Source organism: Muntiacus reevesi, chromosome 8, assembly GCF_963930625.1.
Source record: "Muntiacus reevesi chromosome 8, mMunRee1.1, whole genome shotgun sequence".
In the NCBI taxonomy this organism is placed as follows: domain Eukaryota; kingdom Metazoa; phylum Chordata; class Mammalia; order Artiodactyla; family Cervidae; genus Muntiacus; species Muntiacus reevesi.
The window spans coordinates 26,265,562-26,842,277 of NC_089256.1; the positions used below are offsets into that span (position 1 = coordinate 26,265,562).

Genomic DNA, 576,716 nt, shown 5'->3' on the forward strand with positions numbered 1-576,716 from the left:
GGAGAAGACTCTTGAGAGTCCCTTGGACAGCAACTCAAATCAGTCAATCCTAAAGGAAAACAACCCTGAATATTCTTTGGAAGGCCTGCTGCAGAACCTGAAGCTCCAGTATTTTGGTCACGTGATGTGGTGAGCCAACCCATTGGAAAAGACCCTGATGCTGGGAAAGATTGAAGACAGGAGGAGAAGGGGATGACAGAGGACAATATGGTTGGATGGCATCACTGACTCAATGGACATGAGTTTGAGCAAGCTCTGGGAGATGGTGAAGGACAGGGAAGCCTGGTGTGCCGCAGTCCATGGGGTTGCAAAGAGTCGGACACAACTGAACGACTAAACAACAACAATGCCTGTAATGGGTATAGAGTTTTTTCATAAGATAAAAAAGAGTTCCATCTATCAAGAGGTGGATGCTAGTGATAGCAGCATAGCATTATGAATATATTCAATACCACTGAAATGTACACTAAAAAATGAGCAAGGTGGGAAATTTTGTATGAGGTATGTTTTACCAAAAAAAAAAAAAAAAAAAAACTAGAAAATACTTAGAGAAGAATGAGAAAGAGAACACCAAAACTTGTGCAAAACAGTGAAGAAATCTCAGAGAGAAATTTATAAGGGTATATTTTTTTTTTAAGAAAAGAAAGCTTCCTATCCAGTAAATAACTTTACTCCTTAAAGGTGTAGAAAAAGAAGAGTGAACTTAACCCTAGGAAGCAGAAGGATTGAGCTCTTGAGACATGCAACAGCTTGGATGGATCCAGGGAATAATGTTATGTGATAAAAGCAGATCCCCAAAAATCATGTGTGGCAAAATTATATGATTATATTTAGATAATGTTCTTGAAAAAATTAAATTGTAGTGAATAAGAGGTAGCATGAAGGAAAACTTTGTGTGGATGGAACAGTTTCGTATTTTCTTTCTTGGCTACATTGCATTTTGTGGGATATTAGTTTCCTGACCAGGTAGAGAATCCAGGTCCATGGCAGTGAAAGCCCACGTCTTCACCACTGGACCTGCAACTTTGCATCTTGATGGAGATGATAGTTACGTGAAACTACACAGATGACAAAAAGATATGATTATACATACATATCACATCAATAAAAATTTTTATAATTATGAAAGATGCAACTTTGGGAAAGATTAATGGAACTTCTCTGAACTATTTTTACAACTTCCTGTGAATACATTTATTTAAAAATAAAAAGCTTACATTTTAAAATGTGGTACTGGCACAAAGACAGAAATATAGATCAATGGAACAAAATAGAAAGCCCAGAGATAAATCCTGGGCTATGGACACCTTATCTTTGACAAAGGAGGCAAGAATATACAATGGAGAAAAGACAACCTCTTTAACAAGTGGTGCCTGGAAAACTGGTCAACCATTTGTAAAAGAATGAAACTAGAACACTTTCTAACACCATACACAAAAATAAACTCAAAATGGATTAAAGATCTAAATGTAAGACTGGAAACTATAAAACTCCTAGAGGAAAACATAGGCAAAACACTCTCTGACATAAACCAGAGCAGGATCCTCTAAGACCCACCTCCCAGAATATTGGAAATAAAAGCAAAAACAAACAAATGGGACCTAACTAAAATTAAAAGCTTCTGCACAACAAAGGAAATTATAAGCAAGGTGAAAAGACAGCCTTCAGAATGGGAGAAAATAACAGCAAATGAAGCAATGGACAAAGAATTAATCTCAAAAATATGCAAGGCAACTCCTGCAGCTCAATTCCAGAAAAATAAAAGACCCAATCAAAAAGTGGGCCAAAAACTAAACAGGCATTTCTCCAAAGAAAACATACAGATGGCTAACAAACACATGAAAAGATGCTCAACATCACTCATTATCAGAGAAATGCAAATCAAAACCACAGTGAGGTACCATTACACGCCAGTCAGGATGGCTGCTATCCAAAAGCCTACAAGCAATAAATGCTGGAGAGGGTGTGGAGAAAAGGGAACCCTTTTACACTGTTGGGTGGGAATGCAAACGAGTACCGCCGCTATGGAGAACAGTGTGGAGATTCTTTAAATAAAAAACTGTAAATAGAACTGCCGTATGACCCAGGAATCCTGCTGCTGGGCATACACACTGAGGAAACCAGAATTGAAAGAGACACGTGCACCCCAATGTTCATCGCAGCACTGTTTACAATAGCCAGGACATGGAAGCAACCTAGATGTCCATAAGTAGATGAATGGATAAGAAGCTGTGGTACATATACACAATGGAATATTCCTCGGCCATTAAAAAGAATACATATGAATCAGTTCTAATGAGGTGGATGAAACTGGAGCCTATTATACAGAGTGAAGTAAGTCGGAAAGAAAAACACCAATACAGTATACTAACGCATATATATGGAATTTAGAAAGATGGTAATGATAACCCTGTATGTGAGACAGCAAGAGAGACACAGATGTATTGAACAGTCTTCTGGACTCTGTGGGAGAGGGCGAGGGCTGGATGACATGGGAGAATGGCACTGAAACATGTATATTATCATATGTGAAATGAATCGCCAGTCCAGGTTTGATGCATGATACAGGATGCTCGGGGCTGGTGCACTGGGATGACCCAGAGGGATGGGATGGGGAGGGAGGTGGGAGGGGGGATCAGGATGGGGAACACATGTACACCCATAGCGGATTCAAGTCAATGTATGGCAAAACCAATACAATGTTGTAAAGTAAAATAAATTAATTAATTAATTTTAAAAAATGGAAATTTTTCATGGATTTGAAACTGCATAAATTGTATCACTGTTTTATGCTGTAAATTCAAATAAAAATTAGTTTGGTCAATGAATAAGATAAAACAATACATTCGCCTTATATGGAATTTTCAGAAACCTGAAATTCAGCTCTGAACCGTCACTGCTCCAGCCTGAAGGATGATACATGGTGACCAGTGTAACACTGAATATTGACATAATTTTTGTCAGCTGGAGAATTAACTTATGATTATCTTCCTGGCATAGTTCTAGAACCCTGAGGGATAATTACCAACTCAGGAAGAATCTATTACCTCAGGAGGTAATTGCACACTTGAAAATGACGAATCTAATAACTAACAGGAGACACACGGCATCAGAGAGGGCAACTTAGGGCGTGCCAGACTGCGTCCCAGTGCTCAGGCCATTTCCACTTTGGATAACAAACAACTTGGTGCCCAGTGGGAGATGAAGTCACGCAGCCCCTTCCCCATAACTCTGGCTGCCTGCCATTGCTTTTCAGCGCAGCGCGTGCGAGTTAACCTGCCTGCACCCGGCCACTGAGACCGGCTCTGGTAAGGATGCTGGTGTGATTGGGGCAAGGAGGTGCTCAGACTTCTCCAGAATCTCTCCTACTCATTCTGTTCTCCTCTTTCCAAGTCTAAACTCATGCTCCCATCTCTTACACCCCCCATTTCAGTTTCTTCTTTGTATTGGTTTTATTAAAAAGCTTCTCATGGTATGATTACATTGTGGTTTTACTACGTCAACTTTTAACATTTCTTCAGTTTATCTTCATTTTCTATTCTATTAGTAATTCCCCTTTTACTGAATTCTTTTCTCTTAAAATTTCTTCCTTGACTTCTTTGGTCATTTCCATTTCTCTTCTTTAATTTTTGTTCATTTAAAAAAAAATCTCTTCTGTGTAATTAAGATAACCATGTACACTTGATTATAGATAAAAATATGTCATTTATTGATTGGGTAACCTTTTTTGCCCTTTTTCTTTTTTATGTTTTCTTTTGTCCTTTACACTTTAAGAGTGTGTCTTAACCCCTATTCTATTTTTATTCCTTGTCTCTTTTCTTGGTGGCATTTTCTCTTCAACATGCATGCATTTGTTTTTTAGAGGTTTTGTTTAAAGTATTTATTCAATGATTTTTCCTACCAATTAATATTTCAAGTCATTTTCTTCATTCTTCCCTTTATCTACTTCTGCAATATATATCACTCTTTTTTCTTTCTGCTACTAATTACAGTATTTCTGCTGTTTCCATGATCTTCTCCACCATCATCTATTTTCAGAAGAGTATTTGTTGTCCCTTTGTTTCTCTTTCCCTTGTCCTTTGGTTTATACTTTATTCTATTATCTTTTATCCTAACTAAATTTTGCTTATCCTGATACATCTGCATACCAGAATTTGCAGTTATGTTGTGGCAGAAATCTTCCTCCTCCATTGTTGTTGTTCAGTTGCTAAGTCATGTCTGACTCTTTGCGACCCCATGGACTGTAGCACGCCAGGCTTTCCTCCTCCATAGGACTGGTAATTACATTCACTTTATAGTAATTGTAACATGGTCAAATTTTAAAAATATTTTTATTTGTATTCCTTTTTTTAAACATTTGAGAAAAGTGTCTGGCCTAAGCTCTTGAAGATAGTCTCTATATTAATTCCAAAATATTTAATAGATTTGTTTGTATAAAATAGATGTTAAATGCATTTTCTGATAAAAAATGGCATTATATCAGAAATATCTAAGATCATTTGTGGAAAAGAACATTGTTTTTGTGAAAGACTCTTTTCCCACTTTACTTCCTCCATCATTTATCAGGACTGGAAAATGTGTAGATTGACTTCCAGGAATTCTACTGTGTTTCATAGGGACCTCTTGGAGCAAAATCATTGTATTTAATGATTTAGCTTTATAATGATTTATTTTGATATTTCCTAGAGCAACTATTTACACATTCTTCTTCATACAAATTTCTTTGACTATTCTTGACATTGTGCATATCATTCTATAGTTGGAATTATCATTTTTCAGAAATAGTTTGGATTCTGTAACATTTGTATATCATTTCTGAAAACTTGTCATCACTAACATATTATAGCTTTGAGTCTTTGAATATAAAGTACCTTAACATTTATTTAGGGCTTTAGTATTTCTTAACAGAATCATATACCTTTTCTCTTAGTGCTCTCATGCCTTTTGTCTTTGTATTTATAGTTGCTTGATATTTCTATGCTATTTAGAGAGTATCTCAACCTTAAACTTTATCCTATAGAAATAGAGCTTGTTTATGACAACAAATTTATATAATGATATTTTTATCCACTTGTGAAGCTCTCTTACTTCTATTTTTTTGAACCCTAGGTTCTTTGGACTTTATATACATAAAATAATGACATCTAATGGGGAAAATATGTCTCTTCCTTTCCCAAACTTATGCTAGTCCTTTTCTTGCCCTGTTTTATGGATCATCTCCTCTGGTACAAAGATGATGAAAAGTTACCCTGTTTTCTTCCTGCTCAGAAAAAGTAAGTTCACAGGGTTTAACCATTATACAGAATGATTATGGACCAAGGGTTATAATTACTTTTACTAGGTTAAGCAGGTACAATGCTTATCCTTACTTTTCTATAAGTTGTTTTGCTTTTGAATGCATTTTGGATTTTACCAAGAAATTTTGATGCAAGTACTGGGATGGTCATACTTTAACTTGTGAACATAGTTATTTCATTGAGTAATTTCTTTTTAATATTAAGGTAAATTTTCTTTCTTGAGACAAAGCTAACTAATTTTTTGAAACTATCTTTTATATATTATTGGATTAATTAACTAATTTGTTCAGGATTCCATCTTCATGGATAATATTGGTATGTCTTTTCATTTTTATATATCATCAGACTTGTGTTTTATTTCAATGTTATACTACTGCAATAAATGAGTTTTGGAATTACTTGTACCATGATGTTTTGATAGAATTCACTATGACATTATCTGGTTCTAGCAGTTATTTGTGGAAAGGTTTCTGACAACCTCATTGTAAGGGCTGCTTCTTAGGAATTCAATTTCGGGCATAATCCATCAGCAGTCACTTTTTCACCTGAAAAAGTGGTTGAAAGCATTCTTTAGAATTTTTTTGTAGTGACTTGGATGGTTTTGGGCTGTGTATGCATATGCATGCATGTATGTGCATGTGTGTCTTAAAATATTCTTATTATACCTTTATAGTGATATTTTCATCTATATTCAGTTTCTAGGACACCAGTTCTAGGACACCAGTTTCCGTTTATCACATCAAATCTATAATTCTGTTCTTTGTGACTTCTGCTATGGTTAAAACATTCTCAAGAATGATAGTCTGTGTCTATCTAGAGCTAAATTCTTTCATTTCTGAACTTTCTTTTAAACTGTGGTAAAGGTGCCTCAGATGGTAGAGAATTTGCCTGCAATGGGGGAGACCTGGGTTCGATCCCTGGGTTGGGAGGATCCCCTGGAGAAAGGAACAGCTGCCCACTCCAGTATTCTGGCCTGGAGAATTCCATGGACAGAGGAGCCTGGCAGGCTGCTGTCCATGGGGTCGTAAAGAGTAGGACACAACTGAGCTACTTTTCACACCACATACACAAAATACACATAATTTCCCAGGTGGCTTAGTGGTAAAGAATCGTCCTGCCAGTGCAGGAGATTCAGGAGAGGAGAACTTGATCCCTGTGACAGGAAGATCCCCTGGAGTAAGAAATGGCAACCCATTCCAGTATTCTTGCCTGGAGAATTTCATGAACAGAGGAGCCGGATGGGTGAGAGTCCATGGGATCACAAAGAATTGCATTCGACTGAGCAGGCACGCATGCAAGCAAAATACACACAACATACAATTCACCTTTTGGACCTTTTTTAAGTCTACAGTTCAGTGATCATATATACATTCACAATGGTAGGTGATCGTCACCAGACTACTAAGTTCCAGAACTTTTCCATTGTTCCAAATGAAAACCCCATGCTCATCAAAGCAGTCATTCCCCATTCTCTCTTCCCCACAGTCTCTGGCAGCTGCTAATCTGCTGTCATGGTGAACTTGCCTATTCTGGGTATTTCATGTCAATAAAATATGGGCCTTTTGTACCTGACTTCTTTTATGAGCATGTTTGCCAGGTTCATCTATGTTGCAGCATGTGTCAGTATTTCATTCCTTTCAATAGCTAAAAACTGCATTTTGCTTATTCACTCCTCCATTGATGGGCCTTTAGACTATTTCTGCCTTTTGACCATTGCAACTATATATATTACAAATATTTGTCTACGAGTTTTTGTTTACTGCCTGTTTCCATCTATTTGAGACTATGCGTAGGAGTACTATTGCTGAATCATGTAGTACTTCTTTGTTTTATTTATGGAAGAACCAGTAAATTATTTCTTGTGAAGGCTGAACCACTTTAAATGTCCACCAGCAATGTTTGGAGACTTCCAACTTCTCCACACACCTGTCATTACTTTCCTTCTTTTGGATTATTATAAACCTAATGGATTTGAATTGGCATCTCATTGGGGCTTTGATTTGCATTTCTCTAAAGAATAAAATATTGAGCATATTTTCATGTTCTTCTTGGTCATATGCTTATCATTTTGGGAGAAGTGTCTGTTCAAGTTCTTTGCCCATGTATTAATTGGGTTATTTGTCTTTTTGTTGTTGAGTTGTAACAGGTTTCTTTTTTTTTTCTTTTTTTTCTACATATTGCAGCTACTAGACCCTTATCAGAGATATTATTTGCTAATACTTTCTCCCACTTCATGGGTAGTCCCTTCAATTGCCTGATCATGTCCTTTGATGTACTAAATTTTTTAATTTATAAAGTTCCATTTTATATTTTATTGTTTTGTGCTTTAGGTGCCATATTTAAGATACCATTGCCAAATTCAAGGACATGAAAAGGTTTGTCCTTTTTTTCTTCTAAGAGACTTATAGTTCTGAATTTTAGTTATGATTTGTTTGGGGTTACTTTTTGAATATGATGTGAAATAAAGGGTCAGCATTTGCATGAAGATGTCCAGCACTGGACACTGTTCTCTTCCCTACTGAATTTCTTTGGCATCCTTGTAAAAAATCATCTGGTAATTGATGTATGGGTATTTCTGGGTGTTCTATTCTATTCCATTCACTAATATTTCTGTCTTTATGCCAGTATCACACTGTTTTGATTATTGTCATTTTGTAGAAAATTTGAAAGTCAGGAAATGTGAGTCCTCCAACTTTGTTCTTTAAGGTTGCTTTGGCAGTTTGAGGTCCTTTGAAATGCCATAGGAATTCTAGGATTAGCTTTTCTGTTTCTGCAGGATGGCCACTGGGAATTTGAAAAGGACAACATTGAACCTGTAGATCACTTTGGGAGTAATGCCATTTTAACAATATTAACGCTTCTAATTCACAGACAAAATGGATGTGTTTCCATTCATTTATGTCTTTTTTAATATCTTGCTACTATATTTTTTAGATTTAGTGTATAAATCTTTTACCTCTTTCATTAAATGTTTTCCTAGGTATTTTATTCCTTCTAACACTATTGTAAATTTCATTTTCTTAATTTTTTTGGATTGTTCATTGCTAGCATATAGAAATACAGCTGAATTTTGTGTGCTGATCTTGTATCCTACAACTTTGGTAAATGTATGTATTGGTTAAAAGTCTTTTTGTAGATCCTTTAGGATTTTCTATATATAGAATCATATCATCTATGAATAGAGCCAGCTTTACTTTTTCTTCCTGATATTGATGACATTTTTTTTCTTGACTAATTGCTATGGCTAAAAATTATAGCTTAATGTCGAATGGAAGTGGTGAAACAGGCATCCTTGTCTTGTGCCTGATTTGAGGAGAATGAAAGCTTCCAGTCTTCCACCTGTAGTATGGTGCTGTGCATGTGGGTTAGTCACTCAGCTGTGTCCGGCTACTCATGGACTGTAGCCTGCCAGACTCCTCTGTCCATGGAATTCTCCAGGCAAGAATACTGGAGTGGGTTGCTGTTCCCTTTTCCAGGGGATCTTCCTGACCCAAGGATTGAACTTACCTTTGGGTTTTTCATATATTCCATGAGAAAGTTTCCCTCTTCCTGGATTATTGAGTGGTTTTTTTAATCATGAAAGGATGCTGAATTTTTTTCAAATACCTTTGAAGCATCGTTGAAATGGTGATGTAGATCTTCCCCTCATTCCATTAATGTGATATATTATATTGATTTATTTTCATACATTAAATTACTCTGGCATTACTAGGATAAATCCCACCTGATCACAGTGTGTTATTCTTTTAGTATGGTACTGGACTCAGTTTGCTCTGAACCTGTTCAAACTGTGATTCATGCTGTAATTTCCACTCTAGAGTGGAATTAGGAATGGACAGACCCGCCAGACTCCATTCCAGATAGGCTACAACAGTAATAGAGGCAGCTTGGTGCTACCATACGTATAGCCTGGATGGGTCCCTGGGGTATCTGGGCTGAAGGTTGAGGTGGAAGTAGCATCGATAACAGTGACATGAAGGTATTTTTATGTCATTTTTTGAAGTTTTCTTCATTTTGCTGGATGTCATGTGTGAAGATAACCAACACTCTCTGTTGACATTCAGCCACAGATGTTCTGAACAGAGACAAAATCCTCTAAGATAATGAACTTCAGACCCAAGCTATTTAAGATACAGTAAGAACTTCTAGTTTCAGCTCAGGGTCCATGCCTAAGCATCCACCGAATATAATCCAAGAGCAGAGGGAATTAAACATAAACCAAATATAAGCAAGTAAATAATAAGGATTAGAGCAGACATCAATGAATTTAAAACAGGAAAACAAAAGAGAAAAATCAAAATCAAGAAAATTAATATTCTTCTAGACAGTTTGACCAAGAAAGAAAGAGAAGACACAAATTATATTAGAGGAATGACAGAAAGAGAGCGTAACTAATGATTCCCAAAGCACTTAAATACTAGTAAGGGAATTCCACGAGCTTCCCTGGTGGCTCAGCAGTAAAGAATCTGTCTGCAATGCAGGAGCTGAAGAACACGTGGGTTCAATCCCTGGGTCAGGAAGACCCTCTGGAGGAGGGCATGGCAACCCACTCCAGTATTCTTGTTTTCCTGGAGAATCCCATGGACAGAGGAGCCTGATGTGCTGCAGTCTATAATGTCACAAAAGGTCAGACACAACTGAAGTGACTTAGCATGTACACACAAGGGGATTCTGCAGTCAACTCTAAGCCTGTAAATTTGATAATTTGCATTAACTAGACTAATTCCTTTAAAGACAAACCAACAGGAGTCACTCCAGAGGAGAAGGGGGTGACAGAGGATGAGATGGTTGGATGGCATCACTGACTCAATGGACAGGAGTTTGAACAAACTCCAGAGGATAGTGTAGGACAGGGAGGCCTGATGTGCTGCAGTCCATAGGGTTGCAGGGAGTTGGACTTGACTTAGCAACTATACTAGAACAACGAGAGCAGAACTAGATAGCCTGAATAGCCCTATACCTACTAAAGCAATCCAGATACAGATGGTTTCAGTAGCAAATACTACCAAATGTTTACAGAATAATACCAATTCTATACAAGCTCTTCCACAGAATGTAAGGGGAAGGAACACTTCCCAAATCACTTTAAGACTTCTTTTATTCTCATGTCAAAACTAGACCAGAAAACAACAGATCACTATCTCTCACGAAAACAGAAACAAGATTTTGTGTCCAAGCTAAATATTAGCAAATAGAATCCAGCAGTACATAAAAAGTGGAAAAAACATCATAATGAAGTTGGAATCACTCCAGAACGGAAAGGTTGGTCTCAATTTCAATCAAGGTAAATTACTAACATACAAAATAAGGAAAATTAAATGACTATCCAGATGCAGAAAATATTTGACAAAATTCAAAGCCCATTCATTTTAAAAGCTGTTAGTCAACTAGGAATGGAAGGAAACTCCATAGATACAATCAAGATACACAGATGTGGTGATTTAGTCATGTCCGACTCTCCGTGGACTTTTCCAGTAATACTGGAGTGAGTTGCCATTTCCTTCTCCAAGGGATAGTCCCAACCCAGGGCTCAAACCTGGGTCTCCTGCATGGCAGGCAGATTCTTTACCAACGGAATCATCAGGGCAAGATACAGAGTATCCCACCTAAACAAGGATGCCTCATGATGTCCTCTATAGCCACACCATCTCTCCTTTCACCGTTTCCTGTACTTAACCCCTAGCAACCACCAATCTGTTCTCTATTTCTGCATTTTGTCATGCAAAAGTGTTATATATAGATATAATCATAGAGTGTGTAGCCTTTCAGATTGGTTTGTTCACCCAACATTCTTCCCTGGATTCATACAAGCTACTATATTTATCAATAGGTTGCTTCTTAACTTTCTGAAAAGTGTCCCATTGTATGAGTTGATTGCAGTTTGTTTAAACCATTCATCTGTTGAAATGAAGATGTCTAGGTTTCCAATTTGTGGCTGTTATGGATGACATTGCTATTAACACTAGAGTACAGGTTTTGTGTGAAAATAAGTTTTCATTTCTCAGAAATAAATTCCCAGGAGTGCTGCTGCTGAGTTATTGGCAACTGCATGGTAAGCTTTTTTTTTTTTTTTTTGGAAGAAGCTTCCAAACTCTTTTCCAGAGTGACTATGATTTTATATTCCAACTAGTGATACATGAGTGGTATGAGTGGTATGTTTTCCCACACACTTGTCACTTTTAAAATTTCAGTTATTCCAATGGGTGGATAGTTGTACTAAGTCTGACTCTATGTTTTGGATGCTTGCTGTAACCTTTCAGGCTGCCTGCTCACCCTTCCCCCCATGACTCACACCTGTGCAAATTGACAAGGAGTTCCAAGTGCTCTTGCCTTTGCCCTCGGTGAGAGACTCAAAGCATGCAACCCCCTGCTGACAGGTGTGCAACCTCACCCAGACTACACTCCATCACGATTAAAAAAAACAAAAACCAAAACCCTAATCTCCTTTATATTCATTTTTCTATCCATTTTCGTATCATCTTGGGAGGCTTGTCCTGCTTTTCCCAGACAGAGCCTCATTCTGTGAATAATAAACCTCCTCCTATCCCTTGGTCTGCCATCAGTCTCGACTTATGATTTAAGGAAATAGTCAAGTAGACGGATAAGGGCGTCGTGAGATACCGCAGGACACAGCACTTACTGTGTGGTGAGACGGGTGATTCTAAATTTTTCTGTTTCAGCAAATCAGTGGATCCCATTGCATCAGGTAAGAGATTTAGGATATGATGGAGGTAATCTCTAACATGGCTGTTGATTTTGAGTTCGATCATAATATCTACTTTAATTTTTATTGTATTAGTCGAACTTATAAAAACCTGACAATAAAATATAGCTAGTGTCAGATATGTTTCACTTGGCAGAATTTTTGCGTGACATTTATATATGCTTCAGTAACTATTATTTCTAAAATGAACTATTTAATACAATAAACATTTGGGAAGAATATCATTGTATAGAAGCTACTGGTTTTTCATATGCATAGAATGATATGAATATTAGATTATGTAGGTTAAGAGTTACAATCTTAAATTAAACTGTTTCTTGATGTATACAATCAGCAGAACATTTCTAAGAGAAACTGACTGGAATAAATGGTGAATACATATAATACTTTCTGTCTTTATAAACATTAAATTCTGCTGTTTACAAATCCTGATAGTCCCTTAAGAGGTCTGATATAGCTGAACACTTACTCATTGCAGGAAGGTTTCTGGAAGCTTGATACATTCACAATCTCAATTATTTTGAATCTTTATGTTCATAATCAAATTATTTACCTGTAGGATGTGCTGGCCTTGGTTTGAAGATCTAAGAGAGACTGAAAGACAATGATTTCCAGTTACAAGATTTTTGGGATCTTCTTCTTTTTTCAAATTTGTATTGGGCTCATAGGAAATTCCTTGTTATTTATTTTGTATATGTACATCTTTTTAATCCTCCCCCATAAGAAGAAGCCCACAGATATGATTCTTGCCCACCTAACTTTCGCTAACACCCTGTCACTTGTATGCAGAGGGGTTCCAAATATACTGTTGTCCTTTGGAATTAGTCCTGAGATGGGTGATATTGGATGTAAAGCAGTGGTTTATATCCAGAGAGTTACTCGAAGTATTTCCCTGTATACAACCTCTCTCCAGAGTATCTTTCAGGCTGTGACAATTACTATGAGTAATAGTAAGTGGATTTGGCTCAAGTTAAAAATTTCTACATGTATTCAACCTTCTTTGCTTTTTTCCTGGATCATCAACATGGTCATTTATTCTGAGATCATCTTAAGAAATGTGGCCAACAGGAATATCACTGATGCTAGATCTGGGTATTATGCTGCTTATTGTAAAACTGATGCACCTCATCACCACATAGTAGCAACATTTCTAAGTGCAATATTCACTCGAGATTTGTTCCTTCTCTCTCTCATGACATGTAGTAGTATCTACATGGTGAATATTCTCTTCAGACATCGCAAAACAGCTCGGCATGTCCGCAGTACCACCCAGTCTCCACAAGGCTCTCCTGAAATTAAAGCTACCAAGCTTATTCTCATGCTGGTGAGCTGCTTTGTTTTCTTTTACTGGATCAACGCCTTTCTCACTGTTTATTTATTTACTGTGGGCAAGAACAGTTGGCAACTTGAGAGCTTTGGTAACTATATTGCATCATGTTACCCGAGCATCTGTCCTTTCTCACTGATTAAAAATGAAAATAGAATTTCCAGAATAAATTACATCAAAACAAGGATCAGAATTTTCTCTTTCTAAATTAAATGATCATATGAGCTTTCTGTCGTATTCTGCACTACTGGAGTAATGTGCATGAGTACAGAGTAGCTTGTTTTTCAATGACCTGAGTTAAAGCAGGTTAGCTCCCACTGAATTGAGCTAAGAAGGTTTAGATTATGATGTCATGTATATAAGATTTCAAAGTTTGTAAAACAGTAACATATGTAATGTAGAATGTTTTGTAACATAGGAAACATTATTAAATCATAAAAGTACAGAAATTGATAATTTCACAAAGAAACACTGGTTGCTTTTGATTGTAAGTTAACCCCAACACTAAGATATGAAATATATGTTATGATATAATATAAGCTATGATATAATGTGTGCTTTATACTTTGGTGTGTTAGAAACATTACATATTTAGTTATAAAAATAAATAAAGGTTCACATTTGCATATCAATTCAGAAATGTCTTCAAATTTTACAATAATTACTTACAATAACTACTTAAGATGCAATAGGAATAGAGAGATAAACAGCATCTCACAACACCTATCAGATTTGTTTTGGTCCTGAGGACTGTTGAGCATACAAGTGAACTTGGACTCTGAATTGCAGATTAAAAAATAAAGGGGGCCAAAATTAAGTTCCCAAGATTTAGGTACCTCCTGAAGGCAAAGACAAACAGGAGAGCTTCTCACAGTTCCCTTTGCTCTAAAGGGCTACAAGTTCAGCAGACGGCACAGAAGTGTTCATGTAAGTAGGTGGTTTGGGTTTTGAGTTAGGGGCTCAGCTTTGGATTTGGGCTTGGCGCTAGGGTTAAGATTCAGATTGCAGTTTGGCTTTGGGTTAAAGTTAGGTTTACAGTTAGGATTAGGGCTAAGATTAAGCATCAGGTTTGTGGTAGGGCTCTGGCTCATATTCGGGTTGAGGTTGGGGTTAAGGTACAGATGGGGCTGTAATAGTGGTCACAGCTTTACTGCTTATGCTTTTGATTTCATATAAGAATTCTTTGCAAAACTGTTATCATGAATATTTAGCCCTATTTTCTTGTGTAGCTTTCTTGTTTTTGCTCCTATATTTAGATCGGTGAGATATTTTATATATATTACTCTTTGTATGTGATTCAGAGTAAGATGCCAACTTTTTTTCTTTTCTCTTCTTTTGTTTTCCTTTCCTTTCCTTCCCTTCCCTTTCCTCTTCCCTTCCTCTATTTCCCTCCTTCCTTCCTCCCCACTTCCTTCTTTTTCTTGGTTGGTGACTTGCTAGCCCTTTAAACAGCATGCATGTTTAAATATTCTCTGCTTTTCTCATTGAATTGTTTTGGCAGCTTTGTGAAAAAATGTTCAGCATAGATAGATATATTTGTGTATTTTTGTTCTCTCCAGTCCATTCCATCAGTAAGTTTTCTATTTTCTGCCATGCCACACTGTCTGACTATTGTCCCCTTGTAGTACATCTTCATATTGGAAAGTACTAATCTTCCTACTTCATTTCTCTTTACATGTTGGGCAATTCTTGTTTTTTGTATGTGCACATGGATTATACAATCAGGTTGTCAATTTCTACAAAGAATTATTTGGGGATTTTGATAGGATTATGTAAATCTGGAAGTATGTTTGGGGAGTATTGCCATCTTAACATATTAAGCATTCTGATATGTGAACACTGAACATGTTTTCCACATATTTACATACTTAACTTCTTTCAACACAGTTTTGTAGTTCTAAGAGTATAGTTTTTGCTCCTTTTTGAAATTTATTTCTAATCACTTAATTCTTTTTTTGATGCTATTATGAATGCAATTTAAAAAAATTTTATTTTCTGATTTTTCTTTGCAAATTGTCTGCTTGGGCCATCATAGCAAAATACTGCAGACTGGGCCACTTAAAGAACAGAAATTTTTATTTTCTCACAATTCTGGAGGTTGGAAAGTTCAAGATTAAGGTTCTGACAGAGATCAGTTTCTAAGGAGATTTCTCTTCCTGGCTTGCAGATGGCCATTCTCTCACTGGGTACTAAACATTTTGAAGTGAGAGAGACAGGGTCTCTAGCATCTCTTTCTGTTTTATAATGACAGCAATTCTATTCATATTGAGTCAGTGTTCCACTCTTATGATCTCATTAATCTCAGTCACTTCACAAAGCATCCTATTTGCTTGACAGTATATTTGGAAGTTAGGGAGTTGATATGTGATTTTGGGGCAACACAATTCACTTCAGAGCACAGAAAAAACAATAAAGTTTTTTATTCTGCCACCTTGCTGAGCTCATTTCTTAGTCCCATTTTTTTTTTTTAGTGGATCCCTTTGGATTTTTAATATATAAGATCATGTCATCTGTGAATAAACAGTTTCTGTTTCCCGTTCCAATCTGTGGTCCTTTTATTTAACTTTCTTACCTAATTGCTCCAATTAGGGTCTTCAGCACAGTACTGAGAGAACTGGCAAGAGTGGACATTCTTCTCTTGTCCCTGATCTCAGGGGCACAGCATCCATTCATTTGTCATTAGGTATGATGTTAGCTGCGGGTTTTTGTAGATGCCTTTGATCAGTTTGAGGAAGTTCCTTCTCCATAGTCTGTTGAGTATTTTATCATGTAACAGGTGAGAGGGCTGGAAAGACAATGGCTAAGAAGAGCTGCAAATCCTGGCCAATGATGCAGTGAGCTCCTTGCTGTATATTGAAGCAGGTGATGTGAAAAGAAGACTAATAATGCTGACCTTTACTGATCTCTTATTATGTGCTCAGCACTCTCCTAAGTGGTTTACATGCCTGACTCATTCAATCATCACAGCCATTTGAAGTTTTTCAAGTGCAGTTATTAGCCTTCTTTCTCAGATGAGGAAACTAAGGCTCACAGACATTGACCCCTGTATCTGGTTGGTAGAGCTGGGCTTCAGATGGACTTCAGAATCTAAGCAATACATTACCCCCTAAAGGAAGAGGGCCTCTGGGGCCTGAGGATCTTGATGGAGGGGAAGGGGTGAGGTGAGAGTGCTGCAGGGGAGGTGGCTGTGGTCAGAGGGGATGTAATCAATGAGTGTTCATGCCCAAGGCACTGTCCTAGGTGATTGGGATGAATCAGTGACCAAATTAGGCTAAGTCTATCTGAGCCAATGTTCAACCAGCGGGAGACAGACAGCAAACCATAGCTACAGCAGGTGATGTCTATAGTTACACTAGAATATGCATAAATACTATGTGGTAAGGCGGAAGATAGGAATGCAGAGGATAGGGAGGGGCAGGAGTGTCAGTGTTAGTCATGTTGAAAAGCTACATTTACATTACTTAGTTTCTCAGTTGTGTCCGACTCTTTGAGATCCCATGGACTGTAGCCCTCCAGACTCCTCTGTCCATGGAATTCTTCAGGCAAGAATACTGGAGTGGGTAGCCATTCCCTTCTCCAGGAGATCTTCCCAACCCAGGGATAGAACCTGGGTCTCCTGCATTGCAGGTAGATTCTTTACCAACTGAGCCACCAGGAAAGCCATTTATATTTACACTAAGGGAGTGAAGAGTAAACTGTGAAGAGTTATGGAAGGAGTAATCCAGAAGGAGGGATTAAGAAATGCAAGATCCTTAAGTGGGAGTTGCCAGGTGTTTTTCAGACCAACAAAGAAGTCAGTGTGAATTATGGTTATGGCTTTATAGTTCTGAGTTTGTTTGTTTGTTTTGGTTTCAATGGATAAAAGTTTGTGTGTTTGGGTTAAGATTATAGGTTAGGTGTTATGGTATAGTTTCGGGGTTAGATTTTTTGGATTAATGACTAGATTTTAGGGATCATGTGTTAGGTTGTAGGGAAAAGATGTTAGTGATCAGGTGTTCAGTTAACGGGTTATGGCAGGGGTCAAGGTACAGGTGCAGGTTAGGATTTAGAATGGGTTAGTGTTGTTGTTTCAATCACAAAATCATGTTCAACTTTTTGCAACCCCGTGGACTGAGTTTGTTGATATTTCTTCTGGAAATCTTGATTCCAGCTTGTGATTCATCCAATCCAGCATTTCACAAGATGTGCGCTGCATGTAAGTTAAATAAGCCGGGTGACAGTATACAGCCTTGATGAACTCCTTTCCCAATTTGTAACCAGTCTGTTGTTCCACGTCCTGTTCTGTTGCTTCCTGACCTGCATACAACTTTCTCAGGAGACAGGAAAGGTGGTCTGGTATTCCCATCTCTTTAAGAATTTTCCACAGTTTGTTGTGATTCACACGGTCAAATGCTTTCTCATAGTCACTGAAACAGAAGTAGGTGTTCTTCTGGAATACTCTTGCTTTCTCTATGATCCAACAGATATTGGAAATTTGATCTTTGGCTCCTCTGCCTTTCCTAAACTCAGCTTGTACATCTGGAATTTCTCAGTTCAGGTACTGCTGAAGCCTAGCTTGAAGGATTTTGAGCATAACCTTACTAGCATGTGAAATGAGCACAATCGTATGGTAGTTTGAACATTCACATGGCTTCCCCGATGGCTCAGATAGTAAAGAATCCACCCGCAATGCAGGAGACCTGAGTTTGATCCCTGGATAGGGAAGATCTCCTGGAGAAGGGCATGGCTACCCACTCCAATATTCTTGCCTGTAGAATTTCATGGACAGAAAAGCCTGGCAAGGTACAGTCCATGGAGTAGCAATGATTAGGACACAGCTGAAAGACTAACACTTTCACTTTGGACATTCTCTGGCATTGCCCTTCTTTGGGACTGGAAAGAAAACTGACCTTTTTCTTTCCTGTGGCCTCTACTGAATTTTCCAAACTTGCTGACATATTAAATGCAGCACTTTAACGCATCATCTTTTAGGGTTTTAGGATCCACCATAGTGACAGCATTTTACATTGCTCAGCTCTTTAAAAACTCCATCTCCAAGTACAGCCACATCCTGGGATCCTGGGGGCTAGAGGTTCAGCATGTAAATTTTGGGGGACACGAATGAACCTATACTGTCCTGCTTAGGAATGAGCTAACGCATGCCTCGGTCCCTCCTTCCCTCAAGTCCCATGGGGGTGATGTAATGGTCGAGGGAGAGGCCACTCTTGCAGTGTTTGTGTCACAGTTGGCAAACCCTTCTCTGCTCTCTTTGATCAGGCAGCAGCAGTCCCAGCCCCATTCTGGGATTTTGTGCTGTGTCCTGCTGAGGTGCTCAGTGTTCGGGAACCCAGGAGCCAACAGCCTCACGAGGACAGGGCAAGACGCCCCAACCAAAGGGAGAAACCCTATGGGGCACAGGAAAACCTATGGGGCATTACAGGTGGGAGAGAGTCACGGTCTGGTTTACGCTTCAGAAAGACCACATTGAGATGGGGTGTGAGATGCACCATGGGGGCAGGGAGGTTAGAAGGTCCTGATGGAGGGATCAGGCTTGGGCCAGGGCTGTGGCTATAGAGGGGAATTTACTGGCCAAAGGCTCTGGGGGAGGAGCGGACAGTCACTGGAGCACAAGGGAAGTGAGAGGCCCTGGGTGTCTGGGCTCAGCTGCCAGGGAAGGTGGGGCTGCCTCTGGGTGTGGGTGTTGAAGTGAAAAGGAACAAAAAGAGGAATGATTTTTTTTTCTTTCCTTTTTCTGAGAACAAAGAAGATAAAGAGAACAGTGAGCAGGCCTGAACATTCCTAGTATTTTTGCTTTGGTGTTGTTCAGTCACTCAGTCATATCTGACTGTTTGCGACCACACGGACTGCAGCACTTCAGATTTCCCTGTTCTTCAGTGTCTACCAGAGTTTGCTCAAACTCATGTCCATTGAGTCGTTGAGGCCATCCTGACTTGGGTCAGACGTGTGTATTTTCTGATCAATCAGTTTAAATGTTGCAACGTCCAATTTGTCATTTTTATGGCTTTCTTGGATCCTCCAGTTTCTCAGTTTTTCCAGACATTGCAACACCATCCCTCAACCATTTCTTAAGACCTCAGACCATTATTTAGGGGTTAGATGTACATTTATGAGCTAATTGTCTACCTGGAGTTTTTCTCTTTGATAAACTGAACAGCAGGTAATCATTGTCATGTCCTGGGTCTGAATGTTTTATGACCCTCCAGACCAGGGAGGCATTCCTCTGAATGTCTGGAAACTGGAACAAATGCAGCTTTAGGCTAGTGGAGCCAAAAACGTTTATGTGAGAGAATGAAAATTGAAATTAGAAAAAGAACCAAGGCTCTGACTTCTACACTGACTGCCTAAAAATTTCTACCTCACTGGGTCAGCTTACGGGTAAGTTGGACCCTCACAGTCCTTTATCTGTCTAGGGGGAGAATGTCTTAAAAGCTGCATGTGGCAGATCATGGAGGGATGAGTGTTTGTAGCAGGTGTGGATGGAAAGATGGCCCTGTTCCTATGTCAGCAGGGCCTTCCCAGTGTAAAGATCTGTGTGGTTCCCCAGGCCAGTCAACTCTCAACATCATCCTCCCAGGAAGCTGAGATCCAGGACTACAAGGGCAGAGGCCTTCCCCCTTTTTCATCTGTAACTTCCCGCTCCCACAATGAGGAACCTGGTGCCCACCATTTGCCATTTATCCATTTATCGCTCCTTTCCAGATGATATGTGCAGAGGTTTCAGCACTGCTAGCTACTGCACCTTGGGAAGAGTTCCACAAAATAAAGCCCATAGTTTATGTGTGATCCATTTTGCCTTTAGTCTACAGAGTCTGTTTGTTGCAGGGAGAAAGCCAATTCTGACTGCATATTGGAAACTGTTTCTTTCATTTATTCTTTGTTGTTTTTGTTTTTATAATCATACTTAGTAGTATAGACACTGCCCTTCTACTTGACTGTAAACTTGACTGTTTTTCCAAAAGCACCTTTGTTCAGCTCATAGAGAGATAATTCATCCCTTCTTACTCAGCAGTGGCCACAGGACTGGAAAAGGTGAGTTTTCTTTTTAATCCCAAAGAAAGACAAGGGCAGAGAATGTTCAAACTATCACACAGTTGCACTGATTTCACAAGTTAGCAAAGTAAGGCTCTAAATTCTTCAAGCTAGGTTTCAACAGTACATGAACTGAGAACTTCCAGATGTTCAAGCTGGATTTAGAAAAGGCAGAGGAACCAAAGATCAAATCACCCACTTCCACTGAATCATAGAAAAAGCAAAAGACCTCCAGAAAAACATCTGCTTCATTGACCATGCTAAAGTTGCTAACTGTGTGGATCACAACAAACTGTGGAAAATTCTTAAAGAGATGGGAATACCAGACCACCTTACCTGCCTCCTGAGAAACCTATATGCAGGTCAAGAAGCAACAGTTAGAATCGGACATGGAACAACAGACTGGCTCCAAATTAAGAAAAGAGTACATCAAGGTTGTATATTGTCACCCTGCTTATGTAACTCAATATGCAGAGAACATCATGCAAAATGCCAGGCTGGATGAAGCACAAAGTGAAATCAAGACTGCCGGGAGAAATGTCAATAACAGAAAGTGAAGAGGAACTAAAGAGCCTCTTGGTGAAAGTGAAAGAGGAGAGTGAAAAAGATGGCCTAAAGCTCAACATTCAAAAAACTAAGATCATGGCATCTGGTCCCATCACTTCATGGCAAATAGGTGGGGAAACAATGGAAACAGTGACAGACTTCACATTCTTGGGCTCCAAAATCACTATGGTCAGTGAGTGGAACCATGAAATTTAAAAAATGCTTGCTCCTTGGAAGAAAAGCTATGACCAACCTAAACAACATATTAAAGAACAGAGATAGTATTTTGCAGACAAATGTCCATCTAGCCAAAGCCTTGGTTTTTCTAGAAGTCATGCATGGATATGAGAGTTGGACCATAAAGAAAGCTGAGTGCCAAAGAATTGATGCATTTGAACCGTGGTGTTGGAGAAGACTCTTGAGAGTCCCTTAGACTACAAGATCAAACCAGTCAGTCCTAAAGGAAGTCAACCTTAAATATCCATTGGAAGGCCTGATGATGAAGCTGAAGCTCCAGTACTTTGGCTACTTGATGTGAATGACTGACTCATTGGAAAAGACTCTGATGTTGGGGAATATAGAAAGCAGAAGAAGGGGACGACAGAGGACAAGATGGTTAGATGGTGTCACCGACTTGACAGACATGAACTTGAGCAAGCTCTGGAAATTGGTGATGGACAGGGAAGCCTGGTGTGTGTGGGATTGCAAAGAGTTGGACACGACTGAGTGACTGAACAATAAATATGTTAGATATGATTTATCTTTGTTTTTCCATTGATTCATGGCTCATTCCTTTCTATTGCTGAGCAGTATTCCATTGCATGTGTATGGGAGGAAAAACAATTTTTCCTCTACTCTTATAGGTTATTAGTTGAGACTTCTGTAAAAAAAAAAAAAAAAAGAAAGAAAACAAACAAACAAAAAAATAGATTACCAGGAGAAAAAACAGTTTAATAACATGTATACCTCCTATATATAGAAGAGCTACCCAGGAAAACTGAATCACTCCCTGAAATGTCCAAGGCCATCACTTCAAATACCGTTTTAGGACACAAACTAAAGAAAGACCTTAGAGAATGGAGGAAGTCAGTTTGGGCAGATCATCATGCAAAACGCAGGAAAAAAGTGTATGATTGTTTGCAGATTGAAATCAGAACTCCTCCACCATCAAATCTCTATGTGAGATTTAATCATCCTTCTATTTCTGGTGCAAAGAGGGACAGCCTTAAATAAGGAGATTTCTCTATTGTAAAAATCCGTCACAAAAGGGCAATCTCTGCTCAGTTTTCTGAGCAGAAATTCTGAGATTCTTTTTCTTTTTTTGTGAAATAATCCTCAGACTGAAATAATCTTTATATCAGAGAGGCATATTTTGGGGTAGCATATTCTATTTGCCTTGACATGGGTGTAACCCAATTTGTTTATACGTTCATCTTTTGAAGGATATACTGATTTCTTCAAGTTTTTAGCAATTATGATAGTGTTGCTGTTCATGATTGCATCTCTGTTTGAATTTGGAGATAGATGTTCAAAGCAGTTGACTAAATACAGAAAGCACGATTGTTGGACCCCAAGGTGAGACCTTTTAGCTTTGGAAAAAACTACCCAACTGTCTTACAAAGTGGCTGTACCTACATCTTACCAGCAGTGAGGGAAAGTTCCTATTGTTCTTCACCCTGTAGCAGTTGATATTGTTATATATATGGAGTTAAGCTGTCCAAATTGGTGTGGTGTGATATCTCATGATTTTAATCTGTAGTTCCCTAGTAGTATGATATTTTGTATAATTTTTGTGGGATATTTGTAAGGTGAGTGGAGAGAAAGAGAAGCAAGCTGGGCCGCCTGGCAAGAAAAGGGAAATTTATTAGCGGGAAAAGAGAGGGTGACTGGCTGTTAAGGAGAACCAGCGTCCTCCCTTTCTGACGGGGTCCTTCTTATACCCCACCAATGAAAAATTCTCTGAAGGGATGGTCATGTAGCCAGAGGTCTGGAATCTGGGGGTCTCGCACCTTTGAAAAGATAGGCGCCAGTGAGACTGGGCAATTTGGTCAGTCTTTTGGATCACTGTGATTTTATTCTTTCTTTGTGAGGTCGACATAATGAGCCATCTTATCAAGGACACCCCATGTAGGTCCTATCATTCTAGCCTTTTTGATTTAGGATAAGGGCCGAAGGTCAATCTTCTGTAACTGCTTCTTGTGGGACAGGGGCATCGTGGGGGTGAGATAAGAAAAGGCTGAAATGTGGGTCAAGAGGATTTGTGTGGGGTTGAAGTTTTTGATAATCTGAGTGAGTTAGAAGTAGCTCATGGGTAGTTCAGTTGGTGAAGGCTTGTAAGCGGTCCTGAAGAAATTTTGAAAAAAGATGCATTAAACATGGGCTGAAAGTTAGAAATGGGGAGTGCCAATCCTCCAGGTGAGGAGATGGATAAGCAAATCCAACAATTACTGGCCAGGGTCGGGTTTGAGGTATTGAGTAAACAATGGGTCAGATTTAGTGTTCTGAATAGGTAGGCTAGTTTGGGGACAGGGTATTAATGTGAAGTTTGGACTGTAAAAGAAGAGAGTAAGAGTAAAATCATGATATGATATCTCATGTATAAGGGGAAAAAATGATAAAAATAAGAATCCAGGTGTAGAAATAAATTTGGGTTGGTGTGAACTCTATAAAATCTCCCTAGAGCCAAAGATCAATTATAAAGTCAAGGAGTAAGGGGAGATTAGTAACAATGGTGTTTCTAGGAATAGTAAGGGCTTGTGTTACTATGTGAAGGAAAGTAGATAATGAATTCATCTAGGCTGATCACAGTAAGAGGTGAGCCATGCCCCCCAAAACAAGAACTATGGAGAAGAAGGTAAAACAGAGGGAAAGTTTTTGAATGATAGTCCACTCAGGGGGAAGACACAGTAAACTCCTATTGTGAATAGGGTAAGTAGGGGAAATCCCCGTTGTGTTTGGCTGTTCTGATTCTTGTGGAATTTGATCCAGTTGAAGCTTGGTAGGTCCCAGAACAGTGCTGATGTAGCAAGGAGTGTCTGAGTGGGGAATGTTTCTTGGAAGAGATGGAGAGTCTCCTGGGGCCTGCTTTAATCTAGAGATATGAAACCAAGAGTAATGACCTGCCAGTTTAGCAGCTGTTGGTGTGGTTAGAATGACCTCAAATGGACCAGTCCATAAAGGCTGGAGATCCTTATGGTGTAAGGTTTCAAACAGGGCTCGATCCCTGGGTATGAGGGTTAAGTCAGCTGAATTCGTTTGATGAGGCTTTGGGAGATAGCCATCTGCATGTTCTCTCATGAAGTGTCTTGAGATTAAGGGTGGGAAGATAATCCCAGCAAGGGGCTGGCAGTAGGCAACTGACCTAAGAGAAGAGTGCGTTCATATGTTATAGCCAACTGTTCCAGGAAACAAACTCGTTCAGAAGGACAGCATGAATAGTAGAGTGCAGTTTATCACACCGGCGGGTCCGAGGCAGAGTTTCCTCTTTAGCCAGGGACCCCGACCGACTTTTGTAACAACCTTATATACCTTAAGTGTATGTGCCCTAACCCACATCCCCAGATTTCTCAAGTAAGCTAAGGAAAACATTAGAAGGAGATACAATCAGGTTATAGTCAAGATTCACAATCTAAAGCCCAACTAGCCATGCAGTACAGCCCGCACCAACGGGCATTGCTAGATTACAGAAGGTGATTGATTATGCAGTAAACCATTTTTCTTGGCTCCAGGGAGTCTAGGTGTGAGATCAGCCTTGTCCATTTGTCCAGTAGGGAGGCTCATTTGGTCATTCTAATATGTCATTTCCATGACTACCAGATCTATGGTTCAAAGTTCACTGAGAGTTCAAAATGGAATTTCCTTTCTTTCAAAATGGAACCAGTATAGTCATAGCAGCCTGCTCTTCTCCTCCTTCATTACCCCCACTTGATGCTCTCAACTCCCAGTGTGAGCATCACCCATTGGGATATATTGTACCTTAGGCCTTTTGTCATATACTTGGGTGAATGAGGTTAATCTTAATGAAATAAAGTTGCCAATACATTGGAGAATACAAGGCCCACATAACAAAATTAACAGAGCAACTATCACAATGGTTAATAGAGTTTTCCATCAATCACCCTTCATCCAGGACAAAATAGAAATCCAAAAAGGAAGATCATTATCCAACATAGCTTTTACTTGGCTTTTCATATCACCTAAAGCAGTGGACATGGAACAACAGACTAGTTCCAAATAGGAAAAAGAGTATGTCAAGGCTGTATATTGTCACCTTGCTTATTTAACTTATATGCAGAGTACATCATGAGAAACGCTGGGCTGGAAGAAGCACGAGCTGGAATCAAGATTGCCGGGAGAAGTGTCAATAACCTCAGATATGCAGACGACACCGCCCTTATGGCAGAAAGTGAAGAGGAACTAAAAAGCCTCTTGATGAAAGTGAAAGAGGAGAGTGAAAAAGTTGGCTTAAAGCTTAATATTCAGAAAACTAAGATCATGGCATCTGGTCCCATCACTTCATGGGAAATAGATGGAGAGACAGTGGAAACAGTGTCAGATTTTATTTTGGGGGGCTCCAAAATCACTGCAGGTGGTGATTGCAGCCATGAAAATAAAAGACATTTACTCCTTGGAAGGAAAGTTATGACCAACCTAGATAGCATATTAAAAAACAGAGACATTACTTTGACAACAAAGGTCCGTCTAGTCAAGGCTATGGTTTTTCCAGTGGTCATGTATGGATGTGAGAGTTGGACTGTGAAGAAAGCTGAGCCCTGAAGAATTGATGGTTTTGAACTGTGGTGTTGGAGAAGACTCTTGAGAGTCCCTTGGAGGGCAAGGAGATCCAACCAGTCCATCCTAAAGGAGATCAGTCCTGGGTGTTCATTGGAAGGACTGAAACTCCAATACTTTGGCCGCCTCATGCGAAGAGTTGACTCATTGGAAAAGACCCTGATGCTGGGGGTGGGGGGGTTGGGGGCAGGAGGAGAAAAGAATGACAGAGGATGAGATGGCTGGATGGCATCACTGACTCGATGGGCATGGGTTTGGGTAAACTCCGGGAGTTTGTGATGGACAGGGAGGCCTGGCGTGCTGTGATTCATGGGGTCGCAAAGAGTCAGACACGACTGAGTGACTGAACTGAACTGAACTGAACTGAAAGCAGTGGATACATTGCCAGATTAGTCAGGAATATATACACAACAGTCAACCTTAATTATAGCACAGGTCCCTCCTTGAGCGACTGTAAGTAAGTCTAAAGTCATCTGATTTTGAATTACTGCCTTTCTCATTTGTATTTGCTGAGTTTTTAATGCTTGAATTGCCCTCAGGCTGTCATTTAGGGCTTTCTGGGTGAAATTAGTGAGGGCCTAGACCCTAATTATTTTCACTGTGGTGTCCAACAAAGGAAAAACTATAGCAGTCAAATAATCATACCAATGGGAAACTGGTTGTGACCATCTGGCCTGTAGTGAGGGCAAATTTAAGGGCTCTTGTATTGTTGGCCTGATGTTTCCATGAGCAAACTTTAGGCCAGACCTAAAGTACATCTTCCTACCCATACTGGGGGTAGCCATGGCCACAGACTGGTCCCACATAGCCAGTGGATGCCTTTAAGGGCAATCCACCTGATTCCAGGGCTGAATTTCCAGTCTGTCCCAGGCCACTGGGGAGTTTAACTGGGGTCATAAGTGGCTTTATACATTTTTATAGCACTGTTCTGTCCATAGAAACCCCATCGGTTTCAAATCCTTTTTGCCTATCATCTGGTTATTATATTCAATAGTGTGTATATCCTGCTCCCAGCAAATGTCAGCTATTATAACAAACTGTCCCTTTTCTGGAGTAACCCACATGTAATCATCCCATATTTGGTAGGTTTGTTCAAAATATCTATTAGCTTTTGATTGTTTGGAGTTACTGGCTGTCACATAATATTGATAAGCATTTTCTAAGCTAAGAGTATAATTAAAATGAATCTTATGACTTTCTGCCAGTCTATCAGCCTTTCTATCACACCAGTGGTTGGTGGGTGTTGTAATTACAGTTTCTGCACTCGGTTTTTGTGGCTTTCTATGAATCAGGAAGTCACATAAACTGGGCATGTCATACCTCCGTAGGGATGACACACACCATGGGAGTCCATATATGACGGACCTGGGCATAGCTCCTAGCAATTAGATTTCTTATGGAAGTCAGCATAGGACTGTGCCCATGAAATGAAAATGTTATCTTGTGCTGAAACTATGGCTAGACCCAGGATAATACTGACAAGCCCGGATAGTAGAAGTTGATTGTAGAGCTTCATTTTTTCTTCTTTTTTAAGATGACCTTGGTTTCAAACGGGGATCAGCAGGGTCCTTCTCTGTAGTTTACTCAGCATCCTCTGGGCCTGCATTGGTATGCCTTCTTTACTCCCATGTGGTGGATCCAGGGAGTGACACCTGCAACTTTAACTGCCGTAGGTGTGACTAAAACAACAGTCTAAGAACCTTTCCAATGTCGGGCCAAGGAATTGTGTTTCCAGTCCTTGACCCACACCTGATCACCGAGCACAAATTCACGAATCTGTTCCCCAAGGGAGAATGGTACTCTTTCTTGTACAAACTTAGTTACCTGATTTATTACCTTACCTAATTGTTCCATCTGCTGCAAAATCCCATCCCCTTACCTGTGGCAAATCTGCTAACACCTCCCTCACTATGGGAGGGGGTCTCCCATAGACAATTTCATAAGGAGAATAACTGTGGGAATGCTGGGTTACCCTTAATATGAGTAAGGCTGCCTGAAGCAAGTCCAACCATGAACAGTCAGTCTCTATGATCCATTTTGAAAGCGTCTCTTCAAGAGTTCGTTTGATTCATTCCATCATTCCAAAACTCTGGGGCCTATATGCTGTATGTAATTTCCACTTGATATTTAGAGCTTTACATACCTGTTGAATTAAGTCGGCTACAAAGGCAGGGCCATTATCTGATCCTATATTGGTTGGGAACCCAAATCTGGGAATTTCTTCTCGAAACAGACAGTGAGCCACTTCATTTGCTTTTTCAGTCAGGTGGGGAAGGCCTCTGCCCAACTGTAGAAGGTATATACTATGACTAGTAAGTAACGATAATGCTGGTACTTTCATCTCAGCAAAGTCCACCTCTAAATGCTCAAAGGGCAGAGTGCCCTTTACCTGTATTCCTGGGGACCTTTGTTGATACTTGGGGGCAGCGTCGACCTGTGAGCAAGCAGAACAATTCTGGGATTCCGTTCTACATAGGGAAGAAAGCCGTGGAATTAAGAAATTTTCCAAATCAATTTTTCCATTTTGTCATGCCCCAAATGGGTTGTCTGGTGAATTTGAGACACTAGCGAGGGGCCAGAGTCTTGGGAACCAGCAACCTGCCATCCGGCCGTTCCCACCAACGTTTTTGGTGGCCCTCTCTGTTTTAGCCAATTGATCTTGGGCCGGGGTATACTGTGGGAGAGTTGAAGTTAACTCAGGCACTTTCCAGAGTACAAAGGTTCTAATGAATCCATCCACCAGCCCCAAGTTCCTTAGCTGGCACCTTTGCGATTTTATCTGCCAGTCGGTTTCCTTGCACCTGTGGGGTATCCTCCTTTTGGTGACCCCGGTGGTGCATCACTGCCACTTTTTCAGGTTCCCTTACAGCATCAAGTAGGGTCAAGATCTCCGCCTTGTTTTTAATGTCCTTTCTGGTAGCTGTCAAGAGACCTCTCTCCTTGTAGGGCCCCATGCACGTGCAACGTAGTGAAAGCATACCTAGAGTCAGTGTAAACGTTTGTCTTCTTACCTTTTGACAGCGGGAGAGCCCGAATCACAGCATATAATTCGGCTTGCTAAGCAGACCAGTGGGATGGCAGGGAACCAGCTTCAGCAACGGTTTCCTTTGTGACTACTGCGTATCCCGACAGTCATTGTCCTTGTTTCACCAGGCTGGTGCCACTGATGTCTAGGACCCAGTCTGGGTCCAGGATCGGTCCCTCAGGTCAGGCCTGCTAGCATAAGCTTCTTCCAAAATCTCTTTAGTTATGTGAGTGTCCACCTTCTCCCACAGGAAGGAGAGTAGCTGGGTTTAAGGCCTGGCAAGGCTCAATAGTGACATGGGGGTTCTCACATAAAAACTCCTGGTATTGAGTAATCCAAGACGTTGACAGCAGCCACTTGTGGGGGTCCCCTCGGAGGAAAGCGTTGACCTCATGGGGGACTTTTAAGGTTAAGTCTTGGCCCGAAGTCAGTTTGGTTGCCTCTTGAACCAGTAAGGCAACTGTAGCAATTTCCTGTAAACATCTGGACCAGCCACTGTCCAGTTGTTGGGAGAGATAGGCCACCAGTCTGTCCCATGTCCCCATAGTCTGGGTTAATACCCCCATAGCCACTTTATCCTTTTCAGTTACATAAAGAGTAAATGGCTTAGTAAGGTCTGGCAGGCCCAAGATGGGTGCCGATGTAAGTGCCAACTTTAGTTCTTCACAGGCTTGTTGCTATCTTTTAGTCCAATTTAATGAATCCCCTCTGGCCCTGTTAGGAGTTCACATAAAGGTTGGGCCATCTGAGAATATCCTGGGATCCAAATCCTACAAAACCTGGTGGCTCCCAAAAACTCTCGGACCTCTCATCGAGTTTTCAGTTGTGGGATTCTCAAAATGACTCCTTTCCTGGACTCGTCTTACAGCCTCATGCCCTCTCTCAGAACAAATCCCATATATCTTACCTCCTTCTTGCAGACCTGCGCCTTTTTCTCTGAAACCCAGTGGCCCGCTTCCATCAGCAGTTCTAGCAAAGTCTCGGTCCCTTCCCAGCAGTCTTCTTTGTTCTCAGCAGCCAAGAGCAAGTCATCCACATATTGTAACAGCCAGCACCTAAACCTCTCCGGCTGGAAGAGTCCAGGTCGGAAGCCAAGGCTTCCCCGAAGATGGGGAGTTTTTAAATCCTTGGGGGAGGCGAGTCCAAGTGAGTTGTTGGTGCCCTCTGCTGGATCTTCCCACTCAAAGGCAAAAATGGGTTGGGATACCTGGGCAAGTTAGGTTCAGTTCAATTGCTCAGTTGTGTCTGACTCTTGGTGACCCCCTGAATCGCAGCACACCAGGCCTCCCTGTCCATCACCAACTCCCGTAGTTTACTCAAACTCATTTCCATCAAGTCAGTGATGCCATCCAGCCATCTCAACCTCTGTCGTCCCCTTCTCCTCCTGCCCCCAATCCCTCCCAGCATCAGGGTCTTTTCCAATGAGTCAACTCTTCGCATGAGGTGGCCAAAGTACTGGAGTTTCAGCTTCAGCATCAGTCCTTCCAATGAACACCCAGGACTGATCTCCTTTAGGATGGACTGGTTGGATCTCCTTGCCCTCCAAGGGACTCTCAAGAGTCTTCTCCAACACCACAGTTCAAAACCATCAATTTTTCAGCGCTCAGCTTTTTTCACAGTTCAACTCTCACATCCATACATGACCACTGGAAAAACCATAGCCTTGACCAGATGGACCTTTGTTGTCAAAGTAATGTCTCTGCTTTTTAATATGCTATCTAGGTTGGTCATAACTTTCCTTCCAAGGAGTAAGTGTCTTTTAATTTCATGGCTGCAATCACCATCTGCAGTGATTTTGGAGCCCACCAAAATAAAGTCTGACACTGTTTCCACTGCCTCTCCATCTATTTCCCATGAGGTGATGGGACCAGATGCCATGATCTTAGTTTTCTGAATATTAAGCTTTAAGCCAACTTTTTCACTCTCCTCTTTCACCTTCATCAAGACGCTCTTTAGTTCCTTTTCACTTTCTGCCACAAGGGTGATGTCATCTGCATATCTGAGGTTATTGACACTTCTCCCAGCAATCTTGATTCCAGCTCGTGCTTCTTCCAGCCCAGCGTTTCTCATGATGTACTCTGCATATAAGTTAAATAAGCAGGGTGACAACACACAGCCTTGACGTATTCCTTTTCCTATTTGGAACCAGTCTGTTGTTTCATGTCCAGTTCTAACTGTTGCTTCCTGACCTGCATACAGGTTTCTCAAGAGGCAGGTCAGGTGGTCTGTTATTCCCATCTCCTTCAGAATTTTCCACAATTTATTGTGATCCACACAGTTGAAGGCTTTGGCATAGTCAATCAAGCAGAAATAGATGTTTTTCTGGAACTCTCTTGCTTTTTCGATGATCCAGTGGATATTGGCAATTTGATCTCTGGTTCCTCTTCGAGGTGGATGCAAAAGAATGCATCTTTGAGATCTAAGGAAGTCTAGATCTTAGCTCTCAGTGGGAGGAGGCTGAGCAAGGTATAGGGGTTAGGAACAGTGGGGTGCAGAGTTATGGTTGTTTGGTTGACCAGTCTGAGGTCCTGTACAGGTCTATAGTCTTGTCCCCCTTCTTTCTTAACTGGCAGAATTGGTGTGCTCCAGGCCGCCTGGCATTCAATTAGGATTCTCGCCTGTCATAGCCTGTTTATATGTGGCAAAATGCCAACTTGGGCCTCCAGTGGTAGTAGGTATAGATGGTTCCTGACTGGTGTGGCACCAGGTTCGAACTGTTACCACCGGAGCATGATGTTTGGTGAGCCAGTGGGGAGGGGGGTTGTCTTCCGCCCAAACCCTGGGGAATTGCTGGATTAACTCTCTCTTGATTGCTTAGTCCCTCTGGCTTCCCTCCCGGAGGATCATGTGATGTCCATTCATCTTGAGGGGTTATCAAGAGGGATAGTAAATAGGTGCTTGAACCCACTCAAAGAGTGGGTCTTTCGTGGGGGGGAAAGGGTCACTTGTGCCCCCAATTTAGACAGCAAGTCTCTGCCCAACAAAGGTACTGGGCATTCAGGGATGTATAGACATTCATGAGTCACTTGGTGTCCCCGCATCTGACATTTTTGGGGTAGGCAGAACAGCCTGATCAGCTCTTCCCCAGTGACTCCTGCTATAGCAGTGGCCTTTTTGGGGACCAGTTCAGTCCCCACTGACATTTCCACTCCAGTGTCCACCATAAAGTCAATAATTTGGACCCCAATTTTAATTTTACCATGAGTTCTTGGGGACCTTGTGTCTTTGAACCCCAGCAGTCCTATTCAGTCTCTAGTCTGGCCAGCCCTCTAACAGCTGATGCTAAATCCTTTTCCCTGCTATTTTGGGGACATTCATTTTTCCAGTGGCTGAAGCCCTGGCATCAGGCACATTGATTTGATTGTAGGGAGGCCCTGGGCCTTGTTGTAGAGGGCCTGCCATGAGGCTGGTTCTGGTTCAGAGAGGGCTGGAGTGGTCTAGAGGGGGAGCCTCCCAGGGCTGCGGCCAGTACTGTGACCCTCTGGTCTGCCCTCTTATTATCTTCTCTCCGCCTTTTTTCAACTTCCCTTTTTGTCTCCATGACTCTATTACTGAATACCTTATCAGCAATCTCAGTTGTTTGTAAGCCAGTCATGGCCAATACCCCGTCCACATTTTGAAGCTTGCCTCTGATATGGAAGTAGGCTTGAGACACAAAGGGTGCATTTATCATCATCTGAGATGCAGCGGCCTCTGGATCTGCTGGCCTCACACAGCCTTTCGTAGAACTCAGAGGGTGATTCGATCTCCCTTTGAATCACTTGGAGGGTTTTGTCATATTTATAGGTTTTCGGGCCCCCCTATTGAGGACGTGTAGAATAGCCACCCCAAATCTCTCCAAGTGGCCCCTTCCTTCCTCTGTGTTATAGTCCCAGTTGGGCCTCTCGTCAGGGGTGGCTACTTCTGCCCACCACTGTGGGTTTCCCGGCCCTCAGGTGACATTTCTCCTAGCCATTTTCTAGCCGCAGTTAGGATCCTGTGTCTTTCTTCAAAGTTGAAAAGGGAGATTAGTAGTTGGATTATGTCATCCCATGTAGGGTGGTGGGTTTGAAAAATACTCTCCATTAGTTGAATCATGGCTTGTGGTTCCCCTGAGTATGGTGGAGTATGTCTTTCTGGTAATAACAGGCTACAGGGGGCCTGTGGTAGTGGCCATCTGCCCCCTGAATCGGAGGCTGCCGTAACTCTCTGAGGGGCATTTGTAGCAGGGCCCTTTCCTCTGGCTCCTATAGCGGAGCACAACCTCTGATTCTGGTGTCTCCTTACCCCTTCCCGTCAGTACTCACCTGGAGAGGTGGGTATAGCTTGGGTGGTTCGGCTGGAGCTGGATCCTGGAAGTGTTGGCCAGAGGCTTCTGCCGCCAGGATAGCAGCCTGCCGAGGTGGCGGTTTCACGACCTCTGGGGGAGCTGGGGGCAGAGTTGCTGCCGAAGCCTCAGCAGGCTCAGGATCGAGCATCAAAGCAGCCTCCGGTCCAGCAGAGCATTAGGCGGTGGGGGCGTCATCTAGTATAGGGGAGGAGGCAGTTCATCCCCGTTCAGATCCTACAGGATCTCTTTTTTATCATCAGTCAATTTTTGTGCCATTAATATTTTTCCTTTTCCTTTCTGAATATAGAATCTCACCCAAGGGGGAGGGTCTTGAGCCAATCCTCAATAAATGGGAATTGATCCAGGTGTCCTTGCTCTCTTGTGACTATTGCATAGACTGCTTTTACTATATTTAAGTCCATGGTGCCCTCTGGTGGCCATCCAACTCCCATAGAGGGCAATTCCACCTCAGAGCGTGCAGAGTTGGTTAGGCATCATCCTTACCCCATAATCTCCTCCAAATCCTTTCTTAAGATTCTTAATCATGCTGCTGCTGCTGCTAAGTCACTTCAGTCATGTCCGATTCTGTGCGACCCCATGGACTGTAGCCCACCAGGCTCCCCCCGTCCCTGGGATTCTCCAGGCAAGAACACTGGAGTGGGTTGCCATTTCCTTCTCCAATACATGAAAGTGATAAGTGCAACTCAAGTCGCTCAGTCGTGTCAGACTCCTAGCGACCCCATGGACTGCAGTTTACCAGGCTCCTCTGTCCATGGGATTTTCCAGGCAAGAGTACTGGAGTGGGGTGCCGTGGCCTTCTCTCTTTAATCATTCATTCCAATACAGTTGCCTTGGACTCACTTCCTCCCATCGTGCTTACCTTCTCAGATCTTCTCTTTCTCTCCTTTGTGTTCTGTCTACGAAGTTCCTGGTATCCATCCTAAGTACTTCTGTTATTTCCACTCAATGAAACACTTGAATTGCCATTCCACCTCCTTCCTAACTGGGGTGAGAAGAGCCTTACCCGATAGATCCCAAAGAGAAAGGGGGGATCAGTGTGATTTCACCTGCCGGTCGGTACGGTTAAACCAGAATACCACGTTGTCTAAGATTGTTTCTCCTCTGACTTTAAGAGTCTGTTCTTCCTTGGTGGGCTTGATCGGGTGCAGATGAAAACACAGATGAATTAGGATACCCCACGAACCAGGCCGTCTCCAGAAAGGCCAATCCATATCCACTCAGGTATCTATCTCCTTCCTTCTATCCTGACAAGCCTGAGGGGATTAAGAATTTCACAGCAGATGGGAGAGCTCCTTGGGGAGGGTAGAATACGAGCATACAAGGACCAAGTTTTTTCCTCCAAAAGCCCTCTTGCAATTGCCTGGTAATAGCTTACCCCAAGATAGCGTGGATACCACCTCCTTTGTGACATTCACAACCAAACTTTCCACAAAAAGCCCTCTCGTGATCACCTGGTAATAATCTACCCCGGGACAGTGCAGATACTTCCTCCTTTTTGACATTCACGGTCAGCATGCTCCTATTTCCTCCCAGGGGGTTGATCAGGCCCCCTCTTCCACCCTGCTGGGTGGGAATCTTCCTTACCTGAGCGCTCAGTTCCTCTGTTACTGTTCAGTATCCACTAATGTGAAAGGTCCAGGCATTGAGAAGCAGAATCTCTCCAGAAGGGGAGGTGCCTTCCCCGCTCTAGAAGATCCAAGTTGCAAGGCCATGGAGTAGACCAAAATGGGACTTGTCTCCTCAAAGTGAGGAGTTTCCTGGCCAATGCACCAAGTGGTATAGCCAAGCTTTCTGGGAAATAAACTCACTTAGAACGACAGCATGAATAGTGGAGTGCAGTTTATCACACCGGCGGGTCCGAGGCAGAGTTTCCTCTTTAGCCAGGGACCCCGACCGACTTTTATGACAACCTTATATACCTTAAATGTATGTACCCTAACCCACATCCCCAGATTTCTCAAGTAAGCTAAGGAAAACATTAGAAGGAGATACAATCAGGTTATGGTCAAGATTCACAATCTAAAGCCCAACTAGTCATGCAGTACAGCCCACACCAATGGGCATTGCTAGATTACAGAAGGTGATTGATTATGCAGTAAACCATTCTTCTTGGCTCCAGGGAGTCTAGGTGTGAGATCATCCTGATCCATTTGTCCAGTAGGGAGGCTCATTTGGTCATTCTGGTATGTTGTTTCCAAGGCTACCAGATATATGGTCCCCAGTTCGTTACGAGTTCAAAATGGAATTTCCTTTCTCTCAAAATGGAGTCAGTTTAGTCATAGCAGCCTGCTCTTTTCCTCTTCACGTACATGAGCTCAAAGGGACTGAGGAAAGATGGGGCCCGTGCGGTAGCGCTAATGCAAGCCAAAGCCTTGGGAAGGAGTTTGGTTCATGGCCTTTGTAGTTCTAGAGAGAGTTTGGTTAGGTGAGTTTTGAGAATCCTCTACTTTTCCCAAGGATTGGGGTCTGTAAGGAATATGTAATTTCCAGTTTATGCCAAAGGACTGGGCTATTTGTTGAGTGATTTGGGAGATGAAAGCTGGCCCATTATCGAATTGGAGAGAGAATGGGAGGCCAAAGTGAGGGATGATTTCTCATATGAGAAATTGCTACCTCTGAGGCAGTTTCTGATCTCATAGGAAAAGCCTCAATCCATCCTGAAAAAATGTCTGCTAGAGTGAGCATTAGTTTTATTTTTCGTGTTGGAGGCATGTGAGTGAAGCCAACTGGCCAGTCCTCTTCTGGGATATGTCCTCGAACCTGATGTATTGGGGTGAGGGAATAGGCTTTAGTGAGAAATAGGCTGCAGTGAGACTGAGGAGCAGATAGTGCAAGAGTGAGTGATTTGTTGTAGGAGTGAAAGAAGGTTGCTGCTAAGTCGCTTCAGTCATGTCCGACTCTGTGCGACCCCATAGACAGCAGCCCACCAGGCTTCCCTGTCCCTGGGATTCTCCACGCAAGAATACTGGAGTGGGTTGCCATTTCCTTCTCCAATGCATGAAAATGAATAGTGAAAGTGAAGTCGCTCAGTCATTTCCGACTCTTAGTGACTCCATGGACTGCAGCCTATCAGGCTCCTCCATCCATGGGATTTTCCATGCAGGAGTACTGGAGTGGGCTGCCACTGCCTTCTCCAAGAAAGAAGGTTAGGCTAGTGATAAGAGGTCTTAAGAGATGATAAAGAGGTTTAGTGCCTACCTGTAGGGCCTGATGAATGTCTGTAAGAATCTGTGTGGCCTGAGATTGGGGAAGGACATGGAGGCCCTGTTTTTGTAACCAGTCTCATTGTGGTTGTGCTCCCTCTTGTAATAACTGTGTTTTTTCTTCAGGGAGGTAAAGGGGCTTTATATTGGGGATTACCATAAGTTATTGAGCAGATGATGAGAGTGAGGCTTGTTTTGTGTCTCTGTCTGTGGCATGGTTGCCCCGTGAAATGGGTTCTGAGGCCACCTGGTGATCTCAGCAATGTATGATGCCTACTTCAGTGGGAATGTTAGCTACTTTTAAAAGTTGGAGTATAAGTGGGGCATTAGTTATGGGAGAGCCTTTAGTAGATAGGAGCCCTTGTTACTTCCAAATGGCAGCATGTGAGTGCATGATGTGGAAAGCTTATTTAGAATCAGTGCATATGTTTGCTCTCTTGTTAGCTGCAAGGGTAAGGGCTCTAGTTGGCACAATAAGTTCTGCCTTTTGGGAAGAGGTTCCTGAGGGAAGAGGTTGGGATTCAATAATTTTGGTGTCAGAGACAACTGCATATCCACCTACATTTTTCCTTCTGATGTCGTAGAGGAGCTGCCATCAACATACCAAGGAAAGTCAGGGTTATTTAAAGGGGCTGGGGAAATGTGGGAGAAATGGAGTGTCAGTATTCTAATGAATGCCTTTTGCAAGTATGGATGGGGGGCTCAAAAGAATCAGGGATAAGAGTGGCAGGGTTGAGAGTAGGACAGCTTTCAAAGGAGAACTTAGGAGATTCGAGAAGGGCGACATGAATTAGTTGGATGCATGAAGGAGATAGAAGGGTCATGGATTTGTGAGAAAGTAAGTCCTTAAAGCCATGTGGTGAACGAATGACACTGGGTGCTCCAAAAGTCAACTTTTTACTTTCCTGAGCAAGGAGTGAAGCTGCTGCCAGAGCACGTAGGCAGGCTGGCCGACCTTGAACTCTGGGACCTCATTGCTTTGATACATAAATGACAGGGGTGAAGCCGGGGCCCTGATTTTGTCGAAAAACTCTTAGGGCAATTTTGTGTCTCTCAGTAGTGTAGAGTACACTACTCTACAAGAAAGGTCAGGAAGTGTTAGAGCTGGGACTGAGAGAATGGCTTGCTTAAAGGTCTTAAAGTTTGAATGGATATTTGATTTTAGCTCTAGGGGTTCTGAAAGATCTCTTGGGTGGCTTGATATAGGGGTTGTGCCAAGAGAGTGAAATTAGGAATCCAGAGGCATAAATATCCAGCTAACCCCAAGAAGGACAGGATCTCTGTTTTTGATGTAGGGAGTGGTAGGGTGGATATCAGGGACTTTTCTATCAGTAGTAATATATCTTTTTATTGATGTTAAAAGGAATCCAAGATATGTGACTCTAGGAAGAGAGAGCTGAACCTTGGTGGGAGATACTAGATAGCCTCAATCGGCTAGAAAATTGAGGAGTTGTATAGTGTGTTGCTGAGAGTGTGTAAGTGAAGGATTATCAAGGAGGATATCATCCACATATTGAAGAACAGTACTTGGAGTAAGATCAAGAGAGGTTAGATCTGATGCTAGAGCTTGGCCAAAGAAATGAGGGCTATCACAAAAGCCTTGTTGAAGGACTGTTCATGTCAGCTGTTGGGAGCCATGATTGTATGGATCAGTCCAGGTAAAGGCAAAGAGGTCTTGAGAGTCCGGGTATAAAGGGATAGTAAAGAAGGCATCTTTGACGTCTAGAACAGTGAAGTGGGTAGTGGAAGAGGCAATGAGAGAGTGAAGAGTATAGGGATTTGGAACTATTGGGTGTGTGGGGATAACAGCTGCATTGATAAGTCTCAGGTCCTGGACCAGGCGATAGGAGCCATTTGATTTTTTGACAGGTAGGATGGGGTGTTATAGGGAGAGTGAGTTGGGTGCAAGAGGCCCTGACGTAGGAGTTTAGTGACGATAGGCTTAAACCCTTGTTGATGTTTTTGGGAGACTGGGTATTGTGGTTGACTGGGAAATTTAGAGGGGTCTTTGAGACGGATATGAATTGGAGCATGGTGAGAGATGACAGATGGGTTGTCTGTATCCCAAACTATGGGGTTTATGGATGAGGTGGGCAATGGGCCAGAGGAAGAGAAGGTGGAGTTGAGGAGCAGTAGCCAGGCTAGATCAGAAAGCGGGTTTGGGATAGTAATAGAGGCTTTGAGTTTTGAGAGAAGGTCTCTCGAAGAATAGGAGTGGGGCGTTTTGGGAGTATGAGAAAAGAATGGGACAATGGGGTATCTTGAAGTGTGCAAAGTAAAGGCTTCGTTATTCAGAGTGTAGATTTTAAACCATCAACCCCCATAACAGAGAGCTGAGAGACCTTGGTTTTTCCGGAGTAGGCAGGCAGAGCAGAGTAAGTGACCCCTGTGTCAATGAGAAAGGAGATGGGCTTACCTGCCACTGGAAGAGGTACCCTGGGCTCCATAGAGGTGGTGAGAGTCGGGGCCTGGGGCTCTGGGCACCTTCAGTCCTCAGCGGCGAGTCCGAGGAGGCTGGGCAGAGCTGGGTCAGAGGACTCTTGCTTGGGACCAGGAGGGATGTCTGGATCCCTGGAGGGGGATTTGAGCAGTAGACCTTCCAATGTCCCTCTATGCCACAGCTGGGACCCGGACCTGGAGGGGGCTTGGTTTAGGCATGAGCAGCCCAGTGGCCTTCTTTGCTGCCTTTGAAGCAGGGCCCAGGGAGCTTCCTTCTTTGTTGGTTGATGGAGGCTTGGAGCCATGTAGGGCAGTGGCTCAAATGTCGTATTTGGCCTGATCTCCCTGGGCCTTCTCTAGATTTGCCTGTCTTTCCCAGTTTTTGAAAAATCTTAACAGCTAAATTTAAAAGGTCTCATTGAGGGGCTTGAGGGCCTTCTTCTGCCTTTTTTAGTTTCTTTTGGATATCTGGGGTTGACTGGGAGATAAAATGGGTGTCATCCAAAGGGACTATGGTGCCCTTTGCTGAAGTGGGGTCTGATTTTGCATATTTTTGTAGGGCTTCTGTTACATTGTGCTGGGTTTTCATCTAGTCTTTATTTCCTGGAGCTTTTCAAAGTTGACGACTTTATGCCCTGCCTTTTGAAGGCCCACCTTGAGGCAAGCAACCACGTGATCACAGGCTGCTCGTGCAGTTCTCCCTGCCTGATGATCCCAGTTGGGGTCATCCCAGGGGATGGCCATGTCCCCTAGGACTGAGAGTCATCGGGACTGTGTGCCTCATCAACACGCACCCGAGAGGCTTGCCATACTCATTCCTTCTCTTCTGGGAGAAGAGTGGAGCAAGGTGTGATGTAAATATCATGCCACGTTAAGTCGTAAGACTGAGTAAGATACTTGAATTCTTTTAGATAATTCTCAGGATCTGAAGAGAAAGAGCCAAGCTGCTTTTCAATCTGAGATAAATCGGTGAGGGATAATGGGACATGAACCCCAACATTGCCTTCTGCTCCAGCTGCGTCCCCTAAAGGGAGTGAGGGGCAGGGAAAGGAGTGGGGTCCTGTTGTCGTTTCCTGTTTAACGTTGTTCAGGATTGGGTATGGGGAGGGGATCTAGGGAGGTCTGGGTAAAGCCTTGGGACCCTCGGGAGACATTGTATCAGGAGGGTGTGGCTCAGAGTGGGCTAAGAGTATTTCAGAAGTAGAGCAGGATTCACAAGGAGAGGGTCAAGAGTGAAGAAAGTCTGAACATAAGGGATTTCTAACCACTTGCTGTTGCTATGGCAGAAATTATTGAGGTCCCATAGAGTATTATAATCGAGAGTTCAATTTTCTGGCCATTGGGACCTATTATCAAGTCTGTATTGCGGCCAGACAGTGTTAGAATAGTAAATAAGTCTTTTTGGTCTTTTCTCCCCTTGGAAGCCCATGGCTTTTTGGTTTCAGAGAAGACATCCTAGAGGAGTAGATTTTGAGGGCTGGGATTGAGAATTTCCCATTGCGGCCAAATAGGGAGGTGAGAAAAGGGCAAGAGAAAGTGAGGAAAAAGGTCTGGGAGAAAAGACATTCCTGTTCTTCTGACTTTCTCAGAGAGTAATAATAGTCTGCTTTGAAATGGGCGTCCCCTATTTCAAAGTCAGCTGGGGCACAAGGTTGAATAAAGGCCCGAGGGCCTTGGAGATCCTCCTGACTGGCCCTAGGACTTGGAAAGGAGGCGAGAGAGAGAGAGGATCCGAGAGGAAGGGGTTTCACGCACCCTTGTAAACGATGGATGAAATATGGGCAGGTGTGTGGATGTTAGTCCAGTAAGGCAAGTGGAGAGTCCTATCCTGGGGCTCATCTCAGTTTCTTGGCAAGGTCCAAGGGAGGGGATCCCACCCAGTTGGAGTGGATCTTCCCTCCCAGGTTCTGGCACCAGAATGTAAGCCAAGTGCAGAGAAAAAGAGAGCAAGCTGGGCAGTCAGGCAAGAAAAGGGAAATTTATTAGAGGGAAAAGAGACGGTGACTGGCCCTTAAGGAGAACCAGTGTCTTCTTTTCTGATGGGCTCTTTCTTATACTCCACCAATGAAAAGTTCTCTAAAGGGATGGTTAATTTTTAGCCTGTAGTTGAGTCCTTTGCTCACGTAACTGGAGGTCTGGAATCTGGTGGTCTCGTAGCTTTGAGAAGATAGACACCAGCAGGAAAACAGAATGTCATTTGGGCAATTTGGTCATACACAAGCTGACCCTAACATACACGTGCAATGACAAGGGACTCCAAAGAGCCAAAACAATCACATGAATCTGCAGATCAAAGGTCCTCTGGTATGGGGTGCTAAGTCGCTTCAATCATGTCTCACTGTTTGCAACCCTATGGATCATAGCCCACCAGGCTCCTCTGTCCATGGGAATTTTCCAGGCAAGAATACTGGAGTGGGTTGCTGTGTCCTTCTCCAGGGGATCTTCCCCACCCAGGGATTGAACTTCTGCATTGACAGGTAGGTTCTTCACCACTAGCGCCACTTGGGGTAAAGGTGTCTAGATGGAGATCAGCGAAACCCAGTTAAGAGAAGGACTCAGGATCAGGAAGGGAAGTGAGGAAAGGAGGCTCATATCACACTCAAGGAAGTCCAGCAGGTACTTCTGCAGGTGGAAGAGGAAGAGAAAGCAGGCTGGAACTGTGTAGAAGATGAAAGAGGGAACTAAAGCAGGGGACCCCAACCTCTAGGATCTGAGTTGGATGCCTCAGATGATCTGAGGTGGAGCTGATATAATAATAATATAAATAAGTGTTAGTCACTCAGTCGTGTCCAACTCTTCGTGACCCTATGGACTGTAGCCCACCAGGCTCCTCAGTCCATTGAATTCTTCAGGCAAGAACACTGGAATGGGTTGTCATTTCCTTCTCCAGGAGATCCTTCTGACCCGGGGATTGAACCTGAGTCTCCCGCATTGCAGGCAGACTAAGCCACCAGGGAAGACCATAGAAATAGAAATAGAGTGGACAATAAATGTACTGCACTTGAGTCATCCCCAAACCTCCCCCTACTCCTGTCCGTCAGAAAATTGTCTTCCACAAAAACCCCCGAGGTCAAGGAAGGAACTTCAAGTGTACTTAACTATCCCAGGTTGCTGGCTTAGGGAGATACAGAAGCAGGGGTGTCCCAAGACAGAGAGCCGCCCTTGCATGGGGTCCTCAAAAGACCTCCAGTAGCCTTGGTGATGATAGGAGAGATTTGTTTCAGTTTTTAAAAATATTCTTGTGGAACAAACTTAAAATTTAGCAATTCTATTACAGTCTTCTGTAAAAACAGTTGTCTTTCTTTACTGATCTGTGAAGTACCAACTGTGAAGACCACTGTTCTAATATACTTCATAGTATTGTTGACACTATGGATATAATTATGTGAAATTGAACTTATTCAATAAAAATGTTGCAGCATCTGCCCTGTGCCCAGCACTTTCCCAGTGTTGGGGAATACAATGAAAATGCTCCATAAGATGCACAGCTAATAGGCACATTCTTTAAAAAAGCCTTTTACATTTCCACCAGTAGTTTATCCTCAACATCAATACTTGCCAATTAATGACCATGCTGGGTAGGAAGCTCATTAAAAACCCAGGAGCCAGGGTTCCTGGAAGGATAATCCATTCTCCCTTGGACAGTCCTCCACCCTCTCTGGGTCTCAGTTTCCTCATTTGTAAAAACATGGCAACTGACTATAATTCATTCCTGGAACCCAAGTCTATTGAGTGGGAGGGGAAATATTACCCAGGCCTACTCTAAGGCCTGGATGATAGACCAGATTTAAAGAAAAATGCATCATTGCTGGTTTTCAGTCAAACAGACAAATGCAAGGAACCTCTGGCCCTGCGGGATTTGCCAAGGGTCTAGTCTGGAAAATTCTTACACATCAGGAGATGGCTCTGAGCTGGATTTCCACAAACAAGAGTATCCATGCAAAAGATAACATGCAGAGCTCTGTGCCCATCAGCCAGCAGCATTTACAAGTGACCTCCTAAGACCTTCGCCAAACTACAGGGGCACCTCTGGGTTTTCAGTTTCCTTCACTTTTTTGACTCTTTTCTTAAAAAAAATGCACATTTCTTCATAGAATGCCACAGTGGAAGGAAAATAGACCTTCAATTTTTAGACCTCAATTTGCAAATACTTAGGGGGTCTAAGGTTTTGTTTTGTTTTTTTAAATTAAAGCACCACAATAATTTAAAATTTTACACTTTCTAATTATTCAGTTCCAAAACACCAAACTCATTGCACAGGGTTCCTATGGAAAGGCCCCTCTCAGCAGGACAGCCACAGATTCCACCATGAAAGGGCAGCAAGGTGCCCTCTTCCCTTCTTTTCTGCCTGGGTGGCCACCAGGTTTTTAAATCCATGCACCCTACTAAGTTTCTAGGGTGCAATCCCAAGACCCTACCCTTTCTCATCCCAGCAGGTGGTCAAGGGCCCGCTAGGCTGCAAAAGTGCAGGCAGCAGGGCTGGGCCAGCCGGCCAGAGTGGGGGTTGTGGGGTCCCAGCAGGTGAAATCACCAGGCAGGATAAATTCTCTCGGGCTTCCTGAGGACCTCGCTGGGGGCACCAGGCTGCAATGGGGAAACCACGCGGGACTGAGCTTTATGAGAAGGGGTAAAGGCTCAGAAATGTCCTCAAAGCCCTTACCCCAAAAGCAAGGCCTTTCTGTGACTGCCTGCTTAGGGGGCTCCGAGACTGTGCCAACAGAAAAGGCGTAATACATGGTTCCCTGTTCCACATTGCGCCACTGAGCCCCACTCCGCTCCGCTCACTGGATGCCGATCAATGGGGACCCAGAAGCCCACGAGATGGGCGTTCCCAGCTGCAATGGAGACCCCTGAGAGCTCTCCTGGGACCCACTGGCTAGGAGCTGGGAAGAGGCGCACAAGCGCCCCCCAGGTGTGCTCCACCCATGACCCAGGCCAGGTCCGGTCTACTCCTACGCCCACTTCGGAGAGAGGTGTGCAGGCCGCTGGTGCACCCAGGTGAACTGCAGCCAATGCCCAGGTCAGATGCGCTCTCCTCTACCCATACACCCACTTCCTGCAGAGGCCAATGGGCCTCCCTACTTCAGCCAGAGGAAACAAAGCCAGTGGAGAGCAAAGTCACCCTATGGGGACAATTCAAGCTTTTTATTAGCTCATCTGTCCTTTTATCAGAGTCAATTTGAGCACTGTTTGGTCTATAATTTAGGGATAAAACTATGACTACAGAAAGGAAAGATGACTTGATGCAGGATGGCCATGATATTCTGTAGAACCAGAGAAAACTGGTTAAAATAAAATTCTTTTTTCCTGGAAATTGTAAAGCTGGTTCTTTTTCATATGTAATTAAAAACAACTAGCTTGTTAAAAAAGGCCTGCCTAGGGGAAAGCTTGAAGTTAGCCCTTTCTGTGGCCTTGAAAAACACTGCCCACTTTGCCTGAGACCTCAGCCTTGGGCAAATGAGAAATTCAAGCCAAAAAACAAAAAAGGGTCAATTTTTTAAGTCTTGGAGGAAAACTAGGAGATCTCTGACCGAATTATGTATGTCTCATTGTGTGTCTTCTATTTTTTTTTTTATAATATTGCTGAATTTTAAGTGAATTCTTAATTAATTGACCTAAAGAAAAGGAAGTACTTACAAATCAAATAGTTCTAAACACAAGAAAAAATTAACCTAAATGAATTTCAGATTCACGTGAACTGGGAAATAGTCAATATTAAGTATCTAGTATTAATGTTTGTTTGCTACTCTAATATTGACATATCTAAGAGTCATTTGAACTATGGTGTTGGAGAAGACTCTTGAGAGTCCCTTGGACAGCAAGAAGATCCAACCAGTCCATCCTAAAGGAGATCAGTCCTCAGTGTGCATTGGAAGGACTGATGCTGAAGCTGAAACTCCAATAATTTGGCCACCTCATGCGAAGAGTTGACTCATTGGAAAAGACCCTGATGCTGGGAGGGACTGGGGGAAGGAGGAGAAGGGGATGACAGAGGATGAGATGGCTGGATGGCATCACCGACTCAATGGACATAAGTCTGAGTAAACTCCGGGAGTTGGTGATGGACAGGGATGCCTGACGTGCTACTATTCATGGGGTCACAAAGAGTTGGACACAACTAAGCAACTGAACGGAACTGGAGTTATTAACATTAAACATAAAATTTTCATTGTGCCTAAGTTTATTATAAGTTAAATATTGCTATATTGTTATATCTGTTGCAAGTTTGTCAACAAGGAAAGTACCTCTAGGAAAAAAAAAACTCCTAAAAATGTAAATGTGATATGAGCTTTTAGATAAACTATTAAAAATAATTATACTTTAGAAACGTCTGTCTATAATAGTCTCGATTGCAGGTTGAAGGAGAAGGGGACGACAGAGGATGAGATGGTTGGATGACATCACCAACTCAATGCACATGAGTTTGAGTAAACTCCGGGAGTTGGTGTTGGACAGGGAGGGCTGCGGAAGTGTATCTGAAAGTGCTGATTGCCATACTGCGGTCAGCCAGAAGAGGTGACATTCAACTGGAAATGGGCCAGCAGCTAGCCATTGAGAGTCGCCTGCTTGCCTCAGCAATACCAAAGGGTGGAACAAAGCTCTGTCTGTCAAAAGTAAGAAAACAGCTATTTGATGGCGTTTCAAGCAGTTGCTAGGCCGCACCGTTTTAGGGCCAACTGAGTGAAAATGCGAGTTTGCCACTAAGGTCCAGTATCCAACTTCTCACTCAGTATATGTTCCCGAGGAAAAACCAAGAATTTGCCAAAAAGACCTAGGCATACTGGATCTCTACTGCAGAGAAAATGGGATGGAGTGGACATTTGGATGTTGGTTTTTCTTTTCCTGTGAGTGTGGGTGTCTTCCCTACGCTCACACCATCAGGGGAAATGGCTACTGAGAAATAACCTACAAGCAAGCGTTATCAAGCCCTATGTGACTCTCAGCACACATAACGCAGAGAAAGCTATTTTCCTTCGAGGAAAGCAAGGCATCAACAGACACTCTGTTTTCTGGACACTATCTTTCACAACCCTCTAGATTTTAAAGAGGTGAGACCTGCAGGTTTTCACCAGGGACCTAACTTTGAAAGTCAGAGCAGTGTGCTTCCCTACACTTTCTGTGGCTTGAAAACACATTCTTATGTCATACCTGGAGTACCCATGAGGAAACAGGCTGTGGGAAGTTGTCTGAAAGTGCAGATTGCCATATTGTAGTTACCCAGTAGAGGGGACATTCTACTGGAAATGAGCCAGCAGCTAGCCCTTGCGAGCCACCTGCTTGCTCCAGAAATCCCAGAGGGTGGGGAAAAGCTCTCACCGTCAGAGTAAGAAAACAGCTATTGGATGGAGTTTCAAGCAGTTGCTAGGCTGCACCATTTTAGGGTCAATCGAGTAATTCACTCTCAGTATATGTTCCCACAGAAACCAGGAATTTGGTAAAAAGACCTAGGCACCCTGGATCTCTGCTACAGAGAAAATATGGTGGATCAGACATTTGGATGGTGGTTTTGCTTTCCCTGTGACTGTGGGGGCCTTCCCTACACTCACACCATCAGGGTAGATTGATACTGAAAAACGTCCTCCAAGCAAGCCTTTCAAGCAGTACATGACACTCAGCATACAAAACGCAGAAAAAGCTATGTTCCTTCAAGGAAGGTAAGACATAAATGGAGAGTGTGTTTTCAGACTTCTAACTATCAAGAACTCTCTAGATTCTAAGAGGTGAGACCTCCAGGGTTGCCCCAAGGACCTAATTTCCCAAGTTGTGACACTGTGTTTCCCTACACTTTCTGGGGCTTGAAAACACATTCCCACACTGTACCAGTAATACCCATGAGGAAACAGGCTGAAGGAGTGTGTCTGGAAGTTCTGATTGCCATACTGTGGTTACCCAGAAGAGGTGACATTCAATGAGCCAGCAGCTAGCCGTCGTGAGCTGCCTGCTTGCTTCAGAAATTCCAAAGGGTGGAACAAAGCTCTTGTTGTCAGAAGTAAGAAAACAGCGATTGGATGGAGTTTCAAGCAGTTGATACACCACGTCTTTTTAGGGCCCACCGAATGAAAATGTGAATTTGCCAAATTCACACTCAGTATATATTCCCACCAAAGCCAGAATTTGCAAAAAAGACCTAGGCACACCTGATCTCTGCTACAGAGAAAATGTGATGGATCTGACATTTGGATGGTGGTTTTGCTATCTGTGAGTGTGGGGGCCTTCCCTATGCTCACACCGACAGGGAATATTGATACTGAAAAATGACCTCCAAGCAAATCTTTTTAAGCAGTATGTGTCTAAGCACACAGAATGCAGAGAAAGCTATATGCCTTCAAGGAAGGTAAGGCATCAATGGAGAATGTGTTTTCAGGCCTCTATCTATCAAGAACTCTCTAGATTCTAAGAGGTAAGACCTCCAGGTTTGCCCCGAGGACCTAACGTCGAGAGTCAGGGTAGTGTGTTTCCCTACACTTTCTGTGGCTTGAAAACACATTCCTATGTCATACTGGGAATGCCCTTGTGAAAATAGGCTGTGGGAGTGTGTCTGAAAGTGCTGATTGCCTTACTGTGTTTATGCAGAAGAGGTTACATTCAACTGGAATTGAGCCAGGAGATAGTCCTTGTGAGTCGCTTGCTTCTTTGAGAAATCCCAAAGGGTGGAACAAAGCTCTCATTGTCAGAAGTAAGAAAACAGCTATTGGATGGAGTTTCAAGCTGTTGGTAGGCCGCACCTTTTTAGGGACCACAGAGTGAAAATACAAATTTGCCACCAAAGCCTGATACCCAAATTCACATTCAGTATATATTCCCACTGAAACCAAGTATTTCCTAAAGTGACCTAGGCACACTGGATTTCTGCTACAGATAAAACGTGATGAATTGGATGTCTGGATGGTGGTTTTGCTATCTCTGTGAGTGTTGGGGCCTTCCCTATGCTCATACCATTAGGGGAAATTGCTACTGAAAAATGACCTCCAAGCAAGCCTTTTCAAGCAGTATGTGACGCTCAGCACACATAAGTCAGAGAAAGATATGTTCATTGGAGGAAGTAATGCATCAACAGAAAGTCTGTTTTCATGCCTCTATCTATCAAGAACTTTCTAGATTCTAAAAGTTCAGACCCCCAGGGTTGCCTCGAGGACCTAACTTCCCGAGTCATGGCATTGTGTTTCCCTACACTTTCTGTGGCTTGAAAAAACATTGCCATGTTGTACCTGGAATGCCTATGAAGAAACAGGCTGCAGGAGTGTGTCTGAAAGTGCTGATTGCCATACTGTGGTTACCCAGAAGATGTGACCTTCAACTGGATATGAGCCAGCAGCAGCCAGCCATTACGAGCTGCCTCTTTGCTTCAGAAATCCCAAGGGGTGGAACAATGCTCTCACTTTCAGAAGTAAGAAAAGAGCTATTGGATGGAGTTTCAAGGAGTTGCCAGACCACACTGCTTTAGGGCCAACTGAGTGAAAATATGAATTTGCCACCAAGGTCCGGTATCCAAATTCACACTAAGTATATATTCCCACAGAAACCAAGAATTTGCTAAAAAGACCTAAGCACCTGGATCTGTGCTACAGATAAAACGAGATGAGTCAGAACTTGGATGATGGCTTTGCTTTCCCTGTGAGTGTGGGGGCCAAAATACTTCAGTAGCTACCCTTTAATTGTCCAGTCTATCTTCCAAACCCAGGAACCACACCCTGGTCTCCTGCATTGCAGGTAGATTCTTTACCAGCTGAGCCACAAGGGAAGCCCACTTTAGGACTAACTGAGAGAAAAATGGGAATCTTGCCCCCAGTGTGCAGTATCCAACTTCACATTCAGGAAGTTTCCCTGCAGTATTCTAGAAATTTCCAAAAAGGCTCACTGGCTCTCTCCTGCCTAGGAAATGTGATGCAGCAAACATTTGCATGTTAGTTTAACTTTCCATATGCATGTGGGGGCTTTCCCTAGGGTCACACCATCAGGGGATTTTGCTATTGAAAAATGACCTCCACAGTAAAGGTGAGGGGGAGGAGCCAAGATGACAGAGGAGTAGGACGGGGAGACCACTTTCTCTCCTAGAAATTCATCAAAAGAATAACTGAACGCAGAGCAAACTTCACAAAACAACTTCCGATTGCTAGCTGAGGTCACCAGGCGCCCAGAAAAGCAGCCCATTGTCTTCGAAAGGAGGTAGGACAAAATATAAAAGATAAAAAGTGAGACAAAAGAGCTAAGGACGGAGATCCGTCCCGGGAAGGGTCTTAATAGAGGAAGTTTCCAGACACTGGGAAACCCTCGCACTGGTGGGCCTGGGGGAAGTGTTTGAATCTCGGAGTTTGAATCTGGCTGGGAGGGATAGAATAAATAAAACCCACAGATTACGAGCCTAAAAGCAACTCCCAGCAGAAAAGTACCCCAGACGCCCGCATCCGCAACCAGCAAGTGGGGGCGGAACGGAAAGGAGCGGGCGGCATTGCTTGGGGTAGGGTCTGGGGCCTGAGTGCTCTGAGGACAATCGGAGGGAGCTTTTGTGAGTTCCCAGCTTGAACTGTGGGAGAACAAAAGAGAGAGAGAAAATTAACCAGCCTGAACACACTGCCGGCCGTTCGCAGAACAAAGGGACCGAGAAAGTCCTGAGAAGAGCTGCGGACCGGCCCAGCCCCGCCAGAGGCAGGAGGCAGGGGGGAGGGGAAGGGGGCAGGCTCGGCCCCAAGGACCGCATCCCCTACCGCACTGCAAACGGGCCTCCGCCTTCTAATAAAAGACCTCCCGAGATTCTGGATGGTCGACATCCGCCGGGAGGGTCGTGGCTAGACACAGTACACACACCCAGCCAGTGCGGACGGGGATTGGGGCTGGGGACGCGGAGGGCAGAAGGCGCACGCACCCGACTGGCGCGGCGGAAACTGAGGCTGGGATCGCGCAGGACAGAAGACGCGCCACACCCGGGGAGAGAGCGCCCGACAAGCGCCTGGCTGCCTGAGCCACTCGGGCGGCGTAGGGACAAACCGCAGGCGCAGCTTTGTGTTCCGCGCTTTTGTGAATCACCCGAGGGCTGGAACCGCCTGGAGCCTGAGCAGCCCAGACGGAGAAAATAGCGCCAGCCCCTCCCTGCAGCGCCAGCCCCACCCCGGAGCGCGACGGAACTAGCTACCTGAATAAGAATCCACCTCCGCCCACCTGTGTCAGGGCGGAAATTAGGCGCGGAAGAAACCGGCAACAGAAGCCAAATAAACAAAGGGAACCGCTTCAGAAGGGACCGGTGCAACAGATTAAAATCCCTGAAGAAAACACCGACTTCACCAGAAGGGCCTATAGATATCGAGAAAGTATAAGCTGGAACGAGGAGATATCTGAAACTGAGCCGAACCCACACTGACCGAAACAGCTCCAGAGAAATTCCTAGATATATTTTTTTCTTTTTTCTTTTAAGTAAGAAAAAAAAAATTTTTTTTTCTTTTTTCTCTTTTATTTTTCTTTAAAATTCCCTATTACTCCCCCATTACTCCTTAACTTTCATTTTCATAAGATTTTTATGATTTTTTTTATTAGGTAAAACAATTTTTTTCCCTTTTTTTTTCCTTTTTCTTCTTTTTTTTTCCTTTTCTTTTTTCTTCTTCTCTTCTATTTTCTATTTTTCTTTTTCTCATTTCTTTTAAAGTCATCTAGTACTCCTCTTACTACTCCTTAATTTTCATTTTCAATACACTATAACCTTACAGGGAAAAAAAAAAAGAAGAGAAGCCCTATTTTTAAACCAAACTTCATATATATTTCTAAAATTTTTTTTTTAATGTTTTGGTTTTTGTTTTTAATATAGTATTTTTAAGAGTCTAACCTCTACTCTAGATTTTTAATTTTTGTTTTTCAGTATATGATATAAATTGTGAACATTTAAGAATCCAATATTCAGCTCCCATTTTTATTCAGGAGTGTGTTGATTATTCTCTCCCAATCTTGACTCTCTGTTTTCTACCTCAGAACACCTCTATTTCCTCCTTTCCCCTTCTCTTCCCAATCCAATTCTGTGAATCTTTGTGGGTGTCTGGGCTACGGAGAACACTCTGGGATCAGACAACTTCGTAGATCTGTCTCTCTCCTCTTGAGTCCCCCTTTTTCTCCTCCTGCTCATCTCTATCTCTCTCCTCCCTCTCCCCTTCCTCATGTAACTCTGTGAACCTCTCTGGGTGTCCCTAACGGGGGAGAAACTTTTCACCATTAACCTAGAAGTTTTATTATCAGTGCTGTATGGTTGGAGAAGTCCTGAGACTACAGGAAGAATAAAACTGAAATCCAGAGGCAGGAGACTTAAGCCCAAAACCTGAGAACACCAGAAAACTCCTGACTACATGGATCTTTAAGTAATAAGTGACCGTCCAAAAGCCTCCATACCTACACTGAAACCAACCACCACCCAAGAGCCAATAAATTTTAGAGCAAGACATACCACGCAAATTCTCCAGCAATGCAGGAACATAGCCCTGAACGTCAACATACAGACTACCCAAGGTCACACCTAACACATAAACCCATCTCAAAACTCATTACTGGGCACTCCATTGCTCTCCAAAGAGAAGAAATCGAGAGTCACGCACCAGAACACTGACGCAAGCTTCGATAATCAGGAAACCTTGACAAGCCAATCATCTAACCCCACACACTGGGTAAAACCTCCACAATAAAAAGGAACCACAGACCTCCAGAATACAGAAAGCCCACTCCAGACACAGCAATCTAAACAAGATGAAAAGGCAAAGAAATACCCAACAGGTAAAGGAACATGAAAAAAGTCCACCAAGTCAAACAAAAGAGGAGGAGATAGGGAATCTACCTGAAAAAGAATTTAGAATAATGATAATAAAAATGATCCAAAATCTTGAAAGCAAAATGGAGTTACAGATAAATAGCCTGGAGACAAAGATTGAAAAGATGCAAGAAATGTTTAATAAAGACCTAGAAGAAATAAAAAAGAGTCAATTAAAAATGAATAATGCAATGAATGAGATCAAAAACACTCTGGAGGGAACCAAGAGTAGAAGAACGGAGACAGAAGATAGGATAAGTGAGGTAGAAGATAGAATGGTGGAAATAAATGAAGCAGAGAGGAAAAAAGAAAAAAGGATCAAAAGAAATGAGGACAACCTCAGGGACCTCTGGGACAATGTGAAACGCCCCAATATTCGAATCATAGGAGTCCCAGAAGAAGAAGACAAAAAGAAAGGCCATGAGAAAATACTCGAGGAGATAATAGCTGAAAACGTCCCTAAAATGGGGAAGGAAATAGCCACCCAAGTCCAAGAAACCCAGAGAGTCCCAAACAGGATAAACCCAAGGCGAAACACCCCAAGACACATATTAATCAAATTAACAAAGATCAAACACAAAGAACAAATACTAAAAGAAGCAAGGGAGAAGCAACAAATAACACACAAAGGGATTCCCATAAGGATAACAGCCGATCTATCAATAGAAACCCTCCAGGCCAGAAGGGAATGGCAAGACATACTGAAAGTAATGAAAGAGAATAACCTACAACCTAGATTACTGTACCCAGCAAGGATCTCATTCAGATACGGAGAATTCAAAAGCTTTACAGACAAGCAAAAGCTGAGAGAATTCAGCACCACCAAACCAGCTCTTCAACAAATGCTAAAGGATCTTCTCTAGACAGGAAATGCAGAAAGGTTGAATAAACGTGAACCCAAAACAACGAAGTAAATGGCAACGGGTCCACACCTATCAATAATTACCTTAAATGTAAATGGGTTGAATGCCCCAACCAAAAGACAAAGATTGGCTGACTGGATACAAAAACAAGACCCCTATATATGCTGTCTACAAGAGACCCACCTCAAAACCAGAGAGACATACAGACTAAAAGTGAAGGGCTGGAAAAAAATATTTCATGCAAACGGAGACCAAAAGAAAGCAGGAGTCGCAATACTCATATCAGATAAAATAGACTTTCAAATAAAGGATGTGAAAAGAGACAAAGAAGGACACTACATAATGATCAAAGGATCAATCCAAGAAGAAGATATAACAATTATAAATATATATGCACCCAACATAGGAGCACCGCAATATGTACGGCAAACGCTAACAAGTATGAAAGAGGAAATTAATAGTAACACAATAATAGTGGGAGACTTTAATACCCCACTCACAACTATGGATAGATCAACTAAACAGAAAATCAATAAGGAAACACAAACCTTAAATGATACAATGGACCAGCTAGACCTAGTTGATATCTATAGGACATTTCACCCCAAAACAATCAACTTCACGTTTTTCTCAAGCACACACGGAACCTTCTCCAGAATAGATGACATCCTGGGCCATAAATCTGGTCTTGGAAAATTCAAAAAAATTGAAATCATTCCAGTCATCTTTTCTGACCACAGTGCAGTAAGATTAGATCTCAATTACAGGAAAAAAATTGTTAAAAATTCAAACATATGGAGGCTAAATAACACGCTTCTGAATAACCAACAAATCATAGAAGAAATCAAAAAAGAAATCAAAATATGTATAGAAACGAATGAAAATGAAAGCACAACAACCCAAAACCTATGGGACACTGTAAAAGCAGTGCTAAGGGGAAGGCTCATAGCATTACAGGCTTACATCAAGAAACAAGAAAAAAGCCAAATAAATAACCTAACTCTACACCTAAAGCAATTAGAGAAGGAAGAAATGAAGAACCCCAGGGTTAGCAGAAGGAAAGAAATCTTAAAAATTAGGGCAGAAATAAATGCAAAAGAAACTAAAGAGACCATAGCAAAAATCAACAAAGCTAAAAGCTGGTTTTTTAAAAAAAATAAACAAAATTGACAAACCATTAGCAAGACTCATTAAGAAACAAAGAGAGAAGAACCAAATTAACAAAATAAGAAATGAAAAGGGTGAGATCACAACAGACAACACTGAAATCCAAAGGATCATAAGAGACTACTACCAGCAGCTCTATGCCAATAAAATGGACAACGTGGATGAAATGGACAAATTCTTAGAAAAGTATAACTTTCCAAAACTGAACCAGGAAGAAATAGAAGATCTTAACAGAACCATCACAAGCAAGGAAATCGAAACTGTAATAAAAAATCTTCCAGCAAACAAAAGCCCAGGACCAGATGGCTTCACAGCTGAATTCTACCAAAAATTTAGAGAAGAGCTAACACCTATCTTACTCAAACTCTTCCAGAAAATTGCAGATGAAGGTAAACTTCCAAACTCATTCTATGAGGCCACCATCACCCTAATTCCAAAACCAGACAAAGATGCCACAAAAAAAGAAAACTACAGGCCAATATCACTGATGAACATAGATGCAAAAATCCTTAACAAAATTCTAGCAAACAGAATCCAACAACATATTAAAAAAATCATACACCGTGACCAAGTGGGCTTTATCCCAGGAATGCAAGGATTCTTTAATATCCGCAAATCGATCAACGTAATACACCACATTAACAAATTGGAAGATAAAAACCATATGATTATCTCAATAGATGCAGAGAAAGCCTTTGACAAAATTCAACACTCATTTATGATTAAAACTCTCCAGAAAGCAGGAATAGAAGGAACATACCTCAACATAATAAAAGCTATATATGACAAACCCACAGCAACCATCACCCCCAATGGTGAAAAATTGAAAGCATTTCCTCTGAAATCAGAAACAAGACAAGGATGCCCACTCTCACCACTACTATTCAACATAGTGTTGGAAGTTTTGGCCACAGCAATCAGAGCGGAAAAAGACGTAAAAGGAATCCAGATAGGAAAAGAAGAAGTGAAACTCTCGCTGTTTGCAGATGACATGATCCTCTACATAGAAAACCCTAAAGACTCTTCCAGAAAATTACTAGAGCTAATCAATGAATATAGTAAAGTTGCAGGATATAAAATTAACACACAGAAATCCCTTGCATTCCTATATACTAACAATGAAAAAACAGAAAGAAATTAAGGAAACAATACCATTCACCATTGCAACAAAAAGAATAAAATACTTAGGAGTATATCTACCTAAAGAAACAAAAGACCTATACACAGAAAACTATAAAACATTGATGAAAGAAATCAAAGAGGACACAAAAAGATGGAGAAACATACCGTGTTCATGGACCGGGAGAATCAATATTGTCAAAATGGCTATTCTACCCAAAGCAATCTATAGATTCTATGCAATCCCTATCAAGCTACCAACGGTATTTTTCACAGAACTAGAACAAATAATTTCACAATTTGTATGGAAATACAAAAAACCTCGAATAGCCAAAGTAATCTTGAGAAAGAAGAATGGAACTGGAGGAATCAACCTGCCTGACTTCAGACTCTACTACAAAGCCACAGTCATCAAGACAGTATGGTACTGGCACAAAGACAGAAATATAGATCAATGGAACAGAATAGAAAGCCCAGAGATAAATCCACGAACCTATAGACACCTTATCTTTGACAAAGGAGGCAAGGGTATACAATGGAAAAAAGACAATCTCTTTAACAAGTGGTGCTGGGAAAACTGGTCAACCACTTGTAAAAGAATGAAACTAGAACACTTTCTAACACCACACACAAAAATAAACTCAAAATGGATTAAAGATCTAAATGTAAGACCAGAAACTATAAAACTCCTAGAGGAGAACATAGGCAAAACACTCTCCGACATAAATCACAGCAAGATCTTCTATGACCCACCTCCCAGAATATTGGAAATAAAAGCAAAAATAAACAAATGGGACCTAATGAAAATTAAAAGCTTTTGCACAACAAAGGAAACTATAAGTAAGGTGAAAAGACAGTCCTCAGATTGGGAGAAAATAATAGCAAATGAGGAAACAGACAAAGGATTAATCTCAAAAATATACAAGCAACTCCTGAAGCTCAATTCCAGAAAAATAAATGACCCAATCAAAAAATGGGCCAAAGAACTAAACAGACATTTCTCCAAAGAAGACATACAGATGGCTAACAAACACATGAAAAGATGCTCCACATCACTCATTATCAGAGAAATGCAAATCAAAACCACAGTGAGGTACCATTACACGCCAGTCAGGATGGCTGCTATCCAAAAGTCTACAAGCAATAAATGCTGGAGAGGGTGTGGAGAAAAGGGAACCCTCTTACACTGTTGGTGGGAATGCAAACTAGTACAGCCACTATGGAAAACAGTGTGGAGATTTCTTAAAAAACTGGAAATAGAACTACCATATGACCCAGCAATACCACTTCTGGGCATACACACTGAGGAATCCAGATCTGAAAGAGACACATGCACCCCAATGTTCATCACAGCACTGTTTATAATAGCCAGGACATGGAAGCAACCTAGATGCCCATCAGCAGATGAATGGATAAGGAAGCTGTGGTACATATACACCATGGAATATTACTCAGCCATTAAAAAGAATTCATTTGAATCAGTTCTAATGAGATGGATGAAACTGGAGCCCATTATACAGAGTGAGGTGAGCCAGAAAGATAAAGAACATTACAGTATACTAACACATATATACGGAATTTAGAAAGATGGTAACGATGGCCCTATATGCAGGGCAGAAGAAGAGACGCAGAAGTACAGAACAGACTTTTGAACTCGGTGGGAGAAGGGGAGGGTGGGATGTTTCGAAAGAACAGCATGTATATTATCTGTGGTGAAACAGACCACCAGCCCAGGTGGGAGGCATGAGTCAAGTGCTCGGGCCTGTTGGGCTGGGAAGACCCAGAGGAATCGGGTGGAGAGGGAGGTGGGATGGGGGACCGGGATGGGGAATTCGTGTAACTCTATGGCTGATTCATATCAATGTATGACAAAACCCACTGTAAAATAAAAAAAAAAAAAAAAAAAGAAAGTACACAAAATAAAAAAAATAAAAAAAAAAAGAAAAATGACCTCCAAGCAAGCAGTTTCAAGCCATGTGTGACCCTCATCACACAGAACGCTGGGAAACTTTTGTTCCTTCGAGGAAGTTAGGGCATCAACGTAGAGTGTGTTTTCAGGCCTCTATTTATCAAGAACTCTCTAGATTCTAAGATGTGAAATCTCCAGGTGTGCCCAGAAGACCTAACTCCCAGAGTCAGGGCGGTGTGTTTCCCCGTACTTTCTGAGCCTTGTAATCACATTACTATAACATACCAGGACTTCAACTGAGGAAACCGGCTGTGCACGTGTGTCTGAGCATGCTGGTTGCCATACAGTGATTACCAGATGAGGTGAATAGGAACAGGAAAAGTGCCAGCGGTTAGGAGTTGTGAGCGACCTGCATGCTTCAGAAATCCCAAAGGGTGGAACAAGACTCTTGCCATCAGAACTAACAAAGGAGGTACTGGATGGGTTCTCAAGGGGTTGCTAGGGTGCACCATTTTATGGGCAACTGAGAGAAAAATGCAATTTTGCCATTAAGTTCTGGTGCTCAACTTCACACTCAGGATGTGTCTCCACAGTATCCAAGAATTTTCCAAAAAGACCTAGGCTCGCTGGATTTCTTCTACAGAGACAATGTGATGGGATCTACGTTTGGATGTTGGTTTCACTTTCCCTGTGCATTTGGGGGTCTTCCCTGTGGTCACACCTTCTGGGGAAATTGCTACTGAAAAACGACCTCCAAGCAAGCGTTCTCAATCTGTATGTGACCCTTAGCCCACAGAATGGTGGGAAAGCTATGGTCCTTCGAGGAAGGAAAGGCCTTAATGGAGAGTGTGTATTCAGGATTCTATCGATCGAGAACTCTAAGGCAAAGATGTGAGACCTCCAGGCAAACTTCCAGGTTTGCCCCCAAGGACCTAACATCCAGCCTCAGGGCAGTGTGTTTCCCTCCGATTTCTACAGCTTGAAAACACATTCCTACATTTCTCCGGAAGGCCTATCAGGAAACAGGCTGTGGGACTTTGTCTGAGAATGCAGATTGCCATACTGTGTTTACCCAGAAGAGGTGACATTCAACTGTAAATGGGCCAGCATCTAGGGGCTGCAAGTTGCCTGCTTGTTTCAGAAAACCCAAAGGGTGGACCAAAGCTCTTGCTCTCTGATGTAAGAAAACAGCTATTGAGTGGATATTCAAGCAGGTGCTAGGCAGAAGTGTTTCAAGGACAACTGAGAGAACAATGCAAATTTTGAAACCAAGGTACAGTATTCAGCATCACACTCAAGAGGTTTCACCGCAGTATCCAAGAATTATCCAGAAAGACCTAGGCTGACTGCATCTCTCTTACAGAGAAAAGGTGATGGAATGGACTTTAGGATGTTGGCTTGTCTTTCACTGTGAGTGTGGGAAACTTCCCGCTGGTCACACCATCATGGGAAATTTCTACTGAACAATGACTTCCAAGCAAGCATTTTCAAGCAGTGTGGGACACTCAGCACTCAGAATGCAGGGAATGCTATGTTCCTTCAAGAAAAATAATGCATCAATGGAGAGTGTGCTTTCAGTCTCTATCTTAAAGATCTGTCTTGATTCTAAGATGTGAGATGTCCAGGTTTGTCCACAGGACCTAAATTCCAGAGTCAGGGCTACGTGTTTCCTTGCACTTTCTGGGCCTTGTAAACACATTCTTATGGCATGCTGGGACTGCCAAAGAGGAAACAGTCGAAGGGAGTGTTTCTAAGAGTGCTGGTTGCCATACTGTGGTTACCCAGACGAGGAGACATTCAACTATAAATGGGTCAGTGGATAGCAGTTGTGATCTGCCTGCTTGCTTCAGAAAATCTAAAGGGTAGACCAAAGCTCTCAATGTCAGAAGTAAGGTAACAGCTACTGGATGGATTTTCATGCAGTCGAAAGGCCAAACCATTTCAGGGCGTACTGAGACAAAACTGCAAAGTTTGCACCAAAGTCAGATATCAAACCTCACATTCAGGGTGTTCCCCACATTATCCAATAATTTTGCAAATATACTTAAGCACACAGAATCTCTCCTATAGATAAAACTTGATAGAACAAATGTTTGCATGTTGATTTTGCTTTCCTTCAGAGTGTGGGGGCCTTCCCAATGGTCACATCATGAGAGGAAATTGCTACTGAAAAATAACCTCCAAGTAGGTGTTTCAAGCAGTCTGTGCCTCTCAACACACAGAACGCTGGGAAAGGTTTGCTCCTTCGAGGAAGGTACACATGAATAGTGTATTTTCAGGTCTCTATCTATCAAGAACTTTCTAGATGCTATAATGTGAGACCTCCATGTTTGCCCAGTGGACCTAACTTCAAGAGTCAGAGGGCAATTTGCTTCTTCCACTTTCTGAGCCTCATTAACACATCCTTATGGTGTACCAGAACTGCCCATGAGGAAACAGGTTGCAGAAGTGTGTCTGAGAGCGCTGGTTGCCATACTGTGGTTACCCTGATGAAGTGACATTCAACTGTACATAGGCCAGTGGCTATGTAGATGCAAGCCGCCTACTTGCTTTAGAAATTCCAAAGTGTGGCCCAAAACTCTTGGTGTCAGAAGTAAGAAACAGCTATTGGATGGATTTTCAAGCGGTTGCTAGGCCACACCATTTTAGGGCTATTGCTGAGCAAGTCACTCAGTTGTGTCTGACTCTTTACAACCCCATGGAATATACAGTCCATTAAATTCATCAGGCCAAAATATTTGAGTGGATACCCTTTCCTTCTCCAGTGGATCTTCCAAACAGAGGAATCACACCAAGGTCATCCACATGGCTGACACATTCTTTACCAGCTGAGTCACAAGGGAAGCCCATTTTAGGACTAACAGAAAAACGTGAATCTTGCCAACAAGGTCTGTTAACAAACTTCACACTCAGGATGTGTCTCCACAGTATCTAAGTATTTTCCAGACAGCCCTAGTCACACAGGATGGCTCCTACAAAGAAAACTTGATGGAACAGACTTTTAGATGCTCGTTTACTTACCCTGTGATTGGGGGGCCTTCCCTACAGCCACACCGTCAGGGGAAATTGCTACTGAAAATTGACCTCAAAGCAAGAGTCTTCAAGCAGTGTGTGACTCTCCCCACACATGACACTTCGAAAGCTATGTTCCTTAAAGAAAGGTAAGGTATCCACAGAGAGTGTGCTTTCAGGCCTCTATCTATCAAGAACTGTCTGAATTCTAAGATGTGAGTCTTCCAGGATAGCCCAAAGAACCTATATTCCAGAGTCAAGCAGTGTGTTTCCCTGCACTTTCTGAACCCTGTAAACACATTCCTATGGCATACTGGGACTGACCACGAGGAAACAGGCTGTGGGAGTGTGTCGGATAGGGCTGGTTGCCATGCTGTGCTTACCCGGAAGAGATGACATTCAACTGTAAATGGGCCATTGGCTAGGAATTGTGAGCCGCCTGCTTGATTCAGAAGTCCCAAAGTTCTCGCTGTCAAAAGGAAGAAAACAGCTCTTGGATGATTTTTCAGGCAGTTGCTAGTCCTCACCTATTAAAGGCCAACCGAGAGAAAAGTCCGAATTCTGCCACCAAGGTATGGTATTCAACTTCAGATTCAGGATGTGTCCCCCCAGTACACAAAAATTTTCCGAAAACACCTAGACTCACTGGATCACTCCTAAAGAGAAAACGTGATGGATCGGATGTTTCAATGTTGGTTTTGCATTCCCTGTGAGTGTGGGGACGTTCCCTATGGTCACACCATCAGGGGAAATTGCTACTGAAAAATGAACTCCAGCAAGTATTTTTAAGCAGCGTGTGACCCTCAGTACACAAAATCCTGGGAAAATTTTGTTTCTTCAAGGACAGTAAGGAATCCACAGTGAGTATGTTTTCAGTCCTCTATTTATGAAGAACAGTCTAGATTCTAAGATGTGACACCCCCAGGTTTCCCTAGAGGACCTAATTACCAGAGTCAAGGCAGTGATTTTTCCTGCACTTTTGAGTCTTGTAAACAAACTTCTATGTCGTACCAGAACCACCCATGAGGAAACAGGCTGCGGTGGTGTGTCTAAACATGCTGGTTGCCATACTGTGGTTTCCCAGAGGAGATGTCATTCAACTGTAAATGAGCTAGCACTTCGGAGTTGCAAGGGGCCTGCTTGCTTCAGAAATCCCGAAGGGTGGACCAAAGCTCTTTGGGTCAGAAGTAAAAAAACAAAAAACAAAAAAATTATTGGATGGATTTTTAAGCAGTTTCTAGGCTGCACCATTTAAGGGTCAATTTAGAGAAGAATGCGAATTTTGCTACCAAGGTACGGAATCCAGTTTCACACGCAGGATGTCCCCATGCAGTATCCAAGACTTTTTCAAAAAGACCTCACTGGATCTCTCCTACTGAGTAGACGTGATTGAACCAACATTTGGATGTTAGTTTGACTTTCTCTATGAGTGTGGGGAACTTCTATACAGTCACACCATCAGGGGAAATTGCTACTGAAAATTAACCTCCAAGCAAGCGTTTTTAAGCATTGTGTGAATTTCAGCACACAGAATGCTGGGAAAGCTTTGTTCCTTAGAGGAAGTTAAGACATCAATGGAGAGTATATTTTCAGGTCTCTATCTATCAAGAACTGTCTAGATCATAAGATGTCAGACCTCTAGTTTGCCCAGACGCATAGCATCCATTCTCAGAGCAGTGTGCTTCCCTGCATGTTCTGTGCCTTGTAAACACATTCCTATGTCATATGGGGATGACCCATGAGGAAATATTCTGCAGGAGTGTGTCCGAGAGAGCTAATTTCCATACTATGCTTACCCAGATGAGATGACATTCAGCTGGAAATGGGCAAGTGGCTAAGAGTTGAGAGCCGCTGCCTCGGTTCCTAAATCCCAAAGGGTGGACTAAATCTCTCACTATTAGATGTAAGAAAACACCTATTGGATGGATTTTCAAGCAGTTGCTAGGCCGCATCATTTTAGGGCTAACCAAGAGAGAAATGCAAATTTGGCCACCGATGGTCAGTATCCAAATTCACGCTCAGTGTATGTCCAGGCAGTATCCAAGAAGTTTTCCAAAAAGACCTAGGCACACTGGATCTCTTACAGAGAAAACGTGATGGATTGGACCTTTGGATGTTGGTTTTGCTTTCCGTGTGAGTGTGGGGGCCTTCCCTATGGTCACACATTCAGGGGGAATTGCTACTGAAAAATGACCTCCATGCAAGTGTTTTGAAGCAGTGTGTGACTGTCAACACGCAGAATTCTGGGAAAGGTATGCTATTGCAAGAAAAGTAAGGCATCAAGGAACAGTGTTTTATCATGCCTCTATCTATTAAGGATTGCCTAACTTCTAAGATGTAATTCTTCCAGGTTTGTCCAGAAGACCTAACTTCCAGAGTCAGGGCAATGTGTTTCACTGCATTTTCTGAGCCTTGTAATCACATTCCTATGTCATACCTGGACTGCCCATGAGGAAACACTCTGGGAGTGAGTCTGAGAGTGCTGCTTGCCATACTGTGGTTACCCAGAAGAGGTGACATTCAACTGTAAATGGGCCAACGACAAGCAGTTGCAAGCAGTCTACATGCTTGAGAAACCCCAAAGGGTGCACGGAAGATCTCGCTGTCAGAAGTAAGAAAATACTGATTTAATGGACTTTCAAGCAGTTGCTAGCCCACATCGGTTTATGGCCATCCAAGAGGACAATGCAAATTTTGCCCCCTAGGCCCAGTATCCAGGTGGACGCACAGGGGGTGTCCCCGCAGGATCCAAGAACATTCCAGACAGACCTACGCTCACTAGCTCTCTTCTGCAGAGGAAACATAATGGAACAGCCATTTGGAGGTTGCTTTGACTTTCCCTGGGGGTATGGGAGCCCTCTCTGGGCTCAGAATCTCAGGGCCATTGCCGCTGAAAGATGACTTCCAAGCGAGTGCTGGCAAGCCGTGTGCGACTCTCCTCACACAGGAGGCTGGAAAAGCTATCTTCCTCAAAGGAAAGGAACTCTCTCATCCACAGAGAGTGTGTTTTCAGGCCTCTGCCTGGCAGCAAGTGTTTGGGTTTTCAGACGTCAGACCTCCAGGCCTGCTCAGAGGGCCTCAATTCCAGAGTCAGGGCCTTGTGTCTCCCTGCACTTTCTGGGCCTTGTAAACACATTCCTAGCTCAGCATGGTCCTGCCCATGAGGAAGCAGGCTGCGGGAGTGTGTGTGATGGGATCGGGTGCCATGCTGTGGTCATCTGGTCGAGGGCAACTTGCACCTCCAAAGGGCCACAAGCGAGGAGTGGTGGGCCGCCCCCTTGCTTCAGAAATACCTAAGAGTGTGGGAGGAAGGAAAGGCGTCCACAGAAAGTGTGTATTTAAGATCCTGTGGGGAAAACACCCTGTATATCCAACTGGATACTGGGTCTGGGGCCAGAATTCACATTTTTCTTCCAGGGAGCCCTAACATGGGGCAGCCCAGCAACTGCTTGAAAATGCATCCTGCTGCTGTTTTCTTCCTTCTGACAGAGCGAGCTTTGCTCCCCACTTTGCGATTTCTGAAGCAAGGGGGCGGCCCGCCACTCCTCGCCTGGGACCCATTGGAGGTGCAAGGTGCCCTCGACCAGGTGACCACAGCATGGCGTGTGGCACACTCCTACAGTCTGCTTCCTCATGGTCAGGGCCACTCTGACCTAGGAAAGTGTTTGCAAGGCTCGGAAAGTGCAGAGAGACACATGGCCCTGACTCTGAAATTGAGGCCCTCGGAACAAGCCTGGAGGTCTGCTGTCTGAGAAGCGAAACACTTGCTGCAAAATAGAGGCTTGAAAACACACTCTCTGGGTCTTCCCTTCCTTGCTCCAAGGAAGATAGCTTCCCCAGCCACCTGCAGGCTAAGAGACATCCACGGCTAGGGAGCGCTGGCTTTGAGGTCATTTTTCAGTGTCAGTGGCCCCTGAGGCTCTGCGCCCAGGGAGGGCTCCCACACTCCCAGGGAAAGTCAAAGCAACATGTAAAAGTCTATCCATCACATTTTCTCTGTAGGAGAGATCTAGTGAACCTAGGTCTGTCTGGAACATTCTTGGATCCTGCGGGGACACACCCTGTGTGTCAATCTGGATACCAGGCCTGGGGGCAAAATTCACAGAATGCTCTTGGGGGGCCACAAATCTTTGTGGCTGGGCAACTTTTTGAATATCCATCCAGTTGCTGTTTTCTTACTCCTGAAAAAGCTACATTTGCTCCAACCTTTGGGATTTCTGAAGCAAGCATGCAGCTCCGAACTCCTTGCCTCGAGCCTATTTTCTGTGTAATGTCACTTCGATGAGTTGACCACAGTATGGCACCCAGCACTCTCAGACAAACTCTTGTGGCCTGCTTCCTCATGGGCAGTATAACATAGGAATGTGTTTGTAAGGCTTGGAAAGTGCAGGGAGACACAAGGCCCTGACTCTGGAATTTGGCCCTTGGAGCAGGCCTGGAGGTCTCACATCTTAGAAGCGAAACAGTTCCTGCAAGAGAGAGGCCTGAAGACACACTTTCTGTGGATGCCTCTCCTTCCTTGAAGGAAGACAGCTTTCCCGGCATCCTGTCTGCTGAGAGTTACACTCCTCTTGAAAGTGCTTCCTTGGAGATAATTATTCAGTGGTAAGATCACCTGAGGTCATGGACTTCGGGAAGGGCCTCACACTCACAGAGAAAGTCAAAGCGACATCCGAAAGCCTGTTCCATCTTGTTTTCTCTGTAGGAGAGATTAGTGAGCCTAGGTCTGTCTGAAACATTCCTGGATCCTGTGGGGACACAACCTGTGTGTTAAGCTGGACAACGATCCTAGGTCCAAAATTTGAAATTTTCTGTCCAAGTGCCCAAACGCGGTACAGCCTAGGAAGTGTTTGAAAACCCGTCCAATTACTCTTTACTTGCTTCTGACAGAAGTAGCGTTTCTCCACTCTTTGATATTACTGAAGTAAGTGGGCAGCTCGCAACTCCTCCCCTTGGGACCATTTGCAGTGAAAGATCACTTCGACGAGGTGACCACAGTATGGCACTCAGAACTCTCTGACACTCTCCCATCCTGCTTCCTAATAGGCAGTCCTGTATGACCTAGGAATGTGTTTGCAGGGCTCATCAAGTGCAGGGAGACACATTGCCTTGACTTTGGAATTTAGGCCCTCAGAACTGGCCTGGTGTTTTCACATCTTAGAAATGAAACATTTCTTGCAAAATAGAGTCCTGAAAACACACTCTTTGTGGATGCCTTTCCTTGCTAGGAGAAGTAACTTTCCCCACACCATGCACGCTGATAGTCACATGCTACTTGAAAGCTATTTCTTGGAGGTCATTTTTCAGTGGCAAGTTCCCCTGAGGCCATGACCATCGTCAGGTTTCCCACACTCACTGGGGAATTAAAAGCAGCATCCAAATGTCTGTTCCATCACCTTTCCTCTGTAGGAGAGATCAAGTGAGCCTAAGCCTGTCTGGAGTTTTCTTGGATCCTGTGGGGACAAACCCTGTGTATTAACCTGGATACTGGGCCTAAGGGGAAAAATTCATAATTTTCTCTCAGGGGTCCCTAAAGCTGTTTGGCAAGCAACTGCTTGAAAATCCATCCAATCTCTGTTTTCTTACTTGAGACAGAGCTAGCTTTGCTCCATCCTTTGTGACTTTTGAGGCAAGCGGTCGGCTTGCAACTCCTCGCCTTGGGCCCGTTTGCAGTGGAATGTCACCTCGAAGGGCTGACCACAGTATGGCACCCAACACTCTCAGACACACTCCCGCAGCCTGCTTCATCATGGGTAGTGCCAGTATGACCTAGGAACGTGTTTGTAAGGCTTGGAAAGTGCAGGGAGACACACAACAATGACTCTGGTGATTAGGCCCTCAGAACAGACCCGGAGATCTCACGTCTTAGAAGCAAAACATTTCCTTCAAGATAGAGGCTTGAAAACACACTCTGAGTGTATGCCTTTGCTTCCTTAGAGGAAGTTAGCTTTCCCAGCATCCTGCATGATGATCGTCACACACTGCTTGAAAATCTATCCAATTGCTATTTTCTTACTTCTGACACAGCTAGCTTTGCTCCACCCTTTGGGATTTCTGAAGTAAGCAAGTGGCTTACAGCTCCTCCTCTTGGGCCCATTTGCACTGAAATGTCACATCGATGAGGTGACCACAGTATGGCACCCAGCACTCTCAGACACACTCCCACAGCCTGCTTCCTCTTGGGCAGCACTGGTATGAACAAGGAATGTGTTTGGAAGCCTCAGAAGGTGCAGGGAATCACACGAACCTGACTCTGGAATTTAGCCCCTTGCAGCAGGCCTGGAAATTTCACATATTTAAAGCAATGCAGTTCCTGCAAGATAGAGGCCTAAAAACATACTCTCACTGGATGCCTTTCCTTCTATGATGGAAGATAGCTTTCCAGGCGTCCTGCATGCTTACAGTCACACACTGCTTGAAAGTGTTTGCTTGTATGTCATTTTTCTGTGGCAAGTTCCCGTGAGTCCATGACCATCGGGAGGATTCCCACACTCACAGGCAAATTCAAAGCAATATCCAAACATCTGCTCCATCACATTTTCTCTGTAGGAGAGATCTAGTGATCCTAGGTCTGTCTGGAACATTCTTGGATCCTGCAGGGACACACCCTCTGTGTCAACCTGGATAGCGGGACTAGGGGGCAAAAATTGAATTTTTACTCTGGGGACCAAACACAATGCAGCCTAGCAACTGCTTGAAAATCCATCCAGTTGCTGTTTTCTTTCTTCTGACGGAGCTAGATTTGATCCACCCTTTGGGATTTTTGAAGAAAGCAGGTGGCTCGCAACTCCTCACCTCAGGTCCATTTGCTATGGAATGTTATCTTGACAAGGTGACCACAGTATGGCACCCAGCACTCTCAGACACACTCCCACTGCATGCTTCATTATGGGCAGTACTTGTGTGACATAGAAATGTGTTTGCAAGCCTCAGAAATTGCTGGTAGATACATGGCCATGACTCTGAAATTTAGGTGCTTGGAGCTGGCCTGGAGGTTTCACGTCTTAGATGCAAAACAGTTCCTGCAAGAGAGAGGCTTGAAAACACACCCTGTGTTGATGCCTTTTCTTCCAAGAAGGAAAATGGCTTTCTCAATATTCTGCCTGCTGAGAGTCACAGATTGCTTTGAAATACCTGTTTGGAGGTCATTTTCCAAGGCAAGTTCCCCTGAGGCTGTGACCACAGGCAGGGATCCCACACTCACAGGGAAAGTCAAAGCAACATCCAAAGGTCTGTTCCATCATGTTTTCTCTATAGGAGAGATTAGTGAGCCTAGGTCTGTCTGGAGTTATCTTGTATCCTAAGGGGACACACCTTGTGTGTGAACCTGGTTACTGGACCTAGTGGGCAAAATTTGCATTTTTCTCTCAGGGGCCCTAACATGGTGTGGCCTAGCAACTGCTTGAAAATCCATCCAATTGCTGTTTTCTTACTTCTGCCAGAGCTAGCTTTGCTCCACTCTTTGGGATTTCTGAAGCAAGCGGGCAGCTAGCAACTCCTTGCCGTGGGCTCATTTGCAGTGGAATGTCACCTTGATGAGGTGACCACAGTATTGCACCCAGCACTCTCAGACACACTTCCACAGCCTGCTTCCTCAAGGGCAGTAGTGGTATGACCTAGGAATGTGTTAACAAGGTTTGGAAATTGCAGGGAGACACACAGCCATGACTCTGGAATTTAGGTTCTCAGAGCAGAACTGGATGTCTCTTGTCTTTGAAGCAAAACAGTTTCTGCAAGATAAAGGCTTTAAAACACACTCTCTGTTGATGCCTTTGCTTCCACAAAGGAAGATAACTTTCCCAGCATTCTGCATGCTGAGAGCCACACACCCCTTGGAAGCACTTACTTGGAGGTTATTTGTCATTGGCAAGGTCCCCTGAGTCCATGACCATAGGGAGGTCCCACACTCACAGGGAAAGTCAAAACAACCTCCAAACATCTGTTCCATCATGTTTTCTCTGTAGGAGAGTTCTAGTGAGGTTAGGTCTGTCTGGAGCATTCTTGGATCCTGCGGGGACACACCCTTGTATGAACTTGGATACCAGACCTAGGGGGAAAAATTCTCATTTTTCTGTCAGGGTGCCTTAGCACAGCTCTGCCTTGCAACTGCTTGAAAATCCATCCAATTGCTGTTTTCTTACTTCTGCCAGAGCTAGCCTTGCTGCACCCTTTGGGATTTCTGAAGCAAGTGGCTGGCTCATAATTCCTCACCTCGGGCTCATTTGCAGTGGAATGTCACCTGATGAGGTGACCACAGTATTACACCCAGCACTCTCAGACACACTCCCACAGCCTGTATTACCTAGGAATGTGTTGCAAGTCTCAGAAAGTACAGGGAAACACATGGCCCTGACTCTGGAATTTAGTTGTTGTATGGGGCTTCCTCTCTTGTTTTGGTAGAGGGCTCCTCTTGAATTGTGGTGGGGTATGCTCTCCTTGGGAATCCTGTGGAGTTGCATCAGGGGAATTTTGCCCTCTTGAGTTGCAGCAGGGAACTATGTGTTCCTCTAGAGTTGTGAGAGGAGACTCGGCATTCCTCTTGAGTTGTGATGGGAAACTTGCTCTTCATCTAATGTCGCTGCAGGGGAATTGGGCCTTATCTAGAGTGGAGGCAGGTAACTCAGGGTTCTGTGTTCTTGTGTTGTGGTGGGAAATTCTGTGTTCCTCTTGAAGTGCGATGGGAATCTAGGCTTTCCTCTCGAGTTGCAACAGGTTAGTCAAGTCTCCTCTCTAGTTGAGTTGGGAACTCAGGTTTCCTCTACAGTTGCCACAGTGGGGAGTCAGGCCTCCTCTCAGGGGAGTCAGTCTTCCCCTCAAGTTACAGGTGGGAACTTGGCCTACCTCTCGAGTTGCAGTAGGGGAATCAGGCCCCTTCTCAAGTTGCAGCAGGGAACTCGGGATTCCTCTCGAGTTGTGATGGGAAATCAGTCTTCCACTCGAGTTGAGATGGGGATCTTGGGCTTTCTCACGAGTTGCAACAGTGGAGAAGGGCCTTCTCTCAAGTTGCGAGACTGAACCTGATATTCCTCTCAAGTTGCAACAGGAGAGTCTGGCCTCTGCTCGAGTTGCAGTGGGGAACTCAGGGTTCCTCTCCAGTTGTGGTGGGGAACTCAGGGTTCTTCTCGAGTTTTAAGAGGGGACTCAGAGCTTCTCTTGAATTTCAGCAGGATCTCAGTATTCACCTCTAGTTGTAGGGCAGGACTCAGGGTTTGACTCTAGGTGTGGCGGGGAACTCGGGATTCCTCTTGCATTGAGGCGGGAAACTTGAGGTTCCTATCAAGTTGCAAGGGGGACCTCGGGGTTTCTCTAGAGTGACTGCAGGGGAATTGGGCCTCATATCGAATAGAGAAGGGGAACTCGGTCTTCCTCTCAAGAGGCGACAGGGATCTCAGGTTTCCTCTAGAGTTATAAGAGGGAAGTTGGACCTCCTCTCGAGTTGAGGCAGAGAACGTGGTGTTCTTCTTGAGTTGCAGAGGGAAACTTGGGGTTCCTCTCCAGTTGCAACAAGGAACTCGGGTTTCCTCTCAAGTTGCCACAAGGGAGTAGGGCCTTCTCTGAAGTTGCAGGTGGGAACTTGGGGTTCCTCTGGCATTGCAACAGGGCAGTTGGGTCTCCTCTTGAGTTGTGGTGGGAACCTCAGGTTTCCTCTCAAGAAGCAATGGGGATCTAGTGGATCCTCTCAAGTTGCAACAGGTGTCTTGGGCCTCCTCTAGAGTTTTCTTGGGGCGACTCATCTCTAGCAGGGATGTGCAGTGTATCTCCTGTCTTGTTGCAATGTCTGGAGGCTACTTACTCGCTTTGGCATGTGACTTCTCTAACTCTGTGGTCAGATTCAACACTGTAGTTGTGGGGTGTTCGATTCTCTCTAGTGGTGGTATGCAATCTCCTTTCTACTTGTTGTGTGAGGTTTGTCTCAGATAGCAGCAGAGGGGCTCCTCTCAATGTGTGATGTCTGGTGGACTCCTCTGGAGTTGAGGTGGAGAGCTACTCTCGAAGTGTGGGGCTGCATCCTCTCTGGTTGGGGTATGAGTGGCTCTATGGGGGAGGTCCTTTCTACTTTTGGCGCTAGCAGTTCCTCACTAAAATTTGTGGTATTGCTTCTCTCTACTAGTGAGGGACTCCACTCGACTTACTGCAGAGAGCCCGTCTCTATGTGAGGCAGAAGGGCTTCTCTCTAGTTGTGATATCCTAGGGTCCTCCACTCTAGCTGTGCCTGGGGCATCTGCTTCAGTTTTGGCCGGGATGCCCCTCTGTCATTTAGGCCAGTGGTGCCTTTTCTTCTTACAGCCTAGGGCTCCTGTCAGTTTGCAGTGGTGAACTCAGGGTGCCTATTAAGTTGCAGCAGGTGACTCAGGGTTTCTTTAGAGTTGTTATGGAGCCTCTTCTTGAGCTGCAGTTGGGCAGATCCTCTGTAGTGGCGATCTGCAGGCTACCCCTGTCTAGCTGCAATGTGCAGGAGGTTACTCTCTAGTTGCGGTGTGGGGCTCTACTCTAATTGCAGTGAGGATCCACTCTTTATTTTTCGTGCATTGGCTCCCCTCTAGTTGTCATTTGCAGACTCCTCTCTAGCTGTGGCAGTGGTGCTCCTCTTTACTTGTGGTAGATGGGTTCCTCTTTAGTTGGATGAAAGGACTCTTCTCAAATTGTGATGGTGTGACTCCTGTCTGGTTGTGATGAGAAGGGGTGCTTTTTCTAGTGGTGATGTACAAGAGGATACTCTCTAATTGTGGAATGGGGCCTCCTCTTTAGTTGTGGTATGGAGTTTCCTGTTTTGCTGTGGTAGAGTTCTCCTCTCGAATTGTGATGGGGGAGTCTCCTCTTGGGAATCCTCTTTAGTTGCATCAGAGGGCTTGTGGCTCATCTCGCGTTTCAGGGGGGAACTTGGAGTTCTTCTCAAGTTGCAGTGGGAAACTTGGTGTTCCTCTTGAGTTAAAACAGGGGAGTCGGGCCTCCTCTCAAGTTGCATTGGGAAACTTGGGGGTCCTCTCGAGACGCTACAGGGGAATTGTGTCTCATCTCGAGTTGCAGAGTGGAGCTCAGTGTTTCTCTCGTGATGCAGTGGGAAACACAGAGTTTCTTTCAAGCTGTGGTGGGAACCTCTGGATTCCTCTTGAGTTGCAACAGGGAACTCAGAATTCATCTCATGTTGCTGCAGGGAAATCAGGCCTCATCCAAATGGAGGTGGGAAAATCAGGGTTATTCTTGAATTGTGGCGGGAAACTCAGAGTTTCTCTCTAGTTGTGATGGGGACCTAGGTGTTCCTCTCAAATTGCAACAGGGTCGTCAGGCCTTCTCTCGAGTTGAGGTAGGGAACTTGGATTTCCTCTCAATTTGCCACAGAGGAGTCAGGCCTCCTTTTAGTTGCAGGGGGTAAATCGGGGTTCCTTTTGAGTGGCAGCAGGGGAATCAGGCCTCCTCTCGAGTTGCAGCAGGGAGGTCGGAGTTCCTCTAAAGTTGGGGTGGGAAACTCTGGGATCCTCTCGAGTTGCTACGGGGATATCTGTGTTTCTCTCAACGGGAGAGTCAGGCCTCCTCTAGAGTTGCAGCAGGAAACTTGGCCTTCCTCTCAAGAGGTGACGGGTATCTCGGGTCTCCGATTGAGTTGCAACGGGTGAGTCGGGCCTCCTCTCAAGTTGCGAGGGGGACCTCTATGTTTCTCTTGAGTGGCTGCAGGGGGATTGGGCCTCATCTCAAGATGAGGTGGAGACATGGTGCTTTTCTCAAATTGGGGCAGGAAACTCGGGATTCCTCTCGAGCTGTGACTTGGAACTCAGGATTCATCTCATGTCGCTCGAGGGGAATTGGGCCTCATCTAGAGTTGAGGCAGGAAACTCAGGGTTCTTCTCGAGTTGCGACAGGAAGCTTAGTGTTCCTCTCAAGTTGCAACGGGGATCTAGGGTTTCCTCTCGAGTTGCAACAGGGGAGTCAGGCCTCTTATTGATTTGAGGTGGGGAACTTGGGTTTCCTCTAGATTTGCAACAGGGGAGTCAGGCCTCCTCTCAAGATACAGGTGGGAACTCGGGGTTCTTCTCGAGTTGCGGCTGGAAACTCGGGCTTCCACGCTAGTTGCCATGGGGATCTTGGGGTTCCTCTCAAGTTGGGGTGGTACCCAGTGTTCTTATGGACTTGTGGTGGGGCCTCATCTTGAGTTGTCTTGGGACAACTTGTCTCTAGCAGGGATGTGCAGGGTGGCTCCTGTCTTGTTGCAAAGTTGTGAGGCTACTCACTTCTTTTGGCATGGGACTTCCCTATCTTTGTGGTCGGATTCAATTCTGTAGTTGTGGTGGGTTCGATTCTCTCTAGTGGTGGTGTGCAATCTCGTCTCTCCTTGTGATGTGAGGTTCATCTCTGTTAGCAGCAGAGCATCTCCTCTCTATGTGTGATGTCCAGTGGGCTCCTCTCGAGTTGTGGTGGAGGACTATTCTTGAAGTGCAGGGTTGTGTCCTCTGAGGTTGGGGTGTGGATTGTTCTATGGTAGAGGTCCTCTCTACTTTTGGCACTAAGATTTCCTCACTAATATCAGAGGTATTGCTTCTCTCTAGTTGTGAGGGCCTCCACATAACTTACTTCAGGGAGGCCGTCTCTATTTGTGGTTGAAGGGCTTCTCTCTAGATGTGGGCGCCTCCACTTTCATTGTGCCTGGGGAATCCATTTCAGTTTTGGCCAAGGAATCTCTTTGACATTTTGTCCATTGGCACCTTTTCTTGTTACAGCCTGGCGCTCCTGTCAAATTGTAGTGGCAAACTCACGGTGCCTCTTGAGTTGTAGCAGGTGAGTTGGGGTTTCTTTAGAACTGTTGTGGAGCCTCCTCTCTAGTTTCAGTGGGGCAGACCCTCTATAGTAGCGATCTGCAGGCTGACCCTGTCTTGTTGCAATGTGCGGGAGGCTTCTCTCTAGTTGTGGCATGTGCTCCAATCTAATTGCACTGAGGGACCACACTTTATTTGCCGTAGGTCTGCTCCTGGCTAGTTGTCATTTGCAGACTCCTCTCTAGCTGTGGTAGTGGGGCTCCACTTTACTTGTGCTCATGGGCTCCTCTTTAGATGTGGTAGATTGCTCTTCTCAAATTGTGATGGGCGTGATGCCTCTCTGGTTTTGATGAAAATGCACACTTTTTTTTAGTTGTGACATGCAGAATACTCTCTAGTTGTGGAAGGCGGGGTCTCCTCTTTAGTTATGGTATGGGACTTCCACTCTTGTTGTGGTAGAGTTCTCCTCTCGAATTGTGGTGAGGTATGCTCCTCTTGGGAATCCTTTGGGATTGCATCAGGGGGCTTGAGGCTCTTCTTGACTTTCAATGGGGTTCCTCTTGAGTCACTGCTTGTGAATCAGATCTCATCCCCAGTTGAGGCAGGGAACCTGGAGGTACTTCTAGAGCTTTGGTGGGAAACTCATGGTTTCCCTCAAGTTGCAACAGGGATCTTGGTGTTCCTCTCTAGTTGCAACAGGGGAGTCAGGCCTTCTCTCAAGTTGCAGTGGGAAACTCGGGCTTCCTTTCGGGGGGGATGTGGATCTCCGGTTCCCTCTTGAGTTGCAACAGGGGAGTCGGCCCTCCTCTCATGTTGCGAGTGGAACCTCAGGGCTCCTCTCAACTGGCTGCAGGGGAAATGGGCCTCATCTTGAGTTGAGGCAGAGAACTCCGTTTTTCTCTCGAGTTGCAGTGGGAAACTCGGGGTTCCTATCGAGCTGTGACAGGGAACTCAAGGGTCTTCTTGAGTCGTTGCATGTGAATCGGGCCTCATCTCAAGTTGAGGCAGGAAAACTGGGTTTATTCTAAAGTTGCAGTGGGAAACTTGGGGTTCCTCTTGAGTTGTGCCAGTAATCTCAATGTTCCTCTTGAGTTGCCCCAGGGTAGTAGGGCCTCCTCTGATGGTGTGAGGGGGAACTTGGAGTGCTTCTAGAGTTGCAGCTGATGAGTCATATCTCCTCTCAACTTGCAGCAAGCAACTCAGGGTTCCTCTCGAGTTATGACGGGGATCTCAGGGTTCCTATTGAGTTGAAACAGGTGAGTCAGGCCTTCTATCGTGTAGTGGCAGAAAAGTCGGGGTTCCTCTTGAATGCAACGGGGATATTGGAGTGCCTTTCAAGATGAAACAGGGGAGTTGGGCCTCCTCTCAAGTTGCGAGAGGGAACTCAGGGGTCCTCCCAAAATGCTACAGGGGAATTGAGCATCATCTTGAGCTGCAGTGTGGAACTTGGGGTTTCTCTCGTGATGTGGTGGGAAACTTGGTGTTTCTCTTGAATTGCGATGGGGAACTCGGAATTCCTCTTGAGTTGTGATGGGGAACTCTGGATTCATCTCACATTGCTGCAGGGGAATCAGGCCTTATCTCGAGTTGAGGGGGAACTTGGTGTCCTTTTGACTTGCGGCAGGAAACTGGAGTTCTCTCGAATTGCAATAGGTTAGACAGCCCTCCTCTTGAGGTGCGAGGGGGCAGTCGGAATTCCTCTTGAGTCGAAGCAGGGTAATCGGCACTCATCTCGAAATGAGGTGGGGAACACGGGGCTCTTCTTGAGTTGCGGCGGGAAACTCGGGATTCTTCTCGAGTTGCGACGGGTATTTCAGAGAATCTCTGGGTTCCATACAGGCAATCAAGCCTCCTTTCGAGTTATGAGGGGGAACACGGGACTGCTCTTGGGTCACTACAGGGGAATCGAGCCTTATCTTGCGTTGAGAGGGGAATCTCCTGGTTTTTCTCGAGTTGCTGCTAGAAGCTCGGGGTTCCTCTCAAGTTGCATCAGGGACCCCAGGGAACCTCTTGTGTTGCCACAGTGGAGTCAGACCTCCTTTTGAGTTGCAAGGGGGCTCCTCTTGATTCCTCTCAAGTCACTGTAGGGGAAGTAGGGCCTCATCTTGAGTTGAGGTGGGAAACTCGGTGTTGTTCTCCATTTGGGACAGGGATCTCAGGGTTCCTATCGAGTTTCTACAGCGCAGTAGGCCTTGCTTCATGTTGAGGCATGAAACTCTGCTTTCCTCTTGAGTTTTAAAAGGGGTGTCAGGCCTCATGTTGAGTTGAAGTGGGAAACTCGGGCTTTTTCTAGAGGTGAAACAGAGAAGTCAGACCTCCCTTCGTGTTGTGAGAGGAAACTCGGGGTTCCATTTGAGTCGCTGCAGAGGAATAAGGCCTTATCTTGAGTTGAAGGGGAACTCAGTGTCTTTTTGACTTGCAGCAGGAGACTCGGGGTTCCTTTGGAATTGCAATAGGTGAGAAAGGCCTCCTCTTGAGGTTCGAGGGGACAGTCGGGATTCCTCTCGAGTTGAAGCAGAGGATCAGCCCTCATCTCAAGATGAGGTGAGGTACACGAGGCTCTTCTCGAGTTGCGACGGATATCACGGGAAACCACTGACGTTGCACAAAAGGAGTCAAGCCTCCTTTCAAGTTGGGAAAAGGAATCAAGATTGATCTCAAGGCACTGCAGGGGAATTGGGCCTCATCTCGCGTTCAGGGGGGAATCTCATGGTTATTCTCAAGTCGTGACTGGAAGCTCGAGTTTCCTCTTGAGTTGCGACAGGGACCTCAGGGAACCTCTTGTGTTTCCTCAGGGAAGTTAGGCCTCCTTTCGAGTAGCCAGAGCACCTCGGATTTCTCTCGCGTCACTGCAGGAGAATAGGGCCTCATCTAGAGTTGAGGCGGGAAATTCGGGGTTCCTCTCCAGCTGCGACAGGGATCTCGGAGTTCCATTCGACCCTCAACAGGGGAGTCAGGCCTCGTCTCGTGTTGAGGCATGGAACTCTGCTTTCTTCTCAAGTTGTTAAAGGGGTGTCAGACATCCTGTTGAGTTGAGGCAGGGAACTCAGGCTTTTTCTAGAGGTGCAACAGGGAATCAGACCTCCCTTAGTGATGTGAGGGGAAACTCAGGGTTCCATTCGAGTCACTGCAGGGAATCAGGCCTTATCTCGAGTTGAGGAGGAACTCATTGTCCTTTCGACTTGAGGCAGGAATCTTGGGGATCCTCTCGAGTTGCAGTAGGTGAGAGAAGCCTCCTTTTGAGGTGTTTGGGGAAAGCTGGGATTCCTCTCGAGTTGAAGCAGGGGAATCGGCCCTCATCTCGAAATGAAGTGGGGAACACGGGGCACTTCTTGAGTTGTGGTGGGAAACTCGGGGTTGCTCTTGAGTTGCTGCAGTGGAATAGGGCCTCATCTTGAGTTGAGGCAGGAAAATCAGGGTACCTCTCCAGTTGTGACAGGGATCTGGGGGTTCCTATCGAGTTTCAACAGGAGAGTCAGGCCTCGTCTTGTCTTGAGGCATGGAACTCCACTTTCCTCTTGAGTTGTAAAAGGAGTGTTAGGTCTCCTGTCGAGTTGAGACAGGGAACTTGGGCTTTTTCTAGAGGTGCAATAGGGGAATCAGATCTCCCTTCGTGTTGTGAGGGGAAACTCAAGGTTCCATTCGAGTCACTGCAGGGGATTCAGGCCTTATCTCAAGTTGAGGGAGAACTCTGTGTCCTTTCGACTTGTGGCAGGAATCTCGGGGTTCCTTTTGAGTTGCAGTAGGTGAGACAAGCCTCCTTTCAAGAACCGAGGGGAAGGTCGGGGTTCCTCTCTAGTGGAAGCAGGGGAATCGGCCCTCATCTTGAGATAAGGTAAGGAACACAAGGCTCTCTCGAGTTGCGACGGGAAACTCTGGATTCCTCTCTAGTTGCGATGGGTATCTAGAGTGTCCTCTGGAGTTGCATAAAGGAAGATAAGCCTCCTTTCAAGTTGCGAGGTGGAACAAAGGATTGGTCTCAAGTCACTGCAGGGGAATTGAGCCTCATCTCGCATTGAGGGGGAAATCTCATGGTTTTTCTCAAGTTGCAGTGGGAAGATTGGGGTTCCTCTTGAGTCTCCACGAGGACCTCAGGGAACCTCTTGTGTTGCCTCAGGGAAATCAGGTCTCCTTTCGAGTTGCGAGGGTTACCTCAGGATTCCTCTTGAGTCACTGTAGGGGAATAGGGCCTCATCTCGAGTTGCAGCGGAAAATTCGGAGTTCCTGTCGAGTTGCGACGGGTAGCTCTGGTGTTACATAAAGGGAGTCAAGCCTCCTTTCAAGTTGGGAGAGAGAACTCGTGATTGCTCTCAAGGCCCTTCAGGGGAATTGAGCCTCATCTCGCACTGATGGGGGAATCTTGTGATTTTTCTCGAATTGCGGTGGGAAGCTTGGGGTTCCTCTCGAGTGGCGACAGGGACCTCAGGGAATGTCTCTGTTGCCTCAGGGAAAGTCCTGAACTGATACTTGGGGATGCATTTAGGGCTCAGATCTCTTTTCAAGTCTCAGAATCTAAACTGTATTCCTTAGAATCTAGGTGTGAAGAGGAATGAAACCTTCCCTACGTTCAAGAATTATGGAGGAGGGAGGACCATGCTTTAAATTAGAGCACAATCCCCTTGATGACGTGGATCAAGGACCCTGATGAACACATTTTGCTGATAATGTGCAGTCAGACCATGAGCAAAGCCTTCCCCTCTACTGGGGACAGATGACTCAAGCCACTTGTTGGGTGTACAGACAAAGTCATCTAGAAAGTGCTATCAACTGTGCAGGCGTTTATTTCTTTAAAGAAAAAACTTGTTTCTGGCACTAGGTGTTTTGTTGGTTGTTGCTGTCCTCACAGTTCGGTTCTGTTGCTCCACTAGAGGGCAGAAAAGGGACGGGAAGGGACCAATGTCCAGGGGGCCGACTGAGTGGATTCCTGTCTTATTAGCACTTCCTCTGCCCTGCAGAAAAGTTAAAGAGAAGAAGACCTGTATGGTACAACTGGAACCACTGGTCTTTGACCTGTGAGCAGCAGATGGTTTTTTCATTTCCTTTGGATAAATAACCAGGAATGGAATTGCTGGATCTAACGGTAGTTCTATTTTTAATTTTTTGAGGAACTTTAGTACTGTTTTCCACAGGGCCGCTCCATCTTACATTCTCACCGACAGTGCACTAGGGTTCCCTTTTCTCCACCTCCTCTACGACACTTGCTGTATTTTTGTCTTTTTGATAATGTGATGTATAGGCTCAATTGCTCGGTGGTGTCTGACTCTTGGCGACCCCTTGGGCTGTAGCCTGCCAGGATCCTCTGTCCATGAACTTTTCCAGGCAAGAATACTGGAGTGGGTTGCTAGTTCCTACTCCAGGAGATCTTCCCTGCCCAGGGGTTGAACCTATGTCTCTTACGTCTCATGCATTGCCAGGTGGACCCTTTACCACCGTGCCACCTGGGAAGCCCTTTTTGATAATAGCTGTTCTAAAACAGGTGTGAGGTGATATCTCATTTTGATCTCATGTGTCTCTGATAAGGGATGTTGAGCATCTTTTCATATGCCCGTTGGCCATCTATATGCCTTCTTTGGAAAAAGGTCTGTTCAGACCCTCTGCTCATTTGAAAATTAGATTGTTGGGTTTTTGCTGTTAGTTTGTACAAAATTTTTTAATGCATTTTGGATATTAGCCCCTTATCAGATATATGATTAATAAATATTTTCTGCCATTCAGTAAATTGTTTATTTTGGTGATGGTTTCCTTTGCTGGGCAGAAACTATTCAGTTTGATGTAATCCTCCTTGTTTATTTTTGCATTTGTTGCCTTTTGGTGTCAAGTAGAAAAAAGCTGTCACCAAGACTGATGTCAAGGAGCATACTGCATACATTTTCTTCTGGGAGTTTTGTGGTTTCAGGTCTTGCATTCAAGTCTTTAATCCATTTTGAATAAATTTTTTGTATAATGTAATAGTGGTCTGGTTTCATCTTTTTGTATGTTGCTGTCCAGTTTAAGAAACACTATTTATTGAAGAGACTGTCCTTTCCCCAACTGTATATTCTTGGCTCCTCTGTTGTGAGTTAATTGACTATAAATACATGCCTGATTTATTTCTGGGCCCTCTATTTGGTTCCACTGATCTATGTGTCTATTTTTATGCCAATACCATACTATTTGATTACTTTATCTTTGTAATGTAGTTTGAAATCAGGGAGTGTGAGCATCCAATGTTGATCTTCTTTCTCAAGATTGCTTTGGCTATTCAAGACTTTGGGATTTAGTTTTATATTTTGAATATCTTTCATTGCTATAGTGACCAGCTGTAGTAATTAACGTGGTTTCTCAAAAGTGCCTTGAATCTTTTAGAATGAGATCTGACAAGCATACCTTTACAAAAGGAATTTGATGGCTTTGCCACTTCATCAAACACCTATAAGAAGGTGTAGAAAATATCACCAGAATGGACCTTTTCTTACTGTGTATAAGCAAATGGACAAACAGTGTCAGCTTATGGAAAGGTTAGAGGTTTCTGGGACTGATGTCTTTTCCTGGGTTAGTCCTGGGGAAGATAAGAGTAACCACTGTCACAGAGTGGCTTTTTCTAGATAATTCTCTGAGATTCAAGCTTTCACAGAAGGCTGGTGTGGGCATTTTTAGACATCTGGATTCTTCCAGAACTCACATATACCACACAGATGATTCCTCCTTTCTACCTGAAAAGATTAATCATAAAGTCTCTGATTTCAGCCATCTTTAAGCATTAAAGGGAACACATTCTAAAATCTAGGTCACAAAGCGTTGGTCACAAGAATTCTCTCAGTAACCTTTAAGATGTTTCTGATTAACTGACTAGTTTCAGTTAGAACAAAAAATATGACATTGCTAGTCCTCTCCCTTCCTGACTCCGATTCAAACAACTTTCATAAGTTGGTCATCGAAACTAATGTGTCTTTAAGGCAATAGACTTTCATCTTTGTAAATATGTAGTTTCAGACCTTTGGCCTCTTTAAAACTTACAGACATTACAAAGAAAAATAGAGAGGGAGTTTTTTATTTTTTTTTTCAGGAGGTTGCATGTTTCTAAGCGGTTGTTGTGTGGTGGCCAAGTTCTTTCCGACTATTGCAATCCCATACAACTGTATGTAGCCTACCAGGCTCCTCTGTCCGTGGGATTTCCCAGGCAAGAATATTGGAGTGGGTTGTCATTTCTTCCTCCAGGGGATCTTCGACCCAGAGATTGAACTCATGTCTCCTACACTGGCAGGTGGATTATTTACCACTGAGCCACCAGGGAAGCCCTTGTTTCTAAATAATTATGCAAAAGAGCTAGAGACTTCTGAACAAATCAAATCTGAATACTTTTAGAGAAAATCAGAATTTCTTTTTCATGATTGGTTCTGCCTAGCACATGGGGTGAATCTACTCTTCCACTCTTCACAGTTCCTCTCTCCTAAGTTTACAAATCTTTAGTTGCTATTTTCCTATCATGAGCAAAGTGTGCACACATCAGCTGCTGATCTCAACCTGAGATGCATCAGTAAAGCCTCTACTGTTCAGGTCACAACTGTGTTTCAGTCAATTCAGTTCAGTTCAGTCGTCCCTTTCTCCTCCTGCCTTCAATCTTTCCCAGCATCAGGGTCTTTTTCAGTGAGTCAGTTCTTCGCATCAGGTGGCCAAAGGATTGGAGTTTCAGCTTCAGCATCAGTGCTTCCAATGAATATTCAGGACTGATTTCCTTTAGGATGGACAGTATGGGTGTGTTTAAAGGGAAGGTGATGAGCCAGAAAGTGCATCTCAGGACCACTAGGGAGCGCCAACTCTCTTGAACATGTTCCACAGCTTGAAGTCATAAACCTCTTTTGAGAAGGCAGATTCTAGAAAAACCACTGGGAGGAAACAAGAATAAAAAGTGCAGAATATCACAGCGGACCTCCTCATCCTCTTGAGAGGATGATCTGGGACTGTGCCTCGTTAGGTTTTGGCCAGATGGATCCTCAGATCGGTTTTATCAGATTAAGAAAGTAGAGCAAAGTATATAACCTGCTGAGTCAAGAAGAAAGCTGTGTGAGGAGCTGGTCTGCTAGACCTTGTGGCCCTAAAGGGTGGTGTGAAGGAATGAGCAAGCCTCCCCTTATTTCAGGTCAAAGAGGTCATTGTATCCGCAAGCCCATGCAGAAGGGCTGTGGTATTAGCTTGGCTGTTTGGGGGCTCACTACAGAGCTTCTTCAGGTGACAGCCTTGCAAATCCCTGGCATTGAAGAGAGGCTCATGCAGAAGCTTCCAGAAACAGGCCACGTGCTGCCTGCTTCAGGGTCCTTCTGTGTGACTGGCGTGTGGTTGAGCCACCAAATCGTCTTAGGAAAAGGTTCAGGATTCCCATACGGAATCATCATCAGTTGTGTTAGATTCCTATTGCTGCTGTAACAAATGACCACACACTCAGTGGCTTTAAACAATTCAGATGTGTTATTTGACAGTTCCATTGTTCAAAAGTGTGACACACATCTCCCTGGGCTAAAACTAAGGCACCAGTGGTGCCTTCTGGACCTTTCTGGAGACTCGGAGGAGAATCCACATCTGCTTTTTCCAGTTTCTACAGGTCACCTGCCTTCCTCGACTTAGGGCCCCCTTCCTCTGTCTTCAAAGCCAACAAGATTCATCTCTCTGACCACTGTTTTCTCGTCAAGTCTTCCCTAATGGCAACTGGAAAAGGTTCTCACTTTTAAGGAAGGATGTGATCAGAGTGGGCCTGCCTACCTTCCTGACAACTCAGAGTAACCTCCCCATCTCAAATTCATTGTTGCCATTCACCGGTTCTGAGTGTTAGGGTGTGGACATCTTTGAGGGGTCATTATCCAGCTTACTGGAGCAGCAAATAGTCTTTAAATTTGTTCTTTCACATTCTGTCATTGTCACCACAGGCCATGGCTGGGATGACTTGTGGTCAAGCGTAGACCTACTTGGGCTTCCCTTGTGGCTCAGTGATAAAGAATCCGCCTGCCAATGGAGGAGACACAGGCTCAATCTCTGAATTGTGGAGATCCCCTGGAGAAGGAAATGGTGCAACCCAATCTTTTATTCTTGCCTGGGCAATCCCGTGGATGGAGGAGCCTAGCAGACTACAGTCTGTGGGACTGCAAAAGAGTCAGACACGACTTTGTGACTAAACAACAGTAACAGCGACAACAGCCAAAGACCTACTTGGAAAGTCAATTGGTGGTCATTTTCCTGCCTTTTCCTGTGATTGCCCACTGGTCCTTAATGAGTGCCTTCTTAGACTCTGACATGAGAAAGGCAAGTCTAAAAAATCCTTTCTCTATAGAAGGCAGTGGTCATGCTTTGTATTCAACACTTTTTGGTGTGTTTCAGTTCAGTTCAGTCACTCAGTTGTGTCTGACTATTTGCGACCCCATAGACTGCACACTAGGCCTTCCTAGTGTGTGTCCATCGCCAACTCCCAGAGTCCACCCAAACTCATGTCCATTGAGTCGGTGATGCCATCCAACCATCTCATCCTCTGTTGTCCCCTTCTCCCACCTTCAATCTTTCCCAGCATCAGGGTCTTTCCCAATGAGTCAGTTCTATGCATCATGTGGCCAAAGTTTTGGAGTTTCAGCTTCAGTATCAGTCCTTCCAATGAACACTCAGGACTGATCTCCTTTAGGATGGACTGGTGTGTTTACTGAAAGCTATTTATGACCAAGAATAGGCATTTGGTTTTACTTGCCTTAAAAATCCCAGGCCCCAAACTCTTCTGGCCACCTGACATGAAACATGCTACAAAAACCGTGATGAGCTGGATTAGAGTTGATTCGACAAGGGTCTTTCAAGGAACACCTTGGCTCTGCCTGCCCTGCTGGAAGAAGGGCTTTGCAGCACAACTTTGCAGGACTTGACTTCTCAGTTTTCGCAGGTCGATGCCAGCCCTGCATGGCTGTGTGTGTACAGAGGGAGGCCTCTGTTGTTCATCGGGCAGAAAGATGGTTTGCGCTCCATGTGTGGGGCCAGAGCATGCAGTTTCAAACCCAAGGTCATGTTGACTTCTTGCAGAAATTTCCTGGAGAGGGAACAGTATATGTAGCACACAACCAGAGGTTTCTCCAACACCCCAGCCCACTTGGCCACCCAAGTTGTCCCCCTAGGACTGTCCAGTGTCCCAGCACTGGTTGCCCTTTGCACTTTCCACTTGCTTCTGCTGTGTGCTTTTAAGATTTTATGTATTTATTTAATCTTCGGTTGTGCTGGGTCTTTGTTGTCACATGGGCTTTTTCTCCGGTTGTGATCCCTGGGCTTCTCATTATGGTGACTTCTCTTGGTGTGGAGCACGGGCTCTAGGGTGTGAAGGTTTCAGTGATTGTGGCCCCCGAGCTCAGTGGTTGGGGTCCCCTCCTGGGTTCTAGAACTTGAGCTCAGTGGTTGTGGTACATGGGCTTAGTTGCCCTAAAGCATGGGGGATCTTCCTGGACCAGGGATCAAATTCCTTCATTGGCAGGCAGGTACCAAGAACCACCAGGGAAGCCCTCTGCTGTGTGTTTTATAATGGGTTCCTGCAAATCACCTTACTGAGAGGAGGTGGGGTAAGATAAACCAGCAGATAACCCAGCCAGGGCCCTAAGGTGTTCATACTGAGGAGGGGCCCTGCTGGAGCTGGAAAAAAAGTGAAGGTGTTAGTTGCTCCATTGTGTCCAACTCTTTACGACCCCATGGACTGTAACCCACCAGTCTCCTCTGTCCATGGGATTCTCCAGGCAGGAATACTGGAGTGGATTTTCATATCCATCTCCAGGGGATCTTGCTGACACAGGGAGCTAGAGCCTCTCCATTTGGACATGAGCCAGTGTCCAGAATGGGATGAAGAGGATGGACTGTAGATGACTCTTGGGTTCAAGGCCTACTGTGTGACCTTGGACAGGTTACGCTAACGTCTCTGTATTTCAGTTTTCACACCAGCAAATGGAGATAGAAATAGTGTATGCATCTAATAAAGTTGTTATCAGGATGTATTGAGTTAGTATCAGTAGAGAGTTTAGAACTAGGACTTGCAAAGAATAAAGGCTCTCTGTTAGCTGCTGTCATCATCGCAATCACCATCACCACTGTCTTATCACACCACCATCATCACCATCAACATCATCGTAGCTATTTTGTTTGTAATGACATTGGTAAAAGACAGATTGGGAATCTGTGAATCTCTTAGGGCCTTGGATGAACTATTTTGAGAAGATGCCTCTACTTATATGTCTTCTTTTTTACAATGAGAGATGGAAACTGAATTCCAAGCTGCCGCTTACTAATTACACTGATCTTTTCAGCCCCAGGGGCTTCCCTGGTAACTCAGCAGGTAAAGAATCTGCCTGTAATGCAAGAGACCTGGGTTTGATCCCTGGGTCAGGAAGATCCCCTGGAGAAGGGAATACCAACCCACTCTGGTATCTTGCCTGCAGAATCCCCTGGACAGACCAGGGGGTCACAAAGAGTCAGACATGACTGAGTGACAAACACTTCAGCCCCAAATTCCCCAGGGGAGGTGGACACTCAGGTTTGCCAGGATGTCTTCCAGCTGCTGACTTGGGGGGTACCTGGAAAACTTTCCTGCTTGGGACACAAGTTTTTGCTGTTCTTTTCGACCCAAAGGGTCATATGGAGGATCAAAGCGAAATCGTGGCCTTTGCTGAGCTCAGGTTAAGGATTTAAGGATGAGCGGGTGATGGTGTCTGGCTCCTCTGAGTGGTGCCCTTTAGCCTGGAGCATCTGTCACACCCAGAGATGGGCTATTCTGGGCTGGGTTTGTCCCCTAAACTGTGCTGCCTGTTTAAAATGGTTTCCATTATTTTATTTCTTAGATCTCGGTAATACTCCACCCACTTCCCTCTCTTTGTGCACCTGGTGGTTATGATTGTTAATCTTAAGAAACCACTATGCAAATATATGTATATCCGCACTAGAGTTTTTAAAAATCTCAACTCTTTACTGACAATATTCAAATAATGTACGTCATCTTGTAAGGAAAAAAAAGGAAAGAAATAAGTCCTCAATTAAGCAAGAATATTGAAAATAATTCAAGGTTTTCATCCACTAATTTAAGAGGAAGGGACAGCACCTTTTGCTGGTGTCCAGTCTCTCAGACCCCCCTCAGTTTTCTTCTGCTGCTGCTTCTTTTTTTTAAAGTACTTCACTAGGTCCAAGACCTGCTGGCACTTTTTTTTTTTTAATAATTTTTAAATTATTTTTTGGCCCCATCGAGTGGCATGCAGGGTCTACCTCTCTCAGCCAGGGGTCAACCCACATCCCCTGAAGCTGAAGCACTGAGTCTTAACCACTGGACTGCCAGGGAAATTCCCCTCCATTTTCTGAACCAAGCGCTGTTAGAGGGAAATAGGAGGTTGACGCATAGTAATATGTCACGCGGTGGAAACGTGAGTCTTAGCATCCTCATGTGGGTGTGCTCTGATTGCATTTCAGTCTGCTTATCCTTAGTTACCTGGAACTTCAGAGGCTAAACCTGCATGTCTGGAAGATCTTGACTGAAATGCTGAACGAACAACTCTTCCAGGGGCTGTGGTTTAACTCGGTATCCAGGGTGTCCATGATGGAGGGCAGTTTTTCCAATGATCTGTTGATTTAATTACTTTTTAGCTTTATTTCTTAAATTTTCAAAAATTGAGATATAATTGACATGCATTATATAGCTTCAGGTATACAACATCATGATATGATATTTGTGTATGTTTTGACGTGATCACCCCAATAAGTATAGTTAACATAAATCATCACACAGAGTTACAACATTTTTTTTCTTTCTTGTGGTGAGAACTTTTAAGATCTACTCTTTTAACAACTTTCAAATATCGATACAGTATCATTAACCATAATTGCCATTCTGTTCATTACATTCCCATGACTTATTTAATACATGGAAGTTTGCACCTTTCGACCTCCTTCACCCATTTCACCTCCCTTCCTCCCCATCTCTGGCAACCACCAATCTGTTCTCTGTATCTATGAAGTTTTTCTTTTTAGATCCCATGTAGAAATTAGATCTTATGGTGTTTGTCTTCTTGTGTCCTCAAATGCCCTCAAGGTCTCTCCTTTATCTCTAATGGCAAGTATCTCCATTGTCACTAATGGCAAGATTTCAATCTTTTTTATAGATCAATAATATTCAATTGTGTATCTATAACTATATCTATATCTATATATACATATATAGATATAGTGGTTCAATTGTTCAGTCATGTCCGACTCTTATGACCCCATGGATTGTATGCAGCCCACCAGGCTCCTCTGTCCATGGGATTTTCCAGGCAAGAATACTGGAGTGGGTTGCCATTCCCTTCTCCAGATACATATATCTTCAGGTGTGTGTATATATCTATCTATCTGTCTATCTATCTATCTATCTATCTTTAGGTACGTGTGCCTAGAGAAGGAAATGGCAACCCACTCCAGTATTCTTGCCTGGAAAACCCCATGAACAAGGAGACTGGTGGGCTGGAGTCCATGGGGTTGCAAAGAGTTGGACACGACTGAGCACAATATATACACACCACATTTTCTTTATCCATTCATCCGCCAATGGGCGCTTGGTTGTTTCTATATCTTGGTTGTGAACATGGGGGTGCATATATCTTTTTCTGGTTAGTGTTTCTGCACTGATCACATTCAGAGATGGGCAGTTCTGGGGAACATTTGTTACCTGCACTGCACTACTGATTTTTAACTGTTTCTCTTTCCCGAAGGTGGTCTGACAGCCGGGAGGAGGAAGTCCGTTTCTGTAATAGCTGACCCTGAGCTGCTGAGGAGCTTGCCAGGGTTGTCTTAAATCCCAGCTCCTTTCCCTGCCCCTCAAGGACTTCAACCTCTGTGCATGTGTTCTCCTTTCTGGGGACCTATAGTCCTGGCTCCTCAGCTTTCAAGGATCAGCTACCTAATCTGATCAATGGGTTACGTTCACCTGTGCTGATGATTTTCTGGTTTGGGAGGAGCAAAGCCCCACTTCTAGGTTGCTCAGTTCAGTTGTATCCGACTCTTTGTGACCCCATGGGCTGCAGCACACCAGGCTTTCCCATCCATCACCAACTCCCAGAGCCTGCTCAAAGCCATATCCATCGAGTCAGTGATACCATCCAACCATCTCATCCCCTGTCATCCCTGTCTCCTCCTTTTCCTTCTTCTAGGTTACTCAGAAGTTGTTAAGAATGCTCTTTTTTGACTCTCTCAAAAAAAAAAAAAAAAAGCTGTTATCTGAGTGGTCAACATGGGGACCAGCCACCCTAGCATGCCTGAGACTTAGTGAGGGGCTGATGAGGGATTTCCAACTTTAAAATCATCACAGTCCCAAACAAACCAGATCACCCAGCCCTTGTCCATTTGGGTGGGAGGAGACAGGAGCCCCAGGACCGAAGGCCTGGGGAGAGAACGGGGGGCGATGAGGCTAGACTTGCTGATAACCATTTCCGGGGGTGAGACTGGTTCCCCTGTATTTCAAGGAACTCCTTGTGATAAGGAGCTTCCTAGAACTGAGCACAGTGATCATTGGCTCCTCAACGTGAATTTTCCTGGAATGGTTCCATAACCTGGCTGTGTGCGGTGGATGCTGTCAGCTGGGGGCGGGAAGAACCTGTCCCAGGCTCTGTTGTTAATCAGGGGTTCTGTGGAGTCTGGCATGGTTTTCCCTGAAAGGAATGGAACCGATAGGAAATAATCAAGAAACAGTTTGGTGCAACAGCAGGCATAGCCGAAGACTGTATGGTCAGCAGACTTCAGAAAAGGCAAAAGAAATGCTTACCAGAGAGTCACACAAAAGGGTTCAGAGCTTGGGAAAACTTACTGACCTGACTTGAGTGGGAGTGAGGTGGTAGTGGGGTGGACAGGAAGGTGACATGGGATATTGAAAGACAGCATTTAAGGGGAGTGATTGGTTCTGCTGGCCAGCATCTATTAGACAGTGGAGAGGAGGAAGGAAGATGGGATGAAGGTGAAGGAGGAAAGGAGGGAAGACATAGCAGATTATCGAGTGTTTCCTCATGTCCGGCACCATCCTGTGTGTCCTGTATAACATCTCATTCATTCTCACCCAACACACAGGGGCAGGCGCAATTAACCTTACATTGTAAATGAGCAAAGAGATGCCCTGGGAGGTCAGGTATTTCGCCCAAGTCACGCACTACTGAGAGCAACATAATTGGAATCTGCACTTGGGAAACATTCCGGCAGAATGAGCTCAGGACAGTGGCATTTTATCTGGGTTCGTCTTGTCCAGGACACAGGAAAGATCAGAGGGGCTAGAGATCCCAGGAAGGAGAGACTCAGCTGGAGACTGCTGCAGGAATCTGGGTGGGAGGGCTAGGAGACCTGGGTGAAAAGGATTTCAAAGGAGAAAGCTGTGTTGGGGGTCCAAGTGATATTCAGGAAAAGGGTGGGGGGGGGTCTGGTTTCCATCTTGAGGACTTGGAGAGGAGTTGGGATCATTAACTGGATCCAGTTTACAAGAACGTGAGTGATCTTTATTCACTTAATCGTGTTTGGGTCTTTGGGCAGGTTGTTTATTAGTCTCCACTGTGCCTCAGTTTCTTCATCTGTGAAATGGGAGTAGAAATAGGACATCTTACAGGAGTTTGAGAGGATCTGTTGTTGTTCAGTCACTCAGTTGTGTCTGACTCTTTGTGGCCCCATGGATTGCAGTACACCAGGCTTCCCTGTCCTTCACCATCTCTTGGAATTTGCTCAAACTCATGTGCATCGAGTCAGTGATGCCATCCAAGCATCTCATCCTCTGTCACCCTCTTCTCTTGCCCTCAATCCTTCCCAGCATCAGGATCTTTTCTAATGATTCAGCCCTTAGTATCAGGTGGCTAAATTATTGGAGCTTCAGCTTCAGCATCAGTCCTTCCAATGAATAGATTTACTTTAGCACTGACTGACTTGATCTTGCAGTTCAAGGAACTCTCAGAGTCTTCTCCAGTACCACAGTTTGAAAGCATCAGTTTTTCGGTGCTCAGCCTTCTTTATGGTCCGACACGTACATCTGTACATGACTACTGGAAAAACCGTAGCTTTAACTAGATGGACCTTTGTCTGCAGAGTGACATCTCTACTTTTTAATACGCTTGTCTAGGTTTGTTATAACTTTTCTTCCAAGAAGCAAGCATCTTCTAATTTCATGGCTGCAGTCACCGTCCACAGTGATTTTAGAGCCCAAGAAAATAAAATCTGTCACTGTTTCCATTGAGAGGATTGAAGCCCGTGTCTATAAATAGTTTGCAAGAACTTAAAATCAGAATAAGGCTTTAAGAAGTGTTACTTTTTAAAGATCAACTTCAAAATTGCTGACTGGGGGGACATTTGCTTCCAAAGGGCTTCCCTGGTGGCTCAGACGGTAAAGCATCTGCCTGCAATGCTGGAGACCTGGGTTCGATCCCTGGGTTGGGAAGATCCCCTGGAGAAGGAAATGGCAACCCACTCCAGTATTCTTGCCTGGAAAATCCCATGGACAGAGGAACCTGGTAGGTTACAGTCCATGGGGTCGCGAAGAGTCAGACACGACTGAGCGACTTTACTTACTTACTTTTTGCTTCCAAAACATTCTAGTTTGACAAGGAAGAGATGGGCTTCCTTGTTTCTCTTCTGCTTGGTTGAAATAGCCTTTCTTCACGTAGATCTGCAGTTCCAGCGTGTTGAAGACCAAGTCCTGATGGGGGAAGGGATTGCCTTCTTCCCTTGTTACCTGAAACTCACTCTCCCTCTGTTGAAAGTGTTAGTTGCTCAGTCGTGTCCGACTCTTTGCGACCTCATGGACTGTAGCCCACCATGGTTCCTCTGTCCATGGAATTCTCTAGGCAAGAATACTGGAGTGGATTGCCCTTTCCTTCTGCTGGGAATCTTCCAGACCCAGGGAATCGAACCCAGCTCTCCTGCATGGTAGGCTGATTCTTTACCCTCTGAGCCACCAGGGAAGCACAGATGATGGTAGACAAAAGATAGAGGCCTGCGGCGTAGTTTCTTGAAAAGGAAGCAGTTTCCCTGGGCTCATCAGCCCTGCCGTCGGTCCAGTGCCCCCAGCTCTCCAGATGCCCTTTCCTCTGGACTTTTCCCCAAGAGGCTGGGGTAACTCCCAGACATGAATGCCAGGCCAGGGCTCTGTCGTTTTGGCTCCTGGCTGAGGATCTGTTTGCTTTTGCAATTAAGAAAACGACTTCAGTTGTTAATTTTCACTTGGAATAGATATAGGAGGCGTTAGGTTTTGGGGGCACAAAAAAAAAATCAGTTTGCCTATACAGTTTGGCATGAAAATCACACTAATTGAGCCTTGTTAAAAAGTACCCTAAATTCCCTAACTGTCTGTTCTGGGCCGTGCAGATTTAGAAGAGGAATGATGATGCTAATGACAATAATAGCTGCCTTTATTGGTGCCCAGGAGACTCCAGTGTGTATCACCCAGAGATCCTCCGAGGCGTAGGGAATCTCATCCTTGGCTTTTTAATGGAGAAAATGAAGCTTGGGGAGAACAAATGGTTTGCCCGAGGCCACTGGATTAGTAAGGAGTGGGACCCAAGTTCATACCGGCTCCCCCTGGCCCCACACCCATCCTCCTGGACCATGTTGCTTCCGAGAGAGGCATGTTGCTCACAACGGAAACTTCAAGATGTTTGACAAACAGGAAGAATTGTATATACATTTTTTCAAATGTACAGATTATTCAAAACCAGGAAGTTTCAGATTGATTTAAATTTTGCCTTTTAAGTTAAACCTCACGTCCAAGAGGCTTTGGGAAGACTTTGCTGCCCATGACCTGAGTGCTTCGTGTTCTGATCCCCTCCCACCCCCCTCCCCTCTCCTTTTCTTTCTTTCTCCCCCACTCCTCCCGCCTCTCTATCTCCCCTCCCCCTCCCACCTCACCTTTTCTCTTCCACTCTTGTTGCATGCTGTCACTCTCCTTGGGTGATCTCTTAGTCGTGAGACACTGTGAGCTTCTTTTCCTTTTTTCAATTTTTATTTTCAGTACATTAGATTTACTCAAACAAGCATTCCAAAGATGTACAATTTTTCCTTTTTTAACAAAGTATAATAAAACATACCCCCCCCAAAAAAAAACCAGAATACTTGACAATTCAAAATCAAACAAGTGGAATATTTGTAATATATGTAAATATATAAATATTTACAAAACTGTGCCTTTTAAATATATAAAGTTACATGAAATTTTGTAGAATTGTCATAAAAGAATGGCTCAAAAATGGGAGAAATTTCCTCCATTCCTAAGAAGAAAATATGTCCCTTAGGAAGCTATGAAGATACTTGAGTACTCAAGGTCTTCTGTTTCAGAGGGTCATCAACTGATTGTGCCTGGAGCCACGGGATTCAGGCCCTTAATGTTTCATGCAAGGAGTGTTTACTGTGGGCCTGGAACTAAGCCAACTGAAGGAAGACGGGTGTCTGGCTCCAGACACTGGCTGTGTGGATGGTTAGGGAGATCCTGGCCCTCCCGCCTGCTTCATTGGGAGCAAGAAAAGACCTACGAGAAGTGTCTCCCAGCTGTCACTCCTAATGGCAGGTGGACAGGGTGGATTTAGGCTGGGGTCTAGGGGTGCACATGCAGACACAGAACCCACGTTTCTCTTTACCAGCACCCCGAGCTCATGGTAGTCAGCCTCTCACCCTCCTGGGGTTGAGTTTATAGCTCCCACCTGTCAGGAGGGGTGCCCATCCATGCTTGGCATCAGTCATAAGATGGTGTGTGTGGGGGAACCAAGGTCACAGGAGGGCTGCCTGTCCAGGATCTCTGCCCTTGGCCATGCAAGGCAGGTTCGATCGCCAGGCTGCAAAGCACGTGAGGCCATCGGGCTTCCTGCAGAGGACTCTGGAGGAGTTCATGGGAGTGTGCAGGCGGGTCTTGGAGTGGAGAGTCGGCTCCCATCCAGTTGCCTGCAGCTGTTTCTCTCTGGCTGTGTTGTCTCCAGCCTTCCACTGAGCCAGCTGCCAACAGAGGAGAATCCTGACCAGCCCTTTGACCACATCATTCTTCTCAGGGGAGCACTGTTTTTAGAGGCTGCCATGGCCTCTCACATCAGTGTTCTGACTCTCACCTCTTCAGATCAGCTACTCATTTTATTCAGCCTGGTGGGCTATAGTCCCCAGGGTCACAAAGAGTTGGGCACAACTGAGCAACTAAACAGCAGCAAGTCCTCCCCAGAATGTTGGGAACATCGTCCAAAATTCAGTCAGTTCAGTTCAGTTGCTCAGTAGTGTCTAACTCTTTGTGACCCCATGAACCACAGCACGCCAGGTCTCCCTGTCCATCACCAACTCCCGGAGCTTACTCAAACTCATGTCCATCGAGTTGGTGATGCCATCCAGCCATCTCATCCTCTGTCGTCCCCTTCTCCTCCTGCCCTCAATCCCTCCCAGCACCAGGGTCTTTTCCAATGAGTCAACTCTTTGCATGAGGTGGCCAAAGTATTGGAGTTTCAGCTTCAGCATCAGTCCTTCCAAAGAATATTCAGGACTGATTTCCTTCAGGATGGACTGGTTGGATCTCCTTGCAGTCCAAGGGACTCTCAAGAGTCTTCTCCAACACCATGGTTCAAAAGCATCAATTCTCCTGCACTCAGCTTTCTTTATAGTCCAACTCTGACATCCATACATGACTACTGGAAAAACCATAGCCTTGACTTGACAGACCTTTGTTGACAAAGTAATGTCTCTGATTTTTAATATGCTGTCTAGGTTGGTCATAACTTTCCTTCCAAGGAGTAAGCATCTTTTAATTTCATGACTGCAGTCACCATCTGCAGTGATTTTGGAGCCCCCCAAAATAAAGTCAGCCACTGTTTCCACTGTTTCCCCATCTATTTGCCATGAAGTGGTGGGACTTCACTTCACTTCACATCCATCATTACACACTGATTTTCTCTGGATCCCTGGGATGTAGTCAACCACATTAGCTGTTTGCCCCCTGGATCCCTCCCGCGTTTCTCCAGGACAGGAACACTTTTCCTGCAGACGAGATAAAAATTCTATTCTTGCCTGGAGAGCTCCATGGACAGAGGAACCAGGCGGGCTTTACTGTCCATGGAGTCACAGAAAGTTGGACATGATAGAGCAACTAACATTTTTCACTCTCATCTCCTTGGTGGAAAGCCAGTTGTCAGGAAGGGGACAGAGTACTTTCAGTTTATTGCCTCTTGCTTTATCTTCCCTCCACCCTTGAACTGTTTTTTTTTTTTTTTAAATAATTTATTTATTTTGGCTGCAGTAGGTCTTCTCTAGCTGTGACAGTGGGGGCTACTCTTTGTTGTGGAGCACGGTCCTAGGTGCACGGGTTTTAGTATTTGCGGCCCCTGGGCTCAATAGTTGTAGCACATGCACTTAGTTGTTCTCAAGCATGTGGGATCTTCCTGGATCAAGGATCGAACCCATGTCCCCAGCATTGGCACGTGGATTCTCATCCATTGCCCCACCAGGGAAGTTCCCCCCCCCCCTCCCCACCAATTGTTTTTTCATGACCTTTACATGGAGTAAGGAAAATGCTTCCTTCACAGAATGTGTTTACCCTTTAGGCTTTCATGGAATTTTCTAGAAAGAGGGTCGTGACCCTGAAGGCGAGGATTCAGGTGGTGGGTGCATGACCTGTTCTGGTGGGAGGGTCATCATCCATTTTTCAGGTGGGGCTGGGGGGGGGGGGCAGTCCCTCAAAAGCCGTGGGGAGTAGGAGTGACTTTAGTGGCCGGTGGGGGTGGGTGGTGCTCCTTACATGTCCCTCCACCCCAGCCTTGGAAAGGTCATTGGCCGGAAGCAAAAAGCAGTGAAAGGAAATTTAACAAAATGCTCCTCCGCAAATTTTCTAAATGGAGTTAAGTGTGCAAAGAGTAGGTGGGAGTAGGTTCCGGTCTGAAGACCTGCTGACCTTTGTAGTGACATTTGAACCTTTACACCTCTGGCTGTGAGGTGGGAGGTGGGCCCAGGCCAGGACTCAGCAGAATTACCAATGTTCTCCAATGCCGCAGATGGGCGCCGGGGCAAACGAAATTTCTCAGAACATGTCAGAGGCACCAATGCTGTTCTTTGAGAAGGATCATCGTCGTAGGCGCTCAGAAATGTTGCATTTTGAAAGGCAGACCTATGAATCTGGGTTATCCAAGTGCTTGGGTCTTCACTGGAAATGAAAAGACACTCTGATCTCTCAAACTGCCTAATTTGATTTTATCAGAAATTTATACATACAAAAATTTCCCCGTAGGCTGAGAACTCTGCTGAGAAAACTTAGCCCAGAGTGTAATTAGCCTGAGAGAATTATCACCATCGGAAAATAAAACTGCGTATGATAAAACGTCCTAATTATGGCAACGGTGTCAGTTATTCACCCCTAATGCCTGTGTGTTTATCCCATCATCTCGTCTGGTAATGACCGTGACCAGGGCGATACTCCCTCGGTGTTGCCCAATAATGGGCGGTGGAGATGGTGTATCTTTGCCTTTATTTTTGCTGGCACATCCTGGCGTTGAAGCACATTAAAGTAATAAAATCAGGCAGCAAGGCGTCCTAGTCACTCCCACCATGTTCCCGTAACCTCCTCATTTACAACAGACTGAGACAGAAAAAAAAAATTTTTTTTTTTTAGAGCAATTTAAGATGAGGCAACACTGGATATGTAAATCCTCTTTTATGGGCAGTCATGGCAGCTGGCTGATTCTTCTTCTAAAATGCCTGACAGCCTTCAGACCAGTGCCTGAGCTGGGTCGGAACAATTCTGTTTGATGGTCACGTGGGTGGGAAATGTACGAAGGCAGCCTTCATCACTACTTTCTGAGCTGTGGGTGTTGTGCCTTGCAGACCATCATTCCACCTTCCAGGTCTTGTGTTAAGCCCCAGTTCCAGTTCTGGGAAGGAACCTGTTAAGAAGGTGAAGTTTTTACCTGGTTGGATGACACAAGCCATTTTTAGGTTTTAAAAGATGAGTTGCTCCTCCCTCCCTTTTTGTTTCTCCTTAAGAAGGAGCTGCCAGGGTTCAGGAAAAGCTGAGAACAATTTCAAGGGAAAACACTGGCTTGAGTTTGAGACCATGAAAGAGACAGAGCAGAGAAGCAGAGAGACCTGTGCAGGGTGGCCGTTCTCCAGACGCCAAGGCAGAAAGCAGTGGGTCCCAGGCATGGGGCTCTTGGTCAAAGTGTGTTTCACCAAGATGCCCCAGCTCCTCGGGGCTCTTGCCCTGTTCAACATAGAGTTATAAGAGGATTCCCGAGGTTAGAGACACAAGAGAGCAGGAAAAACACAATGGCCTGACTCTGCAGAACGTATCTCAGGCTTGACTGAGCTTAGTGTAACCACTATAAAAATAAGAGGTTTAGAAGCTGTGGAACAAGTCAGGACTGGCCAAAATACGTGCCTTTGTGTCCCTGAACTTTCATCTCCTCCTTCGCCCCCTTTTCTGGCGTGACTCTGCCCAAACCTGCAGTGGTTAAGACAGCACCATGATTTAGGAGGGATTCCCAGCAACACGCTGCTCAGAGTTTTATGTAACTGAGTTCTGCGCTGATGCTTGCTCCAGGACATAGCCAAGAGGAGACTGGGCAGCCTTCAAAATGGCCATGAGGCTATGGGTCCCCCAGGCAGGGTGTGGCCTCAGGCAGCCAGAGGGCCTTCTGCAGGGGTCCTAACTATCACACCCCTAATCTATCACAGACACCAAACTGTTCAGTCACTCAGTCAGGTCCGACTCTTTGCCCCTCCAAGGACTGCAGCACGCCAGACTTCCCTGTCCTTCACCATCTCCCAGAGTCTGCTCAAACTCATGTCCAGGGAGTCAGTGATCCCATCCAACCATCTCATACTCTGTCATCCCCTTCTCCTCCCACCTTCAATCTTTCTTGGCATCAGGGTCTTTTCCAATGAGTCAGTTCTTCGTATCAGGTGGCCAAAGTTTTGCAGCTTCAGCTTCAGTATCAGTCCTTCTAGTGACTATTCAGGGTTGATTTCCTTTAGGATGGACTGATTGGATCTCCTTGCTGTCCAAGGGACTCTCAAGCATCTTCTCTAGCACTACAGTTTGAAAGCATCAATTTTTCGGTGCTCAGCCTTCTTTATGGTCCAACTCTCACATCCGTGCATGACCATTGGAAACACCAGGTGGACCTGCTCATAAGCGCTAGAGGGGGGAAGAGAGAACTGGAGGAGTTGGAGGGGGTGAAGCCAGTGCCCTGAGCTCAGGGGACTATTGGTGCCTCCTCATGTATATTTAACTTCACCCATTATCTTGACACTTATGCAGCTGGATTTATCAGCTAGAAGTTCTTGCAAGAACCTTCTTAACAGATCGTCCATTGGGGTGTGGTTCAAACCATTCTGTCTTATGCATTGACCATAACACTGGGCCAGCCTTATTTCTTGTCCAAGGTGGGGCTGAAGCCCTGGACTGCCAGCATTATGGTACCTTGGGAAACTTGTTAAAAATTCAGATTTCTGGACCTCATACAAGACCCACTGAATCTGACTCTTTTTTAAATTAATACTTTTGCTTCTTCTTTTTTTTTTTAATTGGAGTAAAACATGCAGTAAAGGAAACAAACTTTAATTAAGACTTTGTCAAAGTGAGTATACCCACCACATAGCCACCACCCAACTCAAGCTATAGAATATTTCCCCCACCCTAAGGTCTCCTCCCACCCTTTCCAGACAATATCCAGCTTCCAAAGGCAACTGTTCTTCTGATTCCCATCACACAGTTTTCCTGTGTTTGAACTTCACCTACACTGGACTCTCCTAAAGGACTCTTTTGAGTCTGGTTTCTTTCCCTCCACATTACGTGTGTGAGATTCATCCACATTGTGGTTTGTAGTAATAGCTAATAGCTATTTTTTTTTTTCTACCGTGGTATGAGTGTATGGTGTAGTGTGTGAGTGTATGGTGTAGTGTATGTGGTGTAGTGTGGGGTAGTATATGAGTCTGTGTGCTAAGTTGCTTCAGTCGTGTCTGACCCTTTGTGATCCCATGGACTGTAGCCCGCCAGGCTCTTCTGTCCATGGGATTCTCCAGGCAAGAAGACTGGAGTGGGTTGCTGTGCCCTTCCCCAGGAGATCTTCCCAACCCAGGGATCGAAGCCACGTCTCTTAACATCTCCTGCATTGGCAGGCAGGTTCTTTACCACTAGTGCCACCTGGGAAGCCTGTATATGACTATACTATCATTTATTCATCCATTCTACTCTTGGTGGTGTCTGAGTTGTTTCCAGGTTTTAGCTATGACACTAAAGCCTCTAAGAATATTCATTTAAGTGCTTTTTTGTGCCCCTAACACTCATTTCTGTTGGGAGTAGAATTGCTATGTCATAGCATAAATGCATGTTTATTTTGGGTAAATAATTGCCAAACAGTTTTCTGAAGTAGTTGTACCAATTTGCACTCTCACCAGCAGTGGTTGGGGAGTCCACTACTCCACATTCCCATCCACACTTTATATTGTCTGAGCTTTTCATTTTAGCCATTCTGGTAGGTGTGTAGTCGAATCTGTTTGTGGTTGTAACTTGCATTGCCCTGTTGGCTAATGATGTTAAGAACCTTTTCATGTGCTTGTTGGCCATCTGGTCTTTGTCTTTATGAAGAGGGTGATCAAGTCTTTTTTAAAACTGAGTTTGGGGTCTCTTATCAAATCTTCATTTGTAAGAACAGCTTGTTATGAACAGTCTCTCCAAGTGACTTAAGAACTTCATGCCAGAGAACCACCTCTGAAAATTTCTTAAGATGTCCAATTTTCTTGAGGCATCTATCTTTTCTCCTTTCTTCAATTCTCAAACCAGCAGTTGACTCTCTCCCTTTCTGTTATTCAGGTTATAGATTCAGTGCTTTCCTCTCAACTCCCTTTGAACTGCAGATGGCATAAATGGACTTCCTGGGCTAAATATGGCCATTTCTGTCTTCGGAGCCCAGCTGAATCTCCTGGTCTTTCTGGGATTCCAGCATTTTGTTAGCAGTATAACCTTGTTGGGTGGAGAAAGATGGGAGGAGAAAGAAGAGTTTGGGAACTGCCCCAGCAGGATGAAGCCTACGGCTCCCCTCTCTTCTCTAACATCTTCCTTTCTTTTCTCCTGGAAGCCCTGGAAGGGAGCATGTCTGCTCAGTGTTCTGTGCCTGCGCCCGGGCACGTGTGTGTGGATGTGACCTGCTCGGGTCATCAGGGAGACATTGCTCCCACCTGTCTTCCTACCTTCCATATCAACTGTGAACAATCTGCCATCTAAGTACAAATGCTCCCCAGTGGAGGAGGAGACCTAAACATTTATAGTGTTCCAGGGTCCTAGAACTCATAGGAACCAGTCCTCATTCCAGAGATGGAAACAGTAGAGAATGCTGGGGATCGTTTCCTGGTGGGAGAGCCTGCTGGTCTTTTTTGCAAATGATCATCCTGGCAAGAGAGGTGTGTCTCTTCTAAAGAGGATCAAGAGATGGAGGGAGGGGAAGAGTATGTCTTTCCTTTTCCGCCTTTAGTAATAAAGGGGGTTCCCTCTGGCTGCTCTTTCCCTCTGAGAAGTGCTATTCAGAGGCTCCAAATGGCAGGAAGTGGTGAGGAGATGGAAGAAGGTAGAAAGCTCAGTGAGTGTGTGTGTGTCCTCCCCGCCCACACCTCCCACTTGGAGGCTGGGGGAAGGGACCTCACAAGACTACTTACGGCATCGTTACTCTTAACATACATTCACCATGATTTTGTGTGCATGCAGAGCAGAGTCTGGCTTTTGTAATTGTGAGTCTGGCTCTGATAAAGATCTCTTCCATTTGCAGGCTGGCTGCGATGGTGAGAGTATTGGAAATTGCCCATTTTCTCAGAGTCTCTTTGTGATTCACTGGCTAAAGGGTGTTCTATTTAATGTGACAACAGTGGACTTGAAAAGATAAGACCAGGTTTCTGCAGTATTGAAATAATTGTCCCCAGTTCCCTGTGCACACAGGCACACAGAGAAACACCCAGACAGACACACAGGCACGGAGATGGAGACACGCATACACATAGACATAGGCAAATACACAGAGCCAAATACAGACACACACACAGACACACTCAGAGGCACACAGAGACACAGACACACAGGCGTGCGCATGCACACACACAGATGGAGACACACAGATACACAGACATACAGACACAGGCCCATACATAGACAGACACACACACAGATGGAGACACATAGAGACAGACACACCCAGAGACACAGACACACAGGTCGGTGCATACACACACAGATGGAGACACATATACACACAGACATACAGACACAGACGCGTACACAGACCCAAATACAGACACACACACAGACACACACATAGACACACTCAGACAGAGACACACAGAGACAGACATACACAGAGGCACACAGAGACACAGAAACACAGGCGTGTGCACGCACACACACACACAGAGATGGAGACACACATACACACAGACACGTACACAGACCCAAATACAGACACACACATAGACACACTCAGAGACACACAGAGACAGACACACAGACGTGCACACACACACAGATGGAGACACACATACACACAGACATACAGACACAGACGCGTACACAGACCCAAATACAGACACACACACAGACACACTCAGACAGAGACACACAGAGACAGACACACACTGAGGCACACAGAGACACAGAAATACAGGCGTGTGCACGCACACACACACAGATGGAGACACACACATACACATAGACATACAGACACAGACACACAGACACACACATACACACCCACAGACGGGGACACACAGACAGAAACACAGGCACACACATGCACCCTCCTAGGACCCATGGGCCCTGTCCTGGGCATGTCCACCATGGGTCAGGACCCTAGATTGGAGCAGGCGTACGTGGGCCATGAAGTCATTACAGGATGGGGTCAGAAGTAACCTAGAAGGAGTAGGAGGAGGGGAACCGGGAGGAGCCCGCCTGCCCAGTGACTGGTCAGCCATGACCCTCTCTGGAGCCTGCCTGAGCCCCTCTCCTGACTGATAACACTGGAAAGGGTTAACTTTTCAGCCCTGTCTCCAGATAAAAGGCCACACTTTCCTTGCCAGTAGGACAGTTTGTAAACTCCCAGTTGCCTTTGAAATTCTCAAGGGTGGTTTTTCTTCCACTGGTGTGTGTGTTGGGGGTGGCATGGTTAAGCCTTGGCAATGATCCCAACCCTGGCACTGCCCTTCCCCCCTGCTCAGGAAGCCTGCGGACCTGCAGAACTTGGCTCCCAGCACCAACCCACCTTTCATGACTTTTTTGACAGTGAAGTCAAGACAGATGTGAATAAGATCGAGGAGTTCTTAGAGGAGAAACTGGCTCCCAAAAGGTGGACCTCATCAAAACCAATGTTGGCAACTCAGTTGTAACTTTTCCCTGTTCACAGACAGTTCTAAAGCTCTTGGCGCTGGGTGTTGGTTTTCTGTGGCCATGGCGCTTACCTCCTAAGCTGTACCCTGGTGTGCCCTGAGTCTAGGTGGCTGGGACTTCTCTACTCTGCACCTGCCATGTGGCAATTAGGGTTTGATGGCAGGAAGTGTGGAGGAAGTGGGCCGATGTCACCTGGGGGGCCCACTTCTGCTGGCGGGTTGGGAGCGTGTGTTACAGGCAGCATTGCAGCAGGTTGGGCCTGCAATGGAACACTCTAGTTCATCATCTTTATTTCAGGAGGGAAAGAACCCAGACCAGCAAGGCCAGGGGGCCCTCTGTCCCAGGATGAGAACGATCCGTCCACTGCTTTACTCCTGGACAGTGTTGCTCCCAACTTTGAAGATGGAAAGATTAGGAAAACATTTAAGGAGCAGTTTTCATTTTTATATCTGCTCAGAGAAAGGCATTTCTTCCCCTCCTGCTTTGTATTCTCCCAACTCAAACATTGCTGATCTGTGATACTCCCACTTTGAACTTTTCAAGGTACCCTGAGCTGGGGACCCAACACCCTGAATCTAACTCTGCTGGAAATGAGGTGTTTGCCAAGTTTTCAGCATTTATAGAAAACACCAAGAAGGATGCAAACGAGAGTGAGTCCCTCCCATCTTCTTGTTTTCTGTTTTCTCCATGGACTTCCATTCTACCTCTGGTGTGGCTTCTTGTAAGATCTGGGGAATTCTGACTCACTGCACAGTGGGGAGGGACCTGTGTATAGAAATAAAGAAAAAGTACCTCCCACTCTGAGCTTGCACATGGGTTTCAGAGATTTTCTAGAGATTGTCCAGGAAAGGACATTTTTAGGAGAAAATCATCACCACCAGTGATTCCTTGCTCTCCTGTGGAATTCAGGTTGAATGAACCTTCTATTGCTGCTTCCTTCACTATATGATTTCCATAAAGGTTTTTTTTTTAATTTTTAATTTTTAAAAAAATGTTTTGGTCACATGGTGTGGCATGTGGGATCTTAGTTCCCTGACCCTGCACTGGAAATGTGGAGTTTTTTTAGTTTATTTATTTTTAATTGGAATATAATTGTTTTACCATATTGTGTTGGTTTCTGCCATACATCAGCGTGAATCAGCCATAGGTATATACCCATCCCCTCCCTCTTGAGCTTCCCTCCCACCTCCCACCCCATCCCACCTGGAAAGCACAGAGTCTTAACCATTCAGTTCAGTTCAGTCACTCAGTTGTGTCCGACTCTTTGTGATCCCATGGACTGCAGCACGCCAGGCCTCCCTGTCCATCACCAACTCCTGGAGTTTACCCAAACTCATGTCCATTGAGTCGGTGATGCCCACCATGAAAGTTTCTCCACATACATTTTTGAATAAATGAATGAGTTATAGAAGCAGCAGTGTTGTATAGAGAGAAGAATTATTTTCCAAGAAGAAGGAATTTTTTATTTAGATCTCATAAACCCACCTGTCTCCTTCCTGACTCTCTAACACTCACTGGCCATGTCTCAGGAGGGAAGGGACAAACTTCTTTTTCTTTTTTTTTTGATATCTAGAGAGAGGAGGGCAGGAGGAGAAAGGGATGGCAGAGGATGAGATGGTTGGATGGCATCACTAGCTTGATGGACATGAGTTTGAGCAAGCTCTGGGAGTTGGTGAAGGACAGGGAAGCCTGGCGTGCTGCAGTCCATGTGATCGTAAAAAGTCAGACACGACTGGATGACTGAACAACAACGAAGACAGAGGAGACATGGACTTCCATGGCTCATCTTAGTTGTTTTCTGCCTTCCTATTTTAGTTTATGAAAGGAATCTATTAAAGGCCCTGAAGAAGCTGGATAGTTATGTGAACAGCCTCCCGCCTGATGAGATAGATGCCTACAGTACCGAGGAAGCTGCTATTTCTGGAAGGAAGTTCCTGGATGGCAGTGAGCTCACGTTGGCTGACTACAACCTCTTACCCAAGCTCCATGTTATTAAGGTTTGTCCTTCCTCGTACCTCAGGTGCTGAATAAATGAATGGGGCTTTGTTTCATTTTGTTTTGACTTGTGTGAGTGTGTGTGTTTTGCCAAGACAATCTAAAACACGGGCTCTTGAATTTAAAGTCTAGCTTGTTGCTGTTTGTGGTAGCCAAGCCCCAAGTCTGAGATCTGTGAATGCTGTTCTCAGGTGTTCCTTGGGGGTTCTCATAAAGTGTCTGAGAGCTTGGCTCTCATCCCTCCATCCTCAAAGCTTCTGTTTTCCAGACTTAACCCTCACAACCTAAAGACAAGCTATGTGAAAGCAACTTGAGGGAATAGATTGATTATAACTCCAGTCTTGGAGGTGGTGTGTGGAATCTGCGAGGATTAAAATGTGAACTCAGGAAATTCCCTGGTGGTGGTTCAATGGTTGGGACACAGCACTTTTGCTGGGGTGGCCTGCGTTCAATCCCTGGATGGGGAACCAAGATCCTGCAAGCTGAGCAGTGCAGGCCAAAAACAAAAACAACAACCAAAAAACTGAGCTAACCTTGAAAAACAAAATGAACTCAGTCAATTGTTGGTGATGGGAAGAGTAAGCCTAACCCTGAGACAAGAGAGGAGGTTGGCTCTTAACACAGACCCCTTACAGCTGGCGAGCAGCTGACAGCTCCTCGGCTGGACTACATGTGGCAGCCTGTTTTCCCAGGTGATCAAACATGAAATAAGAGTCGCTGGTCATGTATAATGAGGGTTTAAAGATTCCCTAGACCAGTGGTTCTCCAACATTAGTAGGCATAAGAATTGTGCCTACTAATTTAGAAAAGGGCCTGCTCAGGGGCTCCAGTCATCTCCAACTCTTTGTGACCCCATGGACTACAGCCCCTCAGACTCTCCTGTCCATGGGATTTTCCCAGCAAGTTTACTGGAGTGGGTTACCATGCCCTCCTCCAGGGGATTTTCCTGACCTGGGGACTGAACCCACATCTCCTGCATTGCAGGTGGATTCTTTACCACTGAGCCACCAGGGAAGCCCTTTTAGAAATGTAAACCCCTCAATTTAGCCCCTGACTTACTAAAATCAGAACTTCTGGGGGTGACTCTGAAATTCAGAAGCAGATGACCCCACCCTTGGACTCCTTAGTTATGGCTGTTCTCTGAAGTGCCCCAGTCTGGCTGTCACTCACAGCTGTTAGTTGTTGTATCATTATCACTGTTGGTATGCCCATAGTCCTCAGTGTCCCTAGATTCCCAGGAAGAAGCCCAATCCTTGTTCAGAGGCATCCTTATTATTCAGATCATACCAGGTCCAGAACTAGGTCCTTGGTATAAGGATAGGGACATGGGAGAGAAGACATAGGGAAATACAAATCAAGGAACTTGTGTTCTAATAACGCATTTATTTGGCATTTTAGTTCAGTTCAGTCACTCGGTTGTGTCCGACTCTTTGCAACCCCATGAACTGCAGCACGCCAGGCTTCCTGTCCTTCACCAACTCCTAGAGCTTACTCAAACTCATGTCCATTGAGTCGATGATGCCATCCAACTATCTCATCCTCTATCATCCCCTTCTCCTCCCGCCTTCAACCTTTCCCAGCATCAGGGTCTTTTCCAATGAGCCAGTTCTTCGCATCAGGTGGTCAACAGTATTGGAGTTTCAGCTTCAGCATCAGTCCTTCTGATGAATATTCAGGACTGATTTCCTTTACAAAGGACTGGTTGAATCACCTTGCAGTCCCAGGGACTCTCAAGAGTCTTCTCCAACACCGCAGTTAAAAGCATAAATTCTTTGGTGCTCAGCTTTCTTAATAGTACAACTCTCACATCCATACATGACTAATTTGGCATTTAGAAATTTACAAATTAGGTTCCCACAGTCTGTGGCATGGCTGTCCTGTGGGTGACTGGCCAGCCCGTTACTCTAGTCATTCTTTGCCTTTCTCTTCCTTCCCCACTCCATTCCAAGCCTTGTCCCATTCATCCTCTTTCTTCTCTCTTCCCTGATGTGTTCAAAGGGCACCAACCTGAAAGCTAAGTCTTGAAGATGCTGCTGATCTTCCAAGTGAATGTTCTTTTTAATAACTCTGCCAGTACTCTGACGTGTAAAATTTCATGACAGCATCTCAATCCCTCAAGCCTGCCACACTGGTGATTATCCAAACTGGACATTTGAGAGCCATTTTCCAACAGGTTATTTATGTCATTGTGTCTGGTTTAGTCCCTTTATTAAACGTATTCTCATCATTGCTATGACTAGTGTAACATCACAGAAGCACATGGAGTTTAGGGAAGGCAAGAGAAAGACATGTATGTACACACATACATACATACATACATACACAGATCAGTTGCCACTTGTTTAGCTCCTATAAAAAGAGACTGTTTATAATGTAAAATGCACTGGGAAGACCCAGAGGAATCCGGCGGAGAGGGAGGTGGGAGGGGGGATCGGGATGGGGAATGCATGTAAATCCATGGCTGATTAATGTCAATGTATGACAAAAACCACTACAATGTTGTAAAGTAATTAGCCTCCAACTAATAAAAATAAATGAAAAAAAAAAAAATGTCAGTAGAGGGGATAAACTTCAGAGTAAAATAAAGCAGTCCACGGCTCCAATAGAAGACCTAACTGCAAAATCTTCAAAGTCACTTAGCACTCAAAATACCCAGCAGTTTAATAATTTTCCAGGATGGAGCATTTCTGAAAGGCAATGAGAATCATTCTACAGGAATTTATGGTAAGACAATGAGAGAAAAGAGGACTTCATAATCTATTCCTGTCCTGAAACCCAGCAAAAACATTCTGAAAATATAAAGCATTATCTCCACTTTTAATTTCTCTTTGACTGCATCACATAGCACCTGGGACCTTCCCCATCCAAGAATTGAATCTGCACCCCCTGCATTGGAAGCTCAGAGTCTTAGCCACTGGACCACCGGGGAAGTCCCTCTCCACCTTTTGTAAAATTAGAAAAGGATGGACCACCAACTCAAAGACTTAGACACTAGCTTCTCTAGATCTTCGGCAAGGTTCAGATGTCTGTAAAAGTAAATAATTCAGCCTTGAAGTGCCCAACCCAAGCTTCTTTGTTTGAGAACAGAGCAACGAGTGGGCCAAGAGAGGCAGGGACCAGCCCTATGGAGATGAGATCTCTGTGGAGGCAGAGGTGAAGGTGAAACTGTTCAGAGGTGCCACCTGTGTGTTCTGCCACTGTCCCCTGACCCAAAGGAACAAGGAAGGGAGATGGAGGAGAGGAGAGAAAGAAAGTGGCATTCTGCTTTGTGACTGCTGAGCAGAGAAAAGAAATAAGCTTGGAATCACTCAGAAGAGAGACTGTAGATGACCTCAGCATCACTTTTAGCCATGGCGACCTCCTCCTAATCCGTGAGCCTCAGAGTGGAGGAGGCACTAACCCTGACTTTGATCTTGACCCTCATGTGCCCCTGGGCAGAGTATAGAGCAGGGGTTGATGAGCAGGTGAAAAAAGAGTGTTAGTTGCTCAGTTGTGTCTGACTCTGCGACCCATGAACTATAGCCCGCCAGGCTCCTCTGTCCATGGAATTCTCCAGGCAAGAATACTGGAGTGGGCTATCATTTCCTTCTCCAAGGGCTCTTCCTGACCAGGGGTTGAACCTGGGTCTTTTGCACTGCAGGAAGATTCTTTACTATTTGAGCCACCAGGGAAGCCCCTTGATGAGCGGGTGTTTGAGGATAAATACCCAATTGGTCTGCTTGCTGCCTGGCCTTACTCCCATTGCTCTCCACCTTGTTTTTAAGCAAATAGTAGGTCCAATGGGTCTGGCCATTAAAGGATGGTTAGTAACCAAAAGGAATCCAAGTGGGAACTCTGTGTATAGAGATGATCACAAAGAAGAAGGAGAAGGGTTAAACAGAACAAAAGAGAAAAAGGCAGATGAGAAACACCTATCTGGTTAAGACTGGCCCAGAAAACCAAAAACTTTTCAGACAGATACTTCCACAACCTCAAAGAAATGAAAGAGAACATGAACTCTTCCCTGAGGCTTAGGAGGTAAAAAACCCACCTGCAATGCAGAAGACACAGGAGATGTGGGTTTGATCCCTGAGTTTGGAAGATGTCCTGGAGTAGGAAATAGCAACCCATTCTGGTATTCTTGTGTGAAAATCCCATGGCCTTACTCCCAGAGGAGCCTGGTGGGCTACAGTCCATGGGGTCTCAAAAGAGTTGGACATGATTGAACTACTCAGCATAGCACATGAACCTTTGGAGAAAGCACTCAAAGACAAGTCACAAAGTGTCAAAAAATATAATCTCACAAAGAGGATGGAAATGAAATGGACAGAATTGAAAAAAGCCTTAAAGACAAAACAATTTCAGAAATTGCTTAGAAGTTGTATTAGGAGTAGGAAGAGGTGGAAAATGACATTGCAGAAATTCATCAAGGATTTGGAATACGGCCTGAGGAAATGATCTCAAATCAAAAGGAAAAGAAGAGGTAAAGGTGATTAGAGAGAATCCAGGTGCACATAATCAGGAACAAGAGACCATTAGGAAAGAAAGGGGAAAAAGAAGACTCAAAGGTAAAGTGTTTTGAACTAAAATATGATCTGAACATGTACTTTAAATAACAATCCATGCTTAGAAAAATATTGTCCTGGATAGTCAACACGCTATGATATAACTGGTTAAGTTACTGAACTTTGACAATAAAAAAGAACCCTTTGGGTGTCCAGATGATAATGATAATAGTAACAATAATAAAAGGTGAGGCCACCTACACAAAGGAGACATTCAGACTAGCCTCATATTTCTCTAACTTGAGGTGAAAGTGTTTAACTCTTTGCAACCCCCTGGATTATAGCCCGCCAGGCTCCTCTGACCATGGAGTTCTCCAGGCAGGAATACTGGAGTGGTGATGACATAAATCAAAGCAAGAATCTCTATGATCCCCTCCTAGAGTAACGGAAATAAAAACAAAAGTAAATAAGTGGGACCTGATTAAACCTAAAAGCTTTTGCACAGCAAAGGAAAGTATAAGCAAGGTGAAAAGGCAACCCTCAGAATGGGAGAAAATAATGGCAAATGAAACAACTGACAAGGGATTAATTTCCAAAATATACAAGCAGCTCATACAACTCAATGCTAGAAAAACAAGCAACCCAATCAAAAAATGGGAAAAAGACCTAAACAGACATTTCTCCAAAGAAGACATACAGATGTCTAATAAACATATGAAAAGATGCTCAATACCACTCATTATTAGAGAAATGCAAGTCAAAACCACAATGAGATATCACCTCACAGGGGTCAGAATGGCCATCATCAAAAAACTTACAAACAATAAATGCTGGAGAGGTTGTGGAGAAAAGGGAATGCTCTTGCACTGTTGGCGGGAATGTAAATTGATCCAGCCACTATGGAAAATGGTATGGAGATTCCTTAAAAAATTGGGTATAAAACCACCATATGATCCAGCAATCCCACTCCTAGACATATACCCTGAGGAAACCAAAGTTGAAAAAGGCACAAGTATCCCATTGTTCATTGCAGCACTGTTTACAATAGCTAGAACATGGAAACAACCTAGATATCTATCGACAGATTAATGGATAAAGAACTTGTGGTACATATACACAATAGAATATTACTAAACTATCTAAAGGAATGCATTTGAGTCAGTTCTGGTGAGGTAGATGAACCTATCATACAGAGTGAAGTCAGTCAGGAAGAGAGATAAATATCATAATCTAATGCATATATACAGAATCTAGAAAAATGGTACTGAAGAATTTATTTACAGGGCAGCAATGGAGAAACAGACATAGTGACTAGACTTATGGACATGGGAGAGGGGAGGAGGGGGTGAGATGTATGGAAAGAGTAACATGGAAACTTATATTATTGTATGTAAAATAGATAACCATCCAGAATTTGCTGTGTGGCTCAGGAAACTCAAAGAGGAGCTCTGTATCAACCGAGAGGGGTGGAGTGGGGAGGGACATGGGAGGGAGGTTCAAAAGGGAGGGGATAATATGTATACCTATGGTTGGTTCATATTGAGGTTTGACATAAACCAACAAAATTCTGTAAAGCAATTAACCTTCAATTAAAGAAAAAAAAAAAACTACTGGAGTGGATTGCCATTCCCTTCTCTGCAGGATTCTAGGGTCACATTAAAAGCCAGAAAACAGTGTTTTAACAGTTAACGGACTGGGGACTTCCCTGGTGGCCCAGTGATTAAGAATCCACCTTCCAATGCAGGGGTTTGATGCCTGGTTGGGGAACTCAGAGCCCGCATGCTTTGGGGCAGCTAAGCCCATGCACTGCAACTAGAGAAGCCTGTGTGCTACAGCGAAGACCCAGCACGGCCAATAGTTAAAGGTTTAAATGAAAGGATGTGTGATGTAAGAATTTTATATCCAAGTAAATTGTTGCTTTTACCTAGACTTCTGGTCATGATGGAATAAGCACTCCTGAGCCATTTTGTAAAAATAAAATTTCTATATGATGATATAATAAAAAAGGATGATAAAATAAGAATCCAGGAGAAGGTGTGTGGTATAAAAGGGTTGGTGCTAGATCTGAAACCAAAACTAAGATTAAACAGCTGTGGGAGTTATAGCTACAGGACTGAATCAGATACAGCAAACTTCGATTTTCACCCCATTGGAAGGAGGATAATAGATCAGAAATGAAAAGAAGTGTAAGTATACTAATTTCCTTACTTATTATCAGGAGGAAGTAGAGGTCAACCAAAGAATAGTTGATAAATCAAGAAATAAAGAATTCTTATTATTTAAAGTTATATAGGAAACCACTGGACCCACTCCAGTATTCTTGCCTGGGAAATCCCACGAACAGAGGAGCCTGGCAGGTTATAGCCCATGCAGTCACAAAGAGTCAGACCCAACTTAGCAACTAAGCAACAACCACCACTGGAAGAGTTAAAACAGACCATAAACCTTCCAAACCACCAGAGAGGGAAACACACACATACACAAATGCAAAACTATTTACAGGAAGTTGGAAAACAAAGTGTTATATTAATAAGATATGATATAAAACAAGCTTACCTTTATGAGAGGCACATATGTAATAAATTTACTCAGAATGTTTGGGTAAAGCAAAAGCAGGAAAACGCAAACAAAAGAAAAGCACGAGTCTTGACATTAAACTTTAGTAACAGTGAATTCAAGTAAAAGATAATTATTTAGGCGGCTCTCTGAAAAGTTATGTGGTCCTGTCTTGGTGCATCATTAGCTCCCAGCTTCCAGAATCTAAGAAATAAGTCCCGAAGATCTTCTAATTGGTGACAGATTCCATACTCGTGTCATCCAAACATCCTAGGAGCCAATATAATGGGAAATATTGTCCTTCCAAGTATTGTTGTTCAGTTGCTCAGTCATGCCCAACTCTTTGGGACCCCATGGACTGCAGCACGCCAGGCTTCCCTGTCCTTCACTATCTCCTGGAGTTTGCTCAAACTCATGTTCATTGAGTAGGTGATGCCATCCAACCATCTCATCCTCTGTCGTCCCCTTCTCCTCCTGCTTTCAATCTTTCCCAGCATCAGGGTCTTGTCCAATGAGTTGGCTCTTCGCATTACATGGCCAAAGTATTGGAACTTTAGCATTAGTCCTCCCAATGAATATTCAGGGTTGATTTCCTTTAGGATTGCCTGGTTGGATCTCCTTGCAATCCAAGGGACTCTCAAGAGTCTTCTCCAGCACCACAGTTCAAAAGCATCAGTTCTTTGGCACTCAGCCTTCTTTACGGTCCAACTCTTACATCCATACATGACCACTGGAAAAACCATAGCCTTGACTAGACAGACCTTTGTTGGCAAAGTAATGTCTCTGCTTTTTAATAAGCTGTCTAGGTTTGTCATTGCTTTCCAAGTATTTGACCTCCCAAATTCATATCTAAGTTAGACCCAAGTTCTAACTCCTCAAATCTCAAAACTGATCTTATTTAGAAATAGAGTTTTTGCAGTTGTAATTAGTTAAGATGAGATCATGTTAATTGATTAGCAGCAATATAATGGGTCCCTAATCCAACATGACAGATGTTCTTATAAAAGGGAATTTGGATCCAGAGACACCAACACAGGGAAAGTGCCAGGTGGAGGCTGGAGCTGTGCTCCCATGAACCAGAGACAGGGACAGACCTGGAACAGATCCTTCCCCGGAGGCTTCAGAGGGAGCCCGGCCCTGCTGACACTGTGATCTTGGACTGTGGGCCTCCAAGAGTGTGGGAGAAGACATTTCTGTTGTTTCAAGCCACCCACGGTTGTAGTGCTTTGTTAAGGCAACTCCAGGGAACTCATACCATCTGCAAGAGGATACACCCTCCTTTGTGATGAATTCCCAGTGACACCCTCCAGCCAGAGGAGACATCTCACACTGCTGTGTTTTCGTGATATCCATTCATAGCTACTCCATCCTTACATCCACTGTTTTCTTGAGAATAAGGATTTTTCAGTTCATGAATCTGCCCTCTGCACACGGTAGACCCACAGTGAAATGATCCTCTTGGGGGCAGAATGATGGAAATCCACAGGTGTAACATATCCAGGTAGTTGGGGTTTTAAGAAGTGAGGCTCAGCAAGTAGAAAAAAAGAGAGGGCACTTCAAAGTGATCCTGGTACAATCTAAGCTAAGATCCACCCTGAACCTTTGAAAGTGAAAGTTAGTCGCTTGGTCATGTCCAAATCTATGTGATCCCATGGATTGTCTCCTCTGTTCATGGGATTCTCTAGGCAAGAATACTGGAGTGAGTTGCCACATCTTTCTCCAGGGGATCTTCCTGACTCAGGGATCGAACCCAGGTCTCCTGAATTGCAAGCAGACACTTTACCATCTAAGCCATCTGAATCTTTAGGCACCAAATAACCCAGCAGCAGAACACAGGGAGAGAAAACTACTAAAACACAGAGAGAAATCCACCAGATTACAGAGCAAGCTCAGGGCTTCCCAGTGGCTCAGATGGTAAAGAATCTGCCCACTAACACAGGAGATTTGGGTTCAATCCTTGGGTCAGAAAGATCCCCTGGAGAAGGAAATAGTGACCCACTCTAGTATTCCTGCCAGGGAAATCACATGGACAGAGGAGCCTGGTGGGCTATAGTCCATGGGGTCACAAAAGAGTTGAACATGACTGAGCAACTAGACAATAGAGCAAATTCATGCCAGCGTGTCATGAGGACTATCTGTGATGAATGGGTGGGCATGGTTGTGTAGCACCTCTGTTTTGAGTCCCACGCTCAGCGTGCACCCCTGCAAACTCATATCACAACTTGGGCAGCTTGAACGGCTGTAGGATGACATGGGAACTTGAGAAAGAATATATTACACGCCTCAGAAGAATGGATTGTCTGATGTAACTGCTTACGTTTGTGGGTTTTCCCTTTCTGACTGTTTCCTCTTCATTTTCAGATTGTGGCCAAGAGATACAGAGATTTTGAATTTCCTTCTGAAATGACTGGCATCTGGAGGTACTTGAACAATGCGTATGCTCGGGATGAATTCACAAACACATATCTCGCTGACCAGCAGATTGAACATGCATATTCAGATATTGCCAAAAGTTTGAAGTGAAGCCAGACTGTTTTCTGTCTCCTTTCTCAGCTGTGTGAGCTAGACTATGGAAAGAATGTCTCCTTTGCCTTTCTCTCCCAGTAATCATCCTTAGCAAAATAATGCCCATACTTTAGCAATGTGGATACCATAGCATGATCCACTCAACAGGAAATGATTCCTAGCCATGTAATTTGTCAGCTCAGTTCTGTATCTGAATAATACCAGTATTTGTTGTTATACACTCCAATTGTCTAGTTTATGTTCATTTATATCGTTGGCATTCTGGGACCTTGTAATCTATGATATTTAGGGCATGAGTTTTGCAGTTTAAGTTTCAAAGCAAATAAGGCTTGGATTTAAGCCTTATCTATTATTAACCTCCTTTATTTTTTTAAAAATGTGTTTTTCTGTGACAGTTTTTATAATCATGCATAGCCTATTTTTCTGCTCTAAATTAGTAGTTTAACTTTTTTAAAACAAAATAATTTTTAAAATTACAAAGTGATACTTATTTTAATATTTGAAACAAAGTCAGAAGGTATAAAAAAGAAAGACAAAAGTCACCTAGAATTTCACTACACTTAGATTACTACTGATAATGTATTGGTGAGTATCTTCCAAATCTTCAGACTCTTTCACACATACGCATTCACACCACATAGAATTTCCTGCCTCTGTGGTATTGTGTTAGTTTATTTTCAAGGACTGGTGAAGGGACCACTCCCCCACACCACCTCCCTTGGTAATACCTTGTTGGTCAGGCCTGGAGAACCTAAAACAGATTTGGCACCACAGAGCTCAAGAGGACGCTTGTAGACAAGTTTCACAGGTATTGAGAACCTCAGGGTCCACAGGGATGCTTGGACCTGCGAAGACCAGCAGGACCGGAAGCTGTGGGAGGACCCCAGCGCGACCGGAAGCTGTGTTCCTGCCCCCATGACGCCTCTGCCCCTGGTTCCAGGGAAGGCACGGAGGAGATCCCTCTCTGTGTTTCTCCTTCTGGCTTCCTTTTGGGGGCCTTCTCTTGCTCCCTCCCTCTCAGACACCATGCCTGCAGGAGGACTCTTAACGTCACCTGTGTTACATTATCTCCCTTTCCCCTGTTGCAACATGGAGCAAGCACAGCTCGATCCTTCAGATGGCATCACACCGCACGTCTTCGGCCATTATGCCGTATTGAGCTAGCCTCGATCCTGCTGTTTCTCTGCTGTGTCTAGCGTCATTTCGAGGTCGGGCAGGGAAAATCCAGGGAGATTAAATTCTTGGTGACTCCTCTTGGGCAGTTCCGGTAAATAGGCAAGCTGGGGAGGAAGTGGAAAGTACTGAGTCAAAAGAGTGTTCTGGTTCATCTGTGACTTCCCCTCCCCCACCCCTGAGTAAGCCTCACAGCGGCAGCTGGGGGGGGGTGGGGGGTGGGTAGGGGGCGACTCGGTTCCTACTCAAGACTTGGAGGACAAAATGGGAGACTCCTTCCACGCTCATCTAGATTCCCAGGGTTTCAGCGTCATCAGCCAGGCGGTGTCCTTTTGACATTGGCACACACCTTCCAGAAAACTCACTTGTGGAATGGGAGGCAGCTTGTGATTGATGTTAAAAACTCGTTAGGAAAAAAGTATACACCTGCTCATCGGGCAATTCATTTGGAAAAAAAGGAAGATGCATTAACATTCTGAGATTTCTGGGATTTAGAAAAAGATGTGTACTGAGAGGAACAAAGCCCTTCAAAGGGTGGCCACTTTCTCTTTCCTCTTATTGGATGCTATGGTTTAACCGGGGGCAGCCAAACCCCAGTCCTCCACTTGCTTAGTTAGCCATTTATTTTAGGAAGTTGTGTCTGGCATGTGTCGAGGTGATTCCTGTTTCACATGTGTTTAGGGGTGAGATTCTGAAGATGAGTTTTACCATGTTATATTTAAACTTAGTAAATGAATTGACTACCTAAGTTACTAGTGCCAAGTTTGTATTTTTAGAGGTTAAAGCGATCTACCTAAACAGCTTGTGCCTTACAAATTAAACAAACTATGAAAATATTTATCTGGAACCAATATCTTTAATTTTGCTTTATTTTACTTTGCATCCTCCACTGAGATGGGGTGTGTGTGTGTGTGTGTCTGTGTGTGTGTATTGCTTCACTGGATCCTTTGACTGATGGGAAAAGATGAGGAGTAACTCACAGGATGTGATTTGCCCTAGGACACATACCACTAAAATGACCCTGGTGCACATCATCCTAGGGATGACCCTGCATCACACTTCTCTTTAAAATAAAAAGGTAGGATGGGATTGGGATTCCCCTGGTGGTCCAGTGGTTAAAAATCTGCCTTCCAATAGAGGGAACATGGGTTAGATCCCTGGTTGGGAAGCTAAGATCCCACAAGTTGCCAGGCAACTAGACTGACACACCACAACTGCTGAGCCTGAGTGCCACAACTGGAGAAGCCCATGCACCTCAACAAAGACAGCACAGCCAAAGTAATAGTAATAAGATAGAATAGGAGTTAATACTTAACAGAACTTTAGAAGGGGGACCCCCACTGAGAAAGTGAATGGAAATGGGCTTCCTTTAAAATGATGAGAGTGTGACTTCCCTGGTGGTCCAGTGGTTAACACTCTGTGCTTTCCCTGCAGGGCATGCAGATTCTATCCCTGGTTGGGGAACTGGCATCCCCCATGCAGTGCAGTCAAAGAAATAATAGTAAAATTGCAAGAGCAATTTTGAACTAGAAAGTATTGCTGCTGTTGTTCAGTTACTAAGTCATGTCTGAATCTATGACCCCACAGACTACAGCACACCAGGCTCCCCTGTCCACCAACTCCCAGAGCTTGCTCAAGCTCATGTCTATTGAGTTGATGATGCCATCCAACCATCTCATCCTCTGTCATCCCCTCCTTCTCCTGCCTTCAGTCTTTCCCAGCATCAGGGTCTTTCCCAATGAGTCAACTCTTCAAATCAGGTAGCCAAAATATTGGAGTTTCAGTATCAGTCCTTCCAATGAATGTCAGGGTTGACTTCCTTTAGGATTGACTGGTTATCAGTAGTTAAATTAGAAATTATCTTATTAGAAATGTGACCCACAAAGACATTTTAATGGAGACTTAAAGAGATCTGAAAAAACACAAATGACCTGTCCTTTCCCAGTGGCTGAAATACAGGCCTTGCCGATGGCTCCATTTTTAAGTGTAGTTGTAGGAAATCTGGCTCCTGGCACTCTCCCCTCTCAGGCACCCCACCCCCACACCCCCTTCACAGGCCCTTCAAAAGCTGCTCATGTACAGGCAGGTGAGAAATATTCCAGGGTTGTTCACCTGCTTTAAAGTCTTCTCCAGGCATGGTTTTTTGAAACAAAATGCATTTGTTCTTCCAAACATACCATATGTGTGTTAGTTGCTCAGTCATGTCCAACTCTGTGACCCCATGGACTATAGGCTGCCAGGCTCCTTTGTACATGGAATTCTCCAGGTAGGACTCTCAAGAATTAAAAGAAAAAAAAAAAGAATACTAGAGTAGGTTGCAATTCACTTCTCCAGGAGATCTTCCCCCACAGGGGTCAAACACAGGTCTCCTGAATTGTAGGTAGACTCTACCATCTGAGTCACCAGGGATGCAAATATAAATCATGAGAGCAGCCCTCCTTTGAGGCTGATCCTGGGAAGGTTCTTGGGCTAAGGAGATTCTATTCTTGCTTTTAGTTGCCCAAGAGGCTGGATGATTCAGAAAAAATTAGCTTTACTTCTGAACACAGAATCTCCAAGTGTAGGCTGAAAAAGAATATGAGTGCCATAAAGGTGTACTTTCTGGGCATGGTCCAGCAAACAGGGATGCAACGATAGGATTTAGGCCAGGAATGAACCTTCTGAGACCAGAGGTCTCAACAGGTTAGTGTATGCCCAAACCCCAACAGACAGACACAAACACACATACTACATATGTGCACACTCACGTACATACACTCACATACATTCACACACACACTGACAACATGGTCACAGAACTCTTTCACACACGTTCAAATGTTAGGAGAAACACTGACAGAAACCACCCACCTTGGCCAGGTACTACAGCAACCATCTGCTTGAGATATTTTATCACAGGAGGTCCTGGTGAGGAACACAGAACTAATAAGCAACCATCAAGAATTCAGGCAAGGTCAAAAGGAGACGCCACATGTCTGACCACCTCCCAGAATCCTTTTCACTGGCGTCCATCTTGGCAGAGCAATGTGTGCGCCACCAGGAAGGACTCTGAGTCAGAATGATTGGCCAAAGACAACCCGGAAACTAATCCCATCACCATAAAATCCAAGACTGCGAGCCACATGGCAGAACAGTTTTCCTGGGTCCCCTTAGCCTGCTGCTCTCACTGGAGCATCCCTTCCCAGTAACATCTTGTGCTTAGTCAGCACATGTGTTCTCTTTGGACAATTCATTTCTGAGTGTTAGACTCAGAAATGCAAACGAGAGCCCACTCTCGGGCCCTGGAAGGGATCCTCCTTCCTCCAACACAAACACACGAACACATTCACACACATCCCCATAGAGACACACAAGCATACTCATGCAATACAGTCACACAAACCCATTCATGTATCCACATATGTGCATGCACGCGTGCACACACACACACACACACACAACCTGTAAGGTGAGGTTCAGGCTTCTTCCTCTCCTCCTTCAATCACTGACGAGAAACACACTCTTGGCAATATTCCACCCATGTCTCCTTCCCCACCTCCAGTGGTTCACTATTAGGCTTTGGGGAAAAAAAAACAAACCCAATCTTTCTTTTACAGTTAAGAGAACCGAGTTGTGCATTGTCCTAAGAACATGTAATTCACAAAACTCTGGCTACTTAAGGTGGATCAGTTAGAGGATGTTTGTTCACCTTATAGTTCTGAATTCTTTCTGGGAGCCCACGAAACTGACACAAAAGCTGAGTTTAGCTGCAGCTAGTGCTTCCCTGGTAGCTCAGACAGTAAAGAATCTCCCTGCAGTGCAGGAAACCTGGATTTGATCCCTGGGTTGGAAAGATCCCCTGGAGAAGGGAATGACTACCCACTCTAATATTCTGGCCTGGATAATTCCATGAACAGAGGAGCCTGGCAGGCTACAATCCACGGGGTCACAAAGAGTCGGACATGAGTGAGTGAATTTCACAGACACAAAATGCCCAGGGTTGAGGTTTGTGACCTTGGGGAGAGGCCCAGAGTTCAGAACTGCCGCTGAGCCCTGGCCAGTGTTGTCTGATCCAGCTGTTTCTGGTCATGTGCATGTGTGCTAAGTCGATTCAGTTGTGTCCAACTCTATGCGACCATAAGACTGCAGCTTGCCAGGCTCCTCTGTCCATGGAATTCTCCAGGCAAGGATACTGAAGTGGGTTGCCATGCTCTCCTCCAGGGAATCTTCCCAACCCTGGGATCAAACCTGTGTCTCTTACGTCTCCTGCATTGGCAGCAGGTTCTTTACCACTGGAAAGTCCTGTTTCTGGTCTTACCATATGCCAAAGTATTGGAAAGGTACATAGGAGTCTCTGAAACACTTGCACATAATTTCCCAACAGTGTGGACTACACTTAAAGGAAGCAAAAGAATCACACAGGTTATTCTACCAAGGTTATTTGCTTCTTGTTTTTTAAACCTTTGACAAGGCAGAGGCGTAGAGGCCTGTTTGTGGGGTTCCTTTTCCTGCTGATCTTGGGCTCCCTCAAGGTTGGAGCCAAGAGGCAGGAGAAACGGATTAGGGAGGCGCCTAGACTTCTAGGAGAGACAGAGCAGCAGGATCTGTCTTGCCTCCATCATAATTGTTCAAGTTTTATTTGTTTGCAGCTCACTGATCCCAGAAGAGAGTGCTGTTTGAAAGAAAATCTTAGGGTTATTTGGTGGTGGTTCGGATGTTGAGGAGGCCATTTTGGTGCATATTTTGGCTTTTTTTTTTTCTGGCTAAAGCTAGGGAAAAAAGAATTTGTTGTATTGGGTGTGATACCAGAATACACAAAAATTAAAAAGAAATAAGAAAAAAATGTGTCTTGCTTTTATAAACAATGCAGTAATAATGACAAAATAGAACCACGCCAGAAAGATGCCTAAGAACACGTGTAATAGGAACCAAATGGGTGAATGGGCCAAGTGCACACTTTTACCAGGTTCCTGAGGCGATGCCATGATGAATGACGTAATAGAGTGACCTGGTGCATTTGGGTAGTGCTTTACAAAGCTTAGGCAATTTGTGGCTCCATAGGTCATGGGTATGCATCAGAAATTGAGGAGGACATGGTAACCCAGCAAGGTGGCTTCCATCTTGCCCCATGGTCCTTGAGGGGCTTTACTGGCTTCTCTTCCAGGTGGCCCTAGTGGTAAAGAACCCACCTGCCAACGTAGGAGACATAAGAGACCTGAGTTCGATTCCTGGGTCCAGAAGATCCCTTGGAGGAGGGTGTGGCAACCCACCCCAATATTCTTGCCTGGAGAATTTCATGGACAGAGGAGTCTGGCGGACTATAGTCCATAGGGTCACAAAGAGTCTGACATGACTGAAGAGACTTAGCATGCACACAGGCACTCTCATGAGTGGATCATGTGACCACATTGGGGACGTTGTTATGTCAACTCTGGGGGCCTTGTGCCATCTCGATAGAGTGAGACATTCCAGTCAGAGAATCAGCAGCTGGCCGGTAGCAATGAATGGATGGGAATGGGAAGCGGCGGGGGGGGGGGGGGGGGGGGGGGGGAGAGTGGCTAAGGTTTCTCTGCCTCAATCTGAAAACTAAGCGGTGGGCTTGATTGGTGGCTTTCAACCTTGATGGCATATTAGAATCAACTAAGTAGACTTGATCTTTATAAATGCCATCAGCCAGTAGCTTAGACATGGCTAAGTTGTGGGTAGCCTTTCCCTTCTCCAGAGGAATTTTCCCAACCCAGGGATCAAGCCCAGGTCTCCTGCATTGCAGGTGGATTCTTTACCAGCTGAGCCACAAGGGAAGCCCCGTGTACTATTCACCCAGTGGTTGAATGGTGACCTCTCCAAACTGGTCCACTCAGGACCAATCTTACTCGAACCTACTTGGAAATAGATTCTTTGCGAATGTAATTACTTACATTATGATGAGGTCATATTGGACTAGGAAGGGCCCTAAATCCAAAGTAGCTAATGTTATTTTTAGAGGAGAAGAAGATGCAGAGACATACACAGAGGGAAGAGGCCATGTGAAGATGGAGGAAGATGCTGTTAGAGGGTTTACAAGAGTCCAGGGGACATCAAAGATGACTGGAAACCCCCAGAAGCCAGAAGAGGCAAGGAGGGGTCTCCCTGTAAAACTTTCAGAGGGAGCATGGCTCTGCCCACACCTTGATCTCAGATTTTCAGCCTCCAGAGCAGTATGAGTAAATTTCCATCTGCTCTTCTAAGCCACCCACTTGGCAGTACTCTGACTGCAGCGACAGGAAAACTATCCACCTGGTGAGTTTTGGATCTCAGAATGGCTGAACCACATTGTCATGGCTTAGCAACTCTAGAGCTGATGGCACAGCTAAGCAGAGAGGCAGTTGGGCTACTCAGGAGAGCTGATGTCACTCTCCCCGCTGAGGAAGAGAGCCAGGTACAGACAGTGCAGTGCAGTTCAGTCGCTCAGTCATGACCAACTCTTTGTGACCCCATGGATTGCTGCACACCAGGCTTCTCTGTCCATTGCCAACTCCCAGAGCTTGCTCAAACTCATGTCCATAGTCCGTGATGCCACACAACCATCTCATCATCTGTTGTCCACTTCTCCTGCCTTCAATCTTTTCCCAGGGTCTTTTCCAATGAGTCAGCTCTTCACATCAGGTGGCCAAAGTATTGGAGCTTCAGCTTCAGCATCAGTCCTTCCAATAAATATTCAGGACTGATTTCCTTTAGGATGGGCTGGTTTGATATCCTTGCAGTCCGAGGGACTCTCAAGAGTCTTCTCCAACACCACAGTTTAAAAGCATCACTTCTTCAGTGCTCAGCTTTCTTTACGGTCCAACTCTCACATCCATACATGACTACTGGGAAAACCACAGCTTTGACTAGATGGACCTTTGTGCAGACAGAGTTGGGTCTATTTTGAGAGAGATGGCGATTTAACCAACAGGCAACACCATGGTCATTTTGCTCTACAGCAGAGGTGACAAGATGGGAAATTGTTGAAAGTCCTGAGTTTTGGTCCTGCCCCTGCTGCTTCTGGATGCAGGACTTTGGGAAAGGCATTTAACCTCCCCGCACCTCCATTTCCTCATCAGTCAAAGGCAGGGATTGGATGACATAATCTTCCAGGTCTTTTCCAACTATTGACTTGTAAGGCCTGAGTCAGGAAGGTGGTTAAGTACCAGTCATAATGCTTGGGAACTGCCCCTAGCTCAGATCAGTGTCATGCTCCCTACAACCCTTGCTTCAAATCTGGGTTTCAAGTTCAGATCCATTTAGCTTCTTGCTTTATAGGGATTTTTGGTGAACAGTTGCTTTCTAGTGGAGCCATTCCCCAAATCTAAGATATCTGTGTGGTCTGGCTGAATTAGCAATATCTAGCAACTGCATTTGGTTTCCCAAATAGCTCAGCTGGTAAAGAATCTGCCTGCAGCGCAGGAGATGCGGGTTTGATTCCTGGATCAGGAAGATCCCCAAGAGGAGGAAGTGGCCACCCGCTCCAGTATTGTTGCCTGGAAAATCCCATGGACAGAGGAGACTGGCAGGCTACAGTTCATGGGGTCGCAAAGAGTTGGACAGGACTGAGTGACTGAACACAGCAATTGCAAGTATCTATTAGCAATCAGGGTTCCCTGGTGGCTCAGAGGGTAAAGAGTCTGCCTGCAATATGGGAGACCCGGGTTCAATCCTTGGGTCGGGAAGATCCCATGGAGAAGGAAATGGAAACCTACTCCAATATTCTTGCCTGGAGAATCCCCATGGAGAGAGGAGCTTGGTGGGCAACAGTCCATAGGGTCGCAAAGAGTTGGACACGACTGAGTGACTTCACTTTTTTTTTTATTAGCAATCATATGCTCCTATAATATGAGGGAAAGATTAATCCCTACAAGGAATCTGACAAGCTTCCTTTTCTCAGAATGCCTTCTACATGGTCCAGCAGACCTTCAATAACCCAGACAGCCAGGTGTAGAGACTGAAGGAGTACTCTCCAGCCCCCCACCCAGCCCCGAACATGCATCACTCTGTTTTGCTCGCATGTAAAACAAGTCCTGACTTTGAACACTCACCTTGACAGGGGAAAGTAGGAACAGGAAACATGGAAACAGAGAAATGATGGTGAAAACATGAGCACATGTTCTCTCTGCAATTCCTAGGATGATGTATACCCATCTTTTGGTATCTACGGGTGGAGCAGGGGATGGGTTCCAGAACCCCCATAGGTATGGAAATCTCAGATGTTCAAGTTCCTTATATAAAAAGGCATTTGTAGGGTTGTCCCTCCACATCTGAAGGTTTCACATCAGTAGATTCAACCAACTATGGATTGAACCCATGGATGTGGAGGGCCTGCTGTATCAGTCTTTTGGCAACCTAACAATTTAGCACAGTCTTAGGGGCTTAACTGATGGCTCAGCATGTAGAGAATCTACCTGCAAGGCAGGAGACACAGGAGATGTGGGTTCAATCCTGGGACTGGGAAGATCCCCTAGAGAAGGAAAATGGCAACCCATTCCAGCATTCTTGCTTGAAAAATTCCATGGACAGAGGAGTCTGGTGGGCTACAGTGAAAAGGGTTGTAAAGAATCAGACACGACTGAGCAACTAAGAACACACACACACAAGGGGTTTAACATGGCACACATTTATCATCTCATTGGTTCCAGGGATCAAGGGTCCAGGCAAGGCATAGCTGGATTCTTGGCTCAGGGTCTCACAGGTTGGAATCCAGGTGTCAGCTGGGGCTATGGTTCTTCTCTGAGGCTCAGGGTTCATGTCTAAGCAACTGGCTATTGGCAGAATTTGGTTCCTTGCAGTCACAAGAGTGAGTCCTTCAGCCACAATGCCCTCTCCTTAAGGTGCCACCTTGCTTCACAGCCAACAGAAGAATGTCTCTGCGGCTTCACGTCTCTCTGATGTCTTCCATCCCTGGCCTCCAGTCCCTCTTTTAAAAGGTTCCTCTGATTAGGTCAGGCCCACCCAGAATACTCTCCTTTGGGATTACAATCAACTGATGAGGTCAGGTCCACTGAGGATATGTCCTTAGTTAAAATGACCAGAAGCTCCAATGAAACACGCAAAATCCCTTTGTCATTGCCTTAATGTAATCCAACCACAGGGGTGATATTCCATCATATCACAGGTCCTGTCCAGCCCTGGAGACCAGGGGAGTTACATTGGGCAGGAACACCAAGGTCTGGGGATCCTCGGGGTCATCTTTGGACTCTCCAGTCCCAGATGAGTTTAGGGCCATCTGTAATGGCCATTCCGTAGGAAGTCTGCCTCACCATATAAAACCCATAAGTTGAGGTCGGCAGAGAGGCTCGGTATGGGTGTCACACCATAGCACCAAGCGTCTGCTGCCTGTGTTCTTGGCAGGCTGCCCTGAGACACTTTCACTTCTGATTGTTAGTCTTCGGCACCCGGGGAACAAGGAGGTTTGGCATTTCCGTGAAGTGCTCTGACTTGATTCCCAGGTTCCTCTGACAAAGCAGGAGTTTGTTGACTTTCAGTCCTGGCAGCAAATGTGCCTATTTACTGAGGCTCTCGCCAAAGGGTGGGGAGACGGGGTGGAGCAGAAGGAAAAGAGTCCTCTGCTGCTGGTCAATGCAGGGCTTTGTTACGGTTTTGCTCCATGGTGCACAGGTGACCAAGCATTGCACATACAAGGTAGAGAGCTTCCCTCCCCACCCCACCATGCATTCAGTCCAAAAGCCAGTGGTAAAGATGAAAAATAAGGAAGGGGGAAAAAAAGGCCCCCATTTCTCCTGTGGTAGGACAAGCTATCTTTAGAAAGAAGCGAAGGGTCTGAGAGAAGTTGAACAGAGTTTGAAAAAGCAGAACAGAAAATGCCAATTCTTCTCTGCTCTCTTGGAGTTTCTTTCTGTGTCATTTGTTGGACACAAATGACTGCTGGGTGGTTTTGCATCTTGATGCAGGTGTTATTGTCTGAGTGTCTTAGGGATTCTCCAAGACAGACTAACTTTCCAGGGACAAGAGATGTGGGGAAATGGTTTGCTTTCTGTCACACGTTTTGTAAGATATTTGGGGGTCATGGGCCCATGGACTTGAAGTCCCAGGAAAGTGAAATCTCTGACAAGATAGGAATGCTGAGTTGGGCAGTGAGGTAAAAGTGTAACTCTGGGTTTGTGTGCGCACAGAATTAAAGGAGTTCTCCTCCCCCACTGGGAGGTCATGGACCAGAGCTCGTGGGACTAGAACCCTGATCCTTAGATCTAGAGAGGAATCTTGCCTCTGTCACCTGCTATTAGCAGTAACATGCTCAGATTCTCTACAGCACGCAATCTTCATTTGGCCTCTGTAGCTGTGACACGACTCTCCGACTTTCATAACAAAGAAAAGTGAAAGTGTTAGTCACTCAGTTGTGTCCGACTCTTTTCGACCCCATGGACTGTAGCCTGCCAGTTTCCTCTGTCCATGGGATTCTCCAGGCAAACACACTGGAGTGGGATGTCATGGCCTTCTACCGAGGGTCTTCCCAACCCAGGGATCAAACTTGGGTCTCCTGCATTCATAAGAAGCCACTGAATCATGATTATCTCATTGTGGGAAGAGCTGGAAGGTGACAGTTTCCAAGCTTGGGTTAGTTTGTTTGTTCGCCCTGGGGGATCATCTCCTCATGAGAGCTGTCAAATAACACAGTGTCACAATTAAAAAAAAAAACAAATTTAAAAGTTTTTAAACTATTCATTCTTGTATTTTCATGTTCTAGGAACAGAATGATTTTCTTTTTTTCTACTTTGGAGAAAGATTCAGTACAAACCATCAAGGCATGTTGATTCTGTTTTCAGCAGCTATCTGATTCAGTTGTGTCAAATGAGATAAAAGCAGTTTCCCTGGTAAGAGATGAATATGCAGTTTCAACCACAATGTGCCTGCATAGACAAAATGATTTCTGTCTTTACTAATAAGCACATCATTTGAGGGCTCTGGGCTTCCCTGAGATGTGGTCTTTTAAGAGAAGCATCTTCCCACTGTGTCCTCAGGACCAGACCCCAGAAACACTCTCCATGAACACAGCAGAGATTTGCCTCCACTGTGTCAAACGCTTCAAAGAATAACAATCTCTAGAAATGGCAATGATTGCAGTGGAGGGGGTGTGAGAGCTCACCCAGGTGATCTCGACAGAGGAAACATCTCATTTCTCAAAGATGTCTTAGGTGGCCCTGTCTGGCAGTGAAGATGGGTTAGATCACCTATCAAAGTCACCCCAAATTTCAGGGATACACCTTTCCTATTCAAAAGGTTCTACTTGGTATTTCTGAGAAGTTTAAAGATTCATTTCCATTTTTAATGAGGACATTTTTTGAAATGTGATGACACTTACAGGTAAAATTTGAAGTGCTACCTTGCAGGGACCGCTAACTTAACAACACTGATGTAGAGGTCTTTGGGCTTCCCAGGTGGCACTAGTGGTAAAGAACCTGACTGCCAATGCAGGAGACATAAGAGACCCAAGTTCGATCCCTGGGTTGGGAAGAACCCCTGGAGGAGAAAATGGCAATCCACTCCAGTACTCTTGCCTGGAGAATCCCATGGACAGAGGAGCCTGGCAGGCTATCATCCATGGGGTCACAAAGAGTCAGACACCACTGGAGTGATTTAGCACACATGCACACATTGGTATAGATCCATGTGTGTACTGCAAGATCACAAAGATGAAGATTTCAGATTTCCATCTTCATAAGTGGCATGGAAAGGGTAGTTGGAGTAGATGAGAGTCAAGGACCAGGAAAAGGGTTTAGAATGGATGGGAGCAGCAAGATTACTCAACACTTGGGTTCTTAATCAAGGGATCTTAGGAAAGAACAAAATATTCTTTGTTGTGCAGAAAATACAAATGCAAAACAGAAGCCAGTAGAGATTTAGTAAACATAGAGATCAACAGGGCACTTGCAGGAGAGCCTCATCTCAATGACTGCTTTAGCTCTGCAGTGTCTCTGTGGTGTCACGGTCAATGTTGGTCTCCTCTGGCAGGATCATAAAATTGCTGCAGAAGTCAATGCAGGAAGCTTTGGATTAGATTGAACACTAATTATGACAATCAGTAGGCCCAAATATTTAACGATTTCACTGAATTTTCAAAATAATTAAAAGATTATACAGGGACATTGCTGTGTTGTTTAATCACTCAGTCGTGTTCAAGTCTTTGATACTTCAAGGACTGCTGCAAACCAACTTCCCTGTCCTTCACCATCTCCCGGAGCTTGCTCAAACTCATGTCCATCAAGCCGATGATGCCATCCAAACATCTCATCCTCTGTCACCCTTTTCTCTTCCTGCCCTCAATCTTTCCCACCTTCAGGGAAATCTTTCCAATGAGTTGGCTCTTCACATCAGGTGGCCAAAGTATTGGAGCTTCAGCTTCAGCATCAGTCCTTCAAATGAATATTCAGGCTTGATCTCCTTTAGGATGGACTGGTTTGATCTCCTTGCTGTCCAAGGGACTCTCAAGAAGTCTACTCCAACACCACAGTTTGAAAGCATCAAATTCTTCAATGCTCAGCCTTCCTTATGGTCCAGCTCTCACATCCATATGTGACTACTGGAAAAGCCATAGCTTTGACTGTACAAACATTTGTCAGTAAAGTGATGTCTCTACTTTTTAATAAGCTGTTTAAGTTTGTCATAGCTTTTCTTTCAAGGAGCAAGGGTCTTTTAATTTTGAGGTTGCAGGAGCATAGCTTTCTCCCTTTCTAAAATGCTTTGAGAAGGGACTCAGTTTACTTGGGTGAGGAGCATAAGTGTGTCCAGAATAGGTATTGAGACCATCAACCAATGCTAGATGTTTCTTTTTTAAAAAATTATTTATATATTTATTTGTTTGTCTGCACTGGGTCTTAGTTTTGGCACACAGGATCTTCTATCTTTAGTTTCTGCATGCGAAATCTTCAGTTGTGGCACATGGAATCTTTTAATTGTGGCAAGCAGCATCTTTTTTTTCTAGTTGTGCATGCGAACTTTTAGTTGCAGCATGTGGGATCTAGTTTCCTGAACAGGGATTGAACCCCAGGCCCTCTGCACTGGCAACTTGGAGTCTTAGCCACTGAACCACTAGGAAAGTCCTGTTAGATGTTCCCTGAAGACAAGTCTCATACCTTTTTCATTTCCCGATCAGCACATCCTCAGTCTATCATTTCTATGCTGGCCCCTCTGCCTTCTTTAACTGGTCTTACAGTAACTGGGCAAAGGCTATCTAAGGTGATCTGGCCCTGGGCAAGTCATTTTAATTTTGCTGAATCACAGTTTGCTCATCTGGAAAAGATTTCCTACCCAGCTCTTGGAACTCTTATGAGAAAGAATAGGAAAAGTCACAAAAATACGAAAAGTTGGGTAAAGGCAAAGATTGATGTGCTTTTTTACCTTTTAATGGGCGAGGCCTCACAAGGCAGAGTGACCTCACCAGCAGGGAGCTGGAATGGAGTCAAGTCACCCCACTGATCGGGAGGCCTTGAACAAGCCACTTTTTCTCTTTAAGGCCAATAGGGATCATGCACATCCTTTTTAGATTGCAAGAAGAATAGAAATTAAATTATTTTGGCAATGTTAGTGTTAGTCACTCAGTCTTGTCTGACTCTTTGTGACCCCATGGACTGTAGCCTGCCAGGCTCTTCCGTCCATGGGGTCCTCCAGGGAAGAATACTGGAGTGGGTTGCCATGCCCTTCTCCAGCGGATCTTCTCAACCCAGGGATTGAACCCAGGTCTCCTGCACTGTAGGCAGATTCTTTACCATTTGAGCCTGGTGGGAGAGCTATATCACTCCAAAACATGTTGAATGTGAACTGTCTAGCTCTGTTCTAGGAGCCCATTGTCCCTGAAGAACCTCCTCCAAGAGACCCCTTGATCTGGGCATCTGTGAGTACAGTCCCCTCTGGGTCCAGGTTACTTGTGAAGCCATAACAAACCCAGTGCCTCCTCATCCAGTCTGATTACTTCCTGTGGCCAAAGAGGCAGGTGAAGGGCCTTGCAAAGTATTGACCATATTTCTGTCTTTTTCTTTTAGATGTTCCTATTTTGCATTGGGGCTTCCCAGGTGGCACGAGTGGTAAAGAATCTGCCTGCCAGTGCAGGAGACACAAGAGACACGCTTTTGATCCCTGGACTGGAAAGATCCTTTAGAGAAGGAAATGGCAACCCATACCAGTATCCTTGCCTGGAGAATCCCATGGACAGAGGAGTCTGGTGGGCTGTGGTTCATAGGGTTGCAAAGAGTCGGACACGGCTGAAGCCACTTAGCATGCATGCATAACTACTAACTTTAATTTTTTTTAAACTTTTTGGTGGTATTCTGTGGCATGTAGAATCTTGATTCCCTGAACAGGGATCAACCCTGAGTCCCCTGCATTGGACTACAGAGTCCTAACCACTCAACTACCAGGGAAGTCCTGCCACTAACTTTTTAAATTACTTTAATTAAGAAAATTTTTAAAGAGCCAGAGACAGGATGAACAGTGTCTAAGAGAAGATGCTGAAGGCCAAAGATCAAACATTCTACTTTTAACTTGCTGGTTGAGAATGATACCTTGTTCACTTCCCAGGGATGGTCTTTTCAAAGATATGCTTTTCCAAAAGTGTGGCAAGAGTTCCAGGCCTGAAGGAAGTTGACTTTACTTATGAAGCAAGAGTGGCCAGCTCCTCAGTGGCCAATGTCCCCAGAATGGCTGAGTTTCACTGTCTGAGATGGGGGGATGTGAGGGCAACCAATGACTGAAACTCTGGAGATGCTAACTCAACACTAAAGTGAAAAATGCATCTTGCAAGAAATGCATTGAATATCAGGGTCAATCACAAAATTGTTCTAATTTTTACATCATTACCTCCTGAAGATAACCACAGGGGACATGACTTTTCATCAATTGACCTACATCTCTGCAGGTCCATATTCTATACTTCTCCTTCCCTTTGAGGATGTGGAACCAATTTCGGTAATTCTCTCCCCTTGAGGAAACCCAAGGACTGATACCTCTTCACATATTCATGGGTGGAAGTCCCATTTTTGAGAGAGAGTCCCTAGTTGGTAATGACAAAAAATGAAATAGATCCCACCTATCTAGGAAAGTTCTGACCCATCCTAAAGGCAGGAAAGAGCCAGGTGGCTGTGACAGCTGGTCATCCTCTCTCTGGACACTGGCACCTGAGTTAACATTGGGCTCCGTGGAACCTATCACTTGGAAAGCCAGTGTCCTTAGACCAATTTACCAAAAGCCGATGCTGGAGCTTGTGGAGAGCAACGCAACTCAGGTAAGGGTTTCTGTCTATTGCGGAGCTTGCTGGTGTCCCTGTCAGATTCATAAGTCTCTGTGATGCTGGCCATAGTTTCCCTTTCTTTAAGGGTTCTCAGTGGAACTAACATCACTTGGGGTTGAACTCTTGTGGGTCCAAGATCTGATAAACATTCTTCTGACTAATGCCTTTATTGACTAAAATTTTGTGAGAATTATAGCATTGTTGGAGGGTAATTTATACCTTTTGTACTCAGATAACATTAAAGCTGAAAATAACATTGCAATCGTATGGGGAAAATTTCAGGTGAGGAATCCCAGAGAGTTTAAATTACTTGCCATACACTTTCAGCCACCTAGGGCAGAGCTGGAACTAATATCCAAAACTTTTGATTCATAGCTGAGGACCAATAACCAAGAAGGTGTTCCTCAAGGGTGGTCCTCAGGCCAGCAGCATCTGCATCACTGGGAACTTGCCAGGAATGTATGCTCTTGGGTCCCACTCTGGACCTACTGCATTAGAAGATCTGGGGTCTGTATTTTAATAAGCCCTCTAAGGAATTCTGATGCTTTTGAACTGTGGTGCTGGAGAAGATTCTTGAGAGTCCCTTGGACTGCAATGAGATCCAACCACTCAATCCTAAAGGAAATCAGTCCTGAATAGTTATTGGAAGGACCAATGTTGAAGCTGAAGCTCCAATACTTTGGCCACCTGATGCGACTAACTGAATCATTGGAAAAGACCCCAATGCTGGGAAAGATTGAAGGCAGGAGGAGAAGGGGGCAACAGAGGATGAGATGGTTGGATGGCCTTATCGGCTCAATGGACATGAGTTTGACACCCCAAGAAATAGTGAAGGACAGGTATGCCTGGCATGCTGCAGTCCATGGGGTCGCAGAGTTGGACACAACTTACTGGCTGAACAATAAAAAGCTAGAGAAGCACTATTCTATGGTTAGGTAACCTTTGGGGGTCAATTCAATATTTTTTTATTATTTGTAGAAAAGTTGTGGTAAACAGTGATTTGGATAACACTTTCTTTTATTCATTTGTACATTTTTTTTTATTTGGCTGCACTGTTCTGCACATGGGATCTTCGTTCCCTGACCAGGAATCTGTGCCCCTTGCATTAGAAGCCAGAGTCTTAAACCCTGGACCACCAGGGAAGTCCTCGTATATTCATTCTTGAGTACCCATTCCCATATTAGGCACCATGTGAATCAGAAAGACATTGGATAAAGGTCTTTCCTTCAATTAGCTGGTGGGAACATGGCATTGGGAAAACTTTTACTTTGAGATGTAAGGAAGAATATGATTACATCCTTGAAAGATATAGACTTCAAAGACAGTGTGAGTTTGGGAACACTTTGGGCTGCAGAAGTGAGGTTGGACATGTCTGTGGGAAGAGAGGATTATTAGTCAGATGCAAGATTGGGCCTGGAAGTGAAAAGCATTAGTTGCTCAGCCGTGTTCAATTCTTTGTGACCCCATGGACTGTAGCCTGCCAGGCTTCTCTGTCCATGGAATTTGCCAGGTAACAATATTGGAATGGGTGGCCATTCCCTTCTCCAGGGGATCTTCTTGACTCAGAGATCGAACTTGAGTCTCCTGCATTGCAGGCAAACTCTTTACCATCTGAGCCACCAAGGAAGCCCAGAATTTGGCCTGGTGAGTTCTAGAAACAACCATAACTGGAGGCTGGCCAGATTAGGGGAGACAGCTTGTGTTGGGAAATTTCTAGACTGAACTTCTCCACTCCTTTGAGGACCTTACAGGTTCTGGCCTCGACGATAGAGGGCAGTGGATGATTGGCCTTAGGTCCATGGCTCAGGGACAGACTCTGAAATTTTCTGTCCAGGAGGACAAGAAGAAATATTTTCCAACTCCACCAAAGTACAAGCCTCAAGCAATTTGGCATCATTCAGGTGTTGGGAAACAACTGTAGCCTCACATATCCCTCGAGCAGTCTCCCTGGGCTGAGCTGCGTTTTTGTTTTTAAAGAGCCTTGGGTTGATTCTGAACTTGGAAGAGAGTCCAGCAAACAGCAAGTGGACACAAAAGGTTGAGTCATGAGTTCATGCCTCATCAAGGCCCGTCTTTTCTTCCAGGCATGAAGCAGCACTGACATGGGACTGGCTTCTTCTATCGTTTGCATTTTCAAATTCTAACTGGAAGTTCTCTGTGATCCATTTCTCTTCCCTGGATCACTCGATATACCTGCACATATGCGTGAAAATAAAATTGGCATTCATAACAAGGCTGCTAGATTCCCAAAGACCTGCTGAAGAAACATCTTAGAAATGTCTGAGAAAACATCTGGTTGCTTCAGGATGTAATATTGTGCTTTCATTTTTTTTTGGCCATGCTGCGTGCCGTGTAGGATCTTAGTTCCCTGACCAGGGATTGAACCCATGTACCCTGCAGTGGAGGCACAGAGTCCTGACCACTGGACCACCAGGGAATAGACTGTGCTTTAATTTTTGAAGCATAATCATCCATTTGTGGTCTATATGATAAATCTAGTTATCATATAACTATAACTCTTATTAGTCAGAAAAATTTTGTTATCAACCAAATTTATTTGCTGCAGTTACAACCACTGATATCTTGGAAAATAACACTGGCTAGCATTAATTTAGTACAGGCTCCATGGGGTTGCAAAGAGTCAGACACAGCTTAGTGCACATGCATGCATGGACACACATGCGCGCACACACACACACGCATAGAGAAGCATTGTATTGCTGCTTTAAATTCATTATTTGGCCTCATACTCACAATTATCTTATGTAGCAAGCATTTTTATTGTCTCTAGCTTACAAGTGAGCTAACTAAGTCACAGAGACAGTACACAAAATCGTCAACATCCTGCGGCAATGTGTGAAGTTTCTATCACACCCACCCCTGCCCCTTGACACTCAAACCCTGCTGAGAGAAGGTCTCCCATCTGGGAACGTGGTGAGGATTTAAATCAAGCTGAGATCTGGTAATTGAGTTCTGACAGGTGGAGGACCTTGGGGAAGACACTTTATTTATTTATTGGCCACACCAATCAGATATCAAACCTACAGCGCTTGTATTGGAAGATGAAGTCTTTTTTTTTTTTTTTTTTTTTTAAGTTTTGGTGAATATAGAATTCTATTATTTTTCTGTTGACCAATCATGATGCAGTGGTATTAAGTAACAGTTACTTAATCACAATGGTGAAAGATGTTTGTCAGATTTCACAATCAATAGCCAGACAAAAAAAATAAAAAGATAGCTGGAGTCTTAACCACCACGCCATCAGGGAAGCCCCAGGGGAAGCCACCTTTCAAACTCTTAGAGTATGGATCTTCCATTCAATAACACTTCAATAAAGAATCCCTTCCTCACAGATTGGTTGCAAGGGAAAAAAATGAGAAAATACGTGGAAAAAACTCTGCTCTATAAACTGCCTCCCCACCTCCCTTTTCGCTTGCCAACCACATCCAGGAAGTAGGTTTCCCGGGGTTGGTCATGGACGTGGATGCATTCAGGATCCCCTGATCCAACTCCCCTATCCCAAGTCAAGTGGGCTGATTCCATCCCTAACTTGTCAGTCCACTATCTACATCATCGTCTATCTGTCCAGGTGACCTGAGATGGAGTTTCAATCAACCACGGGTTGCACACGGAGCTTTTTGGAGAGTCAGCGATGCTGACACAGACTTGGACTCGCTCAGTGCTCTGACAGATGGATGGCGTGGATGGCGGCATCTCTAAAAATAAAGATGTCTTGTCTGTGGGCCGTGTGTTTGGTTGCCCAGGCGCTGTTCCACTCTGGGTAAGTCACATTTTCCTTTGCTTCACCCAGCAGCCCCTGTAGCTGGTGATTTAGGGCCCCGGGTGGCACGTAGACCTTTATATCCATCCTTCATTCCTTTGCCCTTAGGAACCTGCTAATTAACCTTCCCCACCCCCTATCCCCATCCCCTGGACCTCCCTCTCACCCACTGCTGTGCTTCACTAACTGGATGCTCTTAATGAATTAGTGAAACAAGGGTTCTTATGAGCTTGTGTCTCTCAAGAACTCATGAAAAAAACCTCTCTGCCCGGAACAGAAACAAACATTTGCACTCTAGCTTTCGAGAATGAGTGGGACTTTGGAAATATTTCTTGAATTAAAAATGATCCCCCCTACATATATATCACTGAGTCATATACATACATATATATACATATGCTGCTCATCTGAAACTACCACAACATTGTTTATAGGCTATACTCCAATACAAAATAAAAAGTTAAAAGTTTGGGGAAAAATAATAAAATAAGCCTTCCATTTTACACAAAGAAAAGATCACCAAATGAAGGCCTGTGAAACTGGAAACTGGAAAGGTAGCTATAATGAAAGATAGGTTTTTTTTTTTTTTTATTGTGACGAAATTTACTATGACAATAAGTATTGAAATACTCACAACGTTGTGTAATGATCACCTCTATTCTGGAACAGCTTCACCACCCCAAAAGGAGACCTGGTACTCAGTAAATAGTCATATCCATTTTTCCCTCCCCCAACCCCTGGAAACTGCTAACCTGCTTTCTATTTCCATGTCTTTGTCCATTTTGGATATTTTCATATAGGACAGATGTGTGGTGCTTAGTCAGTCAGTCATGTCCAACTCTTTTTGACCCCATGGACGGTAGCCTGCCAGATTCCTCTGTCCGTGGGATTTTCCAGGCAAGAATACTGGAGTGGGTTGCCGTGCTCTCCTCCAAGGGATCTTGCCGACCTGGAGGTCAAACTCAAGTCTCCTGCATTGCAGGTGGGTTCTTTACCACTGAGCCACCAGGGAAATTGTTGATTAAAAAAAAAATTCATTAAAGTCTGAAATACTTTCCTTCTCTGTGTATTGGCCCCCAGGAGCTCTTGTCTCCCTGCCCCTTTTTGTAGATTTTTACGTATCCTTCTAGAAAATGCATATCCCTAGACAAGCCACTATTTTATCCCTACCCTTTATCACACAAAAGATATTGCTCTATACACAACATTCTCTAACTTGTTTTTTAGTCACTTAATGAAATGTCCTGGAACTTTGCCCCTATCAGTTCACAGAGAGCTTCCTTGTTCCTTTTTGTAGTTGCATAGTTTGTTGTTCTGAGGTTCCACGCTTTATTTAGCTAAGTCTTTCTTGATGGACTTTTGGATTTGTTTCTGGTTGTTTGCCATCACCCATGAAGCAGCAGTGATTCATCTTGGACACATGTCATCTCTGAAGTGTCTCTGCGGCACAAATTCTCAGAAGACATGAAGCTGGGTAAAAGGGTATGTGAATTTTCACTTCTGTTCACTATCACCAAGCTACCCTCTGTAGGGTTATATTGATCTACACTCACCCTGGCAACACAGGAGAGCCCTAGCGCCCCTACCACCACGTGTCACCAAACCTTTATATGTTCTCATTCTCGAATTTTCATTTGCATATCTATTCACATGGATAGGAAATAGGGTTTATTTCTTAAAAAGCTAAAAATAGAACTACCATTCAATCTAACAATTCCACTGTGGGCTATATATCCAAAGAAAATGAAAACAGTAATTCAAAAAAGTACATGTACCCCAAAGTTCATAGAAGCACTATTTACAATAACCAGGATATGGAAGCAACCTAAGTGTTCATCAGTAGATGAATGGATTAAACAAAAGGTGTGAGAAATATACACAATGGAATATTACTCAGCCAGAAAAAGAATGAAATTCTGCCATTTGCAAAAATGTGGACGGGCCTAGTATTACGCTTAGTGAAATAAGTCAGATAGAGAAAGACAAATACTTTATGTTAACACTTTCATGTGGAATCTAAAAAGTAGAACAAAGAAATGTTTATGACAAAACATGAGCAGATTCAGAGATATAGAGAACAAACTAGTGTTTACCAGTGGGGAGAGGGAAGAGGGGAGTGGCAAGATAGTGGTATAGGATTAAGAGACACAGACTACTATGTATGAAAGTAATAAGCAACAGGACAGAGGAATTCAGCCATTTTTTGGTAATCACCCACATGTCTTGTGTCCCCTGCATTGGCAGGCAGATATTTTTTACCACTAGTGCCACCTTGGAAGTCTAATAAAAATACTGAATCACTATGTCATACATCTAAAACTAACATCATATTGTAAATAAACTATACTTCAATTAAAAAAGAAAAGAAATAGGATTTAAAGAACAATTATTCTGTTTTGGTCTTCCTTAAACGAAAGAAATGTATTCAGCACCTCCTTGCTGCTTGTCATCTCTAGTGAGATCCATGAAGGTAGCGTCTTGCCCAAGCCTGCAGACCCTTACCTGTCCTACCTGGAAAGAATCCCCATGGAAGGTCTCCGCTTCCCTGGGCCACTGGTCATCTGAGCCCATATTTGTTCCAAAATGATTGGGTATTTTTAGTACAGATATCTCCCCTTTTCCAGCTTGAGTGTGTTGCCCACAAGCTGAGTGTTAGGGTTCAGCCAGTCCCATCACGGCTTTGTTGCTACCAACTGCTTTTCCCATTGGTCAGCTGCTTTCTGAGTACCAAGCCAGGTCTCCAGGAATTTATTTAAAGATGTGATAAGAATGTTCATAATGGAAAGGAAGCCGTGTGGGATGCAGAATATGGCTGTGATGAAGGGGTCCTCTCTTGGCTCTTTTCCATCCCGGTAGAGTAGCGGTGTATGTGAGAGTTGGATGTGAGAGTTGGATGATAAAGAAAGTTGAGCATTGAAGAACTGAGACTTTTGAATTGTGGTGCTGGAGAAGACTCTTGAGAGTCCCTTGGGCTGCAAGGAGATCAAGACAGTCAATCCTAAAGGAAATTAGTCCTGAATATTCATTGGAAGGATTGATGCTGAAGCTGAAGCTCCAGTCCTTTGGCCACCTGACACGAACAGCCTACCCGTTGGAAAAGATCCTGATGCTGGGAAAGATTGAGGGAAGGAGGAGAAGGGGACAACAGAGGATGAGATGGTTGGATAGCATCACTGACTCAATGGACATGAGTTTGAGCAAGCTCTGGGAGATGGTGAAGGACCGGGAAGACTGGCATGCATGGGGTGCATGGGGTTGGACACAATTGAGTGGCTGGACAAGAGTGAGGGGAGGTGGCTGGGGGCACCCTGAGTTTAACCCTTGAGATAACATGACAGTGAATGACAAGAATCACAGTGCTCCTAACTGTTGATGGTTCCTTAAAATTATTTTAAAGTGTCTGGGAAAAGTGATTTTCAACTTGCTTCAGTCTCTGAAGTGTTTTATTTTTTCTTAATTGGGAAGTCAGAGAATCCCACTGAGAATGTGTGGGTTTCACAGATCCCGGCCTCAGCATGGACATCTCTGTGCTTGGATGAAGGAAGTGGAGGACGATCACTTCCTGTTGCGTTTGTTTCCTGTTTCCTTCTCCATGTCCAGGAGGGCATGCTGACGCTGCCCTGCAGCCATGTTTACATCCCATTGCCTGGGGCGGGGGGGGGGGGGGGGGGGCGGGCAGCTGAAGGGGCGGTTTGCCTCCAACCTTCATTCCAAATGCAGTGAAATAAATTCAGCCCAAGCAAAGAGTGACCTCAGGTGGATTTGCGTTCTCAGGTGGATTCCCTCAAGGCTTCCCAACACACCTCGCCTCGGAGCACCTCTTCTTGCCACGTTCCTCCCAGTGCTGAATGCTCCTTAGGTAAGTGTTGAATCAGGAGCCAACTGGAGGCTTTACCCCCACAGGCTGTGAGGCATGTACCCCTCTGCTCCCTGCATCTGCTGGTAGGTGTATCAACTCAGTCCCCTGACCCCCATTTCCCATAATACCTTCTGCCTCTTATCCCCCAAATCCAATACCCCAACCTCGTTCCCCCATTCTCTCCAAGCTGCAGGAAGGTCTTGGGTGTCAGTGACAGAGGGTCAAGTCCTGCCTTGGTCATTGACAGTCCTGGAGTACTTTGTATGTGTGCGCATTCGCTTAGTTGTATCCTACTGTTTGCAGCCCCATGGTCTGTAGCCCTCCAGACCCCTCTGTCCATGGAATCTTTCCAGGCAAGAATACTGGAGTGGGTTGCCATTTCCTCATCCAGGAAATCTGCCTAACCCAGGGATCAAACCTGTGACTCTGGCGTCTCCTGCTTTGGTGGGTGGATTCTTTACCACTAATGCCACCTGCGAAGCACCCGGGAGTACTTTCCTAAATCAGTGTTTCCATCTGTAAAATGGGCTGACAATTCTGCACTCCAACAGAAAGGGCTGAGGATTAAAAGAGACATTTAAAAAGTGCCCAGCTCCATTGAAAGCACAGTGGCAGCCATGAAAACATGTCCTTCATTGTTATCCCCCAGGGCTGTCCTTGACATCCACCAGCAAGTCTACCAGCTGAGCAGTCTTGGACAGGTCACAAAATCTTTGAATGTCAGGACTTTCGCCTGCAAAACAGGGATCAATAGCAATTCCTGCATGACCCCATGCAGGGATACTGTAAGACATAGTGACTGCCGACAAAGGTTCATCTAGTCAAAGCTATGGTTTTTCCAGTAGTCATGTACAGATGTGAGAGTTGGACTATAAAAAAAGCTGAGCACCAAAGAATTGATGCTTTTTTGAACTGTGGTGTTGGAGAAGACTCTTGAGAGGCCCTTGGACTGCAGGGAGATCCAACCAGTCCATCCTAAAGGAAATCAGTCCTGAATATTCATTGGAAGGACTGATGTTGAAGTTAAAACTCCAATACTTTGGCCACCTGATGTGAAGAACTGACACACTGGAAAAGCCCTTGATGCTGGGAAAGACTGAGGGCAGGAGGAGAAGGGGACGGAAGAGGATGAGATGGATACCATCACTGACTCGATGGTCATGAGTCTGAGCAAGCTCCAGGGGTTGGTGGTGGACACAGAAGCCTGGAGTGCTGCAGTCCATGGGATCACAAAGAACTGGACATGAATGAGTGACTGAGCTGAAGACACAGAGAAACTTGGTATGGGTATCACCAGTAAAAGTGGCCCTTGGCATGTTCTCACAAAACCACAAACACCAGCACCCTCAGCTACCAGAATGTAGTTGGTACTTCCCTGTTTGTGATGGTCTTTGGGGGACAAGCTGCTTTCAGAAAAGTGATGCTTAGCCCCCTTCAGGTTTTAGGACGTGAAAGGCTTTCCTCAAAAATATGCACACACACACACTCAAGCACACATGAACCCCTGAAAGTGTCACCAAGGATGCAGGTTAAGAAGCTCTGCCATAGAGGCAGGAATGCAGCACCCATAGAACCTTCTCAGGCTGGCTTATGTGGGATTGGCCCCTATGTCGAGCTGGTGCTCTGGGGTCTGGCCTGCCCTAAGCTGTGATATCCACACTTCAAGATTTGGGGGTCACCTCTGATTTCAAATCTGTAAAGGTCTCACTCTATGGTTGAAAGGCTAAAAAAAAATCTTGGGGCCATGAGCTACTGGCAGCTCTGAACTCTGCTTGATTTTGTTCCCAACAGAGGAGAGAGAGCAAGGGGAATCCTTGTGTGTTTGCTGATTACGGCCGGCTTCAAGGGTGCATGGAGGGTAAACAGGGAAAACATGGCTCCATGGCTGGAATTTATCATCTTTCACCTCCTTCTCTTTTACCCATGCACACAGCTCCCTCAACCCCTAGATGGGAGGCACCTAGTTCTGTGGAATCTGTGACTCAGAACGACTGTATCTATGTTACAGATAATGATGAAGAAGGCAAGCATCCTGGGCAGGGACTCTGGGTCCCAAAGGAGGAGCTTCTCATCTGTCTGCCTCTCCTAAAATCATTGCCACTCTTCTTTGCCATTTGGTCCGGGGCTGGATGTTGGGGGTGTGGGGTGGGGAAGTCTTGGATCCAGGATGAGAGTTGGGAGGGCTGGGCCCACCCCCCAGCTTTCCCCTTCACCTTCTGCATGACTTCAGGCAAAACCCTTCCTTGGCCTGGGGCCCAAGTTTCTCTACATCCCAGTAGGAGCAGAACTGGCTGATCCCTGGGTAATATCCATATTGAGGCTTGAGGACAACTCCTACAGCCTCTGAGCACTCTAGAGCTGTAAAGCATGGACATCAGGAGAGACAGATGCCAAGATGATGTTGGCCATCCTGCATCTCCTGACCCAAAGGGTTCCCCAAGCTATCTCGTGAAAACATGCTGTGCCCTCTGGTACACTGGCCAAGCAAGGTCCTGGCTCTCGCCAATATTCTTGTGTCAGCAGCCTGTTTCCAGCAGTGGGTGTGCCCCAGCAGGAGCCCACAGACCCCGGGGGAGGTTGTAGAGTTTGCACTTACTTAGGATTGGGCTGGGGACCCCGGCAGAGCAGCAGGTTGTCGGCCCTGGATCCCCGATCCCCATGTGCAGGAACCTGCAGACACAGCTGCCCTCTCCCCCCAACCCCCGGCATTGTCTCCCCTCTTAATCCTCCAGCCTCCAAAAACACGGTGATCACTGGTGTCCTTCAACTATCTGCCAAGAGATCTCGGCAAGTCACTGAGAAGACTGTTTTCTAATTGGAAAAGCGAAGGTTACAATCACATAGACGTCACAGGGTATGTCGATGGCAGAAGGTCATTTCTGTGGAAGTGATTCATTGAGACTCTTATGCACATTCATTATCTTTATGATGACAGAGTGTCATTAGGGCAACTCCCTAGGAGAGGGAGCAAACAGTGAAAGTGGATTCTGGGGTTCTGCTCCGGGGGTGGAGGGGCACGATGCTTCCCTGGGGGTCCACACCAAGAAGATGATAGCCTGCTGTCCCACGTCGCAGCCTAGGAGGAGCCCTGGGAAATGACCCACCCTGTGGACACCTGCCCACCCAGTATCACTGCAACTGATGTGTCCTCTCTGGTCTAGTCCTCTCCACACCCCTGGACGTGGGTCTATGGGAATCCTTGTCTCACAGAGGAAGAAACTGGAAAGGACTTGTCCCAGTGATGCAGCGGAGTTGGTACAGCAAGAATTTGAACCCTGGCTGGTGGTCCTTGCCCGGCTCTGAGCCACCATCAGTTGGAACTGTTGGGTGCTGGAAGTGGCCTGGGGAACAGCCCACAGAGCCTGCCCTGCTGGCTTGTTCCCCAGAGAGAACACCCAGTGCTCGGCTCATCCCCACCTGCGACATCCTGCAAGCTTTCGAAAGGGACAAGCTGAGGGGCTCACTGGCCCCTGCCCTCTGCTCAGGCAGCACCCACACCCAGCCCTGGCATTTCCCCCAGGCCCCATGTCTGAGTTTGGGCATCTCGGACAAATTAGTTGCCAGCTGTCCTAGTCCATCCTAAAGGAAATCAGTCCTGAATATTCATTGGAAGGACTGATGCTGAAGCTGAAACTCCAATACTTTGGCCACCTGATGGGAAGAACTGACTCATTGGAAAAGACCCTGATGCTGGGAAAAATTGAAGGCAGGAGGAGAAGGGGACGACAGAGGATGAGATGGTTGGATGGCATCACCGACTCAATGGACATGAGTTTGAGTAAACCCCAGGAGTTGGTGATGAACGGGGAGGCCTGCCGTGCTGCAGTCCATGGGGTTGCAAAGAGTCAGACACGACTGAGTAACTGAACTGATTGCCTTAATTTGCCCTAGTAACACAGAGGGTCAAAAACAACAGAAATTCTCCCTCTCCCTGTTCTGGAAGCTTACGTCTGATCTTGAGGTATCCTCAGGGCTGGTTCCCCCACAAAGACTGTGAGAAAGAGTCTGGTCCAGGTCTCCCTCCCAGTTTCTGGGGACGGTCAGTAGTCCTGGGTGCTCCTTGGCTGGAGGCAGCATCGTGCCTATCCTTGTTTCCATCTTCACATGGACTTTTCCTATCTCTGACTCTTTACATGGTATTGTAAAAAAATAAGGGCATCAGTCATGTGAGGTTAGGGGTCCTCTCTATTTTAGTAGGATCTCACCTTCACTAATTACATCTGGAGTCACTCTCCTTCCAAATAAGCTCACATTTGAGGTCTTGGGTGTTAGGACTGCAGCACATCTTTTTAAGGAGGGAGTGGCTGATAAGACTCAACCTATCACATCAGCTCTGGGTAAAAATTGGAGAAGGAAATAGCAACCCACTCCAGTATTCTTGCCTGGAGAATCCCATGGATGGAGGAACTTGATGGGCTACAGTCCACAGGGTCGCAAAGAGTTGGACACGACTAGCAACTTCACTTTCACTTTGGGTAAAATAGCCAAAATAGTCATTTTATTTGGGTAAAATAATGGGCGAGGATCTTGTATCTTGCCTAAAGTTTCTGGGACTGAGTCCATTTGCAGAGTTGTTGCAAGGTTACGTGCCTGTGCATGCTCAGTCGCTTAGCGTGTCCGACTCTTTGTGATCCTATGGATTGTAGCCTGCCAGGCTCCTCTGTCCATGGGATTTCAGGCAAGAATACTGGAGTGGGTTGCCATGCCCTCCTCCAGGGGATCTTCCCGACTCAGGGATAGAACCTGTACCTCCTGCATCTTAGGTGAATTCTTTTTCACTGAGCCAGTGGGGAAGCTCGTTTCAAGGTGACTCTGGCCTCAAATACCCAGGAGCACCAGATGGGGAACTCAGAGATGTGACCTGTGCAGCTCTTACCTGACGGGTGAAAATTTCTCAGAGGGTGGTCCTTGGGCCTCTATCAGAACCACTTTGGGGGAAATGGTTGTTGGGGGGGGGGGAGGGGGCAACATGGAGCCTTGTTAAAAACGTGAGTGAGACAAGACAGTGTCTTAAACTATACAAGGTCACACTCGCACGTAGACAGAAATTCTCTTGTGTTGATTTACATATGGAAACTTCCCGAGAAGGATTTTCCCTGGTAGCTCAGATAGTAAAGAACGTGCCTGCAATGTGGAGGCCCTGGTTCAATTTATCCCACTCCAGTATTTTTGCCTGGAGAATTCCATGGCCAGGGGAGACTGACGGGCTCAGTGCATGTGGTCGCAAAGAGTTGGACACAACTGAGTGACTAAGCTTCCTGAGAGATGTACTGCAATTAGACTGTATCTGTTGAGACTCTACTGGCTTTTTTGGGGAAGAGAAAATGAAAACATGCCGTTTCTGAAATTCATTGATTGTTGCCATCCTTGTTTGTGTGGCTCTGCATGTTGCTAAAAACAAATGATGGGAATCTTTTGTCAATGACTCAAAAAAAAAAAAAAACAACCCACAGATGAGAACTAGGAATCTGTTTTTCTGAGCAAGGGTTGTGAGTTGAATTGTGCTGTTTCAATATATATATATATATTGAAAAGACATATATATATATATATATATATATAAAAGTCTTAATCTCCAGCATCTCAGAATAAAATAGGTTTGTTGCAGATGTAATTGGCTAAGACCAGGGGTACCATGGTCTTACTGGAGTACCATGGGCCACAATCGGGTGTTACCATTGTCCTTATGAGAAAAGGAGAAGGGACACAGACCCACAGGCAATATGACTGTGTGAAAATGGAGAGATGCAGGGAGAAGACCACGTGATGCACAGGAGAGATGGGAGGGATGCTCCCACAAGCCAAGGGATGCCAAGGAGAGCCAGTCACTCTGGGAAAATGGGAAGAGGCAAGGAAGGATTCCCCACGGAGTCTCAGAGGAACCCACCCTGCTGACACCTTGGTCTTTGGCGTCTGGCCTCCAGGAATGTGAGAAAACACATTTCTGCTATTTTGAGCCACCCAGTTTGTGTGATTTCGAGACTGCAACCCTAGGAAATGAATACAGGAAACATCCCGGGTAATTGGTGTGTCAAATAGCTGAAAACCACTAAGCTGAAGACTCATGTGCCCTCCAGCTTGCAGACCACGAGGCTGTGACGGGTGCCCCTGTAGGTCTGGATGCTTCCTCTTCCCCAAACAAACATCTGTCCATCCAGAGTCCTGACGCCAGGGCTCTCCAAAAGAGAACAAAGCCAGTGAGAAGCTTCTGAGGAAGATATTCATAACCTTGTCCCCACTTTGCAGATGGGAAGTGAGGAAACTGGCCTGAAGTTTCGAGGCTGGTAGGTGTCCGAGCAAGGCTTCCCCTTGGGACTGGGGGATGCTCAGCTCTCTGCTTTGTCTGGCCCTCCTCTTGTCTCTGGGTCTGATCTGTTACTGTTGCCCAGTCGCTAAGTCATGTCTGACTCTTTGCGATCCTACGGACTTCAACATGCCAGGCCTCCCTGTCCTTCACCAACTCCCGGAGCTTGTGCAAACTCATGTCCATCAAGTCAATGATGCCATCCAACCATCTCATCCTCTGCCCTCCCCTTCTCCTCCTGCCTTAAATCTTTCCCAGCATCAGGGGCTTTTCCAGTGAGCTGGCTCTTGGCATCAGGTGGCCAGAGTATTGGATCTTGAGCTTTAGCACAACTCAGCAAATACCATGAGCACCAGCCACCAAGGTGGGTGTCCAAGAGGCAGAAGTGGACCATCCATCCACCTGCTTCATACGGCTGTGTAGACTTTCAGGAGCACCTCTGGGCCCAAGCTTTAGGACAGCTGGGCTCTGCCAGCTGTCCCCTTCTAATGCCTCAAGAGTGACACATTCCCCAAAGCCCACTCTCTCCCTGAAACCCTGAGGCAGCCCCAACTCAGACCCCAGGACGGATGTCCCCATCTACTCTGCAGAGGATTCTGACCCCCTCAGTGGTCAGAAGTTGGCCACTGCAGCTGGGGGAAGCCGAATGAACCTGATGTCCTCTAATCCTCAAGGACTTGTAGAGGTTACGGCTTCTGCCTGTGTTCCCAGAAACATTCCAGATTCGGACCTCATCATCTGGCCTGGGGCAGAGACTGTGAGTCACATGGAGGGACTCTTGTCGGGGTCCTGGAGCCCAGCAAGGGCTCCTCCTTAGCCCACGTCATGTCACTGTTGGTCACGGGACATGTTGGTCAGCTGACCAACTGAGGATGGCTTTACAGCTCCCGGGCCCTGGTCCTCTGCCAGGCGCCCTCCCATGCTGTTTACGGGATTTAATCTTTCTGCAGAACTGCATGCCAACCTCAATTCTGTTTCTCTTCTGTGGTAGCCAAATCTGACTTTTCTCTGGGTCATACCTCCCTCCAGGAATATTGTAAAAATCAGCTGAGCTCAGCAGGCCCAGGCCAGGGCTCTCTGCAAAACAATGTTTTAAAAGCTTTCGGGTTCACCACTTCCTCTTTTAGGGCACGGTAAAGCCAGGCACCTACCACAACCCAGGGTACCTTTCCTCTCATTTAGCCAGACCCAGCAAGTTCCAGGCTGGGATTTGCTAATGTCATCCTGACAACCATCTAGTTAGATAAGCACTGTTATGTTTTGCATTTTACAGATGCATACAATTAAAAAAAAAAAAAAAAAAGAGGCACAGAGATGTCAAGTAACTTAACAAAGATCACATAGCTAGTAATTTTCAGAAACTGGACTCTGACCCAGATGCTACTGATAGCTCATAGTCAAAATTTCACAGAGCAGCTTGAAGCCTTGCAACTGTGAGCATGTGGGCATGTAGATGGATGACAGGTGTTAGATAAACAGAAAGATGATAGCTAATAGGTAGATAACAGATGACATAACTAGATGATAGATAATATAGATCCCATGGACAGAGGAGCCGGGCAGGCTACAGTTCATGGGATCACCAATCGTCAGACACGACTGTGTGACTTTCACTTTTTGCTTTCAGGTAATATAGACTGCTTGATGGAAAGAAGGATAAAAAGGTAGATAAATGGATAGAGAATAGATGACTGAATAGATAGATGATAGAAGATATAGAAAGATAAATAATAGATGATAAAGAGATGATAGATGATTGATTAATAAATAGATAACACAGAGTGACAGAAAGAAGGAAGACAGATCAATTATGGATGATAATAGGTAGATAGGAGATAGACAGATAGATACTCTGTAGATGAAAGAGGCTGGTAAATCTCATAGTCACTAAGTTGTGTCCGACTCTTGCAACTCCTCTGTCCATGGGATTCTCCAGGCAAGAATACTGGAGTGGGCTGCCATGCCCTTCTCCAGGGGATCTTCCCCACCCAGGGATCGAACCCAGGTCTCCCGCATTACGGGCAGATTCTTCACCAGCTGAGCCACCAGGGAAATCTCACAGGAAACAGGTATAATTTGCTATGTGTATGTTATTACGTATTTTTTTTTTCTAACAGTCTTTTAAAATTCCACATGGGCACCCAGACTCACAAAGGCCTCCTCCAGAGGATGAAATAAACACCCAGAGGAATCAAGCATCTCACACAGGGCCTTCCACCCAGAGGCTGAGAGCTGACCTGTCCCCGAGACCTGCCCTGGGGAAGGGGTGGCTTCCTCGGGCAGTGAGTCAGGAGTGGGGTGGGCATGGGGGATTTGAGCCTTCTTGTTGGAAGTGAGCCTGAGGAAATGGACAGGAGCCACCCTTGAGACACCACCTCAAGTCTTCAGGACCCAGACGCTGGGAGTTAGGCCTTACCCCCAGGAGCCTGTGGGCTGCGATCGTCTCAGTCTCTGAGGGAGACGTGGGGACCTGGGGCCTCTCTGGTGCCGAGTTCCCACTTGCCACCCCCGGGGGACTGCAACTGGGAGAGGATGCGTGGGGGGCAGCAGAATGGCAATCCAGTCCCTGCCCCAGGAGGCTGGTCTGGACCCAGACCCAGGGGTTCAGCTCTGCCCCCCCACCCGCACCAGAGGCAACCTCTTGTGCCTCAGTTTCCCTTGCCTGTACAACGAGGAACTTAACAGCAACCGAGTCACAGAGTGGCTGTGCCCATCAGCGAGTTTCCATATGAAAGGTGGTGGGTGGAAGCCGACCTTTGACCCCCCAGCCCCGTATGACAATGACTTTGCCACAGCAGTTACTAAAGTCAGACCCTGGGTTTGTCTTGGCCTGACCTGTTTCCATTTTCAATTGAAAAATTGAATTTGGATAGACTTCAGCCTGACTGGTCTGCTCCTTGGACCTCGGCCGGCTAGCTCTGAGTAACTGCAGACAGGGTGGGGTCACCGGAGTTGGGCTGTTGGATATTTTACCCCCCTCCTGTGGTTTTGGGCAGCCTGCTCGGTGACGGGCAGCGGCCTTAAGGCTGGACTTTGCCGGAGGGCATTTGGATCACTCTGGGTGTTGCTGGAAAGGCCTGCTCTCAGACACACCGGGTCATCAGCTGTGCAGGGCCTGCCTTTTTTTGACCAGTAACCTCTCAACCATTCCAAGTCTGGGTAACCACCAGCTCCAATGACTGTTGCTCTGTGGTATGGGGTTGCCCCTTCCATCCAAGCAAAGGCCTGGTGGCTCAGATGGTCAAGAATCTGCCTGCAATGCTGGAGACCCGAGTTTGATCTCTGGGCCGGGAAGATCCCCTGGAGAAGAGAATGGCAATCCACTCCAGTATTCCTGCCTGAAGAATCCCATGGACCCAGGAGCCTGGTGGGCTACAGTCCATGGGGTCACAAAGAGTCAGACACGACTGAGTGACTTTCACTTTTCCATCTGGAAGTCATGGACTTCCCCTTTGTGACTGTCTCTGTGCTTCCCTGGCCATAAGGCCCTTCTCCAGCCCCCTGACAACTCACTCACCAGAGCCCTGGGGAATGCAGAGGTGGGGAACCCCAGCCAGCCATGCCCCTGCACCAACCATATTTCCTGCCAACCCCTCACCTTGAGGTATCTTCCCCTGGAGGGACTTCGTCAGCAATGAATGTTGCTCAGTCGTGTCCAGCTCTTTGCGACCCCATGGACTATACAGTCCACAGAATTCTCCAGGCCAGAATACTGGAGTGGGTAGCATATCCCTTCTCCAGGGGATCTTCCCAACCCAGGGGTCAAACCCAGGTCTCCCACATTGCAGGAGGATTCTTTACAAGCTGAGTTACCAGGGAAGCCCAAGAATACTGGAGTGGGTAGCCTGTCCCTTCTCCAGCGGATCTTCCCAACCCAGGAATTGAACCAGGGTCTCCTGCATTGCAGGCGGATTCTTTACCAACTGAGCTGTCAGGGAAGCCCAGAGCTACCCTCAAACACCATCCCCAAAGTGGACTGACTGGGGATTCATCCCTTCATGACCTCTCCGGATGGTTCCCTCTGCCTATGACACCAGGCTAGGTTGAACACTGAAAATTCTGTGAATCAATGAGGCGACTTCGCTGCTGGTCCAGTGATTAAGAATTGGCCTTCCAAAGCAGGAGATGCAAGCTTGATCAATCCCTGGTTGGGGACCTAAGAGCCCACATGCACAGGGATGACTAAGCCTGCATGGGGCAACTTCTGAGCCTGAACTCCAGAGCCTGGGTGCAGTAATCAGAGAAAAACCCTGGAGCCACAGCGAAAGAACTCTCATGCCGTAACTAAGACCTGATGCAGCCAAATAAATAAATATTAAAAAAACCCAATTGAATAAGAGTGTTTAGCTTGGGACACAAAGTTGTGCATACGTGTTGGGGGTTTTTTATTGTATTTTTCTTTCTTTCTTTTCCTTTTCCATTATGGTTTATCACAGGCTGTTGAATATAGTTCCCCGTGTTGTACGTAGGAACTTGTTTATCCATCCTATATATAATAGTTTACATCTATGAATCCCAAACTCCTAGTCCTTCCCCACCCCCCCACCGCCCCTTCCTCTTGGCAACCACCAGTCTGTTCTCTGTGTCCTGAGTATGTTTCTGTTTTGTAGATAGGTTCATTTGTGTCATATTTTAGATTCTACATATAAGTGATATCATACGGTATTTGCCTTTCTCTTTCTGACTTACTTCACTTAGTATGATAATCTCTAGTTGCATCCATGTTGCTGCAAGTGGATAGCTACTGGACAGATAGATAGTGGATGTTTTGTTCTTTTTATGGCTGAGCAGTATTCCGTTGTGTATACGTACCACATCTTCTTTATCCATTCATCTGCTGATGGACGTTTAGGTGGCTTCCACGTCTTGGCTGTTGTGAACAGTGTTGCTGTGAACATAGAGGGTCATGTATCTTTTAGAATTATAGTTTTGTCTGGATATATACCCAGCAGTGGGATTGCTGGATCATATAGTAATTCTATTTTTAGCTTTCTGAGGAACTTTCATACTGTTTTCCACAGCGGCTGCACCAACTTACATTCCCGCCAACAGTGTAGGAGGGTTCCCTTTGCTCCACACTCTCTCCAGCATTTGTTACTTGTAAACTTTTTAATGTCTGACCAGTGTGGGATGATACCTCACGTCATTCTGATTTGCATTTCTCTAATAATTAGTGATGAGCATCTTTTCATGTGCCTACAGGCCATCTGTTTGAGCAAGCTCCGGGAGTTGGTGATGGACAAGGAAGCCTGGCGTACTACAGTCCATGGGGTTGCAAAGAGCTGTACCTGAACTACTGACTGGACTGAACTGAAATGGCCATCTGTATGTCTTCTTTGGTGATATGTCTATTATGGTCTTCTGCCCATTCTTCAATTGGGTTGTTTTTTGATGTTGTTGATGAGTTGTATGAGCTGTTGTTATATTTTGGAGATTGCATCCCAGCCCTTGTCAGTTGCATCATTTGCAAATATTTGCTCCCATTGGGTAGGTTGTCTTTTTATTTGTTTTTACTTTTAATGATTTAATGATTGCAAAAGGGGACTTTCTATTTATTTAAAAATTTTTATCTAGGGCAAGAAGCCCTTAGACATACCAACCCAGAGTCCTGAATGATGAGAAGCTAGACAGCCTTCAGACCATACAGAGACTGAAGACTTCCAGGACTAAACCAGTCAATGGTTTTCTAGTGGACTGAGCTGCCAGCAGCCCCCTGAGGTGACTGGGTTATGATCCGTGCTGGGGGGGGGGGGGGCAGTTCCAAAGCCCCCGCACTATACATCTTGTCAGTGATGTAGGAATGATGCCATGCTGGGCCGTTGGCATCAGATGCAAACAGAGTTAATAACTCTGCAAAAAGTCACCAGACAGTTTATCCCATTGGCACCAAGCCTAGAATTATAACCAGTTCCTGACGTCTTCAAAGTCTTCTTGCTTTGGATTTTCCAAATCGAAAATAAATACCGAGGGCAGTTACCATCCCTTGGCCCACTCATGTGTGAAGGATCTGTAAGTTCAAGAAACTTCTCATTTCGTTCCATGTTGGCCCGTGGAACTTGTTAACTTAGTATCAACACAGTTCTTCCAGATTTTGAGTAAAAAGAGAGAGCACGCATTGGGCTCTGGGTTAATATTTTCCTGTCTTAAAGAAGACTTGGGCATGCCTATATTCCTTCTCAGAGGAAAACAGCTGTTTGGTCTTTTCTTCCGTTCTGGATGTTCCACTCGGCCGCTATCCTCAGAGCATCCTCGAGGGGGCAGCAAACCACAACGGTCTGGCCGCGTTTCCGGGGCCCTGGCAGCCCCTGAATCCGCAAGAGCCCATTTCAAGCTGGTCTGGGGTGGGGGGCGGGGGGATGGTTATTGGATTACTGGTCGGTCGCCTTCTCAGGCATTTCTCAGGGCTTGACAGGAAAGCGCATCTCCTGGAGGGGAAAGCCAGAGCTCCCCTTGTCTCATTTTTAGAGCAAGGCGAACATGACCAGACCTATTAATTACTTAATTGAGGTTCTGGGGCTTTGAAGATGAAAAAGCTGTGTAAGTGGCGAATTCTGCTGTCTCCAGCCTGGGGAGCGCTTTCAAGTTACCAGCTTCACTCCGGTGACTTTCTCCGGTGACACGGACCACCTGCCCCAGCCCCTGTGGGTCAAGGAAGTGCCTCCCGGGTGAAGCCACTTGCAAACACTTCCTTGAGCTCAGAGCCACACCGCAGGCTGTCCACGGAGTCCCAGCAAAGGGCTTGGTCACACTCTGCCCTGTGGGGAGCTCCCGGCCCCCAGGGGTGGCTGAGAAGCTGCAGGGGGTGCTGGCCCCTGGCTGACTCTCTGCTGGGCTGGAGCCCTGGTGACTGTGGCCCTGCCTCCAGGCGCCGGGACCAGCTCGGCCTGAGGCCAGCCACCAGGGGGAGGAGGGTGGGGGGAGGAGGGGGGAGGGGGACCAGGGCGTCACCTGCAAAGGTGCAACCAAGACACAGGTAACGATGGAACCCCTCGAACGTGGAGCTGATGCTTAGTTTACAAAGAACTTTCTCGGCCAACCTTATCTCGTGGGAGTCAGGGGAAGATTCTGGGAAGGCTTTGTGAAGTTGAGGATGTGCGTGGGAGGAGCCCAGAGGAGCGGAAGGAGCAGAGATGCTGGTGGGAGGGGAGGCCGACGTGCAGAATCTCTTCTTTGAAAGCCCTGCTACCCTCCCCACCCCACTTCCCCTTTCCAGTTAGATGGGACTACTGATGTGGTTAGAAAGGTGAAACCCTACTTCTAAGAGATGCCTAGAATAGTCAAATTCATAGAGTCAGAAAGTACATTGGTAGATGCTCCAGGCTGGGACTGGGGGTGGGGGGTTAGGAGTGGAGGGGGAATGGGGACGTAGTGTTTAATGGGGACAGAGTTTCAGTTGAGGAAGGAGATGCTGAGAGTTGCACAACAGTGTGAGCGTACTTCGTGACACCGAAATGTACAGTTAAGTATGGCTTAAATAGTATGTTTTGTATTATGTGACTTTTATCAAAATACAAAAAAAAAAAAAAAAAAGTGAAATCCTAAAGTCAACTAACTATCCCCAAACTCTGACCTCAGCTAAGATGGGAGATTTCGTGGGAACAGAATTAAAATTAATCCCGGTAAAGTGGGGCGTCTGACACACCCTGCGGCTCTTAGTAAAGTAATTCTTGTGCATGTTGTAAATAGTCCCATTTTGCATCTACACTGAAGAAACTAAAATGTCCAGAATCACTGCCCAAGACTGGAGGGGAAAGAAGCCCCCGGCTCCCAGGCGTGGTCCTCCACCTGCGGGGCTAGCAGTGTTTTCTTCCCTAGCAGGGGTGTCCTTGTTTTCTTCCGCAGTGCAGGTGGCCTTTCATTGCAGCCCAGGGCCTCCCACGGCACTGCTTCACTTAATTTGGGGGGAGCCTTAACTTGGCTGGGTCACTGCGGCCTCAAGGGCAAGACCTGGAGCTGCTTTTATTCTGCAAGTGCGGGAAGCACGCAGCACAGGTTCGCCTACCCGGGTCTTCCACGCATGCGTGCTGTGGGTGTAGAGGTGCCCCTGGGGGGCGGGGAGGGGACACCGGAGGAGAAGGGCCTGCTCATCAACGCATCCCTGTGGTCCATGAGGTCCTTGGATCACAGACATGGCTCCTGGCTTATCAGCTTAATCAAAGTGTAATTAAAACTGGGGATGTGCTGGAGGGAGACTGGGGTGTCACAGCTCAGAGGGTGTATCAGCCTGCTAAGTTGACCCTTCCTTGTCCAACTGTCTCTTCCCAAGAAAGCATAGTGATGCCATTGACACAGCCACTGCAACTTTGCTGTCTGGGTCTTGTTGGCTGAACCTCCAACTCCCAGGAGCCTTGATCTGCTTAGATCAGTGGAGCGTGGCTAGTGGATCAGTGTGTGTGTGTGTGTGTGTGTGTGTGTGTGTGTGTGTGTGTAGAGGGGAGCACATGTGTGTAGGCATGTGGGTATATGTGTGCATGTGTGGGACCTTAAGGAACCAGTAGCTTCTCAAGGTTGTGTATTTCATGTAATATATTTTCATGCATTATTTTGTGTGAAACCCTGCCATAACCCTACTGGGGTGGGGAGTGGGAAGGACCATTTTTTTCATATGGAACATTAAACTCAGCATGAAAGTGCACTGATCTCTAGAATTTTCTTCATTTAATTCTGTGCATATTTCTGACAAGATAGCATATTTTCTTTAGGGGTTATCAAGTTTTCTGCTGATAGAAAGTTTAGAAAGCAGAGAAAAGTACCAAGAACAAAATTGCTCATAATCTAATAAGGTCTTAATTACCTGGATAAGCATGATGGTGTGGTCACTCACATAGAACCAGAAATCCTGGAGTATGAAGTTAAGTGGGCCTTAGGAAGCATTACTGTGGGCAAAGTTAGTGGAGGTGATGGAATTCCAGCTGAGCTATTTCAAATCCAAAAAGATGATGCTGTGAAAGTGCTGCACTCATGTCAGCAAATTTGGGAAACTCAGCAGTGGCCACAGGACTGGAAAAGGTCAGTTTTCATTCCAATTGCAAAAAAGTGATGGGAATGCCAGACCACCTTGCTTGTCTTCTGAGAAAACTGTATGTAGGTCAAGAAGCAACAGTCAGAACTGGACATGGAACAACTGACTGGTTCAAAATTGGGAAAGGAGTACATCAAGACTTTATATTGTTGCCTGCTTATTTAACTTATATGCAGAATACATCATGAGAAATGCTGGGCTGGATGAATCACAACGTGGAATCAAGATTGCCAGGAGAAATATCAACAACCTCAGATATGCAGATGATACCACCTTTATGGCAGAAAGTGAAGAGGAACTAAAGAGCCTCTTGATGAAAGTGAAAGAGGAGAGTGAAAAAACTGGCTTAAAACTAAAAATTCAAAAAAGCTAAGACAATGGCATCCAGTCCCATCACTTCATGGCAAATAGAGGGGAAAGAAGTGGAAGTAGTGACAGATTCCTTTTTGCTTGGGCTTCAAAATCACTGAGGACAGTGATTGTAGCCATGAAATTAAAAGACACTTTCTCCTTGGAAGAAACACCATGACAAACTTAGACGGTGTTTTAAAAATTAGAGACATCACTTTGCTGACAAATATCCATATAGTCACAGAGAAGGCAATGGCACCCCACTCCAGTACTCCTGCCTGGAAAATCCCATGGATAGAGGAGCCTGGTAGGCTGCACTCCATGGGGCCACTAAGAGTCAGACACGATTGAGTGACTTCACTTTCACTTTTTACTTTCATGCATTGGAGAAGGAAATGACAACCCACTCCAGTGTTCTTGCCTGGAGAATCCCAGGGACGGGGGAGCCTGGTGGGCTACCATCTATGGGGTCTCACAGAGTCGGACACGACTGAAGCGACTTAGCAGCAGCAGCATCCATATAGCCAAAGCTATGGTTTTTCCAGTAGTCACGCACTGATGTGAGATTTGGACCATAAAGAAGGCCAAGTGCTAAAGAATTGACGCTTTCAAAATTGTGGTGCTGGAGAAGCTCTTGAGAGTCTCTTGGACTGCAAGGACATCAAACTAGTCAACCCTATAGGAAATCAACCCTGAATATTCTTTGGAAGGACTGATGCTGAAGCTCCAATACTTTGGCCACCTGATGTGAAGAACTGATTCATTAGAAAAGACCCTGATGATGGGAAAGATTAAGAGCAAGAAGAAAAGGGGTTGACAGAGGATGAGATGGTTGGATGGCATCATTGACTCAATGGACATGAGTTTGAGCAAACTCCAGGAGACAGTGAAGGACAGGGAAGCCTGGCATGCTGCAGTCCATGGGGTTGCAAAGAATCAGACACAACTTAGCAACTGAACAACAGCAACAACGACAACAGTGATCCTGTCATTCACAGAGAACAATTGTCTCCTATGGTAGATATCATATATAACATGTATAATAAAAATGCACATGTATTATAATGTACATATATGGTTATATGCATATATAATTATATCCATATATAATATGCATATAATGAGCACATTTTTTGGTGATCTTTCTCTTCATTTGCTGAATTTCCCATTCCATTAAATAGCCCATTTCATTATTTTAAGTGGATGTAACTATCACATTCATCTAGTTAATTTACTTATCCATTTTTGGACATTAAGGTGCTTCCAGTTCTTTCCCATTATAAGCAATGAAGTGATAAACATCATTGAAGAAGCTCCTTTGTACACCGGTCTGATTATTTCCTTTGGATAAATTTCTGTGAGTACCAATGCCGGGTTAAGGATATTTTTAAGGTGTTTTGATAAGTAGGATCAAATGCCCTCCTGAAGTGTTGTACCAAGTCCTCCCCTCTGTGCTAAATAAAATAGTGACTCTGAGTGTTATTCATTTGCAAAATAGTTTCCTATTTTACAGGTGTGTGTTCAGTCACTCAGTCCTGTCCGACTCTGTGACCCCGTGAACTGTAGCCCACCAGGCTCCTCTGTCCATGGGATTATCCTGACAAGAATAGTAAAGTGGGTTGCCATTTCCCTCTCCAGGGGATCTTCTCGATCCAGGGATCAAACCCGTGCCTCCTGCAGCTCTTGCATTGGCAGGTGGGTTCTTTACTACTGTACCACTGAGCCATTTTACAGGAGACAGTGACATTTCATTGTGTCTTAATTTTTAAATATTTATAAATAATTATTATTGAGGTGTGACATGTAAATGCACACATCTTAAGAGGACAATGCAATGAATTTTTATGTATAGAAATGTCCTGTTTCCACTGTCCAGATCAGGGTGTAGACATTTCCACCACTCCAGGAGGCCCTCTGTGCCCTCCCAGATAACTCTCACCTCCATCCCACCCCACCTCACCCCTGGCTAGAAGATAACCATTAGTCTGCCTTTTCCACTTTAAAACAGTGTTTCTGTTTGTGACCCTCATATAAATTGAAATATAAGTAACTACCCTGTCCCTGAAATTCACCCATGTCAATTTCTGCACCTGGAGCTTGCTTGTTCTCACTACCGAGTCTATTCCATTATATGAATAAACCACATTTTACCTATCCATTTCTCAGTGGAAGTACATTTTGGTTGTTTTCAGTTTTGACCTACAATGAGTAAAACTCATTCTTTTTTTTTTCTTAAAAAAAGTTTTATTGATATACAATTGACATAAAATAAACCACATATTTAAAATGCAAGATCTGATAAATTTTGAAATATGTACACACACTCATGAAACCATCTCTACAATCAAGATGGGGACCATATCTACCATCCTTAGAGGTTTCCTTCTGATGCTTTGCATTCCCTTGCCTTCCCATTCTTATTACTATTATAGTTGACCCTTGAACAACACATGTTTGAACTGTGGAGGTCCACTTATAGGAGGATTTTTTTTTCAGTAAATGCTTACTGAGACTACTTCATGATCCACAGTTAGCTAAACCTGAAGATGCAGAACTTTGGATAACCGATGTCGGATTGCTAATATGCTACTCAACTGTGTAGGGGGCTTGGCACCGCTAAACTTTGAGTTGTTCAAGGGTCAGCTGTACCTTGTCTTTTCTAGAAGTTTATAGATCATACAGTATGGATTCTTAGTGATCTGGCTTCTTTGACTCTGCTGTGAACATTCTTATTATAATGTCTTTTGAACCTAAGCACTCACATCCCTCGAGTATATGCCCAGGAGTGAAATGTCAAGTCCGACAACATTCATATATTTAGTTTTTGTAGATCCAAAGATTTCTAGGTGGTTATATCAATTTAGTTTCCCACCAGACATGAGTGAGAGTTTCAGTTGCTCCACATCCTTGCCAACACGGGATATTTTTGTCCTTTTAATTTCAGGAATTCTGGTTTAATCTATATTTTTGTTATTAGAGATGAGGTTGATTTTTTTTTTGGTGTGTGTGTATTGATGACTCAGATTTCTTGCTTTTTGAATTGCTTGTTCAAAAGACTTCTACCCTTCTTTTGTATTGGAGAGATTGTTTCTTATTGATTTTGAGTCCTTTGTTTATTATTATTCACATTACTGTCACACTTGGTAGTATGTGTTGCCAAGAGATATATGCTTTTGCTTAAATAAAATGGGGTTGAAAGCAAACAAGTATTGAAGCCTTACTATGGACCAGGTACTGCTCTCAGAGTTTTATAAATAATCTTATCAATCCTTATGATTTCCCTGATGGTGCAACTGGTAAAAAAAAGTCTGCCTGCAGTGTAGGAGATACAGGAGACTTGGGTTCAATCCCTAGGTCAGTAAGATCCCCTGGAGGAGGAAATGGCAACCTACTCCAGTATTCTTGCGTGGAAAATACCATGGGCAGAGGAGCCTAGTGGGCTACAGTCCAAAGAGTAGCAAAGTGTCAGATGCGACTGAGCCTGCATGTACATATCAATCCTTATAGTTTATAGAAGAATGAAAGATACAGCAAGGTTAAAGAACTTGCCTAAAATCATACTGTGAATAATCATTGGGGTAGGATTCATAATACACCATTGCCCACCAGATCATGATAGTCTACCATCTCATGAGTTTTCAACTGGAGCACTGATTGTCAAAATTCCTGGCAGGAACTGTGGAGTCTTCTTTTATAATCATCTTGGAGTGATGATTTCATTCCATGACGTGACTGATTGTGTTTTATTCTGTTTGTGTGCTCATCCTCATTCACGTTGGAAGAGACATAGTGTGATCAGGATTTCTGACGCCATTAGGCAATAAGCAGCTGAGATCCATTAGTCTGGGACCCTGTCTCCCCCACCCTGCTCCCTGCTGGTACCCTTGCCCCTGGCAGACCATGCTTCTTCCTGGCAGTCTCCTGCCCACTGCTCGGGTTCAGAGCTGTCTAGCTCAGTCCTGTAAATGCAGGGCTAAACTGCTATTTGAGACAGAGGTGCAGTTAATTCTTTCAGTATCGTTCTCCTCTCACACCTGAGACACCTATATTCCCACGTTGAGAAGTGATTCTTGAAATAACAGTGGCAGCCAACTCTGGTTCTGTTCATTCCAAGTACTTAGTGTGTAGCACAGATAAGTAGGTCGTTTAATCCTCGAATGAATGTTTTCTTGGAATAACAGTCATACCTACCACTTACCTGCCCACAGGGATATAAAGTGGAAATATGAATTATTAAAATGTGGTATTCAAAATTTAAATATTTTTAAAACTGAAAGTTCAACAATCCATAAAGGAAATTATGATGGAACATGAAACAGTAGGAGTTTGCAAAAAAGGTTTTGGAAAAACACATACACACACACACACACAGAGACAAGAACACTTCCTGGTCTTGGGAACTACAGTGGGCTGGGGGGTAGTGCCTGGGCTGGGCATTGGACACCCCAACTCTGCCTTGGGCATTGGCTACTAAATCCCTTGCAGTTGTGGAATTCTCATCTCTGATGATCTAGACCCTGTGAAGCAGGTCCTCTTCCTCTAAGAGGGGCTGGTGGCCACTCATCCCACTTCTGCTGTCATCACCCTAATCTCAGGCTTCCCCCTTTCAATGACTCTGATGGTGTCCCCTCTCAGCCACTCCCTGCCAGACACTCTCCCCCAAACCTATCCTCAAAGCATTTCTGGATTCATCTTAAACCATCTATATCAACAGGTCATTTCTCAAAAGCCCACAGTAAAGAAATACATTTTAGAATATAATCCCCTAGCTATGTGTGTGGGCATATACGAGTTTGTATGCATACATATGGGCTTCCCTTGTAGCTCAGCTGGAAAAGAATCTGCCTGCAAAGCGGGAGACCTGAATTTGATCCCTGGGTTGGGAAGATCCCCTGGAGAAGGGAACGGCTAACTACTCCAGTATTCTTGGACTTCCCTTGTGGCTCAGCTGGTAAAGAATCCGCCTGCCAGGTCAGGGAGACCTGGGTTTGATCCCTGGGTTGGGAAGATCCTCTGGAGAAGGGAAAGGCTACCCACTCCAGTGTTCTGGCCTGGAGAATTCCGTGGATTGTATAGTCCATGGGGTCGCAAAGAGTCGGACACAACTGAGCGACTTTCACTTTCACTTGTCATGCATACGTAAACACATGCAGCACATGAAAAAACTCAAGACAAGATTCATGAGGAACCTCCCTGGTGGTCCAGTGGTAAAGAATCTGTTTTGCAATGCAGGGGATGCAGGTTTGATCCCTGGTTTGGGAACTAAGATTTCACATGCTGTGGGACAATGTTGCCTACATGCCACAACTCTGAGCTCATGCACCACAACTAGAGAGCCCTTAAACTGCCCTGAAAAGGTCCCAAATGACGCAAGGAAGATTCTGAGAGTGTCTCAACTAAAACCTGAAGAAGTCTAGTTAATTAATTAATTTAAAAAACAGTTCATGAAATGTGAATTTCCTATGTGATAACCTCTCTGGCATCTTCTATTCCATTCCATTCCACTTTACTCTATTCCATTCCTTTAATTTGATTCCACTATATTAAAATTAATGTTGCTGGTGCCCCAGTGCCTTTATTTCATGACCCCTTAATGGGTTGTCCCCACACTTTGACTCAGAGGGAAAGTTCAAAATTTTTAGACTTCTTTGCAAAGTTTTTGCCAACTGGCCAGCCCCCAACTGCACCCACTCCTGCACCCACCCACTATCATCCTATTAGTTTTTTTTTTTTTTTTTTCAGGATTCCATGTGGAACTCTTGGCTTTATTTCCCCAAACTGGCCCATTGTTGGCAGTTCCTGATGCTCAAGCCTCTTCTCTGGCTGTCTTGGTGTGTCTCATTCTCTTCTTTATCCTGCTGGTCCTGTGAGCCCAGCTCAGATTCTGCCTCCTTCCTGAAGGGTCCCTGACCACAGTCCCCTTCTCTGGTTTTCTGCCTAATATACCTGGCACCTAGATCAGGAGAATGGGCTCTGCTTTCATGATGCTTAATTTATGAATAACCCACCATATCTAGGCTGCTTTCCCAGTTCAAACCGTGGAGAAATGCTTGCCCAGAAGTAGAACACTTAGCACATCAGCAAGTTACTGAAAGTAAAAGTATTAGTCACTCAGTCGTGTCTGACTCTTTGTGACCCCGTGGACTGTAGCCCACCAGGCTCTTCTGTCCTTGGGATTCTCCAGACAAGAATACTGGAGTGGGTTGCCATTCCCTCCTCCGGGGGATCTTCCCGACCCAGGGATCAAACTTGGGTCTTCTGCATGGCAGGTGGATTCTTCACCATCTGAGCCACCAGAGAAGCCCCCCACCCCACCCCCAGCAAGTTACTGGTGGCTCAGAATACCCAATGCTTCCTTTCCCACAGCCTCTACTTTCAGACTGCCTGTGGTAGTGGTGAGGAAATCAGAATGTTTTGGTAACATGTTGGAACCAGAAACCAATTTTCCTGCTGAGGTAAACAATGCTATATAGGCAAGTACACCTGAATAAACGTTTTGGGTGCTGTGCTTAAAGACACAGTGACATAGACTTTCCTAAGGCTAGCCAAACAACCTAGCTTCCACTCAGAATGTTGTTTTTACAGGAAAATACATTACATCACATAAGGCTCTACACCACTGACCTACAAACAACTTCTGGAACTCTGTCTGTCCTTGGATTAGCACCTCCAATACTGCCTTGGCTCAGCCCGTTTCTATGTGAGTGTATCTTTATCTCCCCAACTCGATGCCAAGCCTTGGAGCAGAGACCTGTGTCCCCAGCTTCCCTCTATTTGCTCCCAGGCTGAGCAGGGCGTCACCTCTCTCTGTAACCACTTGTGGGTGACCCCTCACTCTCCCCACCTCCTCTGGCCTCCCAGCCTCCTCGGCTCTGCCTTCCTCTTGGATTATCCCTGAGTAAGTGGGTCCCATTCATTGTTTGGAACATCTTAAGGAATTCTTAGCAGGAAAGTGGAAACAAAGAGAGGAGACAGGAGAATAGGGGAGGAGAGGAAAGGAAGAGGCATGGAAGGGAAGGGAGATGAGAGAGGTGAGAAGGAAGAGAAATGCAGAGAGGAAGACAGATGGCAAAGGGGGAGAGAAAAAAGAAAAATGTAAACAGGGGAAGGAAGAGGTGAGAAGAGGAAAAATAAGAAGAGGAGAAAATAGATAAAAGGGCAGTAGAAGAAAAAGAAAAAAAAATTCCACCAGTTTGAGCAGAAATTGTTTTCCCGAGGGAAAAAAACAGAAAACGAGACTGGGTAAAGGCAAGAGAATGAGAGCCGTGATTCAGGATTCCTGTCTTAGATGAAAAGAGACCAAGGTGAACAGAGGTTTTTTTGACTCTACAAGATGAGAAGAATCATGGAGATGGGTGGTGGTGATGGTTGAACAACATCATACTTGCCTTTAATACCACTGAGCTGTCCACCTACAAGTGGTTAATGTTAGTTGCTCAGTTCAGTTAAGTTCAGTTGCTCAGTTGTGTCCAACTCTTCTGCGACCCCGTGAACTGCAGCCCACCCATCTCCTCTGTCCATGGGATTCTCCAGGCAAGAATACTTGAGTGGGTTGCCATTTCCTACTCCAGGGGATCTTCCTAGCCCAGGGATTGAACCCATGTCTCCCGCATGACAGGCAGATTCTTTACCATCTGAGTCACCAGGAACTTGGCAAGTGGTTAAGATCGTCAATTTTATATCGTCTGTATTTTGCCACAATAAAAATAAGTATTTAAAAACTCCCCATAGAGCCCCATTTGATCAAGCTTCCATTTGACATTCAACTAGTAGTTTGTGTTTGGCATACATACTTAATTTTATTGAATATTTTTTTTTAAAAAATGTTTATTTATTCACTTATTTGGCTGCACTGGGCCTTAGTGGCAGCACCAGGAATCTTTAAACTTTGTTGCAGCATGCAGGATTTTTAGTTGAAGCATGCAGGACCTAGTTTCTTGATCAGGGATGGAATCTGGGTCCCCCTGCATTGGGAGCTTGGAGTCTTAGCCCCTGGACCACCAAGGAAGTCCCTTATTGCATATTTTTAAAGTATAAAATGAATTCCAAGCTTAATACTAGATATCCAACAGCATTGTTTATTCAAAATAAATGAGAGAAATGCTCCAAGGGGCAAAGATTGGCTGAGAAGGGAAATGAGGGAAATTTATGGGGTTTTGATAATGTTCGATTCTGTATTTTGATAAGCAGTTAGGTTACATGAGTGTGTGCAGACACTTATGATCACAAATGTACATTTAAAGATTGTACATTTCCTTGCATGTAAATTTTACACCAAAAGAAAAAACTGTAAATAAATATTTAATTCAAAAAAGGAGAGGGTTTGGGTAGATGTTTTTAATGAATGAGGAGCTATAATTCTAACAGCATCACCAGTTGTTTGCTGACCCAACTGAGCCGGTAAGGACAAGAGCACTCATTCTCTGTGGCTTTGGGGTGCAGGTGACCCTCCAGGGCCTGGTTCAAGACCCAGCCTCCCAGGGCGAAGTATTGCTCTGCAGTTGAGTGGGCATCATCCCCTCAAATTCTCTAGAGTTGTGGTCCCGCCCATCCTTGGAGTGGGAGCAAGCAAGTGTCAAGCAAGACGATGAAAGATTCTGGAGGCTTTCAAATCCCTAAGTGCCGTCAGGGTGTGGCCTGGACATCTATATCGGGGTCTGGTGCATACCTGCCTCAGATACACCAGGCTCTGAAAAGCAAGGAGACGTTAAGACTACAAAACCAGATGCAAAGGTCCACCAGAAGGCCTTTCCTCCAATTCCTTAAACTGGCTTGTTGTGTCATTGACAATAAGACTTTGGAGGATGAGGTGAAACGAACCCTCTGTGCTCCAGTTCCAAATGCCCTCTCTTGACTTATAACATGTTTCTCCTAGGGAGGGTCCTTGAGCTGCAAAGAGAAAAAAAAAATCACTTGTGGGCTTCATAATAGAAAACAATTTAATAATGGGTTTTATTTTGAGAGAGGGGAATACATACAATGTTATCTACTTTTTTGGCAAACAACGTAGGACAGAAAATTCTATTTGATTTTAGCAAAGATAATACATACATACATTGGCTTAATGTTGAAGCTAGTTAAGAGAAGGAGGCAGAAAGAGGAGGAAAGTGAGGATAGATGGAAATCAGAAAGATGGAGGGACTTCCCTGGGGGTCCAGTGGTTAAGAATCCACCTTCCAATGCAGAGGACGGGGGTTTGATCCCTGGTCGGGGGACTAGGAATCCACGTACTGTGGGGCAACTAAACCCACACCACAACTAGAGAGTTCCCGTACCACAACATAGATCTGCCCCCACAAGATGTAATGAAGATCCTGTGTGCTGCAACTAAGACTCAAGGCAGCCAATAAATAAAATATTTTCTTTAAAAAGAAAGAAAGATGGAGAGAGGCAGAAAAGAATGAGGGAGAGAAGGAAAATGAAGGAAGAGAAAAAGAGAAAGATGATTGACTGAGTGGGAAAATGAGACAAATATTCTGTATAAAACACATAGATGCACAGAGAGAGACCCTCAGAGACGAAAGGAAAAGGATACCCATGTGGGGGGCGGTGCACCTACATACACAGGCGAGTGCAAAGGCTGGATCAGGAAGAAATGGTTTCAAGCTGGGGTCTTTACAGTGGTCCCTAAAACACACAAGAAATCATGCTATTTTTCACATCAGCAACATGGGTGAAGATTGCTTCCACCATGACAAGATGGCATAAAGTTAGAGGTCGGACATCAGAGTGACCATCACTACTCCTGAATAACTTGGATGACATATGGGCCCCCTTTTGGTGATGAACTTTTCTCTAGTTTTCCTTTTCAATGAAGACAGACTTTCAAGTAGCGTTTGTGCCCTTAGAATAATTTGTCATCAATTCATTTGGACGTAAGATTGGGGATAATAGCCCCTTAAAGGTGTCCAACAAAGGTCCGTCTAGTCAAGGCTATGGTTTTTCCAGTGGTCATGTATGGATGTGAGGGTTGGACTATAAAGAAAGCTGAGCACCGAAAAATTGATGCTTTTGAACTGTGGTGTTGGAAAAGACTCTTGAGAGTCCCTTGGGCTGCAAGGAGATCCAACCAGTCCATCCTAAATGAGATCAGTCCTGAGTGTTCATTGGACGGACTGATGTTGAAGCTGAAATGCCAATTCTTTAGCTACCTGATGCAAAGAGCTGACTCATTTGAAAAGATCCTGATGCTGGGAAAGATTGAAGGCAGGAAGAGAAGGAGATGACAGAGGATGAGATGGTTGGATGGCATCCCCGACTCAATGGACATGAGTTTGAGTAAACTCTGGGAGTTGGTGATGGACAGGGAGGCCTGGCATGCTGTAGTCCATGGGATCGGTAAGAGTTGGACATGACTGAGTGACTGAACTGAACTGAAAGGTGTCCAGGTCTTAATCTTCAGAAACTGTGACTAGATTATTACACATTAAGGGGAAATTAAGGTTACACATTGGACCAAGGTTGCTAATTGGTTGTTGGTGCAATAAAGAGATAGTCCTGGATTGTATCGGGGACCTGGTGTAACCACAGGGTTCTTGAATGAGGACATAGAAGAGTTAGGAGTAGAAAGCATCCAGAGAAAGGCTCCAACTGCCATTGCTAGAGTTAGGATGGCGAAAGGGGCCATAAGCCGTGGAATGTGGGCGCCTCTAGAAACTAGAAAAAGCCAGAAAATGGATTTCCCCCTGAAACCTCCAGAAAGGCATGCAGCCTTGCTGATACATTGATGTGAGCCCAATGAGACCTGTTCAGACTTCTGACTGACAGAACTGTAAGAGAATAAATTTATGTTTTCTAAAACCTCTAAGTCTGTGATCATTTGTTACAGCAGCCTTACAAACCAAATATAAACAGACAGCTCTTGAAAATCTATTCAAAAGACTTAAAACTCTTTGGTACGCATGCAATGAATACTTCATTTTCAGGCAGCCTCTGTATTATATGTAATTTGAAAACATCAACCCTGATAATCTGTCTTGTGGGTCAACAAGATGACTATTATGTTGTTTGTTTTTTTTTTTAATAGCTATTCTTTGAACTCAGTTGAGGAGTTTTCATTATTTTACAATTAGTTTGGAATGTTTGTGTGAGTGTGTCACCACAAAACCCACATTACACAGGAAAACTTGAAGTAGCCTAAACTTTAGTTGCTGTTGTTCAGCTGCTAAGTCATATCAAACTCTTTGCAGCCCCATGGATTGCAGCACACCAGGCTTCCCTGTCCTTCACCATCTCCCGGAGTTTGCTCAGACTCATGTCCACTGAGTTGGTGATGCCATTCAACTATCTCATCCTCTGTCATCCCCTTCTGCTCCTGCCCTCAATTTTGCCCAGCATCAGGGTCTTTTCTAATGAGTCGGCTCTTCGCATCAGGTGGCCAAAATAGTGGAACTTCAGCTTCAGCATCAGTCCTTCCAATGAATATTCAGGACTGATTTCCTTTAGGATTGACTTGTTTGATCTCCTTGCAGTCCAAGTGACTCTCAAATGTCTTCTCCAGCACCACAGTTCAAAATCATCAATTCTTCAGCACCCAGCCTTTTTTATGGGTCAATTCTCACATCCATACATGACTACTGGATAAGCCAAAGCTTTGACTAGACACATTTTTGTCGGCAAAGTGATGTCTCTGCTTTTTAATATGCTGCCTAGGTTTGTCATAGCTTTTCTTTCAAAGAGTGTGTGTCTTTTAATTTCATGGCTGCATTTACCATCCACAGTAATTTTGGAGCCCAAGAAAATAAAATCTGCCACTGTTTCCACTGGATCAAACCTGGGTCTCCTGCATTATAGGCAGATTCTAACATCTGAGCCACAAGGGAAGCTCCCTAAGCTCTAGAGAGCTATGAAAATTGGTGACCATCTGGAAAGCTGGGAGTATAGAGACCTCTTCCCTAATGGTTCAAATAGTAAAGAATCTGCCTGCAATGTGGAGACCCAGGTTTAATCCCTAGGTAGGGAAGATCTCCTGGAGAAAGGCATGGCAACCCATTTGTTGCCTGGAGATTTCCAGGGACACAGTAACCTAGTGGATTACAGTCCACAGGGTCGCAAAGAGTTGAGCACGACTGAACAACAAATACTTTCACATCAATAAAAGTTTAATTTTCCCTTTATGTGGAGCTGGAGCCTCCAAAATCATAAGTCTTTGAGTAAGAGAAGGTTTAGATCCTGCCTGCCTGTTGGCACCACCAGGAAACTTCTAGAAATCCTGATGGGCAGACTGCATGTAAGTGAGAATTTGGGGGAGGGCCAGTAGGTATTAGTATTTTGTGCAGCTCCCCCAGTGGTTCTGGTGTAGCCAAGATTAAGAACTAATGCTTTCAAAGGACCCAAGGAGCAGACCCAAGGACTCTCTGGGGGCATCGAGCAGGCCTGCCTTCTGCACGGGCTGCACAGGTAGACACAGAAGTGGGGAAAGTGAAGATGTGGGGGTGATTCAAGACTCAAAGGCATAAAAAGGAATGGAATTATGCCATTTGCAACAACATGGATGGACCTAGAGATTATCATATAAGTGAAATGAGACAGAGAAAGACAAGTATCATATGATATCATTTATGAATAACCTCAGATATGCAGATGACACCACCCTTATGGCAGAAAGTGAAGCACTAAAGAGCCTCTTGATGAAAGTGAAAGAGGAGAGTGAAAACGTTGGCTTAAAGCTCAACATTCAGAAAACTAAGATCATGGCATCCAGTCCCATCACTTCATGGCAAATAGATGGAGAAACAGTGGAAACAGTCTCTGACTTTATTTTTCTGGGTTCCAAAATCACTGCAGATGGTGACTGCAGCCATGAAATTAAAATACACTTACTCCTTGGAAGGAAAATTATGACCAACCTAGATAGCATATTAAAAAGCAGAGACATTACTTTGTTAACAAAGGTCCATCTAGTCAAGGCTATGGTTTTTCCAGTGGTCATATATGGATGTGAGAGTTGGACTATAAAGAAAGCTGAGCACCGAAAAATTGATGCTTTTGAACTGTGGTATTGGAGAAAACTCTTGAGAGTCCCTTGGACTGCAAGGAGATCCAGCCAGTCCATCCTAAGGGAGATCAGTCCTGGGTGTTCATTGAAAGGACTGATGTTGAAACCGAAACTCCAATAATTTGGCCACCTAATGCAAAGGGCTGGCTCATTCGAAAAGACCCTGATGCTGGGAGGGATTGGGGGCAGGAGGAGAAGGGGACGACAGAGGATGAGATGGTTGGATGGCATCCCCGACGCAATGGACATGAGTTTGGGTAAACCTCGGGAGCTGGTGATGGACAGGGAGTCCTGGTGTGCTACAGTTCATGGGGTCACAAGGAGTGGGACATGACTGAGCGACTGAACTGAAGTGAACTGATATATGGAATCTAAAAATAATGACACAAATGAATTTATTTACAAAACAGAAATAGACATGGAAAACAATCTTATGGGGATAGTGGCAGGGTAGGGGTAGGAGAGATGAACTAGAAGTTTGGGATCAAGAGATAACACATAATACATAAAATAGATAAAAAATCTACTGTACATGTTTTGCACTGGGAACTATACACAATATCTTATAATAACCTATAAGGGAAAAGAATCTTAAAAAAGTATAACTGAATCACTCAGCTATACACTTGAAACTAATACGACATTGTAAATTAACTATGAAAAGTATTCGTCACTCAGTCGTGTATGACTCTTTGTGACCTTATGGACTGAGGCTTGCCAGGCTCCTTTGTCCATGGGATTCTTCAAGCAAGAGTACTGGAGTGAGTAGCCATTCCTTTCTCCGGGGATCTTCCAGACCCAGGGATCAAACCCGGGGCTTTTGCATCACAAGTGGATTCTTTGCTGTCTGAGACACCAGGGAAACCTTACTTCAATTAAAAAAAAAAAAAGCTCAGAATACAAATGTGGGTCTTTTCTAAAATAATGTTTGCAATAAAACTAAGATGCCTCAGGAAGTGGTTCCAACAACTGCCTCACCCATATCAGCATCTGAGACCACGGTCTTCAGTTGTCAGTTCTCTGGACAGGGCTTAGTATTAATGGAAACGTGTGGACAGGCATCCGTCACAGAAGTCAAAGTCCTAGAGAGAGATTCAAGTTGGACTGACAATTTCTGAGCAGTTTAACCTCCTGTCCCCTCAGTTGCTGGCTTAGTGACAGGGGCCCTACCAGTCTCCTCACTTCTCGGCTTGATAGGGTCATGGGAGATGAGAGAATGAAAGGCATCCATAGGAGAGCAATGCTTCGAACACTCAGATGTCTGGGGAATGAATGAACAGCCCGATGTGGGAATGGAATTTCTATCTGCTCATAGGGGATCAAGGGAAATTAATTGAGTCCAGGGGCTGTTCTTCCTTCTAACATAATCATCAAAAGAAACCTAGCTATAAAATTCTACTTTGCTTGTATAAATAAGTAGGAACCTTATAACCCTGAGCAAGTGGAAAGTTGGAAAGTTCTCTCAATAAAAATTTGTAGGGACCAGGAGCTTTTAAAGAACTATAATTTTTCATGTACCAGTCACTGATACAACAGTAACATCATTGATTTGGATCCTGTGAATTTGCAATCTGCAGTAATATACTTGTCCATATAAATCTCCATGAAAAAATCTTCAAAATACTTTGTTCTCTCATGGAAAAAACTTGTACTTACCAGCTAAACTTTTGACTGAATTCAAAATTTGAAAACCTAGGATAAAATCTTAGATCGGCAACTTATTAGCTAAGTAATACTGGAAAAGGGTGTGGGTCTCTTCTGTAAAACCAGTAATAATCCCCAGTTGGTTGTGAGCTTAAATATGATGAAACCATATGGCAAACTGTAGAGTGCTTCATAACTTGTCTAGTCTTTTTTATCATGCAAATCTAGTTGTTCATGAATAGCTTTCTTAAACTCAAAAGATACCATATTCCTTCACGGGGCTTCAACTTCTGGGCTTAGCAATAATTTACAAATATGTTTACCACTGAGCTTCCCAAGTGGCTAGTTGTAAAGAACCTGCCTACAATGCAGGAGATGTAAGTGATGCAGGTTCCATCCCTTGGTCGGGAAGATCCCCTGGGAGAAGGTCGTGGCAACCCACTCCAGTATTCTTGCCCAGAGAATCCCATGGGCAGAGGAACCTGGTGGGCTACAGTCCACGAGGTCGCAAAGAGTCAGACACGACTGAGCAATTGAGCAGGCAGGCACGGATGCTTACCATTAGGTTGCATGAAATACAGAATTTGTAGGCATCCCTTTATTATCACAAAAACACATCAGTTCAGTTCAGTCACTCAGTCATGTCTGACTCTTTGTGATCCCATGGACTGCAGTACACCAGGCTTCCCTGTTCATCACCAACTCCCGGAGCTTACTCAAACTCATGTCCATAGAGTCGGTGATGCCATCCAACCATCTTGTCCTCTGTCATCCCCTTCTCCTCCCACCTTCCGTCTTTCCCAGCATCAGGGGAAATCTTTCCCACATCCCTTTTCAAAAACACATAGTATATCTTTAAAATGTGTTTAATCATCAAAATCACTGAGGGGACATGGACACACATGACATGTAGTTTTGTGTGTATGTATGTATGTGTATGTTTGTATATGTGTATGTGTACACACATACATACATATACAGGCACATATATATTTACAAAATATAGGAATATATAAAAATCTACACAGTACATAGGAACATACATAGTACCTGGTTTATATGTATATGGCTTCCTTGGTGGCTCAGCAGTAAAGATTGCAAAGCAGGAGACCAGGGTTAGATCCTTGAGCCAGAAAGATCCCCTGGAGAAGGAAATGGCAACTCACCCCAGTATTCTTGCCTGGGAAATCCCATGGACAGAAAGCCTGGGGTCACAAAAGAGTTGGAAACAACTTAGCAAGTAAACAACAGCATCAACCATATATTTATATACATATATATGCATATTTGTAAAGACACATGCACATATACACATTCAGATGCTTATATAATGTAGAAAATGTTCAAATATGTTATATATGTATGGTGGTGGTTTAGTTGCTAAGTTTTGTCCAATGTATTGATATTATATATATTAATGTGTATACATTAATACAAATGTGTCTTTGTATACACACACACATATATACACACACTTCTACCTTCTGATTCTAAATGTTGGTGGAGCCCAGGAATCTATTTTTTTTTTTAAGTACCACATTAATTTTGATTATCAGCAGTTTCGGGGATGACCTCCCTCTCACTTCTCACTCATGAAGAACCTGGAGATGGGGCTAAGGTCACTGTGGTTAGAGGCAGAGCAGAAAACCAGGCCTGGTTCTCCCAATGCAGCCATGGGGGACAATAAGCCATGGGGGACCCTGGGCTTAGCACCCCACTCATAACTGAGTCCCCCAAAACATCACAACAGGCAGGGATTTGGGTCACCAGACTGGTTCCCCTATGACTCCTCCATGCCTCCCTGACTACCAGATGGAGCTATGCTGCCCACAGACATGTCCTCTTTCTCCAGTGTCCCACCCTCAGGCTCTCCCAGGCCCACCCCTGGGTCCCACTCTGAGCTTCCCCAAGGCAGGGGCGGAGGTATCATAGTGCCGGAGACTGTCCTCCCAGGAAGCTTGATGTCTGAATCCGAGTCCAACATACCGGCCAAAATGGCCATGGAGGGTGATGGGAGGGCCGAAGCAGAGGGGTAATGATCCAAGGCTTTACGCACCTCTGCCTGTTGCTATGGGGGACAGATTGTCAGGAATAAGAATGGATGCAGGAGATGTGTAGGTCCCAAGGGAGGCTGTTCCAGTACCTTGATGAGAGACCTCATGGAGAGTAGAATCTGCTAACTGCAGCCAAGGACCAAGTCTGGCTGGCCCCTCTTTTCTCGTGTCCTGTGAATAAGACTGGCCAGTGTCCTCAACTGATCTGATAATTAAAAAGCACTAGCTTTGAATCCCAATGAAGGGAAAAGTTCTCCCCTTCAAGAAAAGAGTTCAATGAATAAATACAATAACAAATTTTAAAGGAAAAGAAATTCCATTCTTCTCATTGGCTGACGTCTATTTTTAGAACTGTGCTCAGTGATTCATATGGGTCTATTTTAAACTTCATCAATAAAAATCTCTGGGCTTCCCTGGTGGCTCAGACAGTCAAGAATCTGCCTGCAATGCGGGAGACCCGGGTTCGATTCCTGGGTCGGGAGGATCCCCTGGAGAAGGGAATGGCAACCCACTCCAGTATCCTTGCCTGGAGAATCCCATGGACAGAGGAGCCTGGTGGGCTACAGTTTATGGAATGGCAAAAGCATGGGACATGACTGAGCAGCTAACACATTCCATAAAAATGTGTACAAATATGTTTTCTCCCTTGTTACATGAAAACGTGCATAAAGGTGTCCATTTGGCCTTTTTGTTTCCAGCCTCTAAAATCTTTACGATCTGGCTCTTTACAGAAAAGGTTTGCTGACCCCTGGTGTGACTGTTGGCACGGAGGGGCAGAAAGTGGGTGGATTCAGATCAGCTTTGGAGGAAGAGCTTTAACGCTGGCAGGGCGTAGAATATGAGGCAGGGGCATGGGGCTGTCTGATTTCTGAGAACTTTCTAAGACAGTGGGGGGCCAGTGGGGCCAAGAGCCAGTAGGATCAAGGGGGGCTGCCATCTTGGCTACAGAGTGGCCCTGCCCGCAGACCCCTCTGGGCGGGACCTCTGGGCGGGACCTGTGGCTAGGGCTCTAGTGTGCAGAATGGGCAGTGCCTGGGGCGGGTCCTGGGTGCTTCAAGGTATAGTCGGTGAACAGCGAAGTATTGATCTATCAGGTATTATCACTGGCACGTTTCCAGCCATCTCCCCCATCTTAAATATGACTGACTGGCTGGTTCACAGTTGGCACGGAGAATGAACGGCTTAAAATTTAATCAGGTTCAGGTAACAGGTAAGGGCTGGTTCCCCAGCAAGGGGAAAAACACAGCAAATATTTTGGATTCAGCTATGTGTGCCGTGTCTTGCTGGAGCTTGCAGGCCCTTTGGAGGCTCCCAGACGGCTCTTAATTAATTGCTGGAGCCAAGTGGGGCAATCTTGTGAGGGCTGTTGCTTTTGCTAATCTGATCCAGCCAAGCTCAGGGTAGGGGGTGGGGCTGGCCTTGGATTGGGGAGGGGGGACGCGAGGGCATGGGAGGAGCTCGCCCCAAGTGGTTGGGATGAAGCTTGGATGGCCCACCTGTTGGGCAAGTGAAGGGTCAGACAGACCTTCCCTTCTAGATGGAGTTTCCTGGCTTGGAAATAAAGGCCCTAGAACTGAACCCTGACTCTGCCACTCGGTGTCCCCGAGACCAGGAGCCAGTTAACCCTTTCGAGTTTCAGTGTCTCATCTGTGCAAAGAATAAAGGTTGACAACCTCGCAGACCGTTGTGGGATTCAAATGAGATGAGAAGGATGCTGTATAACACAAGCTCAGGGGCTGTTCCCACCAGCTGAGCAGCTGGTCGTGCCAGCAGCTACAAGTAGTGTTGACCCTGGGGATGGGGCGAGGGATGAGATCTAGGGTGAGCACATTTCCCACAGGCATCAAGGAGAGGAGGCTCTGGGGGCGGGAGTCTGCAGATGCCAGGGACCATCTCCCTAACCCCTCTTCAGCAGGACCAGCAGCTCCTGGGGAGCTTGGCAGAGTGGCTGGGCCTGGGGTTGAGGGTTCCTGCCTACCTGGTCTAGGCTTCTACTGGGTGCAAGGGGACCTTGCTTTGGCCCTGGTCCTGGTGGATCCCCATTTTGCTTTCACCACCCCTGACTTGGCCTGGGCCCAGATCACCGAGGTTGAGGATATCTTCCCTACAGTCCCATGGAGGGCCACGGCCTCCCAGAGCATCAGTGGGCTGGGATCCCAGGAAGGACGTGAGTCCACCTGCCACTCCTCCCTGAGCCATGTGCCTGCTCTCCAGCTCCTCTCTGCCTGGGACCCCTTCCCCTATCACTCCTCTCCTGCAGGAAGTCTTCCCTGGCCACAGCAGAGAAGGGCAGCCTTTTGCTGGGCCCCAGAGTGCCCCTGGACACATCTCTGCCATGGTCTCTTGCCACACTGTTGCCCTTATCCTCGTCTTGGCTGCTTCGTTCAAGCAGTCCGCAAGGTTCCTGAGGGCAGCCTCTGGATCTCAGGCAGCCTTGAGTCTCCAGGTTGGGAGTCACCTTCCCGACAAGTATTTGCTGAAATAATTCTTTGCTTTCTAACTTAAGAACTGAAGCCACCGTCAAAGGGATGGTTACCTGCATCATGTGTTCATCAACAGATCAGCTCATACTTCTCAGGCAGGGTCGGGCACAGCTTAGATTCTCATCACATTCTTATTCGATAGAAGAATGTCATGCTCATGACTCAGTAGATCAGAATCAGTCAATCGGAAAACACTCCCCGAGCATCTCAATGTGGAGGACACAGGTCAAGGAGGTAGAAACTTTTAACAAGCCTCAAACTCAGGTGTGCAGAAATGCAACTGTATTTTTTTTCTTCTTTTTCAATAGAGCAGATGATCATAATATAGCAAAGCAAAAAATATATTAAAAAGCTGTAACTTGATTGTTTGGGGGCCGTGCTTGGGAAGTCTGCCTTCCCTTTCCTTCCAGGGGCAGCCTCTGGCTAGAAACATAGCATCTTATCACTTTCCCTGCCTTCCCTGGCTTCGGCTGAGAGGTCTGTGAGCCCCAAAGGGCTGACTCCAGGCAACCAGCACAAGCCATGTCTTTATTTGCCTCCTTTTTCTTCTTCTGGGTCTCAGGTGTGCAGGATTGGATTAAATCATTACCCTTGGTTCATGCTGTACCATTGCTCTCAGTTGCTCATTAGTGTCTGACTCTTTGCGACCCTGTAGACTGTAGCCCAACAGGCTCCTCTGTCCGTGGATTTTCCAGGCAAGAATACTGGTGGTGGTGGTGGTTTAATCATTAAGTCGTGTCTGATTCTTGAGACTCCATGGACTATAACCTGCCAGGCACCTCTGTCCATGGGATTCTCCAGGAAAGGATAGGGAAGTGGGTTGCTATTTCCTCCTTTGGGGATCTTTCTGGCCCTGGGATCGGACCCATGTCTCCTGCACCTCCTGCATTGCAGGCATATTCTTTTATCTGAGCCATCAGGGAAGGCATTATGGCCCACTTTTTTGGGCAAGTTATTTCTAATAATGATTAAAATGATTAGTCATTTTATGAGCCTGTGGCCCCACTCAGGTCTCTAGACGTCAGCAATGACTGTTTCCTCTTGTCCTGACTGAAGCCCTGTGACACTCCTCTGACGCTCTCTGAGCCTCTTGGCTGCTATCTCAGCTACCCCCATTCTACCCCCCACGTTGGCTCTGCTGCTTCTTCTACTCAACTGCTTTAGAGGGTGGTGGGAGCCCGGTGACGTTGCAGGCTCCGCTGTGTTGGTAAATGTCTAACAACTAGCTCTGATCTGGGCAGGGAGGGCATATAGAGAGGAACCCATTTGTAGCATTTTCTGTTTTCAGAGGTGTGAAAACTCCCACCCTGACCAATTTCAAGCTACTAACATCAAGCAGTTCACAAAATTTCTGAAAATGCAACAGTTGCCTGCTGGAATGAGCGGATTCCAAGATCACCATGGGTAGGCCACAGAAGATCTCCCTAAACACCAACAACATTCTCCTTTACAGTTTTCATTCCCTAGCCAGGGCAGGGGACAGCCCCTTGCCAGCCTCTAGGGAAATGGTCATCTAGCTCTTATCTGTGCTCTTCTCAACCCATCATGCCTGACTTGGGCTTGGCCTTCTTTGGGGATTACCTTAGAACACTGGACTCTGATCTCTGTACTCTGTGTAACGTCTCTCTTTAGTTTCTATGGGAACAAAGGAAGAATCTGGGGAGGACAAGGCAGTGAAGGGGGAAGAGTGCATCCACCATGGAAGGGATTTTTGGTCTGTTTTGTCTCAGTTGTCTTTTTGGTTGGCATACTGTCAATGTGCCAACAATGTGTCTCTAAAAATTAATACATATCAAAGTCTTTATCTTGTAACTCAAAGACATAGAGGACATAATATTTGCCCTCTTGGAGCTTATACTTGGTATAAGTAAGATATGGGATAGACAAAGAGAGGACTTCACAGGTGGTCCAGTGGTAAAAAAAAAACAAACCCTCCTGCCAGTGCAGGAGATGTGTGTTCGATCCCTGGGTTGGAAAGATCCCCTGGAAAAGGGAATGGCAACCCACTCCCATATGCTTGCCTGGATAATTCCGTGGACAGAGGAGCTTGATGGGTTACAGTCTGTGGGGCTGCAAAAAGAGTCAGACATGGTTAAAGTGACTGAGCCCACAAGGATGCATGAATGAATATAACCTTCCCTTGGATCAGAGAAGTTCTGGTGCCTCTTTCTGGTGAGTGCCTATTCCTCTACCAAAAATGTGTGTGTGTGTCCCTTTTAATTAAATAACACATGGGCAGTAGTGTCCACTGGGTAGACTTGAGCCTTGAAGGGAAAATGTGAGCCCTGCTTATCACTTCCCTATAGATCCATGCATGGAAAGCCTCTACCTGAATCCTTCCCACTGCAGTGAATGGAGGTTCAACATCTACCTCAAATAGCCCTGTGACCGTGGGCAGCCCTAAGCCACAGCTGGGTGGACTTCAGCTGCTTTTGTGCCTTAGCAGGTGCCCCCAGACTCTCCCCCAATGGTAGGATGCCAGAAGATGGTTCCAGATGCCCTCTAAAAACATCCACCTTTTGCTGAAGGGCAAGGACACAGACACGCACAGGACAAAGAAGCAATCATGAAGCCCAGGACTAGCCAGAGTTGAGCTGATTACTTGGCCCCAGGCTCTGTGGCAGAGACTGGGAGGACGATGCCACACAAACCACAGAGCAGCCCGCATGCAGCATATGTGGGCAGCGATGATGGCGTCATCATACCATCCAGACTGACTCAACTGGGACGCTGGAGATGGCTGAACCACATGGCTGTGTTCAGCGGCAGATCCCGAGTGAGCTGACTACTCACCCAACACACACCAACACCTGTGGGGAGAGAGGGAGGCATCTGAGCAGAGTCTCCAAGGAACAGCTGGCCTGGGGGAAACTGGGTGGGAGGAGAAGGAAGGTCTGAGAAAACAAACAGGAAATGAAGTTCGAGGGCTTTGAGGTTAAGTCAGCACCTCGAGTCTCATTTTCCTTGTCACTTACACAAAGGTCAAGTTCATTGGGAAGGGTCCCAGTCCCCAACCCCACATGCTCTTCACCTTCCTTTCCTTAGTCAGGGAACATGCCCCCAGTAATGCCACGGGATACTTGAAATGCACATCGCACACCACAGCAGGAAAAATAAAACCAGAGTGATTTGTAATACACTAGCAGCTAAATCACTGGCCTCGGGCCTTTTCCTAAGAGTGAGATAGGATAAGAGAATATTGGAAAGATGGAAAAAGTACTGCCCAACTTGGGAGCCACAGTGGGGTGAGCAAGGCAGTGAGAAGAGAAAGGGTAGCAGGGAAAGAGACTGGAGTGTTTAAAGAGAAACCTTGCTTCCTTTGCCCCCAAATTAATTTACATTCCTTCCTCCCTCTATTCCTTCCTTCACTTCCCTCCCTTCCTTCCTTCTTTCCTTTCTTCTTCCTATAATTTTTTTTGAGATTTACTATGTGTTTTTGGCAGTAGGCCTGTAAAAATTAATACCACACAGAGCTTGCCCTCTCTCAGTCCCCAAGAAAAGTGTGTACGCTCAGTGACTCAGTTGTGTCTAACTCTGCAACCCCATGGACTGTAGCCCACCAGGCTCCTCTGTCCATGGGATTCTCCAGGCAAGAGTACCGGAGTGGCGTTGCCATTTTCTCCTCCAGGAGGTCTTCCTGACCCATGTTGAACCCACATCTCCTGTGTCTACTGCATGGGCAGGCAGATTCTTTTACCACTGAACCACCTGGGATGCCCTCCCAAGAGACAATGAAGAGTAAACTAGCAAATGAGCACCGTGACGTGCGACTGCATATACAGGAAGATTAAAGGTAGGAGGCGATGGAAGAAAAGGGGAGGGAGGGATTGCTTCGGCCTGGAATTGACCCTCTATTCCCACAGGCTGCTCTGGAGGGATTTCTACAGAGGTTGCATGTCTTACCCTTGCCTTCAACTGGGATAAAAGCAGAAACTGAGGAAAAGAAAGGTTGGTCATAATGGTGGGGGTGGGGTGGGGATAGATTTATCTGAGTTTGGGGAGCCTTGGTAGCTTTTAGACTTAGCTGTTAAGGTTAGCTTGTGCCTGACTAAGTAATGGCCTTGAATAAGCTGGTTTATCTGCAAGGGCTTCTTTGGGATTAGATAAACTCAGGTGTCCCTCTGTGCCTTATCCCACAATTGTTTGAAACCATTTTGGTTTGATCTCCTTGAGGCAGTTGAGTCACTCCCCTTACGAAGTTGGCAGTGGGGAGGGAGGCGGAGAAACACCCTGACTGTGCACCAGTTGCATTCAGGCACCATGCTAGGCAATTTTCTGTGTCATCTAATTGCTGAAACTGAAGCTCCAATACTTTGGCCACTTAAGGCAAAGAGCAGACTCATTGGAAAAGACTCTGGTGCTGGGAAAGATTGAGGGCGGAAAGAGAAGGGCAAGACAGAGGATGAGACTGTTGAATGACATCACCAACTCAATGGACATGAGTTTGAGCAAATTCCAGGAGAGAGTGAAGGACAAGGAAGCCTGACGTGCTGCCGTCCATGTGATCGAGAAGAGTCTGACATGACTGAGTGACTGAACAACGACAACAAATTTACTCTTCCTCCAAATCCTACTGAGAGGCATATTATTAATTCCATTTTGTAGATTAGGAAAGCAGTGCTTAGGGCAATGAAGTTTACACAGTTAATTTATAACAGGGTACTCAAGATCTATATACTCCATCCATGCTTTCACACAGGATGATCCAGCTTTTAAAAGCAATGGGATTTGTGTAGCCATGTTCATGAATATCATTAAATAAGTTTCATTAAATTAGACTCCTGGGGAAAATATGGTCAATTTTGGATGGCTCTGCTGTCTTTAGATGACTTGGCATAGTGATTGCAGCTGTATCATCTTGGATGAGTCATTGAACTTTTCAATATTTCAGTTTCCTCATCTGTCTAATGGAGATAATAGTAATATCCTCTTCCATACCCTACACTACCTCTGATGACTGAATTCAGTGAAGATCAACTAAGTATAAATACATGTTTTTGAATTGTAAACTGGTATGCAATTTTGGTTGGGTCTAACTTTTTATTAGGTCTTGGGTATCCAAATGTTAGCTTTTGGTTCTGGCATTCAAATTCATTTAGACTTTTTTTTATGTTGAAGTACAGGCTTCCCGGGTGGCGCTAGTGGTAAAGAACCTGCCTGCCAATGCAGGAGACATAAGAGACATGGGTTTGATCCCTGGGTCAGGAAGATCCTCTGGAGGAGGGCATGACAACCACTCCAGTATTCTTGCCTGGAGAATCCCCATGAACAGAGGAGCCTGGCAGGCTATAGTCCATAGGGTTGCAAAGAGTGGGGAGTGACTGAGGACACACACACACAGATACAGACAAAGATACACAAATCATAATTGGTGAATCAGCTTGATGAATTATTACAAAATAAAACATTTTTTATGTAATTATCCATATCAGAAATTGAACATTATCGATATTCAAGATGCCTCTCCTATGTCCCCACCCAGTCACTATACCCTTCTTTTTTTCCTAGAGGTAGTCATTATGAAAAAGATCCAGATGCTATGGTCCTCCCTCTGACTCCTGAGGACATGGTGGACCATGTCCTCAGCCTGCCTTTTGTCTGTGCAAAACCTTTAGCTAAAGAATAAGTTTAACCTGAGAAGTGAGAAAATGCAGAAGCAAAGGAAAACAGTCAAACAGGAAAAAAATAATAATAGTTCAGTCATTAAGCAAAGTCAAGGACTTTTAGTTCCTTCTCAAGGGCTATAGATAATATTCTGAGCCATAACCCATGGACTGTTTTGTACATACTGAAACCTTTGCCAGGTGGAAGAAGTTAGTTATGTAATAACAAGATAGTAGTCATAACATAAGCTGCCACAGTTCTGAGAACTGGACTCAAAGATATGGGAACAAATTGACAGTAAGACTGAAGGTTAACTGTACTGAAAACCATCAAGATGATGCTGGTTAGACCACCAATGACCAATTTCAAGAAGACTGACAGAGCCGCCCTGTGTTGTTTCTGCATGTAGCTCCTTCCCTCCAACAACTACCCTGGAAATTCCCATTTAAAAGCTCTTGCCCACTGATTGTCTGGGGAGATTTGTTTGTCTTTGAATGAGAGTTTGCTCCCACCCACCTCTGAACCCCTCATTGCTGGGCTCCAAAATAAAGCGACCTTTCCTTTCCACCAAACTTGCTCTTTATTGGCTTTGGGGCAGCAAACAGCTGGACCCCACTCTCGGTAACAGTTATCTGACCTAACCTTAGATTCATTTTAATTATTTTTGGACTTTATGTAGATAAAATCATACAGTATGTTTTTTCTTGTTCTTTTAGCTTCTTAACCTTATGCTTGTGAGGAAGAAGCAGGTGTTTATTGATTTTCACTACTGCATAGTATACTATTGTATAAATAAACCATGCTTCATACTAATCTAATAGATTGACTGATTATTAAATGGTAAGCCAGATTGAATTTTTGGAGTAAACCCAACTTTATCTGATGTATTATCTTTTTCTATATTGCTGAATTCAATTTTATACTATTTGCTCAACTTTTCTGCCTCTGGGCTTGTGAGTGAAATTGGTTTGTACTTTGCCTTTATTTTATTTTTGTAATGTTCTTATCAGGTTTTGGTGTCAAGGTCATGCTGGTTACATAAAATGAGGTGGGAAACGTGTTTTCTTTTTTCCTCTGAAAAATTCTGTGTACAATTGATGCTATTAATCGTAAGGAATTAATAGCACCATTGTGTACACATTTTTTTACCAATGAAATATATGGGCTTGGAGTTTTGTTTATGGGAAGGTTTTAAATCATGGAGCCAATTACTTAATTAGACATGAGATCTATTTAGAGTTTTCATTTTTTCTTATATCAGTTTTGGTAGGCTGTATTTTTCTAGGAATTTTCACATTCATTGACATTTTCACATTAATTAGCATAGATTTGTTCTTAATATCTTTCATCTATTTAATATCACAGGTGTAAAAGGACCTGCCTGCCAATGCAGTAGACATGGGAAATGCTGGTTTGATCCCTGGATCGAGAAGATTTCCTGGAGGAGGAAATGGCAACCTACTCCAGTATTCTGGCCTGGAGAATCCCATGGACAGAGGAGCCTGGCAGGTTATAGTCCAAGGGGTTGCAAAGAGTTGGATACAACTGAGCCACTAACCTCACACATGCATGTATTTCTTGGAGGATAAACCCTTTCACTACAAAATGCCAGTATCATTATGAAATGCTCCTTTTTATCTGGTAATGCTTCTTGCCGTCAAACAAATTTTGATGTTAATATGGCCACATATTCTTCCTTTTGGTTAGTGTTTTCATGTGGTATTGATACTTCTACCCTTTTAAATAACAGGCCTCCTGCCAATAGCCTCAGGCATGAGTTACCTTGAAGCATCTCTGGCTGACATCCTGATGGCAACCTCATGAGAGATTCTGAACTAGAGCCATTTAGCTAAGCTGCTTCCAAATTCCTGACCCACAGCAACTATGAAACATCAAATGCTTTGTTGTTTTAAGCTGCTAAGTTTTCCTTAAGCAGTTACTTTTCTTACTTTATTTGGAATAATTATTTATTATTCTTTTACTCTGTCTGTTGGTTATACATTTTTTTGCTCTTTTTACTCTGGTTATTTGCACCTGGCTCAGCTTATGGATAGGCTTTCCAGGTGGCTCAGTGGGTAAAGAAACTGCCTGCAATGCAGGAGATGACAGAGATATGCAGTTGATCCCTGGGTAAGGAAGATCCCCTGGAGGAAGGCATGGCAACCCACTCCAGTATTCTTGCTTGGAGAATCCCATGGACAGAGGAGCTTTGAGGGCTATAGTCCATGGGGTTGCAAAGAATCTGATAAAACTGACACGACTGAGCACAGCACAGCTTATGGGAGTGATACTATCAGCTAGAAATCCCTGAGGACACTCACCTGGGTCCACATCCAGCCCCCTGAAGACATCTTCCCTTTCAGAGCCAATGATGTAGCTGGACCAGTCCTTCTCATTATGACTGCAAGATGCCCTCAGCAGCAACCACTTGGAAACTTTGAAAAGAGAGATAAGATCTATCAGTCCCAACTTTTGGAGGGTACATGGCATGCCTGGGGCCGCACAGTGAGGGGGCTATGAGGGAGGAGAAGAGAGAATGAGCAAGCAGGCCTAGCTTTTATTGGAGTCAAGAATGGGGGCTTAGGGTTTTGCAGGTTCATTCCTTATTGGTGAATTCAAAACCTAAGAGTGAGAATTAAAGCGTAGGAAGAGAAAAACAATTAGAACAAATAGTTATCCAAGTGAACCAGAGATCTTGAAGACAAAAGAAACTTCCCGGTGGGATAGGGCAGCCTGGCTCTTTATCTAGTCCCTGGCTGGCAATTTGTTTATTTGAGATAGCTATTTTTGAAGTAGATGCCTCAACAATCAAGACCTTAAGTAGGAAACTCACATGACAATAGTAAAAAAATAAAACCCCAACTGTCAGGCACTTATATTATGTGGTTGTGTGCAGGCGTGCTTAGTCGCTCAGTCCTGTCAACTCTTTGCTACCCTTTGGACTGTAGCCCTCCAGGCTCCTCTGTCCATGGAACTCTCCAGGTGAGGATACGGGAGTGGGTTGCCAAACTCTCCTCCAGGGGATCTTCCCAACCCATGGATCTAACCTGTGTCTCTTGCATTGCAGGTGGATTCTTTACCTGCTGAGCCATTGGAGAATCCTAACTTACAACATACATCTTTGACATTCAGTTCAGTTCAGTCACTCAGTTGTGTCTGACTCTTTGCCACCCGGTGAACCGCAACATGCCAGGCCTCCCTGTCTGTCACCAACTCCCGGGGTTTACCCAAACTCATGTCCATTGAATCGGTGATGCCATCCAACCATCTCATCCTTTGTCATCCCCTTCTCCTCCTGCCCTCAATCCGTCCCAGCATCAGGTGGCCGAAGTATTGGAGTTTCAGCTACAACATCAGTCCTTCCAATGAACACCCAGGACTGATCTCCTTAGGATGGACTGGCTGGATCTCCTTGCAGTCCAAGGGACTCTCAAGAGTCTTCTCCAACACCACAGTTCAAAAGCATCAATTTTTCAGCACTCAGCTTTCTTTATAGTCCAGCTCTCACATCCATACATGATTACTGGAAAAACCATAACCTTGACTAGACACACCTTTGTTGACAAAGTGATATCTCTGCTTTTTAATATGCTATCTAGGTTGGTCATAACTTTCCTTCCAAGGAGTAAGCATCTCTTAATTTCATGACTGCAATCACCATCTGCAGTGATTTTGGAGCCCAAAAAAGTAAAGTTTCTCACTGTTTCCATTGTTTCCCCATCTATTTGCCATGAAGTGATGGGACTGGATGTCATGATCTTAGTTTTTTGAATGTTGAGTTTTAAGCCAGCTTTTTCACTCTCCTCTTTCACTTTCATCAAGAGGCTCTTTAGTTCCTCTTCGTTTTCTGCCATTAGGGTGGCACCATTTGCATATCTGAGGTTATTGATATTTCTCCCAAATATCTTGATTCCAGCTTGTGCTTCATTCAGCCCGGCATTTCACATGATGTACTCTGCATATAAGTTAAATAAGCAGAGTGAATATATATAGCCTTGACGTACCTCTTCCCAGTTTGGAACCAGTCTGTTGTTCCATGTCAGGTTCTAACTGTTGCTTCTTGACTTGCATAAAGATTTCTCAGGAGTCAGGTAAGGTGGTCAGGTAAAGAGGTATTCCCACTTCTTTAAGAATTTTCCACATTTTGTTGTGATCCACAGCAAGGATCCTAAGATACCTTGTTTCTCTCTGCATTAAGTGTTATCACGACATATTTTAAACTTCTCTATATTTTTTAAACTTCACAAGACATTATTATCACAAGATGTTTTACATCCACATGTTCTACCATTTCCATTGCTTTGCATTCCATTGTATGCTTCCGTATGGAATCATTTTCCTTCTCCCCAGAGAATTATGTTTGTGCTTGCTTTGTACCACAGTGTTATTTAGTGACAAATTTTCTGTTTTTGTTTGTTTGAAACTGTCTTTATTCTATCATGTAGAATAATATTTTGACATGTAGGAGCCAGGAGTGTAAGAGTAAGGAGCTCTAAGCTTGCATATTTTCTCTCAGCCCTTGGAACTTTCAGCACTTGGGACACCACTCCATTATTCCCTATCATTTGTTTTTCTGTTTAAGCATTATCTTTCAGTCTTATAGTTGCTCTTTTGAAGGTAATATGTCTTTACTTCTCTCTCTGGCTGAGAGTAAGTTTTTTTTACCTTTTGTTTTTGGTTTTCAAGAATTTTACTAGGATGTAACTAGCTGTATTTTTCTTAGTATTTACACTGCTTGTAAGCTTTTTTTTTTTTTAAACACTTTAAAATCTGTGGTTTGATGCCATTAGTTGTGAAAATTCCTTGGATATCATCTCTTTGAATATTGTATCTACCTATTTTCTTTTTGTTCCCCTGGAATTAAAAAAAAATTAAAACTTAATTGGAGTATAATTGCTTTACAATGTTGTGTTAGTTTCTGCTAGAGTTCCCCTGGAATTTTGATTACATGTGTGTCAGACCTGTTACCATGTACCTTATATCTCCTGCGCTCTGTTCTGTACATACTGCTTTTTTTCTTAACTCTGTATTTCAGTCTGGGTATTGCTTTTGACCTGTGTTCCAGTTCACTAATACTCTCTTCAGCTGTCTCTCATTTACTATTACATTCATTGGTTAACTTCTTAATTTCAGTTCAATTATTTTCAGTTGTAGAATGTCCACTTTTTCTTTTGCTAAGGATCAATATCATAGCCATCTAACTTTTTGCATTTATTAATCCCATGTATTTTGAAGTTCAGAGCTAATAATTCCTGTGGGACTATTTCTCTTATTGATGATTTGTCTTGGTTTTCAGTTATTTGGTCATATCTTTTGGTGCACCAGGTGATATCCAATTGAACCCTAAGCCTCATGTATAAACACTTTATGAGATAATTTGAGGCTCTGTATGCTTTTAATATATTGGTTCCTTAAGTCTCTTCTCCCTTGGTTTAATGTCCTCAGACACATACATACACCCTTTGAAGTCTTTTTTAGTTCTTATCTATGGGAGTGTTTGCAACACACTAGTCTGTCATTACTGGAGGCAGGAATCTTTCAAAATCTACTCTTCACCTACCAGATGCATAAATCAAGACAGGCAGCTTGGTACATGTCTGAGAATTAAGTCTTTGAAAACCTAAATTATGTTTATGATGTCATGAAATGCGCAAAACTCAAAAGTTTCTGGCATTTGTTTATCCTTCAGTTTTGGCCCACCATCTTTTAGCCTGTGTAGGAAATACTTTAGCAGTCCCAAAGTTCAAATCTGAACTCAGTGTTGAATATAAAACTGTTGCCAATAAAGCACAAGGTAAAGGTGTAGGACCATGACTGTTAAGCAATGTGACCATGTCCCCAGGCTGTACATGACTTTGGAGGCATTCTCACACTTCAAGTTCTGGCAGCACCTGGTGAAATGGTATTTTGTAAGTTTTGTCTTTTTCCTGACTTTGTGATGGTTTCTGTTGTCAATGCGACCAGCAACTTCTGAGTCAGCATTATGGCATCTTCAGAATGATATACATGGAGGCTCAGACCTGCACTTTTTAAAATTCAGCTTCATTAAAGGGAGGTGCTGGGCCTTTTAACACATTAGGAATAGCGTTGGATTGCCCATTAAAGGCATTTCTTTACACAAACTGTAGGACTCAGTGTTAAGACAAGATGGGAAGAGCCTAATGGGCCATTCTGAAAGAACCACCCATTGAAAGGTAAAGTATGTTTTAAAGTGACAAGCCCAAGAGCCGAAAATGACTCTTTGATCTTTAAAAGGCTCATAAACAGGGGCAGTGCACTTGCAGACCTATATTTATGTATTCAAATATTGGGAGAAAATCCAAGCAGAGTCTCAGGACTGCAGGAGTTTGCAGTTTAGACAAAAAGAGGCCAGGAGGAGAGCAATTACATCAAACTTTTTACAGCATGGAACAAGCTTTCTTCCTTCCTTATTAACCAATGAACTGGAATCTTGCTAAGGGCTTGTTTTTTAAGTGAGGCTTGAACCAATCATTACCCAGACATGAGGTATTTGTGAAGAAAGAAAGAGGCAATTAGAGCCAAAAGAAAGGATGTTTTGTTTCTGAATTAAATCTGTTTTTGCCACCTTCTTTTACTTCAATGAAGGGTCTCCAAGTATCTCCTAACCCTCAGTGCCACCCCTATATGTGTGTATGTATATGTATACCTTCTTTGGTATTGAACTCATTAACCACATCTGGAGAGTTAGTCTGTGGACAACAGGCCTGTTTCCTCTGTTTCATGGAACCACTAGAGAGGGCTCATAAATAACTGCAGGGCTATTGTCAGGGTGTTGAGGCTGGTGGTTGTTGGTAGACATTCAAAGGAAGTCAAATAACCATGGAACTCAACATTCATGACTACTTTCATTTCCAACAGCATGCTGTTTTTTTCTCTTCCCTTGACCCAGATTGTTCATCGCTGAGAAGCAATAAATTCTACCTTGCATAAAAGAGCCACAGGCACTGGAAAGGGGAATGTGAGTTGTGGTTAACTCTCTTACCTTTTACTCCTCTTACCTGGTGACCCCAGGTATGTATTTGTCACATGACAGTTTGGTTCTTGAGATCCAAGGGGACTTTGGGCCAGAGCAAACGCTATTGAGTGAGTTTTGAGCTCATTAACTGTCTATTTGAACTAAGTTCTACGAAGAGTAGTAAAATAAATACACATATTTACCACTTAAGCAAAGAAAGAGAACACAGTTGCATCCTAGAATCTCCCAAGTGTTCCTCCTGCTGCTGCTGCTGCTAAGTTGCTTCAGTAGTGTCTGACTCTGTGCGACTCCATAGACGGCAGCCCACCAGGCTCCCCCGTCCCTGGGATTCTCCAGGCAAGAACACTGGAGTGGGTTGTCATTTCCTTCTCCAATGCATGAAAGTGAAAAGTGAAAGTGAAAGTGAAGTCGTGTCCAACTCTTAGCAACCCCATGGACTGTCGCCTACCAGGCTTCTCCATCCATGGGATTTTCCAGACAAGAGTACTGGAGTGGGGTGCCATTGCCTTCTCTGAGTGTCTCTCCTCTTACTTACCAAATGTAACAGTATCCTAAATTTTGTACTCATCACTTCCTAAGTTTCTTATAGGGCTTCCCTGGTGGCTCAGCTGGTAAAGAATCTGCCTGCCAGTGCAGGAGACGTAGGAGACCTCAGTTTGATCCCTGATCTGGGAAGATCCCCTGGAGAAGGGAAATGGCAGCTCACTCCAGTATTCTTGCCTGGAAATCGTCATGGCCAGAGAGCCTGATGCGCTACATTCTGAGGGGTCACAAAGACTTGGAAGCGACTTAGTGACTGAGCAACAACAACAATTTTCTTACAACACCTATATATGAGTCTCTAAAAAAAATTATTTAGTTTTTCCTGTTTTGAAACTTTATATAAATGGAATTATGCTGCTGCTGCTGCTAAGTTGCTTTAGTCGTGTCTGACTCTGTGCAACCCCATAGACGGCAGTCCACCAGGCTCCCCTATCCCTGGGATTCTCCAGGCAAGAACACTGGAGTGGGTTGCCCTTTCCTTCTCCAATGTATGCATGCATGCTAAGTCACTTCAGTTGTGTCTGACTTTGTGTGACCCTATGGACAGTGACCCACGAGGCTCCTCTGTCCACAGGATTCTCTAGGCAAAAATACTGGAGTGGGTTGCCATTTCCTCCTCCAAAATGGAATTATACTCTATATATTATTTTGATTTTTTCCCCTATGGTTTACCTTGTTATATACAATGACAGTTCATTCACTTTCATATTCAAATATCCTATTGTAAGAATAAAACATAACTTATTTATCCAATTTATCCATTCTTCTGTAGTGAACATTTGGGGTGTTTCCAGTTTCTGCTATCACAATTGGTGCTGGTATTAGCATTTGTACACATATCCTGTTGTGTGTGAAGAGGATTTATGGAGTTTTTTTTTGTTGTTGTTGTTGTTTTTAAGTAGTAGAAATATTGGGACTTTGGGTAAGTATGCATTCAGGATTTTAAGAGTTAACATCAACTTGTTTTCCAAAAGCGATTAAATTAATTTATATTCCCAGTGGTGAAGTGTCAGAGTTGTGGTTGCTCCTCATCCCCTCCAATATTTTCTATTGTTTTCCTTTTGATTTTTTTTGACAAAATTGTTTATTATTCAAAATAGTTAAATGGACACTTTTATCTGTACCGCATCTTTGTGGAAACAGAGGCTTGGAGGTTTCAAGTCATTTGATTAGGTTTAAGGAGCATAGACTCTGAAAATGTGTTACATACAGGAAAGCAAACATTATCCATAAAGCACTGCAAATTTGAAGACTGCTTATCAAAGATGAAAAAAAAGTCAGAATTGTTGTTAGACATATTCAAGAGTTTAAAAACCAGGATGGCAAATGAGGATGGGACATCAGGGAAAAATGCCAAAACCTTTGAAATTGGGTTGAATTTTAAGTTGACTTCACTCTCTCAGACAAATGGATCACAGGCCAAGTAGTTTTTCTCCCATTCTGAAGGCTGTCTTTTCATCTTGCTTATAGTTTCCTTTGTTGTGCAAAAGCTTTTAAGTTTAATTAGGTCCCATTTGTTTATTTTTGCTTTTATTTCTAATATTCTGGGAGGTGGGTCATAGAGGATCTTGCTGTGATTTATGTCAGAGAGAGTTTTGCCTATGTTCTCCTCTAGGAGTTTTATAGTTTCTGGTCTTACATTTAGATCTTTAATCCATTTTGAGTTTATTTTTGTGTATGGTGTTAGAAAGTGTTCTAGTTTCATTCTTTTACAAGTGGTTGACCAGTTTTCCCAGCACCACGTGTTAAAGAGGTTGTCTTTTTTCCATCGTATATTCTTGCCTCCTTTGTTGAAGATAAGGTGTCCATAGGTATGTGGATTTATCTCTGGGCTTTCTATTCTGTTCCATTGATCTATATTTCTGTCTTTGTGCCAGTACCATATTATCTTGATGACTGTGGCTTTGTAGTAGAGCCTGAAGTCAGGCAGGTTGATTCCTCCAGTTCCATTCTTCTTTCTCAAGATTGCTTTGGCTATTCAAGGTTTTTTGTATTTCCATACAAATTGTGTAATTATTTGTTCTAGTTCTGTGAAGAATACTGTTGGTAGCTTGATAGGGATTGCATTGAATCTATAGATTGCTTTGGGTAGTATATTCATTTTGACAATATTGATTCTTCCAATCCATGAACACAGTATATTTCTCCATCTATTTGTGTTCTCTTTGATTTCTTTCATCAGTGTTTTATAGTTTTCTATGTATAGGTCTTTTGTTTCTTTAGGTAGATATACTCCTAAGGATTTTATTCTTTTTGTTGCAATGGTGAATGGTATTGTTTCCTTAATTTCTCTATCTGTTTTCTCAATGTTAGTGTATAGAAATGCAAGGGATTTCTGTGTGTTAATTTTATATCCTGCAACTATATTCATTGATTAGCTCTAGTAATCTTCTGGTAGAGTTTTTAGGGTTTTCTATGTAGAGGATCATGTCATCTGCAAACAATGAGAGTTTCACTTCCTCTTTTCCTATCTGGATTCCTTTTATTTCTTTTTCTGCTCTGATTGCTGTGGCCAAAACTTCCAAAACCACTACACTATGTAGTGGTGAGAGTGAGCACCCTTGTCTTGTTCCTGATTTTAGGGGAAATGCTTTCAATTTTTCACCATTGAGGATAATGTTTGATGTGGGTTTGTCATATATAGCTTTTATTATGTTGAGGTATGTTCCTTCTATGCCTGCTTTCTGGGGAGTTTTTATCATAAATGGATGCTGAATTTTGTCAAAGGCTTTTTCTGCATTTATTGAGATAATCATATGGGTTTTATCTTTCAATTTGTTAATGTGATGTATTACATTGACTGGTTTGCGGATATTAAAGAATCCTTGCATTCCTGGGATAAAACCCACTTGGTCATGGTGTATGATCTTTTTAATATGTTGTTGGATTCTGTTTGCTAGAATTTTGTTAAAGATTTTTGCATCTATGTTCATTAGTGATATTGGCCTGTAGTTTTCTTTTTGTGGCATCTTTAGTAGTTTTTAATTAAATGACATAGACAGAGGATGAGATGGTTGGATGGCATCGCTGACTCAATGGACATGAGTTTGAGCAAGCTCCGGGAGTTGGTGATGGACAGGGAGGTCTGGCATGCTGCAGTCCATGGGGCCACAAAGAGTTGGACACGACTGGGCAACTGAACTCTACTGAAGACATTTTTGAGTTTTCCAAACTCCAGGGCAGAGTTGGGGTTGAGCTACCCGTGAGGACACAAAGCTCCCCGCCTCATGTAGATTCTGGAACCACCATACCACCGTCTATCACTTCCTCATTACTTTGTAGTCCCCGAACATCCTGAAGGACCCTGAATAACTTGGAAGGAACCAGAATTTGGGAGAAAAGAAAACACTTCTTCCCTAATCCAGTACTCCTGCCAGAGGTGACCCCATGGAAACCATTCATGTATGTGTTAACTAGGAATAAGTTTGCCTCCAGTGACAGAAACCCCCACAGATGAGTAGCTTAAGTGAGAGATAAATATTCGGTGTTTTTTTTTTTTTTTTTTTCTTGTCAGTGCAATCAGAGGTAGGCAGCCCAGGGCTGGGATGAGGGCTCCACAAAGGCACTTTGGACCAGGCTCCTTCTAATGGGATGTGGCTGTCTCCCTCTGAGCATCACCTCCTTATTCTAGGAAGCAAGGCTGGGGAAAGGATAAAGAAGGGGAAAGGTACACACACCAGTTCTTTTTAAAGAATATTTTCTAGAAACTGCCACATACTGCCTCCATTTACATAACCTAAGCCAAAAATTCATCAAATGGGCCACCAAACAGCAAGGGAGGCTGGGAGATGTGGTCTTTCATCCAGGCAATCATGTACCCAGGGGAATCTATTGCTAAGGAAAATGGATACTAGGGTAGGCAACTAGCAGGTTTCCACTCTTAAATTCATTCATGGAAGGAAGATACAGGTATATTTCAGCTCTGTTGTTGTTTAGTCACTAAGTCATGTCTAACTCTTTTGCTGACGCATGGACTGCAGCCCATCAGGTTCCTCTGTCTATGGGATTTCCCAGGCAAGAATACTGGAGTGGGTTGCCATTTCCTTCTCCAGGCGATCTTCCTGGCCCAGGACTGAACCTGTATCTCCTGCATCACAGGCAGATTCTTTACCACCAGGGAGCCACCAGGGAAGCAGCAGGGAAGACACTATCAGATGCCAAAGGTTCACACCACTTTGCCAGAGCCCAGGCTTGGAACCTACCATGGAGGGAAACAGAACCAAGCTGTTGCCCCTATACTCAGCCATCAGTTGACCTGACCTCACTCTAGAGGCAAGAACAGGGTGAACCTTTTCCTTCCTTGCTCCTTTCTTTCTCTCCTTTTTTTTTGAAAAGCATCTTATATTGTGGTTTGGGGTTTTTTCAATATCACAAGAAAGATTTTGAGAATTTCAGCTCTATGAATCCTATTTTTGCAGGTTTTAACATGTAGGTCATTCTGTTTGGCCACCAGAATCAAGGCGCACACAGATTTCATGAAATCCTCTTCCATCCTTGGGTGCCAGCTGGTTGGTATGAGAGGAAGGTGAGCTAACACTTAGGGCCCTGCAGTGGGGCTGCCTGCCCATGGGCAGTAAGGCCAAAAGAAGAGGAAATTCATCACTTATCAAAGTGGACCATGAGAACATGCAGAGGAGAGTCCAAGGGTTTGCAAAAAGTCAGATGTAGATCATGGAATACATATCAGAAAATGGAGGAATACTGCTTTCTTATCACACCTATGTGTGTGACACTCAAGTAGCATTCCTAACAAGCGAGGTGGATCAAGTTTTTTTCATAGCTTTTGTTTCCACTTGGACGGATGCTTCACTGTTGGGAGAAATCGTGAAGAGCACACTGTCCAGTCTCTCCTTCCCCTGCTCCACCATGAGACTGGGGTCCTAGACAAACTCAACTCTCCCTAAATTTCCATCTCCAGGGATGGCTATTCCATTCTTCTAGTTTCTCAAGCCCACATCCTGAAGTTATCCTCAAATCCTTTCTTTCTCACACACCGGATCCAATTCATCATCATACCATGTTGGCTGTCCTTTGGAAATGGATCCAGAAACCAACCATTCCCTGCTACCTCTACTGCAGTCAATCTCTTGCCTGGAGTGCCTGACTGAACAGGTGAACAGGAGCTGAAATCCAGCCCAACTTCACTCACTGAAAGGTGTGCTTTGCTCCAAGGCTACATCATTTGGACAAAGGGCACCCTTTTCAATTTGTACCAAGATGTGCCTGCAGATAGGCAACCACCTCATGTATTAGCTCATTTCACTCCAAGAAAAAAGCCAAAATCCCACAATGAGGGCTGTGCATGACCTAGCCCTGCTGCTTTTGTGATGCTGCCTCCTTTTACTTGGGCCCCACTGGACTTCTTGATGAACCTCAAATGCCCCCAGCAAGATCCTGCCTTAAGGCCTTTGTAATTCCTGTCCTCTTTGTGTAAAGTCCCTAAAACGGCCCATTCCCTTCTTATCCTTCAGGTCTCTTCACAGCGACTCCTTCCTTGACACCTACTGTTCCATCCTTGGGGTGCCCCACCTTCCTCACCCTCTGTAACCATATCCCCATTGTTGTGGGCTGCACTCTACTCCCCCAGAAGATACGTTCAAGTGCTAACCCTCCTTACCCGTGAATGTGATCTTATTTGGAAATTGGGTCTTTGGAGATGTGGTCAAATTGGATCATACTGGATGAGGTCATACTGGATCACAGCGGATCCATATATAAGAAGAGGGAAATCTATATAAGAAGAGGGAGCTTTGTCCTACACAGTTGGTGGGTATGTAAATTGGTACAGCCACTATAGAAAACAGTATATAGGTTCCCTAAAAAACTAAAAATAGAGCTACCATGTGACCCACAATCCCACTCCTGGGTATATATCTGGAGAAAAACGTAATCAGAAAGAAGGTATGCACCCCAATGTTCATTGAAGCACTGTTTGCAACAGCCAAGACATGGAAGCAGCCTAAATGTCCATTGACAGAGGAATGGATAAAGATGCGGTACACATATACAACAGAATATTACTTGGCCATTAAAAAGAATGAAATAATGCCATTCATTTGCAGCAACATGAATGGACCTAGAGATTGTCATACTGAGTGAACTAAGTCAGGCAGAGAAGGATAAATATCATATGACATCCCTTATATGAGGAATCTAGAAAGAAATGATGCAAATGAATTTACTTACAAAATAGAAAGAGACACAGACTTCGAGAATGAACTTATGGTTGCCAGGGGAGAACAGTTGGGGGAGGGATAGTTAAGGGAGTTTGGGATGGACCTGTACCCACTGCTATATTTAAAATGGATAACCAACAAGGACCTACTGTATTGTACAGGGAACTCTGCTCCATGTTATGTGGCAGCCTGGATGGGAGGGGAGTTCTGGGGAGAATGGATACATGTATATGTATTGCTGAGTCCCTTCTCTGTGCACCTGAAACCATCACAACATTGTGAATTGACTATATACCCCAGTACAAAATAAAAAATTTGAAAAAGAAAGGGAATTTTGCACACAGAACAGATGGTGGGGAATGCCTAATGAAAGAGGCAGAGAGGGTAGTGATGCACGTACAGCAAGGAATATCAAAGGGTGAGTGAGCATCAGATTCTCCGTCAGAGTCTAGAGACAGAATCAACCTCGCCAACATCTTGATCTTGGACTCCTGGCTTCCTGAACTGTGAGACAATAAAAGTCTGCACTGTCCCACAGCAGTGCCCTAAGTGTTAGCTCAAACAACACATGTCTGTTGTTTGAAGCCACCCAGCTTGCAGTACTTGGTTACAGCAACTCCAGGAAGTGGTTATGCCCTTTGACACACAGTATGTCACTCGTTCCTTGGTTTGGGATCGGCCGCCCCCTCTCACTTGATCACAAGATGCAGTTACAAATCGAACACAGAATAATATAGAGAACATACAGCAAAGAAACATCAGCTTCTAAGCCAGTGCAAGAGAAAAGATGGTCCATGGCATATCAGTTCAGTTTGGTTCAGTCGCTCAGCTCAGTCGTGTCCGACTCTTTGCGACCCCATGGAGTGCAGCATGGAAGGAAGGAAAGGACTCTGTGCTTCACTAGAATAGAATACATTTTTGATGAAGGAAGCCATTCTTTTTAAAAATTTTATCTATTTATTTATTTTGGAGGTGTTGGGTCTTCGCTGTTGCTCTCAGGCTCTCTTTAGTTTTGGTGAGTGGGAGCTCGGCTTCTTTTAGGAGTGTGGGCTTCTCATTGCAGTATTTTTTTTTTTTTTTTTTTTTTTTGCTATGGAACATGGGGCTCTGCAGTTGTGGCACCTGTGTAATTGCTCCATGGCACGTGGGATCTTCTCTACACTGGCAGGTGGACTCCTAACCTCTGGACCACCAGGGAAGTCCAAGGCAGCCATTCTTTGGAGTGACACTGCCTGTTTTCAACTGCCTGCCGAAACCCTCACGTCATCAAGGAAGAAAGTGTTCACATACAGTTATTTGTAGTAACAAATTATCGCATTTTCTATGCATGTAAGACTTTCTATCTTCAAAACATTTTCAAACCATTAATTAATCCTTACCACAGCATCAGTGAAATGGAAATGAGAGAGAATTTAAAGCATGCAAATTTAATTATTAATGCTAACATTTGGCACACAACTAACACTCCTCTTGGCTGGGCAGTGAACATGTCGTCCCATGCCGTCTCTTCTCCCTTTGGAAAAATGAGCAGGAAACTTGAAAGTGAAAAAAAAGGTGAAAGTGAAAGCCTCTCAGTCACGTCTGACTCTTTGCAACCCCATGGACTATACAGTCCATGGAATTCTCCAGGCCAGAATACGGGAGTGGGTAGCTTTTCCCTTCTCCAGAGGATTGTCCCAACCCAGAGATTGAACCCAGGTCTCCCGCATTGCAGGCGGATTCTTTACCAGCTGAGCCACAAGGGAAAACCAAGAATACTGGAGTGGGTAGCCTTATTCCTTCTCCAGGGGATCTTCCCAACCCAGGAATTGAACCAGGGTCTCCTGCATTGCAGGCAGATGCTTTACCAACTGAGCTATGAACTTAGTTCTGTAATACACCAGGATGGAGGTGCAGTTTTTCCTGAGAAATGTCAAGGGATGGGGAGGTGGACTCATGCATCAAAGAGAGAGGTGGGCTCCGAGTTCCCTCAGGACCCTGGAATCTAGGATTCTGAGATCCTTCCTAAGAGCATCATGAACACAGGAGGGCTGGTTTTGAACAAAGATGTGGTGAATCCCATCAGGCCTCAGACAAAGCCCAGCCAATGATGACCAGCCTAAAAGAAAAAGGAAAAAAAAGAAAGAGGAACAAAAAAGAAAAATTACTGGTGACCTCTCACCGTACTAGGACCCTTGATACTTCAGTGAGGATTGAAAAGATGTTTATCTTAGATGTGGACCATTTTGAACGTCTTTATTGAATTTGTCACAGTATTGCTTCTGTTTTATGTTTTGAATTTTTGGCCACAAGACAAGTGGGATCTTAGTTCCCTGACCAGGAATATGAACCCACACTCCCTGCATTGGAAGGTGAAGTCTTAACCACCAGACCACCAGGGGAGTCCCTTTGGTGAGGATTTTATCAGCATCATCTGGCTGGGGGTGGGGATGAAGAGAAGACGTGGCTGTAAACAAAGTGGGTCCAAAAAGACAGGCAATATGATGTGCTTCTAGAACCTGGAACCTTGGGATTCTCCAGACTGGATGGGTCAGTGGGGTCACATGTACTCAGCCAGAGCCGGGGCTGCCTATCCCCTCTGGAGCAGACACACTGTTCCATGCTGGGGGGCCACGTGGCCCCTGTATCCTACAGGGCCTGCCACCTGCTGTTGGGCCTGCCCCAGCCAAGGGAGGGAGAACGTGTTTCCCCATTTCTTTAATGAGGTCTGTGTGTAACAAGTTTTTTCCAAAGAGTACAGTATAGAAGTGGGGACATTAAAGGGTAACTTTAAAGAGGAAAACCTGGCAAACACCACCCACACCAGCCAGTTGAGGTCTATCTACATCAACAGTCATCAATCATGTGGATAGCATATATCCTTGATATGATATGGTAAAAATAGCAGGGTACCTCTGTGGTCCTTCTCCCCAGACCCATAACCCCAGTCAAATCATGAGAGAGAACAGCAGAAAATCCTGATAGAGGGGCATTCCATTACATAGCTGACTAGTACTTTTTAAAATGGTCAAGACCCTCATGAATGAGGGAAGTCTGAGAAGATGTCCTGGCCCAGAGGAGCCTAGAAACCATGACAAGGACATGTAATGTGAGATTCTGGAGCACAAAAAAGACATTAGGTGAATCCTGAGGACATCGGAATGAACTACGGACTTTGGTTAATAATGAGGAATCAATATTGACTTATTCACTGCTGCAAATGCACCATCTTCATGTTGAAGATGTTAATAATCTGGGAAACAGTGTGCTGGTGTTGGGGGAGGAAGATGTGTTGGGGTGGGGGGATGGGGTTCTCTATGCTATCTGCTCAATGTCTCTGTGAATCTTGAACCATCCCCCAAATCAAGTTTATTAATTAAACCTAAATGTCGATCAATAGATATGGATAAAGAAGATGTGGTACACATATACAACAGAATATTCCTAAGTCATCAAAAGGAACAAAACTGGGTCATTTATAGAGATATGGATGGACTTAGAGTCTACCATACATAGTCAAGTAAGTCAGAAGGATAAAAACAAATACTGTATATTAATGCATATATGTCAAATCTAGAAAAATGGTACAGATGAACCTATTTGCAGGGCAGGAATAGGGGCACAGATGTAGAGAATGGGCATGAGGACACAGAGGGAAAAGGGGAGGGTGCAACAAATTGGGAGATTAGGATTGACATATATACATGATCATGTGTAAAATAGCTAGTGGGAGCCCAGCTCATGCTCTCTGATGACTTAGAGGGGTGTGATGGGGGTGGAAGGGAGATTCAAGAGGTAAGGGATATACATGTACATACGAGCCAATTCATTTCATTGTACAGCAGAAACTAGGGCAGCGTTGTAAAGTAATTATCCTCCAATTAAAAAAAATAGATAAATGGAGGGCAGGCTCTGTATTATTCTCCACAGGCCCTGTACCAATTTATAGGAAGGTGTGGAGGACTCCAGATGAGACTCCCCCTCAGAAGACTAACACACTCAGTCCTGCAGAGAAGAAATTTTTAACCTGAAGCCTCTCCTCTGTCTCGAGCACTGAGCAGAGATGAACAATCTCCATGGAAGTCCTTTTGACTCTACACTCCACCCTCTTTAACTAGAAACTCCCCGACAGTCATGTTACCCCTTCTGCTTTTCACAGTAGCAAGAAGGAGGCATTATTTGAAGGGACAGGCCACCCTTGAAGATTTAGACAGCTCCTTTTTCATCAAGGAGTGTCCAGTGTTGCTCAGAGTTTCAATAGAGGAGACTGGTTAAGAGCAAGGGGTCTTGAGCTGGATCGCTGGGATTTCTATCACTGCTCCTCCAATAGCCATGGGACCATGCGAATGGCTTAGCCTCGTGGACCTCAGTCTCCTTGTCTGTAAAGTGGGGACAATAGGATATCTTCCACGCAGTCGTTGTCAGAACTGCATAAGCTAGCATACATGAAGCAGTTAAACCAGAGCCTGGCTTGCAGTGAGTGTTAGTTGCTCAGTCATGTCTGACTCTTTGCAACCCCATGGACTGTAGCCCACCAGGCTCCTCTGTCCATGGGACTCTTCAGGCAAGGATACTGGAGTGGCATTAGGCACCCGAAAAATCTACTTTTTTCTTCAGGCTGACACTCCTCCTCTGGAAAGCTTTGAGCACTTTGGAGGATCAGACACTAAGGATTGGATTAAAAACTTGCTACAGACAGGAATCAAACATCTATCTGGCAAGTTTCTGTTTTCTATTTCCTAGCACAGGGCCCCGACCCTAGAAATCTAATAATACCTTCTGAAAGAGGTATCTGGAGATACATGCCAAAATGTAAAATTGTTTTGAATTGGCAGTTTTGTTTTTTTTCAATGCAGAAAAGTTAATTATTGCATAATGTCCTAAGATATATACAGGGAACTGTTGTCATAGCAAGACATTGGGAGCAACCTAAATGTCCATTAACAAAGAAAGGGGTAAATTGAGTAAAACCATGACATGTTATGCAGAGCAGTCTTTACAAAGAATGATGTAGATCTAAGCAGGCTGATGTGGAAGGATGCATGTTGTATACTAAAGTGAAAAATCTATGCAGTGATATGCATATCGGATGATGACATTGGATGATACTAATATCATATATTATCAGAGGATAATATCATAATATCAGATGATATTAATCATGTGATGCCTTTCTGCATAGGTAAAGATTAACTATGTGGTGTATATTATGGGTACAGAAAAAAGTCTGAAATAGTGAACACAGAACAGTGAGTAGTAATAGCAAGGCATGGATTGGGCAAAGTAGGAGACATTTAAATGTTTTATTTGATATGGTTTACATGTTTAATAATGGAGAAGGGAAAGGCAACCCAGTCCAGTATTCTTGCCTGGAGAATCCCATGGACAGAGGAGCCTGGTAGACTACAGTGTATAGGGTCGCAAGCCGGCCACGGCTGAAGTGACTTAGCACATACACACGTTTAATAATGTGTGATGTCACTTTGTGTATTTAACATTTATTGAACATGTATTATGTGCCAAGCACTCTTGAAAGCATCTGATATGTATTAACTTATTTAAATTACATAACTTAAAGCAGTATTAACTCTATTTTACAGGTGAGGAAAACTAGGCCATGTTAACTTGTTCCGTGTGAGAAAGAATTGGAACTCAAACCCTGGCAGTCTGACTCCTGAGTACGTGATTCTGGTGGCTCTACTTTCTAGGCTCCCTTTCTGAATGTATATAATCTGATTCTTCCACCAACTTCCTGCCCCTATTCATTAGCCGTTTACCTCTTACACCTGTCATTTCTTTTGATCCCAATTGCTTTGGTTCCTGACATTCTTTGTGGCCATCTTGCAAGTCACGTAAGACGGTGAGGTGGCAGTGGCGAGAACTGGAAAGGAATTTTGGCCCAGTTCTTGGCCAGGGGGCACCTTGGAGAACAGTCTAGAGACTGAAATCCTAATATGCCTTTTTGCACAGGGGTGGTGGTAAGTGGAATCCTTATAGGCAACTCCTCATCCCAGTCATCAAGGCTGACTTGTGTAATTTACAGAAATGGAGGCAGGTAAGGGTACGTGGGAAGCTTCCCAGGTGGCGCTAGTGGTAAAGAACCTGCCTGCCAATGCTGGAGACATGAGACATGGGTTTGACCCCTGGGTTGGGAAGATCCCCTGGAGGAAGGCACGGCAACCACTCCACCATCCTTGCCTGGAAAGTCCCATGGACAGAGGAGCCTGATGGGCTACAGGCCACAGGGTCACACAGAATGGGACACGACTTAAATGACTTAGCATGCAGGCATGCAAGGGTGCCTGGCCTCAGGTTGAACATATGCCCTTTCATCTTGTATCTTCTTTCTTTTATAGAACAGGCATTTCTGCATGCTTCACTGTTCCTTGGTACCTAAAGTAGCAGCCCTGGAAGCCTGGGCTGTACCAAGGCCATGGTGTTTTCAGGATAGGACGCTCTGGGAGGAGGTACAGACCTTGGCTTCCAGACTTGCAAGGGGCCTTCCCTTGCCCACTCTCTTTCTCAGAGAAAGATGAAACCAATGTGATATGGTATGCATACTTGCCAAATGGCTTATTTGCCCTTTGCCAAGGATAATATTGGATTTACACAATAAACTGGGGTGCAAAGAAAGTAAGGCTCCATTGGTTCCTAGGCAACAGCAGTCCGGCTGCCCTGCACAGGCTGGGCCAGCGGCCTGGCAGAGGGGATGGCCAGTCAGATTTCGTGCAATGAATAGACCACGCAAGATGGGCTGTCTGCTTTCCTGCGCTACCTAGAAACACCTTGGAGAAGGGCTTCTGGGGTGTTTGCTCATAACGCATCTCGTTTAAAATTCAAGATTGACGGGTCCCTTGCAGAAAGTGTTCATAGGTCAGTACCAGGAAGAAAGAAACCACACAATTTCCAGCATGCTTTGTGAATGGATCCAGAAACTGCTACACAAATAGACACAAGGTGGGGCCTAGGCAGGCAGTGACCGTTGCTCATCATGACGTTTTCAACAGATGTGTTATATACTGTCATTTCAATTTGGAAGTTTATTTTTTTCCCATTGATTTTTATACATCCAGAATATCACAAATAACCAAGTTTTTTTTTTTTGCACATTCATTTACCCATAACAGAAAATGAACTTCTTAAAAAAAATTGGAACCATGCTATTAGCTCTTTACAAAAGTGAATAAAAAGTAGCTCGTTTTTAAGTCTAAAATAAACAAAGAAAGAAGCATTTTTTTGTCTACAGTATTTAGCAAACATAAGAAAATATCCTTAGAAACACACACAAAAATTGGAAAAAAAATTATTACAGGTATTAACAATATTTTATAATGAAAGCTTAAAATCTATTTACATACATAAATACAATTAACTTTGTTGATGCAACTCTTCTGGAAGGAAAAAAAGTCAAATGATCAGCGTCAATACTGATCTGGCTAAAGGGAGGGGAAAACCCCAAAGAAAGAAATAGACCAAAAAAAAAAAAAAAAATCCCCAAAGATTGTATAATGCAGGTAAACAAAAATCATTTTGTTCAGATGTGAAAAATATTTTGTGATATCATTGTTAAACCGAGTTTTCACCTATAAAAGACTCCAAACATGTCATCCCCCAGAAAACAAAAAACATCAAAAAACAAAAATTACCAGGACGGAATGTCCCAAGGAAACAGGTATTTCAAGAGAGAAATCGGCAATCCTAAATTGCAGGACATTCGAGTGAAACCATTCATTTCCTTTCTAATCAGAGCATTTCTGTTTATCTGCACAGAAACCCTAGGCAGCAGAACGTCTGTCTCTTAACTCACTGATTGTAATTTGCCCAGGAAGACTTCTATTGCTGCACTCGGACAGCAAGCAGATCCAAAATGTTGGCAAGCTCTCCATTCTGCTGGAAGAAACCCATCGGCAGGAGAAAGGCTGACTCACTACGCTCTTTCATGTAGAGGGAAAGGGCAGCTCCTCCAGTCCTGTATTTGGTGTCGGGACGGGTGTGCGTGCTGTTTCCTTATATAAAGTTGGAGAACAGAGGAGGTACGAGGAGAGAGAAAGTCGGAGATGTTTAGTGGGGGCAGAGAGGAAGAAAAATGTTAAGTATTTTTAGAGAGAAAAACAAAAAGAAGAGAAATATGTGTCTATGTTGAACTTATAAATAAGGGCATTTACAAGCAATAGAGATGGCTTATTTAATCTTTCTTCTTCTGGACCAATGCTCCCAAATACATCCAGTTATTACTTTATTGGCTTAAGGGTCTACTTGATGAAAGGACCACCTTAATTTACCTGAAGGCAGTAGAATGGAATTCCTCAGGGGCAGAAAATGCATTAAGTATGAGGCTTATCTCTAAAACAATGAAGGTTTAACTTTTTCTATCTGGAGAGATTAAATACTATATATGCTGGTAATGGTCTGGGAATCTCTGAATGGCCAAACCCTTGGGTCTACAACAAAGTGACAAGCTCTCCTCACACATGGCTTTAAAAGTGAAGATTCAATGTGAGAGATTTATATGATTTCCCTTGTAGGGCATTACGTTGATTTTGAGTTGGAATATCTTCATGTACCAGAACTGAACTGAAAACTATACTTTTCCTTCAATTTTTAATCAATATTTTGTCAGGTCAGATAAGGCAATGTGCTGAAAAGAACACAAGTTCAATTTGGGGTGAATGGGCTAGTGGTCCTTTTCAGATATTAAAAAAATTGAAATCTACTGACATTTAAGGGTAATTTTGCTGCAAAAAATGTAATACAGAATAAAACATGAAAATGAGTTATGGAGGGAGAATTATGTCTAAAATGAAAATAAATAGAATATTCTGAGTTTCTCTAAGATCTGCTTTAGCTCTTTTCTAGATAAGAACGATCTGACAACACAAACTGCTTTACTCTTTCTTACCAAAGTGCTACTGCATCTGTGTAAAACAAATAATCAATACATATATATATATATAAGAAAACTCAAAAACAAGTTGTTTTAAATAAGACCAGCTGTTTTGCTGCCTGCAGCCAAAGATCTTTCTAATTTGAATCCTTAAATTTATAAAATAAAAAATCAAACACTGTTCTGAAGTCCTGCTTTCAAATACTCTTCAGAGTTGACCTGAAATCATTTCAACTAATTTAAGAGGTACATTAAATAACCACCAGATCATTTTGAGCACACATATGTTAAAATCAGCAGTTAGTATTTATGACTTGTACAACAACTGCCTTGTGACCAAATCCTCCAATAAAAATAGTGCCATAAAATTTACAGTGACATTGGATATGTTTGAATTGTAGCCATGGGCAGTGACATGAATCTTTCCTGTCATGTTGATGCACTGGCAAAAGTGCACACACCTTATAGGGTAGGGTCTCAGCCTGGTGAGAGCAACACAAAGCTGGGTGGGGAAGGAGCAGCATGGGATGGGTCCCGCACGGGTGGGATGACACCCTCCCCACATGACTTCACTGAGGCAGGTGGAGGGAGTTTGGCTTGTTCGGGCCTGTTTCTGGGCCCACCCTATGAAAACTGACCTGGACACCTTTGCTGTTAAAGGCATCCGGTCCCTTCCACTCCCAGCCTTGGGGGACAGCCACAAGCTTTCTTCTGCATCAACCAACAGGTATAGTATCAAAGAGGAATATCTCCTTGGAACTGAACGAACATCTGAACTCTGGGTTCAGATGATCTCCTTCCTACCCCAGAATGGAGCAATTAAGGAACCCCTAAATTCATTCATTCGGTTTCCATGTGGATACCATTTCTCCACACAGCTTACTTTGGACTCATTCTGTTACAAAGCATGCCTAACATTATTAAGAGCCCATGGAGTGAGCAAACCCCCTAGGCAGAAAATAAATCCTCTCCAGAGGTGCAGTCATTGGCATCTACCCCAACCCTCTGGAACCAGATTTGAAGGGAGGGAGTCAGGTATGAGACCCTTTGTTGAGCTTAGCAGAAAATTCCATACTTCAGATCTTTGGAGTGACCCTCAGTATCTAAAAAGCCTAATAAAAACATGGCTGCATTAGCTACTGACTCCTTTGATTAACATTAAAGGGAGTTTAATGTAAACAATATTTAGATAACCAAGTGATCACATTACCCATCCTTTTTACCCCAACCTTCTTCAATGTGATACAATTAACTCTGGCTACTATCAAAAACAAAAAATGTAGTACTTGATATTTTTCTTAATATAAGCACATTTAAATAATAAAAAAGTATCAACACATTAAGTAAGTGTCTAAACATCAAGATACATAAATATCTAGGGATTCCTTGTGGGAATACAGTAGTTGAAAATGACCCAAAGCTGCAGCTGTTTCTCAAAAAAAACAACTACACCAAAAGTCCAAAAGAAAAGTTAAATAAAACTTACAGAAAAAGGAATATTTCTTTCATTTGTCAAAGCAAGAAAGAAGCAAAGCTCAAATTTATATATATATAAAAATAAAAAAAACCACCCAAATGCAAATACACATTTTGCAATTTATAAGGTGCTGGAAAAGAAAATTAAAAATATGAATTAGATGCCAAACAGAATGAGTTGCATCTCTGCCCGCCCCGCCCTACCCCAACAAAGAAAACCCCAAGTTCCATACTCTTTGGAATAAACGACTTGGTTAAAAAGTGAAGTCAAGGTTATAAAATCTTTCTTTTATTCACAGCATTGCTAAATCAGAAGCATTCACAGTTTCCCTCTGGGAATCTTCCTGTTTGCCTTAACGACGTGTCCACAGGGCGCTGAAGCGGACACCCTCAAGTTGCGTCAGGTTAGAAGAAAAAAATCTGAGACGGGCCCACAGCGGCGGGGAACTGCGCGGACTTCACAAGCGAGAGATGGCTACCGCAGGCAGTTGGCAGGGGGCGAGCAACCCCCGCCGGGCCCGCGCGGGCTTCTCCACAACGCGATGCTGGGCCCCCGACGGGTGCTTCCGGGACGACGTCCGGCCGCACGGAGCGCGCGTGCGCAGCCTCACTCAGTAGGGTCGCCACACGGCCTCCTCGAGGCGCGCGGCGGGCGCCATGTTGGTGGGGGAGTTGCTGTGGCTGCCCTCGGCCTCCACCACGTCGCTCTGGTTCGGGAGGCTGGGGTTAAGCAGCGCCGAGCCGGTGGACGCGTTGGTGCAGGGCGGCAGGATGCGTGGCGGCGACCGCTCGCCGCCCACCATGGAGAACTGGTAGGAGCCGGCCGACGCGCCGTAGTACAGGTGGTAGGATGGCGAGCTGGCCTGGAACGGGCCACCCTGCGCCTGCGACGAGCCCGGGTAAGGTGGTGGCAGGTACGTGTGGTAGCGCGTGGCCGAGCCCATGGCTGACATGCCGATGCCGATGCCCGATGTGACGGGCGTTGGGGAGTAGGTGAAGGCGCCGGGGTAGTGCATGCGGGGGTCGGAGATGGAGGGCAGTGCCGGGAACTGGCGCGGGTCGCCGAAGGCTGTCAGGTCGGGTGCAGCTGTGTGGTGGGCGAGAAATATCGTGAGATTAGGATTCAGGGAGGCCACGCCCCTTCCCTCACCCCACCGGGCCCAGGAGAATTTCCCATAATGCTGCTGCCGTCCAGGGAGCGGGTATAATGAAGATGATGATATATGAGTGAGTGGGTTAGTCGCTCAGTTGTGTCCTACTCTTTGTGACCCCATGGACTGCAGCCCTCCAGGCTCCTCCGTCCATGGAATTCTCCAGGCAAGAACACTGGAGTGGGCTGTCATTTCCTTCTCTAAGGTAATATGTGATCTCATGCAATGTAATAAGGTTGTAATATAATGTAATATGTAGTCATACTTGCTTAATATAAACATATTAGATATAACTGACTTAATATAAACAAATATTCCTATAATTCTGAGGTTGGCACACCCACCTGCCAGATTCACCTGCTACCAGTTTTTGTATGCCCACAGTCTAAGAGTGTACTTTTTACTTTTCTAAATGGTTGGGGGAAAAAAAAATAAAAAAGACTTTTTCCTGACTTGAAAATGATATGAATTTTAAATTTCAGTGTTCATAAATAAAGTTTTATTGAAAGGAGTCTCGCTTGTTCTTTTATGTATTAACTATGACTACTTTTTAAGTCACCACTTCAGAGTGGTCATGGCAGAGACTGGAGGGCCAGACTGGAGGGCTCAGAAAGTCTGAAATATTTAGTAACTGGCCCTTTGCAGAAAAAAAGTTTGCCACCTCTCTATATAATCAATATATTAATATGTCAGTATTAATGTCTTATAACTATATGACAAAACAATATAACACTAGAACTACTACTAATATAATAGATGCATTAATAAATTAATATTAATAGAATATATATAAATATATATAACCCCCAAAGAGAGCTTCCCAGGTGGTGCTAGTGGTAAAGAACCCGCCTGCCAATGCAGGAGACATGAGACACGGGTTCGATCCCTGGGCTGGGAAGATCCCCTGGGGAAAGGCTTGGCAATCCACTCCAGTATTCTTGCCTGGAAAATCCCAAGGACAGAGGAACCTGGCAGGGCTACAGTCTGTAGGGTCACAAAGAGTCGGACACAACTGAAGAGACTTACCATGCACGTATACATAATATGATACTGTCATAATACGTAATAACATTTTAATGTTATACATAATTTTAGATTGAATCCTAGAAATCTGCCATTTCTATAGGCCTGCAATAGATAAAAATAGGCAGTTTCCTATTATTGAAGCTAATGCATGCCGGAGTAGTGGCTGGGAGTGGATGTTCATGAACCACCAATCTCTTTCTCCTCCACATCTACCTTCAGACTAGTTCTACATTTTTAGAAACAGTACAGCCTCGATTTCACATGCTTTTCTCTAATATGCACCGTTTATTTGTTAACAGGAATGGCCACAGGGCCTTGACTTAACCTACTCCATTTTTATACATGTTGACATTCCACCAGCAATGGCAAAGATTGGTCTATAAAACTCATTTTGTTAGGATTATGCATTTACCCTTTCACAGATGGGCTTTGGCAGTCTTTCTTTGCATCCTTCTGCCTTTCCCTTAATCACAGGCTGCCCTTGGGAACTTTTGGGGTGGGGTTTGGGTGCCAAGATGGGTTTCCTATATCCCATAGATCAGTTTCCCAGCAGTGGCACTGTTGACATTGGGGGCCAGCCTTATGGGGCGGTGCAGGCCTGTCCTGTGCATGGTAGCATGTCTGGCAGCATCCTTGGACCATGCCCATCAGATGGTAGTACCCTCACTCCCCTCACTGTGACAACCAACAAGGTCCTGACCTTCCAGATGTCCTGGGGGTAGGGGTGAGGGTGGGGGCAAAGTGCCCTTCCGCTGAGACAACATTCCTACTGTCGATGTAGGATGGTGTCCTCGGGGAGTTTCTGTTCCTCAGAATTATTCATTAAATGACCAGGCCAGGACTGCAGTCTTTACGTCAGCAAACCCAAAAGGCATCAGCAAAACAGAGCAGACACAAGAACTGAATGTTTTAAAATTTATAAGTTCTCAAATCAACATATGAAATAACTCCAGGCTCAAGATGGCATGTGGCCTGGGTCCTTTTGTGTTTAGGCCCACAGAGAAGCCTGACAGAGCCAAAAGCTTGCTCTGAAAGGAAAGCTACCGGGGTGGATTAATCTGTTTTTGGACGGCTTCGGCTGTTGATCAACTTCCTCATATTTCAAGCCTATTATTCCAGCAGGGAGAGCTAGTGTTCTCTCTCCCCCCCCACCCCATGCACTCTCTAACTTTGGGGTGCCTGTGATGAGGGGATATACTCCTCATCAGAGAGGTAATTAAAGTTTATAGAAACAACCGAAGTCTGCAGCAAATCTCTCCACTAATGAGGAAACCAGAAGTCTGACTTTCAAACAAACAGTCCTGTTAATCTTTTCAAAGCGAGTCAGACATGTGGGTAGGGACAAGGCCGTAAACTGACAGCGGCTCTGGGGCCGCCCTTCCACGGACACTCTCTCACTCGTCCTGAAGCCAGGCCGCACCCCATTCCACAGGGTTTGTCCCTGCCCGCTGGGGCCATCTGTGAGCAAGCCCTGTGTCACTTGTTTGTGTTCGCACAGAGAGCTGTGACATGCTTGAGAGTTAACAGGAAGCTTTACTCCATTTTTCCAGTTAGATTTCTATAGTCAGGGAGAAGCATTAGGCAAACACAATCAATTTGTTGTCATCTGATGCAATACTCCGGACACAAGTAAATGACTCCACCCATGATTCCTCTTGCTTCATTTGCCCTGAGACAAAAAGGTGAATCCACTGGAAAATGAATGAAAGGTCACCCTGTTTCACGACGGTGTCTGGACATGCTCTGCCAGTCTGTTCCAACTACTGTGTGGTAACCTGGTGATGGCAGCAAGTTACCGGAATCCCGAGTGAGCCCGTGATTTGTCACGGGCAAGTAATGGAATGATGTTACGGTTTCAGCTGTCAGGGGAAAACAGTTCTCTCACTTGTGGGCAGAATGTCTGAAAGCTCTTAGATGCTGCTTGCGGTTCTTCTTCTGCCCGGAGGACCAGTGTCACACTACGAAAGACCATCCAACTTGCCAGTTTATCCTTTACAACACACACTGTGATGATGAAACAACCTCGGCCCATGAGTTAGGCTCAGATTCAAATGACCTGTTCAAATACTTGTTCTCATTTTTATGTCCAGCCTGACACCCCCTACCCAAGCAAGCCCCTCCAGTCACGGACAGTTCACTGTGCCCCCGGCTTTAGCTCATTTGTCCTTTCAGCTGGCCTGGCACCCCCTTATTCAAGAGCAGTGTGGGCAGAAGTGGGGACCTCTGACATTCACAGGGAGCTTTTAAAAGAGGAGGGTATCTGGGGATTAGGCAGTATAGGTATTTGAGTTGGAAATGTTGCCCCACTGATGGGCTAAATATTTGCCATGACAGCTAAAAGTCTTCCTTCTGCAGCTTGACATGGATGAAAGCAGCCCTATGCCGGGCCCCTCCCACAGCCCCCAAAGGATTAAACAGCCTGAGCAGATAATGGCTGCCTTAAAAGGATCTTTCACATGACTCAGATTAATGCTTGCTGTCTGTCGCCCAGGTTGGCAGCTAAACATTATTTAAAAAGAAAAGAAAAGAAAAAACCTCCAGATGACAACTCTTTTCAGACAAGGTGTGGAGTCTGTCTGCAAAGCAAAGAAAGACACGGAACGCAGGTCCCTCCTGCAGAAGGAAGCTCAGGTGAGGCTGGGGCGCTCCAAGCTAGCTGGGGGCAGGGTTCAAGGAAAGTGGGCTCTGAACTGTGAAGGCTCTCAAAGCATTGATGGGTAGACCTATGGCTGATTCTTAATGTAGGACGGAAAAACCACACAATTTGGTAAAGCAATTATCCTTCAATTAAAAAAATAAAGTGACAAAACGAATGAACAGAAAAAGAAAAGAATAACACTTGACTTGATTTGGCATTAAAAAAAAAGCAAAAGCAGCCTCTTGTAACTATCCCAACCCCCTCCTGCCTCCAGGCGGAAGATGACACTCTTCAGGCCTGGACTCCGGGCTCCATTTCTCAAAGGGAGATGTGCCAAGTTGAAGAGCAGCCTCCCATGCTGTTCTCTGCTGCCACTGGTGAAAGCTCCCCTGGAATTCTCCTGGGTCCACCCTCCAGGACAGCGCAGGGTTAGGCTGCAGGGTTAGGCTTGAGTGCCGAAATGGGACCTGGCTTTTATCTCCTTCACACCCTGGGGCAATAAAACGCCCTTCCAAGGCTCCCTGGCTAATTGAAGTCCAGGCTATTCAGAAGTATAACCGTGAGACAGGACAGGGGAGGGCGCATGTTAACTCATTCCTATTTAAAAAAAAAAAAAAAAAGAAGTCACCCTCCCCTCTGAACTGGTCAGCAGAGCAGCTGGCCCCAAGGTTAAGGTGCTGGAGAGCCTGGGTGCTGACCAAGTCAGAAGACTTGTGGCATACGTTCCAAGGGACAAGACCCGCAGCAGGGACACTTCCAAGGAAAACAGTCATTGCTTCAGATGTAGGCCATAGCCAGCAGAGTAGTGCCACCAAGAAGAAGAAACAATAAAAGACAGCCAATTCCAAGGGAGCAGAGCTGCTGCAGCAGCAAGCTGAGCGGACTTCATGATTCCTACACCAGTCCCTTAACTCCTGGGCCCAGCAGGTGCCATGAAATTCTTGGCACCAGTGGCCGAAAATAATGTGGAAACTGGGCAAGTAAGCTGGCTTCCCTATTTCACTATCACGCCCAAGAACAAGTGAAGACAGTTCTCAACCGGGGGGCGGTGTCAGCCCTCGGGACATCTGGCAGCATCTGGTCATTTTTGGTTGTAATGACTGGGGGCCGGGGGGTTACTGCTGGCATCTAGAGGCCAGAGACACTGATGAAGGCCTGACACTGCACAGCACTGCCCCCCACAGTGAAGAAGAATTATCCAGCCCCAAGTGTCAGCAGTGCTGCTGTTGAGAACTGGAGCGGTGTTCTGTGAAGCTCTGAGAAGAAGCTAAAGCATTTGGTGGAAACCTTAGGTAATCACAGTTGTCCGCAGAACACAACATCCCACAGCACTTGAAAATGACAGATGTGATGCCTTTGCCCCTTTGCCTGCCCCCTTAATCTGATATAATCTGATCCCAGGAATCGAAAAGCAAGAACAGCCGCCCTCCCCCTCCAACACACAGGGAGTGTGTTCGCAGGCCTCCTAAACCTGAAGTTCTCTGAAGTGTTTTCACAGTTTGGTCCATCTCCAATTTCAAAGCCCCAAACAGGGAGTTGCTTCTTTTTGCTTTCAACAAAGGAATTTTTCTCTGTAACTCCAGTTTCCCTGCCCACGAGCAAAGGTGAGTGCCAAGCCCAAAGGTCCCATAGGTTAAATGACTAATATTTAATGAGCTCGTATTAACAGCAGTTATGCCAGCCACGACACCTGAGCTCTCCAGGCTGTTCCTCTGGCCTGGTGTGAGCAGCTCATAGCTGGAAGTGTCCCACTGGGGTAGGTCTGCGTCCCGTTGCACGTGTGCCCCAGCGTGCCATTCACGTGACCTGTGTGAGCTTGCCACCACCGCATGGATCATCCCATCTGAACTTCAGAAGCTGACTACTTGTGCCTTTTCTATTATTGACCCTTCAGCTCCCACCCTTGCTTGCCAAATAAAGGTGAGCACCCCAAAAGGCCCAAGGAATCCACTTTTTCCAAGCTGCTTCTACCTCCACATCCATAATCTCTGCCTCTGAGTGTCAAGGAAAATCAGTGCATGGGTGTGAGACTTAAGAGACAGACAGCTTTGTCTTTAACCACATTGTGTCAAATTAAAAATGACTGCCCCTCCCTGCCCCCGCTTCATACATCTTGTCTGGCCTCCAGAAACTTCCACGGCAGCCAGACTTCAAAGAGTGTATTTTCAAGCATCTTACTTGAAAGTCGACTGGAAAGCTCGGCTGAGAGGGTCGTCATACCGCTGGCCCGCCCAGGTGAGATGGGTGTGGCTGGGTGGACAGAGGGAGAGGCGATGGATCCCAGGTACTGGTAGGACTGATCGTAGGACCATGGTGGGGACGGCTGGATCTGCCTCGTATCTGCAGAGAATCGGGCAGGTCAATGATGCATGGAGGGGGGCAGGATTTGAAAAACGAAAGCATTTAGTAAAAAAAACCCAGCTACCTTTGTTGAACTCTTAGATATGTTTATGGCCTACTTACCAGTGTTTAGTAAACTTCCTTAAGTCCCATGTATTTGCTTTTGTGATGACTTACCCTCCCCCCCAAATGATACTGATATATAATTTATGTTTTAATTCTTGAAGATTTTCCTCTGCTAACTATTCCTTCAAAGGTTTTATGTAACCTCACTATCCCAGGTAGCTCAGTGGTAAAGAATCCGCCTGCCAGTGCTGGAGATGCAGGAGATATGGGTTCCATCTCTGAGTAAGGAATATCCCCTGGAGGAGGGCATGGCAACCCACTCCAGTATTCTTGCCTGGAGAATCCCACGGACAGAGGAGCCTGGCGGACTACAGTCCACAGGGTCACTAAGAGTCGGACATGACTGAGTGACTAAGCACCCACACACAATGTTGAGAGGAGCTGGTTATGCTTTCCAGGTGGAAGTGTTAATATTCAAACTGTTGACCTGCTGCACATACGGACTGCCCAGGCTTACCAATAATTACAGTTATCATTATCAGGTCATCACCCATCTTTGTACTCAGTAAGCAGAAAAGAATGCAAGGGTTTGGGTCTTTTTTGGTACCTTAGACAAGACTATTCCATGGCTGTTTAATGTTTTCTGTACAGGTGATCTCTGTCCCAGGGATAATTGATAAGAAAGTCTGGCTGGGAAACTGGCAGCAAGGCCTGATCACTGTTTCACAAACCCAGCAGTGCAGAGCTGGTTCTGTCATCCTAGACTAACACAGATGTCTTTTTTTTTTTTTTTTGTTAAGACCTCAAGTTTGCAACTTTTAAAGGGCAGAATGTTGAGCAAGTATTTTATAGACTGCCATTAAAAGAGGCCTGCCTGGGATAGAGAAGAGACAAAAATCTGACATCAGAAGGTTTAGGTAAAAAGGATTTTGTAAATTTGACTCCAGCATTCATAGACATCTTAGTTTTCAAAAGCATCATACTGTTTGCAGATGAAAGGGAGGAGGAAAAAAAAAAAATCCCTTCTATTCTTAGATCAAATGTGTAAGAAAATTAAAAAACTGACCACTGTACCACCACGGGAGAGCTTTACATTCTGTCTTAGGATTAAACATTAGTTTTCTCATTGCGTCCCACCTTCTTTGTGGACAAAGGTGACAGCAAACAACACTAACTCCCAGGGGTCTTCACAGCCGTGGGTTCAGGGTGCTGGGAGTGAATACAGAAAGAGCAGAGTTCCTGAGGGAAATACCAGCTGTTAAGTTCCGTGTGTGCCGTGACATAAAGAAATGAGTTATTCCTTCTCATTAAACAGTGTCTATCTCGGCTCCCTCACTTGCTGGGGGAGCAGAATGCTAGGGGTTTTCACTTGCAGCAGTTAGCTTTCCCTTGTCTTGAATGCCTTTGAAACCATCACAGTGGAGGACAGAATCAGGCATCTGGGGACTCGAGTCTACCTTCTTATCCTTACTCTTCTCCTAACAGCCCTCGCCCCAGTTCCTCTCATACTGATCGACTTCTTTTCTTTGAAGTAACTGGCCTAGAACGAATCTGATCAGTTCTCGTGAGGTGGATGAGCTAGAGCCAGAGTGAAGGAAGTCAGAAGCATCGTATTAATAACGCGTATATATGGGATCCAGAAAAAATGACACTGATGGACCCTATTTATAGGGCACGAATAGAGACACACAGAGAATGGATCTGTGGACACAGCGGGGGAAGGAGAGGGTGGGATGGACTGAGAAAGTAGCGTTGAAACGCATCCATCACCACATGTAAAACACACAGCCCGTGTGAAGTTGCTCTGCAACACGAGCTGAGCCGAGTGCTCTGTAACAGCCGGGCTGGGTGGGACGGGGCGGAGGGTGGGAGACAGTGTGCTTAGGGCTGATCCACACTGTCGTGTGGCAGAAACCAACACATCACTGCAAGGCAATTATCCTCCAATTAAAATAAAAAAAAAATCCTGACCTTTTAATTTTGAATGTTGAAAAACCTGGGGAAATAATTTAGAATCTTTGAAACCCAATGTTAAAGAAAGGTCTTTATTTCCATCTGAATTTGAGAGAATCTGAGGGGATGGCAAGGAATAAAGTACCAGTCCACTCCAGACTCAGTGGAAAATACGTGCTCAACTACAGTCAAAGATCCTGCATAATCTTAGAGCAAACAGTGCTTCCAGTAATTGAAAGCAAATAGCAACAGCAGATTGTTTGATATTCCCATATTGCTACAAGGATTTTGCTTTAAGTGAAAATAAAAATTACACCCTCAGATATTTTCTATTAAGCCATGAGTATGTCCTGGATATATATGTATTTACTAAGTGAATATATATGGTACTCAAATATTTTAATCATTTAAAAAGCAAACAAAAGAGGTTTTATAATTGTCATAAAGCCCTCTGGGTGTGAATTGCGGTACAGTAATTCATGCCCTGTTGTGTAGACAGCCCAGCACCCCTAACCCCATGTCTAAAACCACAGTAAGCATAAAGTATTATGCCATGATTCATGCTCTGTCATGTTTTACTGTAGTGAAAAAGTTGTGCTAGGCTTTTCTAAACTCATAATTAAACCATGCAAACGTTGCATAATGTTTCACAGCCTTTTAAAAATATGCTTTGGTAAAATGATCTTTATGATTAAAGTCCAGGTTCTGTGATTTTTTTTTTCTTAACACAGGGTTTCAAATTCAACATCTTCTGAGTTCACACCACAACTCAGCCTTTCAGTGTTGGGAGTGGGGTGAGAGTGGGGAATGAATGGGCAGTACTAAAAGCCCAGTGGCCCATGATCAGTTTTCATATCTGCGACCACAGTGAACTGTGTTTGGCTTCATTGGCAGCGGTGGGCCAGAAGGTGGTGATGGCGAGCTTCTCATGTCGGGCGTTTTGCGTGTTTTCTTCTAAATGTTACATGGACTATTGATGAAAACAAAGCAAAACGAAGGGCCAATAATATGGTTTATGGTGAGTTTACCATTGAGTTAGCATTCTTGCCGTGATGGGGCCAACATGAATACATGAAGACAAGTATGGAAATGACAGTGCTCTGGGCACCTGAGCGCTGGGCTGGAGGCAAGAGAAGTGGCCTCTAGCCTGTCTGTGTGATGGCCCTGGATCACGTGCTTACACTTTCTTATTCTCATCTCTGAAAGGAGATGATTGCTAAGCCCCTTCCAATGGTGACAGTGCAGGATCTTAATTCAAATAGGCCCCAAACAATAACTCCTTGGAGCTTCACAGGTACTGCCAGTGGTAAAGAACCCACCTGCCAATGCAGGAGATGCAAGAGACACAGGTTTGATTCCTGGCTGGGGAAGATCCCCTGGAGGAGGGCATGGCAACCCACTTCAGAATTCTGCCTGGAGAATCCCATGGACAGGAGCCTGGTGGTCCATAGTCTACAGGGTCACAGAGAGTCCCGGACATGACTGAAACAACTTAGCACGCACACATGCATACAATACTTCTCTGCTTATATGTTAATCAGAGTTAGGGAAGGATAAGGTAGGCATGTGAGGTGAAGAACGGTGCTTGTGATAATAAATGTGTATTCCAGGAAGGGGAGGTGGGATGGGGGTAAGATGGCAGTTATAGAGAAAAGAAAGTCACAGGCTGAGGAAGAGAACCACTGTCTGTCAAGTGGTTTTCAGAGGAGCGCTGCTTGTTCTCGAAGGGAATGCCTCTGATGGGTCAATCCACCAAAATGAAGAAGTTTCTTGAAATGTACTTTTAATACATGTGTTAATTTGTGAGTAAGACCAGTTATGTCACTGCCCCATTGGAACTTAGAGTCCGATATTAGTAAAGGTCCCAGATCTGTATGATGTCTGGAGAGTCGTTTTCTTATCGTATTAATCATCATGCTGAGTTACTTCATTCATTCACTCTTAGGCTCATGACGTTCCTCACGTCCTCATTCATTCATGTTGCCAGCGAACATTTTTGTTTGATTATGGCCACTGTTTTTATTGACATATTTTCAGTTTCATTGAAGAAGACAGCATGCAGAAACAGATGGGTAATTTAAGCAGGGAAGAAATTCTAAGATGCAAAAGGAAGTTCCAGAAATGAAAAACACTGTAACAGAAACGAGAAATACCTTTGATGGGCTCTTTGACAGACTGGACATGAGTGAGAAAAGAATTTCAATGAAATTGAAAATATGTCAATAGAAACTTCCCAAACTATTGGGAAAGTGAAAGTGTAAAAGTTGCTCAGTCCTGTCCGACTCTTTGCGACCCCATGGACTATACAGTTCATGGAATTCTCCAGACCAGAATACTGGAGTCGGGTAGCCTTTCCCTTCTCCAGGGGATCTTCCCAACCCAGGGATTGAACCCAGGTCTCCCACATTGCAGGCGGATTCTTTACCAACTAAGCCACAAGGGAAGCCCTATTTGCCAAACTATAAGGTAAAGATAAAAAACAAAAACAGAAACAAAAATCAGAATATCCACGAACTTTGGGAGAATTTTCAAATATGTATAATATATGTGTAATAGAAATATCAGAAGGAAAAAGAGGAAGAGAAGAAAGCGGAGTGGAAGGGATATTTGTGAACCTGCCAGAATTAATGACAGCCAGCAAACCACAGATGCAGGTAACCCAGGGAACACCGACTAAGCAAAATAAATACCAAATAATTTACATCTAGGCATATATTAAAACTACCAAAAAAAAAAAAAAAAAACCCCAAAGATAAAGAGAAAATCTTGAAAGAAACCAAAAAGGAAAGGTGGGTGGGTGCACCTTACCCAGAGTCGAACATTGGTAAGAATTACTCCAGATTTTGCTCCAGAAACCATGCAAGCAAAAATAGTGTGTTGTAAATAAAGTGTTGAAAGGAAAAAGCTACCAACCTAGAATTCTATATTCAACAAAATTTCCTTCAAAAATGAAGGAGAAATAAAGCCATTCTCTGACAGACAAAAACGGAGCTAATTTATCTAGCAGAACTGCCTTGTGGAAAATGTTTTAAAAAAACTTTCTTCAGGGAAAAGGAAAATAATACATGAAACTTGGATTTACATAAAAAATGGAAGAATAAATTAAGATGAAGTCTTACTCTTCGTATTCTTAACTGATCCAAAAGGCAACTGTTTAAAGTGATAACAGTAATGTGACAGGTGGTTGTAAGTGACATGAATGATAGAAATGGGAAGGAAGAAGTGGTCTTGTGTTATTTGATGGTGACTTACATCCACTACACATGTATTTTTCAGACTCTAGGACAATCACTAAAAACATTTTTAAAGTATAACTGATATACCAAGAGCAGAGATAAAATGGAATGGAATCATATAAAATGCTCAGTTAAAGCCAGAGAAGGTGGAAAAAAGAGGCAAAAAAAGAATAGGTACAACAAATATAACAAAACAATTACAAACATGGTCCATGTTAATTCAGTGATACCAGTGGCCCCTTTAAATATGAATGGTCTAATGCATGTGTCAACTGAAGGAGATTGTCAGAGTGGATTAGAAACAAAATTCAACTATGTGTTGTCTACAAGGAAACTAAATATAAAGCCTCAGGTTGAAAGTAAAGAGGTAGAGAAAAGACTGGGCTACTACTAATCAAAATAAAGCCAAAGCAGCTGTATTAATTTTATATAAAACTGACCTCAGAAGAAGGAAAATTTCAAGAGATAAAGAGGGGAATTTCATAAAAAAGTTATACACTGAATCACTTTTCTCTACAGCAGAAATTAACACAACATTGTAAATCAACTATACCTCAATAAAATAAAGGGGAATTACATGGTGAAAAAATGTGATGTCTAAGAAAACATAAGAATCCTTAATATGTATGTGCCTAACAAAAGAATGTCCAAAGACATGAGATTCAAAGTGATAATACTACAGCAAGAAAAAGAAGACGACACAGTTACAGCCAAAATCCTCACAGCCCTCTTTCAGTAACTGATACATCAGGCAGGCAGAAAGCTGGGGTACAGTTGATGCAGAGTGCTATTGATCAGCATCTTTTGAAAACTCCATCTGACAGTAGCAGAATACACATTCAAGATCACAGGGAACATGCATCACAAGATATACCATAAAACACACCTTAAACAAATAGAATGGACCCACTCTCAGGCCATAGAGATTTAAACTAAAATGTCAGTGACAGGAAGGCAGCTAGAAAATCCCCCAAATACTTGGAGGCTCAGCAACACACTTCTAAATAACCCATGGGTCAAATATGTCTCAAGAGAAATATTTCGAACTAAATGAAAATCCAGCATCACAATTTGCAATGCAGAGGAAGCAGTGCTTAGAGGGAAATTTTATCGCATCTTAATGCATTTATTAGAAAAGAAGAATGATTCAGAACCAATAAGCTTCCACCTTTGGAAAGTAGAGAAGATGCAAAATAAACCTAAAGCAAGCAGAAGAGAAGAAATAATACAAATTAGAATAGAAGTCAAAGAAATCTGATACAAGAAAGGGAGGGAAAATGAAGGAAACCAAAGGCTGCTCTTTGAAGAGTTTAAACCTAGAAGCTGTCATACACAGCGAAGTGCATCAGAAAGAGAAAAGCAAATATCGGATGTTAACGCATATATGTGGAATCTAGGAAAATGGTATAGATGATCTTACTTGCGAGGTAGAAATAGAGACACAGATGTAGAGGACAGCCGTGTGGACACCAAAGGGGGAGGGGAGGCTGGCTGGGATGAACTGGGAGATTGGGGTTGGCATATATACACTGTGTATATTGACACTATTGATACTGTGTATAAGCTAGCTGATGAGGACCTACTGTAGGGAACTCTACTCCGTGCCCTGTGGTGACCTAAACGGGAAGTTCAGTTCAGTTCAGTTCAGTCGCTCAGTCGTGTCCGACTGCGACCCCATGGACTGCAGTACGCCAGGCCTCCCTGTCCATCACCAACTCCCAGAGTTTACTCAAACCCATGTCCATCGAGTTGTTGGTGCCATCCAACCATCTCATCCTCTGTTGTCCCCCTCTCCCCCTGCCCTCGATCTTTCCCAGCTTCAGGGTCTTTTCCAATGAGTCAGCTCTTCCCATCAGGTGGCCAAAGTATTGGAACTTCAGCTTCAGCATCAGTCCTTCCAGTGAATATTCAGAACTGAGTTCCTTTAGACTGCTTTGATCTCCTTGCAGTCAGATGGGAAGGGGGTGGGGATTTCAATACAGCTGATTCACTTTGCCGAACAGTAAGGAGATACTGACACAGCACTGTAAAGCAGCTATACTCCAGTTAAAAATACAACGCATTCTCTTACGAAGAAGAAGAGGAAAAAAGCCCTACTTTGTCCTCATGTTCCTGGAGGGCCACAGGAGATTATGGCCAGAGATGCCTCCCGGGTCTGTGAACACTCATGTCTGTCTATGGACTTTTTAACCCCCAGTTTTGAGAAACCTGGCTCCCCCATGGGCCAGGAGAAAGTTGATGGGGGCCCTGTTGCTGGTTCGAGTTGGAAGGCCCTCTCCTTGGCTGTCTTGCTGGCCTCTTTAAAGACGTGCTCTTTCAGTCACCGTTCAGAGCCACTTGAAAACAAAGACCAGACAGTTGTATACATGCCCAGTGTCTATTTTTAGAAGAGCCAAGCCAACGTGCTGAACATACAAACCCTCAGGGCGGCGCCGGCTTTCTCCCGAGAGGATTCCCGCCCCCCTCACCGCACCCCCTTTTCAGCTTGGGAGGCAGAAGGGCAGTTCCCAGGGTGCCCTCCAAGTTCACCTCAGCCACGGGCAGCTGGTGTAATGCCCTCCTGGGGGCCTCAGCACACACAACAGGATGTGACTCAGGACTCAGAGATGTGAGTCAGTTTCCAAGGCGATGTGTCAGGGCGAGCCCCGGTGACGGCTCACTGACATCTCCCTGTCTGGGACCCCTGGACGGTAGATGCAGGCTCCCCTGGGAACAAAAGGGGGTACTCCCAGAGGTTCCAGTGCCCCCTCAGAGCCGGGTCAGGCTCTGCTACGAAAGAGGCATTTCCTGAAATGTCCAACTGTCCGTCCGAAGCCCTGTTTCGTCCGGCCTCTGCAATGCAGCAAGCAGGCACGGCGGCCCCTCACACGTGTGCCCAGGCAGAGACACCGATCGGCCTGGCGCTGCTATCAGTGAAAGCCCCTGGTAATGTGAATCGGTCCCCGCCAGCCCTGGGTGCCAGAATAAGAAGCTATGGAAGAGCTCCGGGGATCTGCCCACCATTTATTTGTCTCCTCTGGCCACAGACTCCTTGGTTAGTCATGTACAGCGAGCAGCATCCATGGTTCCAGCAATTACTCCCAAGGGACGCACGGGGCCCCAGGCAGGGGCAGAGACCCGCCTGAGGATGCTGCGTTTTTAAAAAGACGGTTGGGGTCCTGAGGGATCCCATCCTCGTAGCTGACTGGAGGGCCCAGGAGGTGGCAGGCTGCCTACTGTGGCCTCATCCCTACCCCCTCATTGCCTTGGGGACCCACACTGTCAGCAGGGGAGGTCTCCCTGGCAGGGAGAGGCTTCCCGACGTTGCGGTCAGGGCACTGGGAGTCCAGCATGCTGGTCCTTACCCAGAGCTTACCCCCAGCTCCTCCCGTGGCTCAGCACAGCCTCTCAAACCTCTTGTTTCCTCCTCTCTGCAAATGGGGGTGACCAGACTCACCTGCCTCACAGGTGTTGAGAGTTAATTACTGTTTGTGGAGCAGCTTTGAGTGCCGCAGATGAAAGGCGCTCTATAAACGCAAAGAGCCATTCCTCATTAGACCTGCCAGACAGTTCCCAGGGGAAACCGTCCAAGCCCTTGCCACGAGGCCGCTCCCCTCGGCCAGATCAGAGTCTGAGCCACGTCTGGAAAAAGGCTCTGGACACAGGCACCGTCGTCTCCGAGGCAGGGCTCGGGGGATAAGTCACTGGCTTCTAGAAGAGACGAGGGTCTGGATAACACCTGGTTCTCTGCCAGCACTGTCCCCTGCATCGGAGGGATATTGGCCTTCAGGTCACACGGCCGGAGGGACCTTGCTCCCAAGGGAAAGGGAGGCACCTTCTGCCCTCGGCTATGTCCCCTGCCTTGCAGATAAATTATTTCCCTGGACATCGTCAGACAAACATCCGTTGCAGACATCTCACCAGTAAAGATTTTTCTGCAACCTCACTTTCTGAACCTCTGCTGCCCCCCTCCTCCCCGAACACACTTTCCAGGCCTGAACTGATTGTGCAGATGGGCTGGTAAATTCCGGTAAGGCCAGGCCATCACAGGTACATTCAAATTGCTCCACAACCGCCCTGCTAATTTCTGTCCACTCCTCCACGTCTTGTCTCCTCCAATAAAAAAAAAAATCTCAGAATGTAGAGGGTAAAGGTATCTCTCTGCTCCCAACCACTGATCTCCAGCAACTTCGCCCCCTTCACTGGTCCTGAAAGGGATGAGCCAGAGGGGAGGCTGAGAGATCTCAGGCAGCTTCTAGCTTGGGGCTGAGTGCCCGGCACCCCCCACCCCGGTGGGTAAATGAGGACCCTCCCTCATAGGAGCCAAATTCCTGACACCTAGCATGTGGGAAGCCATGTGTGGGAGACACACAGCACAACCCCCAGGACTGTTTAGCCGCTCAGGTGTGTCCAGCTCTTTGCAACCCCATGGACTGTAGCCCGCCAGGCTCCTCTGTCTCTGGGATTCTCCAGGCAAGAATACTGGAGTGGGTTGCCATGCCCTCCTCCAGAGGACTTTCCGGACCCAGGGAAAGAACCCATGCTTGCTGCACTGCAGGTGGATTCTTCACCACTGGGCCCCTTAGGGAACCCCCAGTACCACTAAAGAAACGGAATTTGATGAGGGATCATTCCACCGAGGGCAGCACGTGCTCTAAAGAGGACTGTGCAGGCTTGACAGTCTTTTGTTCCGTGGCCCAGGGCGTGAGGCTGTCAGAACTGAGCTGCAGTCACTTGCTGATGGGGGTGGGAGAGGGGACCTACAGGATTTTCAGGGAGGCAGCCAGACCTCTTCCATGAAGTAGATACAGTATCAGGTGTCCCCTGGGCAGATCAGGGTCCTTGAAATGCCTCAAGGTGGCAGCAAGCAAGGAAAAAAGATGATGTCACTGGGACCTGGGGGGCAGAAGGTGACCGTGAATTGCCAGTACTGGAGGACGCACTTATGGCGCGGGAAACGTGCACAGCAGGTCCCCTGGAGGCCACTTTGCAGGCTGGCTGCCTCTGAGGTCCCACCCCCATCCTGCGGCTTTGTAAAAAGTTAGAACCTTTTGACGAATTTTACTATTATCATGAGATTTATGTATTTGTCGTAAGTGAAAGCGGCTTAGCCGTGTCCGACTCTTTGCAACCCCGTAGACTGAGAGTCCGTGGGATTCTCCAGGCCAGAATACTGGAGTGGGTAGCCTTTCCCTTCTCCAGGGGATCTTCCCAAACCCAGGGATCAAACAAAGTTCTCCCGCATGGCGGGCGGATTCTTTACCAGCTGAGCCACCAGGGAAGCCCATTTGTTGTAAAGTCTCAATAAAAATCCATCTCACCGCACACACACACACACACACACACACGCCCGCTCTGGGTTGTCCTCACACACATTCTAAGAGTGGCTCGAAGCCTGTCAGGCATCCTCTGCGTTTGTGCTCTCAGGTGACGTGGCCCCTGGTGCATCCCGAATGAATTTGACACCAGACACTCTGACTTGAAGCAGTAGCACAGCATCCCGATAAAACCAGAAGAACTCACATGAATAGGGAAACAGAGTGCAATGAAGACCATCTTGAGAAGGGCGAACCACAACATGAAAGACGCTGAACTTGCCTTTGGTCTGAGTGGCTCCAGACATTTCCGGGTTTTGGGAACCTGTCTCCGAGCTGCCCCTCTGGAGGAAGGGCCTGCAACAAGGGCAGGGCTTGGAGGGAGGTTCTGAGAGATGAGGGCTGAGCCCCCGGCTTGCCCCTCGCTCCCCGTGTGCTGAGGCAAGCAGCTTAAGCCACGGGAGACTCAGTTCCCCCCCACACCTGTGGGGGGTGCATTCCAGGAAGAGGAGACGGGATTCCAACCCCATCATTGCTCACACAGTATCTGGCTCCCAGTAAGCAAGCTGAAACTCCAATACTTTGGCCACTTGATGCAAAGAACTGACTCAATGGAAAAGACCCTGATGCTAGGAAAGATTGAAGGCAGGAGGAGAAGGGGATGACAGAGGATGAGATGGTTGGATGGCATCACCGACTCAATGGACATGGGTTTGGGTAAACTCTGGGGGTTGGTGATGGACAGGGAGGCCTGGCGTGCTGCAGTCCCTGGGGTCACAAAGAGTCAGACATGACTGAGCGACTGTACTGCAGTCTTCACTCCCTGTCCCTTCAGAGGAAGATTCCGTGTCCAGAGAGGACCCACACGGTCCCATTGGAGGGAGGAGGGGGCTGAAACCTGCCTTGGCCTTGGCCCCGAGGTCCCTGGTGCAAAACACCCACAGCCCCTTCACCAGGAAGTCAGGGCTCACCTACACAGGCTGCCTCCCCCTAGAGCACCATCCTCTCCACTGGCCTCCCCACCGAGGGAACCCGTCGCTGCAGAAAATCCAGAAAGTGGAGGATGCACATTAAGGATGCGTGGTTCTTCCCCTTCGGGGGCTGGGACTCAGGTTCATGGCAATGGCTCTTTAAGAGCTTCCATTCCAAGCTCCCAGCCGGAAGAATATCCTCACAGAAGACAAGGGAAGTGTGGGAACCCCCGAGTGGGGGGGGGGGTGCGGCGAGCTCAGCCCTCCTATGTGCGCTCACGGGCCAAGGCAGCAGCCCCCCCGCCCAGCGTTCTCCCATCCTCCCCTCCTGTCCTCGCTGGCTGGCGCCAGCAATCCCACACACTCAAGCCTTCCCCTTTCCCACACATCAGCCCAGGCTCCTGGGAATGCCAGCCGTAGGACTAGGGGGCTCAGACCCCTTGGGGCACCCCCCCATCTGTACCTCTCTAGCATCCTTTCACGGGGGACACTCCACGCCTGCCTGAGGACCAGCCCAGCACTGTATGGTTCCTGGCCGTCCCATCTCCTCCAACACCACCGGTCCACTACATGCTGGAAAAGTCTCTGGACGTACAGAGCAATGCATTTCTCCCCTCTTCCAGGGCATTGCCAACGCCTGACCCTCCTCCCTCCACCCTGCTGTGCCTGCAGTGATGGCACGTGGAGGCAGCCTGTCCTCTCCACGCTGGAGATACGAGGCGCTGTGATTCCCAGACTCCCACCTTTTCTGTTGCTAACCTCGGGGCGACTGCAGGACCGGCCGTCCTGACCCCAGCATCCCGCTTTCATCCCTGGAACAGGATGCCCTTCCAGACCCACCAGCTCTGGTTCCCCGTCCATAAACATCTTTCGGGAGGAGGAACATTTTATTAGACGTCTTAAAACACGAGGTTTCTCCCTACACAGAGAACCCCACCTCCCCCTCCCTCTTGAGAAATGGCTCCTTTTACACTTCTTGTGCTTTTTTGAAAATTGCTCACTACTCAGACACTTGACAGCAGAGCAGCAAATGGGAAGGAAAAAGCAGAGCCGTGCCACCAGGTCACTTGGTGGCAGTTCTGTGAGCCAGAATATAACTAAGGTGTCTTTGGCTCTGAGCCGGGGGCATCCCTGTCGGCTTCCCTGTGGGATCCCACAGCTCCCCCTGCCTTCGCTCCCCCCACGCCGTTTCCCCATCCCACCCCACCCGCCGGGAGATCCACACGAGAGGAACCGGCTCGGCTCACTTAAGCCTGCAGCCATTTCCGCACACCCCGAAGAACTGACCTTGACGTGAACTAACTGGGACGGCAACGGATGAACAGCACAGGTTGCCGAGGTGGAGTTCTGCGGCAGGGAGGAGGCCTTTGAAGATAAGAGCTGCCAGTGCTTTCACAGGCTCATCCCTGGTGCTCTGAACAAAGGACGCAGACTAATAAAGGCAGACTCATCTGGGGGCAATCTGCACTCACAGAGGACCATCACCCCAAACTCTGATTCAGAAAGGCAAACAGAAATCTGCTGGAATTCCTTTTAAACTGCGGCGCGGACCTGGATTTAAAAACTGACACATCCACACGCACAAAAACTCTTGGTAATAAGCAGACCTCTGATGATCTAAAGAGCCACAGTTTCACGTATTGACTTAGAGAAAGTAAATGGCATTTCAAATACAACCTTCATACTTTGATAGATGAGGTCACCCTGAGAAAGATGATACCGTGGGCCCGGCAGTGGGGAACCTCCCTCCAGAGAACCGCTTTGATTTTCAAGGTCAAGGAAGGCTTCCTCGGAGACGCAGCAGGTTTTTAGTGACTTGGACTAAAATGAAGATTTTTTTTAGAAAAAATTAAAAGCCAATTCTGAGAGAGCAGACGATTAGCCGTTCTTGTTCAGCAACAAGGATGACCCTGGAGTACAGGGTTGGCCCCAGAGAATGGGGATGACCCTGGCCTGCATAAGTCAAGGGTCAGTGTGGATTTACTCCTGAGGTCCAGGCGGCTGCTGTCTGTGGTCGACACTGACCTTGACATCCTGGTGGAACAACTGAACTCTTGTGAGTTTCCCAGAGGGGTCTCAACAGGGGTGGTGTCTCCTCCAGGGGACACTGGACAGCGTCTGGAGATGTTTTTGGTTGTTACCACTGGGGTAAGGGGGATGCTCTTGGCATTGCATGGGTGAAGGCCAGGGCATTGTATTTAACATCCCCCAGGGCTCAGGATGCCCCTCACTCCACCCCGCCCACACACAGCAGGGGGATGACCCGGCTCCAAATGCCAGAGGTGCTTCAGGAAAACCCAGTCCAGTGTAGGCCTGCACCTCCCCAGTGTCCAACCGTGATGACAGGCCCGAATGCTGTGACTTCCAGAGTGCCCCCAGACTCAATAGAGAATTTTAATGCAGCACAAGTCCTGGACTGAGTACAAGTGGAACCCTCAGTTGAAGCAACAAGGCACCTTCTGGAGCCCTTCTGGGAACCCAGGGGTGGCTGGAGGCCATTCATCTGCCATCACACTGTGGCCAGGGTGCCAGGGCTGGGGATGGCCGCTTTGCCCACAGTCTCACGGCCTGGCCCCCGGTCTCAGGTGTCTGGTGTGCCAAGCCCTGGGTGAGCCGCCGGTGTGCACGACCGACGAGACCACTCCTCCCGAGCTGACAGTCAGCTGTGCCACCTGGGAAAGGGGACAGGCTGGCGCTTGCCTCCCCCCGGCTCCCCGGGCATGAGTCACACGTAACCAGATAACGATGCAGATCTCTGTCTGCACGTCTAAGGTTTCATTCCAACATCTCAGGGGGTGAGAGAGCAGAAAGCAACCTTGAGCCTTTGTGAGCCAGCCCCCAACCCTCTGCCGTCGGAGAAAACGGAAGCGTGGCGAGGTGAGAAGGCTCCCTCTGTCCCCCACAGCAGGTTTGTGGCAGGGTGGGGACAGACTTGCTGGATGCTGGTGGAGGGCTGTTTCTACTATATGATGGTTGTAGCCAGCTACCCCTACCCCGCATCTCGTTACCAGATACTGACAAAACAAAGAAGCCGGTCTAAGCTTGACAAGCAAATATATCTATACACACATACAGAAGTAGCCCCCAAGTACAGTGCTCTTTGAATGCTGGGGAGCGGTAGGTTTTCCTGCTTACAGATCTGAGATCTGAGCTTTGTGGGGCTGGTTGGGAAGTCCTGACTCCGCTTATGTCTCCCTTCCATTCTGAAACGAAGCCTAGACAGCCCCAGATCTCAAGTGGAAGTGGAAATCTGTCGCTGCTGCTGTGAATTCATGAATAATGCAACTCAAAATGAGGTAGGGGGGATACCATTCCCCTCCCAAGTCCCCCACCACCCTGTCCCTCGTCCCCTGTGGTGTTTTGGGGGTGGTCGTGGGAGAGGCAGGCTCCCAGAAGCGAGGAGTCTGCAGTAAGGCTCACACAGTCACCCGGGTTCTGCCTTTTCTCCTAATAACCTTCCACTGCCAAGTGGCCGCGACCAACGTGCTGACTTTAAACCCCTTTATGGAAAGTGCCATACCCTCTTCTGCTCCCATCACTTAAAATAATGAGTTAGGCGCACTTGTCTTAGTCTGTCTTTCAAGTGGATTAAATTCACGGACTCGTTCTCCTGCAGTCTCGCAAGCTTTGGCCTGGCTGTCTGAACCTCCAGATTAGACAGACGAGCACATGCCAGACGGCAATGAAACGCAATTACCTAGGCAAACTTTTGAAGGATTTGAGCCCTGGGGCACAGGCTGTTTACGACAGACTAAAAGCACCGTTTGTACTGAGCAAGACCAGTTGCCTCTGTCTTTTTGAGTTCTGGATCCTGCCTGCCACTGGACTCCAGGCAGGATTTCTAGGGGCCCGATAACATCAGGCTTCTGTCCGCACCTCAGCACCTCAGGGTCTTTGCTCTGTTTTTCAACAAGAAATTGCAAGTACCAACAAAAGCCTATTATAACATCTCCCTTTGTGTTCGCTGACTCTCTCCCATTGGTTTATTTTATTTTATTTTTTTTTTGGTATTGTGTACCACCCTGAAAAAAAGGCAGCAAGAAATCATCCTAGAGCTAGCTGCTTTGGTCTGTAATGTCTTTGGAAATGAACCACCTTTGCAATAAACAGGAACTTCCTGCCGGCACTGAATAAAACAAAACAAAACCCAGCAAACCAGTCTCAACAGCATGTCCAAAGTGCTTTCCCCTTGATTAGAACTGAGGGGCGAAGGAGAGGAAACAGAAGTGAAAAGGAAGATTGATAAGGCAGGTGGCAAACACCTTTTCAGCCGCTGGCCCATAATTCAGTACCTTTTTCTCAGACAGATGTGTTGGAATGGTCCTCCGTCCACCAGCTGAAAACGATAATGTGACCGTGAAAAGGACATCTGGGGACAGGGGGTTAACCGGACTTCCGTAGTCCTATCAGACACAGGGAGGCCCTCCAGGGGACGGCAGTGAAAGGTTTCAGTATTTGGGGACCCGGGTACCTGAGATCGGTCAGTGGGTCAGTTTGGGCAAGAGGCTGCGATCAGGGGTGGGAAGGTAAGATCGGCTAGCAAGATAAAAAGTGAAACTTGGAAGGACGGATTTGCAAAGTGCTGGAACCCAGAGGGATCTATGTATGGACGCTGCTGGAGAAGGAGGGGACACAGGGGGTGGGCGAGGGGACAGGACACACGTGCCGAGGGGATGGCAGTGAGGTCAGGGGGACGGTGCTAGGAGGAAGCTGCAGACAGACAACCTCGTCTCAACTTTTGGGGTTCCGAGCCATCATTAAATCTGGGAAGCCAGGTTCAGGCATCCGAATAACAGGCTCAGGTGGTTTGTCTGGGATGCTGGACAGAGGGAAGGAAGACACGAGAGAGTCTGGCTTAGGTGGGCGGCTCAGGCAAGGGAAAGGGGCAGTGTTTGAGTTAACAGGAGCTGTGCAAGGTGATGGGGGCAGGAGATGAAGAAGCAGAGGGACTTCCGGGTTCCCTCCTTGTCACGAAAGTGGAGGGAAAGGACCCAGGGAGGGGTAGCGGGTCACCCAGGTGGGCCCCGCAGGTTCCCACTCCCTCCAGGCTCCTAGATGGGCTCTGGGAATCACAGAAAGGGCAGATCGTGAAAGCAAGGAACAAAAGCACCAAGGCAGCAGGTGCCTGGGGAGGAAGGAAGTCATTTGGGGCAGGAAATTCTGAAGTTGGGATTAAACATCGCAACTCTCGAAAGCAGGGAGAATGCTTGCTCGATGATGCTCACTGACCTCCTTCCCTACCCGCTCCCCCCACCCCCCCAGCAACTCCGGGCATCCGGGCCAGGGTCATGGGGTCTGGAGACATCCCAGAGAGAGTTACCCCCCTGGCCTGGGACTTCTAGGAAAAAACTTGCTGTCGTTCTCAGAACCACGATTCCGGATGGGGAGAACTGCGCACAGGTGGGTGGGGTCCTGTGCGGACCGTCGGAGAGGCAGCCCTGGGGTGCGTTCTGAGGTTTCGATGAGGTCGCAGCATGGGGGGAGAAACCTCACGTGCTCGCTCCTGGGAGCCCAGGACTGTTGGAAAAGCAGCCAACCTGTACCCTCCTTGGGTCTCAACGGACAGTTTAGACGGAGGGAAGAAGGCGGGGAGAGAGGTCCCAACCGACGGGTCCAGGAGGAGGGAAGTTCGGTTGTTGGTGGGGACAGAGATGTCCTCAAGGAGAGGGGGCAGGGCGGGGGAGCTGGAGGGGGTGAGGGGTCAGGGCTTTCTGGGTGGGCCCCAGCATGGACCAAAACAGGTAGGCAGGGCTGACAATTGGTGTTCAGAGGCCAGGAGAGAAGGCAGGGAGAAAGACAACTGCTCGCAGCCTCAGCGCCCCAGCCTCCCTCTGGCTTATCTGCTTGCCTCTTCAGTCATTTCAGAGCATGGGTGGGCTCACCGTGGAACAGCTCATGGCCCAGACAGGCCGGGCCTCTGATGGATGGAGAGCCATGAGGTCAGTGGGGAAGGTGCCCTGTTATTTCCGGACCAGCCTTCTGTGGTCATCAGATCCTCGCCGGGTGACGCGTCTAGACAGAAGGAGGAGCCTTGCAGTGGAGGCGGGCGATGCCACCTCCCACCGCATGGGGTCTTCACGTGTGTGGTCAAGGTCACACCCAAGGTCACAGAGAAGGGAACCACGGCCAGGGTGGAGGGGGGAGCCAGAGTCCCCAGGTTATTCTGTCCCTTGCTGTTTATGTGCCGCCCCTGAAGAGTGAGCCTCTCGTCCCTTGGGGACTTTGGCTGATGTTCACAGAGAGGTACCTGTTCCAGGCAATCTGTGCGGGGCTTCCTTGCTGTGCTCGGTGGTAAAGAATCCGCCTGCCAGTGCAAGGGACATGGGGGCCATCCCGCGATCTGGGAAGATCCCACGTGCCGTGGAGCAACTAAGCCCAAGCGCCACGACTATGGATCTCATGCTCTTGAGCCCAGGAGCCCACGTGTCGCAGCTATTGAAGGCCGAATGCCCCAGAGCCCGTGATCTACAAGAGAAGAGCTGCCACGGAGAGCAACCCGAGCAGCACAGCTAGAGAAAAGCCCAGGCAACAGCAGCCATAAATAAGGAAATTTTTTTTTTTTTATTAAAAAAAAGATGATTTGTGCTAAGAAAATGCCAGGCCCCACTGCCCCTCAGGTAAGTCCTAGGCCTTGGGTGTCCTGTGCTGTGTCTCCAAGGCTGAGGTCATGAGACCCGCCGGGCACTTTAATGCTTAGGCAGTCGTCTGCCAGCGAGTAGGATGGGCCGCCTGTTTCTTGCAGAACGGAGTGACCGCTGGTGCCCAGACGCCTCCCAGCTCAGGATAAGAGCCTCGCTTACAGAGAAGGAGGGCTGGGAGGTGTTGGCCCCCAAGACACAGCAGCTCTGCCAGAGAGGACCCCCGAGGTGGGCACCCCACCAGGGAGTCCAGCACCAAGGGGCGGTTTTTCTAACTCTGGGGGATTCCCTTCAGGACAGTTGTCCCACGGGCCTCCACACCACCCATTCCTATAAAGACAAAGTCATCCCAGGATGGCTCTGACTGAATAACGACCACCCAGAGCCACTGGCCTTGAGGGGTGCCAGCCTGGACCCAGAGAAGGTCCCACCCAAGTGGCTGCCTGGAGTCAGGGGTCTCGGGGGAAAAAGCGGACTTGCAAAGGGCCCACGGACTAAAGTGTTGGCAGCCAGCCGCGTCCTCTCTGCCAACGACAAGGAACAGGAAGGTGGAACTGCGACGGCACCATCTGCCGTGTCGTATCGTGATACAAAGTTGAGCAGGAGGCTCCCTTCCGTTCCCATCACTGACATGTCAGCAATGGAAGGGAAAACCAGGAAAAGACCCCCATCAGCGCGGGAGGAGCTCAAGCATCAGCACTGGTTGGGTGGGGGGGTTCCATCCCTGCTAAGGCACCCCGCAAACCCACTTCCTCGCCCCCCCCACCCCCCCACCCCGTGGCTGCGACTGAATTTAGTCTCCAGCAGGCCCTGGGCTGCTTGTTTTGCAGTAGGAAACTCTCCTTCATAAGGGTGCTACTGTTGGTATTGTTTATTTGTATTTTTTTAATTTCCAAAAATAAGGAAAGGTTTATAAAATGGGGTGGGGGGGGGAGGGAGGAGAGGGCCAGGGAGGCGGTGACCCCAGCATGTCCCAGGCTCAGCTTGGCTTCTTCTGGCACCCCGCCCCCTGCCCAGGTCCCCCCCCCACCCCGCCCCTGTTCTGAATGTCGAGAATTAAGCAGGCCGAGCCGCCTGGGCTGGAGATGCGTCTAACAAGGCCCTCATTGTCTCAGACAGGTGTGAGATTGGACTTGATTCGGGGCCAACACCTCCAGTCCCCGGAGCCAGCTCTGTGAGCCGAAAACATGCACCAACCCTCCAGTAATACCACTGCAGCCAGCCAGAGTCTCAACAATTTAAGGCTTAACACACACAACATAAATCAGAGGAGGATGGACCGGCCGACCGGCAGTTTCTTGGGCGGATGCCTGCAGACTGTCTGCAGATCAGACCCTGCCTGTTTGGGTTATTTGAGACTTTTTTTTTTTTTTTTTGGAAATATAAAGATGAGAAACTGGGTGGAGCAGTGCGCAGAGGCACACTGGTGTTTGCCCTTTCTTGTTCCAGCGGCCTCTGCTTCTCCCTAAGTGCTGTTTTGAAGGGACTGCTCAGGAAGCTTCGTTTTCGCTCTTAACCAAAGACTCAGGCTGTGTTTGAGCTGGGCAGGGCAGGCAGAGGGAAGCCGAGCGCTCCAATACGGATGCTGTCCGTGTGACCTTCATGTAGTCATTCCACCTCGCTAGGCTTCCAATGTCTCCTCTATCTGATGGGGTGGGGGAACCATCTCATGCTGGTTTAGCTTTCTCTGAACACTCATCTCCAGTGGTCAGAAGTTCAAAGTCACTATATAAGAGCTGCCTGAAAGTGAAAGCGTTAGTCGCTCAGTCGTGCCTGACTCTTTGCGACCGCGTGGACTGTAGCCTGCCAGGCTCCTCCGTCCATGGGATTCTCCAGGCAAGAATACCAGAGTGGGTTGCCATGCCCTTTTCCAGGGAATCTTCCCGACCCAGGGATTGAACCTGGGTCTCCTGCATTGCAGGCAGATTCTTTAACCATCTGAGCCACAAGGGAAACCTCTGTAAGAGCTGCCTAAAGGAGGAAATCATCTTTGGGAGAAAACTTGCAAACCCTCTGAATGCCCTGTTTCTGAGTGGATGGGATTCCTGGAGCAAGCAAACACCCATCACTGGCCTCCTCCTCGTATCTGGTCCTTAGGAACCTGGGATCTGCAGAGCCCAGAGCTCCAGGCCTTGGGGCAGGTGGTCAGGACAGGCTGTGGGAGGCGAGGAGGAGATGGCAGGTCTGTGCTGCTAGTTAGAGCAGAGCCTCCAAGCTCCTGTTTTTCCCATCGCCTCTGAATGAAGCATCATTTAGGAAAGACAACTACCGAATCATAGCATCTCAACCTAGGAAGGAGCCTGGAAGCCCCGCCTCGGTACAGCGCCTCAAAGAGAGAGGCAACTGGACTTCACTCGTGGAATTCCTGTGACGATTCTGGGTGGCACTGGCCCAGCCATTCCGTGCCCTTGACCCTGAATTCACCACCAAGGGCGTGGCCACCGCAGGGATGCTGGGGCCTGGCCAGACACCCTGGCTGTCCCTGCCGGACACCAATCAGGGAGCGCATGGAATGGGACTTGGCAGCGTCCTGGCCGGGGACGAGGGGGGACCATTGCTCAGTCTGAGCCCCAGCCTGCCCAGGCCCCCCCTCGATGCACTCCCACGGCTGCGACCCCAGCCCGTCACCCTCCACACCTGTTTCCTGACCCCCTTCTGGCCCAGAGGCGGCACTGGCCACAAGCAGGCTTTCAAGGCCCAGGCTTGTGGGCAGACTCGGCACAGGGAGGTGAAACGCGGTTCAGAGAAAGCCTTTTGTAGGTGGTTCATCCAAAATGCAGAAGAGGCTGACCATTCACATTCTCTGAATGAGTCCGATTCATAAGGGGTCAGGCACGTAAGGTGACGGGTCAGGGGTCCCCCCCCACCAGCCGCTGCCCACATGGGCCCGGTGGTCAGAAGCGTCCCTGCAGCTGTACCCATGTCAGCGTCCCGAAGCAGGGCTTGGGGACGCTCGGTGGGACTGAGGATGACAGCGGGTGGCCTTGAGACGGGTGTTCTTTTTAACAAGATCCCTACTCCCTCAGCAGGAAATTCAGCATTGAAAAGATGGAGATACAGAGAAGCCATGATACAGAATTGAACCAGGGGATCCATCATCTCATCATCTCATCTCAGTGAGGGGCAGAGCAGGAGTAAACGTCCTGGGGTACCCTATGTACTGACAGAGAAGTCCACGAGCTGTGCCCACCCCTGCCCCACCCAGACAGAAGGACGGGGGGCCACCAGGATGGCCCCTGGACCAAGCCCTAAGACTTAAGAGTTCAAGTCCGTCTCCCAGCGGGCCACTCACTGACACTCCCTGGGCCTTGATGCCTCATGCATGAAATGAAGGATTTCCAGAAAGACATTTTTTTGGCTTCCCAGGTGGCACTAGTGGTAAAGAACACGCCTGCCAATGAAGGAGACTTAAGAGACGCGGGTTCAATCCCTGGGTCAGGCAGGTCCCCTGGAGAATGGAATGGCAACCCCCTCCAGTATTCTAGCCTGGAGAATCCCACGGACAGAGGAGCCTGGTGGACTACAGTCTGTGGCATCACAAAGAGTCGGATACAACTGAGTGACTTAGCACACACACACAGAAAGACATTTAAGGTCCCTTTCAATTGTAACCTGATAGCTCAATTGGTAAAGAATCCACCTGCAATGCAGGAGACTCCGGTTCGATTCCTAGGTCAGGAAGATCCCCTGGAGAAGGGAAAGGCTACCCACTCCAGTATTCTGGCCTGGAGAGTTCCAAGGGGTCACAAAGTCGGACACGACTGAGCGACTTTCACTTGCAACTGTAACCATTTCCATTCCATTTGACCCTGTGGAGCAGTGGGTCTGGGCCCTCCTGTTAGTTTACCCAAGGAAACCAAACACGAACAGAGACGACGCTAGGACCACTCCTGCCCTTGTCCTCCCCACGGCTCTCCTCGCTCCTGGAAGTGAGGAGACACACAAGGTCATTATCACAGAGCAGCTTGTGGCTCACAGGAGAGAACAGATGTGCAACACCCTGGTCACACAGCAACACTGCCAACAAAAGCAGGATGACAGCAATCATAGTAAAAAGATCACTGACCACACAGGAGTGTTTAACGTGTACCAGCCTCTATGCTAAACACATGACAAAAATATATCTCAGTCCCTGTTCACGAGGAAATGAGGGTCAATACCACATGCCAGGCATCCAGTGCTTTGTGTATATTAACTCATTTCATCCTCACAACTCTCCAGTGATCTAAGCACCATCACTGCTGTGCCCATTTCACAGATGGGGATCACAGGGCAGAGAACTGAAGTAATTCTTGCCAGGTTACCTAATCAGGAAGTGGCCAACCTGATATTTGAATTCCCATTATCCATATCCACACCTATGAGCCCAGATTCTTCTTTCCTCATATACTGCATTCTGGGTGTTTCCATGTTTTTGGAGTCCCTCTGATGAAAAGGTGGGAGGAACAGCTGACTGATGGGGTGGATGGACAGAACTGGCATCCCACTTTGACGTCCACAGGCCACTGTGTGCTCCCGTGAACAGCCAGGCAGGAAGTTTGAAAAATAAGAGAAATTCCTTACAGACGCTCTAAGGCGTTTCCCCACCCCTGCCCTCCCCCAAGGCGTGAAAGAACCAAATGAGGAAATCGGGAAGGGATTCTGGAATAAGAATAACAAGATTTCCTCTCCCTTCCACCTGAACTGGCCGTCCGTAATTCTGCACAAATTCAATTGTAAAGTCAAGCTTTGTAATTCATGGAGAATCATATTAAACAGAACCACGTCTGGGCAATGGCTTTTCCCATCTAGCAACATATGGTGGCTCAGAAAGCCCAATCACGTAGCAAAAATATTATGAAAAAAAGAGCCTCTTAATCAGGGGAGTAGAGTTGGGGGAAGGGGGCTCTGGGCCATCCTTGCTGGTTTCCTGAGAACAGTGGGGGTTAATCCTTGAGAGCCCCAGAATCTGCCCAGAATTACAACCTATGAGAGTCTAGGGCCACCTCGTTAATGGCCTTTATGATGGGCGAGGGCGGGGTCTCACGTGGCTGACAGCTCCTGAACCACACAGCAGGCAAGACCCCCAGGACCATGCCATACACACTGTGGGTGGTTGGTGGGGGGGGGGGACTACAGCGGCCAACAGCATCAATCATTCCAGATATGTGAACCGCAGTTACTTTGTGATTGCCTTCAGTCAACGTGCGAACCAGGCAATGTCCTCGTCTTTCTTCGGGGACCCAGACCCCATCACAGACACAGGCTGCAGTTTCAAACCTGAGTGGCAGGCAGGGGAAAGAACTGCACATTTCAAAAGTTTCCATGTTCATCCTGAAGATCCCAGTCCCACTGGATGACCCACTGGGTGGCCCACTGAAGCACAGCTTAAAACTCAGGCAACGCCAGTCAATCCACATAGCAGGTGATTTACAACCAAGTACGGATGAAGATTAACAGACCCCGAGAGGAACGATCCCAATAAACCACTTAACGGGCAGAAATGCCAAGTTGAGCCCTTGAGCTTGTGCTGACTTTTGCAGATATTTTAATAACTTTATCATTATATAATCTGCCACCTGATACGTACAGAGAGATGCACTAATGGCCACAACAACGGTGGGATAACCCCCAGGAGACATAATACAACAATCAGGTTCACTTCCTCGGATGACCTACAACTCCAAGAAGTGCGATCACTTGTCAGGTTATTTCTTTCTCCCTTTGTACCCTGAGATACCTACCCAGCAAGTGTATGTGTGCAGCCCATCCCAAGATGCACGGCATAAGCCCTCTGGGTCTTGATCTGGCCTTGGAATGAACACACAAAGCTGAAGGACAAAGAGAACTTCATCCGCAGTAGGAATCAGCGAGAAATGGGGTCTGGAGTCTTCATGCCTTAAGACAGGTGAGCTGCAGCCTCCTCCCAGGGTCATGCGGACTTCCTGGGAGCTCCTCAGGGACCTTCCTCACCCACCTGCCCTAGGGATGCCCTACTCTTCTGACCCCTGCGTGGTCACACCCAAGTGTCAGATCTGAAGGACCATAATGCATCCTCCTTCAAGATCCCCAAAGGACTGAGCCCACCACTGCGAGGACCCAAATCTGTCATTAACCAGACCTGGTGACACTGACTTATGAGGCCCGGATCCAGCGACGCTGGGTGGGAGGACCAGCGGTGTGCAGAGATAAGTCCTGTTTCAGCCCATGGTAGTGTGTGTTTTAACACTCAAGTTACACGAGCCGCTAAGTGACCTGAGGAAATGCTCAGGCCAGAGTCCCCCATTGCCTCCTCCGCCTGTTTGTCCACATTTTCTCCAGGTGCGAAAGCAGCAGTGGGGGGGGGGGGGGTCCCATTTTTAGAAGGATGACCTTCTTGCTACTGCTTACAATTAGAGGTTCTTTCCCACCATCATGAAATGATACTTGGAATGTTCTTGACCCCAAAGCTAACCCTGAGTTGGTGTGAAATCACGATGGGCCCCGAAGTGTTGGTACTTGAGCCTGTGTCTGGAGGGAAGGACTGTCTTTTCCACCCAAGGACTGTCTTTCCTACTCACGGCTCATTCAGGGGTCTGGTGCCATGGTTCTGTTTTCCCTGGAAAAACACTTATTTCTTTTGAATAGTACATGTTACATTCCATGCCGCTTGGAAGAGCCTGAATTAGACACTCAATCTGAAGATGCTCCAAAGCTTGATCATCAAAAATCAACTGGATAAGAAGTGGTACATTCCATCCCCCATCCCCCACCCCCCATAAATTATTAGAAGTGCCCAAAGAAACAGGAAATAAATATGATTGGCCAGTGTTTGTTTTTAGGGTGAGTTCTATACCATTATTATCATTATTTTGTTTTATTTACTGTGGCTGGTAACTGAATCTCTAGTAGCAAAACATCACATGTTCTGCCAGAAAGAGATTACGGAAAAGACGTCTACAGGTAAAAAACTGGGTTCGTCAGTCAAGATTTTATTTACAGGAGGAGTTTTGCAATCTGGATCTTTAATCTCTGTTAACAATTGGGCTGCTCTAGGGCTTTGAGAGCAATTGTTCAATAATAAGAAAGCTCATGTGGGGCTAAAGGCTTTGCAAGTAAAATGTGAAAATACAAATACACCCTGAAGTGGCTGGGAAGAGTTGAGCGTCCCCCTGCCTCTGTACATTTTCCCCAAGCTCTGGTGCTCAGAGGGCTAGAGGGAAGTGGGGGAAGACCGAAGTAATGCCCGTTCCTCAGCATTATTTAAATCATACATGTTGAACTTTAAAGAGTACAAAAATAACTGAATGATGGTGGACCTGTATTTCTCTTCCATGATGCGGGGAGGGTGGGTAGGGAAATGATACAAATGAGGAAGACCAGCTCTGTTCAGAGAACTACAGCCAATAAGAAAACACAAGTGTTTTTTTCCCCTCCCCAGAGCCTTTTTGTTCCTATCGGCTTCTACTGTTTGCCCCTCTCTGGGTACAGACTTTTGGTAAACTCTGATACTACTTCACGGCCGCAGTCAAAGTTACGTTTTTAAATATCCAAATGTGAAAGGCTATCTTCGGGTGATTTGTAAATGTGGGATTATGAGATATGCAAAGTGAATCACAAGCCTTTCGCAATGGGTTTCTGGTCCACAGCGCCTGGCCATTAAAGCCATTTTTAACAAGGCAGCTTGTTCAAAACAAGTGATATGCTGGGCTCCAGGCGGTCACATTCTTGAGTCCATCCCAGCTGGCCGGCTGCGGTCTCCGTGTCATCTTCTGTCCCTACACTTACTCCCAGCCACTAGCTATGCCATGAGCTTTTGGGGGCCAGGGCGAAAGGCACCCAGGCCTCCTGTCTCCTGCTTTTCATCACCTCCATGTTCCAGGGAAGATGCCCTTTCTCTACCACTGTTGGGTCCTCTGACTCCATCAACATAGGTGCGCTAGGAAATGTTAAGAACTATCTGATCTCATCTAGGAAAAAAAAAATCATGTTTTTTTGTGGTTGGAAATAAAAGGACCCTGATATGAGTTCCAGCAAGTCAGGGCCTGAATAAGAGTACCTGGAAGATGTAAGTGTGGCATAAGACACGGAGTTCACATCTACCTGCCCATCACATCTGTTTTGGGGGAAACAGACAAGGGGATGTTGCTTCTGAACTCAACCTGATGCCCCCATCCTTCCTACTTGGTGTAATGGGTAGAATGGTGTCCCTGCAAAGCTGTGTCCATGTTCTGACCCACAGGACTAGGAATACGATCTTATTTGGAAAAAAAAAAGTGTCTTTGCAGATGTAATGAAGTGGAGGATCTTGAGATGAGGTCATCTGGGTTATCTAGGGGAAGGTGGGTGTCTAATCCCATCACAAATGTCTTTAGAGACATAAGAGGGGGTGACACATGCCTGTGAAGAAGGGGGCAGAGGTGGAAAATGATGCGGCCACAAGCTCAGGGATGCAAGAAGCCACCGAAAGTTGGAAGAGGCAAGAAAGGTTCCTCCTCTAGGATCTTCAAAGGGCGTGTGGCACCTTGATGGTGGACCCTGGTCTCCAGAAACAGAAGAGGATAAATGTCTGTTGTTTTAAGACACTAAGTTTGTGGCAATCTGTTATACCAGCCGTAGGAAATTAATACGCTTGGTTTGGTGATGCTGGTCTGAACATCCCATAATTACCAAGCCTGACCTCTGGGCTGGCCCTCATGTCTGCTGTTTTATCTTTCGCAGTGGTTCTAGGATCGCCAAAAGTAATTATTACTCCCATTTTGCAGATAGGGAAACTGAGGCTTTAAGAGGTTAGGTAACTTGCCAAAAGTCCTGCAGTGATAACATGGTGGAGGCCAATTTGGGGCCAAGGTGGTCTGCCTGTTGAACTCATTCTTAGCCACCAGGCTCTGCTATGTTTCTCGGTCATGAGATTTGCAGCTTAACCTTCCTACTGTTTTATCAGCAATAGCAAATGAGTGTTCCAGCTACAGCTGTGTTAAAAACTTACTTTTCTGAAGAAAAACCTTTGGGGGTGTGTGTGATAACGAGAGAACTGGCCCAGAGATCATAAGCATAAGGGACCATTTCAGAATGTATCAAATTCACAGAAGGAATACTTTATCATTAGGACCAAGACCTAAAATGAACTCTTCTTTCCTCTAATTAGGAAAGATGTCCACAGGCATTAACAACATGTTCCGGAAAGCATGGTCTGATCACCTTGAACGACATCCATGAAAACGCTCGGTCTGAGAATGCAGTCCTGCTAAAATGTGGTTTATGATGACTAGGGTGCTGACAGCTCGCCAGGTTGGCGGCTCCTTTGAAGGGCTGGTTTATTAAGTACTTAGCTGAGAGGTGCTTGTAAATACATCACAGGCATTGGAGCAGCACTCTTCAAGGGAGTTCTGTGTTGATGACCACACGGTCCATAAATAGAGTGCGGAGAAAAAGCAAGGTGGGCCGCCACCGAGCACCACTCTCTAAGTCGCCCCAGGTCTCGGATGGAAAGCAAGGGCAGCCCGCACTGCTGAAACCATAGGGGGACTGGGAAGCCAAGGCCTGAGGGCCTTTTTTAAAGGAAAAAAACCCCCCAAACTTAACTTTTTCTCCATCCTTCATCCCCAAAGTTTCTAAATGTCTATGATGCAACTGATGGCATGAGCTTTTCAAGCTTGCCTTAATACTGATACGTTGTATCAGTCAAGAAGATGGAAAACAGTAGGTGAGATCTCAGTTCTTCTAACTCTCTCCAGTCATCTAGTTCTAATACCTTGTAACCTCTCTGCAGAGGGATGAGAAGAGGGGCAAGCATCGCCCACCAGGAGCCCAGGAGAGCTCTTCATTCTGTGTCCGTTTCACTGTTTCTCCTTCCTTCCCTCCCCCTCTTTCCCTGCTGCCTTCTTACATTTATTTATGTTTGTTTATTCATGGGAACACCTGATCCAGGCTTGTTTTCTGTGTAAGATTCTGCTGTTGTAGACCTTGCCAGACTCTCAAACTCTACTACACCTAGATAAGAGAGCTATGTTTAGATCACTGCCTTTTCATGTTCATAGCATGTCTTGTAAGTTGATTTCTAGCACCCTGAATATTTTGCTCTGTGTAACCATGCCCATTTGTAGATTGACACAGGAGAGTGGCTGACTGCAATCTCCAAGGTAATGCAACCATTCCCGGCTCCCTACTTTGTTTTTGAACTTCTAGAATTGCTAGAAGAGTAAGAGAGAGAGAGACAGAGGGTAGGGAAGGGAAGAGACACTGTGTATTTTATTTTACCCCCAAGGTTGGAAAGGGAATTTCTCTCTCCTCCTACAGAAAGTGAAAAGTTTTTTTTTTTTCCTTTTTTCTTTGTTCAATCCATCTGACAAAGATTGACATAAGTAACCCAGTATAGCTGAGAAGCAGAGTAGACTCAGTATCTCAAAAAGCTACCCAGATAATAAGGACCAGAAAATGGTGTTTCCAAAGTAATTTTGGGTAAATCACTAGCAGAACAAAATAACTTGGAATATTAAAATTTAGGAGATGATTTAAGAGGTCAAGCCCCGCCAGCCACATGCAAGTCTTAGAGCACCCACACTCCTGCAGGCTGATCAGACGTTGCTGGGGTTTGGAGGTTAAGAAGGCCTTGGTCCCACTGGAACCTACAAGAGAGCCTTCCACGCAGGAAGGGTTGCCCCAATAAAGTGAATGGACAGCCAAGAAGCCCTCTGCCTACCCACACATCTTTCCTTCACGTGTGCCATGCTCAGAGTGTCATTATTCTGAGTTCAGCCTTCTTTTCCCCATCTTTAAAAACACACATGTCTCCAAAGCAGGAAGTGTATTCAGGTGCCCACCTCTGAGTCCAGCCCTAACGGTTCATTATCATCAATACCTCACAGTAATAGAACCCAGTCTAATCAGGACTGCCGAGGGAATGACCAGCCCAGCACCTCTCCCATCTCCCCATGGGCAATGGGGGTTTTACTTGACACAGACCAGCCCTGTGTCTAAGTCCTTGACCCCAGGGTGGGAACTGGGAGAACCTGCCACCCACTAGCACTGGTTTTGAAGCCAGAAAGGGTCTCCGTTTGAGTTCACTTCCCATCTTGGAGAATTCTGGCAATCGTTAACCTCTGAGGTTCAGCTTCTCTGCCTGTAAACCACACCTACAGGATTGTAGGAATAACACAATGTACAAAAAAGGTCTGACCTGTACCAAAAGATAACTGTTCCCACTAAAGAGTTAAGCCTTGTGCCTCCTTGATGCTGACGGCAAGACAGACCAAAAACAAAACTTGGCTTCTTAAGTTTCTCTGGTTTTGACAGTTTTCTGCACCAGTAGATTTCACCCTGTCTCTGTTTTCCCCGAAAGGAGGGAGTTACATACATGGCTTAAACGTGGTTCGTCATTTTTGGTAAATCAGGAGTCAGATTCTTAAAACTACTTGCTCGGGTTGCCTGAAGGCATCTCTCAGGGGAGGTGTGGCTGACGCGGTAGCAGCAGCTCTCTGTTTGTCTAGACTCTGCCTGGTCCATCTTTCAAAAGAACGTGTGTCGAGTTTTCTTTCCTGTGACTGGGAAAGAAATCTAAAACTCGGCCACACAAGTGCGTGATGATGTCCTGACTTGCTTAAACGTGCAGCCATGACCAAATGGCTTTCTCTTTGATTTTAAGACCTGGTAAAGTAGGAAGTTGAAATTAACCTCAGCCCTTTTATACCTGAAACCTCAACAAATAAACAGTGGTTTGGTAGCATGGCAACCTAGCCCCCTTTTCCATCCGTGCCCTGCTTCAGATCATTTGAGATGCCTACTTTGAGTGCTTCTTAAGCACATCTGATTCTAGATAAATAGAGGCAGTATCTTAGATCTGTGATTCCGTACTGAAGGAGTTAAAGGACCAGGCATGACCCTCTGATGAAGCCCGAGAAAGACCGGGTCCATCAGCCTATCGACCCGGGATCTCTCGGAGCCCCTAACTGCTGACGATTCTGCCACGCTGAAAACATCCACCCATTGGTTCAGCACGGCTGTAAAACTGCTCTTGTTAATACTACGGGGATGTTTTTCTTCCAACTACTGCGGCCATTTCAAAGAGAGCCGTAAACACATGCTGAATTTTTATACAAAGCATCTTCTTAAATATAATATAGAAGCTCTAGTGCTAAGCTGGGAAAATAACCATTTTCATACCCATCAAGAACAAAATGAAGGTTTTGGCTGAAAGAGACTTTACTGTGATTCCTGTTAACTTTCTAATTTCAGGGGGAAAAAAAAAATCCGAAGGGTCTACTCAAAACAGGACGAAAGTAAAAAAGCATTAGATTTCTAATGGGAAAAAAGAAAGGAAAAGGAAAAGTCGTTTTACATAAAACTCTCCCAGATACTTATTTTTTAAAAGCTGTTCCTACAATTTTACAAGTGATGCCCTGAACGGCAAATCATATTTTGGAAAGAAAGGACATCGGTGACATAGTTAACACATTCTCTATAGAGTAGCAACTAAGACTCCAGGGCACTCTCAAAGCAAGTTATTATTACTTAGAGGTTGCAGCAGTAAAAAAGTTTTTAAAAGGAACAAGAAAGGGGGTTAAACCTGATACTGTGCTAAGCATACAGTATTCCAATGAGCTGAGGAATGCTGGTCAGTGGCAATGCCTCCGACCGAGAGCTGCTGACGGCTGAGGATAAGAATTCAACACCCCACCCCCAGGCCCACCATTTTCTTTTCGGTAAAGAGAGTGTATCTGACCAGGAAGAGAAATCAGATCTGGTTCACTCTTCACCAAAACCGAAACCAAGCCAGACTCCTGGTGATGATTTCCACCGGCCCCCATGTGGTTAAAGTTTCCACTGACTTTCAAAATGCTTCATAATTTTGGTTTCAAGAGCAGCAGAAAAAGGCAAATCCTTTTATCTGCCCAGGAGTAGAAATGGTCAGTGACGCCGTGAGAGGATAAGAAAACAGAAGTCTCCCCTTGGATGTTACAAGCAGAATCCTGCAGATGACACACATGTAAACGACCCTAAACACAAGATCCAGCCATCTCCTAAAGAATTTTAATCTATTTAGAAGAAAATCAGCAATTCCCCCGCCCCACCAAGCCCATCTCACTTAATGTGCCATTTGATCTAATTTCTCACACATGTTTGCATTTTGGAATTTCAAAAAATCAATACGCATATTTTGAATGAGTATGTGATGATGAAGCACCAGGAAACCAATGGTTTCGTGGGACCTCTTCTTAAATACATCTCAGAGGCAACTGGAGATGAGACGCAGCCCTCCCAAAGTCAAGCTTGGATTTCTGCTGTCCACCAAAGGGGTAATCTACAGAAAGACCCCTTAAGATCCTGTGTCTGCATAGGATCTTACATGAGGGGGATCCCTGGGAATTTTTCACGCAAATAAGAGAACCTTCCCCAGAGATGTGAGTGTGAGCGAACAGCATGGGCCATCAGGCTCTGGGGAAGACGATGGGATTCCCTTTTGAAAGCCCCACATGTGTTAATCCCAAAAGAAAGCTATGGGCTGGAAACCCTCAAGGACTTGGGATTCTTGCGCATCTCACAATAACAGCTCAGAACACAGAGAAGGCCCAGGAAATCTAAGTTCCGCTGTCCCAGCAGGGCAGGTACAGGTCCCCTGCTGGCCACCTGCCCAGATGTGCCCCTTATCTTTTCCTGTGAGTCAAGCAAGCCTGCCCCTTTGAGAAAGGAATCTTACTGCGACCCTACAGTACACAGCTGTGTCCCACACGCCCTGAGAAAAAAACCACTGCATTTCGGAAATTTGAAATGGTATCACAGAGCAAATAATCACTGACGTCAGTGCTTTCTGCAGTGTAAATGAACTCTGGGTATTATCTCGTTTGGCACAGTGGGTTTTATGCAATTACTGTGTTTTACAGTGTTTTTGCCATTGCCAGCTAACTCCCACCGTGGTGGGAGCAGAGAGTCCACCCTCTGGACTGACTGCAAATTCATTAGTTGCGATGAATACCCTGAATAGGACGGTGTCCAGACACTCCTATTTCCTTATATTTTCAAAAGAACTTGCATAAAATACAAACCCCACAAACAATCGGGAAGGACGTGAAACGTCTTGACCTTCACCTGTCTTGATGCATGCCATATGTGTCTTAAGTCAAGTGAGAAAATGGCATGGCCAGAGCTCCTGCTTAAGAAATTCCAGACATGATCTACATAGGGATATAAACATATCTGGATTTACAGGACTTCCCTGGTGGCTCAGTGGTAAAGGATCCGCCTGCCAATGCAGGAAACATGGGTTCAATCCCTGGGTCGGGAAGATCCCCTGGAGAAGGAGATGGCCACCCCACTCCAGGATTCTTGCCTGAAGAAATCCTCATGGACAAAGGAGCCTGGTGGGTGACGGTCCAGGGGGTGGCAAAGAGACAGACAGGACTGAGCGACTCAGCAACACCCTCTCTATATCCTCTATAGCAGGGCCTTTAGGTCTGGGGGTGTTGTTATAATGCAGCTCTGACTCAGTAGCTCTTGGTTGGGTCAGGGCGGGGGGGGGGGGGGGGGCGCACTTTGCTGTTAGCAAGCTCCCAGGCTGCTGGTCCAGGGAAGTGGGGAAGAGAAGCCACGATGGGTCTGGGTGGGTTCTGCCTAGGGGCGAGGTGGCACGTGGGCTCCGTCCGGGTACTTACCCTGCATCTGACTCTGAGGTTGAGGGTTAAAAGCAGTGGAGTGGTTCAAGGAGGCCCGAGGGTTGGGTGTGGGGGCTGGGTGGTGTGGGCTGACCCTCATGGCTGTTCGCCGCAACTGCTCCAGTTCACTGAGCCGCTCGGAAAAGGACAAGCTCCCGGGCTTGGTCTGATCGTCTAGTTTCTGACGATGTCCTATTGCGGGAGGGGGTGGGGAGGGGAAGAGGGAGGCAAGGAAGGAGGGAGGCAAGAGATCAGAAAATGTACACTGCAGATTGGCTAGAAGTCGGGTGTTTCTGGGTCTCCCCTCCCTCTCCCCTCACCGCCTCCCCACCCCCACGTGGACTTGCTGGAGACCTGCACATTCACAGGCACCCCTGGGGATTCGGGGCCGGCAGACGGGGGACCCCTTTCGTCATATTGCTCGGGGGGCGCTCCTTTGGTCTGGCCCCAGGCGCCCACCTCAACCTTCTGCCTCCATCTGCAGGGGGCAGAAGGCAGAGGGCACGCTGGGCTTGGTGGCAGTGGTGATGCATGGCGGGAGAAGTGAGGAAGGGGCAGAACGTTGGCACCTGCTTTGCCCTGCGCTGTGGGCTGGAGAAGGAGCCCCAACAGCTTGCCCCCCCAGCACACACCCAAGCCCGGCTGGTTTCAGAGCAGCGAAGTGGGCCCTAGAGCTTAGCGGCGCGCTCGGCCAACAGGAAATAAGGTGTGGCTGCAAACCACAGCCCCGGGAGGTCAGATTTCCTGTTAAGTGTAGGGCAAGGGCCCCTTCTCCGTTCCTCGCCAGCTCTCCGAGAGCATCCTCTCTTCCCTGGAGCCAACTTCCCCGGGCTCGGCCTCCACGGGTCCGAGATTCGCAGCAGCCCGGGTCCCCTGGAGCACAGAGCGGGCTGCCAGCAGAGTGGAGGTGCTTCCCCGGGGGGCCTCTGGAAATCCAAGGCGGGGAGGGGGACCCTCAGCACCGCAGGAGCCAACAAGTGTCCTTGCCTGCCTAGCTCCTCGTCAGTCACCGTCACCAAGATGCAAGCAGGAACCCTTCACTAGAGAAGGGCCAGGAGGAGGGCTGAGCTTCCTCTTTCCTCCCTTAGTTCTCTATCAAAATGTCTTTTTAAAAAATGTATTTTTACTTTCTGACTGCACTTCTGGGCTTGTGCGATCCTAGTTCCCTGACCAGGGATTGAACCCGTGCCCCCTGCAGTGGAAAGGCAGAGTCTTCACCGCCAGATGGCCAGGGGAGTCCCCACAATGTCTTTAAAGCAGAGATTCAGGCCCGTGGAGCAGAGCTGAGGCTCCCAGGTACCCAAGTAGCCACGAGGGTTAGAGGGGTGGGGCTGGGCTTGACCAATTAATTGGAAGAAAGAGCCACTGACCAATTTCACAGCTTACCTCCCCCCCCACCCATCATCAAGGGACCTCAAAACAAGACTGGGGAAGCAGCCTCCTTGCTGGCACACTCCAGCGGCCTTCCCCATGCCCAACTCCCTCCTCAGTGAGAAAGATGATCCCTGAATTCCAGTCCCCCACCCCCCATCCCCAGCCTGGGGTGGGAGTGGAGTTGGGAGAAGTACATTTCAGCCCAGCTCCCAATGGCTACAATTATAAAATTAAATTTTATAACTTGTATTATGGTTCCAAATCTGTGTGGTTTGCCGTTTCTTCCTGCTGCCAGGCCCCTTGGCACAGCTGATGCTGTCTCAAATTCCAGACCAGAAAAAGGACCCACTATACTGCAGTGATTTTATCACAAGCAAGACCTGTTTGGCTCCGAGATGAGGAAAAATACTTAAGCATAATATTTGTGTAGTTCAAATGCAATGCTCCCTCTTTTCATGTGTCACCAAGGCAAATCTGGTCTCTGATTCAGCCCCTGCAGCCCACAGCCCTCGGCCTGAACCAGGCAGCCCGAGTCACGTGGGCCCAGCACACATGCAAGACCTCTTACCTACTGAGTATTTTAAGCACCGGCCTTGTCGGTGAAAGGCCACAGAGCCAGCTCCCGGAACAACCCCTGCCACCCCTTTTCCTCAGAGGGACGAAAACAATCTTTTTCTAGAACATTCTATGTCAGTCCATCATGGAGTCGTTCGTGGCTTCCGGATGGAGCGTCTCTTGACTCCTCTCTCCTCTTATCTCTGTGACACATTCTTGGCTTCCTGACTGTCAGACTGAAAAAATCAGAAGCTTTCTTGCAGAGCAGCAAACGATACCAGCTCAAAGGTCATCCCAAGCGTATCAGTATGGTCCTTCCCATGCCTAGCACCACCTAGTGCCTGGAGTTAGGCGTCAAGGCGAGAAGACAGGACACATACTTCTGAAAAGTTCTACCGTCTCAGAAAGAATGCCTGTTGTCATAGGGGTGGTGCAGAGGCTTCTAGCAGGTTTTGTACCCATTTCAAAATTGCACATTCCTTGGGCACCCAGTGGTGTTTTTGAAGAACAGCATGTCAAGGACAGTAGGTGATTCAGGAGAATGATGTGTACCAGATCATTCCGAACACATGCATTTGGTGTTTTGGAAGAGAGGTCTTTGAAGAGAGATCTTTGAAGAGAGGTCTTTGAAGAGAGGTCTTCGGTTGTGTCTACCTCAGTCCCCAAGCTTGGGGAACATGTGCCACCAAGAAACTAAACAGGAATAAGTCGTTTCAGGGAAGCCACTACTGCGGCCTGGCACAACACAAGATATATATATATTTTTTAACGAGACCCCTTCTCATCACCCTATGCTTGAAAAAGAAAGTTTCAACGTGTGAGCAGTTTTTGCACCAGCTGACACCTGCCAAAATCGCAGTCATTTACAGAGATTAACTGATGACTGTCTGCTTCAGCAGGAATGTTTGGGCATAGCTCTCAGAGAAAACAATTTTTCACTCTAAGCTCTGTTCTAAGCCCCGAGAGTCTCAGGGCTGAGTTTAATGCCGGAGGAGGGGTGAGAGTTCACCCCACACCCTCCCTGCGTGTGATCCTGGAGTAAGTCAGAGCGGTATTACCCTCCTGGGGACCCTGAGACCCTCCTCCCAACTTGAGCTGGAGAGCTGGAACACTGAGACACGGGGGAGATAAAAAGCATTATATTAAAGGTGTGGTTCTGATGCATTCAGAAGCTAGATCAAAGGAAGAACTAATTCTTCTTTTCTGAAACCATCAGATTTCGTGTGCCAAAGAGCAATATATTTTTTTTTTGCATGAAATATAGAAGCTTCCGATATAAACTTTCAAGCTGGGGAAAATGAATGCTTTTTCTGTCTCCAGTTTCCTCTATCTGTGTGCAATTAAGATGTGCTTGCTCCCTGAATTTTAAATACAGGAGTATGGAGAATGTCCACTATCAAATTCACTTTTCTTCTTTCTTACTGACTACTGGGCTATCGAGGGCAGCAGGGAATTCAACCCTGGATCAAACCTTCTGGTAGAAATTATGTGAAGCCTCGAACACATGCATGTTGGCAGCCTGGATTTTTTGGACACATTGGCAGTCAACTGTGAATGTTTACAAGGTGGTCCTAAACACAGTCACAACCTCAAGATGTCATACAGGGACATCTGATCCTAAATTATGTTTCTCTATTACTATTCTCATATTTTTTTTAAAAAGTACTTGATTAGAATTTTATATATATGCAAAACTATACAAAGCCAAAGAACCACCACCAAAAAGAATGAAAACTAATTTATCCCATCTGCTAAATTTTACTTCTTCATTCCAAAGACATACATTCTATAGTCTTCTGGAACGGGTGCCCACTGGGCATCCCTAAATGTTAGGATATTTGTGATGGATAATGAGACCAGCTTTTAGTTTTCTGCTATTGAAAACAAGGCTGAGTGGGCATGCATATTTCACTGACAACTGAAGTCCCCTTTTCAGGAAACCATTGTTGATCTGTGGCTCAAAGTAACTGAAATATAATATAGATCATCCTCAAATTATGATGGCTAATGTCCCAATAAATCCATCCTACACTGAAAATATCATAGACTGAAAATGCATTTAAAACACCTAACCTATCAAACATCCTAGCCTACCTTAAACGTCATTAGCACATTAGCCTAGAGTTGGGCAAAATCATCTAACACAAAACCTATTTCATAACCAAGTGTTGACCATCTCAAGTCATTTATTGAATACTGTGCATAATGAAACTGAAAAACAGAACTGTCATCTGAATACAGGCGGTTGCAACTTTATCTGTTGTTGATCCCTAAGAGGTCATGGCTGATCACAAAAGCACCTCGCCACGCATTGCGAGCCCAGGAAAAGATCAAAGTTCACAATTCAAAGTATGGTTTCTACTGAGTATGCATCACACCACTGTAAAGTAAAAAAAATTCTAAGTAGAACCATTCTAAGTCAGGGATAGTCTGTATACAATCATCTATGGGAGAAAACGGATAAGACCAGGTTGTCACCTTTTCTTGTCAAGTTCTGTGTAGAGAGAATCATTTTCTGACAGTAAACATGTAAGTCCATGTTTCTGATATGAGTTTACTGGTTTTCTTGATAGATTCTCAGCAGAAAAATTAGAAAAGGTGTGTACTCAAAGCATTGCCAGCATGAGCAGCTGAGAAAAACTGGTGCAAAATGATAAGACCAAAAAGACATCTATCTATATACGTGTGTGCATACACATCTCTGTCTTCTCTGGTGGCTCAACATCTCCTACAATGCAGGAGATGCGGGTTTGATCCCTGGGTTGGGAAGATCCCCTGGAAAAGCAAATGGTAACCCACTTCAGTATTCTTGCCTGAGAAATTCCATGGACAGAGGAGCATGGTGGGCTACAGTCCATGGGGTCAAAAGAGCAGCACACAACTTAGTGACTAAAACCACCCATGTACATCTGTCTCCCTCTATCCATCCATCTATCTCATTGTGATTCTTCTAAAAGGGTACATCTTTTTCAAAAGATGTTTGCCAATCAATCTGATGCTAATGACAATATCTGGATATAAAAACATCGATATTTCTTTCTTTAATATGCTATCCTTTATGGACTAGGGGAAAGAAACTGATGTGTATCTAAGACGGCTCATTTTTCCTGGTATAACATTCTAACTTCTGGGCTCCAGAGTCAACAAAGTCATTGGGACTTTAAAGTAATGATTCTGAATGTGGATGTGATCCTTCCTCAAAGCATCTTGCAGGTGGTAAAGTAAAGCTTTCTAACTGCCAACCTATCCATCTGCTGGCTAATGAAATGCTGGGAAATATTGTCCCATATTGTGTATGGGTTATATATACACAGATTTATACACATAATTATATAATAATGTATAGATTCTATATACATTATATACACAATACATAACGTGATATAAGACATATACTGAGACATGTTACTATACTAGAATACATACTATCAGGTCAGTTCAGTCACTCAGTTGTGTCCGACTCGTTGCGACCCCATGGACTGCAGCATGCCAGGCCTCCCTGTCCATCACCAACTCCCAGAGCTTGCTCAAACTCATGTCCATTGAGTTAGTGATGCCATCCAACCATCTCATCCTCTGTCGTCCCCTTCTCCTCCTGCCTTCAATCTTTCCCAGCATCAGGGTCTTTTCAAATGAGTCATACTATAATACATGTTTATATATCACCCAATGGTACATATACGTGGGTAGCCTAATTTTGGCGTGCTGCATTTCACACGGTCGCAGGGAGTCAGACACGACTGAGTGGCTGAACAGCAAGCCCGACTTTCCCTCCACCTCCTCCCACAGCACTAAGCTTAGAGAAGAGCGCAAGGCTGAAGTCCTTCTGAACTGAAAGGCTAGAGGAATTAGCTTCATTTTTAAACTCCTACTTGGAAGTGAAGTTCAGAAAGATTATGTCATTTACCCAATCTCACACAGCCAACTAGACAAACAGCAGGTCTGAAAACACACCCATCCCCTCAATCTCTCCGCTCCCCCACCTCACGCTCCATGAACCTAGAAATACCCATTTCCCTGACTCCCATGTGATCAGAGCCACAGTGTCCCATGGCTGTCCGTCACAGGGACCCTGGGCACTTGCGCGATGGGCACCCTCTGCCTTGACCATCCCACTTCCTGTTCCTGGCTTGTCCTTAGAACAGAAGACAGCCAGAGCTGTGAGGGGGACCCCTCCCAGAGAGCTGCATCTCACACATCCGCGTGGGCATCAGAGTCTCCTGATGTCCTGGCAGGTCTGGGGGCAGGCCTGGCAATTTCAGAAGAAGGTCCAGGTGATGCAGAGGCTGCTGGGGTTCCCGGGGAGCGTGACGGTGATGGTCAGCCCCTCCTTCCTGCCGTGCACGTGTTTCCAACCTGCGGCTCATCTGCCATGGGCTGGAAACTAAAACACCAAATCTACCAGAACCGTGTTTAGACTACATGTCCATGGACACTGAGTGATGGCCTTGTTTTGGTGATAACTATTTTGTGGTCTTTAAATTTTTTTTCTTTTTTTTTTTAAAGATTCTTCAGCATGCTGTACAGAGTGCCTGAAAATGGGAAACTCTACCTGCAGATGGCTGTGACTGTTTCTCTCCCATTATCCTGGAGAGGACCCCATAAGTCGCTGTTGCAATCATCAGAAGGGTCTGGGAGGGGAACCCAGAATTCTCAAATAGGAAATAACTTCTGCCCTGTCGTCTAAGGAGAGGCTTCAGGGGACAGCAGAAAAGGGTTACATGGATCCTATGGGTCCTTCCCAGAAATGCAGGGGTTCTGACCTCGGAGCCCCTGCAAGGATGGGGGTGTTCATGTGCTGCGCTGTGCCTGGTCGATCAGTCGTGTCCAACTCTTTGTGACCCCATGGGCTGTAGCCCACCAGGCTCCTCTGTCCATGGGATTCTCCAGGCCAGAATACTAGAGTGGGTTGCCGTGACCTCCTCCCAGGGATCTTCCCAACCCAGGGACTGAACCCAGGTCTCCCGCATTGCAGGCAGATTCTTTACTCTCTGAGCCACCAGGGAAGGCCAAAAACACTGGAGTGGGTGGCCTATCCTTCTCCAGGAGATCTTCCCAGCCCAGGAATTGAACTGGTATCTCCTGCACTGCAGGCGGATTTTTTTTTTTTTTTTTAACCAGCTGAGCTACCAGGGAACTCCGGGGGTGTTCATACTGAGGCTTTAATCCTTCTCCCTGAGAGAAACAGCATGGCACCAGTGAAATGGGACTGCCAGTCTGGATGTTAATAACTCTCCATCCTAAATCTGCTTTTCCACCCAACTTTCCTGCGGACAAGAGCAAGTCTCTTCATCGCTCAGCCTCCTTATCTGGAAGGCTGGAATTAAAGGACTAAACGGATTACTGCAAGGGGCTCTGAAAGCATTCACAGCAATTACATCTGCAGTGATTTGACTCAACCGGATCCTGTTCGACAACTCTAAGCAGGGGCTTTCTTGAACAACTTCACGTGACGTTAGGACTCTCAAGAGTTTGCTTGCTGTCTCTGTTTCGGGCAGATCCCTGGCCTTTGGGAGCCATCAGGCTGGTATTCAGAACTCTAACTAAAAAATGGGAATCTCTCCGGCCTGCCCTACTCCTGGGTGTGCTAATGGCTGGCAGCTTTGCACAAGGCATCCTGAAAACTCACTGCCCACCCCGTGCCTCCTGCTGGTTCAGCTGTGGCCCTCTGAACAGTTACAAGTGACCTTGGATGTCAGTTTTCACAGATCCTTTCCCCCTCTCCCCTAGAGCCTTCACTGAGCGTTTCCTGGGACCTACCAGCCAGGACATTCCCTTCTGTTTCCGCCCGTTTCCCACGATGGCCCAAAGGCTGCATCTGGAGGGAATGGGCCATTCAAATCACCTTAAAAACGTGCTAGCAGGTTGTGAAGGGCTGCAGGTGGGGGTGGGGGGGGAATAAAAACCACTCTGCTGAACCTTAATCCAGGGTGTCATCTTCCTGCTTCCCTCACTGGTTAGAAAACAATGGTACTTTTCAGTGCCCTGGCCACTCCCTCCCGTCAGCGGTCAGAGGAATGTAAGGCTGAGATTAACGCCCAGCGTCCCACATGTGCAGCTGTCCAGCCCCCTCACCCACACGCCTGGCACATGGAGCCAGTGGGGAGAAGCCACCAGGGTGCCAGCGTGTCCTAGGCCATGGGTTTCTACCGACCGATTCTATAGATGTGACGTTTACCCCCGGAGAATCGCCAACAGGGACTGCGATGGCCACGGTTGAGAGGAACTTTGGTTCTCTCGCAGGTTGCTGTTCAGTCACTCAGTCATGTCTGGCTCTTTGTGACCCCATGGCCTGCAGCACGCCAGGCCTCCCTGTCCATCACCATCTCCCAGAGTTTGCTTAAACTCGTGTCCATGGAGTTGATGATGCCATCCAGCCATCTCATCCTCTGTCGTCCCCTTTTCATCTTGCCCTCAATCTTCCCCAGCATCAGGATCTTTTTCAGTGAGTCAGTTCTTTGCATCAGGTGGCCAAAACATTGGAGTTTCAGCTTCAGCATCCGTCCTTCGAATGAATACTCAGGGTTGATTTCCTTATGATGGACTGGTTGGATCTCCTTGCAGTCCGAGGCACTCTCAAGAGTCTTCTCCAACACCACAGTTCAAAAGCATCAATTCTTTGGCGCTCAGCCTTCTTTACGGTTCAACTCTCACATCTGTACTATTGCAAAAACCATGCTTTGACTAGATGGGCCTTTGTCGGCAAAGTGATGTCTCTGCGTTTTAATATGCTGTCTAGGTTGGTCATAGCTTTTCTTCCAAGGAACAAGTGTTTTTTAATTACATGGCTGCAATCATCTTCCGCAGTGATTTTGGGGCCCAAGAAAATAAAGTATGTCATTGTTTCCAGGTAAGTGAGTGAGCCTTGAGTCTGCGTGTGTGGGGGGCTTGTCTATCCTGGGTCTTCCCATCCATGGTCCTATACTGGCCCCTCACACGGCATAACGCACATGCTTTAGCAGTCAGGCTGGCTTTTGCTAAGCCTACTTTCTAGACTAGGAGGCAGACAGCCTGAATTCCCTGCTTTGCTCTGGCCACATTGGCTACCTTGTCACTGCTTCTATATGCCTGCCTCAGGGCCTTTGCACATGCTGTTTCCGCTTCTCGGGACACCTAGTCTCCAGATATGCTTAAGTTTCATCTTCTCCCCAAGGAATTCCTGAACATCCTAGGTTAAGCCGCACTTTCTCCAACCTGGCCAGTCGCAAGCCCTTTATCTTTGGTTTTCTCCATAGCACTTATTAATGTTATTTATGGTCTGTCTCTGCCCACAAGGCTGCAAGCTCTATGAGCCAGGGACTTTGTCCCTTTTCTTCACAGCCATATCCCCAGTGCAGAGAAGAGTACCTGGCACACAGCAGGCTCACTGAACGTTCACTGACTGACTGACTGACTGGCTGAATGCTGGTGCCAACCAACTGTCCTCCATTAGACTGCGGGAAAGTAGGATTACTCAGGGCAAAGGAAATTTGAACGACAGTTTTTAGCTGAAATGGAACTGAAGAGGGCTCAGAAAAACTACTTATGGAGGAAAAATATCATCATGGAACATAGTTTTGTGTGGAGAGCTGTCTTATGGGACGTTAAACAGTCTGTAAAACTTGTCTTCTCTATTTTTTTCCTTCCTTACACAAAAAGATAAAAAAGAATGGATAAACGCCCTTTTGTGTGGAGCTGAGTGTAGTACCCTCACATAAGCAAGGCCCTGCTAGAGCTTCCTTGTGTTTTTGGAGAGAGTATCCCCGCCCCCCCCCTCCCCCCACATACATACTCACACACACACAGTGTCTCATGTCCCTAGAAACGGGCTAAGACACAATTGCTAGAGCAAAGCCTGGAAGGAAAGGTGTATAAAGTGGAGAGTAAAGCTGGCTGGAGCCACGACAAAAACAACACCTAACCCAGACTTGAGGCCAAAGGGCCGCACAGGGCCTGCCTCCTCCATCCCCCGCTGAACTGTGCCCTCAAAATTCACGGGATGAAAACACGAAGCAAAACGGGGTTCCCTGAAGTGCCAGGCTCACAGTGACAGGTAGTGGGGTTCTGAGCTCATCCCTGTGAGCTTTCGGAGACCCAAGGCCCCCTGAAAGCAGAGGAGTCAGGATGGGTAGTCATTGGTCACCATGGTTACCCCCTGTTTCTGTCTGGTGACTAAGGAGGTAATTTGTAGTTTAGGGCGGGGGACCCGCCTGGTTTCTTGTGCTCCTGACCAGAGGTAGCCCTCTGCAGGGGCGGGGGAGGCAACGCCATGGACGGGTGCAGACAGCTCACAAGTTCGAGATTCTTTCTCCTCTGCCAGTTTGTGATTGCAAGTCCTGTCAGCCTGTCCTCGGGGAAGGGACAGTCTCGAGAAAACCCCGTGAGTGGGTAAGTAAAAGTAACTCCAGGGTGGTACCTGGGAGTCTGTGGATCCATTTATCTGAGGGGCTCCTCCCCACAAGGACAGGCTCTGTGAGTGGGAGGTGGCTTTGGAAGGATGTGTTTTGGTGGTGAAGCGGGGGTCGAGTTGAGAGGCGGGGGTCGACTTGAGAGGCGTTGGAGTGGAGTCCAAGCCTCAGTAGTATTAGCCCCGGGAAAGACAGGCAGGCAGGCTTGGAAGAACAACACCGTCTCAGATGTCCATAGGCTACACTGATCCCTCCAGCTGCCTGGGTGAAGCTGGTCCCCCGCAAGCCTTCTGACACCCCTGCGGGTTTCCACTCCCCTCCAAGACCTGCACATACTACACACAAAAGGCAGAGGGCCCCAGCCTGTTCAGACAGAGCGGCGGTAAACTGAGGGCCCTGGAGGTTGGATGGTGTGCCCCAGTCAAGGCCGGGTGAATGAATAAATGAATGCATTCAAGAATAAACAAATAGATGTCAAGCCCCCTTCCCGGTAGACCTACTCAGGGACATACATCCTACAGCAGTAAGGAAAATTCAAAGGGTAAAAAAAAGCCCCTCTCATTGCTAAAAGCTCTCCTGTTGGTCCCTGGTGGGGGTGGGGTGGGTGGGGGGCTTCCCCAGCAGCAGGGAAGGGGCGGGAGCAAACAGCATCTGATTCCCGTTTTCTCTCACGTCACAAATGCCCACTGACTTCTGGGCTGGCCTCATGGCAGCAGGAGGCCAAAAGGCCAACTCAAAGCCCTTGCCCAAGTCCTTTAATAGATAGCAAAGCAGGCGCCAAAGGACTGTGGCCCTCTGACCACTCACTGAGCACATGCTCGTAAGAAAGCTAGCAGTAACCAGCAGTCTTTTGCAACCTGCCCTTATCCCTACCTCATGCCATCCAGAGAGAAAGCTGGCAGGTTATTTTGGGGATACTGGCCTCACTCAGGCTAAGTTATTATCCACTGTTGCCCACACACAGCTGAGAAACAGCATCGGTGGGGATGGTGGGGGTCCTCCCCCCTCAGCTACTTGAAAGGGCAGTGGCTCTTCGTCCGGGAGTCCCCAAGAGGTGCTGCACGATGATAGAAACGCTGGTCCCGTGCTTGCCAGGTGATCTTGGGAGGGAAAGTTCTATTTATCCCAAGACATAAGTGCCCCCTATTCACCCTGATGACCCCATCTGAGCCAGTGCTAGAGGGAAGGACAAGAAGGGTGTTGATACTCCCCTCCAAAACCCCTGCACCGATCTGCCATCCGAATCCTTTGCAGACTGGACAGCAGCAAACGACAGGTCTTCCTCCTTCCATCTTCACCTAGGGACTCGGTCTCTGCAAGGCTGACTCTTGTGGGTCCAGCTTCCCTGCTTGCCTCTGCTACCAACGCCAACAGGAGAACCGACTTTGCGACGGGCGTTTTGAACCTTCTCTCCTTTTAACTCCGTCCACAGTCCCCTCTTCTCTGCGAACACTCTGGTGTGTGAAAGCGCAGCCTCCACTGGGTGACGGTGTCCTCGTACACGGCAGGTTACTCCCCGTCTTTTCTCAGCCAGAGGGGGGCCCCCACCTCACTCCCTTCTGGGTCTCTTCCCCACCCCCAACTTTTTTTTTTTCTTTTTCTGAAACCACTTCTGCTTCCTTCATTTTCTCTGCAGCTGCGGCAGAGAGATATAGTAAAGCTACTGTATAGGATTTTGAAAGCAGGGCCTCTGAGAGCCTTCCAAGCCCCGTACAAGCCGGTTATTCTCTGGCTTATTTTCTTTGGCTTCAGGTTAGTAACACAGAATGAGTCAAACAGTATTAACTTTCAATAGGGAAGTGGTGTGGTCAACCCAAGCTGTTTGCGGCTAGATGGTGCAGATAGGTAAGGCAGGTAGTGAAGAACAGCCCATAAGGCTGAGAAGAGGCAAAGGAGGGGAAGGCAACCTCGCTCAGAAACATCCAACAATTCGGTCAACAGGACTCTAACCATCTTTTTTTTTTTTTTTTTAAAGTTGGCTGACGAATGAACCCCAAGGTCTCTGGCAGGCCAGCTTCCTGAATTTGGCCAGGTTGGGGCTCTGTAGCTTGTACAATTGAGCACTTTGTGGGTAGAAGGATGATTTTTTTTTTCCCTTTTCTTTCTTTTTCTTTTTAAATGATGCCAAAGTCATAGGAAATCGAGTTAGGATAATTTAGGCCCTCCTTAGGGCCTGTCCGTCTGGGTAGACCTTTATCCATTTCTTCCCCCTGCTTGGGCTGTAAGTGGGTTGTGCCCTCCACCTGGTCCTTACCCATCTTCTCAGCCCTGAACCTGGCTGCCCAGGTTGGGGGCTGGCTGCAAACCTGGGCTCTCCTCCAGGCCAGGTGACCCCCCCCCAGGGGGATGCACTTGCTCCTGCAGACATCAACTCTTGCTTTTAGAAGCTGATAAGGATCTTCAAACCATCAGATCCTCTCTCTCTTGTTCAACAGGTGAGGAAACGGAGGCTCTGAGAGGGGATGGGGGCTGGCTGAGCTCTGCAAAGCCACCTGGGCCCGGGATCTGCGATCTTTCCACGTGGCCGCCTCTCCCTTGTCCAGAGCTCAGGATTGCTCTTACAGCTCAACAGAACAGCTCTGAGAATGGCTCAGCTCTTGAGACTCAAATTTCAGCAGTTCCCAGTTTCTTTCTTCCTGCCCTCAGCTACTTATTTATTTTGAGACCGGCTGAATCACCCACGGAATAGAGCGAGTTTCTCCTCCCAACAGGCTCTGACAGCATGTCAGTGAAGGAACAGGACAGCAAGCCAGCTTCTGGAGCCTTGCGAGGTTCTCACCTTGGAGCAGCTGCAGGTTTTGACTCCTCCTGGGAAACTGGCAGGAAGGCTCAAGGGTGTAATATTTCACCTCCCTGTAATCTAATCCCCAAATCTCAGGCGAGCAGCATATATAAAAAGCCACGGAAAAAAAAAAAAGGAACAAGGACTCAGCAAGCAACTGAGTCCTGCAATCTCTGCAACTCTTCCTAAGCCTTTCATGGGAAAAAAATAAAATAACACAGCCAGAGAGGAAGAACTGCATTTGGTTTTGGAAAAGAAATAGATATTAAAATTAAACTCAGTTCTCTTTACTGTGAAGTTTGCCTTTTGTTTGTTTCCAAAATGCCTATGGGGTGTGTAACAGTAGAAAAGGAAATATTAAGATATCCTGATGGCAAAAAGTAAAGCTTCTAAAAGTATGGATTCAGTGGGACTGATTTAAATGCCTTTATTTTTCCCCCTATGGTTTTTCTTCTCATCAATCCTAGAAGACAGGATGGGAGGAAATGTACCTTCAAGAAGCCAAGTTTTATTTTAGATCCCTGAGATTTTTGTATAATATACACAGCGATAATAACATTTCCTATGCTTTTCTGTTATCTAATTATGTATTTATAGATTTCTGATAGACTCATAGATTACCTGACAGACTGTTTACAAAGCACTTGGATATTTATCTCAATTCATGCAAAGCAATCTACTGCATCAGAGCTATTATAATTATCCCCATCTTATAGATGACTCAGTGGAAGCTTCTAGATGCTAAGCGTCTTGGCAGATCACACAGCAGCATGTTCAGTTAAGAAACAACTACATTTTGATAAAATCTTTGTTGGGGAAAAGAAACAAAGGAAGCAGGGCAATATGGTGAACCTGGTTAGGCTTTAGCGAGGAGAAAATTGGTGAAGTAATGCAGTATTTCTGCAGTATTTGGGGTTAAAATAGTATTTTACTGCAGTATTTGGGCTGGAAGGAAAAAGACAAAAAAGCCCTTACTGTCTTGTATCCTGAGAGTTCAATCTGCAATGATTAAAAACAACAACAAAACTTGGCAATGGCAAGTATCTGGCCTCCACTTAGGCAGAATTCTAGTTGATTTCCTGGGGAGGGGCATGGGATGCGGGAAGGGGGTCCCCCTGTGTCCAGGGCATGTGCTTTAAGAGTAACAGCAAATATTTAAGGAGCACCTCTGCGCCAGGCACCATGTGTTAGCGCGTGGTCCTTTCTTCAACAAGCACCAGAGTCCCCCAAGATGAACACATCATCTTCCCGGGGCTGCATGTGAGGAGGCCATGCTCAGGGACACTGACCTGACCACAGGGCAGAGGTGACCTTGAATCAGGCCATCAGCTCTCCAGCCGGGCTGCCGACCACTGCTCCAGCCTGTGGCTCAGACCGCCTCTAATCCTCACATCCCTTAGCAAGGTCGGCGTCGCACGCCCATTTTACAGATGGGGAAACTGATGCACCGGTATGGAAGTGGCAGGGCTCAGACACGAAGCCGGGTCAGTCCACCTCAAAACTCCTCTCTCACTCCCCCGACTCAGAGCCTCATTTCTGAAGCTCGGGGCTGTGCCCTTAGCAACGCCAGAAACAGAAAGATGTGACTATGGGTATTTCTCTGGAGCACTTTAAAATGAGTGAATTAGAAATATCATAAAACCACTTCAGAGGTAAGTAAAAATAAGGTGATACCAGGAACACATCCAAAAAGGGCCATAAATGTATATAGTTCTTAAGAGCTTAGATATTTCAAATATTTGCTTTTTATCTCAAATGACCAGAAGGCTGACTTCTAAGCCATGGTGAACAAAAACAAAAACAAACAAACGGAATCTCAAACGTTCACCATTTCAGTGTATGAAAGTACTCTGAAAGATTCAATAACAGGCTGAGTTTTAGTCAATACTTGCTTTAATGGAACCTGAGTATATGTAAATCGTGGAAGCACCAAAGTAATGTATTGCCATTAACTTACTTTATAGGGGTCTAGGGAGTTGGCAGATTAATTCAACTGTATTCCTTAGAAAAATGCAAACAGAAAAGAACTTTGCTTTGGGTACTTCAATGTTACCTTGGCTTTCATCTACATATATATAGCCAGAATATTTGGCTTGGCTATCAGGAATTTTCCCAGTGACAATGCATAACTTACTTGCACAAAGAACTCACTGTAAACATATCACATGCAACTGAAAAAGGCATTTCACAGCCAATGTCAGTGTTTGTGACGTGTCTGATAATACAGCTATAATGCTCAGTAATAGGCTATACCTAACTTTCCCCTTCTTGATAGTCAACTGTTCACGGCAAAAAAAGCAAACCTTTAAAATAAATTGTTTATAAAGGAAAAGAACATGGAAAGAATGGGAGAACACAGAAACTGCAAGCTGGCTCAAATGAACTTAAACACAGATTTAGACCAAGGGGGGTTAATTCTACTTTACTTAAACTGAACCTCTCTTTATTTTTTTGGTGGTGTCAGTGAGTTCTATCGGACCCACTGGATCCAATTCTTACTAATGCTTTTCTTAGCTACGTGGCTTACAAGAAAAAAAAAATCCAAGTCTTTGCAAAAGCTCAAGGAGAGTTTTTATGAAAAATGGAAAGTGGTTAGAGTATAAAAAATTTCTAAGTCCATCCCAAAGCTGACAGAAGGATGCATTATAAAACACTGTGCCAACTGCAATGCATTGCTCCATCGGGTCACAAGGTACATCGGGCAGCTAACGGAGGCACTGCGATGCCCAGAAGGGTCTCTGATGGTTAGAGGTGGATGCGTGGTCACTGAAACGCATGTCTGAGTGTCTTTGGGGAAAATGAAGGAAACCCCTACCAAACATAAACCAGAAGAGAAAAATCCAAGACAAGTGTAGAGAGATACGTTGGTTTAGGAAACTCAGAGAGTGGCTGAGTGTCATGCCCATGAAGCTTGGCTGTGGCTAATGGGGGGGTGGGGGGGTGGGGGGAGGTGTTTCCAGACACCCCAGGAGGTGAGCTCTGTGCATCTGCTGTGAGAATTGAGACCCCAAGAAGAGTTTGGCACATTTCATGTCAGTTTTCTACAACAAAGCAGAGGAGGCTCTCCCAAGCTGTGTCACGCGTATGTCTGAAAGGACTCACAGGTGAGACCTCACACACCCACTGTTTGACAGACAGAAGTTCCCCCCCTGCTGCTAAGTCACATCAGTTGCATCTGAGTCTTCGAGACTCTATGGACTGTAACTTGCCAGGCTCCTCTGAGTTTTTCCACCCATCTCAACCTTTGGGGGCAAACCCATATGCCCATTGAGGGATTTAGGAATGGTGCCCAGAGTGTTTCAAGGGTCCATAAAAATGCAAGAAAAGAAATTTTATTGTGTCTAAATACAAAAGGAAAAAAAAACCTGAAAAAAAATCAAAATTTATAAATGTTTAATTAAGTGTCTTAAAAAAATGAAACATTACGGCAACTTCATGAATTTTTAAACTTAGGAATCACAAATCGTTTTTGTTTCGAGTCCTCTCACTTCCAAAGGATACCAAGATTCAATGCAAATAACTGCTGCATCTTCAGAACACTGACTGTGTGCCAGGCATCTGTTCAAAATGCTTGACTGAGGCTGTCGCATTCAGGTTCCCTGCCCTGTGAGGTTCATACGGCCACTGTCCTTGTTTTCTGGAGGCTGGGTCAGGCCGGCACTCTTTCCGCCCACCCCACGGTCACCCACAGTCAGCTGATGCCAAGAGGGGAACTGCAACCCAGGGGTAATCACTATGCTGATGGCAATGACATCAGGGCTGCAGGAAATTAAATGCGTTACTCATAGCCAGATTAATTTCAACACCAAGTGATAAAAGCCATTCAAAAATTTACAGCAAAAAAACATCTAATGTAGGACCTGGTGTATACAGTATATGCCTGATGTGATGAAGGATATATTCCACCCCGCGCCACCCCCCCCCCCCACCCCCCGGCCCCCGCCCCGCGGAAGGAGGCCGCCAAGGATCGACCTCTAGGGGGCGCTGTTTGTGGGGAGCTCAGGGCTCCTATTTTTCTGACGGTATTTTGCTACCATTCTTTCAGAGGGAACTAATTTAGAGATTATCACTGGTCCTGTTGCCTGGTTGGACAGAAGAGGACAGTGAAGAGAAAGTACTTAGGATAATTGCATTAGTTCACACCCACCGGCCTGGTGGCGCCAGTCTGAAACGCAGGGTCCCCCAGCTGAGGATCTAGAAACCTTTTCACATGTTTTAAGATTAAGAAACTAAAGCTTAAATGCAGACAGGATTTTTTTTTTCTTTTGGCACTTCATACACTAAATTCTAACAAGGACTGGGATGTTAGCTTATATCTCGACTTCACTAGGGTGGCATTTAAAATAGTGATGTGGGTTTCCAATGGTCCAGAGGGACAGAGATATTCAAAGTCATGGTTTAAGATTCAGTCCATGTTCCTTCTCTACCCCCTGCTCCCCTACATTAGATTGAGAAGCTACCTAGATCATTTCTTTATGTTCTCATTGGTACCTGGAAGGAACCATTTCTTCCTTCCTTTCTGCAACAACACAGAACATCTTGGTGACTTCTGTATAAGACAGGGCTAGTTACCAAGAGGTCACAGGCCTGCCCAGGTCCTGGTAAGCTAATGAAGTGGCTTATCACTGCTTCCAGGGGCAGGAGCTTACTCCCTCCAGGGTCCTCTTATATCTCTCTCATCCAAAGGGCTCTTTCAGACCTTAGCCTGGATGTGAAGGGAATGTAAAGGGGAAGTCGCTCAGTCGTGTCCGACTCTTTGCGACCCCATGGACTATACAGTCCATGGAATTCTCCAGGCCAGAATATTGGACTGGGTAGCCTTTTGCTTCTCCGGGGGATCTTTCCACCCCAGGGATCGAACCCAGGTCTCCTGCATTGCAGGCGGATTCTTTACCAGCTGAGCCACCAGGCAAGCCCAAGAATATACTGGAGTGGGTAGCCTATCCCTTCTCCAGTGGATCCTCCCGACTCAGGAATCAAACCAGGGTCTCCTGCATTGCAGGAGCTTCCCTGAGCTATCAGGGAAGCCCTGATAAGTCCACTAAAAACTTAAGTCATGGAAGTCTTTGTTGTTTAGTTGCTAAGTCATATTCCACTCTTTTGAGACCCTGTGGACTGTGTAGCCAACCAGGTTCCTCTGTCTGTGGAATTTTCTAGGCAAGAATAGAGCAGTAAGTTTCCATTTCCTCCTCCAAGGGATCTTCCTGACCCAGGGATCAAACCCGCATCTTTGGCATTGTGAGGTGGGTTCTTTACCACTGAGCCATCTCGGAAGCCTGTGGGAGTCTTTATCTATATGGAATACTTCTTGGTCTAGTTTGATGCTACTAAGCATAATAAACAGAAAGACATTCTAAAATTCATTGGAAACATTTAGGCAGGATTATTAGTGCTTTAAAAACTGCTTTTGCCTAGTCATCAGATAATTGAGGCGCTTTAGCACAGCAGGGATTATAACTCCAGTGTAAGTCACCCCAGAATGTCCATCTTAACAGTGAAGCACCATTCACAGCGGGGAGGAGGAATCTAAGTAGAACATTCTACCTCTCTGACCTTCTGTCTCCTTTATATTTGGGTGAAAGGGAAGAAAGAATTCTTTTTTTTTTTTTCCTTTTCTTTTGGGGATCATGATTTCATCTAGAAAGAATGAAAGTCTAAATCCAACATTTGAAGAATCCAGGGAAAGGGGGATTAAGTAGATGATCGTTCATTACGTAGAGGACATGCTTAAAGCAATTCCCAGAGAACGGGATTGATAATTACAATCCTGAGATCACAGATCTGGGAAACCATCTGGCATTCCACTAACCAGTCAGGGGCAAAAAACAAAAAATTTGCATCCTCCTAGCAGGCTGTATTGGAGAAGGCAATGGCAACCCACTCCAGTACTCTTGCCTGGAAAATCCCATGGATGGAGGAGCCTGGCAGGCTGCTGTCTATGGGGTTGCACAGAGTCGGACATGACTGAAGTGACTTAGCAGTAGCAGCAGGCTGCATGGGCTTCCTGGCAGCTCAGTGATAAAGAATCCTCCTGCCAGTGCGGGAGACTCAGGTTCAATCCCTGCCTCAGGAAGATCCCCTAGAGAAGGAAATGGCAACCCGCTCCAGTATTCTTGCCTGGGAAATCCCAGAGGTGGAGAAGTCTGGCGGGCTACAGTCCGTGGGGTCGCAAAAGAGTTGGACACAATTGAGCAACTAAACAATAAGAAGCAGGCATCACACCGAGCACGTGTGCTCCAGGAATCTCTTTGCTGAAGGGGGAAATGGACTTGGACAGCTCGTTTGTGGTCATTTTTGTCACATTACTCATTTTTTCTGCCTGCCTCTGCTGGAGGGAGAGGTTTATGTTGGGCGCCACCCTTGCTTCAGTTCCCCAGATGATAGGTCCCTAAGCAGACTGTGGTGACAGACATGGAACCAGTCATCAGCCTTTAGGGCAGTGTAGGCGGTACATTTGATAGCATCCTCATCCCAGGGAAAATCCTGGTTCCATCCCATTGGTACAAAAATGATGAATGTCAAGACTATTAGGCTCTGCTTCCTTGAAGAAAACTGAACCAGAATTTTATTGATAAACTCTCCTAATAAAAAATTTCTGCATAGAAAATTTCAATACAATAAAGCTCAAGTAGCAATTGGTGTAGTTCTTAAAAACAAGACTTTGGTGTCTGTGGATGGCAGTGTCTGGATGGTTGTGTTTCAGTTCTGGCTTACGAACTAACTGTGTGACCTTGGGCAAGGGACTGGATTTCTCTTTGTGTAAGGATCTATCCTTACCTGATCTTGCAAAAATTATGTCAATTAAGGTACGTGTAGCTCTTTGTACAGTGCTGAGCAAACAGTCGGCACTATCGGAGTATTTTGTATTATTATTATTATTGAAAAGCGAAAGTGAAAGTGTTAGTCACTCAGTCCTGTCTGACTCTTTGTGACACCATGGACTGTATAGTCTGCCAGGCTCCTCTGTCCATGGAATTCTCCAGGCAAGAACACTGGAGTGAGTAGCCATTCCTTCTCCAGGGGATGGACCCCAGGTCTCCTGCATTGCAGGCAGATTCTTTACCATCTGAGCCACCAAGGAAGCCCATTATTATTATTATCAGGCATTTTTATTTTTAAGAGAAAATAACATTTTAAAAGAAAACTGTACGTTAGTCAATTACCAGAGAAATTCATAAATATTTCTGCTCATCTCACACTTCTCTGGATAAACTTGATTTCAAACATTTTTAGGTCCAATATCGCCATAAGTTTATAGGCATTTTTCATGCATTTCTTTTTCACTTGAAACCTACTCGCCATAAACAAACATTCTGTTTCTTCTCTCCATATATATCTTCTCTCTCTCTCTCTCTCTCTCTCTCTCTATATATATATATATATATATATGTATTTATATATATATATATAATAGCTTTGTTATTTGCATTCAACATCATAGAAAAAAGTTATATTCGTGTGATATAGTCTCAGTAAACTCTTTAACAAAAGCAATTGAATGATGGGGAATGAAGTCTATTTTAAATTGACCGATTTCAACTATAACTCTCCAGAAAAATGTCGTTAGTTGGCAAGAAGGCTAATGCCCCAGAAAGTAGCATGTCCCAAAGTTTTGAAGACATGTCTCCACCCTAGCTATCCTGTTACTTTGAATCTCAAGAGTTCAAACACAGCAGGTATCGTGAAGGGCTCCATTAACTCGAGGGCAGAAGTTGTCCTAGAAATGGTGAATATTTGTTTTATGAACCTTTTAAATTTTTAGTTACTCAATGTTCTAGATGTAATGGACACCTGGCCAGCCAGGTGATGGCTTGTGCCCTCACAGTGACTGTCCAATCCTGAGTCCACCCCAGTGGGACACCCCCCACCCACGTCCTGCCCCTAAACCCCTCCTTTGCAAAGTATCTTCCTCTATGGCAATAAGTCACGCATTCAAATTATTTAGTGAAATATCTGTAGAGAATACGCTTTGGTATCTCAACATTATCATATTACAGACACATGGGCTAAATTACAGACACATGGGCTGAGTGCTGGAATTTTCCATTAGGATCCCCAAAATATTAAAAAAATACATAAAAGCAATCTCAAATATCCTTTCCTTGAAAACTCCTTTCACTCAATCTTTCATGCTTAAAGAGAAGACCATTTTTTAATATGTTGACAAGCTTCTAAATATTCTACTTACAAACTGAAGACAGGTCCCACCTTGCGGCTTACAAGTACTATTCCAGCAGAAGATACCTTCTGCTGGTGTTCTTTCCCCATAATAATTTTAATTTTCAACAATTAATCATTTCTCTATTCACCTGAGATGTACAAATAACCCCGCAAGATGTGGGAAAAACAAGTTTTTGACTTATTAAAGGGCAGGTCAGTTATGGAAAAGAGCAAGCGATCACCTGAAATGGAAGAAAGACATTTTCACTTCTCTTTGGAAGACAACTTTTGCTACAACTTTGCCACTGAAAATCAGGAAATTGGTTGGGAAACATCAAGTGATTCCATCAGCCTGGCCAGCAGACTAGCAGCGGCATGTTCCTTAATTCTTTGTCCTTTTCTTAATTAACTTACTGGCAGGCTGAATGAGATAAGCTTTCCTTCCGGTTTGTGCAGAAATGCTTTATGTTGAAGGCTCCATGCCTATACTCAGGCACTGGGAATTGCCCTTTTCAGACAACCTTAGAGCTGGGACAAATGTGAGAAGTCATACAAGCCAACAACTCGTTTCAAAAATGAAAGTACTGGGGCCAGGTTAGAGAGTCTAGAATAGGTCATGTGCAGATGGTATGCCGGGATGGGGAGGTAAATGCATGAACGGAGAGACGGATGGATGGAAAGAGTGGATTTGTATGAGGCATCAGGAGCTCCTCATTGTAATTCTGGCTTCATCACCAACTCTTTCTTTCCAGCCTATGCAGATCATTTCATTTCTCTGGGGCTGCTTTCCCTTATCAATGAGGCAATTAGCCCTGAAGGCTCTCTCAGGTCCCTTTGAGCTCTCATAGTCATTAATTTCACAAAACAAAAGAACTTTTCAAAACGATTCAACTTGGCTATGTTGGAACCATGTTGCCAGAATCACCCAGAATTCATAGCACCATAATAATGACGGAAGGGACTTGGGAGATCTTACTAACCCATAGATTTGACACTGCCTGGGCATTCTAATTTACATGCAATGACCTCTCTTAAAACGGCACTGAAAGTGAAAGTCGTTCAGTCGTGTCCGACTCTTGGAGACCCCATGGACTAGCTTGCCAGGCTCCTCTGTCCACGGAATTCTCCAGGCCAAAATACTGGAGTGGAGAGCCAATCCCTTCTCCAGGGATCTTCCTGAGCCAGGGATCGAACCCAGGTCTCCTGGATTGCAGGCAGACTCTTTACCATCTGAGCCACCAGGGAAGTCCAAGAATACTGGAGTGGGTAGCTTATCCCTTCTCCAGGGGATCTTCCCGACCCAGGAATTGAACCGGGGTCTCCTGCATTGCAGGCGGATTCTTTACCAGTTGAGCTACCAGGGAAGCCCTAAAACTGCACTGGAAAGAATAATTCACAATACTCAAAACATGGTAACAATCAGAAGATGTGTTTTACACACACACACACACACACACACACACACACACACAGCAATATTATTCAAGCATATAAAAGATACCCTGCCGTTTATCATTTGCAACATGGATGAACCTTGAGAGTGTTAGGCTAACTGAAATAAGTCACACAGAGAAAGACAAATATTGTATGATCTCACTTATATGTGGAATCTCATAAAAAAACAAAAACCCCACAAACTCACAGAGACAAAGAGTAGATTGGTGGTGGCCAGGGGTCGGGGTGGGGGAAAGAGATCAAAGGGTACAAACTTTCAGTTATAAGATGAAAAAATTCTGGGGACCTAATGTATAGCATGGACTATAGTTAACAGCACCGCATTATATATTTGAAAACTGCTAAGAGGGTAGATCTTAAAAGTCCTCAACAGACACAAATAGTCACTATACGATGTGAAGAATGTGTTAACTAATCTCACTGCGGTAATCATTTCTCAATGTAGACATATATCAAATAATCATGTTGTAAACCTTAAACTGACACAATAAGCCAACGATATCTCAGTGAAGTTGCAGGGGTGGGGGAATTCTGTTAATTTCTCTTAAAAAAAAAAAAAGTGGCTGTGAACACAGTTTCATCAAAAAGTAGTTCCCACCTTGAATCAAGACATCCAAATGATAATAAGAAAAATGCATGCTAAAGGCCTGCCTTGCTTCCCGTATTGAAAAGGCAGCATTACCTGGGCCACCCTGGGAGACTGTGCATTTGACTTTTTTCTGGAAGTCCCTTGTGAAATAGACAGTCTCTACCTAAGCCTGCAACACCTCTTTATATCATACTTGTATATATTCATTTAATTTAACTTGGTTTTTGCGTTAATTTTTCCCCAGACCCCAAATTCCATTTGGCAGGAAAGACTCCGTAAAAATGGGTGCCTCTTTGGAGCCAATTCCCTTCTGCCTACTCCAAAGCCTTTCTCAATAATGACTGTTTTCTTAAGTCATAAAGCAGCAGGAAGCAGAGTCCACTGTATATGCAGGCGGCCCATTACAATCGCTTATTTTTCCCCTCTGACGGCCAGTTCTTAAAAATTCAAGCGCCCATCATTTATTTTTCAAAGTTCAATCACTGTTAGTTCTTTGAATGTTACAGGAAAATACTGGCTATACAGCAAAAACTGTCCTTTTTTATGCATCAGTGAAGGGGGGCAGTGGAAGGCATATGGAGGGCTCACCTGATTTAAATTTTTCCCTCCTGGTAGGTTTGCCTTTGAACTCTCCCAGAGGTGGCTGTTGCTTCTACTTTTACTTAAATGTTCTTTTTAACTGAGGTACAGGGTTTCCCTGAAAGCTCAGTTAGTAAAGAATCTGCCTGCAATGCAGGAGACCCTGGTTTGATTCCTGGGTTGGAAAGATCTGCTGGAGAAGGGATAGGCTACCCACTCCAGTGTTCTTGAGCTTCCGGTGTGACTCAGCTGGTAAAGAAATCTGCCTGCAATGCAGGAGACCTGGGATCAATCCCTGGGTTGGGAAGATCCCCTGGAGAAGGGAAAGGCTATCCACTCCAATATTCTGGCCTGGAGAACTCCATGGACTATATAGACCATGGGGTCCCAAAGAGTCAGACGCGACTGTCACTTTCACTTTTCATAGCCGATGTACAATATTATATATTAATAAGTTTCAGGTGTACAACATAGTGATGTGCAAGCTTTAAAGGTTATATTCCATTTACAGTTACTATAAAATATTGGTCATACTTCCTGTTGTATGTATCCTTGTATGTGTGAGTGTGTTGGTTGTTCAGTCGTTTCCGATGACCTGTGATGCCATGGACTTTAGTCCACCAGGTTCCTCTATCCATGGAATTTTCCAGGCAAGAATATTGAAGTGAGTTGCCATTCCCTCCTCCAACTATATATCCTTGTATCTTATTTATTTTATGCATCATCATTTGTATCTCTTAAACTCCTACTTCTACGTTACCCCTCCCCAGTTCCCTGCTTCCTTTTTTATTTTTTAAATTTTGTGTGCTTATTTATTTTTTAAAGTCTTTATTGAATGTGTTACAAGATTGTTTCTGTTTTATGTTTCAGTGTTTTGGTCACAAGGCCTGTGGGATTTTAGCGCCATGAGCAAGGATGGAACTCACACCCACTGCTCTGGAAGGAGAAGTCTTAACCACTGGACCACCAGGGAAATCCACCTGCTTTTATTTTTTCAAGAAAGGGATTCTATAGCCTCCTGAGTGAGCCTTTCTGGAAGTTTAAGTATCCTCAAGGTCAACTGCCTTAAACCTCACAACTGCCTGCGCCCCATCCCGTGCCTGTTGTGATCTGAGCCTGCTTCCTCTTTGGTCCTCGCTGAGCACCAGGGCACCTGCGTGGTGTATCTGGTGTGTTTAACGCAGGGTCACTAGGAGTCTCCAATCTGCTGTTCCTACTTTGAAAATCTCCCAAGTTGGGTTTGGTTGGAACTGTGTGGTTCTGCGCCTGTGGTTTTCTTTTCACACAGAAATGGGAATCGAGGGTGGTTACCAAGTCCTGGAGTTTCCTGAGTCTGGGTGTGGCCAGAACATCTCCAGGTACTTAAAGAGAACAATCTGCAGCCCGGGGGAAATAAGGTCAGAAAGAAAACAGGCAAAGGGCACCAAAGAGATGGTTAACCGATTGTCCTGAGGGGTGGTCCCTGGTGGGCGTGCTGTTCCCTGTGGGGCTCCGCCCACTTTGGGGGTATCAGGAGGGTTGACTGACACAGCCCCCAGGGTGATCACGGTACCATGAGGCTGTGGCCAGGACTCCAGGGAAGACTGCCACGAGTTGTAGTGCTCCCAGTTTGACCTGCAGACAGCCCTGCTGCGGGGGCCCCCAACACCACCACCACAGGGCCGGTCCTCGTGGACTGGGGAGCAGGGGGTGGAGGGGCACCCAGAGACGCAGGCAGGGAGGCACAACTCGGGATCGCTGGCATTTCCTGATTCCATTCTCCGTGCCAGGCACACAACACTGTCTCCTTCAAGTTATAGAGAAGCTCTCATTAATATCCCCATTTTACAGATGAAGAAACTGAGGTTCAGAGAGCCTCCATAACTTCTTGAAAGCTGAAGCACCTCAGCCCCGCACTCCACTTGTTCAGCCCAGCACTCAAAATTCTTAACCACTTCTTTACAACCTGACACGCCTGCATCTCAACTTCTTGGCCTAGCAGGAAGCTCAGTTTTTCACCCCTTACCCCCACCCTGAGAATAGAGGATATTAATTTTCCACCGGGGGCCTGACATGGTTAGAAGGCATGCAGATGCCGGGCTGGGGCTCCAGTCAGCTCCACAGATCTGCAAGTGTAACCCAGCCTCCATCCAAGGGAAGGGTGTGGTTCTGGAAAAGAGTGCTACTCTTGTGTTTACTCAAAGATAGTCATTAAGTCACCGTGAAGACATTTTTCTGCAGACTAAACAACCCCACTCCTTTTTAAAAAAACTTTTCTCGCAGGAGCTATTTTTCTGGTACCATCTTTCTATATTTGCTGGTTTTCCCCCAGGCATTTCTCCCGCCTCCTATTCTCTATTTTAAACAATCCTGTCATAAGATTTTGATCTGTGGCACAGAAAGAAAAGGGTCATTTGGGTAGATTTCATCTCCAGCCTCCAAATGAATAAAAGGCCAGCATGAATGGTAATCAGCCCTTGTGGTCCACTCTGACTCTCTGGCCTTTTTTGGGCCACCTCTGTGCCTGGCCAGTCTTCCATGGAACTTTACCACGTATTTGGTCCTTAGGCCCGTGCTGTCCCCAGATGATTCTAACATGTACTTGAGTCAGTCTGATTTCCTTCTGCCCTCTAAAAGGATGCTTTGAAAAAAGAGCCCGGAGCCCAGAGACAGCCTTTGACAAGTGAGAGCGTCAAAAGTAAAATTCTCCCTCCCTACAGGGGCCTGACATTTCCCTCTGGGAGAGGTTTCAGCCACATCTGGGTGATGCTGATTGAAAGCAAGGCTTCAAAGACATGGTTCCTGGTGCCTGAGTGTACCAACTGGGGCGGGGGCAGGGGGGTGCCAGCCCCGAAGGGGGCCCACTTACTTCGAGGTTCTCGGGGTCCATCCACTGTGATTTTGATGGCTCTGTGGTAGGTGGCGACTTGCGGTGGGTTTGTGAAGACGGTGATGGTCAGAGTGAAGCTTTTCCCTGTTGGAACACAAAAGAGAGCAAAGAAGGATGAGCGATGGCCTGACTATATTTGCTGGGTAATTCAAAATTAATGTATACTTTCCAGCTCTCATACTGAAATGAGGCAGGGCTTGAGCACATGTTATCGGTCTTTCCAATGCTCCTTTTAGTTTGGCTTTACTGGAATTCTGGAAAGTACAACTATGCTGTCTAGATGTGGCACATCCGGTAGTCACAGGGCTTTTGTTTGATCATTAATAACACAGGATCAAGAGAGGTTCAGATGTGTTTACTTTTAGGTCAAGAGTCCAGGAACATAGGGGCAGATTGGCAGCTAGAAACCCCCATGTCTTTCCTTTTAATAAGCTCAAGGCAAAAGGAGTAAAAGAACCCATTTTTGTTTTTCCCCTCTAATGTTCTTTGTACCTCCAAGGATTAGGAGAGAGAGAATTTCTAAGGATAGGCTTAATTGGAATGATTCTCTCTGTATTTTAAAAATACTAATTGTTGGTGATTTAAAATATTATTTTGATTATGCCATAGGCACTCACCGGGTTGACAAGACAGAAGGATATATAATTGACAGACTGAGATTCAATGACAATTTTGAGCATAAATATGCACATGGATTTCCATCTAAATGTCTTATACATACTCACATTTTGTGAGTATGTACTCATTGCATACATATCATGCACTGATTTTAATAATTAGAAAAAATTGTTTAAAACATAATTCATAATAAAAATATTAATATATAAATACATTAGCTATTTAAAAGCATTTCTTCTTGGCAAAGTGGTTCAGAGAATGTCCTCTGGGTTTGAATTCTGGCTAACTGACTTTAAACAAGTCACTAGTCTTCCCTTTGTCTGTGTCCTTACCTTGAAGGTGGGTACACATAACTTCTCCTACTGTATAGAACTGTGCCTGTGTGCGTGCTAAGTCACTGCAGTCATGTCCGACTCTGTGTGACCTTATGGACTGTAACCTGCCAGGTTCGTCTGTTCATGGGATTTTCCAGGCAAGAATACTGGAGTGGGTTGCCGTGCCCTCCTCCAAGGGATCTTTCAGACCCAGGGATCGAATCTGCGTCTCTGCTATCTCCTGCATCGGCAGGTGGGTTCTATTTGGGAGGCCCATAGAATTGTGGAGGAGGTTAAATGAGGTAATATGAGTAAAATCATTAAAACAGTATCTAGCATATGGTATTCAAAGGTGTGCGTGCGTGCGTGTGTGTGTGTGTGTGTGTGTAGAGAGAGAGAGACATAGAGAGAGGCATAGCTCTTCCTGCAAGACAGAAGATTTAGGTTCCTGGACACATATTTAACGTCTCCAGATTTCAGTTTCCTGGTTTGCAAAATGAAGGCATTCATGGGATAATACAGTGTCACTGTTCACTCTGGTTTTATCTTTGAGATAAATCCCATTATCCATCTCCACAGGTAGGCGTGTGCCTGCACCCAGGGTGTTTCCCCTGCTGCCTGAAACGCCAGCATTTCAGATTCCATTAAAACACTTCTTCCTTCCTAGGGCTGCTATAACAAATTATCACAAAGTAGGTGGCTTAAAGGCTTCCCTGGATGCTCAGCTGGTAAAGAACCTGCTTGCAATGCAGAAGACCCCAGTTCGATTCCTGGGTTGGGACGATCCCTTGGAGGAGGGCATGACAACCCACTCCCGTATACTTGCCTGGAGAATCCCCATGAACAGAAGAGCCTGGAAGGCTACAGTCCATGAGGCTGCAAAGAGTTGAACATGACTAAGCACAGCATGGATGGCTTAAGTGCTTCCCAGGGGGCACTAGTGGTAAAGAACCCACCTGCCAATGCAGGAGATGTGAGAGACATGGGTTTGATCCCTGGGTCAGAAAGATCCCCTGGAGGAAGAAATGGCAACTCCAGTAATGCCACTGCAGTATTCTTGCTGGAGAATCCCATGGACAAAGGAACCTGACGGTCTACAGTTCACAGAGTTGCAAAGACTTGGACACGACTGAAGCAACTTAGCATGCATGCGTGCAGGTGGCTTAAAACAACTGAAACTTATAGTCTCCTAGTTCTGGAAGTCAGAAGTCCAAAACTGAGGTGTTGAGTGGGCCGTCACCTTCCAGGAAAGAATTCTTCCTGGTCTTGCCCCAGCTTCTGGTGTTACTAGCAATCCTTGGCTCTCCTTGGCTTGTGGCAGCATCACTCCCACCTCTGCCTCCTTCCTCACAAGGCTTCCTTCCCTCCATGTCCTCTGTCTTCAAATCTCCCTCTCCTTATAAGGACACCTGTCACTGGATTTAGGGCACACCCTACTCCAGTGGCACTTTCCCTTAACTTGACTATATCTGCAAGCCCCTATTTCTAGATAAGGTCACATTCTGAGGTTACTCATGGACATGACTTTTTAAGGAACACTACTCAACTCAGTGGGTTTCCCTGGTCACTCAGTGGTAAAGAATCCACCTGTCAATGCAGGAGATGTGAGTTCAGCCCCTGGGTCAGGAAGATCCCCTGGAGAAGGAAATGGCAACCCACTCCAGTATTCTTGCCTGGGCAATCCCTGGACAGACGAATCCGACAGGATCCGGTCCATGGGGCGGCAAAAGAGTCAGACATGACTGAGTGACTGAATGACAACATTCAACTCAGTACAAACACTAAAAGTCATGAGTTCCAGCTGCAGCACTACAAGTGGCCACTGCTCTCTAGGTTTTTACCTGTGGGTTTAACCCCAAGAAACAGTCTCACTCCTGTGGCCCTCCTATAACCATCCTATTTTTTGCTTTCTAAAAATTTGTATTGAAGTATAGCTGCTTTATAATGTTGTGCTAGTTTCAGGTACACAGCCAAGTGATTCATATACATATATACATATAGTCTTCTGCAGATATTTATATATATAGATAGTCTTCTGCAGATATACATATATATATAGTCTTCTGCAGATTCTTTTCCATTATAGGTTATTAAAGGATATTGAATATAGTTTCCTGTGCTATTCAGTAGGTCCTTGTTGTTTATCTATTTTATACATAGTAGTATGTATCTGTTAATCGCAAACTCCTTATTTCTCCCTCTCTGCCCTTTTCCCCTTATGGTTAGCTATCAGCTTCCCTGTTAGCTCAGTTGGTGACGGACAGGGAGGCCTGGCATGCTGCAGTTCATGGGGTCACAAAGAGTTGGACACAACTGAGCGACTGAACCGAACTGATAGATCAGTTTGTAAAGAATTCGCCTGCAATGCAGGAGACCCTGGTTCAATTCCTGGGATAGCTACCCACTCCAGTATTCTTGGGCTTCCCTGGTGGTTCAGCTGGTAAAGAATCCGCCTCTAGTGCAGAAGACCTGGGTTTGATCCCTGGGTTGGGAAGATCCCCTGGAGAAGGAAAAGGCTACCTACTTAGTATTCTGACCTGGAGAATTCCGTGGACTGTATAGTCCATGGGGTCGCAAAGAGTCGGACATGGCTGAGCGACCAAGTTAACAACCATCTTATCCTTGATTTCCTCAATGACAACAAAGACCACTGTCTTCCTAATTTTGGTATTTTCAGGACTGTGTAGAACTTACAAGTTTTCAAGCACTTTCCTATATACAATTTTATCTGGTCCTTCCAGCAGTCTCATGAAATAAACAAGACAGATTTCATTGCCTTTGGTTAACAGACAACAAAGCTAAGACTCAGAGAGGGTGAGTGGTTTGTCCAAAGCCACACAGCTTGGATACACAGAAAACCCAGATCTCCCAGCTTTGGGTTTCATATTATTGCCATGAGGTCCCCAAGCTCTACCTTCAAACTCAGCAGCACCAGAACCAGGAATCCAGACTTATGGTACCTTCCCTATGCTCTGCCACTGCCCTTAAAAGAGAACACAGTCCTGGGGATGATAATGGCTCCAAATCGTACTCAACAGCTAATTGAGAGCCTGGGTTATAGTTCAAAACTACTTTCTTCCTGAGCTGAATTTAGGCTCCTGGTGCTTAACGCCACCCCCCTGGTTAACCACAGAGACTGGCCTACTGAGTCGGGAAGGAAATTCAACCAAAGTGAATATTTGCGAAATCACGGCTTGTAATTATAATTAAAATTCTACTATTTTATGCCCATCATTTTATGTGCAGTCAAGAAGTGTCTGTCCGGCAAAAGCTACTAGGTGGGGCGTTTTGGCCCCGGTAACTGTGGCTCAGTTACCAAAAAGCTACTAGGCGGAGGTATTCCGGCTCACAACGGAGCCCTTGTGAACAACTCTGAACACCACGACATCTGCTCATGACCTCATAGACAGCGGCAGTAAGTGATGACATTTGGCTCACAGGTGTGTGTGACACTTTTCCACTCTAGGAAAGCTCTGCCTTCCACTTCCTTGTATTCTTCTGTGCAGACCTGGCACCGAACTTGACATCTGGGGACAGGCCTGCCAGTGGGCACGTCAGACCCTTGGAGCCCCGCCCTCTGCTCTGCCCACGCCCCCACCACACCATGGCCACGCCCACCACGCCCTTGCCACGCCCCCACCACACCTGGCCACGCCCCAGCTCATTCCTGCCAAGACACAACCCTTCTTGGCCAGCACCTGCCGCGATGGTAGCTGCGCCCACGGCCTAATGTGTTATTAGCCAAATTCCCTCATCAAAATGACCTATGGGCCTGGTATTTTAAGTGCGTAGGTGTGGAGAGTGAAAGCCTCTCAAGTGTTTTTCTCAGCAAGCTGTGGGCAGACTAGTAGGAAGGCAGAGGAGAGCAAAGAAAAGATAGTTCAGTTCCATAACCACCGCCCTGAAATCAGCTTTTCGGGGTCAAACACGGGGCTGGGAGATGGGGCTGCCATAGAGAACTGATCTTCCCATGTGTAGCCTGCGTGGGCTCTTTCACGGAGCTGCTGGGCGGCTCCTTGCAGCCCTGGGCTTGGCCCACAGTGGGACCCGAGGTGCCCCTGGCTGTGCTGCTGAAAGACTGCGTCCCTGGACTCCTGATGGGGACAAGTTGCAGGTTCACGGGGGGGTGGCCCTGTGTGGGTTCGCAGCGGAGGGAGCCAAGGAAAGGGGAGCACTCAGACCTTCCTTCCCCTGCCCACAAACCTCACCCAGATAGCACCCTGAGTTCTGGCCAGTGGTTCGGTCCAGGAGGAATTCTATATAGAAGCACACACACTAGGACAGAATTAAGAAGGTGGAAGAAACCACGAAGGAGAGAAAGGCTGTCTTGACTTATGAAGCCTGGAAGCAGCACAAGATGAGAACTTGATTACACAACCCCGTGGTAGTGCCAAGGCTAGTTAACAATGCGGGCTGCCTGGGTTCGAATGCCAGCTCTGCCCCTTGCTAGCTGTGTGACCTTGGGCAAGTGACTTAACCTCTCTGAGGGGCTTCATCATCTGTAAAACAGGGGTGATCATGGTCCTTCCATCTCACAGTGCTGTTATGCAAACTATGTGAAATGAGGCATTACAAATATCGGTTTAATTATCATTAAAGATGTGACAAACACAATTCCACAAAGATCACAGCTGGAGGCAGTCCCGTGAGGCGGGGCTGGCGGCAATTCGGCATCAAGGTCTGATGGTGGGCAGTGAGGGGAGCTGTAGTGTTCGGCAGGTGGTGCCAGCGGAGCTCCTTCAGGCTCATCCTCTCTTCTCTAGAAAATTCCAGCAGACAGGTGGAGTGCACAGGACCAACAGGTAGGCAAGGAATGGGGCCTAAAGACCCATCAGGAAAACTGCACATTCAACTGGAACTTCAAGTTCAAGGTCACTCCTGCCCTGCCAGCTGGCCACCTTCGTAAGGCACAATTGCAACTGACTGAGCCACTTGACAAGCAGCCAGCCAAATGATCACCGCCCCCCACTCCAACCGAGAGCATGTGTTGTTCCCCTCGACGCCAGTGTGTTCATCCAAATGCCAGCACAAAACAACTAAGTGCTTTATTTAGTTGGGAAGAAGGTCACGGGGCGCGTCTTGCTGGATGTCGGCTGCCACAACATGCTTTCCAAGGTGAGCCAGGGATGAGGCTCCAAGTCTCTGCTTTCTCCAGCTCCATGTTTCCCAGCCACGGGGCTGTGGACTCGGGCAGCTGGCTGTGGTCTCATAAAGCCATGGCTGGACACTGCAGTTCCGCCAGGGCCCCGGGGCACCACGCCACTTCCTCACCACATCTGGAAGTGGCGAAACCTCAGGATTGCTGCAAATGGGCGCCCTGCCGCCTCCCCCCACCCCCAAGGGCGAGGGTGGGGAGAGGAGCAGAAGGTGAAAAGGTGACTCCGAATTATCTGGGGCCGGAGAGTGGAAGCACATCCTTAGAAGTTCATCAGGTCAGGCAGTGAGCTCCTACGGCCATGGGCGTGTCTCCCTCCCTCCGAACTCTTGTGATCATTTGGTTCATGGGCAGCCAAGCCACCCGTGTTGACTCCTCAGCCACTGGGCTCTGTCTTGGTCACTCTCCCTGGTGAAGGTTTGGACCCCGTGAGTCATCTTCTCCTTTTTGGGGCCAGTTTCGGTTGGGATGTGAAACTTGCCCTTTGTCACGCAAGGGCAGGCTGTGTGCACCGAGCACCGTCTGCTGAAAGGGGTCACATAGCTAAGGAAACGCAATCACGACATTTTCCACTCATCTGTGCATCTCTGCCGGGAGACCGGTTGAGTTCAGACACTTTAAGCACCAAAAGAGTGAGAAAGGAAAAGTCAAAAAAAGAAAAAAAAAAAAAAAAAGCTCAACTTTGGAAAATGAAGAAAGTCAGAGAAGGCTCAAGTTTTGCTCTTTGCAAATTCTGGAAATGCCAGAAGATTTTGACATGCAACATGAAAATTTCTCCTCTTACTACGTAGTTTGTGCCGGGTCTAATTTTGATCACCCAGTAAACTAAATATTAAAATGAACATATCCTCAGAGATTCTGGGAGAAATCTGAATTGGGGATGTTTTTCATGAAGTATCTTAATTTATGTTTTTCACTTTTCCACTGGAACAAGCTAATGGCCAAAATGCATGTTTTTGCTCCTCAACCATTTCCTTGCCCAAACACATACCACTATTTTCTACACTGGGGCTGTATAATTATTTATTTGGGGATTTCTGAATAGAGGACAGATTCTTCAAGTGGCGCAGAATTTCCTGGTTTCTCTGAATTGAATTGAGGTGACGATGTGAGTGTGTGTCCACTTGGATGCAAAGTGCCCATGTTTAAGATGTTCTTTTCCAATCGCAGCTGCAGCCATGCAGAAAGAATGCAGGGGGGCGTCCCCAGCTTTTGGCACAAGGACAGTCCCCCCCCAAAGTTGCCTGAAAGTCAAGTGCTTAAAATACAGAAATAAGTTTTCCAGAAAAATCAGCATGCATTGGATGTGATGGAGCATTTGAAAAACAGCAGTTTGCTCAGAGAAAACCCAAAACATACCAAGTGTTTTCTCCGGAGCTGTTCTGGAAAAACGAGTTGTTTGAGGATAGGGACGGTCTTTTATTAATCTTTGCATCTTCTGTTCTAAGGCAATAGAAAAAATGTTTGATAAATGGATCAGTGAATTATCCTGTAAAGTTGCAGCTTGACAGCTGGTTCTTTATCATGTCTGACTTCACTTGGAAGGTCTGACTCTCCTTTTGATTGGCCTGGGTGTGAGCTCTGCTTTACTAAGGGGATGGTTGGACAAGCCCTTCTCTTCATGAGAAGCATTAACCAAATCCCAAAGAACCATAATGCTCTCACATGATTTTTGCATTTCTTCCAGAGGAGGCTGGCGGGCTACAGTTCATGGGATCGCCAAGAGTTGGACAAGACTGAGCTACTAAGCACAGCATACCCGCTAGATATCACAGTCCTTTTCTGATCTTCCTTCTTCCTTTTGGTGTCCAGTGCCTGCGTGTCTCGTATGAGCAACCAAGGTTAATCCTTGCAGCCCAAACACCTCCAGGGCCTTGAATTCACAGCTTCTTTAGGCCAAGGCCACGCCTTCTGCCCTGTATTTCCACCCTGGGGAGCCCTCTGGTTGGTGCACTCCAATTCCCTATTTTCCACCCATCAGGCCAAATGCCACATGGGACAGGTGACCATGGTGACCTCCTGCGGCTGGCCTAGTCCTGGCCCCGACCCGATGGTGCCCACAGCCCAGTGCCTGAAACACACAGCCTACGGCCAACTAGCACTGCGGCAGAGAGGCCCAGGGGTGGGCATTCTGCAGGGAAACTGGCATCAGGGTCCTCAGGGCCTGCTCGCCAGCCTGTTGGCACCCACAGCTCTGCTGCAGGAGGCTAGGAGGGCGGGTAGGGGGGCGGAGGCTGAGCAGGAAGAAGAGGGAAACTCCAGGCAAGACTGCAGGCCTGGTAAGCGGGGCCTGCAGGAGCTGATTTCTAGACACGGTGACATTTACCTCCATATCTGCAGGTTCAGCACCTGCAAATTCAACGCCAAAACCACCTTGGATCCTGCCTCTGAGCTCCCAGCTACGTTCCCAAAGCCCTGTCTGCTCTTCAGCCTGCGGCCCCAGCCTTTTCACACCGTTTGTTAATTCCCTGCTTAAAACCTGCTGACGCTTCGTTTTACCAGGATCAGACCAGATTCCCAACATGGGATGTCAAGGCCCTCTCTGCTGGCTGGATGCTCCTCTCCCACCGTGTTTTCTCTACTTGGACATCTTTTCTGATGCCTTCACCTGGACAGCCGCCTCGTCACACTGAGATGTCTCCACTGAGATGACAAGTGGTCCAGAAAGACCCCTAAGCTTGTAGCGGGTGAGGCACCTGGTGGTACATTTTGCCTCGGTCACTACTGTCTTTTCACCCTAGCACTGGCCATTCAGAACAGCAACATCTGTTAACTGGAGGCCCCTCATTGACCCCGGCAGGCTGTGGCTTCTCTCTGGCTGACCTTTGTGTCCCTGGGGCTAGCCCAGTGCCTGGCACATGGCAGATGCACACTGTTCATCTGATGAATGAATGAATGAAATACCCTCATGAAATGACCTCTGCGGGTGGAGGACAGGTCTAATAAAGTAGCCACGGGCACTATACTTATTTGATCAAAGACGGTCCAAAGCCTGTGAACGACTCACCAGTGAAAACAGAGACAGAGAATACCAGGTCAATTGCAGGGTATGACTATACCTGAGATGACTATATTATTATTATTATTATTCCTGTGTTTATGTACAAATAAATACAGCAAATGCCTGGGATGACTATTATTATTATTCCTGTGTTATTTATGAATATTAATGAAATTCTTCCTGTGTCTGAAAGGCATTCTCATTTTACAAGCTTCCTTGGAAGATAAAGGAATATAAATTCTTTGCCAATGAGGAGTGGAAAGTGGAAATGGTATTGTTCTTGCCTTGCTGATACAGGGGAACGTGGGCTAACACCTGCCCTGTCTCTGCCCTCCTCCCTTAGAGAGTCTCCTGTAGAAGGAAGGATGACATGGAGGTGAGTCGTACCTCTTTCTTCCTAAGTCTTGTTACACACACATCATCTCCTTTGAATCACTCTAAAAACCTTTTGCGGTATGTACGAAGGGCACTGGTATACCTATTGTACAGATGAGGAGAGTGAGGCCAGCACACCTAAGTGAGTCCAGCAAGCAGGCCACCTGCTCATACTTTGTCACACTACCTTCCAAAGAGCCGCAGAATCAGCACAAACAAATATATGTGTAGAAATCAGAGGACTATCAACTGGGACATGATGGCCATGGGGGCCTCGAAAGTCCATGGATTTTGCCAGAATGCAAGACACCTCTTCAAGCCACCAGCCAGGTGAATCGATTCTCTGCTGAGATGTGGCCAAAAAAGAAAAACACGCGTGGATGTTGGCTTGTGTTTTCTGAACACGCTGAGATACAACCTTAAGATGGCCTGCAGGGGAACAGCCAGGAGGTCCTGAAGTGCATGGTCCAGGGTGCCGCCGTGGAGCAACTATAAACCCCCCTCCACTTGGGTGGAGTTAGCAATTATGGAGCAGGAAGAATGCGATGCCGCTGGGTGCCAGGCTGGGGAGCCGGCGACAGGACAAAGGGATTATTCTGCCTCACTGTGAAAATGGCAGTGTTTATTGTTAAAATACGATCAGGAACTAAAGGGGCATGTATGAATCATAAATATTTGCATGCCGTTAATGTCTGGACAAAGGAGTTGCAAGGGCTAAGTTGGGAGGACTTCTTTTCCCATGGAAAACAGTGCCTCGGATTACAGCACATATTTAATTTCGTCTCTTCCATTGCTGATCTGAAATCGTCGTGCCTGCCACGCATAACTCTTTTGTGACCTGAGAGCTAGCTCTACGGGGGCCGAGGGATCAGGATAAGGGCCTGATGTCTCAGAAAAATCACTCATTTAAAACAAATAAAAAAAGCAGGTCCCGGTTGTATTGTTTGTTAGGAGCTCACAGAGCTGCCATCAGCGACTCTGCAGAATTAGGGTCATAGCAACTGACCTTGCCATGACAAGTCATAACCCCTAAAGACTGTCTTATTTCAGGCAATCTTCACTGCACTCCATCCCCTTTGGACAAAGTTTGAATCAGGCTCTGATAGGTCAAGTAACTTGCCCATGGACACACAGCTCTAGGCCAGTGCTCCTTGCCCCCTCCTCTCCCTCAGGGAGGGACATTTGGCAAATTCTGCAGACATTTCTTGTTGTGAGCACCCAGGACTGGGAGGGAGAATGCTCCAGGCTACTGGGTAGAGGCCAGAGATGCCACTAACCATCCCAAAATGCAGTGCATGGCCCCCACCACAAAGAATAATCAACCCTAAACATTTTTGGTGCCCAGGGTGAGACGCTATGCTCCCAGCAGTGAATCTAGGACCGTCCACACAGTAACCACTAGGCCCTACCGCCTGGGGTGGCCACTCATTTGGATATTTAATGAGTCCTCACTCTGTATCAGGCACCAGTCCACTGATATCACACAGGGCTTCTCTAGTTCAGGGTGGAATCTCTTGTGTTTTGAAAATGCATGGAAGGCAGCCTCCTGGGGACTCTTGGGCCCACGTTCATCCTTTCCTGGGTACTGGGGTCTCAGGATCACCGTGCCCCCTCTGTGTGCCTGCCTGCCATAGCTGGTCCTTCACACCTGCAGTCGCCCAGGAACTCCCACGTGGAGAGTTAACTCTTCCCAGTCTCAGAGGATGTGACACACAGCCGACCTCCACGCCGGATGTGGGAGCTGATAACTTGACTGAGGGACACACAGGGGAAGCGGATGGGGCAGGCAAGTTCTGAGCGAGGGTCCCCAGGGCAGAGTAAATGCAACCAACCAACCAGAGTCCACAGTCACAGCAAAGCATAGTCAAGAAATTCCACCCGTATGGATGAACCTAGAGCTTGCTGCATGGAGTGAAGTCAAGTCAGAAAAGCAGTGTATGTGAACACACACATATGGAATTGAGAAAAATGGTGCTTGATGATCCTATTTGCAGGGCAGAATAGAGATGCAGACATAAAGAACGGCCTTGTGGACACAGTGGGGGAAGGAGAGGGTGGGATGAACTGAGAGAGAGGCACTGAAACATATGCATTACCATGAATGAAACAGAGAGCTAGTAGGAAGCTGCTATATAACACACGGAGCTCAACCCAGGGCCCGGGGAAAACCGAGGGGTAGGGTAAGGCGGTGGGAGGGAGGTTCAAGAGAGAGGGGAAATATGCATGTTTATGGCCGATTCTCACGGTTGTGCAGCAGAGACCAATACAACATTGTAAAGCCATTATCCTCCAGTTAAAAAGAAATTATAAAAAAAAAAAAAAGAAAATTCCACCCGTAGGAGACACCACCATGATTCAATGAGAACACCAGAGGACTCTTTTTTCCCCCAGATCTTTTTTTAAGCCATCTTTCCGTGAATCTTCTTGTAGCAAACAAGTGATGGCAGAACCAACACAGAGCTGGTAGGAGAAAGCTCTGGAAGAACCCAGCTCTCTGTCTGCGGGTGTTCCCTGCGAAGCTCTAACCAGGGCTTCCCAGGAATGGACGGAAGTCAGCCTCCGCCCGTCCCTGCCACCCCCCATGCATTTCCCCCAGGTGAGCAAACCGACTCCTTCTCGGTGTCTGTAAGGTATCGGTCAGTGGGGCACACCAGGCCTTGCTTTTAGTGCCTTGTAGTTCAGGTGGACACTGTCCACTCACATCAATTCATGTTCCTGGATGAGTGGCTCTATGGCCCCTGACTGACGCCTGATGGATAGGGGCAGGCACTGAGAAGCCAGCTGTGCACTTTGATTGCTTTTGATAGTCCCCCCTGCACCTGCGTGACATTCCTAAGGGAGAGGCTGAAAGGAGGGGGGCAGTCCTCCAGGAAGAGATGTTCCTGCTGAGCAGCCCCTCCACCTGCAGTCTCTTTTTCCGGCAGTTACATACCTCCCGACCCAGGAGATGCAGAGATGGTGCGGTTCTGTGTGTACAGAACTCTGATATATTTTGATATTTAGAGAAAGACTTTCATATTTAGTGATGTCCTCTACTTTTTAAACTTCTATGAGAACTTTCTGATTTAAGTTTTTCATAAATTTTGTAAAGAGGCAGAAAGCGCTAGGGAAAGAAGAGGAGACATTCTACCACTGATCATGATCGGGGTTTCTGTCTCGATGGCGTGACTAATGCTTTGCACAGTAGGGCTGTCCTGTGCACTGCGGAATGGCCTCTGCTCTCCCACCCTGGGGTGAGAAACAACCAAAAATGCTTGAAGATATTGCCGAATGTGGGGACCCACTGTGGGAGACCACCATGAAAACTGATAAGCAGATACACAGATAAGATCTACCAGCTCTAACCAGCCCTGAGGTTTCAAACAGAGATGGGAAAGGCAGAAAAATCTCTGGACCAACCCAGGGTTGTAGTTACTGGAAACACACCATTTAAAGAGGTGAAAGCTGTGTTAGGATACGAGTTTAAACTGTTTCTCATTCATTATAGACAGATGGACAGACAGTGACTATACTTTGTAAAATGATTTCAAATGAAATCAAGGAAAAACGTCTCTAAAAACCCCAAATCAATGCCTGGAGGAACCTGGAGCATTTCCACCTCCAAACAGGCCCATCCCACCTTGCCTCCTCCGCTGCGACCTGATAAGCACACAGATCACCAACTGTGCTCAAACGCCCATATTCCTGTGCACTGCCTTTGTTCGAGCCAAGGAAGCCTCCTTTGTTTGCATAAGGTGGCTCAGTTAAGGCCACACACCGCCCGCAGGAGGGTGCTGGCCAGACCTCCCGTTCCCCAGACCCAGGAGACTCCTTGGATGGGAGGCTGGGGGTGGGGCTGGGGGTGGAGGAGGCACCGCTCTGCAGACTAGGCTGCACCTACATTCTTTTGAACTGTGGTGTTGGAGAAGACTCTTGAGAGTCCCTTGGACTGCAGGAGAGCCAACCAGTCCATCCTAAAGGAAATCAGTCCTGAATATTCACTGGATGCTGAAGCTGAAGCTCCAATACTTTGGCCACTTGATGCGAAGAACTGACTCACTGGAAAAGACCCTGATGCTGGGAAAGATTGAGGGCAGGAGGAGAAGGGGACGGCAGTTGATGAGATGGTTGGATGGCATCACTGACTCAATGGACATGGGTTTGGGCAAACTCTGGGAGATGGTGATGGGCAGGGAAGCCTGGCATGCTGCAGTCCAAGGGGTCGCTAAGAGTCAGACACGACTGAGCGACTGAACTGAACTGACATCCTTAATGATGCTCTGAAATCTCAAAGTAAAAGTAGAGATTCATCAAAGTTGAGAAATAGATAGGAAATATACCTCCATCTTTGAGAAAACCAGTGTAAGTGGCTCCTACATGAAAGCTTACTCACCAAGGAAACCAGAGGAAACACATTCTGAGTACACTGACAGGATGGCCACAGGGTCTCCTGAAGGAGGTTGTTGGGATCACCTTACGATTTATGGGTCTTCAACAACCTGAAACCCTTGGTGGTGGAGGAAGTTCAGGGACAAAATAGAGTTTCTAAATGGGATGCACTGCCTGATATAGCCAAATAGAGACTGGAACGTGCTAGAATCTCAAATCAGTGCCAGCAACAGGAATGCCATGGAAAGCTTTGTTCTCAACATGGACTAAATAATACATCTCTGTTGAATATGGTACTTGCATCAGGACCAATGACAGAGGGTAAGTGTTGCTGGAAGTCCACTAATGCATGTTCATAAACATAAAAATCTTAAAGAGCAGCAATTCATCCCCCATGCCCTGAGATGGAATTGATAAAACCAGAAACCTTTGAAAGTATTCATTCATAGGCAGCTCATTAAAGCTACAGTGCTCACTTATTAATTTGTGTTAATTGCTTTTGGGGGGCTTCAGATGAGATGTTATTAGTATGGATTTAGTCCTCAAAGATAATTTGGTCCAGGAAGTCTTTTTCAGTGGAAGTACGCACACACACACGTGTACACACACACGTACACACACACACCCCTTGTAACTGCAAGTCTGATAGATCCTTCAAAACTACATAACCCTTCCATACTAACAGTACACGGTTACTCATAAACATCCCCTTTCTGATCTGACAGTGTTTCATAATCACCAACAGAAAGAAAAGAGTCATCAGGCAGTATACCATCTCTCTCTTCAGCAAGTCATTTTTCTTTAAAAATAATAAAGGAAAGGAAACAGAATATGTTCTTCCATGACCAGTCTTCTCCACCCTCTCTCGCCCCTCACCAACCAGCACAAAAGAAAATACAAAACTGATTTATTAGAACCAGTGCAGCACTGAAGCCATTGGCTGGATCGCTGTTTATGTCTATAATGCTTGCTGCTGAAACAGGAAGCTCTAAAAATCACTCAACCATTATTTCTCTCAGAAGCACTTTCTGACTGATAGTCTTCTGTCCCCACCAAAAAGAGCTGCTTCAACCTAAAGCGAGAGGGCTGGCAAGGAAGGGGTTTGCAGGGGCGGGATGGGAGGTGGGCGCGGTGGACAGAGTCCAGCTCCTGCCCATCAACTCTTAAATATCATTCATACAAATAACCTCAACTTAAAAAAGCTGTCTTAACACCATCCACAATGCCTGGCACTTCATAAAATCAGCAAGAAAACCATGAAGAGATCAATTGCGAAGCTGCGTGTTCCAGGCACAAGCATTTTTCAAGAAAGCTCTCCTCCTTGGCCTTTGCCAAGATGCCAAGAAGGACAGGAACTCCTGGGTGGTGGTCAGGGGGGGCTTGTGGGCAGCAACTTGCTTTGAGGAAATGTTGTTACTCTTTTATGGGCAAATGTGAAACAGAATGAGAAAACTGATCTCTAGAGGTGAACTCTGCATCAGATCATGGATACCAGCTTTCAACCTGCCATCAAAAGGTGTTATTTGCTTAGGCTGTCTGAGGCTGCACGTATCAGAGGCTGAGTCTTTTCCTATCCGTGTTTGCCCACCTGGAAGTCTGAAAACAGATTTCAGTGTGTATATTATCATTTTAAAAGGTAGATCTATAGCAATCCAAAAAACCCCAGGGGACGGGGGTGGTAATGGGAGAGGTGATTTAAATACAACCCATGGCTTTTCCTTGTATTCTCTCCAGGAGGTCTGACTGCCAACTCATTATCTTGAATGTTATCCACGAAACAACGCTGGGATTGTCAGATAAATTTTCCTCCCCCTATTATATGAGTCTGTGATAAAACAGAGAATGACTGGGATCCGATGATAATATCGTGAGTCATCCAGACCATTTCTTAGTAATAACCACTCCATAAAGACACATCTCGCTTTGTTTAGAATACCGGTGCACTCTATCCTTCTCTGCGTATACCTCTCCTTCAACCAGTCTTTCACTCATTTGAAAGGCAATCTCCCCATCCTGTTCTCCAAATATAGTCAAATACCTTAAGAATGAAAATGCCTTCAGTAACAAACATTACACAAATGTACAATCACCCTGATTGTGGCAGGGTAAATATTATGTCTGGGAAGTCGTCCACAGCAAGAACGTGAGGAAGGAATTTCATTTTATAAAAGGGTTGAGAAGGGTACTATTTGGAAAGTGGGCAAGATTAAAGTTGCCATGGAGGTCAACATAAACAGAAATTTCCACCCAGAAATTAAACCCGGTCCTAATGGACGGTGGGGGACCATGTGGCCTTGCTGGGCTGGTTGGGAATTCGAGTTGCAGGTTTGTAGCCAGGTGGCCAGGCAGTCACTAGAGAGGAGGTTGCCCCTTTAATGACAAAATAAGCCCTTCTCCTTTGCAAGGGACCATCTGTGTGTATACCTGCTGGCATCTTAAAGGTCTGGACCAGCAGTTTGAATGCGATCTCCTTTCCTAATTATGCAAACTAGGCCCTGGATACAATAAAAGCAGGTGTAACCAAAACAGCACAGGGTGCAAGAAGAATGTCTAATTCATGTGTCCATTTATTTCCTCATTATCTATAACGTGCAGCACCATGCTAGGTTGGCCCTCCACAGTCGAGGTAAAGTTCCAGATTCACAGATTCTTGCCTTGGGGGAGAGCGGGTCCATGGGATCCCCAGAAGTTCCATAAAGGAGCTTCAGCAGCCCTGAAACTGCAACTGTACAAGAAACTGGGTGTGTAAGTGCACACATGCATTTTTTTCCACCCTGGGGAGAAGGCTTTCAAGGATTTTCAAAATGATTCCTGATGTACCGAAAATTAAAAATCTCAGTCTTAGAAAAATCAGAAGGAAATCCGCAGTGGATTCTCTTCCCCCATTTACGATACGATAGATAATGCGGTCTGGTAGATTTCTTCTTTGGTTCTAAAATGAATTAACTAAGGCCCTATTCCCTGATTGATCGATTCCTTTCCAACTGAGTAAGTACTCCAAGAGGGGCGGAAGCACTCACGGATTTCACTGCTAAAATTTCTCCAGCGTCTCTCAACTGCAGCCATGATACAATTTCTTATAACTGAAAACATCTGTAGCACCCGCTTCAACGGTGGATGGAAGCTCTGTGAGCTGCTGCTAATGAACGTCACCAAAGAAGAGTTCCCCCTGATCCTGAACTTGGATTTTTCTGGAGGTAAGGGATAGTCCCCAGGACACGTGTTTAGGTGTGAATGGTTCTGAATAACAACCCCCTCTCCTGGGATCTGCTATCTCGCCTTCCATTGTAAAGGAATCGTGGATCTATATGGTGATACTGAATCAAAGGGAGAAAATTCCCAGGGTGAGATAGCCCTGAAGGAGAGATTTAAGTTGTCAGGGACAGAAAAGAAAGGAAGGAGGAAGGCCCAGACTGCTGCAGCCTTCACCAGTATTTTCTAGGGGCCAGTGTTGTCAGCAAGGCCTTCAAAGCCGGATGGGCAGGTTTTCCCAGTTGCAGGCTGAACCCGAGGTTAGGAACAGCGATCCTGGACATGAGCCAGCGCCCAGGCAGATCGGTTTTGTGGAACAGAGAAAAACCCTTCCACGTTCCACCTCTGACAATTTCTAGGAGCTTGTACAATCCCGAGGGACTGAAGGCTGAGAAGATAAAAGGGAGTTTCTTTTTCTACCCTTTATTTAGAATGGAGTATCAGGCCACTTTGAGAAAACTCATCAGACCCCTGGCTTTGGACAGAACGGGAAACTGGCATTGAAACGTTCGGATGAGCCAGCAGCCAGGACCTTCCCGGCCCCAGTGTGCTGTGTTGATGCCAGTGTCGTATTTTCAGACACATTTTCAACACCAGAAAACGAAATAGGGGATAGTCTTAAGATCACTTAATAAAACATTAAGAAACTTTTAAAAGGACGAGATTCCGCAAGGGAGATTAAGGCTAATTGTTAAAATGAGGGAAAGTCATCTGCTCCCTTCATAATGAGAAGCAAATTGCAAAAAACGAAAAAGAAAAAACCTGGCAGGCGCTGATGTTGACACTCAAGATTTGAAAGAGTAAAATAAAGTTGTATTTTACGACTATGGAGAGAAATTATCAGTCAGAGTCAAACTGGGCCTTTTGACAGCTCATTTTGTCTCGCAGTACTTAACCAAAAAAAAAAAAAAAAAATCACTCAAGACCAACAATACACACGGTAACTAATTGGGTACAACATTTATTTTGGGGTTCCCCTGTTTTGGATTGCTTATTAGCACACATGGGAAGCAGAGCCTGGTCAAAACAGATACTGTTCATGTTTGCAGCATTTCAATTAAGTGTCTCATTCCACACCATCAGAAGACAGCCCAGCCTTGGTTGCAGCTATTCCACTCTGCAGACGCAAAGGCATCCTGGCACTAATCAGGCACCCAAACGCAAACAATCCACACCTTGGGGAAACAGTTCACTGTTCCCCAAGTCAACACAAGCTCCTCTTAGTCACCCACTCAAGACAGACACGGCCAGCGAGGGATGAGAAACGCCAGCACAGAAAGCAGGCTGCTTTCAGCATGTCCTTCTTTATCATCACCAACCTCTTGGCCCTTGCTGGAAGGCCACTTACTGCACTTCTTAGGGGAAACTGTCATGGACCACTAAAGAGTTCCCAGAACTTCCGTAACCAAAACTCGACCCATAGACCTACACAGATGCACACGATGTAATACTACTTCCTCTGGAAACACAACCCAGTGATCTCAGCTATGGCTTCTTAGGAACAGAAATCCATAGGAACTGAATTGAGATGGTTACTGGACCAGACGGTCGGGCCTTTGTTTTTTATTGGCTTCTCACCCACTCTGCCAGCTATTCATCTGAAACCTCCGAGATGTTTTCTAAACATGTGTCTCTGAATCACAATGGGAATTCCATTTACTGAAAGGTGAGGACTTTTAATGTAACAAGTGAACCCATAGACTAACTTGTGCCTTTATAACATCATTCATGCTTTCAATAAGCGGATGTAATTTTCTTGGCCTTAGCCTACTATTAACATAGTGCTATAAAGAAACATTTTCAACCATGTTATAAGTTTAAAAATTTTTTCTCCACCTATGATTCTGTTTTGAAAATTCCCCAGACAGCTAGGATAATACAAACACAACAGCCAAAAAAAGCAACTTGCCTTTACTCCCTTTCCTCTCTGACTAATCAAATTCCCCAAGAACACAGATTTTCAAATGCCTTTATAAAGACTAATGATTACTCTTCTGTTAATGTCTGTTGGTTGTACTTTTACTTTTTTTCAATACGAGTCATCTCCTGTTATTTAGGTATTTTCTATGTCATCTTTTTATCATACTCAAAATAACTTTTATTCATAAGCTTATTCAACACTGCATCACAAAAATGCGATTTTCAAAACAAACTATCTTACCTCCTTCAAGTAGACAAATAGTACTTACTGCTATTTATAAAACAGGACCAAGATTCTTACAATATAAAGAAAACACAATATTTGAAAATGATTGGAAACCAGAGGAGATTGCAACAAGCCAAGATTTCGCTTTCTGGTTGAATACTTTGATAACATGTATGGAGAAAGAAAACTACACATAGAAATGCATTGATATAGCAATTTCTTGGGAGAGTTCAATCTTTGGTATTATTAGTACCTAAAATATTAACTGGGCCCAGTCCCTCCCTACAAACAATAATAAGCCATCCAAATTATATATAGGAAAGTCACGTTACCGAATCAGAATGTTACTAACACTATTTCTTCATATTTCACCATAAAAAGTGCTTCCTTGAAACATATTGCAATAATCATCTACTATATAACCCTTAAAATTACTAGAAGTGATCATTTAAAACTAGGTCACATATAGCACATGGACTAGAAGTTAAAGGCTTCCAGTAAAGAGATTTCTGAAAATCATCAAAGAGTTACATAAGACAACCCCAGTCATATAATCTTAGCTTCCATGATGGTATGTTTAATATTTTTATATTTTAGTAAAGATCTGAGAGGTTTTCTTGGAGTTTGTGATTCATGTCTTATCTGCTTCAAATCAGTCTTAAACCAATTCAATAACAGAAAGCAATAATGTAAAGCCAGATTCTGTTAGAAACATTAAATATTAAACAACAAGGTTGATGTAGCAACAATAATGGGAAGAAATGACTATGCTTCTAGGGAATCCCATCACAGAAACTTCTAGATGTTTTGAAATCTGGGTTTGTTGCCATGTAAATACTGGGTGTTTCAAGTTCAGTTCTGACAGATACATACCTCTTCCACTCCGGCCGACAAACCTGAGGTCATTGAATCTCGCAACTTGATTTTTCATGGCCGCGGTTGCATTTCTCAGTTCGGCTGAGTAGTTTTCATCATTGCCTGCCATCACGGTCACCAGAGTGCCATCTGGAACATCCCCCAGAGCCACCACCTAAACACCCATCAAGGGACAAACACAGATATCAGGCATGTTAGAAACTTTAACGTCATTTGTGTAACTGTTCTAAAACTGAATGGATATTGTGATGCTTTTTAGTTTGCAAAGGAATAGCAAACTAAATCATAACTTATACCATAAATTAAAACAACAGAAAAGCTATTAATGGGAAGATTTACTTTAAATTCCACTATGTAAAATTATGGGCTCCCTTTGTGGCTCAGATGGTAAAGAATCTGCCTGCAATGCAGGAGACCCAGGTTTGATCCCCGAGTGGGGAAGATCCCATGGAGAAGGGAATGGCAACCCACTCCAGTATTCTTGCCTGCAGGATTCCACAGACAGAGGAGCCTGGAGGACTACAGTCTATGTGGTCGCAAAGAGTTGGACACAACTACGTGACTAAGTACACATGCGCGCGCACACACACATGTGTAAAATTATAGATATTAAAATCATAAAACATTCACCTAATAAAGCCACATAAAGTCACACGACACGGCTGGAATAAGGCTCACTATAGCAAGGGACTTGAAAAGCTATGGCTTCTCATGAATACAATCATCTCTTCTTAATTCTTCATATTTGAGAAACACAATGTCTTGTTTTTTTGTCAGTTTATAACCTAACCCATTTTTCATTTGCCCAGACCTCCACCAATAGGCCTAAGAGGGTTCATTTTGCCTTTGAGGTGTTTAAACTTCTGCTAAAATTAAATCTGATTGCTACCACTGAATTGCTGACTATTCGTGAATGACTTACGCTCTCCCTTCACAATTAGTTCATCCTTATTGTCCCTACTTGATTCTATGATCTTGCTTTTCATTAGCACTGAATTGCGGTATGCAAGAGAAAAAAATCAGAAACATACCCTTGGCTTAATACTAACGACAAAATCATTAGACCTGAGAGAAGAGGGGTGCTCATTTTGATGTGCTGCTCTGATTTCAGAGCAAAATTTCAACACATTTTTATTCTGTGAGTCCCAGAGATGTCTTAACGTGGACCTGATAGATGACTGAGATTTTTTCCAAACCCAGATGGTGAAGAAGAATTCCTTCAGTGTACCTGAATGGAAATGGATTTCCTATCAGGACTATTAAAGTAAACTAGTAAGTAAATATTTTGACACTTAGGTGATTTTTTAAAAAGCAGGAATTCTAAGGCAAAACGCATGGCTTCATGTAGGAGTGTCCATTTCTTGGTCATCATTTGATCCTTCTAAAAACTATTTTCTTGTTCAAAACTATTTCCACTGTTTGGATTTTTTAAAATGGTCATAGAATTTCAAATCAAAACAAGTTCTACTCGTGATCACCATCTCCTATCACTTGCAATACCCCTGATTGGTATTTTCTCAGTCACTAGTGAAATGTGTGCTCATCATTCCAATTTTATAAATGTTTTGGGGGTTTATTTTATATTTTTTAAACTTATTACAATAGGGGATCGGGATGGGGAATACGTGTAACTATATGGCTGATTCATGTCAATGTATGACAAAACCCACTGAAATGTTGTGAAGTGCTTGGCCTCCAACTAATAAAATAATATTAAAAAAAAAACACTTATTACAATAAATTTATAACAAAAATAAAGTATTCCTCAACCCAATGTCCATAAACTGATAATGGACTTTAAAACTGTGATAGATGCATACAATTGATATTATCTCATCACAAAAGGGAATAAAGTTCTGATGCTACAACACAGATAAACCTTTGAAACAGTATATTAAGTGAAAGAAGCCATTCACAAGAGGTTCACACATTGTATGATTCCATTTATATGAATAATCTAAAATATGCACATCCACAGAGATAGAAAATAGATGACCGGTTGTCAGGGGCTGAGGGAGGGAGGAATTAGGAGTGATTGCTCATGGGTATAGGGTTTTATTTTTGAGTTGTGTTAATAAAGCATTCCACAGTGGTTATTCCTCCTCCTGTTTTCCACTTCCCTATTTTTACCTAATATTTGATACATAATTTTTGCAGGGGTAACACCTATTTTTCAGTCTTATTTTTCTGTCTGCATATAAGGCTGCCATAGACCCCTTGTATGATAGAAAAGCCACGTTTCTCCAAATTCTCATCTTCATTGCCTGCTTAGTCATCGCCCTTTCTCGTGTCATCTAGTTGACCATTTATTCCTTTTATTTCCTAGGGTGCTTCAGCTGTTGGAATCTAAGGACTATGACGGGGAAATTGAACCAACTCACTATAAGAGGTAGTCATCCTTCCGACCCCAGGACTGTACCAGAAGACTCCATTCTTATAGCAATAGGCAGGCATGTTCCTCACCTATTTTATCCAACTTGCACTCTTATCTTTCTTTCCAGTCCTTTCCATCCAAATGTTGGATGTGTTTTCTATAAAGGAAATTTAAAAGCACAGCTATTTCTTCCCCAAGCACCCTCTAATTAGGTAGTTAGAGCCCATTATAAGTATGTTTGTTGCTCTTAAATTAAGAGCAGTAATATGACAATTCCCTTTTGTTTCAAAACCATTATTGAAATAAATCTCCTTGATCAGTTATGTAGTTACTGTTATCATTTTTTCTGTTGCCATGAAATAGACTTGCTTTATTCTGCTCTTTTCAAGTCTCTTAAAAATCCACCCCCAGTCTGTTCCCCCCCCCCCCAACTGTTTTCACTTCCCTCTGTAAAATTAGCTCACAATGTTGAAATGTCCTCCTTGAAAACATATTTTTACTTCCTCATCCCCATCTCCCTGTGATGACCTGGCGTCTCTGTTTTAATTCCACATTCAGTAAGTAAGTATACAGGGACCGGATCAACTGCATGGCTTTCAAACTGAATAACTCATTGTTGGTTAAAAAGTCTAAAATAAATAAATCTTGTTTTATAACTACCAAAATGTATTCTAAATCACCTTCCTCCCACTGGCCCCTCTCACAGTGCTCCATGTCTGTGCCTCACTCATCTTTTCAAAATGATCGTCATCAGTAATGTGGCAAATTCATGAGGCAGTCACCAAACAGAAATAGAGAGTAAAATCATCACGGTGGCTAAACAAGAAAAAGTTGTTGATGCTGGAATTTAAGACTAAAGAAATTAGGAGTTTAACTCCCTTTCCCATTTTTCAAACTGAAGTGGGAGTCCAAGATATTTCGGGGCTCAAAGATCATTTACTTGGCCTTTTATAGATTTTTCTTGGTGAGGAGGAGGGAAAGAATTAAATCCAGGAAAATTACATTAATAAAGAATATCATCTAATTGTTAGCTAGCATTCTTAGGCTAGAAAAATATTTTTAACTTAAAAACTAACATTTCTGCTAATTTGATATAGATTTTATCACTGATAGGCAATATGCAGAGAATTTTTTTTAAAAATCTAACTTCAAACAGAATAAAAGAAACAGCTGGAATGAAAAGCTATAAACAATAGGTAAGGAAACACAAACGTTTACATTTTAACACAGACCAAACAGACAAGAAGAGACTTGTTGGCCAAAGGATATCTCATTTTTTTTTTTTTTAACTTCTCTGTTTTTAAAGTATCAGGAAGTTGGGCAAAATATCAAGCCTCTTCTATATTACAGAACCTCCCCACACTGCTCTTGGTCAGCCTGTTCACGGCTGAAACTGGCATTTTAAACCAACTCTAGTTAGGCTGAAATTATAGTCACAATTCATTTATTTCAAATTCCTTAAATTTCAAGTATTTTAAAGAAAGCTGTGGGGTGGAACTTAGCATTCAGTTGAGATGACATTTACTGCATAGCTAGGAGATCATGATCTCACCGACAGAAACGTTACTTCTTTCTTTCTTATGAAAAGCATATTACTATCAGCGGCCAAGGCCTCTCAACTTGCTGAAGGCATGTTTATGCCTTCAGACTCTGGTGTACCAGGACCTAAATAAACTTTAATATTACAGTCTTACAAAACATATCCTAAGTCATCCAAACAGCTTTTTAACTGCTTCGATAACTAATAAGTAACAGGTAGCAAATTTAAGACTTTTCTCTGTGGTAAAATAGGGATCTCTCCTAGGCTAAAAAATAAAGGCAATTTCACCAGAGACACGGGGGCGTTGGGGATATTTTAGGGCCCAGGATAAGCAATTAGGATGGTTTTCATCTATTTTAAGGAAAACGCACACCTTTAAATCTCCTTTTACTTTTAAAGATTAAAGCAGAGGACTTACACATATTCAGAAGATGCCTAAAGAATCATTTCAGTGCTCCTTCTCATCAATACCGGCACACTTTATCATGGTTTTGCATTTTCTCCTCCTTAGTATGAGGGATCTTAGTAATTCTTTAGCGCTTACCTTCTTAAAGAGGTTGTCTGGGGCTTACGTAAAATCCAAATTCTAAAGTAGTAATTTCTATAGAAAGTGCTTGGGAGGCAGGTAGTGCAAGATGAGTACAGAGTGGAGTCAGGGGCACAAAAGTTTAGCTTGCTTTATTCCTAATCTTTGTGCTTGTTCCCTCACTGGTAGTTTTGCCTGCTCCTTCCGTTAGGCGGTGAGCAGGTCTCCTTTAGAAAGAGGCCCCTCTTCCTGGGGACTGGAGTGGCGACAGATTGTTCACCAAGCGGTCTGATTCCTCTACCGTCCTTTCCTTCGACCCAAAGTTCTCAAGACCCACTTGAACTTTTTTCAAGAGGTATGTACCTTGATCTTGAACCTAGAAACTATCACTCAGTAAAACAGATCTTTTTAAAACAGTGAATTGTCAAAAGTCATTTTAAAAAGGAAACCTCTAGGGTTTTTAAGATTTCTGCTAAAGGGAATTCCCTGATGGCTCAGGAAAGCAATTTATGTGATTTTTTTTTCTTTTTTTCCATTCTTTTAGAAGGAAATACTTTCATGGGGTGGCTTGGGAAATGACCTGGCTCTAACTCCTTCAGATTCTTTCTTAATCAGTTAGTAATTGGGGTGTGGGTTCCCTAACCGAGGAGGAGAGAGGCAGAGGAGACTATGAGTTAGCCCAAAGGAAGCCACAGATCTCTGAGAACCCACACTCCCTTGGTGTGTCCGGGGCACCGGGTTTAAAGGACCCTCAGGTTGATTATCAGCCTGTTTCCTCCCCTCTGCACTTATCTGCAAGTGACCCAGGGCCCATCCCTGTCAGAGCCGGTCTGCCCGCTGAGTCTGTTTATATACAGGGATTAGAGTGATTTAAAATTGAAATGGGCTCCCAACCCAAATCTACAGAGGTGGAGGAAGAGACAGGCAAGAGCCCAGCAGCTGCTCAGACTCATCCTCCTTTCTATCCTCCTCAAAAACTTTTCTTTCAGAAAATTGAAGCAATTCTATACAGGCTGCCAACTGCACTTCTTGTTTGTTTTAAAAACCATAATCTAAGTTTGGAAGGTGTCTAAAGCTTAAAAAAAAAGAATTCCGATAGTTAACTTGTATTTTAAAAAGTGAACATTTATTCATTGTAACTAGTTAAAAATCCATCCCAGGCTTGGAATCATAAAAAACTTTAATCTCCCCTTAAAGAGGACAATTATGTAGCCAGATTAAAAAAACAACAACAAAAAAAGTAGCTGATCTTTATAGCTTCCACCCCCCACCCCTTGCCTGCCTTAGCCCCTTTAAAAGAACAGGAAATGACAGCACTGATTGTATTTAAAAAGCTGCCCCTTCTTCAACCCACCCAAGACAGAAGAACTGAATCCCTACCGCCGAAATGAAACGTCTTCTGTTTGCTGCCAGGGGTGGTGGGACGGTTGTTTAAAAACGCCCGGGGTTGTTTATACAGCCCCTTTGAAGGCCAAGGTTTTTCAAAACAGCTGAAAGCTAGCGCAAGATGAGGGGTGAAAAGTGAACGCGGACCTCTGAAGCTAAAAGGCTGAAGTTTCCCGGTCCACGTCGCCGCCCCCCTCCCCTCAAACAGCAAAGCAGGCGGATGAAACCCCCAGGCTCACGGCAGCCCGCCTTGCCTCCTTTCGCTGACCCGGGGCTTCAAGCTAGGAGAGCCGGCGATAATGTTCAGGAGGGTTCCCGGAAAAGAAACAGGATTCGCTACTTGCGGCTTCTGGCAGGAATAGGCTAGAAGCTCAAAACAAAACAAACAAACAAAAAACACTCCTCCGAAAACTTTTGCAAGCTTAACAGAGTCCGCAGTGGACTTTGAACTTGCTAATTCCTACAGTGCTGTTAAAGGGGGGGTGGATGTGGGGAAAAGCCCTGAGAGTTTTCCTGGTCTAGTTTCTTCTTCTGGACCCAAAGGTATATCAGAGTATCTCGATTTTATTTCCTGAAGCCTTCTTCAGAAGGGCTTGGTTGTCAAGTAGGGAGTAGACAGACTGGGTTCCGGCCGGGTTATCACTTTTCCTACTTTGGATCAAAGCGAAGGACCGCTGCCCGGGGGAGGAGGTCCCGCCGGCTCCATGGACGTCTTTGGGGTGGGGGGCACTCTGATTTTTTTCAACCATCCCCCGGAGGCCGCGGCGGCCGACTGAGGCGGGCCCCTCCACCTCCGCTCCCCCCCACCCCCGACCCCGGCCGGGACCCACCAAGGGTCGCCACGGCAACGCAGCATCCCCCTTGTGCGGAGCGCAGAGGGATGGACCACGGGCCTCCGCGCCGGCCCCTTTCTAGAAGCCGGCCCCGCCTGCCCGGCCGCGGCCCTCCCCGATCGCCCAGGCGATCGACCGGCCTCTGCGTGCCCTCCCGCCACCCGCTCCGTCCCGAGTTACCTTGAAAGCGATGGGCAGGGTCTTGTTGCAGCGCCAGTGCGTGGGCAGCACGGAGCAGAGGAAGTTGGGGCTGTCGGTGCGCACCAGCTCGCCGGGGTGGTCGGCCAACACCTCCACCATGCTGCGGTCGCCGCTCCTCAGCTTGCCGGCCAGGGCGGCGCCGGCGTCCGGGGCGCCCAGCGGCAGCGCCTCGCTCATCTTGCCTGGGCTCAGCGCGGTGGAAGGCGGCGTGAAGCGGCGGCTCGTGCTGGCATCTACGGGGATACGCATCACAACAAGCCGATTGAGTTAGGACCCTGCAAACAGCTCCTACCAGACGGCGACAGGAGCGCGGATCTTCAGCTAGCAGCTCCCGGAAGACCAACATACAAGTTCAGGGGCCTTTATTGATGCAAGGTGGCTGGGGGAGAGGGGGAGACTAAGTTATGAACAGTCCAGGAAGGCGGAAAAAGTTCTAGTTCTGACGATCGGCCTCAGCTCAGACCTGGGCACCGACCGCTTAGTGCTTTAAAAAGTGGGCGACCAGAATCCAAAGTCAAGTGCCAAGGGACCCTATCTTCTTCCGAGTCTTGCTTTTGGAGAGTTTGCAGTTTCAATCTTTGGCTGTTACAGAAGTTCCCGGAGGCAAAATTTCCCACACACTTCCTAAACTATTTATGCGGAGAGCAGAAGGACCAGCAAATACGGGATTTGGAAGTTCCAGTAGTTAATTGCCTGTCAGTTCTTTTTCCTCCCCCCCAAGGTGAGTTTTGTCTAAAGTCCAAACACAAAAGAAAATACACGAGTGTCTTCAAATACGGCGCCACTTTTTATTCATGCAAAACTGGCTTCGGTCCTCAAAAGCGAGAGCTGAGACTTCCAAAAGGTCCTGCTTCTAATGTATGTGCACATATATATAAACATATACATATGCTCTACTTCATAAAATATTTACAATACAATCTATAGAGAATTTAAACACAACAGAAACCCATTAATGTTCGCTGCAGGGTTTTTTTTTTTTTCTTCTCTAAGTAGCCTTGAGAATCAGCTTCAGTAGTTGAAGGGCTGGGCGAGAAGGACTTGTCATGTTTTCAATAAATTCTGGCAAAATGTTCAGTTCAGAAAATTCAAGCTTTATCAAAGAAAAAGCTAATTAAAAAAAAAAAAAGTCCAAGTCGATGACACTCAGGGTTCAGCTCTCCACATCTGAGAACTCGGGTTTGGGGATGTTGGTTAAGTTTGTGGCTGATCCTGTGGTTTGGTGGGAGGTGAGCTGCAGCGGAGTCAGACGCACGCAGGCACGCACTCTTCGGAAGCCAGCCGCCGTCTACATCGACTGCGGTGAGTCAGCCCCGACTCGGGCAGTAGCGAGACGAGCTTCCTCCAACGTCGCCCCAGCGCCGGCCGGGTGAACTGCCCGGACGCGCCAATTTACCCACACTCACCGCGGAACCGCAGCAGGTGGAGCGAGCCCTGGCGAGAAAGGCTCCGCAGCGCAGATCGCAACAGACGGGGCGGCTCGAGTTACACAAGCACGCACACCCTGCCACGCACACGCGCCACTTCACCACTCGCCACGAAGCCCGGCGCACTCTCTCCTGCTGTTGTCAAAAGACACAACCGGAGAAAAGTTCACACCCAGGAAAGAAATGGAACCATCCAGCCAAGAAACCAGTTCATTCAAAAGTAGGAAAAGGCAAACAACAACAACAAAAAACCCCCACACAAAAATAAAAATTGAAGTTCCAACGCGGTTCTAGGAAAAACGGCAAAGATTGACTTTTCTTCTGGCGTCCCCAGTATCCCCAGCAAGAGGTGCCTGCCGGCGCAGGGCCGGGCAGCGTGGTGCCCTGGCTGGGTCCGGCCGCGGGGCGCTCGTCCCGCCTGCGCCCGCTGGCTCTATGAATGAGAGTGCCTGGAAATGAACGTGCTTTTACTGTAAGCCCGGCCCGAGGAATTCCATTCCCTCAGCTCGTTTGCATAGGGGCGGCCGCCGGCCAATCACAGGCCTTTCCGGTATCAGGCAGGGCGCGGCTCGGTGCCGCGGGCTCCTGGAATTGGCCCGCGCGCCCCCGCCGCGCGCTACTGTACGCGGCCGGGGTGGAGAGTCCACCGCTGCTGCGGTGGCCACGCCGCGCTCCCCGCATCCACATCCCCGCACGCACTCGCTCCCACGCTCGCTCGAGACCCCCATCCCGGTGCGGACGGCGGCTCTACGGCTTTGCACACCCGCGGGCTTGCGCGGCCGGCAGTCCGACCGCCCCGGGGGTCTGCCGTGAGCGGCCGCGCCAGGGGCGGCCGTGGTTCGGAGACCCAGGAGGTGGAGCAGAAGGCCGGTCGGCCTGGGGAGGACTGGGGCCGCGCGCTGAGCCCCGAATGGTCCGGGCTCAGAGATCTGCCGGAGGTCGGGCCGCGCGCTGATCCCCCAATGGTCCGGGTTCAGAGATCTGCCGGAGGGAAGCGTCCCGCGAGTCATGGAGATAGATGAAGCGGCCGCCGCTAGGCTCCCAAGACCCGGGGGCCGGACGGCCCTGGCGGCCCCAAGGCCTCCGCTTTCCCGGCGTGGATGGGATTCGGCCGCGAGGGGGCCGGGAAGGGCCGAGGGCCCAGCCCGGGGAGCCGCTCGGCGCCGGTTGGCAGCCGCGGCAAAGTGACGCTGATTCATTTAGTGAGGCCAGACGGTGGTCGGTCTCCACGACCTGCTTTTTCTGTGTTTTCTCTCTGGGTTTGTTTTCTTGGTGTTTTTTGGTGTGTCTTGACGCGGCGCGCCTCGCTCAGGTGGAGTTGAGCTTAGCGGCCAGCGAAGGAGTTCGGTAGTTCGGAAAAGACCCCCAAAGAACAAGCGACTGGAAAGAAAGTGGAAAGCCTCCGGGCGGAGTTCCGCCGCAGGGCCCAGGTCGTTCGCGCCCCGCACCCACCTCCGGCTCCCCGGAAACGGCCCCCCGGCTCCGCTCCCCGCCCCGCGCGCGCGCGCGCGCCAGCCGCCCCGGGAGCTGAAGCCACCCCGGCTCTGCGAGCGGGCGGGAACATTCCCCCCGCTCCCGTCCCCGCGGCGCCGCGGGCATTTTCGCGGAGCTTAGAGGGGCCCCGCCCCCCCCAACCACCAGGCGGCGGGGCTGCTCCCCCAACCTCGCGGAGCCCACCGGGTTCCTCCCTCGGGGGGAGGGCGCTCATCCACTCTCCCCCCTCTCCTGGCACGGAGCCCTCCACGTCGACTTCGCCCTGGGCGGGGTCCTTCGCCGCCCCCCCGGGGTGAGGGACCCTCCCTTACTACCCCCCGCCTTGGTTCCCCCTGCTGACGCGCGATTTGGGGGTGCCGGAGCGCTGCCGCTGCCGCTGCTGCTCCGGCCTCCCCAAGGGGCCTGCCAGCGGCGGGGGCCGTGACGGGCCAGCCCGCGGAGGCCTTTCCGGGCGCCGCGGCCCCTTCCCTCGCCCCAGGTCGGGAGAGGCCGGACGGCTCGGCGCGGGCGCCAGGGGGCAGCAGGCGCCCGGCGGCCGGCCCGCACGCCGGGGAACGCCCTCGACGGCGCGGCTATCGCGCCGTCCTTCTGGCGCGGCCTTTGGGTCTCCGGTAGGAACTTCAGCTGGGGAAGAAGCGAAAGGAGAAACGGCGGCCGGATTCTGCCTGCACAGCCCCATTCGGTCTCCCGCCCGGCTATCCGAGCGGCCCGGAGGGCAGTAGGGGAACCTTCGGGCAGGGGTCCCGGCTGTCCCGACTCGCGCGCATCGGGGTCTTTTTCTCCCGAAATCCCTTGGCCGTCCCCTCCGTCGGCTGGTCCCAGCCGTAGGGGCTGCGGGCATCCCGGGCGCCCTGTGGCCCGGCCCCCTCCTTCTGGCCCCGCATCTCGCCTGGTGCGCCCGTCCCCTCGCTCCTCTCGCTCGGGAAAACCTGGGACATTCCGGAACTTTCAGCACTCAGCTGTATTTTGTTTAATGGGTCTGGGGGTTGCGGGGTGTCTCAGAAAACGCCTTTGTACTTTTCTTTAAAAGTAATTTTTGAAGAAGCCTAATTTCAGATATTGCAAGTGTAAAGACCCCCACCCCCACCCCAAACCCAAACCGTATTCTCTCCACCCGGGCCGAGCGATCCCAAATACCGAGCAGTCCCCAGACCTCCCCCCCGCTCCCCGTCTGCGCCGGAGTTCCGGGGCCACACAGTCTCTCTTCTGCGCCCGGGCTCGACGCTGCCCGCTCTAGAGACGAGTTCGGGCCGAGTGAAATCTTTCTGCTTGGGCTCGAGTGAATTTCCTCAGGAGCCGATCAAGTGCATCCCCATAGACCCCCGAGGACCGGGGCTGGGGGTACTCAAAGAGTGTGGTGGAGGCAAAAATGGGCTCTGCCTTGGAGGAGGCGGTCGGGGGGTGGGGGGTAAGCCGCCTGCTCGGAAAGCTCAGAGAAAGCTCCTCTGGGGCTGCGACCGTTTGCCTGAAACCCTCAACCCTGCGAGGGGCCGCGGGCGCCCCACGCAACGCGGTCTTCCAGTGGGGATCAGGTTTCCTTAGTAAGAGAAGAGGCTTAGCGATAGATGCACCCGGTTCAGACGCTGCTCAGCTCAGAATCTCAACCAGTAAATCCCAAGTTCGAACTCCGACAACGACGGTGGCAGCAAAGAAAGCTGCTGCTGATTTTATTTGAGTGGGGCCGCCGGGCATTGGGGGTTCTCAGGACCGTGCACAGGCTGTAACTGCGCTAACGGGGTGCACGCTTTGAAAATCAGCAACAAAACACACCGCCCCTCCTTATCGAGGAACTAAAATAAATGGAAAGCTGGCAGCCTGGGACCCAACTAAGTGGGTATCGTGAACCCGTTAATCTAAAGAGCTTTGTACATAGAGCGTATGGAGTTGAGTAACACCATGTACTCATTTTCCACCAGGAGCGCTCATTTAAGCGGCGATGTAGAGTCGCCCTTCCTTTGCTTTTCTTAGAGAAAAGGAAAGGAAACATTTCTGTACACACTCGTGTAGTGTTCCCCTGGAATAATACTAATATTTGCTTTTGTCATAATACAATACAAAATTTACAACGAAGCAATATGTTTGGCGGATGGATGCTGTGTGACAGATTCTTCCAAATTTGCTGCATGGGGGAAATTTCCAAAAGGCTCCTAGTTGATTGAATGAAATGTGAGTTTTCACAGTGAATTGAAAAATCAGTATTTGCTTAGCTGGAAGGGGAAAATAAAACAGTTTCACTGAAAACAGCTTATTGACTTTTTTTCCCCTACAACTTTAGGTAAATATATAATGTTGGGGGGGGTCTCAGAAAACATTGAAATATTACACATTTTTTACTCTTTCAAAACGCTCGCAAAAATAAGAATCTCAACCATTCTCTTAAAATCCCCTCTGTAATATATTTCTAAAATTACATTCCTAAAAATGTAACATTTCTAAAAGAATTATTTCTGTTTTCAGTGACCATTTTAATGAAAATAAAAATCAGAGAATGTATTTTGCTAGAGGTGGACCACATTAGTTGGTTCTAATAGCACAGGGAATGAGAACAATTTTGATGGAGACTAACATACATGTAAATGTATGTATAATACACATTGTCCGGTTTTCAACATTGGAATTTAAATAATTAAACATCCCTTTCTCCCAGTGGATTTGAGATGATTTCACTTTTGAAATATAATTACTTTGGGGGACCAGATTCCTCCGTTTTTGCTACATCCTTCCTCTGTGTAAACGTTTCCATGGGATCCTGTGGTTGATAAGATGACTATTTCACGAACTTCGTAAGTCAATTTACAAGTCACAAGTAACAAACTGAGAAAGAATTTAAATTAATCTTTTTAAAAATTAGGGATGCTTAATAAGCATTTTGCTCTTAAAAATTTTGCATTAGCACTGCTATAGCAAAAGTAATAAACAAGGTTATAACACATAGAAGCCAAGCTTTTTTTTTTTTTTAGAGAGAGTCATATATAGTCATTTAATAACAGCACAATGCACCTGTGGTAAACGCTGTAGAACCGAGGGTATCATTTAAGGTTTCATTGGAATGTTTTATATGTTTGACATTTATAATATGGAAAACAGCTTTTAAATATTTCTGAATCAGCAAAAAAAAAAAAAAGTCTTGATTATTGGGGTTAATAGAGATACATGGATAAAATGTAATATATATGCATATATGAATATGCATATAAAGAATATCATTTGGAATCTAACATACCGTGGACGTCTCTAGATGGATTCATTCCATGTACACATTCTGAAAGAGTAGAAAATAGGAAAATAAAAATAATTGTGTGAATACATTGACAGCAAACACCAAATTTACTGAAGTTGATTAATTGTAATTGGAACCAATGCCAGTGTGAAAACTAAATCCCCTCTCTCATTTTTTTGGGAGCTTGTTGCCTCTCACACTTTTTAGCACTGGAGATTTTTATAGCATATTGTCCAGCTTTGTGTCAAAAATAACTTAAAACAGTAAATCATCATATAAAAAATGAACTGTTACATATGCATATGGTTTTTATGTACCTTCTACCAATGTCTCCCCTTGCTAGCTAATACTGAAGTCTCTATCATTCACAGAATCACCTCTTTTAAGCTCTTTATGGGAGCAAATGTGATTTATTTCATGAACCTTAAAAACACATTTGGATAATGTAGGGGTGGATCACAATTCAAAGTGAAAACCAAACCCAAAGGGGAAAGGTGGGGGGGGTATAAATTAGGAGTTTGGGATTAACATATACACTCTATAAAATACAAAATAGATAATCAATAGGGACCTACTGTATAGCATATGGAACTCTAGTCAATATTCTGTAATAACCTATATGGAAAAAGAACCTGAAAAAGAATGGATATATGCAAATGTGTAACTGAGTCACTTTGCTGTCCACCTGAAATTAATACAACATTGTAAATCAACCATACACCAATGTAGAATAAAAATTAAATTAAAAAAAAATTATTGTTGATAGGTAAGGAAAAACAAACAACAATAAAAGCTCTCAAACCCTAACAATACAAAAACATTTAAAAAATCTGTGCCATACTAGAAGCTAAATGCAAAAAAGTAAAAATATGAATAGTTTTCAAAGTGATAAAAATAACAATTTGGAATATATCTTCTAAAAGAAACTAGTAGACAAACATTATAACCATTTACTTCCAATAATAAAATATTTTAGAAGTATTTTCTTCCCACTTGATTTCCTTTCTTTCCCTTTGCTAGGAGGGCAGATTGCTTATACTGAAAGCTTTTATTCTTAAAGTGACAGCAATATCAATTGTTACTGAAAATAATTGTCATGATAATTTCCACATATGGATCACTTACTATATACTCCTGCATGTACAGTTACAGGTAAAGTCACAGGTAAATCCACTAAGCAAAGCCAAATGAAGCTATTTCTCTTTCCCTTGAATATCTATGTATAATGTTCTGAATTTGAAATGATTTCATCAGCCTTGTTATGGATAATGGTCAGAACTGAATGATTAACATGGAGGAAATAGCATTTTTCAAAGCCTTAAGATTTCAACAGTTCAAATACTGCAGACCTAGAGCTTTCAACTCCACTGCACAATATTAGTATAATATTGCTTAAATAAAACCTTTAAGAAAGGAGGTAATTATTTCAGATTTCCAGATGCTGTTTAAATAGGCAGGAGAACAAGATTTTCAGCTCCTTAGTTTTATGTTTTTGCTAAGCAAAAAGGGCAACTGAAATAATAAGGGGTTCTGAAGGACTGCCCTGTGATGAAAAATGAAAAGAATTAAGTATGTATAGTCTCAAAGGAGGCTTCCCTGGTGGCTCAGCGTTAAAGAATCTGCCTGCCAATGCAGGAGACGTGGGTTCGATCCCTGAGTTGGGAAGATACCCTGGAGAAGGAAATTGTAATCTACTAAAGTATTCTTGCCTGGGAAATCCCAGGGACAGAAGAGCCTGACAGCTAGAGTCCTTAGAGTTGCAAAGAGCTGGACATGACTTAGCAACTAAACAACAAAATTCTCAAAAGAGCCTTCTTAAAGACACATACACACAAGATTGTCGTTTACAAGTACATAAAGTGATTCCATAAAAGTTTTTTAAAAACAGAGCAGAGAAAGAGTTATTTGCACTAATTGTGAATGATAAGGCAGAAAATAACAAATACACCCTGAAGTTAGTAAGTTTAGTTTTAATAGGTGTGGGGGCCGGGGGAAATTCACAGCGGTAAGATTGACCAGACAGCTGAGTTTATGCTAAAGAGACCTAACAGAATTAACCACCCTGGAAATTCTCTCCTGAGACCCTGAGAAGCCTTTCCATGTCTGAGATTGAGAAATAGGAGAAGCAGAGTGGAAAGGCAAGTGTTTTGTCTACACACCTAATATTTCAGTGATTCTGAGAGAAGAGCCAAGATTTTTTTTTTTAACCTAAAAACAAAGGCAGAAGTGAGAGGATTTTGAAAGGTGTGCAGCGGTCTGTTGAGAGCTTTTTTCGTTTGTCCTGTGCCAGTAGCTTCAAAGAGACAGCATGCATCATTAAGTTGGGGGGTAAGAGGGAGGGAGAAGAGGTGGGTGTCTGTACCTGAAGTCACACCTGTAGGAATTTGAAATGATTTGCCCAAGGAGTTGTTAATGATGCTAGAACCTGAACTGTAAGAGAAGACAGGTCTTGGGTATTCACAACAGTGAGAGCTGACTTTGGCCAGCGTTCCCTTCCAGTCTCTCCATGGCTGCTGTATGCCAGGCCATGGCCAAAAAGCCTACCTTGCCCGATTTATTCCTGGCAACAACACTATTCTCATTCCCATTTTACAGACCAGAAACCTTTACACTTGGAGAGTTTAGGAAATCTGCCCAAAGTTACTTCACTCTTGATTTCTGGACACGCACACATTCTCATCCCCGCATCTGGGTCTACACACGTGATGAGCTATGTTTCTTTTTGACCACAACTGTGTATTTTTATCAGTGTCTTTTTAGCCTTCTGAATGATTCAACTCTGATCTCATCTTTGACTTTTATCCTCCCTTGTCTCAAGGTCTTGATCAGAAAATAGCCCTGAAATTCTTTACTGAGCAGAATCGCCAAGTATTTAGGATTCATATCCTGAGGTTATTTCCGGCCATCTACAAAGTCTGAGAGCAGGTCAAGGTCCCTTTGGGCCAATAAGCGAGAGCCATGGAGTATCAAGCCGCTGATGGATGCGTGTGTAGAGTCCAGGAAGCTGGAGAAAGGACACATAGGGGTTGACACCATCTGGTGGGCTTTGGAAAGACCTGATTCTTGGTTAGAAGTGATATTGATTTGACTCTTGGAGGCCATGTAGATTTTCACCAGGTGGTCAGTAAGGCTTGAGGGGGCCTGGGAGAGAAGGCTTTCCAAGCAGAAGGATGAGCATGAGAGAGACAGAGATGATGTTATGACACAGGCCCACAGCATAGTTGGGGTGTAAGTTGGGGATCAGGTTGGGGTGTGGCAGTTTGTAGGTGACACAGCGCTGGCAGACACAAACACAGACAGGTCAGAGGCAGCTTACACAATCTAAAGCAACCTGAACTTCAGTATGAGGGCAGTGGGTTCTCTCAGACCCTGGAAATCTGGGAAATAACACGATGGACGCATATTTTGGGAAAATAAATCTATCAGAAGTGGATAGGTGAATTAGACGGAGTAGAGAAGGAGCAGATGAGCTACAACCTTGCCAAGCATTTAGGTGAAAAAAATGGGGACAGAAAAGGGGGGACAGAAGTGAGGGAGAGGGAGGGATCTTCCCCCATTTCCTGCCCACATGCCATTAGGAGCAGTCAAGACCAGTGAGGATGGGGTGGAGGTGGACACCAGCAATCAGCTTGGAATGGACAGGACAAGATGCTGGTAGAATAAACAAGAGGAACCAGTGTTGTGTAAGCTGTGAAGCCAGTGATCATTTGCTAGCTTGGCCGCAATAGAAAAGTAGCACACCAAAGACGCCTTCCCCTCCTCTTATTGTTTTTGGGGAGACACCGCCTGCGTCCTTATGAGTCTCTGTTTCTGGGGTTCAGGGGCAGGAAGCCACACTTCTAAGTCCCTGTCCTCCAAGAGTCCTATCTGTGATAAGGCTGATAGTTTGACGTCTGCTCCGCTTGTTTGCCGGTCTCACAGTTGGTTCTGGATCACGGGAGGATAAGGGTGTCTTGTATTGGCCTCCGTCAAGCCACCCCTGTAACTGTCCCATTCTCTTCTGATTTCACCCTCAGCCCCACACAAACACATAACCACTAGGGTCTGAACAGTTTGCCAGGGAGGTTCCCTCCTCTTCAAGTCCTAGACAGCCCCGTGTAAGCAATGTGTACCCCAAGCCCCTGGGGACCAGGTCAAGGGCAGACTCTGATTCAATAGGTTTGGGGGTGGGGTGGGGACTGAGGTCCTACATTCCCAGCAAGCTCCCTGTGATGCCACTGCTCCTGGTTCAAGGGCCCCACTCAGAGTTGGCAAGGCCAGCTGCTTGGTATCTGCAAAAATGGTGCCCAGCACCCAGTAGACTGTAGTATTGAAAAGGTGTTTGTAAACAAATTGCAAATCAACACGAAATATCTCTCCCATTGGATTTTTGAAATGAATGTGATGGACTGAATGTCTGTGTCTGCCCCCCCTCAAACTCATATGTTGAAGCCCTAAACCCTAATGTGATGATCTTAACAGGTGAGGCCTTTCGGAGGTCATCGGGTTTAAATGAGGTCATGTGGGTGGGGTGCTCATGACGGACTTAGTGCCCTTGTAGGAAGAGACTGGAGCCTTTCCCTCTCCCTCTCCCTGTCATGCAAGCACACAGCAAGAAGGCAGCCAAGTATTAATACAAGCCAGGAAGAAGGTTCTCACCAAAACGCAACCATGCTGGCATTCTGATCACGGACTTGCAGCTGCCAGAACTGTAAGAAATAATTTTCTGTTGTGTAAGCCACCCAGTCTATAGTATTTTGTTACAGCAGCTGGAGTTGCCCAAGGCAATCATGATTACTGAAGCTCCCTTTGATGAGTGCATCAAACCTCACACTGAAGTCTTTACATGCATTATTCCATTTAGCCTTCTAGCAGTAAACAGCCCACCATTATTCCCTTCATTTTACAGATGAAGAAACTGAGATGCAGTTATTGGCCAGCTTGCCCCTAGATCGCCAGTCATAGCCAGCCAACTCAACCACCTTGCAAGATTCACATCATTATGTCATTGTCACTCAAACTTCTTTACTAGTTCTTGACCATTTGCCTTTAAACCCTGTGGGCATCTCTCTTATTCTAGAACAGCACTGTCCACTGGAAATGTAATATGAGCCATATATGTAATGTAAAATTTTCTAATAACCACATGAAGAAAGTAAAGAGAAATGGATGAAATTAATTTTAATAATAAATTTAACTTAGTACAGCCCAAATGATTTCAACATGTAATCAATATTAACATCATTCATAAGGTATCTTACATTACTTTTCTTTTAGTAAGTTTTCAAATTCCTGTATGTATTTTGTATTCACAGTGTATCTCAGATCAGTCTAGCTGTGCTTCAAGCCCTCAAATGTCACAAGGCTAGTGGCTACTGTATTAGACTGGGCAGTTCAAGGGCGACCACTCAAAACACAATTCCCTCTGGAGAGCAGTTTTGCTGCTATTCAGCTTGTGTTCAAACGAGCCCTGTTTATAACCTGCTATTAGCAAAGGCCATTAAGTAATGCATCTTTCTTGACTCATATTTTCTCTCCGAGCTGTCCTGAAGCAAAGTTCAGAATTTTATTACAGCATCACTTGATTGACTGTGTCGTAAGGACACACACATACACGGTGAAAACAACTAAGTTGCAAAGGTTAGGGACCACTGTCGTTGCCACTAATACATTTACACAGCCATGGATGAGCTACAGGTCTGCCTCATGCATTGCTTGTTTCCACTTAAAGTTTACCAGCCGCTGATGGCACAGCCTATACAATATGCTCTGGTTTCTTTGACTCTGAAAGAATACTATTAAGGAATATCTTGACCCTTTCTTTTCCAACATGCTTGTGTTCTATGAAATTCATACAGGCAACATGTATTAGAACAAAAGGTTTTGTGTTTACCAGCTCATGACTTCAAAACAGAATTGCAAAGTGACTGAGGGATATTCTCAAATAGTGGCTGAGTGCTGAAAAATCGATGCTTTCGAATTGTAGTGCTGGAGAAGACTCTTGAGAGTCCCTTGAACTGCAAGAAGATCCAACCAGTCCATCCTAAAGGAAATCAACCCTGAATATTCACTGGAAGGACTGACACTGAAGCTGAAGCTCTAATGCTTTGGCCACCTGATGTGAAGAGCTGACTCATTGGAAAAGACCCTGATGCTGGAAAAGACTGAAGGCAAAAGAAGAAGGGGGCAGCAGAGGATGAGATGGTTGGATGGCATCACCAACTCAATGAACATTAGTTTGAGCAAACTCTGGGAGATAGTGGAGGACAGGGAAGCCTGGCGTACTTTAGTCCATGGGGTTGCAAAGGGTCAGATACCACTTAGCGACTGAACAACAGCAAATGAACAGGTTTATTTTGAAATACTGCATATAGGTTTTAAAACAAAACAAAACCACTCAAGATATCAATTTGCTAGCCATTTTCCAGTTGAAATAATGAGTTCACATCAGTGGTGAGTCAGCTTCTGGCCTCAGTTATGGAGTGGGTCCACCTGTTTTTCTTCTAGTTCTCAGAAGCAACAACAAAGAAGAAATATGAAGCCAGGTTTGTTAACAGAAACTACAGGCCCTGCCTCATTGCTTTGGTTCTTGGGGGCTATTGGAATCTTTGAAGGTCTAAGCATCTCTTAAGAACCAGCACCCCTGGTTTACACCCCTTGGTGTTGTGGGTTGGATGGGACCTAAACCTCCCCCATATTCTCTTTGTTATTGTTGTTGTTTAGTTGCTCAGTTGTGTTCCACTCTTTGTTGACCCTGTAGACTGCAGCACGCCAGGCTTCCCTGTCCTTTGCTGTCATTTTCTGCTCTTTAAATGGAAGACTGAGAAACCACTTATGACACATAAAATTAGTTCTTGGAGTGATTTCCCCCATCCAAGCTCTATGGAAAGTACCCAAGTGTCTAGGAGCTTCTCAAAGTCCACTACTCTTGAGAAACACACTTGAGTGTATACACTTTTCTATGGCTTTGAGTCCCCTAACTGGGGAATGTGACAGCAGTCAAGTTTTCTAGCAGATCACAGAAGTAGCTTCTATTTAAAAAAACATTACGTCTAGAGTCTGCTTTAGTTTAGACATTTTAATTAGTATATTTAAAAGCATTTCTGCCACTATGAATTAGAAACAAAACACAGATTTTCTACAAATTTATGGTTACTAGGGGATGGGGTAGGAGGAGGAATAAATTGGAGATTGGGACTGACATATATGCACTACTAAATATTAAATAACCCGCTGTATAGCACAGGGAACTCTACTCAATACTCTGTAATGACCTACACTGGAAAAGAATTTAAAAAGAAAAAAAAAAGTGCAGTTTATACCTGATTCAATTTGCAGTATACCTGAAACTAACATGTTATAAATCAGCTACACTCCAATAAAAGTAAAATAAACACAAACAAAAGAACCCCCAAACAAACTAAAAAGAAACAAAACACAAGTTTTCTAAGTTGAGGAAAGAACAATAAATGAGAATGTCTGAATGAATATTTAGGAATTTCAGTTGTCCTTTCCCAGGGTTCCTTCAACAGGGAACTCTCCTCCCCACAGCAAACACTTTATTTTATTGTTTGTGCGTATAATTTATCTTTACTCTCTCACTTATGACAAGGGAAGTTCTGACTCTTTTCCTCTGCATCACTTCTGTTTAAAAATAGCTAGGTGAGTCAGTTTAACTGGTTCTTGAACTGCTAGACACAGGGAGGAGGGTTGGAGGTTAACTGTAGGTCTGTTTGTTTAGTCACTTTGTGCTGGTCTCAGTTTCCTCCTCTGAAAAATGAGACCCATGGACAAGCTTTTCCAGTTTTGTATTTAAGTGCCTCTTGGAACTGTGAGAAATTGACCTGGTCTGATACTGAATGAGGTCAGCATATGGCCGGAGTGAACTTGGATTTTGAGTGGGAAGGGGAAAGAAAAGAAAAAGGAAAACATAGGATCAGCTTAAGACAACACATTTTAAGAATGTTACCAATTTACATAGGGTTCCTCCAACTGCACATATGTCATTTCTAGTCATGCAAGCAGGCCTGAGAAGCTGCAATTTAAATACTTTGAGATTCTGCATCTTCTAGAAAATAACAGAACTATATTACTGTTCTGTACTGTATTTTACATAGGGCTGAGATCAGAGAGGCGCTAGCAGTAAAGAACCCTCCTGCCAATGCAGGAGACATAAGAGACAAGGATTCGATCCCTGGGTTGGGAAGATCCCCTGGAAGAGGGCACAGCAACCCACTCCAGGACTCTTGCCTGGAGAACCCCATGGACAAAGGAGCCTGGCGGGCTACAGTCCATGGGGTTGCAAAGAATTGGATACAACTGAAATAATGCAGCATGAGATTAGAGAGAAATAGATATTTACTCATAAATAGTACCTATAATTTATTACCACAATTATTTAGAAATATTAAAATTCACCCTTTTTACTAATTCTGTTTTCTCTATGTCAACCCAATTAGTGAGATTTCACTCTACTCTGTATTATGAAATGATGACTAAAAAATAATATGCATATATAACATACTTTAATTCTTGTAGAATAAATAGCTACAAGGTTCCTCATTGTGATTATTACAACTGTGCATCAAATTGGAGCTTTTTTTCTAATTGAAATAAAAAATTTTCTATTTATGATCCCATATAGATTGTAGAGAAATTTCCCCAAATATAGCAGAACTTTTTAGAAAGAGAATGTAAAGGCCTGAGATAAACCTTGGGTTCTGACTCCCCAGTCTGTCCGAACACGGAAATCTACTTAAGAATCAAGAGCAAGCAGTGATATTTAAAATGGATAACCAACAAGGACCTACTGTATATGTATAGCATGGAAAATTTGCCTAATGCTGTGTGCTAGTCTGGATGGGAGGGGAGTTTTCGGGGGAAAGGATACATGTATATGGATGGCTGAGTCCCTTCATTGTTCACCTGAAACTACCACATCATTGTTTGTTAATCAACTATACCCCAATACAAAAGTTTTTTTTTAAGTTTAAGAATTTTTTTCCTTCTTTATAAAGTTTTGTTTTAAATTGAAGTATAGTCGATTTTTGAGGCTTCCCTGATAGCTCAGTTAGTAAAGAATCTACCTGTGATGCAGCAGACCCCAGGTTGATCCCTGGGTTGGGAAGATCCCTTGGAGAAGAGAACGGCTGCCCACTCCAGTATTCTGAAGAATTTGGGGTCGCAAAGAGTTGGACACGACTGAGCGACTTTCATGTCACTTTCACTTCATAGTTGATTTATTATATTAATTCCAGGTGTATAAAGTTGTTTTTAATTATGTTTTACCAATGATATATCATTTTACAATTAAAAATAAATAATATTATTTATAAAAAGAGTGAAGGAATTGCTGAGATAGCTGAGATATATCCATTTTATTGATCAATTAAATTATAAATTGCCAAATGTTGATCTTAGAGTGCTTTTCCAGGCACTCAAAGTGAATCCTTCTGTCTTCAGATTTGAAAAACAGAATTTTGAATGGAATAATGGATTAAAAAACTATCGTTATCCTACTTGCTGTGAGGTCATGGAATTATATGCCACAAAAACTTGAAAATTTCATGTTGTAGTATGCAATAAAAAAGACCTAAAAGAATAAGCAACAATGGAAGCAATCATTCTATGAAATTACATTTTCTAAGTTTCATAAAAATCTTAAAATCTGCATTGTAATGTTTACATATTTTTATATTAAGGTAATACTATTAAATAATATTATATAATCAATATTCCAGTAATAATCACATTTCTATGGATAATGCTCCAGTCATTGAAGTAAGATAATAACAATTCTGTTAACAACTAATAGGGACATATTGTATGAGACACAGAACAGTCAATATTTTATAATAACTATAAATGGAATATAACATTTTAAAAACTGTAAGTAACTGGATTGTACACCTGTAACATATATATTGTACAGCAACTGTATGTCAATGAAATATCTGTTTTAATTAAAGAAAACAATTTGGGGGAAAATTTCTTAGGAAACATATTGCCTATTTCTCAATCAAACAACGGTCAAGTCAGATTTAAACATAAGGATAGGATTGTCTTGGACTTCCTTAGAAAAATGCTATGCGTGCGTGCTCAGTCATGCCCAACGCTTTGTGACTTCACGGACTGTAGCCCAGCAGGCTCCTCTGTCCGTGGGATTTCCCAGGAAGATTCCTGGAGTGGGTTGCCATCTCCTATTCTAGGGGATCGTCTCAACCATGGATTGAACCCAAGTTTTTTGGTCCCCTGGGTTCCCTGCATTGACAGGCAGATTTTTTACCACTGAGCTACCTGGGAAGCCTGAAAAATGCTATAATTTAAACCTACTCAAAAAAATGAAACAAATTTTTCTATCTTTTTTGAAAGAATAATGGTGCTAATTCAGAGAGTTCACCTCTTCTTAAAAGGTAGAGTGGAAGAGTGAAATAATCTTTAATGAAATTACAGCTGAAAAATATCTATTATCTGTTAGCAAATTGCCAATTTGTACTACTATGTTCAATGAAAGCAATCTACGGAGATCATCCAAAACTTATTAGAAATGATTAAATACATAAACTCCAAGACTTTTTGTCATATATTTTTGCAGAATTGGTAGTTGTTGTTTTTTTTTTTTAATAGCAAGAACAAAAGAACAGATGACAGTCCAAATATGATGACAAGTAAACCTCTGAATGAACTCAGGTTCTTTTCTAGTTGAACTACTGATTTGGAAGTTCACTAATATTTCACAACTACAAAACGACTAATTCTTATTTCTCTTGTCACCTTTTCGCAAGTATTGGGAAATAAAGTACTCCAGGGTAAGTTTTGAAAAGGGGCATGTAGGAAGTATTTATATAAAAGTGGATTTCAATAATTTTTAAAAAGCATTCATTTACAAGAAGTTCTTTAATTGTCAAGTTCTCCATTTAGGAAGCATCTCACTTTTTTTTTTTTTTTTTTTTTAGAAACAAGTCTATTTCCTTACCACTTATGAAATAGGAAATATTTATTTAGCTAAGAACTCTCTTTTGCTGAAGACGTGAGATAATGACATGAACTTCTAAGGAGGAAAAGAAGAAAACTTAACCCAGTGTGCCAGTGAGGGCTCTCCTTTGTGCCTGTAAACACCACGATGAGTTGTCAACCTGAGCTGACTCCAGGTTTAGCACAACCTGGAAGGAGAGTGTCCAGAAACTGCCTAGTGACCTCAGCGCAGGAGACCTGGGCATGCAGACCCCTTGTCTGGATCCACACACCATTCTAGAGATCACTATTCAATATTGGCACATTAAACAATGACACGAAGTCAGGTTTTCCCCCTCACTAACCAAGCTCGCAAGAGAATTCATTTCTTTTCTTTTTGCCTCAGGCATCTATAGGCTAGCAATTTTTATTCTATTACTGAAATGACTTTCCCCCATCCTTCCCAATTAGAGTGGAAATGGATGAAAACATCTGGTTAACCCCTTGCTTACCAGGAATGAGATGGGAACTCACATGGAAGATTTCTTTTCACTTTTGTATATGGTTTATTTTTCTAATTATGGTAAATGATGGTTCGATTAATCATACTCTCTCCCAAAGACACTCCTTTAGCAAAAATGTGATAATGCCTTATGGTAAAGCAGGAAAAAAAACCCCAAACAAAACAAAAGATCCCAAAACAAAACCCAAACTTCTTTTATGAGAATGTTATTGTTACTTATCATTTTTATGTGTTCTAGAATTCTTATGAATAAACTTAGATACAAATTCAGATACACCCTAAGAAGTTACAGCAATAAATACACACTTCTTCCCTGTATTACAGAGAATAGATACAGCAAAAGTGGAATTTTTTTGTTTGTTTATCCTAAGGTTGAAATATCTGGAGCTAAACAAGAGAAGTGTGGATAAATATCTAGAAGCATCTGAGACACCTGAAACTTATTAAGTAAGCTCTCCCCTCCACAAATCTAAGAATAAAAACTTCTACAGAAAAATGTCTTCTCGTTGTTGATCTTTAAAATTTTAGCATGCTGAAATCCAAAGTACATAGACCTTAAATACCTCCTCGGCAGAAACTTGTGAAACAAAAGTCTTTTCTCTGCTGAAGGCCTGTTTGTTTCACGTTGAACAGAAGGGAAAGGAGCATTTCTGATGTGTGTTAAAGATCAGCAAGCCCTCAAAAAACGAAACTCCCCATGGGGCAAACTTTTGGATCTTTAAAAGCAAACATAATTTTTTTCTTATTTTTTTAAGGAGAACTAATATATAAGTGCTTATATTGAGTTAGTAGGTCAAATAAATAATTGATCATACCGGAACAACCTGCAGTAGCTCAGGACACACAATTGGATTTTGGCTATGCTAGGTTTTAACAGGTTTGGGGGATTCATTTGCCTGAAGACCAGAGACTAGGTCACTTGACCTCTGGGGATCCCTCAAGTGTTACTTGTCTCTGAGAAGAGAGAAAGCTGTAGAATTGATTCACCAAATCTGAAAGCTTTCTTTATGCTAGTGGACAAATAAGAATGATCGGTAACACTCATTCAGAGCTGGAGCTGCTCTGAGGCCCAGGCACTGGGACAAGGGCTACACAGGCCTTGTTGCTGTTGTTCATCGCTAGTTATATCTGACTCTTTGCGAACCGTGGACTAATGCAGGACACCAGGCTTCCCTGTCCCTCACTATCTCCTAGAGTTTGCTCAAACTCATATCCTTTGGGGCTTCCCAGGTGGTGATAGTGGTAAAGAACCCGCCTGCCATTGCAGGAGACATAAGAGATGCAGGTTCGATCCCTGGGTCAGGAAGACCCCCTGGAGGAGGACATGGCAACCCACTCCAGTATTCTTGCCTGGAGAATCCCCATGGACAGAGGAGTCTAGTGGGCTACAGTTCATAGGGTCGTAAAGAGCTGGATATGACTGAAGTGACTTAGCACACATGCGTGTCCATTGAGTCGGTGATGTGTCATCTCATTTAATTCTCTCCATGATCTTATTAAGTCTGGAACTCTTATCCCTTTAAGTCTATAGAGGTTAAAGAGCTTGCCCTCGGCCACGTAGAGATGGAGCAGCGAAAGCAAGAACTTGATTGGCTTCAGTCTTTGAATCAGAAAGAGAAATCAGTCTTTGAATTGTGTGTATTTTTAATAACCATGTGGTCTTCATGTTTCTCACCAAAAAAGTTTTGTAGACAGTGACTTTCCAGAAGGACAGCCTTTGCTTCTGCCAGGCCGACCGTCCCCAGTTCAAGGGCGTGTGGAAGCAGGTCCCCTCGAGGAATGTGACACCAAGAACTGAGCTGCTTCCGAAGCCCTGAACCCAGAGAGATGGATTAATATTTCAGCGACTTATTCCAGAATGGTACTTAAGGATGAGAGCCCATCTCAATTTGGGTTTGAGCCCAGGGCCTTACGGTTTAAATATAAAATGCATTAAAGCCCTTTATTTAGAGAGCCGGATGCCATTTTTAGGGAGCAGCCCTGGTTCTCCTTCTGACTTTGTTGGGAGTACAAAGCAAATAGGTGTCTCAGGGTTGTCATTAGTATTCATTATTTATTAGGACTTGATGGTGTACTCATAGCCCGGAGGGTCATGAACTGCCTGCAGTGGAAGGCTTGACCCTAAGGACAGTGCTTCCCTGGTGTACAGGCTTGGGGGTGGCAGCACTCTCGACTGAGCAAGAAAATCACAACAGGAGGAAAAGACGCAGCATCACCCATGGAGGGGTCAGGAACTCAGCCGTCCATCTCTGATTTAGAAAGCAGCAGAAAGACATTGCCTTGTGAAAAACTTACTAACAGTGACTTCAAAATCATAGACTGTGACCCATTCAATGATGTCAGATGAAACAATCATAATAACAACCACAACAGGCTTCCCTGGTGCCTCAGACAGTCAGGAATCTGCCTGCAAGGTGAAAAATCCTTGGGTCAGGAAGATCCCCTGGAGAAAGAAATGACTACCCACTCCAGTATTCTTGCCTGGAGAATTTTATGGACAGAGGTGCCTGGTCGGCTATAGTCCATGGGGTCACAAAGAGTCAGACACGACTCTAACAACTACTATTACTACTGCACATATGCAAGAAAGGGAAGCAAAAAAAATAGAACGAGATAAATTAAAGAACACTTCACAAGTAGTCAGAACAAGTATTGCTTCCTGGCCCTTTATTCGATTGCTAGAACCATCTCCTGAGTCATGGTGTGCGTGGTTTAGTCGCTAAGTTGTGTCCAGCTCTTTGCGACCCTGTAGAATGTGTAGCCCACCAGGCTCCTCTGTCCATGGAATTTTCACCTGCAACTTACTTCCTATGGTCACTGGCAATTCAAAAATGTTTGAAAGCTTCAGGCCTAAAATGTCTTTTTTTCATGATACTTATTTTGTTCAGGTGACTCGGTGGGGGAGCCTCTCTGAGTCTCTGTGGGTCCCCTAACCTGACTGTGCCTCTGTTACCTCCTGGCCAAGTCTAGAGTCTCTGCCACTGGCAGAAGGTTTATAGAGAAGCTCCCTCTCAACCATCACCACTGAAGCACTTGGAAAAACCAGACACAAGCATCGAAAGTCAAGGATTATTATAAAACAAATCAGAGTGAAACTGTTTCGAAGGCCACTCTTCCATGGAATGGCCTCTGATCATTTTGAGAGGTGAAGAGAGTCTGAGCAAACATTTTGTACAATCCATTCATTGAACTGTGGTGCTGGAGAAGACTCTTGAGAGTCCCTTGGACTGCGAGGAGATCCAACTAGTCAATCCTAGAGGAAATCAATCCTGGCTATTCACTGGAAGGACTGAGGCTGAAGCTGAAGCTCCAATACCTTGGTCACCTGATGCAGAGCCGACTCATTGGAAAAGACCCTGATGCTGGGAAAGATTGAGGGTAGAAGGAGAAGGGGCGACAGAGGATGAGATGGTTGGATGGCCTCATCAACACAATGAATATGGGTTTGAGCAACTCAGGGAGAGATAGTGAAGTACAGGGAAGCTTCATGTGCTACAGTTTATAGGGTCGCAAAGAGGCCAACACAACTCAGTGACTGAACAACAATGAACAATTCATTTTCTATAGAGAAAGAAGGCTCCAAACAATGACTGGTTTTTCCCAAATCCCCTAATAGTGACCCACCTGGGACCTCTGGACCTGTGAATTAATGTCTTGTCCCCAAACCTGCTACTGTTTCAATAGCCTTGCTGTTACTCCTTTTAAAACAAGGATAGTCTTGTGAAATTTTATTTACAGAAAATTTACAGTTCACGAAAAAGTAAATTGATTTCTTCTCTTTCAAAGTGGTTTCCTGATTGCAATCACATAAACTAAACTCCAGCCCCTGGAGAAATTGCAGGGACTGAGTAATAAATCTCCAAGGAGAGATACTGAGAATCTTTGGGAAATCTCAAGAAATAATGAAATAAGATGCAAAAAAGAATATGACTCAACTCCTACCTGAAACGTCAATCAGGAAGGGATTTTTAAAATTGTATTGGAAAGGCAGAAGAGAGAACGTCTCTTTTCTCTCTTTGCTCGTCTAAACTGAAAGTAGTGAACCAAAAACATGTCACCCCAAAATGTCCCATTTGTCTCTCCAGTGGGGGGAAAATGTGCTATAAAACAAAAGACTTGGATGATACAGCAAGGTTGTTGCTCAATGCTATGTTGTAACACTACTTTAACTGTCACTGAGGGCCAGGATAGCAAATATTGCATCAACTCCTCTGCAAGGTGTTTCCTGGGCTTTGCAGACAGGGTTGTTCAGGGGCGGTGCAATCTATTCTTGTGGAGGCCAGATAAAGCCTTGTGCTCTGGGCCACTATCTTTCAGTGCTGAGGCTGTAGATAACAGTTTCACACCCGCTGCCCAAGTCCTGCTTTCCCAATTTGTACGTCTTTATTGCTAAAGTCTTTTGTGTGTGTTTTATCAGACACATTTTATCATCCTTCTCCAAATGCCCTTTGTCAAAGTCAGCCTTTGAACTTCTTTTGCATATACGTCGAATGTGACGAATGATGCAGTATATGTAAAGGTTTATCTTAGAATTCCAAAGAAAGAGGAAGAGAGTCATTGATCTTTCTGCTATAATAGACTTTTGGGGGGCCAGTGTGTGTGCGTGTGTTTGCACAAGTGGGCATGGATGCTGGAGGGACAGGAGGTATAATCTTGTTATCTATCTTTTTAGATATTATGCAACAGATTACTTTAAGCAAATCATTTGTCTTTTGATTTCTGAACAAATTAAGCCTGAACATTAAGGCAGCACAACAACTGCTAACCATCCCCCTGTTTTGGATGGTGCTAAAGGGTGGGGCTGACCTCGGGGGTCTTGTTCACAGGACCCCCTGTGTGGACAGCACTCCAGGACAACTCCGTGTTCCTTTTTCTGTGTAGTTTGTGCACACAAAAAATAAGATTCTTGCTCTCCTCTCATTTGATATGAGCACCCATCCTCACAAGAGGGCCTGACGCTCTCTCACATCATTTATGGGCTTACCTGGTGGCTCAGATGGTAAGGATTCTGCCTACAATGCGGGAGACCTGGATTCAGTCCCTGGGTTGGGAGACCTGGGTTCAGTCCCTGGGTTGGGAAGATGCCCTAGAGGAGGGCATGGCCACCCACTCCAGTTTCCTTGCCTGGAGAATCCCATGGACAGAGGAGCCTGGCGGGCTACAGTCCATCACATCATTTATATCTCCTTTATATGGCAAGCAGATGGAGTTCATTTGGATCACACCAGAGAGGTCAATAACTTCGTCCCTCTCTTCTCATTTTTTTTTTTTTTTAACGCAAAATCTCAATACTCTTCTGTGAAAATCAACTAGAAAAGGAGAGATGGGGCCACATGAGGGTGCACTGTTCCCTTCTGAGACACAGAGGCAACTTCTTTTTTTAAAAAAATATATCTTTTGTCTATTTATTTATTTGTCTGTGCCAGGCAGCTCATACACTATACCCAACACAGAGAAGGTTGAGTGCTTATGGGGACAATATTACACTTCTTTAAAAAATAGATGAAGATCATGGCATCCGGTCCTATCACTTCATGGCAAATCAATGGGGGAAAAGTGGAAATGGTGTTAGATTTCATTTTCATGGGCTCCAAAATCACTGTGGATGGCAACTGCAGCCACAAAATTAAGACACTCGCTCCTTAGAAGAAAACCTATGACAAACCTAGACAGTGTATTAAAAAGCAGAGACATCAAAATTCCAACAAAATTACATCTAGTCAAAGCTATGGTTTTTCCAGTAGTCAGGCACAGTTGTGAGAATTGAACCATAAAGAAGACTGAGCACCAAAGAATTGATGCTTTTGAACTGCAGTGCTGGAGAAGACCCTTGAGAGTTCCTTGGACTGCAAGGAGATCAAACCAGTCAACTCTTAAGGAAATCAAGGCTGAATATTCATTGGAAGGGCTGATGCTGAAGCTCCAATACTTTGGCCACCTGATGCAAAGAGCCGACTCATTGGAAAAGACCCTGATGCTGGCAAAGATTGAAGGCAGGAGGAGAAGAAGGGGATGATAGAGGATGAGATTAGATAGCATCACTGATTCAATGGACATGAGTTTGAGCAAACTCTGGGAGATAGTGAAGGATAGGCAAGTCTGGAGTGCTGCAAGCCATGGGGTCACAAAGAGTCAGACATGACTTAGCAACTGAACAACAACAGCAAAAACAAACACACAGATGATGTATCTTATGTCTTGCATGTCCCCGGAGGGAGATGCAGAGGATGGTGAGTGCTGAGATGAGTCAGGAGGGTTGATCGTGGCTCTCTGGTGCCAGTCAGACCATCCTTCCTTCACTGGTGGGAAGGTGAGCTTCTCTCAGGGTTAGGAAGAGAAGCAGATACACCTCTTCAAGATTCAAGCCTGCTCTTTTGAGTTCTGGGTCCTCTCACCAAATTTCCTCACTTCTCATCACCTCTTAGCCTTTTTCTTTTTTCTCCTCCTTTTGAAAGCTTCCCTGCTGGTTTGTACTTGGGTCACTCTACAGTGTTTTATGGTGGAAAGAACACCACCAGGCCAGTATGGACAGAGAAACAAGCCAACAGATTCAGTTTTAAAGAAATCAAAATGAACACCAACTGACCCTGAAATCAGCTTCCACCAACCAGCTGGACTCCTGGCTTAGCTCTCCCTTCCCCAGGGACTCACAGACTTATCTTATCCTAAGCCGACCATCCTGGAAAACCAAAGCTTCTAGGTGGGGTCCTGAGTCATGCCTCGTGTCTCCCTCGTGTCTGGCAAGTGAGTAAAGAACTCTGTTCTTTGAGGGAGCTTCTGTTGCTCCCTCACCTTCCCCCATCCCCCCTGTCTGGAGGCTCTGGGCTCTCCCAGGTCCTAGTTTTTCTCCTTTCCTGATCCAATCATCAATGACAGAGATCGTTTTCAAGACATACCTACTTTTTCTAGTGGGGAATTCATTTGAGCTTCTGGGAACTGAGAACAAATGAACTGGTTCTTTCTGGAGTCAAGAACCACTTAATGAAACAACACGTGGAGGCAGAAAGCTCCCTTGTGCATCGTCCTGTCCATCACGAGTCCTCAATGTAGCACTAAAGCTCCCCGTCCTCCACTGAAACCCAGCACCAGACAGAAGCCTCCCCTCTACCCCCCGGCACAGTGGACAGCCCTTCCCAGTGGGTGTCATCCTCACCTGCTAGCACTGAGCACTATGGGTGGGCTTGTGCATGAATCACACACCGGTTGGGACTCCTAATAAGCATGTTGGCGCATTGGTCGCCATGCCCTCCTCCAGGGGATTTTCCTGATCCAGGGACTCTCATTAAGTACTTTTTATGAATGAATGAATGAATGGGCCAATGAATGATGAGGACCAGCGGCAATCACCTCCTCTCTGGCCCGCTGTGCCCCGAGGCAACCCAGGTCTCATATTGAGGGGGGAACTGATTGCAGGTGTGGAGTGGTGAAAAAGCATCTCCCTTTATGACTTGCTTCTTTTAATCTCCAGGTCTCCGCCGGGGAGCCCGGGGAACTGCCCCTCTGCTTCTGACTCTTGTTGCCTTGAGGGTTTTGGAGGCTGACATGGTCAGCAACCCGAAGAAGCACCTCAGATGGTCTGTGAGTTTCAGACACAGCGATAAATAATCACAGCTGGCCCGCAGCCAGAGGAGGAGGCATCCTACTAACAGGAGCAGTGGATGCTTTGGTTATGCAAATGTATGGGTTTTTTTTTTCTCACTCGGATGGTAAAGGTTTCTGGTTAAATCAAAACCAAAGAAACATAGCAAGGGAGACTCATCTGTCTAGCCCCCCCGCATCCCCGTGCTTCAGCCTAGGCCCTCATCCTATACCTACAGACCATTGTTTTCCCCTGTTTTCCTTGTCTTTGGGGTGCAGGCTCAACTGAGGTGGGAGGGATTCTCTCTACATTTGGGGAACCTCTGACGTGCCAGGCCAGTCTCAGCATTGTTCCTGGATATACAGGACTCGGATGAGCATCTTTGATTCTGAGCTAAATAATCTGAGTTGATACAAACTACGGCCTGGGAGAAGCTCTGGCCTTTCCACCCAGGTGACTCCATGGGCGAGGCCAGGCTGGAGACAGGCCTAGAACTGCAGGAGCTTGTCTGGGGCGAGTGAGACTCCAGCAAAGAAAGAAGCCTGTAGGGCTTTGCACAGAGCTGCCCATCTACCGATGCATGGAGATGAGCAGATCGGAGTAGACCTTCTGCAGTCTTATCTGAAGGCTTAGGGACACTTGTTGGCAAACCCAGAGATGGCTAGCATCATGGGGTAGCCTTTAGCAGCATCAGCAAATTCCAACTTTTCTGCTCCATGCCTCCTAAGCTTTGTCACTTTTTCTCTCCCTCTCTCTCTCTCCTCTTTTTGGTTCCTTCAACTTTGTATGATTTTCATTTGGAATTCAGGGCATCTTTTGAAACGCCCTATGACACAGGGCTTCAGGTAGGGGTGGGCAGTGGGGACCTTTAGGTTATATTCTTTAATAATTCACATGGCAGCTTTGTAAGGATACTCTTAACTGCTTCTTAAAAGTAATTAATTGATTTTCTGACATATCAGTTAACCATGTATTCCACTGACACGAAGTTGCATTGAGGTTCTTGATTGGGTTGAAGAATAACGTGGCTTAAATTCAGCCCAGAGTTTAGCTTCAGAGACTAAAAATGTGTGTCTATAAAAGGAAAGGTTTTTTCTTTCCTTTTCTTTTTTTTTACATGGAGTGTTGTCTAAAAATCTAAACCATATGTACTTTCTGGGCCTGTCAATGGGCTAAAATATAGGTTCCAGTGTGTGTAGCTACTCAGATGTCGAACATTCAAGAAGCATGAAATAACCTACTGTTACTCAATACGGTCAACATTCCGGAGGAACATTGGCCTGGTGTCTGCGGGGGAATTCATTCTGTCAGTCAATGTCTGACAGGAGGAACGCCATCAAAACATAGTTTGCTCAGGACTCTTGGAAGAAGGCAGACCAACTCTCTACTGGGGGTGGTTGTCCATCTCCTGGCAAACCGGGTCTTTCTGTAGCTGCATTTGGAGGGTCCTTCATGGCTGCCCATGATGGAGGCATTCTGCATAGAGAGGATTCCCATCCACGGTGCAGACTTTATTAATGGGGACATGAAGACACAGACTAGTTAAGTGGCTTGCCCTGGGTCATGCAGTGAGTCAGAACAAGGACTTCTGCCATTGCAGTCTCTGTAGGGATTCATGTGACAGAATTTTGCAATGAGGATACGGGGGATATTAAAATGTTATACCCGCCAGGAAGTTGTCATATATATTTGAGCATTGATGATGCCTGTGATGTAAAACTCCTTAGAATAAACTTTCAAGGAACCAGGGTTTCTTCCCCACTCCCGAAGCCGGCTGCCACATGGAGGCCCCCACTCACAGGGAGACGGGCTCTCGTCTCTTCCCCTCACTTGGTTAGTTGGAGGGTTTGGGAGAAGGAACTGATGCATGTGGGAACTTGGTTCCCTGCATTTCTCCTCCGGGGTCTGGTGACTGCAGGAGGAATACACTCCGGCCTGTGTCTTCGTGTGGTGTGTTTTGCAAGCTCAGCGCTGGTGCAAGGTGCCTGAGACGGAGAGTGAGTCTATGGGATACTGAGTGCCTTGCTGTGGGGGAGGGCGGGCATTAGCTTTGCTCTCCCAGGTCTAAGCTTCGTTCTGTAGCCTGGCTTTGAGCCGCAGTATAGCTGGCCTTTGGGCCTGCGTCTATGCCACTCCCTTCTGTCTGTCACATTATTGACTCAGGATTCAATCAACTGTCATTGATTGGACGTGCTTCAGTTTTTAGTGTTCACAGAGTATAGAGCATCTGAACATGAAGCTGGGATACAGGCTTATAGGAGAACAAACCCATGTGAACTTGATATACTCAACTCAGAGAGCTGAGTCTGGCTTCCGGGCTCTGTTACTTCTCTTGGATTGGTCAGTGCATCACTTTCCTGAATCATGGAATGGGAACAATTCTTCCCTTATATCCCTGTTATAAGGATCTGATGAAATATCCTATAAGACTAATCTTCGACTATATTTAGCCAATCTGTTGCCTTATTATGGCTTGGACATATTGAACTTGAACCATTTCTATTGCAAACTATCAGAAGAGGGACATATAAAAGTATTTAAAAACCTTAAAACTTTTCTACATCGTGCTACTTTCTGTTTAGTAGCAAAGTCATGTCTGACTCTTCGCAATCTCATGGACCGCAGCACGCCAGGCTTCCCTGTCTCTCACCATCACCTGAAATTTGCCCAAATTCATGTCCATTGCATCGGCGATGCCATACAACCATCTCATCCTCTGTTGCCCTTTTCTCCTGCTGCCTTCAATCTTTCCCAATTGTGCTACTTTACTTTTTACTAACGTGAGAACATCTTAAGTTCGGATTGAGTCTTATGAGGAGGAAAATTTAATGGAAGAATGAAAAGCCAGGTGGGAAAAAAAAGGGAGTGGACCTTTTAAGAGGCGGGAGAGCAGTAACAAACACCGCGCAGGTAAGTTTCAGCTGTCACCAGTCTGATCCTGCTGAGAACCGACTTGGACTTGACATTCTTTTAGTGATTATTTGAGTTATCCTTCCTTCCTTCTTGTTGAACCCAACCCAAGTGGGTGTAAAGACCCATTCTCACAGCACCTGCTTTGATTTCATAGAAGGGTTGCCCCGTGGTGAACCACAAAGGAGAAAAGCATTTTAAACTTATCTACGAAGAGTCACATGCAAATGTAAAAGGTTCTTATTGATATGTATATGCCACTCTATTTTGATGGCATCTGTTACTGAGTTTGTTGCTTCTTGGCAAAGTGCAAGGTGTTGTCAGACTAAAGAAATAAGGGCAAGAGATTCAGAATGTTTGGATGACTCATTACAGAATTGTCTTCAAATTTTAATGCTTGGCAAATTCCATCCTTTTTTCTAAGTCAGCGTTATTTTGCTGACCTGGAGAACAAACCATAACATTTTAAATATATGGGAAAAAAAAGTATCCTCAAGGGTCCCAAGTGTTGAATATCAAGAGCCTTTTCACGTTCTTTGTCTGAGAAGTGAAAAGCTTTTACCTTGAGATGGAAGGTGTCTTCTTTATTCTTTAAGTATGATAATAGGACATCCAAGCAGATTCAATAATGCATATTCTGAAAGTTACTCAGGTATAAGAATAGAAGACTTTTGGGTAGAGGGGGTGGGGAAAGGGACATCAATTATTTACCATGGCCCTGGAGATGGAAGACGGTCTCAAGATTTTGCTGAAGTCACTGATTGATTTTCTGACCCAACAAGGGAAATGAAACTCTAGTGGCTCGTTGGTTTTACACGTCTGACACATCACCCCCTGTTCAGTGTTCTAGAAGTTTGTGTCCCAGGGCAGGGGAAAGGTTGGTGATTTCTGCTGCCTTCAAGTGATTACAACCAGACTTCCCTGATGGTCCAGTGGTTTAAGAATCTGCCCGCCAATGCAGGGGGACACGGGTTCGATTCCTAGTCCCAGAAGTTTCCACATGCCGTGGAGCAACTAAGTCCGTCTGCCACAACTACCGAGCCGGTGCTCTGGAGTCTGTGTGCTGCAACAAGAGAAGCAGCTAGAGAGCAGCCAGTGCTTACTACACCTAGAGAAAGCCCGCATGCAGCTACGAAGATCCACCACAGCCAAAAATAATAAAATAGACAGACAATAAAACAAAAAATGAATACCCTTAAAGTTCTTGATGCAATCAATAAAATATGAATTCCATAGTTATACAAGCACTTTGCACCCATATACAAAGACCTGGCCTGGATATTCTCAAGGAGTAATATCTACTAAAGGCACGGCCCCAACCCTGATCCAATGCACAGTCCAGAAGGAGTGGCTGTTTGATCGCCAAATACTGTTTAATGTAGATTATAATGAATGTGATGATGGAGGAATAAACACAGTGTCAAGGGAGCTTAGAAAAGGGGAGAAATGAACTCCATCTGGAAGAGGGCTGGGGACACTTTGAGAAAGAGATGGAAGGAGGTGTGAGCCTGGAGAGAGTGTAGGCTTTGGGAAGAGAGTTTAAGATAGCTCACAGGACGTGAGCAAGGGAGGAAGGACGCACAGGGGATGCAGGACGCGGCTGCAGCAGATGCTGGCCTGGGGAACAGAAGGTCCAGGAGGGACTGGAGGCTGCAGGGAGGCCAGCCACATCAAGGGGTTGCATCTACTAGGCGCTTACTGTGGGCTGCCAGGTACTACTAAGTCAGTCCTGTATGGATATTATCTAGTTTGATGCTCATAATAACCCTTCAGTTAAACAGCAGATTTATAGAGTCTTCCCTAGTAGCTCAGCTGGTAAAGAATCTGCCTGCAATTCAGGAGACTCCGGTTCGATTCCTGGGATGGGAAGATCCGCTGGAGAAGGGATAGGCTACCCACTCCAGTATTCTCGGGCTTCCCTGGTGGCTCAGCTGGTAAAGAATCCGCCTGCAATGCGGGAGACCCTGGGTTCGATCCCTGGATTGGGAAGATCCCCTGGAGAAGGGAAAGGCTACCCACTCCAGTGTTCTGGCCTGGAGAATACCATGGACTATACAGTCCATGCGGTCGCAAAGAGTCCGACACGACTGAGCGGCTTTCACTTTCACTTTCTTTCAAAGAGAGAAATGCCACTGAGGCCATAAGTGCATAGACAGACCCTCGACTCTATTCTGTCTGCCATTGGCCAAGCCCCTGCCCCGAATGCATTCTGCTCCCTGTATAATATGAAGTCTTATAACCAAGTCCGTCCCTAAGGGGTTTGGAGATTAATTGACTCCAATTCCAAAGTGTGTATGTATGTATGGGGCTGGGGGTGGGGGGGGGGCGGCTTCCCTATACACTTAAGGGATTCTTTCTCTTTTAATTTAAAAATTTTTTTATTTAAATTTATTTTAATTGGAGGATAAATGCTTTACAATATTGTGTTGGTTTCTGCCATATGTCAGCATGAATCAGCCACAGGTACCTTATTAATACCACAAGAGACCTCTTTATCACTCTCATCACAGGAAATTCCAGTGGTTTTCGGTGCTCTGTGTTAGAAATGGGACAAAGACCAAATATATGATTTTTTATGATAAATCACAATGTCACGGGAGACTTCTTTCCCAAGAACAGGCAGGCATAGTGGAGGCACCATAGGACTGATGCTGAAGCTGAAGCTCCAATACTTTGGCCATCTGATATGAAGAGCCGACTCATCGGAAAAGACCCTGAAGCTGGGAAAGACTGAAGGCAGGAGGAGAAGGGGACGACAGAGGATGAGATGGCATCACTGAGTCGATAGACATGAGTTTGAGCAAGCTCTGGCAGACAGTGAAGGACAGGGAAGCCAGAAGGGCTGCAGTCCATGGGGTCACGAAGAGCTGAAGGCAACTTAGAGACAGAACAACAACCACAAATAGTCCCAAGCACACCTTTGCTTCAGGGAGAGCATCAGGGACCCATGGGAAGGACAAGTTTGAGTGGGCTGGGATTGGAAACCCATAGACCCTTTAGGAGATAAGAAGGTGGACTTGGTGAGGGGCTTGTGGCAGCCATGGGAAGGGAAGGCAGATGGAGAAGAGGAGGGTAAAGAAGAGTCAGAACTTGGAACGGAACATTGGGGTGGGGCTCGGGCACAGGAAGAGAGGTCCAGGATTTTAGCCTGGATGGCTGGGAGACAGAACAAACCCATATAAAGAATCACTAAGTGGCTTTTGGTTGAACTCAAAGAACTAGAATTCTATTACTCTATTAGCATTCTACCTTCTACTTCTGAATGCATGAGTATTTGATTCTTAGGCAGTAAAAGATGTTGGGCAGAGTCATAATGCTAAGTTGAACTTGGGGTGCCTTTATACTGGATGAGAAATAGAATGAAATAATGATATCCCTTAGTATTCTTTCCTTGGAAGAAATATGTCAAAGGTGATAGACAGATGGAAAGGTGGGCAGACACGGAGAAAAGGAGAGAGAAAGTCTGCTATGTTTAGCTCTCATGTAAGTGCTGAAATGAATGTGGAGTCTGGCAGGTATGGAAGGCAACCCAATTATCACCACTGGAACTTGGAAACAATGTGTAAGATGGCTCAACAGAACCCCAGACACATAAACAGGAGAATAAGAGATGGTTATAAATCCTTGGCTCTTGCCCAAGTTATGAAGCTGTGGTAAGATCAGCTTGACCTAAGAATCACTCTGCAACAAACTGAGTTTTTCCCCTGTGGGCACTCAGTGGATGGTGACACTTCTCACCTTGAAAACCTCCTGGGAACATTTCTCAACATAGGTCTGTGACAATTGTCCCCTGGCTACGAGTTGAAAAAGCTTGGCCAGTCACCAGCACTGAGAGGTTAACATTTCATTCAGTGAAATAGTTATCCCCAGATGCAACAGGTATGTGGAAAGATCTACATTTATCAGATTATTTTCAAATTTTTTGCTTATTTTATGTACTCTGCTCTCTTATAGATGCCCTAATTTTTTTCTTTGCTGGGAAGAAATATCATGGTTTTATAATCATGAGTGCTGCACTGTCAATCTTTCACAAATTTAATAAACTGCATAAAGTAAAAATTCATAAAATAGATGTAAAATCATAATACAGTATATTTTGAGATATAGCATAATATTTAATGCCAGAAGCTATTGCAATATATCAATTCATTACAAACTAATATACCAAGTCCTTTGACATCAGTGCTATGAGGTAGGTATTATTATCATTATACATATTTTACAGACAAAGAAACTGAGCCACAGGGTATTGATTAACTTGCTTAAGGTCACACAGTTAGCAGGGCTGGGAATTGAACTCACTTTGGCTCCAGAGCGCACACTGTTAATCGGTTTCTTAAAGTGCACACTCTTGATACCTAAACTTAATCCTTGGTGTGGATTCGGAAGTACAGTTTTTGAGAAGTGATGACCACCGAGACAAGACAGTTAGAGGGGAGAAAGAAGGTCTGATCTAGCAACCAATGAGATGACATGTGCGTGCTCAGTCGTGTCTGACTCTTTTGAGACCCCGTGGCCTGTAGATTGCCAGGCTCCTCTGTGCATGGAATTTCCCAGGCAAGGATACTGGAGTGGGTTGCCATTTTCTTCTCTGGGGAACCACTGAGAACCCCGGTGACTAAATTTATTTACGAATGTATTTAACATCTGCACTCTTTTGCTGGAGACCAGATAAGGGACCTCCCCAGTTCTTCTGACTTCTTGACCTGTTGACCCAGCACACTATTTTACCAGCTTTGCCTGGAAGCCCCTGCTGGATAAAGTTTCACCAGCACCATGATCTGTCCTTTGCTTCATTGGGTCTGGTGGTCTGCCCTCACTCCTCTGGGGCTTTTTCCCCACCCCATATCTGCATGTGCCCAGCAGAGCTTGACTCTTCTGGGGAAAAATGATTGACCAAATTAGTGTGGAGATAAAAATACTTCCTTCTTTGATTGGGTGGTCTACTTATAGAACTGAAACAAAATTAGATCCAGGAAGTGGCAGGTATTTTGGAAACCGATACTTGAGTATTATTAGATTTAGGTTTTTACCCGAGGCAAACTTTGGAGATTTTTAGGAAAGACTTTCAGATGAACATTTTTAGGGGTGAATCAAATAGTAAACAGAACAGGCACACCCTATTCTGTATTAGTGCTGTAATTTTCAAATATCTTTGAGAATTACCTTTAAGCATCATTCAGGGAATACATTGTTTTGAGCCAGTCCTCCTGGCCAGGCACTATTTTAGGAACCTGGATAAGAGTCCTGAACCAAAGAGCAAAAACCTCTTCCTCCAGAAAGCTGACCTTCTGGATTCAGAAGGGGAAAGCTGAACAGATTCAAGGTCCACGTTTTGCATGTGGACGAAGCAAATAACAGCTTTCAAAATAAAAAGTGCTCGTCATCTTTACATCCTCACCTTCATGCTATTTGCCCCATTTTGTTGGGGATTCCCAACTATTTTCTTCCAAGGATCTATTTTAGCATCTTAGCACATTTTGTATCCTCACCCTCAAACCCCTTTCCAAAACTCTCCCTTACTTTTCCAGCAAAATGTCTATTTCTGATTCTACAACCAAAGGCTTCCCAAGACCCCAGGTTTCCCACCTTTTCAAGTTACTTATAGCCAAGTCATCATAGATGGTGGTAGTCCCCAGTTTCTGGCCAAAAAAGATAAAGCAGACATAAAGGTACTTGAAGCTCTTGGTACCACCTGTAAGCGGATAACTCTCAACCAGAAACACACCAAGAATTTTTCCAATTTCTGAGCAAATGGGACAGTGAGTGAAAAATCTACGTGAGCAGTCCCACCTTTGTTCCTGTCATTTATGCCACACACAGTTACATTCCGGAGGACACTGGAAAGCATCTTTCAGAGTGAATCTCCAGAGAAGGTCTTAACTCTTGGCAGAGTAAAGGCAATATCCTGTTCTTCATCTAAAATCTAGAATTAAAAGCCTGGGTTCTCAGGCTGCCCCGATCCTCTGATGATACTGCAGAGGTTGGAACAGTTATAGACGTGTCCACACGGACAAATCACATATGCTGTAAATAAGCCCTTTGTGCAACTACCAGGAGGTTTTTAAACATGCTTTCCCCCTTTTGTATTGTAGTAAACTACGTAATTCACCATTTAAACCATTTTAAATGTGCAACTCCATGGGATGAAATGTGCTTACTTTGTTGTACAGCCATCCATCTCTAGGAAATTTTCATCTTCCCAAATTGAAACTCTGTACTCACTAAACACTAACTTCCCATTCCTCTTTCCTCCTAACCCCTATCACCAACATTCTGTGTTCTGTGTCTATGGCTTTGACTACCTAGGCATCTCATATAAGGACAATCATGCAATATTTGCCCTTTTGTGATGGGCTTATTTCCCATAGAATGACATCTTCAAAGTTCATCCGTGTTGTAACTTGTGTCAGAAAATTTCTTTCCTTTTTAAGACTGAATAATATCCTATTGTATGGTTAGACTGTTTTTTTTTTTTAAACCTATTCAGTGGTCAGTGGACCCTGGGGCTGCTTCCAACTTTTATTAATGCTGCTCTGAACATGCTTAAACAAATATAAATATTCTTATTCACTCTCTTGACAAACGGATTTTTTAAAATGTGGTAGGCTCAACTGTGAACACACTCCTGAAAATCTGTAACGGAATAAGGTTAACTTAACTTTTCTAGGACACTTTGTACCCTTTAGATAGATTCATTCATCTGTGGGACAGACGAGTGCCCACCAGGTACGAAGCACTCTATGAGATTTGGGGGAATTCCAGTAGGCATGGTTCTGGCTTTTAAAGGAGACAGATCTCTAACTGAGGGGTTAGGCTGGCAATCTGTGTGCCTTCAGAAAGGTGTGTGCTGGCTAAAAAGAGGGAGAATGCAGCTGTGTTTCACCTGTTTTGAATGGTCAGGGGAGATTCTGAGTGGTGGTGATACCATATCTAAAGAAGAAGCCCCTGAGATAGGTGGTCCCTGAAGTATACTGTTTGGTGCAGTTCTCTTAATAGTTTTATGAAATAGGTGCTTTATTTGCCCCTACAATATAGATAAAGAACCAAGGCTTGGAGAGAGTAATTTATCCAATGTCACACACCTAGTAACAAGCACAGCACTTTACAGTTCTTAACTACTCTGTTATATGGGTGTTCCAAACCAGAACTCACAAAGTAATGTGGAGGGTAGTGTGGGAGGAAGGGCATTCCAGGAAGAGGAAACAGTAAGCTGGATGCATGGACTCAGGAAGGCATATGGAGGAATTAGAGAATGTCAAAGCATCCTAAGTGACTTAAAAAGCAATGGCCATCTTCAGCAATATGGATGGACCTAGAGATTATCATCCTGAGTGAAGTAAGTCAGACAGAGAAGGAGAAGTATTGTATGACACCCCTTATATGTGCAGTCTAAAAAGAAATGATACAAATGCACTTACAAAACAGAAAGAGACTCGCAGACTTAGAGAACGAACTTATGGTTGCCTGTACACGCTGCTATATTTAAAATGGATAACCAACAAGGACCTACTGTGTAGCGCAGGGAACTCTGTGTAATGTCATGTGGCAGCCTGGATGGGAGGGGCGTTTGGGGGAGAATGAATACATGTTTATGTATGGCTGAGTTCCTTTGCTATTCACCTGAAACTAACACAGCATTGTTAATTGGCTATAGTTACTTAGTTGGTGTTACTTTCTCAGTCTGGTTCTGACTCTTTGTGACTCCATGGACTGTAACCCACCAGGTTCCTCTGTCCATGGAATTCTCCAGGCAAGAATACTGGAGTGGGTAGCCATTCTGTATCCATCTTCCCAACTCAGGGATCAAACTCCGGTCGCCTGCATGGCAGGTGAATTCTTTACCATTTGAGCCACCAGGGAAGCCTTAATTGGCTAAACCCAATACAAAATAAATAAATTGTAGCCATTAAAAACAATTGCCTCCTGAAACCCTCAGTGTTTGGGCTTGGAGGGGAGCCTCTGGTTTCTGTTTCCCTCCCTCATTTTCCTTCTGGATAGGGTCGCAACTGTGACCTCTGGAGAACCCTGACAGTAGGAAAGCACACGATATTTTCTGCCTGATTTGGGTCCCTGCCACTTGCAAGCTTCTGGTATAAACATATGGAAAATATGAAAATCATTTTTACTGAATAAATATGTATCTACCATGGGCTGATGGTTTTTTCTAAGCCAGACACTCTTCTAAGTACTTCTCATGTATTAACATTCTAAGTCTTCACAAACAGCCTTAGATGTAGGTTCCAAGATGGTTCAGTTTTATAGAGTAAAATAAATCCCAAGGAAGATAAGCCACTTGCTTATGGTAACACAGCAAGGAATGGGCAGGGCCATCATTTGGAGCATACAAAGGTCCCCCAAATTGCAGATGGACTTTGCCGACATCCTCCTTCTGTGTTAGATTCTCAAGGTCAACTTTCTCTCCTTGGAGTTATGCACTGAGGTTCTCAGTCCACCCTCTCCAAGACTGCCGACCCCCGGCCGTTAGGACAGGTGTCTGCACAGCTCAGGGAGCCCAGAATGCCAAGTGGAGATACTGGACCCCTGAGGGCTGTTGATCCCCTTTCATCCCATGCAGCAGCAGAGATGAACCGTCTGTGTTTAAATGGACCTCTTCAAGAGGCAGGCTGTCACTGTCCGTTAGCTTTGTGGTTTCCACTTCTTTCCAGGTTACAACTGGACTCGTGAAACAACCCAGCGGGGATGACCTGGGTCCCTCTAGCCCTGAACTGGCAGCTGGGTTCATTTTCTAAGTCACGATGTTATGAAAACCCGAGGCACAATTCTCCAGAGTCAGAACTTGATCTCAAACACGATTCTAATTATAGTTATTACTAAAAAAAAAAAATCACCAAAAAACCCCACATGACCTCTGTAACCCCTACCACTTAGTTGCTAACTTTATAAACCCTAGATGTCCCGTGGGAATTTAAAGCACTCATGAGCAAAACGGAACTTGGGGCCGACCCCACACCTTCCTGTCGTCCCCATTTCTCTGAGCAAAAATTCTGTCACCCGTCCCTCAAGGAAGACTCTCACTTTTTTCTCTCTCAACATTGTGATCCTGTCAGTTTTACCTCCTCATGGTTGGTTCACATTCCTTGACTCCTTCCTTCCCCCAGTATTTCTTTGGCCTGCCCTGTTCTCTCTAGAGTTGATTAGTACTTTTCCCTGCATCTGGCTTTGACCCGTTTGCCATCACCTTTCATGTTGCTACTGTAACATCTCCTATATTCAGACCCAAATGCATTTCCATGCCAGAAAAAATTCTGCATTCACTCATCACTGAAGCCCTGCTCACTGGACCTCTATGTCTCCTGCCTTCCTCCTCTTGAGTCTCATGCTCTGGTTGTATTGACTCTTCTGTCTTTTCCTAGAACATCAGACCTTCATTCACACAGTGACCCCCTCCAATACCCTTGCTATGTTTTGATTCTTCCCCAGTGATGACTTACTTGCTTCTCTTCACCACGGCTCAGTCATCAGTCCATCTACAGATCTGGCCCATGGCTAGGCTGCAATGAGGCTCATCCCCTCATTTCCTGCCCACGAAGAATTCAGTTCAACTAGATTTCAGTAAACCTTTGGTGACCACTGACAGTGCTAGGCTCTGTGCTCTGTGTTGGGAATACAGAGACTCCTGGGGTATGGTTCTCATCCTTAAGGGACACCAGGCTATGAGTCAACATCCACAAGGTGTGCTGGTGGCCCTGAGTTAGTGGTGACTAATTCTCTCCGGGGGTCCAGATTCCCGGAGCTATGATGTCAAGGTTGGGCTTGTGGAAGGATGAATCGGAAATTGAACGGGGGTGGTGGTGATGGTAAGAACTGGTGAGGAGACATTCCAGTTAGAATGAGCAATATGTGAACAGGTGTGATGGTGCAAAAGAAGAAGGTGTCTGAGGGGCTCCTGTGTGGTTTAGCATTGCTGAGCAAGTCTCCTGGGGCCTGAGACTCAAGAGGAGGGCAAGAGCTAGCTGGAAAAGTACCTTGTTTACTATGCTAAAATTAAAACTTAATTTTAAATTAAATTTTTAAGTTAATATTGTGTCCCCTTCCCTGGAGTGTCTGCTTCTCCCTCTATCCAACTTTCCTACCAAGATCCACCCAAGTGCAATGAAATCCATCAACCCTTTCAAAACTATCTCATCCTTCTAGAATAATTCTATGAATTTCCATAGCATTGGCAGTTTGGGTCATGTAGCTGAACACTTGATTTTACAGGTCTTTTATTGTTCTCTAACTGGATCCTGGGAGACTTGTTGCTTCCTCAGTGCTTTGGATTGAATATGTTGAAGTTCTAACTCCTAGTTTATCTGTGAGGTGACCGTTTTGGAAATAGGGTCATTGCAGTTATAATAAAGTTAAGAGGAGGGTCATTAGTGTGGGCCTTAATCCAGTATGACTAAGGTCCTTATAAGAAGAGGAGATTCCATAGGATGACACAGATACTCTAAAGGCTGCATGATGTCAGGGGTAGAGATTGGAGTGATATAGCCAGAAGTCAAGGAGCCCCAAGGATTGCTGGCAACTACCAGAAGCTATGACGACGAAGAGCTGTCCCCTAAAGATTTCAGAGGGAGTGTGGCCTTGCCGACACCTTGATTTTGGACTTTGGGAACCGCAAGACAATACATTTCTGTTGTTTTAAGCCTTGCCGTTTGTGGCACTTTGTTAAGGCAGCTGCAGGAAACTAATATTCCAACTAAATCATAAGTTCCTTAGAGGCTGAAAATAGATGGGCTATTTTAGCATCATTACAGCGCCGCTCAGAAAGGTGTTCAGGAAACCTCATTTACTGCCCGAGTGCTTGGAGTAGGGGTGGGGTTTACAATAGTCGGAAGGGCATAGAGTTTTGAGTGTTACCCAAGTGCCAGCGCTGTGGTGGGCCTTCAGGGGCATCTCACTTAGCCATGGAAAAGCTGGGTTTCTCCCCATTAAATTTACCCTCTTCCATGGTGATGAAAGGCAATACTAAGGGTAGAACATGCACATAAAATTGTTCTAGAAGGTGAAACTCTGGGTAACTTTGATCCACTTTTTGCTTGGTTATAATTTCTAGGTTTTTAAAAAAAATGAACAGGCATTACTTTCATAATAAATGGCGTGCATTGTCTTTTTTAAGGCAAATGTCTTGTATGCCCAACGTGAAAAGACAGCACATTTTTATTCTTGATTGATTAAATCTGTCAGCATGTGAATCCACAGCAAACACAAACTTGGGTTTTTCTAAAGCTCTTTGGGGCTTCTCATAAGCAACGTTTTGAACAGATCAGGTTAAGGTATGTGAAAGAGTCGTTCCAAGTGGGATTTTTTAATAATGCAATAAGAACTGAAGATTTAGTAGGGGGATTTTTTTCCCCTAAGCACAGGAAGAACCAGGTAGTTGTTTATCATTCTTCGTATGCAACATTTCAGTTTTTCTCTTGGGCAGACAGATAAAACAAACTTTTCTTGAAGACATCACACCTTCCATAGAAAATCAAAATTACTCAATAGACAAATGCAAGGATAGTGAGAGAGGCAGACACTGCCTATGATTGGTGGCTCAGTAGCCCTGTGATTTTTTTTTTCTTCCCCCTGCATCTCTTTCCCCAGATGTCCTGGTCTTTTCCACTTGGCAAAAGTGCTGTCAAGGGCTTCCCAGGTGGCTCAGTGGTAAAGAATCCTCCTGCATTGTAGGAGACGCAGGTTTGATCCCTGGGTTGGGAAGATCCCCTGGAGAAGGGCATGGCCACACACTCCAGTATTCTTGTCTGGAGAATCCCATAGACAGAGGAGCCTGGTGGGCTACAGTCCATGGGGGTCACAAAAAGTCAGACATGACTGAGCAAATAAAAATCAGCAACAACGAAGTGTTGTCAAAGGATGAGCTGTTGGAACCAGTTGCCTGTACAGTGGGTTGTGGAGCCAGGAGTGGACAAGAAAGCAAAAACGGTGAATTCAAACATTTCAGAAAGTTTGGAGCAGGGAGAAAATTCATGAAGAAAATGAGTGCATTAAAGAACATCGTTTATGGGGTGCCGACCCAGGAAGAGAACTCAGTCTTGGAGAGCAGCACTCAAGAACAAACGACAGTAGCCTGGACTTCAGCGTGCTTTTCCCTTGCCACACTCCCTGCAACACAGAATGCATGGACTCTAAGCTACGTGTGTGGTTTCTTTTGGTGCACAATTGTAGGGTAACTTGATATTCAATCGGTAATCAGTTTACCATTTGCTGACTGGATAGCTCAGTTGGTAAAGAATCTGCCTGCAATCCAGGAGATTCCGGTTCGATTCCTAGGTTGGGAAGATCCGCTGGAGAAGGGATAGGCTACCCACTCCAGTATTCTTGGGCTTCCCTGGTGGCTCAACTGGTAAAGAATTCACCTGTAATGTGGGAGACCTGGGTTCGATCCCTGGCTTGGGAAGATCCTCTGGAGAAGGGAAAGGCTACCCACTCCAGTATTCTGGCCTGGAGAATTCCATGGACTATATAGTCCATGGGGTTGCAAAGAGTCGGACACGACTGAATGACTTTCACTTTCATTTTTCATCCGTGAGGCAATTACTTTTCCAGAGATGCTCTGTTTGGGATAGAAGTCAGTGGGTGGTAAGCAAAGGCCCTATTCCAAAGGTGGTCCCTCTTCTCTTCTGTACTTTGGGTGGATGGGACAACCCCTTTCTCTGGAGGCTTTTCCTTTGTTTATAGAAGGCTTGCTTGTACGGTTGGACTCTGAATTCAGTACATTTCCTTTGCATTGACTTGGTAATTTGCAGGAGTACCATATTTGAGCTTTGTAGCATTGTACACAGGCTATGTTAGAGCATGTTAATGATGCTAGTAAAACAGATTAGACATAGTGCCTGCTGCATAGTATATGTTTGAAACAGGTTGTCTGAAAAGAGTTTGCTTTAGGGACACCATCAAACCACCTGTTGTTGTTTTGGTGATACTCAAGGGTTTGAATGTATCCGTTAATGTATTGTCTAGTCTGCTACAATAACTCTAGTAATGTAATGTCTCTTCTAGAACAGTGATTCTCAACTTTGACCATACATTAGTGATTATCCGAAGAGGTTTTAAAAATTATGATGCCAAGGCTACTGCCCAGACCAAATGAAATCAGAATCCCTGGGGGGTGGGACCCAGTCATTGAAATTTTTGAAAAACTCCCCAGTTAATTTCATTAAGAAGCACATTTGAGGACTATTTACTACTCCAGACAAGAGCTGCTGCTAAGTCACTTCAGTCGTGTCTGACCCTGTGCGACCCCATAGACGGCAGTCCACCAGGCTCCCCCGTCCCTGGGATTCTCCAGTCAAGAACACTGGAGTGGGTTGCCATTTCCTTCTTCACTAGATGAGAGCTAGACTTTCTAAAAGTAGCTATTAGTCTTATGTGGTAATTTGAATTTGGTATCATTTAAAATGAATTCCTCAGTTGCAATAACCAATTCTTAAGCACTTAGTAGCCACATGGCGGCTACCATAAAGGACAGAGTAGATTGCAGAGAGTGTTCATCATGGCAGAAATTTCCACTGGATAGCATTACTTTACAGTCTAGAGTTTTAGATTTATGTCTAGTTCTTCACCCGAAATGAATACCAAACAACCACATAATTGATAAGAATTTTAAGCAAAATATTTTTGAGTATTGTTATCATTTCTCTATCTTGACATCCATCTCTGAAAGGGTCAAGTTACAATTAGAAAGGTAGTTAAAACAATTTAAGATTTTCTGGACAAAACTACATCCTTCTTGGGAGAAGGGCATCTGATGTACAGACCAAAGCAGTATGATTTCTTGAATCATAGTAGTGGTTGGGGTCCATGGTGGTTGTCAAGCCCTGTAGAAGGGGCACTCCCTCCAGAATGCATTGATGAATTCTGGGGCTCAGAAAGGTTCATACAATCTTGTAAGTTTCTTTCTCTAGGTCTCTTTGGGATTTCACTTTTGTGGATAAAATCCTCTTTAGAACTGTTCTTATTCTGCCCCAAAGAGGATTCTGGAATTTGTAAGGAAGCATCTAGGCATGCCCCCCTTTATGACAACTCTGGATCAGCTGAAGCAACCTGCTACCAAAAACTAGAAGGTTAGACGCAGATTTATCCTCAAAGTTAGTAATGCAACTTATTAAATGCAGTCCTTATTTGGAAAAATCAGATATATAAGTCAGAACTTTCAACATTCTTGAATTCAACAGTGGGTTGCTATTTCCTTCTCCAGGGGATCTTCTTGACCCAGGGATCAGGGTATCTAGAATTGCAGGTGGACTCTTTACCACTGAGCCACCAAGGAAGTCCCAAGAAGAAAGTTGTATTTATTTAGGGGTTTGATTACAAAACACCCCTATACCAACACTATTGATCTTAGGGGAAAAAGCAAAGTGGAATCCAGTAGTCAACTTGGAAACAGCATCACTTTGATAAATTCACTCCATTTAAACTAATGGAAGTAGATTTATCCCCAGAATTTTTTTTTTTGTGGGGAGAGGGATGGGAGACAACAGAAAAAAGGCATCCAGGGAAGATGCTGATCGCTTTGCTCTTTACCTAAGGTAGATTCTCAAATTTTTGATTTTTTATGGTTCTTACCAAGGTGCCCAGATCAGTCCTTCAACGGAAAAGGATTTTGGCTGAACGACATAATCACCAAGGGAGAAACCAGCACTGGATTTGATAAAATACTGATGAGGACAATTTTAAAAAATACTCAATATATGATTCACATAAGGAAAACAAGTGACATGAACAAAATTGTTGGTTCTTCAAGAGATAAAACTAAGAACCATCTTGAACCCTTCAGTAGGGTCCAACTATAGTAATTTTTACTTAAGTCACTTTTCTGCTATGCTTTTCTATTCCCCTTCACCAAACACACACACACATACCCTCCCAAGCATGTGTGTAGGAGATTCCTCACAGTGGCCTCCTGAGAGCTCTGAATGGTGCTATATATATATTCTTTGAACTGTCTTGGAAAATTTCTAATATTTGAGTATTCATGTATATACTGTAGCAGATACAAAGAAGTATGACACAAGTTTTTGTTCTTTAAGGATAGAAGATGCCCCATATCTAGAGCCAGTTACTCAATTCTAAGGTCATATCCATTTCTTTCTCGATTTGTAGAAAAATTATGATAGTTTGTCTCACAGGAATTTCATAGTTGGTTCTGTTGGGTATTTCATATTTACTAACCTACAAACTCAGGCTTCCCTGGTAGCTCAGCTGGTAAAAAATCCACCTGAACTGTGGGAGACCAGGGTTTGAGCCCTGGATTGGGAAGATCCACTGGAGGAGGGCATGGCAACCCACTCCAGTATTCTTGCTTGGAGAATCCCGTGGACAGATAAGCCTGGCGGGCTGAGGTCCATGGGGTCGCAAAGAGTTGGACACGGCTGATGGACTAAGCAGAACACAGCACAGTATAAGGGTTTTCTAATTTACCTCTGAGTTTTTCTTTGTGATTCTTGGAGCCTAAAATCCTGATGAATGTATACAGGGGATTTTGAAGTGGTTTGTGGTAGTTATTCTTGCACACCTATGCCAAGAGATGACTGACTCCTTAAAAATGTCTGCAATAATATTATTATTTTTCTAAGTGTCTGGAAGATAGAGACTTTGTTTACTAGGGATTTTTTATATTTGAAAACAGGTTAATCAACATATCTTGCTGTTAAAAAAAAACAGCTAACAGTAGCAATCAAACAGTCTGAACCTAAGGTAGAGTCTAGATTTTTTTTTTTCCTGACCAGAGGATCTACAGCAGGGATGGCCAAATAAGGTTCAGCTGGAGTCTCAGTTCTGATCAATTGGTACTGCCTGAGGATTCTGAGACCATGACTCAGACTCAGGAGGAAAGGGTGCTGTGATCAATTATTGATGTCTGCAATACTCAAGGAGTGGGAGGAGGTGTGGTGGTATACATGTCAGATACTTCCAATCTCTGGGCTAAGGAATTTGGAGAAGATAGTGGAAGATAAGGCAGTATTGGAAGGTTGGGTTCATGCTGAAATTTGTATCTCCTTCTGTAGGCAGTGGAGAGTCATGGAACAGTCTTGAGCATGATAGAAATATGATCAGATTTGAGTTTATAGGCAACCAACTTGGCCATATCTGTAAGATGAATTGATGTACCCAAAGTGTACCCAAAGGACTAGGAGTTCATAAAAAGAGACAAGGAAAAGGCAGATGTAAGAAACATTAGAATTTCCCATTAGCCAATGAAAACCATGATATTTCCATTTTGGATGATTTATTCATAGAGTCTTGCTCTTCTTTGTATCACTTCCCAAATAGAATGCTTTGTATACCATAGACATTATAAAACTGGATAATGAATAGTATATATATGAAGGGATGAAGTAATGAATGAGTCAGTGAATGAAATTTAGGAGGAGGAGCTGGTTTTGATAGTTTTTACTACAGAAATTCTGAGTTTGGGGCATTGGTAGAGCCTCTATGGAGGAAATGTGCCCAGGTCAGATGTAGTCCTCCAAGCTTCTCCAATCATGACACAGTTGAAAGATTGTAGATTCCTTTCTCTGAGCAACTATTTTTGATGTATCACTTTCCCCTATAGCTGGGGCATGATGCTCCTTTAGGAAACCATGCCAGAGGTCTTTACCCATCTAAAACAATGACTATTTATTGAGGACTCAAACTACATATTTTGTGTGATCCAGTATGTCATTAAACCTTTATAACTACCTAATATTTCATGCATGCTCTGTCTCTTAGTCGTATCTGACTCTTCAGACCCCATGGATTGTAGACTGCCAGGCTTCTCTGTCCATGGAATTTTCCAGGCAAGAATACTGGAGTGGGTTGTCATTTCCTTCTCCAGCAGATGGGGAGAGTTTATTTCCACTTTCTGCAGAAGCAGAGACCAAGCCTTGGAGAGGTTGAACCACCTGCCAAAGCTCCACAGAGTTGGTTACTAACTCAAGTAGCAGAGCCCAGAATTAGACCCCAGTCCTATTTCACTTTCTCATGCTGCCTCTCATTACCAGGTGGTCTGTTCTAAAAAATGCTCATCCCAGGCTATTAATTTTATGTCAACTGATCATGTATAGTGAACCCTGCATCACACTTTTTGCATTTTCTATGCTTTCCTACTTGTTAATTTGCCTCATCCCTACTTCTGTTACCACTTAGCCATTCTTCCCTATTTCCCAGACCCATCTGGGTCCTCGTTGCATCTGGGTTCTCCTTGTGTCTGGGTTCTCCTTTATGTTCTCACTTTCTGCTATTTCTCTCATTGGTACAGATGCATCTATGTGCATAATGATCACGTGTCTTTGGAGCAATCCAAGATAATCTGTGTAAAAAAATATGGGACAAACATGGGTGCATTGTGTTATGGGTTCAACGCTGCTGGCTTTAACCAGGGATTGGAGAGGCTTATGCACAAGATGTTAACTGTTTATTTTGGAAAATTATTGACTGAGACCATCTTGATGGTGAAGTTGTTCAGAACGAAATACCTCTTTTCTAACCTATAGGCCACTTGCCTTCTACACTCAGTACCATGAGACACAAGATTGCTACATGCTACAAATAACCCTGCAGGTAGGAACCCATCATAACTAGGTCAGAGGACATCCAGAGCTAAGTTGTGATGAGGTGATGCTGTTTATATTGATTTGTTTCAGTGACTCTAACACGTTAAGTTACTAATGATACACTTGACATGGGCTATTTTGGAAGTGGTGGGATGTTAACCATCCTTCACCAAGGTTTGGTGTGTTTTTTTGAAAACTAACTTCTGACAAGTTGGAGTCATTAAGATTTATTACCAGAAAAGGAAACTTTCTTCCATTGTTTTACTAGATTCAATGTGTACCCGAGGTGAATGTAGAAAATTGTCAAGGCCTAGGTTCCTACTTTTTTTTTTTTTTTTACATTTGAGATTACAAGATTTATTTCAGAATGCCATTGTCCTTGTCTGTTTTTTTTTTATGTTTCTTTTTCTCCCCCATTTATTTTTATTAGTTGGAGGCTAATTACTTTACACTAGGTTCCTATTTAAATAAAAATTCCTATGTCTTGGCTTAGTCTTTGGTCTGACTGGGCATGCAATACACTGCCAAAGGGAGTTTACCGAAGCGGACAAGACTGTCTTAGTTCAGCTTGGTTTTGACCTTCATGTCATGCCCAACTGGCTACCTGTATCTTGGTCTGGCTTGCTTTGTCTTGCCAGGTGTTGGGAACCTTGGCCCTGGAGGCACAAAAGAATTAAAAGGACTCCAGAATGTGATTTCAGAGGCTGACTCATGTGCTGAAGTTTTAGGGGTCATGAAAGCCATGTCAGAGAAGCAGAAGGGCAGTGTGGAGGGCCATGGTTTGTGGCTGCTGGCTCTGCAGGTCTAGCAGTGAGAGTGGAGGGTGTGATGGAGAAGGTGGCCGTGTGGCTGTGAATCATGGCAAGGGGTGATTCAGGGGAGGGAGCTGGGTTGGAGAACAGGCACATGACATAAGTGTTCTATGGAGGTCTCACATGTCAAAGACCTTCAGCTGCCCACCAGGAAGCAGAAGACCTTGCCTATTTCCCCCCTCTTTCCTTTCTCCTCTCCCCACCCCAGACTTTTTTCATTTTGTCTCTCTCACTGCCTTCCTCTTTCACACTTTTGTTTCTGTCTTCAACATTTGACAATTTAAAATATGATCTCTTTACAGCTAATGAATTCTTAACCCAATGACATTTTAAAGAGTGAAATTAATAAAAAGGATTAGAGAGGAAACCAAAATATATTTCTATAATTAAAATAATGTGTTCCTCACATGTTCACTGATTCTAGTTGACTGTCCTTGAGAAACATAAAGAGAACCAAGAAATGGATCCCATAGCTGTGGGCTCTCCTTCTACACCACCCTTTCTCTTTACAGAATCATATCGTGGGTCATTTCTCATCAGGATGGAAGTTGGACTGAAACCTGGGCTTAAATCCTGACTCCAAAAATTCAACATTATATGACCTTGAGTGAAGCACATGTTTTCTTAGCTTCTCCTTTGCTACTCAGATAATACCTTCACAAACATACACAGTATGGAAGTTTAAGAAAGATAAATCAAATATCTGGTAAATGTGACTTTGAACATTTTTCAACAGCACTCTGGATTGAGGGATTTGGTATTGGTGGTAATCATATGGATGTGAGAATTGGGCTATAAAAAAAGCTGAGTGCTGAAGAATTGATGCTTTTGAACTGCTGTGTTGGAGAAGACTCTTGAGAGTCCCTTGGATAGCAAGGAGATCAAACCAGTCTATCCTAAAGGAAATCAATACAGAATAATCATTGAAGGACTGATGCTGAAGCTGAAACTCCAATACTCTGGCCACCTGATGTGAAGAGCCAACTCATTAGAAAAGACCCTGATACTGGGAAAGATTGAAGGCAGGAGAAGAAGGGGACAACAGAGGATGAGATGGTTGGATGGCATCACTGATTCAGTGGACATGAGTTTGAGCAAGCTCCGGGAGATGGTGAAGGACAGGGAAACCTGGAGTGCTACAGTCCATGAGGTTGCAAAGAGTTAAACACAACTGAGCAACTGAACAACAACCACACTTAGAAGAGACCAATACTTAAGAGACCACACTTAGAAGAGGTCCAGAAGCTCCCCTTCTAGATCAGAATGCCTATGTGAGCTCCGACTGTGAATTGATTTATAATCCAAACACTATTTGTCCACATCCATCAAATAAAACCTGAGACTTAAAGACCCAAGCCATAGTGTTCATTCACCCCCTTAGATTCATTTCTGATAACCATTGAAAATTCAGCCTCTCTGTTTTTTTTTTTTTTTTTACAATAGCCCTCTGTCATTTCCAGAAAATGTTTTAAATTAGTATAAAACTTGGCTAAATTTAGCTTTTATAGAAGAACGAATAAAACATAATTAACTGTTTAAAGAAGAAAACAAAAACCACATGAAGGCATGAGACTTGCTGGCGAGAAATCTAACAGTAGTGTTTGGTAGCTAACCCATCTCCTGTGTAACAGATGTTCACGAATTTAAATGGAAACAGGATGGGCGTCCGTGTAGAGGGCGTTGGTGATAAAAAAGCTGGTAACTGCATACACGTAGGAGTCCGGTACAAGTGTGGTGTTTCAGCTCTAATTGCCCAGAGATGGGTTCTCAAGAACACTGGAGTGGACAGAGGAAAAAATATCTCAGCGTGGTCAGAAAACTCGGTAGATAGATGCTCTGAAAGCCTTGGCAAGCAGGTTGCCCACTTTAGTAAACTGTTTGCTTGCTAATAATTGCCAACCCATGTGGAAGATCACGTGCTCTATTTTAAGGCTCTGGAAGCATTCATCTCTGATTTTAGCAGAACATATACTATCTCCTGTAATTTCTATGTAAATACTTGTGAGTTGAACACATTTTTTTCTCCCTATCCAGACTACTATTTATGACTGTTCACTGGGAAAAGGGGTTAATTTGATTTAAAAGCTAAAAATGATTCTCTGTTTGGCTTCAAAAAAGGTATTTAAAAAATTCTCCACAGAATAGAGGGAGACAAAGGATTCTATTGTACCCCTGACCTAGGCGTGCCGTGTCTTTTTCCTCCATGTACAGACAGAAGGTTTGGCCCAAAGCACAAACGATTATGCACAGATGGGTCCAATCTTTGTCACCTAATAAAGACTCATTAAATCAAAGGCCAGGTTATCATTTATTTTGCCCGACTGACTAATGCAACATTCTCTCTTTCATGCAGTCTTTTCTTAATACTCAAACAATTATCGTTATTATTATTATTGTTGGTACTGTAATATTTTTAAGACGCTGATGGACCTGGGAGAGTGCCATTGTGACATGATGGCTCTGAGCCAAAAAACTACAGTCACCTATTGTTGAGAACTGGAATGCCTTGGATGACTCGCAGAGGCTCTGGGGTAATGTGTCTGCAATGATCCCAACAAGTTCCTTGACTAGTTCTGTTTATATTCCTCAGTCTCTGCATTTTACCTCCTTTGAAATGAATAAATAAAGTGAATAATAATTAATTTTAAATGCATTACTAACATATGAAATAGATTTAAAACAAATGACATAACCCATAAGCACCTTGTAAGATGCACTCATTAACAGTCACTTTTAATTTGAGGTCCCTCTAAACATTCCACGTGGCTTCCCTAGTGGTTTAGTTGGTAAAGAATCTGCCTACAGTGCAGGAAATCCAGGGTTCGATCCCTGGATCCAGAAGATCCCCTGGAGAAGGAAATGGCAACCCATTTCCAAGAATTTGCAGTATTCTTGCCTGGAGAATTCCATAGACCGAGGCTCTTGAGGGCTACAGATCATAGGGTCACAAGAGTCGGACTGACTTAGCAATTACACCACCATGACTAAACCTTCCAGGAATGGTTTTCTTCAGTTGGAAAAATCTAAAACACTGGATCCTAAAATGCTTTGAGGCTCAGTGTGGGGCTCTGGGGTTCACCTTTTGTATCATCCTTCATTCCGTGAAGTAATGCAGACTCATAGTGAAAAAACACAAAGAAAAAGTACTCTGTCCCCTGGGTATGGGGATGGTAAGGGAGCATCCCCTTCTGCATCAGTGAGCCTACTTTCCATATTTGGAGTTTTTATTTTTTAAAGTCAATCAACTTAATTTTTTTAAAGTGAAGGTAATTTTTTTTAAATTAAAAAAAAAAAAAAAAAAAGCCAGGTGGGATTGACCTTCCTGTGTCTATAAGCGTTTTCTCTTCAACTCAGGTAATGCAAAAGGCCTCCAAGCCCCAAAGAAATGAGACATTAAATTTACTATTTTTTTTTTTAACATAATTCTCCCCAAAGATGTCACACCTTATTATACAAGCCTTTAAGGGCTTTCATTGTGCGGGCAATCCTGTATTTCAGAACTTGCATAGGGCTAATTTTTTTCTTTTAAATGTATTTTTAATTGGAGGGTAATTGCTTTACAATGCTGTGTTGGTTTCTGCTGTCCAACAACATTAATCAACTTTAAGTACACACATATCCCCGCCCTCTTGAAACTTCCTCCCAAGCCCCCATCTACAGAGTGCTAATTTATGGCTTCTAAGTTTACACTTTGATTAATTGGAGAAACTAATAAACTATGAGTTGTATAACACTCACAGTGAAAAGACCCTCTGTGACCAAGAAGATTCTGAGATATTAAATGCTTGTAAGTATCATACATGGATTCTATCAAGCAGTCTCATGACAATTGCATTTCCAGGAGAACTAAAGTTGTTATATTCTTATTTTTTCACTGAGGAGTAGTCTCTTTCAAAGCCAAAAGGAAGTGAATTCTCTCAGTACTTGATATTTAACTAAACTATTCCAGTCTCTAATTTACAACTAAATTGGTTCTCATTGGAATGATCTTGGCTCTTAAGTTTAGACATAGTCTCTTAGTCCGACGCCTTGCTGAGGGTCTGTGCAGACAAGTTTTGCTTGTTTGCTTGTTCCTTTCTGTTTTTGTCCAGCTCTGCATCTGCCCTTCCTTTTTCTCTTGGAACTTCATGCTTGTCTATCTGTGGGATCCTTCTGGCCACATCTGCCAAAGTGCTGAACACACATTGTTTAAAAATAAGGATGGATTCGACCAGTGGTGCTGGGGCAACTGCACATCCACATGCCAAAGAATGGGTCTGTGCGGGGTGGGGGGGCGATCTAGATACAGACCTTATGTCCTTCACAAAAATGAACTCAAAAATAAATCATAGGCCTAAATGTCAAACACAGAACTGTAACACTCCTAGAAAACAATGCGGTAGAAAATCCAGATGAGCTTGGGTTGGTTTAGCGACAATGCCAAAGGCTCAATCCAGGAAAGAAATAATTGATACTCTGGCCTTCATTCAAATTAAAAACGTGTGCTTCTGTGAGAATGAGAAGAGAAACCACCAAGTGGGAAAAATCTTTGCAAAAGGCACAGCTGATGAAGGACTGTTATCTGAAAAAAAGAACTCTTACAACTCAAAAAAAAAGAAGCAGCCCAATTAAAAAGGGGCCAAAGACTTCAACAGATACCACGCCAAAGAAGATACAGGTGGCAAATAAGATGCTCTACATTATGTATCATCAGGGAAATATAAACTGAAACAACAGTAAGATATCACTACACTCCCATTAGAACTGTCAAAACACAGAACACTGATAACACCAAATGCAGAGTGACAGAAACTCTCATCCACTGCTGGTGAGATTGCAGAACAATGCAGCTAACTTTGGAAGGCAGTTTGGCAGTATTTTTTTTTTGTTGTTGTTACAAAGCTAAACACACTCTTACCACATGATCCAGTCATCTCACTCCTTGGTATTTACCCAAAAGAGGTGAAAACTTATGTCTGCACAAAACCATGCACAATAATCCTTATAGCAGTTTTTTTTTTTTTTTTTTCCCATAATGGCCTAAACTTGAAAGCAACCAAGATATCCTTCAGTAGGTAAATAAACTGTGGTACCTCAGACAATGGAATATTATTCAATACTAAAAAGAAGTGAGCTATTGATCTACAAAAAGAATCTTAAATGTATTTTACTAAGTGAAAGGAAGTCAGTCTGAAAAGGCTACATACTGTATGATTCCAACTCTATCTCATTCTATGAAACGTGAAACTATAGACAGAGTAAAAAGGTCAGAGGTTGCCAGGGATTGAGGGCAGAAAGGAGGGATTGAATAGGGAGGACACATGGATTTTCAGGGCGGTAAAAATATTCTATATGATACCATAGTGGATACACATTATTATACATTTTTCTAAACCCATACAAGACCAAGGTGAACCTTATTGTGAACTATGAACTTTGGGTCATAAGGTACTATCAGCGTAGTCTCATCAATTGTAGCAAATGTACCTCACTGTTGGTGGGGGATGTTGATGATGCAGAAGGCTGTGAATGTGGGTGGGCAGACAGCGTATGGGGAAACTTGTACCTTCCCCTTCAATTTTGCTGTGAACCCAAAACGGCTCTAAAAGAGTCTTAATGAAAGAAGATGATTATAAACCAATAATAATAAAAAAGGCTAGAAACTTGGCCTTCATTAAAGTCTATGTAACAAATGCCATTCTCTTTTTTTGCAATACTTACTTTTTAAATTCATTTTTATTGGTGTATAGCTGATTTACAGTGTTGCGTTACTTTCTGCTGTATGAAAAAGTGAATCCATTATACATATACACAAAGACACTCTTTTTTTAGATTCTATTCTCTTACAGACCATTGGAACTTCTCTGACCATTTGAGTGGAGCTCCTTGGGCTATACAATAGGTTCTTACTATTAATAGTTATCTATTTTACATATAGTAGTGCATAGATATCAATTCCAGTCTCCCAATTTATCAATACCTTTTTGTATTTGATATTATCATTTGTAATAAAATTTTATGTCTTTGCTTGTCTTTTCTATGTCAGTTATAAAGAGTAATAAAATGGAATAAGCCTCTGATGAAACTCTTCATCAGATAGGTTCCTGAGAACATTCTGATGACAAAGTTTAATCTTGGTTTTGTTACTTATTTGGCAAAGTGTTGAGACCAAAGGGACTTTTGCATTTTACTGGAGAAAATAATTCTAAATAAAATTTGTACTTATCACTCTTTTTCTAGATTCAGTTCACATAAAGGCAAATTTCATATTTTAAATGTTTTCTTCACAAAGGTTTTATAGATGAAGTTTGTAAACAAATTGGATGATTAATTAATGATCGTACTGTGTCAGCATTTGATACTTTAAAGTACAAGAAAATAATTAATATAATGGACAGGTGCTTTCTGTATTAGATTTCTAATGGATTTTTCATTAAAAAAATTATCCCAGGGAACAAAAAAAATCTAAGAAACATGATTTAATACTTTGCTAGGCTCAATAGGTATATCTTCTTATTCCAACATCTGCTTCTGTGGGCAAAAATAAAAGATGAACAGGTGTGATTTCACAGCAGAAATGGTCATATTTGTTGGACTGGTAATTGTCAATAGCATCTGTTTGCTACCATATTGTCCATCATTGGGCTTGTCTATTGCTAAAAGATAAGAACATATGATCAAGTGTGGTCTATAGCTGGGATACACACTCACACACATATGAAAGAATTGATCCCGGCAAGCCAAAGTCAGAATGAGAGGAGAAACAGGGGTGTCTTAGTCTCAGTCTTGAGTACCTTAAACAAACATCAGAACTTGGGGTCCGGGGTCCAGACTCCTAGGAAAGAATCTAATGCAGGCATCAAGTATCATTTCTCTAAGAAATGGGCTACTGGAGACTACCTAAATCTTTCCACCCAGAGAATCTAAACGTATCTACAAAAACGAGAGCCTGTGGAGACACAGCTGCACCCTTAGTGGGGATGCTAGAACCCCACCAGCTGCTGCCCTGAGGGGTTGGGGGAACTCTGGTACATTTCAGGTTTTGTGATCTTTGTATCACTTTGTTTCCAGGTTTTGTTTTGTTTTTTTTTCCTACCTCTGGGACAAGACCTTTCAGGTTAGCCTAAGGATTGTGCAATTTATAACCAGGTATGCCTCTCCCATTCATATTTGCTTTTGTTTTTCATTTAAAATTGGGAATCAACAGCCAACCACCCATTTATTGATCTGCAGCAAAGAGATTGGGGTGTTTCATTGTTATAATTTTCCTGGATTCTTTCCCATGTTAAAAAACAATGTTAGTTTCTTCTGGTCCACAGTCAACCCTTTTTTCCTTTGGATGTCCAGTGGGTGCTATGACTTGAGAAATAATGCCAGAAAGTGGCTCCTGAGAATCTCAGGAATGGAAATTGCCAATGGGGTAGAGAGACACTAATGACTTAATGAGGCAAATTAATAATGGCAACGCCCACATAAGCCACAGCCTAGAATTCTTGAGCCATAAGTAAAGTGTTGCTTGTGGTTCTTCAAGAGGTTAAGGACTCATTGGTTCTTTAGTGTCCCAGTTACATGGTTTCTGTTAGTCATCAAAATCTGGAATTTCTCAAGCCAAGTTCTAAACACACAGAAAATAATAAATGGCACATGAAAGGAATAATTATCCTCAGGATTTTAAAACTCAGTCTTTTGATAGCACACTGCACATGTTCCTATAGAGGCGAGTGTGAGGGAAAGATGAGTTGACTTTTAGTTTTGTGTTAGGAGGAAGAAGCTTGTGAGCACTTTAGAATCCTCACCAGTAGTCAAACCCACTTAGCCCTGAACTGTTCTTTTCAAATGAAGCAAGACGATGCTTCACCTACACCGTTCACAGGGAAGTGTAGGAAATTTCTGGTGCTTTAAAGACTGATAATGAGTAGGTATCTCTTCCACTGGGCTCAGAAATCTTTGATTTATGCTTTTGGCTCCTCCAAAATGTATTTGCCTTCTTCAGCTCAAAATCAGATGAATGCAAACCTAGCTTTCCTTCTTGATGAGAGCAGTGATCCAGCACTACTCTCTGGCAGAGAGCCGGAGAGGTCGGATCGTACCCCAGAGGGAAGGCTGTGGCTTACCATTGCCCTGGAGAGGCCAAGAAGTGGTCCTTCCTCAGCTCTCTCTATCCTAAAGATCCTGGCTGCAGAGTTTCCAGTGCCTTTCTCTAACCTTAATCATCTGATCAACATATGAGCAACCGAAGGATGCTTCTGACAAACCTTTATCCCGAATTAGGATAATGCGTATGTTTGCTCTGCTGTCCAGGAGTCAGCCTGGCTCCCTTTAGCCTCTGTGCCTCCAGGGAGCCCCAGACAAGACTGGCAAGTTGGCACTGTTCTGCCTCTGAGGGAGGCAAGTGTCTGTTCATGGGGCATGGGTCTAAGTAAAGATGGAGAGAGAGAATGACTGCTGAATGGGGAGTTAAGAGCCGCTTTTCTCCTCCTGAGATATGGGGAAGTTTCCACTTTGGGATTCAGTTTCTGTGTCTTTAAAATGGAGGCTATCCAGTCACATCCACGAACTAGAACTGTGGACCATCTGTATGAACCCCTTCTCTGGGTTCCCCTGGTGGCTCAGAATTCGCCTGCAACGTGGGAGACCTGGGTTCGATCCCTGGGTCAGGAAGATCCCCTGGAGGAGGGGCATGACGACCCACACCAGTATGTTTGCCTGGAGAGTCCCCATGGACAGAGGAACCTGGTGGGCTACAGGCCATGGGGTCACAAAGACAGAGAGAATAAGCACGCATACTTTTAGAATAATTGTGTATTATTCTGAAATAAGGCAGTATTTTGTATCCCTATGTGTTTTAGAGAAGCAGGTAAACGGAACACAATGGCACGTCTTGAGGGAGAAAATTGAGGTTGACTGTGGATGGTGCCTGTTGTGACAGAAAGAGCTCCTGGAGGTTTCTCTTTGATGCTGGCTGTATTCTCAGACACCAGGACCAATCTGCCCTCCCCTCATCTGGGAATTTCAGCCTCTCTCTTCTTACAGAAAGAGGGCTCCCAAATACTCTGTGTGAATAGTTATCTCCTCTTCCATATGGGCTCAGATTCGTGCTTGGTTCAACCCATCCTGAGTGAGGTATCTGACGATACTACACAGAAAGTGTCTGAGAATGAGACAACAAGATCGACCCTAACATAAGTCCAAAGGCACATGCTTTACTTTGTGATTCTTAGCATAATCTACCAATCAATCTTTCAAAACTCTTGTCTTTTCATGTATGACATGCTAAGACTCTTACTAAAAAAACTCTCTTAAATGTCAGCCCAGATACTCCGCAGAAAATATTTTACCTCTATTCACCCACATTCTTTTTGAAGGTCATTTTACTAAAGCTAGACATCTTAAAGATGAAGGTATAAAATCTAATTTCTTAATGGTATGGAGGGCTAATAGTAGTTTTATTGTTTGATGTTTAGCTATAGATGATGACTTGATTTTCTTTTTCTTTTCTTTTTTTGAAGTTCAGTGGATTATTTAATGAGAGACATATGCAGCAAGTTAAAGCTTGCAAGCTTACTTCATCTCAGCAATGCATAAAACTCCTTAAATGGTGGATTTTCTTTCAGAGGGCACTCTGAATCATGCAAATGGGGTCTGATTTCTCAAGGAAAATGACAAAACACTGAAGAAAAAGTACCTTCAACGGTTATGAGTTCATCACCCCCCTGGTCCTTGTAACCCAATCCAGGATTGAATTAATAAGATTCAAATACCAGAGATGTTATGATAATGGGTTGTTTAGAAGTCATTCCCTTGAGGCACTGACCTATATTGGGTTGAACCCCTGGGTTCCTGGGGATGGAATGTGGAACCAGGCCCCAGTGGTTCAATCATTAGTTTAGGTGATCTTCTATAGGTTACTTAAATTGCAGTTTTCCAAGATTTGTAAGACTATACCATCTTTGGACTCGCACTAATGAAATCAAGTAAAAGTTTCAGGTTCAATTATTTATACACTGATGACTGTCTGGTAAGATTGTCTACAAGCGTCATTGTGTAGAATTTTCACAGACTATCGGCCCACTGTGCAGATTTCATAGTCACTTGACCATTACTCCACAGATGCCTTAAGGAGCTTCCTTCCTTCAAGTTCAGGGAAATTTCCATTATGGCTCTAAGAGCCACTTGATTGTGCTTAACTGATATTTCCAGTAGTCTTATGAAGACAGACGGTGATAAATGCTGCAATTGGCCACAAATTGAGTACAAGACATCCTTTGCATCCACATGGGAGGGTGAGCAGCGTTTTAATTAGTGGGGTTCATGTCCCCTTTCCAGGGATGAGATGATGCCGGATGACTTTCAGTTGCTGACATTCATTATACATGTATGTCTGGGTTTTTCTGTGTAGTAGATCATATTCTTTTGGACCCAAGAGGCTCCATTCATCAATGGTACAACTTTGAGTTGATGCACTAAAATAGTGGGACAGCAAGTAGGCTTGAAGCCTTGGGTCAGGTTGGAGAAAAGTTTCCCTCCTCCCCGAATGAATGGTCACATCAGGCTTGGACCCTGAAGTTCCTCAAAGCTGTCATGACTGTCCGCTGGCCTGAGTTCAGAGCCCCAGGTGAGTCTGGTCAGCTTTTAGCCCTCTTTCCTCAGGCTGTGTTGGCACACTCTAAGTCTCCAAGAAATTGGGAAACAAAAATGGAAAAGGTCCACAGGGTCCATCAATCATGTTGTTAAAGTCAGATTCTGAAGAAAACAACCGTGAATGTGCAAGTGAAAATAAACTAATTTCACCCTGACTCTTCTGCTGTTCTTGGTTTTATGACCGTGTTTTTCACAGCGGGTGGAAAAACACCAACAACTGCCCAGGAAGTAAACACAGAAAAGAATCTGTTTTGAGGACAATTTCTCCTCTTGACTTCTCTGCTGTATTGACTAGACTTACTCCATGGGTTCCAAAAGGAATCCGATAATGGATCTTAGGTCCAGTCCAGCACACAGTGCCTAAAAATGTAGATTCTTAAAGCCTGAAGAGCATCTTTAATATTTATTTGGCAGAGCACTTCACTTGAATTGCCAGTTTACCAGTTGTTACACCGAAGAGTGATCAGGGGACCAACTATTCAAAACCTATTTTACTTAATACAAAAGAGAAAAAGGATTGTAGAAGGCCAGTGGTGTTATGGGGAGAGAATAGGTCCCAGTGTTGGTCCAAGTATTAGATTGCATCATCTGCCTTATGTTATTTATGATGGTGTTTTCCCACTTCTCTAAGCAGGCTCAGAGATTTATAAGATTGTGCTTTTGGGCTTGTTCTAATGAACTCAAGTTAAAATCCCATACATCAACAACTGGGTGTGGTAAAACCTCTGACCTTCCCAAGTCCATTGTATACAGATGTGTTTGAGCCAAGTATTTTCACTTCTACTCCCTTGATAGGGGCTTTCCTGGTGGCTCGGTGGTATAGAACCTGCCTACCAACGCAGAGGATTCAGGCTCTATCCCTGGATTGGGAAGATCCCCTGGAGAAGGCAACCAATGGCAACCCACTCCAGTATTCCTGCCTGGAAATCCCGTGGACAGAGCAGTCTGGCAGGCTGCAGCCCATGGGGTCACAGAAGAGTCGGACACAACTTAGAGACTAAACAATAACAGTCACTTGATAGGGATGCTGGTGGTAGATTTGCCTAAATAGAGTATTTGCTTATATAATAACTTTTCTCTTTTCCCCAAATACTTTCTTTTCTTTCCTTTTGCAATCAGGTAGGAGGAAAGATAGGAGATTTAGAAAATTATTTCATGTACTTACTATATTCCCCAACCATTTTCTTGTTCTTTGAGTGTGTCAGTCTTATTGGATAAAGTTTCCTTGAGCTACATAGTGATGGGGGAAAAGTGTAAAACAAGATCAAATTATACTTCTTTTCTTGAGCACTTCTTCTGAGAGTTTAGGCGGGGCAAGTATTCCTCTGGATTGGTTAGTATTGGGGTGCACAGGCATGCCAGTACATGAAAATGTGAAATATTATGGTGTGTTGGGTGCTCCGTCTAAGATGAGTGCTTCTTCTATTGTGAAGCTCATTTGGTTAACTTGATACTTCAAATTCAAATGACCTATATGGATGGAGAGTGCTAGAAGGTCCATGTTGCATTGGTAATATTAGAGTTAAGAAGAATTGCGTTTGTATTTACATGACTAGAGAATATACTAACCAGCATTATTAGGTTGTGTCTGTGAGTAAAGAGAAGCATTTTATTTTCAGTAGTATCAGTGGCTAAGTAAGCATTTTGAGAATAAATCTATAACTCTAATATCTTCCCTGGCTAATGTTCATCAGTCAGCTAAGAGCTAATTATATTAGCAACATAATAAATAATTTCAGTGTTAACACTTCCACTCTCAAATTCATTGTTTGTTTAACAGATGACTTCTGACTTATTTGGATGATGGATGGACTAGATGGACTAGAGTTTGAGCAAGCTCCGGGAGTTGGTGATGGACAGGGAAGCCTGGCATACTGCAGTCTGTGGGGTTGCAAAGAGTCGGACACGACTGAGCAACTGAACTGAACTCTGACTTATTTGGGAACTGTTATAACAACAAAGCCTGGGTTATAAAGCTTGGCAAATGATGCCTTGTATTTGAGAGTAATCTTTTGTTTCCAATGTTATTTCTAAATTACTTTTTTGGACACCTAAGATTAATGAGCCTCTGGGAGCTTACCTGTGCATTCAGTTGTGTTCTACTCTTTACGACCCCGTGGACTGTAGCCCACAGTCTTCTCTGTTCATGGAATTTTCCAGGCAAGAATACTGGAGCAGGTTGCCATTTCCTTCTCCAGGGGATCTTCCCCCCTCAGGGACTGACCCACATCTTTTGCATCTCCTGCACTGGCAGTCAGATTCTTTATCAACTGAGCCACTAGGGAAACCCAAGATTAATGAGTACAGCTAAATAAATCATTTCATTGAGAACAGGCAGGCAAATATAGATATCATCAAGGCAAGTAATTTGCTAAAAAATACTGGTTGAGTGTCAGCCATGTGCCAGCCATATAGTGGTGAATGTTTATTGATCATTCACGGCCATTGGTTATGATATTTGTATAATCTATAGTTTCAGGTGGACTAAAATATCCTAATTATATAAAATAAAAGGAAAAAGCTTTTTTAGAGTTTACTTCTTTTTCAAGGGTAAAATGATTCCATGTTGGCCGGATGCAGGTCCATTTCCCTGTGATTAAAAGCAAGCTTTTTTTGCCTTTCATACTGTTCATGGGGTTCTCAAGGCAAGAATGCTGAAGTGGTTTCCCTGCAAGGAGATGAAACCAGTCAATCCTAAAGGAAATCAACCCTGAATATTCATTGGAAGGACTGATACTGAAGCTGAAGCTCCAATACTTTGGCCAGCTGATGCGAAGAACTGACTCATTGGAAAAGACCCTGACGCTGGGAAAGACTGAAGGCAGGAGGAGAAGGGGATGACAGAAGATGAGGTGGTTGGATGGCATCACCGACTCAATGGACACGAGTTTGAGCAAGCTCCGGGAGATGGTGAAGGACATGGCAGCCTGGCGTGCTAGTCCATGGGGTCACAAAGAGTCAGACAGGATTGAGCAACTGAATGATAACAACAAAGAAACAAATTGGGGCTTGCCAAGTGGGCATGTCACCCACTTTTGTTTGACCTTGATCCTCCCTCCTTTGAGTGCACTTTCTTTTCTCTGCTTCTCTGCTAGATCCCCCACAAAAGTGCTCCCACCTTCCACCTCCACATTCTCACCATCTCCTCATTATGCAGCCCAGCATCCTGCTTTTTACTCCCACTGCTCTCCTGAAATTGCTTTCTTAAATGTCACCAGTGTCAACAGCTGCTGATTCAATCCTTCCCTTCTAGATTTCTCTGCAACATCCTTGACCATGTCCTCCTTGAAATATCCTCTACCCTTGGTGTGTCCTTGATGCTCTAGCAGTTGGGGGTTTCTCCACCCCTCTGACACCTCCTTCCATCTTCTTTGCTCTCATGACCTGATGGAAGCCTTCTTTAAGGCTTTCTTTTCTCTGTCTGTACACCCTTTCTTGTAGATCTTGGGTGTTTCCTGAACGCTGACTACTGTATCAATGAAAGTGAAAATGTTAGTTTCTCAGTCATGTCTGATTCTTTGCAACTGCATGTTCGGTATCCCCCCAGGCTCCTCTGTCCATGGAATTCTCTAGGCAAGAATGCTGGAGTGGGTAGCCATTCCCTTCTCCAGAGGACCTTGCCAACTCAGGGAATGAATCCAGGTCTCCTGCATTGCAGGCAGATTCTTTACCATCTGAGCCACCAGGGAAGCCCTTTCAATCCTTGCCTCCAGACTTGCCTTCTTCAACTCCAGCCCTCTGTCACTGTTTGTTAGCTGAATACCTCATCTCTCTTTCTCTCTTTTTTTGTATCAACACATGAAGAAATAGAACTTATTCCTTTCCTCCTTTTACAAATGTACTCAGCCCTACATGCTACTAACAGTTTTGTTAGCAATCCTTAAAACATGAGGTCTGCATGAAAAGTAGTAGGGCTCTGAGGTTATAGTAATACCACTTCCTAGCTTTCAGCCCATCAGAAAGAATATTAACAGAGGCACTGTTGGCACACTTAGAAGACCAGAAAACTGACCACCATTTTTTTCTTTTAGTTATTGACAAACCCAAACTGCCTTGAGCTATTTTAGTTTAAAAAATACATAAGTTTGGATGGAAAAAATTAGTCTCTTACTGCAAATCAAATATTGAAAACACACTGAAATTAAAAGATTATAATCCACCAAGTGACCACTCAGAAGTTCCTCCAACTGTGAGCCTTATGATACTCCCATGCCCAGCTTTGAGCCAGGCAAAAATGTCTAAGTGTGTACACCTTGTCTCTTGATGAACTTTGGAACTCAACTTATCCCATGAGAAACCCATTGACTCTTTCTTCCTGGTAGTCTCCTTTCCAGGTTTTCTGGCTTGGATGTGGCACCCTCTTCTCCCACTTGCCCACATAGTCATGGAGGGCATTGTCCCCATCTGCTGCTTGTCCAGTTCTGTCAATCCTCCTCTCACTGTGTCTAGGGATGTGTTTCACTTCCTGGGTTGCCCTGACAACCCCGCCAAGCAGTCCCTCCTGGATTCTCTGAACTGGTCTCTCCAGTTCCAATGCCTTCCCACCCTCCAACGTCCTCCTGTCTCACAAAGTCTCTAGGCTAATTTTTCCAAAGAAATTTTATCACTGTGACACTGTTCTCTTCTCAAATGCGTCATTGTGTTCTGACTCCTTAACTCATGTTTATCTGCTCTTCCTCAAACAGGTGACCGTGTCCTTCAAACCCAGTGGATTTGGTGATGGTTTGAATCACCCACGGCATTTCCCTCTCTGCCCCTTTGTCTCTGCTGTTCCAGCTGCTTGAAATACCCCCTTCACACATCCCCACCCTTGTCATCCTTCCAGTCCCAGTCACACTTTCCACAAAGCTTGTGGTAATGCTCTGAAAATTAGAATGAAGCTTTACACCTTTCCATAGCCGGGCTTGCTGAATGCTCTACAGATATCAAGTTGGTCGGGAGTGTCACATCACACAGCAAGACACAAGCACAAATCAACATCGGAAGTGGTTGAGGAGAGTGGAGGTTAGTTTAGCAAAGCCTACAGATCTGCAAAGAGAGAGTGTGAGAACACATCTGGCCAGGATCATCTGGTGACTGATGAGCAGACGCTGATGGCAGTCTGAAATGAACTTGAGCGGTGACATCCCAGCTGTCTCCAGGCTCTGCTAATCATCTCAAAGGCATCTGTGAGCCCTATAGGACTCTAACGTGTGGGTATCACATGTCTCCTGAGCTAAGAAGAGAGACAAGCTCTTCCACCTTCAGATTCACCCATATGCACTACACTTGGTCCTATCGTGGTCTGTAATCAATTATTTATTCCCATCTTGGCCAAGCTTTGGCCACCTGATGAGAAGAGCTGACTCATTTGAAAAGACCCTGATGCTGGGACAGATTGAAGGCAGGAGGAGAAGGGGATGACAGAGGATGAGATGGTTGGATAGCATCAGCGGCTCAATGGACATGAGTTTAAGTAAACTCTGGGAGTTGGTGATGGACACGGAAGCCTAGCATGCTGCAGTCCATGGGGTTGCAAAGAGTCAGACGTGACTTAGCAATTGAACAACAACATCTTTCCAAAGAGAATATGAGATTTTTGAATGGGAGACTGAATTGTATTCATTATGACCCCAATGGCTTCAGACACAACTGATGTGACCTCTTTTTCCCTCGAAAGGTCAGACTCCACTTCATCTGAGACAGACTTTCATTTCATTCATCTGAACATACCTCTCAGTGTTTCCTGTCAGAAGGAGTTTTAGAAGACTCCGTCCTAGAAAGGAATGGGCTTTGGGAAGAGAATTTCTCAGAGGAAGTCTCAAGGGTTCTGCTTAGGTTTCCCAGGTCTCAGACTTTCTGGGCTATGAGCCCGTGAAGGGGACTGAGGTGGCTTTGTGATTAGCACCCCAATTTGGGAATGACCCTTTGCCAAGGCTGGGCTTCCTGGGCATCTGGAGCAGCGCAGAGCAGACCACAGCCCACTTCTTGTGGGTCTCAATGGTGCAGAAACCAGGGAAAGTGCAGAATCTGGTATAGAGATGTTCATTTACTTATACAATACTTCTCTGATCCATCTCCCAAACAACTCAACTGTCTAGAGAGTTGGAAGATGGTAATGAACAGACATTTGTTCATTAAACAGAGATTCCAGTTCAGTTTGGCCTAAAAGTGGGGGAGTGAACCATGCATGCTTGCATGCTAAGTCGCTTCAGTCATGTCCGACTCTTTGTGATCCTATGGACTATAGCCCGCGGACTCCTCTCCTCTGTTCATGGGATTCTGTGGGAAAGAATATTGGAGTGGGTTTCCATGCTCTCCTTCAGGGGATCTTCCTGACCCAGAGATCGAACCCATGTCTCTCATGTCTGCATTAGTAAGCCGGTTCTTTACCACTAGCACCACATGGAAGCCCGGCATGAATCATACAACACATCAAAATCCTTCCTACTCATCAACTACTAGGATAGCAATCAGTTTGACTATTTCTATTAAAATAACTTTTGGGGTTCACTGGGGAGGGGGGCTTTACTAATGGCAGGGTTTAAAGATAGCAACATGGGAACTTCCCCAGTGGGCCAGTGGTTAAGAACGTGCCTTGCAATCAATGCAGGGGACACAGGTTCAATCCCTGGTCGGGGAACTAAGATCCCGCATGGCACAGAGCAAGTAAGTCAGCACGCTACAACTACTGAACCTGAGTGACACAACTAGAGAATCATTTGCATGACTCTACATGCCACAACTAAGACCCAACACAGTCAAATAAAAAAATAAATATTAAACAAAACAAACAACTCCCCCCCCCCCGCCCAATCAACCTTTGTCTTCTTGAAGATATGCCCTCCAGCTGCAGAACCATAGAGTGAATTTATATGAAGTAAATGGTGTGTGGTTTTTATTCCATAATAAAAACAGATATGTAATCTTCATCCCAAAGAGGCTAGGTTGAAGGCTTTGGCCAGAGACTGAGGAAGGGGACATTGTGAAATTGTCACAAGCCAATGAGGAAAGAGGACCAGGCTGCCCTTCCGCAGTTGCATTCATCCATTAACGGCAAGGTCAGGAAGGCAGCCCCAAGGCTGGAGACAACCACAGGGGACAAGACCACCACACCAGTGAGAAAAGAGGCCAGTCAGGCCCGTCCTGAGATGTGTACTCAGTCACAGCCCTGCAGGGGGTGAGGAGGGGACATCTCCAGTCTGTCACCCATCCCTGTTCAGCCAACCGGTAGCTAATATTTATTGGTCATATCCCTTCTGGCAAGTATTGAGCTAGGCCCTGGGGGCATAAAGATGAATAATACATGAAGACCTCCTTCAATGAGCTTAGAGTTCTTCCAGGCTAACCAAGTTAGGGTGCTTCTGAACGGGCTGGACACCAGTGAATGTTGTGACATACTGCACTCAGCATGACAGAATCACTGCTCAATAGCCATCGTAGGACTGTAGGATGTTCTGAGACTAAAGGATCTTAAAGATCTTGTAGCTAATTGAGGCAAAATCAAATGATTATTATAGTTGCTTATAATCTACCCAGAGCTAAACAAACATTTAAAGGAGATCAGTCCTGGGTGTTCATCAGAAGGACTGATGCTGAAGCTGAAACTCCAATACTTTGACCACCTGATGCGAAGAGCTGACTCAGTGGAAAAGACCCTGATGCTGGGAAAGATTGAGGGCAGGAGGAGAAGGGGACGACAGAGGATGAGATGGCTGGGTGACATCACCGACTCAATGGACATGGGTTTGGGTGAACTCCAGGAGTTGGTGATGGACAGGGAGGCCTGGTGTGCTGCAGTTCATGGGGTCGCAAAGAATCGGACATGACTGAGCGACTGAACTGAACTGAACTGAAACAAACATTATCTTGTCTAAGCCACACAGTTTATGAAGGAGAAAGATGGACACAAAATTAAGTGATTGTCCAGGGTCTTATAGCCACCTCATTACATCTGAAGTTAAAAATCACAACTCACACTCTATTTCTTGTTTAGTATTCAAAACCACTATCTTATTTTTAAAACTATACTGTGAATTGGGCTTACTTGGTGGCTCAGATGGTGAAGAATCTGCCCGCAATGCAAGAAACCTGGGTTGGGAAGATCCCCAGGAGAATGAAATGGCTACCAACTCCAGTATTCTTGCCTGGAGAATTCCATGGACAGAGGAGCCTGGTGGGCTACAGTCCATGGGGTCAAAAAGAGTCAGATACGACTGAACTGCTAACACTTTCATACTATGAATAATAGAAATTATACATAGGTGCATAGAGATGATGGGGAAAAATTGCATTGAGGAAATAACCGAAATGCAATTCAAAACACGTATGTATGAGCTTAAGTAATAATTGATTATGCATATAATTATGCAAAGATTTAGTTCCATTTTATAGAGTATCTATGGTAGGCAGAATCTTAAAACAGCCCCCTAAGATTTCCTTTGTGGCTCAGCTGGTAAAGAATCACCCACAATGTGGGAGACCTGGGTTCAATCCCTGGGTTGGGAAGATCCCCAGGAGAAAGGAACAGCTACCCACTCCAGTATTCTGGTCTGGAGAATTCCATGGACTGTATAGTCCATGGGATCGCAAAGAGTCGGACGCGACTGAGTGACTTTCACTTTTACTACGATTTTCCACCCGAATCCCACAGGTATCCCTCTTTGTGCTAACTTCCAGCATGATTTAGGGGAAGCACTGACATCCTGTTGAAGTCTAGAAGGTATAAGTAAGTTTCTGTTTATGAATCCTTTATTGACATTCAGTCAGTGATTACAGGACTACATGCTGCCCCTGCTCTGTAACAGCTCATTATGAAGTTCACTAGAAAAGACATTGGAAGAAATTTGTCCACAGCTCCTATTGACTGGCCAGGTATTTACGTTTTACAGTGTTGCCAACTATTAGGTAACAGACTAGCAGGCAGGTCTGTTTCATCAACTCATCTTCCCAAAGGGACTTCATACAGGTGGTTCAGACGGTTTCAAGACATACAGCAGTAAATTCTCCAAGTCAGTTAGAAGCATAAGACACAGTTCACATTTTTAGGTCTGAGTTAAACAGTTGTTTTTGAGGTGGGAGGAGAAAATGAGAGGAAATGCCATTTATAGGGGATGCCATCATCTGGGATGATGTTAAGGAGTAGGACTAGATGCCTGTGTCCCTCTCCCCTACCAAATTCATATGTTGAAGTTCTCAGCCCTAGTGTGCAAATATTAGGAGGTTGGGTCTTCTTATTTAGGTTTAGATGACTGCAAGGAGATCCAACCAGTCTATCCTGAAGGAGATCGGTCCTGGGTGTTCATTGGAAGGACTGATGCTGAAGCTGAAACTCCCAATACTTTGGCCATCTCATGCGAAGAGTTGACTCATTGGAAAAGACCCTGATGCTGGGAGGGATTGGGGGCAGGAGGAGAAGGGGACGACAGAGGATGAGATGGCTGGATGGCATCACCGACTAGATGGACATGAGTTTGAGTAAACTCCAGGAGTTAGTGAATGACAGGGAGGCCTGGCATGCTGCGATTCATGGGGTTGCAAAGAGTTGGACACGAGTGAGCGACTGAACTGAACTGACTGAACTCGTGATAGGATTAAGTGCCCTTTTAAGAAAAGATCCGAGAGTTTGTCTTCTCCCCTGCATGCATGCGTGGTAAATCACTTGTCGGTGTCTGACTCTGTGAAATCACATGGACTGTAGCTGGCCAGGCTCCTCTGGCCATGGGATTCTCCAGGTAAAAATTCTGGAGTGGGTTGCCATGGCCTCCTCCAGGGAATCTTCTGGACACAGGGATCGAATCTGCATCTCTCACATCTTCTGCATCGGCAGGTGGGTTCTTTACTACTGTGCCACTTGAGAAGCCCTTTGCCTACGTGAAGACACAGCAAGAAGACAGCTGTCTACAACCTAGGAGGAGAGTCTTTACCAGAATCTGATCATGCTAGCACCCTGATCTAGAATGTCTCGGCCTCCAGATCTGTAAGTAAAAAATGCCTGTTTCTTAGGCAACACGGTCTATGATATTTTGTTGTAACAGCTTAAAATGGCTAATACGGATGTCTTTTATACCTTACTACCTGTGAGGGAAGTACTTTGCAGATAGTTTCATTACAGGAATCATGCTGGAGGTGAGTCTGAAAGGCAGGAGGCAAAAGGAGCAGAAAGCAGAGGACGAAGCAACAAGGTCCAGTCCCTGTGGTTAATGAAACCTGGGGAGTTTGGACACTGATATCTAGTCTCAGGTCTCTCACTTGGGTGTTCACTAAATGTACATGTGATTCTATCATTTCCTCAGCCTCTCTCACAGTTAGACTGGGGCCACCTGGCTGAATTATGACCAAATGTGATGTAGGTGGAAATGATCTAACCCTTTGCACGTGGGACCCTTTAGTATCCTGGGTGATCACCCAGCATTCTCTCTCTCCATTGGGATGACACTGGATCTTGTATTCCAGGTGGCATAGCTACCAGATGGAAGCAGCCTGGAGCCCTGGGTCACTGGCTGGAGGAGATCCTTGTGGATGAGTTACCCTTAGAACATTAGCCTTTGCCAAAGCAAGAAATAAGCCTTGGTTGTGAGAAGACATTGGAACTTAGAACTGTTAGCAATGCCACCTAGAGTTAACTACTCTGACATTATGGAAATCACTAGCAGTCCTTCATAGAGTGAGTGAGGACTGGTGCACCTTTGGGTAGGAGCACAGAATTCGGAGTTGGCTTCATATAGGCTCGGTTTGATTCCTGAGTCAGCTTGAGCAAGTTTACTACTGTCTTCAAGCCCAAGATTTTTACCAATAATGGTAATAATAGTTGAACCTACTTCCTAGGGCAATATTTTGCAAAATGTATTCTCATAGACTACCTATCTGGACCCTACTAAACCCAAATATTTGCAGCAGGGGGAGAGCTGGAAGTCTTGTTTGTAATAAGCTCTCCCAGGTGATATTCCTATACTTACTAAAGTTTAAAAATGTCTGTTCTCAGGGGTTTTGAGGATTAGATGAGATCATGTGAACAAATGCACAGCACAATATCTGGCATATGACAAGGGCTCCATAAATGGGAGTAATTACTTTCATCATTAGAAATCACAGTGGTATACAACTCTTCTCAGGAAAGTGGGCAAGTACAGGAAAAGTAAAGAGGGAACAGACTTTGTGTTTTCTCAGGCTCATCACTCTGGCCTCAAAGGAAGCCAGGAGGGCAGGCACACAAATGTAACACCATTTGATTTAAATGGAGAGTTGAGGCAAATTGCTGTGATGTGGTGCATATTCAGAAACAAAGCAACAACCTGAAAACAGAAGGAGAAGGTCATTCCCCTATCAGCAAAATCCCTGAAGACCCCCAGGCTTTAGGAAGGTGAATTTTAAAGCATTGATGGAAATGCGTTAATGAGCATATACAAATGTGGTTGTCTGGTGCCCACCATGCCTGAAGCCCTGTTGAGAAATTATTGACAGCTATATTGCTTATTCCTGTAGTGGTTAGGAAATGAAATGCCTTTCTCTCATCAAGTAATTGCATTAAGGAGCTACTGGGAACATTGGGTTGCTTTTCCGGAATAGGCAAGAAGTCAACTGCACTTCAACCAGGTTAACTGTCAAGAGGAGTTTGGCTCAAATTTCTTTTAGTTCAAATAACAAATTTTTTTCCTTCATGCTTATGCAAACAAAAATAGAAAAACGAAGTGAACTAATACTCAAAACACAACAGCACGTTTGTAGTAAGTCCTTGCATGTTTGTGAAATGAAATTTAGCAAAAGAAGTGTTTCTTCCCTTCTATTTGGAGGGGAGATGAGGGGTGATTTTGGACACAGTAGAATGCCCTGGAAAGAGCCGCTGCAGAGCTGGGGTGAGAAGGATCTCCAGTGACTTAAAAGGGGCAGCTTTGGGAGGAGCCCAAACACCAGGGAGAGTCACTGTATGCTTTGCTACGACCCAAGTGCAGAGAGAGATTTTCTAGTTAGGATGGTTTCCATTGGCAGCATTTTCCTGAAAATTAAAAGTCCAACGAGTTTCTCATTTGAAAAATCAACTGAGGGAAAATCATAAGCACACAGAACAGCAAAGGTAGTGATCAGGAAAGAGGTCAGTTTTTGGTGAACCTGATATTAAGCAAATTCAAGTCTTTACCCCCTTTATGTCTATACTTTTCTTAAACCTATGGCTACTAAGCAAGAAAGGAGTCACCTGGCCATTTTGTTCAAACTGTCAAATTCTTGGCCAGTCTTGCTTGTCACCCACTTGCCGATGATGGGTATTGTTTTTATGACACACCCCAGACATGATGTTGTGAATTTATGTGTTCTCCTACTGGGATGGGTGACCACCTCACTTGTGGGCTGTGGTTCCAAGGCCCTTGGAAGCTGAGCATGATGGGTCTGAGTTGCTAGTACTTTTGACCTCACGGTCTCCAGTTTCTTCTTTTTCTCTGCCATTGACTACAGAAACATGCAGGGCGTACCAACAGCGCGTACAGCTCATCCCTCTCAGATGATGAAATTCCATTCATGAGGTCAATGTCCTCTTTTTCTCCAGCTGTGAATTTGCCCACCAGCCCTACAGTGAAGAAGAAATGACTCCCACATGGCAGGACAATAGGTTGCAGAGCATAGGTGGGCACCAGGACAGGTCTCCACACCTTTCTTTGTTTGAAAAGACGGTGTTCTGGAAGGGGATGCCGGAAGAAGTGACTCCAGAAAGAAGCTGCCACTTTGTGTACCTGAATTTTATGACGTCGTGAGCCTCCAGATGCCAAACAGGGAGAAAAATCCTGACTTGGCCAACATGGGTGTTACGAGGGTTGACTAACGTTTGCTTTGAAGACGAAAAGCCTTATGGGGCACTGAGTATGATCATGATCGATTATAAATCCTCACACAACTCCCTGGAAAATTAGGGATGAATGGGCAGGAAATATAAATGTTTGTGACAGGAAGCTTAGAGCCAGGGTGGCTTGTAAAATGGGACAAACTCAGCACAGTGTCATTACCTGGAGCCAGCCAGGGACTCACTTGTCTTTGGAGAGGCAACGCTTCCTTGAGCTGAAGTAGTAATATTGGGAGCTCAGAGAAGAGGCACCCAAGGCATCCTGAGCTGACTGTGCACCTACTTGCACCTCTTATTTCCCGAGAGGAAGCACCTTTTAAGCATGGTGCCTCCCCCTGGGTGCTATGAAAGGAATACCCTATTTAGAGTTTGGCCTGCACTTTGTCCTCAACCCTTTTTTTATAACAAGATGATGGATAGAAGACTTGCCGGTCTTACAACATCTCTAAAGTTTATTTCTCTCAGTTTTATTGAGATATAATTGATAGTCCATCTCAAAGGAGATCAGTCCTGGGTGTTCATTGGAAGGACTGATGTTGAAGCTGAAACTCCAATACTTTGGCCACTTGATGCAAAGAGTTGACTCATTGGAAAAGACCCTGATGCTGGGAAAGATTGAGGGCAGGAGGAGAAGGGAACGATGGAGGATGAGATGGTTGGATGGCATCACTGACTCAATGGACATGAGTTTGGGTGGACTCCGGGAGTTGGTGATGGACAGGGAGGCCTGGCGTGCTGTGGTTCATGGGGTTGCAAAGAGTTGGACACGACTGAGCAACTGAACTGAACCCTGTATAAGCTTAAAACATACAGCATAATGATTTGATATGTGTATATATTCTGAAATGATAACGTCAATAACTCATGGTTAATAAGTCAACCATCACGTCACATAGTTACAAATTTTTTCCTTGCCATAAGAACTTTTAAGATCCACTCTGTTAGCTACTTTATAATATACAGAACAATATAATTAGCTACAGTCATCAAGCTGTACATTACACCCCTGAATTTATTTATTCTATCACTGAAAGTTGGTACCTTCGCCCAATTTCCCTTTTGGATATACTAAAAAAGACTAGCGTGTCTTTAGACACACTGGAGAAGGTGGGAGAACTGGCCCTGAGTGAAGCATGGACAAAGGGGTGTCATAAATGTCTTTGGGGGAGGGAGGATGAGAAGAGAAGGGAAAGTTGGGGAACTGTCCTGCAAAGTTCCCCTAGGATTCAGGAACCATATCCTTTCTAAATTAGCAGATAACTGTAAAGGAAAAATATCCTTTTGGCATAAGATGCCATAGCAGCCCCAAGAAATTGAAAGAAAGTGAAAGTGAAACCACTCAGTCATGTCCATGGACTATATAGGCCATGGAATTCTCCAGGCCAGAATACTGGACTGGGTAGCCTTTCCCTTTTCCAGGGAATCTTTCCAACCCAGGGATCGAACCCAGGTCTCCCATGTTGCAGGGAGATTCTTAACCAGCTGAGCCACCAGGGAAGCCCAAGAATACTGGAATGGGTAGCCTAACCCTTCATCAGCGGGTCTTCCCAACCCAGGAATCGAACCAGGGTCTCCTTCATTGCAGGTGGATTCTTTACCAACTGAGCTACCAGGGAAGCCCCAAACCTAATGAGTTTTAAGAAATAAGGATAGATAGTCCATATCCATGGATGGGAAAAATTAATATTGTTAAAATTTCTGTGTCATCCAAAGCAAGCCATCTATAGAAATGCAATTCCTATGACTTCCCTGGTGGCTCAGATAGTAAAGAATCTGCCTGCAATGCAGGAGACCTGGGTTCAATCCCTGGGTTAGGAAGATCCTACTCCAGTATTCTTGCCTGAAGAATTCAGTGGAGAGAGGAATCTGATGGGTCCATGGAGTTGTAAAGAGTTGGGCATTACCGAGTGACTAACACTATGTATCTAATTATCCAAGATATTTTTCATAGAACTAGAACAAATAATGCTAAAATTTGTATGGAACCATAAAAGACCTGAAAAGCAAAAGCAATCTTGAGGAAAAAGAAGAAAGTTAGAAATATTATGCTCCCTAACTTAAGAATGTACTACAAAACTATAGTAATCAAAGCAGCACGATTTGACACAAAAAAATGGACACATAGATCAACGGGACAGAATCAAAAGCTTAGAAATGAACCCCTGTACTTATGGGCAATTAATCTACAACAAAGGAGGTAAGAATATATAATGGAAAAAGAGAATCTCAGTGGTGTTAGGAAAACTGAACAGCTTTATGTAAAAGAATAGAATTAGAAAAATTTTTGTACCAAATACAAAAATAAATCATAGCCATACTTTTTTGGATCTGTTTTCTAAGGCAAAGAAAACAAAGCCCAAAATAAACAAATGGGACCTAATTAAACTCAAAAGCTTTTTCACTGCAAAGGAAACCACCAACAAAATGAAAAGACAAGCTATTCAATGACAGAAAATATTTGCAAGTGATATGACTTATAAGGGGTTAATATCTAAAATATATAAATAGTGCAAACAATGGAACATAAAACAAACAAACAAATGACCCAATTAAAAAATGGGCAGAAGACCTGAATAGATATTTTCCAAAGAAGACATACAGATGGCCAAGCATGGATGAAAAGATGCTCAACATTGCTAATCATCAGAGAAATGCACATCAAAATCACAACAAGATATTACCTCAAACCTGTCAGAATGGCTATCATCAAAAAGATCACAGATTCTGGTTAGGATGTGGAGAGAAAGGAATCCCAGGACAGTGCTGGTGGGAATTTTTAAGTTGATGCAATGTCTTTGGAAAACTATGGAGGTTACAGAAAAAACTAAAAGTAGAATTACCATATGGTCCAGAAGTTGCACTTCTGTGTATACGTACAAAGAAAACAAAAAGACTAATTCAAAAAGATACATGTACTCCCATGTTCATAGAAGCTTTATTTACAATGGCCAAGATACAGGAGCAACCTGAATATCCATCAGCAAATGAATGAATAAAGAAGATGTAATATATATATGTATATATACACACACATACATACATATACATATACTGGAATATTATTCAGCCATAAAAAAGAAGAAAAGTTTGCTATTTGCAAAAACATGAATGAATTTAGAGCATATTATGCTTTAGTAAAATAAGTCAGACAGAGAAAGACAAATACTGTCTGTTACCACTTACACATGGAATCTAAAAAACAACAATTGGATATAACAAAACAAAAACAGACTCACAGATATAGAGAACAAATCAGTGGTTACCGGCGGGGAGAGGGAAGGAGTTAGGGGCATGGAGTAGAAGATTAGGAGCTACAAACTAGTATGTATAAAACATGTAAGCTACAAGGATATATTATATAGCACAGGGAATATAGCCAATATTTTATAATAACTTCTAATGGAATATAATCTATAAAAATATTGAATCAGTATGTTATATACCTGAAGCTAGTACAATAATATATATATCAACCACAATTGAATTCATTTTTACAATAAAGTGAAAAAAAATACAGAAACAAGGAAATTCATATGCTTCTTCCATGTTTTGACTGCCCACTCCAGAGAGTCATAAATGATGATATGTGATGAAAAATTTGGGTGACATTTCTGTGATTCATCTTGATATTTAGTTATCCTGAAACTCTGACTGTGAAACTTTCCTTGACAATGATACTAGTGGGAGATATAGGTGATTTCAAGGTAACTCTTGGGTTTTATTGATAATGGTGTGAATCTACATCACCTTTTAATGTCAGTCTCTGCAGCGAGCAATAACTTTTGTCACGATACACAGATGATAATCCTTCCCAAGTAAACCTTCCATGAGAAATGGGGGAAGGGGTGGTCTTTTCTCAGCAAATTATCTTTCTGAATCAGTGTCCTTCTCTAAGTAAGCCTCTTTCTGTGTTTCAAAGTTCTTGCCCAGTTTAATGGAAGTTCTGTTTATGTGTTTTATTAATTTATAGTTTTTTGATGTCTTAAGAAGTTCATTGCACTTTCTGCTCCCACTAAACATTTTTAAACATTTAGAAAGAAGAGGCTGTGTTTTGCCAAAGGCAAAAGGCTGAGCACCGCTTTTGACTTAAGAGCTTTTGCTTGGGACTCAAAACAGGATGTTCTGTTTGACCAAAAGAAATTTCTTTCTCTGCTTTTAATGCTCTGATTAGCTCTTCCTTTTTGATGAGATTTGAGACAAATGTCATCAGGCAGCTGGTAAAGAGAGAGCTTACAGAAATTTGCACAAATGAGGTAAATATCCTGCCCCCACGTTCCTTTAACTACAAAGAGTTGATATCTCTCTATGGCTCTATTAGTGCTATTTCTTTACTGCTTTTCTCTGGCACTTGGAGGCTATGTTGTCATCATTCAGTCGCTCAGTCGTGTCTGACTCTTCCCGACCCCATGGACTGCACCACGCCAGTCCTTCTTGTCCCTCACCATCTCCCAGGGTCTGCCCAAGTTCATATCCATTGCATCGGTGGCTATGATTGGAGGCTATGCTTCAGTTTGGACAACCAAGCCAAGGGATTTTGGCCAAATGGCCCCAATCCAGATTTAATCACTAGGTAACATTCCATGTTCTCAGCCCCAGACATACACATTCCTACTGCAACCATATAAAAGGGTGATTAAGAGTTGGGAGCGTGGTGTTCCTTTTGAGAAGCAAATGAAATTCACCCACAGTTGTCACTCTCCCTACAACCTTGGATGGCGCGGCCGTGGGGATGATATTTGAATATAGGTTCTTGTGCTTTGCCAGTCAAACCTTGTGCCTGTCCTGTGGTCCTCAAGAGAGGCCCCTGCAAACATAGGAAAGAAACAAAGGGTCCTATTGACACCAGCAGTCGGCTCTCAGTGTTTTTGAAAAGCTCCACAAAGGATTATGTGGAGTCAAGGCTGAGAGTTCAGATGACAGCGTGTTTGGCATCTGTAAGACTGTGGACCCCTTGAGGGCAGGGCTGTGTCTCATGGCATTAGTATCTCAGTCACATGATCCAGAGCATCACAGCAGGAACTCTTACTAAGCACCTGTGCTGAAGACACACCACATTCTTGCAGAGCCTGGCACCCGAGCTGTGCCCTGGGTCTCTGAATATTCTCAGAGCCTGCTTTCCTCTATCTCAAATCAATAAAGGTTGGCTACGAAGATGGAAGGCTGGGCTGCTGTTCGTTCATTCATTCCCTCCAGATCCCGTGCTCACATGGCTGATGGCAGAGGGTCTCTGCACCTGGACTGGGGGGAAACACAGAGAAGAGCCAACGATGAGGCTCAGGGTCCTGGGGCCACCGTGAGCGGCCTGGGAGCCGCGAAGACCCAGGTGGGGAGGCTGTGGCCCTCATGGCGTTCAGGGTGTTTCACTGCCCACCCTGGACTACAGGCTGGAGAAACACACCGTTAACATGCGGGGAGGTGAGAAAATAGCCCAGAGAGGGTGTCATCTCAGAGATCAGCAAGGAGGAAGGAAAAGGAGCGCTATGGGCAAGGAGCTGGAAGAGGCAACTGCTCTCAGATCAGGCCTCTGCCTCAAACCAGCTCTGCCATCAGGCGATCTCTGCCCCTCTCCTGACCTCAGGCCCCTTGTCTACAATCGAAGCCAAGAGGTCTCAAGTCTCTTCTGGATTCTCCTGAAGGCGTGATGAATGGATGGAACAGAATCTACACCCAGAGTGCTCTCACTGCACACACACATATGCACACTCAGATATACTCCCACTCATAGTTTTTGTGGGCATGTATGCTGGGAAAGATTGAAGGCAAAAGGAGAAGAGGGCGGCAGAGGATGAGATGACTGAATGGCATCACCAATTCAAAGGACATGAACTTGGGTGAACTCTGGGAGATGTGACGGATAGAGAGGCCTGGCGTGCTGCAGTCCATGGGGTCGCAAAGAGTCAGATACGACTTAGTGATTGAACAATGCACATTCACATGCACACACGTGCGCACCCACACACACACCAGGCTTATAGATATGCACACTTCCACTCACATGCAACACCCACACCGTTATACTCATACACACACACAGACACAAGCACATACTCCTTGACACGTACTTTGACCCATGCACACACTCTTTTGTGCACACAAACACATCTGTGCATACCAATCTGAGTCTAGATTCCACGCTTCATCTTCAAATTTTCAGAAAATGGTAACAGACCCATCAGGAAACTAAAATAAAAATCATCTGGTGTGTTTTCATCAGCTTCCGATGCGCTTGCTTCCTCTGGTTTAGACTTTCTCCACTGCAGAGGGCCGGGTACTTTGGTTTTTAGGAAGGCATCACTTTTGGGGCAACAAGACATTAGGAGAAGAGAGCAAAGGCATAGATATTTATAAGGGCGCAAAAGGAAAAAGCTCTCCACCCACCTCTGCAGGGGGAGGGGAGGAAGGATTTTTGGTGTGTTCTTTGAGAATGTTTGTATAAAGAACTGAATGTTCTTGTTTACTTTCTGTGGAGCCCTATTTCCTCCATAGAACTCCTGGTGGTCAGAGTCACCAGCTACAGGGCTCTTTGGATGAAAACTCGAGACACCGAGAATGCACACTCGCAGTAGGGCAGGGGTGTCCTCCGGGTCTGGGTCTCCTCTCTGAGATCTGGGGCATTTCCGGATGAAGTGACTACCTTGCTCCTCACCGCTCTCTGACCTGACCTCAGGCTGCAGAGTGAAGTGGAAGAACATCCTTGGAGGGTCACACCTGGAGACACCCATGTGTCCTGTGGGTAGCAGCTCAGGAAATCTGTGCAGAAATGGGGCAAACCTGCTCCTGCACACCAGGGCAGGGGCGGGCCAGTCACATCTCAGGAAGCCTTGCTGGAACTCTCTCCTCTGCGGCAATTTCAGGGTCCCCAGAAGAAAGGCGCATTCTGAGAACTCGGGTTCAGAGACACACTGCTTTCCCATTTCTTATTCATTGTCATTGGTCAGCACACTAGGCAAACTGATAGAGGCCCATTTTATAGATAAGGAAACTGAGGCTTCAGTTTACTGGCCCAAAATATTATGGCCAGAAAACAGGAGAGCTTATTTTGGATTTGCATTTTCTCAGCCCAAACCTACTGCTATTATCATTGATTCATGGATAATAAATAATAATAAAAAGACATAATAATAGCAATTAGCTAACATTTTCAGTTTGCCAAGTACCATGCACCACTTTAAGTGTATTATTTATTTTATTGTTGTTCAGTCGCCAAGTCGTGTTTGACTCTTTGCAATCCCACGTTCTGCAGCATGCCAGGACTCCCTGTCCCTCACCATCTCCCAGATTTTGCCTAAGATTTAATCCTTACAACCATATTTAATCCTTGTTTAATCATTACAACCCACCCACGTAGGTACTTTTAGAATCTCCAATGAGCAGATGAGAAAATTGAGCCCCAAAAGGTCAAGAAACTTGCCCAAAGCCACCTATCAATGAATGGAGAAGTGGATGCCTCAGTCTAAAGACCATTCTGCAGTCTAGAGGAAGCCCTGGGTGGGTGGGGGGCGGTCACCACCAGTCCCACTGGGTTCCCCACTCCTTCCAGTTTCAATGGACATCATCACATGTGTTTCCTTCTATTCCATGTGGGCGTCACCCACCAATCAATGACAACCTACTTTCTCCCCGAGGATCTGATAATTGATCCAATTATGGGTTTGCTGCAAATGGAAATTAATGTCATTTGACCTTCTATTTATTTTTGCTTTCCCCGCTGAAATGGCTATTATGGTTACACACGCCATACAAAGATTGTGGTAATGTTGTTTCTAAATTAATTTCCACCTAAGAGTTTTCGATTTTCGCTTTTCATCGTGATGGAGGCTACCAACAAGAAAACTGCGATTACGGGAAATGGTTCTCATCCCTGAAGCACGTGGAAGAGGTGAGGAAGGGGAGGAGCAGGAGACTAGAAAGCAGGAGCCCATTTACAAACACATTCAGATAACCATCTCATTTCTTCAGTAACTGGAAAAAAAAATCTTACAGGTGTAATGAAAGCAAATTTACAAATCCTCAATTTTTTTGTGTGTGTGTGTTTTGCTTTTGCATTGAGCTTTGGGTTGGATGGAAGAAGTGGTTGGTGGACCCCTCTCACTGGGCCACTGTGAGTGTAGTAACCCATCTGTCTCTCCCATAAATGTGTTGGAATGAGCTGGGGTGGCTGACTCCCTCTAAAAGCCCCTGAACCACGGGGGATCCGTGTTGTTGCAAATTCACCCTTTTGTAGGCGTACATGGGGGCATACAACAGTCATTTCTGGTGTTATGTTGAGCAGGCCTAATTCAGTGTTTTAGATGAAAAGATTCTCCAGCCCCATCGTGGTGAGAAGTGACACATAGTCACATTAAGTAAAATGACAGGGCGTGATGTCTTAGTGATAGCAAGGTGACTAACTGACACTAGGACTGCTGTCCTCTGAGACCCTGGGAGCAAACTAAATATTGGATTGAAAGGCTGCACTTGGAGACTGCCAGAACCAGGCTGCGTTCTCCCAGTTTGTTGTTGGTTAGTCACTAAGCTGTGTCTGAGTCTTTTACAACCCCATGGACTGTAGCCTGCCAGACTCCTCTGCCCATGGGCTTTCCCAGGCCCAGATTACTGGAGTGGGTTGTCATGCCCTTCTCCAGGGGATCTTCCCTCCCCAGGGATTGGACCCACGCCCCCTGCATTGGTAGGTGGAATCTTTACCACTGAGTCACCAGGGAAGCCCTAGGACTGCAGGCGTTTGTTTCTAAGGCAGCTTCCGTTCAAGAGAGCGGCAAACTCACTGTGTCACGCCTGTTCTGGAGAAACAGGCTCTTTTCCATTCAGATCAGAATCGATTGGGAGGCCTGCGAAATGCAGCTGCCGAGTCTGAACAAGCCAGAGAATAAATGGACTGCTCCTCTGCTCCAAGCCCTCTCTTCCCAGAGCCTGAACGTCCAGGGTGAAAAATACCGATCCGCCTTGGTGGGCTGCTGAATTTCCCTCTCCACTCCTACACCCTGGATGCAGCTCTGTGCCATCTTTCCAGGTCCCAGACAGCCTCAGGAGGCAGGCTGCAGGGGCATCCAGGGCTGTGTCCTGGTCTGCCTGTCATATCTGAGCAAGGGAGTTGGTTGTAAGCTCTCGGCACGACTCTGGGTGGCTTGCTGCTTTGGACACTCTTCTACAAAAACACAACCCTCCACAGGGACCCTTAAGTCCCAGGTAGGAGGGGACAAGCAGGAGGGACCCTGGGAAGCTTTAGAAATTGAGGTCCTGGTTAAAAGGACCCTTTCGCCTTACCCTCTGAAGGGTTTGAGCCTGGGACAGGGCCCTCAGAAGGCAGTGGCTTGTGGAGCCATTAGTGGACAGGCTCACCGTGGGAGGAGGACTTACACTCCACGTCCTCACAGGTGCAAAATCCATTCAGGTGGCCTCCCAGGAACTCCATTTTCTATTCAAGGTCAAGATGCTCTTTGCTAGAACGTTCTTTCATGCTTAGTCCAGCTGACAACATCGGTATGGGAGTGCTTATGAGGAGAGACGCATTTCCCCAGTGGCTGAGTGGTAAAGAATCTGCCTGCCAATGCAGGAGACGCAGGAAACGCAGGAGATACGGGTTTAATCCCTTGTTGGGAAGATCCCCTGCAGTAGGCACTGGCAACCCATTGAGTATTCTTGCCTAGGGAATGCCAGGGACAGAGGAGCATGGCAGGTGACAGTCCATAGGGCCACAGATTCAGACAGACACAACTGAACACACACACATGAAGAGAGATAGATGACTTGCTCCCAGGCTCCCCTCTCACCAAAGACCACCCAGGTGGTCTTATGGGAAGGAAGTTTCTGGAACATTCTAACACTGCTGCAAGATGTCCATGAAGCATGTACCTCAGTGAGAGGGTGCCTGACCTGGGGAAACCTTTAGTGACTCACCCAAGGGAGAGAAGCTGCCCTTTGTGATTTGAAAAAGTAAGGCTGATACTTTTGTCACTTCCAAATTTGTCCCCACCTTAGTGAGGGCTAAATTTGTATATATTAGGAAGAGGCTGTTCTTGGGTTTACATCCAGCTAAAACAATTCTGTAACCGCACAGTCAATTCTGCAATAGGTCTTGGAGTGGCGAAATCAAGAACGAAAAGTTCTCTTTCCCTTTTTAGAACAATTGAGCAGAGGAGTCTAAGTCAGGCCTTTTGTATGAGAGTCTCCTGTCTGAGGATGAGGCTCAGTTTTCATTTATCTCCTATGTGCCCTTTGAAGTACAAGCCTCTGTCTGCTTAATGCCCTAAGCCAGTGAGACTCCGATGAATTCCTTTTACATTAAACAAATCCAAGTCTGGAAGGCAGTGATATTTCTAAACAAGCAAACCCAGCCATGACTTTGGCTTCTGCAAAGCTCAAGATGGTTATCCAGACTGTTGCTAACGGAGCAAAAATCTAACACGCATCTAGCAAGGACCTGACGGAGGTGCCTGGAGACCCTCTGACGGGTTTCTGGCCATAAACCCACCTCCTCTTTGAATCCAGCCTACTCACAAGGCAATCTGTCTCCTTCAGAGGCTGAGAAAAAAAAAGGGAGAGGGAGTCTGGAGAAAAAGCAGGCAAAAAAAAAAAAAATAAATAAATAAATAAAAAAAGGGAAGAAAAGATGAAATAGCAAAAGGAAATGAAAAGAACTTTACCGCTCAGTCTCTTCTCCTGCCTGACCCAATTATCAGATTTTGCATTTAAGTTTAAGACAGTAGATCAAACAGCAAGAGGCACTTTGTACTTCTGCCAGGAGACCATATGATATCTTTCAGTGGCTCTCCTGCATGCCAGCAATACGGAACCATGCCTCTCTGCCGGGCCTGCATATGGTGTGGTGTGCAGAAAAATAGCAAAATTCATAAGTGACTGCACTCATGGATGTTGTCCAGGATTCACGGCACTTTATCAGTTCAAGAAAAGAAGAAAAAAAAGGCAAATCACGATCTAATTATAACTTTCCACAAATAAGTCAAAAGTAGAATGAGAATGGAAGAGAGACAAAAGGAGAAGGTCATGCTTACTCTGCAAAATTGATCATCTCCAGGCTTGTTTTTATGCGATACAGAACTTTTTAGAAGGTAGGGGTCATATCTTTTCTGGGTATTTGGACATGGCTGCTGCTGGCCGTGTGCATTCTCCATGAAGGCCTGGATGGCAGACGTTAACGTCTCCCAGCCCTCATGCTTTGCCTCTTGAGAGAATTTGTCAAAGCACATCCTTTGTTGTGTATGGAGATGGTTTCTGTGGGCTGAGCGTGGTATTTAAGTGGTTTTCATGCCTTTGGACAAGGATTTGTCTCTGTGCAGCTAGACGAATAGACTCTTTGGAAAGGCCATGTCTCACTTCTGAGAACGGTGTTAAGCACTGGGAAATCATGATTCTATTCCAGGGCTGGGGTTTGCAAGGAGATGGGCCAGAGGGTGTTTTAGTCTTCACAGTAACACTTTGGAAGCGCCGCAGATAACCTCTACTCCACGGATGCGGTGGATTTAGCAGCACTCACTCACTTCTCCAAATTAATACTCCGTGAATAGCCTTTAGCCCCTGCAGAAGGAAATGGCAACCTGCTCCAGTATTCTTGCCTGGAAAATTCCATGGACAGAGGAGTCTGGCGGGCTATAGTCCATGGGGTTGCAAAGGGTCAGACATGACTGAGCGACTGAGCACAATATTCTTCAGAAAGGAGCAGATTCCAACCTTTTTTCACCAGGGACCAGTTTCATGGAAGACAATTTTCTCATAGACTGGAGGGCAGGGATGATTTCAGGATGATTTGAGCCCATTACATTGATTGGGCTCCTTATTTCTAATCTAATACCATTGCTGGTCTCACCAGAGGTTCTGGTCCACAGCTCTGAGGTTAGAGACCCTTGCTTCAGAGATTTTGTCAATTCAACCCTTTTTCTGGGTGAAGACAAGGAGTGGTGCATGGAAATCACTGCTTTGGTTCTGATCCTGGACTGCTGGGTGTTAAAAGACTAACCTTAGGGGTCACCCCTTATGTGGTGGGCTGCCTATTGGTTGGAGGTCCCTTGAGGCTTTGCTGCAGTTTTTATGCTTATGGGTCTTCTTTTTCACATCTGTGAACTCAGCCAAATCAAACAATGGCACTCTGAGGTCAGCACAATGATCAGAATCTACTTTACAAACTCTTCTAGACCCCATAGTACCCTGATGGAAAACATCAGCTCGTGGAGCAAGAAGTGAACAATTGGTCAATCTAGGTGAAAAGTATACAGAAGTTCTTTGTATCACTCTTGCAACTTTCCTGTACGTTCAACTCATTTCAAAATAAAAAGTAAAAAAGAAAAAAAAAAGCCTCAGGAGTTAGGCAATTCTGAATTTCAGCACTGGCGCCACCACTTACCAGCTGTTTATAAACTAGGGTTTTACATAGATAACCCATCTTGATCTTCATAATCCTAGAAGGTGAGCTAAGCATTTATATTTATCCCAACTCTACACATGAGGAAACTGAGGCTCCTAGAGGCTGAAGAACATGTCAAAAAAGCCAGTGCTTATGTGTACCATGCTGGTTGTGCAGTTTTAATTGACTTATTAACACAGTGTTAAGCTCCCTAGAGCTCTGGGGAGAAAAAGAAATACGATGTTGGGTCAATTCCTTTCACCAAAAAAATCTTATGGAACACATAATAGGTTTCAGTCAAGACTGACATTAAGAAATGGGGTATGTAACTGAAATTCCTTTTCTTAGCTCATTTTTAGATAGCACAGCAATAAGGAGAATCCAGGAAAGGCTTCCCTGGTGGCTTGGATAGCAAAGAAACTGCCTGCAATGCAGGAGACCCAGGTTCAGTCCCCGGGTTGGGAAGATCCCCTGGAGAAGGGCATGGCAACCCACTGCAGTATTCTTGCCTGGAGAACTCTGTGGACAGAGAAGCTTGGTGAGCTACAGTCCATGGGGTTGCAAAAAGTCAGACACGACACAACTAACACGTCACTTCAGGAAAGGCTAAACATTTGGAATTTTGTTAATGTTATCCTTTCTTTTATTCATTACAGTTTAAAGAATGATATATATTTTTAACCTTTAAGAAACACTTTATCATCTTAATGGCCTTAATTGCATTCTAGGCACATTTCAAATTTTTGTTATACTTCCTTCCTTCTACCTACCACCGATTCATCTATCCATCCATTCAACCATCATTCATCCACCAATTTATCCTTCCATCCATTCATCCACTCATCCTTTCACCAACTTATCCATCCATCCACTTATCCATCCACCAACTTATTCATCCATCTACTCATCCATCCACCAACTTATCCATTCATCCATTCATCCATCCAAACAACCACTTATCCACCCATCATTATACCATCTATTATGATGGAATGTATGGTGTATATACTATGAACAAGGTCTTTGTAAAAGAGAATGTGCATATTTTGCCTTCACTGAATTGAAGAAGATGCATGTACAACCAGACACAGAGAGTGAGGGAAACTCCAGTAGCTTAGAGGAGGGAGAAATGATTCTTCTATGAGGCCCATGAATTGCAACAATCAAACATCAAGCACCACATATTGCACAGAACAAGCATAACAACATGTTGTGTGGTTCACCAGCCCCTTTTAAAGGATTTCTGTGGCCTGCCTGGATGGAACAGTACATTGCACTGATGTCTCCCCTGGAAGAACATTTTCTGGGGCAATTTTAATGATCTTTTGTAGAGTTGTAACTTAGAGACCATAATTTTCTAAACATGGTTCAAATTTTTTTTTTCCTGAAATAACAGGCCAACATTTAAGTTGATTTGATATTCTCATATCCACTGCTCAGATCTTTACTTACTTTATTCCATTTATATGGCACCAGGATAAGCTCATTTTTCACTAGAAAAAAAAACTGGAAATTTCATTGCCCACTGCTCCAGCTTCCAAGTGATTAATGAAATATTGAACTAAAGAGCCCAACCGTGATCTCTGGAATTAATACTTTTCATCTAGAGAAATGTACATTTGCTTTCTGCCTCCGTATCAATATTCTATAGCAAAATGTCTTCAAATCCATGGTGATTAAACAAACAGAAGACTTTACTAGGTTCTGTGCCAAAGAAATTATGGAAGGAGAAATTGACATCTGTTGGCCCCATTTATCCACTCAGAAATTTATAATATGCATTGTCTTAAAACAGCAAACATATGAAAATAAGCCAAAGCAAACCTGTTCCCCCAAAGTGTGGGCAAAATGTAATTTTCGTTTTGCAACTTGAGAGGTGAGGCAGCTGCTACCATCACCAAAGACATTTGCCATTTGATAGAATTCCACTGTGAACCCTATCATAAAATATATGATCACCCTTGATTGATCTTTTATGTGAATAAGGTTTGATTGATCTTGTATGTGAATACGTTAGGTTTGGTATTTACGATGGACGATCCTATAGTGGATATGATTCCCCCTGGTGGCTCAGCAGATAAAGAATCTGCCTGCAATGCATGAGTTACCAGAGACTTGGGTTTGATCCCTGAGTCAGGAAGATCCCCTGGAGGAGGAGGGTATGGCAACCCACCTCAGTATTCTTGCCTGGAGAATCCCATGGACAGAGGAGCTGGTGGGCTACAGTCTATGGTGTCACAAAGGGTCGGACACGACTGAAGTGACTGAGCATGCACACATGCACGCCTCCTGTAGTGGACAGTGTGATGTGACTTACTATTACATGTAAGGCAGAAGTGGTTTGGGATTGTGCATGATCAGCTCTGAAGGACGATAATGAGAATGGCCCTTTCAGTTGGTGGCATGTGGCCTTGGCTAGCAGTCATCGTTTACTAAGCCTGTTCTCTTAGATGTCCTGTGTCATCCAGTTGCATGTATAGGACTTGGGGGTCAAAACCCCTGCTGCTTCCTTCGTCCACAGACTGTGCTGGGGGGTATCACTGACCTACTACCTCTACATCGTGCGTGCGCTGGTATGGTCAGTCATGGCTGGCTCTTTGTGACCCAATGGACTGTGGTCCACCAGGCTCCTCTGTCCATGCGATTTCCCATGAAAGAAAGCATACTGGAGTGGGTTGCCATCTCCTTCTCCAGGGGATCTTCCCAACCCGGGGACTGAACTCGCGTCTCTTGAATCTCCAGGATCGGCAGCCAGTTGTTATATTCTTTACCACTATGCCCGGGAAGCCCATTCCCAAATCCATGTCTCCAGCCCAGAACTCTTTCCCTGAACACCTCCACCTAACTTTCTAGAGGGTCTTGAGAGCTTACCTTGTATATTTCACGAGACCCTCAAAACCAATATGTTCAAAACCAAACCCTGCACTTGGATGGCTTTTTGCAGCTCACAGAATGGCACCATGTTACACGTCTCTTTCCCTACAGCTCTGTCTCCCAGAGAGTATCTAGTTTTCTGTCCTACATTCTACTATGCAGAAAGAGAGGAGGCAGGTTCAGGGATCTTTAATTCCTGCCTCTTAATTCCTTATAAGATATTCCCACCCTGGTTCCTGGGACATTATATTACAATGATTAGTGCATCTGATTGTCTCCTCTTGCTGTAAAGTAATCCTGTCAAGGATGTATTATTGTCTGTGCGTGCTGCATGCATGCTAAATCTCCTCAGTCATGTCCGACTCTGGACTCTAGCCCGCCGGGCTCCTCTGTCCATGGGATTCTCCAGGCAAGAATACTGGAGTGGGTTGCCATGCCCTCCTCCAGGGGATGTTGCTGACCCAGGGTTTGAACCCACGTCTCCTGCATGGCCAGAAGATTCTTTTTCACACTGAGCTACCTGGGAAGTCCATTATTGTCTGTGGATGGAGGTAAATGAGAGAAGGTCAAATTCCTACAGTTTACTGACCTCTTGACCTGGATTGGGCAAATACATCACCTTTCCTGGGTCTGCACTGATTACCTCATGGATTTTTTTGAGGGGGAGAGGAGGGTGAAGGATCCAGTATGTCAATGTGGGAAGTTTTGTGTGTGAATCTTATAGTATTACACAGATATAAGCTCTTTTTCAACAGGCCATTTATTTTCTCTTATTGTTAATCTTTGAAATTTTGCATTTCTTGATGTAAAAATGCTTTTTTATAGATTCAATCCATTCTTCCATGTGTTCACTATTATAATCCTCTTATAAATCTCAAGCACTTGTTTAATTTACAGAGAGAACAATGGTGGGCTCCTTTAATGTCACGGAGCACTCCGCTTTGAGTTCCTTCATATGAATCCTTCTCCAAATGTCATCACCTCCCAGGGCAAATGGCTCTTCTGACACTCTTGGCTTCTAAGAAGGACTTTAATCTCCTTCTAAGGAGAGGAAAGGGCTTCCCAGGTGGCTCAGTGGAAAAGAATTATTTGGCCAATGCAGGACATAGGAGACATAGGTTCAATCTCTGGGTCAGGAAGATCCCCTGGGGTAGGAGATGGCAACTCACTCCAGTATTCTTGCCTGGGAAATCCCATGGATAGAGTAGCCTGGTGGGCTACAGTTCATGGGGTTGCAAAGAGTCTGACACTACTGAGCATGTGCCTGTGTGCATGCGTGCATGCACGCACATGCACACACACACACACATAAGGAAAAAAGCACTGAGTGGTTTCATGGCTCCATATACTCTTATAGGCCACTTTGCATTGATTATCTTACTATTTCCCGTGAATGTGGGATTTTTGCCCTGATTACTCTAAGAATTTCTTCAAATCTCTTCTTTGCCTCCATACATAGATAAATCTTTAGACCTTCCCAACTCTTTTTGATTCATCGCTTTTAAAAATTTTCTTCTCTTTTTTTGTAAAAGCTAAGTACAAAGAGATGAACTGATTGATTGTATTTCTTATTGATACATCTTATGATTTTCAGTCATCTTAATGATCATGTGATTGAGATTGCACAAAACCTGGGCGATATTCGAAGGGCAGAATGAGAAGAAATTGCCTCCACGCAGGCTGACCGAAGCTGCCCATGTCACAGAGTCCACACTAGCTGAAGCCTTGCCTGTACTCTGCCAAGGAACTCTTCTGAAACTAGGGCAAGCTTTGCATGAAACCCTGTTTTCAAATCGAAACCATAAAAAAAATGGTGGTTCAGTGTGGTTTTTACTCAAAACCAGGTGATGCTTTGTGGTTCAGCCACGTTTTGACTTGAAGCCAGAGAGAGCTCACTGTGTTCAGTTGGATCTTGTTTTATGTTTCATGGGCCATTTGGTTTTGTTTCCCAAACCTGAAATCTGGGGTTCAGATGAGGGGTGCAAACATAAGAACATGAAGGTGGAATGAAGTCTGGGGCAGATAAAGACGGCACCAGGTTAGTAAGGCCACCCCACTCTCCTGGGTTACTGTCTGCTCCTGTTTTGTTTCAACATTCTTCCTGAAAAGAATTATTTGCACACTACCTAGTTCCTTGGGATTTTCTTTTAAGGAGCAGAATTATCAACACTGTGCAAAAATAGCAAAGCCTATCTCACTGTCTTTTCTATAACTCCATTAAAAATGTTGTTATTTTCAGTCAGTCATTGAAATACTAGGAGAAAACGTTTTAAGCAACAGATTGTGACATTACATACGCATGTCATGCTTTAAGTTTCCAGTCTGTGCTGGATATCTTAAGTTGTTAAATTCTCACACCGTATCACAATATTTTATAGAAGTGAAAACAAGGCTCAGAGTGATTGGACAACATGACAATAGGGCAGGTGTAACACTAGGTAGACCCAACCATCAAACAGTAGAAGGAAATGTTCCTCCTTAATGGGCTTCCTTCATAGCTCGGTCGGTAAAGTATCTACCTGCAAGGCAGGAGATCTGGGTTTGATTCCTGGGTTGGGAAGATCCCCTGGAGAAGGAAATGGCAACCCACTCCAGGATTCTTGCCTGGAGAATCCCATGGACAGAGGAGCCTGGCAGGCTACAGTCCATGGGGTTGCAAGAGTCGGACACGACTTAGTGGCTAAGCCACCATCACCAAGCTTTTCTCTAGCTCTTTTCATGACACCATGTTGCCTACTGTGCGCGCGCACATGTGTGTGTGTTAGTGATTCAGGTGTATCCAACTCTTTGCAACCCCATGGAGTTCCTCTATCCATGGAATTTCCTAGGCAAGAGTATTGGAGTGGATTGCCGTGCTCTCCTCCATGGATCTTCCTGACCCAGGGATCGAACTTGTGTCTCCTGCAAGTTTCTCGCATTGCAGGCGAATTCTTTACTGCTGGGCCACTGGCGAAGCCCCCGACAAGGACCTTCTGTATAGCAAAGGGAACTATACTCAATATTTTGTAATAACTTGTAAGGGAAAACTATATGAAAAGGAATCACCAAATCACTTTGCTGTACCCCTGAAACTAACACAACACGGCAAAGCAACTTTACTTCACTAAAAAATAAATTAAAAAATATTTCCATAAAACACAAATTAAAAACCAAAGATAACTAACTAAATAAAACCAAATTGTTAATGTAAAGTTTGAGAGAGGTTGAACATATAATTATTTGTTTGTCTTTTATTTGACTATAGCTATTATTTGAAATGTTCAGAATCTTCACCAAGAAAACACCAAAGTGTGCTTTACCCCCAGTGAATGATCTGTCCAAAAGGTCTACCACAATGACTTACTTTACACGGATGAGTATGTAGGTGCTGCTTCTAGGTTAGTTTTCTACTGAACTCAAAATTCAGCAGTCCTCACATGGGAAATCAATGGGAATAGTATTTCACAAAGTAAAAAATGAAATTAATACATCTTCCTTTTTAACCACCTTCAAGTATATATCAAAAAGCCTTGTCTTATTGTGCTGTTATTTGTACTTTTACAGAAAGAAAAAACTATTGCCAAACTTGAGGATTCTATTTTTTTACTGGAATAACAAGATGTCACTGGGAGAACATTACTTTATTGGAAAGTTTTTATTTATTTATTTATCTTACTTGTCTACTGCAGCTTCACATATTTCATTGCTGTGTGTTTATTGGTTAAAAAGCACTAAATTTTGCAACATTTGCTGCTCCTTTTGTGAAACAGATCAGTGCTAAGAAATTCCAATATTGAAGAACAGTTGTAGAGGGTAATTAAGGGATTGTCTGATGTTTCTGCCAGTTCTGCTGATAAAACGTGGGTTGCCTTATCATTTAAACCTCTACATGCTTCAAGTCTCCCTTTTCTGATACTGAAGCATGTTTTCCTAAGCCACCTGGATTCAAAAAGGAGTTGTTAGGTGGTCATGGAGTCTCCCCGGGCAGAGTTCTCAGACAAAAATAACTCCTTTATTCATGTTGGACCAGGTAAGATCTTCCTGTCTTTTAGGAGACATATGTTCTTTCTCAAGTTGGAAAGAGTAAAATTCCATTGCGATTCCCACTCTCACCAGTAGGCTGTGAGCACTGAAGTTTTCAGTCATGGGTGTCTCAGACAATTAGGAATCTGCCTGTAATGCAGGAGACCTGAGCTTGATCCCTGGGTCAGGAAGATCCTCTGAAGAAGGAAATGGCAACCCACTCCAGTATCCTTGCCTGGAGAATCCCATGGACAGAGGAGCTAGGTGGTCTACAGTCTATGGCATTGCAAAGAGTTGGGCATGACTGAGCAAATTTCATTTTCACTTTCAAGGTTAACGGGGAGCCATGAAGGCTCAAGGATGCTCTGCATATTCCCATGCCCAAGTTCTAGGGTACCAGCTGTGACTCACACAGCCCATGGGATGAGAGAAAGATGATTTCTGGATTTGGCTGTGCTCTTGAACATATGCTCCAAGCTTTATATGCTGTAAACCCTCTTCATTTTTTCCTATAAGTTCTATAGCCAATATATATATATATATTTTTTTTTGCATAGGTTGGCAAGTCAGAGGCAAGTACTGTCTATTATCACCATCACACAGTATTTATTAACAGAAATCTTTCCATGGGTGCTTTACCAGCTGCTCTGCGAAGAGAATTATAGAGGTGTGTACATAATTTGTTGGGGGGCTTATGGTATCATTCAGCAGACCTTGACAACCAAATGCTAACATGAAAAGCATGGAGCTAGGACTTCCCTGGTAGTCCAGCAGCTAAGCCTCTGCACTTCCATTTCAGGGGGCATGAGTTCGACCCCAGGTCAGGGAACTATGATTCTGCATGCTGCACAGCATGGCCAAAAACCAAAATAAAGTTGTATTTAAAAATAAAAACATCACAGGGCTGATATTTAGCCACTCTCTCTGGAGGCGGTCAAGTAAGAGCTTGGTCATCTTACTGCTGCCTTCCTTCCAAGTAGTTGTACCAGTACTTGTGGTTCAATATTTTGGTTATCTTCTCTGAAAACGTATTTATCATTTGGTAGTGAAAGTTGCTCAGTCGTGTCTGACTCTTTGCAACCCCATGGACTAAACAGTCCAATGGCATTCTTCAGGCCAGAACACTGGAGTGAGTAGCCTTTCCCTTCTCCAGGGGATCTTCCCAACCCAGGGATTGAACCCAGGTCTCCCACACTGCAGGCGGATTCTTTACCAGCTGAGCTACAGGGGAAGTTGTCTGGTAAGGCTATGTCATATCTATTTTTAAGCCTTCTCTGTTTTTAAGTGACTTTGGTAGTACTTGGATGATGGTCAGAGTAGTACAAAAATATCAGCTTGGAAAAATCAGGCTAAGTTTTCACTAACAATCTTTTCTCTCTTTGGTCCAAAAGCAACATAATACAGAGAAGAAGGTAGGAGCAAGAGTCAGAAGGGTTGACTCTGGATGGAAGAGTGAGGTGTGGAACTCACCAGATGCTAGAACCAGGCGGCCTGGCTCCAAGCGGGGCCCTGCCCTCCACTGGTTCACGGCCTGGGGCAAGCTGCTTGTAGTCAGATGGGATAATGATTGGACCGACCCTGCAGGTTATCGTCAGGATTAAATGAGTCAATGTACACAGAGGGCTCAGAGCAGCACCTGGCTTGACAAAAGGCGCCACATAAAGATCTTCCCTTATTACTCTGATCCTAGCTTTGTCACTGAGGAGCAGGTCTTAGACCCCTCTGGGTCTCCATCTCTCTGTATGAACAATGGACTAAGTTCTCTGAAACCATTTCGTCTTGTTTTCTGTCTAAACAAGGCATCTTGCAAACACCTAGGGCTGAGTCTTGGAAAGTTCTTTGGAGAAGGACACGACAACCCACTCCAGTATCTTTGCCTTGGAAATCCCATGGACAGAGGAGCCTGGCAGGAAGCTTATCATCAAAATTGAATATTTTTCAGCTTGACTGGAGATAGGCGTGCTCTGCTAAGTTGCTTCAGTCATGCCCAACTCTTTTCTACTCCATGGACCATAACCTGCCAGACTCCTCTGTCCATGGGATTCTCCAGGTAAGAATACTAGAGTGGGTTGCCTTCCCCTCCTCCAGAGGATCTTTCCAACCCAGGGATGGAACCTGCATCTCTTTGTCTCCTGCATTGGCAGACAGGTTATTTACCACTTGTACCATCTGGGAAGGAGGTGCTATTACTAATTAAGAACTATTGCATTGGTCAAAAAGCTTGTTCAGATTTTTCCATAACATGATATGGAAAAACCCTAATGACTTTTTTGGCCAACCCAAGACTCTAGGACAATGGATATAAGCCAAACCAGTGTGGTCCCCCTCCTGCAGCAGCCGTTATGAGCCATAGATAACTGGGGACAAGGGGTTCTGCTTTGAAGATATGAAGAGTGCATTTTCTGTTTCAGGTTGTAAGGATGGCATTTAAATAGCACAACAGTTTCCAAAGAGTGTTGTACCGTTTGGCCTCCCACTTTTTTCAATTTCCCTCTTCATTTATTTCCAGGTCACTGACAGAATAAGGATCAACATCACTAAAAAAAAAAAAAAGAAAAGAAAAAGAAAAAAAAACAGATGCAGATTAAAAATCAGCTGTGCCGATTTTTATTTCTGCTGAGTTTTCTCTTATAAATCTACCTCTACCGTCCCAAGAGAAACCATTTTCCCCATTACTGATGGAAAGTTAAGTCTTCTCATAAGGAGGATTTCCCTTCCAGAAATTCAAAACGAGAGAAAAAGTACCAGACAATGTGATTTTGTGCCAGTGAACAGCCCTTTCCAAAGATTTGAATGGAATAATTTGTTTTTCATGGTTTATAGGTAGCAGATAAAACCTACATGGAAAAATGGACAAGGAGAAATGGAAAATAAGACACAGAATCTGGACCCGTAAGCTTAAAAAGCAATTTATTTTATTTCAGCTGTGCCCAGAAATAACTTGAGGTTAACAAGTGAGTATTTCTACTGGAAGCATCAGCTACAATTAGGTCACCAACTTAGAGAAAACGTAGGCGGAAATTTAAACACCAAGTCTATCATTATAAAGGTACTTTATCAGCAGAACTGTCAGCTATGGATTGTTGACTTAAAATGATTAAGAGGCTAAAATATCAAAGAGGGAGATGAAGTTTGTGGAAAGGCCCCCGTTAAGATCAACAGCAGCTGAGGGTCTAAATAGGAGAGAGTTGTTTTCCTAACATTCCTTGGGAAGTGAATTTTGAACTTCTTAATTTCTACATTAGTCTGATGTGAAAGAAACGTAAGTGCTTCCTCTTGAAGACTCTGTTGTGGCCACATAGCCCCAGAGTCACATATTTAATTCTGGTGATGATAAAATGGCCGATCTGTGGTTGTTAAGGATAACTGAGATGTGGTAATACTCTTCTGATTTCCCACTGAAAATTAGATATGACAAGTCTATAACAGTACTATTCGAACTTCCTAAAAAAATTAGCAATAGGGACTTCCCTGGCAGTCCAGGAGTTAAGACGTCACCTTCCAATGCAGGCGGTATGGGTTTGATCCCTGGTCGGGGGGCTAAGATCCTACATACCTCCTGGCCAAAAAAACAAAGCATAAAACAGGCAATATGGACCAAAAAATCCATAAAGACTTTAAAAAATGGTCCACATCAAAGAAAATCTTTAAAAAAGCAATAAACCAATAAAAATATGGGGTTCTTTGATCTGGCACCAAGAATAGATTCTGTGTGGATCGTCTTAGCTCATCCAAGAATGATTTTTTTTTTTTCCTGGAAGTTTATTTGAGAGTCTGAAAAAGGTTTAATAGTTAATTTGCTACCTATCATTGGGTGGTTTAGTCATAGCTAGACTCTACAAAGATCTGGATCCACATAGCCATGGAATTAAGAAGAACATTATTTCCTCTTACATTGAGAATTGAATTTTCCCGCTGTGTTTCGCTTGATCATGCATTTGATCCATTTAGTTTGATCGTTTAGATGTTCCAAACTATTAAACAATGACCTAGTTTTTAAAGTTTCCGTTCACCATGATGATACAGCTTCAAGTTTCACAATGGCTGTGTCTATTTCCTTAGCGAAAATGTCCCGAGACCTGTTTTCTCATTATTTGTAGGTCATTGCCATCACTTCAGTGGGAGCCCCCATTTCAGATTGCTCTTGTTAACATGGGGCTGTTGTTTGAACAAAAACCTGAAAGGATGGGTCTTAGGACAGCTGCTAAAGAGCCTTCTCTAAAGGGAGACTGCAGTGCGCCTTGCCAGCAGTTGGCTGGGCACATTCATTTGGACGTGTGGAGGTTATAGGCTGTGTGCAGACAGAGGGGCTTCCTTTTATCCAACATTCACTAAGCAGCTGGGTCCACTTCCCTTTGTCCCAAGTATATCAGGGCTTATCTCCTGGAACCACTGCAACTATACATTGCCCTTCTCCTTCCAGTTGAAGATTTAAGGTCTCTTTTGCCAGGTATGAGGTGTAGAGAGCTCTTTCAAGGACAGAATTTCTTTCAGAGTTGCTTTTTTAAAAAAGTAATTAACCAGTTGGTTTTTGGTTGTGTTGGGTCTTCATTGCTGCTCAAGGGCTTTCTCTCGTTGTGGCTACTCTTTGCAGTGGGGCATGGGCTTTAGTTGCTCCACGGCATGTGGAATATTCCTGAACTAGGGATTGAACTCCCTTGCATTGGCAGGCAGATTCTTATCCATTTTACCACCAGGGAAGTCCTGGAACAGATTTCTAAATCCAATCTACCCATGCAACTACCACTGATACCAGACGTTAAGTAAAAGGGAGATTTGCTGTTGGTGAAAGTGTGGCTCTTATGAGGGTCCAGGGTCAGCCCAAGACTCAGTTATGAAATCAGAAGATACTAGTATAAATGTGCATGTGTGTGTTTGTGCACGCGTGTGCACACACACTCATGTATGCCTGAGAGAGAGACAGATGGATTGGTTGGGAAAGCTATCATCCACTAGACTCTTAGCTTCATTGTCAGTTTTTCTCCTTTATAATTTAAAAATTTAGCCTCATGAATAAAACTGTGATATTATCTCCACTTTGTAAAAAAGGAAATAAACTCACAGAACTTAAGCCATCCCCCAAGATCTCACAACCAGGTGGTAATAGAACCCAGATTTGAAGCCAGGTTGGCTGGTTCTGGTGTCTACTCCATCATGCTGTGAACCAAGTGAATCTTGGGGAATGTCCCAAACACCTAGTTCTCTGATCTCTGCAGCTCTTCTCCACGCCCAGCAGACCACACAGGGAAAAGGCACTGAACATACATGTTGTCAACCAGCAAGTTTGCAAAGTTGAATCTTTGGAAGATTCAGGTCTTATGGGACACCCCAAATTATGCCCCAAGCATCTCTCTTGTCTTTCAGTATGACTTCTAGGAAGGTTAAGCGTTAGAAGCTCTAAAGGCAATGTGAATCACAGGAAGCACAAAGCTAAAATATTGAGTGAGTCATTCTTTCCAGAAACAATGGCCTTTATTTCTCTAAAACTCTTGATAGACTGTTATTAATCGGGGTAAAATAAAAGCTAGTTAAATTTAGTATTGTGACCATTACTAATACATGCTAAAATATATTGACTTTTATTTATTATGACTATTACTATACTTGCTAAAATAAATTGACTTTTATTTATTAAAAATAAATTTATGACTACTACTAAATGGCCTTCGCTTTATGATAAGTTATCAACATGTTGGATTCTTTGCTCATTCACACATCTGATAGCATGCCACATGCCTTCTGGGAGTAACATAAAGGTTAATTACAATAAGTGTAATGATACAGTCTTCTTACTGTGTTGTCCTACCCACACTGTCTCTCTCTTGTGTTTTGGACCTACAGCACACTTGGTTCATAGAAGGGAGGGAAGAGTTTTAGAAACTTTATGGAGTTAGAGTTTATAGAGCTCTGCCATGGTTGGGTATGGAGTGAAGGATGGGCATTCAAGTAAATCAAGTCTGAAATTTTAGCCCTGGTGACTAAGGGCTACATTCTAGAAAGAGGGAAGTTGGAAAGTGTGAGAAAATGATGCACAGTTTAGAATAATAATAATAATAAAGTTGTGTCTGTGGCTTAGAGAACCAACTTATGGTTGCTGCAGGGGGGGAGATGGTCAGTGGAGAGGAATAGTTACGGAGTTTGGGATGGACATGTACACACTGCTACATTTAAAATGGACCTACTGTAGAGCACAGAGAACTCTGCTCCATATTATGTGGCAGATAGAAGGAGAGTTTGGGGGAAAGAATGGATGCATGAACACATGACTGAGTCCCTTCACTGTTCACCTGAAAACATCACAACATTCTTTGCTAATTGGCTTTGCTGCTGCTGCTGCTGCGGCTGAGTCGCTTCAGTCGTGTCCAACTCTGCACGACCTCATAGACAGCAGCCCACCAGGCTCCCCCATCCCTGAGATTCTCCAGGCGAGAACACTGGAGTGGGTTGCCATTTCCTTCTCCAGTGCATGAAAGTGAAAAGTGAAAGTGAAGTCGCTCAGTCAGGTCCACCTCTTAGCGACCTCATGGACTGCAGCCCACCAGGCTCCTCCGTCCATGGGATTTTCCAGGCATGAGTACTGGAGTGGGTTGTCATTGCCCTCTCCTATTGGCTATACCCTAATACAAAACAAAAAGTTTTAAAAAACTTGTACCCAGGTGGTTTGGTAATTCCACTAATACACAGGAGACTTAAGAGTGAGAGTAGATAAAGGATGTTGTGGAATTTTTACTAGTAGCCCTTAGTCACCAGGGCTAAAATTTCAGTCTTGACTTACTTGAATGCCTATCCTTCATTCCACACCCAATCATGGCAGAGCTCAATAAACTCCAACTCCATAAAGTTTATAAAGTTTGCTACAGCCCTTCTTTGTGACTGAAGAATGAGGGTGAGGACTTCAGAACTCTGCTGAGAGGTGGAAGGGAATTCATCTGAATTTTGGGTTGAAAGCACTCATGGTCCAATCACAGTATCTTGCAGTAGTGTTGATGGGAGTGTAGGCGCTGATGAGACTTCCAGGGAATGATAGACTGCAGGGTTCAGCCTATCATGTCTGGACAGTGATTATCAAGGTGCTGACTGGCTTGAGAAAAGGGTTGGCCAGAGACTTCTGGGGTCACCATGAAGGAGTGAACATGGTAGATGGGAAAGAGTGGAGGCTACAGATGGAGGAACATTCCAGAATGTAAGATCTTGGAAATGGTACCATTTTTTGATCTGAATGCTAATAGCCTGTGGTGAACATTAAAGCATCCCAAAGCCATGGTTCCACTAACCTCCATTCTGATTCCCTGCTCCAAAAGTTAGACAAAGACTATAATGTATGGGGTAGATGAGTATCTTATTCAATCATTTTACTATCCTCTATTACAATTGTTGTTTTATTGCAATCAACATTTCCTTCTTCAGTGAGGGCACATCAGATGTAACTAACAGTTCTAAGGAAATGTGTCTGTTGGTCTATCAGGACATGACTCTTTGAACAGACTCTGTAGACTGGGCACTGCCCACTCTTCCACCTTCTAGATTTCCCCACAGTAACACTCAGTGCCCTTTCCATCAAACCACACCAGTCATGTGTCACAGGCTGACACTGTTCCCTCAAACATGAGAGTCAAAAGGTCAGGATTCAACATTATGCACCAAGTCGCTCAGTCGTGTCCAACTCTTTGAGTCTCCAGGCCAGAATACTGGAGTGGGTAGCCTTTCCCTTCTCCAGGGGATCTTCCCAACCCAGGGATCGAACCTAAGTCTCCCGCATTACAGGTGAATTCTTTACCAGCTGAGCCACAGGGGAAGCCCAAGAATACTGGAGTGGGTAGCCTATCTCTTCTCCAGCAGATATTGCTGACACAGGAATTGAACCGGGGTCTCCTGAATTGCAGGTGGATTCTTTACCAACTGAGCTGTGAGGTAAGCTCAGGTTCTAGTCCAGGAGGATCCAAAATCAAGGCCAGGAACAGTTGACTCTGCAAGATGAGCAGGGGATGATGTGGGGAAGGCAGCTAGTGAGCCACAGTCTTTGTCTCTGAATATGCATGTCTATATGGAACCTTAGAATGTGATTCTGTTTGGAAATGAGATCTTTGTAGATGTGCTTGGTTTAAGTTAGGATGAGGTCATGCCAGATTAGGGAAGGCTCTGAATCTAATGATGGGTGTCTTTGTGAGAAGAGGAGACACACATACACAAGAGAATGCTTGTGAAGACAGAGGTAGAGGCTGGATGATGCAATTACAATTTGAGGAATGTCAGGGATTACTGGGAGCCACCAGGAGCAAGAAAGGATTCTTCCCTAGAGCCTTAGGAGGGAACATGCCCTTGCTGACACCTTGATTTTGAACATCCAGCCTCTATAGCTGTGAAACAATACATTTCTATAGTTTTAAACCAGCTCATTTGTGGTTACCTGTTACAGTAGCTTTGGACCCTGATACATCCCCTCACCCTGCTGACTTCTCTCTGCCCATCTGGGAAGCTCCTCCCTGGAGCCAGTCCTCCTGTAACTAACATGATTGAAAGTCCTGGACACCTCACTCCAGAAGGCTTCATGCCCAGGTAAGTGTATTTTTTAGACCGCCCTTGCCATGATACCGTTCTCACTCATGTCTTTGTTCCTTTGAACTTCACTCAATGGCTGAACCAGGAACATTGTTTTGACTACGCTGACGGTTTCTAAACTCCCCACTGTGTGGTTTCCAGGTCAGACGGTCGGGCTTTTCTTCTGTGAATCATCGCCAAGAGATTCAATTAAATCTCGTTTTGCCCGCCTTGTGGCCAGGGTTTCGGTGACTTAGTGAGAACAGGGGCACTTAGGGATTGACTGAGGAAAGCCAGACATGAGAGGGGAGCCGAGTGCTGACACGAGGCAGGGAACACAAAGATTAGGGGGCTTGGGGGGTGGTGGTGCGGTGACGAATGAAGTCACCAGGAGCTCAGCTTCTTGGCTGCGTAGGCAGCTGTTGATTCCTGACATACTATTTTAGGACCCGAAAGAGAAAGTAAGGGGGCTTTGTGAAATCACTTGAAAGAGACTGCATGTCAAGGGGGAGATGAGACATGTGTTAGCACCACCGTCCTTTCCCCTGCAGGAATGAGAAAGAATCACTAATGTGAGTCTGGTCATGATCTTTATGGTGGGAGGCTTCCTTTGAAGTCTGACATCACACACATACACACACACACACACACACACACAATCCTCATAAAATTAAAAAGAAAAAAATAAAAGTACCTCATCCTAACCAGGAGTGCTCTAGACATCAAGGAATACAGGGATGAGAAATGAGAAATGGTTACCGGCTTTGCTGAAACAGGGATTCAGTGGAACCAGAAGACACCCAGGAAGAGAAAAGAAAAAGTGTTTTTCAGTGGGTCTGGAGGATGCTGCCTTGGTGGGGAGGCTCACTCCAGGGGAGAAGGGTCCCGGGTGATGCCAGGATAGCCTGGCCGAAGAACGACCCCTGTCCTGAGTGCCCATGTGGCCCTGGACAAGTCATAAAGACTTGGAAGCTTGTGTCCTCATGTGGCAGAAGGGCCTGGACCCTTACTTCTAGTTTGCTGGTGATGCAAGTAAGGTCTAGACCCTACTAACCATGGTGATTGCTTCTGGAGGCTCCCCATGTCAAAGCTGGGGTCCTTGAGATGGAAGAGCTGCATGTGTGACCATGTGGTACCCATGTGTCTAGACCTCACATTTCAGAGAATCAGGTGTGCATCTTTGCCTCAGTGGGAACATGAGCAGATGTGATGGGTCATAAAAGTAGATCAGAGGCACTTCCCTGGTGGCTGAGTGGTAAAGAATCTGCCTGCCAATGCAGGGGACATGGGTTCCATTCCTGATCCAGGAAGATCCCACACACCTCAGAGCAACTGAACCCATGAGCTACAACTACTGAAGCCTGCATGCCCTAGAGACAGTGCTTCGCAACAAGAGAAGCCACCACAATGAAAAGCCCGAGCACTACCACGAAGAGTAGTCTTTGCTTGCTGCAACCAGAGAAAAGCCTGTGCAGCACTGAAGACCCAGCACGGTCATAAATAAATAAATAAAATTATTTTTTAACAAGGTAGATCAGAAGGACAGGTTTTAGTTGCAAGACTTCAAGACAGTGAGCCTCATTGCCCTACTGTGGTCATAACATGAGTCAGGCTGACATACACCACACACACACCAACACACACAAACCCACACACACACATCTGGGATGCCTCCTTTAATAGATACAACACTGGGAGACACTGAACTTTTTGCTGACGTTTTTCATAAAACTAGATGAAAGCTCAGCAACTCTTTCATAGGAAACCTCACCTCTGGGCTTCCTTTGTGATCACAAAGCCATAGGCAACCCGCATATCGGTCCTGAGGGCTGGGTAGTTCAAGGGAATACTGGTTTATTCTGACCAACCCAGGGCTTAGAGAATTATTGATGCTATAGACTGAAAGGATGTGTCCCCACAAGCTCACGTTAAATCCTGATGTCCCAGGTGATGGTATTTGAAAGTGGGGTCACTGGGAGGTGAGAAGGTGGAGCCATCAAGGACAGGATTAAGAGTCTCACAAAAGAGACCCCAGAGAGCCCCTGACCCTTCCAGAGAGCCCCTGACCCTTCTACCATGTGAGGACACAATGGAGACGATAACCATCCATGAACCAGGAAGCCAGCCCTTACCACTGAATCTTCCAGAACCCTGGTCTTGGACTTCCCAGCTTCCAAGACTGTGAGAAGTAAATGTCTGCTGCTTATAAGCTGCCCAGTGTATGATATTTTCGATAATGCAGCCTGAACACATTAAGACGGCTGAAAGCCAGAAGTGACCTTCAAGAACTCCAGGAGCCTACCCCCTTGACTCACCTCCTCTACTTCTCTTGCTAAGCATCTTGACCATTGAGGGGATTTCTGAACACACCAGGTCCCTCCTGCCTCCTCCCCCTCCCTACTCCCACCATCCCTCCCTCCAGGTCCCCTTTTTCCTCTCTTCCCTCGGCTCAGTTCTTCTAGATAAAGATTATCCCCATGTACCACGGCCTCGACCTGGTTGGGTGTCCTGCCCTTTGCTTCCTAGCTGGCCCCGTGAGTCTGTTTCTTTGTCTGTCATCCCCAGAGGGGTCCTGGATGACATGGATGTTCAGTTGACCAGTTGACCTCTGTGAAGCATCTATAGGCACATGGCTGACCTCATCTTACCTTACACAGCTCTCCAGGTGTGCCAGTCACCCTTCTAAGCACATGATGATAACCCAGAGATGCAGGGATGACTGGCATTCTTATTTCACAGCTGAGGACACAGAGCTCACAGGCATATGACTTACAACAAATAAGTGCGTGGGGTCCATTTGCCTGGACAGTGTCTCCAAAATTCATGCCCACCCACAGCCTCAGAGCACACCCTTCTTTGGATATAGGGTCTTTGCAGAAGTAACTAGCTAAAATGAGGTTACTGGATTAGCTGTTGTTGCTGTTCAGTTGCTCAGTCATGTCCGAACCTTTGGGACTCCTGGACTTTGGTCACACTCATGTCCATTGAGTCAGTGATGCCATCCAACCATCTCATCCTCTGTCGTCCCCTAAATCCAATGACTGATATCCTTGTAAGAAGAACAGCATCCCACATAGGAAAGAGAGATGAAGATGATGATGATGGAGACAGAGACTGAGGTGATGTGACCAGACCCCAGGGAACACCTATTGCTGGCAACCAGCGGGAGTGAGAAAGATGCCAGGAAAGAAGCCTTCAGAAACAGGGTGGCCCTGCCTCAATTTCAGAATTCTGGCATCTGGAACTATGAAAGAAAACACTTCCATTGTTTCCAGTCCTCTGCCCTATGATCAGTTGTTATGGCAGACACAGAAAAGTAATAAACTACCTCTCAGAAAGAGAAGCAAAAGATTTCTCAGGGGGTGCTGTGACATCCCTACCCTTTCCCTGGACAGGGGAGAGGGCGGGCCTGCCTGTCCTTTCATGAGATGGCATTTTGGGAGGGACACAGGCCTGGGGCACAAGGCAGGAGCCTGGGGGCACATTCCCAGCAGCTGGACTCCGGATAGGTTGGAGGCAGCCACCTGGTGCCTCAATTTTTATGTTTTACAAAATGGAGCCCATGAGTGAACATGAGTTAGGCACGGTTATAGGCAGTGAGAGATTGCAATAGACAGTGAATTTGACCAGGTCTCAGTCTTTGAGGGAACCAATGATAAGAGTTTATGCAGAGTCTTTATACTTTAAGCATGCTGCCCCATTTATTCAGGCTCCTCAGACCAGAGGAGACATTGAATGAGAATTAATATAAAAATGGCTCTTTGCAGTATGCTTTTAAAATTCTTCTTTAGCTAACTTTTTATGGCCAGGTGGTGTGAGTGGTGGAGAACCTACCTACCAATGCAGGAGATGACATAAGAGACGTGGGTTCAATACCTGGGTTGGGAAAATCCCCTGGAGGAGAGCACGACAACCTACTCCAGTATTCTTGCCTGGGAAATCCCATGAACAAGGGAACCTGGCAGGCTATGGTCCATGAGGTTGCAGTGTGGAAAACGACTGAAGCAATTCAGCATGCATGCACTTTCCTCATGAAATTTACATTCTAGGGGAGACAGGCTATGACTAAATCAATAAACAAGTGATTTCAGAGAATGACAAGGGATAGGAAGAAGAAAAATTCCCATCTCAAAAGATAATGAGGCTTCACAACATTAAACATTCTAAATAAAAACAAAAAACTGAGTTGAATAGTTTGTCTGTGATAACGATCAGACAAATGTCTGCCTGGTGGTCCAGGCGGGAGCCTGCGAGCTCTGACTCAGAAGGGCCTCGGGCTGGCTGCACTAGACTTACGCCAAAGGCCAGCCTAAGGTGCGGCCAGAATGTGGCCCATCCAAGTCTAGTTTCTTCATTTCGGGGCCAGCAATAAAAGAAATGACTGGGCAGGCAGCCTGCCCAGACCTCGCAGGAGGGAGAGTACATACCCTGGGCCAGTTCTCCAGGCTGAACTGGCAGAAAGGCTGACTGTTCCCCGAAAGGGCCACGCTCCTTCCCTGCCAGGAAGAGCATCTGCAGGCCCTGGGGACACGCCTATGAGAGGTGCCGGTATTGGACACGCCTCTTGTCTGTAGATTTCACCCCCCTGGGGGTGCAGTGGGGTGACCGATTTGAGAAAGGCACATGGAGCCAACTTCAGGAAGAACAGAAGGCAAACTTTCCAAATTGAATGAACATGATCGTGAACATGAACAAGGATGATTTTAGGGGCAAGCACAGTGATTTAGCTATAGAATAGGACAGTAGAAAAGACAGGGTGCCTTTAGTCATGGGTAACAGAAGCAATGAGAGAAATAGAATTGTTTTGGAGAGAGGAGCATGTAAACGCTTCTTCTGGGCTCCTGCGTCCTCAGGGACTTTTCACCCAGTTTGTCTTCTCAGGTAAAACATCTGAACCAGTGTGGGATTGGAGGAGAAAATTGTCCTGTTTGCTTATTACTAGACACACACACACACACACACACACACATGACTGAGGAATGTAGCGGGAAAAACGTGGAATAAAGGCACTAGTCTAACTTCTTCCACGTCACTCACTGAAATTCCCCACTCTCTAATTTTCCTAAAAACCAATTTTCTCTTATACTTTGAATTCAGGCAAGTGGATGCGGGGAAAGTCATAGTCCCTCTGAGGGGCTTCCCAGGTGGCTCAGTAGTAAAGAATCCTCCTGCCAATGAAGTAGACACAAGAGACTCGAGTTCGATCCCTGGGAAGATCTCCTGGAGAAGGAAATGACAATCCACTCCAGTATTCCTGTCTGGAGAATCCCATGGACAGAGGAGCCTGGTGGACTGCAGTCAGTGAGGTCGCAGACAATTGAACATGACTGAATGCGTGTGTGCACACACACATACACACACACACTCACGCATTCCCTCTGAGGTGGCTGTTAACATGTCAAGTTACCTCAAGAGCCACTTCAGCAACAGAAGAAAGCTCCCTTTAGGAATGAAGGAGAAAATAAAGACTGTGATTCTAACTGAATAAATATGGAACTTGTTTTGACAATCATTGGACCACTAAATGCTTCCAGAGCAACCAGGAAGAACAGGGTTTTCTTGACCATTGACATTCAAATTTTTCTTAAATTAAAAATATAGCCAATATTTTAAAATAACTTTAAATGGAGTGTAATCTGTAAAAATACTGACTCACTATGTCATACACCTGGAACTAATATAATACTGTTAATTAACCAAAGTTCAATTAAAATAAATCTTTGAAGAAATTTTATAAACTTGGAGATAGGATATTTACTCAAGATGCAAACTGTCTAAATGAAATGATGCTTTATCTTTTTCCACTGGTGAGCATAGGATGAAAGTTTTCCTGTTTTAAACTCATACACATATACATCAACATTTTTATGCTCATAGAGAAATTGCTCAATAGGTGTAAGTTGACCTAAAAAAAAAATTCGGCATTGGTGTTTTATATCTATATGAGATGGTGGATATTAGCTAATCTTATTGTGATAATCATTTCACAATATGTGTAAATCATTATACTATACATCTCAGACTTACACCGTGATGTATATCAATTATATCTCAGTAAAGCAGGGGCGAAAAGAATGGAAGAAAAGAAACAAACAAAAAATGGCCTTCACTCCCAGCCTAAATATTGACTGAGAACCTCTGTTCTTGTCCACCCTCAGAGACTTCAGCCAAATTCTGGGTCGGTTAGTTTGGTTTCCTGGCTGGAATTGCGACACCGATGGGGCAGAGTGTCTTGTAGCTGCCGACAAGCCCGTGAACAGGGTGTCAGGAAGTCCGGGAAAGCATGAGTCAGCTCAGGCTTGGCACCCTTGGTACTGGGGCTCCAGGGGAAACTTGACCAGTAGCCGAAGTCAACACAGGGCGTCAAGCAAGCCGAGCAGATGCGGGGAGGCGGGGGGCAGGCAGCTGGCTCGTGAGCAAGGGCTGGGGAGGGCCTGCCAGTGTGTCCCCACGATCCCCACACAACCACACTCCACCCTTCCCAGCAGAGCCGGTCCAACCCTTTCGGTTCTGACCACAAAGGGTGGAATTTAATGACCTGGGAACTAATTTCTTGTTGGTTTTGGTAAACTAAAAATGATAGAATGAGTAATGCATTAAAATCATCTTTTTCCTAATTGAAAAAAACGTTTTTTAAAAAGCATTACAATTTTATTGGAGACTTGATGTCTTTGGAATACAGTGGATAACTTTCTGGGAGAAAATTTGAGATTTAAATATGCAAATGCTCTAATTGACTCTTTGCCCTGTGCTGACACGGGGCATGATTTCCAGAAAAGACTTACAAGAACCAAGTGTCTCTTAGTTCTTTCCATCTCTTCTCTGCCTCTCGGCATGCATGTGCAGGTATGTCTTTGTATTCTTGGTTTCTTCTATTACTCCTCCCTTCTAGAATATTGCTGCCCCACTTTCAGTGTTGGCTTGAACACTGAGAATTATTTGAAGCTCTTGGTCTGTTTTTTTTTTTAAACACCTTGAACCTGATATATCTTCAGCCTGCCCCCAGGAGTGCAGAGTAACAGGAACTCAGACTTGGTAGGACCATGGAATCAGGGGACCCTCCATGTTACGGGCAGAGATTCACCCCAGAGTACCACACCCCCAGAGTTTACCCCACTTCACCAGGTTCCATCTCCGCTTCTGCCTTTCCGCCCAACTGGGGAGCTCAGATGTCTAACTCTGCTGCAGAGGGGATGAGGAGGGAGTTAAACTGAGGGCAAAGGGAGAATGGCCCAGTCTGGTGCAGGAGAGGAGATGAAATCAAGGGAGATCTTAGGAGAGGTTTCGCCTGCAGGGCTGCAGTCAGAGACTGGGCGGCTCCTAGCCTAGAAGCAGGCTGGAGAGGTGGTTGCCCAGGTGCTACCTCACCTGCCTGTGGCCCATGGCTCCTTCTCAGACCCCAAAGATGAATCTATCAAATCAGCCCATCACACACCTCTAGAAGTTTCTAGGTATGCAAGGAACTTGTAGACCGAAACTTTGGCCTAAAAGCAGACTTCTCGGAACAATATCGACACAAATAACAATTGGCTTGAAAAAGAATACCAAGCTCCTCCTCTCTCTCTCTCCTCCCCCACTTGACTTCATGACCCATCTCGTCTCTATTAAAACTGTAAGTGGAAAAAAAGCTAGTTTCGCAAAGATCCTTGTTACAGAAAGTGTGGCTGTAAATTATCTAGTAACTTGAGCATTTCTGCTTTACAGCTTTCGCCTGAACTTATCACTTGTCTTTACATTTTGAGGACAGGAGGTTAAAAACAAAAACAGGGGGAAAAAAACCCAACAAATAAAAAGACCCCAAAAGTAAGATTTTAGATCTTGAGAAATAGGACATAGATATTATCAAAACATTTTGCAAAATTACAGAAATATTGCTACATTTTCCATAGGGTTCACTTTTGAGACGAAAAACTAATTTGGAACTTATGATTGCTTTGAAAAAAATTCCCTTAACCAAACCGAAGACATTTACTTGGGAGAAGAAAATGACTAACTTGTAGTTTCCACAATGAGAAACACATTCCCATGGCTTCTGGCCACTTTCTGTCATTACGTGATGGGCTTAAATTGTGTTCAGTTATAATGAGTTAAAAATATGAATGAAATCTTTAAATTAGTCAAAATAACGTCATGCCTTAAACATCCTCTCCTGCAAAGAAAGAGAGGATATTGGATGGCAATTGACCTAACGATCGTTTCTGAGTATCGATCCCAAAGCTGACAGCCCACATTTAACTTCAAATCAAGTGATGCAACTTCATAATTTAAAAAAAAAGAAAAAAAAATTGCAGGCCTCTTATGGTTGCCGTGAGATAGGGCAGTGTAATGGCTTTGAGCCTGTCTCTTCCTGCAGCATATCTGGCCTTGAGTCCACAGAGCCCCCGTCAACATCAAAGGAAGCTGTAGGAGCTGGTGTGTGGAACCTCAGATAGCCCTGGGAAGGGGGAGGACCCATCCTCTGCCAAGAGGAATTGCTAAAATTAGACGGTGAGGTAGTCCCAGTGCTGGAAGGCATCTTGCTGATCATCTGCTTCCATCGATGATAGAACCCGTCAGACCTTCCAGACCTTCAAAGAGAAGGGCTTATGCAACCGGCAGGAATGCCTTTCTGTTGGAGATTCTTCCCTCCCTCTATCTTAAGCTCTTTATGCTGATATTCAAGTCAATTTCCTCTTGCCTCGGGGCTCAGTGCAGATGGCGGGCAGCCAGGCCCTGCATTTTCCTCCGGGCTTTCTAAGACGGTTTTTCTTTATAATCTGAGACCATCATTTGGTCCTCCCCCTTCATCTGGGATGCTGTCCTAGGTCTTTGTTTTGGTTTCTGGGTGCATTTGTGATGCACGTGAAACCCTGCAAGGAAGACTGGAAAGGTCAGAGCCAGACTCACGCTGGGGCCGTGTGAGCCAGTGGTCACGTGGCCAGCAGCATCTTTGTTGTTGCTGTTCTGTCTCTAAGTCTTGTCCGACCCCATGGACTGCAGCACACCAGGCTTTCCTGTCCTTCACTATTTCCTGGAGTTTGCTCAAACTCATGTCCATTGAATTGGTGATGCCATCCAACCATCTCATCCTCGGTCACCCCCTTCTCCTCCTGCCTTCAATCTTTCCCAGCATCAGGGTCTTTTCCAATGAGTCAGTTCTTTGCATCAGGTGGCCAAAGTATTGGAGTTTCAGCTTCTGCGTCAGTCCTTCCAATGAACGTTCATGGTTGGTTTCCTTTAGGACTGACTGGTTTGACCGCTTTGCTGTCCAAGGCACTCTCAAGAGTCTTCTCCAGCATCACTATTCAAAAGCATCAATTCTTTGGCACTCAACATCTTTATCTCCCCCTTATCTCCCTCTACCCGCCTTGCCTTGCCCCGGTGACAGTATCTGAAACGTCTGTCACTCGAGATTGAAGCTCAGGGGTAAGCACTGCCCCTCCTTCTATGTTTCTCTTCAAAACTTTGGGTCTGCCAGGAAAGGGTTAAGTCCCTTAAAATTAATATCTTTGCTGCCCTGATTTCCTCTCTAGGAAATATTTAGGGCAGCAACATGGGCTTGGAGAGGGGATGGGGAGGAGAGAAAAGGGACTTAGGAAAAGGGGACCTGAGTGGGGACCACATAGATCAGGCTCACTTCCCTGAGAATGTCCCTTGTGGCTTCCTCGGCAGGACCACACAATGTCCAGAGGCCACTGTGTGACTCGTAGAGATAACAAAGGCAGTTCCTGGCAACATCCGCTCCATCCTCCCCCCCTCCATCATCCGTCTTCCTCCCCAGAGAATCTCTCTTTGGCTTGGGGCACCACGAACCTCAACTCTGCCAAGCGGGGACGGAGCCAGATCCTTGTGAGTCCAGTCTGCAGCCCATCTTGTCAATTTCTTTCTTCTCAAGACCCAAACAAACCACAAGCCCTCTTATCCCCCGAAATATCCACCCATGAAGCACAAACAGGGATCTGTGTTCCAAAGCAAAACCTTTCTCTTTGAAGGGGCCAGCCTTTACTGCTTCTGCCCTCCAAATGGCAGGTTTAATAGACTTGACCCTGAGGCAGGCATATGGTAGTAAGCAGGTCTATTACAGGGTTGAATTGGTGACTTGCGGTGGCTGTCAAGCATTGGGGGCCTTGAATTCAGGCCTGTGGGTGAGCAGGGCACACACAGCTGGGCAAGAGCGGCCCTTAATCTTCTGCCAGCTGGACCCAGAGACAGGCCTGGGAGGCTGGAGTGCTCCGGGCTGCTCTTGGCATGGATTCCAGAAACAACTCTGGTGGCAATGTGGGGCCGTGTCTCCAGGCCTGCCCCAGAAAAACACACTGTCAGCATATGTTAACAGGCTGCCTTTCCTCCAAAGATCACAAAATGCATTCCATTTAGTGTCTGTTTTGCAAGTGTTACTATCTGTGTTTTATGGGCAACAAAACCAAGATACAGCAAGGCCTTTGAGCTCTGCTATGTGAGGGTGAGTGCTGAGGGGCTGACCTGGGGAGACCTGTGCTTCCTGAGTCTCAGGCGGTTGCAAAAACAGCTCCCTCACCCTCTCCAAACTTCTTCCAGAATGGTCTTCCTGGCTGGCAGATCTCAGGGGCTGGTGGGAGTTAAAAGGAACACGTGTGTTCCAAACTCCCTGGAAGAGAGAGTGGTATTAAAAACACACACACCCAAGCCAGTGTTCGCCATGTGTGGACCCGGATGAAAGGGGTCGGCTGCTTCAGTACTGGGTTTGTGACCACACGTGGTGAGGCCTTCATGCCCCAGGAAGCACGTGGAAATGAACAGAAGGCTTGGCTCCTTCTTTCCTGTGAAGCATAAGACCATGCAGATTCTGGTCTTTCTCCTTTGCAAAATGTGTGCATCAAGTCACTTCAGTGGTGTCCAACTCTGTGTGACGCTATGGACTGCAGCCTCCTCTAGCCATGGGATTCTCCAGGCAAGAACACTGGAGTGGGTTGCCATGCCCTCCTCCAGGGGATCTTCCTGACCCAGGGATTGAATCCATGTCTCTTGAATCTCCTGCATAGGCAGGTGGGTTCTTTACCTCTAGGGCCACCTGGGAAGCCCTTTTGCAAAATATGACCATCCCATCAGACTAGATTTTCTTAGGAACTCACCACTGACACCAGTCAACAGAAAGAGGAACCTGCTAGTCTAATATTAAGTGAAATTTTCCAGCTGGCTTTGTTCTGTTTCAGCTGTCTCTGCCCACGTGGAGCTTCATCTTCATTGGGCAAAACGAGACAACCTTCTCCCCTAAGACCTCAGAGCCATATTTACAATATTTGAATCTTACATAAATTATTCTTTCATTGAAATTTAAGTGATCATTAGAGTTAGGACCTAAAAGGTAAGACACCGAGACATCTCAAACCAATAGGCTGAAAGATGTCTAAGGGACCTTTACTCAGGGCAGTATAATAAGCTATGTATGTGCTCAGTCATGCCTGACTCTTTGTGACTCTATGGACTGCAGCCCGCCAGGCTCCTCTGTCCATGGGATTTTCCAGGCAAGAATACTAGCGTGGGTTGCCATTTCCTGTCTCCAGGGGATCTTCCTGACCAAGAGATCGAACCCAAGTCTCCTGTGTCTCCTGCATCGGCAGGAGGATTCTTTAGCATTGTGGCACCTGGGCAGTCCATGGGTCGGAAAGAGTTGGACATGACTAACTGACTGTTTTTTACTCAGGGCAGAGCCATAATCAATTCCAAAAAAGGCAACTTAAATCTACTGACTTTTTCAAACCTGTATGGAAGATGCACCCAGATTTTCACTGGAAACTAGTACTTACCAACCAATCAGCAAACATTTACCATATGCCTACTGTGTGTAAGGTTCTGTGGGCGCAAAGATTTCATGCAGGTTTCCATGATCCAGTGGTTCCTGTTCTTTGTTCTTCTATAACTGGCAATAACTACTCTCAATATTTGGAAATTCTTTGTTATCTTTCTTAACTGTGTCTCACATCCCTATCTTCTGGAGTGGCCTCCTAACTCGAGTTCTGTTCTGGGGGAGCTGGAGTTTGGGGCAACTCTTGATGATAGGCTTGCACATATAGGGAACAATTGTTAGTTACTAGTGGTGGAGCCTCTTCTTCCAGTGCCAGGATGAGCTGGGGATAAGGCAGCAGAAAGCAGAGGGCAGCCTACAGTGTGTCTGAGCCTAAACTCTGGATCATTTCCTCCCAAATCTAGTCCTCCCTTAGTCCTCCTTGCTTCCACACCAACTGTAACTTCCAAATGGTCTAGAAGAACATTTGATTCTTCCATGCCTCTTTTCTTCACTCGTGCCCTCTATCCAAACTATCATCAAATAGTGTTTTTAACCTTTAAATCAGCCACTTTATCATTACCATAATTTCTTGCTTCCATTTGCAATATTCTCCTATTTGGCTTTTTAAAAAGCTTTCTTGTTTTAATCTTTATTTGAGATATAATACATATAAAATTCACCCAATTAAAGTGCAAAATTCAATTTTTGTATACTACATTATTATTTTTGAGTTGTAAAATATATGCAACATGAAATTTTCCATTTTAACTGTTTTTAAGTAAATAATTCAGTGTCATGAATTATATTCACAGTGGTTATTGTGTAACCATTATAACTATCTCTTATCAAAATTGTTTAATCACCTCTAAACAAACATTCTGTAAACTAGGAATAGAAAGGAAATTCTTCAAATGATAAAGACCATATATGAAAAAGCTACAGTTAGTATCATACTCAACAATGAAAAACTGAAAGCTTTCCCTCTGCAATCAGGAACAGCATAAGGAAGCCCACTTTTGCCATTTCTATGTAACATAGTACTGGAAATTTTGGCCAGGGCAATTAGACAGGAAAAAATTATCTCTGTTCTTAGGTGACCCTATAACCCTAAAAAAATCCACAAAGCCCCTAGTAAGTCTAATAAATGGTTTCAGCAAAATCACAGGATATAAAATCAACATATCAAATTAGTTGTGTTGTTACATACGTTCAATGAACAATCCAGAAAGGAAATCAAAAATCAATTCCATTTACAAAACTATCAAAAAGAACAAAATACTTAAGGGTAAATTTAACCAAGAAGGCAAAAAACTTGTACACTGAAATCTACAAAGCATTACTCAAAAAAATTAGAGGAGATTTAGATAAATGGAAAGACATTCCATGTTCATGGGCCAGAAGACCTGATAATGTTAAGATGATGATGATATTACCCAAAGCAAACTAGAGATTCAAGGCAATCTATCAAAACCCCAATGGTGTTTTTCAGAGAAGTAGAAAATCGCATCCTAGAACTTTGATTGGCCTTTCATTTTCTGTTTCCTGTGCTTGACATGCTCTGGCACCTGTTATCTGCCTGACTCCCTGTCTCAGCTCCTTCAGGTAAGTATGATGGTGTCAACACCCAGGTCACATGTCATCAGCCATCTTCTTATCAAGGCTCTCCCTTCCCACCCTTGCACTCCCAATCGCCTCTTATTTGCCTTATTTTTCTTCATTTTTCTTAATATCAGCTGCCCACATGGTATACTTTACACATTGTTTGACTTCCCATTTTGCATATAAATTTCACGAGGTCAGGGATTTTTTTTGTTTTCAGTTGGTTCACTGCTACATTCCTAGCACCTAGAATACGTCAGGCACATAGTAGGCACTAAAGATAGATTGAATGCAGGAATGAATGTAAAACACACAAGAATAATAAATACTTTCAAGACTATTGCTTTTGTCTTGAAACAAGAGCAACAAGTGACTACTAATAGGATTTTTGCCTCATGTCCTGGAGAAGGAAATGGCAACCCACTCCAGTACTCTTGCCTGGAAAATCCCATGGATGGAAGAGCCTGGTAGGTCACAGTCCATGGGGTTGCTAAGAGTTGGACACGACTGAGTGACTTCACTTTCACTTTTCACTTTCATGCATTGGAGAAGGAAATGGCAACCCACTCCAGTGTTCTTGCCTGGAGAATCCCAGGGACTGGGAAGCCTGGTGGGCTGCCATCTATGGGGTTGCACAGAGTCGGACATGACTGAAGTGACTTAGCAGCAGTAGCAGCCTCATGCCCTCCTTAACAGAATTTAGCATTAAAGTGAAACACGTTGGTAAAAGAACAATACAGCTTCATTAAACAGCCAAGTAAGTGGTGAGTTCATGTATTTCCTCCTATCTGAATGTCATGTTCACTTTGGGCCGTTTTCAGACCATCAGTTCTCTTTCCAATGTACTGCTCCACGAATCTCAATATATTTGAAATCACTTCCCGGTCTGAAAAAGTCATCAGGGTATCTTAATGCATCTTAATCTTCCATGGCAAAGGACGTGAGCGCATGGAGATTCAGTTATGACTGTACGTGAGAGGCCAAGAACTTGACTTTGGCTGGGTGAGAGCAAATCTCGATATCAAGGGAGCAGGCAGACAGCTGGTAGGAAAATAACGGGAATGGATGCAAGTGAGTAAAAGAGAGCTGAATGGTAATGAGAGACTCCCATGAGTGGGAAACTTAGTACGTGTAGACACAACTACATGCCAAACAAATTTGCAATTTCACATACTTAACTTATGATTTTCACTTTGATGATGATGAGTGAACAAGAAGGAGGAAAGCTGTCTGTTAAAAGAGATGACTCATCTATGTCTTATTTTGCATCCATCTTGGGAGCGTTTTCTTGAATGACATCACTGACCTAATGAATCCGTGATATCTCCAATAGAACAGCACAGAACTCCAGTTTCAGCAACAGGGTCAATGCATTGGGACAACCCCTGTTCCCTGCAAGGCTCAATTCCTGCCTTTCCATTCTCAGGGGGACAACTACTGTCCTGAGAAGGAGAAGCCTGCTGCCTCCCTGAGATCACAGACGAGCTCTTCCTATCCTGACATTGACAGGCCTGATGTTCTTGAAGCGATCATTCCATCAGTGGAATAGAATGTTTAGAACACTTGTGAGGTAAAATCAGTGAAAATAGGACAAATGTGTTTTAGAAATTTTCTTTTAAATATGTTCTTTATGTAGGGCACAAGTGTGGACCTTCCAACTTTACATTTATCTATGTATTTATCTACAGATTTCCAAAATAATCCGTTTGCACTCATGAATCTCATCCATCTTTAAAGTAGAAAACCATTTCTACTCTTTCAAGTAGAAAACCATTTTCACTACCATTTGCCTTTGAGAAAATGAAGGTACGAGGTTGCCATGGCAGCCGCCTTCAGGAAATGGTCGAGTCAAAGAAGGAAGAACTTGAAAATACAGAACTGTGCTCATCCTGCGCTCTGCTAGCCATCATGCAGCATCAGTCACACCCATGGGGGTGAGACTCCACAGGCATCTTTGGTTGCAGCAGATGCTTGTTGTATCAAATGATTCTAAAAAACCAAAAGGCCCAGAAACTATAACTAGGACATCCCCTTATTATGAATAACGAAAACCGCCCTTGCTTTGCAACGGCAGCTCTGGTGACAGACAGCGTGTAAGATGCAGACCTTAGCATCAGGGCAAATCTCAAAGGACCCTGAATGAAAACTGCTCTCTTTTTATGTTGCCTGAAGAATAAGACAGTGATTACAGGGCGAAGCTAAGGGCGTGTCATGAGTCAAGTCAGATAAAATTCAGACCAGAACCCAGAAGTTTTGACCCTGTTCTTATCAACTAGTTCATTGTAGAAATGGCCATTTAATTTTTCTGAAGGGACCAGGGATTCTTTGAAATGGAGCCTGACATGGTCCCCCCCCCCCCACACCTCCAATTTATCCTATTGCTTCTACAGCTGTGGATCTCACCATGTGATTGGGTCATGTCCTGGGGAAATGGAAACACTCAGCTTTCAGGTTCACACTGGGAGGCAGCTTGAAGCCCAGCCCTCGTAGGTTGCCTGCCTCCTGGAGGGGTGACTATCTTTGCTCATCCTCAGCTAGGGTCAAGACCGAGGCCTTCAAGGGCACAACTTGGCCATGATGCCCATAATTCAAATTCACATCACTTGCTCATCACCAAGGGACTTTGATTTGCCTCTTTCTAAAATGGGATTGGGAAATCCTTAGTTTTGGTTAAAATCTCTGTGCTTTAGGGTTTTAAGACGATCTCATTCCTGCCTCTTTCCATTAACAGCAAAAACCTTGAAACTTGATGTCTCTTAGTCCTGGGCAGATTTTATTGATCTACGCATAGGTAGAAAGCATGTTCTTTATTAGAGTAGCACTTCCTACTTTTACCAACATACGCATCCCCTTTGACAGAGTAATTGGAGAAATAGGACAAACAGAAATGAGAGGAGGGAGGAGAGAGAGACAGAGACAGGTTGAGGAGAGACAGAGGAAGAGAGACAGACAGACAGACAGGGACAGAGACTATATTTTGCTTTTTAAAGACCACCTCCAGCCCCAAAGCTGTCTATAGTCTATAAACACCATTTGGATCCTGTGTGACTCATTTTTTTATCCCAGGAAATAGCCTCTTCTGCCCTCCAAAGCACCACATTTTAAATTCTAGACTTGAGTCTAATTGGAGTCAGATTAGACTTCTGTTCCCCTCTCCCTCCCAGACCTCAACAATTATTTAATTAATAAATGTTATGAAACTCCACATTACACAGTCTCTATTTTTATGCCTAGAAACCCTCCATTTTCCAAACATGCTATACTACTTAACAGACTGTCTCCACAATTCCACCCTTGTCCCTGGCATCTAAGCTACATTCCTATAAAGGACACAGATTGGTCCTACTGGCCCTCAAGCTTCCTTCCTGAAGCTCTGTCTCTCGTGGGTATGTGTTATGTGCTTAGTCGCTCAGACACATCTGACTCTTCGTGACTCCATGGACTAGAGCCTGCCAGGCTCCCCATGGGGATTCTCCAGGCAAGAATACTGGAGTGGGTTGCCATGACTTCCTCCAGGGGATCTTCCCAACCCAGGGATCGAACCCAGGCCTCCCACACTGCAGGCGGATTCTCTACCATCTGAGCCACTAGTGGGTGGGTCTCTAAACCCTCCGTCAGCACTCATCAGCAGGGCACCTTTGCTCGCCATGGAAGACGTTGCACAAGGAAGACTTTGGCATTCGGCTCAGCCAGGACCTCTTCCCCACCGCATATCTTTGAAGCTCCCTTTGAATTTCGTGCCAGGACCCGGAGTGTGGGATGGCACTATTTTGTGAATTTCCTGCCGCCCTGGCAGGATAGCTACAGGGCCTTGACACGTTTACTCCCTGCCCAACTGGGACACGTGGCAGCCAGCTCTCCCACCCCCAGCAGGAATGCCTGGGATTGTACTTGACTGCAGCTGCCTCTTCACAGCTGGGAACATCTTCCCGGGGTCTCCGACAATGAGTAAGTTTCTCACATCATCCTTGGCAGGCTCAAACCAAGCATAAGTCATCCTCCAAGACAAAACTGACAACAAGTGTGATCCATCATTGCCATGACTTCTTCAGGGACTGAGGAACTAACATGTCGCTTCATAGCCAGGGATCGGGTGCATCGAAGCTGAGAGACAGGATTACTGGGGGAGGTGAAAACACACACGTATGCTGAAGATTGGAGATTTACAAATTCAGGGTCCTCAATATTTTTACGGGCTTCCCAGGTGGCGCTAGTGGTTAAGAACTCCTTTGCCAATGCAGGAGACGTAAGAGACGTGGGTTCAATCCCTGGGTTGGGAAGATCCCCTGGAGAAGGAAATGGCAACTCATTCCAGTATTCTTGCCTGGAGAATCCCATGGACAGAGGAGCCTGGAGGACTACAGTCCTTGGGGTCACAAAGAGTTGGACACTACGGAGTGACTAACATGCACACATACATATAATATTTTTAGAGAAGATCTGCTTCACTTCCGTAGGCAAACCAAACTCGGTATTTTTCTCAGAAAGCACGAGAAGGACAGTCCATCTGGTTAGCAAAAGAAAGCCACCTTACTCTTTCTTTCAAGTCTTCCAGCATCTTTCATATAACCCCCTCTCTCTAGCCAATAGGGAAGAAAATTATCCATGTGGCTCAGATGCCGAGAGCGTGGCAACTAGAGTCAGCCAGACATGAATCTGAGCCCCTGTCCAGCAATAAGTTAGGTATTCCCTCTGAACCTCATAAAGATAACAGTGATACCAATGCCAAGGATGTCACATATGAAGGGCTCAGCCCAGGACAGGACACATACACGTTCAGTATGTGTTAGTGAAAATGTGATATTAACATTTTCTCTTTACAGGGTGGGAACAAGGTGCACAGTGGAGGAGTCACGTCAGCCGAAGCTTTGACGACAGGGCTCAGCGTGGTACTTTAGACAGACTGCTGCAAGATCTGAATCAATGCTTGGACACAGATCATTCCCTTTCTCTGTCAAACTGAAGGTGCTGGGATAACAGGGGAGAAAACAAGAGGTCTCACCTGGAGTCTCGTGTAGGATACCGCCCTGCCTGGTTCACCAGGATGGTCCCCATCTCCTGCCTCATCCCTCCCCGCTCCTGAAAGTGCCTCAGTTAGGAGGACAAACGATGTGGTCACCCTATCCTCGAGCTACCTCAGGTAGCTTCCAGAGCTATGCTGTCTATAGTTTTTTTGGAGGTGTGTGTGTGTGTGTGTGTGTGTGTGTGTGTGTGTGTGTGTATGTGCACGCTCAGTCGCTCAGTCATGTCCAACTCTTTGCCACCCCATGGACTGTAGCTCACCAGGTTCCTCTGTTCAAGGAATTTTCCAGCTAAGAATACTGGAGTAGGCTGCCATTTCCTACTCCAAGGGATCTTCCTGACCCAAGGATCGAACCTGTGTCTCCTGTAATGGCAGGCAGATTCTTTACCTCTGTGCCACCTGGGATAGCCACCCTCAAATGTGGCCAATAAACCCTTGAAACATAGTTGGTCTGAATTTAGATGAATGGCAAGTGTAAAAATACCCACTTGATGGCAAAGATTTAAAAAAATGTAAATTATCACATGAATAATTTTCACAATACATGTTGAAATGACATTATTTGGCTATATGGGCTCAATAACAATATAAGTAGAATTTAATTTTGCAAGTTTCTTTTTACTTATTTGATTGGGGGTACTAGAAAATTTGCACTTAAGCCAGCTCCGGGAGATGGTGATGGACAGGGAAGCCTGGTGTGCCACAGTCCCTGGGTCACAAAGAGTCGGACATTACTGAGTGACTGAACAACAACAAATAGAAAGCTGAATATGTGGGCTTGTTATATTCTACTGGACAGTGTTCTTCTAGAGTAATGTGTGACCATACACACGTCCAGTGCTCCTTGGACATACGCTGTGCCTGCCCCTGAATTTTCTCTTGAGCTTTGGGGGCCACTGCCTTCCCTGCAGAACTGTGCCCTCATGCCCTCGGCTGGCTGCATGTCCATTCCTGAATGCTTGCCTCCAGACCAGACTTCTCTCCTTTGCTCCTTGGTCACGTGTCATCACACAGATATTTGAAAGTGACCCAAATTCAACAAGTCCAAAAACAGACCCCATTGGGTCCCATGTTCTACCTCGGTCTTGCTTTGCACCCTGGATGACTTACATTTTCGGTCACCAGACTCCAGACTTACACATCACCATCTCTCTGACCTTGAGTTCCTCCCTCAGACTAAGTCAACTGCCAACCTCCTGGGTCACAACCCTGTCACACCTCTCTCTCTGTTCTTGCTACTACCCTCCATGGTCAGGCACCTGTATTCTTTAATAATAAATGTTACTATTTATAAAAATATAATAATAAATAATATGCTGTTTCAATATTCTTCAAAAGGATCCCCTAGCCTCTCTTATAACCACCATCCCAAACATTTTCCAAGCAACCTCAGCAAGATCTTTATACAATCTAGAACTACTTCATACCTCAACTTAAAATATGTTTTTGACTTTTCATTGTGTCTAAGTTCTTCATCCTAACATTCAAAACCCTTGAGAACCCAACCCTGTTTTATGGATTCAGCTTAATTCCCTATTATTTTCCCTGCCTTTCCTGCCTACCATCTCCCTACCATTGCTAGACCACGCTATTTTATGTGAACATGCTTTTCCACCTCTACGTCTTTAATTGGTGCTTCTTCTTATGTCTGATATCCTTGTCACTGCCTCATTTGCTTGGGCAAGTTCTATGTAACTCAAGAGTGCAGTTAAAACCCACATTCACCAAAAGCTTCCCCAGCTCCTCCCATAGTAAGAATTGATGTATCCTCCTCCTTTCATCATGGTGCCACGATGGCACATTCAAGTTGGTTCCAAGTTAGCATCACGTATGTAAGTTTTCCCTCTTCCCAACCAACTAGAGGTGTACTTCTTTAATATTTAGCTTATTCGTCTTCTGACCCTCCCTTCCCCATGACAACTAGCCCCAGTTTCCAAACATCATTTGAAAGGTGCTCAAAAACCTAGGGTGAGTTGAATCAATGACAAGTGTGTGCTTAGCACGTTCTTTGCAGGGATCAGAGACCAGGTTTGTCTCAGCTCTTCCCTGAGGGAATTCCTTGAGGACAGAAGAGGAAGAGCCAGATCAAGGTGACATTTAAGGAGAAAAAGGGGGAAAATTAGGTTGTGCACATTTTTCTAAGTAGATTTTCTAATTATGCTATACCAAAGTATTTTCTGAATGTGAACTTCAAGACTATTTACTATCAGGGTCAGTCTTCAGGAGTAGTGAGCCAAGGATGTGCTTCAAACACTCTTTCTTCCACCACTTACACCTTCTTTTCCTTCATTACAGGTATGACAGGTGCCTAGAGGTGGACTCAGTTCTAACTGCACTGATGATGGGACGGTCATTAGAGGCTGTGAAAAAGGAAGGCTTCTGGAGAAAGATGAAATTACACTTATATTAGGATGTCAAACTGGACTTTGATTAAAAAGAGCCATGGATCTAAAGGGAAAAAAATAGGAATGCATGGGGAATACATGTAAATCCATGGCTGATTCATGTCAATGTATGACAAGACCCACTACAATATTGAAAAGTGATTAGCCTCCAACTATTAAAATTAAATGAAAAAAAAAATAAAGGGAAAAAAATAAAGAAAAGCAAAAACAAAACCAAATGCAAACTTGAGGCCCCTCCCCCCGCTGTAATAGAGAAACTGATGCTTGACTTGCAGGAGAGCTGGTCGTGTATGTGTGTTGAATTACAGGCAGTTATCAGTGGTCACCCTGGTGGCCCTAAAGAATTTCGAACAGCGTCAAAGGGAAACATGATCAACCAGAAGGGAAATCCTACTGCACCTTTTAACCCTGGGCCAGCTCTGCTGAGTCGATGATGTATTTTATTTTTGATGATGCATTTTATTTCCATGATTCATTTTGTTCTTGAAGTCTCACAAATAGTTGCTAGTGAAAGGCAATGTGAGGATAAATAGCTCTCATAGATCATGTGTTTGAACAATCCAAACTGGGTCTGTGACATTGCTGAGTGATTCTGAAATTAATCCAGCTTCGTGTGTTCTCTGCCATCCGGCAGTCAATCCACAAGGGAGGAAGTAACGTTTTTGCATAAATCAACTGTGTGTTGCTCACCACCATGAAGCTGGGGTGCAAGACCATGCAGTCTGGTCTGATGCTTCAAAGAAAATGACACTCTGGTCAATGCAGTTTTAGTATTAATTATACATCATGCCTGGAGAATCCCATGGACAGAGGAGCCTTGGCGGGCTACAGTCCATGGGGCCGCAAAGAGTCTGGCACAACTTAGCAACTAAATAGCAAGAGCATACTTCATCATATTATTTTATTTCTGGGATATGGTACATTGACCTACAAGCACACAAGGCAATGAACAGATATCATTGAAAAGTAAGGGATACCAGGGTCATTCAAACCCTCCCTTGAACCAGGCCAGCTGGAGGGTAATGGACATTCCGTTAATGCAGAGCCACCTGAGCTAATTAGAGATAGTTTTTGTTCAACTCTGTTTCCAGCCTGAATCAACTTCTGTTGAAGTAGATGAAATGAAGCTTATTGAGGAAGAAAATGGAAGCTAAATGCTTCAAGAATGGCTTGTTTCTAGGCTCCTATTTTCCAGGTTGGATTAAAATCTTGACACTAACTAAATGGCCAAATAGTTTAACATTTCTATGTTTCATTTCCTCATATGCAAAAAATGAGCATCTGAGCGTATGCTGCTCCGACACATAAAAGTTCTTCCGTGGATGCTGAAGAACTATCAGTGGTTTGTTAGACAAACCACACCCATGTATAAATATTCTAGATGAAAATCTCCCGAGTGTTCACACAGAGTTTCATAAAGGGCCGATGTTGAGCATGAGAGCCTACACTAGAATAGCTCAGGGAAAGCATTTTAGTCTGTAATAGCCTGTATATTGCTTGGTGATATGAAGTTGGAGTCTCTTTCAACTCTGACTTTAGGGCATATGAAAACCACATTGCATGGTCTGGTTTCAAGGTTTTATTTTCCCCTCTACATTTAGGCCAATAGCAAGGGATTATTGCTCCATAAACTTCAGGAAAATACTTTTAAAAAACACCCCATACCATAGATTTGGGGAGACTGATAACCACTGCTGGAAATGTAATCTGTTCATTCATCTCCTTTTCATTATCTTTTCCATCATAGTGTTTGAATAAGCAGAGGCCCAAAGCACTAACAATTCCTGTACTTAGAACATTCCTACTATACTTATCATATAAAGGCACAGTCTTTGTTTATGAGATTGTCTTTATCTGTTTGTATCTTGGATTTCCTCCCATTCCTAGTCTCTGGAATACTTCCTGGTAGAGAAGGATGGTCAACAAAAGTTTGTTAGAGGAATCAATAGATGAATGTACCATCCTGAGTAGAAGATACATATACACACGTACAGAGCTTTACATAAGAAACAATTGATCTTGGCAACTCTGCTGAAAATCTGTCTCCTTTCTCAGCTCCAAGGCACAGGGAAGACCGCTACTCATTCATGAGTTGTCACTTGGGAGAAAATCAATATATAGACCAGACATTGCTTCTCACCGGCCCAGGATATGTTCATGTGTTGGGTTAAGGTAGATCTCTCAATGAGTTGAAATGGAAAAGAACTCTGAACAACTTGATGTTGGTCAAAGGAATCAAAGGATGATTGGTGATAAACCTACATTAACCAAAATGCCAGAGGAGGTTTTAGTGCCTCTGACAGTCACTGCCTCAGTGATGGTCAAAAAAATTTCTGCTGATTGTCAAATGGAATCTAGCATGTTCACATTTTAATCATTTTAATAGTGAATGAAAGCAAAGGAGCATTTATTATCAGAAAGTAAAGCGAAGGCTTGCTAACACCCCTGCCATTTTGTTTCAAAGTATAGTAAAATTTTGGGCACTCTCGCTACCCCAACTAGTTTCTTTCCTTGGCTTTTATGTGGGCAGGGTTGCTGTAATTTCTCTGTTCAAATAAAGTCTGTAGAAAGCCACAAAAGGAGATCTGGACCCTACAGCTTAACGAATTCTGGAAAGCAGCTGGCTTGTAACATGAGTCATTCCAGCCAAGGCTTTCTCTTTTGTATGTTTCTCTCTGACCTAAAGAGTGGGTTATTGGATGTCTTCTGGCAGGTGCTATGGGATTAAGGAGGTAGTTGCTCAGAAACAAACTCTGAATTAGGGTGTTTTTTTTTTTAAGAGTCTACTAAAGTAAATACGATCGTTAGCTTAATCTCCCATATCTAACGTATCTAACATGAGGTTCACATTTGATAGTGAGGCTTAAAAATATTGGTTGGTGTGTGCATCTATTATTTGTGTATCCATCTCTGTGCTTTTCTCTAAGAGTTAAAGTGTTAGTGATGAAATATCCAGTACATTTCAATTTATCAGGATCCAAGCATCCCCAAAGCGCAAATATCCACATAATCTTTCCTTTCTGCCATAATGAGAGAAAACCAGCTGGAATATGAATGAATTTACAGTGTAGGGTGGGGGAGAGGCTAAAGTCACTTTTAAGGGATACGATAAGGCCTGTGGGGATTCAGTCACCCACATTTATAATTCTGGGCCATGATAAACAAATAAAGTTTCACATGATAACTCTCAGGTATTTCTGAAGGTGGCCTGGGTGTCTGAATCATGGAAGAAAGATGAATTTACATGCCAACTCTGTCAATATACTTAGGACTCAGATTTTATATCCACTTATTTTATATGCATATATATAAGATACAGGCTAGAATCTACTTGTATATGCCACCACCACCAACACATCATTCAATTTCCCAAGGGAAGGATCTCATAAAGAGAATTTGGGAAGGAAATGACACACAGTGATTGGTAAAGAGACACAATAGAAGGGGCAAAATAGAGAAGCTTCTTCCCTCTGGGAAGTAGAAAGCACCAGATTGCAGATCTAAAGTTCTGAATTCAAACTTCAGCTCCTCCTCACAGAAACTAAGCCTGACCTTGAACAAAAATCTAACCTTGAAGAGATCCATTTACATATCCCTACTCTGAGATGAGTAATAATGCCAGGTCTCTGTCCTGAGACAGTGAGACAGTGAGACAGTGAAACTCTTTGTATGCTTTTAGGTAGAATATAAATCAGGTGTGGGGCACTTTCTTTTGGTAAAGTGCCAGACAACAAATATATCTTTGTGGATAAGGTCTGTACCAAAATGACTCAATTGCGAAATTTTAGCAAGGGAGCAGCCATAGACAATGCGCAAATAAACACCTATTCACAAAATAAAGTGGTGGTCATACGTGCCCCACGGATTATAGTTTGCCAATCCCTGATAGAAATCATAATTCTTGTTGTGACTGCACAACATAAATGTCCACAATATAGCACATCTGCAAATGGATTATCCCAATCATAATGTACATTTCGACATCATTTCTGCTCATTAAAGATGTTCTGCCCTTTTCCTGTCCACCTGTGTTTGTACGTAAATGAAACTGAACGGAAGTCTACAGGTACAGTTGGATTTTCACCTTGGTGCTCTAGGGCAGAAAGCTAGGCTGAGGCAAAGCATTTCAGAGCTGATACTTGCATGTTACGAAGTCTTCTCTAGATAGAATTAATTCACAGACATCTGTAAGTATTTCTATAAATCTAGCTTCTAATTGAATATCAACTATTTTGTTCATTAGATACTTATTCATGGATCCATAAAGAGGAAGGAAAGGCTGCCACAATGAAAGAGCAACTCGGAGAAGCTGGAATGAGAGGGAAAGAGTATCAGAGCTGAGTTATTAAAGGGCTTCAGCCCCAAGCTGGAGGCGGGCAATAATCAAAAAAGAATAAAACAAAGTGAAGCTGGTGTCCAGTGATGGTAAATAGATTGGAATGCACAATGGGTTGGAATGTTTATTGGTGTACCCTTTCCAGAGGGTAACATGTCAGCATCAAAACCCTTAAAAAGTGCTTGTAGCCTCTGAAACAATGTCCATTTCTAGGAATTTATCCTAAGAAATAATCAGACATGTACCCAAAGATTTTGTTCAGAAATGTTCACTCTAGCATCAGTCATTATAGTGACATACTGGAAACAATCTGAATTACCAAAGATTTAAGACTGGTTAAATAGATTATGTGTCATGCAATAAATATAATAACATTTTGAGTCATTTTTAATGGCATGGAAATGCTCATAATACTGTTTAAGAGATAAAAGTTAGTTTATAACAAGGTCCCACTGCATAGCAAAGAGAAAGCTACTTAATATTCTATTAACACAGTAAGGACCCTACATTCAAATGAATTCCATTCCAAAAGCACGTTCATAGGTCCAATTTGTTCATAAATCCAACAAAGTTAGCTTAGGCACCCAACTAACATAATTGGCTATATAGTACTGTACTGTAACAGGTTTATAATAGTTTTAACACAAATAATACATAAAAAATATAAAAATTAAGAAAATATTTCAATCTTACAGTACCTTGAAAAATACATTGAAGTATATTAAAAAGCAGAGACATTACTTTGCCAACAAAAATCTGTCTAGTAAAAGCTATGGTTTTTCCAGTAGTCATGTATGGATGTGAGAGTTGGATTATTAAGAAAGCTGAGCACCGAAGAATTGATGCTTTTGAACTGTGGTATAGGATAAGAATCTTGAGAGTCCCTTGGACTTCAGGGAGATCCAACCAGTCCATCCTAAAGGAAATCAGTCATGAATGTTCATTGGAAGGACTGATGGTGAAGCTGAAACTCCAATCCTTTGGCCACCTGATGCGAAGAACTGACTCGTTGGAAAAGACCCTGATGCTGGGAAAGATTGAAGGCGGGAGGAGAAGGGGATGATAGAGGATGAGATGGTTGGATGGCAACACTGACTCGATGGACATGAGTTTGGGTAAACCCCAGGAGTTGGTGATGGACAGGGAGGCCTGGCATGCAGCAGTCCATGGGGTCGCAAAGAGTCGGACACGATGGAGCGACTGAACTGAACTGATAGTGCAAGAGCTGGTACACAGGGGCTGGCACGGAGTGAATAGGCAAGAAGAGTTACTGACTGGAGGAGGGAGAGGAGGTGGGAGATGGCAGAGCTGAAGGGTCGTCAGCAACAGGAGACGGAGGGCAAGCTGTAGTGTCACTCATGTCTGACTTCGATGGCACAGGTTCTGGCTCTTTGCTGGAATCGGATGCACATTCACATCTTTGAAAGTTTGCAGCTTGAAGGTTCACATGTAGGGAACTCACTGTAACCTCTATGGGCAACATCTTTGAAAGTTTGCAGCTTGAAGGTTCACATGTAGGGAACTCACTGTAACCTCTATGGGCAAAGGATCTAATATATATATCACTTTGTGTACGCCTGAAACTAACACAATATTGTAAATCAAGTATACTCCAATATAAAATAAATATATTTTTAAGAAGGCAGTTTATAAGGTAATACTTCAAATGTGATGTCAGCTAAAATGCACTTTAAAGGACACCAAAATGTCCAACAAGGGGCACAAATAATTATTATGTTTACAGCAAAAGCAAATGTCTCCTTTATACTTTTCTGATTTTTCACAATTTCTACAATTAACTCTCTAAAAAATTTTTTTTAAGTTGAAGTATGGTTGATTTACCACGTTGTGTTAGTTTGAGGTATACAGCAAAGTGACTCAGTTACATGTATACATATATCCACTCTTTTTAGATTCCAATTAGCTTTTGAAATAAAAAAAGAAGATAAACTTTATTAAAAAACCAGACTCAGCTGAATTCTAATTTTTAACTTTTCTAATTCTAATTTTTAACTGGATTTTTTAAAAAAGAAATGGACCACCTCTTCAGGTATTTAAAAGTACAGTTTTCACATTGAGGACCACACAGAATCAGTCTAATATTTCAATCTCCTGCAGCTACTGAATTACATAGTGGTAAGTCTTGTTCCACTGATGCCATACAGACTGGATTAGGAATCAAACAACTTTCCTTCTAGTCCAGGATCAAGTCTTAGCCTTGAGCACATTTGATAGATCATTATCTCAGCTTCTACACCTATAAAGAGGAGATGATCAGCTTTGCTCAGTTTATCTCCAAAGAGTTGGTATGTAAACATGAAAAAAAGAAATAGAAGGAAAAAAAAAAGATCAGTGTCCTCTACCTGAACCAATAGTTACTCAATACTATAGGTAGCATTTAGGCCGGAAATTGAAGTTAAAAATTGAAGTTAAAGATTGCAGAGTGATGGTAGTAACAAGGTAGAAACAAAAGTTTTCTGGTCAAGTTCAAGCCAACCGTACAATCCAATTTGCTTCCCTCTTCCTGAAGTTTCTACTTAATGGAGGTTTTCCTCTGTGGAGAAAAATGGGAAACCAGAACTCCCTTCCAGGAACCGATGTTATATTGTCTTCAAACCTATCTGCAGAGGTGAAAATGTTTAACTCCATCTCAAGGTCAAATTCCAGCCTCCCTAATTAGAACCTGCCTAAAATTTCACCACAGGAGAACGCGAAGACAAGTGGGAGGGCGGGAGGGGAGACCCTGCAGGCTGAGAGCCTTGGCTGTGGCGAGGAGGGGATGGATTGTGGCCAGCCTAGCTCGCTGCTCTCCAAAACACATCTGAGGGAGTCAGGTCTCTGGGTGCATCCTTTCGTGTTTTTCCTGACGGACTTCCTGACCTGTCTGCTGGATCGCGTGTGTGCATGCGTTCTCCCCCAGCCCAAGAGTATTCATGATCCCAGGGACACTGAAGACAAAGCAGGCTCATCAGGGTGTGGAAGGCCCAGAGCCATAGTTGGTCAGGGTTCCTCCAGAGTCGGGGAAGGAAACTGCGTGTCTAGCAGTTGTGAGGATCCCTGCTTTGCTGAGTAGCAATCCACTGTAGCCAGTCAGAGCCTCCCTGTGGGCCCGTGCGACCCTGGGACTCTGCCTGCCACCCACGGGTGGGCTCAAGACCTCTGAGCAGAGGGGAGGAAACACTCTGCCAGGACCTGCAGGGCCCTTGGCTGCTTCTGTGGACCCTCATAGCACCTGGGATGTTACGTTGTCTTGGATACTGTGTGTAGAGGATGAGATGGCTGGAGGGCACCACCGACTCTATGGACATTGAGTTTGAGCAAGCTCTGGGTGATGGTGAAGGACAGGGAGGCCTGGCGTGCTGCAGTCCATGGGGTTGCAAAGAGTTGGACATGACTGTGTGTGTCTCCATGGCTACATGGGGCTGCCTCTGCTCAGAGCTGGGCTGAACCCCCACCCCGAGATTTCCTACGAGCTTCTCTCCAGGTCTGGGGGGGAGAGCCAACCCTGGGCAACCCACACAGCTGACCTACCTGCAGGAACAGTGAGGTTGAGAGAGGATGCAACTCATCACAGCTTTGGAGAAGGAGAGAAAGCAAATGTGGGAGCGTGGGTCAGAGCAGAGATTCAATCAAGGACCCCCAAGCTGACCTTGACCTTCCCCAGTGACCCTGCCTTCCATCCTCTACTTCTTTCTGAAGAGATGGCCATATGAGGTCAGGGTCTCAATTTCCTCATTGCCTTTCTTGTTTCCTTCTGGGGTGGATTCTAAAACCTGCTGACTGAGGAGCTTTAACCTGCTCAAATGCACCAGCATCTGAATGGTTTCCCTTCAGGGAAAGCCTGCGTGTGTGTAGGTGGGCAGGGTGTTACGGAGCGAGGCTCCATGTGCGACCAGCTTTATCACTGCTGCTCAAACCTTTTGAGACACTTTCCTATCAGCCTCTCTTACAGGCAGCATGCTTGTTACACAGGAATCAGCATCGTTAACGCTATTACTCCATTTTTAAACAAAATACATTTTCTTAGCCATTCACAGATCCCCATAAGGGTTTCCTAAGTGGCGCCAGTGGTAAAGAATCCACCTGCCAACGCAGGAGATGCAGGAGATTCGGGTTTGACCCCTGGGTGGAAAAGATCCCCTGGAGTAGGAAATGACAACCCACTCCAGTATTCTGCCTGGAGAATCCCCCAGACAGAAGACCCTGGTGGGCTAACAGTCTGAGGGGTCGCAGAGAGTCCAACATGACTGACGTGACTTAGCATGCATGCACGCACGCACAGATCCCCATAAATTGTGATACTGTTCAGAAGTCATTCACTGTTCAAAGTAGATTCACCATTCAAAGGAAGTAGATTTTCTACCCCATCTCTTGGGAGGTGATCACCAGGAATTTATTTTCAAATGAGAGGGTCACAAAACAGATCTTACATATGATCTGTTCAGCTAATCCCAACGTGTGTGTGTGTGTCCTGGAGTACTAATAAAAGGAGGGTTTGTTGTTATATCAGTTTGGGGAACAGAGTTAAAACAGAGAAAGCATTCATTTCCACAGACCTTCTGAGAGCCTGTAATGTATTCGATTGACCAAAAATTTCATTCAGTTTTTCCAGTATAGTGTACAGAAAATCCGAACGAACTTTTTGGCCAACCTAGTACCAATAGGTCTTGCGACTCTTCCAGAAAGGGGTTTGCGGGCAGCAGAGACATGTCTGCCAGAAGCATCTCTAGGACCAAGGTTCTGAGCACACTTCTTTGGAAAAAATCCCTTTGGTGATGCTCCTTTCATCCTGTAGATGAGGAACGTGCCCAAGAAGGCAAGTGGACTTGGCCGGACTCACAGAGCAAGTGAGTTGCCAAACCTGGATTGATGCAAAACCACTGTGAGGTGTGTTTCCCGTTGCCCTAAAGATTTTGTCCCTGGGAGGAAAGTGCACCTTTTCTAAGGGCTCACTTTGAATGAGAAGATATCCCTGTGTTTACGGAGGCTTGTCCCTACCTGTCTGTTTATCTAGGCTATAAGCAGTCTCTTGATTGGACAACAGAGAAGGCGGCAGGACATTTGAGAGGCGGCATCCTTTGTATGGTCTGAGAGGTGTGTCCCAGGATGGGTACTGGGACACTCAGAAGGCCCCAGCAAGGGGAGCCAGAGAGGCTAGTACAGGAGAAGAAAGAGGAGAAGAGAAACAAACCACCCTATTGTATACTCAGCCCCTGTCCAGAAAGGAGGTGTTGCCACCCCTTCCTCCTCCAGAACAGGGTACTTTTATCTTAGGACCCAGATCTTCAGGGATTTCTGCACTTGGTATATGTTGGGGACCAGTCCATAAACCTGATTCCCATGTATAATCTTATTTTAATAGAAAACCTGACTCAGGCTCCAAACGACTGACTCATCACTGCTCCTTAGGGGAGAAGAGACTGTTTACAAGGAGAGGTGGACATTCTGCAACTTTTGCTCCAGATCAGCCCTTCACCTTGTGGCCATCTCCCACATGAATGGGTGGGTTCTTTGAAGACAATGCCACATTGAGAGTGAGGGGGATACAGTTAACTAGAGCCAGGCCTGCCCTTGCAAGCTCGCCAAACAGACACTGTTTCCACTTGCCTAGCACCCCAGTTCTGTCTCCTTCCCACTGAATGGCTCTTTGCAGGCTTCTGATGGATCAGGAGATCAGGGGATCAGGCTACTTGAGCTGTTCTGAAGCCTGAACCACCATTGAGGTTATTCTCAGTCATCAAATAAAACTTACAACAAAGTCAGTTGGACACATACACAATGGTTTCCGTGATTGCTCTTGGGCGGTCATTTGGGGATCAGGCTACTTGAGCTGTTCTGAAGCCTGAACCACCATCGAGGTTATTCTCAGTCATCAAATAAAACTCACAACAAAGTCAGTTGGACACATACACAATGGTTTCCGTGATTGCTCTTGGGCTGTGTGGTGTGGAGTGAAGCAGCTAATGGGTTGGAGTCATAAAGACCCAAGCTTAACTTTCTGATGGGTCATGAAACAGCTCTCAACCTTGGGTGATCTCTTCACCTCTCTGAACCTTGGTTTCATCATCCCTAAAATGAGGACAGCACCCACCCCATCAGGTTCCGGTGAGATGAATGGGAGATGATACAAATAGAACACTCCTGTTATCCAGGGCTTAGAATACAGTAGATGCCCAACAGATGCTCCTTTGCTTCCTCCTCCCAGTATGATCATCAGGCACAGCTGGTAGGCCATTGACATCTGTCTAGTTAAACCCTGCCATCAGCTTTCTCACACTTCTTATGAGCACCAATATTTGACATTCAAACCTGTCTACCACCGCATCCACTAGCCTCTGTGTATCTCATTACCGGTTAGACGGTCAAGTTCTTTCTACCGAGGATGGGGTGGAGAGTCTCAGTAACGCAGCCCCAGTCCTTCCAGGCCCATGAATCAAGGGTCAGTGTAGTCATTTCAGAACTTCATTTCTGGGGCCAGGAGGATCCAGCAATGAAAAGCCCCAAACAGGAGCCTGGGGGCCTCCCAGTGCCCCCAGCCCCAGAGTGCCCATGCATCTAGATCGCTTTCTTGTCTCCCAACCCGAGGGGCTGTGAGCAGTCTGCGGGGCTCTTGCCTCAGATTCTCTAGGGCTTAAGCCATGTGGATGGTCTCTATGTGTGTCTGCGGTTGGAGGGATGTTGGTGGATGCAGCATCTCTGTGGCCTTGAGACAGAGTGGGGAGCAGAGAAGCTCAGAATAGGCTGAGTGACAGAGCAGGTGAAAGGAGGGGAGGAGCGATTTCAGGATCTAGAAATCATCACTTTGCAGATGGTCAGGGCTTCACCTTTGGGTAGGTACTTAGGCTCCTTTTCATCTATGTTTGAGCCAGAAAGTCCAAGCCAGAAAAATTGAGAAGGAAACAGGCACAGTTGTGAAATAATGCATGCATGCTGAACTGGAAGTGAAGAGATCTGAGGTCAGGTTGTCATCTGCCCTGGGTGATTTTGGACAAGCCACTTATCTCTCTGAGCCAGGAGAGGCTGATCTCTGAAAGGAGCAGGGGACGAGTGGGTTCCTGAAGTCTGTCCTGCTGTGACTTGCTCTGAATCTCTGCGTGGGGAACTACCCAAGCTCTGGGAAGCCTGTGTCCTCAATCTTTCTCATCGTTCTGGGTCTCCGATTCACTTTTTGTCATCACCAGCTTTCAGGAAGGCATCTGCGAGCCCTTCACTCTGTGTACCAACGACCAACAACCCTTCCAGAGACAGAACTAAAGACTTCAACTAAAGAATGGAAGCTGGATAGTGGAATTGTCCATGAGTAAGCTGACTATTAGGGTGAGCTGATATTTTCCAGGTGACTGCTCAATCTGGGGACTAGATAAAGGCACTCTAGGCATAAGTAGGTCCCCAAGTGTGTTGGTGAGCAGATGGTCCCTTTGTTTGAAGAAGGCACCTCTTCCTCTGGGCAGTCACACCGCACACAGGTACTCTTGATCAGGCAGTGGAACCCAGACTGGATTTTAGCCTCCACTGCTCCTCAACTGGTTGCCTTGAGCAAGTGCTCAACCTACTCAACTATCTGTAGTGAACCCACATGAGACCAGGAGCCCATTGGGGATAGAAGCTTATCTTCATCTTTCTGGAGCCCTCGGAGTTAACCCAGGGCTGGCCCTCCAAGAACTCTTAGCCAACTTTGTAGTTTGAATAAAGTCAGCTTAAAAGAATAGATATATGCATGGCTGTAACTGAATCACTTGCCTGTATACCTGAAATTAACACAACATTGTAAATCAACTATAGTCCAATATAAAATAAAAATTTTTTAAAAAGATGAACAACAAGGACCTACTATATAGCACAGTGAACTATATTCAATATCTTGTAATGACCTATAATGGAAAAGAACTCAGAAAAGAATATATACATATACATATATATTTACATATGTACATATTTGCATATACTTATTTAAGTGTTTATACATCATACAATAAATATTTTATTTTAAAATAAATATTATTATCTTATGCATATGAATATATTCTTTTCCAGATTCTTCATTCTATATAGATATATATTCTTTATTCTATATATATAGCTTAATTGCATACATAAATACACATACACATAGAGAGAGCTGAGTTGCTTTGCTGTGTACCTGAAACATTGTAAAATCAACTATACTTCAATTAAAAAATAAATTAAAATGTAGTTTGAATGGCTTTCAGGTTTGGAGGAACACAGGGACTAATTTTACCTGGACACCTTCAGCTCACGTTTCCATACCATAGCTCTCTCCACTGTCTTGGGGATGAAGTCCTACCCCCTGGCTTGGACCGACCTGAACTAATTTAGCCTGGTCCAACCAACCTGTCCTGACCTCTCTATACCACATTCCCCTTTAGTCAAAGTGATCAACTCATCACTCAGCAATTCCTGCCTTGCCTATGCTGTTCCACTTCCCTGGAAAAATTTTCCCTACTCTCCTCTGAATGTTTAAATCCTGACGAGGCGGGAGGCCTCTGTGATGGTGCCAGCCACACTGTGACCTGCCCGTTCTTTGAGCTGCCATTGCATCATTGCAGGTACTGTTCAACCCCTTGCAGTTTTATGACATCACCCAGCTATTCCCCGTGCCTGTGTCTTTCATCCCCAATGACAGGGTAACTGCTGGAGGCAGAAGCTACACAGGCCTCCTGTGTATTTACAAGAAACTTGGTACACTATTGTCAACGTGCACAGCAAGTTAGCCACAGATTGAGATAAAATGCTCATGCATAGCAAATAAAAATAATTCAGCATGTGTTTTTAAAAGTCCTAAAGTCCTTTGGAAAATTATTGAGATCACCTACACTTGTATAAAATGTTCTGGAATTGCAGTCAGTGACTGAGGTAAAATTCCTTGAGATCCCAGGCTTTTGAAGGTCATATGGGGTCATATGGCACACCCCCTGCCCCAGAAAGATGAGTAAGATGCTGTTCTCAGCAACCACCCAGGAAACGGGATAGATAGACAACCTGCCCAGCCAGCCTCTCGCCTGGTTAATCATAAACCCAAACCTACAGACGCCAAGATCATCACTAGAACAAAGGACAGTTAATATTGCCCTTGGACTCACTGGGAAACCCATTTATTGCTTGGCTGACACAGAGCACCAACTTTCTCCTGCACCCGGAATGTTCTAGCATAGGGCTGCTTATCAGTCAGATGTCATTTTCATGGCAAAGCAGGCCACTGTAAGCAGATAATGGGCCATTTGCACACTTTGGGGCATACCAGGATCCTGGGGTTTTCCAATCTTAGATTTGCAAAACATACAAAACATCAACACAGTCATACCCACCCCCTAAATGATTCAATCCTGTACATATGGCAAAGAGAGAACTGAAAAAGTGTCACTCCCTAAATTCTATGCTTTCATAGGTGGTATTGAAACAGAAGTAATGTGATTTCTATTTCAAACCATCTATAGACAGTTTTTGTCATTTTCTCCTAAACCTTATTCTCTAGAGAGCCTGGAATCACACAGAACGGTCTCTTGTTTACGTGTCATCACAGAAGTATCCATTTACCAGCACCCAGGAATCCTGAGCTGCGGCGGTGCCTGGTAGGAAACAGTGATTGCATGGTTGGGTTGGGTTTGCCCTCATTTAGATTTCTGAGGGATGTTCCCAAGGGGGTTTGTTGAGTTCTTTGCAGAGTTGAGGACTGGGAGGAGAAAGTCAAAGGCGATGAGACTTGAATGGTTTGGTTATGCAAGAGCATGTCTGTGTACCCCAGAGAAATGCCTTCTTAGTCTCACTGTCATCTTGATGATGAAGAAGAGGAAACTAATGTCCATCTCTGTTTTAGAATTAAGCCAGGACTCACTCTCTGTGGGCTAGGCCAAGGTGTAGGTGGAAATCTTGATTTTAAAAAAATAAGTGACTAAATTAATGGAGACTGAGAATGCCTTGAATCTGCCCTTCAATAGTAGCAGAAATACACTTAAACTACCACTTCCAATTTTATTGTTTATAATTTGTATTGGAGTACGGTTGACTTTTTTTCCCAGTAGTCATGTATGGATGCGAGAGTTGGACTATAAAGAAAGCTGAGTGCCAAAGAATTGATGTTTTTGAACTATGGTCCTGGAGAAGACTCTTGAGGGTCCCTTGGACTGCAAGGAGATCCAACCAGTCAATCCTAAAGGAAATCAGTCCTGAATATTCATTGGAAGGACAGATGCTGAAGCTCTAACACTTTGGCCACCTGGTGTGAAGAGCTCATTGGAAAAGACCCTGATGCTGGGAAAGATTGAAGGCAGGAGGAGAAGGAGACGACAGAGGATGAGATGGTTGGATGCCATCACCGACTCAATGGACACGAGTTTGAGTAAACTCTGGGAGCTGGTGATGGACAGGGAAGGCTGGTGTGGTGCAGTCCGTGGGGTCTCAAAGAGTCAGACACGACTGAGGGACTGAACTGACCTGAACTGAATGGTTGGTTTACAATGCTGTGTCAGTTTCAGGTGAGCAGCAAAGCGAATCAGTTACACACATCTGTCAACTCTTTTTTAGATTCTCTTCCCATATAGACCATTACAGAATATTGAGTAGAGTTCCTTGTGATATAGAGCAAGTCCTTAGTAGTCATCTATTTTATATATAGTAGTACAATCTACAACTTTTAAAAGAGGACTTTGCTTCTATGGAATCTCACAGAAGGTTCTGTCATGGTCTTTGAGAAGGTGATGGGAAGGCCACTATTTCTTCCCCATTCGAAGGGACTCCAGCTGGTTCATGACTCATCAGAAACCCTCCCTAGGTCCGGATGGAGGTGGGAAATGAGGTGCACAGAGGACTTTGAGGTCTCATGTTATTCCCAGCTTACATCCATGCTGGCTGTCTCTGTCACCTGGGGAATAACCATTCAGGAGTTGGGGACATATGTGGCTTTTCTTGAGAGAAAACTCCATGGCTGGCAGAACCCCCTGGGTAGTTGTCCTTGGGGTTTGGGTTACACTTAGGCAAGGTGGACTTGAACCCAGGGGACAGCCTGTCTGAGTTGGAACTCAAAACCCTGGGCACTAGTCAGTGTCTCAGTTTCCTCATCTGTAAAACAGGGTTCACAACAGTATCTACCAGGTAGATTGCTCTGAGGATGACATGAGTTCTCCTTTACAATCATTGGAACGGGGCCTGGCATGTCGCAGGCACTACATAAAGTTTGGGAACTGAAGTAACCAAATAAATGAGATGGTCCTAACCTTCTAGGCAGTGATATTGGGGGAATTTTGTTTGTTTGCTATCTGTGAGGTAAGCAACAACGACAGAAACCCAAAAATGTGGTCACATAAATGGGGTACTAAGGGGTATTCTGTATATTTGTGGGTGTACATCCTTGTGGCTCAGTGATAAAGAATCCACCTAAGTGCAGGAGATGCAAGAGACAAGAGTTTGATCCCTGGGTCAGAAAGATCCCCTGGAGGAGGGCATGGCAACCCACTCTAGTATTCTTGCCTGGAGAATCCCTTGAAGAGAGGAGCCTGGAGGGCTATGGTCCAGTGGGTCGCAAAGAGGAAGACACAACTGAAGTGACTGAGCACGCAGGATATGATAGAAATATGTCAACTCAATCAGTACTGCCCTCCCCACTTTAAACTCTAAAGAGGCTGAGAAATAGACCATAAAATCCAGTGGAGACATCAGGGGGTGTCATCATTTTGCTTGTGGAGATAGGTTGGAGGATGGGGCTTGGTGCTGAGACCAGGAGTCCAGCGGGCTTTCCTGCGGTCTGTGCCAGAGTGTGGATCATGGGAAAGTACCCCTAGGGACACAGGAAGCCAGCCATGGGGGCCTGAATTCCTCACCCTTGCTGAGCCCTGAAGTGAGTGGTAGTTAGACAAGGAGTAGGTGTTCTGAAAGGCTGGCCCGCTTGGGGCAGCATCCCAGAGGACCAAAGCTGAAGGACAAGTACCCATTCCAGGCAGCCTAGTCCCAAGGGCTCTCATCCAATGCATCTCTCCTCCCACAGGGGAGGGGGAATGGAGGGAAAAGGAAGGTCAGAGCCATTATCTCAATGTTTCCAAGAGGATGGGAGTGCTCATGTTAGAGGCTGGCAAGAGCTCCAGGAGCAAGTGAAAAATGGTCTCTTCATCCTTTTTCCCTGGAAAAGACCCTGATGCTGGGAAAGGTTGAAGGCAAAAGGAGAAGGTGGTGGCAGAGGATGAGATGGTTAGGTGGCATCACCAACTTAACGGACATGAATTTGAGCAAATCCCAAGAGATAGTGGAGGACAGAGGAGCTTGGCATGCTGCAGTCCATGAGGGTCATAAAGAGTAGGACATGATTTAGCAACTGAACAACAGCCATAAAAACCCTAACGTTAACATGGGACTCAGTGAGAAAGGCATGTTTTTATTTTTGGATATCTTCTACCTAAGTATCGAAGAGCCAACTCATTGAAAAAGACCCTGATGCTGGGAAAGACTGAGGGCAGGAGAAGGGGCCACAGAGGAGGAGATGGTTGGATGGCATCATCAACTCTAAGGCAATGAGTTTGAGCAAACTCTGGGAGATAGTGAAGGAAAGGGAAGGCTGGTGTGCTGCAGTCCATGGGGCTGCAAAGACTCAGACACAATGAGTAACTGAAAAACAACAAGTCAAGTATCAAAAGCAATTTGCTGAGGGATCATCATTTGTCTAATCTGTACTGGGCACAGATTCAGGGGTGGCTGAGGTGACCTGTGGGTAATAGCAACTTTCCTGAGGGAGCTGTTTAGTGGTCCTGTGGTTTGCGGACAGCACTGAAGATAGAAGCGTGGCTGGTCTTTGACCAGGATAAATGGAGTGGAAGGGTCTGTATTGGGTGTGTGCAATCAAGGGATGGTGAGAATTAGGGTTGTGAATTAGATGGTTGAGAATTAGATAATTAGGGACAAAGAGATTTCTTCTCGGCCTTGTTTTTGATGGAGTCCGTGGTCCTCTCAAAACCACCCAGAATGGCCTGAAATGCATTTGGTGTCAAGCACAGCCTGCAGCTGGTTTACTATAAATAGAAAATATATGCACATACAATAGGTAGATTATTTATATTTTGCATATAGCAAGCAGCTCCCCAGGACAAAATGCCTGTAGGGTTTTTGTAGATGTCAGCGATCACCCACCAGCACCATCTCCCCACTGTAGCAGCATCTGCAACATCGTGTTTCCACCATTCAGAGATCACAGATGTAAATGACCTCAAAAGCAGATGACCATAAACCATAGTAAAATAATCTGGCAGCCACCAATTTTGAGCATTTTATTATATATGTTGTCCTAGAAGCGGTTGAACTCCAAGCTTATGTAAGTTCATTTTGAATGAGGGCTGTGTTCACACTCCCAGCAGGCAAAATTCCTGAAAATTTGCAAGCGACTCTTGTGAGATGAGTCAGGCATGACAGGTTTGAAACCCATCCATCCTTGCTGTAGGAAGAAGAGGCCCATCTTCACCCACAAAGGTTTCCCTTCTCCTTCTGGGATTCTCTGTACACCCCCCTCGCCCCACCTCCCCGCCCAGCATGGTGGGCAGATGGGCTGAACCTGCCACTACATGGCAAGTGGGGGGCAGGCTTGGGGGGCTGCCAGTGACCTGGCTCGCCTTCCCTTAGTGAGGCTGAAGGTCCTGGGGGCCAGACAGGCTTTTCCTGTATTCTGTGTCCCGGTAGAGCACCGCTACTTTCTCTCTTGGGTGCTCCCCACTTGCAAACTCATCTAGATGTCAATGGGACAGAAGCTTGTGCATGGCGAAAAGGTAGAGGGATGATGCTCCGGAATCAGGCCCAGAATCACCTGGCCCACAGTGGGGGACTACTGGGGACCCCAGGTGTGTAAGACTGAGGGTGCTGGAGAGAGAACTCGGGGAGCACCTGTGGGTGTCAGAAGCTCTGGGATGTCAGACTGCTCCTTTTGTACATATAGATAATATATAGATGACATCCAAAACACAAATATACTAATTACATCTTTATATAGTAGATGCTGAAATGTATTATATTATTATGCTAATATGTTATGTTAATAAGATACATTATTACAATGATCATATTAAAATCACATGCTAACATATTTAAAAATCTATGCATTAAACTATTTCTATTATATTATTGGGCTTCCCCTGTGGCTCAGCTGGTAAAGAATCCACCCGCAAAGCAAAAGAATCCACCTGGGTTCGATCCCTGTGTTGGGAAGATCCCCTGCAGAAGGGAAAGGTTACCCACTCCAGTATTCTGGCCTGAGGAATTCCATGGACTCTATAGTTAGTACAGTTAATAGAGTTAATACAGTTATATAGCTTCTCTGGTGGCTCTTGCAGTTTAAAGAATCCACCTTCCAATGCAAGAGACATGGGTTCGATCCCTGAGTCTGGAAGATCCCCTGGAGAAGGAAATGGCAAACCCACTCCAGAATTCTTGCCTGGGAAATCCCGTGGACAGAGGAACCTGCTGGGCTACAGTCCACCGGGTCACAAAAGAGTCCAACACAACTTAGTGACTAAACAACAACAAACAATTATATTTTATATTATAATTTAGTAATATAGCTATGTATTAAATTAAATATTTTATTATATTATTATATATTATATCATATACTTATATTAACTGTGTTTTACATATGTATATGCTTATATTTAAATATAAATATGTGCTAATATATTAAATATGAATAGATATAAACATATGTATTTAGCTTGGCATATGGCTGCCCAGCAAAAGACTATATTTCCCAGCTTCCCTTACAGCTAGGTGGCCCCTAAGTGTTTGTTTAGAAGGTGGATTGTGAGCAGGAGTGTTGTGGCAAATTTCTGAACCTGGTCTTAAAGGGAAAGGATAGATCTTCTCCTTCCATACTCTTCCTTCCTTCTGGCTGGGATGTGGATGTGATACTGGGGACTAGAGAAGTCATTTTGAGCCATAAGTTAAGAACCACATGTTAGAGGGGAAGAGACGTAGTTTCTTGTGATTATTAAGACCCCACGCCACTCCACCTAGACTTCTATAAGGCAGAGAGAAGCACACGTCTATCTTGTTGAAGCCCCAGTAATTTGGAATCTCTGTTACAGCAGCCAAACCAAAACCCTGATACAGCACAATGCAGTCATCAGCCTGCTATGAATAAGTAGAGCTTGTCTTGGGTAATAGTTGATCACTTAGGATTCCCCCAAAGACTACAGAATTTCAATGCACTTTCTGCATCTTATTCTTTTAAGTTTTAAAATAGTGATGATCGGTTATACGGTAAAGTTTCTTACCAGTGCAAGAAACCTAAAAGTAAAGGTACTACAGCATGACATCAGTACGTCAGGCTGGTTATTTTTTGGTTTCTGTTTTCTTTTTTAACTGGGTGTGGCTGTAAGTTAAAGCTGACTTTTTAATATTGCCTCGTTCAATTTTACATTATATTTTGGTGATGCTAAAATTCTCAGCATCTAGTAGAACTCTTTTTACAGAGGATGGAGCATACTTTCTGGAATGACCACAATGTCTGGAACATCAGTAATGGATTTGATCTTTAGAAACATCCAGAAGCTATTTAATACAGAAACTAGTGATAAACCAGGTAGCTAATGAAGCCTGGTAATGCTTGTCTAGGTCAAAAATGAGGTGGATCTAAAAGTCATGAGATTATCTTACTTGTTTTTACCAATAAACTACCCTGAAAATTATTTCAAAAGTGTAGCTCCCAAAAGGCTTAAAATAATAAGGCAACTGTTGGAATGATGGTATACTTCCCCAGGAGACTACTTTGAAGGACACTGCAATTATAGATGTGTAAATTCCAGAATACATAGTTAAAATCAGATCTATTATTTTCTAGTCACCATCTTTGTATTCATCTGCTTATGATCATTTTTAAATGAGATAGAAAGCCCATTTAGGGCATCACAATGAGATCTGCAGAGTAAGTAACAAAAATAATTATGCATCAATTTGGGCAATTGTCCACAAAAGAAAGTTCCTCTTTAAGTGTATTTAGAGCTCTCCATTGGCCATTCCCACCTGAGCAGCAGTATTACCCCCTCCCCCCAGCACCTCCTGTGACCTAAATCGGTCTTAGGAGACAGCCAATGCCCCCCATCAGACTGTATCTCATCAATCTTACCTGGCTCACGTCAGCCCATCTCAACCACTCCTTTATCCCTAAGAATCAACCATCCTTTGACTGGAGTTTTTACTCCTTTATTTTATTGTACCAGTTGAGTTACATTGTCTGTACCTAGATTGGCCAGAATGTATAGGGCCTTCTATTTATCTGGATCAACAAAAGAAAAGACTGCTACTGGGAAGCTGCTATATAGCACAAAGAGCTTAGCTCTGCTCTGTGAAGACCTAGTGGGGTGGGAGGGAGGCTCTAGAGGGACGGGATATACATACATGTAGTTGATCTACATTGTTATACAGCAGAAATTAACACAACACTGTAAGGCAATTATACTGCAATTAAAACTTTATCAATTTTTTAAAAAGATATATTAAGAGTGAGTTCCTCCAATCCCCCCAAGATAAAAGTAAATGGGACTCAAAAAATAATTGTTTTCTTCTTTGATAGTCAATAACTAAGCAAATAAGGAAAACAAAAAACAACAAAAAATAAATAAAAGAACTTCAATCACATGAGGCCACACCTGAGACAAAAGAAGAAAGGTCACAGAAGTGGGAACAGGCGCTCCCTAATAAGAGGTCAGAGGAGTGATTTCCTGCGGAGAACCGCTCAACAGAAGAAAATCTGAAGAAGTGTCTACGGGAGGAAGTGGAAAAACGACAGAATTCTCTGGAAATCCTTAAACATAGGTAGATTTTTATTCACCCCGTGTAACTGCTCATCATGAACACCGAAACATTCATGGACGGGTGTGGTCTGTTTCTAGCCTGCCTTTTGGGACAAAGAGGAATAGCAGAAGCAAATTTGAAACTTCATGGTAGCTAGCGGCCCCAGCGATAATCAGGACCCCTTGAAAGCATGGTGGTCTCCTTCTGCTGGATTTTCAGTTAGCCCCAGTAGGATCTGTCTTCTGCGGCTAGTAATGTTCTTGTGTGTATGTGTGTGTGTGTGTGTGTGTGTGTGTGTGTGTGTGAGAGAGAGAGAGAGAGAGAGAGAGAGAGAGAGAGAGAAGGGGGGGGCGGGGGACGGGGAAGGGTTGTCCTTTTGAAGCTCAGAGAAGTCCCAGTGACTGACTTGAGAACAGTGAATTTTACAGCTTGTGCGAACCTATTTTCAGGTTAATTCTCAATTACACCCTTGCCTTGGAGGGTCAAGTCGTTTGGTTTCCAGCGAATCCTGTGGTTGTACCTGTGGTTACCCACCGACTTCTCATCTGCTTTGCTTATCTGATAACAGGCGAAGGGGGAAAGAGCTTTTAATATCCCCCAAAAGGGGAAGATTGGTAATTAGCTATTCACCGCAGGGAATCAGTCCAGGTTAGCCTGCTCCAAGCAAGAGAACAATCTGGATGTTGGACTTGGGTGATATTTTCAAATTTGCTTCTGTTATTCCTCTTTTATACAATATTTAGATCTTCGGGTCTTATCTGGATCGCCTTTTCTTTGTCCTGCTTTTTAAAAGCCAGGTCAAAGCAGGACACACTGCAGGGGAAAGAGAAACTTCCGTCTCTCCTAAAACTGTCTTTTGCGCGACAGCTTGTGCATTTCGGGCCCCCGTGTGAATCTGCGCACCTCTCCACCGGGAGAGTAGTCCCTCCATCCCTCGTCGCGCGGCAGTGAGGGGATCCTTTAGAAAAAAAAAAAAAAACGAGTGAAGTAACTGAAAGAGCGGGCGCAGAGGTAACAGCCAGAAACGGCGAGGACGCCAGCGGCAGAGACAGGAAAGGAGGCGGTGGCGCGGGCCCTGGCGCGCTGCGCGCTGCAGCGACGGAACTTCTGCAAAAGCTGCCCGCCCGCGCGTTATCAGCGGCGCGCAGGCCTGTGGTTTTCTCGCTCTCGCAACCCTGCTTTAACTGCCGGTTTATTTTTCGACAAACAGGATGCCTCCATCTGAGGCTGTCAGCATCCCAGGCTCTTTGAGAGAAAAAGAGGTAGTGCAGCCCCACCCTACAGGCAAGGCCTGGTTGCGGGGTAGGGGGTGGGGGTGGGGGGTCTCTGCTTTAAGGGGCTTCCCGGAGAAGCGACAAACTTGCAGGTGCAGAGGCTGGGAGGACTTCAAGGAGGACCAGGAGGCTGGAGCGAGTGCAACCCGCCTTCCCTCCGCCACCCCGCCCCTCCCTGCAACTGATTCCACTGCCCAGTCTTGCTCTGCAAGCACCCCGGGGCAGAGAAGCCCAAATCGCGGAGAGGCACACAGGTTGGAGACAGAATAGGGTGCTTCTTAAACTGTAATCTGCATGAAAATTTTCATCTGCAAGCCAACTGGGAAGTGCACGCCAGTCTCCTGCAGCTCTTGTGAAATCTGCAGACTCTGGTCGATGCAGGTCTGGGACCCCCATCTGAGAGTTTGCACTTTTAAACCCCGCTCCCAGTAATGCTGTTCTGCTGGTCCAAAGACCACACTGCGAATGGCCAGCCTCTGGGAGATTGCTATCTTGTCATTCCCCCTGCATTTCTTGCTGCCAGTCTCTGTATAGGCTACAAGCTACATGTAGAGGAGTCTGCATTTAGAAGGAACCCTAATGCAGGCCATCCAGTTTCGGCCCAGCTGTATTTATTCCTGGGGTTTGAGTTTAACACTGGCCGCCTTGCTAATGGAGAAGAAATTTCCTTTGTGTTCCAGATGGAAGGGAAGCTTGAATGAGCCAAGAGAGTTCTTCAGTCCTAATAGGTAACACCCTCAGGGATGCAGGGGCGATGATGTTCTAAGGCTAGAGTTAGAGGGAGGATGAAAATGAAGTGAAAGTCGCTCAGTCGTGTCCGACTCTGTGACCCCATGGACTATACAGTCTATGGAATTCTCCAGACCAGAATACTGGAGTGGATAGCCTTTCCCTTCTCCAGGGTATCGAACCCAGGCCTCCCACATTGCAGGCAGATTCTTTACCAGCTGAGCCTCGAGGGAAGCCCAAGAATACTGGAGTGGGTAGCCTATCCCTTCTCCAGAGGATCTTCCCGACCCAGGAATTGAACCAGGACCTCAAGCATTGCAGGCAGATTTTTTACCAACTGAGCCATCGAGGAAGCCCAAGGGTGAGATGGAAAAACACAACCTCCCAAACCCAGGGTTTCCTATTGATGGAACCATTTACATCTCACAGTTGGAATTCAACGAATGTCCACATTTTCCAGAAGCAGTATAGTTTTGGGTAGCAGTAAGAATTTGGAGCCCACATTTGAATATTTTGGACCCAACTTGATCTCAGACCTCCTTTAGGATCTTGCAGTATTTCTATAAAGTATATATTTTGGAATCACGTTGAATTAACACTAAGACTTAGATTTTGAGAGAATGGACTAGTAAGTCCACAGCATGTGAATAAGATGGCAAGAGAGGGCTCACAATCTAGAAGTTCTGCCAAAGGCGGTGCTGTCAGATGTGGAAAAAATTTCTGCTAAATTTCGCTAAGCCCTGAAATTTCACGAAGATTCTGTTTTGACTTCATCAAAACCAGTCAAGGGCTCCCTGTTACCAAGTTATTTCTCACAGTACAACTAAGATTACAGGGCAGTTAAAATGCAGACTCTTGGGCCGTTGAGTCTTATTTCTCACGGCACCCAAGAATCTGCATTTTAAAAGACATTCCAGGGGATTCTGACCTACTGCCTGGTCTGCAAGTTCAAGTCCAACATTCTTAATGGCAGCATTCAAAGTTCTGCCTTCAGTTTCCCTGTTCACCCGTGAGCTGAAGTGGCCTCTTCATTGCCCGTGAGCACTCCTTGACCCACTCTGAAGGGCTGTCTCCTTCTTTTCATCTCCTCCATCTTCCCAGCTCTGTATAACATGACTTCTTCCTCTCTGAGCCCTCCTTCGATTGCGATTTCTCATTCAGCAATCAGTTCTTTTCCTGCTCTGTGATGGCTCTTGGAATGGGCTGGGCTGTTGTTCCCTTCTCTTTTTGTTCACTGCCTATTTCTGATGCTTGGCTTTGCATCTCTCACTGGACAGTAAGCTTCTGGAGAGATGTTTCATGCTGTATGATCTTTGCATTCCAGACCATTTTGTCAACACGGTGTCACCCACACCCACCCCATGTTCAGTAAATTTACCCATGAGTCGTTACTGACATGTTTTACCATGTGTGATGAACCTGGCACCCTGGGTCCCAGGATCAGAAGGAGCTGGGAAGGGAAAGGGAGGTGAGAGCCTTGAAACTCTGGTTCTATGATCACAAAAGACAGAGAGGAAGTGAGAAAAAGGGAGTTGGATCCTCGCTCATCTGTCTGCTGTGTGACTTGGGGAAGGAATTTCCTTTTGTTAATATAGTTTCCTTAATACAGCTTCCGTTCTACTTGAAATCTAGACTATTAAATCTATGATCCGAGGGACGACTGCTTTTCACTCCCACTCCCCACTGCTAGATTTCTTGGGTGGCCTCTGCCCACTGTCTCTTGATCCGACTGGCCTCCTTCCTTCTTTTTTTTGTCCTGTTGGTGGTGGGCAATAGCCCAACCCCAAGCTCAAGCTGGAAGAGATTTCAGTGTGTGACATATAGATTGAAAGAATGGTAGTAATTTAATGATTTGGCTGAAAGCTATAAGCATACCTCTGTTTTAATCCTGACATGGCTAGGGTTGTTACTGGTCATGAGATCTGGTTTTTCTTTCTTAACCTTTCTAAGCTTCGTAATGCTGGTTTTCGTTATCTAAATCCTGAACCTCCGTGTTTTCATCTTCAAAGTCAGCCTAACAATAATAGTTCACAAGGAGCTGCAATAATGTGCAGTGACTGCTGGGAGATTTGAGCCCCCAGCAGCTTCCAGTAACCCCTGGTTCCCTGCTCCCTAGCCCAAGTGTGGATGAATGTCTCCTCGTGTTCTAGGCCACTCCTTGCTTCCCACACCTTTACTATCATCTTAGCCTCAGGCCTGCTGCTCTTCTTGGCCCACCCTGCTGCTACTCTCCAGTTCATAGCTTCTCTCTTAAGGGAATCTGCTAACCTCTGTAGGAAAACCTTCCTTCTCAGGCTTTGGACACAGCCCTGTCAGCATCTGGTCAGCGTGGTAGTGCCCCTGCCTCTGCTCCAAGAACTCCTTCTCCTGGTTTCCTCTTTCCAGCCTCTGCTCTGGGGTCTCTCAGTGCTTCCCTGGTGGCTTGGATGGTTAAGAATCTGCCTGTAGTGCTGGAGACCTGGGTTTGATCCCTGGGTTGGGAAGATCCCCTGGAGAAGGGAATGGCAACCCGCTCCAGTATTCTTGCCTGGAGAATCCCATGGACAGAGGAGCCTGTTGGGCTACCGTCCATGGGGTCACAAAGAGTCAGACACGTCTAAGTGACTAACACTTATGCTGTCACAAATGGCAGTTTATGTTTTTGGGGGTTCTTTCGTGGTGGCTCAGATGGCAAAGAACCTGCCTTCTGTGCAGGAGACCTGGGTTCGATTCCTGGGTTGGAAAGATCCCCCAGAGAAAGGAGTGGCTACTGACTCCAGTATTCTTGCCTGGAGAATCCCATGGACAGAGGAGCTTGGCAGAATACAGTCCATGGGGTCACAAAGAGTTGGTCATGACTGAGCGACTAACACTATCATGTTCAATGCTTCCTTCAGTCTTGACTCCTCATACTCAGTTCTCTTCTGTCTTCTTCCTTTTCCTCTGATACTCAAAGGCCTTATGATAGTCTTCAGACCATCTCTTTACAGTAATAGCTCCTTCCTCCACGAGAAAACCGATTAGAATTCCGTTTTATAATATTAAGATGCCTACAGTAGATCCTGAACCATGGAAGTCCTTGGAGATCCCAAAGTGACATAATTTCTAAGGCCTTACAGGTTCCCCATTTACCCTTTGACACATACTTGTTCTAAAGGCACAGTCATTTTGCCAATTTCAAAAAGCAAGGAAGGTTGCACTTTTTAGAAAGTAAAACACTAAGAGGGAATAAAGGGCAGAAATACATCTTTACAACCATGATTTTGGTGGTTGGATTTCTCAACTATTCATACGTGGGACCTGATTATCCAATACTTTGGCCACCTGATGTGAAGACCTGACTCATAGGAAAAGACCCTGATGCTGGGAAAGACTGAAGGCAAGAGAAGGGGGCGACAGAGGATAAAATGGTTCATAGTATCACGGACTCAATGGACATAAATTTGAGCGAATTTTGGGAGACAGTGAAAGACAGAGGAGCCTGGTATGTTGCAGTGCGTGGGGTCGCTTAGGAGTTGGACACAATTTAGCGACTGAACAACAAGCAAATTCTTTGTTGATGGTGAGGATGTCCTGTGCCTTCATTGATGTTCAGTAGCTCTTCTGGCCTCTACCCCATGGATGCCAACATACTTCTGCTACTCCCCATCAGCTGTGACCACCCAGGGATTGAACTTAGGTTTCCTGCATTGCAGGCAGATTTTTTGCCAGCTGAGCAAATAGGAAAGCCCCAAAATGCCTTTAGACATTGCTAAACGTGTCCTGGGGACTAAACTACCCCTGCACCTTTCACCCTCTCTCTCCAGTTAAGAACCACTGATTTCAGATATTCAAAGGTGACAGGCATAGAAAAGAAAATAGGAAAAGTAAGGAGGAGGGACTACTCTGACAAGAAGTTCCCTACATATGATCTCAATAAAAGAAATGATCTGAACACATAAACTCATGAAGAAGGAACCAGGAGACCAAATGTTAAGGAGAATTATGCCAATAACAAAGATAAGAAGGCATTTATTTGAACAGAAGATCCACTAAGGAGCATTCTTGAATGGAGCAAAGAGTGAGGTCTAACCTTCAGAGAATTCCTCTCTTGCACAGACATGGCATATGGACAAAGTTGGGCGCTTCCACATGCCCAAAGTTCAGGCTTAGCTAAAGGGGATTTATGTGCAGAGGGACTTTTGGGGAATGGTTAGGGGTGATTTGGAGTATCAGACCCTACAATTATTCAACAGATGCCCAAAGTCTTGGACTGGAAGGGGAAACCACATAATACAACATCACCTGCCCAACATTTTACTGAAGATAATGCTCCCCTAAATTGAAAGATGGGCTTCCCTGGTGGCTCAGATGGTAAAGAATTCACCTGCTAATGCAGGAGATGCTGGTTTGATCCCTGAGTCACGAAGATCCCCTGAAGAAGGAAATGGCAACCTACTCCATATTCTTGCCTGGAAAATCTCATGATGAGAGGAGCCTGGTGGGCTACAGTTCTGGTGGGTCGCAAAGAGTTGGACGTGACTGAGCAACTACACAGCAATAATAAATTGAAGGATATACAGACATGGTGCTGGGCACAATGGGTCTGAGGTCCAGCAGGACAGTCCACAGGCATGCTCAGTCCCTGACTTCACCCAGACAGGCAAGACCTAGAACTTCAGGCACATCTACTGCGTGTTATCCACCAGCTGTTTCTGATGTTCCAATACTTTCCTCTTCCGAACAGAAAAAGACATAGTTAAGATTTCCCATTTTAAAAAGTTTCTTTGAACAGATGACAGGAATGCAGAGCATCTTTTCTGGCCTTTGTTTGGTGTTGTAGAGGTGACACAGTGGGAAATGGACTGGGCCTCATTTTCAGTCCTGTGATTATGACTCTGTCAGTCATGAGCATTCCTCTTTCCACATATATACCTTATTTAAAGCACAAACCAATCAACTCAGGAACAGAAAGAAACCCCTTGACTATGGAGCACTTTTCAATGTTTCTTCTTACACTTGCCTAGCCTCCCACAAGGAACATTCATAGGACTTCTAGCTTGACACTCTTTGGACAGAAGTGGAACTGGCCCCTGACACCTGCACTTCTTTGCTACATTATGCCCACACATTCCTTCCTATTCTTAGCTAATCACAAGTCTTAACGGGGAACCAAGTCTGGGTGGAGGTCCTAGTTACTTGTTCTCTGATGTGGTTGTATAGGTGGGACCAGGGTACAAACCAGGCGAAGGAATACAAATATGCTATGGAGGGTTAAGTTGTCACTGTGGACTCTTTTGCTCATATCCACTGGGGTTTCTACAGCTCAGCAGTTAAGTACAAGGCTGATGGAGCCCCAATGTTCTATTTCTTCATTTGTCTGTCCATCTATTCATCCATCGGCCCACCCCTCAGTTCATCTATCCATCCATCCAACATTTGTTGAGTGTCTGCACACTGCCATGTATTGGGAATAAAGAGAAAAATGAGAATGAGAAAAGCTTCTCTCTCGAAGAATTTAGTCTCTAGGAGAATGCATCCATAAACAGAAAACCTTGAATTATTGATAACATTTTGGTGAGTGCTACAGTAGCTTCATGGACTGAATAAACACGAGCCAGAACTAGAATGTGGTCTTTTGCATGATCCTCCATTGGGTGTCCTAGAAGACTTGGTCATCAGAGCATCACTCTGGTAGCCTTCCTGCTTCAGAAATCAAACACAGATCATGTCCATCCATGTCTGTGGTGGAGATACGGGGAGACCTGTTCTAGTACCCAGCACCCCATGTGGATACATGTCCCAGCATTCATAACCTTCACAGTGATTTCTCCCTACTGATCAGTAGCCCATTTAGGTGACTGATCAACAGCCCATTTAGGTGACTCTTAATGATCCTGCTACCAGAAATTTTGGGTGTGATGGAAATTGTGCAGAGAAGCATGGAGAAATATCCTTCTAGAAGGGATTTGAAAATAGCATGTAGAAAAGTGAAACTGAATGTGCTTTGGGAGTTTTGAAACTTTTGACCAAATCGTCAGTGATTTATAGGTCCTTGAATCAGTCATTAGCTGGTCTTTTTGATTACCTATTTTCTAGATTTCAAGAGCCTCATCAAAGACCTGCTAACAGTCCCTTTACCAAAAGGGAAGGAAAATGAATTATTAAAAAATCAGGCACTGGAAAGATTCAGACTGACAGTACCATGTGTTTCAAGTACAGTGTCAAGAGTTAAGAGCTCTTTCATCATCAAATCGTAGTCTACCATCCCATGATGTCTGTAATTAGAGACTCAGATTACTCATTTTGAATTTATTCCAGACAATGTGAGTGTCCAGGTTAGACCCTCTCTAGAAGACTATCTCATGGAAAGAGGCACAGTTCAATAGTTAAGTGCTCAAGATCCAAAACCAGACTAGAGTTGAAATCAGCCTTGCCACTTCTCAACTGTGTGACCTTGGACAAATCTCTTGACCAGTCTGTGCCCTAGCCACTCATGTATAAATAAGGAGGCTAATTGTCTCTGCTGTCTAGGGGACAATGATGACACGAGTTTCTGTGTGTAAGGCACTTAGAGCAGGGCCCAGCCCATGGGAAATGCTACATAATAGTGCTTGTTCAGTAAAAACTTGAGGTTCCAACAGTGCTTTCTTAGCACTTCTTATCAGCTTACTTCTGTTTTCTGAATTTAATCATTATGTACATTAACCCAGGTGGCTCAGTTGTAGAGTCTGCCTGCCAACATAGGGGGCTCATTTGTAAAGAATAGCCTGCACAGTGATTTCTCTCCACTGATCAACAGCCCATTTAGGTGACTCTTAATGGTCCTGCTACCAGAAATTTCGGGTATAATTGAAATTGTGCCGAGAAGCATGGAGAAATATCCTTCTAGAAGGGATTTGAAAATAGCATGTAGAAAAGTGAAACTTTGGTAGCTCAGTTATAAAGAATCTGCCTGCCAATAGAGGAGGCTCAGGAGACTCGGGTTTGATCACTGGGTTGGGAGGTTCCCCTAGAGGAGGAAATGGCAACCCACTCCAGTATTCTTGCCTGGAGAATCCCATGAAAAAGAGGAGCCTGGTGGGTTACAGTCTGCAGCGTCATTAAGTGTTGGACACGACTGAACACATATGTATGCACATCAACCAAAGCAAACTAGAGGCCTTGCTCTGCTGCGATGTCATTTCAGTTGTGTCCGACTCTATGTGACCCCATGGACTGCAGCCTACCAGGCTCCTCCGTCCATGGGATTCTCCAGGCAAGAGTACTGGAGTGGGGTGCCATCAGGCATTGCTCTAGGAGTACCTAATTTTCTCTCCCTTGCCCTAGTTTTTTCAGTAGAAAAACTATTAAGGATTGAGTTAACAGGCCCGGCTTCCGCTGGAAGGTAATCCTGGCATATTAGTTCTTTTTGGCTTGTCCTCAGTAGACTGGAATCATGGATGGTTTTAGTTTCTGCTTTTAATTATGGGGAATATAACTGATCACTCTGCTCTCAAGCTTCCTGCTTATGGACTGCTAGCTGTTACAGACAGCTTGAATCAACAAGAAGGGATAGGGTGGGACCAGGGTTCAAACTTGGTGTAGGAACACAACCATGCTGTGGAGGGTCAAATTATTGTTGTGGTTTGTTGTTCAGTCACTCAGGCATATTTGACTCTTCACGACCCCATGGAATGCAGCACGCAGGGCTTCCCTGTCCTTCACCATCTCCCAGAGCCTGGTCAAACTCATGTCCATTGAGTCGGTGATCCAACCATCTCATCCTCTGCCATCCCCTTCAATCTTTCCCAGCATCCGGGTCTTTTCCAGTGAGTTAGTTCTTTGTGTCAGGTGGTCAAAGTATTGGAGCTTCAACTTTAGCATCAGTCCTTCCAATGAACACTCAGGCTTGATTTCCTTTAGGGTTGACTGGTTTGACCTCCTTGCAGTCTAAGGGACTCTCAAGAGTCTTCTCCAACACCACAATTCAATAGCATCAATTATTGAATGCTCAGCTTTCTTTATGGTCCAACTTTCACATCCATACATGACTACTGGAAAAACCGTAGCTTTGACTAGACAGACCTTTGTAGGCAAAGTAATGTCTTTGCTTTTTAATACTCTGTCTAGGTTTGTGATAGCTTTTCTTCCAAGGAAAAAATGTCTTTTAATTTCATGGCTGTGGTCACCATCCTCAGTGATATTGAAGCCCAAGAAAATAAAGTCTGCTACTGCTTCCATTGTTTCCTCCTCTATTTGCCATGAAGTGATGTGACTGGATGCCATGATCTTAGTTTTCTGAATGTTGAGATAAAACATTTTCAGTCTCCTCTACATTTTTTTTTTATTTCTTTGGCCCATAAATAAATAGGAAGTGACCATAGTACACTGGTTCCTAAGGAATCTCTGGACCAGTAGTTCTCAAACAGGGTAACTGTAGGCCTCAGGGACATTGGACCCTGTTTGCAGTTTTTGTTGTCACATCTTGGAGAAGTGGAGCTACTGGTTGCTAGTGGGTGTGGACCTAGGTCACAGCTACACTTCCTGTGACACACAGGTCCCCTCAACAAAGAAAGAGCCCACCCCCATGTCAACACTGGTGAAGTTAACAGAGGGCAAAGTGTCAGGCTGCATGATGCCGGATGCCTTCCTTAGAAAGCCAGAGCTGCAGTGAACATTGCGGTGCATGTTTCTTTTGTACTATTTACTGTAGTCAGGATGTGGAAGCAACCTAAAGGTCCATCAACAGAGGGATGGATAAAGAAGATGTGACAGATATATACCATGGAATATTATGCAGCCATGAAAAAGTGACAAAACTGTGTCCTTTGCAGAGATGTGGATGAACCTAGAGACTGTCATACAGAGTGAAGTAAGTCAGAAAGAGAAAAACAAATATTGTATATTAATGCATATATGTGGAATCCAGAAAAATCATAGAGATGAACCTATTGGCAAAGCAGAAATAGAGACAGACATAGAGAACAACCGTATGGACACCAAGGGAGGAAGGGGGCTGGGTGGGATGAATTGGGAGATGGGATTGACATATATACACTATTGATATTATATATAAAATAGATAACTAGTGAGCAGCTAAGGTGTAGCATAGGGAACTTAACTCAGTGCTCTAAGGTGACAAAGACTGGATACATGTGTATGCGTAGCTGATTCACTTTGCTGTGCAGCAGAAACTAACACAACACTGTAAAACAACTATGCTGCAATAAAAAAGAACCCAAAAATGAAACAAAAAGCGCCCCCCAAAAAAAGAATACTAGGACTGAGAGATCTCAGGCAGCTGCCTCTTAGTTTTCCAGGGAGGGGTTGACCAGGGTGCAAGGGTGCACACAGCCCCATGAGGGACCCCATGTCAGCCCCAGGCTCCTCTCACCCCAAACCTCACCCCACACATCAGTCCTTCGTGGCCAGCAGCCAGGAGGCATTAGACACCCACACACAGTCACATGAATGATGGGATCAGGGTCCACTTTGGGGGTTTTGGGGGGCCTTACTGTGTAAAGAGAGAAAGGGGAACATCAAACTGAATGGTGCCTAACGCACAAAGGCAACTCAGATAGAAAGAAAAAGCGCTTTACAAGTGGTAATATCAACGCGAGGTGTCCCGGGCCGTTCCTAACACAGGTCTCACGACTGTCTATGAGGTGAGCATCATCACCGTTACTCTGTGCAGGTGAAGCGAAGGGAGGCCCAGAGAGGTGAGGCCATCTGCCCAAGGCAACACAGCAAGAAACAGAGCTGGCTTTACACCCAGAGGCTCTGCCCCGTGTTGTAAGGTGGGAGCGAGTGAGTAAGGCACGGAGTCCATGCTCCCCACCAGGCTCAGCCTCCTACTAGCTGTGTGGCCGGGAGACTTTCTTCACCCATCTCTGCTACATCCTCCTTTTAAAATCTTTATCAACTGGGGATTAAGAGCTGTGCTTATCTCTACATCTGGGTCTCTCTTTCTGGTTGGCAAATAAGATCATCTATGTTATTTTTCTGGATTCCAATGACAATTAATTAAAAAACCCACAACATTCACTTTCAAAAAAAAAAAAAAAAGAGTTGTACTTACACCCAAGTTTTTGATTAAAAGAGATGAAGGAGGGATCATGCCTGACACATTATAAACCATTGGCGAATGTTAGCTGTGCTTGTCATCATTTATAAGCAACAGTGTCATTTAATTATCTCATGTGAAGATTGGAAGCTTTCCCAAGAGGAGTGTGATGGAAGCAGGGTGGAACTGAGCCTGGGGGCCATGGGGAGTCGGGGTTGGGGGCGTGGGGAGGTAGGGAGGTGGGAGTGTGGGCAGGTTCCCTGAGGAGACGGATGACTCCCTCTCTTCTCTCCCCCATTGTGGACTTTTCCAGAACCTGTCCTCAGGCCCAGGCCACAGGGGTGGTCCAGGCTGACGTGAAGCTGTGGGGTCAAGGTCCCTCAGATTTTCACTCCTTCAGGTTGTGAGGTGCTTATAGAAAAGCTGGCTTAGAGGGAAGAGGCTGTGTTGAAACGACTGCTTCTGTGTCAATGACCTGTTGGGTTCTAACCCGACGTGCGTCTGTGCTTGCATGCTCAGCCACACAGTCGTGTCTGATTCTTTGCGACCCTGTGGACTGTAGACCACCAGGTTTCTCTGCCCATGGGGTTTTCCCAGCAAGACTACTGGAGTGGGTTGCCATTTCCTCCTCCAAGGGATCTTCCCGACCCAGGGATTGAAGCCATGTTTCCTGCATTGGGCAGGCAGATTCTTTACCAGCTGAGCCACCTGGAAACTGACGTGGGAGGGGGTAAAATCTGTCACACGAAACGGTGGTGGTGGTTGGGGGGGGGGGTGCTGGGCCTCAGACAGAGGCCACTGTGGCGGGAAGGGGGTCAGCTTGGACCTGAGGCCAGGACTCCCCAGAAAGAACTCAACCTGAGTAAAGGTCAAGTGGAACTCATGGAGGGAAGATGGAAGAAGGAGGAAGGGAAGTGGAGCTGGGGGTCAGGCTAGGCCCTGGGGTGTAGGCAGCTGGCTGTAAGCATGCTGAGGGTGTTTTCTGAGTCACAAGAATTCCCCAGCGATAATCTTTCAGTTCACACCGTGAAATTTTTATTTCCCTTAATACTCTGTATAAGGAAATTGAGTCTAACACAGAGTCACCTTTCCAGAGGAGCTTTATTAGTTTATTATTATATTTTTTATTGTGAAGAATAATTAGCCTGAGCGCCTTTTAATTTGTTCCCATTACGATGTTTGCATAACAACAATTAGAAGCTGGCCCGGCTCCCTGCTTCTAGGCAAGCAGGCGACTCTGCTGACTGGCTGGGAGCTGGCTTGGGTGAAGGGGTGGGGGGGCATGTAATTAATTATTGTGTCCTTTGCCACGTGGAGCCCAAGGAGAAAGGGAAGGAACTTTGTGCGACCCTGTGGTAACTCGCTGGAGAATAATCAAATGAGACATGCCTTTTTTACAAATAAGGTCAGAGAGAGAAAAAAAAAAAGAAAACCTCAAACCCACCTGCTTGAGAGAAGGATTTGTAATGTCAGAGGGCTGGAGATGTGGACTTCTGAAATGACAGATATCTGCAGAAGGACAGAGAGATGATTCCCAAAGGCCCACCAGGCAGTGGGTCTCTGGCTTTGCAACTGAGGGCTTGTGATGTGAGGTGTGGAGGTGAATGGGTGGGTTGTGGTGTGAGACTACTTTTGCGAGTCACCTGCTTCTGGGTGAGTTTTTACCCCAACCATGAGAATAGCTGGATGTGCATGCTTGCTGGGAGCATCACTGAAAACCCTGGCCAGGGTGATGGTTTTGACAGGCGGGCTCCCAGAGGCTCCCTGGCTTCCTGAAGGATGGACTGGGGTCTGAGGTCCCTGATTGTCAGGGAGCATTGTTTGGCGGGTTCTTCCATACGTGGGTTCCAGGATGTGGATGGGGCAAGAGGGGCACCTTAGACACAGCATTTAAAAGAGGTGCTATCTCTCCAAAGCCTTCCAAGTTCAGGGTCAGCTTTACATGATCCCCAGAACAAGTGCCTCCTAAAGATTTTTTTTCAGGAAGTGCCTCCTTGAATCAAACTAGTCTTACTCCAGACAAATGGCCAGACTGCTAAAATGACAGCTATCTGATTGGGAAGAAAGGCTTAGTCATGGTTTCCCCCAACCAGCCTATCACCATCATCTTGAGAACGGGTGATTCTGATGTACGCTTGTTTGAGCACTGCTGGCTTAGAGTGGCATCCTTCATGGGCAAGAGAGAGAGAGGGTGTCCCTCTCTCTCTCTCTCGGGGGGCAGTTCTGATGGGGAGGGGCCCTGAGGATGTAGCTAGGGGCCAGGGGAGGCATTCATACCAATGGTGGGCACCTAAAGCCACCCTGTGTGTCCAGAAGCATGTCAGGCGTCCAGAAGAGTGGACTTTGCCGGTGGACAGTGGCCCCAGCTTGAGGCTCCCTGTGGTTGAACGCCCCCTCCCCACCTCCTCACAGTATCACCTTCTGTCCAGGGGCTTCGGCAAGTCTTTAGCTCCATAAAGCTCAGCTCTCTGGTGTGTTGAACTGAGAATGGTAAGAGCCACTCTTCTCCCTGCAGGCCTTGCAGGGAGAACCCCTCCATTTGAACCTGCCTCCCTCCTTGACCAGAAGCCTAACCGCAGGTTCCCTCATCTTTGCATGCCACACCCCCCGAATAAAAAGAGGATTAGCAATGAGTCGACCTACTCACAGGTTTCTGTGAAGGATTTAATGAGGTGACACAAGGAAAAGTTGGATACAGTGCCAGGGGCTGGCGCAGAGCACACACTCAATAAGCATTACCCGTTGCTGTGATCAGCTTTGCAGAGGACTTCCCAGGTGACGCTAGTGGTAAAGAAGCCGCCTGCCAATGGAGGAGACACAAGAGGCGCGGTTCCGTCCCTGGGTCGGGAAGATCCCCTGGAGGAGGGCATGGCCACCCACTCCGGTATTCTTGTGGGGGAAAGCCCACAGACAGAGCAGCCGGGTGGGCTACAGTCCATCGGGTCGCAAAGAGTCAGACAGGACTGAAGCAACTTAGCAAGCATGTGATCAGCTTTAACATTTGTAAGCTCAGCCCTCTGCTGCGGAGCACTAAGACCATTTCTGCACGGCTGCGTGGAGAGGGGAAGAGACCCAATTCTCCATTCCGCTATGTGCTGCTCTTCCTGGCACAGCTACCAGGCCATGTTTTGGGCTCAGCAGAGGCTCCTGCCCTGCCTCCATTCTAGACACCTTCAGTGGTATTTCCCACGGTTACCTTTCCTTATTGACTTCTTCTCTGTGTCCATTACTTTGTATATATTATCTCCAATCCTTTTGACAACCATCTGGATCATTGCACCCAGTTACAGATGAGAAACCCAGGCTCTGCAAGGTTGGGGAAGCAGGTCAAGTTCACATAGAGGTTAGAAACCAATCTCCTGGCCCCAAGATCTGGGCTCCCATCTCCCTGACCTACTGGCTGGTCAGGTCTGTCCACCTCGTGGCTTCTGCACCAGTGATATTTCATAGAGAAGAGCCTGGGGCTCAAGAATACACAGTTACTTCTGGAGTAGAGTTGATGCTTCAACACCAGTGGGAGGTTGGGGGAGGGACGGAGCGGGAGATTGGGGTTAACAGACATAAGCTATTACATGTAAAAAAGATAAACTACAAAGTCCAACTGTAGAGAACAGAGAACTATATATATTGATTATCCTATGATGAAACATAATGGAAAAGAAGACAAAAAAGAATATATATACACACATACGTGTGTGTGTGTGTGTGTATAACTGGATCAGTTTGCTGTACATCAGAAATTAGCATTGTAAACCAACTGTATATCAATAAAAAGACCAAACCAAACACACCTATTGGAACTTCCAGCTGAAGGACTCAAGGGTGCTGAGAGAAGCTGAGTCTCAGTGAGCATGAAATGTATAGTTGCCTGGGGACCTCCTGGTTTAAACTGAGGTATTCATGCAGGAGCAAGGGAGGGGAAGGAAAACCATCATAATTTGCCTTTTTAGTTTTCATCTTATTTTAATTTCTATTTTGGGGATGTGTTGTACACTGAGCATACTATAATTATACAGTACAGTAGTGTGGGTACAGTAGGACAGTCATGTAGTTTCTAAATAAATAAATATGCATAGGTTTAGGGGGCATGCTGAAATAAGCTTTACTTCTATTTGATGTGATCAAAAGTGTTTGGAAATGACTGCCTTGCTGTTCAGTGGTTACTGGTCCACTCAGAGGCAGCTTTGCTGAATTGAGTGCTTCAGGCGAAGAGGAGCCACTAGAATCCTGAAAGCATGGGACTTGAATACCTTCCTGTGTGTGTGTGTGTGTGTGTGTGTGTGTGTGTGCACGAGACAGACAGAGAGATAGAGACAGAGAGAGACAGAGAGAGAGACAGAAGCAGACAGAGAGACAGAGAGAGACAGAGAGACTGATATGTCTCCTGAGGGAGGCCACCTTTGAGAGTAAGAGCTTTGAATGCAGAGTGTCATGAGGACATACATCCTTGATGGGAATCGTAGCCAGGTTCAAATTTGGTCAGAAGAGAGCACTCCCCACTTCCCAGGGGGCCCTTTGAGAACCAGAGGCTGGCAGCCTCGGCGGGACACCATCCTACATCCTCTGTTCCTCTGTGTGAACACACGCACTTGCTCTTTCTGCTGGTCGTCCAGATTTCACAAGAGATGCTCATCAAAACCAACCTGGTTGACCGTAAAGTTGCCTCAGGCTGGGTGGTGGGCATAGGGGGATGCTTGGCTCGGGTGGTGCTGGGTTTCTGGGTGAGAGATGGCACCCGGAACCCTTGGGCAGGAGAGAGCATCCAGGCTGCACCGGTGGGGCGGCTTCACCTGCATGCACCTGTGGTGGATCTTTGGGCCTGTGAGCTCCACAGAAATTGTCTACTTGATGTTTCCACACAGAGCAAAGGGTTTAGCCTGACAAGAGCTGTGGCGTCTGACCAAGGTGATGGAATGGAGGTGATTAGGAGAAGAGTCTGCTGACTATTTAGGCTCCTGAGTGGAATCAGTCCCTGAAGTCCAGTGTCTGCAAAACTCTAGGGTCAGGAGCAGAGCTGACCCAATTTCCAGTTCTGACTCAGGCACTGAGCCAATGATAGGACCTCTGACAAGGGAATGTCTTTGGTACCCTAAGGCACAGAGGTGTCTAATATGATTCCAGTCAAAAAATATGGTAATTTTTATAGTTATGTACTTTTATATATAACAGTTATATAATTTCAGATGCCAGTGGAAACTAGATAGAACTACATACAGAAAACACACACACATACCTTAGAAAGTATCACATGTGACAATATCTCATAGTTTATATGTCTTATAGTTCATTTGCTATTTAAACAGATTCACCCACCTCTAGGATACAATTACTTCTTTGTTTTGAACACAATCTAGTGGGAAGCATGTTGGAGGCGTAGTTTTTTTTTTTTTTTTAATATGAAGTAATGATGCGGGATGATTGGCAGTTGAAGAGGATTTCCATTGTTGGTGCTTGTACTTCTTTATACGACCCCATTCCTTTCCCAACCCTAATATTTGTTTAAAATTGTTCAGCACTTGTTTCTTTCCTCTTGGATTTTGGGAGTCCTAGCCATCCTGATTTTTCTGAATGGCAGAGACAGTCAATAATAATAAAACAGCAGTGTGAGTTTCTTTTCATACCCATCCATGCCTGGATCATTTCATCATCACTCAATCCCTCTATGCTACTCAGCCGCGGGCTGCAAAAGGCAGAGACAAGAGAGCAAACTCATAAAAGATACAGCTAATTTTTCCCTTCCTCCTAATTCCTCCAGACTTTTGCATGGGCTACATATGTGTGTGTGTGTGTGTGTGTGTGTGTGTGTGTGCACATGTGCGTGTGTGTATACATCTATATGCAGTTTCAGAGTTTACAAATTGTATACTTTCAAAGTGGGTTAATGTCAGGTTCAGCTGTGACTGTTAGCAAGGTGGATGGGGCTGCACAGATGCAGCTTGCAGATGGTGTGGAGTGAGCGGCCTCAAGCACGTAGTTCAAAGTGCAAACAGAAGCTGTGTAATAAAACAGCAAACTGTGGTTGGTGTTGAAACTGCTCCTGGAAAAATGGCACCCAAACTAATGTATTTTAGTCTACATTCTCTTTTGCACATTTTGAAGCTGTAATAAAAATGAACATCAAAGGTTAAATGTGATCTTCTTTATGCGTGTGTGTAGAAGATGGAAATTGTTCCTTCACTGAGCAATGAAAGATTTTCTGACACCGTGGTTAGCCTCCTTGGAAAAACTCCACTCACAACAGCCTGTGACCACCTAAGAGTGAGCCATGTGCTCAGAGTTCGAACTTTATTTTTACTGAAGTACAGTTGTTTTACAAAGTTGTGTAGTTTCAAGCGTACAGCAAAGTGATTCAGCTATGTGTATATGTGTGTGTGTGTGTGTGTGTGTGTGTACATAGACTCTTTTCCATCATAGGTCTTTCAGACTCTTCATCATAGGTTATTACAAGACAGTGAATATAGTTTCCTGTGCTATACAGTACACTCTTGTTGTTTATCTATGTTATATACAGTAGTGTGTATCTGTTAATCCCGGGGTTCTGACTTTCATTTGCTCTTTTTAATATATCCCTATCTGACAAGTTGACCACTGGAATATTTTCTATGTCTTTCTTTAAGACATCCTACTAATAAAAAAGTCTGAATCCTTATACATTTTCAGAAAAACCCACGTGCTTTTCAGGACCAATATGGCTCTCAGGGAGAAGAGGAAATAGAGGCTTGCTTTGAGGTCCGAGGCTATATTTGATTTATGGTTCATATCTTATAATTTTGTTCCCTATCAGAAAGGGTTTATTTTAGGAGTCCTAGTCTGCACAGAGGACATCCAAAAGACCAGGAGTGAAAATCAGATGGTTGGCAAGGAAGGTGGGCAGAAGTTTTGCAAAATGTCAGTGACGTATTTCTTTCAATGGACATGGCTTCAAGACTTAACACGTTGAGTACTTAGCTTTGAATCAGTTTAGCACAGGAGGCAAATTTACACATAGAAGCATCAGTCTTGAAAGCAGTAGAGGCCATTGCACAAGACCGACTAGCCAACTGTGATTTCTATTTTGGGTGACCTTCTACCTTGGGGCCCCCGAATTGTCTGGCAGAGCTCACTCTTTAAAGAGAAGTCCATTTCAAAGTAGAAACAGAAGGGCCAAGGGCTGTGTCTTCCACAAAATCAACGATTCTGCATGTTCACTGATCTTGCAGCAAAGCAAGATGAAAGATTTACACTATTTCTTATTTCAGGGAAAAACTGAATAAAGGCTTTTTTTTTTTTTTTTAAAGGCATTGACTTTCAGGGAAGTAGATTTGCATCCAGACTCAGGAAGTAGACAGGCCAGTAATTACGAAGCAAAAATAATCTGTAACTTGCGGAAATACAAGGTATGAATAAGTGTTCTATCTCCCAGATAGAGGGGTATTATCTGGTTGTTGTCTTTCAATCAGAGATAAAACATCCTTGGGTAAATTTAAGAAGGGTGACTTAAAAGAAAATTTCCCTCCAGAAATTCTGTAGAAAAGAATTCTCTTAAAAAAAAACTAAAGGTGTAGAGAGTTGGGTCCTGGGGTTTTGAGAATTCAAAAGAGTAAGGAAGAGAAAAAAAGGAAACTATTTCCAGTTACTAGTAGATACATCAACCCAGGAGCCAGGTGTGGTGGCTTTTATATAAGCAATACTCTGGTCTATACAAAGCTGGTTGTTTCTTGTAACACTGTGAGAGTCAAGTGTGCTTCTGGGTTTCGACCCTGACAATAGGTGTGACCCTGACTCCGTTTGGACAGGCTCCCTGTCCCACTCCATCCCATCTCCTGCCTATTTTGCTTTCAGTAAATCAAAAATGAAAGAGCATTCATCAGTACCATATTTCTAGATTCCGTGTATTTGCATGAACACACAATATTTGTTTTTCTCTCTGGCTTACATTGCTCTGTATGACAGGCTGCAAATGCAGATGTAGAGAACGGACTGTGGACATGGAGGGGAAGGAGAACGTGGGACGAACCGGAAGAGTAGCACTACATATATACACAATCCTGTGTGAAATAGCTAGCTAGGGGGAAGCTGCTCTGTACCCCAGGGAGCTCGGCTCTGTACCCCAGGGAGCTCGGCTCTGTGCTAGATGACCTAGAGGAGTGGGATGGGATGGTGAGAGGGAGCCTCGAGAGAGAGGGCATAGGGATACATGTAGACACACAGCTGATCCACTTTGTTGTACAGAGGAAATTAACACAACAGTGTAAAGAAATTATACTCCCGAAAAAATACTAAAAGTGGGGAGGGATAAATTCAGAGCTTGGATTAATAGATTGACATATGAAACAGATAAACAATGAATGTCTACTGTATAGCACTGGGAGCTATATTCAATACCCTGTAATAACCTATGATGGAGAAAAATCTGAAAAGGATATATGTATATATTCTCTATATATCTGATATATATATATATATATATATATATATATGTATGTATGTATGTATATAACTGAATCACTTTGTTGTATACCTGGAATCAACACAACATTGCAAGTCAATTATACTTCAGTAAAAAAAATTCAAGACCTTTCCTTGAAGGTGCTTTCATTTTCTTTCATAAAGTAAAAATAGAAAAAGCACCATCCTCCCCACCCCCAGTATCCACTGGCAACATCCAAGGACTGAAGGAATAACTCAGAGCTTCTCTGAGTGTATTTTCTTCTTCTTTTTAAAAAAGTTTTATTGGAGTATAGTTTCTTTACAATGTTGGTGATTTCTACTGTACAGCAAAGTGAATCAGCTATGTGTGTACACATACCCCCTCTTTTACAGATTTCCTTCCTAATTAGGTCACCGCAGAGCACTGACTGGCATTCCCTAAGCTGCTATAGTAGGTTCTCATTAGGTATTATATCAGACATAGTATCGGGGCTACGCAGGTGGCTCAGTGGGAAAGGATCTGCCTGCCAATGCAGGAAACTCAGGAGATATGGGTTCGTTCCCTGGGTCAGGAAGATCCCCTAGAGAAGGAGATGGTAACCTAGTCCAGTATTAGAGAATCCCATGGACAGAGGAGCCTGGTGGGCTACCGTCCAGGGGGTCTCAGAGTCGGAGATGACTGAGAAAGCAGACATGTATCAGTAGTGTATATATTTCAGTCCCAGACTCCCAGTTCACCCCACCCCTCTGTGTATTTTCAAAGCACAGCCCACATGGAGGACATAGGAGAAGAGACGCCACCAGCAATGCCAGGGTACCTGCCAGGGAACAATGTGGCCTGGCAGATGTTGCCCTGGGCTCCCTGACATCATTCCCACCCACCTTCCCCTCTGTTTTCCTCTGCCCTGTGAGCTGATAAGTGCCACGTCTGCTGCCCCGGGCGCCTTGCAGCCAGAGACCCTGTGACCCAGTTCTGTCCTATGAGGTCCATAAGAGGGAGCTGGCAGAGAGGGGTTTCCTTTCTTGAATAAAAAGACAGAGCTCCAAGAGGAAGGGTTTGAGGCCCCCATCTCCTTCCTGCCTGGACAGATCTGAGAGGCAGGCATCTCATGGTGGAACCAGAACACAGAGCATCCCGCTGTACCAGCCATAGACCACTTACTCCTGAACCACCTGTCGCCCGTTCTGGACCAAGGCCTGGCTGCTTGAGCCACTGTAGTCAGGTTTCCCTTAATGTACACCTGAACATACTTCCCACCGGTAAACCCTAGCAAGAGTTTCAAGCTCTTTATGTCACTGTAAGAAAATGCATCATTTCAGTCGTCTTTGGGATGCATGGTTTTTCCACCTGAATTCCTTCTTTTCTTTCTTTGGCATCGTTCATTCTTGTCAGGATAATAGAGGGGAGGAGGAGGGGAGAGATTCAAGGAGCTACGAGAGGATGAAAGGATGTCCCTTTGATGAAAAGAGAAGGCTGTGTGATCCAGGGGAGTGTCCAGCTTACTTGTCCAGCAGGTGAAACCTTACATGAGGCTTCAGACTCTGTTTCATGTCCTGGTTCCAAATTGGGAAAGGAGTATGCCAAGGCTGTATATTGTCACCCTGCTTATTTAACTTATATGCAGAGTATATCATGTGAAATGCCAGACTGAATGAAGCTCAAGCTGGAATCAAGATTGCTGGGAGAAATCAATGACCTCATATGAAGATGACACCACTCTTATGGCAGAACGTGAAGAAGAACTAAAGAGCCTCTTGATGAAAGTGAAAGAGGAGAGTGAAAAAGTTGGCTTAAAACTCAACATTCAGAAAACTAAGATCATGGCATCCGGTCCCATCATTTCATGGCAAATAGATGGGGAAACAATGGAAAGAGTGAGAGATTTTATTTTTGGGGGCTCCAAAATCATTGCAGATGGTGACTGCAGTCATGAAATCAAAAGACACTGGCTCCTTGGAAGAAAAGCTATGACCAAACTAGACAGCATATTAAAAAGCAGAGAAATTACTTTGCCAACAAAGGTCCACCTAGTCAAAGCTATGGTTTTTCCAGTAGTCATGTATGGATGTGAGAGTTGGACTATAAAGTTGAGCGTGAAGAATTGATGCATTTGAACTGTGGTGTTGGAGAAGACTCTTGAGAGTCCCTTGGACTGCAAGGATGTCCAACCAGTCCATCCTAAAAGAAATCAATCCTGAATATTCATTGGAAGGACTGAAGCTGAAGCTCCATACTTTGGCCACCTGATGCGAAGAAATGACTCATTGGAAAAGACCCTGATCCTGGGAAAGATCAAAGGTGGGAGGAGAAGGGGACGACAGAGGATGAAATGGTTGGATGGCATCACCGACTCGATGGACATGAGTTTGAGTAAGCTCTGGGAGTTGGTGATGGACAAGGAAGCCTGGCATGCTGCAGTCCATGGGGTTGCAAAGTGTCTGACATGACTGAGCGACTGAACTAAACTGAACTCGTGTCCAGGAACCACCCATAGTTCTCTGAAAGCACTCCCCGATTATGTGCGCAGTCTGCAAAGCTCTTGAAGGAGACACTCCCTTTCTACCACCCCGGGGCATCATACTGATTTGTTTTGGGGGGGCTAACTAGGCCAAGTAAGACACATTACTTGAGGCCTTTTTTACTCAGCAAAGAGGCTGAAGGAAGGGATTGGTGACCTCGAGAAGAAGGGACAGGGGAGCTCAAGGAACAAATTTTTTGGAAAAAGAATATTTTGCAAACTTTAAGGTCTAGGTAAAGGAAATGGTAACCCACTCCAGTATTCTTGTCTGGAGAATTCCACGGACAGAGGGGTCTGGGGGGCTACAGTCCATGGGGTTACAAAGAGTCAGACAGGACTGAGAGACTAGCACTTTGGTTTTAGGTACGAGAGCAGCTTCTGGGGAGCTCTCTGAAGACTGGGAGTTGGAAAAAAAATTTTATTTTAAGAGAATATGGGAAAATGCTTGCCATATGTGAAATGGTAGGATCACTGTTTCCCACTAGGAAATAAAATAATTAAAAAACAATTGCTTCATGTTGCTACACTGAGACAATTTGTGATGCGTTTTATGGTACCTCTCTCTGCCACGTTCAAAGATTTTGAACAGGAACTCGGTCATTTGGAGGCAAGCTCATCTAGAACATTATTAGTCCCTTTTGCAGAACTCAGATGAGACACGGAGACATCTAATGACTCATCTAGGTCACTAGGAAGTTACCTGAGAAACAGAAAATTCACTTGAGTTTCCTGTGTGGCCTTCACTCCCACCCCCAACCCGACAAGCAACCAGCGTGCCTTCACTGTTGGTGGTGCTGGTCCTGGTGAAGTCGCTAAGCTGTGTCCGACTCTTGCGACCCCATATATAGCCTGCCAGGCTCCTTTGTCCACTGGATTCTCCAGGACTTTGACAAATACACGGAAATATCCCCAGAAGCATGGATCCGGGGGAACCTGTGGAGGGTCTCCAGGCAAGGAGGTGGCTGTTTCATTAGGAAGGGCCTGGAGGAGAATCAAGTGATGCTAGGGCCTCAGAGAGGAGAAACTTCCATTGGGATTCCTGTCTCAACATGCCCCAACTAGCTACGACGTTGAAAAGCTAACCCCGCCAAGTGACACAAAGTGCCCTCACCCTTTCTCTGTCCCCTTTCTCATAGAGCAAGAGAGACGTGGTGTTGAAGGGACGGCTAATTTACTCACCAAACTCCACACCCCACTGGGGTCCTGCCACCCTGCCTCAGCCTAGGCTGGACCCGCATGGCAGACCCCTTTCCCTCCTGTCTTGGTTCTCACCCTCCACACTGTCTCCTCCCCACCCTGAGTCTCTGTCTTCGGGACCCCACCCGGGGTCCCCCATGACCTCTCCTTTCTGAGAGTAGAGGGCCTTGACTAAGCATCATCTGGAAAGCTGACCCGCAGTCACCGTGGCCGACATCAACTGCCCGGTTTTTATGACTGCACCGAGCCCTGTGCTCGGGTTGTTTAATGTAGTCCTTGCAGCCACTCTAACGACAGGTCCTCCTATCGGGTTGGCCAAAGAGTTCATTCGGGTTTTACCGTACGGAAAAACCCGAATGAACTTTTTGGCTGATCTGATACCATCCTCGCTCTAGAGATGAGGAAACCGAAGCTCAAGAAAGAAGCTGTCCCATGCTATTTTGGCAAAAAGCCGGAAAAACCGAAAAGAAAGGAAAAATACGTCACTGTACTAAGTCTGCCTGGTCCTGTTCAATCCTGGCCCCTTCTCTTTTTTTGTCCTGACTGCTCATACAAACTCCCAGGCTCTGGGCTTTAGACCAACACCCCCAAGCCTGTCTCTCTTAGATTCTGTCTGTGCAGTGGCCCAGCATCACTTGCTTTCTTAGGAAAAGAGCAGATCTTATCAAAGTCCACAATTCAGACCTGTTTCAAGAGAAGAGAGAAACCTCCTGGTGATGAATTTGCTTCCCAAAGCTCTCCCAGGCTGTTTGCTTGCCGGTTAGCCCCTGGCTCAGCTGTTCCTTCTAAAGTTGCTTTTGCTCCTGGCAGCTCACCGGGCCAGCCCTTGGAGTCTGAGCAGGTGTGGGGCCTCCTGTGGCCTATCTCCCAACCCCAGGGGTGGGGTGTGCCTTTGGGAGAGTCTGGAATTACAGGGACGATCCCTGGGGAGGAGGCAGAGCCAAGGAGGTTGGCATCTCTTGGGGGACTGTTCTTTTGCTCTTTTAAAGCTTAACATTTCAAAATTGCCTTGTCATTTTCACAGGTCTCTCAGCATGCAAAGGAACTAAATGGCAAAGGTTTGTGAGTTTAGATAGATTTTAACACCTTTTTTTTTTTTTTCTCAGTTTCAAAATGTGTGGGCAGTTTCAGAACGCAGAGTTGCATCTCACATGGGGGGAGCTGGGATCTGATTCCTCCACATCCAGGAGGGCACTTAGGAGGAGTACAGGTTCCCGGTGGGTCCAGGGGAGTCAGACTGGCTAAGACACACCGTCAGGGACTAAACTGTGTCCTCCCCAAGTTCATACGTTGAAGTGCTAACTCCCAGCGCTTCAGAGGGTGACTGTATTTGGAGACTGGGTTTTTGCAGAGATCATTAAGAGTAAACGGTTTTTGCAGAGATCATTAAGAGGTCCTCATAGGGGGATCTAATGCAATATGACTAGTATCCTTGTAAGAAGAGGAAATTATGACATAGATAATTTCAAAGGAGGACTGCAAGAGGACACAGGGAGAAGACAGCCATCTACAAGCCAAAGAAAGAGGCCTCAAAAGAAACCAACCTCCCGATGCCTTGAAGCCTTCCCAAGACCAAAGAAACACTAGGACTCTCCGTGAGATTCTGACCTCCAGAATCACAAGACAATCGATTTCTGTTGTTTAAGCTACTCAGTCTATGCTTGTTTGTTATGGCAGCCTCGGTAAACGGACACAGAATTCACACGGTGTCTGATACCCAGTTGAATCAACGACTTTGTATGATCTTAAACCTCCAGCAGAGCCAGAGATGTCTTCATAAATATTTCTCTGCAAAGTGGCAAACTGAGGCCCATGGAGAGGCACGCTTCACGCGTTCAGCCTCCGCTCCTGCAATTCCCTTTGAGAGATAACCTCGAGAAGACAGCGGTGCGTCAGCCCCGCCGAGATTTTTACCTGTGGTTCTAGGAACTCGGAGGCATATTAGCATTCAGGCTTTGCATAGACCACTAAGCCACTTCTAAGAACACGGCTACCTGAGGCATTTTGCAAAAACACGTACATGCTGATGCTCTTCCTCCGCATGCCTTCTCCACTCTGCGGGCCCTCACGTGGTACCCCGCCAGGGGACCTGAGTTTGGGTCCTGCAGGGACGGTGTGCCGTGAACCACGGGGGATCATGCCAGGGAATTTCAATCACACCTCGTCTTCTTGCCTGAGCACATTCAGTGAGAAGGCGCAGCAGCAGCCTTCTCTGTGGTAGACCACATTTGTTTTGCATGCCAGGCTCTCAGACTCTCGCTTGCCTGTCCCACAGAAGGGAACAATGGTTGGCTTGGTCCCACACCTCTCTTTCGCCTCCATTTCCACTTGGGTATCTTGCTCAAAAAATGAGTTATGGGTTTCCTCCTGTGAGAATTGCACACACTGATAAAGGGCCATCCCAGGAAGAAAACAAGATATTTTCCCCGCTCGCTTGGAGCTGCAGATGTGGAGGGCACACACGCTATAAATTACAGGCGACGAGAAATGACCACAGTGCGGGCCGCTGCTCTCGGCCAGGCTGGGGAAACAGGGTACCAGCTATGCGGAGAATACGGACTTTAACAGAGAGCAGGGCAATTCTTCTAGCATCGCGCTCTAAGGCAGGGCCCACATCGTACCAAATGCGGTGATGTTTCGCTACCTCTCCAGACTCAAACAAGTGGTGTGGACCGCGAACCCAGACGATGCAAACCCTCAGCCTGACGAAACACCTTGATAAACTGGGCTGTGAAAAATGGCCCAGATTTCACTCTGAGTCTCTGAAATTCAGTCTCCGTATTATATTCTTGAGTGAGTGATTGTAATCATCCCTGAGTTCCTTTTAATGACTGGAAGGAATGAAAAGATCTTTTCCCAGGAACCCTTCTGAGTCTTGGTTGGGGTCCTAGGGCCCCCTGCACACAGTTCCTCTTGAAAGCTATGCTGCCTGATCGGGGGGCAGGTCCTAAACCTGGGGGGCAGGTCCGATCGGTGTCTGTCCTGGGGACACTGGGTTAAGGGGCTGGGTTAGGGGCTGAGCTCCTTGTCTTTGCCGGCGTCTGAGCAGGTCACCAGGACCCCCCACTCACTTAGCTCTGCTGTCTCACCAGTAAGGACAGGAAGGCAGGCCAGCACTGCACACCGAAATCCCATCTATTACCCAGTGGAATGTTGAAAAATTTCCTGAATCTGCCTTCCTGAGTTGATAGAATAGGAAACAATCATCGTTTGGAGAGAGTATTGAAAGCAGAGTCAAGGCAGGAAGATTTTTTTTTTTTTTTTTGTTATTCTACAAATATTGCTTCCTTTGCTTGTCAGAGGCCCAGAGGAAATGCAGCGAGAGGGCTCTTCACAGCTTCTCACCCCCAGCGGCCGGCGTTTGTGCCGCCGGAGCTCAGCACCGTGAGGATGTGTGACTCATACCCAGCGCATGACTCAACTTCACTAAAATGTCCTCAGCTGCCAGTAAAGAAGCACTTGAAAACCCTTTAATTTGAAGCTTTGAATAGGTTAATGACTTGCTTTCTTCCCCTTCTCCTGAAATCCTACTCTCCCTACAACACACACACACACACACACACACACACACACACACATACACATCTTTGTCAAGTGTTTAAATTTCAGGGATCCGGAAACACAGAGGCTCTGTGGCATCCACAATAGCGTTTGTTGTGACAAAGTGGCTGGCAGCCCTCTGCATTCTTCGGCTCACTTGGCTCGATGAATAAATAATGAGTCACAGACACTATTTGGGTTCGAGAGCGCGAGCGTTTGTAGCTAGAAAATGAATGATCCCCATCCGCCGCCCCCCCCATCCATCCCACTCCATCTCAGCTCTGCCAAACCATCAAGCCACACACTGCAGGCGCTGGTCAAAGGGCTCGCCCCAACGCACATGGCAATATCTTAGTGACATTTCTGTGTTCTTCTTTGTGTTTGTTTAGGCGCGGCCCTCTTTTTACCCAGCAAAGATAACCCCAGACGCCCGTGCACACCACACACGTACTCACACACTCAGAGCTCAACCACAGCTTCGGGAGGCTGGTTGGCAACATGCAGGCAGGTACCCCACACTAGCTGCTTCTATTAGGAAGCACGCAATCTTAATGACTTCAGCTGCCACTTCAGATGCTTGACTTAGGCAACTTCTTCCTTGCTCTTGACGGCGGGAGAGACTTGTGTATGCTTCACTTTCATTCTTTCTCAAAAGATGCCGGCAGCCTCTTTTGCATTGAGGCTGCAAGGAATAACCCAGCAAGGCCCCATTCTGGGGCTTTCAACCTAGACCAGCCTGTCCGGCTCCTCTACTATCCGCCTTTCGGAGACAACTGACTTGCTACTTTGTCCCTGCAGTGTCCCCGCCCGGGCGGTGAGCCGACCTCTGCCTCCGCCCCACGCTGGCACCAGCCTCCTTGGCCGGCGATGCAGGAGTCCGCTAAAGCCCGGGGCAGGCTGGCATGTGGGCCACACTGCCAGCCCAGCGCGGGACAACTCAGCCACAGCCATCTCAGGCCAGGGGGGCAACCAGAGAAAACCCAGAGAGCTTCCTGCAAGCTTTATGATCTCTAGGATGTTAATCAGGAACAGCCCAACTGACTTGCCCCAGACAAAGTTCTCACCCACCGACGGAACCCCTCGACAGCTTAACTAAGTATTTATGAAAACATTTCTCAAGATCGGCCATCTGATGAATAAGTAATCCAATAGCCTTGAAATCTTACGCCTGAGGAGGTGTTTGAATTCCTCCCCCCTAAACAAACGGGAGAGCGGCAGGAGCTATCCGCACCCAGTTACAACAGGCAGCCACTTTATTATCTACAGAGCCGAGCAAAAGTAGATATTAAAATCTCAGAGTGTACTCACCTCTCATGAAGCACTGTGGATATGAAGGAAATGACTCAAACATGCTGTCTGAAGCCATCGCTTCCTCCTGAAAAGGCACCCTCTTCTGAAGGCGGGGGATTCAATGAGTTCTTTTACCTTAAGAGCGAGAAACCAAGAAAGGTCACCGTTTTAACCTCACTCCCAACCATGGTTCCCTACAGGTCCTTTTTGGTTTTTTTCCCCTCGACACCTCTAGGGCTCCCTGAGCCCTAAGGAAAAAAAAAATGTACCTTTGCAAAGACAAATATTCAAATTGGTAACGATTAAAAAAAAATGCGGCGTCTTGACTGTGGGTTGATGATGTTCAGAACTCTGCGAAACCCTGTGGTTTGCAGTCAGAGTGATCCGTCTTGCCTGCTGACCACTATGCTGGGCTCAGACTTCTGACACTGCCAGGCTACCCAACTTGTGGTTCTGTGGTTGTTTATGAGGCCCAAAGAAGTTTTCACACAACCCAAATTACAAATTTAACTGTTCCCCTTTCCATAGCCTATCTTAATTGGTTCTTGCCAATCATGTGACTTCAGTGATGTCAAGTTTTTTTTTTTTTTTTACTTTCTGAGCAATGCCCTTCCTTCCCTCCACCTGCCCTCCCCCAGGCGGTGCAAGAAAATAGCCGAGGAGACTTTGCAAGAGAAAGAGAGAGAGAGAGAGACTGCAGAAAAAAAGTGACTCAGAATCTTATTATATCAATGATCTTTGCTGATTTAGTACAACTTGAGTCCTGTTGTTGTTATTTGTGGTTTTGGGAACCCCTGATTATTTTGATAAAGATTTCACTGCTGCTTATTCAATAGTAATTCAACCCTGGCATCGGGCTGCTGTGCAGACAGGATATGGAGCCCATCATTTCAGATGCTGGGCATCAGATCAGCAGAACTCAGCCCCTGGTAAAGATGATCACAGCATAAGCGAAACTATAAAAGGAAAAAATAATAAAAGGAAATGTTTGGATGAGAATCTGACCCCTAAGAGGGTCTAGCAACTTACTGGTATTTTAAAGCCTGCAAAGAGGAAAGCATTTTAATTTTGTGACTAAAAGACCATTTTAATAAAACCAAAAGTATGTGGTTTTCTTCCTCCTAAGTGGACATCTTTTCAATAAAGGGGTAAAATTACGTTTATCTCTTACACACATACATACACACTGAACTCAGGAAGCTAAAGGAAAACAAAGAAAAGTGAAATTCTGTACTTGGGGTCGAAGCAGTGGCTGCCTTAACACTGTTCACTTTTTGTTTTCACCCATGAACGATCCCTGTATTGCCTTTCTCAAGTACAATTCAAATTAGTAGGCTAATTCACACCTGTAGGTAAAACTCAGCCCAGCACTGTGGCAATTGCACTTTGAGAGCATTAAGAAGACTTCACAAAATATAGGGAGGGCAGAGGTGATGGTCCTCCAGAACAAGAACTGACAAAATAATACTAGACAGCTCATTCTGTAGCTTAGGAAGAAGACACGCCTGCATGAAAGTCCTGAAAACAGGCTAATCTTGCACATGGGCCAGCCATTGGGGCACACATACTTATTTATTTTTCTTGCCCATTGGTTTTGTGTTGTTGTTCTGTCCTACTCTTTTGAGACCCCATGAACTGTAGCCCGCCAGGCTCCTCTGTCCATGGGATTCTCCAGGCAAGAGTACTGGAGTGGGTTGCTATTCCCTCCTTCAGGGGATCTTCCCGACCCAGGGATCGAACCCACAACTCCTGCATTGGCAGGTAGAATTTTTTTACCACTGAGCCACCTGGGAAGCCCCAGTCCACTGGTTTTACCAGCTCACTAATCAAATGTGATTCATTTGGAAGTTCCAAAGTAAACATCTCCTTTCCCCATTGATGACTTTATTTCTTTTCCTCTGTTCTGCATACATCCTCTAGGGCAGGATCGTCAATCCCCGCCCCCCCCCCCCACCCCCAACACCTTACCCCTGGGCTGCACAGCAGGAGGTGAGAGGCAGGTGAGCAAGAAAAGCTTCACCTGCTGCCCCCACTTCCCACCGCTCCCCATCACTCACATTACCACTTGAACCATCCCCTGCCCCCAGTCCTTGGAAAAATCGTCTTCCACCAAACTGGTCCTTGGTGCCAAAATGTTTGGGGATTGCTGCTCCAGGGCACTCTGTTCATAATTTCAGTGCACATGTTTGAGACACTATGAGGTAAGGGTTTTGGGGGTGTGTGTGTGGAGCGGGGGTTGGTGCTCTGCTGGGTCTTTGTTGCTGCTCGGGTTTCTCTCTAGTTGTGGAGAGCAGGGGCTACTCTCTAGAGCGTGGGCTCAGCAGTTACGGTACATGGACTTAGTTGCTCCGCTGCATATGGGGTCCTCCCAGATCGGGGCTTGAATCCAAGTCTCCTGCCTTGACCGGCAGATTCTTTACCACTGAGCCACCAGGGAAGCCTGAGACAAGGGGTTTTGAACTGCTAACTTGTGGATTCCAAGATGGTCAGTGATAGCCAACAAAGACATTTTGTAATAAAGTCTGTACTATTAGAATAACCCCCTGGGTTTCTCCCTTCCATTCTCTCAATTTTGCTCTCCCCACACCAGGGATAACACTGTCAGAGACCAGGGCACAGGGCTTTTAAAAGGAATAGACATGATTCTTTCTTACTCCTGTTTTGACTAAAGCAGGAATTGAAACTCCAGAGAGAGACTGCTTTCTCCCAGACGGGTGTGAAGTTAGCTTGCCAAAACTTGACACCTTATTAGTACTTAGAAGGATAACAGTGTGTGCATTTCTTCAAATTTATGAAGATCTCAATGTCATGCATGTTGCCTAGTGCTCTCCATGGAAATCCTCTGTTAAGATAATTACCACTGTGTTTCTGGGCTCCCTGATAAAGTCGAGGCTGGTTAAACCCCACACCAGGGTCTTTTCTCTCGGCTATACTGAGTACTCCCCGAACGGACCCTTACGAGCTCAACGCTGTAACATGCAGCTGCCACGTCAGAGTCAGTTGAGACTTAATAATGACTTAGAAATTCAAGTGGTGATGCAACTAGTCCTTTGGGTATTCCATTCCAGAAACTTCCCAGAAAATTCCAGCCTAAGGTGTCCAGATGCACGATGGGAGAGCTTGGACATGCCCGTTAAATGCCCACATTCTTGGCTTTTCTCTGTGGGTCTAGTTGGAGTCAAGTATGGATCTTTCCCAGTGGGGTCTTCTAGGGCAGGTCGTGTTTAAAGACGAAAGTAAGGCTGGAATTTGCAGAGGCCTCATGATTTGTTGTGGGCCTCCCAGGTGGCTAAGTGGTGAAGAATCTGTCAAGATCCCCTGGAGAAGGAAATGGCAAAGCCACTCCAATATTCTTGCCTGGAGAATTCCGCTAGAGGAGCCTATCGGGCTATAGTCCATGGGGTCTCAAAGAGTCAGACACGGCTGAGCACATACACAGACATACACACACACACACACACATACACGGTTTGTTGTAATCATCTGTGACCCTTGGGGCTAGAGTTGCCACAGAGCCGCAGCAGGCAGAGTCTAAAGGCCTGCAGGCTGGCCTGGAGCTGCCTTGCTCCAGGTTATCTGCCGTAACAGCAGATAACTCCCCAAGGCCACAGTTGGAGTTTTTCTGGGTATCCTCCAAGTCATGACAATAACAAAGACTCAGCCGGCTGCTGGTGAACTTGGCTTTACCACTTCCTTAGGAGCCCAAGATGAAGGACATGTGTGCCATCCATGATGCACCTAGGGGGACACCTTTGACCGTCTCTCACATAACACTGTTCAGGATTCTTTAAGTCTGTGCACTGACCCACACCTATCCTGCTTCCTCCAAGTGACTCAGGCTCTGGGCTGCTGGCTCAGGACTTGTACCCAAGTGACTGCTGCTAACGTGGCTTTGCCAAGTAATTGGATGGAAGTTTTCATCCTTGCTCAGATTGGCTACAGCTTCTACTGGGGGACAGATGTGCTCAGGTGTTATATTTAGTGGCTCTCTAAAAATAATAGCAACGGTGGAAAGATGTGTATTTGCATAATCCTATAATTATTGTATACGCTTCTGTGTGCAGTTCAATGCAATCCAAACATCCTATGAGACTTTTTCATTTCATGATTACTGTACATTGTATCTGAACCTGCTTATCGTTAAGAAGATTCTCTGGTCAGAAAATGGAGGCAAAGAAGATCCCCCCAGAACGGTATAGAGTCTTTATATAGTCTGTATACAGTCTTATATGGTCTGTGTGTAGTCTGTATACAGTCTCTACATAGTCTGTACATAGTCTATATATACAGTCTGTGTATAGTCTGTATATAACCTCTATGTAGTTGGTATATAGTCTATATCTGGACTTTATATAGTCTGCTGTAGTCTGTATAAAGTCTATATATAGTCTTTCTATAGTCTTTATGTAGTCTATGTATAGTCTGTATGTAGTCTCCATATAGTCTGTATATAGTATGTACATAGTCTAAAATCTCAGGAGGACAAATGAGCTCTCTAGCACACATTTTCCATTTTTTTCTAAGTCTTTGTGTTCCAACAGAGGTGCTATCCAGAAACTTCCATGCCGTGCTGACAATGACTTCAGTGATGATTTTTTTTTAATTAAATCAAATTTGATTTTTTTTATCAGCAAAAACATTTTGTGTTGTGGTATAGCCGATTAACAACCTTGTAATAGCTTCAGTTGAACAGTGAAGGGACTCAGCCATATATATATGTGTATCCATTCTCCCCTAAACCCCGCTCCCAACCAGGCTGGCACATAACATTGAGCAGAGTTCCCTGTGCTATACAGTAGGTTTTTGTTGGTTATCCACTTATAATATAGCAGTGTGTACATGACCTTCCCAAAGTCCCTAACTATCCCTCCCCACACCCTCAGCAAGCTTGAGTTCATTTTCTAAGTCTGTGAGTCTCTTTTTGTTTTGTAAGTAAGTTCATTTGTATCTTTTTTTTTTTTTTTTTTAGATTCCACATATAAGGGATGAGTGATGATTTTTAAACTGGGACATGGACGTCAGAGCTTCATGGAAAGAATATAACCTGCTCTTTGGCAAATCCAAAAATTTAAAACAACTGGAGAGCTCTGCAGGCCCGAACATTAATGGTTTCATCTCCTGGAACCTCGTGATGGGGTCCAGAGTGGAGACATCTGTCTTGCGCACAAGGCCCTTAGAATAAAAGTACAATTCAAATTTAAGAGGATAGCTTTTTAAAAATTATTTTATTTATTTGGCTGCACTGGGTCCTCACTGTGGCATGTGGGGTCTAGTTCCTCAACCAGGGGCTGAACCCAGGTCCCCCACATCCGGAGCACAGCATCCCAGCTACTGGACCACCAGGGAAGTCCCGAGTCTTAGTTTTATAGACAGGCAAGAGTTTCAGTGTTTATTTCTTAAGCTTCCCGAGATGAAGACATATTGCTCAAAGGGGAAATAGGAATTTTTAAAAAAGGCATTGAAACCAACCCATCAAATGAAAGCTGTCTAATGGTATAAAGAGCTAATTTAATGACCTTTGTTTCAAATACAAGACGTTAAGCTTCTGAGCTGCTCAGAGTGGCCTGTGGACCAGCAGCACTAACATCCCACAGGAATTTGTTAGGAATCAGAAACTCGGGTTTCCTTCAACCCCCCAGGCCAATAGAGCCAGAGTCCAGAGTTTCATAAGATCCCATGGGGAATTCCTCCACCCAGATAAGTTGGAGAAGCATGGCTCAGAGGGAAGCCTTGCCTGTGTAGGAATTCAGTAAAGAAAGAAACAGATCGCCAGTCCAGGTTGGATGCATGAGACAAGTGCTCGGGGCTGGTGCACTGGGATGACCCGGAGGGATGGGATGGGGAGGGAGGCAGGAGGGGGGTTCAGGATGGGGAACACATGTACACCCATGGCGGATCCATGTCAATGTATGGCAAAAACCATTACAATATTGTAAAGTAATTAGCCTCCAACTAATAAAAAGAAATGAAAAAAAAGAAGAAAGCATGTTTTAATTTCTCACATACTTTGAGATCAGTTTTTTCCTTTGCACTTTCTGAAAGGCCTGACTTTTCTTCCTTGTTTGTTGTTGTTCAATTGCTCAGTTGTGTCCGACTCTTTGCAACCCCACGGACTGCAGCATACCAGGCTTCCCTGTTCTTCACCATCTCCCGCGGCTTGTTCAAAGTCAAGTCCGTTGAGCTGATGATGCCATCCAGCCATCCATCCTCTGTCATCCCCTTCTCCTCCTGCCTTCAATCTCTCTCAGCATCAGAGTCTTTTCCAGGGAGTTGGCTCTTCACATTAGGTGGCAAAAGTATTGGAACTTCAGCTTCAGCATCAGTCCTTCCAATGAATATTCAGGGTTGATTTCCTTTAGGATGGCCTGTTGGATCTCTTTGCTGTCCAAAGGACTCTCAAGAGTCTTCTCTAGCACCACAGTTCGGAAGCATCAACCTTGGCCTAATTTGGTAAGCCCCGGATGTTTCTAGACAGCAGGAAGAGGTGTGGCTTGTGTCCTACAAGATGGAGCTTTCTTGAATGGCTACTCAAACTTCTTAAGTGCTGGGTTTGGGTCACGTTTCTTGACCCACAGTGTAGGAGACTCTTGTATGCTCCCTCTGCCAGACTGGTAGCACATGCATGTAAACAGAAGGCCTATTTTTTTTTTTTCTCTTCAGGGGCATCAGAGTGTCAGTTTCCACCTTGTTCACACTTTGGAAGCACATTCCTGCTCCGAGGGAAGCCTTGCCTGTGACCGCACAGCCACGCAGCACAAGATCACAGAGCCACGGCACTGCAGGTGGCTTCAGGGGTCCCGGGAGGGGCTGTCCCCCTTCCCACTGCTTACCTGCCCCTGCCGTCCAGTCGCAGCCTTGCCAGTGTCACACGCGACGCTCTGTTCCAGAAAAGGGGACCCAGCCTTTTACTGTACCCGCTTGTAACAGCCAGACCTTCCAGAATCCAGAGGCCCCTTTTACACAGGCACCCAGGAGTTTGGCAACTTCAATCAGATCCATCTGGAGCCTTTCAGGCCTGCCTTGGGCCAAGAATCTTGTTTGGAATAGCTTCTCCTTACAGCATTTTGGCTCTTCTGCTTCGGGTGCCATTTGAAACCAGGAGGGGTAAAGTTGGGAAACTTCAACAAACCCTCTTTGAATGTTAGAAATGTTCAGTATTCGAGGTTTGGTCAAAAGATGGAAAACATTTTGGGTTGGTCCTGAACTTTCCAGCTCCTGCAACCTTGAGGTTAATTTTAGCATAAGATCCAGGCAGAGAAAGCTAAGGGGAATGAACAAACTAGAATTATTCTGAGTGAGAGATGCCAGAATTCACATTGGTGAGATGGTGGAGGATTCAGTGATTCAGTTTGGGTGGCGAAGAATGATGTATGTGCCCGGCCTGAGCAAAGCACCTGGCTCCAGGAACTTTGGACTCCTATTGTAATTGCTACTTGTTTTCCTGGTGATAGGCAAATTAATAAACTTCCACATGCCTCTTTAGAAGCATGAAGCATAATACGGCCTTTTTCACTAGGGTTCTGTGAGGATCACTAATTTTTGGACTATGCAAAGTGGTTTTGAATGGAATAAGCGAGATCAGTGGTTGATGTTTCAATATGGAAAAATGCAATATGTGAATTTTAATACTTGCACTTGCCAGTGTCATAAAGACATGGCATTGGGCCCCTAAATTAGAGGTCTGGGTAAGAATGAGTCGCAAATCTCCTTTGCAGAAAGAAATCCTTGGTGTTCATCACTTAATTATTGAATTCAATGTTCTTTTGGAAGAGTATCATTCAGACTTACAGATGCAGGCTGCAAATTCTTACAGAACCTCAAAATGTCAAAATGAAAAAATATCAACTCTGCTGAGAAAACAGAATATCACACTTACAATTTGTGGTGTGTGCTTTAATTTCCTCCTCCTTAAATTCCCTTCCCCTCCTGCTGCCAGTTCAGACACTGGCTGGATTTCTGGGAGGAGGGCAGGAAGAAAACTCTTGTTCATGTTCTGGTTCTCATTTCATCTTCTTCTTAAGTTTTTAGTTTATTCAAAAGCAGAAAGAAGAAACCAAGGTATCACTTTATGCCATTCCAGCTACATCCAACTAAGAGACCATGACTCCCTCAGCCTCTGGGGCTGCCTGTGAAAGAGGGGTCAAATTACATCATTACTGGAACCTGGGATCTTTAGAGATACATATACACGCAGAGATCTTATTGAAGATACTGTTTCTCACATAGGATTTATATCTGGGATAATATTCCTTTCAGGATAAGGACATTTCCAGGACTGGCAAGCATTAGTGGAACTAAAGGATTACAGAGAGGTAAAACAGAGGCACGTTAATCTGGGTTTCCATTATGAGGTCAATCAATGATCTTTCCTTGCAGGACACATCAGAGCTTTAATGACTTTCAATTATTATGGAGGTATTAGCCTTGGTTGGTTTCCCTGTGCTTTTTCAGATTTTACTAATGCTTGTTTACAATTCTCAAATTAATGTTGAGAATGAAGACTCAAGACATTAGCTTTTGCCCATGTGGTCTGTATGGTATGAACTGTGACTCCAGAACTTACTGAAGTAGTTGTCCAACGGACGTTAAGGGGTTTCAGAAAATCAATCTAATGAATGTTGGAAGGCCTGGAACTGAAGTGAAAGTTGCTCAGTCATGTCCAACTCTTTGTGACCCCATAGACTATACAGTTCATGGAATTCTCCAGGCCAGAATACTGGAGTGGGTAGCCTTTCCCTTCTCCAGGGAATCTTCCCAATCCAGGGATTGAACCCAAGTCTCCCACATTGCAGGCAGATGCTTTACCCGCTGAGCCACAAGGGAAAGGCCTGGAATTGTACCCGAATCATCTGGGGCTCTTAAAAAGTCCTGAGTTCCTTGAGAATATTTGTTCTTATGTCTACACTGGTGTCATTGTCAATGAAAAGTCTTACAGGGAACATGCACTTTACCAACTTTTGCAGATGTTTTCCTGCTGTGCCTTTGTCTTTGTTAAACAGGAACCCATAATTGCCCTTCTGATTGGTCCTTTCTGAATCACATTTCTGTGATGTCATGGGCTTCCCTTCTCTTGACGCCCTTGTCTTGGCTATGGCCATAGTCATGAATGTATTTAGCTTTATACTCTGGAGAAGGGAATGGCAACCCACTTCATGCCTAGAGAATCCTATGGACAGAGGAGCCTGATGGGCTGCAGTCCATGGGGTCGCAGAGTTGGGCATAACCAAGCAACTAACGCTACTGCTACTCATTCGAAAACTCAGGTCTCCCTATGTCTGTGGGTTTTTTCCATTTATATGAATTTACATCTGGGCCCTCCCTCTCCCCTGCTCAGGCTCACGATTTTTATGCTTCTCTTCATCCAGCGAGCATCACACCTCTCAAGGATGCTACATAACATAGCAGGGTTGCTTTCCTTTGTAATTCATATGACAAGATGAATTGACTTGTCTCCATCTTTGGCAGAATTATCCAGTGCCCCCTTTAACCCTTCATTCTTTGTCTCTTCCAGTCTTTTCCCTGAGCTTTATGCATCACGGGCAGATTCTTTACTGTCTGAACCACCAGGGGAGCCCTTACCAAATATCAGGGACTCCCTACTTTCCCTGCAACTCTAGTTATAATATTCTACTGAGTATTTCTTAACCTTGGGTGAGGCAGACTTGGTACTGTTAGAAGAAGATTTCTAGTCTTATGAACTATTGACTTTAAGAAAGGATATGAATAGAAGATATCAAAATGACAGGTATGGCCAAGGCGGGGACTGGGGAGAGGTGAGTGAGGCTCCCAGGATGCAGTGTTTAAGGAAGCACTGACTGTACTGTGGTGGCGCTGACTCTGAACTGATGGTGCATGACCCCGTGAGTGAGCGCTTCCTTAAATACTGCCCCCTAAGTACCTCATTTGTCTTACCACAGCCAGGACCCTGGGTCTGGCTCAGAAAACTGAGCAGAGACTGTGGGCTGGGGAGAAGGTGATGTTTGAGTCAAGAAGAAACTGTGTGATCGAAAAGCCTGTAACCACGGAATAGCAGAGTCCTGAGCTGGACATTGGCAGATACGGGTTTCATTTTGTTTCACTAGATATGTCCACTTTTGATAGGTAAAAAGGCAAATGAAGCAGTTATGAGGCTGAAGGCAGACCAGAAGTAAACTCAGCCTGCTTGGGAGATAGTGAGAGAGGATAATGACGGGGACCAGAGAAGGACTCATATAGAAAGAAAATTCCTGGGAAACATAAAGGAAAAGCTCAAGGTCAGGATAAGGAAATCTGCTTTTATTCTGTAATAATGGGGGGGGGGGTCTGTAAAAAGCTTTGGGCTAGGAAAGTGATAGAGCGCAGTTGGCACTTTTGGCAAATTGATCTGGTGGTGGTACCTCTAGTTATTTGGTTCATCTGTTGACTCTTGAGAGTAGGGTCTTAACTATTTTTGATCATTATTATATCTCCAGTATCTATAGCTATGCTTGATATGTGGACAATTTTTGAATGAATAGATGGATGGATGGATGGATGGACAGATGGACAGACAGATGGATAGATAAGACTATATTAAGACAAGAGGCTGGGGAATGCCATAAACATGGTCCCTCCCACTCTGACCCTGAGCTCAACCTTATAACTTGCTTTGGTCAATGGGACAGTAAAAAAACCTGAAGGAAGCACAGGTTTGGGAAAGTGCTTGCATGTTCGAATACACCTGACTCATGTACTGCAAGGTGAAAGTGTGCAAAGTGGAAGAGTGCCATTGTCCCGGCTGAGGTCATCCTACATCAGCCAGTGGCCAGCTGACCATCAGCTGCTTAATGAGCTCCAGCCTAATGCCAAAGAACACAGCAACCAAACCCAGCCACGACCCGCACAACCGCCCAACCTCCCCATAGACACACGAGCAGTAATGCATGGTGGTTGTTAGAAGCCATAGTTTTGGGATGGTTTGTAACATTGCATCCTTGTGGCGATAGTTTTTGTTGTAGAAGAGAGAGAGATGCAGAAAGAGCAGTGCTGGGCTGCTGGCTGAGCCAATCAGGCAGAATCAGTAAGTGTTCAAAGTGAAAGAAAATAGAAGGTGGGACATTCTTACAAGAAGGGAGTGGGAGGAGCCAGGAGCCAGAGGAAGGTGGCAAGGGGAAGAGGTTAGAGAAAAAGGAAAAGGAATTCTGCACTAGAGGGTGGGCTCCCCAAGTAAAAAAGATTTCAACCCCAAAGAGTTTATGGTGTGTGTCCCCGGGACAAAGGATTGAGGTGGGTTTGGGGGACATGAGCCTAGAGAGGGGTACAGTATAAGGAACCTGATGAGAGAGCCCATGTAGAACCCACAAAGGTGAACGGGAGAGACCAATGGAACACCTCCATGGAACATCTACTAGGACCAGGGAGCCAAGCCACTTACAACAGCGACTGACAAGTAAGCATCTCCTGATGGCTCTCCCTCTCTCCCTTCATCCTCTCCAGCACTTACCTGTGAGGAGCCTCCATTATCAAAGGCTGGGGGTAGACAGACAAATGCTAGGCTGTAGCGAGAAAGTTGCTGGACCACACTCCGTTAACCACCCCAGCAGTCAGCCCAAGCCCAAAGGTCTCCACCTGCAGCCATGGGCATCCAATCAAGTTATAGTCTTGGTTATTTGGGACTCTGTGTACAATGAAGAGTGTTGCTGTGACTTTCCTTATCTATGTGAAGGGAAGTGGCAGGGAAGGAGTCACCCTAGCTTTAGAAGGACAGTGAGCGACAAAACTCAAGCTGCTTTTCAAAAGGTAGAAACAATCCCAAGGGTCCATCGAGGAATGAATGGATAAACTGGACTATCCAGATAATGGAATATTATTCTGCCAAAGAAAGGAATGACCTTTGATATGTGTTATGATACGTACAGACCTTGAAAACATGATGCTAACTGAAATTAAGCCAGACACAGAAAGACATACGTTGTGTGATTTCACTTATGTGAAGTACTAGGAGTAGTCAGATTCAGAGATATCAAGTAGAATACTAGCTAAGGGGAGCTGAAAGGAACGGGGATTGGGGAGTCATTGTTTAACTGGTACAGAGTTTCAGTTTGGCAAAATAAAAAATCTGGAGATGGGTAGTGGTGATGGTTGCACAATATTGACTGTAATTGTAAATGCCATCGAATTATACACTTATGGTTAAAATGATAACTATGTAAACAAAATGAAAGGATGACCCACGGACTGGGAGAAAATATTTGCAAACGATGCAACTGACAAGGGCTTAATTTCCAGAATAGAAAAAGAGCTCACACAACTCAGTGACAAAAAAAACAAACAACCCAATCAAAGAATGGATAGAACTAAATAGACATTTCTCCAAAGAAGACATATACATGGACAACAGGCTCATGAAAAGTGTTCAACATTGTTAACTATCAGAGAAATGCAAATAAAAACTACAATGAGGTACGACCTCACATGAGCCATCATCAAAAAGTCTACAAATAATAAATGCTAGAGAGGGTGTGGAGAAAGGGAATACTCCTATGCTGTTGGTCAGAATGTAAATTGGTATGGCCACTATGGAAAAGAGTACAGAGGTTCCTTAAAAAACTGAAAATAGCGTTACCATATGATCCTGCAATCTTATTTCTGGGCATGGATCCTGAAAAGACAAAAACTCTTAATTTGAAAAGATACCTACATCCCAGTGTTCAAAGCAGTACTTTACAATAGCCAAGGCCTGAAAGCAACCTAAGCATACTTCCACGGATGAACAGATAAACAACATGTGGTGTATATATATACAATGGCAACAACATGGATGGAAATAGAGATGATCATACTAAGTGAAGTAAGTCAGACACAAAAAGGCAAATATTATGTGATATCTCTTTTATGTGGAATCTAAAAGACAGTAGAAATGAACTTATTTACAAAACAGAAAGACTCACAGACATAGAGAACAACTTATGGTTACCAAAGGGGAAGTGGGTGAGAGGGATAAATAGACACACATTACTACGTATAAAACAGACAAACAACAAGGGTTTACTGTATAGCATAGGGAACTATATTCAATATCTTGTAATAAACTCTAATGGGAAAGGATTGAAAAATAATATGTAGATGTATGCAGGTGTATAATCGTGTCACCTTGCTATACACCTGAAACTAACACAATATTGTAAATCAACTATATCTCAATAAAAAGAATAAAATCATATATTTTATCACAATAAAGAAAAAATCAAGTGGTTTTTATGATTGGACCCAATGAATTCCTTGTGTCCAAAACAACTTTATTATATCCATGGTGGGACATTTGTATGTGTGTGGTGGTTATTCCCCGGCTAGTCATCTGGCCTCAACTTACCGCAAGGAAGCCTGGGAGGTGTGATCACTTTTCCTAAGGAGGAAGGCTGTTGTTGTTTAGGCACTAAGCTGTGTCTGACTCTTTTGCAACCCTATGGATTTTAGCCTGCCTGGCTCCTCTGTCCACGGGATTTTCCAGGCAAGAACACTGAAGTGGCTGGCCATTTCCTTCTCAAGGAGATCTTCCCAGTCCAGGGATTGAACCCTCGTCTTTTGTATCTCCTGCCTTGGCAGGCAGGTTCTTTACCACTCAGCCACCAGGAAAGCTCAGGACTCTTGTATATTTGTTCACAAAGCTCCAGGGTAAGTAGCAGTGAGATTTGTTTATTTATCATTTTTTATTCCCCTTAGCGATGGCAACCCACTCCAGTGTTCTTGCCTGGAGAATCCCAGGGATGGGGGAGCTTGGCATGCTGCCATCTCTGGGGTTGCACAGAGTTGGACACGACTGAAGCGACTTAGCAGCAGCAGCAGCAGCAGCATTCCCCTTAGCAATGATGGTCCAGCCAGTTTAGAACAGATACAGCCCAGATCTGAATAGTCATACCTCATTTTACAGTGCTTCCATTTATTGCACTTAGCAGATATTTCAGTTTTTTAAAAATCAAAGGTTTGAGACCATGTCAAGCAAGTCTAACAATGCCAGCTTTCTAAAAGCATTTGCTCACTTTGTGTCTCTGAGTCATATTTTGGTAATTATTATTACCAAGTTATCACCATCTTTCAAATCTTTTCATTATTATTATATTTGTGATATGAATCTGTGATTAGTGATCTTGATGTTACTGTTACAAAGAGTTACTGTGCTCTGAAGGCTCAGATGATGGCTAGCATTTTTTAGGAATAAAGTATTTCTATTGAGTGTATGTACAATTTTTTAAGGACGTAATGCTTAATAGACTACAGTATAGTGTAAGCATACCTTTTATATATGCACTGGGAAACCAAAAAAGTCATGTGACTCACTTTATTCAGTATTTGATTTATCATGATGGTCAGGAGCTGAATCCACAGAACCTCCTAGTTCTGCCTATATAGATAGCGCCTTTAGGCAGTTGGGTCTGTCAGTGCAGTGTATCTTACGGCTTGAGTCTCTTCAGAAGTTTCCTTTAACCCATGTGCAACACAGTTGACATAGTAGTGATTATCTGATAGGCACTTACTGAATTTTTATTATTTCTCTGATAACTGGAAGAAATCAGAAGACTTCCCAGAAAAATGCTTCTTCAGAAAGTTTCTGACTTTGACTGCATCTTACATGGTATAGACTTTTCCCTTAGAAGAATCTAGAGTTCTATCTTAGGTTGAGAAAAATGAAATTTAAGATTTTTTTCCAGAATATGGTAGTTTGTATTAAGTTTTGCTTCAAAAACTAGATAGATAAACTAGAGAGATCCACACACTTGGATGCATACAAGTGCACACACACATGTGCACACACATACACACGCACACCTGAATTCAGGATACTGATTTCACTTTATGATCTCCCACCAATGTGGGAGCAAGCCCACACATTATCTTTCGGTGTTCCTCATTCCTGTAGCTAGCAGACCACACAGAGGGCAGACCTGGAGGAGATAGCCGTTTTAATGATAACTCAGTGCTTAATTCTTTGCTGCATCATCTTAATATGCAGACAGTTTCTTATTTGATCCCTGAAATAGAAATACATTTCCACTTGTGATTGATCCTAACAATACCTATTTTTTCCATGGATCTAGGATTCATGGATTCACCATCAGCGCCCTAGTTTCCAGCTCTCAGGTCAATCAGATGAACCCATGAAAACATGCTGGTTAAATTGTTTTATCGTTTTTGGACTGACCTGACTCCCAGTGAGACTTTGGCAGAGGTGCCAATGGAAATGGACAATTGGGCGGAGGGATGACTCTGTGCTGACTATTATGTCCCCCATGCTGTGCTGTCCCTGGACTCCCTAGGACCTGGTTATTAAGGTGATGAGAAGGAGGTGATGACTTCTTTTCTATTTGGAATCTCTCATCTATTGAAATACACACCTTTTAACTCCAAGATTCCCATCATTATTCATATCCCTCACCCAACGTGTAAATAAACTCTAGCTCATTCTCCCTTTTAGGATGGACTGGAAACATTTGGAACAATTAAGCATTAATAATTTCACTGTAATTTCTTAAAGGTCTAACCATACTGGAGTAACATATCGCTTACTTTCAAGTTCAAGTTTACCTCTATGCTTCTATAATGCAATCTGGTAGGGTTGATAGACTTAGCAAAACAGAATAAGCAAACAAAAAAGGATGCATTGTTATCTTTGAATGTTAGACAAGAAATGAGTAGTTTGTCTCAAATACCGCATGGGACATACTTCTAGCAAAGTGCTCGTCACTGTTTAACCCACATTCAGATTTAACTGAGTGACCTGTATTTTACCTTGCAGTTCTCACTGATGGTCAAGATGTGAGACATGGATCTATACACAAATCACCCAAGAAGCACAGACCGTGGGAGTAAATTTAAGCATATAGGAGAAGATAATAGAATACGCCAGTGGACTTCAATCTCAGCAGGCTGGCATGGGTTTTTTTGGTTGTTGTTGTTTACCCTTTTTCTTGTAGCCCTTTCAAGGTCTAGGAGGAGCATTTAAAACCAGGCTCACCTTGCTAGCGGTTTGTCCATCGGTAAAGAAACAATGGCCAAAGGGATCATTTACCTTATTTTTTTTTTCCACGCTGCACTCACCTGCCTCCTTGTCCAGGACGACGGGCTGCGGCATTGTTCTTCCGTGCTCCTTTTCCAAAGGAGAACCCAGGCGTGGTAATTGCCGGGTGGCAGCTCCGCTAAGCGAGGTGGACGACAGCTGGGAGCGGGGCACGTTCTAGAAGGAGAGGCTTGGGTTTCCATTGTAGTCAAGTCATAATCTTGCACCCTTCCATCTGCACTAACTTTTGTTTTTGGTCTCAAGCAATTGGCTAGCGCTGAAAACATAAACACCCTCGTGCGCTTGCCCTTATCATTTCCCTTTTATGTTGGTTTAGAAAATACACCTGAGAGACCAAAGGCACACAATGAACCCAGCAATTACCAACCACTATGGGCAGGAGGCAAACGCTTAAGCAACAAGACACTGGAGGATGGGCCGCTGCTGGCTGCTGACCTGCCCCGTGGCGTTGGGCGCCCCTCTCGGGGCCCAGGCTCCGGATCTGAGTCTAAGGCTCCCTCCCACTTCTGTCCTGGGACAGCTGACTTCCATGCTGCCCAAAGATGGGGAATTTAGGAACTTTCTCTCCTGATTTATTCTGGGTAAACACCCGGTACAGATCATGCATGAAGCTGGGAAGAAGATTTAATAAAGGGGAAGAGGCAGGATGTAACTAGTTTGTCATCTATGAAATGCTTCCTTGAGAAATTGTTAAAAGGAAAACTAGATCTCTTTTTCTCCCGAGGTATGGCTTTGACAGAAAAATCCCAAAGCCACATTAGGAAATGGAGGGGAAGGAGGGAGGATTGGGAGACACACTTGAAAACATCAACTCCTTTTCACAGCTCAGGGACTGAAATTTCCATGCATTCAACAAGCATTTATTCAGCATATTCTGTATGTCTGGCCTTGCTGTAGTGAGCAAGATAGACAAAACTGCCCGTTCTGGGGCAATGCAGTCTAGAATAGAGGTTATGGATGTGTGTGTATATATGTACATATGGTTTCCCAGGTGACTCAGTGGTAAAGAATCCACCTGCCAACGCACGAGATGCAAGAGATGTGGGTTCTCTCCTGGGGTTGACAAGTTTCCCTGGTGAAGGAAATGGCAACCCACTCCAGTATTCTTGCCTGGGAAATCCCATGGACAGAAGAGTCTGGGGGGGCAGGTACAGTCCATGGAGTTGCAGAGTCAGGCATGACTGAGCACGCATGTGCACACGCACACACACATACATTTTTCCGATTTTTTTCCACTACAGGTTATTACAAGATAGTGAGGATAGTTTCTTGGGCTATACAATAAAAAGAAGTTCTTCTTTTAAGTAATTCTTTAAAAATTATCAGAACGACATTAATGATACGAGCCAGTTTTCAGAGTGTGTAGAAAGCACATTTACCACCCTGAACTAGAAATCAAAAATATGCTATTGGGTGGTTAGACTGGATTCTTATCCAGAATATTCTCTGAGGTCCTCTGGGCCTCACAATCACATGTAACATCCTTCATTGCGAGGTCTGCCCTGAGCTTGGCAACAATGGGGCTGCTTTTCAGCATACAAGGAACAGAACCACAGCCAACGTGTAGCTGGCAAACAATGTGGGGAAGAACTCAATCGCTGTGGTCATAAGCCTTGAGATTTGGGTAGTTTGTGGCCATAACCTAGCCCATCCTGTCTGATATAGTGGCTACAACCAATATCCACCTAACTCGTGGTTTTCTCTCTTTCTCTGAGGTCAACTCTTCCTTTTGTGTTAGTTAGTTATTATACAGAGTGTGAGTTTCATGTGCTAAAAAGTAAGAGTTGTGTCTAGAACAACCCTTGTCCCCTTACTAAATGATTATGGATCCAACACTCATGCATTGATCTAAGTTCACCATTCTTTCACTTATTTACTGGACAGACCTTTGAATGACATCCAGTCTACGGTACTTTCCGGGCTGGGTGCTAGGGGAAGTAGAGAGGCAGTTCAGAAATGCGTATAAGTCAGGGTTCCTGTCTTCCAAAGCTTATCAAGAGAGCAGAAAACAGTTCTAATGAGATGGATGAAACTGGAGCCCATTATACAGAATGAAGTAAGCCAGAAAGACCAATACAGCATACTAACACATATATATGGAATTTAAAAAGATGGTAACGATAACCCAATATGCAAAACAGAAAAAGAGACACAGATGTACAGAACAGACTTTGGGACTCTATGGGAGAAGGCGAGGGTGGGATGTTCTGAGAGAACAGCATTGAAACATGTATATTATCAAGGGTGAAACAGATCACCAGCCCAGGTTGGATGCATGAGACAAGTGCTCAGGGCTGGTGCACTGGGAAGACCCAGAGGGATGGGATGGGGAGGGATGCAGGAGGGGGGATCGGGATGGGGAACACATGTAAATCCATGACTGATTCACGTCAATGTATGGCAAAAACCACTACAATATTGTAAAGTAATTAGCCCCCAACTAATAAAAATAAATGAAAAAAAAAAAGATACATAAAATTCTAGACATTCATTATCTGCTGTGTAAAGTAACATTTTGCTTAGCTTTTACCATCCACACTCCACTTCAAGCCCTGGCCCCTAGTTATAATATTTCATAAAGTGCTATTGACTTATACTATTTTATAAGGTGATATTAACTTCCCTGGTTGCTCAGATGGTAAAACGTCTGCCTACAATGCAGGAGACCCGGGTTTGATCCATGGGTTGGGAAGATCTCCTGGAGAAGGAAATGGCAACCCACTACAGTACTCTTGCTTGGAAAATCCCAGGGACAGAGGAGCCTGGTAGGTTACAGTCCATGGGGTCGCAAAAAGTTTGACACAACTGAGCGACTTCACTTTCACTTTCACTGACTTAGTGGTTACCCTAGCTAGTAACCTTTATAAGCCTTACAACTTAAATCACATTCCTGCCTCTTTAGCTTTTCATGATAATCAGGTGCCTTTAATTAAAATAATCTTTCCCCAGAGTTCCCTCTATCTTCTCAATACTGTTAGTTACCTCTTATTGGCTATTCACTCCTCAATAACTTTTCTCTTCTGGGAAGATATCTAAAGTAACCAAAATCTTTCCAGGTTTTGACACTCTATTATTATTATTTTTTTTTTGGAAAAGAAGATAATTTTTTTCCTGCTGTTTTCCTTCCAAAAAACATCCAAGTAATAAACACTGAAGACATATTTCTGATTGCCATTAACGTCTGGCTAGAACTTTCCAGATAACAGGGTCAGTCTTCTATTTCTCTTCCCTCATCATCCACTTGCACTTGGGATGTTATACACACTGGGTTCCAGAAGTAGGGGAGTAAAATTCCTTAATTTTTAAAGTAAAATTTTTTAAAAGTAAAATATCCAGGAACCTGGGTATATCACATATTAATTGCCAAATGACTCTGCTTTTTAGAAGTCTAAACTCTTAACCTGGAGAAGGAAATGGCAACCCACTCCAGTACTCTCACATTGAGAATGCCACGGACAGAGGAGCCGGGCAGGCTATAGTCCATAAGGTCACAAAGAGTCAGACACAACTGAAGGGACTTAACACAAAACTCTAAAAAAAATATATGTAATATTTCATGTAAATATGGACAAATGAAGTTTGCATCTCAATCAGAGTAAGGAGTTAGACTAAAAATATGATGATGACAACAAGAAGTAATTTTTCTTCCTCTGGTGGCCATATTTTCACTAGGAATGTCTTCTTCTATGAACGGAGAAGGAGAAGCATGATCATGTTTATTTCCATTGTCAAAATAATAACCTTTGATAGTTTAAAAACTCTTCCTTTATAAAAAATTAAAAGCAAAATGATAGGAAAGCACTTGATATGTCTTTGACACATCATGACATATGACATGTGACAGATGACATCTTGATTTCATCAACAATGGAATCCATTGTGTTTAAAAATTAGACTGAGTGAGTGAGTAAAAGTCACTCAGTCATGTCTGACTCTTTGGAACACCATGGTCTGATAATAGAATTCTCTAGGCAAGAATACTGCAGTGGGTTGCCATTGCCTTCTCCAGGGCATCTTCCAGACCTGACCCGAGGATCAGACTGGAGTGTCCTGCATTGCAGGTGGATTCTTCACCATTTGAGCCACCAGGGAAGTCTGTAATAGCAACGATCACTGTTTGACCCCTGCTAAGTGCTTTACACTAATTTAATTCTCACAACCCCATATTTATCCCCATTTTATAGATGGGAAAACTGAGGCATAAAGAAACTAAGCAATTTATAAGACCGCACAGATAGAAAGTGGGGGAGCCAGAGTTGCAAACCTAGGTAGTCTGGCTCCAAATTCCATGCAAGCCTTCACTATAAAATAGTGCTCAGAGTATTCCAAGCCTTCATCCTTACTCTGTTTTTATTCTTAATCCAAGAATCAGCTAAGATTAGGAAAGAGAAGATTTGTTTCAATAGGAATTCAAACTTCACATGCTTTGTGGATCAGCGCTGGGATCATTTGCTTGAGGTTAATAGAAATATTTTCACCCAAGTTCAGAGGGTTAGTAGAAGGTAGTTCCCAAATTTTATTGTCTTTCTTGTCTCCACAATATGCATTATTTATAAGACGTTCAATTATACTACAAAGGGGTCATATGTTCCCTTTGGAGATATAAATAGCATTTTTCAGGGATAATATGAGTTGACCATGCCCAGGCTTGCATGTGTCCTTGTCTTTATAAAATGTAGGATGAATTCAGGTCATTTTATATCTTGTTCAACAAGGAAAGAGGATGATTTAGCAGTTAACTAGATTGTCTGTGAAGTAATTCAAAATGAAATCTTTCCTTCCTCTCAATTATACGGGCACTTTTTAACCACTCATGCAATGAATATTGTGTACCACCCTGGCTATCCATGCCCACAACTTATCTTCCCTGAAAGACTATAATATGTGACATGCAAAGGGCCTGTATCAATCATTGTTACAGTACCTTTAGGTCTTAGAAAGTCATAGGGTTCCATCACTTTTTTGTTGACCAATGTATCCATTATCTATTGCCATAATCATGCTTAATTAAAAATATCCTCCCATCCAGAGTGCCTTTAGCAAGGAACATTTATCATTGTTCTTGGGTTTGTGAGTCAGTGGTGCTCACTCATGCATCTTCTATCAGCAGCAGATTGAATAGGCAAAGTGGGCAACTTTACTCATCTTGGCTGGACTCTCTTTCTGGTTGGAAGTTGGCTAGTCTAGGAGAGCCTCAGCTAGGATAGCCAGGCTCTCTACCGTGTGGTCCCCTGTCCTCCAGGACATCAACCTAGGGAGATTCTCATGGAGACGGCAGTGACAGAGAGCCAGCAGAAACACACCTGGCTCGGAGCTGACAAGTTATCATTTCTACTGCATTCTGTTGGCTGAAGCAAGTGAGTAGGCCGAGCACTGTTGAAGGGGTAGTAGAGTAAGCTGCATATCTCAACAGGAAGAGCAGCAGAATCCCATTATAAAGGACATGTCCACCAGGAGGGGTGAAGAGCTGTGGCCATCTTTGAAATCAATCTGCCACCACTGGAATAAATAAACAAAAATGAATGGTGTCATGAAATGGGGGAAAACAGAAAGGGTGGAGCAGCTGGTTCAAGATCCTTGCCCTTTCCATAGATGCTGGGTCATGAACATGTTATATCTTGTCATGTCATGTCATTCCCCCATCTCCTCAAGGTTGTTGGGGGAATCTAACGGAATAAAGCATCCTGAATTGCTTTGCAAATTATAGATCTCAATGCATGTGTGAATCATCAGTGCTATTGTTTTACTTAAGGTTGAGCAGCCTTTCGACAACCCGTAAACCTCATTATTGACAGATGCTGAATAGCACCCGCAAAGAATATGTAAATCTCCTTAAGCCACCTATTTCTCACTTGCCTCCTGAGAATCCAGGATGGTTGTGCCTCATGTAGCGGGTGTCACAGGAGCCCTTCTGAAAGCTGTCACGCTCAGCTCTCAGAGCACAGACATATGCTCCTGCCCTGGGTGCCTCCCACGCCAAAGGACAGAGGCACGCAGAACATCCAACTTCTCTATTTGTTTCTGCTTGAAGGATTAACAAGCTCTGTAAAAAAAAAAAAAAAGTCACAGCTTCTCCTCTTCCAGATTTTGTGAGGCCACGTCCCTCTTTACTGCTGTCTAGGATGATTTTTACGGCCCTTGTTGAAGTGAGAAACAGTCTCTGGTGATATTGGAAACAGTTCTCCCTTGGTATCCATAGAGGATTGGTTCCAGGAGCTCCTGTGTGTGCGTACCCAGTCGCTAAGTCATGTCAGACTCTGTGCGACTCCGTGGAATGTAGCCCTCCAGGCTCCTCTGTCCATGGGATTTCCCAGGCAAGAATCCTGGAGTGAATTGCCATTTCCTCTCCAGGGGATCTTCCCGACCCAGGGTCAGAATGGGTGCTCAAGTCTCTTATTTAATTGCCCAATTCAATGAATATGGTCAGCCATCCATACGTGGGATGCAAAATCTGAGGATACAGACACAGAGGGCGAGCCAACTGTATTTACCAATTGGATTTGAATGGGTGGATTTCCCCCTCTTGTGACAGCCCTTGTGATTAAAATCGAGATGCATTTTGCATGAAAGACTCTTAGGGAGTCTCTTACATATCCCCCCTGCCTGCCCACCCCCCCCACCCCGTCCCCCCACTCCCCGCCCCCCCCCCCCCCCCCCGGGAATCTGGCCCTGTTTATGAGCCAACTGTGAATGCAAATATTTAACACATTGCTAGAAATGACATTTAGGGGAAATAGGCCCAGCACTGATTTCATATGTGTAGGGAACTGCCCTCACTGTTTTTTCCCACATTCAGAACTCTAGTCAGCAACTGAGGCCTCTGAGAGGCTCCACGGGTGTGTTTATGGTGCCCAAGAGCATGTGTCAATTCAGTTCAGTTGCTCAGTTGTGTCGACTCTGCAACCCCATGGACTGCAGCATGCCAGGCTTCCCTGTCCATCACCAACTTCCGAGAGCATATGTGTGTGTGTATGTGTGTGCTAAGTTGCTTCACTCGTGTCCGATTCTTTGCAACCCTGTGGACCGTAGTCCACCAGACTCCTCTGTCCAGAAGGATTCTCCAGTCATGGATACTGGAGTGTGTTGCCACGCTCTCCTCCAGGGGATCTTCCCAACCTAGGGATCGAACCAACGACTCTCATGTCTCCTGCATTGGCAGGCAGGTTCTTTACCATTAGCACCATCTGGGAAGCCCAAGTGCCTATGGGACCCCAAATTAAAAGACCTTGCCAGCAAGAGGGGTTAGAGAGAGAATTTGTCGCTCTGGATTCCCCAAAAGATTTACCACGTTCTGTAAAAATACTACATCCCAAATTAGCTTAAATGGCAGTACACATTGTACGTAAACCAATGGGATATGCAAACCCACAACATGGGTTTGCTTTTTTTTCCTCCGGTCTTCTTGGCATTGACATAACCCACACCCTCCAGAAAGTTCAACCTGCCATTCATTTATTAACCAAACCCAAGGCAAGGGCTGTACCAGTTCTGCCCAGACAATCGTTGATTTCCTTTGAAATGGAGCTGCTTCTTTCACTGGGGCTGCCTTCAGGCAGATGGGGAGAAAAAGCCGGCTGGCTTTTGACTTCCTAGTGCACAAGCCAACACTTACCTTTTCCTGGCTCTCTGTCTCTTTGCTGTCTTGGCAGAGGGGCTAGAGTTCAGAAGACGGCCTTGGAGGAACAGGTCATTCTCTTGACTTCCTTTGAGCGCCATCGTGCTGTGCTGTCAAGGAGAACCGTGGGAGGGGAGGATGGTGGGGTCTCTGGGGATTGATGGGGGAGGATCCCAGAGCTGCTGGACCCTCTGGCCAACAGCAGCAGCGAAGTCGTGGAGGAAAGACAGCACTGTCCTTTTTTCATTAAGTGTATTTATAAACATACCGAACATGAAACATTCTTCCTTTCTTCACAGTGATGGATGATTATATGTCTATGAAATGTTTTCATTTATTTGGCGCCAGGGTAATCAAAATCAGTTGAAACTGTCCCACTGAAGGGAAAGAAACAAGGAGGCGTGGGACAGCCCATGCTCCTTGCCTCCTGCTCTGCAAGGGCAGTAGCTGGCAGAAGCACCGGCTTCGCAAGGAGCACCCTCTCCAACTGGTAATTACTCCCAGTCGCGTTTAGGGCTGCCATCCACAGAGGCTGCGGCTCTGCAGGACGTTCAAAGCCGTCACCTCCTCTCTGGGAGCTGTGTGGGAGCGCCAGGGCCAGCCTGTGCGTGACTCTGTTTAGGCTGAGAAAGAGCTGGTCCCAGGAAACCTTTGTGAATGAAACTCTCGTGCTTTCAAGTTTGCCCTGGCCCATGTTCTGGGTCAGCCGTCCTGATCTCTGACATCCTGTTTAAACTGGTGTTTTCCACTACATGCAGACAAAATGATTTCTATTCTAAGCTCGCAATGATCCTGCAAAGACAGGCAAGGGGGATTAGGTGGGGAAGCGGGGTTGACCTGCTAGGGAGAAAAAAACACAGGAAGCAGAGGCCTGATTCCTTCTCTGGATGGGGCTCCTTGGACAGCTAAGGAACTTGGTTCTTTGTTTTGCAAAACCGACGTTCCTGTGGAAAGGCCACTGTTTCGGTGAGCTCATCCAGCCTAAACCACAGAAAGGTTTTGCTCACTTCTGGCTATCTCTCTGCTTTATGGGTTGTGATACAGTCCAGTTGAGAAGTAGGAGGGCTAAGATTCTCAGTGGGTAAAGAAAACACGATTTCCCTGGTCTCAAATCATGATCACCTTTCAAGGAAATCATTTGAATACTAGAGCTCATCTTGAATAGACGTGAGGAATTTTAAAAGTGAATTAAAAAAATCTCTTTATATAATTAAAACAGGCAGAGTCCTGAGTGATCCTTTCAAAGCAGGCTCAGAAAGGGATGACTCTTACCCTCTTGGCTCCAAAGTAACAAGATGAAGAAGGACTTGGAGAGGTTTTTTTCAGAATTTACCTGTGTGTGCTCAGTTGCTTCAGTCATGTCTGATTCTTTGCGACCCTTGGACTGTAGCCTGCCAAGCTCTTCTGCCCATGGGAATTCTCCAGGCAAGAATACTGGAGTGGGTTGCCATGCCTTCCTCCAGGGGATCTTCCTGACCCAGGGATTGAACCTGTGCCACTTGATTCTCCTGCATTGGCAAGTGGGTTCTTTAAAACCAGCCCCACCTGGGAAACCTATGTCTAGTTTTAAAAAAATTATGTTTTCAGTTACAGTGTAGAAACCACTGTCTTAGATAAACAGACTGCATTTATTCTGTAGTCGTTAGCTACAGGAAATAAGTGACCTCTCCTAGGACTTTTAAAATTCTGACATTGGAGTTCCCAGATTCTTCATGTTAGAGAGGATAATTACTTGATAAACTTGACCTACAAGGAAGCAAAGATTTTATCTTTGTGCTGTGCCAGGGCGTAAAGTTGGCATTTTAAAGTATGAAATCTGAAGAAAAATTATAAAGTTAAAAATTTCCCTGGGGGTTCAGTGGTTAAGCATTGCCTTCCAATCATGGGGGATGTGTTCAATGCTTGGTCAGGGAGCTAAAATCCCATATGCCTCAGGGCCAAAAAACCAAAACATAAAATGAAGCAATATTGTAACAAAGTCAATAAAGACTTTGAAAAAGGTCCACATCAAAAAATTTTTTTTAAAAATTCCTTTATCTGATATGCAGACATCTTTTCTGTGGGGAGCAAGGGAAAAAAGTGACCACTGAATAACCGGTTTTCCTTCCTATTGTTTTCATACATTCCCATGTTTAAGTGTAAACTTTGGAGGTGCCCAGTTTCTAAAAGTAAGCCAGCATAAATCTCAAATAACAGAGTGCATTATTGGAGATATTTAAAATTGCTTCTGGAATTCTGGAGCAGTTTGAAAAAGACAGATATAGGAGTGGCAGAAGGTTTTCTGTTTCATCCTATCTTTTCATAATTAAGAATTAACCACTATGGTTAAAAAATACCCTGGTAATAGTTATAAAAAAAAGGTGTGAGGAGACTCTGGCTCAAAAAGAGGTGGTTTGAAAAATGCATAGGGTGTCAACCCTGATTTCAAATGTTTAGCTCTTCAATTACTTGATGTGAAATCTGTTACTTCACTAAGAGAGGAACTGATTAATTCAGAAACTGGTAGCAACCAACTTCCTCCCAGTGAGTTGCAATGATATCACCCCCAAGGTCCGAGGGTATGCTAAATACAATTTCAAAATAGCCAATCACATGGGCTGAGATGAAGCGGCCACAACCAACCAACACTGCTCATCTTTCATCGTCCAGCCCCATGACCTCAGCCTTCAGGAAGCATCAGAATGAGCAAAACCAGGGGCATCCAGCCAAGTCTTAAACAAATCCCTGAGATGCCTTTATCTCTGGATGAATAGATCATGTGAAGGATTTCTGTGGCAGAATTGGATCCTATAGGCTGTATAGCTTTGGTGTCTTTTTTAGGTAATATGCTTCCTTCCTGGACAGAGCATGCTGATTTATTCTAGAATAAGCATTTTCTATTTTTATAGGTGTTTTTTTCCATTTTACTTAGAATCTTATCCAAAGTATGAACAAACCCGGAAATATTCTACTCGAACTGAGAGGAAAGAACCCCTTAATCAGAATTTAACTAACTGGTTTTGTTTGCCAACAGATTACAAATTTCACAAAGACAACCAGCTGCCACCAGTCCCCACTTGGCTAGTTCCCACTGGGTTCTGGTTCCTACATTTTTGCCTGTAGTTTCTTCCAGGTTTGGCCAAATGTACCTCCTTCTCCCATTCACCAGGAATCATTCTTACTATAAAAGACTCAATTTCTTTAAATATACACAAGGCCTCATACACACTGTCACTTATATCCAGGAGAGGCTATATAATTTGTGAGGCCCAGTTCAAAGTGAAAATGTGGGTCCTTTGTTATAAAGAATTTCAAGATGGCCAAAACTTATTAAGAATTTTAAGATGGCGACAACAGAATTTCAAGAGCATTAAACCAAGAGTGGGGGAGGCCTTTTTGAGATGAGTCCTTGTAAGACCACGTGGGTTGCCTGCCTGTGACACCAGCCCCAACATTCATACACACACGTCTCCTTACAAGTGCATAACAAAGAATAGGCATGCAACAATCAAATTTTTACTTTGTGCTAAAGCTTTCCTTTCAGCTCAACACCAATTACTCAAAACTCAGCTGTTATGTGAGCAACAAAAACTTTGATTTCTTACATTAAGATTTCTAGGACATTTATCTCTATTTTTCCCTTCAATCTTCAGAAGTTACTATGCCCAATGTGCCAATATACAAACAGGCAAAGTCACTTACACAAGGCCACACTCAGTAAGCTTTTCTGATTATAAGTATATTCTAGAGAACATTTGAAAACTGTGTGGATTTAAAACTCATAATGTACAGTCAATTGGAGATAGCCACTAATAAAGTTTTGGTGTATATTTTTGTATAATTTTTTGTATTTTTTATATATAATTAATTTGTTTTTGTATAATTTCTAATGTCAGAATTTTTGAGGTTCTTGTGCATTTTCCAATACAAGAGGAGATCATATCATCTTTACTGCCTAATAACCTTTTTGACTCAGTAATATGACCCAGGCCTTCCTCACATTATTAAACACTCTTAGGAAGAATAATTTTTAATGACTAAATAGTTTTCTATCATGGTTGGTAAAGAATCCATTTAGGAATGAACGAGATGGCAAACACAAAAAATGACACAATTAGTGCTAATTCTTTTTCACATTATGGCTATTACACTTCACAATTGTCTTATAAGTTAGATGTTACTGTCTGTATTTCACAGATAAATAAACTAAGGCACCAAGAATTTAAATAACTAGCTATAAGTCACACATTTATTAGGACAAAGTTGAAATTTGGACCCAGGTCTGCCTGAAGATAAGCCTATGTTCAAATCATTCTGCAATAACAGTGATACATAATTTATTATTCTATTCTCAGGAAAGGTCCCTGGGTCAGCACATTAAAATTTAGAGCCTTGAGGATGCTTGAGGTCTTCTGCTATTTGGAAGAGTATGCCTGACCAGTCCATGGAAATGAGAGTATCTCCAGATAGAGATACAGACAAATAATGACCAGGAACAATCTCTGGGCTAAAGACCTATCACTGCAGAAGTTATTTGCTCATTAATGGAAATTCTTTGGGTCAAAAGGCAGTCATGTTTACACACTAGGAGAACCTAGCAATGAAGGTCGTATGCTCATGAAGAACAAAACTAGGAATAGAGATGGGGGAGGTGGATTCCCATATTAAGAAAGTGGCATTTAGAATTAATCCCCAAGTCATGTATCTGTTGGACTGGGTGTTTACACTCTAAGTGAGAATTCAGGACAATTTCAGGAAAAAAAAAATTATGTTCCTAAAAGTTCTCAGAAGAGATCACTTGAAAGTGATTTCCCTGATGTAATAATGTTTGCCTGTCTCACTCACCCCCATCCCAGCCAGACTTAGTCAACTAGTTTCTCACTGATGTTCTTAGTTCCAGGACCTTACTCCCAGAGGGGAATGGAAATGATTCTCAGCACGTACACGAGATTCAAAAAAACTTGATGATGAGTAAGAATAGCCTGGGCTTCCCTGGTGGCTCAGTGGTAAAGAATCTGCCTGCCAATGCAGGGGTCTGGGGTTTGATCCCTGGGTGGGTAAGATCTCCTGTGGTAGGAAATGGCAACCCACTCCAGTATTCTTGCCTGGGAAATCCCAGGGACAGAGGAGCCTCGCAGGCTACAGTCCAGGGGGGTTGCAAAGAGTCAGACAAGACTTGGTGACTAAAAGCAACAACAACCAATAGTCTATTACCCACCTTGCCTTGACTACAAAATCTCTCCACAAAGTGAAGGAGATTAGTGGGTAAAGCTCCCTGTGTTCTCTATAACCATGTACCACAGACAGAGTGGGTTATAACAATAGAAATGGCCTCTCCTTCCTCTTCTGGGGGCTGGGAATCTGAAATCAAGGTGCTGATGGAGCCATATTCCCTCTGACAGTCCTAGGGGAAGATGCATCCTGCCTCTCCAGGCCTCTGGAAGCTCCAGGTGTCCCCCAGATCATGGCTACATCATTCCAGTCTCTGCCTCCATCTTACATGGCCTGCTCATGTCTGTGCCTTCTTCTTGTCTGTATCTTTTCCACTTTAAAAAAAAAAAAAATTATTATTTATTTGGCTGGTGTTGGTTCTTGGTTGCAGAGCATTTGGGATCTTAGTTCCCTGACCAGGGATCGAACCTGTGTTTGCTGCATTGCAAGGCAGATTCTTAACTATTGGACCAGCAGGGAAGTTGCCCTATGTCTTTTCCTCTTTGAGCTCTTCTAAGGAGACTTGTCCTTGGTTTCAGGGCCTGGATAATCCAGGATGATCTAATCTGGAGATCCTTAATGACAATGTGTGTGCTAAGTCAACTTCAGTCTTGTCTGACTCTATGCAACACTATGAACTGTATCCCTCCAGGCTCCTCTGTCTATGGAATTCTCCAGGCAAGAATACTGGAGTGGGTTGCCGTGCCCTCCTTCAGGTGATCTTCCCAGCCTAGGAATCAAACTCACATCTTTTACATCTCCTGCATTGGCAGGAGGGTTCTTTACCACTAGCGCCACCTGTAAAAATAGGTTTTCCAAATAAACTCATGTTCACGATTCTGGGGGTTAGCTCATGGAGGTACATTTTGGGAGTCACCATTGATCTCTCTCCAGTGCCAAAACTTAGATGTTGATGTGTCCCTAAGAGAGAGCCACTGAGGCCTTGGTAGGGCCTTCTTCCCTGGACACAGCTCTGGTAAGGAAGGAAATGTTCAGAGCCAAAGAGTTATTTGGGTTACCCAGGCAGACAGATCTCTGGCTGTCTCTGAGCTCCCAAGTTCTAGATTCAGTAAAATCATGTCTGTGCACCTCAGGGAGGCATGGAGACAGTTGAAAAAGAGGAAGCCATACCCGAAGGCACCAGCCACCTGAGTGGCAAAGGAAATGTTCAACCAGGTGGGGAAATGATCACTTCATCAGATTCAAGCTTAGAGACAGAAGATTACCAAAGACCCAAGGCCCACTTTCCCACCCTGAGTGGACACAGCAGAGCCTAGGACTTTGACTTTGACCAACAGGATGCTACTGAATTGGAGAAGATGAGTGTCTGGATCCAGCGACTGGATGGAGAGTCAAAATAGAAATCAAAGTTGTATTTTCCTTACTGTATTAGTCAGGGTTCTTTAGAAAAACAGAACTGTTAGAGAAGGAAGATTTATTTTAAGGAATTAGCTTATGGGATTTTGAACCTGGTATGTCTGGAATCTATACGGCAGACCAACAGCCTGGAAATTCAGGTGAAAGTTGAGGTGATTGTCTTGAAACCTCTGATTCCACAGGTCAGCAGGCCAGAAACTCAGGCAGTGTTTCTATGCTGTAGTCTTAAGAGCTCCTTTGTCTTTGGGGGACCTCAGTTCTAGCTCTTAAGATCAGCTTGTTGAATGGGGCTCATGTACATTATGGAGGATAATCTGCTTGTTAATCACTTCTAAGAAATACCTCTCCAACTATACCTACCAAAGAATTGATGCTTTCAAATTGTGGTACAGGAGAAGATTCTTGACACAACCAGACCAAACCAGTCTATCCTAAATATCAATTTACCTGTCAATCAACTCTGAATATTCACTAGAAGGACTGATGCTGAAGCCGAAACTCCAATACTTTGGGCACCTGATGTGAAGAGCTGACTCTTTGGAAAAGACTCTGATTCTGGGAAAGATTGAAGGCAGGAGGAGAAGGGGGCGACAGAGGATGAGATGGTTGGATGGCATCACCGACTGAATGGACATGAGTTTGAGCAAACTCCTGGAGATGGTGAAGGACAGGGAAGCCGGGCATGCTGTAGTCCATGGGGTCACAAAGGGTCTGACACGACTGAGCAACTGAACAACAACCACATCTAGCCTGGTGTTTGACTCAATGACATTGCGCTGTAGCCTAGTCAAGTTGACACATAAATTAACTATCACATTTACACATGGAGCATGTGGACTTGAAATTCCAACTTGTTCCTCAGTACTCCTGAGCACCTGTAAGTGTCAGGCATTGTGGTCAGGCCAGCTGCGGCCTCTGCTGCCAGAGTTTACCATTGACCCATCAATCTAGGCCAAACTGGGCGGGGTTACAGCATCTGGAGGCATCGAGAGAACACCTCGAGGGGTCTTGATTGACAGCTGTGGGGACTGGGAAGATTTTCTCCTGACTTGGAGAACTATAGGTGTGAGTCACCAGGGATGAGGAAGGTAAAAGAGGGGGAGAAAACACAAGCAGAGATAAAATAGAGTGAAAGAAAAGCAAGAGGAGTTTGAGAAACTGAAAAAAATTCATTAAGAAGAAAAGAATATGAGACTCATAGTCCTGGAGATATGAGGTTAGAGGGGTGAGTGAGCATGGGGACCGAACATCCTGCTCCTCCTCTGAGATGCTGCAGAAGTCACGGCTTAGCTTCAGAGCACTGAGGAGCCACTGAAGGGTGCTGAGCCGGGGGGGGTGATGTGACCAGATCCCTTTGGAGAAGAGAGCTCTGACTGCTGTGTGCAAGTGGATTGGAGGTAGGGGTCAGGGTTTGGGTGGTTGAAGCATCCCAGTGAGATGTGATAATGGCCAGTTAGGGCATGACAGGTGGTAGACAGCACAAAGTTTTGACAAGAGGATCGGTTGACTTGTTATTTACAGATACTTTTACAGATCGCTGTTGGGGCTGGTGTGGCTCATCAGGCAGAAATATACTTTCTGTTATCTCACCTAGGGATGGAATTTGACAGCCTTACAAGTAGTTTATCATCTCATCTCTGATTATCTTTCTACCAGCCTTTCCGCTCCTCTCCCCAGCCTTAATTCTTGAGATTAGAATCAGATACTATCTTCGTTTCTCAAATGGTTGATGTCTAAGTCAGAGGAACGTGCTTTTTTTTTTGAAGCTGTGAATTAACTTATCGTCAAAGGAACAGAAGATCATGTCAATGTGAAAAGTGCTCCATCCTTAAATCTTTGCAGGACTGTGCAGACCCTTAGCAGAACCCCTTCCCAACTCCTCCCCCTCCACACCAGATGCTGAAATGGTCCCAGTTTACCTCTCTTTGGCAGCCCCTTGCCCTTCATTGAGAAGATGAAAATTGAAGTGAATTGTAATCGAAAGTTATTCAACCTTTCCATATTAAAGTGAACATGAGATCAAATTGTCAGTTTTCCCAAACTTTATGTCATTTTGTATTAGATTACTTTCGTCATGCCAGGACATAGAGCTCATGTGAACCCAAAATGGAAGGAATCTTCAAATTTTGCCAAGTTTATAATGTGGAGGAAAAAAAAATCTAGGTGAAATGCATTTGAATGTGAATGAAATCCCTGCTCTGCCTTGGCAGCAAGATGAAATGAACTCAACTTGTAGCTGGCATTTGGGTTGCTGATGTCCTGAACCACACCTCCCGAGTGGTCCAGATTCTACCAAACCAGAAGCACATTTTGCCAGCTGCTTTCCCCACTCATTTCCAATGTGTGTGCTTGTGCGCAATGGAATCCATATGTTTCTTATCCATTTACACTTAAATCATCAAGATGTTGCTCAACGATGCTTCTGTGATTTACAGATCCTTTCAGTTTTTTTTTTTTTAATTTGAAAAAGAGGGAAAATCATATTTTGCAAAGTGTAGACTTGCAACCACAAATTTGTACAATGAAGAAATATGTGTGTCTGCTGTTTTCTTTCTTCCCTCTTCCAAATTTCAAAGGGGGCATTGCCAACTTGCAAACACATGACTTCCAGAAGCATTTACAGCAACAGAATGGATAAGTCTCCATTTTTTATGACTGCTGTAGTCCCCATCATGGGTGAAGTGTGTGTGTGTGTGTGTGTGTGTGTGTGTGTGTGTGTGTGTGTGTGTGTGGTGGGAGGAGGGCAGAGAGGTAGATCAAGGAAGAATGATTGAGAGAGAAACTGATAAGGAGGAGAAGGAGAGAGGATACAAAGGGAGCGTGGAAGGGAAGAATTTAAAATTCTGGAACATGGAAAATCGATATATTCAGAGGTAAAGGAAGAGAAAATATATATTACAGGAACAGGTTAAGGCAGCCAACTACACAGTCATCCACTTGTTAAAAGGATATTTGTATATGTAGTGTCTTCTATGTACTGGAGTGTGGTAAAATAAATGGTGCACATTCTTTGGCACCTCCCAATCAAGAGGCAGGCATATTGCTCCTCCACCTGATGACGAGGTGGCCCGAAGCTTCTTTGACCAATGAGACTTGGCAAAAATATGCTAAAGCAGTCCTGGATCTAGCCTTTATGAGCACTGACACCTGGTACCTTGGCCTCTAGGACTCAGCCACTAGGCTGAAGCTATGTATAGACCCAATGGACAACTTCAGACATGCTCCCAGGTGACAGCCAGCATCAACTGTGAGCTTTGTGAGTGTGCCATCGTGGACTCCCAGCCCCTGCAAGCCTTTGGATATAAAGATTGCATCACCATTTCATCAGCTCCATGTTTGGAGCCAAAAAGTTGTTTTTCTAAAAAAACTTTTGTTAAAACTAGCTGTCAGGAGTGTTTACTTATATTATATGGTGTCTTTAAGATGAATCTTTAAAAATTTCATACCATCACTGGCATGAATAAATGATGTATGTTTTTCCAAGTTATAAATGTTTTCCTTTTAATGACTTCATGTCCAAGTAACAATCATCGCCTTCCTAGAAGCCTTTCCCATTTGCACCACAGTGACTCTATTAAAGAAATCTTTGCCAGTTTCTATGAGTATGACCCTTGTATTCAGTATCTAGTTACTATCTATTGGCTACTATCTATATATCTACCTATGCATCTTAAATGTCAAATTCTGAATATGTCTCACATGTACAATATATGCACACATATTAACACTTTATATTTTTTAATTTATTTTTTTATTGAAGGATAATTGCTTTACAGAATTTTGTTGTTTTCTGTCAAACCTCAGCATGAATCAGTCAGAGGTATACATATATCCCCTCCCTTTTGAACCTCCCTCCTACATCCCTCCCTATCCCAACCCTCTAGATTGACACAGAGCCCCTGTTTGAATTTCCTGAGCCATACAGTGAATTCCTGTGGGCTATCTATTTTGCATATGGTAATGTAAGTTTCTATGTAACTCTTTCCATAGATCTCACCCTCTCCTCTGCTCTCCACATGTCCACAAGTCTATTCTCTATGTCTGTTTCTCCCTTGCAGCCTTGTAAATAAATTCCTCAGTACCATTTTCTAGATTCTGTATATATGTGTTAGAATGTGATATTTAGCTTTCTCTTTTTGACTTACTTCACTCTGTATAATAGGTTTTAGACTCATCCACCTCATTAGGACTGACCCAAATGTATTCCTTTTTATAGCTGAGTAATATTCCATTGTGTATATGTACCACAGCTTCTTTATCTATTCATCTGTCGATGGACATCTAGGTTGCTTCCATGTTCTAGCTATTGCAAATTAGTGCTGCAATGAAAAATGGGATTAATGTGTCTTTTTAAATTTTGGTTTCCTCAGGGTATAGGCCTAGGAGTGGGATTGTTGGGTCATATAGTGGTTTTACTCCTAGTTTTTTAAGGAATCTCCATACCATCTTTCATAGTGGCTGTATCAATTTACATTCCCACCAATAGCGCAAGAATGTTCCATTTTCTCCACACACTCTCCAGCATTTATTGTTTGTTGACTTTTTGATGATGGCCATTCTGACCAATGTGAAGTGATGTCTCGTTGTATTTTTTATTTGCATTTCTCTAATAATGAGCAATGTTGAACATCTTTTCATGTGTTTATTAGCCATCTGTATGTCTTCTTTGGAGAAATGTCTGTTTAAGTATTTTCCCCACTTTTTGATTGGGCTGTTTGCTTTTCTGGCGTTGAGTTGTATGAGCTGCTTGTATATTTTGGAAATTAATCCTTTGTCAGTTGTTTCATTTGCTATTATTTTGTCCCAATCTGAGGAGTGTCTTTTCACCTTGCTTATAGTTTCCTTTGCTGTGCAAAAGCTTTTAAGTTTAATCAGGTCCCACTTGTTTACTTTTGTTTTTATTTCTATTACTCTAGGAGGTGGGTCATAGAGGATCTTGCTTTGATTTATGTCATTGAGTGTTCTGCCTATGTTTTCCTCTAAGAGTCTCATAGTCTCTGGTCTTACATTTAGGTCTTTAATCCATTTGGAGTTTATCTTTGTGTATGGTGTTAGGAAGTGTTCTAATTTCATTCTTTCACATGTAGCTGTCCAGTTTTCCCATCCCCATTTATTGAAGAGACTGTCTTTTCCCTGTTGTATATTCTTGTCTCTTTGTCAAAAAATAAGGTATCCATAGGTGCATGGGTGTATTTCTGGGCTTTCTCTCTTGTTCCATTGGTCTGTATTTCTGTTTTTGTGCCAGTACGATACTGTCTTGATGACTGTAGCTTTGTAGTCTGAAGTCAGGAAGGTTGATTCCTCCAGCTCCATTCTTCTTAAGACTGCTTTGGCTATTTAGGGTCTTTTGTGTTTCCATATGAATTGTGAAATTTTTTGTTCTAGTTCTATGAAAAATGCCATTGGCAATTTGATAGAGATTCCATTGAATCTGTAGATTGCATTTTGTAGTGTAGACATTTTCACAATATTGATTCTTCCTACCCAGGAACATGGAATATCTCTCCATCTGTTTATGTTGTCTTTGATTTCTTTCATTAGTGTCTTATAATTTTCTGTGTACAGTTCTTTTGTCTCCTTAGGTAAGTTTATTCCTAGATATTTAATTTGTTTTGTTTCAATGGTGAATGGGATTGATTCCTTACTTTCTCTTTCTGATTTTTCATTGTTAGTGTATAGAAATGCAAGTGATTTCTGTGTATTGATTTTGTATCCTACAACTTTGCTAAATTTACTGATTAGCTCTAGTAATTTTCTGATAGTATCTTTAGGGTTTTCTATGTATAATATCATGTCATCTGCAAACAGTGAGAGCTTTACTTCTTCTTTTCCTATCTGGATTCCTTTTATTTCTTTTTCTTCTCTGACTGCTGTAACTAGGACTTCCAGAACTATGTTAAAAAATAGTGGTAAAAGTGGACACCCTTGTCTTGTTCCTGATCTTAGGGGGAATGCTTTCAGTTTTTCAACACTGAGAATAATGTTTGCTTTGGCTTATCACATATGGCCTTTACTATGCTGAGGTAGGTTCCTTCTATGCCCATTTTTTTGAAGAGCTTTAATCATAAATGGGTGCTGAATTTTGTCAAAGGCCTTTTCTGCATCTATTGAGATTACCATATGATTTTTATCTTTCAATTTGTTAATATAGTGTATCACATTGATTGATTTGCATATATTGAAGAATTCTTGCATTCCTGGAATAAACCCAACTTGATCATAGTGTATGAGCGATTTGATGTGTTGCTGAATTTTGTTTGCTAAAATTTTGTTGAAGATTTTTGTATCTGTTCATCAGTGATATTGGACTGTAGTTTTCTTTTTGTGTGTTGCCTTTGTCTGGTATTAGTATCAGGTTGATAGTGGCCTTGTAGAATGAATTTGGAAGTGTTCCTTCCTCTGCAATTTTTTGAAAGAGTTTTAGAAGGATAGGCATTAATTCTCTAAATGTCTGATGGAATTCTCCTGTGAAGCCAATTTGGTCCTGGGCTTTTGTTATTTGGGAGATTTTTTTATTACAGCTTCAGTTTCAGCACTTGTAATTGGGTTGTTCATAATTTCTATTTCTTTCTGGCTCAGTCTTGGAAGATTGAACTTTTCTAAGAATCTTCCATTTCTTCCAGGCTATCCATTTTATTGCCATGTAGTTGTTCATAATAGTCTCTTATAATCCTTTGTATTTCTGCATTGTTTGTTGCAACCTCTCCTTTTTCATTTCTAATTTTGTTGATTTTATTCCTCCCTCTTTTTTTCTTGATGAGTCTGGCTAAAGTCTTGTCAATTTTGCTTATCTTCTTAAAGAACAAGCTTTTTGTTTTTTATCAATCTTTATTATTGTTTCTTTCATATCTTTTTCAGTTCTTTCTGCTCTGATCTTTATGATTTCTTTCCTTCTACTAATTTTGGAGTTTTTTATTCTTCTTCTTCCAGTTGTTTTAGGTGTAAAGTTAAGTTGTCTATTCAATGTTTTTCTTGTTTCTTTAGGTAAGATTGTATTGCTATAAACTTCCCTCTTAGAGCTACTTTTGCTGCTTCCCATAGGTTTTGAGTTGTCGTGTTTTCATTGTCATTGTTTCGAGAAATTTTTTGATCTCCCTTTTGATTTCTTCAGTAACTTGTTGGTTAATTAGAAATGTGTTATTTAATATCCATGTGTTTGTGTTTCCTATAGTTTTTTTTCTTGTAATTGATATCTGTCTTGTAATTGTGGTCAGAGAAGATGCCTGATACAATTTCAATTTTCTTAAATTTCCTGAGGTTTGATTTGTGACCCAAGATGTGGTCTATCATGGAGAATGTTCCATGTGCACTTGAGAAGAAGGTGTATTCTTCTGCATTTGGATGGAATGTCCTGAAGGTATCAATGAGATCCATCTCATCTAATGTATCATTTAAGACCTGTGTTTCCTTACTAATTTTCTGTTTTGATGATCTGTCCATTGGTGTGAGTGAGGTGTTAAAGTCTCCTACTATTATTGTGTTACTGTCAATTTCTCCTTTTATGTCTGTTAGTGTTTGTTTTATGTATTGAGATGCTCCTATGTTGGGTGCGTAGATATTTGAAATTGTTATGTCTTCCTCTTGGATTGATCCCTTGATAATTATGTAGTATCCTTCCTTATCTCTTCTAATCTTCTTTATTTTAAGGTCTATTTTGTCTGATATGAGGATTGCTACTCCAGCTTTCTTTTGCTTCCTATTTGCATGGAATATATTTTTCCATCCTCTCACTTTCAGTCTCAGGTCTTAAGTGGATTTCTTGTAGAGAGAATATATATGAGTCTTATTTTTGTATCCATTCAGCCAGTCTGTGTCTTTTGGTTGGAGCATTTAATCCATTTACATTTAAAGTAATTATTGGTATATATATATATATACATATATATATATATATATATATATATATATATATATATATGTTTCTATAGACATTTTATTAATTGTTTGGGGTTGATTTTGTAGGTCTTTTTTCTTCTCTTGTATTTCTTGACTATAAAAGTCCCTTTAACATTTGTTGTAAATCTGGTTTGGTGGTACTGAATTCTCTTAACTTTTGTTTGTCTGAAAAGTTTTTTATTTCTCCATCAATTTTGAATGAGATCCTTGCTGGGTACTGTAATCTTGGTTGTAGATTTTTCCCCTTTCAGTACTTTGAATATATCCTGCCATTTCCTCCTGGCCTGCAGAGTTTCTATTGAAAGATCAGCTATTAATCAAATGGGGTTTCTCTAGTATGTTACTTGTTGCTTCTCCTTTTTGCTTTTAATATTCTTTCTTTGTGTTTAGTCTTTGGTAGTTTGATTAGTATGTGTCTTGGCATCTTTCTCCTTGGGTTTATCCTGTATGGGACTATTTGTGTCTCATGGCCTTGACTGACTATTTCCTTTTCCATGTTGGGGAAATTTTCAGCTATAATCTCTTCAAAAACTTTCTCATACCTTTTCTTTTTCTCTTCTTCTGGTATGCCTATAATTCAAATGTTGGTGCATTTGATATTGTCCCAGAGGTCGATGAGACTATCCTCAGTTCTTTTCATTCTTCTTACTTTATTCTGCTCTTCAAAAATTATTTCCATCATTTATCTTCCAGCTCACTGATTTGTTCTTCTGCTTCAGATATTCTGCTATTGATCCCTTCTAGAGTATTTTTAATTTCAGTAATTGTGCTGTTTGTCTCTGTATGTTTATTCTTAATTCTTCTAGGCCTTTGTTAGTTGATTCTTTCATTTTCTCCATTTTGTTTTCAAGGTTTTTGATCATCTTTACTATCATTATTCTGAATTTCTTTCCATGTAATTTGCCTATTTCCTCTTCATTTATTTGGACGTCTGTGTTTCTAGTTTGTGCCTTCATTTGTGTAGTATTTCTCTGCCTTTTCGTTATTTTTTTTTAACTTATTGTGTTTGAGGTCTCTTACCCCAGGCTTCAAGGTTGAATTCCTTCTTCCCTTTGTTTTCTGCCCTCCTAAGGTTGGTCCACTGGTTTGTGTAAGCTTCATATAGGGTGAGATTTGTGCTGAGTTTTTGTTTGTTTGGTTTTCCTTTGATGGGCAAGGCTGAGTGGGGTGGTAATCCTGTTTGATGATGATTTGGTTTGTATTTTTGTTTTGTTTGTTGTTTAGATGAGGTGTACTGGTGGTTGGGTGATGCTGGGTCTTGTCTTCAACTGGTTTCCTTTGTGTGAGTTCTCACTATTTGATACTCCCTAGGGTTAGTTCTTTGGAAGTCTAGGATCTTGGATTCAGTGCTCCCACTCCAAAGGCTCAGGGCTTGATCTCTGGTCAGGAATAAAGATTTCACAAGTGGTTTGTTATGGCACTAAGTGAAATTAAAGCAAACATCCAAAAATGAGAAACCAAAGATGAACCCCAGACAAAATCAGGCAAATAATAATTAAAATAATGGAATATACACATATACATATACACCCATGAGCAAAGTGAAAACAGTCCAACAAAAATAAAGTACAGTAGATTGCCCTGGTGAACAAAGTAAATCAAAAATTATATTTACCAGTTAAAAACAAAACTAACTAAAGCATAAACTGGAAAACAAAACTAAAGCAAGGTGCCAAGTAGGGAATAAAGCAATGAAAACAAAATTAACAAATATGTTGAGAGGAAAGGAAAGAAAGAAAGACTAGATATGCAAAATTAAATATAGGTAGATGAAGAAGATTTATATGCATCAAAGATTAACTGCAAGGGGAAAAGAACAGTAGAAAAATCAAAGGAATAAATGTAGAAAAAATATAATAGGCATAAAAAATTAAAATTATAAAAACAAGAAAAGAAAGGGGAAAAAAAAGGAAGAAGAAAGAAAAAATGAACAAAAAGGAAAACTCCACAGAACTGCAAAACCCAACATAGAGGCAGAGGTTTATAGCAACAATAAAGAGTATGACTGAATATACACATATGCATATACACCCATCAGTTCAGTTCAGTCACTCAGTCATGTCCAACTCTTTGCAACCTCATGGACTGCAGCACACCAGGCCTCCCTGTCCATCACCAATTCCCGGAGTTTACTCAAACTCATGTCCATTGAGTCAGTGATGCCATCCAACCATCTCATCCTCTGTTGGCCCCTTCTCCTCCTGCCTTCAATCTTTCCCAGCATCAGGGTCTTTTCCAATGAGTCAGTTCTTTGCATCAGATGGTCAAAATATTGGAGTTTCAGCTTCAACATCAGTCCTTCCAGTGAATATTTAGGACCGATTTCCTTATGATGGACTGGTTGGATCTCCTTACTGTCCAAGGGACTCTCAAGAGACTTCTCCAACACCACAGTTCAAAAGCATCAATTCTTTGGCACTCAGCTTTCTTTATAGTTTAACTCTCACATCCATACATGATTACTGGAAAAACCATAGCTTTGACTAGATGGACATTTGTTGGCAAAGTAATGTCTCTGATTTTTAATAAGCTGTCTAAATTGATCATAACTTTTCTTCCAAGGAGCAATCGTCTTTTATAGTCAAATAGTCCAACAAAAATAAAGTCTAATAGATCATCCCGGTGAACAAAGGAAACCAAAAATTATATTTACCAGAACAGAACTAACTAAAGCAAAAACTGGAAAACAAAGCTAGAGCAAGGTGCCAATTGGGGAATAAAGCAATGAAAATAAAACTAACAAATACGTTGAAAGGAAAGGAAAGAAAGAAAGAATAGATATGCAGAGTTAAATAGAGGTAGAGAAAGAAGATTTATATACATTAAAGATTAACCACAAGGGGAATAGAACAGTAGGAAAAGCAAACAAAGTAATAACTATAGAAAAAATAATAATAGGTTTAAAAAATTAAAAATTAAAGTTAGTAAAGAGAGAGAGCAAAAAAAAGAGAAACTCCACAGAACTGTAAAGGCCCAACATAGAGACAGAGGTTTATAACAGCAATTAAAAAAATGTGACTGAGAAAAAAAAAAAAAACACCTCAAAAGCTTAATTAGATTTCATAGTGCCAATAAAATCAACAACTATAACAGAGGGGGGAAAAGGAAAAAAAGATCCAAAAGAATCTACAAAACAACTCAAAACCTGAGAATAATAAATGTCTTTCTTAAGTCACTGCCGTCAGAGTCCTTTCCCTTGCTGGGAGTCACCGTCCACCTCACCTCTCTACGATGCCCTCCAACACTGTACTGATCTCTGGACCTGCTATGGGGGCACTCAGATTCTAATCTGGTGCCACTCCTATGTGTTCTTGTCTCCAATGTCCACAGCTATCAGAACTCATGTGTTTTCTTTTGTAGGAGCCCTCAGTAACTTTTTATATATTCTATAGACACAGAGTCTGCCTAGTTGACTGTGTGATTTAATCCACAGCTTGTAAAGCTGGTGGGAAGGTTTTGGGTCTTCTTCCTTAGCCACACTGCCCCTGGGTTTCAGTTGTGGTTTTATTACCACCTCTACATGTGGGTCGTCTACTAGGGTTTAGCTCCTGAGACTGCCCTGGAGGGCTTAGATTTGCCCCTGTGAGGGCCAGGTGTGGAGGTGGTGCATCTGTTTGGGTCACAGGGGTTCTGGCAGCACCAGGTACTCAGGGGAGTTGGAGGCTCGGGCAGCAGGAAATATAGTGCTCTAGAAGGGGATGGCAATCAGTACTGGCCAATATGCTACAGTATTCTTCCCTGGAGAACCACGCCCCCCCCCCCGCCCCCACCCAAGAGAGAAGCCTGGCAGACCACAGTCTACAGGGTCGCAAAGAGTTGGACACTATTGAAGTGACCCTGTGTGCATAGACGCAAGACTTCTTTTGCCTGTGGCAGCTCTGCCCAGTGAGAGCCGAGCGTGAAGGTGGTGCAGCTGCTTGACTTGCGGGGACCCTGGTGGTGCCAAGTGTGCAGGGACATGAAGTGCCTCCGCCACAGGAGTTATGGTCCCATGAGAGTCTTGTTCTGAGCCTCTTGTAGCTGGAGATCAGAAAGCCTCTTTGGCCAGTCTTTCTCTGTAGCTCCATCTGTTCAGGCACTTGGAGGGCTCCCTTACCTGGGGTCCTTCTCTGTGTTAGGCATACAGAGGGGCCCCCCTGACTGGGGCCATACCCTGGAGTTGGGCACATCAGTCACTTAAAGGGGAACCCTGGGTGGGGTCCGGCTCTGTAGCTGGGCACATCAGTCACTTAAAGGGGCACCCTGGGTGGGGTCCTGCTCTGTAGCTGGGCACATCAGTCACTTAAAGGGGCACCCTGGGTGGGGTCCTGCTCTGTAGCTGGGCACATCAGTCACTTAAAGAGGCACCCTGGGTGAGGTCCTGCTCTGTAACTGGGCACATCAGTCACTTAAAGGGGGCACCCTGTGTGGGGTCCTACTCTGTAGTTCATTGTGTCAGGCGTTTGATGGGCCAGCCTCTCTATTGTTAAGCTGCCGATGCTGGCGTGTGGGGAGAGAGAGGCTATGGTGATGGTTCCACCCCTTACACATGACTCAGCAGTATCGCCTTGCTTCCATGGCTGCCTGGCTTTCCTCCACTGGCATTTCCCACCACGATCTCCTCCCTCACCTCCCCTCGATCTGCCTCTCCACAGTCAACAGCAGCCCTCGCTCTGGGACTGCTCCACACTCCCCAAACTCCAGCTCCTGGCTTCTGCACCTTCCAGGGGACCCTCGTTCCTGTCCGGGGTGTGTATGACTGTGGCAAGGACTGTCTGATTCTCATCCCATTTAGGCTGCCACAGATCAGGTGTTTCACTCTCAGCCTTAAATGTTTCTTCTCTGACTCAGACAATTGCCCCAATATGGGAATCGGACCCCCGCTTCAGTTCCCCCACCCACCGAGGGCAGGTCCAGTCCTACTAGCACTCCTGTTTCCCCCCCTAGCTCCTTCATCCTACCGAGTTTTACTTGGTTCTATAAATTCTTTTCCTCTGGTCAGGTACTCCTGTCGCCTCTCAGCTGGTGTTCTGCGTGCACTTCTGAGTCTGAAGGTGTATTCTGATTGGTGGAGAAAGATGTACTCCACGTCCAGCTACTCCTCCACCATCTTATTGTCCAACACTTTATATTTTAATTTCATAGTACTTTGAATGGATTAATGAATTCAATTATTTTAGATTTTGATTTACCTTCCTAGAGACTAGCTTTGCTTTGTCTTCTAGATTTATTTTCTTGGACTTTGATGTAAGTCTGGAGGGAATACATGAGTAAATTCTAAAATACTGACATTCTCATCTACATTGCTTCATATATATATATATATATATGGAAAATAATAATGATAGCTTCCATTTTTGAGTCTTAATTCCAGAAACTACACTAATGAGGTCAACATGTTATCTCATTTAATTCTTGGAATAACCCCGAGAGGTTGATATTATTTTTCTCATTTTACTGTCCAGGAAGCAGAGAGTTAGGAAAATTCAGAAACTTGCTCAGGGTCACACATCAGTGATTAAACTCAGGGCTTGAATTCATATTTATCTGATTCCAAATCAATGAGATCATAATATCCTGCCTTCCTGTCTTCTTATATGCTGATTCATTCAAAGGGATTAATTTGGTCATCTATCCAGTCATGTCAAACATTTCTCAGATATCTTCTGTATTGAATAGTTTGTATAAACCATACAAGGTAAAAGGCCAGGAGAAATAAATAGGACATTCTTCACATTTATAAGGAGTTTTCTGGGCAGGAATTTGAGTCATTTTAAATTTTATCAGTGAAATGGAACTGTAGATAAATATATACTTTTTATTTTTACCTTCCTTAATGTATCAATCAGCATAGTCTGGGTTATGCTGCAGTAACAAATAATCCCACAAATCAGTGATTTAAAGCAAAGTTAATTTATCACCCAATATGCTCATCCCCTGGAGGAGGAAATGGCAAGCCACTGCAGTATTCTTGCCTGGTGGTCTACAGTTCATAGGGTTGCAAAGAATCAGACACAGCTGACTGGCTGGCTATGCACTTTCATCCCGTGAGGCTGATGTAAGGGCTCTGTTCCACGTTGTCATCATTTTCACTTTGGGACACACCAGAACATTTATGGTCACTGTGGAAGAAGAAAACAAGAGCTCTATAGGGTCTCATTAGGTTGAGCAATTGCTCCAGCCAGAAAGTGACACACACATATATTCACAGCATATTGTCCAGAGCTAGTCATATCTCACCACAGAAGGGCCAGGATGGGCAATCCTCCAGAAGGCGGAATTGCTGAGAAGGAGGAAGAATTAGAATATTTGGAAACTGGCACTAATGACTACCACATTTACAGTAATGTAAGAATTCATAGTCTAATATATGGTAGGACTTTAAAACCAGAGAACATTTTATGCCTGACATGTGTCATTGCTTTATCAGTGGCATGGAATTCTATTGAGAAATTTGGTAATTTCAAAATTGTCTTCAAATCCCTTCATCCAGGATCTCCTAAAAGGGAAAGAAGTATTTAATGGAAAGTATTTAATGGAAAGGTTATTTGAGTTTTTTTTTTTTTTTTTTTTTTTTTTTTTAATCTTTAGAGAATGGTTTCAGCCAGTTACTCTGAAGGAACAGCTTGAAACAGACCAGTACTACCATCAAGAACCAAGAAAAGCTGGATTATGTTGGCCTGTGTACATGCTTGTGCACATGTGTGTACATACACATAGAGTGTAATTCTGAGTAAAGAGTTGCTAAAATGAACTTGATCTGAGGGTCTAATATCTTGTAGAAAAGGACACTAATTGAAGAGAATCTGACATTCATTATACAGCTGAAGGACAGTTTAGTTATTGGGAAAATGTTGGCAGAAAATATCCAGACTAGACCAGGGAGAAGACTATAAACAAGTGGTTTGTGATAAATTAAAATGAACATAAACAAATTAAAGTAAATACAAAACAACTGATTATGTTCAGGAGGTAGAAGTCTGACTATCACAAAAAACGACAGTCCTCCCCAAGTTGAACTTTTAGTTTGATATAAGCTAAATGAAAATCACAGCAAATTTGTATTTAGATGTGTAAAAATTGACAAGTTGACATTAAAATGTATGTGCAAATGCAAAAGGTCAAGATTAGCCAAGTTTTATATTCAAGAAGAACAAAAGTAGTGGACTTATATGGCTAGATTTCAAAACTTATCATAAAGCTACACTTACTGAGACAATATATATCAGTGCAAAAAAACACAAACAAACAACAACACAGCAAGGCACATTCAGTGGACTAACCTATCAGAATGTGGTAAGCTGTAAAGTAAGAAAAAATACTTCTGATACTTTTATATCTTTATTTTGATTTGTCTCTTTGTTGAGTATAAATATAGAGACTAGAAAAGATAAATTTAGGGGTTTTAAAGAAAAACTTTTGTTTGAACAATGTAATCAATTTTTTGAAATGCTTTTTCATTGCATGTTTCTGTATTAAATAATATTTTTTATGTATTTTCTGTACAATGTTATGTACGTTCTGTACAGTATTTGTTATGTACTTTATATACTAAATAATAATAATGACAACAGTAACCAATAATGCTAATTCCTTACAATTCTGTGACACATTAGTGCTCAAAGCACATGGTCTCAGTTTAATTTTGCCCCTCTACATTTAAAAAAAAATGAGGCAATTCAGTGTTGATCTGTTCTTGCAATAACTCTGTAAAGTAGGACTGGAAAGACTGACTCTACTTCCTGTTAAGAGATGAGAAAACTGTGATGCAGGGGGCATTAACCTACTTGTCGGTTATCACATATCTAGGAAAGTACAGACCAAGGGCTGTGACATTGATTGATGCTGGTATTTCCCACTAGCTTCATCTTCTTCCTCTCTGTCTTGATTTGGATTTAGAAAGCTTAGGATCACCCATTTCAGGTCAGGCCTGGCAGAGAACACTAATAAAAAGAGTTGTGTAATGGGACAAAGTCGAGCTGACACGTGGATGGACAGCTGGATAGAGGCAAGATTGGGCTTCAATTTCTAGAACCAAACTATAAGCCAAGAAACTGAGAAAGGATAGTCCCTGTACCTTAGTTGTTATTGATTTTTAAAAAACCATAATATGAAGAAAATATAGAAAAAGCTATTGAAAATGCTGTCTCAAGAGAACACATCTGTTTCTTAAAATTTCAACTGTTTAATGAAACCAAAACTGATACTCTTCTAACATCTCCTTGCTTCCCTTCTAGCCCTGTTTCTCTGGGAAATCACTTGCAGAGCTGCACTGTGAACATTTTGTGTTTCCTTGTGCAGTAGCAGAAGGAAAAGGATCCTGGGAAGGCAGTTTCAACTCTGCGTTGAAATCCAAGAGAGTCAGCAAGGACCCCTCGGACTTTCAACTGCCTGATCCTGGTGACTACCCTCAAAGTGCCTTGACTGCTCAGATCTGAACTCATAATTTCCTCTCTCCATCTCAGTGCCCTCTGCCTACACTTTAATGGGCTGGGCTAGAAAATAACATGACAGTTAATCACATATCTTCCTTGAATCCACTGACTTAATGACCACAAGAAGAACAAGCTGGGGTACTCTGGGATCATTGCTGAGATACTCTGAGTTCGTTCTCCGTGGGTGAGGAAAACACTTTGATTAGTTGGACCTCCTTTTGCTCCCTCCCTCCCCAATGGGTTCTTCTGTCTCTAATCTCTGATTCTCATTATCACTCATTGACTCCAGAGACTACAACTGATCTTGTATCCCATCTCTGTAAGCTTCCATTTCCCTACTAATTCCTGTCTCAGAGATGGGATCGCTCCCTACAGCCCAGCAGGCTTGTTCCTTCCTCCACATTCTTGAGATTTCCTGTCTTCTCACCACCTCTCTGATGAGCCCCGGGAGTAAGGGCTACATGTACAACCACATAGATCATTGCTAAGTTCCTACTCTGAGACCTCCCGTTGGAATTGGTGTTATCTGAATTGTGATGGCAAGGAACAGAAAGAAATGAATGGTGGCTCAGAAATACAGTCAATTTATTACATTCCATAAAGTTTTGAGGTAGATGATTTTATCTTTGGTGTAGCAAATGGTTTGTGTCCTCAAGGACTCAAATTATTTCTCTCCTACCTTCACTGAGATCTTTGGCCAGTTGACTTTTTGTCTTCAGACTTATCACCTTATGATCATAAGATGGCTGCTATAGCTCCAGAGGATGTAATGTTGTTCCAGTTAGCCAAGCAGGAAGGAAGGTATTAACACAAAAAGTATTATCCTTAAGAAGCTGTCTTTTGATTCAGAACATGAAGGTCCTCCAGGGTATTTACCTTTGTGTCTCAATGTGAAGAACAAAGGCATGTTCCTATCTCTTATTGTTCACTGGTGAAGGGGATTAGAATTCTCATGATTGGTCTAGGCAAATAAAGATTCATGCTAAATTGAGAAATGGCCTCACTTCTTGGGGATGAAGTTACCTCTGTTCAACATTTTGAAACAAATTTGGGTGGAAGCAGCTACTGGGTAAAGTCAGGACCCAGTCTGAAGTTGGGCTTTGCATGCAGACATCTGGTGCTAGAGAGTGAATTCAACTCTGTCTTCTCCTTTGTCTTGACCACTGCCCACAGCTAGTACGAAATGAATACAAAGCATGTGTGCATCATGCATAAATGAATGAACACGTAGTGAATGAATGAGTGAGTGATTGTATGCATCCCTTTCTTCTTATTCATGGCAGACTTACCAGAACCTTCCTCTTTATCCTAGTATTTGTCTCTACAAAGAGGCTACTTTGAGTTCCATTGACTCATGACTAGTCTTGCATTTTGTCATTCCGTCTTCTCTATTTATAATTCTTAACTCTCTGACTTCCAGGAAGCTTGTCTCTATCATGTTCCTTTTTCTTAAGTAGGCTTCCCCTCATCAAATCCTTTCCCTTTCCTCACTGCTCTTTCCTGTTGGCTGTGTTCTCCCTGACACTAGTCTAATATTTCTTATTTTTTAAAAGTCAGGTGTGTTGACGTATAATTCAAATGTATTAGAATTCACCATTTTTTTTTTTTTTTTTTGGTGTGCAACTTAATGAGTTTTGCCAAAAAACTGTGCAGTCACCACCACAAACTAGATTGTGGTTTCCCTGGTAACTCAGATGGTAAGAGTCTTCCTGCAATGTGGGAAACCCGGGATTGATCCCTGGGTTGGGAAGATACCCTGGAAAAGGAAGTGGCAACCCACTCCAGTATTCTTGTCTGGAAAATCCCATGGATGGAACAGCCTGGCCGGCTACAGTCCATGGGGTTGCAAAGAGTCAGACACAGCTGAGCAACTAACACTTTGACTTTCATCAGACTCAGCAGTCTCCTTTTGCCCCATCTTGCTTCTTTGCAATCAGTCCTTTCAAGATACCCCAGCCCTTGGAAACCACCAGTGTGATTTCTCTTCCCATAGTTTTGGCTTTCATTTAATTTCATGTAAATGAAATAATTCAGCAAATGTATTCTCCCACTTTGTTTAGTGTTTGTGAGATATATCCATGTTATTGCATGTATCAGTAGTTTGGAGGTATTTTTTACTGTTGAATAGTATTTGCTTGAATGTATATACCACAATTTGTCCATTCACTAGCTGATAAACATTTGTATTGTGTACAGTTCTTGGCTGTTATGAATAATGCTATGAACATTTATGAACAAATCTTTGTGTTGGCAAATATTTTCATCTCCCTTAATAACTAGTAATGATGCTGGGTCATTTGGTAAGGTTATGGTTTGCTTTAGGGGAGAATGGATACATGTATATATATGACTGAGTCCCTTTGTTTGCCACCTGAAACTATCACATTGTCAATTTGCTATACTCCAATAAAAATAAGAAAATGCCAAACCGTTTGAAAATTAGAGATTCTAATTTACATTCCTACCATAAAACATGAGGATTCCAGTTTCCTTTTGCTTACATTTATATTTGTCTTTCTTTTTTATTACAAGCATCCTAGTAGATGTTATTTTATTGTGGCTTTGTTTCGCATTTCTCTAATGATGTCGAGCATCTTTTTATGTACTTGTTAATCATTTGTATATCAGCTTTGGTGAAATGTCTATTTAAATCTCTTGCCCATTTTCAAACTGAGCTTTTAGCATTCAAGTTATAACTTTTATGATTTTGTTATATATTTTGGATGCAAGTCTTTTATTACCTATGTGATTTACAAATATATTCAGGAAACCTGTGTGGCATGTCTTTCTGTTTTCATTGTAGTAACTTAAGTGTGAAAGATTTTTGCATTTCTTTTTAAAATGTATTTACTTTTAATTGGAAGAGAATTGCTTTGCAATATTGTGTTGGTTTCTGCCATATATCAACATGAATTAGCCACAGGCATACATATGCCCCCTCCCTCTCAAACCTCCCTCCCACCTCCCACCCCACCCCATCCCTCTGGGTCATCACAGAGCACTGGATTTGAGCTCCCTGAGCCATACAGCAAACTCCCACTGGCTATCTATTTTACATATGGTAATATACATGTTTCTATGCTACTCTTTCAATTCATCCCTTCCTCTCCTTCCCACACTGTTTCCACAGCCTGTTCTATATGTCTTCATCTCCAAGCTGTTCTGCAAACAGGTTCATCAGTACCATCTTTCTAGATTCCATATATATGTGTTAATATATGGTATTTGTTTTTCTCTTTCTGGCTTACTTCACTCTGTACAATAGCTCTGGATTCATCCACGTCATTAGAACTGACTCAAATGTATTCCTTTTCGTGGCCGAATAATATTCCATTATATATATATATATATATATATATATATATATATATATATATACCACAAGTTCTTTATCCATTCATCAGTCAGTGGACATCTCGGTTGCTTCCATGTCCTAGCTACTGTAAATGGTGCTGCAATGAACATTGGGGTACATGTGTCTTTTTCAATTATGGTTTCCTAGTGGTACATAAGGAGAAGGCAATGGCATCCCACTCCAGTACTCTTGCCTGGAAAATCCCATGGATGGAGGAGCCTGGTAGGCTGCAGTCTATGGAGTCGCTAGGAGTCGGACACGACTGAGTGGCTTCACTTTCACTTTCACTTTCATGCATTGGAGAAGGGAATGGCTACCCACTCCAGTGTTCTTGCCTGGAGAATCCCAGGGACAGGGGAGTCTGGTGGGCTGCCGTCTATGCTGTCGCACAGAGTCAGACACGACTGAAGCGACTTAGCAGCAGCAGCAGCAGCAGCAGCAGCAGGGGTACATAAACATGAATGTTTAATTCTGTTTGGAGGAGAGGATTCTGCGGAGTATTTCTTCCTCTCTCTAAATTCTGTGGGAATTCTAGCAGTGGCTGAATCTCCCCTGTGATTCCCGCTCCCAGCTCTGGCAACCCCACTGCTTCCCATTCTTCCTCCAACCCTTCTTTTTGCTCATCTCTGGGTAGCCCTGTCATCACTTGGGATGTTCACCTCTTTCAAAGTCTTTGTAGCTAAGTTCCCCTGTTAAAACTACCTGATGGTGGGCTCTATTTTTCTCACTGCATCTTGGCTGAAACAGCATTGCTATTAGACTTGCCATCTTGAAACACTTGTAGTGCCTCTCTATTGTTATTTCACAGTCTGAAATCTTTTATTGACTCCACAATAAAAGAATAAAGGGCTCTTAATAATCTAACTCTAGATAAACCGAGGGATCACTATTTTGCTCACCTCCTCTGACTGGAGGTACTTGTACTTTTAGTGTATATCCCACTGTTACTTGACTACATGCTCATCCCCCCTCTCCTAGACTGTGAGTTGGTTCCATGAGGGCAGGGGCCATATGCTGCTTACAGACTTTATCACCAGAAAGCAGCTCTAAGCCACGTACATGGTATTTGGATCATGCAGTAGAAGACTGCTTGGTGATGACATCGGAAACATCAGTCTGCCTGGTCAAGGACTGGCCAGTCTGAGGTGAGGCCTCAGGCAGCCAGTGTTTCTTCCAGAAGGAGGTTAGAATAGTTTTTGCCTCATCAGAGCACAGAGATCCTGATGCTTGCAGAAACATCACGAAGAGCTTCAGTGCTCTGAGCATTGGGCATTTGATATGAATGAGATGTGGAACTTCTTTGCTGCTCTTGCTTTATTCAGCATCTTCCTCCCTATTTCTCCATTCATCCTTTACACACTCTTTTCTGCCTAGAAAATACTACTTAAACTCCTAAAAATTCAGTCTTTAAGTTATTTTTTTTCTGGAAGGTCCAACCAAATGAAATCAATGGGTCCTTCTTCTGGGTTCCTCTAAGAATACAGGTGTATTTCTTACAAGCCCTTAGCACATTGAATGTAATTAGGTGTTTGTGTGTCTGTCTCCCTCACCAGACAGATGGTCAGTTTCATTAGGAGTAGGGCCTTTTCATATTCATGATGGGCCCTCAGTCTGGCACAGAGGACTCTTAGCACACACCTGTTGAGTCAGTAAATGAAATTCCTTTCAGTTTCTATACTTTTCACATAGAGATGTTGTGCAAAAAAGAAATAAGAGATTAGCATCTGAACTTCGTTCTGTGCTGGCTATTATCCAGTTGTAGTGGAAGCGTGAGGCTAACCAGGTCACAGTGCCCCAATTCAGCTCATCTTTTGGACCAGGGAGATAATTTCCCAACTGTCTGTGGCTTGCTCTACTGTTTCCATTAGTCATATGAACCTTCTCAACCCTTACACATCTACATGTTGGGATCACCGCCCTCCAAGTTTTATTTTGAGGAAAAATTTTTTTGAGAAGTTTGTGCAGTCATCCAAAACTGCTTTAATTTAGAAATTCCATGTTCTGGAAAATTCTTCCCCATAGTTACAATAAAAATCATTCTGAATAATATTATTAGATTTTTCGTTTTTTACAGTTTCACTGAACTGCTTCCTTTGGCTCTTTGTTACCCATTGCAATACCCATCAAGAGTTCTTCTTTAGGTTCAACTAAATCCTCAGAGTCACAAGTTATCATAGGATACCCTTGACATCCACTTATTCAGAGGATGTGGGGTGGGAGTCAGAGTTTGCCAACAAACGTCCAATACTCACAAGCGTTCTTGCAATAGTTGTCTACACAGCGGGGAGATGAATCCACCTTGGACATGTAGGGAAGCTGCCCTGATTTCAAAGCCTCCTACTCTCAAATTTCACCAGCGTGAAAGTGTTAGTTGCTAAGTCATGTCTGACTCTTTCACGACCCTATGGACTGTAGCCGGCCAGGCTCCTCTCTCCATGGGATTTCCCAGGCAAGCATATTGAGTGGGTTGCCATTTCCTTCTCCAGGGGATCTTCCTGACGGAGGGTATCTTGTAACAATTGCAGAGGTGGAGCTCCCAGGCTCCCCTTAAAGGCCATGGCTAATTATAAGAGTTACCAGGCTCAGGGAAACCCCCAAACGAGGCACCCTAACTGGGTTCATTGATGGTTCCTTCCAGTCCAGATGTGAGCTGCATCAGCTCACTTTCACCATAACAAATGCTGCCTAGGCCCATAGTTGACTTTTTAAATTTTGTTAGTTATCACAAGAGCAGAACTAATCAAAAGTTGGATATTTACACAGAAGGCAACACTGTTTGACCACAACCACATAACATAAAAGCCAAATTCCTTAGTATAGGGTTCAAATGCATCCCCGGCCACCATGGAGGGGATTTTTCTAGGTTTATTCACTTTCCTCCTGGGTCTTAAGCATCAGTCACATCTCACATTTCACAGTTTTCTGGAAACACCCTGCACTTTCATATGATCTAAATTTCTCCCCCGAAAGGTCTCCCCATTTAACATCCTTCCTTCCATATCCATCTTCACCCTCTTTCTCTTCTGATTCATGTTCTCTTGTGAAGGTGTAGACCCAGTGTGATCCCTTCTATTAAATGTTTCCCTGACATGACTCTCTAGGCAGATTCAGTCACTCTCATCTCTGTCCCCATGACGTTTTATTTACACCATTACTTAAAAGTGACAGAAAGAGACAGAGGTTGCCCCTTTACATTTCAGTGAATTCCACTTGCATCTTCAGTCAGACTGGCAGACCTCACACATGGGCAGCCCTCATCTTTGAGTCTCTGGACCTAGCAAAGGGCATGCCCCAGAAATGTTGCAGAGAATTTAACAAGATCACATCAATGCCCTTTAATCCCTACGTCTTAAAGCGTAAGTGCAGTGATGACGTAGACTAGCTCCTCCTTTTCCCCAAACACAGCTTGTGTCTAAAAGAGCATCACACTCATGTATAGCATGCAGAGTATGAAAAGAATTATGATGTATGTCCCCAAGGGGTCAATGAGTTATGTGCAAATTGATACAAAAGAAGTTTCTGTGCTTCAGTGTGTGTTGGCTGGAGTTTCACACAGATTCTCAGAGTTGACATGGAGCCAAGTGTTCATCCAGTCCTCTAGCTTTGCTGAGTAAGAGAAAGATGCTCACAATGTCTTGGTTCGAGTGCAATGAGGTCTCCTCTTATCACAGATACTTCATCTCAGTATTGACTCATAGATGCTTCCTGTCAAGCCCAATACCCAAACAACTCCCACAAATCCGGTTAAGCCACAGCTCCCCATTGTGCTTTATACTCCCTCAACGTTTTATGTTCAATCTTCCCACCCTCAATTTCCTAAAGTCCCTCCAGACCTTGGTTCCTCCATTTTCCTTCCATCCATCAGAATCTACCAGACTTGACTTCCCTCCTCCTCTAGTTCAAGCTTCTTGGTTTACTGGTAATGTCTGTCAGTTCAGTTCAGTTCAGTTCAGTCGCTTAGTCGTATCTGACTCTTTGAGACCTCATGGACTGCAGCATGTCAGGCCTCCCTGTCCATCACCAACTCCTGGAGTTTACTCAAACTCATGTCCATTGAGTTGGTGATGCCTTCCAACCATCTCATCCCCTGTCATCTCCTTCTTCTCCTGCCCTCAATCTTTCCCAGCATCAGGGTCTTTGCAAATGAGTCAGTTCTTCGCATCAGGTGGCCAAAGTATTGGAGTTTCAGCTTCAGCATCAGTCCTTCCAATGAACACTCAGGACTGATCTCCTTTAGGATGAACTCGTTGGATCTCCTTGCCATCCAAGGGACTCTCAAGAGTCTTCTCCAACACCACAGTTCAAAAGCATCAAGTTTTTGGCGCTCAGCTTTCTTTATAGCCCAACTCTCACATCCATACACGACCACTGGAAAAACCACAGCCTTGACTAGATGGAACTTTGTTGGCAAAGTAATGTCTCTACTTTTTAATATGCTGTCTAGGTTGGTCATAATGTTTCTTCCAAGGAGTAAGCATCTTTTAATTTCATGTCTGTAGTCACCATCTGCTATGATTTTGGAGCGCCCCCCAAAAATGTCTGCCACTGTTTCCACTGTTTCTTCATCTGTTTACCATGAAGCGATGGGACTGGATGCCATGATCTTAGTTTTCTGAATGTTGAACTTTAAGCCAACCTTTTCACTCCACTGGTAATCCCCTGTTCGCTCTGTCTTCTTGTCACCCAGACCTGACAAAATGCCAACTATCCCTCCATCACTGAGTTTCTCTGTTCTCCAGTCTGGAAGGCAGCACACAGATGGAGAAAAATCACTAAGATTCTTCAGGCAGTCACACCAGGAAGCTAGTGTGGGTATTCCAAACCGTCACCTCCTTTCTCCATGCCTTTGCCTGACTAACTTCCTCTATCACAGCAGGTGGCCTGGCCTCTGAGGACAACCAGCTCCTCAACTTCTTGCCTCAAAGGCCTAGAGGAATGTGTCATGTACACAGACTCACCTTTAACTCTTGGCCCTTGTTTCAGCTCTTTGCAGCCAATCCTAGCAGCTGGGCTCTGGTTTGTACTCTGCCTCATTTCCTCCAGACCTTGATCACTCAACCATCTCCCCTTTCACTGCATGCTTCAATCTCTCTCTCTTCCAAATCCTTCTCCTTAGCATAGAAGCTTAAGTTTTTTCCTTGTGTAAGAGAAAACCAACATAACAATGAGTTTTTGTTTTTTTTTAAATTTCCATTCAACTCTTTTCTTGACATTCTCAATGTTGTTGATTTTCACCTTCCCTCCCTCCAGACACACTTCCAGGGCCATGTCCTGGATCTTCTTATGACCTAGAATTCTTTCTTCTATGAAGATTATACCCAGTCCTCCCTTCCTCAGCCCACAATATTGTATTATTATTGTATAATATTGTATTGAATAATACTTTCATACTTCTATATACCTACTGCATTTGTTCTTTTGTCTCTGGGCTGATCTGTTGGCTCTTCATCTCTTACTAGTCTCACTTTGAGCACTGAACAACCTAGGTCTCATGACCCACCATGTCAACCCCTCTCTTGTCTTCATCTTCCATTTCCAGGTGTCCCTATCCCTCCAACACACTTGCTTGACAAGCCCCATCCCTGGATCCATATGACCATCTGCTTTTCTGCACCCAGACTACTGGTAAAATTTGGATACCATGTAGATTGGAGTCCTATACACCCATAGTCTCCAGCCTGAGCTGAGATCTCAACTCTACCAAATTCTCTTTCCAAAAATCCTGTGATAGTTTTCTCTTTGATTCTCTTAAGGGAATGGAGATTGCTACTTCCCTCCAGTGTTTACATACACTGGGATCATCTCCCTTCTCCCTCTAAGAGGATGCCGTCTTTCTTAATTCTCTAGAAATGGAGACCACAAGGTATAATACCTTCATGTTCTGCTGCAAGCAGTGAAGGTAAGTGGATCTGCTTTTAGGACCCCAAAATTTCCATGAAGAAGCTGATGTCCTCATTTTACAGTTAATGTCCTCACATGGCCTTCAACTCCTATACCCTATCTGCTTCCTCCAGGGTCTTTCCTTATCAATTACCTCCTCTCTATCTTCAATTTTCAGTGACTTTTGTTCTACTTTCTCTTCTCTCTGAAAATGTTATTATGTTGAAGTATTCCCCCATGTATAAACAGAGAAAAATGTAAAATGAGGATGAAGCATAAATTCATCTTGGATCTTATGCCTATGGTGAACACTTTCTTTTTTTACTCTCATAACAGACAAACATTTGGAAATAGTGGCGTCCTCTGTGTCACCTCACGGACCTTCTAGGGACCTTCCTTCTGTCCCATCATGCCACCTAAAGCGAGCTTAAATCACTAGGACCTTCCCATCGGCGGGCACTACCGTTTCACATCATTCAGTCTCTCTTGGGACTTTGTGGTTGGAAATTCTCTCCAGCCCAGATTGTTCTGATAGTCCCATCCAGGTTCTCTGTATTTTTCTGACCATTTCTTCTCACTGTCCTCTTCAGATTCCTCCTTCTCTGCTTTCCCTTAAAGTATTAGCATTTCCCAGCTCACAGTCCCTACCAGCATCCTTCAAAACCCACCTCTCCATTTCTCTTGGTGAAGTATTTCCCAACTGAAGCCCTTACCACCATGGAAACTTACCATCCTGATGCATAAGCTAGTGATTTGTATACTTTCTTTTTCCGGACTGTGAGCTCCTGGTGATGGCTTTTTACATAGAAAACAGTAAATACTTGTTTAATTGGACTGATTTGTTATCCTGCCTCTCTATTGTCTGTTTATATTACCAGCCACCCTTCCGGAAAGTCTACCCTGTCCTTGTTCTTTTTCTTGACCCTCATTTTAGACTTAGCATATTTTTTCAAACCTCTTCAAAGCATGAGACTTCTTGACACTGTTCTTTACTCTCATTTATATTCATTTTTTTTAAACAAGTGTTTTTACATCTGACTTTACAAACAATTTCTTGTTTGGTCTCATCTTTAACTACTTCCTCATTTTCTTTCCAGGCAGGATTATGCTATTAACAAGAGATTTCTATTCTTTCAAAAGCAACCTGCTATTCCATCAAGGCTTGGAGTCCCACTGGTCTTTGCTCTCAACTTTTAGAACCCTGCCTTCTTGAAACCAGGCTGTCCATCTGACAATACCCAGCTCACTCATTGTTGGCTGTCTCTGGAGTAACCTGCTTTTTTTCCCCCCAGGGCCCCTCCACTTCCTTGTTGGTTAGAAGAGACCCAGAGAAGCAGCTCTGCACTGCTTCCTCTTCTGGCAAGTCGATTTCTAGCAGATGTCCCCACGGTTCCTCCTACCCCGTCCCCTCCCTCTGCCATCATCCAACTCCTCTCGCTGCATCTGTGACTGTTGTTTGATCCACGCCTGGAAAACATCATCGCTTCTGCCATCTGGGTGGGTGGTCTCAGCATATTCCCACTCTGCTTCTTTCCTTTAATCTTCAACCAAACTCTGTCCTGCATGATCCCATCATCCCAGTTACATGTTTCACCTCAGGTGTTCATGACCCTGAGTGGCTTAACATTGAACTTGATTTCTCTTGAACAGACATCTCATAAACTACAGTGTCTTCAGACAGTCAAGGGTCTGCTTCTTTACATTCTGGGGATAGCAAGTAGTGATGCTTATCTTCCCTTGCCCAAATCCACTTTACCTTTTTATTTGTTAAACTATAGTTTATGCCTACCTAATTAGTATGTGGACATAAGCACTAATTCTAGGCTTCTTGCAAATGATTCTTGAAATTATTACTCTCTCAGTCATATTAATATATGATATTATTTTCCCTGTTTCCACATAAATTTTCCCAGTATTTATCTGATGTTAACTCTTGTGCCCAGATAACCAGAATGGTGTGATCACTCACCTAGAGCCAGACATCCTGGAAGGTGAAGTCAAGTGGGCCTTAGGAAGCATCACTACTCAATAATTCCAGGTGAGCTATTTCAAATTCTATTGACTATGCCAAAGCCTCTGACTGTGTGGATCACAGCAAACTGTGGAATAGCAAATTGTGGAAAATTCTTCAAGAGGTAGGAATACCAGATCACCTTACCTGCCTCCTGAGAAATCTGTATGCAGGTCAGGAAGCCATCGTTAGAACCAGACATGGAACAAAGGACTGGTTCCAAATTAGGAAAGGAGTATGTCAAGGCTGTATATTGTTACCCTGCTTATTTAACTTATATGCAGAGTACATCTTGTGAAATGCTGGGCTGGATGAAGCAAAAGCTGGAGTCAAGATTGTCAGGAGAAACATCAATAACCTCAGATATGCAGATGATACCACCCTTATGGCAGAGAGTGAAGAAGAACTAAAGAGCCTCTTGATGAAAGTGAAAGAGGAGACTGAAAAAGCTGGCTTAAAACTCAACATTCAAAAAACTAAGATCATGGCATCCAGTTACATCACTTCATGGCAAATAGATGGGTAAGCAATGGAAAAAATGAAAGACTTTATCTTTAGGGGCCCCAAAATCACTGTAGATGGTGACTGCAGCCATGAAATTAAAGGACACTTGCTCCTTGAAAGAAAAGCTTTGACAAACCTAGGCATCATGTTAGAAAGCAGAGACATTACTTTGCCGACAAAGATCCATCTAGTCAAAGCTGTGGTTTTTCCAGTAGTCGTGTATGGTTGTGAGAGTTGGACCACAAAGATAGCTGAACGCTAGAGAACTGATGTTTTTAAACTGTGGTGTTGGAGAAGACTTTTGAGTCCCTTGACTGTAAAGAGATCAAACCAGTCAATCCTAAGGGAAGTTAGTCCTGAATATTCACTGGAAGGACTCATTCTGAAGCTGAAACTCCAATACTTTGGCAACCTGTTGCAAAGAATTGACTCATTGGAAAAGACCTTGATTCTGGGAAAGATTGAAGGCGGGAGGAGAAGGGGACAACAGAGGATGAGATGGTTGGATGGCATCACTGACTTGATGGACATGAGTTTGAGCAAGCTCTGGGAGTTGATGATGGACAGGGAGGCCTGGCAAGCTGTAGTCCATGGGGTTGCAAAGAGTTGGACATGACTGAGCAACTGAACTGAACTGAACCGTTTTTGCAGAACAAAGCCTTGGTTATTTTTCTTCTTTAATTTTTTTTTAGTTTTGACTTAAAAATTTTTAACTTCTATTTCATTTGTATAGAACAACATTGTTTTTTATTACTATGATTTAAACTGTTTTGGACTTATCTTCTTAAGATACAATTTCTAGCCAAGAAGTCATATTTCATTATAATAATTCCAAAACCAAAGCCTGACAATAATTGTATTAATAGTTATACTAGGAGTAGAAGTAACAGTTACCATTCATTCAACAAGTATTTATTAATCACCTACTATGTGCCAAGCAGCATGTTATAAATGAGAAGAAAATTGTGGGACAGTCTCAAACTGTCCCTGGCCCCTGGGCACTGCTGTCTACAAACGATAACCAAATATTCACACAAACAAAAATGAAAATCAGCCCCAAAATGCATGTATGACAGGGACTACTGATCACCAACCACCATCTAACTTCTCTCTTGACCTTTGGTGGTGGAATGTCTGAGTTAGCCAGACTCTTGGGTGCCCAGACAGAGACAGGAGACCACATCCTCCTTCTAATAAAGAAAGAGAGTCTTCTATTTACTAAGCACTTATGTAACACTCCCTGAGTGCTAGCTGCTCTTCTAGTCCCTTACACATACAGGCTGATTTTGAACCCTTTTTGGGTACAGACTATTATTCTCCTCCTATACCGTTGAATATTTAAAGGTGATGTACCTCTTAAGAGAAGAATTGGGTTACAAATCTGGTCAGTCTAGCTTCAGAGTCAATGCTTTTAATCCTGCTCTAGGGTTTCTGTATAAAGATTTCCATTATTGTACATGTGTATGTTCACTGGAAGGACTGATGCTGAAGTTGAAACGTCAATTCTTTGGCCACCTCAGGTAAACAGTTGACTCATTGGAAAAGACCCTGAGGCTGGGAGGGATTGGGGGCAGGAGGAGAAGGGGAGGACAGAGGATGAGATGGCTGGATGGCATCACCGACTTGATGGGCATGAGTTTGAGTAAACTCCGGGAGTTTGTGATGGACAGGGAGCCCTGGCGTGCTGTGATTCATAGAGTTGCAAAGAGTCCGACACGACTGGGCAGCTGAACTGAACTGAACCGATGTACGTCTGATCTATGTGTGTAAATGCAAACCTGAAAGTGTACGTGTCTGTGTATATGTGTGTGTCTCTGGGTATGTCTATGTGTCCATGTGTGTCTGTGTGTGTGCAGAAGTCCATTATCTCACTTAGATCAAAGCCAGTCCTTTAACTTAATACTGCAATTCCAATCCTTCCTCCTTATCCTATAGGATAAACTCAGTGGACATCTTCAGTTATTGGCTATAGACACCAGTTGATCAAAAATGCGGATTGGGAAATTGATTATACTCCATTTAAAGTTATTATTAAATGCTGGCTACATTCCCTGTACACTACACTATATCTTTGTATCTTATTTATTTTATGCTTAGCAGTTTGTACTTAATTTCTCTTGAAAAGCTAACTTCAGCCATAGGTTATTCAGATGATCATGACTATTCAGATTACATGGTCCCAGTTTTCAAAGGAATCTGTGATATCTCATCTCATAACTTCAGTTGCTCCTGCAAACAGGACCTTCATGCTATTTTTGATACCCGAGGACACTAAAAATCTCAATCCAAACCCAACTGTGATGATTTTAGAAAGCTACTTTTCTTACTGTTGTTAATTGAAATACACAATTCTCCAGAGGATGCATATGGGAGAGAAAAAATTCTTTTCTACTGCCTGATCCTCATTTGTTGGTCATCTGTGCTGAATCGGACTTGAGCATAGTCTTCAGTGGAGTAAGTGCTGGCAGATAAGTGGGATCACATGGGGAGTGCAAGATAAGACCTCAGCAACCTTGTGCAAATGTGAACAATGCTTTTCTAAGTGGTCTTCTGAGAAAAAAAAGTGCTGTTATCATCAGCATCCTTCACACATATTAACAGCTTTCCTTGGAGTTTTCAACATGTTGGTTCTTTGAATCTTGAATTATTTGCTGGGGAAGAAACTCATCCCCAGACCAACTAGCAGTGATTAGTGTGGCTCGTGGCTCTCCAAGCATTTCCCAATGTTGTCAACACAGCAGGAAGGCGCCTGTCCCTAGATAGCCACTGCCTGGAGCCAGCCCAGCCCTGCCTAGTGGGCCAGGCAAAGGGCAGCAGCCAAGGCTTTTGAAAAAGCCTACAGCAAGCCTCTCAGAGGTGTGTTAGGTCTAGTGGGATGCTACAGGGAGAAACTAAGAGGTATAAACTGCTAGGTATAAAATACGTAAGATATAAAGATGTAACATATAGCACAGGGCATATAGTCAGTATTTTATGGTAACACTAAATGGAGTATAGCTTACAAAAACATTGAATCACTATGGTATATGGCTGAAACTCATATAATGTTATAAGTCAACTATACTTTAATAAAAAATAAATATTAAACCAGAGAAAGGCAAGTATCATATAATATCACTTATCCGGAGAAGCTGTGGACAGAGGAGACTGGGGGGCTACCATGCATGGGGTCACAAAGAGTCAGACACAACTGGGCGACTAATACTTTCACTGTGGGGCTTCCTTGGTGGTGGCAAAGAATTTTCTTGCCATGCAGGGGACCCAGGTTTGATCCCTGAGTGGGGAAGATTCCCTGGAGTAGGAAATGGTTACCCCCTCCAGTATTCTTGCCTGGGGAATTCCATGGACAGTGGAGCCTGGCAGGCTACAGTCCACAGGATCGCAAAGATCCTGACCCAGGGATTGAAGCCCAGTCTCCTGCATTGCGGGCGGTTTTTCACTATCTGAGTCACCAGGGAAACCCACATACACACATATGTAGAATCTAAAAAATGGTGCAAATAAACGTATTTATGAAACAGAGAGAGATTCACAGACACGGAAAACAAGGTTACCAAGGGGGTAGTGAAGGTAGGGGGAGAGATACACTAGGAGTTTGGAATTAACATATACACACTACCATATATAAAATACATAAATAATAAGGACTTATTGTACGACACAGGGAACTATATTCAATATCTTGTAAAAACCTATAATGGAAATATATATATATACACACACATATATATATGGAAATATATACATATACAATGTATATGTATCTTGTAAAAACATAATGGAAATATATATATATACACACATATATATGGAAATATATATATACATGGAAATGTATACATATACAATGTATATCTATCTTGTAAAAACCTATAATGGAAATATATATATATATAATGGAATAACTTTGCTTTACACCTGAAACTAACACAAGCTTGTAAATTAATTATACTTCAATTTAAAAAAATGGTTGAAAATCAATCAATTTTTAAAAAGCCAAAAAAAAAAAAAAACCCCAACCAGAATAAAACATGCAGTTTGCTTCTTCTCCATTTTCTGCTTTTCCATTTTAAAACATCAATATATAAATGGCATTGCACTATCTAGAAGGGGCCTTAAAGTTATATAGGACATTTTAATTCTGGTATATTAGATTCCTAATTTGAACCAGATGAAGTATTCCACTTTGCACTTTTAGCTCTGCAAAGATGGGTCCCATCACAATTTCTCTGTAACTCTCCAAGTTGCCAGCATGCCCAGTGCAGTCAGTATTTCAAAAAACAAACAAACAAACAAGCAAAAAACTGTTAAAGTGAATGGAAGATACAAAATTCTACCACTTCTTGTCATCCACTGACAAATGTGAAAGTAATCCCATAGCACTTCCCATACATGTCCTGGAGACATTTATAGAGCTGTTTTGAGCGACTAAATATATAAATGTTGAGACTGGAGGGAGAGAAAAACTCTGAGATAGATCTTCCATTTTGACAATCAGGGAAAGGTGTGGAGAAGTGTCAGGACCTTTGTTTTCGGTCTCTGGACCAAGTTTTCTTCACTGTGTTTCCTGACTCATTAATTAATTCAAAGACTTTGGAGTCAGACAGGTCAGGGCAAACTCACTGTAGTATGCACTTGATGAGCACTGTTGGTCAAGTATCTGGTATTACTAAAGTTCAGTGTCCTACAAAATGTGAAATTAATTTATTAAGTCAAGAGATGGTTGGGGACCCCTCCTAGGTCCCATGCACAGCACAGAGAAAAGAAGAGAGACACCGTTCCTACTTTCCTGGAGTAGTTAATGTCAAAATATCAAATTAGAATATAGATTTGAAGAAATGTGGAGTTCTGCCCACAGAGAGAAGATGGAATATATGAAAGGGAAATTGAAATAAGAAGGACTCATCAAAATTTCAAGGGGATACTTGAGAGGGAAGAAATGTTGAAGATATCAAGGCTGATTATTTTTCAGACATCATGAAAGATAGACTTCTCAGATTTAAAGAGCAAGTGAAATTAAAAAAAGGAAATTGGTATCTAGGCAACATTACAGTGATAGTATATAATTTCAAAATGAAACTTTGACCCAAATATTTCAAAGCTGCCATAGAGAGAAGACAGTTATTTCAACTAGCAGTAATCAGATCTCAAAAGCAGAATTCTCAACAATAATGAATATCCAAAGACAGGGAAATAAATGCAAAGAGAACATTACCCAGCTAAACTATCTTTCTAAAATGAGGGTAAGCACATTTTCATACAAGATACAAGGAGTCTTACTTCTAAGGAAGCCTCACATAAAGAGCTTTTAAAAGATATATGATTGACACTTGACCAGCTGGTGTTATGGTCATCAACCCCATGCAGTCAAAAATCTACATATAATTTTTGACTCCTCCAGAGCTTAACCATTAATAGTCTATTGTTGGATTTCCCAGGAGGCACTAAGAGTAAAGAACCTGTCTGCCAATGCAGAAGATATAAGAGATGTGGGTTTGACCTCTGGGTTGGGAAGAACCCCTGGAGGAGGGCAAGGCAGCCCACTCCAGTATTCTTGCCTGAAAAATCCCGGGGACAGGGGAGCCTAGTGGGCTACGGTCTACAGGGTCACAAAGAGTCAGACACAACTGAAGCGACTTAGCACAACCTATTGTTGACCCGAAGCCATGCTGATAACACAAACAATCAATATAATTTTGGACATTATATATACTGGGTTCTTACAGTGAGCTAGAGAAAAAAAAATATTATTATAAAATCATAAGGAAGAGAAAATACATTTACAGTACTGAACTGTATTTATTGGTACCATAAGTTTACACTGTCTACAAGTAAAATTCTGCCAGTACCTATACCAATACAAAACACAATAAATGTTATATTATTACTAACATTAGAAATAAAACATGAAAATAAAGTGTGAAAAAGAAATTTATGTTTATTTACAGGTACTTGTGTACTGAGAGGGCCTCCCATATGGCACTAGTGGGAGGTAGCAGTCAGAACCTGACTGCCAAGGCAGGAGACATAAGAAACACAGCTTCCATCTCTGGGTTGGGAAGGTCCTCTGGAGGAGGGCATGACAACCCCCTCCAGTATTGCCTGGATAATCCCTTGGACAGAGGAGCCTGGCAGGCCACAGTTCATAGCGTTGCACAGAGTCGGAAACAACTGAAGTAACTTAACACACATGCATGCTCTGTACAATAATGTACTTTTTAAGACAAAGTTATAAAATAATAAGAAAACTAACACATTATTAATTTTATATGCTGTATCACTCATCTTATGCCTATGTAAAGATAGACATGTGTTTTATGCATTCCCAATATACCTAATTTTTCTTAATTTCTTGATATTTCTAGGCTATGTGATTCATCCATAAGATTTTTCAAATTGCTGTAAATCTCCAAGTTTTTTTTTTCAATATATTTACTGAGAAAAAAATCTGTGTATAAATGGACCTGTTCAAATTCAGACCTGTGTTGTTCAAGGACAGACTGTACTTCAGAAAGATAGAACATCCACACAGAAGCAATATCTTGGATCTCAGATGTGCTTAGAAATGTGAGCAAAGAAAAAATGGGAACTATGGGAATAAAATCAAACATACTTTGACTGTATAGACCAACAAGAGTAATTGTGATGACTTACAGCATAAAGAACAGTGCAGAATTAAAACTCAGTACAGGAAAACCATAATATACAAGACAGGATGTAGGGTGATAAGAATTAGAGCAATATTGATTTTCTCTTAATTATTCAGGAGAAGGAGGAAATATTGATTAATATTTTAAAAAGTAATTGCTATTAAAAATTCTAATTAGTTTGGAATTAAAAAGAGAAAGTATAAAAATTGAATATCTATCTTCCAAACAAGTAGCAGGAAAAGGAGAATTGAATTCAGTAGAGTACTATAATATGAAGAGTTCTTTAGAAAGAAAATTGATAGTGAAATGGAGGTGGAATTGGATGAGTTGAGAAAGTGGAGGCAGGGAGAATTACTCATGAAACGTAGTATAGGCTTTATGTCTAGAATTATGTTGGAACCAGTTCACGGACCAGTAGATAAGGCTGGACCTTATCGTGGCAGCACCTGAATGACAGGATGTGGAATTTGGGCATTATTGAAAAGATGGTTGAGAAGTTTCTGATCAGATCTGTAGTTGAGTTAGAGCAATGTGGCAGTCAGAGTCAGTGGGAAAACGCTAGTGTGGCATATTAAGAATGCTTTCAGCTGCAAGTCAGGATAATTCTCAAAGGAGCTGATAAAAGCATGATTGTGTTTGTCACATAGCTCAAGCTGTGCTGCTTGGGGTCAGATATTCATCCTTCTCCAGTGAGTCTTCCCTTCTCAGGGATTGAACCTGTGTCTCCTGCATTGAGGGCAGATTCTTTATCCGCTGAGCCACCAGGGAAGCCATCGTTATATCTACAAAGGACCCCCAACTCTTTCTGTTGCTTTGCTCTGCCCTGCTTAGCACACATTATGGGCTTTAAGTTTCGCAGCCACAATGTGACTGCCAGCTTCATGTATCATAACCTCAAATGAGGGCAGAAATCAGGGGTGTAATTAGGGCAAAGGAAAACCTCTCCTTGTGTTGCTCTCACCTTTAATCAGTGTATTAATTTGCCAAGGCTGCCCTAACAGAGTGTCACAAACCAGCGGCTTAAAATAGCAGCAACATGCTCTCTTATAGTTCAGAGAAGTCTGAAAACAAGGCTTTGGTAAAGCCACACTCCCTCTGAAGGCTCTGGAGAGCATTCTTTCTTCCTTCTTCCTAACTTCCGGAAGTCCACAGCAATCCTCGGCACTCTTGGCTTGTAGCTACCTCACTCCAATCTCTGCCTCTGTCATCATGTGTCCTTCTTCCCTATGTGTCTCTCCTCTGTGCCTGTATGTCAGAATCTCCCTCTCCATTCTCTATATAAAGTCACCCATCACAGGATTTAGGACCCTCTCTGACTTCATTTTAACTTCATAATCTGCAAAGACTGTATCTCCAAATGAGGTCACATTCAAACATACTGGCGTTAGGACTTGAATATAACTTTTTTGAGGGATACAATTCAGCTCACTATAATCCAGGGATCAAAATATTTTTCTCAGAAGTGCCCAGCAGGCAACTCTTCATCTTGTGGCCAGTTCTGAGTCATAGACCCATCCTTCATCAGGGGTGTACATTTCTTCTATGGATATCAACAGCTTTCTGGTTGATACCTAATAAAAATCTGAATTAAAATAATAAAGGAGAAGAGAAGTGGGCCTTCCAGGGTCTATTATATAGGAAAACAAGTTGGGAAGCTATAAAGAGAGGCAAGGGACTGAACTTAAAAAAGAGGCATAATATATGAGCAACATATACAGTGATGGATTTAATACATCCTGGAAACTACAATTACAAGCACAAGAGAATCCATGTGCAAGGATGAGGGCAACCTAGACTCTGGAAAACAACAGACTCTGTGAACTTGACATTAAGTGAGTGAGTAGAGGGTGATTTGGAAAAAGTGAGTAATAACCAAGCTATAGGCGTCCTTGGTGGCTCAGACCATAAAGAATCTGCCTGCAATGGAGGAGACTTGGGTTTGATCCCTGGGTCAGAAAGATCCCCCTGAAGAAGCTAATGGCTACCCGCTTCAGTATTCTTGCCTGGAGACTTCCATGGACAGAGGAGCCCGGCAGGCTACAGCCCATGGGGTCACAAAAAGTGGACAGAACTGAGTGACTAACACTTTCACTTCCAGGTCTTTCAACCAAGCTATGGAGAGATGTGGGCACCAGTGAAGCCAAACTTCTATTTCCTTTTATTTGTAACCTCCATCTCCAGTCCCCTATACCCACTCACCAGCCCAAAGTGGGAAGTGTATTTCCAGCTTCAACAAATGCCTGGCAAGAGCAGCTCTTTAGGAAGATACGCAGCACATGCCATGGGGACTGGAAGGCTTCTGGATGATGTGTTGCTTTTGTTTGGGGGATGAACATTAAGAGTGCCTGAGAAACAATGGTGGAAACTGCTGCGTTCTCATCTTGACTGTATTTGGACATAGTACTTTGACCATTCCTAAGACCCTATCTCCATCTACCTGAGTGGCTGGGATGAAAAGTACACACTGGGTTTTTCTGTTAGTCACTGACTTGGTTGGCCTCCAGTTGGAAGGAGTAAGGACGATCTCGGAAGCTGAAGTCATCCCTTGGATTCTGGTAACCTGGCTGGAGATCTGTACACTTGGAAACCAGCGCATTCATTTCCAGAAAGTCAAGGTGGGTAAATTAGTTCCTCATCTATTTCATTCTCAAATCCCCATCATGACAACTTATATGAAGTTCATGGAAAAATTTTCCAAGTCTTTCATTTAAAATGTATTGTAGACTTTATATTAACACTGAGAAATGGTCTATAGAACTCCATTTCCTTCTTTTTTTTTTACTTCTTGTTCTCTTTCTGCATGTTTCATCCACACTAATCTTTCTACAAAGTTTTCCTTGAGACTTGATCTGGAGGAAACAATAGATGGTGACCTGACTCATTTTACTGGCCTTGTTTATGTCAGAAATTATCTAGTTGACCCAGAGGCCTTAGTAGCCTTATGTCCTTGTTGTTCAGTTACTAAGCTGTGTCTGACTCTTTGCAACCCCATGGACTGCAGCATGCCAGGCTTCTCTGTCCTTCACCATCTCCCAGAACTTTTTTAGTATATGTGCTGCTGAAGGGAGCCCATATCTCCCTGAGTTTGCTCAAACTCATGTCCACTGAGTTGATGATGCCTTCCAACCATCTCATCCTCTGCCACCCCTTCTCCTCCTGCCTTCAATCTTTCCCAGCATCAGGGTCTTATTCAATGAGCCAGCTCTTGGCATCAGGTGGCCAAAGCATTGAAGCTTCAGTTTCAGCGTCAGTCCTTCCAATGAATATTCAGGACTGATTTCCTTTAGGATGGACTGGTTGGATCTCCTTGCAGTCCAAGGGACTCTCAAGAGCCTTCTCCAGCACCACTTTAGTAGAAGATAAAAGGATACAGGGCCAAGTATCCCATTTTTCACATACAAAGACTGCATTTTAGACAAAGGAATCTGAAGACTTGACTGGGTTGTCCAATTTTTGGTGTGCAGTCTAGGGGATAATTTATCCATTCTTCCACTCTCTGAGATGAAGGGACATCCTTTAGCTTTCCGTGGGTGGACATAAGCCTTGAGGAAGAGAATTCAAAAAGTTAACCAATTTAGGGGCTTCCCTGGTGGCTCAGTGGTGAAGAATACACCTGCCAATGCTGGAGACATGGGTTAATTGGATCCCTGGTCCAGGAAGATCCCACGTTCTTCTGAGCAACTAAGCCCATGAACCACAACTACTGAACCTGTGCTCCAGAGCCGGGGCTCCACAGCGAGAGAAACCACTGAAATGAGAAGGCCGGGCACCACAACTAGAGAAAAGTCCATGGGCAGCAAGGAAGACCCAGCACAATAAATAAATGCACAAATAAAATTATTTCTAAAAGTTAACTGATTTAAAATGCACATACATTGAATTGAAATATGTTATCTGAAAGCACTGAATGCATATCTGCCATGTAGAACTTGATCTATTGTTACCATAAAATTTAACTTTCTACCTCCCAATCCCTATACTCAAAGCTACGGTTTTTCCAGTAGTCAGGTATGGATGTGAGAGTTGGACCATAAAAAGAGGCTGAGCACCAAACAATCGATGCTTTTGAATGGTGGTGTTGGGGAAGACTCTTGAGAGTCCCTTGGACTGCAAGGAGATCCAACCAGTCCATCCTAAAGGAGATCAGTCCTGAATATTCATTGGAAGGACTGATGCTGAAGCTGAAACTCCAATACTTTGGCCACCTGATGCAAAGAGTCAACTCATTGGAAAAGACCCTGATGCTGGGAAAGATTGAGGGCAGGAGGAGAAGAGGGTGACAGAGGATGAGATGGTTGGATGGCATCATTGACTCAATGGACATGGGTTTGAACAAACTCCAGGAGATGGTGGAGGACAGGGAAGCCTGGAGTGTTGCAGTCCATGGGGTCACAAAGAGCTGGACACGACTGAGTGATGGAACAATAACTTCCCGATCATGACCTAATTGCAGATTTTTGTATTAATATTTAGATGCAGAACTTTCACACACTGGCGTTTAAGTGCGATCATGTGACACTATCATCTGAGCTAGAAATGATTTTCTCCTCTCCTGAGCTGCTGTGAACCTTCCTTCCCTTCTCTGATTATTGGCAATTTGTGTGTGAGGAAGGGCATAAACTCAGCCTTCTCACCTTCATTCCCTGAGAAAAGTTTGAATCCATGTTTGAAAACTTTGTGTACTCTAGTGTGCAAGGAAATAAAAGTGAACTGAAATCTGAGGAAATGAGTTAATCATTCATTTTATCATCTAGGAAGATTGATTCTTGCATTTGCTACCACTCTCCTTGGGGTCTCTGGTGGATCATGTCACCTTTCTGAATCCATCCTCCAGTTATTATGGTAGATTCAAGATTATTAGGATGGAGAATCTCTAGGTTTCTTTTCCAGCTACAGAGATGGTTGTTGGCTGAATTGTGTCCCCTCAAAACTCATACGTTGAAATCCTAACCCCTAAAACTTCAGAATGTAATCATCTCTGAACATAGGACCTTTACAGAGCAATCAAGGTAAAATGAAAACATGAAGCTGGATCCAAATCCAATATGACTCACGTCTCTATGAAAAGAGGATATTTGGACGCAGAGAAATGCAAAGAAGGAATAGAATGTGAAGATACAGGGAGCAAACAGTCATCTGCAAGCCAAGGATGCTGGCCTTAGAAGGAGCCAGTGCTGCCGACGACACCTTGATTTCTGGCATCTGGCCTTCAGATCCGTGACCCCGTACATTTCTGTTGTTTCAGCTGCCCAGCCTGTGCTACCTTGTTCTGGCAGGCTTAGCAAACCATAGAGTGTTCTATGACTCCACTCTGTTTAATTACATCATTGCAAATTTAATACTAATGAATAACATTTTTGTCAATGCTGTCATATCCTAACCTTACTGAATCCTGGCTGTCGTGTGAGATGAGGATCATTCTGCTAGTCTCTTGGTGGTTAGACACTCACCCCAATTTAAAGATGAGGAAAGATGGGCTCAGGTGGGACTAGACCAGTCACTCACTGCCCTGGGACAGTTCTGGGTCACAAAGACACAGCCTGCTTCCAAGATTCATGTTCTAACCTCTCCTTCATGCTCCCCTGTGAAGGATGGTAAGAACTCACTTTATAATTATAATCAGCAAATCCATGCTTTAGAAAAATAGGGATCATATATTTGTACAATGAAATACTATTCAGTCATAAAGCAGAATGAAAGAAGGCCATTGCAGCAGCATTAATGGACCTAGAGATGATCATACTAAGTGAAGTAAGTCAGAAAGAGAAAGGCAAAGATCATAAGATATTGCTTATATGCGGAATCTAAAAAAATGATACAAATGAAGTTATTAACAAAACAGACCCATAGACATAGAAAGCAAACTCATGATTACCAAAGGGGAGAGGGGAGGGGGAGGGATAAATGAAGTGCTTGAAATAAACATGTACATGCTACTATATATAAAACAAATAATCAACAGGGAGTGACTGTATAGCCAGGGAACAATACTCAATATTTTACAATAAACTATAAGGGAAAAGAATCTGAAAAAGAATATGTATTCAGTTCAGTTCAGTTCAGTCGCTGAGTTTTTCCGACTCTTTGCGACCCATGACTGCGTATAAAATTGAATCACTTTACTATGCACTTAAACTAACACAACATTGCAAATCAGCTTATAAGTTGAATTAAAAAAAAAAATAGGGATCACAAAAGTTAAGGTAGCTGTCCTGAGAACTTACATAAACACTCTAAGCAAAGAAAGTTAGGTCTGAATACATGGGCACTTGTACTTGAACAGAGAAAATATGGCAAGAATGCTTGCTTTATCAGTGTCTCATTTGCTTGCCTCTTCAGCCCAAGTTGGCTGAAAAGATGATCATAGCTGCCAAAAACCGCAAGATGAAGGAAGGCACAGATCTCTCAGGAAAAAAAGAAATTCTGAGTAAAATATCCCTAATTGGTTCCAAACTGGTAAATGCACAGCTGGGGGACAACCCTTTAATGTATGAAGACAGACGTTTACAGTCCTCACAATGAGGACAGAAGAGCGGATACGGTGCTAGAGGGGCTGCTGGCTGGTATAAACTCCTGGACAGCAATTTGGTAGCACATCTCAAAGACCTCTATCACCTTTGACCCCATAATTCTACTTCTAGGAGCTTATCCTGTCCTGTCGAAGATGGGAGAAAACGTGTGTGTGAAAATGTTCTTAGCAGCTTAGGTTACTGCTTTGGAGGGGGAATAGTAGACATGGTCTTGTGGGAAACTTGATAAACTGGGAGCTAACACTGAGGACTGCAGACCAGGTGCTGCTTATCATACAATCGTGGTGAAAGTTGATGTGATAATGTGTATATCTAAAAACATGCAAAGATGTCCATGACATCTTTGTCCATGACTAAAAATAAAAAAACATACACACTAGTAGGATATATAACCTGATCCCATATATACACATGTATGTTATCATTGTTGTTCTTCAGTTGCTAAGTTGTGTCTGATTGTTTGCAACCCCACTGACTGCAGCACTCCAGGCTTTCCTGTCCTTCACTGTCTCCTGGAGTTTGCTCAGACTCATGTCCATTGAGTCGGAGATGCTATCTAACAATCTCATCCTCTGCCACCCTCTTCTCATTTTGCCTTCACTCTTTCCCAGCATCAGGGTCTTTTTCAGTAAGTTGGCTCTTCACATCAGGTAGGCAAAGCACTGGAGTTTCAGCTTCAGCAACAGTCCTTTCAGTGAATATTCAAGGTTGATATCCTTTAGGATTCACTGGCTTGATCTCCCTGTAGTCCAAGGAACTATTAAGAGTCCTCTCCAGCACCACGATTTGAAAGCTTCAATTCTTTGGTGCTCAGTCTTCTTTATGGTCCAACTCTCACATCCATACATGAGTACTGGAAAAACTATAGTTTTAACGATATGGACCCGCATCTTCATGTGCAAAATAATGTCTTTGCTTTTTAATATGCTGCCTAGGTTTGTCATAACTTTCCTTCCAAGGATCAAATACATTTTAATTTCATGGCTACAGTCACCATCTGCAGTGATTTTGGAGCCCATGAAAATAAAATCAGTCACTGTTTCCATTGTTTCCCCATGTAAGTGCCATGAAGTGATTGGACCAGATGCCATGATCTTCATTTTTTGAATGTTGAGTTTTAAACCAACTTTTTCACTCTCCTCTATTATCAAGAGGCTCTTTGGTTCCTCTTTGCTTTCTGCCATAAGAGGGGTGTCATCTGCATATCTGAGGTTATTGATATTTATCCCAGCAATCTTGATTCCAGCTTGTGCTTCATTCAGCTCAGCATTTCACATGATGTATTCTGCATATAAGTTTAACAAGCAGGGTGACAATATACAGCCTTGACGTACTCCTTTCCCAATTTGGAACCAGTCCGTTGTTCCATTTCTAGTTCTATCTGTTGCTTGTTGACCTGCATAAAAATTTCTCAGGAGGCAGGCAAGGGGATCTGGTATTCCCATGTCTTTAAGAATTTTCCACAGTTTGTTGTGATCCACACAAAGGCTTTAGCATAGTCAATGAAGCAGAAGTTCTTAGACAAGTCATCATCTCACTGTGTCCTCAGGTGGTGGTGGGAGGGGGACAAACGAGTTTTCTACAGTCTCTTTGATGAGGACACTAATTCCATCACAGGGTCTACATCCTCATGAACTAATCACCTCCAAGGGCGCTCCCTTCTAAAATCATCACATTGAGGATCATGATTTCAGCATACAAATTTAAGGGGGAACGCAAGAATCTGGTTTATGGCAGATTTGATGATGGCCATCCACATGCTGCTGCTGCTGCTAATTCACTTCAGTTGTGTCCGACTCTGTGTGACCTCATAGACGGCAGCCCACCAGGCTCCCCCGTCCCTGGGATTCTCCAGGCAAGAACACTGGAGTGGGTTGCCATTTCCTTCTCCAGTGCTTGAAAGTAAAAAGTGAAAGTGAAGTCGCTCAGTCCTGTCTGACTCTTAGCGATCCCGTGAACTGCAGCCGACCAGACTCCTCCGTCCATGGGATTTTCCAGGCAAGAGTACTGGAGTGGGTTGCCATTGGCTTCTCCAGGCCATCTATATAGAAATGCAAATGCTCATCTCACCCAGAGAGATTCTCACAGACACACCCAGAATACTGTTTGGTCCAATGTCTGGGGATCTCATGGTCCAGTCAAGTTGAGACATAAAATTAGCCATCACATCATCTAACATACAAATGTATCTCCATGGGCAGAAGCCACGGAGCCCACACATCCTAAGGTGCTGTTACCACATGGCCTCTAGAGTCTAGGTCGCCTGGGCTGGCTTTCTCTCTTGAGTCACCCCATAGTGTGGGGCCACAATAGACCTTGACAATACGGAAGACCATGACTTAGTTATTGGAATGTACGTCTACGTATTTGATTTGAATTAACAACTGTGTACAGCAGACATACATGATCAGATCCAAATGATTAAAATTAAAAAATGCATGGCTTAAATTCTCCCCTGACCCTTATGCAGTACATTATCAGTCGTTCTGTGGTTTGGTGAGGTTTGGTGAGCTGTTGTCAACATCTGTTTGGCCGCCCTGTACTGGTGTTCCACTCAGATTCATGGTCTCAAAAGCTGAGTGGTGGAGTCATTTACCTATTCTCCCTTAGGTGCTCCTGGCAATTTTGGTGCCAAAAAGAAAGGCCATGGTACAGCTTTCCTAGTTGGTCCCTGAATGCATGGTTCTACCGAGATGGCTCAAGTGGTAAATAATCTGCCTGACACCGCAGGAGACTCAGGTTTGCTCTCTGGGTCAGGAAGATTTTCTTAAGGAAGAAATGAAAACCCACTCCAGTATTCTTGCCTGGAGAATCCCATGGAAAGAGGAGCCTGGAGGGCTACAGTCTGTAGAGTTGCAAAGAGTTGGACATGACTGAGAGTGCTTGCACTCACAGCCTAGCTCAGGAAGAAGAGTGACTCTCTCAAGGCAGAATTGGGACCAGGAATGACACTGCATTCAGGGGATAGACGAAGTGCATGTGCTTTGGAGCAGGACTCCAGAGATGCTGGGAGAGGGGACAGATCCAGTATCCAAGGAGTCCTGGGGTCTCGTCAACTTGGAAACTGGGCAGTGTTGGTTTCCCAATCAGGGGGTAGATTGCAGACCTGGGGGATCAAATGGGATTCAGGACTGGAGGACACCTATTCATGGACAGTGGGGTCCAAGGGGGAGGGTGGAGCAAGGCAGGTGGTGCAGGGGGCAGGGGAAGGGCTCAAATGCATTATGGCAGAATTGAGGCCCACATCTAGCCCAGAGATTCTCAAATGTGATTTTGCAATGTCTGGAGACATTTGGGGGCATTGTATTGTAGAGAGGGGGCTACTGGTGTCTAGTGGGTAGAGATCAAGTGCTTAGTTGCTCAGTCATGTCCAACTCTTTGCAACCCCATAGACTGTAGCCCGCCAGGCTCCTCTGTCCATGGGGAATCTCCAGGTAAGAATACTGGAGTGGGTTGCTATTTCCTTCTCCAGGGTATCTTCCCAACCCAGGGGACGAACCCAGGTCCTTGCATTGTAGGTGGATTCTTTACTGTCTGAGCCACTAGGGCAGAGATCAAGGGTGCTACTAAAATCCTATGTGCCCAATATCAACCGTGTATATGTATTTATGTGTACACACACACACACACATACACACACACACACACACACACACACACTCACACTGGCTTCCCAGGTGGTGCGAGTGGTAAAGAACCCACCAGCCAATGCAAGAGACTTAAGATACCCCAGAGGAGGGCATGGGAACCTACTGCAGTATTCTTGCTAAAAAATCTCTGTGGACAGAGGAGTATGGTGGACTATAACCCAAAAGGTTGCAAAAAGTTGGACATGACTGAAGTGACTGAGCACTCACAAGCACCACACACACACACACACACATACACACAAAGTGTGCCCACACAGACCAGGAGTATGGAGGCTTGTAGACTGGGACAGCAAAGATTGGAGGAAGAGAGCTTAGAGGGGGAGCAGAGTGAGTGTTGGGGGGAGAGTTTTAGAGGGGTGGGAGCTGGGCTGGGGGCAACACAGAACCTGGGAGGTACCACTGAGGGCTGCAGGCTTGGTCCGATGGGCAGGAAAAGGGAGGTGACTGGCAGGAGCCCACTGCAGACAAGGAGGTTGTATTTGAAGCCTGGGTCTCGGGGTGCTTCTTGCCAAGATCCACCAAACTCAAAGGAGGGAGAAGAAGGTGAGGATGTAGCCCCCACCTCAGGCAGGGAGGACTCAGGGTTGGGGGTCATGCTAAAATATGGGATGTCATCTGGGGACCCGTTTAGAAGAGCTAAAGGCAAGAGTAATGAAGCAAAGGCACAGACCCCTGAAAGCCCAGAGAGGGAACACGTGAAAACTTACACACAAGACCCATTTCAGGGGCTTTCTCTTTAACTCTGGTCGTCCTCTCCTCTTTGTGCACAGGGTCTCCTGCAGGGAACAAAGCCTGGTGGGAAACAGCATCCACTTTCCAGCTACCCTGTCTGGGTGTTAGCAAGCTCCTTCAACCACTTTGCTGGCTGAGTTGATTTTCAGCAATCTGCTTGACCTCTGTGCCTCAGTTTTCTCATCTGTAAAGTGGGCACAATAAAAGGACGCTCATCTCAGAGAAATAGCAAGAGTTAAGTGAGATGTTATGTGTAATACCAAGGACTCTTGGTGACACCTGTTTCCCTTCGCTTCTCAAAATAGATAATCTTTTATTTTCCATCCTCCAAAATTCAGCCTCGTAAAATTGAAACTGGAGAGGTGAGAGATACAGAGACAGAGAGGGAGAAAACTAAGTTCTTCGCCTCTGCTATTCCTTCCTCACTGATCCCAGATGCCCAGGGCTGTGAGATTTAGGGTCAGTCACGTCTCCTTTGCAGGGACTAACATGAAGAGAGATGCTGGTTGGGCTGTTTCATGGGTAAGGCAGCCCTGGAGTGACATGGAGGGGATACTTTCCCTTAGGGATATAAAAATGTCTGCTGAAATTCTGTTTTTTATTTTATTGACTATATTCAACATATAGCATTGTGTACCTTTAAGGTGTACCCCATGTTAATTTGATACATTTATATATTATAATGCAATTGCCGTTGTAGCCGTATTTATCACTTCTATTACACTGTATCATTATAGTACAATATCGTTGTCTATGTTCATTGTTGTCTGTGTTATATTGTACATTAGCTCTCTGTCTCATTTACTACTCTTTGTATCTGTGTACCCTTAAACAATGTTTTGCTCCCCAAACATTCCCAAAAGCGCAGGTCATCAGGGTGCGGATTTACAGCAGAGGGGGTGTGAACTACCTCAATGCAGTAGAGAGCTACCACGTCTTGCACAGGGCAACTTATCAAAAGGCCCACAGATCACATCTCTGCACCCCGAATATGGCAATGCCACTGAATCTTGTATCTAAAATATGAAAAAACGGGAGAAAATGAAACAAACTGAGATTCTTTTAAAACGTCTGCTAAAGGATAAACGTGCACAAGGGAAGGTTTTTATTAAGTAGTCCTTAATATGCATAGAGGTATTTACACATTTCACCGACTGTCTCACTAAAGCATACCAGAATAAGAAAAGTTTTGATTTTCCTTGCTGAACTTTTTTTTTCCCCTCCATGAGGTTTTCTGCTGTGATTCTGCTTATTGTAAAGGTACAAGATAGATTTGGTTGACCAAGTTGAACACTGGACCCTTGATTGCATGTAATGACTTTTACTGCTAGTTCTGGCTTGATTAAACTGGGTATCTAGAAAGTGAATATGGAATAGAGAATGGCATAGAGTCAGATAGGTGATTTAAGGCAGCTGCAAGTTCTTACTTCCCGCTGAGATTCATAGCGCTCAGGACACTCGTGAATATCAGGCGCTTTGTTGTAAAGGGACAGCTCTGAGCATGAAATCACAAATGACCCCCTGGTACCTCTCTCATCCCTGTGAACTTGGGAAAGAAGTTTCAATCAGGAAGTCCTTAGGCTGATACCAATATGCACAAGACATGGGGTTGGTTTTTCCTTTGTGATTTACACCACAGCGCTAGGAGCTGGAGTTAACCTTCACCATCTCGTTTTAAGGGGAGTTGAGAGCTCCTGAATTTACACTCTTGTTTGAGCCTTCACCAATCTGTGTCTGAGGCCAGTCTTGATCACAACACTGGTGGTTCTTACTTCTGGGCTCCTTCCGCCACGCTGGGTGGGTCCCTTCCTGCAGAGACATCTTCTCTGAAACATTCATGCTTCAAGAGTGAAGTGACATGCTTCAGCATCAATGACACTATGGAAACTAGCATGCATTGTCGTCCTTCACTTGGTACCAGCAAGTCTTCATTTACGACTGTGCTTTAACTCAAACCTCGTGTAGTGTTTCCAAATGTCTGTCTCAGTCCACATGGGCCTTCAATATTGCTAACACCAAGTGAGGGTTAACTGAGATTCTCTTCTCAATTTGATCCTGGGAAATGGACAAAAATTAATTCTCAGGCCCCCCTTCTCCAGTCCATGTTTATAGCTAGACAGGCAGGCAGAGCCCACCCAACTCACTTTCTTTGTGACCATCTTTCCTAATCTCAGCTTAGTTGTCAATGGTGATTGCAAGAAACACACCATTGTGGTTTTTCCAAGCCTGCAAAGTTTTAGAGATTAGGCAATTGTTTCTACTTTTGACACTCATGAGTGTGAACACAGCCTAAATCTTGCCTTCTGTGAACTAATAAATGAGAAAGATGAAAAAACACTGGCATGTCTGAGAAGATGTTGAGAACAAGTAAATAGTACCATTAAAGCAACAGTGGGTTGTGAAAGTAGTGTGTGCACTTATTTGCAGAGAACATTGGGTGTTAATTCATAGAAAATGTTGAATTTCAGGCCCTGGGGGAGAGTTCATCTAATATTCTTGATTGGCTTCAGTTTAAAAGAACAACTGTCAGAAAAAGTGAACTTTAATGCTAGTTCTGCCACTTACAGGCACCGTGAATAATCCATTTAGTTTCTCTGCATGTTTCTCATATCTATAGAGTGGGAAGAAGAATTTACTAATCATTCAATCTGTTTTTTTTTTCAAATGTAAAAATATATATCAAACTACTGCTTTTTATTATTGAAATATTACTTATTGATATTACATGGTATCAGTAAAGAGGGACTTCTACAGTGACAAAACTGAAAACCATCTATTTGCATACCACCTTGAGATAACTGCTATTGATGTTAGTGTATTTCTCTCTTTTGATGCATTTTTAAAAATATAATCGAAGTCATTCTTAAAAAAAAAATAAAAGAACAACTCTTTCTTGAACACCTTGTATGCCATCTCCTCTCTCACCATCAGTCGTCTGCCACCCAAGGTGATGCAGCCTGTGACTGGAGTCTTTCATATCATCCATCCTATTTCCTGTCTTAACACTTAGCCAAATCTTTATCATGAAGGCAAGAAAGGAATGTGTGAATGGACTTAACCCCACTTAGCCCCTAAACATGGTTAAAATGGTAAATTTTTTGTTCTGTGTATCTGAACACAATAAAAAAGAAGTACACGATTTTAGAAAGGAAAAAATGATATTTTAAAAAATAAGCATAATTTTAGCTGCAGATCAAAACTAAACTTATAATGAAAATTAGTTGAGCTGGAATCATGGTGGGTCTGAGCTTCTAAGTCCTTAATAGGTGTTTTACTTCCTGGAAGTTGAATTGGGGGTGGCTTTTAAAATTCTCTGTCTATGTATATCAAAGCTGCTCAGTCTTGTCCAACATTTTCCGACCCTGTGGCCTATATGGTCCATGGAATTCTCCAGGCCAGAATACTGAAGTGGGTAGCCTTTCCCTTCTTCAGGGGATCTTCCCAACCCAGGGATCAAACCCAGGTCTCCTGCCTTGCAGGCAGATTCTTTACCAGCTGAACCACTTGGTAATATAAGTAACCTTCTACTGATGGATCTCATTAAGTGGGGGAGGTATTCAGCTGGAACAAGAGGCCCGGTGCCAAGGAATTCAATTGCTTCATTGCCACTTGTTGATATTTATTGTGTGAAAATGACACAGATTTATCCTGCCATCCAGAATTTTAAACAAAAACAAATAACTTTCATGAAAAACGCCTCATTTTTTGTCTGGTTTTCTCCTGGGAGAAAAGCCTTGCTTTTCTTAAGTGGGATGAATTTTGCACTTCATTAAATGTCCTGATCTTTTCATCACGTTAGCCTTTAAGGCAATAACATAATCTTAGATCATCTAGATTAATGATTATAATAAAACTATGGGTATAAATCTTAAGAGGGCTGTGAAAATGAACAGCTGGAGAGGCTAAAGTCTGATTTCTAAAATTTCAAAAAGATTTATCATTATTGATGGTGATCCTTTTTTTTTTTTTGTCTAATTAGACGAAACAATTTTTTGTTGTTTCTTTCTTAGAGAAAAGTTATCAAACCTTCCAACTTATCAAACTCTTCCAGTTGAAGAGTTGAACAAGTCTTCAGGGTGTAATGTGCCCCTGGAGAAAATGTTCAACTCAAATCCCACTGGAATGATTTAATTACAGTCTTGACATTTTCACGGGAACTCTGACAGTACAAGCAAGGAGTGCTGTCTACACATGAAAGGGCATTCACCAAGACTCGCTACAGCTCAAGATTGGTGCCCCGAATTTGTGACAGAATGATGAAGACTTTTCCAAATGCTAGAAGAGGCTCTGGTCAATGCTCTGATTTGTACTGATCTACAAGGGAAAAATATTCTCTTGGCCTTCACACCAGCAGGAGTGACGGTCTCAGGTCTCCAGGCTCCCAGGGAAAACAGCGCAGTGAACCGAAGCTATGGCACTTCTATATCTGTATTGGCCAAGGAATTCCAAACTCTTCTTGAGATTTTGTCTCAAGACATCAGTTAGGATTCCTTAACAAGGCAGGGAGAAAGAGGCCTGGAAAAAGTTGGAGCTTTGTTGATTCTTCTGCATATGGTAGCACCTTGTGGTTCTATCAGGAGGTCCATTCAGATTGTTCTGGAACATTTGATGGCTCTACAGGTACAAGACACAAATTGTGCGACTATTCTTTGAGATAAAGTTTGAAGATGCTTATGTGCCCCTGCGCTAAGTAACTTCAGTCATGTCTGACTCTGTGCGACCCTATGGAATGTAGTCCACCAGGCACCTCTACCCATGGGATTCTCCAGATAAGAATATACTGGAGTGGGTTGCCATGCCCTCCTCCAGGGGATCTTCCTGACTCAGGATCTAACTCACATCTCTTATGTCTCCTGCATTGATAGATGGGTTCTTAACCACTAGCACAGCCTGGGAAGCCCAATGCTTATATGAAAAAGCATAAAATAATTGTATGCCTTAGCGATACCAGTGTTTTCACCCTCATGATATCAAACACCTAGAAGTCCTAACAAAATCCAAATCAGGGTTTGATTTTTTCATTTTTCATCTCCTTGAATCACGGGCTAAGCATGACTCTAGTGATTATGTTGTGGGTGCCTAGTTGGGAAGCTGATGTGGGGCAGACCTCGCTGTGGACAAAGTCCACGCAAACCAGACAACTTGGTTCAGTTCAGTCACTCAGTCGTGTCCATTCCTTTGCGACTCAATGGACTGCAGCACACCAGGCCTCCCTGTCCATCACCAACTCCCAGAGCTTACTCAAACTCACGTCCATTGAGTCGGTGATGCAATCCAACCATCTCATCTCCTGTCACCCCCTTCTCCTCCTGCCTTCCATCTTTCCCAGCATCAGGGTCTTTTCCAATGAGTCAGCTCTTTGCATCTGTATTGGAGTTTCAGGCTCAGCATTAGTCCTCCCAATGAATATTCAGGACTGATTTCCTTTAGGATGGACTGGTTGGATCTCCTTGTAGTCCAAAGGACGCTCTAGAGTCTTCTCCAACACCACAGTTCAAAAGCATCCATTCTTCGGTGCTCAGCTTTCTTTATAGTCCACCTCTCACATCCGTACAGGACTACTGGGAAAAACAAAGCTTTGACTAGACGGACCTTTGTTGACAAAGTAATGTTTCTGCTCTTTAATATATTGTCCAGGTAGGTCATAACTTTTCTTCCAAGGAGCAAACGTCTTTTAATTTCAAGGCTGCAGTCACCATCTGCAGTGATTTTGGAGCCCCCCAAATTAAAGTTTGTCACTGTTTCCATTGTTCCCCTGTCTATTTGCCATGAAGTGGTGGGCAGTTGCCATAGTTTCTCGGATGAGCCTTTGCATTGTCCATTCTCAAGTTATTCTCATTCGAAGGGATCTGTCATTATCAGCTCTGGTCAAGATCAGAAGCCTGGCTCCAAGATGTGGTTACAGACAGCAACAGGGCAGGGTACCAAGGGCTGCTGACTGTCCTCATCCAGGGGAGATGGAGGAGGCAGGTGACCCACATCTGCATTAGTGAATGATCTTCTGAAGTCCTTTTCCAAATGCAGTGGCTTAAGGTAAGCCAATTTGTCAAATACCTGCCACAGAGGAAATACATATCCAAAGATATGTTATCCAGAAACTGGGCAACATTTGGCAAAGCATAAAAGGAAATAATTTCTTTAGTGCAAAATTAAATGCAGAATCACACAGTTAGACTACTAACCAAGAATCTCCTTTTTGGGGGGAGATCTGGCTATTGCAATTTTGCAGCTACTTGGCCTGGGATTGGTGATGAGAAAGTTCCTGATTATTTCTGCCTTGTCTTTGTTGACCCAAGATCCTGCTGGGACCCTGTTGAACTATTTCGAAGATAAATTTGCAATACTCAAGATGGCTTTACTAACGGCTGTGAGACTAGATAAGAAAAAAGAGAAACAGAATGTCACAAACAGTAGGAATGTGAGTGATAAGGTCCAATCCCTATGCCTGAAGCCCAGCAAACGTCCAGCTCATCTGCTACTTTCCTGTCTCAGAGTTCACCTACTATGTCCTTACACTGCAGCACAGAAAGGGATTTACCCCCATGTTGTTCCCCTAGACACCATTCTGTGTAAGGGAGATGGCACCATCTCCCGCTTTCATGGAGCCTGCCTTCTATCTGCCTCTGTGTCATTGAGAGAGTCAGTTCCTAGGTAGGTTGATAAGAAGTCCAGGGTTCCCAAGGAGGAGAAAGGGTTCTGGAGCCCTTGAGAAGGAGAAAGGGGTCTGCGGCTCTCACAGAGAAAAGGACAAATGTTCTTTTCTGCATTGCTTTGTCTTAGTCAATATAGCCTTATATCTTGATTGAGGACATGTTTCTCCTTAACAAGAACCTTCTGACTAAGCCTGTCATCTTTAAATGCATATTATGGGAGTGGGTCTGGTCAGTTCAGTTCAGTCGCTCAGTCATGTGTGACTCTTTGCGACCCCATGGACTGCAGCACGCCAGGCCTCCCTGTCCATTACCAACTCCCAGAGTTTACTCAAACTCATGTCCATTGAGTCAGTGATACCATCCAACCATCTCATCCTCTGTCATCCCCTTCTCCTCCTGCCTTCAATCTTTCCCAGCATCAGGGTCTTTTCAAACAAGTCAGCTCTTTGTATCAGGTGGCCAAAGTATTGGAGTTTCAGCTTCAACATCAGTCCTTCCAATGAATATTCAGTACCAATGTCTTTTAGGATGGATTGGTTGGATCTCCTTATAGTCCAGGGGACTCTCAAGAGTCTTCCCCAACACCACAGTTCAAAAGCATCAGTTCTTCAATGCTCAGCTTTCTTTGGGTGGGTCTGGTAAGATTTTTCTATTGTTCGTTCTAATCTTATTAATTTAAAATGTATGTTGTGGGAGTGGATCTGAAAATAGTATATAAGGCCTTGATAAGACTAGCAAGGGAGGCATTCTCTGTCCCCCTTCTGATGTGTATGTCAGAAGATTTCTCTGTCACTTTTCTTAACTTTAATAAAACTCTGTTACACAGAAGCTCTTGAGTGATCAAGACTGGTCCCTGTCCCAAAGCTAAATGGATATCATGAATCCAACATTGTTTGCCGTAGGATATCATCATCCCCTGGGAACTGAAGCCAGAAATGACCTTTCTGCCCAGGGGAAGCTCTATTTTCTACCCACTGGGGTGCCAATGTACCTTTGCATCAAGAATGAAATCATAATTCCTTATGTGCTTAGTCACTCAGTCATGTCCGACTCTTTGCGACCCCATGGACAGTAGCCCATCAGGCTCATCTGTCCATGGGATTCTCCAGGCAAGAATATTGGAGTGGGTTGCTATGCCCTCCTCCAGGGGATCTTCCCAACCCAGGGATCGAACCCAGGTCTCCCACATCGCAGGCTGATTCTTTACCATCTGAGCCACAAGGGAATGACAACCTCCAAATCCAGGCAAATGAGACCTACTAGATCGACAAGCCAACTCACTTACTTAGCTTCACATAGATACTTCATGCTCATTTTTTCCCATTGCTTTATTTTATTTTTTTTAATGAGCTAGGTGGCTAATTTATTTATTTTTCCATTTATTTTTATTAGTTGGAGGCTAATTACTTTACAATATTGTAGTGGTTTTTGCCATGCATTGACATGAATCAGCCATGGATTTACATGTGTTCCCCATCCCTATCCCCCCACCCACCTCCCTCTCCATCCCATCCCTCTGGGTCTTCCCAGTGCACCAACCCTGAGCACTTCTCATGCATCCAACCTGGGCTGGTGATCTGTTTCACCCTTGATAGTATACTTGTTTCAATGCTGTTCTCTCAGAACATCCCACCCTCGCCATCTCCCACAGAGTCTAAAAGTCTGTTCTGTACATCTGTGTCTCTTTTTCTGTTTTGCATATAGGGTTATCCTTACCATCTTTTTAAATTCCATATATATGTGTTAGTATACTGTATTGGTCTTTATCTTTCTGGCTTACTTTACTCTGTATAATGGGCTCCAGTTTCATCCATCTCATTAGAACTAATTCAAATGAATTCTTTTTAATGGCTGAGTAATATTCCATAGTGTATATGTACCACAGCTTCCTTATCCATTATTACTTTAAAATGTTCCCTCCACAGATAAGATGTTCTTCTGGAATTCCTCTTTGGGTTAGGTCTTCCGCTGTATCACTTAGGAAAGGGAACTTCGGAAGCCTTCCCTTGTGGTAATGGCAGAGTGAGGGAGTGAGAACAGGGATCAGAGAATGTCATAAAAGGCAGGACCTGTAGATCTTGTTGACTGATAGACGACAGTTGGCCAATCTCCTGGTGTGTCCAAGACAAATGGGTTTCCCAGGACACGGCGTCACTGGGATAAGAATTATTGCTGGAGAGGGTGTCGGGACCCCCTCCTCACTCACAAGCAGCACCCCTCCAAACACTGCTCACGTCCCCACTCCATCTGCTCAGGACCACACAGAAGTTATCTTCAGTTTTTCGATGACTTACACGAGTTTCGTTTCGATCTCTTTTCATTGCTCTTGCAACCTTGTACTACAGTGTTTTTATTCTGCATTAGAGTTTTGGGGCATTTACTTTTTAAGTAGCATCCCTGGGGGTAAATTCTCTGAGATCACAGATCATTGCATGTCCTACTTAGTACCTGGTCTAACTGCCTTCCGCTCTCAACTTCCACCTTCAAATTTCCACATTTGGAAGAGTTGCAATGTGGACTGTGAGAGGCGGGGGAGTAAAGTCAGTCCTTAGTGAGGTCCCCTAAAGAAGCGGAATGGAGGGATGGTGCTCTGTAGAAAGAGTGAATGGCTGTCAGCCGGCAGCTTAGACTTGCCCCTTTTCCATCCCTGCAGGCCACCTTCTCTGTCTATCTCTCCTTCACCATCTGGAGGATCTCCTGTGGTTTGTCCTCATCCCTTGCGAAATACAGAGTCCTTTTCTCTGCATGACCCCTCAATACTCCACAAGGCTCATGAGTCCATAATACCTATCTTCTAAATTGTGTGTGTGGTGTGTGTGTTGGTGGAGGTGGGTGTGTGTAGAGGGGCTTGAAGGCAAGAATCTGTATGATTACTCATCATAATGATATGAGTACTATAAATATGTGCTTACTAAATATATATTGCTTTGAATTATTTCTCTGTCACATGGATGGGTGACTTTGGAAAGAAATTAGTCGTGAGGCAAATGCATTTTATGATGATGGCTCCCAGCCCAGGGCAGGCATCTGTACCCTCCCACCCTCCATGAGGGCTTAGAGTGAAGTGTTGTTTTTTAGTCGCCAAGTCATTTCTGACTCTTTGTGACTCCATGGGCTATAGCTCGCCAGGCTCCTCTGCCCTGTACTGTCTCCCAGAGTTTGCTCAACTTCATGCCCATTGAGTTGGTGATGCTAACTAACCATCTCATCTTCTGTCGCCCCTTTCTCCTCCTGCCCTCAGTCTTTCCCAGCATCAAGGTCTTTTCCAAAGAGTTGCCTCTTTGAATCTCATGGCCAACGTATTAGAGCTTCATCTTCAGGGTCAGTCTTTCCAATGAATATTCAGGATTGATTTCCTTTAAGGATTAACTGGTTTGATCTCCTTGTAGTCCAAGGGTCTCTCAAGAGTCTTTAACACCACAGTTCAAGCATCAATTCTTTGGTGCTTGGCCTTCATTATGGTCCGATTCTGACATTCACATAATTACTGGAAAAATCATAGCTTTGACTTCCCTGGTGGCTCAGATGGTAAGGAGTCTGCCTGCAATGCAGGAGACCTGGGTTCGATCCTTGGGTTGGGAAGATCCCCTAGAGAAGGAAATGGCAACCCACTCCAGTATTCTTGCCTGGAAAACCCCATGGACAGAGGAGATTACAATCCATGGGGTTGCAAGGAGTTGGATACAACTGAACAACTGAATAGAGAGAGGGGATTAGAAAAAGGAACTGTTTCCTTATTGGTAGAACTGAGAGCTCCTGAAGAAGGGATGTTGGGCAGTGTGTGGTTGTACCTCTGTGAGTGTGTGTTGTGAGCAGGCACTAGTCAATACAGGCCAACATGGTGAAACAGAAGAACTTGGGTTTGAACGTTGGATGGCTGGCTTCTTGCACCAACTCTGTGACTTGGGGCAATTTCTTTAACATATCTCAATGCTACACTTTTCTCATCTGTCCTTCGTAGAGTTCTTGGAAGGACTAACTATCTCAACACACATAAAACACTTAGCACAGTGCCCGGCATATAGTAAACACTCAATAAACATCAGCTATTACTATTATTAGGGCTGACCCCGAGCATAGATGAGAGGCTTCTAAGGCCCCAATAAATCCTCATGTGGGGGTGCCAAGAGAAGCCTGAGCTGTGCTGGCTTGAATTTTTTGGAACTGTCTTAATATATTTGAAATTTATACTGAAATCCAATGTGCTGAGGTCTCCTGATAAAAACAGGAAAAAAAAAAAGTGGAAGCATATGGTGGTCTGAGCCTTAAAGAAGAATGACTTTTATTATAGAAACAGGCTGATGGAGAAATATGTCTTTTCAGCCCCATCAGTCACAAACTGTTTCCAAATGTTGACATTACGCATGATATTAATATACGATAAAGGATCCGTGGAAAAATGGAAAAGCACAAATGCGCCATGCAAAGCCTGAGCCCCGCTAATGCCCCTAATGGATTAGAAGCAGTATTTGCAGTGGCTGGTGTCAGGATGCTGACAATTAATCCCCGTCTAAGGACGTGGCCAAATCTGGATTTTTCTAAATCAAAGGAAGCATATCCTCATCCAAGGTCTTGTTAGGGTTTTATTTTATTTTGCTTCATTATCAAGGACTTTTTCTTTTTTTTCCTGTTTGGATCCCTCCTTGGTTTGGGAGGTAAATTCCTGTTTAGGATAAAGGTTCATTTTTTTTTTTTTTTTAATCCCCTAAACTTGGAGGAGTTACTCAGGCAGAGAATAACCTTTGAAGTTACGAGAAACTGTGCTATCAAGCCAGGATACAAAACAGAATCAGAAAGGGGGCTCCTAATGCATTATGGAATACAATGCAGAATCTGCCCGAAGGTGATGCTAATTTCTGCTCTGGTCAATGAAAACCAGACTTCAGGAGGACTTGCTCTGTATTCATCTGAATCCTCAGGACTCTGAGTTGCCACATGGTGATACGGGAAAGCTAGTGGGCCTTGTGGGCGAGGGGGGAGCCCTGCGATGGGGCAAGAGCTGGCTCCTTTATTTTCTTTGGCATGGCTTATGGAAAAGTCAGAGAAAATGAATTTCAAATGATGGGTCAAAACTCAAGATTTGAAACACATTTCTTCCATCCTGTAGGTCTCCTGCATCCATGGAAATGATTTTTATAATTTTAATTTCATTGTCAGTTGCAGGTATGCTGTTCATAGAGTTCTATATCCCCCCCCCCCCCCCATACCCCAACCTCTTCATTTCAGTCATTTACCACGCAATGACTCTTTTCAAGCTCGTAAAATCATGGAAAAAAGTTCAAAATGGCTGTAAATGATTACTCGAATTTCCTGTTTTCTTTCCATTTCTTTTCTTCTTTGCCTTTTAAAATTGTCCCTTTCTCCAGTGGCATATTTTACATCAAAAACGTGGAGGGGACAGAAGACCTACATTAAGGCAGCAGATGGGATGGGCCATCGCTCAGACAACTTGTTCTGTCACTCTGTAATTTTTGTACACATTGTAAAAATATTTCAAACGCTCAACAAGTGCTAAATGAAAATGTGGAAATAACAAAATGCCGTTTGGTGGGAAATTTTAAGAGATGAGACAGAAACATGAAAGTCCTGATGAGCAAAGGAGAGGTGATTGTTTTCTAAAGACACCCTAAACTTTCCGAAAAGTGGGAGAGGTCAATGCTAGAAGCAGAAGGAAGAATAGAGTCAGTAGCACCTCTTCTTGCTGCTCCTTTGGTTAACTTGGTTCAGCTTCTAAAAAGGGTCACACGCATGTGTATTTTGGAGTAAAACAAAATTATGATGAAAGTGAAAATTTGTGGCTCAGATGGTTAAGAATCTGCCAGCAATGCGGGAGACCAGGGTTGGGTTCCTGGGTCAAGAAGACCCCCTGGAGAAGGGAATGGCAACCTGCTCCAGTATTCTTGCCTAGAGAACCCGATAGACAGAGGAGCATGGCGGGCTACAGTCCACGGGCTTGCAGAGTCAGACACGACTTCCACTTTCACTCTCTTTCCACCGCCCACCACCAGCCTGAGCTGAGGGAGCACCTTGTCTTCCCTCTATGTCTGGCACAGGACGCCTGCAGAGAATGGCAGACTCTGACCTTGACCTTGGGGGCCCCGGCTCTGCGGGGTTGTAGTGTCCTCTTCCTCTCCTAGCCCCGTGGCCCACTGCCTCACACCCTATCCCTGTTGATTGATCGAGCCTTCCTTCATATGCTCAGCTCTGTCTCGTCCCCAGGCACACAGGCCCCGTAAGCACAATGGATTGAGGATCCCCAGGACCCAGCTGCACAAAAGACCCCAGCTTGTGAGAAGGCTCAGAACAACGTCTGCCTCCAGCCCACAATGGAGTGGTGGGAGGGTGGGATGGCCCTGTTTCTTCCTGTCCCGAGGGTCTACAGGGAGGAAAACGTGCCCCGAGTTGGGAATGCAGCAGTGTTTCCCTGGGGTGAGGGTAGATGAAGAAATGGAGGTCTGAGTCTAATTTAGGGGGTGTCGCTGTTCAGTCACTAAGGCGTGTCTGACTCTGCAACCTCATGGACAGCAGCAACCCAGGCACCTCTGTCCTCCACTGTCTCCCAGAGTTTGTTGAAATTCATGTCCATTGAGTCAGCGATGCTATCAAACCATCTCATCGTCTGCCACCCCCTTCTCCTTTCACCTTCAATCTTTCCCAGAATCAGGATCTTTTCCAATGAATCGGCTCCTCGCCATCAGGTGACCAAAGTATTGGAGCTTCAGCTTTAGCATCAGTTCTTTCAAGGAATATTCAGGGTTGATTTCCTTTAGGATTGACTGGTTTGACTTTCCTGCAGTCCAGTTTAGGGGATACTGAAGATATAAAATTGCCTGAGAGAGATTTGGACTCTGCCCTTGGTTTCTGGGAGGTAATCACTAACCCCTTGGAATGTCAAGTCTGATAGCAGTGTCTTTGTTTGCCTCCGGGCCTTGTACCAGACAGATAATAACAGCATGACTCAGGGTGGGGACTGTGAGACACAGTCGCTTGATTTAGCGTCGGGGCTGTAGGTCCCCTACTAGGTCTAGGTGTCAGCTCTGTCCCTCAACCCCATCTGCATGATGGACCCCCAGGAAAGCCTGGACCCTGAGACTCTGGGACCTGCTGGCTGGCAATGCTCTGTGCGTACATCCCCCTTTACTCCCGGGAGGATAACTGTCCTGAGGGCACCGGGAGGCCACCAGCAAACCTCGGCGTCTAGCGCCCTCCTCGAATCCGCCCCTCTCTCCTCCTTCCTTGGATGATTCTAACCTGTGTTCTTTGCCTTGAACAAATGCAAGTGGAGGATAACAGGTTCCAGTGAGCTCTGCATGTCTTTCTATCGAATTATTGAAACTGAGGGTGTTCTCAGAAACCCTGAACCTGTAACAGGTGTCGAAAGTGAAGGTGGTGATCTTCCAGACACCCTCCCTCTAACTCGACAGTTGGTGGGAGCTCTCACTTGGGGTTCTTTTCCTTTTTTTTTTTTTTACATTTTCCTAATTTATATTTTTGTATATAATGGAAAAAAATTAAATATCCCTAATGAAAAATTTTCAACTCCATCACCCCCTTTACATTTGCCATCTGGAAATTACAGGTCTACTGTAAGCAAGAGCCTTCTCTCTCTCATCAGGGGCCTTCTTTCCGCAGTGAGGGCCTGACAGCGTGCACGCTGAGCCTTCTAGAAACATCTCACTTTTCCACTTCTTAACAGACACTTACTCGCCTTCCCTCTTCTTGATCTCACTTTATCCACCTGCAGTATTTTCATCTGAGTCATTTGTCGTCAAACTAGCAATTACTTCTAGTGTTCAGATGATTGAGTTTTATAAAGCAATGCCATCTAGGCTTACATATCCCGGTGAAAGGAGCATTACTCTTGGAAGAATTCAAAGACTCCCTCTCCAAATCTACAGGCTCAATACGATGTATAGATTCACTGGGAATGGTGAAAGTTAGACCGAGTGACACAAAATAGTCTCTCAATAAATGCCAGTTTCCACCCACATGGATTTCTGTGCACATGTGTGTGTGTGTGTGTGTGTGTGTGTGTGTGTGTGTGTGTGTGTGTGCATGCATGCACACGTGCAAGCTCAGTCTTGTTCAACTCTTTGCAATCCTGTGGATACTATAGCCTGCCAGGCTCCTCTCTCTGTGGGATTATTTTACCCAGCAAGAATACTAGAGTAGGTTGCCACTTCCTACTCTAGGGGATCTTCCCAACCCAGGGTTTCCTGGCGCTGCCTTAATGAAGTGTCATAAACTGGATGGCTGAAATCAATAGAAATTCATTGTCTTTTAGCTATGGGGACTGGAAGCTTGCAATTATTAATAAAGGCTCAGTAGGATCATGCCCTGCCTTTGAAACGTGTAGGGAAAGACTTCCAGCCTCTTCCAGCTTCTGCTGGTTTGCTAGCACCCCTCAGTGTCCCTTGGCTTGTAGCTCCATCACCTCACTCCTCCATTTCATGTGAGTTTCTTCTAGAGTCTCTCTCTCTTCACATGGACTTCTGTCCATGAGTAGTATTGGATTAGGGGCCCAACCACATCCGTTATGACTGCATCTTAATTAATTACCTCTGCAATGACCCCATCTCGAAATAAGGTCACATTCCTGGTATTGACGGTCAGGACGTGAGAATCTCTTTTCTACACAGATACAATTCCATCTCTGACACCATCCTCTTTCTGAGGATGAGAGTCAAACATGTGGGCTGCCAAAGTCTCAGTTTCTTCACCAGGGAAATGAGAAGTGTTACGTCACCTCTTCCCAGTCTAGGAAGAGATCAAAGAGACGAAAGCACTCACATGCCCTACACACACATCCATGGGTGGGCTTGGTAGCTCAGATGGTGGAGAAATGATCCCTCCTGTCGCTGAGAGCGGTGACTCCAAGAAGGATGTTTTCTGATGCATTGTCAGGCGTTAGAATCTGAGATGAGCAACGGCTTCTTGCTCACTGGTTCTTTCTCATCCCGCTGCCACCAGGTGCCTGGGGAGTGGAGAAGAGCCCAGACCGAGCGGGCATTGTTTCCCAGGGAACCTCATTCATCAACTCCGTTTGGACAGCCAGCACGCTCAGACAGTCCCTGGCTACATCTTGCCTTCTTCCCGTGACTTGACTTCGAGCTTATCTGAGAGCCTTTTGTTCGGGCTCATAATTAGTCAGTGACTCAGTAGCCCACAAGCATTACCCGGGAGCCAGACAAGACCAGCAAGCTCTGAGGACCACCTGTTCCAAGTCATTTCCTGCGTGGGCGGCAACTTCACAGGCCTGAAATTGTGAGTTACGGTAAAAATGGCTTCAGCCCTGGCACACGGCGCTGTTGAAACTAGATGAAATCTCGCCTGACTATGTTCTGGCCAGACATATTTCATTATCGTCCTTTGCATATATATTAAAAACTCTTACTCCTTTACAAACAAATGTTCTCCAGGGGGAGACAACACGCCCTGGCTGTCAGAGGGAAAACACACCGAGTTTCATCTCCTGGGTCTGCCCTGCAAGCCCATGAGCTACTTAGGAGGGATGGTGATGGGGGTGGCCTGTTTGCTCCTCTGGGACCATGACCCCTGGGGGTTCAAGTCAATGTTAAGCTACACTGTGCACTAAACTGGAGTTTTGGAAACAGTAATCAAATCTTCTGTTCGCAGGACTGTTAAATTGGCCGATGGAGTGGAAAAAAAAAAAAGGCTCAAACAGTTATTTATGTCATGTAGACAAAACATTGGGTGGGTTGACTGATTATTTCCACTGTACAGTGAGCTCTCACGGCCATTTTCACTCTGAATTTAACTGCCACGTTTTTCCATGAATAAAACTGTTCCCTCATGAAGAAGGTTCATTTTTAACCTTACTGCCCCTCATCTTCTGTCTGTCTGATCTTGCTCTAAATTGTCCAGTTCTTGGGTCATGATGAAACCTTAAAAGTCATTTCTTTTTATTTTTTCTGATTAGAAAAGTAATTCAAGCTCACACAGCACATTTCAAAATGGAGATATGGATGGAGAAAAGAAAAACCAGCTACAGGCCCACAAGACAGGAAAAAGTAGCATCAGACTTTTTTACCCAATCTTTTTCATTGAGCATTTGATGGTTTTAATAGGTATTTATTATTAAAACTTGATATTCTATTAGTATTGGATACAAATAATGCTATGATGATCATAGTGCAGGATTAGTTTTGAAGTTAAAATATATTTTTAAAATGCTGCTGTTTTATCTTATTTTTCAAACTTCCATTGCTTTGCCCTTCAGCAAAGAGGGAAGTTTTAGCTAGGGGTGCAAATCTATCCATCATAAAACTGAAATCAGAACAGAGTACACAGGACCCACAGTAGCAGGCAAGTCAAGGTGGAGGTAAGAGGTGAGATTCTGCCCCGATCATGACTGCTCCAGCTTTGACGGTGAAACAACTCATTTTTAAGAACAACGCTGACACTGTTCCATTAAACCAGCTCTTACATGGTCCCCGGAAACCAGCCACCAAGACTAGTGAACTGAAAGTTCACTAATGAAGGTCGAGTGAGCTGCTGAGTGTCGTGCGCTTGTTATGTGTGTGAGGTCATGCTGAAAGACCAGGTTTTTCAGCTCCATACATGACCTTTCTTTTTTTTTTCAGGTGTACGTTTGTTCCAAGTATAGCTTATAGTGAAAAATGACTTGTCCTTTATCTGAAATTTGAAGTTACCTTGAGGTCCTGTATTTTATCTGGGAAACCTGTGCAGAGAACTGGTGGTTTTACAAGCAGCATTTATGTCTACTGGTTGGTCTGTGCCTGTGAGCTGCTAAATGTTTTGACCATCAGCCCCCTGCAAAAACATCAAGACATTTTGCATTCAAGAAGACTTTTTATTTATAACTAAAGAAATAATCTAGAAAAAACTCCTCTTAAGTTCATGGGGCTGGAAGGCACTGTGATATCTCACAAAGAAGGGATTGGAAACCTGATTTGACTTGAGTCAAGTCTTAGCTGTGTGACTTTGTGTTAGTTACTTAACCTCTCTCAGCCTTGACTGCTTGATCTTCAAAAAGGGGCTAATCATGTCTACTTCCCAGCGTTTTAGTGATGATGAATGAGAGAAGGTACAGCATCTATTATTAATATTAACTCTTAAGAAAAAGGGAATATTTTGGCTAAAATTTATAATTTAGTGAAAACAACTGAAAACGCTGAGTACTCCAGCCTCCAATCCTTACCTCCTGTATACTGCAGTGACTGGTATTAAAGCTGGGATCACATACATTTTGCAAGGTAGAAGTAGATAGAGTTGGGAATGGAAAAAAAAAAATACATATATACCCAGGAAAACCTGAAGTTCCCAGAGTAAAGGGTGCAAATCTCAAGTACAAACTATTCTTTGTGCTTATAAAAGTGATCTTGTTGGCTTCACTCGGTGATTAGCCTTGCATTTTGACCAAGATCAGTAATTCACACACTCACACATTTACTTCTTTAAAAAATAAATCCCTGGGGTAGACAGCATCCTAGGCTCTGGGGAATATGAAACATACATTGGACTTGGCGCAGTCCTCATGGCGGCACACTGTTCTGTGGGGTAGGTGGACATGTAGCAAATCCTCAGGCAGCTGAGCATTTTAGCACAAGTTCTGATTCGCATTGTTACAGCAAGGTGCCTGGTGGCGTGGTAAGTGAAATAGGCAAAGGTGGTTTAGAATATGGCTTTGTCATCTCCACACTCTTCTCTGGTTCCCAACCAGGGAAATGCAGTGTTGAGGCAACACTGAAGAAAAATCAATGGGTAAAAGGAATCCGGGAATATAAAAAGTGGAATAAAGGGGGTACTTCCTTTTTACTGTTGTTTCTGCATGTTTATATAAAAAGGGCCTTTCAACATTTACAGAGCTTTAAAGTGTAATATGAAAAATAGTACTTTGTACTCATTACAGTGCCTTTCATCTACGTCACTGCCGAGTCCCACAGACATTACCTCACCCGCCTTCAGAACACTCCTCAAAGCAGGTACAGAGACACTCTCACCCCCATTTCACAGATGAAGAGACTGAGGCAACAGGAGGTGAGATCAGGGGCCAGGGTGCCTGAGTCCTAGCTCTGGCTTTTTCACTCAATATCTGGGTGACTTTGTGTGCCTTTGCTCAGGTTTTTTAGGGGTTTAGAATGGAAAGTCGCCAGTGTCTCACACAATTTTAATCATCTGTGATGGTGTCAAGCAAGTGGACAAGTGTCAGAGTGCTCATTCCCAGGATATAATTTAAGTCTTCACTGATAACTTCAGCTTTGGAATAACATCTTTGCAAGGAGACTATCCAGAAAGATTGTTAGAATAACTGAATGTTATTAAAAAGTAGAATTGTGGAAAAACTTGCTAATCACACTGGTTTTTGGGACCCAAAGCAGACTTACTATAGCCACTAAACCCTACTTTTAAGGTTTCTTCTTCAATATTTTTTTAGAGTACCTATCCATTATATTCATAATTTAAAAAAAAGTCATTTCTAGCAGAAATAATCCCAAGTCAGAGGTCTGGTAAGCCATTAAAGAAATCATTAAGCAAGTTTCGAAAATACAGCATCCATCCAGATCTGTAGGCTTCCTGGTAGCTAAGCGGTAAAGAATTCGCCTGCAATGCAGGAGCCACAGGAGACCCGGGTTCGATTCCTGGGTTGGGAAGATCCCCTGGAGGAGGGTGTGGCAACCCACTCCAGGATTCATGCCTGGAGAATCCCATGGACAGAGGAGCCTGGTGGTCTACAGTCCATAGGGTCACAAAGAGTTGGACATGACTGAAGTGACTTAGTACATATGCATCCAGATCTGTGGTCTCAAGCTTGGCTGCACCCTGGAAGCACCAGGAAGCTTAGAAAAATGGGGATGTCTGGGCCCCACCCTAGAGATTTTGATTTACATGGTTTGGGATATGTCCTGGGGCTCAGGTGTGCTAACCTCTCCCCAGGTGATTACAGGGGCAGCCAAGGTTGAAAACCAAGTATGTTGTCCTGCAGGTAAAATGAAGGGGCTTGAAGAGATTAACCTCACACTTGTGAAAACAGAGGCCAAAGCTGCTCACTGATTTGTGACAATAGAAGGCTGGATACTGAATCCCAGATTTCTGACTCCACCTCTCATTGTTCAAGCATTATATGGATGCCCATAATATCTGAAAGCAAAATTTTGTTTAAAATACAAAAAGATTTTAGCTACGTTAGTTGAAGAAAAACATATTGAAAATGGAAAATTTGGGATTTCATAAAACATTTGTCTATTCAAAAATCAAAATTTTCTGTATGGCCTCCATCACCAGCACCTATTGGTGGTGAAGATAGTTAAAAGACAAACATTAACTTGCAAACATACCTGCAACATAAATGATGAAGGGTTATTCGAAGCATCTTTTGAAATCAGTAAGATGAGTAATCCAATAGAATAATGAGAAAAACTTGTGAATAGAAAATTACACAAAAGGAAATTTGAATGACCAATCAAAATGTAATAATGGCTTTGATCACCTTAAACATTAAAGTTGTTCCTATAAATTAAAATGTTAGTGAATTACTGATATCCACTTATCAAATTAAGGATTATTAAATGATTGATAATATCTGTTGCTGGTGAGGATTTGATGGCTGTTGATGAGGTAAACTGGCATAACCTTTCTTCAGAGCAATTTGGAAAAAGCCTTAAAGTATGTGCATGCTCTTTGACCTAATAATTCTATTTTAAACAAATTGTCCTAGGAGAAAAGTGTATTAAGATGTACATATAAGGATCTTTTCCATCATAGGGTTTCTTATGACATCAAACATTTGGCAATGCTCCAAAACATCCATCAATAGAAAATTGGTGAAATAAATCTTGATAGATCCATACGATGGAATAATGTGCAACTATTAAAAATTATATTGTATAATATATGCAAATGTTTTTATTGACACAGGAAACATTTTAAGGTTTCTTCTATATTTCTTTAGAGTACCTATCATGTTCAAAAAACAGAAAGCCAACAAAGTCATTTCTACTAGAAATATCCCAAGTGTTAACTGGCATCTATTTCCAGTACCAAGAAAATGGAGCTTAAAATTGTAAAGTGTTTCTGCAGAATGTCAATCACAGACATTTTCTGCAGAATAAGAGCTAAAGTCAAGAAGCTCAAGAACAGGGTTGAGTCATAGACAATATCTCCCTGTATGACCACAATACCTTAGACTGGACATGATAATTGAATAAACAAAAATTTACTTTTTGTTTTATGGAAATAGCAGCAAACTCCCTGTATGGATTCAGTATAGATGTTAGATTTGAATCTAGAATGATTTAGTTATTTTGGCTCCCAGATAAAAAGAATGCAGCTTATGAACAATTTTCAAAGGGAGTACTTTTTTTTTTAAACATTCACCTTGAAAGTTTCAACATCAATAATTTTTACATAGCTTTGGTAAGGCTAAATAATGATGTCTTTCAAAGAGTCTTGTGTTGATGGTATTAGCTTACCAAGAGAAGAGTCCTAGTAACACATGAAGTAGTCAGTATAGGAAGTTTCCCAGAAAAAGATTTGGTTTAGGTGAAGCCTACAAATGGCTGGTTTTGGTTAGCAATGGTGCTGGGCAAGTAGTTGCCCCGTGTCCCAAGGTATGAACCACAGTCCAGAAGGTGGGTCAGAGTAAAACACACACTTCTTAGAAATGTCAAAATTGTACATTTTGGCATGTATGAAAAGGAAGGCTCTTTATGGTGACTTTAACACACCTGTAGTCGTAACTTCCTCTAGGGCAAGCATCCTTGCCAATTTCTCACCTGTCTTGCAGCAGCTGCAGAAGCTAGTGGAGCCTGAAAAAAGCAAGCAAATTAAGAGGATGTGCTCTCCAAACACTTAGCTCCCAACTTTCCAACAGAACTCCCGACCATGCCCCAAAACTCTCACCTGAATACTGGATGCATTTTTGGATGCTACAACTTCTGAAATTTCCTTCCTAACATTGTCGTCTTTGCGCTCCGCTCTCCATTTCAGGAAAAAAGCAGAGAGAGTCCCTGAATCACTGACAGTTCTGCATTTGTAAACACCTTCACTTCCTTCTGTGTCTGGAAATTGCACCTGGATTCCAAAACATCCTTCATGGCTTTTGATGAGAAAGTCTGATGAGAGTGCATGGTTTGATTCACTGGTCAGGATTCCTGACAAGTTTTCACATGAAGATTCCTCCAGCAGTCTGACAAGTCATTTGGGGTGAAGGATGAGACTTAGTGATCCTATTAAGCAGTGAATTTCCCCTTGTCTATTTCCCCAAATTTATTTTAAGTAAGCAAAAACAGGTTTTCCTCTCTGAATTTCTCTCTCCAGTTTTACAATCCTCTCCCCTCTGGCCGAGGGCCTGCTTGGCAGCAGCCTCAGATCCCAGGCAGGTTTGCTGGAAACACAACTGTCCATGGCTAACGCACAGTTCCAGACCCTTCCTTTCTGAAATACCCTTTTAACCCAGAAAGATGAAAACACAAACTGAGTTTCTGAATATGGACAATTAAAATAATGTGTGTATTTTCTCTGGATGCTTTGGAAAAATGCATGTTAATCCAACTTTTGATGTTTAGTAGCTAAGTCGTGTCTGGCCCTTTGTGACCCCGTGGAGTGTAGTCCGCCAGGCTTCTCTGTCCATGGGATTCCCCAGACAAGAATACTGGAGTAGGTTGCCATTTCCTCCTCCAGGGCATCTTCCCCATCCAGGGATCAAACCCAAGTCTCCTGCATTGGCAGGCAGGTTCTTTACCACTGAGCCATCAGGGAAGCTAATTCAAATGCCACTCCCTGAAACACTTCTATGGAATTATGATGGTTTGGGAATAAAACACTGGATAGAATACTTATTGAAAACTTGGAACTCATTCTATGGTATTACCACCTTAGACTGCCAAACTATAGCTATATCCAAAAAAACACAAAGATGAACCCTCGAGTCCTTTCTCAACCAAATCTTTTTTTTTTTTTAATTAATTTACTTATTTTAATTGGAAGCTAATTACTTTACAAAAATCAACCAAATCTTTTAAATAGCAAAATCATTTAAATTTGATTTGTCATGGTTTTTGGTCTGCTGTTAACTGACTGCAGTGGACAGTGAATTTGAAGAGTCATTATTCTAACAATCTATGTGTTTATGCATGACTGGATTTCTTCCTTTTGCTTCATTTTTATTCTTTTCTTATCTTTATTCTTTCTTTTTTTTTTTTTCAATAGACAATTGATTAGTCTGCTTAGGCTGCCATAACAAAAGCCCACAGGCTGTGTGACTGAAACCATAGAAATTTATTTCTCAAAGTTCTGGAAGCTGGAAAGTTCAAGGTCAAGGTGCCAGCAGATCTGGTTCCTGATGAGGCTTTCTTCTTGGCTTTCAAAGCTGTTCTTCTCACTATGTCCTCACATGGCAGAGAGACAGAGTGAAACAGAGAGGAGGATACACTGTGGTGTCTCCTGTGAGAACACTCATCCTATAGGATGAGGACCCCACCCTTATGATCTAACAATCTTAACTACCTCCTTATAGACCCCATCCCTGAGTTACAGTTACATGGGCATTCAATCTTCAACATACGATTTTGGGGAAGGACACAGGTCAGTCCAGACTTAACTGATAAATAAGTGAAGATGGACTATTCCTTTGGGAGAGCTGGTAGAGTCTGAATATTTCTTGCTTTTTGGATGGAAAGGTTTGGTACAAAGCCTTTATATAACAGTTGCGAAACATTGCTGATGAGGAAGACCATCACAGAATGAATAAAGACTCAAGAGATATCTAGACTCCCTTCTCCGGTATATCTCTTTTTGGTTGTGTGACGATAAACACATACTGTAACATTTTATGACCTGCTATTTTGTGGGAATAATTGTATTTTTATCTTGGATGATCGTTGACTAATTTAACTTGAAATTTGCATGTACAATGCTTGGAAAGGGAACTGAGGCATAATCGGTTCTCACTTTCAGCCACTATTACTATCATCACCATCATCATCACCACCATAATTATCATTTCCAAGCTAGTTAACAGAAGGATAAACACTTGCAAACAGTCTTATCAACACCCAAACTGATATATTTAATAAATTAGCCCAGAAGCACAAATTTAAATACTTTTTTCTCAAAGCAAACCTTAAAGAATCCTGTTGATTGGTTGTGCTGCACATCTCACTCTTCAGAGTAAAGCTGTTTAGATCCCCCAACCTCTGATTCCCATGAAGATATTAGCCACTAAACAGAAGATGGGCTTCCCTTGTGGCTTGGCTGGTAAAGAATCTGCTTGCAATGCAGGAGAACTGAGTTCAATCTCTGGGTTGGGAAGATCCCCTGGAGAAGGGAAAGGCTACCCACTCCAGTATTCTGGCCTGGAGAATTCCATGGACTGTATAGCCCATGAGGTCGCAAAGAATCAGATACTACTGAGCAACTTTCACTTTCATAAACAGAAGATTCCTTTAAAAGTCTGGTTTCTTTTCCATCATAATGGTGACTCTGTGGTGGTTTGCAAGAATCTCACCATGATACCAAGACCAGAAGTATCTCCAAGATGAACAAAAACTCACAGAAAGACAAGTAAAAAAGATGTCACTTGAATGAAATTTCAATTCAATACAGTAAGTTTTTCTCAAAATCTTCAACATTTGTAATGCTTGAAAACACTTTCTCCAAAACCAGTTCCAACCCACAACTCATAATGTTTTCATGATTAACCTTACAGAGAGGAAAAAGTATAACCAGAACTATGTCACATTCCCACATCCAAACTTCTGATCTTTTTCCCCACTGGGGTGGGGAAGGGTGGGGGAGCATGGTGAAAGGATAAAGAGAGAAGGCCCTTTGTCTGGAGTGTTTAATTGCTGAAGGGTTTTTACCAAAGAAGCAATTTCTTTCACATACACCGTGTCTCACCTTGAGTTCTTATCCAATGGGGACATAGTTGATCAATGATGTAATTCTCCAGTTATTTAAGGATAGTGATTCTTTTATTCTCACAAAAGGTTTGCAGAAAATTAAAAGAAGCCTGAAGTCATTTATTTTAATCTCTCAAGATTGTTTATTATTTCTACAAGTCAGGACAGCCCCATCTTTGGAAGGCATATTCCAAGGGAAAAGTCGATAAAATTATTGCATTGTTAGATGGGTGGGGTTTTTGCAAAATAGACTCATTGTTGATGGTCTTTTAATGCAATGTTTTATATTTTATCTCATGGTCTTTCAGAAATCCACGGATGATCATTTGGTGTAAATAACAACATTAATTTACCTTTAGAGATTTTTTTTAAACTTTGGAAAGCCAGCAAAGTTCTATAAAGTATAAACATCAATAATAGATTATTGGAAATGTTTATTTCCCATAGGACTTCCTTCCCATACATTGCCATGGAGCCTTGACTTTTACACCAGCATAAAATGAGGAGGAATATATGCACTCAGTATGGTTTCTTTAACTATTAAGTTTCTCCCTCTCAATATAATTAATCACTTTTCTGTGTGTAATGGAAACTGCAAGATATTTTCCCCCTTTTGGGTTACAAAAGTATGCCAAGGTTGTTAGATTTTGGTTTTCAAATTCTTTGATCTGCTTCAAATATGAAAGGTGCAGGACCTCACACTGGGCGGGTGGCCTTTAACCTATAGTGTGAGGAAAAAAGCTGTGAATTTTCCACCTTATTTTTTCATACCCATGAGTTTCTTATTTAGAGGAAAATTTAATACACAGTGGGTACCTTTACAGTTAACTCACCCAAATGTTACTTGTTTAAGAGGTATTTGGTGCTGGTGCCCAATATACCCCTTGTTTTTATTTATTTTTTTTTAAAAAATAAGTCTTGTTAAAACTTTTTTCCTAGAAAAAGGATATTACCTTTTGCCAAGGGCACATTATCCTCAATATCCAACATTTCAGTCTATTTTCTGCAACTTAAAGTTTCCGCATCTTAAATGGTCTCAGTTCTCCAAGCTACAACTTGGTAGGGTTAGGGAGGACTTCCTTTTCTTAGTAGTAGAGTCTTCTTGCTTAGGAAGCTTGCAGGTCTCCCCCATTTGATGGAAAAACCCATCATTAAGCACTAATGGAAGAATGGCAAGGTCTTCAAAGCCTTCCTCTGTTCAGATAAGCACCTTCCAACTTCCAAATCTGCTCTAAGCTACTATAATGTTTACCGTGTTTAAAACTGATAAAAATACCTTACAAGGCAAATCGCCTGTGAGCCAACATTTTAAAAATGCTGTTATGATGATAAAACATCAGAGGAAAAGGACTCAATGAATTTTAAAGGGAGAACAGCTCACCTGTTATTAGAGATGTGAATAAATTATATGAGTTAATTTTCTGAAATACAAGATCAGCTTTGTATCTATAGGAGAGATCACTAATTAAAGCATGACCCCAGCATCAGTATCCAACCCGTTTTTGAAGATGTATACAAATGTGGTTTTTGGAGGGAATGTGCCTGAGTAAGTGCTTTTTTAAAAAATCCTGGCTGTGGTTCCTTAGGTTAAAATTACTTGGCTACATTTGCTATGACAAGTAGAGTGTTTCATACTCTTCTAAACAATGTAACTCCACTGGGAGATTTGATCAAGAGGAAGTCAGTCATATAAGATACTGTGCAGTGATGCACTACCCTCATCATCCCCAAACTCTACTCATTCCAAGTGTCTCTACACTTAGACTAACTAGCACTCAAGTGGAGCTTAATAAAGCCTCCTGGACCTTGGATGTTCTCCTGGCTCTTATACTAGGAAACTCAGAAGCTGGTAAGGATTGGTGTGAAAAGCTTCCTTGACCTACACTGGATGGCCTTGGGAGGTAATTTGAAAAAACGTGGTTGCAGAGATATATTAGGTCCCTTAGCAGTCAGTACAGGCTTCAGGCAAAGTGGTTGTCTGAGGAAGCCTTCCGAATAGCTGATAAAAGAAAAGTAAAAGGCAAAAGGTGAAAAGGAAAGATATACCCATCTGAATGCAAAGTTCCATAGAATAGCAAAGAGAGATAAGAAAGCCTTCTGAAGTGAACAATGCAAAGAAATAGAGGAAAACAATAGAATGGGAAAGACTAGAGTTCTTTTCAAGAAAATTAGAGATACCAAGGGAGCATTTCATGCAAAGATGGGCACCATAAAGTACAGAAATGGTACGGACCTAACAGAAGCAGAAGATATAAAGAAGAGGTGGCAAGACTACACAGAAGAACTATACAAAAAAGATCTTCATGATCCAGATAACCAAGATGGTGTGACACCTCACCTAGAGCCAGACATCTTAGAGTGTAAAGTCAAGTGGGTCTTAGGAAGCAACACTATGAACAAAGCGAGTGGAGGTGATGGAATTCCAGTTGAGCTATTTCAAATCCTAAAAGATGATGCTTTGAAAGTGCTGCACTCAATATGCCAGCAAATCTGGAAAACTCAGCAGTGGCCACAAGACTGAAAAAGATCAGTTTTCATTCCAATCCCAAAGAAAGGCAATGCCAAAGAATTCTCAAACTACCACACAATTGCACTCATCTAACACACTAGCAGAATAATGCTCAAAATTATCCAAGCAAGCTTCAACAGTTTGTGAACTGAGAACTTCCAGATATTCAAGCTGGTTTTAGAAAAGGCAGAGGAAATAGAAATCAAATTGCCAACATCTGTTGAATCATTAAAAAAGCGAGAATTTCAGAAAAATATTTACTTCTGTTTCATTGACTACACTAAAGTCTTTTGACTGTGTGGATTATAGCAAATTGTGGAGAATTATTCAAGAGATGGGAATAAAAGATCACTTTACCTATCTCCTGAGAAATCTGTATGCACGTCAAGAAACAACAGCTAGAACCAGACATGGAACAATGGGCTGGTTCCAAATGGGGAAAGGAGTACTTCAAGACTGTATATTATCACCCTGCTTATTTAACTTATATGCAAATTACATCATGTGAAATGCTGGGCTGGATGAAGCACAAGCTGGAATCAAGATTGTCAGGAGAAATATCAATAACCTCAGATATGCAGATGATACCACCCTTATGGCAGAAAGCAAAGAGGAACTAAAGAGCTTCTTGATGAAAGTAAAAGAGGAGAGTGAAAAAGCTGGCTTAAAACTCAACTTTCAAAAACCAAAGATCATAGCATTTCTTCCCATCACTTCATGGCAAATAGATGGGGAAACAATGAAAACAGTGACAGACTTTTTTTTCTTGGGTTCCAAAATCACTGCAGATGGTGACAGCAGCCATGAAATTAAAAGACACTTTGACAAATCTAGACAGCATATTAAAAAGCAGAGACATTACTTTGCTGACAAATGCACATATAGTCACAACTATGGTTTTTCCCATAGTCATGCACAGATATGGGAATTATACTATAAAGAAGGCTGAGCACCAAAAGATTGATGCTTTTGAACTGTGGGTTGGAGAAGGCTCTTGAGAGTCCCTTGGACTGCAAGGAGATCCAATCAGTCAATCCTAAAGGACATCAATTCTGAATATTCATTGGAAGGACAGATGCTGAAGCTGAAGTTCCAATACTTTGGCCAATTGATGTGAAGGGCCAAATCATTGGAAAAGACCCTGATGCTGGGAAAGATTGAAGGTGGGAGGAGAAGGGGATGACAGAGGGTGAGATGGTTGGATGGCATCATTGACTTGATGGACATGAGTTTGAGCAAGCTCTAGGAGGTGGTGATGGACAGGGAGGCCTGGTGTGCTGCAGTCCATGGGGTCACAAAGAGTTGGACATGATGAGCAACTGAACAACAACAACAATGGGCTTCCCAGGTGGCGCTTGCGGTAAAGAACCCACCTACCAATGCATGAGACATAAGAGAAGTGAGTTCGATTGCTAGGTTGGGAAGATCCCCTGGAGGAGGACACTCCAGTATTCTTGCCTGGAGAGTCCCATAGACAAAGGAACCTGGCAGGCTACAGTCCATGGGATTGTAAAGAGTTGGACAGTAATGAAGCAATTTAGCATGCCTGCATGCACTTAATCGGTACTCTAAAAAAGATACTTCAAGAGTTCTTATGGGATGGTACAAACCTCAGGTTGCTAATGTCTGCTCTTAGACTTCATGAAATATTCTTGCCCTTGCCAGAAACATTCTCCACCACTGCAGAAAGCTGTGGAATACTTAGTTTCATCCCTAAACTTGGTGACCTTTTAGGCAAGCCCCCAAAGATGAGAGAAGATAAAGAAAACTAGGAAATGTCACTTGTAGACACAGTCACTGCATTCATTTGTTGTTTTTGAAGTCAACAACTCTTGAGCTAAGAGTTTAGAAATTCTATTCAGGCATTAGAAATTCTATTTAGACATTCTTTCAACAATAAGTATGTGAATGATTTCCAAGTGACCCACACTGTAGTTTGTACTTAGTGGGATCATGCAATAGTTGCTGCAGGCAAAGTCAAGAACAATTTGATTTTCATATAACCAACTTCTGATTAAATACTCAGTGGATTGTGTTTATCCATCATGACCTTCAGCTGACCTGTTGTTCCAAACTAGTCAGGAAGCAAGAAGGATTGGTCTTAGGAGAAACAAGGTCTGTTGTATGTAACTGTGAACTAGAGGGTCAAGAACTCTGTCATTAATTCACTCTTGACTTTTAGACAGTTTCTTGTCTTATTCATTAAAAAAAAAAAGGCAAAGGAAATAGAAACACAGCATCAATGTTGAGTCAAGTAAAAATGACCCCTCAAGGTTATTGTGCTTAGTGAGAAAAGTAAACCTCAGAAGGTTACATGTTGGACTTCCCTGGTGGCTCAGTGGGATGAGAATCTGCCTGCCAATGCAGGGGACATGGGTTTGATCCCTGGTCCAGGAAGATTCCACATGTCTTGGTGCAACTGACCCCGTGTACCACAGCTACTGAATCTGTAGCCTGTGAGCTGGACCCACTGAAGCCCATGTGTCTAGAGCCTGTGATTCTTAACTAGAGAAGCCATGGCAATGAGAAGCACAGGCATCACAACAGAGTACCCCCAACTCGCTGCAATGAGAGAAAGCCAGCACAAAGCATCCACAATCCAGCACAGGCAAAAAAGAAATAAGTAAATACTTATAAGCTTCCCTGGTGGCTCAGATGGTAAATCTACCTGCAATTCAGGAGACACAGGTTCAATCCCTGGGTCAGGAAGATCCCCTGGAGAAGGGAATGGCAAACCTCTCCAGTATTCTTGCCTGGAGAATTCAATGGACAGAGGAGCCTAGTAGACTACAGTCCATGCGATCTCGGAGTCAGACATGACTGAGTGACTAACACTTTCTTTCAAACAAATAAAATTTTTTTAAAACTTACAAGCTGTTTGATTCCATTTCTACAACATTCTTCAGTTTGGTTCAGCTCAGTTCAGTCTCTCAGCCGTGTCCAACTCTTCATGACCCCATGGACTGCAGCACACCAGGCCTCCCTGTCCATCACCAACTCCTGAAGTTTACTCAAACTCATGTCCATCGAGTCGATGATGCCATCCTACCATCTCATCCTCTGTCGTCCTCTTCTCCTCCTGCCTTCAATCTTTCCCAGCATCAGGGTCTTTTCCAATGAGTCAGTTCTTTGCATCAGGTGGCCAAAGTATTGGAGTTTCAGCTACAACATCACTCCTTCCAATGAATATTCAGGACTGATTTCCTTTAGGATTGACTGGTTGGATCTCCTTGCAGTCCAAGGGACTCTCAAGAGTCTTCTCCAATACCACAGCTCAAAAGCATCAATTCTTCAGTGCTCAACTTCCTTTATAGTCCAACTCTCACATCCATATATGACTACTGGAAAAACCATAGCCTTGACTAGACGGACCTTTGTTGGCAAAGTAATGTCTCTGCTATTCAATATGCTGTCTAGGTTGGTCACAGCTTTTCTTCCAAGGGGCAAGCATCCTTTAATTTCATGGCTGCAGTCATCATCTGCAGTGATTTTGGAGCCCAAAAAGATAAAGTCTGTCACTGTTTCATCTATTTGCCATGAAGTGATGGGAAGAGATGCCATGATCTTTGTTTTCTGAATATTGGCTTAAGCCAAATTTTTCACTAGGCTTCTCTTTCACTTTCATCAAGAGGTTCTTTAGTTCTTCTTTACTTTCTGTCATAAGGGTGGTGTCATCTGCATATCTGAGGTTATTGATATTTCTCCCGGCAATCTTGATTCCAGCTTGTGCTTCATCCAGCCCAGCATTTCTCATGATGTACTCTGCATATAAGTTAAATAAGCAGGGTGACAATATACAGCCTTGTCGTATTCCTTTCCCGATTTGGAACCAGTCTATTGTTCCATGTCCAGTTCTGTTGTTTCCTGACCTGCATACAGATTACTCAGGAGGCAGATCAGGTGGTCTGGTATCCCATCTCTTGAAGAATTTTCCACAGTTTGTTGTCATCCACACAGTCAAAGGCTTTGGCATAGTCAATAAAGCAGAAATAGATGTTTTTCTGGAACTCTCTTGCTTTTTCTATGTTCCAGTGAATGTTGGCAATTTGATCTCTGGTTCTCCTGCCTTTTCAAAATACAGCTTGTGATCTGGAAGATCACAGTTCCCATACTGTTGAAGCCTGACTTGGAGAATTTTGAGCATTACTTTGCTAGTGTGTGAGATGATTACAATCGTGCAGTAGTTTGAGCAGTCTTTGGCATTGCCTTTCTTTGGGATTGGAATGAAAACTGCCCTTTTCCAGTCCTGTGGCCACTGCTGAGTTTTCCAAATTCGCTGGCATATTGAGTGCAGCACTTTCATAGCATCATCTTTTAGGATTTGAAATAGCTCAACTGCAATTCCATCACCTCCACTCGCTTTGTTCATAGTGTTGCTTCCTAAGGCCCACTTGAGTTCGCATTCCCAGATGTCTGGCTCTAGGTGAGTGATTACACCATTGTGATTATTTGGGTCATTAAGATATTTTTTGTATATTTCACCATTCTTGAAAGAACAAAATTATAGAAATTGAGAATAGATTGGTTGTTTCTGGTAGACAAGGATGGTGGGTATGACTATAAAAGAGTAGCAGTAAGGAGTTTCTTTGTGATGATAAAACAATTTTGTATCTTGGTTGTGTTTGGCAGTTACATGAATCTCTACACTAGAGAGCATTGTATAGAGTTACATGTGCACATACACACACAAATGAATGCATGTTAAAAAGTGGTGGAAGTAATTAAGATTTGCAGGCCAGTTGATAGTATTTTATCAGTGTCAATACTTGGTGTTAACTTCTGGGTCTTGGTATTTTACTTTAGTTGTATGAAATGCCATCACTGGGGAGAGCTAGATGAAGGTGGCTCAGTGGTAAACAATCTGCCTGCCAATGCAGGAGACACAGGAGACAAAGGTTTGATCCCTGTTTCAGGAAGATCCCCTGGAGGCAGAAATGGCTACCCACTCCAGTCTGCTTGCCTGGAAAATCCCATGGATAGAGGAGCCTGGCGGGCTCTAGAGTCCATGGGATCACACAGAGTCCATGACTGAGCACACATGCATGGATGAAGGTATTATTTCAAAATAAAACATGTTTAAAAATGGCTTTACATACCTGTCCCAAAGTGCCTTTTTGACAAGTCCTATGTTCTCTGTGTGTACAGTACAATGAAAATAAAAGTAGAAATAATTAAAACAAAAGAAAGTGGTGAAAGAATGACAGTTGTTACACAGAGTGGTATGAGTCACAACAAAACCATCAAACGGAGTTCTTCTCTTGTAACTTAACTTTGCATAAACGTGAATACAATGGCTCCTTGTTGAGCATCACTTTGAACTTACAAGGCAAAGTTCTTAGGGACAGCCTTTTGAAATCTAAGACTTTTGTAAGCTGAGATGCCTTGGAACATTTGTTCTATGGGCTGCTTCACAAGAACAAAGGCATCTGTAGTAAAATAAGTTAGGGAATTTTGAATTAAATATCTTTTTCTGGGTCTCTTCTCATAATAATAATTTAGAAAGTCTTACTTTTGACAAAAGAAACTTTGGACTTCTACTTCTTGACATAGTAGACAAGGTGATCCAAATAATTTGGATCAGCTCTCTGCTGAAGACAGTCCCAGGTGGTTCAGTGGTAAAGAATCTGCCTGTAATGGAGGAGATGTGGGTTCAATCCCTGGATTGAAAAGATCTTCTGGAGAAGGAAATGGCAACCCATGCCAGTATTATTGCCTGGAAAATTCCATGGACAGAGGAGCCTGGCAGGCTGCAGTCCATGCAGTTGCAACAGAGTCAGACAAGACTTACTGATTAAACAAAAACAACTGCTGAAGACAAGGAGAAAGTTAGATAAAACAACCCCACCCCCAACACACACACACACACACACACACACACACACTCCATCTAATTGGAGTAACTGAAATCTTCGGAGAGTTGTCAATGCAATGAAGAAATCCAAGGCCAACATCCAGAAGGAGACAGAAATACAGAGAGATGATCCCAGCATTTGGGATCATTTTTATTCTAAAGGTGAGTTGGATTCTGGAAGAGGGAGCTCAGAATGTGAAAATACAAAATGTGCTGATCTTTTGCCAACCTCACATGGTGAGTGTGAGAACAACAGAAGTTCAGGGCCCCCCACAAAGCAGGGCTTAGAAAACCTCTCACGCTTTGGTTTGAAACACCCAAGCCCTATATCCTAAGAGTCCAGGTAAGTGGGAAATAGCACAGCCCTGTGGGAATGGAGACATGTCTTAGGATCATCTCAATTCTTGAAATTGATGCTGACCTGTGTGTAGTTGCTGTTGTGGCTGACTCTTTGCAACCCTTTGAACTATAGCCCACCAGTCTCCTCTGACCATGGGATTTTTCAGCCAAGAAATACTTGCCTGAAGTATTGCCTGGAGTGAGTTGCCATTGCCTCCTCCACAGAATCTTCCCAACTTAGGGATCAAACCTGCCTCTCCTGTGTCTCCTGCATTGGCAGGTGGATTCTTTACCCACTAAGAGGACTCAAGTGGTAAAGAATCTGCCAGCCGATACAGGAGATGCAAGTTCAAACCCTGGGTTGGGAAAATCCCCTGAAGGAAGACATGGCAACCCATTCCAGTATTCCTGCCTGGATAATTCTATGGACTGGGGAGCCTGGCAGGCCACAGTCCATGGGGTCACAAAGAGCTGGACATAACTGAGCGTGCACACACACACCCACACACACATACACACACACATCCCACTCCAATAGCATGCTGGTGATTCTGGCCATGAATCAGTTCTCTGGTAAGTTATGGCCTTGCATAAATGTTCTAATCCATTACATATACCAGGTAGTCCATCAAAAATATGAAGACATAGAAGGGAACAAGAAAAAAGATAAAAAACAGATCCCAAAGGGCTCCAGATTAGAGTTATCAACAACAAAATTTAAAATAACAAAGTACAAATAGATTGTCAGTGAGATACAATAAAAGATAAAGAATTTTGATAAATAATTGGGAACTGTCAAGTTAATCAAAGGGAAATTTTAGAATTGAAAAGTGCAATGACTGAAATGAGAAACAGTGAAGCCTATTAAAAGATAAGAGAGAATAAGAGATTTGAAAGATAGCTTTAAAGTAAATATCTAGGGAAAGTCATGTAAAAAAAGAATGAAAAAATATGAAGAAAGGATAAGAGACGAAGGAAATACAATAAGATTTATCATACATGTAATGAGATTCTTTCCAGAAGAATAAAAGAGAACAGTGTGGACATAGCAGCAGGGATTGACACATTCCCAAACTAGCAGGGATTCAAAAAGCATAATAAATCCAGAGAAAATTGCATCCAAAAAAATGGCTGAAAATCAAACAAAAGGAGAAATCTTAAAACCGACCAGAGGAAGAAAGACATATTGATTTCAAAGGAGGAATAGAGGATTACAGCTGTCACCGGAAAAATAAAGTAAATTAACATAATAAAATAAAATAGTGAAATTTCAAAATAAACACATAAATAAAATATAAACTATAATAAAATGACATAAATTTTAAAACATAAAGAAAAATGGTAAATAAAATGTGAAGCAAAACATAGAATAAAATAGAATGAAATAAATGAAATAAAATTATGAAATTTTAACAAAGAAAAAATAAATTAATAAAGTAACATAAAATAAAATAGAAAGTAGGGATAATAAAATAAAATAGATAATAGAACCAAGATGTAATAAAAGAAAAATTTTCAAAATACTAAAATTTAATTCACAACCCAGAATTCTACACTGGGTAAAAAATAATTCTTCAAGAATGAAGATAAAAGAGATTTCAGAAAAGCAAACAGCAGAGAGGATTTGTCACTAGTAAGCTTGCACTTACTAGAGCAATATTACAGGGCTTCCCTTGTGGATCAGGTGGTGAAGAATCTGCCTGCAATGTGGGAGACCTGGGTTGTGAAGATCCCCTGTAGAAGGGAAAAGCTACCCACTCCAGTATTTTGGCCTGGAGAATTCCGTGGACCGTATAGTCCATGGAGTCGCAAAGAGTCAGACACGACCGAGCAACTTTCACTTTCAGTATAGGGCCGGAAATATAAAAGCCATTCTGCAGAAGGAAGGCGAATGATCCCAGATGGGATCTTAGAGATGCAGAAAGGATGAAGAACAGGAAAAGGCATTTATGTCTGTAAACTGAAATGAATATAGATTGTACAAATCTATAATAATAATATTTGAATAGAATATAAATATGTATGTGATTAAAATAAATGACAACAAAAGCAAATAAATTGAAAGGCAGGGAAAGCAGTTCTTGCCTGTCTGAATGAAGTGAAAAAGGCTCAGTTTGTGAGTCAGGCAGGTCTCAGGGATCTCTAGATCAGCTGTGAAAGAACAGTAACCCCCCACTGTCAGAGGTGAAAACAAGACAAAGTGGAAATACTCCATGAAACCAAAATAATGCAAGAACAGAGGGAAAAAGATTATCGAAACAGGTAAGACAAATAGAAAGCAAATAGTAGGAAGCAAGTTTTACCTCAAATATATTAATATTTACAAGACCACAGATATTGTAAACTATGTTCTCAGTCATTGGCAATAAAACTAATTTTGAAGTCACGCTATATGTCAAACCACTTAACATTCAGTAGCTCATTTAATCCTCATAGCATCCAAGTGTTGTAAGTGTTACTATTTAGTAAGTATTATTGTTTATCTCTACTTTTAAAATAAGTTAATTCAGGAACAGAGGAGTTGAATAACTGGCCAAGTTTGTCCAGCAGGGAGGGGACGGAGCTGGGTTTGAACACATGTGTCTAACTCCAGGCTGGTGCTTTTGACTGCCGTGTTATGCTGTGTGACCCTACCCCTCACATGCTAGCACTGAGAAAGTTCCAGATCGTTGGGCATGAAAGAAAAAAAAATTGTTTGGAACTTTAGGGATTTCCCCTGAATTAGGTAATGAAGCCACTAATATACTAAAACTTAAAATGAAGACCATATTGAAAGCCGTTTGGTCGCCATTTCTATTAAGAGGCTTAAGCAATTTCATTTTTTGATGCATGATTTGCACATCTAGGAAATCAACCCAAAGACAAAGTAAGTAAAGGAAAAGATGGGTGGAAAGACATGTTCGTGGGAAACTTATCTGTAACAGAGAAAAGGTGAAACAGTGTGACTATGTCATTAATATGTTTAACGGATAAGCAAATATGTGACCATTGAAAGAGTATTGATAAATAAAAGCATATGTGTATTAGGGTTAGGCTTTTATGTATATGTGCTTTTATTTATCAAATTTATTTTTATTATAGACATGAATTTACTCTTATTATATACATAAAAATTATACACATATACACATACTATATATATACACATATATAATAAAAAGCTATTATATTAAATGACAGGGAAAAGAAACAAGATAGCATATGCTAGATTCATCACAAGTGTATACAATCTGCCTTTCCATGCTCCTTGACAAAAATGCCCATGGTGGGGGGTGAGGGGTAAGAAACTATGCAAAAGCTAACATAATCTTGAATCAAATATACTAAAACGTTAGCAATATGCATATTTGGGTTGCAGAATTAGATACATATTTGTTCCTCTCTTTGTATTTTCTGTTTCTCCTTGGGGCTCACATTATAAGTAATTCATTAATTAATTCATGTACGAATTCATTAAGACAAAATATGGTTGTCTGAAGTGGTGCATCTTGTCTAATGAGGGGGCGCTGTGCTCTCCTTGAGCAGACTAGGAAAGGATACATTAACCAAGGAGCGCAGAGTTCCTGACGGCAAGTAGCCTTGTTTTCATGCATGGAAGCAGCCTGAACACCAAGGGGTTTAGATGTATTCATCTTGCCCTCTTTGCCCTTGGCATGGAGGGAATGGGCCATAAGACCACCTGGCTTCTGGATGGTGATGCCGGACAGCCGCCAGAGCCAGCTGCTCTAAGAGAAGAGCCTGGGCATGCCTCGCAGATGCCATGAGAGGGGAGGGAAGAGGATGCTGTGCTGTTGTTCCGTCACTCAGTTGTGTGCAATTCTTTGGGATCCCAAGGACCACAGCATGCCAGGCTTCCCTGTCCATCGCCAACTCTCGGAGTTGGGTCAAACTCATATCCATCGAGTCAATGATGATGATGCCATCCAACCATCTCATCCTCTGTTGCCCCCTTCTTCTCCTGCCTCCAATCTTTCCCAGCATTAGGGTCTTTTCTAATGAATCAGTTCTTCACATCAGGTGGCCAAAGTCTTGGAGTTTCACTTCAGCATCAGTCCTTCCAATGAATATTCAAAGTTGATTTCCTTTAGGATTGATTGGTTTGATCTCTTTGCAGTCCAAGGGACTCTCAAGAGCCTTCTCCAACACCACAGTTCAAAAGTATCAGTTCTTCAGGCTCAGCCTTCTTTATAGTCCAACTCTCACATTCATACATGACTACTGGAAAAAAACCAAAAAATAAAACAACTTGTGTGAGTCCGCTGTTTCTCTGCAACTTTAAGTGACACTCTTGTAAGTTCATCAATGCATCCATCAATGATCTTTAATAACTGATATTGTTAAGTAACAGTGAATGTCTGTTACATGGAAGTACTGTGCTAGGGACTCAGAGGGGCTAAAATAATTTGTGGAAGAGATTTAGATTTTTGTCCTCAAAGCCAATCATTCATGGAAAAGGAGACTTCACTCTCTCCCTCTCTCTCTCTTTTTTTTTTTTAAACCAAAGTCTACTTCAGTTTCCCTGTCTATGGCACACATATTTTTCAGATGTTTGGTGTTTCATTATCTTGAGAATCAAAGACCCAGTAAGTGTTTACTATGTCCCTTTAAAGGTAGTTTCTTAAAGCATAGTTTATCCTAGGAAAGCATAAAGGGATGGTTGTTTTTATCTCAGAGTTTCTTTTCTTGGACTCTATGGATCCTGAGAGAGTGAGGACCTTTATGAGACTGGTTACAACACAAGTGCATCTTTATCTTTTTCTAATCTCTAACTCAAATGTGGCATTTTCTTCAATCACAAATACAGAGAACAAACAGCAGTAGTTAAAAGAAGGACATATAATTTTTCATCAATAGAAATCACAGATATTTTTAAACTCTGTTATAGTTGTTGCAAATGTATTACAATATTGTGTAAGCTCATCACCACCTTGAAATTGTAGTTATTCTGCTTGGCAATAGGTCTTATTCTTTTTTGTTGTTTAATTAGTTAATTAGCTAAAAATTATTTTTGGCTATTCTAGGTCTTCCTTGCTGCAGAGGGGGCTACTCTTCTTTGTGGTGGCTCTCATTGAGATTTCTTCTCTTGTTGCAGAGCACAGGCTCTAGACTTCAGTAGTTGTGGCTCATGGGCTTAGTTGCTCTGAGGCCTGTGAATCTTCCTGGACCAGGGATCGAACCCCCATCTACCACACTGGCAGTCAGATTCTTATCCACTGCGCCAGCAGGGAAGTCCAGGTCTTATTTTTTAATATGTTGATAATGAAGCATAACTGTTTCTATTATAATTAAAGAAAAACTAGTTTGATACCTATTTTGAGATTAACTAGATTCTCTAGAGAAAACAGAATCAATACTAAGTGTGTACATATATTATAGGAAGATTTATTATAAGGAATTGGCTCATGCAATTATGGATGCTAAAATGTCCCGAGATCTCCAGTCAGCAAGCTGGAGGCCCAGGTAAAGTCAGTTTTCCCTTTGGAAGTCAGAATCAATCACCCTGGCCAGCACAGTAACTCCCTTCTTTGCCCGTGTATTCAGAAGAATGAGGACTCCAAAGGGGCCTAGTGTCTGTCTTAACTCTCAACTCAATGGGGTCTCTGTTGTGTCTCCTGGTGTAAGCACTGTGCCCTTTGGAGCTGAGACCTCTGGACTGACAGAGCTTAAGGTCATGGGAACAAGAAGCATAAGTTTTGCTAGTGGGTCACTAAGCGAAATAGTGGGTGG

At 44.2% G+C, this 576,716-nt stretch overlaps 2 protein-coding genes across 5 annotated transcripts; one reads left to right on the forward strand and one right to left on the reverse strand.

Moving 5' to 3' along the window:
- The first annotated feature begins 43,509 nt into the window (after positions 1-43,509).
- On the forward strand, positions 43,510-111,221 carry CLIC6 (chloride intracellular channel 6). The gene is given in 7 exon segments (XM_065942102.1): positions 43,510-43,684; positions 98,043-98,179; positions 99,499-99,549; positions 99,552-99,622; positions 100,207-100,313; positions 101,479-101,660; positions 111,060-111,221. Coding segments are annotated over 7 exon segments (885 nt in total).
- Positions 111,222-196,449: 85,228 nt separating this feature from the next.
- On the reverse strand, positions 196,450-462,377 carry RUNX1 (RUNX family transcription factor 1). Of its 4 annotated transcripts, XM_065942316.1 has the most exons (9): positions 462,188-462,377; positions 461,937-462,053; positions 299,562-299,600; positions 293,397-293,650; positions 286,555-286,711; positions 266,432-266,536; positions 239,703-239,894; positions 206,777-206,938; positions 196,450-200,870 (listed from the first exon to the last, which is right to left on the reverse strand). In XM_065942316.1, exons 2-9 carry the CDS (start codon positions 461,992-461,994, stop codon positions 200,395-200,397), a joined length of 1,443 nt encoding a protein of 480 aa, XP_065798388.1. In that variant the 5' UTR covers positions 461,995-462,053; positions 462,188-462,377; the 3' UTR covers positions 196,450-200,394. The 4 variants fall into 4 exon arrangements, with proteins under 4 accessions (XP_065798388.1, XP_065798389.1, XP_065798391.1 ...); XM_065942317.1 differs by lacking the exon at positions 299,562-299,600; XM_065942319.1 differs by lacking the exon at positions 239,703-239,894.
- Positions 462,378-576,716: the final 114,339 nt, after the last annotated feature.

Excerpts from the sequence above, each read along its gene's own strand:
- RUNX1 (XM_065942316.1), bottom strand. The coding sequence starts at position 461,994 with ATGGCTTCAGACAGCATGTTTGAGTCATTTCCTTCATATCCACAGTGC. Across the intron at positions 299,601-461,936 it reads TCCACAGTGCTTCATGAGAG|AATGTGTACATGGAATGAAT; the intron begins GTGAGTACACTC and ends CTACTCTTTCAG. Across the intron at positions 286,712-293,396 it reads CCCTGCCCATCGCTTTCAAG|GTGGTGGCTCTGGGGGATGT; the intron begins GTAACTCGGGAC and ends ATGGGTGTTTAG.